At 36.6% G+C, this 552317-nt stretch overlaps 2 protein-coding genes and 2 pseudogenes across 3 annotated transcripts; 2 read left to right on the forward strand and 2 right to left on the reverse strand.

Annotated features, from left to right (window-relative positions):
* Positions 1-2984: 2984 nt before the first annotated feature.
* On the reverse strand, positions 2985-68568 carry LOC116664750 (annotated as a pseudogene).
* Positions 68569-152471: 83903 nt separating this feature from the next.
* NXPH1 (neurexophilin 1) lies at positions 152472-424560 on the reverse strand. Of its 2 annotated transcripts, XM_032483938.1 has the most exons (3): positions 424426-424560; positions 423395-423558; positions 152472-154438 (listed from the first exon to the last, which is right to left on the reverse strand). In XM_032483938.1, exons 2-3 carry the CDS (start codon positions 423446-423448, stop codon positions 153677-153679), a joined length of 816 nt encoding a protein of 271 aa, XP_032339829.1. In that variant the 5' UTR covers positions 423449-423558; positions 424426-424560; the 3' UTR covers positions 152472-153676. The 2 variants fall into 2 exon arrangements, with proteins under 2 accessions (XP_032339829.1, XP_032339830.1); XM_032483939.1 differs by lacking the exons at positions 423395-423558; positions 424426-424560 and adding an exon at positions 415933-416145.
* A 115-nt stretch (positions 424561-424675) lies between these two features.
* On the forward strand, positions 424676-431078 carry LOC116664958. The gene is made up of 2 exons (XM_032483940.1): positions 424676-426187; positions 430978-431078. The coding sequence occupies exon 1, from the start codon at positions 425263-425265 to the stop codon at positions 425893-425895; it is 633 nt and encodes a 210-aa protein (XP_032339831.1). The 5' UTR covers positions 424676-425262; the 3' UTR covers positions 425896-426187; positions 430978-431078.
* A 33306-nt stretch (positions 431079-464384) lies between these two features.
* Positions 464385-464535, forward strand: LOC116665124 (annotated as a pseudogene).
* The last annotated feature ends 87782 nt before the right edge of the window (positions 464536-552317 follow it).

Below are 552317 nucleotides of genomic sequence, written 5' to 3' on the forward strand. Positions count from 1 at the left end.
CTTAAAACAAATAATTTGGCAAACAAAAGACAACATTGTCTTACTCCACTTTCTTCTCCAAGGATTATCTGATTTCTCTCCTATTCACTGTCAAATTTATTGGAAGGACTATAGTAGCTGCCTCTATTTCCTCATCCAATCTTCACTGTCTCACTTACCAGTTACTGCACTCTGTCTTTGACTCTTAACCTCTTCACAAAATCTGTTTCTGTTATGATCACTAATGACTTCTAAATTCCAAGTTCAATGGAGATTTTTCAGTCATTAGTCAGCAGCAGTCAATATATTTGAACACACCTTACTAAGATTACACTTTTCTTTTGGTACCCTTGATCCAAAATTCAGAGCTCTGCCCTACACTTCCCTTTTCTCATACTACAAACTCTGCAGAGATGATAATACCCACTACTCTCACTTCAATTTCCTTACATATAGGTTCTGGGGAAATATCCTGGGATCCAGTGCAGTATCTCCTGCCCTAATGCTCAGTTAGCCTCAGCTGCTGTTGTCTATAGCAAGTGAAACCTATGACTTGTTTCCTGATTTGTCAGGCTAATGGTGCTTACCTAGTCTAATGAGGTAGACTACTACTCTGCCATGTGGTACATTCAGTGGTCTTCAGATACCCAGCTGGGCACCCTCTCCGTAACCTCATGGCATTGTGAATACCATAGAGGCATAACTGCTCCCCTTCCTTCCCCTTCTTTAGGGCTCTTTTACCCAACAATCTTTGTTGTGAGGTGGTAAGCCAGACCACATACCAGATATCTATTGCCTCCTTCTCTAGGCATAAAGGAAAACCAGAAAGTTCTACAAAAGACTGGGAGTCTGTCTTTGCCCTTTTACAGCTGGGCAAGATACTGCCTTACATACCACCTGAATTACGGTTAGGAAAGCAGGAAACAAACACTTGTTCAGAAACCTGAAAAATTATCTGGTTGTTTCTACTGCTGGAATTATGATGCTGTGGACTGAGCAGGAGAGAAGAGTAAGAAGATGCTTTTATCCTTCACTTTCTGTCTTTGCCTAGCTAGCTCCCCTTTGGCAATGGGAATAGCTACTTTCATTTTCACTTCTGTGAACTTAGAATTTGTTCTCCCCTTCTTTTGGGCCAAGATAGATAAAGATATAGGACTAACACAAGTCCCATAGGTCCTTTAGTGCCTGTTGGTGAATAAAAACAGGTTAAATGAGAGAACATTAAACATGGTTTCTAACTCTGGGGAAGTGTTAACACAGGGTAATATGGGCCAATATATTGACCAGCATCAGTGGGCTCTGACTCTGTCCACTTCACCCAGCAGACTCTAGGGTAGCATCTGAGAGGAACACACTGCTAAGGATATGACACAAAAGGATAATCAAGTAAATGTTTTATGCATAAATTCACTAAATCTCCAAAGACAATTTAATTTTAATGACTTTTATTGCAGAAGTTTGAGATATAATAGGATATGATTTCTGATGTCTTTCTGTGGGATTCTGGAATTTGTGTTAAAGATCACTGACAGTTTGGTGATGGCATCTCTAAAATTAAAATTGAGTAGCTATGGTCATGTTTATTTGCCAAAGGCATGGTTGGTGATATAAAAATATGATCTATTTTAGCTGGCTATGCAGCATCTTAATAAATGCACTGACTCATGCTGTGATTTCAGTCACTTGAGATGATCTTTTTGGATTAAATCCTCTTCCCCCGATTCCAACTCATTTTCTGTCTTATCTTTACTACCTTCTACAAATTTATGTAGACAGCCTGTACGAATGGTGGAAGGAGGATAAAGAAACTTCTTTTTCTTTGTAAATTTGCATTTTGATTTGTCTGATGTTAAAATTGTTCAGAGATGGTTAAAATAGGGAAAGTATCTACCCAGAAGTAAGAACCTGAGTGAAAATGAGAAAACAGCTTGGGGCATCCAGCTAAATGGTTTTCTTATAAATATCTATTGGAATTACTCAGGGAAAAAGAAGACGAAAAAAAGATTTAGAAGTTAGATATACCAAAGGGTTCTAGAAACTGCTTAAAACAGAATCTTTTCATTCTAAAAGGGGGAAATGAGAAGTGTTAAGAAGGCAATTATCACCTATAGTCTAAATATCAGTTGACTGCACGTGGAAACTAACGGATTTATAAACTATGAAAGTAAACTACAGCTTCTGCAGGGAGTGAAAACATTCATTCATTCAAAAATTATTTATTAAGAATCTGATATGTAACAGGCACTGAGGTTTCAGTGACAAACTATAAACTAGTGAGACACAAAATAAGCAATGAAACACATGGATAAACAAGATACCCCAAGGTTATGACAGGTTCTGTAGGAGAATTAAGCAGATATTTTGATAGAGAAAACAGATATTCAAAGTGGGAAATCTATTCCAGATAGGATGGTCAGGAAACACCTCTGAGTGTGTGATATTCCATTTGTGATCTAAAGAATAAGAAGAGCCATGGAAAAGTTGTCCAGATAGAGGTAAGAGTGGATACAAAGGATCTAAGGCTGGCAAAGCTCCCTATCTTCAAAGACGACAACAGTACAACCGAAGAAAAAGCTAGGGGGAGTATGATAGATAGAAACCCAGACAAGAGCCAAATTATGTACTATCTTATAGATCAGGATAAGGAGTTTTCTATTTTATTCTAACACAACAGAAAGCCATTAAAAAGTTTTAAAAAGGAAAGTGATATGATCTCAACAACCTTTCAGAAAGATTTGTTTTGTGGAGAAATTAGAAGAAATGGGAAAGTCCTGAGACAAATTAGAAGGCTGGTACAGGAATACAGGCTAAAGATGATTGGCGCTTGGACTAAAGGGGCAGAGGAGACAAAGAAGAGTGGATTGAATGATGTGTACTTTGGAGGTAGAACAAACTTTCACTGAGTAAAAACAATTTAGAGAGAGAGTAATTACTGACAATTCTTGGCTTGAGCAAGTGATGGTTCCATTATAAAAACAGAACACAGCTTTTATATAGGGGGGTAATCAGATGATCTAGCTGTTTTTTGTTGTGTTTTTTTTTTCTTCAATAGAGGGTTTTTACTGCATCTTTAAAATATTACAAACAGGTGTTAGGAATCACTGAGCATCAATCTATTTCCATAGCTAGACAACTCTTTAGACTTTATTCATCAGCTTGCTGAACTTTCCTTTTTTCAGAGACACAGATATCAACCTCAAATTTTCTGATATTCTTAACTGTTGTGGCTTGCTGAATCAAAACAGCTAAACTTGATGCACATTCAGAGTCCTTTTCTTCAAGAATTAACTCATCTTTCTGGATACTGAGCAAGGAATGCCTTGTCTCATTAGAACCCTTTGGATGTGGTTTTCAACCAAGAAATTTCTGATTTCAACAAGAGATAATAAATAATAAGGAATAAACGGGGAATTGGCAGAAATTTCAACTTGTAACAGGAGCCCAGCGTGACACCCTTAACCACATTCTATACATGACTATAAATAGTGCAAAAAGCAGTCAGTTCCTTTCTACTCCTCTACCATTTGTCAATGCTGGAGCCTTTTCTTTTCACTCCAGCATGACTGAATTCTATATTGATGTGACTGAAGTTCCTCCACAGAGTTCCTCTGGGATTCTTGAAAATAACTATGCACCATTTTAGAGTGATGTTAATAGTTCCTGGAACATCAACAGCCTGATAAGAACCATCTTCTTTCTCACAGATGTGGCAAAACCTCAAATGATCTCTTTTGAATGAACTATGTTTGAATTACCCTAAGGGAGATGTCAGGAAAACAGCAGAATACATGTGACTGAAGCTCAGAGAAGAGATCTGGACAGAAGATATGAATCTGGGAGTCATGAGCATGGACATAAATATTATTTATGGTCACAGGAGTAGGTAAGATTATCTAAGGGCCAGTTGTTAGATACCAAAGGTAAGTCACATGTGTGTAGAAACTAAAAAGTCAGTTGAGGCTAAAACCTAAACCGTGAAACCATTTTTGCTAAAGAAATCATCACAGAGGAGCAACCCACATTAAATCTGAGTTTTGTTTCTTGATTCATTTATGCCTAAAATTTAGTCATTTCTCACTTGATTCAAAGAAAGTTCTGTAATTCAATCATTTTTATACACTACTTTAAAAGAATCACTTAGTATGTTAATGATATTGATGACTTATGCAAATACTTCATTGGAATGGTTACATCTACAAATGACAAAGAGCTGATTAATGAATTTGTAGACAAAGGTATGGCTTAGGTGTTGAATGAAAGAAATAGCTTTCACAAAAACTAGTTTCAGAGTGATGACTCAGAGCATTATAAAGAAATGGTTATTAGTTTATATGAAAAGTTATGTATTTCATTTGAAACAGTTATTCAAGTAGAAGATGGAGGGTAAATATCTATGTAATAGTCTATTTTTTTTTTTAATTTGGAGGTTTAAAAAATAAAGACAATTTCAATTAACCATGTGATTCAGGTACTTATAATAAAATGCAAATTTAAGCTGAGTAGTAATCAGTTTAAAATCTGAGAGACCTGAAATTTAATCCAGGCTATCACTTTGCAGTAATGTATCTTTGGAGACTTAATATCTATACCACTTGTCAAACTGTCATAATAATAGTCAAGAACATAAAGAGTTTTCCTCAAACGTTGTTTGAGGGGATTTTCCCATGTTACTAAACATACTAGAAAATTATTTTAATAGTTGCAAAATGGTTCATTTGTTGAAAGTTCAAAATCATTATTTATCTATTATTCTCTTGCAGGATATTCAGAATCTTTTCATTTTACATTGTTACCATAATTTTTGCTTTGTTGTAAATCTTAGACCTTGGTGTCATGAAGAAGCTCTCCCATACCCCTCTAGTCTATTCACTCTCCTCTTCTCTTAGAGAATGTTTACATACCCTCTACTCCTTTACCCTTCCATACTTCCCAAACCTCTTCTTTATTTTTCCCCTTATCTTGCTGACCTTGCTTCCTATGCTTAAAAAAAAAAAAAAAAAAAAAAGAGAGAGAGAGAGAGAAAGAGAAAAAAGGAAGTAAACAAAAGAAAAATATTCCAAGCTGCTACAGTCAAGTCACTTATTTGTATCTGTGCCTATGCATTCTGTCTTCCCTTCTGTTACTTTGAAACTTTGAACAGCCTGTGCTTTCACTGAAGGACAGACATTCCTTTCACCTGTACACCTGCTCAGACACATCAATCCAGGAATTTTTTTCTTTGTCTTGGACATTAGTGTTTCTCCTCTTGACTAAATTATCCCAATAGCATTCTGCTATTTCTCCTATCTTAAAAAAATTCTCAGTACCACATACTTTTGCTACCATATCTACTCTCATTTAGAAGAAGACTTCTAGACAGTTTTCTGTACAAGCTTTCTTCAGTTCCTTTCATCCCATTCTCTTGAATCCAGTCCTATCAGGATTTCATCTACATGTCACCAAAACTTCCATCAAAGTTATCATTATCTGCACATTGTTCCAAGCTGTTAATAAATTCTCCACCCTCATCTAATCTACAAGACTAGGAGTGCTAATAGCAACAAGGCTGAAGATGGTCTCTGTGATATACTCTCCTCATGTGGCATCAAGGATTTTACATGCTCTTCTTTCACAATTTTTCTAGCTGTTCTTTTTCATTCAGTTTTGCTGGATTTCTAGTATCTCATGACCCAAAACCTCCAGCCTCAGTTTTAAACACATTCATGAATTTTATATGCTGAAAATTTCCAAATTAATGTCACCATCTTGGACTTCTGTGCTAAACTCTAGAGTTAGATGTGCAACTTTCTAATACATACATCTGTTGCTATGCGTTGCAGTGTGTTAAGTATTTCAAAGACTAAACTCAACCTGTACCTCCAAACCTGCATTTCTCACAATCTTTCTGAAATCAATACTCAGTCTGTCCCATTGCTCAGGCCAAAAAAAAAAAAAAAAAAAATCATAATCTGATTACTCTCTTACTCTCATACTTCTCCTCTGTCAGTACATTCTTTTGTTACTTCCTTCAAAATATATGCAATATCTGAACATTTTACATTATCTCCACTACTCCTACCCTGATACAAGCCACCACTATCACTCACTTGTATTATCATAATAACCTTCTAGGTTCAGGAGTGTGCACGTCTTCCTGCAAAGGATGGGACAGTGCGTGTTTTAGGTACTTCAGGCCATTGGGTCCTACTGAGACTACTTAACTCTTGCCACAATGGGAAAGCTGCCATCAATATGTAATTGAATGAATGTGGCTGTGTTCCAATAAAACTTTATTTACTAAAACAGGAAGCTGGCCAGATTTAATCTACAGGCTGCCAACACCTATTCTAGTTTGTCTCCCTGACTCATATATCCCTCCTAATACCTATTCTCAACACGAGGGGCACAATGATCCTTTTGAAATGAAAATCAAATCACATGATGCATCTATTCAAAACTGCTTTTAAATAGATCATTCTAAATACTCGACACATAATAAAAGCCAAAATTCCTAGCATCGGATATCAAGTTTCTAAACAGTATGTCTCCTCAACTTTACTCCCTGTAATCCAGCAGCATGATCTTTCTACTGAACTTGCCACATGCATGATGCATCTGTTCTTCCTATGCCCTCTGGAGGACTCGACAGAACCTATGGAATTGCAAAGCTCACTCTGTTTTCCTTAGGTTCCTGATCAAATGTCACATTTTCAGTGAAGTTTTTCTTTCCTAAGAAATTACCATCACCCTCCTCCCAACATGCCCCATTTTCTTCTGTTTTTTTTCCCCCTTTTTCCCCACCACCAGCTGGCATGCTAAAAAGTTGAATGTTTATTTGTTTGGTCCCTCCACCTATTAAATCCCATTAGAATACTGATATATACTTGACAATAAGTTTGTTTTAATTTTTCTCTACTTTATCCCCAGAGTCGAACAATTTCTGGTACATAGTTTGAGACCAATAAATATTTGTTTCATGAAGCATCATAGATTAATACAGGGAAGGCATGAGAGGAGAGCAAGAGGGCACCTTAGCCTAGATGAACAGAAGAGAAATTGCTGTATCACATGATAGAAGGTATTTATAGCTTCTAATGTAATTTGCCAACTTTTGTCTCTAAAATTTTTACATGAAGTTTTCATATCCTTTTTTTCCCCCTATGTCTCTGTGTTAATTTTCTTGTGTCAACTTGATTGAACTAAGGAATGTACAGATAGCTGATAAAATGTTATTTCTGTATGTTTCAGGGAGGGGGTTTTCTAGGAGAGATTACCATTTGAACTGGGGAATTAAGTAAAGCATATGGCCCTGCCTAACTGAGCAGGCATCATCCAATCTGTGGTGGGCTCATATAGGGCAAAAGGTAGATGAAGGGTGAATTTGCTTTTCTCTCTGGTTGACCTGGGACATTCATCTTCTTTTGCCCTCAGACATCAGAGCTCCTGGTTCTCAGACTTTCTCAGACCAGGACTCACACAACTGGTCTCCCAATTCTCAGGCTTTCAAATTCAGACTAATCCATCACTGATTTTCCTCGTTCTCCTGCTTGCAGACAGCGTACCTTGGGACTTTTCAGCTTCCTTAACTGCGTCAGCCAATTCCTATAATAAACCTCTTCTTATCTATATCTACTATTAGTTCTGTTTCTCTGGAGAACCTTGACTAAGATAGTCTCCAAAATGAGAACGGCTATTTAACAAACTTTCAGTATTACCCAACAGAACCACGTGATCATATATATACCATTTCCAGTTTACAAACTAATCTCATTTTCTCTTATTACACTCACAAATTACATAGGAAGGTCAAATACTCTACTTAGGATTGAAGAACTTCAGTGACTACTTCAAAGCATTCCATGAATTATAGCACTTATCCCTCTAAACTCTAATAATTATTTTCATTGTTGGCAACTCCCACTAGACCACCATACTGTTGAGTATACCCAATTAACTTAACTCGTAATTTACTAACTAATTTAACTGGTAATACCCAAGGTCTCCCAAATTCAGGTATGAGAAAAGCACAGAGTGAATAAATACATCGATGAATGAATGAAGAGCAGTGCTGGAATCAGGTCTTGGGCTTTCTTACTTCTAGTATGGTCTTCTCTCCACTACAGCATACTTCCTTTATGGTGATTTCACAAATATTTGTTAAGGAGGTAGAAAGATCCCTGGACATCAATTTCAAAGAAACAAAGATAAACAAAAGCCCTACACACTCAAATGCCGTTATAAGTAGACAACAGATAATTCGTGAAATGAAAAGACTAATACATGCAAACCATAGAATTGGTTTCAGAAGATTATTCTGGAAACAAACACAGCAATAAATTAGTCAGGAGCTGGGTTTGGAAAGATAACCTGGACAGAATAAAGAAGGGTTGGTAGATAAATCCCTTCCATGACTCTGTGATAGTAATTCTTAAATGTGGTTAGTTTTGGTTCCTGAACCCTTGGCATGAGTACTAGACAGGATGTGTCAAGCATTCAGAGTTTGTGATCCGCAACCAAATCTCCAACCTGGGAAATCTAACCCTGGAATCTGAATTTTCAAATACTCCTCAGATTTTTATATCCACTTTAACTTTATAATCAGAGCCGTGCTACTCAAAATGTGTTCTGGAGCCAGCAGCAAGGACACCAGCCTGGAATGTGCTTGTGATGATGCATATTCTCAGGCCTCTCCTCAAGCCTATGGAATCAGAGTCCACATTTTAACAAGATCCCTGGGTGATCTGAATACAAATTAAAATTTAAGAAGCACTATTCTTGAGAGGATCTTCCTCTAAGCAATGAAATATAAAGGAACTATTATTTCCTCTATTAGCTAGTCCTTCTTTACACTTTCACTTAATCACTCTCCAATGTTACTTTAGAGTCCTACATGGGAACTAGACCATTAATTTTTGTAAGATGGAATTATGTAACACATAAAAACAGAATGTTCGAAGAGGAGAGGACCTTAGAGAGCATCTCCTTGAACTCCTTCATTTTACAGATGCAGAAAAATCAGACCCAGAGAGGTCATCTGGGCTCACAAAGATAACTAATGGTGAAGCCAAGAAAATACTGATTCTGATTTCCTGGCTATTTTTATTATATGCTGCTTCTTTCCAGAAGAATTTTACTCACAATTGGGACTTTACTAAAATTTTGGCCTTTAACTTACATAATTTTTTTAAAGCAAAGTCAAATAGTTAGCATTTAAGAAATCCATTGTGTGAGTCAAACGTGACATCATCAGTCATTCTAAAAAGAAACTAATTACAAAAATGGACTAGGCTCCTCTATAATCAGGAAGATTATTTTTTAATCTAATTCATTTTTCAGGATAATTACTCAAAATCAATCACTGTCGGTTTATAACAATAATCAGAGAGGAGTTAGAAAATATTGGTGATATTGCAGGGTTCAATTTCTTCCCAAGATAAGAAGATCAAATCAATCCAGCAACTGGGAATTGCATTACAACTATTTCTAAATGGAGTTTAGTTGCATCATTTTACATTCCAGGCCCTTTGGTCTCCAACGTTCAATTTTCTTGTGTGAAAAATATATGCACAGTGGATATAAGATGGTATTTTAGAACTAATTACTGCTCCTTTCAGTTTCCTAAAGGAGGCTTTCTTAGCACAAGCGAATGCCTTCCTTCATTTCTTTCTTTGCTTTTTGTCTAGTCAAAAGGAATGACAAGTAACTCAGTCTTGAATGATTCTCTTTTGAGTGGTGAAACGGACAAGTAAGAAAGGAATAAATACAGTGAATTTACATATTAATGATGATCCACTCATACAGGATTTGTTTCTCAAATAAACAACTTAAACGATTCTGCCTCTCCACCCTAACATGAGTGAAATCATTTAGCATAGTGCCTAACACCGTGGTTCTAAATATTGTTGTTTTTCATAAACCCCGAAATGTAACATTTCCCCCATGTATTAAAGTAGATTTTTAAAGTCCAGTTAATTCTTTCAGAGGAGAGAATATTACATAACTCAAAGTGTAACTTTTTACTTAAAAACTGTGAAATAAGTCACAATACAAACAGTTTTAACAGAGGAACCCAATTGAGTGGATTCATATTATATACTGGGGGAAAAACTGTGCTGATTCATGGTACATCTGATATTATTTTTCTGGCCAAATGCTATTATATAAGAATTTCTTCTTTGATACGGCCACTTGCTATTGAAACTGCTGTATCTAAGGGCTAACAGTGACCTCAAATGTCACAAGGAGCTATGCAAGCGCACGGGGTTATCAAGTATTTGTGAGACAGACAGATGACTCAGGTGGTCTAAAATGATTTTAGAGGAATTGATCTTGAGACAAGGTTAGAGAGGCATTTGATAATTTTTTTCAGCCTAATCTAAGCCTCAGTTTCATCTCTAAATTGGGGATACAAATATCTTCTTTAGAAGGTTTCCAGAAGGGATTAATATAATGCTGTAGGAAAGGTTTATATCAACTGCATGATCTAAGATACTCAACGTTACTGATTCCCTTCTTCCTTTTCACATGCCAGTCTGGTGACTTCTTGTGTATGATCTTAAAAACAGTTAAAAAAAAATATATATATATAGAATTTGGCAACCTCTATTCAATCCAAGTCAACTTACAAACCCAAGACTAGACCAGCCCTATGAAGAGCAGAGCTGCCACAAAGGGCAGTTAGCAATCAGGAAGAGAGTATCCCTTATGTCTAGCTCTATGCATGCAAATATATTTGGAATTCAGTGAAAAACATGCTGTAAGAAATTTGAATTTAGGAGTCTTAATTGCAAAGAGTAAATGATTACCCGCACTTCTATCTTGGCTACAGATTTTTCATACGAAAGCAATGGCTTATTACTTTCCCAGTAGAAAATACCAGACTTTGGAAGTGCAAACTATTTGTAACTTTTCAGTGGTCACCAAAAGTCTCAAATCAAAACCTAGTAAAAGTAGATAAATAAAAGGAAATCCTACAAGTTTGAATTCAGCCATCTTTCTATTTATACACCTGTATTCCACTTAATTTAGCTAAGAGGATACAGGATATTCAACTGATAATTTTAGTCAATATAGGCGTTAGAACAATGATTCAGTCAGAGGTTCATATTAGAGAACTTTGCAGCCTACTAAAACAGTGAAAATATATGATTAAAATCTTGGTTGTATGTCTTCTGGCTTGTGTAAATACCATGAATTCAATTCAATAGAACATTTTTTTTTGTTAGATTTTTCTCTGCTAATAAGAGAGCTTCAACAGGAGACAGTTGAATTTTTAGTATACCACAAAAATCAAACATTTGCTGTAGAATTAAAGACTGGGTTCTTAAGGAACATAGTTAAGCCACTGCATGAATGCAGCATGCATGATACCTGTGCTGGATCAAATACTCAGAAGCTTGAAAAATTAGCTACATCATAAATAACGGTTTGATTGTACTATGAAAGTGATCTAATTCATACTAAGAGGGAATAAATAACATTATCATGAAAGAGAAAATGTTGGGAAGGTGGGAATTGGATGAGTTTGCTAGGGCTGTCAGAACAAAATACTACAGACTGGGTGGCTTAAACAACAGAAATTTATGTCTCAGAGTTTTGGAGACTGTAGTCCAATATCAAGGTGTCAGCATATTTGGTTTCTCCTAAGGCCTCTTTTCCTGGCTTGCAGATGGCAGGCCTCTTGGTGTGTCCTCACATGGCCTTTCTCTATGTGTATGCATCCCTGGTTCTCGTTCTCTTTTCTTACAAGGACATCAGTCATATTGTATTAGGTCCCTACTGGTCTCATTTTAACTTAATCACCTTTGAAGGTCCTATATGCAAATACAGCTACATGAATTAGGACCACCCAAATAACCTCATTTAAATTTAATTACCTCTTAAAAGGGCTTATCACTAAATATAGCTAACATCTTTGGTACTGAAGGTTAGAATTTCAATATGCGAATTTGGTCAGCAGGCTAGGGACAAACACAGATACACAATTCAGTTTCTAACAGGAATCTATCTCCTTGTGGCCAGGTTCTGGTCCTGCTGTGAACTTACTGTTATTAACCTGATTATTTTTATGAAGCAGTCAATTAGGGAATTCTTGCATGTTTTGTTACCTATCTACTATTTTGTTATTACTCTTTTAGGTCTTTAGGTTAGGACATAGATGTTATATTTTGTTGGATCTTTTTATTGTGACTAAGAATTTTGTAAAAATCTTTTACTTAGAACAAAGTTAATAGCTGAGCATAAAACTGAACAACACATTTGTCATCCAAGCCTCCTTTAAAATTTTCATTGGAACAAACTGTCAAGTTCAAACAATATAGTAACTCTTTTTTTTCCCCAAATCAAATGATAGAATTAGAAGTGTTGCTAGAGAAATGTAATTGTTAAATGTTATATAAATATAGACTTTGAAAGATTCTCAAAAAGAATCTTTAGTTGGTATTTCAGTACAGATTTAACTTCAAATAACCTGTAAGTCATATTTTGAAATGTGAATCTAATATACAGAATAGTAAATTTATTCAATTCTCCATAATTTTTAACCCTAAAAGGTGAATTACTGTTTTGCTACTAAGTGAAGAATAGGCTTTAACAAACTTTTCCAATATTTGCTGCCTCTGAAGAAAAAGTAATTTGGATGTTAGATATAGCCCAAGCTATTTTAAATATTTGCATTACCTTAGCTGAGCAAAGCCATAAGGGTAGTACAATAGAAACTCATGGTATTTTTCTGATCTTCTGTCTGATGCACTAGTTTCAGCCTGATACTATGTCTATAACCTCCTCCTATATGCACATTAGGATGGTACAAGATACCATGTGTACTTCAGAGTTCCCCCTCATGCAAATCTGGGTCCTATGCTTTTAAAGACAAGAAGGGAGTTCTTTTGCCTTTCCCAAGCCACATTGAAAAACTTTTATTTCAATACTGCTATGTTTTACCACATATTTCACTTTTAAATCTCTATTTCACTCTTTTCCTAACTATTAATAATATTTATTAAAAAAATTTAATACAGGAAAATCTCATTCCAAGAACACTGTGATTAACAGTAGAGATTAAGGTTAGAAGGATTTATAAAATGATCACAAATATTGCAAGACAAATAATTCATGATGAGTATGACTCAGTAAACATCCAATTTTTTGTTTGTTTGTTTTTTTATTTTTGCCAAAGAGCAGGACAGGGAGAATTATTTCATTCTCTTATTTGTAAGTGGTTATTTAGTTGCAAGCAATAGAAACCAACCAAAGAGAGGAGAGGAGAGAATTTTAAGGATGCTAATCAGTTCATACAATTGAAGAGTTTAGTATTCAGTTCTAAGAAAACGACAAAAATCAGGGCAGCTGTAGAGAGTTTAATCTCTTGTAAATTGAGAAGTACAGAGAATGGAAATGCTACTAAAATTGGAATTTGCTAGAGATTACCAGATAATATTAAGATTTATGGCAAAAAACTAAGAAAACAAACATCCCTTAACTAAAATGCTATAAAATAATCCACTGTTTAGATCACTGGAAGCAAACGATGGAAGATAAACAGAAAAGATTTACTCCATACAAAGAGTTCTAAAACTAGCATGGATCACCAAGATGACTCAATTTTCCATAATTTCCTTCTAACTTTCAAATCGTATTAAGTGGAAATAAAGTTTTGAAAAAGTTAGTGGTTAAAATGGACTAACCCAGACTTTTATCAGCATTTTAAAGAGTTTTGTTTTTTTTTTTAACGAAACCATACAAAACAAAACACAAGATACAACATTGTTCTCAGCTTCGTCTATGCCATTAAGTCCCATACTTTATTCTTTATAAAGCAAAAGATGTTGATCCAACCAACACTTATCTATTCATGTAGAACACTGAAGTTAGGCAATTATTCATCTACAAACTTTCAACTATTTTATTATACTTAATATTTATACAATGTTATCTAACTCAATGCATATAAAAGTATATATTTATGAAAAATACTATAGAAAATATATTTTATTTGGAAGAAAAAGTACATAATGGGTGACTCTGGGAAGAAATACAGGAAAATGGAATAAGTGGGCCAAAATAATTTAAAAATATAACTGAAGAACATTTTTGAAACTGTAGTTGGAATTAAGGACTTATAAAGCAAATCATACAAATATGTTTTTTAAATGTTTTCTTTAGCCTTTTCCATAGTAATACTCAACTTCACAATATAGTAGAGTAATATTTTAAAAGTTTCTGAGAGAAATGACGATAGCACAAGAAGATTTATATATAGGTAACTTGTCTTTCAAAAATATTGTAGCAAAAAGACAGTCTTTAGCAAGCTTTGACATGAGAAACATAGCATATTGGAAATTATATTTGATGAGAAACTATTAATTAAACTGAAAGATTCTAGAATGGAGATGTGGTAAAAAGATTTTATATACATATAACTACAAAACTAATACTCGAAAAAGGAGAGAATTAAGATTGCATAAATGTAAATAACAAATAAGCAGTACATACCTTGACAATATAAAAATAAAAGTATAATTGAACAGTATAACAGAAATGGAGGGGAAAGAAAAAAGTAAGATTTTAATATTATAATTTGCAAATACTACTCTTCTATTTTTTTCCCTTGGAAAATGGGACTAAGAGTAACTACTAAGTGTTACTATAGAGGTTAAAAATCATTACTTAAAGGAGATTCTGGGTAGCTGTCCAGGCTAACTTTCTAAGCGATTCACTCTTTTGCACCACCTCATTGTACACATCTATAATCCAATACCTGCCATGATTAAAGTACTATGTGAGGCAATCTAGACACAGTGGTGAACAAGATAGATTGCACACAGACATTCAAGGTTTCTCATGAACAGTTAAAATTCTGAATAATAAATCTTGTAATATAAAATTTCTAATGTCCTAATTACCATATTCAGTATATTTCAAAGTTGATTGTGAAAGAATTCAAATGTTTAACCACATTGTTATTAAACTCATTTGCATCCTTGTATAATTAATTCTGACAATTTTCAGTCATAATTTATTGAAAGCATCAATAAGTTTTTAATGTTTAATTCTAATTCAAATGAGGTTTTGACCTACATCCTCAGGTGTTCCATTTCATTTCTTTCAGAAGACTATGAGTTCATCCATGCTAAAGAAAAATGAGTTGTAAGGTCAAGAGATCCTCATTGCCCAACAACCAATGACTTCCCAATAGAAACCACCACATGTTCTTACTACAACTTAATTACTTTTTAACAAATTCTCCTTGTGTTTCATAAAATAATACATTATTTTAATTAAGGCAACACTTTTTTTTAGAAAAAACAGCATACTATATACTGGCTCTGAAAATAATAAATTACCAAATACATAATGTCAAACACAAAAAAACACATTCCATAGAAATTATCTTTGCTTAATAATGAGTATAAACCATTATCTAATATAGTCTTTAAGGGCTAGATTTTATATTATCTTAAAACTAGGTAATTCTTTAAATAAAAATGTGAAAACTTGAGCTAAATATTTGCAAATCCTCATGCATACAGTAAGAAAATAATGTTTTAAAAGTTTGTCCTAAATATTTAATAATAATAATTTGTCAACTTGATATGATATATCATTCATATAAATGCTTTACTCTATTATTCAAAATTTAGGGAAATGATGTTATTTTCTGTAATTACAATTATCTTCTCTTTCTTTTTATACTGAGTGAGTTTTATTGAGTATGCTTGTAAATATAAAATTCACAGACTAATTCTGAAATGTTATCCCAACAGTAAGTTCACTCTTGAGAGAAACTTTGTCAGGATAATAAACTGGTTTTAGTGAAGATGTGAATCCAAGTCATTACGAGAAAGTAATATTCTCCTTGGTTAGCCAAGAAGGTGTTAGAATTGGATAAGCCAATAAAAATTCAAATGTTGTTAGATAAATAGAGAATTGGGAACATGCAAAGCCAACAGTAGAGTGTCTTGTCACACCAGCTAAGTAAGTATTGTAAAGACTAAACCAGCAATAAGATTGCAAAAGAGAAATCTTGACAAAATGTTCCAGCTGAGAAAAAGATGTAGCAACTAGAAAGGAAAGCAGGCAATACAAATTGCCTCTGAAGCAACTTTACTACCTCCAGAAGGAAATGTTTTCACTGCTGTGTTATTTTTACCAGAGGCATAATGTTCATATTAACAGAGGCATGGCACACTCAAATGCCTCTGCTGGGAACACAATTAGGTAAAGGTTTTCTAAACATCAAATTCACAGCACATAACAAAATCTTCAAATAGACATTCCAAGATCGTATGATTACCACACATGTAATCTTTACAATTTAACCTGAATATGCAAAAATATTTTCCTGACACATTTTTGAGAGCATTGATCAGAAACTCTTTTAATAGAAAAACCTAAATAGTTAACAAAAGGCAGTTGGCTAAATTAATTACGGTAAAGCTATGTAATCAGAAGAACTCCTTTGACAAACTCAAGTAAACGGATATATATAGGGACACAGCTGTTACACATGGTGAAAAAAGCAAGTTGCACAAATGTATATATAACATGAGTATATGAATTTTACATTCATATAATTACACATATATGCTTATTTTATATATATGCTTATATATATTTGTATGCATAGATTATACATAGATTTTGTGTATAGATATAAATATATATGTTTAGAATAGAATAAATAGGTAGATATTATTCACATGAGGGATTGTTTTTTTGCATACTCAGTTTCAGTCTAAGGTCAAGGCAAGATCCAAAACTTTTAACCTTCCCCTAGAAATCAAATTAAAGCTTCAGATAACTTTTTACTCAACATACTGTAGACAAATAGAAAAAGGGAAAACATTAAATACAGCATAGACAAATAATTTAATAACCCTCATGATATAGTATATTTCTGCTCTCTTGCTAAATTCTCTTCCCTGTCATTTGTTTCACTGAAGATGAGGATGACAGAGAGAAGACAATCTCTCTCTCTCTTGCTCACTCACACACACAGGTGGTGCACATACACACACAAACACACTTACTTTCCTCCCAAGGCTCCTTATTCTTTCCCTCATATCAAGAGTTCATATTTCATAAATGGTTATCTCCTTGGAAAAAAATTAAATTGCAATATAGTCTTTTGTGTATGAATATGCTTCTGTTTTAAAAAAAAATTATTGTATGGTATTCACTAAGCTGTTGATAGCAGTTACAGTAAACTCTGGGGAACAAGCAGGAAGACTCATCATCTATATATTCATACATGCATAGTTTGTTCAAATACTATGCAATAAAAAATAAATGATTTTTATATTTGTTATATAAAATATTTCAATTTAACGTTTTCACATATCTGTGTTATTCTTATAAGCTTCTATCTGATCTTCTACCGCTAATCTTACCTAAGAAAGCAACCAGCATGATTATTTTAAGTGCAAAACTTAAACTATTGCTCACATTACACTCCTGAGTGAACCTGGTTTGATCTTAGGATAGAGTTCAGCTTTCGTAACAGAACTTAACAGGTTTCTTATGAATTGTTGTTAATTACTCTTTTCCTCTGAAACTTCATCTGTTGTCATTCTTTTGTCATATTTTTCTCTTACTTCTTTTAAAGGCCAAATCTTTCTTCTATGATATTTAATAATTTTTTCATTCCTAAAATTTCTCTTTCCCTTTTCTTCCCAATCCTCCTACTTCCTACCTTTTATTCAGTCTTCAGGATTACACTTACATGCCCTTTATTCTATTAATTCTTTCCTGAACTCACAAGTCCCAGTAAGTGCTCCTTGTATGTATTCCTACAGCACAATGGATCTCTATTCTTATCACCCTTGTAACACAATGCTACTTTTAAAAACTTTTCTATACTATTCATTAGATGCTAAGCTCCCTGAGAAAAGCCATTATATCCATTTTATTCAATGTTACATCTCCAATGCTTGGCACACAGTAGGTGTTAAAATATATGTTTCAATAATGATCCTTAAAACATCTGGTAAGTGAACTGAATGGCTAATCATTATTCATGTAATAAATAATATATCAGACTTGCTCTATCAGCCAAAAAAGGGATAGCTTGTATCATACTAATCTTCCCACCAAGAGCTAAGGTAAACTTTAAAAAATCCAGAAAAATTCCTTTCAAAGCACAGAAGAGCAACTAAAACGCTCAGGATTTCAGAGATAAAGGTCCTAGAGAAAAAAAAATGCATTGACGAGAGCTCTATATTCTCCACTGCTTTTTTCCCTCGGGGAATTCTTTTCTAATTTGCATAGCAGGGCAGAGAGTTCAAACAGAAAGTTGCCTGAAGGACACAGAAGCCTCACTGAGTAAGGAAGTCAAAAACTGGAGTTTGAGGCTCCAGTGAAGCAGGAAAGAAGGTAGGAGCTAAGATCATCTTGGAGATAAGGAGACAATAAGATGAAGGTCCATTATTTTACACAATCTCTTCTCAAGGTATTTGGGGATTCCTAAGCTGCTTACGCACTGAGTAAGTGTTTAAAAGACAGCTGTTATGCAGCTAAAATGAGATCTTGAAAATATTATAGTGTCAATGTGACAATCTGAAGTTTAAAGCCCACCAAAAAAGACAAGCATTTCTAAATGCTTTTAACTCAGATACTGGAATCATCTCAATAACTGGTTGAACAAAGAATTTTCCTACAAGGGAAATAAAATTCTATCCTAGCCAGATATAGTTAATCCTCATTATTCAATAATTTCATATTTGCAAATTTGCGTACTCACTAAAGTTTATTTGTAGCCCCCCCAAAATCAATACTTACAATGTTTTCACTGTCATTTGTGGACATGCATAGAGTAGTGAAAGTTTGAGTTGCCAACCTTACATTCTCAGCTGAGGTCAAAGTGACACTCTGCCTTCCTGTTTCAGCTTTCATACTATAAACAAATATCACTTTTGTGGCATATGTAGTGCCAATTTTTTTTTTTTTTTGCCATTTTTTGCTCTTTTATGATTTCTGGTTTAAAATAATCTCCAAAGCATAGTGAAGTGCTGTCTAGTGTTCCTAAGTGTAAGAAAGCTAGCTAGATTTGCCTTAGGAAGAATATACACATGCTAGATAAGTTACATTTAGGCATGAGTTACAGTGCTGTTGGCAGTGAAGTCAATGTTAATGAATCAACAATGTATACAAAATAAGGTCTCCTTAAACAGAAATGTACCTAAAACAAGGTTATATATTGATTGAGTTTGAGGATAACATGACCAGAGGCCCCCAGGAACCTAACCTTGTATTTCCCCTAAGAGCACTGGTTCAATATTCACTAATTCAGTGGCGTTATATAATGTACCCACCAAAAATGGTCAGAATTGAGAGTACCAGTGATTCAGAAGCCCTAAAATTATTTTATATAAAATATTAAACACTTATTCAAAAATATAAATTCGGCAAGAAAAGGACCAAGAAATTGAAATTCAAAAAAAAAATACAAACACATAGTAAGATGATTAGTTTTACAATCATAAAAATGGAAGCCTGACATACAGTATATACAGTTCGATTTTAAATGTGGGGAAAAAAGTGTCCAGTTAGCATTTAGTTAAAAAAAGAAAACAGAAACCATCCTAGTTATTTCATACAAAGTGCAGTTAATAGAGAGAATTAGATACTAAAGTAACAAAAAGGCTTAGAAAGAAATAAAAGAAAAACTAGGATACTAGAGAACAGCAAACGTATGAAGGTGACACAATTACTTGGACCAGAAAAATAAAAATAATGCAACTAAGAGTCCAGCAGTCTGTCCTGCTGAGCCTGCTTAAAGAACCACCACTGTGGATGCTACAGGAGAAGCCAAAATACTGAACAACCACTGACAGCAGAGAAGCCTGCAGAAGCCCACCCATGTTGCCATTTTTGGCCAGAACCAGAGCCTTGAACACTCTGCCACTGAGACTAAGAGAGCGCTCACTGCTGCTCTGTACTCGGTGACAATCTCTGTTGATCTACTGAGGGCACTGGAGTGACTGATGTCACCATTTCTCATACTATTGCTGCCCAAGCAGATAGCCAGGTGCCTGCATTTGACTATCTCAGTTATTGCTTTCTGAGACTCAACCAGAAGCAAATAAAAAGAGCGTCTCCCTTTTTTCCAGTTTTCAGTAACATGCCTCGTCTTTCCATTTGAAGAATTTAACTAGAGACGTACTGTCAGCAAGGTCTGTTTAATCTTACTTCTAGTTCCCTGCAATATAGCAGAGAGGCTACAGTGCACAATAACCAGCACAGTCCATCCTACTACACCCATTCAACCAGGAGATTTAATACAGTATTAAAGCATCGAAGAGGCTAGAAAACAAATAAAATGCATAAAATGAGATTATTCACACATTACTATTAATAACTCAGGACACTACTTACTACCCCCAGGTCAGCAGAAGCAATAGTGTCATGTTAGCCAGTGCCCACTATCACCATGCTCTGAAGGCTGGAGGAGCTGATTAACTGCATGTGGTGATTAAGGAAAGGGAGGATTCTGGCTCATCCAACCAATAGGATGGAGGTGCTATTCACCGAGATATGTAAAATTAGAGAAGTGAACTCAACCCTGCTTTGCAGAAATGTAAAAATCTACACTCCCACTTGGTGCCACAATGGACCAAGAACCCACAATCATAGAAGAGACACGTATGGACAGAAAGGAAAGGTGAAGAAGGCCAACCAACAATTAACCTGCACAAGGAAAATGCTTTGTTATAAAGAAATATGTAAAATAACTAAGCAGTTAACATAGATTAGATTACCAGCAAATCAATATTTTTTGTGTTAATTTGAAATCTATAGCTATTAAAGTTTCCAGAAATACAAATATTAACAAGCATTTAAAAATACTCAATGACAATGTACATTTATGTACACAATGATACCAAATTCCTTGCAGGTTGACGAGATCAATGTTTGCTGTAGAAATTATAAACAGAACTAACGTGGAAATTTAAATACAAACACTGCAGATCAAGAGGTAATATAAGATACTAAGTGGTTTCACTAGTTAAACTCTGTAAGAGTAAATATCTTCAGATAATGATTTAAATCATACTCCTGAACAGCCTGCTCTGACTATGATTTAAAAAACTAAAATCAGCAGTTTTCCTACTCATTTGCATTATCTAAAAAGACTTCTTCCTGCTCATAAAAGATGCTTTGAAAGTAGGTCTTACTGACCTTGAATGTCTTCCTAAACTACTCTGTGACACTGGGCACTATCACCATCATTAAGAGGTGACACACCATGTCATGTGTATCTTCTCCAGAAGTTATTTATTGAAAACTTACCACCTTACTTTGCTCCATGTGTTGATGGTGGCAAAAAAGGAAATACTAGTGAAACTGATAAATCTTTCTGCCCAACAGATATTTCAATCCAGTAGATAATGGTGACTATTATATTCAGAAAACTTAACGGAAACCAGTTTAACTGGATTGTAATATTTGGAGGAGAGTAATGCTAAATGAGGCTGGATAGAGAGATCACATTCCCAGGCAATCATTCATAGCTAAGCGAGCAATACCGACGAGTTTGGTCTTTATCTTAAGAAAGACAGAATGACATTAAAGAATATTGCACTAAGAGTGCTTTGAAGGATCACTTTAACTGCTATGCAGAGAATGGAGTCAATTACACTTTTGCAAAGGTTAAGTAGAGAAACACTGGTGGATCTGACTTGGACACAGTGTTATGGGCAAGGAGAGGAGTGGGCAGATCTGAAAGACACTGGTGAGTAAAATCAATATAAAGTGTTTATGGAGTGGGTGTGGAGAGTGGTAAAAAGGAGTTGGGGACATTGAGTATAATGCCAAATATTAAGGCTAGCAAGAATAAACGCCAAACACTAAAGCAAAACATCACGTATTCCCTTAAATGTGACTTTCTAAAAATTTCCCCTTTTTCCTTGATGGAACTACATGTAACATTTCAAGAATGAATTCTCTAAGCCAACACTATGGAATTCTTATATATTCTAAGGCAGGAGTGTAAGTAGTTCATTTGCGCACTTAAGTATTTTTTCCTCATTTGTTGGCTCTACTAGCCTCCGTGGAAATTTTGCAAGGTTCACATGAGGCGCCCCATTGTAATGTATCTGTTATATAAAGACCAAAACATTATCATAATGGTATTTCTGGCTGGTCAGGTCACCATATGGGTGATTAACTGGTGACCATGGCCTTTCTAAGTGCTCTGCAATAGCTGAGCAGTTCTTCAACCAATTGTTTCATAAATGGTCTCAAGCCATCTACACTGAACAGTAGCAGTTCAATAAATTCACATCAGTATGGACAAAGAATCAAGTCTAGGTGATTGACATAAATGAACTGTATGATTTGAAGGAAAATGAAGCACTGATTTTTGAGATTTATTATATGTTTCTCATTGTGCTGAGCATTTTAATTTGTAATTTCTCAAAGTCTGAAAAGTAATTATTTTTGTCCCCCTTCTACTCTTGAAAATTTTACACTTAAAAAGTTAAGCAATATGCCCAAGGTTGTGTGTTTTTCATTTGGGAGAGCCCAGATTCAAACTGATCTGCTTCTTCCACACCTAGACCTCCCTGTCTCACACTGGGCCAAACTTTTTCTCACTAGCCAACTCAAATGGTGTTGTTGTAATGAAGATGATGGATCTAAACCCTCATTTGGGAAGGTACATAACACTGAAATTCCCATTATGAACAAAATTGCAAAAGAACTAACTTTTTAAAATATCATGAGTTAAAAATTTTACATGCATTATCTCACTTCCTCTAACAGTTCTATGTGCTTTTGCTATTGTTAAGTCCATTTTATGGATGACAAACTGATACATAAAAAGATGAAGAAACTTACTGAAGCTCTCTTAGCATGTGATAAAACCCAAAGTCAGAAATGCTACACATGTTGATGGGGACTGTCTGTATTTGTCTCCTTTTTTATGATTCTTTCACTACAGTAAGTCTTTCATTAAATACTGTTTCTTTTTATTACCCCTTGTCATACTGTATTATTGTAGTTTCTTGAAAAAAAGAAGAGAGATGTCTTTTTTAAATGCCCAAATGATCACCCATGAACAGGAAATTGGATATTGACCTTCATCTCTCCCAATAAAAACTATGCCAGCATGAGAATTGGGCAACATAACTTCGTCCAATATTTCATTGTTTATATGTATTCTGTATCCATATCTTTATGTAAGTAAATTGACAAGTAGAAATTTTAAAGAAAAAAAGCATTTTATTAAATATTGGAAACAAAACATTCATTGACTCTGGGGTTAGTTAGAAGCCAAAGTATGCTTTAAGTATTAGGTCACAAGTTGAACCCCTGTATACTTAGTAAAGAGGAGAATAATTAAATTATCCTATTAGTTAAAGTTAAAAGACTTTTTTGATATAGTTTACCTGATTATGTTACACTTTATTTTGTGCATGTTCTTTAAAGCCTATGTTTCATAGTGACCACAACTTTTTACTATGGTATGGTTAGCTTATTTAAAAAGACATACAGATAGCCAATAGGCACATGAAAAGTTGCACAGAATTGCTAATTAGCAGAGAAATGCTAATCAAAGCTACGATGAGATATCCCCTCACACCAGCAAGAATGGCCATCATTAAGAAGCCTATAAATAACAAATGATAGAGAGGGTGTGGAGAAAAGGGAACTCTCTTACACTGTTGGTGGAAATGTAAATTGGTGCAGCCACTATGGAGGACAGTAAGGAGGTTTCTCAAAAAACTAAAATAGAGTTGGCTTATGATCCAGCAATCCCACTCCTGGGCATATATCCAGAAAAAAACTGTAATTCAGAAAGATACATGCATTCCAGTGTTCACAGCAGCCCTATTTACAACAGCCAAGACACGGAAGCAACCTAAATGTCAACTGACAGATGAATGGATAAAAAAGATATGGTATCTTTCTACTTCTACATGAAGTCAGTCAGAAAGAGAAAGTCAAATATAATATGATATCACTTATATGTGGAATCTAAAATATGATAAACTTATTTATAAAACAGAAACAGACTTAACAGACATAGAAAACAAACATATGGTTACTAAGGAAGAGGGGGGTGGGGAAGGGATAAATTAAAAGTTCGGAATTAGCAAATACAAACTATTGTATGTAAAATAGATAAACAGAAGGTCTTATTATATAACACAGGGGACTATATTCAATATCCTGCAATAAACTATAATGGAAAAGACACACATATATAAGATATAGACAGATATAGATATAGATATAGATATAGATATCTGAATCACTTTGCTATACACCAGAAACTAACACAACATCAGTAAGAACTTCCCTCTTAGGGTTGCTTTTGCTGAATCCCACAGATTTTGTGTGGTTGTGTTTTCATTGTCATCTGTCTAAAGATATATAGATGTAGAAAACAAACTAATGGTTACCAGGGGTCAAAGAGGGTGGGAAGGGATAAATTGGGAGTTCAAGATTTGCAGATACTACTATATGTAAAAGCGATAAACAAGTTTCCACTGTATAGCACAGGTAACTATATTCAATATCTTGTAGTAACCTATAATGAAAAAGAATATGAAAAGGAATACATGTATGTCTATGTATGACTGAAACATTATACTGTACACCAGAAATTGATAGAACTTTATAAACTGACCATACTTCAGTAAATTTTTTAAAAACAAGGATAACTAAGGCATAGGATTTTAGCATATGAATGGAAATGGAATGAGAAGTTCATGTGTGTGTGTATGTATGTGTGTATATACACTCCAGAGAGCAATATACATACATTACACACACATAGTACAGATCAAGAATATGATTCAAGTGAGTTCTTCAATAAGCTCATAATACGTTACTGAAAAATTGGTGCTGAGAAGATAAAATCATTTATAAAAGAAAGAAAACAATCAAACATGCAAAAATAATTAGATTCCTATCTTATTGCATTAGTTTTCTAGGGCTTTCAAAGCAAAGTATCACAGATTGGGTAGCTTAAACAACAGAAATAAATTTTCCCACAATTCTAGAGGTACAAAATCAGACCCAGTTGGGTTCTCCTAAGGCCTCTTTCCTTGGCTGGTAGATAGCTGTCTTCTCCCACATACAAGCAATATTTATATAATATTGAAGTAGGTAAAGACTCCCTAAGATTAACAGCAAAAGCACACACCTTAAAGGAAAATATAGAAGGATTTAACTACATAAATATCAAACAATTTTTATGGAGGAAGAAACTATTAACAAAGTTAAAAGTAAAAGCTTGCAGGAAATAGTTACAGCATAGATAGAGAGCTAGCATAAAATGGAGTTAAGCACACATGTTTGAAATTATATATATACCTTTAATACAAGCCTATCTGTTACTAGCTATGTGACTTTCTACAGATTGTGTAAAATTCTCTCATTCTTTCTTCAAGTCTAAAATGGGGATTATAATACAATTTAATAGTTAAAGAAAATTATATATAATAATCTTTGTAAAAAGTTAGCACAATGACTAGCACATAGTATGAATCAATAAACACTGATTTAAAAGGCAAATATTTTATATATGTAATATACATGTAACTGTATAAAATTCTTTTTCAAAGCTAATATGAAAAAAAACAAACACCTCAAGGAAAAATTGGCATCAGACATTAACAGAAAATCTACTAAAGTAGTGCAAATGGTTAAAACCATCAGAAACAATATGCAGCTTCACACTCAGAATAATAAACAGACCAATACAAGTGGTTTAGAGATGGTTCTAAATTGAACCACATTCATACATTATTAATGGATAATGCCTAGCATAAATATTCAACAAATAAGAATGAAATAAATAGTTCTTACTTTAATAATATTAGGTAATAAATTTAAGCCATATTAATGTTTAAGAAGTTAAGAAAAATAGAATAAAACATACACATAAACAAGATTAAAAGAGAACTAATTTTAAAGGAAATAAATGCATGAAGCAAATGACAAGACAGAATTTAAAAGGAACTCTAAAAAACAGAGCATAAATCAAGACAGTAGAATGACTTATAACAACTCCAAGTTACCATATGTTAAATATTTGTAACAGAAGCTCAAAATGGTAATGTAATAAAACATTCCACAGAAGAAGGAGAAGTTTGGTGGGAAAGGAAGAACCAGTTGGAGTCAGTCACCCATATAACTAGAATGAGTTTGTTAAAGTCCCATGTTCTGGAAAGTCCCACTCCTAGGGAAGGTGGACAACCTCAGTTCCTTTCCTCAGCCTCACCCACCCTTTCCCTTGACTCATTCTCCTCTCAGCTCATATTGTCATCACAGGTGCTGTGACTCTATAATTAAAATAGGGTTAAATGTGTCACTTGCAAATGGTACAGATGGCCCAGTCTCTCCCCAGGCTCATCTTCCCCTATGACAACCTTCTCCTTCATATGCTCAAAAATTATCCTGTTTTGGCTTATCGTGAGATGGAAATTACATAACCCACGTGAATGCACTTTAAAGTACAATACAATAGATTTTAACATTATTAATAACTATTTTAAAGGGGCATTTCAAAAAAAACCCCAAAAAACAGCTGACCATTGAAGTTTGAAAGGGTTGTTTAATTAATCAAACTTTTGTAACTCTCACTGATGTTTAACCTCATCATTTGTCTCACAGAAATACAGTATCATCACTCCACTTACAACTGTCTGAAGAACAAGGATGTCAGCCTTCCAAAAAGAGAGCAGCAGTTCAAGGACCTCAGAAATAGCAGCTGACAAAAAAGGATAATGAGGCCACAAAACTGCTAATACTCCTATACTGGAAGATGGAGTATAAACCGATTAAGCATCAATGTCTCCTATGGTTTTTATCCAATCAATTAGCAGAAAAAATAAATTACCTTAGAGTAGGAATAGGGAATGGCAGAAAAAGAAAGAAAAGTAAAATATATAAACCCACATCACAACAGCAAGAAGGTTATGATCCAAGCCACTAATCCAGGAGCGCAGGACTTGAGAGTTGTCACTCATAAGAGATCAGAGGAAGAAGGCACCTTAATTACATCACCTAAGCTAGCCTCTTAACTCCCAGACTAGTTCCTCCTCCCCTAAGAAATGCCACTTCCCATTAGCCCCTATGTTTGTTAGTCTGTGTTTTACAGAGTGAATCATCTCACCCAGGAATTTATGAAACAGATTTCTGTCATAAGATTGGATCATAGTAAGCAGACAGGGATAATATGAAGCTTCAAATAACAGAAAGAGAGCTCATTCTAAATAATTCATAGAAAATATGCCTCCAGACTGAAGAAATATCCCACATGAAATGAACCCACATCAGCACACACTTGTCCTATTTTTATTTTCCACTTTGGCTTGACACCTTACATACACAAAGTCTCTCTGAGATTACTGTGGTTTGGTTGATTGCCAGTTGCTGATATTACATCATTGAAATGAGAACTACATTAACCATGCTTTTGATGTGCCCTGCATAAAGTGGAGATGGCAGAGTATCTCCCTGAATATATGTAGCCTACATCTGGCTGTGACAAGATACAAATGTCTTCTACATTCTGAGTTGCATCACTTGAAGTGTTAATTTTCATGAGCTGAGTTTTTTCTTTAACCAACCAAATTAATTTTCTCAAACACTAAAGTGTAGTTGATAATCTTAATAATATAAAACTCTCCTCATTATTTTTCCAAGTTTAATTTTGGCCTATTTACAGCCCATTTAGATAAAGCAAATTAAAGAGGCCATTTTTTGTGTGTGTGTATGCTAGACTGTACATGAGCATGTAAATGAGGACTAGCTCAGCTAGGGAGGCAATTATTCATACTGAATATGTATTTGTGTCTGTATATATATATATACACACATATATATAAAAGCATATATACTTTGTTGCCACTTTGCAAATATATACCTGAATTTACTCTTGGGTAGACTCAAGAAGACATTTTTCTTTTAATTTCTCTCAGAAGTAACAAATTGTCTACCTCCAGAAAGTTGCTTACCATTACTGGTTGTGGCCTTAGGGACTTTAACTTTATTACCTTTCTGAACTGTATTTCAAAGGAATTAATTAATTGATGCTCTTAGCAGCCTCATCCTGACAAAAACATATGATACTCAAATGTTAAACATGGAACCTCAGATGAAACTGTCAGGAAAAAGCTGAAAGTGGTTATTAATATGGCTTTTGATAAATATCTGCTCAGCCTCACACTGTGCCTCGTCTGTTTTCATCGTGGAAAGTAGTTAATCTGATTGATGAAGATCCTGGTTCAGATTGTCTCCCATGTTGAGTTTAATAACGATACTATTTTTTTCCAAAAAAAAATTCTTACCTTCAAGTGGAGAGGTTTGTGCCTTCTCAGTTAATTGTTTTCAGGAGCACAAACTTTAAGCAGGGTCCCTGGTATTCCCTAAGATGGTAGAAGTTCCTAACACATTCCATAAACACAAGAGATGGGACTGGTATCCAGGCCTTAGCTCTTTGTAAGGTGAGGTTTAATGGGGATGCTGGCAGATACTAATGCTAACCCTCCAGGCATAGAAGAGCAAGCCCATCAGGACAAATCAGGCAGCCGGCACAGACAGGCTACAAGCCTTGGCTCATTACCATTATCCACCATCTTGACTTTCTTTTTTTTTAAATCGTAATTCAAACAGTTCCCCTTCTAGATTAAGTGCAATCAGAGCAATGGCTGACAGAACAGAGAATGGGCTGTGCTTCATGCCATTCAGGAGCTAAGTATGGTGGAGCCACTTAAGTTCCCTCTACCCCCCTGAACTGCTAAATGACTTTTTGCTCTTTAACATTAACCTTAATCATTTCACATGAGAGAATGTTTGTTAGGTTTCTTCACTATAAAGGGACTCCATTTTCTCTCCTTTCTACAATGTACTCTTTGGAAGAAAGTCATGATGCACTTTCTGCACTAAGTAAGTGGTGAGTTATGCTTCACTTCCTAGAGAGCTAAGTATCTCCATAAACTATTTGGAATTTTTACACACTGAAGATTTGTCCATTCCCCTCATTATTTACCCATTCAATCATCTCTTTATGTCAATTCAGATTCATGGATATTTATTTTATAATTTGTGTTATAAATTAATTATACTTAATTTTTTTTGCTCAAATTATTTGAGTTTTCACCATTGGGAGATCTTTCAATTGATCCCTGTGTCATTTTGATATCTTTCTGTCATTGTGGATTTTTGTGGGGTTTTGGGGGGAGAGGGTGACACTCTCTTACTTTCTAATCTCTACAAGATGCTCTAGACTTATCTTGCATATTTCCTACCCCACTGCTACAATTAGGCATTTCTCCAAGGAGACCTACTACCATTTTTGGAAACTGGTATTAGAAACCAAGATCTAGATACAAGGATTACTGGAAATTATGGTTTCATTCGAAGTCTCAATTACAAAAAACAAATTGTTGTTGTGTATATCTCAAATATCATCTTAAAATAAACTGGAAGTGGGGAGCAACGTGAAACCTTAGGGAAAATTTAAATCTTATATTCCATTGACATGGCAACCCACAAAACCTGTATAAATGTTTCTCCCTGTAACACAACATTTAAAACAATGGAATACTATATCTGGCCAGAAAGAGTATTTTTGAGGTATTATTTTTAGCATTAGACTGTTTTCTTAAATGCAATTTTTAAATGTTACTCTGTACCCTAATTCCAAGTTAACAGAAGAGGTAGGGGGTAAGTGGGTAAGGCAGGATGAACATTACTGACTATCAGAGAAATTAAAAACTGAATTAAAGAAACTTGATAATGCTCTTTCAAAATTAAAATCAGTAAATTTAGTTGCATTATAAAGATCCTAAGTTCTACAAAAAAGATAATCATTTGAAAAGCTTTAGTTCAAATTATTTCATAGAAACATACAAAATTCCAATATCCCATCATATTACCTTAAATCTATGAAGTATAAAATGCATATCAGTGGCAACAAATTCCTTAGTTTCATCCAGAAAAAAAGGATATCCTTTCCCCAAATCCCAGTCTGTTTAACCAAATGTTAATTCAAGAATAGGTAGTTTAACAAGTGATAAAAAAGATCAGATACTTCATCGCAGCAGTCAAAGGAGGTTATTATTCATTCTGGTTTTCTTTTTTTTTTTTTTAACAAAAGTACAGCTGAAGATATACAGAGAAATGCAAATACACAGAATTAGAGTCAAATGGTTTTAGAAAGAGCCACAGTATATTTTACCAACACCTAGTTAAATACATTGATTGGTAAGGCAGAAAAAGAACCTATGAGGGTATGACTATGAGAAAGAAAAAATAAAATTTTTTCTTTTATTTGAATTAAAACTGTTCCTCTAAAATAGTAGTATAAATTTCAGTTCAAAATGTTCTGTGAAGCTTCTTTGACAACTTCAAATGTAAATAGTATATAAACAGTATTATAATATGCAGCATAACTTGTATCTACTGGTTTTATGCAACCTAGTGCACTGAATTATAATTGTGTTCTACATGTCTAGTCCCTCAGTTAGATATAATCTTTCAACAGTGTTTATGAAAAGTTTACTCTATGATGGTTTTAAGTAATGGTTAAGAATAGAGGCTCTGTAATTAAAATGCTACGTTTGGATCCTGAATCCACCACTTACTAAGTGCGTACTGACCTTGGGCAAGTTGATTCACCTTCCTCAGTCTTAATTTCTTCTTGTAAAAAAAAAAAAGGATATATCAGAATGTGTCATATATATCATTTATATCATACGATATGTTGTTATCATCTTAGTTCTAAATAAGAAAATGCCCTGTATGTTATGAAGATTCAATGCTAACACCATGGTTACTACCCTCAGTGAGATTTCATTCTAGTGGACAGCAGACAAGTAAAAAGCAATTTTAATATACTGTTACAATAAGAAATACACAAAATGCTATGGACATATGTGAATGGGCAAGTCACGTAGAATTTGGGGATTTAGGGATGTCTGACCCTCATTTCTTTCCTGTTAATAGACAGTTGGACTAGTTGATGTTCAAGGTCTCTTTCAGCTCTCTCTGTATGTAGCCCTGGTGTTATTTCTTCCTTAAAAGTGTGGCAAAATTATCAATGAACCCATCTGGAGCTAGTGCTTTCTTTTTGGAAGGTTATTAATGTTGTTTCAATTTTTCTAATAAATGTTTCATCAAATTGTGTATTTCTCTTTGTGTGAGATTTGAGAGATTGTGTCTTTTAAAAGACTTGGTCCAGTTCATCTAGATTATCAAATTGGTGATTATAAAGTTGTTCATAATATTCTGTTATTCTTTTAATGTCCATGGTATCTGTAGTCATGTCCCCTTTCATTTCTGACATTAGTAATTTGTGTTTTCTTTGTTTTTCCTTCACCTGGCTATAGGCTTTTCAATTTTGTTGATTTTTTCAATGAATTAGCTTTTGGTTTTGTTGATTTTCTCTGTTGATTTCCTGTGTTCAACTTCACTGATTTCTGCTTTAATTTTTATTATTTTTCTTCTGCTTTCTTTGGATTTAATTTGCTATTCTTTTTCTAATTTTCTAAGGTGGAAACTCAGATTCTTGCTTTTAGATTTTCCTTCTTCTCTAATATATGTATTCAATGCTATAAATTTCCCTCTAAGCAGTAATTTTACTGCATCTCACAAATTTTAATAAATTGTTTTTTATTTTCATTCAGTCTCAATATTTTAAATTTTCTTTTGAGATTTCTTTGATCCATGTGTTATTGAGAAGTATGTTTTCTAATCTCCACATATTTTTATATTTTCTAGCTATCTTTCTGTTATTACTTTCTAATTTAATTCTAATGTGTTCTGAGAGCACACAGTGTATAATTTCTATTCTCTTAAATTTGTTAAGGTGTGTTTTATGATCCAGAATATTATTTATCTTGGTGAATGTGTTATGTGAGCTTCAGAAGAATGTATATTCTGCTGCTGCTGGATGAAGAAGTCAATAGATATCAATTATATCTAGTTGACTGATGGTGCTGCTGAGTTCAACTATGTCCTTACTGATTTTCTGTCTGCTGGATTTGTCCATTTCTGATAGAGAGGTGTTAAAATCTTCAACTGTAGTAGTGAATTAATCAATTTCTCCTTGCAATTCTATCAGTTTTTGCCTCACAAGGTTTGATTCTCTGTTGTTAGAAGCATACACCTTAATGACTTATGTCTTCCTCAAGAACTGAATCTTCTATTATTATGGCAAGTTCCCTTGTACTCTGAGAACTTTCTTTGCTCTGAATCTTCTTTTTCTGAAATGAACATAGCTACTTATGTTTTCTTGTGATTAGTGTTAACAAGGAATATATTTCCCTATTCCTTTAATGTTAATTTGTATGTACAGTTACATTTAAATTGTGTTTCTTATGGACAACATATTGTGGGGTCTTGTTTTTGATCTATTCCAATACCCACTGTATTTTAATTGGTATTTGTTAGGCCACTGGCATTTAAAGTGATGACTGATCTGGTTGGATTAGTATCTACCATATTTGTTACTACCTTTATTTGTTGCCCTTGTTCTTCATTTCTACTTTTTGGTCTTCTGCTATATTTCTGCCTCTTGTGGTTTTAACTGAGCATATGGAAAAATTCCATTTCTTTCCTTGCTTAGCATATTGGATATATTTCTTTTTTTTCCACCTGTTTTATTAGTTGCCCTAGAGTCTGTAATATGTTTTTACAATTAATTAAAGTCCACTTTCAAATAATACCATACTGCTTCATGGGTAGGGCATGTCACTTATAACAATTCTCTTTTATCACTGCTGTCATTATTAATTTGACATATACATAACCATAAATAAGTTACTATTCACAAGTATAGATAATTGAAATATACTGTTTCTATTATTTTGAACAAATGTTTACCTGTTAGATCAGTTAAAAAAATAAAAATTTTGTATTTTACTTTTATTTTCTTCTCCAATGCTCTCCTATTTTTATGTAAGTCCAAGTTTCATTTTCCTTCTCTCTTAAAAACTTCTAACATTTCTTAAAAGACAGGTCTACTGGCAACGAATTCCTTCAGTTTTGTCTGAGAAAGTCTTTATTTCTCCTTCACTTTTTTTTTTTTAACATTGAGCTTTAGTTGATGTACAATATCTCCTTCACTTCTGAAGAATAATTTCACAGGGTAAAGAATTTTTAATTCTTTAACCTCTCAACACCTTTAATACTGCACTCTACTCTCTTCTTGCTCATACAATTTCTGAAAAGAAGTCACATGCCATTCTTATCTTTACTCCTCTATAGGTAATTTTTTTATCTCCTCCAGCTCCTTTCAAGATTTTTCTTCATCTTTGATTTTCTGTAGTTTTAATTTGACATGCCTAGGTATAGATTTTTTGGCATTTATCCTGCTTCATGTTCTCCGAACTTCCTGGATCTATGGTTTGGTGTGTGACATTAATTTGGGGAAGTTCTCAATCATTATTGCTTCAAATATATCTTCTTTTCCTTTCTGTCTCCTTCTGGCACTCCTAGTATACTCATCTACACCATTTGTACTTGTCCCACAGTTCTCGTATAGTTATTATAAATATGTTTTTTTTTCAGTTTTTTCCTTTTTGCTTTTCAGTTTTAGAAGTTTCTATTGACATATCCTGATGTTTAGATTCTTTCTTCGTCTATGTCCAGTCTACTAATGAGCCCATCAAAGGAATTCTTCATCTCTGTTATAGCGTTTTTGATTTCAGAAAATTTTTATTCTTAGAATTTCCAACTCTCTGCTTACAGTGCCCATGTACTCTTGCATGTTGTCGACTAGTGTCCATTAGAGCCCCTAGTATGTTAATCATAGTTGTTTAAATACACATTCTGATAATTCTAACATCCCTGTTTTATCTGAGTCTGCTTCTAATGCTTGCTCTGTCTCTTGAAATTATGGTTTTGGCCTGTAGTATGCCTTGTGATTTTTTTCTTGATAGTCATACATGATGTACTGGATAAAAGGAACTGAGATAAATCGGCCTTTAGTAACATAATGGTGAGTGTGTGGGGTTGGGGGGTGGCATTCTACAGCCCCATAATTAAGTCTTAGTCTTTGAGAGAGCCTATGCTTCTGAACTGTGAGCTGCACAATTGCTTCTCCAGTTTTTCCTGTCATTTTGTGGGACACGATGACTATAGGTGCTTCACCCACATGAAAAGTTACAGTAGGCTGAAGTGGGTTATTTCTCCTCCCCATACAGAAGGCTAGAATGGGTAGCACTTGGGCATTTCCCTTCTGCCAGATCAGTCTGACTCTGATAAAACTTTAGTAGTCTAGACTCTTTAATAGTTTCTCCTGAGGGAAGGCCTTTTAAGAAGGATAGGATACTCTGGCATATTTCATATTGGTTCCTTCCCCCCTTCTGCTAGAAGCAAGAGGGAAATTTTCCTCCAGTGTTGACCATGAGAACCTGGCATAGCTCCAGGAGGTAAAACTTGCAAGGGCACAGTCAACTCCCAACCACGCCCCCACCCCTATGGCTGGTTTGCCCTGTGGTTTTTACCTGAGTTGTCCACACAGAGCCCCAAGAAGTTATCAGCTACAGTTCAGATTTTCCTATCCCAGTACTAGTTTCTGTGGAGCTTTCTACTTAAGAGTTTATGCTGCAGCAAGCTGTGATTCTTCGTGTTCCCCCATCTGTCTCTCCAATTTGGTGGCAGTAGTTTGCCCTGTGACCTTACTTCTTGGAATAATCTAAGAGCTGTTGATTTTTCAATGTGTTCAGTTATTTACTTGTTAGTAATGAGTGGCAACTTCTAACCTCCTTACGTGCTGAACTGAAAACGGAAAGGCTACCTTCATTTTTTTGTCAGTCTCTATAAGATAGAATAGAACTGAATTTTTAAAATCCTACCTGGAATCTTTTTTTCTTTTTAACTTTTTGTGATTATTGATACATTTAGATTTATTCTTATCATTTTCTGTACCTTCTCCTTGCTCCTTCTCCCTTTCATTTATTTATATTGATGTACTTATTAATTTTCATTTCACTTTTTCCTCTTCATTTTGAACTTATACTCAGTTTCTATTCTTTTGGTGATTTCAGCAGGATATTTAACAAAAGTTTTATTGTTCAGTATCTATACGCTCCTCTCAAACAATACAAGAAGACAAATCACTATCTCTTAACAACTTAAGAGATAATGTTATTCAGCATTTTAATTACATCTTTTTTCATACAACACTGTAAATATTAAGCTTTGTTTTTCATGCAAAGCTTATGTGTAACACACACATTAACCAGTTCTTGTGTGCATCATTGATCCTTGCTTCTCAGTCCTTCCAAGTAAGATTAAAATCCTTCTCCCTTAAATATATTCAATAGGGAGAATTTTTGGTATAAGTTCTGTTAGTGTTAAATGCCTTCTATTTTTGTTTGTCAGAAATTGTCTTGATTTTCACCTCTAATTCTCAAAATATAACTATGCCTTATGTAATTTTAGGTTAAGGGTTATTTTTTATCAGCACACAGAAAATACGATTTACCTGTCTTCTGCTGTGAGTAGTCGGTTGCCAGTTTAATTATAAACAAACTTTTTTTAAAATCCCTGACTTCTAAGAACTTAAGTTTATCTTGCTGTTCTAAGTCTATAATATGTTTGGATTTAAGTATCTATTTATCTTGTCTGAAATATTTAAATCCATTGGGACTCCAGAATCTGTTTTGTTGCCTTTGTCATCAATTTTTACTTTCAATATTATCTCTCATATGTTTTATCTGTTCTTTGAATAGATATATATTATACGTGCTCATTCTAATTTCAGTGTCTTCTAACCTCTCCTTCACAGATGCCACTGTGGTGTCAGTGCAGCAGGATGCCAGAATCATCTTGTGAGGAGGGGCGATGCAAGTCATATGTCCAAGGTGTCATTAAAAGTACGGGGATGTATAATCCCAAAATAGGGAGGCAAAAATTATACTTAAAGATCTCCCCTACCAATATGAGAAGGGGTGTGTGTGTGTGTGTGTGTATGTATGTGTATTAAATCATACCTAAAAGGTCATTTCCATAGACAATAAAAGAGTAGCCTTCATTATAGTTAATTCATCAATGTAACCAATCTTAATAAGCAAATTATTATATTATTTGCCTACATTGATTACCATTAATTATGAAACTGGCAAAAATGGACAATTTGTGGATGTCACAGTCTCATTCATTCAAAACAGACAGAAGTTAGGACTCTTTGATCACTGAATTTAGACATTTAGTAAGACTCACCTTCTTCTAAAATTTTCTTAATAAACCATACACTTTTTCTCCTACTGCTTAATTTATGATATTAGCCTTCTTGAATAATTAGCTATACCAGAAACTGAGATACAAGAAAGGTTTACTCAGTCTCCTTTATTTTTCCAAGCAAGACATCCAGAGACAAAGATGCAATAATTTTTGTAATTTCATGGAAATTTTCAGGGGAAAGTACCAATTTCACGGTGACATCTAGGGGAATGTGATGATTTCATGCAGATTTAATTCCGTCCCTAACCCACCCACAAACTCAGCTCACATGAGTATAAAAAACAGACAGCTTCCTGTAAAATTTTCAATATTCTACCTACGAAAATGAATAAACAGATGAAGTAGACAACTGTGAAAGAGAGAGAAGTCAATCTTAGAAAAATTAAGGGAATAATTATATATCCTTTTAAAGAAAATTATCCAAAAATATGAATTTAGATTAAAAAATTATTTCAAATCAAATACAATTTCCCATTGGCAATTTTCTAATTTAACTGTGATACTAACTGTGATTGCCAGTTTTTCCGTTAGTAACACAAATTGGCATCTGACAACTCAGCTCACAAAATCTAGTAAACATTGACTAACGATGTAATCCAAAAAAAGATGTTCAGTTAATTTTTAAACATGTTGTAGAAATATTATATCATGATATGATAACTCACAGATCTGTGTAGAAATAGACACTGTTCTGTATGATCTTCATTACTGTATTAGGACATAAACAGCCAAGCTTTTAATTTCAGTCTTTATCCCACATAAAAATGATAAATCCTCATTAAATCTACTTAAGACAGAGTACTTTTAACTGCTGACAGCTAATAAAACCAACACACAACGAAATGATGCAACTGAAACTTAAGAGTCAGTCTGCTTCCTGCATAAATATTTTCCTCAAGTCCCCAGTTTAATTTACCCCCAGAGCTTATCGTCTTTTGATTCTATTTTAGCTCATTAGAAGACCTCATAAGAATCTTCCCATTTTGGGAAGAGAAGGAAAAAAATGGAATTAAGGGAATAATACAAATATACAAGACAAGACAGTTATTAGTGTTCTTGGAGTCTCCTAACCAGGCTGTAGCCATGCAACCTTCCTTGCTTATCTCCCTGTCTTGCACACAATGCACAGCTATTTATACATGAACAAGTATTCATTAAATATTAATTATAAAACAAAGAATTGTGTCTATGACTATAATGTAACGAGAGGTGTCCTGATGATGGAGATCAAAAGTAATACCAAGAAAAAGGTACTGAAAATGACTTCAGTAGAGTAACTATTTTTAAAGTCAGCTAAGATTGTGGAAAAGTTAAAAAGACTACTTTAAAATCTGCTAAAATTGTGAAAAATCTGTATTTTTTTCCAGAAACATAACTCACTGTGAGTATTGGAACAACTTATAATTATAATATTTGCATCTTGACTGTGTTCCTGTGAGTGAAGTTGTACATTTATATCTATACATCTACCCAAACTCAAATTATGTCAAAAATTGTTAACTTAACCATTTTCAGACTTTTATGATAAAATAGAAGCATACTAATGAAAATTCCTAGTGAGTACGACTACTTTGGTTGTATTAGTGGTAATGCGAAGTGAATTATAGCAGTTATTCTCCATATAATTCTCTCCTTCCAGTTTAAATTGGCAAGGCACATTATTTTCTCTGTCATCCCAGTTAGTACTTTAAAAATACTTATTAACTATGTACTTTTGATTACCAAGGACAGTGTTTCCAGAACATAGCAAGAAAAAAACAGAGTGGCAAAAATAGAACGTGGGAAGGTAGGTAGGTAGTCAGAGCTAGATTATGCACAGCTCTTCAGCAGGTTAGATTGTATTCTAGAAGCTATGAGAAGTTTCTAGCATTGTTTTTATAAGCAGTATTGGGACATACTCTGAATTAAATTTTTTTTTAACTGAAGTATAGTTTACAATGTGTCAATTTCTGGTATACAGCATAATGTTTCAATCATACATATGCATACATATATTCATTTTCAGATTCTTTTTCATTTTAAATTACTACAAGATATTGAATATAGTTCCCTGTGCTATACAGAAGAAATTTGCTTTTTAATCTATTTTATATATAGTAGTTAGTATTTGCAAAGATCAAACTCCCAATTTATCCCTTCCCACCCAGTAAACATAAGTCTGTCTACTATGTCTGTGAGTCTGTTTCTGTTTTGTAAATAAGTTCATTTGTCTTTTTTTTAGATTCCATATGTAAATGATATATGGTATTTTTCTTTCTCTTTCTGGCTTATTTCACTTAGATTGATGATATTCAGGTCCATTCATGTTGTTGCAAATGGCATTATTTTATTCATCTTTATGACTGCATAGTACTCCATTGTATAAATATACCACAACTTCTTTAACCAGTCATGTGTTGATGGGCATTTAAGTTGTTTCCATGTCTTGGCTATTGTAAATAGTGCTGCTATGAACATTGGGGTACATGTATCTTTTGATAGCCATTAAAATATTTAAAAGTCATAAGAATACACAAATTCACTCAAAGCAAATATAAACATAAAACATAAGAGAGATGGTGATAGAACCTTGCAAATCACTTATATTTAAATAATGCATCATGGCTGAAAGCAAGTTTCAGGTTTCTCTCAAGTGCTTATGATAACATCTTCTGTAAGCAAATCAATTTATCATGTGAAGTAGTGCTAATTAATGTCTCAAGATGCTAAATAGAAAATTGAGGACATTTAGTCCCTTTAATATCTTAAAAACATCTGATAATCAATATATTTAATTATTTCTAAATGTCTCTTTTTCTAGTGTCATCAATAATGGATATTAAATTTTTATATTTTGGTTGATGTTTCCAAACACATCAGATGTCACCAGTTACTGGTACCAAATTTTTAAAAAACTGCAACAGTATAAATTCAAATCTGGTAAATACACTGACATTATCCATGTGGAAATAGCTATTATGAAAGAGCAACTAATCACTACTGAGTACAAAAGACAATGAGTGGTTCAGGGCAAGTGTTTCTTATGGTCAGGCGAAATGACTGCCATTTGCATTATTTATTTTCTCTGCACTGCCATGATAATAACAAATCAGAAAATGAACAGGAAGGCTTTAATTTCCTGAGGTTGGCATTGTGGTATTGTAAATAAATATGGATTAAAAAAAAACTCAAGCAATAGGTAGATGAGGAGGACAACTTGCGGTCATGAGAAAAGACATTACGATAAAAACTATTTCCAGGGTAAAATTTGGAGCTTCTGATTCCAGATAAAGTTATTATATCCCAAATAGTAAAGCTGACTCTAAATGCAAGAAAAGTTGTGTCACTTGATTATACTGACTATACATTACTTTAAAGCAATATTTGATACAATGCAATCCTTATGAAGGCAGCAATCAGTTACTGTTTTGCTCACCACTGTGCTTGGAACTGAATTTAAAAAAAATATTCATTAAATCATTGTAAGACTGAATAAATACATGTATGCATAGAATGCAAAAATTTAGCCGTAACACTAAACTCATGCTAAGAAAGATGATCCTATTTTTAAACAAGGAGGCAACAGAGAACCCAAAAAACTAATTCCAGTTGAAGCAGTTAATTCACATTCTTTCTCCCCATTCATATCAATATTTCCAAACTTGAAGTTATGCTTCACATTTTATGACTTTCTGGTAAAAATAACATTGACTTGTTTCTCAAATTAATTATATCCTTAAAGTAAAATATAATTTACAACTCTAATGCCTTCTCCTTAAATAGATTGGGTATAATATGTTGTTGACAACAGACACACTTGATTAGACTGTCTGCTTAACTGATAGTGCTGGCTAATATGATCAGTGCTCATAGCTGAAATAGTCAATTATGAAACTGAGGAAGACAAAACGAAGGCCAAGATTTCAGAGTTCTGTTGCAAAGTGAAATAAAAGAATAGTTATTCTGGTGTTTGGATTCTGTTTGAAATGTTACAAGTGGCATTTTCCAACAAAAGATGCAATTAACGTCATTGCTGGCACTGTCATATTGCATCGGAAATACTTCACTGGATGTCTGTCAAAATCAAAGCAGCTGTCACAATTTAACATTAAAAAACTATTTTAAAGAATTTCCTGTACCCTGATGTGAAGTCAAACCAGTAATTATACCGACAACAGTCAGAAATTCAGACTAGAAAATTAATATATTTTTGCCCAAAAAATAGTTTTGCTTTATCCCTTTAAGATTTTTTTTTTTTTGGAAGATGTGACTTTGAAAAAGGAGCAACCCACAAAGCTGGTAATACTATTATGACACTAACTTGCCATTCTAAGGAGCAAAAGGTGTTTTTCCACACTAAGGGTCACCTCAGATCCTGCCATAAAAAAGTAGCATTTTATTCCTTATAGCTTTTCAATCCTTAAGACAATATGTTACTCCTTTCAGTCTCAAGATTATTGGTTTTCTACAGAGACATTCATTTCAGTGATTGAGAAGAGGTAGCATAGATAACTCATAAAGAAAGCAAATGACCTTGCAAATAAAAACAAATCTCAAGGACCTAAGATTGTATATGTTGTAAATTTGTGAAACACAAGTACACAACTTTCTTTTTTCTTTCACTAGTCTGCCAATAAGAAGTTTTTTAACATGAAATCTAAGAGAATATAAATTTATGGATCTTCTTAAAGCTTTCAATTGGGATGACAATTTCTAGAACATAGTCAGCATTTTACAGGTGCCTGTCTGGAGACACTGAAAGATAAACTGTAAATAGACCTGGACCAGAACTTTTGGTATGACCTTCAGAGGGTCATTTTACCTTCCTAATTCCACATTCTTTTGCTTTCAAAAGTGGGGCTTTTCCCCTCTTCTTTAATTTAAGCTTTAGAAAAACAAAACATTATATAGATACTAATAATATACTACTCCAAGGAGATACTGATTTTAAGGTCAGATAAGTATGGGAAGCTTATCTATTTCATCTCCTCATAGATTATAGCATCTTTCATTTAAAGTCAATGTTTAAAGATTTCTTTTTTAATTTGATGAAAGCATGACCATGAACTGTACTTCACTGATTAGGAATAAATCATCTTCATATCTGTGAGAAGCCTTTTTTCCAAGAATGGTTTGAGAGTGTGCCACCCAATTATCTAGGATAGACGTTCTCAAGACTTCTATATTTTACTTAAAGGTGTTTAACTTAAAAGATAATTTATCACCTCCTTGGGTAAACTCAAAGGAGGACTGAGTTGAGTAAACAGGGGAGAAAGTGCTTCTGAGAATGTTAGGAACCATACACCCAAACCATGCCTGAGTAGCTCTCTCAGGTTCTGCTCGTTCTGAGGTGAGTGATTTTGTATACTAGCTGAAAGAGCTAAAGGCTGGGCTTTCAATTTCAGGATCCCTAGCACGGAGCTCTGTTGACTAGGTTGGCACTGAAAAAGGAAGGCCATCATTTCTTAAAGACCACTACAGACTCTGCAAGGATCTAAACCTGCAAAGACTCATTACAGCAGGGCACCGGCTTCATCTGTCAGGCAATCTCCCAATGAAATTTTGTCTGACAGTAAGATGAAACGATAATACTAGCCAGTAACATGCCAATTGGCTTGAAAGAACCCAAAAGACCCCATTTGAACTATGTAAATTATTCTGTTTTTTGGACAATATAAAAAATTATGCAGGTTTAACAGGGAGAGTTCTGATGTCCTTCTATTAATAAGACAAGTGAGAAATTTCCAATTTCCTTCTATTGATAAGACAAGTGAGCATTTCCAATTGGAAAAATAAAAGAACTGTCACCAACTGAGTGTCATTTGTGTATGGGTACAAAGTCATATAATGGTAAGTGGGGTGTGGGAGGAGTTCAAATAAAAAAAACACTCCAACAAAAAATACTTTAGTTTGGGATGAGGAGCTAAGCTCATGCTTCATTTGAGATTCTGTCTCTTGTTCAATCAAGGAAATTTTTCAACCAACAGTGAAGAGGCAATTGTATATCCAAAGGTAATACCAATTAACCTCAACTTAAGACTCAACATTTTATACAACTGTAACTCAAAATGGATCACAGACCTAAACATAAAATGTAAAATATAAAACCATTAAACTTTAAGAAAAAAAAAAAAAAGAGAAAAATATTTGGGATTTAGAGCTAGACAAAGACTTCTTAAACCTGACACAAAAGCATGACTTACAAAATAAAACTCAATAAACTTGACATCAATAACATTATCAATTTTTGCTTTGCTACAGGCCCTGTTAAAAGGATGAAAATACAAGCTACAGGTCAGAAGAAAATATGTATTTGCAAATCACATATCCAAAAAGGATGAGGATATAGAACATATAACTCCCAAAGCTCAAAAAATATCCAGTTACAAAATGAGAAAATCACTAGTGTAAATGTGAAAAGGTAGAGCCCCCTGGAAAGCGGTTTGACAGTTTCTCTAAAAACTAAGTAAGTAGTCACCATATGACCCAGTAATTGTACTTCTGGGCCTTTATCCCAGATGAAAGAATAGTTACATTCACAAACATTAAACAAAGTAGTACATAAGTATTTATAGCACCTTATTTGTAACAGCTAATAACTACAATCAGCCCAGATGTCCTTCAACAGGTAAATGATTAAACAAACCATGGTACATCCATAGTAGAGTACTACTCAGCAATTAAGGAAAAAAAGAACTAAAGATGCACACAATAATTTGAATAAATTACAAAATTATGATGAGTGAAAAAGTCTATCCCCAAAGGTTGATATTATATATTACAGACTAAATATTTGTATCCCTCCAAAATTCTTATTGAAGCCCTAACTCCCAATGTGATGATGTTTGCAGGGCTAGATAGGATTATGAGGGTGGGGACTTAAACCTTGGGAACAGTTCCCTTTAAGAAGAGATACCAGAAAGCTTGTTTTTTACTCTTTCCATAACGTGAGAACACAATTAGAAGGCAGTCTTCTCCAGAAAGAGAGCTCTCACCAGGAAATGAATTGGCCAACACTTTGATTTTGGACTTGCCAGTCTTCAGAACTATGAGAAGATAAATTTTTGTTGTTTAAGCCATCCAACTATTATATTTTGTTACAGCAGCATGAGCAGACCACAACAGTGTATGATTCCATCTATAAGATATTCTTGAAGTGACAAAATTATGGGACTGGAGAACTGATCAGTCGTTGCTAGGGTTTAAGGGTAGGTAGAGGCAAAAGAAAAAGAAAAAAGTGGCTATAAAGTTACAACATAAGGCGCTGTTGTGATAGGAAAATATTTTCTATCTTCACTCTACCATTGTTAATATCCTGGTTATTGTGTTATGGCTTAGTAAAAATGTTGCTATTGGAGTAAGCAGACTAAAGGGTATATAGGATCTCTCTGTATTATAAGTACATGTGAATCCACAATATCTCAAAATAAAAGTTTAATTAAAACTAGCTATAAATCTCAAATTGAGAGAGAGAGAGAGGGAGAGAGAATAACAGGTTACAGTATTCCCAGCAAGAATCAAAAGATGTAGCTCATCTGGATAAAACTTCTATTACAATAAAGGAGATTCCACCTCCTTTTTATACTTACTGAAGAGAGTAGAATTTAGAAAGGATTTGGTTTGGAGAAAATCCCTTCAAATTAAGAATATTCTTTATTTTCAAGATGAATTGCTTTTTATAATAACCTATCAAGCATCTAAAATGGTGATGAACCCTCACAAGTTGCCAGGGATTTTATTGTTAGCTACATGTTCTCTTTGCTAAAATATTACATATAACACAACATTTGCATTATGAGTTTTGTTAGCCAAAGTAACAATGAGAAAGAAGTTCCTGTGTCATAGACAACTTTTTTGACATAGACAAAAATACATAAAATATTTTCAGATATTATGATAAATAAAAAGGACTTAATTCTACATGTCACAATTGAAAGTGAACGTCAATCCTCCTCTAACAAAATAAATAAGTAAGGAAGAAAGTAAATAAATAAATAAATAATAATCAGGAAATTATATGGTTTCCATTGCAGGTATTTATCACTTGTCAAAGGTAGAGAGAGAGAGAAACAGCTGAACTCTTTACTGTTCTGTTTACTATTTTATCCTTTTACCAAGTAAATTTCCATTAAATCTGGGTGTTATGGACTGATTTCACAGCAGGAACACCCAGAAACAGACTTTAGAAAGGAAAGAATTGTCTTTTTAAAGTGTAAAGGAATCCATGCATTTATTGATTTTCTTGTCTTTCCCTTCAAATCCTTTGAAATATGATCAGAAAAGTGTCTCCATTTTATATACCACAATCTCCTTTTAATAGCTTTTTCTTCACAACAGAGTCAGCGCTCTGCCTTCCTAACTAAAGAGGAAAAAGCTGTCTCAGAGGAAAAAATAACAACCAAGTTAAGCCAACTTTAAACCACCATTAAACATGTGAACATTTGAAGGGTCAGGGAAGGGCTGTCTGGTGGCTCGATTCTCTCTGTCTCAGATATAAACGACCTGGTTTATTTATTTATTTTTTTATTCAATTCCTAGGCATTACCCACCTACCCTCATTTCCGTTTTAATTTTCCTACTTCACTTCTTTTTTGTTTTCCATCCTTGACATACCCATGGTATTATATTACCTCCAAGTCCCAGCAACCAGAAGGAATAATCTTCTGAGAATTCATGGAATGTTAGGCCTTTAAAATATTTATGTTTTAACTAGTTCCTGATTTTTAAATCCCACCAACAAAACTCTTGCCAGAAGATGTCAACCAACATAATGTGGGGAAACTTTCAGATATGGGAAATATGCTTTCTCACAAAAGCATTTTTGAAGTTATTTTTAGACAGCTCTGACAGGTAGAAATAACTTTTTTATGTTTAAGTGAAAATATGTGCCAGATGCCTCTAATTCTAATCTTTAGGGCTATTCAAGATAAGTTAATCCTTCTCTTATGTGACAGCCAGCATAATACCTGAAGACAGTAAACATATCTATGCTAAATTTTTCTTTATCATGTCTTGTCCCACTTGATTCTGAAATGGCTTGAGATATTTTGGGTTTTTTTCATTCTGATTTTTACTTGCTGGGTAAGCAATAGTTAGACTATCATCTTTTTAAAGAATGATATCCTTTGGTAAATGTAGTATAATGTATGGATTTAAATCTTGGCCCTGGCACTTAGTAACTCCATGGCTTTTCCAAGTAGCCCAGCCTCTTGTTGCCTTAGTGTCTTCATTTGTGAAACACTGAAGATGCAAGTACATACCTCATAAGGTTTTCATGTGGATTAAATGTGTTCATACATGCAAAGAATCTAAACAAGGGCTAGTAGATAGTGCTCATTATATGTTAGCTACCATCACCATCATCTCTGATATACTCTTAGAAGAGTTAGAGTTAGGTGAGACATGACAGTCACCACACTTATCCTTCACTCTTCTTTAATGGAATCTAAGCTCCAATTTGACTTTTTGATTCTTAAATAAGTCATAACTTATTCTTCAAAATGGACTAAGGACCTAAGGCTTTGATGTAGAACTTGGTCTTGAAGCAGATATTAAATAGAGTAGAATTAAGTTTGGACAGAGCAAAGCCAGGATCTTTTGAATTTAGACACAAGGTGTGTGCTCCTGGGCCATTACCAAGCCTGCCTAGTTGAAGTAGAAAAGAGAAATGGCTGAATAAAGACAGATAATTTTGAAAAGGCCCACTGAAACCAGTCCACTTTTAGAAAACTTTGGACTCTGCTACAGTCAGAGTTCCAGGTAGAGCATGGTCCATGTTCACTCTAGGTTTCAGACACACATAGAAGCAGGAAGAAATTGGATACTGGATTAGCAGTAATGCCTAATACACTGCCTCTGGAGTTTTCCATTTTTTAACTAGTGAGCAACCTTTGTTATTTAATTTTGACATTCTTATAACTAAAAAAGAATGAGAGGCCATATAGCAGTGTTAAAAAAAGCATGGGTTTGCCACCAAATGGAACTGAATTCAAGTCCTAGATCTGCCATTTAAGAGCAAGTTATTTAACCTTCCTAATTTCTTGATTTACAAAAATGGAGAGAAAATTTCAAAGGATCATCTTTTGTTCTAAATAGAAGATATGGAGTGGTATTGTTTTTCTAAGGAAAAGACAGAACATCTGAACCAGAAGAGGTGGAGAGAAAATTACCATTTTGGGTTCACATCTACCTTGACAAACAGCTTGTATATAACTTTGACATTCTAATCAGAACTACAGAATGACTATGTAGTGGGCCTATGATGCCATCTATCCCGAAGTCCCCTGAAATTAAACATTTTAGTCCCTAGTGGGAGCTGCTTTTATTGAAGTAGGTTCCTATCATTTGGTCTGTAGGTAATCTTTTAAAATAAATTCTCAAATTTTAAGTGTATGTGTATGTGTGTGTGTATAAATGTACACAGACATATGCACACACACACATAGATATATTCTCATATACATACAGTTCTGTATCTTCAGAAAATGTTCTGTGATCATGAGTGTGGTGGTATTGCAGGTTCTATGTAATGTGATTCAAAGGAGCATGGACACTATGCTTTTGACAATTTTGCCTAGGGAAAACTTAAATGAACTCATTAATACCTTTCTGGTTCAGTGGTTGGGGAAATTCTCCCCAGAGCTTGGCTACAGCAACCATAGTGTAAGATACTAAATTCTTACCTGAATATGGGCCCTGCCTCTTCCACCACTACCTAACTACATCTGCTTAAATAGTTTTAGGCTGAATTACAGAGTAAGACTAACTCTGTCACAGAGAAAAACTACTTAACAGCAAGGAGAGAGGAAAACCGTTCCATCACATGCTGATCTCTACCTTCTGCAACAGAGAGAACTAGAGTACAAACATGGCTCTAAAATGTGAAATAGAACAGGGAGCTTCCCATCATCGCTCCCAGCTCCCACTGGGGTCCTGACAGCCTCACTCAGCCCTGGGGAATGTCCTAATGAGGGGGAGGAGAAAAGCCCTGTTGATGAGCTGATCATCGACAAATCACTGTTATTTACAGATGAGGCAAATGTGCCCTTCCCCACCCTGCCAGCTCTTTCTCCCAGCTTTACTTCCTCAGACACACTATTATTAGGAATGACATCTTGGCACAGAAAATGCCAATTCTCTAGTGCTGTGATGACATTTCTGGAAGTGCTGTATAAGAAAATACTCTATAAAACTGTGGTTTAGGGGGCCAGGTCAGTGACTACAGAATAAGAGATAAAACTCACAAAAAGTGGTATGTTATTACATGAAGAAAAATCATCATAACTAACAACCTGAAACTGGCGTTGATAACCCTTTCTATTTACTTGTCAGGAAACTAGAATAAGATGGGAAGGAAGTCATAGTATGTTATTTCATTCTCTACTCTGGAAAGGAATTCTGGCTATAAACAAGTTGCAATTATGCAGTACTATTTAACAAACACAAAATAATGCAGTGACCCCACACAACACAGGTACTTAAATATGAGGATTGTATCATGACATAATTTTTAAAAGGTGATTTTATAACCATATCTATATTTTTATGTAGATAATGTATATAACACTTTAACCGAAATTTGCTAGTCGTTAGTAAAATAATTTACTAAGTACTTGGCTATATTTTAGGATAGTCGTAGATAAACTTAAGCAAGCAAATCCACCTCTTTGCATTCTAGAAATTGATGCTTTCAAGTACACTTACATAGAACAATGACTACCATTGGTGTTCTTTTTGTGAAAAAATATGTAAGTTCTAGAATGTATTCATTCCTCATCTTCTGACACTTTGTGATTTTTCTCCAATAACACTGATTTAGATTTAATTTGATTAATGTTAAATTTTAAAATCTAATGAAATATTATAAAATTAAATAAATCATAATGCTTAACTATTAATGAGGATTCAAAAGTTAAATAAATCATAAAATTTAAATATTAATGATGAGTGAAATGTATAATATATAGAACTCCTTAATACAATGACTATACTTTCTCATAAAACAATAGCAAAATCTACAACCTACATAAAACTCTGTACCTTGGCCATGTTCTCATTTCCCTCAGTCAACAATGGAGAACTAGCAGTATCTATAATCATTTTATATATTTTATTTTGAGTGAAGAACCACAAAGGTACAGTAGAATTTCTATTCAACTATATTCTTAGAATCTAATGAACATCAAATAAAACATTCTCCATTTTTCCTAGTATTCTTTTGTGATAGCAGCAATAAGATATTCTGTGTTCACTCACAAAAGGAAAAATGAGAGAGTGATGCATTCACCTAATGGAATATTGGGAAAAATTGTTATTTATATTATACAGGAAGAAATGAAAGGGATTATACCTATTTTGACAAATGATAATTTTTTAAAATTCTAAAGCAATACAACTATTCTTGAACAAAACAGAAATTCATAAAATAAAAATTAAAGTCTCTCATGATCTTTGGCCACTTCTACATGTCACAGAATAAACGTATCTATCATATTTTAACTAATCCCCATGATGTATACTGATTGTTTCTAATTTCTATTTTTACAATACTTTAGTTTTTCTTATTTTAGCAATGTGGTAATCAACATTACTGAACACAAATCTTTGTATACAATGTTAACGTTGAAATATTGAACCCCTGGAATTGGAGTTGCTGAGTCAATGAGATTTGTACATTAAGAAATCTTGAGAGACATAAACCAAACTTAAAAACAACAAATTTACATAGCCACAAATAGTATATGAGTCTTTATTTTCTCAATTTACTGAAAACTGTATCAAACGTTTTCTCTTTCTTGGCTAAACTAGTTATTTGAGGCAAAAGAGTGTTTCATTACTTTATATATGTTTAACTAGGGACATTGAGCAGCTTTTTATAAGCTTAGTAGTTTTCTTATTTTGTTTTATATAAATGTTGTCAAATGGTACTTATTGTCCTGTAACTTAGTGTTTTATCCAACTTTTTTTTTAAAAGATCAGTATTAAGACTATGGCTCTAGCTCACGTATTTTAACAGCTATATAGTTCATCAAATAAGTATATCATTTTATTTACCTGTTTTCTTACAAATTGACATTTGTGTTTTTCTATTCATCTCTTTAAGACTAAATGAACATTTTTATACATATTTCCTTAAAAGGTATGTGAGATACTCTAGGGCAGTGCTTCTTAAGTTTTAGTGTTCACAGAAATCACCAGGGGATCTTGTTATACTATAGATTCTGATTAAAAACCAGGGTGGGGCCTAAGAGGCTGCATTTCTAACAAATTCCCAGGTGATGCTACTGCTGCTGCTGGTCTAAGGACCTTACTCTGAGTTCCAAAGGTACCATATAACCAGAAAAATGATTGCTATGTACAGCATGCATGCATTTTGAGTTTTACTAAATATTCCTCAAGTGCCCTGTAAAGAGCATGGAGTAATTTTCAATACTAACAGATGTCTAAGAGAATTTCCCCCCTCATTCTCACCAATACCAAGCATTGTGTTACATTCTTCCTTAAAAAATGTGTAGCATGGTATAACTGGGATTTTCTTTCAGTTAACTTAGGCCTATTCTGCAAGTTTTAATTTATTATTTTTGACTCGATCCTATTTTATCCATTTGATTGAATCATACACTGTTAGAAATTAAGTAGTTTCTCTTCATAGAAAACAAGAAATCGCTGGTAATGTTTGATGCTTTAACAATAGTTCTATTCAAATCAGTCACTCTAGATACTCATTATGTTTTAATTTACTCCAAAAGATGAACCAAATTCTCCTGCCTGTAAGTGGTATTAACATGAGTAAAAATAAAAAAGGACATTACTATGTTCAGATGACAACTGTCACCTCAATCATAAGGTGGCATTGCCTTTAGGATACACCATGGTTTCAAAGACATCTAAATGAAAAAAGTATATTTTAGATTATGGTGGAAAGTAGATTATCCCAACACTACTTATTGAACAAGTAATTATTTTCTACTGACCTGTGGTATCTCTTATCATATTCTAAGATGCATGCATGCTGGGAATTTCTACTCTTTTTCCAATGATCTATCTTTCCATTCCTGCATGAGTAACATACTGTATTATCCATGAGTATATGTCTTGACACCTAGATGGGTGTATCATCACAATGCTCCTCTTCCATTCTTATTTCCTAGTTTCTTTATCATCTAGGTTCTTCTTAGACATTTACCACTGTCTATGAACTTTTAGATTCAGCTCATCATGTTCCATATGAAAACCATACTGGGTTTTCATAGGAATTATGATGAAAATTTGTCATAAATTGAGAAGAACTGGACACTTCATAAAATTGAGCCTTCTCATCCATGAATATTTTTCAGGTTATTGTATACAGACTTCAAAAGCTATTTTAATTTTTCTTTCATTGATATTCTACACATACCTTGAAAAAACTATTATCTTATTCTAATTATCTGTCTAGATTCTTTTGGATTTTTTAAGTAGACTTTATAATGTCCTTAACAGTCAACAATCTTATCCCTTCTCTCCTCCATTTCGCTCTCCCTCACATATTTTCCTTTAGGTGGTTTCACTACTACCTTTGGTACAACACTGAATGGAAAGAGTGACAACAGGCATCCTTGTCCTGTTTCTGACTTTGTTGAAATGCTTCTAAAAATCATGATTAATTGCCTATAATTAAAAACACTTTATCAGTTAAAAGTATGCTCTTCTATTCAGAGTTGGCTTAATTTTTTTTATAAATAAGTGTTAAGTTTCATTAATTGTCTTTTGTTTATCTTTTAAAATTATTACTGGGATTTATTATTTAACTATTAACATAGTGGCTTGCATCAATAGATTTTTCAGATATTGGCTCACCTGTTAATTTGTGGAATATGCTCAATTTGGTTAAGTTATCTTATTTTTATATACACTTTCAATTTGTTAGAAATTTATTTAGGAATTTTCCAACTGTGTTTTTTCATAAAGCTAAGCTGTAATTTTAGAATCTAACAAGTTCTTGCAATGTTTTCCTGTCAAAGTACTAGTAATCCAGTGAAAGAAACCGGGGGAGGTTTTTCCCTATTATTCTGACAGTTTTCTATATGATAGGCATTGTGTGTGTGTGTGTGTTTTCATGTTTGAAAATAAGAATTTCTGATTTGGAGTTTTTTGAAAGGAGGTATTTTAGATATTAATTTAACTTATGTAACTATAAAAGTTCTATTTAGATTTATATTATTTACTGAGTTATATTTTCCTGGGAAATTGCCCAGTCCATCTGGGTTTTCAAAGAAACTGACAAAAATGTAGAGGCCATTCCTTCTTATTAACTTTCAGGCTTAAGATATAGTTGACAAATAAATAAGATATTTTAAGTGTGTATCATGGTAATCTGCTATATGTACACATTGTGAAAAGATTCCACCCATCTAGGTAATTAACACATACATCGCCTCACATATTTGTTTATTTTTTGGTGAGAACATTTAAGTCTATTCTTAAGAAATTTCAATTATAGAATACAATGTGCATCAAAAAGAAAAACATATTTAGGAATAACCTTACTTAAGGAAATAAAAGACTTGTACTTGGAATACTACAAGACACATACGAAAGATATTGATGACACAAACAGAAGGAAAGTATACTGTGTTCTTGGATTGGAAGAATTAATATTGTTAAAATGACCATACTATTCAAGACAATATACAGATTCAATGCAGTCCCTGTGAAAATATCACTGGCATTTTACACAGATCTACAACAAATAATTTTGAAATTTGTACATAATCACAAAGACCCCAAATAGGCCCCCCCCAAAAAATCTTGAGAAAGAAGAACAAAGCTAGAGGAAACACGCTGACTTCAGACTATAGTACAAAGCTACAGTAATCAAAACAGCATGGTACTGACACAAAAACAGGGACATAGATCAATGGAACAAAAGACACAGCCCAGAAACAAACTCATGCACTTATGGTCAATTAATCTATGACAAAGGAGGCAAGAATATACAATGGAGAAAACAGTCTCTTCAATAAGTGGTGCTGGGAAAACTGGACAGCTATATATAAAATAATGAAATTAGAATATTCGCCAAAACCATATACAAAAATAAACTCAAGATGCATTAAAAACCTAAATATAAGACCCAATAAAATAAAACTCCTAGAAGAAAACATAGGCCGAACATTCCTTGACATAAATTGCAGTAATATTTTTTTGGATTTGTCTCCTAAGGCAAAAGAAATAAAAGCAAAAATAAACAAATGGGACCTAATTAAGCTTAAAACCTTTTGCACAGCAAAGGAAACCACTGACAAAATGAAAAGACAACCTACTGAATAACAAAAGCTATTTGCAAGTGTTATGACCAATAAAAGGTTAGTGTCCAACATATATAAACAGCTCATACAACTCAACATCATAAAAACAATCCAATTAAAAAATGGGCCACAGAAGTGATGGGATATCTTTCCTAAGAGGAAATGCAGATGGCCAACAGGTACATGAAAAGATGCTCAACATTGTTAGTCATCAGGGAAATGCAAATCAAAACCACAGTAAGATTATAACCTCATACCTCTCAGAATGGCTACCATCAAAAAGAACACAACAAATGTTGGTGACAATGTGGGAAAAAGGGTACACTGTTGATGGGAATGTAAATTGGTACAGCTACTGTGGAAAACAGTATGGAGAAATATAAAAAAAAAAAAAATAGAACTAATATATGACCAGCAATTCCACTCCTGGGTGTATATATATAGGAAAAACAGAAACACTAATTCAAAAAGATACATGCACCCCAATATTTATATCAAAATTATCAACAACTGCCAAAATGTGGAAGCAACCTATGTGTCCATCAACAGATGAATGGATAAAGAAGATGTGGTACACACATACATATATAATGGACTACTACTCAGCCATAGAAAAGAATGAAATTTTGCCATTTTCAGGAAAATGAATGGACTTGGAGAATACTATGATAAGTGATGTAAGTCAGACAGGGAAAGACAAGTACTGTGTATCACTGATGTGTGGAACCTAAAAAATACAACAAAGTAGTGAATATAACAAAAAAGAAGCAGACTCACTGATATAGGGAACAGACTAGTGGTTACCGGTGTGGAGAGGAAAGGAGGAGGGGCTGTAAAGGGGGAGGGAGTTAAGAGGTATAAACCATTATATATAAAGTAAGCTACAAGGATATGACACACGAATATAGTCAATATTTTATAATAACTGTAAATGGAATATAACCTCTAAAATTTGTGAATCACTATACTGTACACCTGTAACTTACATAACATGGTAATCAACTATACTTCAATAAAAACTATAGAATTCAATATTATCAACTATATTCACAATGTTTTACATTAGATACTCAGATCTTGTTCATCCTACAGCTGAACATTTGCACCCCTTTCAGTTATTTTTCAATACTATAAATGTAACTGATCATTACTACAGAAATATAGTAGCTTTACTTTTGCTTTTAGTCCACTCCTGTATTCTTGATTCACTCTTTTTAAGTGTATTTTGAGTCTTTTTCTCAAGATAAACTCTTTGTTTTTGTTTGAAAATGTTTTTATTTTGAGCTTAAAATTTAATGATAATTGAGTATAGATACTGAAAAAAATAAGTGTATATCATAAAAAGTGCTGTGGACATTACCTACTACTGCTGACTGAGAATGATGAAGGGATAGGACACTATTTACTTTAAATAATATCCTCAAGGAAGAATCATCAATTATGGGCTGATTTACAGAGTTCAGGAGCTAAAAATGCAAAGTGTAGCTTAAGTATCTTTACAAGCCAAATAGAGAACAGTTACAAAGGCTCAGTTTGGAGCAGGCATTATAGGGCAATGTGAGACTACAGCGGTAACTGTAGCTCAGCCATTGAGAGTGAACTGAAATGACGTAAGAGGGTTAGGCAGGGCCAAATGATGCAGAAATGTACATCCCAGAGTAAGCAGTTCGTATTTTATTCTAAGGGCCATGGTTAGTTGTTAAAGAGTTTCAACTAGCTGTGATTTGAGATCAACTTGCAATGACATGGAGAATCAATAGTAGGACAAAATACAAAGAAACAAGAGAAAGGTGTGGTAAATTTGGTGGCCTAGAAGGGGGTCAAAGTAGTAGAAATGGAGAGAAAGGGTTAAGTTTGTGAAATATTCTTGAGGCAAATATATCCATAATTACTGAGATCAGGAAAGGCAAGAATCAAAGCAACTGGAGGGATGATAGTTTTAAAGATTCGATAATAAGTATAAAATACCTGACACATAATAGGTATTTAAAACAGTAAATTACAGTTTCATTACTTCTTAATTCATTATGTTCTCCTCTGTAATTTCCATTTTTGTGATGTTTTAACACAAAGAATTACTGCAACAACGTAATTCTTGCCATTTATTAAAATCATGTTTTTCAATGATCAGCCCAATTTATAGATCTGTGACTGTTAAAAGCACAGAACTTCAAATAATAAAGCATGCCTTCCTGGGAACATCTTATTCTTAGGGAACAATTTGCTCTTTTCCTAGCAAAATCAAGTGTGTATATGACATATAATAAAACTTACTTTTCCCCTGTAACGAAGATTTTGGAGAAAAAAAACTTTAATATTCATTTTTGTCATTTTGAATAGAACTTACCTAATTAGCTGAATTATATAGATGTATTTCACTACTTGCCTGCACTTGGAATTATTCTCTTACCCCCATTCCACTAATCACCAGCCATTTGAACTTTTTCCAATGCTGGTGTTTTCTATTTTTTTCCTACTCCCATTAGGCAACATTTCACAATGAAAATCTGTGATACAGACATTCTGCCTAATTAATAGTTTGATAAATAGAACAGTCTGGCAGGCGCACACACATACACACATGTAATCTTTGTATTTTTGTGTGGAATTGTTCACTCTATGCTAAGTACATGTGTATTATTCTAATAATATAGCAATATTAAATTACAAAGTAAAGGTTTGGTTTATATTATTTTGTATTTTTTTGCTTTTATTTTTGTTTTTTTTTTTTTTGACTGAGACTGTTAAAAGATGGTATTAGATGTTTTAACATTTGTCATCCACTTTGATTTTTCAGTCCATCCTCAGAATATCACTGAGTATTCTGCTGAAACTGCTTGCGTCCTCATTAACAAGCCTCACTGCTGACTCACTTTCTGATAAGGTTCTGTGAGATTTTAGGATTAAAAGACTTCAGAAACTTATTTCTCCAGCAAAGCTATTCTACAGTATTCCCTCTCCAGTATTCCCTCGGTCTGTTCCTTTTTTCTTAAATGTGGTATGTACCACATTTGTATGTGGATGAATATATGAATATTCATATTCATTAAGAATAAGCTGCCAATATATATTGCTTGATATCTTAGTAGAGTACTGAGTTTTTATTTAATTTGTGAATAGATAATATGTGCACATGACACAAAATTTGAAAGATTCAGAGTACACACAATAAAACAAATAATATGATTGGTCTCCCTTCCTTCCTTCGTTTCCTAAACATCCTTTTCTCTTTTCTGGAGGCAGCCATTGTTATACCTTTCCTGCATCTACATCCAGAAATATTCTATTTATTTACAAACATGTACATGTGTATGTGTTTGTGCACAGATGCACACATATGAACCCATCTACACATTTGTGTGCATCAGTTAACTACTGCTACACTGTACAACACCCCAAAATTAGTGGCTTAAAATAACAACCATTTTCTTTACTCATGATTCTGTTCTTTAGTAATTTGGGCTGGGCTGGCATCACCTTGGTGGTTTTCTGTGTATGTTGTCTGGGCTCACTCAAAAGGTCACAATCATCAGGAACTTAAATGGGGCTGAAAAGTCGGAAATGGCCTCACTTCCATTTCTGGCAATTGATGCTGGTGGTCCAGCTGGGCCTTTGTTTCTACATGGTCTCTCATCCTAGAAGAGCTAAGCCTGACTTCTTCATATGGTGGTCTTAGGAAGCCAAGAGGGCAAGAGCAGAATATACAAAGACTTCTGAACCCTAGGCTTGGAATTCAGCTGCATGCTGTTGGTCAAAGTTAGTCACAAAGTCAGCCCAGATTGAAGGGAGGGGGAATAGATGCCACCTTTTCATAAGAGAAGCTGCAAAATATTGTAGATATGCTTTCGTAAGCTTGTGTGTGTATACATACACAAACACATCTTCATACAAATGGTAAGATGTCATAAAACTGTTGTACACCTTGCTTGATTCTTTTAACAGTATAACTCAGTAATATCCCTATGTGTATGTATGTATATATATATATATATATCTTCTTTATTCTTCAGTCATCCATTAGTGTTTCCAGTTTTTTACTATTATAGTCAATGCTGCAATTAATTTCTTATGTTTGCTGCATTTCCACATGTATGAGCTCATCTATAGACTTAATGGCTATGTGCATTTAAAATTTTGACATATTTGCAAATTGCTTTCTGCTATATGAGTTGAAAAGTGTCATCTCCCCCAAATTCAATACCTCTAGTACCTCAGGATATATCTTTATCTGGTAATAGGGTCACTGCAGATATATTTGTTGATATGAGGTCATACTGGAGTACAGTGGGTTCTTAACCCCGTATGACTGATATCCTTCTAAAAAGGGGAAATTTGGAAACAGACACACATACACACAAATACACACACACAGAAATGCCATGTGAAGATAGGAGTTGTGCTGCCACAGGTGTCCGATAGTGTCAGGGAGCTACCAGACGCTAGGAGAAAGGCCTGCAACGAATACCTGCTTAGAGGCTTCAGAGAGATCAAGGCCATGACGACACCATGATTTTGAACTTTTGAGACTCCAGAATTGTGACACATTAATTTCTGTTCAAAGCCACTCAGGTTTTTTAAAATACACTCTGTCTCATATCTCAAGTTATTTCTGCCCTCTTTACAATCCTAAATCTTAGGTATTGCTCCTCATGGAATTAAATAAACACAAACCATTGCGATAAGTTGGGCTCCATCACAAATATGTATGTTTTTGAAATAATACATATACAGTCAAGATAAAGTGGAGTTAATACATTCAGTGTGTCTTCCCACTACCCATTTTCTTGTGTTCCTTATTAAACTGCTACTGTATTTACACAAATACATCCACTTTTTAAAGTACAAACTTCTTAGCAACTGCAAATGACAAATTCAATCTGATTTATTATAAAGAAGTTAGAGCTCAAAGTTTTACAGAGTTAGTGTAAAAAGAGCTGGGAAGAATGGCAGATTTCACTCCAGCTCCTAGCTTTTGTTTGTCTGATTCAGCTAAAAGTCAGATTCGTATTTCCTTCTGCTTCCAAAGCATGAATAGTAGGTAGTGGAAAAGATCGATTAAGAAGTTCAAATGGGAAATAAGAAACCTGTTCCAGGACTGCTCCGGGAGAGCTTTGAAGTTCATGGCTGGGGGGGTTACAAGACTACAGATTTAAGCTATTTGTAATGAAAGGAATGGTTTTCATTTTACCAGTTAAGCTAAATTCTTGCCTTTAGAAATAACTTTTCTAGAACTAGTGTCATGGTGTAAGAACTTTACTTTTATTTTGTCTATCATTTGCAGTCTCCCTTGAAGTTAAAAATGAGGAATTTTTAATATTAGATATCTATAAAAAGAAGTTATATCATTAGTTTCCACTATGCCAGGAAGTCAACTTTTTTCTCTCCGATGATAGATATACACATTTGAATATATATCAAAGGACATGAATAAGCATCTACTTCATTTCAAAATCATATAAGCCCATGTGCATAAGATAATGTTAAACAGTTACAATGGGGATCTCTTGTAGAACATAAAAATTGTTGGATTTGTAAATTGGAAACCAGAATTTGATTCCTGAGTCCACTCTAGAGTTGTTATGTGACCTTCAGCAAATCACTTCAATTAATCTTCTCCATCTGTAAAATGGAGGTATTAACTGCCTTATTTCTTGCACTGTTTTAAGGATAAACTGGCATCTTTCAGATATATTAAAACTGCTTTGAAAAGTACAAATAATGATATGACTGCATGGTTAGACAGCTAATACTAGACTTGACATCTTCATTCTCTAAATCTGCCTCTTTTTGCACCTTGATAAAGTATATCATCCACTTAGTCAGCCAATCCAGAAACCTGGGGTCAAACTAGACCCTTCCTCTCCTAGATGCTCTCTCTCCTGAGTGCCCTTTTTCACGCTTTCCCATTGCCAGACATATACTTTCCCTGTTCCTGGTGCTGACTGAATCAACTCAGTCAGCACCTGTGTAACTTAATTATAAAGCTTTTCCTCTGAGAAGTATTTTATGACACTCCAGTCCTATTAGATAAGTGGAAATTTTGGTCCATTTTATCATATGTTTTTCCCTCAATTCCCTGATTTCCTTTTATAATATGCTCTTTGATTTAGGATAGCAACTACCTTTACAGCATTTCTAAATTGATAATAAAACTGATATGTTAAATTTGAGAGGCAGAAATAATTAACCTCTTATTGTTAACAGTTTTCACCCTATTAAAGAAAATCTTAATAATCAAATTATATAATTATGTAGTCTATATTCTCCCACCATAATACAATAAAATCAGACATTAGTTTTGGAATGCGAACATAAAACCAACTACTAGTACTTCTAAGACTACCCTAAACAAAAATAATTCAAAGATAAAAACTAAAATAAAATATGAAATCAAATAGAAATATAATAATTGAAATTCAGTATCTATATTTTATGTAGTACTGAGCAAAAAATCTAAATGTTAAGTGTATGCATTCTAATAGGTAAATCATAAACTTAATATCAATTTTTAAAAATATGAAATAAAATGAAATCATGTAAGTTATAAATAACTAGTAAAATTATAAATTGTTAAAAAAAAGAAAATAATAAATATAAATTGTTTTAAAAATCACCAAAGTATATTAAGTGTAGTTATATTCTAATTAAACCTGAAAATCTCCATGAAATCAGTGTCATTTATATAAAAAATTAACAGAAAATTAAGCCAGGGAAAGTACATCTGAAAAGATCAACAACTTAACAAAGTAATTGAGAAAGTTATCCTAAATATTTCCAGAAATCAAAAAAAGATTATTTTCACATTCTGTAAAGAATAAAGTTTTTAATGATAAGCCCAATCCTGTAGCATAAATATATACCAAATTACCTTATGTGATATTTTATACATAAAAAGTATTTGCCTAGATGAAAAGCAGCTTAATAGCAAACCCATTCCTGACATTTGAACATCTGACTTCCAGTTTTGGGGACTGTCCATATCTGGTCTTGCCCTTCCTACCAACAATCACACAGACAACTTTCTCCTTCAATCCCAGCTGCCCTGAAGCATGACTGTCTGAGCCTTTAGGTGTCTTATGGGACCCAAAATATATATTCTATATCTGCCAATATGCCTACTATGTAAGCTACCCCATCTCCATAATAGTTTCCAAATTTTAAAACACCCATTTGAGTGATATTATAACAAATAATTGTAAATTTCTATTGGGGTCTTTTTAAAATTGAACTATACTTGATTTACAGTGCTGCATTAGTTTTCAGGTGTACAGAAAAGTGATTCAGTTATACATATACAAATGTACTTTTTCTGATTCTTTTCCATCACAGGTTATTACAAGATATTGAATGTAGTTCCCTGTGCTATATAGTAGGTCCCTGTTTATTATTATATATATAGTAGTGTGTGTATGTTAATTCCAAACTCCTAATTGGTATTTGTTTTTTGTTTATTCATTCATTTATTCCCTTACTTATTATTTCCAGGCATTATAGCATTATAGAGCCCCACTTTAATGTTTATGAAGAATAAAGTATCAGAAAAGTCCCTGGATGGCACATATCCCACAGGATGTGTATGGCAATGAGTTCTGAACATTTTCAGTCAAATAAGCCCAGAGTCACTCTACTATCTTTTAAAAAACCAAGCATCTTCTTAGTAAAAATCTTCATACCAAAACTCCACATTAAGTCTGGTAATCTATTCTTTCAAAATAAGCAGATAATTATCAAATAATTTAGATGCTCAAATAAATACCTAACAAGTTTGTGTTAGCATCACTGAAAATCAAGACAAAATGTGCCAATTTTGACAAAAGTTGATGCAACATAGTAATTGGTGAATAAACTTGAAATAGGACACCAAGACTGTAAGTTTTTATATCGTCCTGACTGACTTACTCATAGGCTGCATTCCTTTACCAATTATATGCAGTAAACCAGACATAAGAACTAAGTACCTGAATATGTGAGTCAAACTGCGCATGGAAATTTGTGAGCTCAATTCCAATTGAAATTGATGAGCAGAGTTCAGAAGGCCATGGAGAAGCTTACACATGAAGAAAGCACCACTATATACACCTGGCTGTTAAACACTAAACTTTTCTCTTTTCAGTGCCAAACTGCCTAATCAAGAAAGGCAAACACTTCACGGGAGGTGAAGAGCAGAATAATGGGGTTAACCCACTAGAGATATGAATCCCATTCCACATACTTTCTTTGCGTGATACAGCAGGCATATAACCCAGGCTTTTATATAGATTGTTAAAGCAAATAAATACTATATATACCTATACCCTACACTGCTAAACGGTAGTAATTTTGTATCATTTTATAAGGGCATTCAAAAAAACTGTTTCCCTGGAAACAGTTTAGTTACAATAGCTCCTTGGTGCAAATTCCTTACACATCAATTTTTAAATTGTTAAAAAAAAAAATCAAATCCTAAATATGAGCAGGTTCTTACAAAAGGCTTTCTCTGTATAAGATATAATCAAAAGCAGCATAACACCATCAGCTGGAAATATCTTAGTAGAAAACAAAGCAGACACTCAGATAGCTATATATTATTCATAAATTGAAAGTATGTGTCAAGCCCAAATTCCAATAGAACAGGGTAGTCGTAATGCACAGCACTGATTTTCACCCACAGAAATTGAGAATTCACTTACACATACCATGGGATCTCACAAATGCTTGGAAGCTTAATGCTGAATATAAGATCTGAATAACTGATTATGACATGTCTCCCAGAATTCTAACACCTAAACCTTTGTCCTTCAAACTATTTCATTATTATATCACAAATGCTCCTTTCACCTTATACCAAGATCTCTTCCCTCTGAAGTCCAGATGCTGATACTAAAGGATGGTTTGGTTTGATTAGGTCAATTGTACTTATAGCCTAAATCCTATCTCTTCTTTCATCTTCAGACACTGCTGGATTATAAACTGAAAAAAACTGACATTCTATCTCTGTTAACCTTTAGAGATGCTCAAGGAACTATTACTCCTTGTTTGTGAATCCATCTAATTGCTAATCTATAATCCTTTTAATATGCTGTGCTTTTTGGATTGATCTATTGCCAGCTGACCTAACACTGCCCATAGCTATATTAATCCTATTATTCACATCCTATTACAGAGTATCAGTGAAACTCTTTAATGAATCCTGAAAAGCTTGCTTGCCAGATACCAATATTAAGGATGATTACACATGTGTTCATTCTTTTATTTTTAATTATAAAGCTTCTGATTGTATTAATTATATTCAGTGGGGTTCAGAGGTTTTCTTCTCCATAGCAGTGAGCTAACTCTAGGTTTTAGGAAATATCAGTTTCTAAATGTCATTACCATACATATTGTTTTGATCCTTCTCAATGGTAAATAAGTTCACAAGATAAAATGTTGTAGTATACTTTGAGATTAAATTCTGTGGTAAGGTAAATAAAGTGTGTGGGGTATGGTAGAATTAAGTAGGGTTTATCAAGAGTAGATAAAATATTCTAGAGAAAGGTCTGCATTTTGAGTTCCTGATATATTCACAGTACCATTAATCCCCTAATAGGATGGATAAATCTGTCCTGGATGATAAGCCTACTTGTTAAGGGAAGTATATTCTCTATTGAATTAATCACTACATATGAAAATGGAAAGTATCATCAGCCTGAAAAACTATGATAACTTATCATCAGTTTTAGTCTGATAAGTGACTAAAGAGAATAGTTTTTTAAAAAATACAGTGAAACATATTGGCAATGAAATTCTTTTTATTTAAAAAAAATCTGAAAAAGTAGACTTACAGAGAAAAGCACTATTGTTGTTGATGATGATGTTACTGTGTTTCATCAAAGAGTAACCAGATAGGGTTTTATGGTGATTAAAGGTCCTGGGAACTGGAGCTTGTGGTTGGGTAAGTAGTTTGGATCTGCAGAACAGAAGCAAGTGTCTGTATAATCAGAGTCAAACCAGTACCAAGGAGCTATGGATCTTGGAAGTACCCAGAATTTTGACAGTTAAAAGACAAATATGAGCGAGTGTCATCGCAACCTGGCTCTAGAAATAGTCATGTAGAGAAGTTCTACAATGTAAAGCCATCCCTGCCCTCTAATATACACTCATTGTCCCTTTGCCAAACTGTATTGATATGAGTTATATTTAACAAACTGAGTCTTCAGCAAGATTTTACATTGATCTCTCTTCTAGCCATTGATCATCATAAAATACCACCACCTTGTTTTCTCCTGAGTATTCCAGTGTGAGAAAAAATAGGATGCCAATAAAATATAGGACATCAGGGTAAATTAAGTGGATATATTTTTAAGGATAAGTATGCCTCAAATATTGCATGGCATATACTTAGATAAAACAAAGCATCTACTGTGTATCTGAAATTCAAATTTAACTTGGTATTATATATTTTTATTTACTAAATATGGTACTTCTGAAGAAGGGGCCTGAAAGTTTTGGGGGTAAAGACAGAAGAAACTATATAACAATACTGCAGGTACTTTAGCTACAATTCTTCCTGTGCTGGCTCAACAATAAGGAAGATGCCTCCAAAGATGTGTCTTTGTGGACAATGACATTAAAATTATCCATCTTAGTGTTTCACCATTTTGGTGGACACTTGCTTTTTCTCTCCCTAACTTTACTTTTTAATTTTCGCTTTAAAGAGCGTTATTTAACTCAGCCTTTTGGAACATGATTTTAAAGGAAGACTATATATAAAAGTAAAGTAATATTGAATTAAATGAGACCTTTCTCTGTACAGTTCAATTTTCAAAACAGCAAGAGAGACAGATTTTACACAGTAAAGTAAAAGCATTTAGAACTGAAACTCAAATCAACTAAAATAAATTCACACTTCAATTGTGACCTTCATAGCTCCCTAAATGTATTTTAAACAGTAGGTTGCTTTTCTTTTTATAGTGTAGAGCTGCACGTAATCGTAAAAGAGAACAGCAAATGTATACACAGAGCCAGTTATGTAAGGAACATACCAGGTCCACATTCTACCGCCTGCTAGCCCTACTTCTCTCCTGATGTGTTTATAGTAGAACTCGACTTAGAATTTGATGAACAGTACAAAGTTATAGCAAAGTAGACAGATAAATGTGTTTGCATATTCCCAACTCTCACACACACAGTAACTCAAAGTCATTACTTCTGGTAGAAAGAGAACTAAGATATAGTTTAAATTGAATAGAAATAGTGAGTTTTAATATGAGTTTTTTTTTTTTTTTAACATAATCCAAGAGTTTCACAAAATCCTCTTTTATGGCATTGCTCTTCATTTTATTTAGCAGTTTTGCCAACCCTAGCTTTCTGGAAGTCCTTGATACAAGATTACCTTAAGACAAATATCCAAATATTTGATCTTTTTCTCTCACTCACAGATACAGTGAGATTTTTCCACTTTACTGTTTTCATTCAAATTATTCCTCAACCCTCAGTAATAATTATAATAATAAATGTTTTTCTTGGTACATCACTGTAATTTTATGTCTTATTAGTAACTTGTTATTACAGATATCATTAAATTCTATAATAGCATTCTATTATAGAATAGCATTCTACAGTTTATTCAAAAATGTTCAAAATTTTAAAAAAATTTCCAAGGACATTAGAGAAATTTAGAGACAAAGATCAAATATGCACTTGTTAATGAAATCAAAGTATATCCCTGAAAGAGTCATAGTTTGTGTATATTGAAAAACAAAACAAAGCAAGCTAGACTCAATGCAACAGGCGAACAGACAAGTGGTAATGTATCCACTTTATGTATTACAAAGTCAGTGAATAAGACTAATAATAGCAAAATACTTTCCAAGAAAAGAACAATTTAGGTCATCTGCTGAAGGACAATTTGTCATTTTTTTAAACCAGTATTCAAAATAAAATTAACATTTTATTGTACCAAAAAACTACTGAATGGTCAAAAGTAATGTATTTAGAATTCTAGGTTTAAAGTATTTTTCTAATGCTTTTCTATTTTTGTTTTTCTATTTTTTTAATTAAGAAAAATTCACTTAAGCTCAAATGGATAGATCTTGATTACAGAACTCTGAGTTTTGATGTGTATACACTGCGAGAACAACCCAAGCAAAATACACAATATTCTGGTCATCACAGAAAACTTGCTTGTGCTCTGTTCTAATCAATCCCCAATCACAAATAAATAGCCACTGTTCTATTAAACATATATTAATCTTACATATGTTTAAACTTTATATAAATGTACTCAGTATGTACTTTTTCCCCTCTGGCTTCTCTTAATCAATATGATGTTTCTGAGATTCACCTAGTGGTTGTATCATTGTTTTCCTGAGTGAGTAGTATTTCATTACGTGAATATAACATAATCTGCTTCTCCATTCTCTACTTAATGGATATTTGATGCATTTACAGTTTGAAACTATTGTGAATAACACTGCAACAAACATTTGTATACAAATCTTTTGTGACTATATGTTTTTATTGCTCTTGAATAAATGATTCAGATCCATAAGGTAGGTGCATGTTCAAACTTTTAAGAAACAGCCAAATAGCATTTTAACTACTCCATGGTTGGCAAGCATCCTCTTAAAAGGCCACAAGTCTCTAACATTTTAGATTTTCTTTTTAAGAGTCACATGTTACAAATAGTTCTGCTAGCACAAAATTAGTCATAGACAATATGTAAGTTAATGGGTGTAATAATGTTCCAATAAAATTTTATTTACCGAAACAGATGACCAGTCCAAGGGACATTGTTTGCCAACTTCAAGCTATGCCTTTTAATTAAAGTATTTAATCCCTTGATACTTCATATAATTATTAATGTGGTTATGTTTAGGTTTACCATTTGTTTTATTTCTTCCACTTATACCACTTGGTTCTTGTTTCTTCATTTCTCCTCTCCTGATTGCCTTTGGGTTAACTGAAACATTTTAGATTTCTTTTCAATATCTTTTAATATTCTGTTTAAATTGCTCTGTAATTTTTTTCTCCAAAAAGAAAGAAATCATAGTTTTTAGCTTTAGAATTTCCATGTTTACAGTTTCTATTCCATGTATTTACTCAGGATGACTATTACGTCCTTTAAATTCTTTAGTATAGTTTTATTATATATACGCTATTTCATGTATGTATATGTGTGTGTGTGTGTGTGTGTGTGTGTGTAGTTTGAAATTCTTGTATGTTAGTTCCAACGTTTGAGGCATCTTGTGGTCAGATTCTATTGACTACTTTTTCCCTTGACCTTGAGTCACTCCCACCATTTTTGCATGAAACAATGGTTTGTTTCAAGTTATTTTGGTATGTCAGACATCGTAAATGAAGCATTATAGGAGCTTTGGATTCTTATCTTTCTCTGAAGTGGATAGATTTTCCTTCCAGCAATCTGTCCAATTGATGGCTTGTCTTGCCTTTATACTTTTTTAGAAAGGGTGTCTTGGTTTTGGTTTTATTCTGAAATACAACTTTTCATCCTGAAATTTAGTCACAAATCCTAAAATGTGGTCATTTTAAAGTTTCAGTATAAAACTCATAGTATTTATTACCAAATATCTCATATATGGGCAAATTCACACTGCAATGGGAAGATGTTCAATTTCATGCTCAACTATTCAGCTGTTGTTTTCCCTTGGACTTTTAGATTCCCTTCTAGATATGTATAGGATTTAAGTAGAGTATATTACAGAAGTTTTGGATCCTCCTTTGTGAATCCTTCCCTTTCCTAGTTTTCTCTCTTAATAGCTCCTTTTACAGTCCTGGACTCCATACTTTGAGAATAGAAGCTTTCTTCTTGAGACATATAAACATATATCTCACCCAATGCTGTTTTCTTACTTTGAGAATTAGATGTCCTCATTTCTGCTTGCTTGAGTTACTTTTCAATATCTTCAAATATACATTTTAATATTTTTACAGAGATTATAATTGTTATCTCTAGATAGGATAGTCAGATAAAAAGCCACTTCTCCATTTCTTAAACCAAAACTCCAAATAAATTATTTTTGAATGAATTAAATTAACATTTAACTGTCACTTCCATATCAGTCATTATGACAGGTCATAAAGTTGTAGAGCTGAATCAGACCAGACACTTTATTCGGTGAAGAAAACACATGAAAATTTATAAAAAGCAAATTTATAATCAATGAATATATGTAAATATTGATAATGGTTTGTTTTTAGTCACATTAGCTGAAAATTTACTAATGTTTTAACATCAAGCACTTGTTTTTATAAAACATGTATAACAAAGGTGTACAAGACATATAGTCACTGTTTAGATTAATCTTACTCTCACTTTTACACCATGTTGGGTGTAATACAAAAGATCAAATCTACAAAGAAAGAAAGCTGGCTCCTTAATTTTGTTGTATAATACTGAAAATTATGTAAATTTGAACATTTTAAAGTGTTTCAAGAAGACACATGACAATACAGAAACAAAACTTAGAAACAAATTTTCATACATATTTAATGAGAATTTCTGTGTACCTGTAAGAGATTATGCTATAATTATTGCAAAATATGAAGTGTCAATAGAGGACTATAGACAGTGTTACGCCAACCCAGAAGGGTGGCTGATCAAGTATGTTTCAGTAAGCTTGATAATAAGCTGGTCAGTGAAGCCCTCAAAGAAGGTAACATTAATGTTAAGCAAGCAATCCTGTGAGCAGTCCTTCAGAGTTTATGATGATAATCTGGAAACGGTTTCCTTGGCTTTCCAATGATGTGTGAAATGTTCCTATTGTACAGGTTCAGTAAAAGCTGAGAGAGTAATTTAACTATGGATTCCTTGCAGTTGCTACTAGTAAACAGACACAACCACACTATGGAGTCACCTCAAAAGTTAGAAGATAGAGATAAATGTGGCTTTAGGTCTTACTTCTTAAAATTACTCAAAGTGGAAAATATAACATCATCATTGACTATTTTTGTGTGTGCTGGAATTAATTGTGCTGTGTGGTTAGTGGAATGACTTGAATTCCTTAGCTTTCTGAAAAAAACATCTCATGAGGGAAAAGGAATAATGGTTCTAATTTTTGTGGCACTGAAAAAGATCTGTGGCACCTAAATTATCCTAAAAAAGTTATTCTACAAGATGAACAGAATTACGATAAATTTACAATTTAATATTTATTATATAATATATGAAATATTATGGTCTTTATACATACTTTATATGACAACTGTATTTAACCACCTACTACAATTAATACAATGAACGTGATATATTTGTACCTACAACACAGTCCTATTTTTTAAATTATTAAAGATACACAAAATAGTTGTTCTCTAAGATGTTAGAGAAGCAAGGACAGAAGCAGAAAAATAAGCTAGGATACCACTGAAATAAGTGGGCAGAAGATGATGCTTGCAATGTCCATGATGGTAGCAATGTTGATTATGGTAAGACGTGGTTAAATGTCAGAAATTTTTTAAATGTAGAGTCAATAGGATATGTTAAAGATTGGATTTTAAAAGTGAGAAATGAAGTTTTTAAGGATGATTCTGAAGTTCTTGAGCTCAGTAATTGGGAAGATAGACAAATTAAATTTGTCATTTAATAAGATAGGGAAGGCTTTAGATAAAAAAAGTTTAAAGGAAAAATCCAAAGTTCTGTTTCAAACATGTTACCTTTGAGATTTCAATTAGACATTCAAGTGAAGATGTCAAGCAGGTAATTGGATATAGTAGCCTAGAGCTTAGGAAGAGTGCAGAGATATATAAATGCACATTTATTTATTTTATAAATAGGTAGATATATAGAGATATATCACATATAAATACAGAATATGGAAAATTATATAGGTATCCATAAGGAGCTTTATATTTATTACTTAAATGTATAAACATATGTGCATTTATGTATATCACTCAAAAACTTAAGAGATAGTTGTATCAGTTATCAAAAATATCACCTTTCAGCTTCATCTCCACCTTTGTTTATCATACTTGTAACACTAGCATACTTGTCCCTTGCCAGCTGGTACCTGGAAACACTTCCTTCTGGAAGGTTCTGAAGGGTCCCTGGTGGAGGAGGGGCTTTTATTCCTGGGAATGTGCTCCTCTTATCAGGTTTCTGCAGTGAGGCAGTAAGAAACACGCAACACCTCTCCCTAACTATTTGACCATGGCCACACATTCTCGAATAAAATCTGGATCTTATCCCTGGGAGAAAGAAGTCCCTTTCCATATTGTTTCTATCTTGGGTGCTCTGTCAGCCTCAGATACCTAGATGGCTACTCCTTATATTTGCCTTCCTGTATTCTTTAGTTTGCTTTTCCCCATAGTAAGCAATCCTGTGTTATGTATAATTATTATTTATATTAAACTTTGACTGCTCAAATTGCAATGTGGTTTCTGTGTCCTGATTTGATTTTGCTAATACACTGGTATTTTAAAGCCCTGCATCTAAAATAAATAGAGGCTTTGCTATAACAAAAGAAGTTCAATGATTGAGCTTTGCCCTCTCCAACATCTAAGGGTTGAACAGATAAGGAAGACTAAGCAAAAGAATCTGAGAAAAGGATGACAAGATAAAAGAAAGACCAAAAGGAGATGGAAATCCAAGAGCAGGAATGGTTTCAAGGGCAAAGGAATCATCAGTTCTGTCAAATGTAACTGATTAGGTCAAGTAAGAGGCAAACTGAGAATTAAGCATTCCATTTTACAATGTGAGTCATTGTGATCTTGACAGTAATTTCCTTGACTGCTTGGCGAGGACAGCAGATACACACAGGTTTAAGAGGGAATAAGAACAAAGGAATTGACTATTCCAAACACAGATAAATTGTTAAGAGGACCTTCTCAATTATGGGCAGTACTGTAGTAGAGTATCAAGTGAAAGGAAAAGCACAGGCTTAAGAGGACTGTTGTAATTGTTACTGTTTATGACTAATGTGAATAATCATTTTGATAGAAAAATTAATGATGCAGGAAGAGAGAGGCAAGGATTACTGTTTCCCAAAATAATTTAGTTAAGATTTGAAATCATTTGAATGGTCATCCAACAAGTTAATGGTGCATTTAGGATTAGAACTCAAGACTCAGGCCAAATCATCGCCTGCTCTAAGAAAATCTTTAATGAATAAGACATTCTAACGTAAAAGTGGTAAAATTAAAATATATACACTTAAACTATGATACAACTTCCTACTAAAAATAGTACTCCATTCTGGTAAGAGTTATAAACACAAATTATTTCAAAAGAATTTATGAGCTTTTTATCATTGCTTTAGGCATTGTCAACATTTAAGGATCACTAGCTTTAAGGCTAATAACTATGTATATTATATGTGACACAAATGTGAAAGGAAATACGCATAATTTAGGTGTGTATATCCATATACACACATATGAGTAATGAGTGTTAAAATAACACATACATTTAATGTGGCCTGCATCTCCATACCATTTAATCACACTATACTTATTACATATGAATTATCTCAAGGGCCGTAGTAAGTTCAAATGATATAAAGACTAAGAAAACTAGTATGTCTACCGCACTGTTATATTTCCTACTAGTGGACATTACGAGAGTAAAGTTTTTTTCTCACTATGCCACTTCCTTTCATTTCACACAAAGGCATAATTATCAAATATCCATGTTTCTCCTCACCCCAGCCCAGCTACAGAATATATCCACTTCTTCCCTGAAGAGTATTGTTTCATGTATTATGGACAAAAGATCATCATGGTGTTCTGATTGATCTGGGCCACCACCACTACTGAGTCCCTACTGAGTTCTACTGTGTTGCTCAGTCCTGATATTGTCAAAATTACCATTGTGTGAGGAAATAGCTAATAGTACTTAGAATCAATGTGAATACTGTTCTCTCAAGTCATGTGGATCTTCCAAAAGTCCCTTTTATTTTGCTATCTAACAAATACTACCAGTTAAACCATGGGATACTGACAGAAATAATAATGATACTGATTTCCTCAAGTAAACAGAGTGTTCTGCACCCAGAGAGCATATTAAACTTTTGTCTTACTTTTCCTTTCTAGATGATGTAAAATCTTAGATTCATTTTTTATATCTTTTGTGAAATATGGTAATGCTTTATTTATTGGCAATCTGACTCATTTGATTAATATGCTACAATAAGTACTGCATATGCTGACAAATGTATTTGGCTACATTTTTATTTTTATCAGTCAATTTTTGCATTAATTACAAGGTATTTATACTGATTTATATAAGCCAGTATCAATATTGCTCAAAGATCTCCTTTGGATTTCTGACATCTTACTCAGCCATGAACCAAATGAAATCATCCATCTGAAAAGTTTAGCTGCTTGAAAACCAAACTGTATCTCTCCAAATATCAGTCCCCAAAGAAGCACTCACTGATATAAATATGTATAGATTGCAAGTGACCTTTAATTGTCAGCGTTTGACTGTGTTGGTATTTATCTTTGAATCCCGAAGTCATGTTTTACATATAAGATATTGTACCACAAAATAATGTTTTGAGGACATTTACCATGCAGCATCTTTTTTCTTATTAAAAATCATGAAAGGCCTCATACAGAATTCAATACACTAATCCATCTACCATATAATTTTTAAACATCCTATATGCTGCTTTATCATTTTTCACATACAAATATTTTATAGACAGTTTCAGAAACATTGATGGCTGGTTAGTATGAGTTACACTAAACAGCCTGTGAAATATATTATTATGTAACTTTTAGATTAAAAGATGTTTATAAGTGTTTATGACTATCTGATAGGGGAATTGATCTATCCTAACAAACTTAAACTGCATTATGTTTCACAAAACAGTTATAACCTTGAGGCAAAGCCATCAAATAGAAATAGCAACATTAATCAAAAATGGCTCTACACAATAATTGGAGCTTTAATAAGTGTATTGAAGCAAAACAGTTGGTTAACACTGTACACTCTGCTGAATAAGCAAGCCCATCTTTACATTCGCTGTAATAGAAGGGATCTTCCTCAAAATGATGGACTCTAATCCTTCCTAGGAGCTAAATTTCACCAGCAAATCAGCCTTGCTTTTCTGCTCAATATTTCAATTCAACAAGTATTTATGTGCTGGATGATACACTGAACTCAAGTTTTGCTTTTTTTCCTTAGATGATAAAAAGATCAGACCAGTGAAATTCTTAACTTGTAATATTGTATGTAAACCAGTTATATTTCCTGAATTCATTCTCAAATTGCCAAAATGTATAATTGTTGATTAGTTTCTGTGAAAAGGACACTTTAATTGGAAAATTATGAGGGTATAATTATTAAATACATGTTGATCAAACAAAATATGGCAATCTACATTACTGTATAATTTCCAACAAGTTCAATATAAACAAGCATGTTCAACTATATAGATCCTGAGAGATATTATCCATTGCACTATAATCCACTACTCATTTTTTAAAATGTTTGAGGACATTATCTGTACTAGTATTTCAAGGCTTCCAAATGTTCCAAGGTTAAAGTATTAGTCTAATGCTAGATTTCTATTGGTCTCTGAATACAGCTACTCAAATTACGTCGTTACCAGCCTCTTCAGTGTCCTTTGATGTCCATTACTTTCCCATTTCTAAGCATTTTTTTCCTGTTGTCTCTTACATATAGCATTCTTACACCATGTTTCCAATTGCCAGATATGTTCATTCTACTCATTTCTCATGAAAAAATTCACTTATGTTGAGATATTCTTCAGTTAGCACAGGCCCAATGCTGAGCCATACACATAACATTAAGACTATCCATGTTTTCTCTATGTGTAAGCACACACTTACATTTAATACATGAGTGTATCTGCATTTTTCTATATAAACAGTAAGCAGGGTTAATGTCCAAATACATGAAAGAGCTATAAGGAATGTTCATTATTGCTGTTTCTTTTATTAATAGCTATATGGCAAAGCATATCTCTCTAATAATCTAAATGCAACCCTAGTATGTTGGAGAAATGTCATGCTATGAAATATTGACCAGGATGAGTTCCTTCTGCCAAATGTAAGCCAGCATTATTCACATATTCATATAAATTTTAAGCTGATTATCTCTTACTGAGAGGCAGTAATGAGAGTAATATAGCAGGGAGATCTAAATTAGAACACAGATTTTTTTCATGACAATAGAAATGCAAATATGATCCTAATTAATAATATGCTAATAGCTCCTCTCTATAGATATTAACTCAAGTCTAGCTTGGACTAATACATATGCAATATCTTTACATATTCTTCTGTAATAAATATCTAAGGTTCCCGAAGATAGGAATAAAATCTAATCTACACTGTATAACTTTTTCATAGAAAGAAAGAGTGCTGTTCAATTAAGATGTGATTGTAATAATATAACTATGATACTGCTTAAATATAAAATCTCAGACTTTCTTATCAGGTGCTATGTTAGTTGAGGGAAAAAATGGCTGGAAAAACACTTTTAAGTTTTTCGGGCAAAGGGGCCATCAGTTAACTTTTTAGTTACTTGTGAAGCCAGTTATTAATTACCTAGATTAGTCACTTACGTAATTTCAGAATACTGAGTTTCCAAAGACAATGCACAAAGAGCTTCATTGTCCTATTCTCTGTGTGTGTGAGACAGAAATTATTTACAATAAAATTTTAAAGTGAAAAATAAGGAAATGCCATTCTTCCATTATAGAGAAATAGATAGGCCTTTTAAAAAATCTCTTGGCACAATACAGTTTTTTTGTGTCTTTGAAAAGAAGCTAGTATTTACAATGTACGGCTGCTATCTGATTTTCATTCTGTCAAATCTTTCCACACAAGCATCTCCTTTGAAAACATGTAGAAATATGTAGCTGACAGAGTATAATTAGAACCCATGTCGTCCTAGAAATTCCTAAATAGAAATCTGATATGATCTCCAAGGTATGCCAAGAAAACGACTGCCTGGTGATAGAACTCTGTGCCAGCTTACCAGTTACCAGAGAAGGTAGCAAGAATGAAAACGTGGCAAGGAAAAAATACTTTCTGACAAGACATTTACCAAAGCAAAGAAATCTTATTAGCATTTCCTTTTGTTATGTTACCTATACTACTATAATACAGTGATACTGTTTTCCAAGTCAAAAAAAAAAAAAAAAACTGGACTAGCAACAAAGCAAAATAAACTGTTTAAGAATGACAACCAATTTAACTAAGAGCGGAGAGCCTCTTCTGTTTGGAGAAATTCTAATATTCTCAAATAAATAGTTACTATCTATTCTGATGAAGAATTCAATTTCAAGCACAAGAAGAATTAAAGATCAGTCTTAATAATAGATTTGAATCTGAAATGGAAGACAAAAAATAGGTGAATGGAGTAAAATATGTTAATTTTAATATTCACATAATATAGTATGTTCTTTATGTACTTAGACAAATTGGAAACAACCAACATTAACAGAAAATAACAAATGTGGTCAGTGTATGCGTCCAGTTGTTAGTTTACAAGCAGTGATTATTGTAATTCTTGTCATGCATCTATTTATAATGAAATACAGCAAAATAAATTAATCTAAAAAAAACAGTATAAAGTGGGCACTGTAGTTGAATTTATTAGCACTCCAGAACCAAAAAGAAATAAATGAGAAACAACAAGAAATCCATTTTATATATATTCAATTACTAGCACAAGAGAGTTCAACTTGAATATGTGGAAAAGTTGCTAGAGCCCTGGGAAAATGTACTCTATTTAACCTGTCAATAGCAAACCCCATCAGCTTAATGGAACTGATGTTCAGACTTCCAAGTAGATTGAATGACACTGATAACTCCATTCACAAGGAATGGTCAATGTAAAATATGGTTTTCTTAATAGAAAAGGGCATAATACTGAATTAAATAAACTTTTCATAATGAAAATGTCACAGATATAGAAGTGCTATGAATCATTCATACTTGAAGTAAAAGGTGAAAAATGGTAGACTCATTTATAGACTTTCCTTTGCCTATTTGGGAAGTCTTATCAATTTAAGTTGTAACCACGGTCATTTTACTCTGTCCTTAAATGCTACAGAAATTGAATACATGATAAAGTCATGATCAAATGATGAGTCAGTATGGATAAAACTAATCTTTTAGAGTACACTTTTCAGTAACTAAGCCAACATTTCCAGCAATGCCATAGATATTATTTAGTAATAATAGTTACTGAAGCACTCTATCTTATTTCCATTTTTCATTTATTCAGTCAATATTAGCTGCTTGTTTACTAAATGCCAGGCAACACTTAGTTTCTACATATAAAATAATCTATTCAATAATTTATTCTTTAGACAGGACAATCATTTAAAGTGGGTGTTGAAATGTAGTTATGAGTATTTTGAGGAAGAGCAGAAATTTGGTTATTCTTAATTTTGGATAAGATTGTTTTTAAACTATAATTCTACGAATATTGATACAGCAAGGTGATTTATCTGTCATTCAACTATTGTTAATTTATGCTTGTTAGTGCTTAGATGTTTAAACATTTAACTGAATATTCCATAAAGAAGGGACACGTATTATAATAAGTTCTAAATAGGAGGACAATCCTCTGTATAGAGGCACTTTTAAATCATTTGTCAACAAAAATAAAGTTTAAATAAATCTAACAGAGAAACTTCAGGTTTCCAGAGCTATGAAGTATTATGCAATTTGCTATAACTTGGGAGAAGAAGCCATTCTGGTTGATTTACATCATTATCTGTCTCCTAAAGGCAAAGGGCGGGGGGTAATCCTACTCAGCTGCTTACTGACTATATGACTTCTAGTTTCTTAAAGTCTCAGTTCCCTCAATTAAAGCAGAATCTTTTCATCACAGAAAATTTAGGACTAAAGTGAAACAGCTGACCCACAGATGGCAGTCAATGTATGGTAGGGATTTTTCTCTCATGTTTTCACAATTGGCCTAATTTGTAATGCCTTGAAAACCTTCACGTTGCCTAGAGATGGGAAGCAGAAGCAAAGTGTATCTGCTTTAGTGCAGATGTGGCCTTCTTGGAATTGTTGCATTCTCTACATATAATCAGTAAATGGAGTGTGACTTAAGCCTTAGATGGAGGCCATAAGCAAAAGCCACCAGAGTAGAACTCTGATGGTTTCAAATGCTGCATCTGAAACAGCTTCATGTACTTAATAGCTTTTCATCCCTCCCCTACCAACTATATTGCAGAGAAGAGAAACTTACCAACTCCCTGCCATTTTCTTCTTGCTTCTCTATCCATGGTTTCTTTCAATCCAGCTGGGAATAGGTGGTTCTCCTCAAATTAAAGTCAGTCCTTTCATCTGGACACTTACTCCTGTTTCCTCCTGTTATTTCCTTACTTTTTCTGGCAGATTTGGCCCAAGACTACTAAAAACATTCTGAAATCTGTACCATCTTCCACACAAAACATTCATCAATCCCTGTGATCTCATTCCAACTACTGTTCAACATATTTCCATTTCAGATTCACATTCCAACTTCCTGAAAAAGCTCCTTGACTATACAGCCTGGTACCATTTCATCACCTCCCATTCACTCCTAAAATCCCCTCTACTAGGGTTTCTTCCTCCCCACCCTGTACTAAAATTGCTTTAGGGAAGATCACCAATAACCTCTTTTTTGTTAAATCTAATGAGTGCTAAAATCTAGTAGAGGCTTTTTCGTCCTCATCGTAATCTCTCAGCATTAGTGAAACATAACCGATCTCTTACTTCTTGAAATACTCTTCTCCTTGACTTCCATAACACAAAATATCCTAGTCTTTTTTTCCATCTCTGGTTTTTCTCACATTTTATAGATGGATCCATCTCTTTTATCTTTAAATGTTGGAATTAGTCCACAGCTCCAAAACTCCTCATCTTCATATCTTCTCCCTAAATAATACCAATCATCCTATAGCCTTCAATACCACATCTTTGTTAATGACCCCTTAATTTATATCTCTATATCAGATATCCATTCTGACCTACAAAATCATATAGCCAACCACTTTTGTGTTGTGAATTATCTCTGCCTCATTTTCCTAGTCTTGATTCAATGTCCCAGATTTTCAGTTGGCCCTCCCCTAAGTATGGATTATCGTTCTCCTTTTCCCCTAAACTTCCACACTCATAGATATACCATTTTAAGTACCACTTTATCAAAACCATAAATAACCTGAGATGCATTTTTCTGTGCTCAAATCTGAGGGCAGACCTGACCTCTCCATGTTCAGCACAAGCTGCTGGGTCTTAGCATTAGACAGACCCCTAAGATCTTTCTTGTCAAACTTGTGGCTCTTCTGGAACTTTGCAAGAGTGCTTTCTTTGTAGCAGTCAGCCCTTGAAGCATCATTCACTAGAAGAGTATTAAGGTTCTTCCTAGTTTAGAACATGGTTGCTTTATCAATAGAGTGAGAGAACAGACATGATTGGAGAAAATCTGATTCCTATCTACTAAACACTCCGAGGGTACTCAAGTATCCAAGGAAAAAGGCTGAGCTGATCTTATGTGTGCATGCTGTACATTTTAATACTATTCCTTTTCCCTATGTCTATCCAAACTAGCTGCCTAAGACTTCTAACGGAGAGACATGAGGATCTCAAACTTTCTCAGAGTACCCTAAGCTTTTGAAATGAAGTCATGTTTTTAAAGTGGAAGTTAATTCTAAGTTAGCTTATGCTTTTTATCCCTAGCATAGGATAAGTAAGTGTGCAGTTGATTTTAATTTAATATTCATGGTGTATTACAGCTGCCAGAGAATATAAGAATTTTTTAAAGGAAGGAAGGACAGGCTGGACCTAAACTTACCCTTAGAATTATTGCCAGAGTTGCAAGGACACTCTTGAATATCAAAGAGCATGTATATAGGATATTACCGTATAAACAATTTTAAAAGGCAGTGCCTACATCAAACATTCCAAAGCAGCTATGTGCCATGGAGACCTCAGATAGAGCCTTTTCTTTGTCATGGTCTACTTGGTATAAAAATAATGCTACAGTGTCTCCTCATACAAATACCCATCTGAAACATGATTCTCCAGATCTTCGCTGACTCTTCTCTGTTCAAATATCACTTCCTCATAGGGGACTTCCCTGATCACTTAAATGAGACATAGACCCTCTCCCTCCTATAGCATTTATCATTACATAAAATTACCCTATTTATTCATTTGTTTTACTTCTCTCCCTCCATCACAGGAATACACTCAAATATATGCTCCACAAGAACATGGATATTTTCTACATTCATCACTACAGCAATCACAGTCATTTCCTACATATATGGATGTATGACACTTACCTGTAGCACTGTATGACACAGAACTACTTAAAAGCGTCCTCATCTAGAGAATGAGTCCAAATCTTACTCTATATGATTGTTAGGAATTAAAATGTAAGTAAAATGTGTGAAAATTATTTTATACATACAAAAATAATTAACATGTAAAAACAAACTGCAAAGGCACATTGATCCTACAGTTACATATAAAATGAAAATTGAACAGTCTTACTAAGTGGTACATAGAACCAACATGAAATGAAACTATCTGAATCTCAGTGTGAATCTCTGAGTTCTTGGCTCACAAGGTACAATTTAATGGCTATATTATGAATTTCAAAGTTTTTCTTTTTCTTTTACTTTCCCCACAAGGGCTGCCCCATGTCTCAAGCTCTCCTCCAATCCTTTCCATTAACCTGCTAACCTGCATACTGCTGTTAAATAAATGAGAAATTAGTGTTGCACCTGGCTGTCACAAATCCTATTGGCTCATTTTATAAAAAGAGTTTTGACACTTAAAATGGCATTTATTCTTCAATCAGGTATAATACTTTTTTATCAGTCTGCAAAAGGGCAGGTACTTTGATGCCAACTTCATTTCATTCTATTTTTAAAATAAAATTTTCTAGAGAAAAGAACATATGTGACAGTCTTCCCTTTGATCTTTACATTGACAGTAACTCATTTTTCTCAATAATAAAGTAAGTTGGTTGAAGACACTGAAAGCCAAGTAAGAAGGCTGTAAGAAACACAAAAGAGAAAGTTTATAATGGTGTATTTTGCTCTTGTAAGTGAGTTTTAGTACAAACATCCCAAGTATGTTTTGCAGATGTCTTACTGCCCCATAGGATTTTAGAGATTGAAAGGATTCAAAGGGATACATGAATACTGAGAAAAGTTTAAGCCATCCTTAAGTGGCTGAGCTGGATAAATAAATCTCAGTTGAGTAGTTTATCAGGTATATCATGGATGATCTCTCAGATCAGGACACATTCAATCTGGCACAAATATCACCTGCCCCTGAAGCCTTACCTGACCTCTGTAAGCAAAATGAAGCACTTTTCCCTTGTTCACATGAACCCTAAAATCTCTCACTTTTCTTAAAAAAAAAAATCTTAAATATTTTTTCCCCTATTAAACTGAGAACTCCTAGAATGCAGGTTGAACGGTTACTGAATGACTACAGTTTTCATAATATACATCCATTTTTTTTTTATGTTGCTATACATGACTGTCTTTATGTGGGTAATTTTTTATCACTACCATGTACCCTTGACTATTTTATTTTCTGAGGCCTTATGTTTGTAGACATTTTTCTCTCCTATCTCTACTGTTGTTTGTACCTGCAGCACTATTTATTACTCTTATCTTTAGTTTAATATGCACATGGGAAACACATAGGTTCCCCTTGGATTAAAATAAGACTATGTTGTCACTTCCTAAGCATCTACCTGACTACGACTCTTGGCTAAAGACTTTGTCCCATCTACCTGGATTCTTCTAGCCTTCCTTACCAGCCATTTTTGACATATCTCAGATGGAAATCATCAAGTTTTCACTGAATATTTATTACATTTGGACTTACTTAATAAGTGAGGAAGCTGAGCCACAGAAAGGATTAAGTAATTTGTTTAGGCCTACACAACTACTACTGGCAAAGTAGAGACCAGCCTCAGCTCTGACAGACTCCCAACCTAGGGTCCCTCTCATTACCATTCCTTGGATGAAAGTCATTATTCTGCTTTACTATTTATCCGACAGTTTAGTTGGACACTAGTTTTTAAGAAGCTAATTGTAACTCTTTATGTATGTTGGGCTACACGTATGTTTTGTGCTTTAGCCACAGTGATTCTCATTCTGATCTTTGAATGAACCAGTCTTTTCCACTGATAAGTCTTCACACATGCTTTGCCCTCCACCTGAAATATTCTGCTTTACTGCCTTCTCAAGCCCCAACCACAAAATATTTTACCAGGCTTCCTCGTATTTATCTCTCAAATGTGGACTTAAATGCCACTTCCTGTCTCAAATATGTTTTTTTCCTCATCAGATTACATACCTATTTGCATTTGTTTAAACGGTTTCCTCACTGAAACGCAAAAAATCTTATCTGTATTGTTTACCAATTCATACCTAGAATCTAACCCAGTGCCTGGTAGCCCCTAAGGTTTGATTCTTGTTATTTTTTTTAAACCAAATGCTGAACCAGCACTATCAAGAATTATGGTTCCCTTTTCCCCAAGATCAACAACAGAGAAACTAAATAGAGGAAACACCAAGCAAAAGAAACTTAAGAGAAATCCATAGGTTAATGGGAAAGTTTGGTGCTAGTATTACTTTGACTTGGGGCAGGAGGCAGCCAGGACAGTTGGAGAAGTTTAGGTTGAAAAGTACTTTGAGAGTTCTAGTTTTCCTTACCCCTGCAATTTCCTTAAAACAAACATTGCTTGTCTCCTAATAGGCAGAGACACAGAAATACTGCCCAAGCATTTTCACAAGTAAACTAGTGCTATACAAATGTCCTTTGCCTTGGAGGAACTGTGGAAAAAGAGATATTTCCTGGAAGCAAAGGGAGATGGACAATCAGTATTTACTGAGTATATTTTCTGTGGTAAATAACTGTTACACTGTCTTTATCTTGTTCAATATTCTTTCCCTTCTTCCCTTGAGAGTAAGCACCATTTTAGAAATAAGTAATCTGAGGCTCAGAAATTAAAGTACTTATCCATATCTCCATGTTACAAGTATATAAAGAGGACATAAACCTATTTATATATAATTCCAAGGCACAAGTCTTTTCTAACACACCAAAATTCTGTTAAGGTACTCAAAGTCACAGTACAATGAAGGCATAACATCACAGATGGTCTGATGTTGTAAAAGTCAAGTATATTAAGTCAATATCCCATAAGCAAATAACATTTTTGTCAAAATTGGTTTTTGTTTTTGTATTTGACATTGTTCATGAAAATGCTATCATCAATAGACATCACTAGCCAGATTCTCTAGCAATAGAATGTAGGTTATAGAGCCAGATAGGCATGTAATTTACACCCAAAAACTTGCTGTGACTTGAATTATGTTGGAAAAGAAATTATTTCTCTACATCCATAAAACAGTGATGTATTTCCATTACCTTGTATTTTCTGAATAGGAGTCTAGCTCTCTGTTATACTGTTTTCTAATAGCACCTAGCAAAAGCAATACTGTAGGCACCACTCAAAACATAACTGGGAACATATGGTTTTAATAGCAAAGCAAACAAAATATGCACAGAAGTTAAGAGAAACCAAGACTAGCTACAGAAGAAAACCTCTTTGCTTATTGGGGCTACTTTATGTTTACATATTTTCTTCCTGTCTTGACAAAGACTTAAATATTGAAGAAAATGACTAAATACGGGTGAATTTAAATTTTAAAAGTTGCAGGATTAGAACTTAGTAATTTATAATAGTGATAACATTAATTTAATATTGTAAGAACTGCACACATCCATTTGCTAGAAATTCAGGTGCCCTTTTCTTACTTTTTCTTCTCTTGTCTTCCCTTTTCCCAGAATGACACTGTATGTACTACAATGTGCTGAGGACAGAAAACCATAGGATTTTATTTAGTCATTAGCAAATGAGCAATTGTCCATGGTGTGGCCTTGTCATTTCAGATGTCTAAATTTGACTAACAAATCAAATTTTCATTTCAGATTGAAAATGAAAAGGGAAGTCAGTGTTCCTATAGCATCCCAAGGTATTTAGCCACTTAGACATTTTTAGAAGAAAGATTCATTTGTAATTGTTAAGGCTACCATTCAAGCTCTATTCACTGCCACCATTGTAAATGACGGTAAGTCACTTGATCCTGACTCAAAATCCTCAATTAATTTCAATAGCAATTCAGAGTATGTATTTAATACCAGGATCAAGGAGGGTGGATTCTGTTCTCATTTCACAGCATCTTCTTCTCCTATCCGAGGAATCATTTCCCCCAGAGACAACCACCTAGTTAGACTGAAACAGTTGTTGTGAAGGGATGCTTTGCATCAACTTCATTTTTAACTACTAATCAGAAAAACTAATTAAATGTGTTATTTTCTTCTTCCTCAATTTTGAAAGTAGAAGCTTAAAAAGAATTCTCTCTCACTTGTTTTAATTATCAAGTCCAGTTTTAGTGCAGAGATAAAGTTTGGGTGTTGATTTCCCTGACATCTCAAACTAAAATTTTCAGGTGAAAAAGAAAAAAAAAACTATTAGAAACTTAGTTATTTGTAATAAAATTACGTTAGCCGTACTTGACTAGATTGCTTTAGAACTAAGGCTTTGAAACCTGTCACAGGTCTTAAAAATAAAATTGCTTGAGTAGCTGAGGAGAACTGTATTAAAATGCAAATTTCCAGCTGTTAATATTTCTTCAAAAACCAATAATCCCCCAAGGCCACCAATATGTCATAATACTTAATGGAAAAATATCCCTTAAGCAGAATAGCCTTTCTAAGTTGACTTTTGGTTTAACTTAAAATATTATATGATAAAAAAATTAAAATTAAAAGGAACATAAATACAGGAGGCAACTGAAATGTCGTCTGGTATACAACTTGATGTAAGGGAGGGGAGACCCATCGTATGTCACTAATTTGTGATAAACCCTGCTTGAAGATTAACCATAATAAGTGGTAATATAAAGTGGATGCTTCTTCTAAAACCACCCAACAATTACATATTTGTGTTAATTTATTTTATGAAGGGATGTTCCATTTTGGAACTGGTAACAGAATTATTTTTGGCAGCATATACTTATGAGACAGAATGAAAAAAAAAACTAGACATAAGAATTAAATAGCTATACTTTTAAAGTAAGATTTCTAGAAGTATTAGAACGCAAAATAGTGGAGTTTTGTGCAGAGTCTATCTTGCTGTCATACTTATGGAATTTGTAAGAAATGAAACTATTTTTAATATTTTTATGATACTTGCTCTATGTTCAAAGAAGCTGAAAGAATTGTGCATTATGTATCTATGTATCTCCTACCTAGGTTCTACAAGTAACATTTTTATACTTGCTTGGTTACATATAGCATCTGCATGTTATAATGAGATTCTTATTCCAGAATGATTGGTCTTGCATTGGTAAGGGTCTAGCCGATTCACTAATTAACTGAGAGGTTAAAAATGGAAAGATTCTCCTTGACATAAAAATTTCTAAAATTCATATTTTAAGTAGTTATATTAGAACAATATTCACATATGGTTAGGATAATTCAGTCAAATCTCTGATTCAAATGTGTCTATGCTATGAATCTATTAAAATAATAACACAAATAAGGCAAATGAATAGGTTAATCACATTCCTTAAGACATCTGTGAATTTCTCCTACTCTAGACTAGATCAAGAATTTTCTTTATTTTTTAGTGTGTTTGATTGAGAAATTAAGTAATTCAATTCATTCCTCTTCAATCCACCAGAGGTAAATACCTCTAAATTTGTCCTGTTATCCAAAGTGCTTTCTGTCATATTAACTGCTGTATTTTTCTCTGAGGTGTTATTCACCTATCAACTAATGGCAATGAGGGGAACTGGTTATAAATGGGAGTATGTGTGTTTGTTTGTGTATGCTGATCAATAAAACCCCACAAATTCATTATGTGCTAGACAACCTCACAGGTGCAGCTGAATGTAAGTGGTCCCAGACTGCAAATAAATGACAAGTTAGTATATAACAAGTAATGTTTTAGATCTGAAAAACTCTGACTAAATAAGGCACAAATTGTGCTTACAGTTTAAAAAAACTATTTGTAAAAGAACTAAAACTTCATTTTATTTAATTCATATTACACTTGGTCAAATGAACAAGAGTTTTTATATGACACCTCAGATTTACTTAATGCTGAATAGAATGATCTTTAAGACCCGCCTCTTGAAACTATTGGTTCCCCGTCTTATTTTTTTAATCAGAGTTGTGTATGCCTTATACAGTGAGAAAATTAATGACAAAATGAGAATAAATCAGAAAACATATCACTTTTGATATTTGTATGTCTAATAAGTGGGTCTTTAAAAAATAAACTAGCATTAATATTTGAAAGATTCTTAGTTTGCCAAGATCACTTGAAGAAAATAGTAAATAAAATTAATTACTTTAGAATAATCCCCAATTCCTAAGATTAAAACCTTGCAAATATGACAGCTATGCTTTCTCATGACTTTCGTACATTAAAAACAGTATGGATGTTTAAATGAATCAAAGTAAAAATAAGTGCTTGTGCAGGAAATTAGAGCATAAATAATGCTAAATACTATATTTACTTATATTAAGTATATTCTAATGAATTAATGAAGCCCATTAAGCTGTTTCCAATTCTGCAAACTACTGGGGATAGTTCCATGGAGTTGGGAGAATTAGGACAGTTATCTAAATACTCCATATCTCTAACCATGAACTCTTATCACTACTTCTAGTAAATCTACTAGAGCTGCTCTGACATTTCCTGCAATCTTCTACTAAATATACCGCTAAAACCATTTTCCCATTTCTGATTTATTTCAAGAATGAAAAGAAACCTTGAAACAATCCTTGAAAATAAATTAACTTTTCATAGGTTCGGAGAAGGCCCTTCATCTTATAGTATGGATTCTAGTTTCCTTAGAAAATCAGTGTATTACAAAGCCATGTGCTTCCCACAAGAAATTAATTTTAAAGACAAAGACAAAGATAGGTTAAAAGTAAATGACAGAAAAGCTATAACATGCCAACAGTAACAATAAGAAAACTGACATGTCTAAGTTAGTATTAGACAAATTAGGTTTCAAGTCAAAGAATTTTATAAGTGAGTGAGAGGGATATCATATAATGTTAAAAGGAACAATCACAAGGAAAATAAACATGTATATGCACTTAATAAAAAGCACAAAAATTAGTGAAGCCAAAACAAAGAACACACCAAACAACTGCTAAAAAATCCAACTGTAATGAATCTATTTTTTTCAACACACATGTACCACTTGACAAGATAAATGACATGTTGATCCATAAAGTTGGTCTCAGAAAAGGTCAAATAACTGATATCTTACAAAAATATATTCTCTGAACACAATGCAATTAAAGTAGAAATCAATAAATACTACATACCTAGAAAAAAATCCCAAAATGTTTAGATACTTATGAAAAACACTTCTATATAGCCCCTGGGACAAAGGAAAAAAATCAAAAGAAATTTAAAATTTTTCAAAACGAATATAATAAAAACATGATAAACAAAAATCTGTGGGATGGAATTAGAGCAGAATGTAGACAGAAATTTATGACATTAAAAGTTTGAAATTAATTATCTACATTTCCACCTTAAGAAGCTAGAAGAACAACAGCAAATTAAATCAAAGTAAATAGAAAGATATTTAATAAAAGAAATCAAAATAAATTTTAAAATAGTTAATAAGAAGACAAAAAAAGAAAGAAATAGAAACACAGTATGGAGGAAATTACAAAGCCAAAGTCTGATTTTTTTAAAACAAAATTGATAAACCACTGGCAAAACCAATCAAGGGGAAAAAAAGAGGAAAAACAACCCAATTATCAACATAAGGAAAGAAAATTGGGATCCTACTACAGATCCAACAGACATTAAAAGGATAATAATGGATTGTTTAAAACAAATTAATGTCAATGAATTTGACAACATGAAAATGGAAAAACTACTTGAAAAACACAACTTACCACAACTAATTCATGGCAAAAAATTGAAAATATCTGTATCTGTTAAAGACATTCTATTTGTAATTTTTAAGACTCCCCCAAAAAAGAAAATTGGTAACTTTATAGTGGATAAATCTGGAAAATGTGCCCTTAACCAACTAATCAAGGTTAGCATCTCCAATCATGAGGCAGACTGATATCATGAATCTCCTGATATGATACAATGAGAAAAGTAATTCATTTCTGTGATATCCTTCATCAAAACTCATAACCCAAGACTGATCATTAGAAAACATGTGACAAACCCAAATTGAGGGGCATTCAAAAAAGACCTAACCAGTACAGTCTGAAAGTGCCAAGGTTACTAAAAATGAGGAAAGATTGTAATTGTGTACCAGATTAGAAGGAACTAAGGAGCCATGATGCTTAAATGCAATGTGGTATCCAGAACTGGATCCTTGAAAAGGATAGGGCATTGCTGGAAAAACTGGTAAAATCCAAGTAAACTTTGCAGTTTAACTGAAATTGTTTTACCAATGTTAACCTCTTAGATTTGATAAAGGTACCCCAAGTATGTAATATATTAAAATTAGGGAAAGTTGAGTGAAAGGCATACAGAAATTCTGTTATATCTTTGCAACTCTTTTTATAAATCTAAATGTACTTCAAAATCAAAAGTTCTTAAAAGTCCCATAAAGAAAACTCCACATGCAAAATGTTTTACTAGTGGGCTGTATTAAGCAAAGAATTAGTACCACTTTACACAAACATTTTCAGAAAACAGAGTATAAATGAACATTTTTCTAAATCATTATTTGAAGTCAGAATACAACTTATACCAAAACCTGAAATAGAATTTACAAGATAAGAAAAATATAGACTAATATTCTTCCTAACCATAGATCTAAAAGTCCTCAACAAAAAATAAGCTATGTATGTAAAAAGGATAATATCCCACAAGCCAGAAGGTTTGTCCCCAGATTGCAAAAAATTAGAATATTTGAAACTCAACTGATGTCAATGCCACATTACTAGAAGAGATAAAAAATAACATTTAACAATATTTAAAACTAACTTGTGACAGAAACTCTCAGAAAACTAGAAATATGATGAAACTTCTTCAGCTTTACTTATAAAAGGCATGTAAGAAAAAGTACAACTAGAATTACACTTAATTGTGAAATACTGAATGCTTCTTAGTAAGATGAAGAATATGGCAAAACTGTCCACTCTCTCTACTTCTATTCAATATTGTACTGGAAGCCCTAGCAGTGCACTAAGTAAGCCAAAGGAGAAAGAGAAAGGGGTGGGGAGGGACACGGAGGGGAAGAAGAAAGTAAAAGAACAAGGAAAAGGAAAAGAATTTTGTTATTAGTTTGGTATATGTCTCATGCTTTCTCTTTCATCTATTCATTTTTTGCTGCTTTTTGTGTATAAAAGATATCCTCTGGTGTACAATCTTCATGCCTCTCTTTTGTTTTTCTATTGCTGCTGTTGTCATTTGTACTATTTTTTTAAAGGTATTTTCTTAGTGGTTGCTCCAGGGATTACAATATGCATTTTTAATTTGAAAAAGTCTACCTCAGATTCATAATTAATTTTAAAAAGTAGAAACTTAGTTATAGTTGCATTCCTCCCTTTCTATTAACATATCTTTAAAGGTTATAAACCCAACAAGACTTTCATAATTAATGTACTACGTGACTGTTTTTTTAAGTCAATTAAAAGAAGAAAAAATATTTACACTGGATTGTATTTACCTACATTATTACTTTTACCAGTGCTGTGTATTTTTCTGTGGACTCAAGTTACATTCTGAATCACTTTATTTCAGGTTGAGGGCTTCCCTGAGTATTTGCTATAGGTAGTTCTACTAGCAGCAAATCTTCCATTTTTATCTGAGAACGTCTTTTGTTAACCTGCTTTTCTGAATGATAGTTTTTAATAGAATTTCAGGACTTCATACATATGTTATACCACTTTCTTCTAGCCTCTTTTGTTTCTGAAGAGACGTTAACTGTTTATATATTTTTTCCATATGAGGTTATTTGATTTTCCCTTGTTACTTTTAACATTTTCTCATTGTCTTTTGCATTCAACAGTTTGATTATCATGTTTAGGTGTGCCTCTTACTGTGTCTTCCTAGTTGGATCCCATTGAGCTTTTTGGATGTGTAAATTAATATTATTTCTCAAATTTGAGAAGCTGTTAGCTCTTATTTCTTCAAATATTTTTTCTGCAGATTTCTCTCTCATCTTCGGGAGCACCTATTACAAGTAGTCGGTACACTTGATGATGTCCCACAGGTCCCTGAAGTCCTATTCATCTTTTTTCTTTTTTTTCGTTTACCTTCACCTGATATATTTTCATGTTTTTGTATTTCTTTCTGATCAAATCTGCTCTTGGGCTTCTCACTGAAACATTTATTTTAATAATTTTATCTTTCAATTCCAGAATTTCCATTTAGCTTTTTATTAGAATTTAATTTCTTTATTGGTACTATTTACATAATGAGTCATTGTCATAGTTTCTTTAAATTCGGTAAAGATGGTTTCCTAACTTTTTCCTGTATATGGGTTATACTTTCCTATTCTTCATGTCTCATAATTATATTGAAAATTCGACATAATAGATACTGTATTGTAAGAGCTCTGAATTGATTTTTCTATTGTTGCTGTTTTGTTTTTTGGTTGTATTTTATTTGTTCATTTACTTGTTTACTTGTCAGGACTAATAGAGCAATGTCTGCCTCTTCTACAGTGTTACAGTACTTTTGCTTTTAAGCATGATTTCTTAAGAATTACACCTGGGTCAACATGGCTTCAGCAGTCAGACAGTAATTGGTAAGAAGATGTGCTTAAACTCTTTGAGGCAGTTAAGATTTTACCCTTTGCTAATGGACCTGCGTGTAGTCTGGGAAATGTTCTCCAACTCTTGTCAGTTTACAAGTCTACTCTGGCTTTTACTTTCTGGTATGTGAAGCTACAGTTTCAGTCTGGAACAAATAGATGGCTAAGTCTGTCTCCAGTCTCTCCTGAGTGTGGGCATGGTTTTGCAAATGTGCTCAGTCTACCAGACCACCAGTGATACATAGGAGCTCATTAGAAAATATGTCATACTCAGAGATAATACATCAGATTCTGACTCTGCTAGATTTGTTTCCTTTATCTCTTCTGGTTTATGAGGTAGTAACAATCTTAAATATCTTCATTTTCCTGTTTATCTAATTCATGCAGGAAACCATGTGTGTGTATGGGTAGATGGATAAAAGATATCTAACACGTATTTGATATTAAATTTTTTTATATTATATAAACATTATACCATATATATTTAAATACTGTGGAAAATAACAATCTGTTCGATAAAAGGAGCTGGGAAAAATGGAGGCCCATTAAAAAAAAAATGAACCTGAATGAGTATCTTAGCCCATCTGCAAAAATTGATTTGGAATATATCATAGAACTAAATTTAAAAAAAAAACTGATTCTGTGACCCATTTAGATTTCTATTCTATGTCCCTTCCTTCCTTCCATCTGCATTGGCTTGTGACTTTTTCACCAACAGATGTGACTGAAATGGTAATTTGTGACTTCTGAGACTAGATCATAAAAAGGGATGTCATTTCTGCCCTGATCACTAACTGGATCTAAAGCCATTACATAAGAAATCCAACTACTCTGTGGCCATCATACTTTAAGGAAGTCAAAGCCACAGAGAAATAATGTGTTACAGTCCCAGCTGAGCCCAGTCTTTGAAATATCTCAGGACTTCTGCCAAGCCTCCATGTGTTTTAGCCCCTAGTTGCTCAAGTCACCCCCAGACATTCTATTCTTCCCAGCTAAGATTGTCAAATATTATAGAGACGAGACATGATATCATCACCATGCCTTGTCTGAATTCCTGTCCCATAGGATTGATAAGTATAAAACATCATTTTTCTCATGCCATTAGGTTCTGAGATGTTTGTTACCAAGCAATAGGTAACTGAAATATATACATGCACAAACTTCATATTTATAAAAATTTGCTATATATAAAGCACAGGAAGCTTGCTCTTTAATTATACTAACACAGAAGCAAATTGCTGATAACTTCAAATTTTCATAACCTGTTCAGACTGAGGAGGTCTATGTCATATTAGAATTTTAAACTTAGCTGCACCGCTTGCCAAGATAAATTATTTTAAAGTAATTTTCTTAAAGCCTGGCAAAATGCCATAATACCTTAGTTAGTTACTTATTTTTTCTCTCAGCCCTAAGAAATTAGTTCTTATAATAAATAGCTAAGAAGTTTTAGGTTTTTTTCACCCTCACTTTTATTGGTTTTAGAAAAACGCTAAGATCTTCCAAACCTTTTAAAGAAGAATGAAAATGTTTCCTTATATTTAATCACTAGAGAAAGGAAAAGAAACAATGATCATTATCAGAATTATTCTTGTAGTTTACAGAGTCCATCCATATGAATTTTATTTGTTTTTCATAATGATAAAGTAGAGCAAATATTTATTTCCCCATCTTATAGGTGAGTAAGCTGAGGTTCAATGTAATTAAGTGATGCGCCAAGGTGTTAAAACTGTTCAATAATGAAGACAACATTCAATTTTAGGCCTTACTTCAACAACCTTGAGAATGTACCTTATGGTAACTTTAATATGTTTTACCACCTTTGTGTCATTGCTTTTGCTACTATTTTTTACTTGTATAAAATCATACAAAGCATTATTATTTAGAAATACCACACTGTACTCACCATAAGATGTGATTTCTAAGAGTTGAAGGAATTAGCACTCATTGAGTACTGACTTTGTGTCAGGGAGTGTGCTAAACTCATATTATCTCCATTTAGGTAATGATAAAATTCATTAACAAGAACGTGTCAAATTTTAGAAATAAGGAAGCACACAAAGCTTTTGTAATTTACTCAGGATCCCACAGGTAGTAACAGGTCAAGTTTGAGTTAAGTCCCAAATCTTACTAAATCCAAAGTTTTCCTCTTTTTCTGTGAAAGTCCTCTGAGAATTACCTGTGTGTCACTTTCACGTGTCAACTTGGCTAGGTTACAGTTCTCAGTTATTCAACCAAACATTAATCTCAGTGTTGTTCTGAAGGTACTTGACAGATGTGATTCAAGTCTCTAACTAGTTGACTTTAAGAGAGATTTATCCCAGATATCAAATATCAAAAGCAGAACAGAGGCTTCCCTGAAGAATTTGGAATTCTACCTGTGGACAGCAGCATCAGCCCATGCATGAGTGTTCCAGCCTGCCCTTCCTAACAACCTGCCCTATGGGTTCTGGGCTTGCAGAGACAGCACTCACAATTCTGTAAGGCAATTCTTTGAAATAAATTGTTAATAGGTATCTCCTGCTGATTCTGTTTCTCTGATTAGACTCTGACTAATATATACCCAAACACTTAAATGTTCTGGACCTTACTTTCCTAACATTTATCTTGGTACTAGGAAAAATTTCTTTCTAAAGGTGTTTTACTGCCCACCTCTCTATAGTTCGCTAATCACTCAGTAGGTGCTATTTGCCTATTTAAAGAATCTTCAACAGTATCCTCGATGTTTTAAGAATACATTGGAGATCTTACCTACTTTTTGCCCCAAAAAGAAAAAGAAAATATAGAAGTGTATAGTATTACCAAGGCCAATGAAAGACTTTTAGTAAGGAAATAGTACAAAGTATCAGTGAAAATTCAGTTCATTTATAATTACAGAGTGAATTCAAGATTCCTAAATTCTCCTTTGTCATTGTTATTCTTCTTGCCATTTAATAATCTTTAATTGTATCATGATACACAAATTGAAAACTGACAAAAGGCCCCAAAAGGGCAAAGAAATTCTTGCAAGTTTTCAAGAGTAGCTAGAATGTTTTCTTTACTCAACAAGCATGGGCTTCTGGTTTCTCAGGAAAAAAAATTATGGCTGAAGAGTTTAGAAATAAGGGGATGAAAAAGAATGAACAGAAAACGTATTTCCCTTTTTTCTTTACAAGTTCTATAGCTAACTCAGGCCTATAAATAAAGTTCATACCCTACTGCTTTTTCACTGTGTTAGAGCTACTCAGTTACTCGAAGGTTATATTTATATTTTAGGTTTTGTTTTTTAAGGGGTAGGGATTTTTTCCCCACCTATCTTGAGGTTTCATCTCCAAAGAAAGACTTAGAAAGTGAAGAGTCATTTAATCGATTGTTAAAGATGTCTAAATATCCAGAAATACTTTTTTGATTTTGAAGTTATGAAACTGGCCCATCATGATCCCATCAATTACTCTATAATATATGCATAGCAGTTGATAAGATTCTTCACTAAGTGCAGGCTATCACAGTGAATAAGTACATCATATAATCTTTATACAATTTTCCAACACCAGAAATACAGCAAATCTCCCCAAACAGACCTCTAAAATTATAATGCAATTCACTATGAAAGCCTCTAAATCCTAAAGTTGCTTTCAAGCATAGTTTCATGCTGCCAGCTGAGCTGCTGATTTTTCAGCTCTCTCTTATAAAATACTTCTTTTTTCCTGTTTCTGATCCTCTACCTTGCTGGGCAGCCTCATGCCTGGCAGGATTCTTTAGTCTCAAACTAATTGGCAAAAATCCTCCTGGGAAGATGGATTTCCAGCATTTTAACATCTCAGACTATGTCTGTGATCCTGTCTATATAAGGGCTGTTGGACATAAGCAACCCAATGTTCAGTTTGTCAAATGGCATAATTAATGTGAAACTCGATTTTACTGTTTTATTTTTTCCTAGGGCCCCCCTGGTGCTTGCATATTAGCATCAGAGTGAATTTCATTATTTTTCTGAGTTTATTATTATGTTCAGAACACTTAATCTTTTTTATACAATCTAGAATACCATCCTTCCATTTTGCAAATTGTTCTTGCAGAGATTATGTACTCTCAAAGTTATATTAAATACTAGAGCAAGGGATAAAGTTTGCTTTTTTCCTAATTAATTCAATTTGCTTATGCATATTTGCTCTGTCTACATGTTTTCTTTTCTCCTCATTCTATGCTTGGTGACACCTCTCAAAAGAGAAATTAGCTCAAAGAAAGGAAAATTAAACGTATGTATGTCAAAATAACTGCTCTGACACTTATGTGTCGATAACCACCTCCCTCCACATACCATATTATTAGCTAATATGTAAATCACACAAAACAGTTTGCAGTATTGAGGGACTGAAAGGTTCTCAGATGCAAAGTATAATTACAGAGTAATAATCATGCTCTTCTGTCACATAGTAGTCCGGGCTGGAACCAAGACTGAGTGAGGAGCTTGACCTCATGGGTCTCACTTGTTTTTAATGTCCTCTCAGTCCTTATGGTCTTCTCTTTAGTTTGCTACTTTTGCAGGAAAAAATTTTATATACCATTCATAACATATTTTAAAGTGACTTTCTGTGTAATTGTAAATCTGTATCTGATATAAATTGGATCTGTAGCTAAGTTTTTTTATACCAAGCACTCAATAGGTCAATGCTGCCAGCTTTGGAAAGGTGCCCAAAATAACGTCTTCCAAGACAAAATAAAGTCCTGTTTTCATAAAACTTATTTATAGAATATGAATACCAGAAATAAATTCCCTGAAAACAGCTAATCACTTAACTTTTTAACAAATAAACTACAGATTAAGAAAAGTTCTCAAAAAACACTTTAAGGACCTTACACAGAAGCTCAGTTTTCAAAAATCTCAGTGTATACATTGTAAATCTTTGAAAGTGACTTGCAATCAATAGAATACAAAACTTACTTAAAATTAAGTTGGTATTAAGTTGGTATACACTGGCAATGGAGTATTTCTGGGCTAAGTATTATCCTCATTTTATTTTACCTCAAATGAATGTATTGGAAATGAACAGGGATAAACAGAATGAAGTTGAACTCAAGTTCTTCTGTTGTATCTATCCTCTTGACCAAATTAATTTCCCCCTGATAGTTTTTTGCAAGTTCATGAAATGAAGTACTTAATGCCCACTTTACAAAGCTGTTTATAAGGACTGAATGAGAGACTTTGTGTTAAATATTGGGTGTTGCTCAATAATCTATAATCTGCTGCCACAATTTAAAAATCAATAAAAAATGGAACTACCCTATCATTCAGCAATCCCACTTCTGGATATATATTCAAAGAAGACAAAATCACTATGTCAAAGAGGTATCTGCACCCCCATGTTAACTGCAGCATTATTCACAATAGCCAAGACATGGAAACAATATAAGCATCCATGCAGAGATGAATAAAGACAACATGACACACACACATATATATAATAGAATATTATTTGGCCATAAAAAATACGGCAATACTGCCATTTGCAACAACATGGATGAACTTGAGGGCATTATAGCAAGTGAAATAAGGCAGATAAAGAAAAATACTGAACAACCTCACTTATGTGTGGAATTCTTAAAAGTTGAACTAATGAAAGCAAAAGGCAGACTGGTGGTTTCCATGGGCTAGGGGGTAAGAGAAATGGGGAGATGTGGGTCAAATGGCACAAATTTTCAATTATAAATTTAAGACGTTCCGGAGATCTAATGCATCAGATGGTGATTATCATTAATAACACTTTATTATATACTTGAAATTTGCTAATAGAGTAGATTTTAAGTGTTCTCATCACAAAAATAAAGTAACAGGAGGTGATAGATGTGGTAACTATTATAGTAATCATTTGTACATAATCATACATACATAAAATCTTCAAGTTGTTCACCTTAAATTTATACGTTATCTGTCAATTACACCTCAATAAATATGGAGGAAAAGTGTGTATCTTTTAATTAAATTAACACCATGGCTCAAAGTACAACTGAGTGAAAACTGACACTTCATTTGTGACAGATTCAATTCATTTACCACTCAGATTTGGTCAGCCACACATGCTCCCAATGCCTTGGCCATTTAATCAAAGGGTGGTCCTGGCCATCATCACCTAGTCCTCATTACTGTCACCCAACTTGTTCAGGCCCCTGAACAATATGCATAAATTAATGCACTCCGTGTAAGGTTATCCATTAAGTTCTTATTTTAGAAGTAGCCTATGTTCTTATATACTAAATAATTCATTCTCCCACCATCACATCCAACTTTTTAATTATGAAACACTGACAAGAGAGTAGTAAACACCTAATGTGTTCATTTGCTATCATATCCCTTCTTTTAAAAGCTATTCTCATTTTCAAATCTTTGATTATTGTAAAAGCATCTATAATAAAACTATTTCAAATTTTGTGTGTGTGTGTGTGTGTGTGTTTTACCCTTTTGCCTTTTCCTAACTTTAGCATTACTACATTTATGGCTTCAGAAATATCTGAAAATCCTGAGAACATACACGATAGCATTAAAAGGTTTAAAGAAACTATACAACTAATAGATGTGCAGTGAAATTTACAGAAATGTGCACTGACATTTTTAGGAGAAGGCCAAATTTCATTTTTTTAATATAATAACTGAGGAATATTAAATAATCTAAATCTCATTCTGCCTGCCTCACACTTGAACTTCCTTCCCATTATCTCAAGTGAATTGTTTGGTGAACTTTTGTCAGGCTCACTCAAGCTCTGCTAATGTTTTACTGATACTTTGATTCAATGTAGCAGATATTTGATCTTTTCTCACATTTTTAAACATCTATTTGAGCCACATGGTATTTGTTTCCATTACTTTTCTCATAATGTGCCTAAGTTTGGATAGTAAAAAGAAAGTATTCGCTCTTGATCATCCCATTAATGGGGACAAGAGAAGGGTGAAGACAATTTAAATTATAGCTAATCACAATGCTATATAGATCTAATTTTTAAAAGTAGTTTAAAGATTATAGTCAAATAATAAAGATGGTCTCCTGTGAATTTTATTCAAATGAAATGACCAGATTCTCCATCATCTGACTTTGCTTGCCTTACCCAGCTCATTTCATGGCACTCCCCTCACTTCTCTCCGCATTCATTCTTTCAACATATAGTGTGTCTTCCCGCTTGAAGGCCCATGGACGTGTTTTCACTTCTGCTGGTACGTTGCACCTATTGCCTTTTCTTTCACATATGAATCACTTCTCCTCTTTCAAAGCTCAAGCCAAACATCAATTCCCCAATGTTGTCTTTCTACAGCTATACTTTAGTCAGGCTGTGCAGAGAAACAGAACCAAAAGGATGTGTATATACAAAGAGAAAGATTTATTTTAAGGAATTGGCTCATACAATAGTGGGGGCTGCCAAGTCCAAAATTTGCAAGGCAGTCCAGCCAGCTGGAGATCCAGAGAACTGACGTTGTGATATTGAGTTGGAAGACAATCTGGAGGTAGAATTACTTCTTTCTTCAGGACTTCTAGCTTTTAAAGCTTTCAACTGATTAGATGGGGTCTACCCATATATGGAAGGTATTCTGCTTTATTCAAAGTCTTCTGATTTAAATGTTAATCTTAACTAAACAATACCTAACATCTAGGTTAGTGTTTGACCAAGTATCTGGGTACTGTGGCCTAGCCAAGTTGACACATTAGATTAGCCATCACCAATTGACAATTCTTCAGTCACAATTTCGCCAAGATCTCCTGTTATATGCTTCTACTCCTGTCATCAATTTTCTCTGTAGCACATATAAAAATTATAATTCAATGATCCCTTATGTAATTTACTTATATAATGTATTTTTCAATCTCTGAAATGCTATCTCCATTAAACCAAAACCCCACTTATAAGTTGTATAATGTTTATGGATGAATACTCAGTAAATATTCAGTCAACTACTCAGTAAGTTTAATAGTGTCCTCTTGCTAACAGGCACTAAGGATTTAACATTAAAGAAGATATAGTCTCTATCCTCTTTCAGAGTAGTAAGAAAGACAAGTAAACAGGCGATTATAATGCAGTATTGTAAGTGCATCATTTGGTTCTGTGGGAACTTACAGAGAAGGGGCATCAAACCTGACCTGCAGGTGTAGGTAAGGCTCTCAGAGAAAGTGGTATCTAAACAGAGACATCAAGAAATAAAATGATTTAACCAGGCAAGGTGATAAGCCAGGGTAAAGCAATCCATAGGTGAAAAAATACCTGGAATAGTGATAAAATTTGAGAACTCTGTATGGCAGCAGAGTATGTTAGGGGTAAACAGAGTGGCAAGAGAGGAAGCTAAAGTGAAAAACTGAAGCTAAAGTACCAGGCTAAAATCAGAGCTGCTAACTAAGTATTAACTACATGCTAAGTTGATTTTTCAAGTATCATTTCTTGTTCTGAAGTGGATACGTAGTATACCATTTCAATGCTAATACTAATGTGGTTAAGATCATAGAACCTTTAAGTGGCTCAGTCATTGTTTGAACCCAATTCAGCCTGATTTCAGAGCCCATGTCCTTTCCATCCCAGTGCCATGCCTGAACAATGCCCGGCTTGGGAAGTATTGATTATCGAGCGCTCCCTTTCTAATCCTTTACCCTGTCCCAACTATACTTAGCTTTAGGATAGAATAAGATTTCAAACTAGACAGAATGTTACTCTGCTCCAGGACTGAGAATATTTTAATATCTTTATTTCAATGACACCTAAGGAACTAATTACAAGAGCTATGCCAACAACCTCAATTACAAAATTTATAGCAGATAAACTAAAACATAGAACCCTGATGAACTCTGCTCTTGGACTGTAATATTAATATTGTTCTGCTTCCTACTAGAGTTCCAATTTTTTATATTCTGACTCTACTTCCTCCATGTATATAGTCCCTTTGACAACTGTATTTGGTAGGGTCACATGAGTGTATTTTTGATTCATTAAAACTGTCAAATATTTGTCTACATTAATACTTTCCATGATTTGTCTACATTGATTTTTTCAGAGTCCAGAACTTTTATTTCACATTCTTAATAAATTTTTGTTCATGGTGGCGAAGACTCTCATTGTACCTAGTGAAATAGCTGTAAGTTAAATAATCCCTAAAATTAACCTTAGAGTACTTGCTATATAGGATGATTACAAGTGCTTATGCAAATACATGATTTTAATTCTTAATATTATTCTTATTTAAAACAATTTTTTAAATTTAATTTTTCAAGTTTTTAAACAGTCATTTAGTCAACAAAATAATTATCTGACCCATAGCAGTCACTGGACTAAGTAGTGAACACAAAAATACAAAGACACAACTAGTGTCTTTCTAGTGAAAGTTGTTGTACTAAACACATTAATTTATCTTGATCTTTTTCCACATCTCCACTGTAAAAGGCAGTTAAGTCATGCTGGAACCCCAGTGGAATGGTGAGGTGCAGAATAGAAAATGAGAGTACTGGTTGAAACTTTATATAAGGATATATTAGATCTCCTGTTCTCCTATTCACTTATCAAGAAGTCATGCTAATTCCCCCTCCCTTATACTATCAGTAAAATATAGGCTTTCTTTTTGGAGAAATTAAATATAGAGTTTCAAGATCTGGGAATACCAGTCACACTGGAAGGTAGGGACAGAGTGGGAATAGCTGTTCTAAAAATATGGAGGTCAGGTGAAAATCACTATGTTAAATGATGGAACCTCAGATCTACTGACAGTGCACAGCTCCACCATCATAAGAAACCCATAAAATACACAATAGGCAGATCTAAGGATTTTCCACAAGCTCCAGGGGAAATCATGATATACACTGACACATGGGAGTCATCCAACAAAGTAGCTAATGCCAACTTAATAAAGCAGATCCATTTTAAAGCCCCAATTCCACAAACACAGGCTTTAATAGAAATGTATTATAGCACCCATAAATACGAGTGGTCACAACAAATCATCAAAATACTTGAGTTAAGTCTCCCCTATGAAAGAAAAGGACCAACAGAAAAAAATGTGAGGACTCAAAACTGGGGACAAAAAGAAACAATGCAAGAAACAGAAGAAAACTCCAAAATGAATTTAAAAGTAATTGGTATGTTTACAGAGAAGATATTGAGGCCAAGAATATAAAAGGGGAGGCTATAAAATATAAACAAAGAATAAGAAAGAAACTAAAGGAAATATAGTGGATGATCTCCATTTTTGACAATGACAAGCTGCATTGTTTTAGATGAATTATATCACTAGAACAACTAGAAAAAACTGGACAATTTATTTTTAAATTCCAGTATATGAGCATCAGAAAGTTCTCAGCATAGCAAAAATTATCAGGATCAAAAAGCAAAACAGAAGAGAAATTCAGTTACTGAGCTTGGTAATTCTTCATACTTTTGGACACTGGCTAAATCAAAATAGCAACTGAGATGCTGAGAATCTAAGCACTGTTTTCAGCTGGCTCACAAAAGTAGGAGAGAAAATGGGATTCGGCATCTTCCAAAGAGGAGGGGCCTGATAAATACACTACACTTTGAACTGTAACCATGTAGGGCTACAGTTCAGTAATAAGTGTGAACTAGAAATATACCGGGCACTGTTCAAAACTGAAATCTAGCATTAAATTACCCCCTGATTACACTGACACAATCTGTGATTACATGTGTCTGTAGCCTAGCTACCTTCCAAAAGAAAAAGTGAATCCTATTTGGATTAATTTTATCAAGAGCTTCAAAATATCTCTATGATTTTCATGTAAAATTTCTGGCATGCCATAAAAAAAGTGAACATTATATATAAAGGTTTGACTGAAAACTAACAGAAAAATTACTGATAGAAACAAACTAAAACCATGTAATGGAATTTTAGGACATTTACTTTAAAAACAGCTATGATTCACCTACTCAAAGAATTAGAAGAAAATAATTTTGAGAAAACTGTAAAGGTTCAAATGGAACTTCTAGAACTAAAAAGCACTTAAGAAATATGTAAATTTAGTAGACTGACAGACATAACTTAAGAGAGAATTTCAAAATGGAAAGCAGATCTAAAAAAAAAAAAATCTACCACAGATAGATGTTTAAAAAGGAAAATAAAACAGATTAAAAAATATATGAGATATAGTTAAAAGGTCCAACATTTGTGAAATTGGAATCCCAGAAGGAAAAAGACAAGGCAGAAGCAACATTTGAAGCAATAAAAGCAAAGAATATTCCAAAACTTCTATAATGCCAATAGATTCAAGAATTGCTATGAGCCTTATGTGAGACAAGCAGAAACACATTTTTTAAATAATAAATGCGTTTATCCTTTTAAAACCAAGTTCATTTTTTAAATTAAAAGACTTAGGCATGTCATAGTAAAACTGCTAAAAATTCTAGACATAGAAAATACTATAAAGAGAAACAGAAAAAGACAAAATTGTCAAAGGAGCAAAAATTTAGTAAAAACAATTTCTTAACAGAAGCAGTAGAAGTCAAAAGACAACAGACTGATGTTTCAATGTAGTACAGGTCAAAAAAATGAAGTAAAAAGTATCAACCCATAATTCTATAACTGATAAAAACAGATTTTATGAAGACAAAGATAAAATTACTTTGCGATAAGAAAAAACCTGAGATAATTTATCACCAACTTAAAGTTGCTTAAAATATATTTTTATGAATAAGAAAGCTGACCCCCAAAATGAAGGATGTACTAAAAAGCAAGTCAAAGATAAAATCTGTGGGTAAATCAAAACAATTCTTGACTACATATACAATAACAATAATGCATCATGGTGTCTATTCATTGAATTGCAATGCAAGACAACTTTGGCATTTAAGTCTTAAAATAAATGATACTGAGATGTTTTAACTTCCTTACATTAATAGTTAGAGTATAATTTATATTAGACTTTAATAAGGCAAAGTTGTACATTATCATCTCTGGGTGCTTATTACTGCTAGCAGGCCAACTCAATCATAAGCAAAGTCAAAACAAAATCCTAACTAAATTATTATTGAATTAAATTCAGTGATATAAAAGACACTTACATAATATCACAATGGATTAATTCAAAAAATAAACCTATTGCAAACATAATGCTTACCTATAAATTACAAAAAGCTTTCTCTTTGAGATAAGAAACTAAGACAATATATCCTCTGTCATTTTTATTCCCTATTCTACTGGAAGTCCTAATTGGTATAATATGGCAAGAATAAAGGAACAATTTTAAAGAACTGGGGAAGAAAAAAATATTTTTTTTACTATCCACAGACAATATAAACTATATTTGAAACCCCCACAAAAGCTCTAGTTGAATTTTCAGTATTAATTAAACTTTTAAAGGACCACTGAATCCAAGTTCTATTTTAAAAGTCAACTGAATTTTTAAATACGGGCAAGCAATATTTAGAAAAACAAAATTCAACATGCCATTTAATATCATTTAAAATATATCATTAAAAACAAAGCAATAAAACTGATAGAGAATGTGTAAGATCTCAACAGAATAAAATTGTCAAGCATTAATGAAAGGAACTAAAGACATCCTCAATAAATGGGATGATATAGATTTTTATGGACTGGAAGATTACATACTTTAATTCTCCACAAATTGATGGATAAACTCAAAGCAACCACAGTTAAAACAGCAGATTTTTAGAAATAAAAGTCAATTCTAAAATATATGTAGAAATTCAAACTCTCAGAAGATATAAGGAAGAGAATTTACACAATTATATATAAAGATTTAAAATAATCTACAGAAATTAAAATAGACACAAAGATATAAGTAATACAATAGAGTCCAGAAAAGCCCTACACAAATGAAGGCATGTAATTTATTATAAAGCTGACACTGTAGTGTAGTGATGAGTGGATATTCTTTATAATAAATGAGGTAGGTTAACTGTAAATCTATGTGAAGGAAAAATTATCAAACTTGGCTGTTACTTCATACTGTAAACAAAAATCAATTCCATATGGATTGTCAGTCTACATAGAAATGCAAAACAAGGATCCTTCAAGATGACAGAAAAAATTTCTTCATGAATTTGAGGTAGTTAAACAATTTTAATGAAGACAAAATAGCACTGAAGTTAGTAGAAATAGATGATAAACTGAACTATATTAAAATTAAGAGCTTCTGCTCAACCAAATACTCCATAAAGAGAGAAACAAATCAAATCACAAGTGGCAGAAGATAACTGCAATACATTTAATGGAAAATAACACTGAGAACAGGTAAAAATTCTGATATATCACTAAGAATAAAGTAATTAATTCCATGGAAAAATAAGAAAAGAACTGAAAATTTAATAGCCATGTCAAGAGAGAAGACATGCAAATAGCCAATAAGTATATGAATAGGTTCTCAACCTCATCAGTCACCTGGGATAAAGAATTTAAAAACATCATTAAAGAAGCACCACACACAAAAACAAAGTCTAAAATTTAAAAGACTGCCAATACCACTTATCTCAAAGGCTGTGGAGCATCTGGACTCTCACACTCTACCAGAAGGAGTGAGAAGTTGTGCAGCCATTTTGGAAACACTTCGGCAACATTCACAAAATATAAACACATTTGGACCCAGCAATTCCACCTCTAGAGATGCATCATATATGCATAAAATATACAAGTAACAGAAATACTTATAGCAGTATTATTTAAATATCAAACACTGAAACAAAGATTTCAATTGTAGAAATGGATATATAAATTACAATATACTTTGTACAATGTACAATTTTATATACAGCCGTGAAAATAAGCAAGCTACTGCTAGATGGAATAACAATGAATGTATCTCTTGAATAGAATTTTAACACGAAATGAGACAGTGTGACCATATGATTTCATTAACATGAAGTTTATTTGGGGGGGATAAATTATTTTTATTCCTCCTTTTTAAATAAAAAGCATATATTGAAAGGGAACTATAACACGATGTTTTGATAAACACATACATAGTGAAATTATACTATCATCAGGCTAACTAACATATCCATCTTCTCACCGTTACCTTTGTTGGGGGGGGGGATCTGGAGGGGGAGGGATCACCTGAAATCTGGTATAAAATTGGGGCGGAAAGGTAATCTATGGTATTAGAAGTCTGCATGGTGATTGACTACCTTTGCGAATGAGGGAAGAAATAGTGATTGAAAAGAGGCACAAAAGAGTATAATGGGCATTTCATTTCTTGACCTGGGTAATGGTCACATGCTTTGTGATGATTCTTTAACCCATATAATGATTTGTGCACTTTCTGCTTTAGCAAATACTGTCGAAAGATCCAAAACAAGAGCAGCAATAAAAATTAAACAAAAGTGCTGGAAACAAGATTGAGAAACTCTTCCAGAAAATGGAAAAGAAAAATAGAAAACAGATGAGGATAAGAAAATACAAGTAACAATCCAGAATGTTCAGCCTCTCAGGATTTCCTGAAGAGAGAACACAGGGAAAGAGAGGAATGTATTTCTAAAATAATATTAAGAGAATAAAGCTTCCCAGAAGAGAAGGGAAAAAATTTAATTTTTACCTGGCATTAAGAACAATAAATGAAAATAAACCTGCTCCAGATCACATGATTATAAAATGTCAGATGAATAATAAAGAGAAAATCGCAAAAGACTTCTTGGGGAAGAAAATGATTTATACACAAGATTTGAGAGGCAAAATAGTACTGTGCTTCTCAATAGCAACCCATTAAATCATCCCTCACTTAGGAATGCTCACCCAGTCAAAATTATAAGGTGAGGAATAAAATAAGTATCTTTTTACACACAAAAAAACCCCTATCCTCTTTCTCTAGAGACTAGAGAAAGACATGCAGCTTGTGCCAAGTGAGGGCACACAGCAACATGGAGGAAAACTGAATACCAAACACAGAGCACGGGAGGTCCAACAAGGGGAACAGAATAGGGAAGTCCTACAATGACAACTGGAGAACATCCAGTCCAGACTGGGGCAGAAAGATGGAGGGATTCCAGAGAGATGTCACCAAGAAAACAGGCATGGGGGAAGGCAGAGGGGTAGAATTTTAATACATTTGGATTTGTGTAACAAATGTATAATTTTTATTGAAAATTTGGTTTAAAAAAAGTGATGATGACATGGAAACCTAAGCCAAAAAAAAAAAAAGCAATGATTAATTACAGGAAAACTGAACAAAAAACAGAATTATAATCTATAATGTATATTTGAGAAGGAAATATACTTACACAGCTATAATCATGTAAATGTTGAACACTGACTTAAGCTACTGGATGCAGAGGACTATAACTTCTCTAAGAAAAAGTCAATTTCACATCTAAAATTGGTGATTAAGTAGGAGTAGAAACACATTATTTAGCCATGTGAAGTTGCAAATTTGGGAAAGGAAGGAAATACTGATGATTGGATCAAATATCTACTTTCCTTTACAGGAAAAGAAAAAATTATATTATTAAAGATAAGTATATTATAAAATACAATATACATGCATTACTTTGATACAATAAGAATAATCTTAAAATAAGACATTGTCCCTGCTCTCAAGTTGCCCACAATTTTGCTTATATCTCTGAGCTTCAGTCTTTACAAATATTAAAATATCATTAACATGAAAAATATTTAATATCACCAAACATTATAGATGTTTCCAGATATTTACTTAATAAACTTCCCAATCTGAGTTTATCTCTGAGATGGTGTACCTGCAATTCAGAGTAGCCACCTCCAGATGGTGACGATGTCTTGCTTTCTAGTTATCCAGGTATGACACTATAAATATATACTTTGTTCCTTAATTTAAAATAGTTTCCGTACTTATTTTAATGAATGTGGGATTTTGAATTCCATTTATTCCAGAGCAATGAGGATTCAGATGTCATACAGTGACAATCAGAATCAGAATTACTGATGTGAACAAAAGCCTTATTCATGTTATACCCATCCTCCTACACCCTGTCCCACCACTGTTTGCTCTCTACTTTATGTATTTACCTCACCTGCCTGATCCCTAAAGATCATTGCTTTTAGGATTCCTGGCTAAGTATCAAGAAGTAATCCTAGGTTTAGTCTTTTTACTTTCCCCCATTAATGCCACTGTGATGGGAGAGTCTTTTTATATCATTAGCTTTATCAAGTTAAGTATCACAATTGTTGTTTCTCTGGAGTATGAGGCATAACTATGCCAGTTGCATCACACAGTTAGATTTGATTTATGTATCCAGCACAAAGAGGGGAATCCCTGCAACCAGCTTCTTGCTCTCAAGATCAATTACTAATCTATCCTTTCTTCATGCTTGCTTTTCCTCTATTTTATCCTACTGTTTATATTTATTTAAACTCTGAACTCCAAGTCCTATAAATCTTTCCAATTTTTCCATAGATACAAGGAATTAGTGATTTATAAATAATACAATTCTGTTTTAATCAAAAGATTTATTTTAGAGGAAAAACTAAATGAAGTCAGTCAAAATGTACTGTTTTTATCTCAAGATTCACTTTCAGTGCCACAAGTGTCTGCCTGAGTTGTTTAGTAACCTTCAAAGCATTATTTCCCTCTAGCCAGAAATGCTGGCACACAAGTCAACAGCAGTGCTAACAGAAGTATCTATGAGGATGGACAAGTTCTGTATCTGCACTGTCCAATGTAGAAGCCATAAGCCACTTAATGGTTATTAAAAACTTAACATGTGAGTAATGCAACTAAGTAATTGCATTTTTAATTTAATTTTAATTTAACAGCCACATTTGGCTAGTGGTTATCAGACAATGCAGGTGTATAGATTAAAATCAGTAGGAAAGTAAGTTTTTCCCCAAAGTGTCGTCAGGAGAGGAAAACATTGCTCACACTCCTAGTTTAGGGGGCACTACACTGTGCATTAACATGGTAAATGTTAAACATGGCCCTGAGAAGGCCTAGTAGGAAAAATTGGTTTGGTTGATTAACCCATCACTTCTCAAATATATTCAGCCAAGGATTGCCCCATATGAGCTACTACTTTATGTAAATTTTACTCCAGGGAAGAGTTTGGAAAATTCAACTATGGAAGCTGAATCTAAAAATTAGTAATATTTTGTGACAAATACAGTAAGCTCAGAAATATACCTAAAAATAAACTAATTAGGTGGTATGTGGGCTTTGATATCAGACTGCCTAGGTTCAAATTTGGCTCTGGGTGGGGGAGGTGTATAGCTCAGTGGTAGACTGCATGCTTAGCATTCAATCCCCAGTACTTCCATTTTAAAAAAAAAAAAAAAAAAAAAGCTGTCTCACTTTGAGTAAGTTGCCTAAACATTCAGTTTCCTCATTCATAAAGGTAAAGGAAGAGGAATACCCATTCAAAAGAATTACTTTGAAAATACATGGTATAATTTACAAATTACTTAGAACTACTGCTGGTATATTGAAGTTCTCAATAAATACTAGCCATTATAATAGTCTGCTGTTCCCTGGCATGGTCTTTTATTTATCATCTGATGTGGTATCAATGTGCCCATAATAAACATAATTATGTTGTTAGCAACATGGTATCAAAATCAAAGACAGCATCAAACAAGTAAAGAAACAATCCCTTTTAAAATCACAACCAAAAAATTAAAACACTTAGGAATAAATCTGACCAAGGAGGTAAAAGACATACCTGGAGAACTAAAAACCATGAATTAAGGAAATTAAAGGTGATTTAAAGAAATGGAAAGATAGCCCATGCTCCTGATTGATACTGATAATTGATATTGTTAAAAATGGCCGTACTACTCAAAGCAATCTACTGATTTAATGTTATCCCTATCAAATTAACCAGGACATTTTTCACATTACTAGAACAAATCATCCTAAAATTTATATGGGAATCACAAAAGACCCAGAAATGCCAAAGCAATACTGAAGAAAAAGAATCAAGCTGGAGGAATAACCCGTCCAGACTTCAGACAATACTACAGAGCTACAGTAATCAAAACAGCATGATATAGGCATAAAAACAGACATGGATCAATGGAACAGAATAGAGAGCCCAGAAATAAATCCACACATTAATGGTCACTTAATCTTTGACAAAGGAGGAAAGAATATGTAACTGAGAAAAGACGGTCTCTTCAGCAAGTGGTGTTGGGAAAGCTGGACAGCCGCATGTAAATCAGTGAAGTTAGAACATTTTCTCACACCATACACAAAAATAAATTCAAAGTGGCTTAAAGACTTAAACTTAAGACAAGACACTATAAACCTCCTAGAAGAATACACAGCCAAAATATTCTTACATAAATCTAAGCAATGTTCTCCTAGGGTAGTCTGAAATGAAAAAAATTGCTAATTATGAGATAAATGCAAATCAAAATTACAGTGAGGTATCACCTCACACCACTCAGAATGGCCATCATTCAAAAGTCCACAAACGATAAATGCTCAAGAGGGTGTGGAGAAAAGGGAACCTCTTATACTGCTCATGGGAATGTAGTTTGGTGCAGCCATTATGAAAAACAGTATGGAGATTCCTCAAAAAACTAAAAATAGACTAAATATATGATTCAACAATCCCACTACTGAGCATATATCCTGAAAAGATAGATGTACCCCAATGTTCATAGCAGCACTATTTACAATAGCCAAGACATGGAAACTACCTAAATGTCCATCGACAGATGACTAGATAAAGAAGCTGTGGTATATTTATACGAGATACTACTCAACCATAAAAAAAGAATAAAATAATGTCATTTGTTGCAACATGAATGGACCTGGAGATTGTCATTCTAAGTGAAGTAAGCCAGAAAGAGAAAAAAAAAAACAAAAAACAAAAAACTGTATGGTACCACTTATACCTAAAATCTAAAAAAAAAAAAAAAAAAAAAACCACAAACTTATTTACAAAACAAACAGATTCGCAGAAATAGAAAACAAACTTATGGTTACCAAGGGGGTGGGGTGGGGAGGGACAAACTGGGAGTTCAAAATTTGCAGATACTAAGTACTATATATAAAATAGATATACAAGAAGTTTCTACCATATAGCATAGAGAACTATATTTAGTATCCTGTAGTAATCTAAAATGAAAAAGAACATGATAAGGAGTCCATGTATGCATATGTATGACTGAAACATTAAGTTGTACACCAGAAATTGACACACTGTAAACTGATTATACTTCAATTTAAAAAATGGAGGGGGGGGGAAGCATCATACTAGTTCACTTCACTTTGCTAAGAACACCTGAATTACATGAAGAACCAGAATTTTTAAATGTTGAAAGAGAAAAAGTTAAAGATTGCTGACAAAGAAACTGTTATGGATAAAGTTGAGAATTTTCTCCTATAGAAGTCTTTAAAGTGAGACCTATAAAAGACTGACTTAAAAACACAACTCAGTCTTCTTACTTTGTCTCTTACATGTGAGGGCACATATAGCAGCTATTTCAGTTTGGGTAAAGAAAACCAAAGTAAAAAAATAACCATCTGAATTTTTTTCCCCTTTTATCCATAACCCAACCCTCCCAAATGCGTTCTAGAAACTGGGATTGCTAGTTTTAGGAAGACCCAAAGTTGTTCTTCCTATTTCATAATCATTGAATTTCACGCTGCTAGGTACACAATGACAGTCCAAAAACTGCTGGCTCTTTATTCTAATAGGCAATTGATAGCAATTTTTGAGAGAAAGCACTAAGGTATGCATATCGATTATATTGATATTCAGTCTGGAAGGCAGAATAATTACAGGTTTTTTATATTTTGTTTTGTTTTGTGTTTTTGCCCACTCTACTCTTCTAATGCCTGTCATCTTCTCATAGCCATTGTCTCATGAATAGAGCAATGAGGACAAATAAGAGTGTCTTTTACAAATATCTGTATTTACTTCATTGTATTTATGAGATACTATCGTTACTTGGCTAAGAAGTATCTTTATTAAATTCTCAAATTGAGTGAAGTTAGGTCTTAGATGAACATGTATAAATTTTCTCTCTTTCTAGATCATGGAAAGCTAATATTTAAAGGTACTGCCTCTACAGAAGTGATCAAAAAATCCTGCAGTAAAACAGGCTCCTTTACAATAGTTCTATTCCGAAGGCAAACATTCTCAGTGCAAAGTCCATTTATAAATATTTTCTATTTAAGTTTTAAAACAAATTATGGACTTCTTAATGACAAAGAGCGTATGTTTTGCTTCTTTAAACATGCTTAGCTATTATTTAGAAATAAGCATCTCTCTGAAATTAGAAAACACTAGAGCTACAGGTGCTTCCAAATGCAAAAATCTGCAAAACCAATACACACTCATCAGTACTTGACATTTAATGGAGCACTGGTTCTGGGCAAATGGGAGACATGTAAAAATTTATTACTGATAGTTGTCTAACTGTTGGGTTAATAAAAAAAAAAAACTAGTTTTCTATGATTACTTCTCAGCCCTCTAAGGTTTTTGTTTTGTTTTATTTTGTTTTTTTACTCCTACTTGTGGGAATTCAGCCTGCCTGGTGGGGGAGTTCTGACAAGGGTCTAGTGTTCCAGCTGAATTCACTCATTTGTTTGTTCCAGGTAAGCAAAGCCTGTGTAAGGCTGTCTGAGAATCTGGATTATGACTGTGAGAAGGATATAGCAAAAGGGTATGTTCATTCCCAGTTCATAAGTGTAAAGTAGAGCTATAACTCAGAAGACCACTGGGGAAGATAGAATACAGGTTTTTAAAAAGTAGGCTAAGCATATTATAATTAGATTAGTTCATTCAAGCATTAATTTATCCATTAATTCAAAAATAGTAATTAAGCACCTTCTTTCTGCTAGGTATGGATAGAATGGCGAGTAATGTGCACTAAAGGACAAACTATCCACATTTTCTCATTGTAACAATTCATTTAGGTAGTAAATGAAAGAGGTCCGAACAATACACTTGGCTTCCCTCTCATATATCGGGAAATACAGAATGAGAACTCACAAGTTAAAATAGACCTTCATCATCCATGCAGACGAGAAAATTTCAAAAAGCTCAAACGCCTTGCTGAAGTACATGTACCTGAGTCGTTCACTGGTAAATCCTAATTAGATCCCAAGTTTCTTGAGTCTTAGTCTAGGACTTTTTCTAGTCTATCACTTTTTCTATAGTCTTCTATGAATAATGACCCTCCAGGTCACTTTTGAATCCTTAAACTAAAGGAATGACTCAGATCAGATAAGAATAGAAGAGTTGTATTTTGACAGAACACTAAGTAAGATATTGGTGAGCAGAGGGAACTTTGCTGCATCCTTAAATCACTTCACTTATGCAACTCCATCTGGGCAGAGAGAACCCTGACATGGTAGCTCGTTACTCTAAGTAGTAGTGTAGGGAGGAGAAAAGAAAAATGTATGTCTGATTACCTAGCACTGTGCTGTAGAACCGGGATTAGCAAACTTTCTGTGAAGAGCTGGAGAGTGTTTATTTTACACTTTGTGAACTCAACAGTCTCTGTCACCACTGTTCAATGCTGCTGTTGCAGCATGAAAGCAGCCACAAACCTAGTAAGTCAACAAATGTCTTGCCATGTTCCAGTAAAACTTTATTTGTGGACAGTGAATTTTGAATTTCATATAACATTCATCTGTCATAAAATATTATTCTTTTAATTTTGTCAATCATTTAAGAATGTTAAAAATAATTGTCTTACAAACTGCTTCTGCTCTAGAGGAACTTACAAGTAAAAGTGGGAAAGGCCCTAATTGCAATACGAAGTGTGCATAGAAGATAGAGCAAACTGTTTTATTTGCGTCTATTACTGCAACATCCACTAAGACATCTTCCTTAATAGTACTCATAACTGCCCCTCAAATAAAGTTTTTAAATTCCTTTTGAAAAAAACACTTCCAGTCTTTGTGATGTGTTACTATAAACTTCAAGTGAGAGCTCTTTCTTTTCCTTCCTTTGCATCATGAGCTAGAAGCTCCAAAATCACTATCCTTGTGATTCAGCATGCAGTTTCTACAGTGTGCTTTTCTTCTCCTGCCCACCCTTAGCTTAAATGGTTCACTATTATACCAATCAGAAGTGTAACAAAAAGTTTCAGTTCTTCCCAAATCTAAAAGAATGATATGTGGCAAACAGGAAATATCCTTACAAAGTCAAAGAAGGCAATTTGAAAAAAAAAATGTAATGAGTTTCAGGTTCATGAAATGTGATATTGACAAGAGCAGAAATGAATTGCTCCTATTTAACTGCAGCCCAGTGCAGAAGAGATGAGCATAAGCTATGCTCCAACAATGCAGCTGATGCTGGACTCTGAGAGACATACTTTGTTACGACCAAAGTGCTATTAAGGAGACAGACTTACACTGTAAAGTTGCAAGGGGTGAAAGAGAGGAAGAAAGCCTCAATCTATACATCTCAGGGACTTGACAGCACTTGGCTTCTTATAAATCTAAGTTATTAAGTGGCTAAGAAATGTACCACTGGCAGCCAATCTTGGACAACAATGGAAAATGGATAGTCAACAGACAAGATAGACAAGTAAAAGGACCAGATAAGATGCTTGCTCACAGATTCTGAGAGGTAATAAACCCTGCAAATGAGATTTCGGCTGTATCTTTCAGCACCAAGAAACAGCAGATTTTGAACAGAAACTGAATAGCTGCATTATCACCTGCAATTTCCTAAATATGGTTGCATTAGAAGATCTGAATTCTATTGTAAAATGGTCTAGAATTTACTACTTATAATACATGTGCTTAACAAAATCAAAATAAAGACACCAAAACAAGACTCAAAGAAAACTCAACCTTCATGAATTTTGGGAGAAAAATAATAAAAGGAGCACACTGTCACTAAGGGTCAATGCCAGTATCCATAGTTATTTTATGTTTGAAATAATTCAGGGTCTAGAATAAAAGTTAGAATGTACAAGTTGGGCCATATCTTACCCCATAGATGTGTTTTGATTGGCCCAAACTATGTAGACAAAAGTCTATTTTTAATTTTTAAATTAATTTCCATCTCTTAAAATGTTTTTAATTTTCATATAAAGTCCCATCTCTTAAGAATATGGAGCCCTCTTGGAGAAACAAAAGATATCAGATTCTTACACTGCAAGAATAAGCTGCCATTGATCACATCTGCATGGTTTTCTTAAAACAGAGTTAAGGGAAAAATTAAGTATTTGCTGAACTCATCATCTTTCTATCAAAATTTAAAATAAAAGAAAACATTACCAAGAGAACCATGACTTCTATGAAAACTGGAAGAATATATACACCTTCTGAGAAGTAAAGACCAGTTCTACATATAAAACCCGCCAATAAAACAACACAGAAAGAATTCAACTTAGTCAATTATGGATACCATTCCATTTTTTAAAGAGTCCCCACAAGCTTCACTCACATATGCTGGTAGGCATTTTATCTTGCAAACCTGTTCTGAAGAGAAACCTATGATGGTTTGGATGAAGAAAACCCAAAGGATAGAAGACTCATTAAACTTCTCACATTTCTCTCCCACAAACCACAGCTGTATTTTATTTCCCAAAATTTTATGTACATTGTTGGCTTTTAAATAATAATTATAAATATAAACACAGAAGCAAATCAGAGTATCTCCCCAAATTTTTGCAGATGTTTCAAAAAGGTTTTTTTTAGCTCCAAGAAGACAGATTTCTGTGAACTAAATAAGATGTATTATGGACTGATATATACTCCTTTTGCTGAATGAGTCAAGATTGCTAGAATCTCTTCATATGGAGGGAATTAGACTAGAATAACTCTAAGGTCTACATTGTTAGAAAAGTAAAAGGGAAGGGGGAGAAAACATTTACTCCTCATACCATTTCTAAAACTTAATCCTCAAACTATCACAAAGTTAAGTGCCATTAAGAGGGAGGGACAATTCATTTATACCATTTTACCAAATGCATAATATTTCTAAAAATTAATATTCAAATTCAGTAGCAAGTGCCACATTGGTCTGATCATCAGAAGTGCCCTTATTATACAATTAATCCACTTGGAAACTAATTGAGACGGTCTGGGATAGGACCTCAGTTAATGTATGTCTTAAAATGCCCCAGGTGATTTTTTATTTTATCACCCAGTTTTAGTAACTACTGAACTATCTTACATTATAGCTATTGTCAAAAATGAATTATATACTTACACTTGTGATCTAAGTTTCTGAACAATGACACAATGTAAGAATTTTAGTAAGAATTCCCCCTTCTCTAGACTTAAAGTCCATTCTACTGACACTAGTAGAAAACAATTATTTGGAATTCATTTTAAGTGTGATTGTTAGCAAAGCTCAATCCTATGAAATGCTCCCTTCATGTCTCGTAAAAGGTTTAATCCCCAAAGTAAAGAATTACAACAGTGATTTTAAAAAAGTAGTAAGAATAGTACCAAAAACTAAAAGTTAAAATAATATAACTATCCTTCAAGACTTCATATATGCCACATACAAACATAGACAATGCATACGTATTTGCCTTTCTTAAGCTTTACAATTACCCAGTGAGATCGCTATTATTTTTCTCATTTTATAGACAAAGCAACAGAAGCTCGAGGAGATTTAACAATTTACAATTTCTTTCTTTTTGATGTAATTTTAAAGGGCTTTTTTTTTTTTTGCTTTCTCTTTCTGATAGTTCATTAGTAGTATATAGAAAAGCAACAGATGTCTGCACATTAATCTTATATCCTGCTACTTTACTGAATTCATTAGTTATAATAGGTTTTTTTCGTGGAGACTTGAGGGGTTTTTATGTATAGTATTATGTCTGCAAACAGTGACAGTTTTACTTCTTCCCTTCCAATTTGGATGCCTTTTTTTCTTTTTGGCTGACTGCTGTGGCTAGGACTTCATGACTATATTAAATAGAAGGGGCAAGAGTGGGAATCCTTACCTTGTTCCGGATTTTAGAAGAAAGGCTTTCAGCTTTTCAGCACTGAGTATGGTGTTATTAGCTATATAGGACTGTCATAATTGACCTTTATTATGTTGAGGTATGTTCCCTCTTTGGTGAGAGTTTTTATCATGAATGGATGTTGAATTTTGTCATTCGCCTTTTCTGTGACTACTGAGACGATCATGTGATTTTTATCCATCCTCTCATTAATACAATGTATCAGAATGATTGATTTGCAAATAGTGAACCATCCTTGCATCCCTGGATTAAATCCCACTTGATCCTGGTGTATGAACCTTTTATTTACTGTTGGATTCGGTTTGCCAATATTTCATTGAGGAGTTTTCCATCTATATTCAAAGATACTGGCCTGTAATTTTATGCTTTTGTAGTGTCTTTGGGGTTTTTTTTTTTGGTATCAGGTAATGGTGGCCTGGTGGCCTCAAAGAATGAATTTGGGAGTGTTCTATCTTTAATTTTTTGCAGTAGTTTGAGGCACTGATGCAAAAAGAGACAAAGACATCAATGGAACAGAATAGAGAGCCCAGAAATAAACCCATGTACCTATGGTCAATTAATCTATGACAAAGGAGGCAAGAATATATAATGGAGAAAAGATGGTCTCTTCAATAAGCAGTGTTGGGAAGACTGGACAGCTATATGTAAAAGAACAAAATTAGAACATTCTCTAACACCATATACAAAAATAAACTCAAAATGTATTAAAGACCTAAATGTAAGACTGTAAACCCATAAAATTCCTCAAAGAGACTATAGACAGAGCACTCTGAAGTAAAATGTAACGATATTTTTTTGTATCTGTCACCTAAAGCAAAGGAAATAAAAGCAAAAATAAACAATTTGGACCTAATTAAACTTAAAAGCTTTTGCACAGCGAAGGACACCATAAACAACCTAAAAAGACAACCTACTTGATGGGAGAAAATATTTTCAAATGATATGATCAACAAGGGGTTAATATCCAAAATACATCAACAGCTCACACAACTCAATACCAAAAAAAAAGAAAAAACCCAAATAAAAAAGGGGACACTTTTTTCTACAGAAGACATACAGATGGCTAACAGACACATGAAAAAATATACTCATCATCACTAATTATTAAAATACAAAACACCCATGAGTATTACCTCACATCTGTCAGAATGGCTATCATTATAAAGGTCACATATAACAAGTGTTGGTGAGTGTGTGGGGAAAAGGGAACTTTTGTACACTGTTGATGGGAATATAAATTGGTGTAGCCACTATAGAAAACATGAGGTTATTCAAAAAAACTAAACATAGTACCACCATATAACCTAGCAATTCCACTCCTGGGTATATACATTCAAAAAAAAAAAAACCCAAAACATTAATTCAAAATGTGCCCCAGTGTTCATAACAGCACTATTTTTAACAGTCAAGATATGGAAACAACCCAAGCATCTATCAACAGACAAATGGATAAAGAAGATGTGACAGACATACACAATGGAGTATAATTCAGCCATAAAAAAGAATGAAATTCTGCCATTTGCAACATGAATGGACCTAGAGTATTATACTTAGTGAAGTAATTCAGAGGAAGACAAATATTACAGGTTATTATCACATATATGTGGAATATAATAAATAAAACAAATGAATGTATACAGCAAAACAGAAACATACTCACAGATCTAGGAAACAAACTAGTGTGCATCAGTCAAGAGGGGGATGGAGGGGCAAGACAAGTGGGGATATGGGATTAAGACATACAAACTACTATGTATAAAGTAGATAAACAGTAAGAATATATTGTTCACAGAATAACAGCCATTATCTTTGTAATAACTAAGTGGAGTATAACGTATAAAAATACTGAATCCCTATGTGTACACCTGAAACTAATATAATGTGAATCAACTATACTTCAATAAAAAAAAAACTTAAAATTTAGATAGTAAGAGATGGACGAGGTTCAATCTCTGATGTCCGAGCGCATGGTGTTACCTGCTTCTCTGAGCATTTCTGGCTAAAAAGAAATGGGCATCTTTACAAACCTAAGTTAGAAATAAGGAGTAGGGAGTGACAGCATTAGAGAGATTCAGGTTCATTAATTTCTATCCCCATTCTCCCCTCATTGCCGTAATCAGACCTTTACCCATGCTGTGTGAGTAAATAGTTTCTCCAGGCTGTCAGGCAAGGCAGTAGTAGGCAGCCTGTGGTAGGAATTCCTTTTCGAATGAAAACTAACCAAATATATGAGAACATTCTTTTTTGTTTCAAGTCCAGGTTTATTTTAAATTACTAAATTTTTTTCTCTCACTAGCAATATTGAAAAATACTAGGTAGCCCGTGAGTGCACAGATGAAAAAGATCTCCATTCTACTTTGTTGCTTTATTTTATCCTCTTCTTTGAGTTATAATGCATTGCAATTTCATCTACAATTTGCACTCTCGTTTTTATAGCAGATCAATTAAAGATAACTGGACAAATGCTTGATTATATTCTGAAAGCCAATTTTAATGTTACTTCCTGATGAGACTCTGATCTTATCAAAGATGCAATCTCTCTCATTTTCCTTTCACTTGGGAGTTTCCAAGTGTTGTAAATCAACCAAGAGGTATTTATAATATACATGGAATTCCTTTATCAGTTCTCTATCATGCAAGCTAAATAAATAATAAGATAATGAAGAACAAACCTGGACAAAATGAGTCACAGAAGTAGAATTCTAGTAACTCCCTGACATTAAATCAAATATGAATTTAATATTAGAAAGAAGCAAGCAAATTTAGTAAATAGCTTTGGATAACTTAAACATAAAAAATTATATTTCAAAGTTTCCAGAAATACCTCTAAAGTGGGAAGAATATCAACTATTCTAATTAAGAACAGCTTGGCACCTTTTGATACCCTTGTGCTGATAACTCACAACTTTCTGTTGTTTTGTGAAATAAGAGAAGATCAAGATAAGAAAGCTAGAAATAGCTGTATGTAGTTAAAAAAGATATAATTTAAAATACCACTTTTGCATTGTTAAAACTCCAAGTACATCGTGGAGCTATGAACAAATCAATATATCCATTTTGAAAGACAATTTTACAAAGTACTTTAAAACTGTGCACACCTTTTGATCCAGATTTTCACATTTAGGGATTTCTCCTGAGAAAAAGTCCCAGCCTCACACAGATAAAATTCAAAGATGATCATCTTGATTCTGTTCTTAATATACTGAGGTCCAACACTTGTTGGACATCAATTAATTGATGATTATAATTTGTTCTCTACCATTTAGGTATAGGAAACTGTATATGGATTTTTGGCCTAACTCACTCAGGCTCTATGTCCCACTTTTCAATGTTACAAAAACCTTACCATAATGACAAGTTAAACCTATTCACGTTGTGGTGGCTGGCAGGCTGTTTTTGAAAGATTTTCTTTAGAATGTGCCTAAAGGTAGAATTACTGGACCACATGGTATCTGCACCCTCAATTATATTAGATATTGCCAAACTGCTTTCCAGGGGGTTATATAAACTTATACTGACATCATGTATGACAGCTATGACCCTCTCAGGCTTTTTTACTGGAGTTAAAAAGTATCTCATCAATGTCTTATTTTCATTTTCCTGTTTACCATTAAAAACACACACTTCTTCATATGTTCATTGGACATACAGGTTTCCTTATCTTTGGACTTTCTCTGTATCTCATGCTTATTTTTATTTGGGGTTCTCTCCAACTGAATCTAAGAATCTTTATATATCCTGGGTCTTGGTGTTTTGAGGGTGTCATGCATTGCAAACTTCTTTTCCAGCCTCTGGCTTATCTTTTAAATTTTTGTACGTGCCCTTTTTTTGGCTTGAATGTAAACTATTCAATTTGTAACTAAACAACTTATCAGTGCTTTTGGTTTTTGTTAGTTACCTTGTGTTTACTGAGGTTGGAAAATCTGAGGAACTAATCCTCCAAATGTGGGTGTAGAGGTTGAGTTGTACTAGCATCAAAAAGGTACTAAAAATGATTTTTGCAGTATAACAAATACAATAAAATATTTTCTCAGTTTTTATAATCTAAATGCACCTATGTTTTATTTTTTCTTTCTGAATGTTACATGATGTTTGAATATTAGGTTTTTTCTGGGACAAGAAGGGGATTTGGTTTTATTAATGGTAATCTAATTGTAATCAAGGGACTTCTTTTTCCTATAGAACCTAATAAATCTGCTTAGTGTACTGACTCAACTCTAGAGGTCATGGAGTCAAATAGCAAACCTGGTTCTAAAGAGAGATGAATAATTTCTTGCTACACAACAGTATTTTTAATTATAGAGCTAAGATAATAGTCCGACCTTGTGTGTCAAGCAAGACCTGGGCTGACCAGCAGCAACACCTTGATGGAATTCCCTCTTTCATGGTATGGTACTCTGATGCCTGAGCTCAATGGGAAAAAGGGAAAGAAGGGTCCTCCTCTCAAAGTACCTAGCATTGCCCCCAAAAGTAGCAAGCAAGGGCAAATAAAATTTTAAAAGAGGAAACAAAATATGTAAAAATAAAAGTTCTACTTTCCCATCCAAATTATATGAACATCTTTAACAGAAAAATCTAAATGAAAATAATGTGTAACAGTCTTAAAAGGTTCATGTACTTATTTCTACTAGAAAGATATTCCATGGGAAAGTATAATGCCTTTGGTATAGAGTTTAACATATAGTAGATTATAGATACTTATCAAAATGATAATTTGCATTTACTCTTACAATGGTTACATATATGACCTAACTTTGATGGGGACTTTGAGATAGTTCATGTGAATGTCAGGTTCCACACCCACATTTGGACATCAGTCCTTTGCTCCTCTGTGTTGAGCTTCCAGTTTTTTATACTGTGATTTTTCTAGTGCAAATGAACAGATGATATAGATCAAAATAGCCCAAGAATTCACAAGAAAATTAGCAATTCAGCAACCCATGGACAAAAATTTCAACTGAAGAAATGATACAACCTAATGACTATTTTGGGATACTGGTTCTTATGATAAGGAGAGGGAACAGCTAGAATTAGAGATTATACTATGTGGAAAAAAACTTTTACAAGTTGCACTTATATTTATCAAAAATGTATTAAACACCCACCACATGCTAGGCACTACCTTCATATTCATGGTTCTTAAAGTCTATTGAGGAGATAGACAATAAACATTAAAAGTAAGTAATTATGTAATAAGTCAGGTAGTAATAGTATGTGTTATGGGAGGAAGGAGAAGCAGAATAAGAGAGATGGGTTAGCTAGGAAATGAGAGTCTTACGTAGAAAAGGGATCTCTCAACAACAAAATATGAACAGAGATATTTGAAATAGACTTAAGGCACTGAATTACTTGATTCTCTGATGCCAGCTGGTGAAGTTTCCCAAGAGTCTTATGAGCCAAGCTATGATTACTGTGGGTAGACCCACATCATCAATTTATAAAATTTAACTAGAAGGATTTATAAATGTGTCACTTAAAATAAGCAAACCAAACAGAATATCTCAAAGTATCCTAAAATCATCAAAATACTATAGTAGAATATTTAATGATACTGAAAAATTCAGACTCTAGTGGGAAAGAGAGTTCACTAAGTGATATGAACAGTGTTGGTCTACATTTATATAGTCCTATACATATGCAAAATCGTACGGAAGGATATACCAGACTTTTAATAGTGATATCTTTAAGGGAAAAATGGTGAGTGTTATCGTTTTTATTTTCTTCTGATTTCTGATTTACTATATTATAATTTATTTTAGAATAAAATGGCATAAATAACAAAACCAAATCTATAAAACACTGTATTATAAGATTATAAGAACACATGATAGATCTAGTATTTTGGCACTAAAACTGACTCAAATTTTGTTCCCCATACTAAGAGAAGAATCCCATAGGTCAAATAATGCCAGGTATCCATAGATTGTGACTGGTTTTAGATCACCAACCTAGGTTTATTTTTTCCTGTTCTTTAATTTTCAAACTGCTTTCACTTATTTGAGTTTGAATGAAATTTACATGCTCTAGGTTTGTACACTCACATATGAACTGTATGTAAGTTTACATACTTATGTAGAAGCTATAATTATTCACTTTGAAACTCTTAAGACATTCTGATTAGCAAAGCTTGACATTAATAGATTACAACATGCAAAAACAATTCAATAGAGAAGTGGTATTTACCAGTGTTTTTCTTAGCATGTATTCTCCCAGAAGTAGACTGTTGAAGATTTTAGTGGAAGTAGTTTATTTTGGAGATGATTCCAAGAAATGAATTGAGGAAAATGTGAGAGGAAGAAAAGAGAACCAATAAAGGATAAAATTATCTGGCAGGTTACCACTGTGAGTTACAAGATCTTAACTATGAGGAACACCTCATATAAACCCCAACTTAGAGGGCAAAGAAACTGGTGCACTTATACAACAGCTTTCCTCATAGTAGGTTCAGGGCTACTCCCAGAGTTTTACTAATTCTCTGAATTTCTGGTATCCATGGGAAAGGTAAAAAGGAGGTGATATGGGTGGGTAATTGACCTGTAGTCCTCTTCGTTACAAATTCTTTGAAGGCTCTGTTTGCAAATATAGTAGAAATAAAGAAATGAGAAACTGACATGGAGGGTGGGTTCAAAATAGAAACGGTTTTATAATTTTCTTAGGATAAGGTTTATGCTTACAATGCACTTTGACATCTTGCCCTCCTATTGAGAAAAAAATGTTTAAATGTTCTTCTTGAATGATGAACGAAAATTTAGTAAGTGGTGTGGGGGACAGAGAAAGTCTTGGGATAACCATTCAGAGAAAACTGAATATTCAGAGGCAAGCCTACAAACACATTAGGAAATGTTTGAAGAGCAGCAAATTGTCCAGTATTAACTGGAGCACTAGATGCCACAGGGAAGATGACGCTGAGAAATAGCCGGGAAAGAGATCTCACAGGACTTACACTATGCTAAGGTATTAACACCTTTTCTAAAGGCAATGGGAGACTATTGAAAGACTTAAGTCAAAATGCAAGCAATTTTAAAGATGCCTATGCTAGGAAATTTGAAGACAAATGGGAGGGAAGAAAGAGAAGCAGCAAATTGGGATGCCAGAAATAATGGTGCTTTGTGCAGACAGTGACAAAAAGAAGAAAATATATGAGTATACTATTTCAAAGATATTTGAGATGCAGAAAAATGAAGAAGACGAAAATTTTCTTAAGAAAATAAAACTAGATTTGCCTCCATATACTAAATGAATAAAAAGCAAATGGCAGGCAATAACTTCTCTGGTGTAAAACAGACAATTCCTTACAGTTAAGGTTATATATTATGGTATTTTGTACACAAAATATTTTAAATTATTATTTCTTTAACTAAATTGAGGCATGTAATTCAATTTTATAATTGAATTAAAAGGAATGAAATATTCATTAGGAAGCATTTCCCATCAACCACTTGTTCATGCTTAGATCAAACAGATCTAATAATTTCTTGTTAAATTCATCAGTTTTCATTAGAAGAGTAATTGTAGTTGGTAAAAGGTAATGGTTACAGCATGTTACACAATTAACACAGTGTGAAATGAACTAAAATATGTTCTCTTTAGATCATTTTCTGCAAACACCAGATACTGCGTTTAGGATATATAAATGTAAGATTTTTCTATACACCATCACTTTGTTAAATCAAATCAAGGCTTGTTTCTGTTTCATCAGAAAATTAATGCTGTCATTTAGACATTACAAAAATTGGTAATTTTTAAACAGATTTTTCTGGGCAAATGGAACAAAGCTTGATTTTTGTAAATGATCATGATGTCTGTATAAAAGACCAGAGGAAACAGCCTGGATTCATGTTGACAAACCTGTCTAATGCACCAAAACCTAATGTGTGTATTCCAACCCTGAAATCCCAACTCTATTTTCTATTTTACTATTCTATTTATAAAGTCAACATATGTTTACTTGAAGTATATATGAAATGAAGAATATTAAAAAACATAATTATTAAAAAGTATATATTTGTCAAAGATTTATTGATAAAATATTGTTATTCAAAATGTACAAAAAACTTAAAACACGACAGTATGAAAACAAATCCAATTTTTAAAATGAGTCAAAGACCTTAACAGATACCTCACCAGAGAAGACATACAGAAAGGCGGCAAATAAGCATCTGAAAAGATGCTCCCTATTGTATGTCATCAGGGAAACGCAAATTAAAACAATGAGATGCCATTACACACCTATTAGTATGGCCAAAATCTGGAACAATGACAACACAAAATACTGAGAAGGATGTGGAGCAACAAGAACTCCCATTCATTTCTGGTGGGAATGGAAAATCACACACTCCAGAGGATAGGTTGGTTGTTTCTTACAGATATAAACATACTCTTGCTAAATGATCTACCAATTGCTCTACATGATATTTACCCCAAGGAGTTAAAAACAGAAGACTTTTTTCTTCAAGTTTGGAATCTCGTAGGCCTTTATTTGTTCAAATGTTTGTTTGGGGGTTTTTTTGGCTACTCTCTTTCTGTGACTCCAATTTCACATATGTAACATGATAGTATCCCGAGGCTCACTGAGGCTCTGTTAGTTTTTTCTCAGCCTTTCTATTCCCTGTGTTTCATCTTGGATGATGTCTAATGATATGTCTTAATGTTCAGTGGTCATTTATCCTGAAGTTTGTAATCTTCTGTTTAACACCATCCAGTGAAATTTAATTGTACATGGTATTTTTCATTTCTAGAAGCTCCAACTTAATTCTTCTTTACATTTTCATTTTTTAAAAATCTTTTGTGCATAGCTTTTTAAAGGTTTTGTCTGACAAGTTTCATCACGTTAGTCATTTCTTCAACTGTTTCTATTGACCAATTTTTTTCTTTTGATTGTGGATCACATTTCTTGAAATACATCTAATTTTTGACTGGACAACTCCTTGTCTCCTTAAATTAGCAAGATTTACAGACTCTGAATGGATTCTCCTTTCTTGCCCTGCCATACAGAAATCACCTCCCGGCAGTAAGCCTGGTCAAAAGCAGGGCCTAACCATTTTCTCTTCTCTCAGGGATCTCAGTTCTGTGCTGTCTGGTGTCCAGTATCTGAAAGCAGTGGTTCTATTTTGTTTCCATTTTTCTCCTTTGGTGAAGAAAGTAATACAATAACAGTTAATCCTCCCTGGCCAGAAGCAAACATTTACATTTCCTTTCTTAAATTTAGCATTATACAGTAAATATTTTGTCTGTTACATGAGTTAGAACTTGAACCTGACTACAAATAACAGAAAATCTGAACTATAGTGGCTTAACCAAAAAGGAATACTTTTTCACACAAGAAGATCAGAGACAAGTAATGCAATTTTGCATGGAAGGCCCATGATGCCAACACAAACATAGTCTCTTTAGAAGTGGTATTACCCTTATTATTGTTGCCTTGTGAAGGAGAAATGGTTGTTGTACCTTTATCTTTGTTTCTGTGTTCCAGGAAACAGAGGGAAAAAGACAGATGGTGATTGTTAGCTGAATCTGCTCCCACATGAAAACTTCTTCTCACATCTAACTGACTAAAATCATTTTACTTATCTACCACTTTGGATAGGGAAAGCATGGAGATGTAGATTTGTTGAAATCTGGAAGATTCTAACATTCCCATATCAAAAGGAAGATCCAGAATCCACACTTTATTAAATATTCTCCAACATTTGTAATATGTGAGTTGTATTTCATAGTATGGAAATACTGTAATTTTAATAATTGATTCCTTGCTATTAAACATTTAGATGCCACTTTAGCTCTAGAGTCTTTTTGTTTAAGAGAGCAACAAGGTAGTTTATATCAACTCACCAATTATCAGGAAATAAGAAGCCATAGCGGAAGTGCAAAAAAAAGACCCAGATTTTCCAGGGTTTTTGTTTTCTCACTCTATTGTCTCCTTATATGCATGATAGAAAATTTCTGTCTTTTATAATAATTTCATCTTGAAAAAATATGATAACCATAAGAATAAACAGTTGATATACTTAATTCTTATCAGGTGAATGCAGATTTTAAAAATCACATCAGTTAAAAAGTCCCAAGCAATTTACAAATACAATAGAGTATATTTTCTACATATGTGCCAAATTGCACAAATATAAATCACAGAGTCAGTGAACCACTGAAGCCAGTAGTTGATATGTAAGTGGCTTACCAATGTAAGCAGTTAGTGATCATCCAGAGACAGCAAACTCACTGGTATACGTCAGATCTTTAAAGGTTCCGTGAACTCTGTTTTGTTGACTATGTTTCATTTGTAATGAAAAACTTCAGTGGTGTACAAGTGCATAAAAATCCAGAGACTACAATTCTTCAATGAGAATGAAAGTCCCAAAATCAGGGGGAAAAATAGAATGGGAATTAAATAATTGAATCAATTACAAACACGTATTTTCAGATCTGAGGCTCATCAATCAAAACTAGTTTAGAGAATTTAGTAATTACTACAAATTCTTCTCTATCCTATAGAGATTTCCTACAGAAGTCAGAGAAAATTGTAGTATTACTTTTCAGTGACTGGTACAATACATTTCCTGGCAGCTAAAATAAAATTAGTCAAAGCTTGATGAAGGGACCCTCTAGAGGCTGCAGACATGCTATTTGTAATACTCAAAAAATGCTTAAATACAAATGGAGCACACTGAATTCCATTACACTTGCTCTTGCACATTCAGACTCAGCATTAACACTTGTTGTGGGTCCAATGTCATTTGTGTGTATCTTAATGTGTGCTTAGAACCACAACTTTGTCTCACAAACCTCCTTCACTTAAAATTGCTAACCATACACTGAGTATATTTTCAGTCCCTGGCCACCCATAGCAGCCTAATTTAGCTATCACCCCTGACTTAATATAGCCTATCTTTTTACTTGTTTTTCTTATATTTATTGTGATTTTTTAAAATAATCAGAGTGCTAGTTTCAAGGTGAAAGGGTCTGTATTGGAATTGATTGTCACCTAGTGTATATATTCACGGTTAGAACCTGCTGTTCTAAAAATGTGGTAGTTATTTATCGAAGTCTAGACTTAAAGGTTACACTTTCGTTGAGATGAAGCCAAAAACTGCCTTTTCTTGTGTTTACCATATAAGGGAGATACTCAGTGAAACTGTTTCATGCTAACATTGCTGAGATTGTCAGCATTTATGTGAAACAATGACTGTGTAGTATTTAAGAAGCAATTCCCATATACACTTGTTTAAACTGACTAGTTAGATGAAACCTGTTTTCTACAGTATAGGAAACTTAAGATTTGATGTAGTAAATACCTAAGTTACTTGACTGCACAGAGTTAGGTATTTTTCTATCACTAATACCTGCTTTGTAATCCCTTTGGTAACTATCCTTAGCATGACACATCATGCACACTCTGCTATGGCTCCTCATTTCTCCAGCTTATTTCTTAATGCAACTTCCTCTTATAAAGCTGTTGTCAATATCATGGTTCTCTTACATGTTTGAGTTTTTCATCACATTGTATCTTCTTCCTGAAATACTCTTCCTTCTCTTGCCTTCCCAAGCCTCATAAAGACCCATTTATCTTTCAATATTCAGGTAAAATTTTACTTTAGTGATGAAGCCTTTTTCGGTTAGCCTATGGCCCATCTTAACAGAATGATTATGTCCTTCTTTGTGTTTTATTAACAACTGAATAAATGTCCCTTGAGTGAATGAATAAATATATAAATAAATCATATTTGGGAGATAGCAGAAACTTAAAATAAGTCTACAGTCCAAATAAATTGAAAATTTTTAATGTAAATGCCTGCTTCCAGGAAGACAGTGGACCTCAAAAATCATTCATGAATTTAGCTATCTTTATATGATAGAACTACGATTTGCGCTGTGTAGATTCAAAATAAATATAGCGTATGACTGCTTTTCTCTAAAAAATTCCAAATGTAATTGGGGAGACTAGATTATGAAGCAGCTATTGTTCATTGTTCCAAAATATCAGCATTATAATGGTTTTTAAAAATATTTTCCTATAAAGGACTGGAACAATATATTCCAAAATTAAGGAATTTTCTGATCCACAGTATTAGTCATTTTGGGGTTTTTTTCTCTGCAATTTCTTATTTTTATAGGATTTCTTCATTAAGTGTGAATTATTTTGTAATATTAAAAATGTAAAAATACATTCTTTATGAAAAAACATAAATGGAGTTAAAAACACAACTCTAGCAATGCAAATTTTGAACTGGAAACCACAAATTTATAAATAGTATTTGGAAAGGAAATTTGACAATATACCAAGGCACACAAGAACTCGATCACATGTTCTGACCACATTAATTCCCCCTCAAAATACTAAAAGTTATAAAAAGAGAAGAATGTCCATGAGAATGTTACTGACAATAATTAAATAAACAGATGCAGAACAAATGTCCTAAGATATGTGAATGATTTAGCAAATAGTAGACTGTAATATTTCATTCTGGTGAACCAACCTGCATTCATTAAAGTAATGAAAACTACAGAAACATAGAAAAACATTAAACACAGTGCTAGATCAAAAACAATATTTATTATAAGCTATAACTACAACGATATAAAATATATATTAGTTAAGATGAAAATATACAAAGGTAAATATCTACAAAGTCACAGAAAGGTGTTGTGTATTCTTCCTTTTTAAAACTTTTAATGTCACAGTTTTGTTATTGTTTTCTCATTTAAACAATGATTTTACATAGAAAGTGAAGGCAAATATATGATGCAAGTAAATTATTTTGTGTGCTGTGTTTTTAACATCATTTTAAAATTCCTTACATATGAGCTATGTTCATGTTCCTTAATGCATAAATCAATGTCACATATCCACTTAATACTAGGTTTAATATTCTATATTGTAATATTGCCTTGTACATGGTGTTAGATTATTTACAGGGTTCCACTTAACTTATGTTTATTCCAAGACTACCTATCAGATATTATATGAGTATATTTCATTTAATTGACATAAATGACTTCAAGTATAACCACCACCAAATTTCCTAGGGTGTATTTCCTGTTCCCCTTTAAAATATTACTCCATTATCTCCTTTAACTTCACTTTATATCCTGGTTTACTGAATCTTAATCCATTTTCAAATCTTAGAGGCACCCCACCCCATTGTTAAAAATTCACTCCTTCCTTATATTGTCTGGCTCTTGTTCTTGTTATCTGATAGGAAAGGTAATTTACAGAAATAAAGGGTTGACTATTTTTGAACAAAGTGAGAAAAATCAGAGAAATAGTTCCAGGGAAGCAGGATAGCCCTAGAAACATAAGAGACTGAGACTAAGAATATAAGTCTCTCAAAATGTCTCTTGTGGAGCATGTACCTGTCTAACACCAGATGGATAAAACTGGACAGGATGGCAGGTGAAGGGGGAATTTCCCATTGGGAGAACTGCCTCCCCACTCTCAGAGCAGGTGTACCGAAGACAGAAGAGATCAGAATTTGTTAATAGGACAAGCCAAAAAATTCAGGAATTTGCAAATTGAACAGGTGAAAATGTAACTGGTGATAATTGAAAGCTAATTATCGTAAGCTAGCAAGTGGCAACCAGGTGTTCTGAGTCACCTAAAAGGCAAAGCAGGGAGGATTGTGAAGCTATTTGCTTTGGCACAGATGAGACAAGCCAGTTTCCTGACTGAGTCTTCAGTATAGGAAAGTGATTAGTGTGTTTACTGATACTATGATTTAGCATGTCTAGGAGCTAGCCGTGAAAGAGCACAGGTTGCAAACTAAAGTAGTTACAGCTTGTGTGTAAGAAGTGGCTTTTATTTTTCTAAATTGGCTTTTCCCAAATGAGTTAAAACCAGAGATATAATAACCACCAAAGCCACATTTATTGGCTGTTGGCCACCCTGGGAGTACAGTGGCTTTACTTTTGAAGCAGTGCTAAACACAAAAAGCTTTAGGGAAAAAAAAGGCTTCAGGTCTATTGATATGTTAAGATAAGGAGTATTCCTTCAAGTCATTTTTTAGAAGCTAAAGATTAGATAATTTATGTAAATAAAGAATTTACAACTACCTAGTCCCAAAGCCCATGCTCTTTTATTGTATCATCTTGCTTTTTTCAGTTTTCCTTGCTCAAAACAGTATCAGGGTTCTTTTTCCCCCACAACTACCTGTAACTATAAGTATTCAAAATTATATAGGCATTTCCAAAATTTTAATATTTATATTCAAGTATAACATTTATATAGAAAAGCACACACATCAAAAAGGTGCTGCTCAATGAATGTACACAGGATGAATAGAATACATCCATCTAACTCTAGCCCGCCAACAGACAGAACACTACTAGCAAATCAAACTCCTCTCAGACACTACCTCTTTCCTGTTCAGTAACCAGTGTCCTGATTCCTAACACAAGAGATTTATCCTACCAGGGTTTGAATTTTACATAAACAGAATAGTGTAGTTTGTACACTTTTTTTCCACTTTCTTTCACTAAATATTATGTTTGAGAGATTTGTCCTTGCTATTGGATACAGAAATATTTCATTCACATCTACTGTTACACAGTATTCCATTATATTAATATATCATAATGTCCTTACCTTTGGTAAACATTGGGGTAGGTTCCAGTTTCTGTCTATTACTATCAATGCTGTGAACGTTTTTTTAAAATTTTAATGAACTTATGTATGCATTTCTGATGGTTATGTACCCAGATATGTTACTATTGAGTCATAGGGTTTGGCTAGGTTCAGCTTTATCAGATACTATCAAATGGTTGTCAAAGAGGTATCAACTTGCACCCCCACCAGCAATGCATGAGAGTTTCTATTACTCCACAACCCTGCCAATCCCAAGTAGTATCAGTCATTAAGTTTTAGCCATTCATGGAGATGTGCAGTTGGAGTTTACAGGTTTAATTTACATTTATTTCAGGACTAATGAAACTGAGTGTCTTTTCATGTTATTTTGATCATTTGGAATCCTTTTTGTAATGTACCTGTTCAAGTATTTTGCCCAACTTTGTTTTCTTTTTCTTCTTGATTTATAAGAGACCATTATATATTCTAGATAAGACCTCATTTTTTCAATTGTAATAGTGTAATGACCTTCTTGAATTATCTGGATTCTTTTTTACCACATAATGGTGATGCTTGGTGAAAAAAGTTTTAGTTTTGGAGAAGTGTAATATAGCCTTCCTTTTCTTAGTGTTTACTGCGTATGTTTTTGTCCTAAGAAATCTTTGTATATCCAAAAGCCATGAACATGCTCTCTTGTGATTATTTTTAGAAAAGTTTTATATGATTTTAAACTATCTCAGCAGCACTGATGGAAAAGTCTGTCCTTTGCCTGCGGCCTTGGAATTTTGCCTTTCTCATAATCAAGTGTTTACATATGTTTGGTTCTTTATTCTGGATAGGTTTCTGGTAAATTGGTCTGTATTTCTCTCCTTGCCTAAATAAAATACTTTTGGATTAATATAGCTTATATGTCTTGTAGTATAGATATTTAAATTTTGTGGAAAAATACATACTATGCTAGTTTCTTTAGAACTTTTTAAAGTTTTAACTTTAAAACACGTTTGTATTTTCCCCTGCCTCCATGAAAAATGTGTTATACTTTCATTTTAAAATTTCAATTGCCTATAGACATGATTCTTTAGTCTTAGACATACACCTTCATATGGTACGCATCAAACTCTGTTGTTAACGTGTGTTTACTTGTCAGTCTTCCCTACTAGACAGTAATTCCATTAGAACAGAGAGCAAGAACTTTGCTATACATTCTATATCTCTAACACTCAGTACAGGATGACCTTCATAAATATTTATTCAGTGGTTTTAAAACTTCATGCAAAGATATTTTGAGAAAGATTATGTTGCTAAATTATCAAATAGTTTCAAATTATTTATTCAGAAGTACTCATTGAGCCAACTGAATCTAACAATACATTCAAAGGATCATACACCCTGATCAAGTGGGATTTATTCCAGGGATGCAAGGATTTTTCAGTGTGTGCAAATAAATTGATGTAACACATCACACTAGCAAACTGAATACATAAAAACCATAATTATCTCAATAGATGCAGAAAAAGCTTTTGATAAAATTCCACATCAATTTATGATAAAAACTCTTCAGAAAGTGGGCACAAAGTGAACATACCTCGACATAACAAAGGTCATATATGACAAACCTACACCTAAAGTCATACTCAATGGTGAAAAGCTAAAAGCATTTCCTCAAACATCAGGAACAAGAAAACAATGCCCACTCTCGTCACTTTTTTCAACATAGTTTTAGAAGGCCTGGCCACAGCAATATGAGAATAAAGAAATATGAAAGCAATCCAAATTTGAAAAGAAGAAGTAAAACTGTCACTGTCTGCAGATGACATAATACTATACATAGAAAATTCTAAAGATGCTACCAGAAAACTACTAGAGCTCATCAGTGAATTTGGTAAAGTTGCTGGATACAAAATTAATATACAGAAATCTGCTGCATTTTTTTTTACACTAAGAACAAAATATTAGAAAGAACTTAAGGAAACAATTCCATTTACCATCACATCAAAAAGGATAAAATACCTAAGAATAAACATACCTAAGGAAGCAAAAGACTTGTACTCTGAAAACTGTAAGATGCTGATGAAAGAAACTGAAGGTGACATAGATGAAAAGATATACCATGTTCTTGGATTGGTAGAGTCAATATTGTTAAAATGATCATACAGATTCAATGCAATCAAATTAACAAATTACCAGTGGCATCTTTCACAGAACTAGAACAAAAAAATGTGCTACACACACACAGGAATATTACTCCCCCATAACAAAGAAATAATGCCATTTGCAGAAACATGGATGGACCTAGAGATTATCATATGAAGTGAACTAAGTCAGAGAAAGACAACTATCATAATATTACATATATGAGATATGAAAAAAATGGTTCAAATGAACTTACTTATAAAACAGAAATAGACAAAGACATACAAAACAAACTTACAGTTACCAAAGGAGAAGAGGGGGAGTAGAATAAATTAGGATTTGGGGATTAACATATACACACTACTATATACAAAATAGATAAACAACAAGGACCTACTGAATAGCACAAGGAACTATATTCAGTGTCTTGTAATAACCTATAATAGAAAAGAATCTGAAAAGAGTAGATACATAACTGAATCCCTATACTGTATACCTGAAACTAACACAACATTGTAAATCAACCATACTTAAATAAAAAATAACAAAAAATTACAAAGAGAGATTCTTTATCCTTTTAGTCCACCTGGGGGAAAAAACAGTACTCTTTGAGAATTGGGCAGTGAGTAAGGATAATTTCTTTGAGAAGATGTGCTACAAAAGTGTATTTGTTGTGCTTTTGTTATTTAATGTAACTGGGAAAAATCCAGGAGAGAGAAGGCAATTGAAAGCAATTTTTCAAAAAGAGTAAGGAAATAAGCAATAGCATACAATTTCTGAGAAGTCAGATAGAGTTACTTTGGTCTTAGCTAGGAGGATTTGGCAGGCCAGCTTTTTCATTGTAATATGAGAGTATAATGGGTAGAAGTACAACTAAGTTTGTGAATGAAATCTCTTTTTTCTATCCTTATCCCTTTTTGTCTCTAGAAATACAAAGTAAGATAATATGCGAACACTGAGCGAGTCAAAATGGGAGTTGGACAGCATACATCACAGATTTCAGAAGAGTGGAGAAATCCTAAACTATCAATATGAAGGGTATGAGAGTTGGCAAGAGAAATGTACCAGGATTGCTAAATGATCCTAAGAATCAATCTGAAGTTGAAAGTCATGAATTTATAGAAGCAGCCATCTGTTTTATTGTAATACTTTCTCCAGGACATTTGTGCTACTTGGGCACAGGTAAAAATAAAACAGATAGTTGGGTTTATCCAGGAATGGGATTCTGTCAGAGAGGTGTAACAAAAGGAAAGGGAAAAGAAAATTATAATTGAGAGGGTTTTTTTTGATGTGATAGACCTTGTGATTTAAACTGAGTATGAGGGTGGTGAAGAAAGGAGGGAGTTTATGAATTGGGAAATGAGTCAGGGGACCTGTCAAGATCTAAGAACAGGCATCTTGAAAGTTATTAACAAGTAGTCTGGAAAGAAAATCTGGGTCAAAAAGTGTATTCTTGAATTAGCAAGTATAGGGTGGAGCACTTGTGGGGCAAAATGTGACTACAGAAGTAAGCTGTCAAGGTGAAGGAAAAGTAGGTAACTGGAAATAAAGAGGTCAACGAATTGACAAGTGAAAGACAGTGGTCAACTTTCCACATAGATCACAAAACACTCAAATCTGTAGCTCTTTTAGTTCAAGGGGATTGGCCAGTCAGCCTCACTGTTTCTGTAACACTTCAGATGTACCTCTGTAGCACCAAGGGTTTGAAAAAACACTGGTTTAGTGAATGGTCTTATTTTTTAAAACAATAAATTATTTCCCTTATTTTTCTGCCAATGTCAGAGCAGACAATTGTTCAATGGAGAGGGTATCATTTAGGGAAGTAGCTCCTGAAATAAGACTATATGTCAAACCACAATTACATAAATCCATTAAAAACTTGTTTGCATATTTTCATTGTTGAGCCACTACTTCAGCATCAAAATGGTAGTACCTGCCCAGAAGCTCCACTGCTGCTTCACCCAAAGCTAAGTCATGTGAACAGAAGACCATTATCCTTTACCCCTCATTATAATCTTGGATTATCCACAGGGAAAAGAAAATATGCCTGTACCTATAAATCCTCATTCTTTCACACATACTAAAGGGAGTAAAGAAACTCCAGAAAGCTTTTGTTCACATGAAAAGGCACAAAGAGTTAAATTTTACATGATTTGCTTCTAAGGACATTTATATTACTTAAGAAAGCAAAAGCAATATGCTCAAGGTGCAGTTTGTGAAAAGAGTAACACAGCACAAATAGAAACAAGAAAAATAAGCACTTCTGAATTGCTAGCCAGAGGGTGAGGAGAGGTTAAGTATCAAGCAGTTTCCAGGAAAGATTCATAGAACTAATTCAGCTTGTTCTGCTTTGGCAGGGGAAAATTCAGGTCCCTGTAACCATACCAATAGTTTGAGAAGAAGAGTGAGTCCTCTTGCCCTGCAGACAGTAGGTCACAGATATGCCAGGTAATGCTTGATTATTTAAGGGTTCGTTATCTTCTTCATGAGTTTCCCCTTAGACCTTTGTTCTCTACCTTTTCCTTATTCATGTCCATGTTTTGGTCATTCCACTGCTCATTAGCATCTAAATTAAAGAGTTGGAACTTAGATTAAGTTGAGATTTGTTAGATGCTCTGAGGAAGAAAGGATGGGAGAGTAACAGCAGGTTTAGGAATAAGACTCAGCTAGGGATTCAGAGGTGCCCATTATTTTCTTCCTGCCCACATATGTCCTCTTGGAGAGCTTTTCCATTCTGAGACCCTCTGCTCTATATCCCCAGTAAGTGGCTCCTGGCCCATGTGACCCAGTTCCCTGGCATTAAATGATGAGAGTGGGCTAGTAGTTGACTCAAGATGAATTAATTAGTATGTCTTTCCTTTAATTTTGGAATTGAGTTACAGACAGCTATTTTTATTGGGGTCATGATTAGAAAAACTACACAGAGATGTGATTGGGACCTCTAGTTCACACATAAACAGCCACTCTGGAGACAGAAGAACTTGAAACAGGTACATAGAGAAAAGCAGAGCTAAGAGACCATGCAGGCCTGGAGAAAGATACAGCACAACAACTGACTCTAATTTCTGGTTCTTGTACTTAGCTTGGCTCCCATGCCTGCCAATAATCCCTGACTCCTGAACCTTTCCCAAAACTCGCCTCACTTTGTATCTCTTTTCTTTTTAACTAAGTTGAATTCTGTTCCTCATATCTAAAAAACCCTTTGTATCCAAAAGATTATGACTATAGCACTAAGAAAGCCTGGGGCTCAAAGAGTTTTAATGACTTGTTTAAAACAAACTATTTCCATGTTCCAGGCAATGACATTGCATCATATGTGAATAAAAGGGTCACTGAAGATTTTATTCTATGTATATGGAAGGTTGAAAAAGTGTTTTAAGAGGAAAGAATCTGACAGCTCTGTGAGGAATGAATGGGGGAAATGGTTTGAACATTTGATTAATAAAGTTGATATACTCACAGCACAAAGCAGCTTTAGTTTTGATTTCACAATCAGCTGCACATTTCATTTGGGGAAAAATTTTAATTACATCATGGAAACAAAAAAAATTAAAGATATATAAGAGATATATGATTGAAGAAGTAAAACTACTAGTCTACAGAAGCACTAGTGTCATGACCAAAAAAAAGGAGTCATGTTAACCACCTAGACCAAGACTTGGATCCCAAAAGTATCCACTTCCTTGCCTCACCACAAGCAGAATCACTATTTCCTTGAACAAGGAGAGAAAAATCTCTGACCTTTGGTTCCAAATGGTGAATTATGAATGTCATCTACTAGCACTCTAGTATGCCTGTCATACTCCAACATCCACTCTCCACCAGCACCACTGCTCAACTGCCAGGCTCCACAAATCCCTCCATCATTGAGTTCTGCTATCTCTCTCCCTCTCCCTCTTCCTTCCTCTCTCTCACATAGCCACACACTTTGAAGCTAATTTCTTTTATTGTGTTATTTTTAGAGATAACAAAGTATATTATCGATATTAATTTTCTTCATGATCCAGCCATTCATCTTAACTTTAGAACAAGGGCCTCTCTACACAAAGGAAATAGAAATAGTTTTTAAATGTTAATGATATTTTTATAAGGAAAAGATAAAGGACAAAAAATCTACTCTTAAGCTTTATAATTCTAACAGTTTAATTAGCAGCAAAAGTAAAAACGCATATCCTGTTTTATTTTGCCCATAGGATGCTGTTATTCTCTCAGAGAGGCAGTTCTGATTGTATTAGCATATCCTGTCAGGTGTCTAAAATCCAAGTCATTACAGAGTTTTCCTAATCTTGGGAAATGCTGCTGCTCACCTTTAATAAGAAGTGCTCTCCCAGGAAAAAGACTCCCAGGTGGAGAAATCCAACACTAGATGCAAAGCAGAGTAATTCTGCTCAAGATGGCCTTGAGATGGAACCCATTCATGGATTTTAGCATCCATGAAATTGGAGGAATAAGCATAACTTGAAAATGGTTTTATTTTCTTTTAGCAAGCAGAATAGTACTTTCTTGCTTTGTTGCTTCTTGAAAGTTTTTGGATCTTCAAGGGGCATTAAAAGCTAGGGAACGGAAAACAAAAACTGCAGGCAATTGCCCAGCTAATGTGTGCCCCATATGCAAAGTCGAGAAAAAGTAGAACATCTTCAAAGAGTGTAATCAGCTTGAAATGAGTGGTAAAAATTCGATTATCTACCAGTGCAAATGTGTGCAACAAATTGCCATCAGCCATGTATGGCTTAGGAACCTATCTGCTACTTTCCAATCACTTTGACTTTAAATATTAAAAAAACCATCACAAAGACCTCAAAAATATTTTTTTCAGGTTTGTCTATGCCTACCAAATATAGTTTTATGCACTATTTATGAACTTCAAGTAAATTCTCTTCCTAACATAATTACCCTTCTAGTATTAAACTTAAATCATTTTAAAGTAATTTTCAAGGTATATTTGTGGGATGATAATTGATGTTTCTTGAAACAAGAAAACATGAAAATAAATAAATGAGATTTCATAGTCAAAAATTTCAGAAAACTGGGTAAGCAAAGGTAAAGAGGTTTCTTTACTGATGGATATCTTAGACTTTATTGGACCAATATGTCTTGTTAGCCTCCATGGTTTTTCAAAGTCATCTGACCATTGAATCTTTTTTCCAGGAGTATTACAAGAGAATACTTTTCTACATTTCCCTAATAAAAGTCGTATTAAGTATGTGTGGCCAAACAGTAATAGTAACACACAACCTCTATTATACTTCACTGGATTTTGCTTCTGTGTTTGTGTTGTTTCACTTTCGTTGCTATTCGAGTATGTCGCAGTAACTTAGGTAGAGCCAATTCTCAACATTATATCAAGAGACTTCTAACCATATGGTCCAATTATTCAGCCTGGAATTAATAAAGTCAGTAATATTTGAGGGAAATACTAACTTATCATGAGGTCCATTATGACCAGTATTTCCACAGTTCAGCTCCATAGCTTATCTTTAACCCAAATCCACTTCCAAGTTTTTCCAACCAGAATGTGGAGTAAATTCTTTCTAAATAATTATTCTCAATCCAGCCACTCTGTGTATTACCTAGGTTAGAATAATTGATAGGGCTATATTTTGTCCCTAAACCTCTAGAATTTTCAATCTTAAGTCACTCAGTTAGTAGCAAAAACACAACGTAATTCAAAACCACATGAAGTTAATGCTCTCATCTTCCCAGACCTGGTAAAGTCCCTGTAATATCACTACAAAATAATCACTATTTTCTTCCAAAATGTGACAAAATGCAATTAACTTTTCTGTATTTCACTGGTTTTGTTACTGATTTTTTTTCCATTATGGTTTTAACTTTAGAATAGATGGAAACCATAAGAGGCTAGGGCTTTTTATATGTTGTGTTAATCGATGTATCTCAAGTGCCTGTAACAGTTCCTGGCATTTATTAGACAGTATAAAATATTGTTGGGTGAATGAATTAATTTTAGAAAATAAACTCCCTTATCTCTGTGCTGTGAGAACCCTCTTCTAACTATTAGAAGTAAAAAAAAAAAAATTCAACAGAGGCAAGGGAGATTGGCTATTCTGATTTTATTCAACATCAGGTAGCTCATTGAGATCCCAAGCTTCTATAATAAATTCTATCGTTCACAACTATAAATGATATGCCAAGTGGTAACATCTTGCTATTTGAAATACAAATAAAATTGTCTTTTGCCAACCAAATGTGAAGTATCTCAATGTATCTTGGAATTTTGGGAGGTTTACATCCCTCCTTGTAATCACTGCCTCAAGTTTTCCCATCAATTAGTTCAGCTTGTCTTACTATCCCATTTATACTGTCCCTTTCCTTCACTAAATCATTCCAACCTGGAAAGCATCTTGATTCCTTTATTTCTCAAAACAGCCCCTGATGTAAGGCTATGTCCGCAATTGACTTACTGGAGAGCAGAGTCAATGGATGAAATTTACATCACAGTAGAACAAACAAGGATCACTCTGCATTTTAGCTCTTAAAATTCCTTTGGCTACCCAACTACTAGAATGTGCAACTAGACATTCTCTTAGCAAATTCCTGTGCTGTCTTACAAAAGGAAACTCAGAAAATAAAATTAAAATATAGAGAAAATTAAATTTAAAAATTACCCTATTGGCCTACCATTCTTTTTGTATATAGGGATCCTTATGCAAAGTCGTTAAAACTCTTTAGATTCATTGATAGTACTTTTTCACTTAAAATGTCTTAAACATTTTCAAAATTGTTATATTTTAGTATTTGCACAATAGTCCATTGGTAAATATACTATGATTAATAATTCTCCCATAGATATTTAGCTCCCATCTAATATTCTTCCATTGAAAGTAACACTTCCCTGAGTATGTTTTTAAATTAAATTTGTTCAACATTTAAGACTGTTTCTTTAGGATTCATCTTCAGAATTGAAGTTAACAAGTGCAAAAATATGAACCTTTTTATAGCTCATATTTATTGCCAATTGCTTCTTAAACAGTTGTATTTTTTCACATTATGATGTTTAAAACTTTACTACATCAGCTTTTTTTTATTGTTTGATCTGAACCAAGTATTTGCTGCTACCAAGGCTATTGAACTGGAGAATAACAGCTAACACAAAGCCTTTGAGTTTGGCATGAGATCAGTGGAGGCCTCTGAATATCTTTTATCTTCCTCTCTTTGACTGAGATGATCTGCTCTCTCAGAGAGCAGTCACCTTGCAGACTATGTTCCCCAGTTACTAACAAAACATTGTTCTTTAGAATGATGGTCTTTGCTCACTGACATCTTTGCCAAGCTATATGGACTGATACGGTTTTCTTTTGTAACATATTTCTATCAGCAAAATTATACATATTTAATGTAAAAATCAAAAAGAAAATTCTAAGACATTCTTAATTACTTTTAGTGTTCCCAGCTAGCAATAATCTCTTAACATTCAGTACATTTCCTTCTGAAAGTATTAAAACATAAAATGGAACTCACATACTGTTGCCACTACCACAACAACCAGGACCATATCTACAAAGAGCCTACAATCCTGAGTTTTTCAGGTAACATAATACAATGAGACTTTCTCATGCCACTAAATACCTTTTGAAAATACAAATTGAAAGAGCATAACATCCAACAGCATGGATTACACCGTAATTTAACAGTTCCGTTATTAGACATTAAACCTTTTTTTTCATTTTGCATGGTCTTCTTGCCTGATAAAAGTATATGAACATTAATCTTTGTACAGAATTTTGATTATCACCTAAGGATAAACTTAGATGAATTTCTGAGCCAAAATGTATCAGCATTTTTAAAGGATTTCAGTATAGACTTCCTAACTGTCCTTCAAAAGACTTATACCAATATACTCTCCTTGCTCTAAGAGAGACAACTGATGGCAAAGATGGAAAGAGTAAGTAAAAGATTATAACAAGTTAATATTTATTAATTCCCCTCTATGAGCATTTGGGAAGTACTTTATACCAAAAAAAAACATACTCACATTAAGTCAATTTTTGCTGACTGCTCATGAAGTAATTTGCAATAATTTTTAAAAAGCATTAAGACTGTCTTTAATTTTTAAAAACTAAAAATAGGCTTAGCATATCATCCAGAAATCCCACTCCTGTGCATATATCCAGAGAGAACTCTAATTTGAAAAGACACATGCACTCCAATGTTCACAGCAGCACTATATACAGTAGCCAAGACATGGAAGCAACCTAAATGTCCATCGACAGATGACTGGATAAAGAAGCTGTGGTATATTTACAAAATGGAATACTACTCAGTGATCAGACATAGGAAATAATTTTATGGTTACCAGAAAAAAGGGGGTGGGAAGGGATAAATTAGCGAGTTTGAGATTTGCAAATGTTAACCACTATATATAAAAATAGATTAGAAGAACAAATCTAGACCAAAAGATGCTTCTTATAAATTTTTTGTTTCATTTTGAAATTCATTAAAGACAAGAGTAAAGCCGCAGAGTGTACTATTTTCTTCCAAGTTTTACCTAATATTATTTCATAGAATTATTCAGCAAAAGTTCACATAATAAAGATAAGTATCTTGAACTTCATGGACAAAATTACACAATCCATTATAATAAGCAAAGTGAGTATATCTTCAAAATGTGTGAAATACTTCTAACATCTCTAGGATACAATTATATATAAAAACACATGTTTTAGTAAGAAAGCAGTTTTTCTTTTTAAAGAAATTAATAGCAAGGGAACTACCTTTTACCCAGAGCAATACTGAATGGTATAATCAATTCATACAAACTCATTAAGCACATAAGCTATATTCTCAATATTGTAGTAGATTCTACTAAGTTATAGTAAGCGATCAGATGAGTATGCAGTCTGGTGAGACAAGACTACACCAACAACTAAAGGTTCAACACTATAGACCTGTATGTCAAAAGAAATGACTCAGATATTAAAAAAAAAAAAAAAAACAGGGAAAGAAGAAATCAGGTAGTTTGCATATTTGTTAGTTCAAGTCAATCCTAAATGTCCAAGAATGAAGTGTTTTTAATACTGTGTTTTATAATTTTGAAAAACATTTTCATGTGTATGTCTATCATTCTCATAGCAATATATCTACTATCCCAGATGATGCCACATTCGTCCTTTAGGTATTAACACCTTCATTTCTCACTGAACAAAATATTATGAATTAAAATAATTAATTGTTGCATAAGTTCCAACAAAGGAAACAGGTGTAGTTTGCTTATTCAGCTTACAGATAATTTATAGCATAATGCATCTTTACTAGTATCATGACCAATGTAGCGTCTTTGCAGAAGGAATAAGAAGGTGAAATGATATACATTAACTATAGCTTTATATTTTTTAAAAAGAGATGCATATTACCAGCACATACCATCTAGATATGTCTGCACATTCACTATAGTAACTATGTACCTACAAAGAGAAATGTGTTATTCCAGTCATCAAGAAAATACCAGTTTTATATAAAATGACAGAATCACACGGGAATAAAAAATCACTTATTACCCACATTTAAATTACTGTCACCAATCCTACACATGTATGTCCATATCTACCATTCCAACATGGCAGAAGAGACTGATGCCCTAAATGAACACTACTGCTGACTGACTGGGGAACATTAATACGATCTAGGATCATAAACACTGATTAAATCCAGGGCTTCAGAGTCAAGGCAAACTTTGGCTACATCAACCAAGTTGGGCACCTCATCAACTCAAAATTGATCTGATAATGCAACATGCTTCTTCCTTTTCATACTCTGGTTAAGTAGACCAAACCCCAAATCAGCATCCAGGCAGATGATTTATAACAAAACAAAGTAGCAGGTCATATAAAAGCCTCAGGTCTTATTCATTCTCACCTGTTAGATTTTTTTTGAGATCAGCTTTAGCTAAGAGTTAATCATATTTTATTTTAATTCAAATAACGTTAAAACAGAGGGCTTTTTAGTAATCAATAACCTATCGTTTTTAGTGTTACTCCAATTAAAAATTTCTGTGTCTACTTACAGTTTTTACACTTCGCAACAAACCCTAAAGCAGATTTTTCTAAACTTGCTTTTATTCCAAGTTTCTAATCTTGCTCATAATCCAGGCAGTAAAGGTTTAGGAAGTGTGATTAGGCATTACATTCTAAAATGCCACGCACAGTCTTAACCTAAATTGACTGTCTTATTGCAGACAATTTACAGATTTATACATCAATCTTGAAGCCAGACAGTTTCATCTCTGGCTGCAATCCACTTGAGGAGCCTTTAAAAACTACTGATGCATGGGCTCCACCCTCCAGATTTAAGTGGTGTGAGGTGGGGGGTTTCAGTATCTGTGTGTGTGTTTTTTTTTAAAGCTCCCCAGCTCCATTGTCAAATCTACTATGCAGGTGGTTGAGAACTACTGGTTTAGACTAAAGGTACATTTCTGGACAAACATGGGCAGTCATTTATGAGTGAGTTTGGCTCAAAAATCTTAAAAGACTATTTGCTTGCTTTTGTGGTAAAGTTAAACAATACTGTGTTGTCATTAACATTTTATTTGGATTCTCAGGTTAAAAGATATCCTGTGCTACAATCAATAGCACCTAGCATTCATGGACTGTCTACTATGTGTAAAGCACCATACTGGGTTACTTTATAAACTTTAATTTATTTAATCCTTATAACCCTTGGAGGTAAGTATTATCACATCTATTTCACAGATTAGGAATCTGAAACTCGAGAGGTAAAATGATTTACACTAAGTGAAACCGTAACAGCTTAAAAAGCAAATCCATAAAGAATATCTATCCCAACCTCCCCCTACTTTCCAATTCGACCACCAATTTCTTGCAAGTGATTCTGGCTTTGTATCTACTAATTGTGGAATCAAGTCCACACATTTCAGAGTGTGTAAACTGTACTCCTCAATTAATTAATATCAAGAATTGAATACTGACCCAATTGTCTGTATTTTGACTTCAAAAAGATTTTAATAATGGGAGAAAACTTTAGGTAAACATCCTCAAAAACTCCTATTAACTAATTTCTTCCCCTCTTGGAGGACTTGAATCCAAAATGAGATGCTTCCTGCCTGATGAAGAACAGTGGAAACAGAGCTATTTGAAGCCATAAATATGCTTTGGAGTGATGGTTTACAGGATTTGTTTGTACATAAATCATCTCAGAAACAGAGTTAAATCCTATGCATTTCCATACGCTTTCTCAGCTACCAGTAAAGAGCAACTCTGAGCAAAAACACTCATTAAAAAAAAATAAAATGAAAGGACCCAAAGTAGTAAAATTCTCTACTATCAACTGATACACAAAACGTGTTCAAAAATAAAAATCTTCCCTCCAGGCTAAATGTTCCACCAGCCTAGCTTCAGCTAAGAGAGGTTGCTTGACCCATAAAATGTCATGCAAATGAAAAGATGAAGCTCTTTTGAGTAAAGCCCTTATCGCTGAAGTTATGAAAATCATGTTCAGAGAGGTTGTATCATCAACTTATTCCCTTCCTGTTTCACAAGAAATAGCTTTTCAGAAATCAGCAGCAGGTTTATGTCTATTTCCTTCACAATCTTCAGTAAAGAACCTCTCACATAGTAGTTTTTAATCTACTGGTTAGTGAAAAAATACATCAATCTACATTTTCATCTTCAAATATCAAGTGAAAGAGAGTATTTTTAGTATCTGTAAGAGAGAGTGGTATTCTTCTATTCATATCATGTCAGAATTTCTCTAGAAAATTGATGCCACATCAGCACCTTATCACAAAGTTAAAGAAATGAACTGGATTCAGGTTCAAGAAAACCACCTGGCACAAAACATTGTAATGCAATCCTTTTGTATGACTCCAAACTAATTCATCAATCCAGTAAGAGAAAATATATCTCAGTTATTTTGAATAATGTAAGTTTCTTCATATTAACATGCTTAAGTTGTTTTTCTTTTCACTTTTCAATTGACTATATTGACCTGTGTACATGGACTTTGCATTGTACTTAATAAGAAATAACACCACAGTGGAAAAAGGTTAATGGAGCCAGAGTCAGAACACTCAAGTTCAACTTCCAGGTTTTGCTAGACCTGTGCCTTGATCCAATGACATACCCTAACACCTCAATTTCTTCTTCTCTCATATTCTGTTATTAGGGCCAACCTAATATCAGTTGAGAAGACAGCCCTGATAATAAATTACACATAAAGAGTTACAAAATTGAAAGACGCTATTTCCCATAGCATGATCCAAAGAAATCTGGTCCCATGAAGTAGTCTGTGAAAGAAAGGACAGCAGTAAAGTAAGTTTTGAAAATCGTATTTTTATATTTGAATGTTCAATATTTTAAGAAATCTCATGGTCATAGTGAGGAAACCTGTAAAACTTAATTTTTAGCTCAGTATTTCCCCAACTAATTTGACCATGCTACTTTTTGACTGTGAGAACATCACACATCACAATCAGCTCGTCAGTCAAACCTAGGCTCTGCCTTTGGAAAATATCCAGGATCTGATGATTTCTCATTGCCAAAATTGCTATCACTATGGTCTAAATTTGAGCCATCATCATTTCCCATCTACATTAACACAGTAGCTTCACACCTGGCCTCCCTGCTGCCACCCTTCCCCCTTCTATTCCATTCTTCACAGTGTAGTCAGAGTGGTCCTTTTAAAACATAAATCACATCACATCAGTCACCTGCTCTAAACCCTCTGCAGTTGCCTTCTGCTTTCATAGGTAAAGTCCAACTCCTGTTTTCTTAGCTCATTTTCTAAGGTTTTTCCAGTGTTCACTCTGTTTCAGCCGCTCAAGTCATTCTGCCTTTCCCTAAATAAGTGCACCAAGCCAGCCCTTGACTCGGGCATTTACAATTGCTTTTCCCTGTCCATGGAATGCTCTTCACCTAGATATCCATGTGACTACCTCCCTCACGTTCTTCAGAGGTCACCAGAGAAGAGCCACTTTTCCAAACCACAACCATATTATTATGATGATAATAATAATAACAACAACAACAACAACAATAATAATAATAATAATCCTCTACACCTTCTCTCTGCTTCATTTGTCATGGCGTTTATTACTACTGGACATATTGTTTTGGTAAATGCTCTCTTTTTCCACTAGATTCTAAGCCACATGTGGGCAGAGACCTGTTCTGTATTGTTCACTGCTGTATCCTTAGGACCTATATCAGCAAATGACACATAGCAGGCATTCCATAAATTTGTGTCAAATGAGTAAGTCAATACTTAAGTGAAAAGTTAGGCAGATAGCTCAGTACAACCCCTCCTCGGGCTCCATGTCTCACTCCAAAGACCCAGAAGGCCTATCTTTGGAAATTTAGGGGTTCTTAGAATATACTTGCCAACCATGACACAAATCTCGAAATACTATTTTTTTTTTTTAACAAATATACAACAAGGAGCTCCCAAGAAGAGTGGGGAAAGTATAATTAGAGTGTAAGTGAAAGAGTTTTAAACTTGACGCCTGATGAGTTAAGTTCTACTCCCACAGCGGGGCATTTCCTTTGACAGTGGACCTATAAGATATCCTAGACATTCTATTCCTTTCAGTGTGTCACTGCTTGGAAATAAGTTCTATATTTATCCATAAACTGTAAAAACATGACTGAAAAGAGAGGAAAAAAGAAATGACTCAAGTTGTGAGCTGAAAACATTATTTATCCTTAACCCTCTTTCCATCTCCTTCATATCTCTATAATTATCCCTCTAATCCAAAACCATTATTTATAAAGGTTATTTAAGCCAACATAAAATTAAAGATTTATATTAGATGGAAACCATCATAAAGGTCACAGAATCCTCCCTGCATTTTAATAAATTACTTTGTCCTTCAGTATAGGTATCTCTATATTAAAACTTGTCTGTTTCCGAATCAGTGTGCTAGGACTGCACCTTCCACAAAACAGATACCAACACATTCTATCAAATGAATGAAATAATATCTAGCAGATGTTAATTTCAAGTCACATAATCAACTGTGGAACAAATGTAATTTTACCTTTCTATAACTTAATTTTTATTGTAAGCCCAAAGTCTACCATATGGAGAATACTAAAATCTCAGCCAACTAGAACCAATTTCACTCTATCTAGGGGTTTTTCAAGCCTGTTCCCAAGGTTGCATAAAAGTTTCAGCTGGTGTTGGGAAGAGATGTCACCTGATTCTCATTCATCATCAGCCCACACTGGCCTTCCAGACACACATATCTTATCTGGGCTCCAACAGTCAGGTCTGGTTGATTGCTCCTGGAAATTCCTATCCCAACCTCAAGTCCTCATGGGTACATTGGGCTCTGTCACTCTTGGATACAAAAGAAAACTTTCTGCGGTTTTCGGGACACTTGTTATACCCCATTCCCAGGAACCTTCATACTCCACACAGCTATCTCAACTTTACTGCAAGGCTTGCTGCTTCCCTAGATTCCATCCCAAAGTAGGTGCATTCTATTCTCAGATCCCCGAGCTGGAGAGCACAAGGCTTATTCTCAGAATCACATGGGGACCCATAATCTTGCCTTCCAATACTGAATTCCTTTTCTTCATAGTGTAAAGTAAGGGGCACCTATTCTGAAAGAGAGGAATCAGTGTGGAGGGACTGGCTCTGTATAATCTTAAGTTTTTCTATTATATATGATGTAGAGTTTGTGCTCTAATGCTCCAAGGCCTCCCTTTTTAATATATTTAAACTAAAAGAAAACAAAACAACAAACAAACTTTTTTGGTCAAACCCACTAGCTCTGCTAAATTTTTAAAACTCAATTTGCAGATGCAGCCGAGTATTAAATGTGGAAAGCTGTAGTTGCCTAAGGAAACCCCAAGTGGTCCAAACAAATAGATGTGTGTAATGGGCGGGGGGGGGGGGGGGTAGGGGGGTAGAAACAGTATTTAATTCAAAAGTTCCTCCATAAGTAATATCTGACAAATATTGAATGAAGGAAGGAAAAACCTGTGAACTAAGGAAAATTAAGAACTGCATTTGTAAACTCAACTAATCCCTTAGTTTTCATAACTTATACAAAGTTAAATATTATAAATATTATAGTCTTAAACCCGTGTAATTTTAATGATATTTTAGATTTTCCCTAAAATCTGTGGAAAAATGAAAAGGCAGAGCTCAGGCTCAGTTAACAATGGTGAGTTCATAAATTATTTATAAGATGACAGAATTTCAGCACGATCCTACTTAAACCAATAGAGTACAACTTGCCTTCACACATACAGGTTCTCTTAAAGAATATTAATTTTAAACATGAGCAAAACCATGAATAAGAGAAAAAAATAAAACAAGTATCACCAGTATAATCAAAAAGGGCAGAGTACAAGAGACAAAAGTATTACGGATTTTTTAATCCCTGTTTTTACGTTTAGAGCCAGGTCCTTAAAAAACTTGAGGAAGTAAAGCAAGAAAGTGGTTTCCAATTTTTTTGTCAGTTTTAAAAACAAGACACAGCAAAAGAAAAACGAAGTACGTCAGAAAAGAGGACTGAGCAATCCTTTCCAATATCCCCACCCTCTTAAGCTTTATGCATAAAATACCATATATTTTCATTTCCCCTCCGGGGGAAAAAAAACAATTTAAAGCCTATAATAGAAGGGCAAAAAAACATATTAAGAAATGACTTAAACAGCTGACCAAAAACCAGATTAAAATTACTCGACTCATTTTTGAGGAAAAACTGAAGCCATATCCTGAAAGTTCAGGAAAGTTTCAGGATTTCCCTAAACAGAGATTTCCGACGCAGGTAATGGGTAATTCAAAATGACATTACAGCTCTATTCCTCCCAGACCTACAACTTTCCTAGTCATCCAGCTCAAAGACCGCTCTGGCCTCACATCAAACTAACTTCACAAAACAAGTGAAAGTTGAGGAACCACACCGGCTGCCATAGCCGGTTGACTTGCCCGCAAAGCGGACTCGGAGGGGTCCTGAATTAACCAGAGAAACAGCACACAGGTGCAGAAAAACACATGGATTCAAGGAACTTTTCACCTCTTTTTCATATAATCATACTATGTGTCTGTTCATATTAAATGTGCTTATTTTGTATCTAAGTTTTTTCAATGCAATTTGAAAAATTTAAATATCAGGGTAATAGAGGTAACAGCTGAAAAAGCCAAACTCTCAAGTCATGGAGAAGGGATTTGATGTATTGTCCAGGAACCGCATTACCTGGGACAAGTTACTTGTCTCCAAGCCTCAAACTCCTCGTTGCCACAGGGGCCCAAAAGACTCTCTACAACCTCCTGGAACACGGACACATGGAAAAGGCTTAGCATACTCAACGGCTCGTCCTTAAGTGTTCACTTATCAGAAACTTGCACCCCTTCCTCTTTTGGGTGAGGAAAGTAGTTACAGTAACAGTTGCTTACCTCTCTTAAAAACGTAGGACAGTCGGTCCCTGACGGCAGCGGAGAAAGATCCTGAACTCAGCTCCTCTCGCGGACAAACCGAGTCTACAGCTACGCGAGGAACAGTTTTCTCAGGGAAAAATCCAGAATCTGACAGAGCGGAGCCGCTCCTTCAGGTCGGGCAAACCAGAGGGAAAGCACATCAAGGCGGGCAGAAAAGCCAGAGACAGTCTCTCCATGGCGACTCAAACTGTGAGGGAACTCAAAACCGGGAGCTCCTCCTCCACGTCGAGCGCACTAACTTCTAAGACCTGCACCTGAGAGACAAGCTCTTAAAAAGCCTCGCTGGGGGGGAAGGGGGGAGCCTGGCTTGAAAAATCCACGGAGATCCCGCCCACAGCCCACGAGACCCACGGACATTGGCGAACTGAAGAACAGCTTTTAAAGGGCCCGCGCACAGACGACCTGCCACCCAGGTGCCCGCACAGAAGCGGCCCTTGAAAAGCCGCAGACTTTTGTGAAGAAAGCTCATTTGCTAAATATAAAGCAACTGGACTGAGGGCAGCGGCCTGCTGGGATCCTCTTGGGCGCCAAATTCAGTAAAGTAGGAAGGCGCCATGTTTTTGGTTTTGTTTTTTTCCTCATTAAAATCATCAGTAAAACGTATAGTGTTTACGCAAATTGATATGAGGTAACCACTAACCAATTCCCTGTAAGTGAAGAAAATTCAAATATAATCAGTCACTGTGAAGAATAAACAGTCCTTGCCTTTTCACTACATAAGCTGCTCTGTAACAATATAGTCCTGAGCCTCATTCCGTGTTTTGGTTTGAGTGCTGCCAGTTTGCAAAGTGTCTCTTTGGTGTGTGCCCAATAAACTTTTATTAATTACTACTTAAGGGATTTATCGTTCTACTTCTGTTATTTCTTAACTTTTGGCAGGTCATAACAAAAGAGTGGGATCCAAAGAAGAGCTCCAGTGACTGAGACTGGTGAGCAAGCAGGTGCTTGTACCCACAGAATCCGCTGTGGTCACGGCTTTTTTCTAACCCTGGAGTTTGAGGGCAATTCTCTCGTGGGCCCAGGCTTCACTATCTTTGCGTTTTGGTTTTTTGGTGAGGTTTTTGTTTGTTTGTTTGTTTGTTTTGAGCTCTCTAACTTTATTGTGCCTGCCTATATTTCTCTGTTAAAGCTTCTTCATAAGTCCCCCTATTCTGTTTGAAAAGGAGAACATGTGATTCCTTGTGTTTCGAAGCAACTATTAAGAAACAGTACCCCTCTTAGTTATGACCTCTCATGGAATCCATAGGTTCCACCTGGTATAAAACTCTTTCTCCTCTTCCCTCAAAAAACTCCTGCTCTCTCTCTGTATATATACCCCTGTGGACCAAGCTCTTGTGCCTTTTTGGAAAATGGGTGCATTTTCTGATAATATGAAATTGTAGTGGCCACTTAGAGGAAACTTTAATTTAGTTTAAAGTTTAACTTAACTTTAATTTATCAAATTTTAACTTGAGGGGCATTCTTGATTGGAGAGAATCTCAAACCTCTCAGAGACAACAGAATGCTGTCTTTGGTATGCAGAAGCTTCAAAAAGACAAAGTGACTTCAAAAATAGTTCTAAAAGCATGAAAAAAAATCTTTAGAAAAAAACCTTTCAATAAATGATGTTGGGAAAAGTGGACCACCAAGTTACACCATACACGAAAACTAACTCAAAATAGATTAAAGATTTGAATGTAAAACCCGAAATCGTAAAACTCCTGGTAGAAAACATACGTAGTAAGCTCCTGGACATCAGTCTTGGCGATGATTGTTTGGATGTGACATCCAAAAAGCAAAGCCAAGAAAAACAAAAATAAACAGATGGGACTACATCAGCAAAAAATCTCCTGCACAGCAAAGGAAACCATTTACAAAATGTACTGAATGAGAGAAAATTTTGTAAATTATATATCTGATAAGGGTTTAATATCCAAAATATGTAAAGAACTCCTACAACTCGGCACAAAAACAATGTTCTGGTTTTAAAATGGATAGAAGATCTAAGTAAACATTTTTTTGAAAGAAGACATACAAATACCAACAGGCACATGAAAGATGCTCAGTATCACTAATCATCAGGGAAATGCAAATCAAAATCACAATGAGCTATCCCCTTATACCTGTTTAATGACTATTATCAAAAAGACAAGAAATAACAAGTATTGGCAAGGATGTGGAGAAAAGGGAATCCTTGTGCACTGTTGTGGGGAGTGTAAGTTGGTGTAGCCATTATGGAAAACAGCATGGAGGTTCCCCAAAAGTTAAAAATACAACTACCGTATGATCCAGCAATTTCACTTTTGGATATTCATCCAAAGAAACCAAGATACCAACTCAAAAAGATATATGCACCCCATGTTCATTGCAGCATTATTTACAATAGCCAAGATATGGAAACAAGTGTCCATCAATGAATGAATGGCTAAAGAAATTGTTTTATATATTTATATTATATACACACAATTGGCTATTATTCAGCTATAAACATATGAAATCTTGCCATTTGTGACAACAAGGATGACCTTGAGGGCATTATACTAAGTGAAATGTCAGATAAAGACAAATACCATATAATCTCTCTTATATGTGGAATCTTAAAAAAAAAAAAAAAGGGAAAAGCAACAATAAACCAAGCTCATAGATAAAAAGAACAGATTGGTGGTTGCCAGAGGCAGTGTGTTGGGGGGTGGGGGTGCAAAATGAGTGAAGGGGGTGAAAAAGATGCAAACTTCCAGAAATGAACAAATCATGGGGATGCAACGTACAGCAGGGCAATTATAGCTAATAATACTGTATTGCATATTTGAAAGTTGCTGAGAGAGTAAATCTTAAAAGCTCTCATCACAAGAAAAAATTTTGTGACTATCTGTGGTGAAGGATGTTATCTAGAATTATTGCAGTGATCATTTTGCAGTATATACAAATATCAAATCATTATATTGCACACTTAAAACTAATATAATGTTACATGTCAGTTCCACCTCAATTAAAAAAAGTCCATGAAATATTTTCAGCTTGCTTAGGAAACTGGATTTCAGAAGACTAATAAAGTGAATTTTGGCAGTAACAGAAACAATGTAGATTTTTTTTAATACTTACTTGACAGAAGAAGCATTCTAGAACTTTGTAATATTATTTCTTTAGTCACTATCTCAATGACCAAATTTACTCCTGTGTTTGAGTTAAGGAATTAGAACATAAGAAATCAGTAACATTCTAGTTGTCTATTTAGAGCCCTTTCATAGAATTAAGAAATGAAAATCCAGCACCTGTCAGGTGAGGATAATGTGAACAGAGCTCTGGCTGTATGTCTAATCCACTGGTGAGAATTTGGGAGAATGTACACTTGGCACCTCCAGCAGTAAGAGCCACTACAGCCAATGAAAGAAAGTCTCTAAGCCATCCATTACTTTTGGGACCTTTAGAGTCATCCTACAATCTAGCAGTAATAAAGGGCACATTATAAATGCAGAATTATTAATATTAAACTACTCTTCATCAAATGTGGGACAGTTGGCCTGCTGATTGGCACTAGTAGTCTCCTAATTTTAGGCAATTTCTCTAGACTTTGTTCAAACAAACAAACTGAAAGTAAAACCCTCTTGAGATTTCTGTTCTTTGCCATTCTAGTAAAAATATGTACATGTATTACTTGAAAGTATTTCTGATAGTATTGGATATAAAACTCAATTATACACCACAATTTTAAATTTAAGAAGATTGTTCTCCTTATGCTCCCAACCCTGAAATCATTCTTTGATGTGCATGGGACTCCTGAGAAAAGCCTGACCTATCAATCAGTTTTTCAGGATTCAATTCTGGCTGGTAAGGTACTCAATTTTTGTCACCTAAAACTAGGTAAAGAGTAATCATTTTTATGCAAATTAAACTTTTTACATTTTTATTTTTGAATGCATCTACAGATTTTACTTTTATTTAAGTAAAAATGTAAAGATAAAAACAAATATTAAATAGACTGATAATTGAATAAATAACCAATAAATGTCTGAAACTAGTATATCAGCCAAGTCTTTCAAAAGTTAGTAAACACAGCCATTTGAATTTGCTTCAGGCTAAAGCTTGGCATTCAGAGTTGATGGTGAAGATGCAAACTGTTTTTCCAAAATGCTGTTTACATTGGTTAAGCTGCTTCTTATCTTATGTAAAGCAGTGGGGAATAGGGAAAAGACAAACACTTTCTCAGGCTTCTCATGATTTTTTTTAATCTATTCTGTGCAAAAATATGGCTTACAGTTTATTGCCAAAATGTAGGAACCTGAAGATTCCCAGTCCACAGTTTTGAATGTAACAAGTATTTCAACTACTTGCAGAATAATCACTTCCAGAACTTTAGTAGTGTACTATTAACAGTTAGACCCCTTCTACTCATGCAGAGAAATCCTCACAAGAGCTATGGACTCAAAACTGTCCAATTGAAACCATACCATAACAATTCATTGGTTTTAAAATCATAAATAGATAAACCAATAACTTGTATCATTTTTCTTCCATGAGGAAAGAAGCTACAATAATCATTTCATTATAATAACCTCAATTTAACTAAAATGTTTCTGAAAATAACAATAGGTGATGACAAACCAATGCTTGCATCAGATGCTATCTATTTCCACCTTGAAGTTTTTCTTCTGTCTCAGCAAAAGTGTGAAAGAATACTTAAGATTCTAGAAAAAGTGATTTCCTTAGTGCAGCTTAAAGTTTATTTTCCCCAAATAACAAGTAATTTTTTAGAATAATTAAAACTTACCTAACCAGTTTGCTGAACAAGTTGGCCTAGTAAAGTTTTTAATGTGGACCTTTCAACCTTCATCTTCCTTCACTCACTTTCTTATCTAAAACAGAAGTATATTGGATACAAATAAATGATCTTTTGAATCAAAGTTCTATATTATCATGACTTTTCTATATTACAGTTGGAGGTGTTGATGATGTAGGAGTTTGGGATAAGTGTGTGCAGTCCCAGAAAAAGAGTTCTAAAAGTTTCAACTTTTAAAAATTGAAATCTTTGTTGAGAAATTGCTACATTTTTTGTTTTGTTTTGTTTTTCTTCTAAAGAAAAACTGCAGGAAAATAATTCAATTCATTGAATGTTAGTTAGCTACATCCTGTAAGTTTATAAAAACGTAAAAGCCACGTTTCATGAGGAGGTTGGAGAATAAGATAGATAGGTGAAGACTGAAGCATATTTTCATCTCATCTTGAATGTTGGTATACAGAAGGACAGGTCAGACCACACAATGAAAGCCATAGGCCACTGATCCAATGATCAAAAAAAATTTTTTTCCCTTTCTCACTTATTCCTCTTTTTCAAAGAGACAACTAACTCTAAAGTGATCACTTTGATAAATAAACCTCAGAATAACAAGATCTATCTGTGGAAAATATGTTCTGCAGCTGGGACTCAAGACACTCTTACTGCCTGTGCCAGAGAAGTCTCTTCTAACATTAGCTCTAAATTCCATAGCAAATTAATTAATACATTGATATAAATGGTTGTCTAGCTATATTGGAGGATTTTGAGAGATGGACATTTAACAGAATGATGTCTTTGATTGGCAATGGAAGGCTCTCTTTAGTTAAAACAGTCATTGAGTTCTTACTTTAGAACCCTGTGGTATTGGGTTCCCTGTAGTACTTGTATTATTTTCTATATGAAAACATACTTATCCATATGCAGTATGGACAGGAAATGAGAACAGGTGAGTGTTCTTAATTTGACTTCTTTAGTTCACTTTTGAGACTTTTCATACTCCAATCCCCAATTTAAACATGTGTTATTACCTCACATAGTTCTTCTGTTTATTTTGCAGGGATTGTACACAGTAATCATTTTTAAAAATAAAGTTTAATGTCCAAACACAATGCTGTATAGATATGTTGATACCTTTTGAGATACGTAAATTGAATACTGAAGCCTTCCACTGCTATTGTAATTTTCTCAGTTGAATTGTCATTATGGTAGAATCAAGGAAAGTCAACCACAGTCTTCAGAGAGCTTAGCTTTCTTTTAAGGAAAAAATTACCTTTTTCTCTACCTGCTAAATAAAGATGCTGTACAGGAGGAAAAAAAATGTAGTTATAATTAATTTAGAAGACCTCAATTATCTCCTTATGTTCACTGATTTTTGTTATTCTTGAACTAGCATGACAGTAAACCAAAATGTGTGCAATGCTGAATGCCACAACTGTTTCCCAGGCTTGAGACTGAAACTCCTAAGTTGTTTTGACTAGGCAACTAATAGCAATTTAGATAGTTCTGTACAAATTTAGAGACATGAGATGCAAAACCATGACTGTATTCCAGCACATTCTTCTTGTCAGAACCATTTAAATCACCATCTTACACAAGTACATATTGAAACTCAACTTTACGCATTTTATTTTTATGTACATTTCATTTTGTCCAGAAATAAAATATCTAAATACAGACAGACTTTAATGTTGTATATGTATAGCTTTCAACAATACTTGAGCTGAATAAATGCTTTGTACATTAAGTTTGTCTTTTTAATGGAGTTCACAGCTACATTGATAGAATGGATTCCTCATATCCTTTTTTTTCTTTTTTTTAACCAATAACAAGCAGAGAGACGAGTACAAGTTAATATTAATAAGCAGCTCAAATAACACTTGGTTAAACTATGTACAATACAAACCATTCATACAAATGAAGACTAGAATATTGAATTTGTTACAATATGTGTAGTAAAGATAAGACAGACACTTATAACTTACATGGTGTCTGTCAGGCATTTCCCTTCTTATGTAATGATCAGAACTTATTTTAAGCAGCCTTAGCTGGTCTCAGCTTTGCAAAAGTCCACTGATTGGTGATGAAAGCTGTAATCCAATGTCTGCCCACATGTAAATTCCAAATGTTTGCTCATCTTTACTGAGAACAGGCTCCCTCCAAAGAAAAAAGAGCCATCTTGTATCACCTTGAATGTGCCTACCCTATGCTGGAAAAAAGTTACTACACTTGTTTTTTGTGTTAATAAAATAAAGAATACTGAGCTCTAAAGACACATTTTTTTTTCCATTGTAACAAGCATATACTCCTACAGTAGTATTTACCAGTACAGCTACTCCAAGCAGTAGGAATGCATGAGTGGGGATTATTGATTAGCATGTACTCAAGACTTTAAAGGAGATTTCCATAACAGCAAGTGCTAAAAACCATTCACTGTCTAGTTAATCCTTTTGCTTGATGATCGTTTATCCTGAACCATTATGAGTCAGACAATGAAAGCCCTCTCGACAGGAATCATGACAGATGCCAGCTGAAATGTGTATGATAGTGTTTGTGTACAGCTATGTGTGAGAGCATGTCTTCAAGTGTGGCTTTAGAATCTGTGATGATTTACAACTATACCGAGAGATGAAGCTGACTGGGTAGAAATTACATCAGATTGTTTTCCACTAGCATATTTGCAGCCAGTTGACGAAAGCAGCAGTGTAGACACATTCCAGGCAACAGATGTGACCTTCTTCTTGAGGTAACAGCCCTGTCATATGACCTTTAATTCCTCAGGCTTCAGTCTCATCCCCACGTTCATCCTCATCCGGAGGGGAAGTAAGGTGTGTCGCTGTGGTAGTTGTAGTCAGGGCACACTTTCTGTACTAGTTTATAATCTGTACTATAAAAGGAAATGTAAATACAGATCACCTTAAAGGGCTTGGAGCAGAGCCAGGATACATGACTTTGGGTCTGCTCCTGGTAACAGGTTTTTGAAGGGTCATAGTTGCAGAGTGTGTTCTTGGTAGCCTTGTCAACTTTTTCATATTCAATGCGACAGTTAAAGGACTTGGAATCTTTGGCATCAATCACGGTTTGTTGTGCCAAGTCGAATTCCACTATTTTCGTGGGGGGAACCAAGCTGACAGATACATTCCCTTGACCGGTGGAATTATGCCTGAAATAAACACTAAATGTCCCATTGCCATGATCTACGATTTTCCCAGTTATCAACAGGTTTAGCTTCACTGTTTTGATATTGGAATGAAAATCACCCCATCCAAACATTTTCTTAAACTTGCCCGTCTTAACAATGGGCCTTCGCTTGGCCCTGGGCCGAGGCTCTTGAAGGTCTGTGGAGTTCCTCAGCCAGTCCCAGAGGTCTTGCTCAGAATAAGGTTCTGGGGTGTCATATCGCAGGTCTAAATCTGTATCATTTTCTTTGCCACGAAAAGTCTGTGACAGGAGTCGGCTGATAGATAAGTCTTTGCTGCTTTCTGTCCATATGTGCTTTAGTGTGGATTTGCTGCTTCCTGATTTTAGAAGTTCTGACTTTCCACCATTTGTTAAATTGGCGCATGTGACCTGAAAATAGAACAGAAAGAAAAGAGCTTACAACTCTGTATCTGAGAACACTCAACACAAAGATCCAAGCCCTTTCCCAGAAGCTGGGAATTATAGTACCTTCAACACCTGGCCAATATTTATTAAGACAAGATAAAATGCCCCTTCTATTTTTATATAATGATGAGAGAGAGAAGGTGTCGACAGATAAAAACCACTAAACATGACTGAAAGTCTATGTGGAAACATTGACTCTGATGAGAAAAACACCATCTAACATGAATAAAGCAAATTGAATTCAAACATAGATCAAAATAAAGTAATTATTTCTCAGCATCAAAGTCCACACTTATAAGGTAAAATTTTATACATCATTACATTACTTTTCTACTTCAAAATTACCATGAACTTTAAAACTATATGGTTCTCAGAAATATGCCTACTGACATTCTATAGACTTGGTAGTCCATGCCACAGTCACATAAGAAAAGTTAGTTTTGCAAGGAGACTCTGGTATATTTTATCTGTAACATATACTATCTTATCTATATTTTATAATATGTTTATTATCACCTATTATTAGCAAGAAACATTGTATAAGATACAATATTTTTCCATTAAGAGACTAAAAATGTGGCCTAGGAAAAGGGACACAAAGGAAAACATCTAATACACAATGACTTATAGATACTTATCAATCTAGAGAAGGAAATAACACATGGTCAGTGACAAAGAGGTCATTTCAGGTTGCATTGTGTGAGAGTCACACTTGAAGACTGTTCTCCTGGGACTCCAGTCTTCCCTCCTTAGGAAGAATTAGATCCTCAAGTAGATTAAGGATTCAGAGGAACCCTAAATCCAACTGATCAGTCAAACATCCAGATCTGTACTTGCCTAATTATATAAGCGTTGTCCCTGTCACAGCCCCTATATTTATACCTTAGTACAGAAGAAATGAAAGAAAGAAACGTGTATCCACAATGGCCTCATTAACCTAAAGTTAAAGTTGTGACTTCCGATCCTGACATAGAGAGTTCAAGTACAGGCAGGAACACAGCCAAGGACCCACAGGAACCAAACCAGCCAATGCAGCTAAACCCTTAAAGATGTGGACTGAATGTTCTAGCATAAGGCTGCTAAAGGGAGTCACCCAATTCCCATTAAAAAGCCAAATTTCACAATAAACCTCTCTCACTGGGTCTCTCCTCTACAAGTTCTGAGTCCTGTCTGACTACCACTTAGAAGTCATTGTGTTAGGGCAGGCAGATAGGTAGATATGAACATGAGAAAGTAGGGCACAGGGGCCAAATAGCAGGAAAGCATACATCTTATAAACAACTGGGGTCCTTGAGCAGATAAAGGAAAGCAGGAACCTCTGAACTGACAGGAAACCACACATTTTGGGGTGATAAGGGTCCTGGAGGCAGATAAAGAAAGGTGGGAAAAGGTGGGAATATCTGGTGTCTGAATATAACCTTTTGCTCATTATGCCCTAATTATGAGAAAATTAGCCTTGCAGATAAGAAGTACCCATCATGCACCGACACCAGGATACTTTGGATCAAGACTAAATAAGAACAAAAATCTCTCCTCCCCTCAGGAAGGAGGAGCTAGGATGAAAATCAGGGAATAAGAGCCCCAAACCCTGTCCTCTCCAATGAATATTCTGCCCATTCATTTTTACACCCCATACAACCAGCCTGCCAAAGAAATTCAGGAAAGCCACTCAACTGAGTCTGCCCACTCACCCCTGGAGAGCATCCTATCACTTAATAAATCCTCACCTTACTTTCTTGACCTCCATATCTGGTCTCTGAATTCTTTCTGCTATGAGACAACAATCTACTCTCCAGTAAGAGTTGGACCTTCTAATCTCCTTCCAAACTGTTCTCAAAATGAAAGGTCATTCCTGCAGAGCTTTTAAAATTCAGAACCACCAGAAATCAGAGGTGCGGTTCAGGGACCTCTCTGTAGACTCAGCCATGCAGGCTTCTTGCTTGGATATAACCCTGGCCTTAGAATAACTTTTCACTCAGCTACTTGTGCTAGGAGGACTCCATTTCAACCCCTAAGGAGTAAGAGCACGAACTTCAGAGCTAATTTCCCTGGAATCTACTCTCAGCTCTGCCACTTCCAAGCTGCATTCTCTTGGTCAACCCATTTAACCTACCTCTGCCTCAGTTTCCTTTATCTATAAAGCAGGAGTAATAGTGGTGACTACCTCACAGGGCTGCTGGTAAGGACTGAGTGACCTAAGACATGTTAAATCTTTAAAACAGTGGCTGGTACCTGGGCAGAGCTCAATTAAATTTAGCTATTATTATGAATCTCAAGCTGATATGTGAAGTTTATAGGTTTCATGATGGGTTTATGTACCATGACTGCCCTCTGAAACACCAGGACTGAAAAACATTGGGTAGGTTAACACAAAAGCTCTGTTAACTATTTTTGGCTGCTAGCATGGGTCCAGTTGCATCCTCTGTGATCCCCCCAAAATCATAGGGATGGGATAAGGCCCAGAAATAATGGGCAGATTAAGTCTTACAGGGATGAAATGGAGAAGAAAATATTGTTTGGGGTAGAGGACAATGCATAGAAAGTTTTCTCAAGGGAAAAAATGAAGCTTCCCACTTATCGTCTCTGATAATAAAGCCAGTCTTATCTGGGACAATTTTTCTCTAATATCAAAAGTGTAATCCCAAGTAGTCCCATAGTTAACACTGTATCATTATAATTACAAAACTAGTAGAAACAACTAAAGTTTTCCTACTAATTCACCAAAGGAAGTGCATTTCAAAATGTACTAGTTTACTCTAGCAGAGTAGCTATAATATAAAATTAAAAACAAACATTAATTGATAACAGTGGTACAGATCTTTTGATTTTGGAGTTTTTGTCTGTGTATTTGTTTGTTTTGTTTCAGTGAAATCTAATTGATCAAACATCCAAATCTGTACTTACCTAATTATATAAGCATTGTTCTTATTTGCAGACTCTATATTTATCCTTAATATAAAAGAAATAAACACATATTCTACTCTCTGGAACTACACAGATAGTTCCTCATTCTTTGGGGGGCAAAAAGAATAAATACAAGCATGCATTTAGCTTTGGCTTTGCACTTGTCTCTCAGCATCAGCACAGTTGATCAAGGAGAGGGGCTATAATGAGATGCATCCACGGTGCACTGGCTCATGAAGCAGTAATGAAATTGTCCATAAAAAGAAGTGGAAAGGGACTTAGAGTGCATTTACCAGTGGCACATAGGGAATAAAAGGGGAAAAAAATGTGGAAGTCCAGAGATTTTTGAGGAGAAAGAACAAATCTATTCAATAGTATGATAAGATTCTGACAGCAGACCAACTCTGATGTTCATGTAGAATAGAAATTTACTTCCAAATTATACTCTCCACAGTTGTAGTGATTACGAGTGTAAGCTCTGGGGTCAGACATCCTGAATCCCAATCCAGGCTGTGATTTTTAGCAGCTGTATGTTGTGGACAAGTTGCTTAACTTGTTTACATCTCTGTTTTTTTCTTCTAGAGAGTAGAAGAATAATACCCCTTTCCCTCACAGGGCCATTGTAGGAATTAAATAGGACATTCCATTTAAAGCATAAAAGGACGGTACCTGGACACGAGTGTTCAACATTGGTATTTCTAGCTATTATCATCCTCAAATATTTTACCTCTGACTTCCACTGGGTAATATTTTATGTAAATGAATAACTTACAATGGGATTTGAGAGAAAATGGTACGTCTATAAGAAAATCTCCCTTTTCCTAACCAGAAACCTAAAACAAACTATATATATATATATTTGTGTGTATATATGTGTGTGTGTGTGTGTGTGTGTATACACTTTTAAAATGCTCAGGTTAACAAAAGATGAGCTGTTAACGGTTCAACTACCAAATGCAATGAATTTATTTACCTTCAGTGGTGTGATATGAAAGGCTTCCAGTAGTGCCAACAGTCAAGAAAATTCTCTGAAACATCTCAGTTTGGTTACAGAGTCAAAGCAGGTTTTAGCATTAACCATCAATACTGCCTAGAATATTCTTATTCTCTCTTCCCTTCCCTTTCTCTTAGGTTAGGAGAGGAGCAGGGCAATGTCTAAAAGAGAATATCAATCACAAAAAAAACAGGAAGTCCCGTAGGAAAGTCCCTAGATCAGTTCAGTATAAACAACCCTAATTCATCTTATTTTATTAATTCCATACCTATATAATGAGATTCGGCTAATATTAAGTTAAATAATAGGAATACAAAGGCAAATGAGATGTGTTTCCCGCCTTCAAGATGTTCACAGCCTAACAAGTTAGATTGAAATCTGTTAAGCAAGTAGCAGTGTGTTGTGACTAACACTACGCACAACATCCCTGGAGTCATAGTCAAAGTTAAAAGATAGAGAAGATGGAACAGAAAAGATGATCTTCAGATCTGGGAGATTAAAAAAAGAGGTTTAGGATGTCAACAAATAGCAAAGTGGCCAGAGGAGTTCTGAGCAAAATGAACACACTATGCAAAAGTCAAAAGCTGAGCAGGAACACATTAAATGTAAGAATGGAAAACAGTTCCTTACCACTGAATTTTGGGGAGCAGTGACAGGAGGAAAAAGAGAAGTTGCAAGAGGTCATTAGAACCTGAAGAAGGTAGGCTAGGGTCAAATTGTGAGGGTTCTAGGGTCAAATTGTGAAGGCATTTAAACTTAACCTTATAGATAATAGGAAATTACTAAATGTTGTCTTGTTTTGCTTTTAAGTAGATCACCCTTGCCCTAAAAGAATTACTGATGGGACATTGAAAGGTGGATTGGTAGGGAGAGACCTTGAGGGAATAATTATAAATAACTAATTGCAGTACTTCATTTGAGAAAGTAAGTGAGCCTGAACCAAGGGAGTGGCAGAGAAAAAGAGAAAAAATGTATATAACAGATATTTCAGAGGTAAGATTAACTCAACTTGATGATTTATTGGCTAAGCAGAAACATGAAAAATTTGAGAATTAATGAATTTGCTTGCATCTGTAAGGAATACAGAAGTAATAAGTTAGCTGGAAAATAAAATTAAATCTCAGAGGGGCTTCAGAGGTGGAAGTGCCTCCAAGTCATTCTGATGATGTTATTGAAACAAAGTTGGTAATATGGATCTGAATGTCTGGAGAAATGAGGGAGACGGTGATTTTGATTTTGTAGAATGAGTAGATAATATTATTGAGATAGAGCCTGGTGATAACAGAAGAAGGCTGGTGATAATAGCTAAGAAATTTCAATGCTGTGAGGACAGGCAGAAGAGAAGCCAGATTTATTAGAGACAAAAGAGGATATTAGGGGAAAAAAACAATATTGTAGAAGCCAAGGAAAGTGGGCAAGAGGGAAGGGGGCACAGGTTAAGATTCAAATTCCATGTAAAAGTATTTTTTAAAAAGTACAAACAATTGAAAAGAAGCCCCTTGACTTTTGAATTCACTTCTAAGGACTTTCTCAAATCTAGTTTCAGTGGTGGTGAAGAGATGATGCAAGATAGAAAGAAGAACTGCATCTACTCCCAGATGCAGTCAGGAGTCCTTGGCTTTCTCATTCTATTACATTGCTTTACATCTTAAGAACTTTCATTTTTGAACCACACAAATGTACACATAAAATTGAAATAGATCTTGAGCCGTACTGAATAAACAATATCATTAAAAAAAGAAACTCTCGCACTCAGAACCCACTCTACCACTGATTTTACAAATATAATGAAGATAGTTTCCTTTCAATAGTTACCTAAAGATCCTTGGATTGTCACTGTACTGAGTAATAAAAGAAGTGGTGAAGACTATGGCATAAAATGAGTCCAAAAGAAAAAACTGACAACTTCTAATTAACTCAATTCCAAAAAGGCAAAGCATCATCAACTTTTTTCTACAAAAAGTAATTTTTCCTGTAACAATAAAAACTACCAAATATACTTCCTAACTGAATACAATTTTCCATGTCAAAAGTGGCCAATGTCCACTACAAAAGAGTTGACTCACTAGTCCAATGATACCACTTCCACAAATTATATGTGCTGTTTATCTAGTGGTTTTAGAAATAGTGAGAATCATAGAGTCAACATTATTAGGTATATGCAGTTTAAAATGTATGCTTCTTTTGAGAACATTCAAAAATAGGTGCAAAGGGAAGGGTCATTTTCTTCAGCTGTAAACAAAGACAGGGCCTGGCTCTAAGATGAAAGGAGCCTGTCTGGAGCAGGGGCTGTGTGGTGGGATCAGGGGAAAAGACTCCCACTGGCTGGTGGGAGTGTAAACATAGCAAGAGTTGCTCCACCCTGATTTGCTCTCCTTTCTCAGGGCCATGCTTTCACATTGCTTTCTCCAATATCTTTTCATTACAGGCTTCAATCATAATGCCAATATTACAGGGGAAGGTATATCTGAGAGGAAGACATATGCTTAGCATGCATGAGGTCCTGGGTTCAATCCCCAGTATCTCCATGAAAAAAAAAAAGTAATCCTAATTACCTCCTCCTGCAAAAACAAATAAACAAACAAGTCAATACACTAGCCTTTAAAATCTTGCTGAAAGACATCATTTTTGGAAAATAAAATACCTCTCAACTTCACTGCCACATCAGCTATGCTGCTGGCCTTATGAGATTTTTTTATGAACATTTTACTCCTTTACATGTACATCTCCAATTAGAGGTGTCTCCAGATGTTTGTGTACCTCTTTTAACAAAAGAGCAATAAGATGCCTTTTAATTTCTACCAACCTGCACATTTACTGTTGATCTATTACTGTTCAATACAAATAATCTCAAGATTACTTTGAAAATCATATATTTATTTCATCAACTGTATGAATATTTTAAGCCAAACAAAAATTTTAGATAACCTGATGCTTAAGCAGTATCTCTCATCAGTGAATAACTAATCAACAAAATGGCCTTGCTCTGTGATTACAATTTCATTTTGGCAGTTTTATGATTTGCTATGTTGAATATATATTGCACACAATTAACTGCTATTGGTTAAGGGCTTACTATATTCCAGACATTGTAATTAGCATTTACATATGGCCTCGCATTTCATTTAAACCACACACACACAGTCATCCACTCACTCACACACAAACTTTAAGGTCAGTATTGTTATTTCCAACTTGCAGATAGAGATATAGAAGCTCAAAAAGAACTTGTCCAAGATTATTGCTGATAAGTGAAAGCACTACTGCTCGGTTACCCAACAGTTCCTTTATTTTTCAAAATCATTTAAATCATGCAATTGTACATTAATATATGCTTATCAAAACATTTGAACATTATAGGCTTTATGAAGTAAAGAATAAAAGCCTATTTTCATCACCAACCTTTGCTCCCTTATAACCCTACCTCTCTCCAAATGTAAAAACTCAAATTTTTGATGTATATTGTTCCTAAATATTTTCAGCATTTTTTCATGTATAAATATTTTACATAAACAGTGTCATAGTTTATGAATCACATTTTATATTTTTCCAAACCAAGTACATCCAGGTGTATCATCTTTATTAAATGGGAAACAGATTTCTATAATATGAATGCATCATACTCATTTTTTTGTGTACGTTTTGTGATAGATCCGTAATCATTACACTGTTTCACAGCCAGGTTACCTAGAGTTATTTTTTTTAGCCTTAATTCCATTGGTTTTTTCCACTCATTTTTTTTCAGATACTTCACTCCCTCCTCTCTTGAGTTGCATTTTCATTTCTTTTGTTGTATAGATCTGTGTGATTCTTTTGAGAGTTCATAAGGGATAAACTATCTGAGTTGTCCATGACTAAAAATGCCTTTCCTGGCAGTAGGCCTGGCCACTGGGCAGAATAGTTAGTCATCTGTTAATTCATTTCATTCTGTTTATTTTTCTCTCTCCAAAAATTTTAGGATTTTTTTTTTCTATTTCAGGTATTGCAAAATCTCACAAAGTGGGCTACATGTGTTCATGCCTTCTCCAGCCCCTTTCTTGATGAGTTTAAAGAAAAGCATGCAGCTATTTCTAGAAATGTCAGGCTCTTTTTCATAAAGTTCCCCCTAAAGGCCTATAACCTCTTTGAGGGATGTTCTTTCTGTATTATGCCATTTTGTAAGTTGGGGGAGGAAGTACTTAGCATAGAGTAAGTACTCAATAAATTACATGTATGGTTTATATTCTTACTTACATCTAATTCAATAGTGAAGTTTCATTGATTCTTTAGACACAACCAAGAAAGATTTTGGTGGGACACGCAGCCCACAGAGGTTTCTCTCTTACAAGTTTAGAGCCTGCACTTCATTGACAATCCTTGGAGTGCCTGTATTACATAGGATAAGCCAGAGGAAATGGGTTAGTATTTTAATACATCAAAAATACATCATTTCCTTCTGCTACAAAGCAGTGCTCCAGGAACAGCAGTGCTGCATTAACAATGGAAAAGCAGAAAAGGAACTCCATGCCTCTCCCTTAACCTAGTAGTTGCTGGAGGCTGTGTCGCATAGAAACTAAGAAAATGGGCTTTGCAGTCAGAGATCACAGGGCTAAATCCAAATCTGCTACTTCATCACCAATGACCTTAGGGCCACGTTTTCTCCAATTAGAAAATGGAGATGAAAACCCACCTCACTCACTGGGCTTTCGTGAAGATAAAATAAAAGATGTTATATGAAGCACAAATAAAAATATGGAAAATAGTGTGAGTTCATACTTGAGAGCTATTGTGCTTAGCTAGGTTATGAAACCCTGAAGAAAAGGAAAACAAGGCTTTCAGAATGCACAATGCTATTCTAACCCTGTCTTCTGATGGAGACATTACTCCTCTCAAGTGGTCCAAACAGACTGAGATGGAAATTAGAATAACTGTAACAATTCTGTGGTCATCTTTAGCCAGAGGTGGTGTGGTAGGAGACCACACTATGTTACAATTTAGTGTTGGCAAATGGAGGCAGTAATTGATCTTTAATATGATAACTTTAAGAGAAGACATTCTGATCAGTCATCTTTAGGAACCAGAAACATGGTGCATTTCTCTATCAGTTCGAAGAAATGACTAAGAATTTTAGGTATAGTCCTCCATGAGCTCTCATGATCCCATGCAGGATGGATCACTTCTAACATTAGGGCACCAACTATCCCCTATGTTATTATATTGGAGACTGGTTCTGAGTCATGGGTAATTGAGCTCCTTGCAAGTTTGTGTAAATATACCAACTAGCTTTCCTTTTGATTCTTCCTCCTGTAAGTCCTCTTATGAAAATTATCTTGAAAATGTTTTTCGTTCTTTAACTGCCAGGGGAAAAATACATGCTTTGTGAAGAGCCATGAACTACTGTTTCTGGTACTGGGAAACAGAATTTTTCATTGTACAAAAATATTATCTCTTCCTTCATGCTCACTTTATAAACATACAGATATATATATATATAAAACATATATATATATAAGATTTGACATGTTGACACATGAACATTGATGAGAAATTAAAAATTATATTCTACATAGCCCCACTTAACCCACTCTCTCAAAACCCAATTACAGATTACCCTACCCAGGTTTACATTGCAAAAGTTGCTCCTTTTGTTAGTATTTTATATTACTTCCATTTAAAATGTATAACAGCTATCTCATGTGAGGACCTCTGGATGCTTGGTTATAATAATGAACAAAACATTTAAAATAACATTGAAAAACTATTTCTTGGCTGAAACAAAGCCACTTCAGCATTATTTTTCATTATCCATAAAGAGATTTTAATTTGTCAGTAAATCCAAATGTCTTTAAGGAAAAGACAAATACTGCATATGTATTAATACCTGGGTTAGACTGAGGGTCTTTCTTTCTGAATTGGAGGCCAATATGAGTGATTGTCCATAATAAGTCTTGCTATGTGGAGGCTTTTGGGAGTTTATAGCTTCTTAAAGTCGAAGTTCACATCTATCTAGAATGGACCAAATGAGGAAGGACTGACTCGCCTTCCAGTCCTATTTTCAGCAACCTATGTGTACGTATGTTCTTAAATACAGCAGTTGTATATGAGAAACTGAGTAGTAACAATAATTTACTTTATCCAATAGAAGCTCCAATTCCTGAGGAAATAATGGCTTTGATTTTTTTTGAGCCAATATGCCTTCTTAACACACTCTGATTATCCAGATGTTGATCTGGAAAATTTCCAATAGACAGAAGAAGAACTCATTACATAAATGAAGTGATACAGACCAGCTGAAGGGGAGCACCATCTCTATGCCATTTAGCTCCTGGATTCATTCAAAAATTCCTCTAGGACCTCTTCCTTATCAGGCTACAACTTGTGGACACTACTCAGAGTTTCCCAGATAGACAACAAGCCAGACAGTCAACCCAGAAATACAGAAGAGGGTGCAGATCCTAGAAATACAGTCCTTCATCCTCCTGTAAAAGTCCCATAAACTGGGAATCTCCAACTACCTGAAGCAGAACAAATCTAATATTCTGAGAAGAGACAAAATCAACAGAGAGAGTGGACCCTTCACCCTTTCATCCAAGGTTGTGATGCTGGAGTTTGAGTTCTGTCAAATCTTTTGACATTGAGGAAATACATGTCTTCGGATCATGTCTTGGCCAGAACAACATGTGGTCAAGCATATCCAGCCTAGAGCACCAGGCCCAACAATGTCTCTTAAGCGTAGTTCAAGGAAGAAACAACTCATGCACTGAGGGAACTTCAAAGGCCAGGAGGAAACAATTCCCTGGAAAGCTCTTAAACCAAGCTGTTCTTTTCTAAAGCTCCTCCATTCTTTGACATTTTTTTCCTCCTTGTAAGATTCCTAGCACTGAGTAAACACACTCTGCCCTCCACAGATCTCTTACCCAGTTATTGCTCGCTTTGGAACCAGCTGTACCTGTTCCTTGAGTCCAGGCCACATTTCTCTTTGGTCTTGCCCCACTCTTTTCCTTTATTCCCAGTTTCTTAAAGCATGGCTGTGGAACCTCCTGCCAAGAGCTAAGTGCTGAGGTAGAAGTATGCTTAGGCAGAGAGGTATCATAAACAAGGGAAAAGATGGCCTCTGGATTTAGGTGCCATGGCTTTAAGTTCATGGGATGTAAAACTGAGTGGTATGACTACATTCAGAAAGAAAGAAAGAAAGAAAGAAAGAAAGAAAGAAAGAAAGAAAGAAAGAAAGAAAGAAAGAAAGAAAGAAAGACAGACAGACAGACTTGGCACTCTTTGTTACCAAGGGAATTAAGGGGACAGTTTCACTAAATCAAAGAAGGATGTTCGCCCAAAGATTATGTTATAGGAGGAGATGTGTCATGGAGAGAATAGAGCAAACAGAGCCCTAAAGAGACTGAGGATGCTGTTAGAGAAGTCACAATAGAAAGGTTGGATAAAAATATGTGTGCAAGCAGAGCTCTGAGATCCCCTTGATCTTTGATGCACTTTAAAATGACTTATCACAGCATTAGTCTGAACTGCCGTGAACACTGTGGATAGAAGGTATCATAGGAGAATTGAAAGAAAGACAGGCTGTTAGAGTAGAATTCCCTTCCCTGGTGTGTCCCCACACTCACTTATTACCAAACTCTGAGAGGGAGTTTAATTACCCTTTTCAAAAGAGCTGGGTAACACTCTAGCTGCCACTAGAGGGCACAGCTAGGACACCTGACAGCTGTCTATTCCTGGTGCTGAAGTCAGACAGAATTGTGTTACTTAGGGTCCCAGAGCTCTTTGAAAAAAGTAGATGGACAAGGAAGCTTTGTGGTACCTGCTGACTGATGCAGCCCTTGGGATCCACATCTTCTATGAACTGCAGAAACAAAAAGGGAGTTACTGTTGCTCAAGGGACAACTATAGAAACCATTACCAACTAAAGAAGCTGTTGTGAGCCTTCGATTCCTCATAAAGGGTATGTTCAGGGTTTAGGTATTTATATTCACTCATTTGGAAAATAGTCTAGGTCAGTGCAACACACATCCACATCTCCAGCTGCATTTTGGCTATTCTTCCCTTTGGCCTCAGAAATCAGATCACATCAGACTTTTTTCTGAGTTCTCTTTCTTCTAACTTCAGGACCTTTGTACCATCTGCTTCCCCATCCTGGAATCCTTCCTACCCATGCTCATTTCCTTAGCCACTACTAATTCTCTAGCTCAGCGTAAACTTAATTCCACAGGAATGGTCGTCTCTCTCACAGCACCTTTTACTGTTTGTTCATAAAAGTAATACTATTATCTGTATCTATCCATATCTATTTATCTATCTTCTTTCCCTGAACTGTTATCTCCATGGTGGGGGGAAGGTCATTCAATGCCTTGGTCACTATTACTACACTTTATAAAATACCAGGTTCCAAGGAGATGCCCTACAAGTATTGGCTGATTGAATAACTGTATGTTTGAATGGAGTGCCTACCCATGCATAATGATATTCCTACACAAATGAGCTTGCTCTAGAAGCAGATAAATAGTTCATTTTCTGGTGTAGATAAACATGTATATATTGTAAGCCTTCATGGAGGATTTGTGTAATTCTGTACACAAAGGGATGCAAGAGGAAAGGTGGTATTTCTCTAGGAAAGTACAAGTGAGTGGATGCTACAAGTTATTATAACCAGTCAGGAATGTAACATCAAAAATCTCTAAATAAATGTGAGTATTTGCACTGAAATCAAAGTGAAAAGTAAATAAAAGCAAAAATGTCTAGGTGTTCATAACTACATTTTGGAGGTTCGACAAACATCAGAAAAGCTTAATAAAACAATGAGTATGGTCTCTTGGGTGGCAGGAAAGTTAGCTCCATTGTCTGGATTTTCTTTCCTGAATTTACAGAAATTTGATGCTAAGACAGTAATGAAAGAAAACGCTGATGGGATTCTAAGAGCAGAGTTTCTTTCAACAAGAGTCTGCCAAACTTTCTGAGGACATTTTTTTTTTGTACTATTCAAGTGGACACTTGTATTGAGAAATAATAATTGCTTTGAAACAGGGAGCTTAGGCATGTGTCAGGATATTTCCTTGCATAAATGCCCATTTGCTTGGAAAATGCAGTAGGGTTTTATAAACGTGGAGCAATATAACCAGTTTTATGGATATGTTTGCACGGCTCAAAATTGAGCTCTAAAAATGTCCATCAACAGTACAAATTAAATTGTGATTAAAAAAGTATGAGTCTTAAAGGAATTTTTGGCTTTACTCTAGATTTGATAGAGTATAAATAAACGCAGCAGGACTGTAACATTTCTGCTTTGAATCTATATCACTAAATCCATGACTGTTGAAAGTTAGAATCACAAAGCATCTGAAGCTGAAAGGGACCTGGAAAATTATTTCGTAACTTAGGAAGCTGAGTCCCACAGAGCTGAAGTAACTCCCCTAAATTTCCCAAGGTGATTAAAGGCTAAGTTAAAAACTGTAGTGAAGGTTTCCTAGTATCCAATCCACTCTTCTTGAGTTCCAAAGTTTCCTTTTATTGAGAGCTGGTGCCTTATGTCTCCTTCAGAGTTTACTGAAGCTCAAAATCAGGGTGCAAACTTCAAAATAAGGAGCTGGCTTATCTTTGCTAAAGAGTCTCTTGATTTTGTGAAGGCAAGGGATACTATGGAAATTTGCATCATTTGCTAACCCTAAAACAAAGAGGCACTAACCCAGGGCATCTCAATTACAGTTTGGGGTCCCCAGGATTGACGGCATGCCCAAACTTATGTTCAGACCTTCTGAGACTTAAGTCTGAATACTGACTGCTCTGAAGGAAGAGAAGATCTAAGTGAGGGAACCACTGCCATGAATTTTCCGTTAAGAAAATGATAATATAGAGGGGATTATTCTTTAGTCTCTAAATGAGAAAGTGCTTTATACTTGTTTTCAAAAATCTTGTTAATCCTTATTTTCAGAAAATTTATTTTTTAAAAGAGCCAAGTTAAAGCAAAGGTTTGTCAGATTCTTCCTTCAATAAGTCCATCAGTAAGTGTTTGTTAAATAAATACACTTTAAAATTTTTTTAAAGTTAACCTCAGGGAAATCACTGTACTCACTTTAAATCCATCTATGTCTGCTCATTCTAGATAACCTACCTCAGTACTTTATACTCTCTAAAAGATAAAGGCCCTACTATTTTGGAGCCTCCCTCCTGCTATGAGCCTTGAACGTCAGTGATCTGCAAAAGAGAGTACTACAGTAAAGCCAGGGTAACGTGCGCTGAAACATACACTGAGGATCATGGCAGAATTGGCAGTGGGGGTGCTGGAATGTGTCCAGTCTTACAAAGCTTATTCCAAGTGTATCACTGATTTGCTTCTAGTCAAAATATTTGTTTCATAATTTGACATAATGTTAAAGGAACGTGCGAGATATTGTTTTTTTTTTTTCTTAAAGCAGAGGTTAATTTTAAACAATCAAGAAATGCATTTATAAGTGAAATTAACTTTTGCTAAGTAACCTTGGTTCTTTAGATAGACTGCAAGCAGGATCAATCTTAATTGGAATCTGCACAGAAAATAGTATTTATATTTATGTATTTTTGTAATTTTAAAATTTTGATATAATTTCCAAATTACAGAAACATATAAGAAACTTACATATACTCTTTACCCAGATTCACCAATTAATTCCATTTGATCCCATGTTGCTTTATTGCTCTTTTTCATTTATATACATGTATATTTATATATACATGTATATATGTATAGGTTTTTGTATATACATGTGTGTATATAATATGTGTGTGTGTTTGAACCATTTTAAGAGTAGGTTGGAGACATCATGCCCATTTACTCTTAAGTTCTAAAGTAATTCTTTAAAATATTGTATTTTCTTACACGAACATAATATAGCTATCAAAATCAAGAAGTTAACTCTAATACTTTACTATAATTTAATCTATAGTCAATATCAAATTGTCCCAACAATACCCTTTATACTTACTAATCTGTCTGGTCCAAAATCTAGTCCAGTGTCATGCATTGCAATTAGTTGTCATGACCCTTCAGCAGCCTTTCTTTCTGTTTCTGTCCTTCACATTTTTGTAAAATATAAAAATTATAGGCTACTTAATTTGTAAAATGTTCCCCAGTTTGGGTTTGTGTACTGCAAATCACTTTATCATATAGCTGGAGAGTTTTTGACTGACAAAGATGATAGTGGGGAAAGAGTGTTCCTTGATTTGAGAGTAAAGGAAGCAATGCTTTAAGTAGTTGCAGAAAGAATATTATTGTACTGTGCTAAATCATAGCCTTGTAAGTCATTTAGACTATTTAATATAATTTTACAGATAATTAATTTGCATTATATATAATTGTTTTACTACTTTTGATAATAAACTCATTTAATTTTGTCATTTTATGACTCTTTCATTTTACATTTTGTTTAAATGAAGCTATTGTTTCTAAAAAAAATCTGTTTCTTGAATTAAATAATCAATCTGAGGCTGACACTCCATTGTTTAAAGCAGAAGGATTTTCAAAGTCATATTTGCATGGTATTTATTTTTCCATCACGTATTGATATGTTATGTGAGTAGATTGAACTCTGCCACCTTCCCAGGGTTTAAGTACCAAAAACCCAATGATAGATTGCAGAAAACTAAGACCCACTGGCAAAAAGACTTCATTGGAATCACACATCTAGGAAGCAACATTCAGGTTCTGAATGAAAATCCCCAATTGTTCTGCTGTTACCACAACTGTACTATCTAGTGGTATTTAACAAGAGTTTGCATGGTGACTCAGTTCCTTGAATGGGCATGAGCCAATTGACCTTGACCAAATAGTGATATCCTCATGTTTCAACCCTGGACATGGAACTTCAAGTGTAACCTGAATCATCATTTCGCCAAAACAGCACACTAGCATATCAGTGTTCATTACACACCAGGTGCTCAGGTATCCAGACACTCAACTATACGTACGAGCAGGTGCTTCATGGTCAAATAACAATTAATTTCAAAGCCATAATCTCTTAAACTTCAATTTCCTCGTGATAAATTAAAGATATAAATACCTTGCCCCAGCTTTATTTTGAGAATTAGAGACAATGTATGTGAATGTTTCTTCTCAATAAATGGAAGATGTTAATAATACTTGCTCTAATTTGGGTTTAAAAAAAATCATCAAGATGGCTATATTGATCCACATGGTTAATTTTGTATAAAAGAATTTAATTTCTGTAATTTAAACTCATGTAGAAAAATTGCACATTTTAGGTATCTTGGCTCAGTGGTAGAAACAGGGACTCTGGAGCCAGGCCACAGGCTCACATCCCAGCTCTTAAGGCAGATGCCCTTGTCCATGGGAACTGCCTAAATGGTGACTTTCCAAGTCATTCTGGCAACCAGCATGCTGTTATCTTTTTGAAGTGGTAATACTTGAAACACGATATGATTTTTCACTAATAATCCTAGTTTTAGAATGTGAAATTATGACTTTAAGAGAAACCTGATTTAAATCATAGATTTAAAATTTTTTCCCTTTCTTTCTTTTCTTCCTTTCTTCCTTTCTTTCTTTCTTTTCTTTCTTTCTTTTCTTTCTTTTCTTTCTTTCTTTCTCTTTCTTCCTTCCTTCCTTTCCTTCCTTCCTTTCCTTCCTTCCTTCCTTTCCTTCCTTCCTTCCTTCCTTTTCTATGACACAGTATAGAGAAATAGCACCCAATGTCCCCATCAGAGTTGTACTGTCCAAGCCATGACATTTTTGATCTGTTCTTTACAGAGCATCCCATTAGAGTTCCAGAGAAACCCTTACTTTCTATTATGTCAATGACACCTTCCTTGGCCTGGAGCCATCATCAGCTCTCATGCAGTGAACCATGAAGCAATATCTCTGTAACTAGGCCAAATAGGCCATGACCTGACAGGCTATAAAGCGGTCATTATCTCCTATTAAATCTGAAATCTGTGCTTTGCATATTTTAAAACAACTATCCAGTTGCGCTATAAAGGTATAACTGCCAAATGAATAATTAGATTTTTAGGAGACTATAAAGAGGACCAAAATGCTTCCCACTGTGCCAAAAACAAAAGTCAATTCAGATTTTATTTTCTCTCCTCCCCTGTTTTTAATCCTCACTCTCTGGCAGTCAGAACAAAAATATTTCAATAACCAATAAACAGACTTCTGCTGTACAATTTACTGTATAAAACGACGTCTGGGTTGATGTTACATGGTGCCAAAGCATTCTGTGTTGTGCACTGTGGGCCGCTTTCTTGTACAGTTGGGTAGAACACTGTGGATTGTTGGTGCCTAATATTTGCTCTGTTTGGTTGATGTAATTACAAAGAGAGTTTTATAAAATGTAAAATGACTGAATGAGACACTTAAACGTCAAAGCTCAGAAGAGATTTGCTTTTCTGGTTTAAAATTTAAGTGTTTTTTTTTTTTTTCTTTCTTCTCTCCTCCGTGGAGATGTCTAAGTAACTCATTTCATACAGCTTTAATGGTAGAGATGCAAGGGACTTTAGAAAGATTTGGAGTAGGATTGAAATATAACTATATAAAATATCCTATTAACTCTTGCCCCCTGCTTTACATTTTGAAGAAGATTTTTAACTAAATTCTTGAAGCTCAGTACCTATGATGTCATTAAACATTTTTCACTTCAGTGGATTGTGACTCTGGAAAATTTGCAACTACTCTTTTCATCAGGGGATTAAACTTTCAGGGAATAAATTAAATTGGGTTAAAGTGTCTAACACAGTTTTCAGATGAGTGCTTTATTCAAGCAGCACAGAGACATATTAACTTTGAAATGAAACTCCAGTTAGGTAAATAACTTTTGTCAAGAACCTATTGCTCAGGTGCTGCACTGCTTTAAGCCGACTTTATTAATATTGGTTTGCAATCTTCAGTTCAGGTGCAGAAAGGAATTTTAAATGCAATTAAAGTTGAGCTAGAAGGCTACGCAACTACGTTTTAATCAAAAGCTGAGTTCAAGCCTGCTTTACATATAATACGTGCAAAGAAAGATCCCCTTTTCACATTAAGTATGATTGCATACTCTGTTTTGAGAGAGGGCAAATGCATTTCAAGGAGAAATGCAAAGGAATAACAGTGCCACATTATAAGAAATGTTATAAGCACGTCAAGAAATATTGTACCAAGAATACATCAATATATTATTAAGTATTAATAGTTATGACTTTTAAAATAAATCCTGAACCATCAAGCCAAAATGAGTATGTATATGTGTGTATATTTGTATATACACACATTTAACATGAGTTTTTTTGTATGTATACAAACATGTATACATACACATGATACAATTTTTAATTTTATGGTTTAACATTTATTAAGAAAATCTAGAATCCATTACTCTAGAAGCCATTTAAAACTAGACATAAATGCTGTAAAAAGCAAACTATTTGTCATTATTCAGTCACATTCACAAGTGGTAGCATAAAACAGAGCAAGAAGTTAGGAAATGAGTATACCTGGAGGCATCCTTAATTCAAGAGAAAGAATGTATCACCCCCAAAGTCATACTTTTATGCTCCTTTAGGAGCCAATGAATGGAAGAAAAGTAGAGGGATAAGATGTAGGAACAGGACAACTTGAGTAAGAGAAGAAATGGCTGCCTTTCCAATCACATTCAAGCAACCACTTTGGCATGTTCAGTGGTTAACAACTATACAACACAAGGATGGTTGCCGGCATTGTCCTGAAGCTCTTCCACTATGCTAGTCAACTCTTTAGGTGCTGGACCCTAGAGAGGTGGAGAAATTATCCTTGAGGAAGGGCTAGAGGCTAGAGTGGCCACAGTGCCCAGCACAGCAGGAAGGTGTACGGTGGGGGGACACACAAATGGCGCAGGGTAGTGGCTATTTACCAACTAGTATATAAGTATTTACATATTTAACACTGGTGCATACTAGCTGAATATCCACCTTCTGTTTTTCATCAGTTACCCTTCACCATTCATCAGCCTACAACACAAATACACTTGGTCCTTGAACACCATAGGGGTTGCGGGTGGATCATCAGTGTAACCAAAAATCTCTGTAGAGCTTACAGTAGGCCCTCTATGTTTGCAGTTCCTCTGCACCCGTGGCGTCAACTAGCCACAGATCAAGTGGTACTGCAGTATTTACTACTGAAAAAAATCTGCATGTACATGGACCTGCAAAGTTCAGACTCATGTTCAAGGGTCAACTGTATATCTCAGTAATATCCATTTAACTCCAAAAGCCAAGGAATTCAGAATGGCTAAAAGGCAATGGAAACACAGACACACACTTTCTTTACTAGTTACACTTCTGTAATGCATTGGTAGAATTCTTTTGAATTATTGCTATCTGATAACAATAAACTGGATCAAAATCTACTCTACTTAATTCTAAATTTAATTATAAATTTTCTAAGTAAATATTTTTGTTCAACTGACCTTCTCATGAGATTATATTCGTGCTTTGTTTTTTGTTTTCCATCTTTGTTTTTTTTATCCACTAGTCCTAATCCCAGATTTTAGGGTTTAGAAAAATTATATTAGCTAAATTCCCTTCCTTGGTACTTTTACATAGGTAATTATAGATTAAAGTTATATTCAGAGCCTTCTTGAAGAAGAAATGACATGAGAGGGCTTCCTGATATTTTGGGGCATGTGATGTGGAAACGAGGAAGCAGAAGCCACCTGATGTTCACATAGCTTTGCTACTATGAGGAAAGTTTTAAAGAATGATCTGAGCTTCTTTAACACCTCCCTGTCTGCTTTTCCCTCTTTGTTGTCTTCACCACATGAACTCCCATCAGTGCTCAACTCCATAAGTCACCAGCATCTCAATATGCGTATGTCAGTCACATTATATGTGCCCGGCACGAAATGTTCTAATCAGATCTCAAGCCCTAGTAATGCTTCTAATTTGGGGACACCTGCTCCCTCACCTCTCACCTCCATTAACTACTCCTATTTCCTCCCCGCACTTGTAGCCTGCTGTATTCTGATTACAAGTCTGCCATTTTTCTGATCTGGAATGTTCTCCTGAAGACACTTACCTAATCTGTGTTACTTTCTTTCTCATGATTTCGAGTCATGACTCTATATAACCTTCCCAGATCAATTTATTGGGAATTAAAAACAATAAATTTGGCATTTTTTTTCCTTTTCATAACTGATTATAGCAGCCTGAAAAGAAACCTGGCTCAAAAGTTAGAGAGCCACAAATTCAAATTCTGGCTCTGCCGCTGTGGGACTGTGAGCATGGCAGCTAACCTCTCTGGGCTTCAGATTCCTTATCCGACAGAATTAGGGACACTGAGACTATAATCCATAGGGCTGGTACAAGAAGTAAATGTGATGTTTGTGAAGTGTCTGGTACAGGGTAATTATTCAATTCAGAGCTGTTAGTTTTTTAGGGGTCTTTTTAGGTTTTAGTTTAATTTTTAATTTGTGCTTTTCCTCTTTCCCTCATTCTGCTACAGTCTTACCAAAAGGCAGACTACTCGTTTAATTCTTTTATCTTCCCAAGGCACAGAGGGAAGAATTCTTCATTCAGTGGGCACTCTACCAATATTGACAGACTTTTCAAAGGAGTTTGGACTGCTCATTTGTCTGAGCAGTTGATTTACTTTGCGATCTTAGAGTGTTATGAAAATGTAGCAATGTGAAATCTGGTGATATTACAATAGTTGCTGACTCAAAGATTTATTATCTAGATGAGATATTTAATGTATACTTAATTCAGGAAAACAGCCATGAAAAAATGTTGGACATTTTGCTGGGGAAAAAAAACATAAAAAGAAGAGAGAGAATCAATCCTGAAATTAAGCATAGTAAATTTAACATTAGTTTAGGGACACATACTTAATTGTGTTCACTGTCAGTCTAAACATAAAGATACTTGAATCTAGTACCTAACAGGCAATACCAGTGCTATGGCTGCATTAGCAAAATTTCAGTAAATCAAACCCCACTTCTCTTTTGTCAAAGAACAACCTTGAGCTTCCAGAAAAAGAAAAATAAAACAAACAAGCAAGGAAACAAACAAAAAATATGATCAAGTAGAATTTCTGATCGTGAAACCTGAAAGTGAATGGCAGATAATATAAACATAACTACCTCAGGACTGAATGGCACTCAAAGCAGTATCCCTGACTTCAGTCCCTCTCTGCTCAAATTCACTTTCTATACTGTAACCATACTATTCTTCCCAAAATATACTTTCAACATACCAATTATTTATTCAAAAAAGTCAATGGTTTCCTAATCTCTGTTGGACACTACTTAGCCTGGCATTCAGGTTTCTAAAGGATCAGAATCCTCTACCTACCTAAATGTGTCTCCTATTCATTAAAACATACCCCACTCCTTCCCAATTCATTCTCAGCTCCTTCTTGAATTTAAGCTTTTGTTCATTCTGCAAAATATGCACTCCCTACGTGTGCATGCCCCCACAGATGTACATACACACACACAACCACACACACTCTCATGCACATACACAATACCCCTTTTCCCACATCCCTACAAAACACGCATACTCCTCAGGCCCAGCAGCAGCCTTGCTCGCTGTCATGAATCATGCCATCCCATGGTGAGCTCCCTTTTCCTGAACATACACAGGCCTCACTGACACTTAATGTGACTCTTTAATAATGTGACTTAACCATATTTAGTGGGTCTGTCTCAACCGGATTGTGAGCATCTAAAGGGAAAACCCACTGCCTCCATTTCAACTTCTATGCCTGCCTCAATGTCAGGCTCATAGGAAGAATACAGTACATCTTTTGATGGAAAATCATACTATTTTGCATAAGTAAATATATTTAACCCACTGCCGGACTAGCCACACAACAATATTTGACTGATTTCAAGTGAAGACCAAGAAAAGGTGAAGAAAATTAAATATACAAACATCTGGAAGGCTACTGAAGCCAATAAAAAGGAATATCAATAAAGTTTTTGTTTTCATCTCTAGGAGTATTGAGTATTGGGGTCACTCATGTGCAGTCATTATTTGGAAGTGATTCATTCTTCAGTTTTCCTTTTAATGGGAATACTCCTGAGATATGACTTGGAAGTTATTTTGCTTTATCTAAATTTAAAACCGCTGAATATGGGGGTATAGCAGAAGGATATAGGAAATAAAATTTATTTTCCATGAAACACAGTAACCCTGCATTATCACACAGCCACGTTTGACATGCTTTGTTCAATAACCATGTAGGCAAACATGAAAAGATGTATGTGTTTGGCAGTTGATCACACTTGGCCTTCAATGCCATTTGATTAACAGGTTTCCCCTTGAGCCTGTTTTACTGGGGGAAAAAAATCCTCAAGGTTTAATCTTCAAGTCCTAGAGAAATGTGTCTTTTTAAAATGTAAAATGAGAATTGTAGAAGAAAGAGAATGAACCTCACACGTTAGTAAACCACTCCACCGCCCCCCTCCCCCCACCTTACAAGGAGACTTGATTAACAGATGAAAATCCACCTCAAGATTCCCAGATAGGCAAGGAGGCCCATTTGCCCCAGCTGCCTGGAGACATTTTAACAGCAGGCACTTTGAGCTTTTAATGAAAATCAAGTTGAACAGTGTGGTATCAGGAAGCCGACCAACCTGTTTGTCTGCCAGAATGAACTGCTCAACTTGTGGCACCCTCCTCTTCTAATCAAGAGCTCCAACACCCCCACGAAGTCACAAAGTCTCAGAATTGTTCTTAAAACCAACACTGATCCTTAAGAGGAAGGCTTTAAAAATATCAATACAGCTACTGCCTAATTATTCAATTCTGTTCAGAGGGCAAAGGAGATTCTCTTTTGACCCCTGCAGTGATTAACTTATGCCCCAAAGCATAAGATTTGATTACCCTTCTCTTAGCATGTGTAACATGTGAGCCTTATTACTGGCCATAAAATTATTCAGCCACCATCGTCAGTTCAATGGCTTCCTCAGGCAGTAAGTTCAACTGTTTGGCTGCCTGCTGGTAAAGATAGATAGCCTGACATTAGCTCAGAATTTACCTGCTATGTGTTTTATCAACACATGTTTAATGTAAATGACTTCTAAATTCCTAGAAAATTATTGCACCCAGTTTAATAAAAAGAGGAATAGAAAAACAATGCATCCATAAAAGACTTAAAGACTGACAGTCACCGGGGTGTTCGTGAAATGGGATGTTTTAATTGAAGTGAATATTCTGATTTAGTTAGAAATCTTTTGTGTTTCCACTCTTGTCTAAAATCTTTATAAAACACATTAGTCTATGTTTCTGGCTCAGTAAGTACAGTATAGTGTGCTGAGTATAATTAATACTTCTCTGATAACTATAACCCCCAGAGTATCTCAAGATCTTCATACTGAACATTAATTATGATACTCAGAGGGGTAGGTGGTGAAGAGTGAAGGGTCTAGGTTTGCAATGTGTAAATCATATAACAAATCCTGGAAATATTCAGGTGTTTGTGTTGATTTTATTTATTTATACCTTACCCCATTCTGCAAAGGATTTGAAGCATTCAGTACAATACATAACAATTTTTTAGTTGAAAATATTGGGGCAAAGGGAAAATGTGGATGACATACAAATGAACAAGCAAAAGGATAAGGAAGGGACTTTCAAAAAGGCCACCATGCAGTACTCAACAGATACAACATGGGCTACGAGAGATATGGCCACTGAAGCAGAGAGGAAAATGGGATCAACCACAAAATTCACAGAGTTCGAAAGATTAAAAAACTATACAAAAATCTGTTATTTTGGAGAAGCACAGGCATTTTCCTTGATTATGTGTACTCATAATAATCATTGTATTATTATTTATGATAAATAAATTTTACTATAAAATAATTTTATGAGGAATCTCATAAAAAAGACAACACTGGGCGATGTCTGTGCTTCTCACACTTTAATGTGCATATGGCTCATCAGGGAATCTGGTTAAAAGGCAGATTCTGACTCAGAACATCTACAGTTGGGGTCTGTGATTCTGAATTTCTAATAAGCTCTTGGCTAAGGCCAAGGCTGCTGGTCTAGGAACATCATGTTGAATAGCAAGATATAGAGAATATCAACAATATATTTGTTAGCAGCCCATCGATAATGGGCCTAATTTCCTATAGCATTCTTCATGGGATACTGATGCTCTATCAATTCAGTAAGTGCAATTCTATGGAAGTAATTTTATGAGCAGAACATAAAAACATGCATTCCAGGCATACATATCTCTTAATGCCTACTTTGGCCCAAAGGCAAAATTTAAAACATCTATACAAACAGAGTGAACAACATATCTTTCTTTATGTCAGCTGAATGAATGAGCTAATGGGCATTAAGTTCCTCATATGTGCTGACTTTTCTGAGTGAAGAAAAAAATTAAGAATTCTTGATAGACTGATTTGGTTCTTTGTCACTATAGTGATTCAAAATGTAGGACAAATCCTTTGTAATAGCATGTTATAAATATTTTCAGTTTCAAATTAATCCAATATAACATTTGCATATTCATATATACAAATGAATATTAAATTATTTAAAGATTTATGTTTTCTATCCAAGCTAAGTTTCAAGCATTGATCACCTTCAAAAGAAAAGAAAAGCTTTTATCTGCAATATTTAAGCAATTATTCTAATCTATGTAAAAATAAAGTATAAGGAAAGAAAAATTTTAAAGTTAATTATTTCTATAATACAATTTAGTCCTATTTTGAAGCAAATCATGAAACAGTAGAATTATAATGTTAAAAGAAGTCTCCTTTTAGAAAACAAGGAATTGAGGCTCAAGAAGGTTAAGTGACTTTCTCAAGGTCACACAGCTTACAAACCCCAGAGTTAGGTTTTTGACTAAGTCTTTCACATGTCACACTGCTTTACTATCATTATTCAAATCGACCTATAGACCTCCAACATTATTATGATTCAGTATAGTGGGAAAAAAAAAAAGTAGAAAGAGGGGCATATTACGTTCACTCACTGGATATGTATTGAGAACCACTGACGTGACAGCCATTGATTTGGGAGCCAAGGGGTAGTGTGCAATAATGGATAGCACTGCCAAATCCTCCTGGGATGCACAGTTTAGTAGGAGTAAACATGCACTTACGTCCTTATAATACAGCCTGGGGAGGACTATGCTACAAATGCATACAAAGTGTTGTCAGGAATTAAAGGAAGTGATACTGTACTTGAGATGGGTTTTGAATGTCGGGTATGTTTTGGCTTGGTAGAATAGAGAAGCTAGGTCAGCCAAAAGCAGAAGCAATTAGAAAAGCACAATGCGATGAGTAATACCAAATAAGTTTAACCATGGGAAATATGGGATGGGAGAGAGTTAAGAGCTAGAGAGAAAGAAATGAAATCAAGGGTACACACAAGTTTCTAGCTTAAATAGTAACAGTCAACCTAACAGAGTAAGTCACAAAAACATCTTAATACTCAACTTTTAGATAATTAAAAGCAATCTGTCTAATAAAATCAACCTGCCTCCAGGTGAGTTTCCTCCCACCCCAAATGGGTATGGTGCCATATTGAGGAATATTACTGGCCTTTGCGGTTTTATGTTTGTCACTCAGGACTGGCGGCAATCAGACCCATCTTGGTAAGGGGATGGCCATGTTGTTGAGCCCAGGAATAGCCTCTATTCCTGGGTCCATGAGCCCATTGAGCAAGAATAAGAGTGGCTGAGGAAAGAAGCAAACTGAGAATTAGGACAGGGTCATCTCATCCACATGATTATTCAGAGCCGGTTTTCTGGTAGATGTCCTTTGTTGACCATTCAAGTGGAACATCCTCACATTTCTGAATGTTCCAAGAAGATCATGAATTTACTTCAACCAAGCCGAGTACTCTTCACCACTCAATTAGTCATAAGAAGTTCCCCCATGAGGCCTTAGTTATGCATGGTGGTAAGAGAGGTAACACAGTAGGAACATGTGCAGTAAAAGTCTGGGAGACCTGCTTATGCCTTTTGGATCTGCCTAAGCCTGACCTCAAACATACTATTCCAACAGTGATAAATTGCTGCTGCACATGCCTATTGAATATCCATTTCATGATGACAGCCAAATTTTCATGGTCACTGGATGGCCCATGGTCAGGTATTCCAACTCTACCAAGGCCTGACAGCCTTCCAGGAACTGTTTTTCAAAAAGATATCTAGAGAAATAGTCATAGCTTTGCTCCAAACCCTAGAGATCATAACTGTGATTCTTCTACAGGGGTTTTTCAGAAGTTTTACAAGCATCTCTATTTCCAGATACATCAAATATTATTGGAAATGATGAGTCATTAGGCTCAAGCGAAAGAGAAGTCTGCACTGCTGTGTTACTAGCTGCAGAGCATTTTTTTGCTATGCCTTGAGTTAGTCAATAAATATGGTGGAGCAGCACACTCAAATGTGGTACATGCTGTCTCTCAAATCCAAATTACCCGACCAAGCTTTGTGTCACCATAATCTTTGAGGACTAAATTAAGGCAGAGAGAAGGAGTATTGATATAACCCTCAAGCAAGACTGTGAAGATGCACTGTCGCTCCTGTTAGGTAAAATGCTGATGGTGATCTTTGCAAATTGTTATAGACACAAAAGCATTTTCCAGAGTAACAGCTGTGCACCACATCTAAGGGACCGTGTTGATTTGCTTCAGTAAAGGAACCACATCTGGAACCACAGCTGCAACTGGAATCACTGCCTGATTATATTTAAATAAGCCACAGTAATTCTCTAAGATACTTCCATCTTCTTCAAAGTCCAACCAAGTGAATTCACTGATGATATAATGGAAATCACCACCCCTGCATACCTCAAGTTTTTGATAGTGGCACTAGTGTACAGTTTTCCTAGGACTGCAGTACCACATAAGGTTTGCCATCCTGGCAGAGATAGACAGTTACAGAAGCTTCCACATGCCCTTCCTGCCAGAATAGCCCTAACTTTGTGAGTCAGAAACCAATGTATGAACTTAGCAGTTGCCCTATAAGTGTGTTCCAAATACGCATACAGTTATCAGGGTAATAATCACAGGATGGCTCCATGAATCCACTGAGGGGATAAGCTTTGTCCACAAGTCCACTTTTTAATCAGGATTGAGACCTCAGGCAGCCTGGTACTTGAACAAACCTGTGAGTACTTCGTAAAGTCCTGTGCTCTAAGTTCCTCACTTGCTTCACCTTAGACCCAGTTCTGTGTCACAAGACCTCCAGTATATCTCCACTTCTACTAATGGATTGTAATATTATTTTGGGTCCCCATGAATGAGCATAAATTTAGAGACAATGTTTTGTAATCCCTAAAAATTCTGAGTGTTTCACTCTCTCAAGTACACAGATGCCCTAGATAGTGGTTGCAGGCCCCCTTGGGGGAAATTTGGAAGAAGATTAAGCATATACTTGTGACAGTGTTTCAGAGTTCATCTTCAGGAGGATTTGGTTGCTAGGTCTGCAAACTGGCTTAATATGAAAACTTGGTGACAGACCAGGACCTGCCATTGTAGTGACTCAAGTCAGGTTTCTGGCTGCCAGACCTCCAGGTTTGTCTTCTTACAGTTTAAATGATATTTTAGTAATGTGCCTATATCTTTTGCTCCTATTAATACCACGACAATTATCTACAACAAAATCCATGCAGATGAATAAATACTCTATGCTACTTTGCCCCAGCTATCTTCCACTAATGCTCTTAACTCTAAAGGTACTGACACTTGGACCCTGCCCCTTCATAATTCCAACATTAAATTCAGGGAGCCTATTTCAACATCATCATCTCCCATGATCATCTCTGGACAATGATCTCAGGAGCATTCTACTCATTAATGTATCTCCAATGCCTAAATTAAAGGAATGTCCTTTGAACTCTCTCTGAAAATATAATGTACTGGTGTGGTGGCGGTGGTGGTGATGCGGGGAAGACTGATAGTGACAGTCACACAGGATAATCTGTAAAATACCTACCTCTGTATACCTTTTGATTCCTTCTTCATTATTATGCCACAGCTGTTCTGGAATTTCAATCTCACCAAATGTATGCTACCATCAAGTCAAAAATTCAGTGAACTAGCCAAGAAAATTTTTAGAATCACTTCCAACTACACAAACTTAAGACACTAAATCAAGAATTTCTACCAAGTTTATCACATTAACAAGTACAGTCTTTTCCAGTTATACATTTTACCTTTCAGTTTAAAACTTTAAGGAACTATTCAATATAAATTAGCAAAAACTTACAATTATTCTGGAATATATCTCATACTGGGTAAGATTTTATACTTGCACCCCCCTAGAGTAGTCTGAGATCTGATTCTAGTTATGGTTCTAGAGGCAAGAGGAGGTATTTAGGATGGGTCTTTGGGAGAATGGATATTCCCTTAACAAGGCAAGTGTCTCAGGGTAATTAATTACAGGGACATCAAACAAATGGAGCCTCATATAACTTTGTATCTGTTTTCAGTGAGGTTAACTCTAAAGCGAAAAAGAAAAGAGAATCTTTTAGGGTTACTACAAATGCTCTCTGGTTCTCCAACAGTGCTTTGAAACAAGGGTTTAAAGCCATGAGTTTGTGCTTTGTTTTCTTTACACTTTCCAGTGTAGTCATAAAAAGCCATTCTACTCCACCGTTTTTGTAGTCATTATCATTACTACACAAGTCAAGTTCAGCATCCATTTGATACCCGCCAACACTTTGCTTCAGCAGACACTGCATTTCAATCAATCACAGGCCCTAATGGTTTAATTAATCTTGTGCCACTGCATACCATAAGCAAGGAGGTCAGCACTACTTTCAAGACAAGTATATAACCAAACCAATGCCAGCATATCATCTTTGAGAGTGTTTCTTAGGACCACTCCTGATACTAAGTATATTGTCTATCATGCAGCATTTTGGGAGAAAACCCAAACCAAACCAAGAATTTCAATAGCGAGCACCTAGCATGGGGAATTGGTTTCACAGATATTGAAGGACTGAAAAAGCACAAAGGGAACACTAAACATAGACAAATAATCGTAAAAAGCAGTTACTACCCCTAAGGTTAGAGAAATAGAGGGCAGAGGTTGTGGGTATCAGAATTTAGAAGCTGATAGGAGAGGCTGGGGCCTCAGAGATCTGAATAGAGGCACTGCCCTACTGGTGCTAGTAGTTCTGAGAACGTATGATGATGAGGCTTGTTCTGGGAGAGCCAAAAGAAGCTTCTATTCAACTTCTATTGCTAGGTATATGCTGACAGGAACAGCAAGCAGAATATGAGCCTCCTAATATCCAGCCTCCTCCATTTATCCCTCGTTGGCAGAACCCAACAAGAAGCCACCTGATAAAGAGCAGAACTCTGCAGAGTCCTAGCCCCAGTACAAACCAGAGTATGAAAGGGTAGCTTTAGAGCCAAGAGACAATACCTTGATATCAAGGAGGTATTTACATGCAGAAAACAAAAATCACAGAAAAATTTCATGGGGTCAGGAACTAGGTTTTGGTCTCAGCTATATCACAAACAAACTATAAGAATTCTAGCAGGTAATTTCAACTTTCTGAGCATCAGTTTCGCTTGAAAAAAATTACTATAACAATACCACCCATGCTTTCCTCCTAGGAGGCTTAATGTAGGTGAAAGCACTTTGAATAAGTACAGAGTGCTATACAATCATAAGCTTGTCTCACTATTATTACCCACACTAAATGGAGCCAGGAAAATAATAGATGAACGAAACACATAGATAATCTTATAATCTCCTTTTAGATGGTTTTATATTCTTTCCCATCTAACCAGTCTTTACCAAGGCACATGCAAAATAGCTCAGTTAGCCCCATGTCTAGCCTTCCGTGAAGATGCTAACAAGCAGTAATGTGAATCCAAAGCCAGTACCAGCAGAAAATGACAGGATATGAGGAGCTTAGCTAATTCTCCAAGTGAATGGCCAGTTTGAATAAACAAAACATAGGCACAAATCATTTATATGTAACCTAATTCTCCTGAAAGCTGAATTTGAGGTTTTAACTGACGCCTACAGAAATAGGGGAAAAAAATAAGTAAATAGTAGGTCAACATAAAACAATAAAATTTGGAAGAGAAAGGACTTTCTTTTTACGTTAAGGTCATAAATAATTATTTGGGAAGGAAATAGTTAATGGGTACATTGGTGCATTTGATTCAATAACTTTGCAAGTTAGGAAACCACAAAATGAAATAATGAAGATTATAGCAGTTGAAGATGCCTATCCGAGACTTTTGGGTAATCACCCACAAGATTTCAGAGTTTCATTCCAGACCAGATAGAATTAACAGACTCGATTGTTATTATTTTAGAATTTTAGCTCTGCTGAATTAAACCGAAGAATCTCTCTAAAAGTATATGAGCACTTATTTATTCAGCCAGCAAATATTTACTATCTTCTTTATAACAATTGCTAGGTTCTAGGATACAAAAGTGAGGAATTGCTCTGATATCTATACAGATGATGACACACAGACAGTGGTGAGATGTGGGAAAACAATTAACTTTACCTGTAGGCTCTAGAAAAGGATTCTTAAATGTGACATTTAAGCTGAATCTCAAATATTTAAATCAAGTTTGCTATTTAGAAAGTAGTAAAAGGGTAGTAAAGAAAAAGGCAGCTGCATTGCAAAGGCAGAAAGTCATGAAAGGCAGCAACATATCAGGGGACAATAAGAAGCACTGTGTTGTGGGAATTTAGGATGCAAGGGTGGGAGTGGAGGGTACAGGAGCCAACGGAGATGAAACTGGAGAAGAAGTCAGGGCCAATGAATGAGGGGATTTGTTACCATGCTAAGGAGCTTGGACTTAGTTCTATGGGAGCAGGGTCCTAATGCCATCTTTAATAGGGGCGTGAAATGATTTAATATACTGATTTTCACATGATAGCTTCAATACTAGTATAGAATTTGAATTTTATTGCAGGGAAACTGGGTTAAAGAGAATATTGCAGTTGTCTAGGCAACAGACAGGCAGGACCTATGTGCTAAAGCTGTAGGAGCGAGACTGAAGAAGAGGAGTATGGTCTGGAGATATTCCTTATATACACCAATAGGACATGCATCTGAACAAGAAACGAAAGGCTGGAAGACAATTTAGAGATTTTGATATTGAGAGACTAAGAGTTGAGAGAGTGGTGAAATTTTCCTCTCAAACAGGGCAAGGGTCAGCAAACTTTTTCTGTTAAGGGCCAGATAGTTTAGGCTATTTTAAGCCTTTGAGAGCCAGACAGCCTTCATCACAACTACTCATTTCTGCTATTATAGCACAAAAGCAGCCATAGGCAATACAGAAACAAGTAAGTGTGCCTGTGTCCCAATAAGACATTTTAATGGACATTGAAATTTGAATTTCATCTAGTTTTCACCCATCATGAAATACTATTTTCATTTTCTTTTAAAGGTGTAAAAACTATCCCCACCTTTCTGAAAGGCCATGCAGAAAGAGACAGTGGGACAGATCTGGCCTAGGGACCATAAATTGCCAACCTCTACAATAGAGAAAACAAAGGAAGGAACAGCATTCAGGTTAAGTTTAAGGTGTTGTGGGACATCCAGGTGAGGGTGAACAGAAGGCAGGTTTTCAGGGCTGGACCTCAGTAAAGGGAGGTGTCCCAGATGCTATAGAAACACTGCTCTTCATGGTCATAAAGAACCAAAACTACATAAGAAGGCAAATACAACAGAGAAATAAAAGACAATTATCATACCCTAATGCTGCTCTTAAAGTAACTTTTAATTTCAGGTAAGGCAATATTCGAGGATTTTATATGATCAAACTCAGATACTTATCTATATAATAGGCAGTTAGAAGCCAAGGCCAAAGAGCTAAAGCATTTATGACAGAACTTATAAAAGTAATGAAAGATGAAAGAGTACAGGAACCGTCCAAGAAGCAAATAATGTTTTATCCTTTATGGGTGAAAGACAGAAATGAGTCTGGATTTAATTTGAGAAAAGGAATTTCATTTGTTACCTGTCAAACACTGATGCAAAAGATAAATAGAAGTCGTAGAAACCTTCTCAGACAATATGGGACACTACTCTACAACATTACTTACGCTTTTTAAGTAACATTCAAACCACTCATAAACAGTCCTAAGTAGGAATAGTTTACAATTCAATTTGGTAAAGAAAGGATGACAGTTTCTCAGGTGCTTCACTCAAGAGCTTTTGGGCACATGCTGCCCTGTCTTTCACAGGCACAATAATGAAAAGAGAATTTACCTTGAGGTTTTTCTATTTATTTGGTTGAGACTCAGTATCTCTCATCCACATTGGATTTTTAACAGATGAAATATTTCCTAAACCAGGCAATTTGATTCTGTGCAGATAGTAACCACAGGCAGTGTAATTAATTTCTTTTATATCTTTGACACAGTAAGTGGATCTTCCCTTTCTATCCATAAGACAAAGCCAGACACAAATCACCATGAAGAGCAAGGTGCAGTATGAAGATTAAGAAATCTCCTATGATGTTGTGGATCAAGCTATTCATTGCCTCACAATAAAAGTGAAATGTTAAAAATCAATTTTTAATACCATGTCAATTTCCAATGCAAAGTGGTCCAAATAGAAGACAGATTTGGTTTTTTAACTTACATTTTCCCCATTGTCAAAACCCTATCAAAAATCCTTTGATAGAGTAACAAAATATTGTGGATATATTCTCTTGCAACTATCTTTCTTAAATATTGCGAGTTCTTACAGCATTAAAATTAAAATGCTTTAGTGATAGTCCCTAGAACTATTGCTCACAAAACTGTCATATCTGTTCAAAATTACTTTTTTACATAAGAGTTACTGCCAAGTTAATTCTTTCTCGGTTACCCTTCTACAGAATAACAATATTGTTGGTACTTCATTAAACACTGATACTAAAAAGAACATTTCGCTAGGTGGATTTCTATGAAGGGAAAATCAGAGATAAAAACAATAGCTTTTCTAGTAAATAAGGATTAGTTTTAAAATCTTAGAGTAAAAATCTATATGTGTTTTCCATTTGTAATAATCATGAAGCATTTACCTAACCAAAATGAGAGAAACTTGTGATAAGAGGGAGGTAATTAAAAAAAAAGAAACATATTTTAAAGTTTAAATTAGAAACCATGATAAAATCTAGCCTCTTCTACAAAATGTCCCAACAACTAGAAGTGAAAAAAGCCACAATCAGGATTTATTCTTCATGTGATGGACCAAACAATTATTATATCTCTTCTTACCCTCCAAATTTAATTATTTTAATCACTAAATTGGTTGAATTAACAAGTTTATTTTATTACCAGCAGAGATGCAGCTTTAAAACACTTTCATAGGGCCAAGAATTTAAGCAGGGCACTACAATGAGTAAACATCTAAAAATAAATCTTTATATTAATGGGTATTATATAATCAACGTGGGCTTTGGAGACATTCTGAGCTGGGTTCAAAACCAGCATCCCTGGTTAATTAGCTATGTGTTCTTGGGCAAATTGCATCAATCCAAGAGAACATCAGGTCTAACTCCATCTAGTTTACTATCAGTCAACAGCAGAAACCTAAGCTTCCCAGGTCACCCATCATTACATAGATCTGTGGTTCTCCATTTATCAGACTCAGGGCTTCTTTTAAATAACAATAGTTTATCACTCTGAAATAAAACTCATCAATATGCTAACCTATATATTTTTCAAAAAATCAGTACTATGTCCCATAAGATGTATTTCAATATGTAAATGTATGGGTACTACTATTCTACAAAACACACTGGTATCAGATGCTTGAACTTATGCAAGAGTCATCAATAGGCTGACAATTACAAATGCACATACATACAGATAGGAGGTACCAGCCACTTAAATTCTGCAGGTGACACTGCCATCAATGACTTGATTTTCCAAATGTGAACATCTATTAGAAGTACAGTATTTCCTTCAATATACAGAATACTTACATTCCTAGAAAATTTAGTGTAGACTAAAACTATGTACAATGATTTGTGTTTATATATAATACGTAATTGTAAATAGGTTTTTCACCTCTATGAGTTTCCAGTTGGGTGTTGAAAGGTCATGTAAAATGTCAGTGGGAAAATGTGTGATTGTGCAAAGCTCATCCACACATTGTAAGATACCTAGTATCACTGGCTCCAATAGCCTTCTAATGAATTCCTTTTCCCTCCTCTTCTACTCTTGCTCCCTGCACCACCCTCTCCCCATCAATTCTTCACATAACAGTAAGAGTGATCCTTTAAAAAGTGTTTATCAGACTTTGTTGATTGGGCTAAACCCACCAATGATTTCCTGTCACACTTAAAATGCAATCCAAACTCTTTTGCACAATCTTCAGGCCCTGAATGATCCCGCCTGTAGCCAACCTCTGTGACCTCATTTATCAGACTTATTCATACTTGGTCTTTGTATTTGCAGTTCCTGCTCTATGCAGCACACTCACCTGAGTCTTTCTCTGGCTCCTATACCCTACGTGACTTCTTCACCTGGATGGTGAATTTCCCAAAATGGAAATTTGTTCACCTGCTCCTCAAATCATTATCCTCCCCCTCTTACCAAATGGCACAGCCAGCTGCTAAGGCTAAAATTTTTGACAGTTGTCTCCTTTTCCCATTGCCTTTGTCACCTAATCAATGAGTAAGTCCTTTTCTCTTTACCTCTAAAACATATCCTAAATTTATCATAACGACTGCTACTATTTCTGTCTGAGCCACTGGCATCTCTCACCTCTACCATTTCACAGATTGCCTAGTTGGTCATGGTGCTTCTATTCTTATCCTCTGTAATCCTTTCTCCACACAGAAACCAAAGTGATCTTTAAAAAGGATAAATCAAATCATGTCTCTCCCCCATTTCAACCAATCCACCAATACTTTTCACACAAAATAGAACCCAAACTCTGGGCACTACAGTCCACAAAGGCTTTAATGATCTGGTCCGTTGCCTCATCATTCACCTTTCTTCCACTCACTTTCTACACAACTGGCCTTCTTTCTGATAAAAGAATAAGTCACACTCATCCTGACCTTAGGACTTTTGCTGCAACCTGGAACTATATGTCTGTAAATTACTGTAACATATATTTGCATGACTGACTTCTTCCTGTCAATCGGGTGTCAGTTTACAATGTCACATCCCCAGAAAGGCCTTTCCCAACCTACCATGTCTGAAGAACTCCCCCCTTACTTTCTCTCACAATACTTTCCTTTATTTTCACCACATAATTGATTAGTATTGGTTTTTTTGCATACTTAGTTATTTATTAATGCCTATCCACTGAATGTAAGATCCATGGAAGCAAGAACCTTGAAGAACTCAGCACTAAGTCTATATCCAAAGCCTGAATAGTCATTGCTTAGAGTGAACATTGAAAAAATATTTGTTGAATAACTAAGTGAATGACAAACTACTATGCACAGAATAGATAAACAACAAAGTCCTACTGTATAGCACGGGGAAATATACCCAATGGCTTGCAGTAACCTATAATGAAAAATAATATATAAATATATATATATGTAAAACTGAATCACTATGCTGCACACCAGAAACTAATACAACATTGTAGATCAACTATACTTCAGTAAAAATTAATAAAGAAAGGAGTGGCTCAGTACTCTAACAAGATCTTCCTGGAGAAAATTCTTTAACTTGACGGTTTCCAAACTAGAGCATATGCATCACCAGAAAGCATGAGTTAGTCTGTCAAAGAGTTCAAGCCCCAGGAAAATGTCATTTCTTCCTAAAATATCAGTTTTACGTTGAAGTATTTAAAACAATATATTTATATTGAAAAGATAAGAATGCATAATGAATTAGAATATAATATTTATGAGTTTTTAATGTAAAACAAGATTTCTGTGAGATTTCATAATGTTACCAGTTGCTTCAGACTATGCTTTCAAATATCCCAATATAAGGTGTCATTCTCCTCAGTTTTAATGAGTATTTAAGTCTACATATTAAAAAAAAAAAAGAGAAACCAAGGAATGACTTAATGAACATTAATTAAGGAAAATAGTTGGGAAGCTCATGTTTAATATTCCATTAAAAATACTCCCAGAGACTTAAGCAAAGTTTCTCATCGTTGGGTAATTTCCAATATTGAATCATACCATTTGCAAGGTTTTTTTTCTCTTTATGGAAAAGCTTTGAGTGATGCTAGTTCCTGTCAGTGGCAGTAAATGTTAACTACGGCACCAAATACTTAGCGTATTAGAGGTCAAGCTGTAGGCCAGAACCAAGAAACATCCAAAACCTCTTAACAAGGAAAGCCAGAGTGGTCGCATAGCTCCCTAACTCTCAGGAAACTAAGAGGGAGGGGTGACAGAAATAGCAGTACAGTGAAGTCTGATGATGACAACCTAAGTAAGTGATAAAAAGATGTTTGAGAAGTATTTAGGTCAGCAGTAAATTGTGACTTCCACTAAAGTAATCATGACATCTAGGAAGAAAATATAATCATAATGATCTTATTAAAAAAAAAACTGTATTCTGCAAAATAGTGGGTAATAGCACTTGGCACTAAAAACTATCTGTCAATAACTGTGTGACTTTGACCAAGTTACTAACCTCATCTGTGATATGAACAAAATAATACCTAACTCTTAAGAAGACTGGGGAGATTACATGAGACAGTATATATCACAGAACTAGCACCCACCAAGCACTTGAATTACAGCTACTGTTGTTGCATGATAATGTACCTACCATTACGAAAATTAGAAGTACTCTATTCTAATTCCAGATTTAATATAAAAGGAAGTTTGGTTTAATATTAGCTATGAATATTTCATGGTTTTTTCCTAAAAGAAATGTTTTAATAAAAGTCGATACCCTAGTTCTGCCAGACACCTAAAATGATAGACAATGCTTTAAGTCTAAATTGTCCAATATTTGCATCTAAAGTAATAATATATACAGAGATTTTCTTTGCTGGATGAACTGAATAATCAAAATCCTACACTGAAGTATTCATTTTTAACTTAATTTAGCACTTTTTAAAACCAAATTCTCATTTTCTTCAACCTTCTTTCATGTGTATACCTCTAAAAAGTCAGCAAGCTACCTGAAGGCAGACACTATTTTGTGTGACTGTTTTATATGAATTTCTAGTTACATTGTGGTGGAAAATGAGCTGGTATAGGGAGGGGAGTGATACAAATGTTAAAAGTGCCTGACATTTATTACTTATAACATGAAAAATTCCTCTACTCTTTCCCTGACAGAATGTACAGTAATCAATCATCACTCTACGAAGAAAATAGGTAAATGTTATAATCTGTTTAAGCAGAAATAAAATGTTCAGGATTCAAAGTTTCATGGTTTCTCCAACATGACATGATGCTAGGGGCTAGGTCAAGACTATGCTTAAAAGAGCTTTTTTTGCACCATATGGAAAGGTTGAGAAATGAAATAATCATGCCAGAAAAATATCATACCAGTGGTTCCTCCAGCACAATTCTGCCGTATTTTCTTTTGGGACATAGAAAGCTCATTTCCCAAAGGAAGCTGTAGTTCTTTGACAAGCACACATGACATGGGTGGCAAGAAACAATTCAACCTCTCCCCACGTGCTCGAAAAGACACTTGAATCATAGCGATAACCTTGCACCTGCACTTGGGAGAGAGAGGAGTCATGAATGTTTTCCAACATCACAAGCACTTTTGTAACATGCAGCTTGAGGATACTCCCACAGGAGTGCATCTGGTTTGCCCCAGAATGCTCCAGGAGTGACAGGTTATCATCAGTGCTCCCATCCATCAGGGCTTACTGGTGGATTCACTGCCAATTTGGTAAACAAGACACTGCTTTTTTTTCAGAAAATCATTTTTTACAAATGTAATCTTGACATGAACCTTCCATCACAGGGCACTAAATTCTCCAAAGATATGTATTTCCAGCTCCATATTGAACTATTACATGAGTAATAAGAACCATGAGTGGAATGACTACCTAATTTGCTGTCCAAACCATGACACTTGAGAGCAAAAAGGGAAACTATTAATAATTATGCCAAACACTAAAGAAGAAATCACACAGGATTCATAGAAAAAAGTTTAGAGCAAATATACCCTTATTTAGGCAAACTTGGAGACTAAAACTTGAACATTGTGCAGAGGAAAAAAAAAGATTTTCTACAATGGAGGAGGAGTGGTAATGTGATATAAGAGTTGAAGGAAAGAAAATAGCAGAAAGAAAAAAATATTATTGATTGCCTGCTTTAGGGCAAGCTTTTAAAAAATAAAAACTCCAACAATTACAGTATATATAGTATTGATAACATTTTAGACAACAATCTGTGACATAGATATTAGTCCCATTTTACAGATTAAAAAAAAAAAAAAACAAAAAACCCAAAGTTCCAGAAGGTGAAGTCTCTTGCCAAAGATACATAGATTAAAAAGATGGAACCTGGGTTCAAACATGATGCCAGCTCATTAAATTTTTTCTAAACTCACTACAATTTTATAAATCTCCAATTTATAAACAGCATTACAGCTCCACTTTATAAATGAGGAAACTGAGGCTCAGAGGCTGTGTCCTGTTCAAAGATTCACATATACTATGGAATATGGATTCTTCAAATTCAGGCCTGCCCGAGTCAAGTCAGTGTTCTTACTACCAACATATTGATTGGGTTTTATTCAGAGACGATGTTTTGTTAGTTTGGCTGGTTGGTTAGTTTTATGTGGATTCCTTTTTTTTTTTTTTTTTTTTTTGGAGGGGAATGGGGGATGGGTCTTTCCCTCTTTTTGTGTAATCTTTGCTTGAGCTCCATTTCCACTCTCATCTTTCCCCCTCTTTGCCCCTCACTTGCCTCTTTTTTTCTTTTCCTCAGAGCTTCTTCTAAATGTTTAATTAAGATGTCAGAACTGGGCTTGTCAGAAACCTTAGCTTACTAATTTGTTTCTGTAATATATCCCTCGTATCACTTACAGTCTGTGTTTCTTCTAATTTGTATTTGTCCACATCCTCTTCTTTCTTATGAAATTCATTCAGGATGGGTCATTTCATCCTTCAAATCAACTTATCCACAGCATCCCTTCCTGCCAAACTGGTCTTACTTTCAACTTGTATTGAGAAGCTATCTTCTCTAAATAGTATGAAAATCTGCAAACCATGATGTGTACACAAAGATGCAGGGAGGTAGCTAACACAAAGCACTCTCTCACTACGAGCAGATTGAAAGGAATTTTCCCACAGTATCATATGAGACAGCTGAAGTAACACATTCTAGAAAAGAGGATAAGAAAACTAATGAAAGAAGAGGTAGTGTAGCAAGGGCACATATAAATCCCATTTGAATTCTTACTTAGGAAGTCCTTTTCTACTAATAAGAAACATACTATGCTCTGATGGTAGTCATTGAGGATTATATTCATGAAGGCTGTATTCTAAAGTCAAATATCCACAAAGCAAGACTTTCCCCATTGTGCCTACTCCTCTCTATCCCAATCACCTGCATCCTAGTGCAAGCTACCACCAGCGCTCACTGGTGGTGCAACAGCTTTTCCTTTATTTTTTGTATATATGTATATATATTTATTGAAGTATAGTCAGTTTACAATGTTGTGTCAATTTCTGGTGTACAGCATAAGGCTTCAGTCATACATGAACATATGTATATTTGTTTTCATATTCTTTTTCACATAGGTTACTACCAGATATTGACTATAGTTCCCTGTGCTATACAGTATGAACTTACTGTTTATCTATTTTTTATATATTAGTATCTGCAAATCTCAAACTCCCAATTTACCTCTTCCCACTACCTTCCCCCGCTGGTAACCAGAAGTTTGTTTTTCATGTCTGTGAGTCTGTTTCTGTTTTGTAAATAAGTTCATTTGTATCTTTTTGTGTTTTTGGTTTTGTTTTTTTTTACATTCCACATATGATGATATCATATAGTATTTTTCTTTCTCTTTCTGGCTTACTTAACTTAGAATGACAATCTCCAGGTCTATCCATGTTGCTGCAAATGGCATTATTTTATTATTTTTATGGCTGAGTAATATTCCATTGTGTGTGTGTGTATTTTATATATATATACACATATATGTATATATTATATATATACATATATATAATATATATACCACAACTTCTTTATCTAGTCATCTGTCGATGGACAGATTTAGGTTATTTCCATGTCTTGGCTATTATAAATAGTGCTGCTATGCACATTGGGATGCATGTATCTTTTTGAATTAAGATTCCCTCTGGATAATGCCCAGGAGTGGGACTGCTGGATTATATGGTAAATCTGTTAGTTTTTTGAGGAATCTCCATACTGTTTACGTAATGGCTGCACCAAATTACACTCCCACCAACAGTGTAGGAGGGTTCCCTTTTCTCTACACTCTCTCCAGCATTTATCATTTGTGGACTTTATAATAATGGCCATTCTGACTGGTGGGAGGTGATACCTCACTGTAGTTTTGATTTGCATTCTCTGATAATTAGCGATATTGAGCATTACAGTGGTCTCCAGGCTTCCACTCTTGCTCCATAAAGGACCAACATAACCATAAAGGTTAATTCTCCGCTCAGCAGCCAGAGTATCTTTTAAATCTGTTCATTTGATCATGTTACTACTCCCTTAAGCAATACCCTCCCATTATATCCCATAGTATTTAGAATAAAACCTGAATTTCTTATCATGGCTTACAAACCCCAAGAGGACCTTGCAGGCCTTTCCTACCAACTTACCATACTCTCCTCCAGGCCCACTTCAGTCTCCCTGACCTTCTTCCAGTTCCTGGAATGTGCCAGGCTGGTTCTGGCCCTGGGGCCTTTGTACATACTATTCCTGTTAACTGAAATGATGCCTCCCAGACTGTTGTTTGGTTGGTGCCCCTTGTCACTTGAAAGTCACCTCCTCTAAAAGACCTTCCTTAATCTAAAGGGCAGCCATTCCATTATTCCCTGACATAAGCGCTTGAAACTTTGTGACAGTTTATTTTTTATTTACTTGTTTTGTAGTTGTTTATTGCCTGTATCCCCTACTGACAACATAAATGCCATCAGACTAGAGAATATGTTCATCTTATTCAACACTGTATCCCCAATGCCTAGAGGAACATCTGCTGCATAGCAGGACTCAGAAAGCATTAGTGAACAGAAAACACATTAGTCAGCCAATTTATTTATGAATGTTTGCTTTACCTTTATAGGATAACAACAGTAAATAACTTTTTTTGATTTCCACTTTTCAATTTAAAAACATACTTGGTAGCAAATTATAATTACATATGAATTTTTAGAAGTGTGTTTACCAATGTCAAATTGTATAAATTGCTTGATTCTTTTTTGTAGGTGTGACCTCAGAAACCTCTAGAAAGAATTTGCCCAAACTAAAAACTCTTAGACATACAAAAAACTAATGAAGTCTTTAATCTGTACTTTTAGGAGGGCATGACCCTTAACTGGGGCTATGACCAACCTTGGTTAAAGAGGGTTTCTGATAGCATGACACATTTCATGTCCAATTAAAAGACATGAAATCTTGCCTCTAGAAGGTTGTATCCACCCCAAACTGGGCAATTTTGTATGTTGTAGGTTAGGGCACCATAACTCGAGAGAGTTAAGACTTTGTTGAATGCACAGAACAGGTTGAGTGACCACATTAAATGCTTCCTTATCAATAAAATGTTAAAAATTTCACTGGAAAGTTAGTAAGCATTTTTGTTAAAAAAATATACCCTATCTTTGAATAAGGTTGGAAATTACTAGGGCTGAGTGAGCCATATGTCACCCCAACCAATTAGAGTTACAGTCAAGTGATTCTCCTAATGTTAACTAAAAAGAAGTCTCTGGAGGGAAAGAGTAAGTCACTCCTTGAGGAGACCTTATTCAAATCTGGATGGATGGCAAAGGAGCAGTACAAGAATCTATGAGCACAGATGTAATGTTTTCAAGAAAGTCGATAAGCTAGGAGCAAGAGGTCAGAGGTGGGTTCAAGCCCACACTGCCCTTCATTGCAGGGAAACTCAAAGTAAAGTATCAGGTCACTGATGTTGACAGGGCTGTCACAAACAGGGCAGTAAAAACATAAATATAAAAGCTAAAATATTGAGAAGCATAAATAACCAAAGTTATTTATTTCCCAAGTATGTAGTTCAAAATTCCAGCCAAGACTGTGTAGCAGGGGAACCACACACAATTTTCATAACCAGAGCTTCCTTGTTCCAAATCAACTCCATCACATTTGATCACATTGATGATTCTTGGCTTAACTAAAACTAATTTTGCCTTTGAACTTCTATGTACCATCAGCATATTCTGTAATGCTTGTTGATCTCTTTAATTCTCTGCACTCATTAGTATTCCCTCTTTCCTTGTTCTATGTTATATATAATGACATTGAAAACCATTCCTGGTCAATCACCAATATTTACCCAGACTAAAAATATTATTCACAGGTGTCTTCCAAATCAAAGCAACCAAAGTGTGTAGTAATTGGTTTTAAGATATAAATGAGATGGTTGCAAATGTTAGCCAATATATATAAAAATAGATTCTAAAATGTTCTTCTGGATAGCACAGGAAACTATATTTAATATCTTGTAATAACCTTCAATGACAAAGAATATGAAAAGAAATATATGTATGTAGACACATGACTGGGGCATTGTGCTATACACCAGAAATTGACACATTGTAACTGACTATACTTCAATTTAAAAAAAAAAGATATAAATAAGACAGAAAAGCCATGGCCAGAGAAGAATCAATAGCTCACCAAATTCCCCTGTGCACAGTAGATACATTCCGTTCATTGAATAACAGACTCTCTTTTGCCTCTACTGTCTTCAGTGTTCAAACGAGGTTTCTAAGCAGAGGGAGCCTACTAAACAAGATAATCAGGTCTTAGGTTTAAAGAATAATCTAAATCCTTCACATTCTTCCATCAGACATTAGCAAGGGACTCAGTTATAATTACCAACTTTGGAAAGCCTGCCACTGGGGGAAGAGTATAAACTGCTTTATTAAAATAACCCAATCTTCTTTCTCAAAATACCCACATTACTCTATTGCAAGAGGAAAGAATCTGAGAAAGTGGTGAAGGAAGGGAGGGAAATTCACATCTACCTACTGTTATCAAGCTCTGTTAGTGAGGTGACAATAAGCCCTGATGCATCTGGCACAGTTCTATTTTCTGCCTGTTGTCCCAGTACAATTACTAATCATAGAATCCCCTTTCACTCAAAAATGTTGCACGTTAGACAATAAATTATATAGTTATCCCATGTGTTAAGCAGCAAGCAGTAAGCTGATGATAGATCCACAGATCAACAGAGAGAGAGAGAGAGAGAAAGAGAGTTTTCTCCCTATTCCACCCTTCTCTGTTCCTCAGAGGCTGACCTGTATGAATTGTATTATTATGTTCCTTCTGAGTGAATTTGGCCAATCAAAGGCACTAGCAAGAAATGGGAGGGTGGGACTAAAGAGAAGTCAGGATATTTATTTCCTCATCTCACTCCCTACCTGGCTGTGGTCTAGCTGGTGTGGTCCCTCTACCAAAGCCACAGCTCCAGATGGCTCTCTCCTACAAGCACAGCACTATTTCTGGCGTCTGTGAACTCTTCACTCCCACTGCTTCTTCAGATCTAGCCATAGCAATGACTCCCCACTATTGCTAGCCCTAGGATGCTTCACAATACCTCGTAGATGTCCTTTAACCTTGCCTGTACCTTTGTAAAATAGTTTCTCCCCTCCATTTCCCATTTGAGTGTTCCCTATGTTTCCTGTCTGGAAGCTGACTGAAAGAATTTTTTTTTCTTACTTCATCTATTCAGAAACCCCACGTAGTAGAAAGCATGCCCATTCTACTTGTGAAAAAGTTGACTTTCAGTAAAGCTACTTTGTTTTTCCAGCTAGTACATGATAGAAGAGATTCAAATCTGGGTGCCCCCGACTCTGAAACCTATGGGTTATACCCCTGTATTAAATTAGTTAATCTACAGACTCCCTTTCTATATTAGGTAATGAAGGACACAATAAACTCTTTAAAATACCAGTGACTTATGAACATATATTCACTCAACAAATACTTTTGGTCAAGTGACCAGTATGAATTAGGTAACGTGCTAATTAGGAAAAGCACTAGAAGAGGAGGTCAAAACAAAGTCCTCCTTGGAATATCAGGTTTAAATGTGACAATACAGAGCAGTTAAGAGCATCTTTAGAGGGATGTGCTTGAAAGCAATGACCTGATTCTGTAACATTTATTGATTACCTTACAATAAATGAAAATCCTGATTCTTAACTGTGTCCTAACGAGGAAAATTTATCTGCAATCTCAAAGTCAGTCTCTCCATAAGACCATCAGATGATAAACTGGATGAGAACAGGACCTTTGTTTCTCCTTTTCTAGCCTCCCCTCTGTTTTAAGGATGACTAGGTCTTCATGACTATAACTTCATAAAGTTAAAAGAAAATAAATCCATTTATCTAATTTTACCTGTGACCTTTGCTTTCCTTAGCTGTAATTCCCAGTTCTGTTGAGAAACTTTGGATGTGAGAAATCTGCAGTTAGTTTGGACTAAGGAAAGAAGGACATATAAAATGAGAGCAGAAGCAGCAATAGTAATATTTGAGTTAACCATAAGATATGCAAAGGAATTTATGGCGTATAATGAATCAGTTCCATGACTTACATTAGTGTTATTTTAAAAGTTTACATTTCTATTTATCAAGTTTCTGAATAATGAGTTTTACCCACATTGAGAGCATCAGATCCCAGAGCATCCATCAGCTCATTTTGAAGATATCCTTTTACACACAGATCTCTGCCAATGTAAGCAGGAGTCCCTGTCCAAGATAGTCAGGGGAAAGCAGGTCATAATGCACATTTCATAATGAGTACATTTATTCAAAGAGCCACATCCATTTTCAATCATAAAATATTTATATTTCTTGACATGAAAAGATTTGACTGAGATTCTCTTTACTTATTTTTTTGACATCAAGTTAACTATGCAGACATTTGTACCATTTGAGAAGAAAAGAATGACACAGCCCAATCGTTCTGATTTCAAAGATGAAGAGAAATGAAATTACATTTATTTGTGTGGAGTCTGACCAATAGACTTGGTTCCAGAAAGAAATATTTTTCAGAATGTGTCAGAAGAGAGGTAGCTATATTAATAATAATGACCCTGGTTGATATTGAACATTTACAGGTAGTAGCACTCAGCCAGATCATGTGCAAATATCATTATATTTCTCCTCAAAAATATCATCAAGGCTATTATATCAGTTTCACAAATTAAAAAAATGGATGCTCAGTGCAGTTATTTCACTTGCCCATGCTCACTTTACTCCTAAGTAGCAATGCCAGTATTTAAACCCATTTCGCTCTGATTCTGTGTCTGTGTGTTTTGAGGGAAAGAAACACCCAGACACATACATTTGACAGAAAGAAGAACCATGCTTCTATGCTTAGAAAAATGAGGCTAAAATAATGTTCCAGTATAACATGTTTCCCCACCCAAACGTCATGATGGCTTTCTACAAGTTTAAATACCAAGGGGGAAAATAAATTACATTAGATGTAAAATTAGCCTTCCTTGATATTAAAAGATTTGATGAAATTTCAACCCCTGTCTTCCCATTTTAGTACTCCTCCTCCATATAGTCCCCTATCTCCTTGTTTTTCCTTTAGCTACACAAATGCCTCACTCACCTCTATTAGCTCACTGTGGCAGTGCCTTTTCCTATAAAATCCAGAGCTAGCCTTAACATCCTTGAACACCACCACCCAGCCCCGCCTCATCATGGTTTCCCTGTATGGTATCCTCAGAACATGAGCACTGATGGATCACATAATATGAAATCTACCTAAAGGAGTAGGATGGTGAGGGATAACCTGACACAAAGCATAGTTTTAAGTCAAAGAAGGGGGCTTTTTTGAGACTGAGAGTCTTCTATTTAGAACTTCCCAAACTGTTCCATCTTGGCAGTGATTTACTTTGTCTTTACGGAAAACTTAGCAACTTCTTGCCCCCGTTTTTTCTTTAAAACAACTTACAGGCAGTAAAATTAGCATAATCTGTTCACCATAACATGTAAACCAGAATAAAATGCAGCCACAAATACAACAGGGGCATTAATAACGTCAGTTCAAGTTTATCATAAAATTAAGCTGATTTGAAGGAATCCAGATTTGAGTTGCATTCTCCTAACACAGCATTTTTTAACATTATTCTCTTCCCTAATTTAAAAAGATTAGCATTAAAAGCAGGTGAAAATGCCACTTGTTCCTTTGTCTTTAGATTATTAATGGTGCTAATCATCTTGGTTTTTCACTTAACAGAGCAGAAAACAATTCTCATATGCACAGTTGCATAAGGAAACTATAGCTTTTCTGTGTGCAGATGACCTTCTCTTCTGTCAGACCTCTCCACTGGTCGGTCCTACAACACAGTCAGGCACTTTCCAATATTATTTTCCCAAAGGTCATACTCAAGTGTAACAAATACACCTGACATTTTCTACATTATTTGCATGTAATTTTCTTATGCCTAAACATACTATGATTTTGAAGAGTACAAATCTAATTTAAATTTTCCTGAACTACCACAGTGAAATGATAACTGTGCTTTTTGAATTTTGACAGCAGTACAGAATTTTCATTAGATGTAGGTAGAAAACACTAAACACATAAGAAATGGAATATATTCTAAATGCAAACTAGAAGCAGGAAGTAGGTATAAAATATCAGGCACATTTGTTAAACTTAAGGTCATACCTAACAAGGAGCCTTAGAAATAGCAAAAAATTACTCTTTTTGATTGGGTTGGAGAGGGTAAACAGCATATTATTTTAAGAAGTCAGGAATGCCCCTCTATCCTCAAACATACCAAATTAGAAAATAACTCCTTTGGGCATTACAAGCTGTTAAAAGCAAATAAGAATTTTTAAAGGAAACCCACTGAGTTATCAGTTTATTAAACCTTTGTGTGAATGAGTTCAAGAGAATATTACCTAAGAGTGGGTTTTGAAGGGAACAGGCAGAAACTGCTCCTGAGAGAAGCGTCAGGGATCCACGCAAGAAAGGGAAGAGCAAGGAGTGAAAAGACAGAGTTCTTCCACTTCCAGTTCTGCCCAGAATACACCCAATGCGGGTAGACAAAGCAACACAGTGAATTGGAGTCTTTCAAAATTCGCCTTTCGGATTACCCACACTCCAAATCAAACCCACATGTTATTTTTGATGGAAGATGTTTAAACAATTAACATAGCAGATACATCCCATGGAATATTCTAAATGTCACCAAAGGAGCAAAATTAATAGATTTAAAAGAGGTAGGCAAAGCGGTTGCCAGGGGAATAGGATAAATAACATAGGAAACATTGGATAGTGGAGAAAATGATTTGGAATTTTATTCCTTCGGTGACAAAAGCTGGGTTAGAATTAATGATTAGGTCTGGTCTGTTCTTTAAATACATGCAGCCTCTTCTCGCCATTACAGACCCGTTAGGTCTGCTATGTCGTTAGGAAGGCAATAATGAAGGTCTAAACATCTAGACTCTCTATACTTAGTACCAGGAGGCCTAGATTGTCTCTTTTATTCCAAGAAACAGACTTCTCTTCCAACACACGTACCATCTTGAAACAGACTGAAAGGGTAAGATGAAGAATTAATAAAATCTAAGTATGGCCTGAGAGAAAACAGTCAAGAAAGCAGAGAGACTAAATCTAACCTTTCGCATCCCAGTGTCGCGTCTCAAAGGCCAAGTTTTTTCAAAGCCAGGGTACCAGTCAAATGTCTTCCTGAAAATAAGCCCTGGTGTGAGGAAACATATACACACTATTGCGGTGATCACAGCTAAAGGCAAAGGTGCCTCGAAGGCAGAAGTAAGAGATTAAAAAGCCCAGAAATGGCCTAATCTGTAGAAAATTGCTACCTGTGAGCCTCATGACAGGTACTATGCATTACAAATTAAACCCATCTTTTCAGCTTATTTCGCAGGGATCTCCTTCACATGTCCTGCACACTAAGCTAAATTATTTACTGTTCTCTAAATATGATCCTGTTCCTTCATCTCTTTGTGCCTGAAATGCTGTTCCCCACAAAATTTATAATTCCAAATCCTACCTGAACTTCAGGATGCAACTCACAAGTCATCTTTATAAATATGAGTCACGCCACAAATAAGTTCTCCTAGTCTGAATTCTATGATAATCATCATTTTCTAACATGTTTGTGCTTTTTTGGACATTGTGTTTTTCTTATCATTTCTACTAATTTCTAAATTCCTTGGGAGTAAATTTTCATAAACATGTAAATATCACAGGGTCTTGAACATAAATTATGTTAATAAATATTTGTTAAATGAATGAATGACTAGTTAGGATGGTCTATAAAATGAAAATAGATTAGAGACCCAAAAAAAAAAACGAGTTTGTTTTTTTTTTATATATGTAACTAAAAGTGCTTTAAGGATTTAGGGGCTATAAATGGTAAACCCCAAGATGATCTTGTCAGCTGTAGCCTCTGACTGGAAGAATGAAAACCCACTTGGTGCACTTCTTTCTGCCAATCACTGTATTATTGCAGTCATCTGGCCCATGTGTGTCTGCAAATTCTAAGTTACAATGACAAATATTATAGGATGTAGCCCTGTTCTTTTCTATATTAGTAGCTGAGTGAGGAGTATTGCCCAGATTTCTTGAACTGAAATCAAGGGCTCTTTTTGCTCGAACAGGCAGCTTCATAGTAAATCCATCTTGTCTGATGTCTGAAAATATTCAACATCATATTCTAATGACTTGAACTATAAAAAGGTTAATAGTGTGTGCATTCCCTTAAATGGCATATTTTGTGTTACATTCCTGAAGAGGCATCACTCATGCTTTATAAAATGCTACAGTGATTTCTTCTGACTAGTGGTCAATACTTCTGTTTATTCATGCCCAGAGTCTTCTCAGTGAGTACTCATTCCCACTGAGTACTGAAGACATGAAATTATTTTCAATTTTGTATTTGTATGGTGATCTCACTTCTGCTTATATCAAGTGGTAGTTTTGTTTGTTTGTTTCTGATGGTTTAAGAGTGGGAGAGGAAAATCTTGCTTCTTATTTTTATGACATTTATATAGACCAAAGAAATTTGGTAAAGTGAAAGTAATCTCTTGTAATCATTCCAGAGACTTCATTAAATACTAAAATACAATCATTCCAGAGACTTTATTAAACATTAAAATATAATCATTGGGTAATTGTGTTAGTAATGTAAAGAATTTCTAGAGGAGTGTACCCCAAATCCAGTTGTGTATCAGAATCTTTTAGGATGCCTTTTGAAAACACAGATTTCTAATCGGGACCAAAGACCTACAAAGTCAGAATGCATTTCCTAACCACCACCCTGGGAATCTGGTCCCAAGGAGCTCCTGATACATAACTCAAAACCTGCACCTCTAATAGATGTCTGAATTAAAAGTGCCACTCCAGTAAACACATGAATAATAAGAAAGCAAAACAGCCTTATTGCTGATATGGAGAAGGTCTTAGTGGTCTGGTTCAAAGATCAAATCAGCCATAGCTTTTCATTAAGGCAAAGTCTAATCCAAAGAAAGGCCCTAACTCTCTTCAATTCTATAAAGGCTGAGAGAGGTGAGGATGCTGCAGAAGAAAAGCCTGAAGCTAGCAGAGGTTAGTTCATGAGGTTTAAGGAAAGAATCCATCTTCATAAAATCAAAGTGCAAGGTGAAGTAGCAAGTGCTGATGTAGAAGCTGTGGCAAGTTATCCAGAAGATCTAGCTGAGATCATTAATGAAGGTGGCTACACTAAACAACAGATTTTCAATAAAGATGAAATAGCCTTATATTGAAGAAGATATCACCTAGGATTTTCATAGCTAGAGAGCAAAAGTCAATGCCTGCCTTCAAATCTTCAAAGGTCAGGCTGACTCTCTTGTTAGGGCTTAATGCAGCTGGTGATGTTAAGTTGAAGCCAATGAGCATTTATCATTCCAAAAATTCTAGGGCTGTTCAAAATTTTGCTAACTCTACTCTTTTTGGTGCTCTATAAATGGACCAACAAAGCCTGGATAACAGCACATCTGTTTACAACATGGTCTACTGAATATATTAAGCCCACAGTTGAGACCTACTGCTCAGAAAAAAATTCTTTCAAAATATTACTGCTGACTGACAATGCACCTGGTTACCCAAGAGGTCTGATGGAGGTGGACAATGAGATTAATATTTTTCATGTCTGCTAACATAATATCCATTCTGCAGCTCATGGATCAAGGAGTAACTTTGACTTTCAAGTCTTATTATTTAAGAAGTATATTCCATAAGGCTATAGCTGACTTTGATACTGATCCCCCTGGTGGATCTGGGCAAAGTAAATTAAAAACCTTCTGGAAAGAGAAAAAAAAAAACAAACTTCTGGAAAGGATTCAGCATTCTAGATGCCATTAAGAACATTCCCAATTTATGGAAAGAGGTCAAAATACTACCACTAAAAGGAGTTTAGAAGACGATGACTCCAATCCTCATGGATGACTCTGAGAGATTCAAGACTCCAGTGGAGGAAATAAGTGCAGATGTGGTGGAATTAGCAAGAGAACTTGAATTAGAAGCAAAGCCTGGTATGTGACAAAACTGCTGCAATTTCATGATAAAACTCAAATGGATGAGGAGTTGCATCTTATGGATGAGCAAAGAGATGGGTTTTTGAGAAGGAAACTACCCCTGGTGAAGATGGTATGAAAATTATTGAAATGATAACAACAGATTTAGAATATTACATTAACTTTGTTGACAAAGCAGAGTCAGGGTTTGAGAGGACTGACTCCAATTTTGAGAGAAGTTCTACTGTGGGTAAAATACTATCAAATAGCAATGCATGCTACAGAGAAATTGTTTAATGAAAGGAAGAGTCAATCAATGCAGCAAACTTCATTATTGTCTCATTTTAAGAAACTGTCACAGCCACCCCAACCTTCAGTGACCACCATCCTGATCAGTCAGCAGCCATCAACACTGAGGCAAGATCAGAAGCAAAAAGAATACTGCTCTCTGAAGGCTCAGGTGATGGTTAGAATTTTTTAGCACTTAGGTATTTTTTAATTAAAGTATCCATTTTTTAAGATATAATGCTATTGCAAACTTAATACACTACAGTGTAATCTAAACTTAACTTTTAAATGCAGTAGGAGACCAAACATTTTATGTAACTCATTTTATTGTGATACTCTCTTTATTGCGGCAGTCTGGAACCAAACCTGGAATATCTCCAAGGTACACCTATACCTATTTATGAAAGGTGGTATGATATGGTAGAAATACCTCAAATCTAAAAGTAAAGTGGCTGCTTTTTATTATTACTATAGCTCTGAAACTAATTGACTTGAGAAGGCCACTTAATCCTCTCACAAATATCTATTTAACTACCTAATATATGATATAATAAGAAATATACACAGTGTCTTTTGATATTCAAGGGGGATTGGTTCCAGGACCCATCAAAGATACGAAAATCTGAGGATGTTCAAGTCCCACAGTCAGCCTGCCCTGCACCTCCTCAAGTTGTGCGTCTGCAGATTCAACACCACTCATCTTAGCCACAGTACATGATGCCTGGATATGAAGTCCGCAGATACAGAGGGATGACTGTATTTGTTCTTCACCTCTGGTTCCTGGTACAGAGCTCCTAATGTAATATGAAAATTAATATTTGGTTTTTGTTCAGGTTACTGGCACAAAGTTTCTAGGACCCTTGGAATTTCCTGGGCGACAGAGGTATTAGAGGTTTCTTTTGTTATTTATAGCAAGTCCTTTTCAATCATACCCGAGTTTATGTCAAGGGAGTGACTCCTGGAAGATGGGCATTAGTTACCAGAAGAACCAACCATGTGCATGTGATTCCAGGGTTAGAACTTTCACCTCCACCTCCCAGACCTCCCAGGAGGGAAAAGGGGTTGGAGATCGAATTCAATCACCAATGGTCAATGATTTAATCAATTGTTCTTGTATAATGGAACCTCTATAAAAACTCTAAATGAAGGGGTTCAGAGAGCTACCAGGTTGGTAAATACATGGAAGTGCTGCGAGAGGACAAAGAAGCTCTGTAGTCCTTGCCCTACCCCTTCTGCAGTCCTTGCCCTATGTTTCTCTTCCATTTGGCACTTCCTGAGTTGTATTCTTTTTAGTAAACCAGTAATAATAAGCCAAGTAGTCTCCTAATTTCTGTGAACCATTCTAGCAAATTATTTAACCTAAGGAAGGGGTTGTGCAAACTCCCAATTTATATTCTGCTGATCAGAAGTCCAGGTGACAACCTGGTGGTTGTGGCTGGCATCTGAAGTGGGGGTCAGTCTTGAAGGACTGAGCCCTTAACCTGTGGAGTCTCCACTAACTCCAGACAGTTAGTGTCAGAGTTGCAATGCATGAAACACCTACACATTTGGTGTCAGAAGTGTTGAGTTCCGAAAAAGAGTTTTTCTTTCACTGATATAAAGGGGCCAGACTAGGGCAGCAAAACCTATGAGAAGAACACAGTACTGGACATTATTAGTACCAGCTCTGTTACTAACCAGCTGTCTGACTTCGAGCAATTCGCTTTACCTTTCAGAACCTCAGTTTGCTCATCTGTAAAAGAAGGGATTAAGGCTGTCCCAGTTGAAGCATTCAGAAGGCTGCTGATAGCTTCAGATCATGATAATACTTCTCTAGTACTAACATTCTGTTAAAAATTTCCCTCATGGATTATGCGGGAGATGTTTTAGCACTTCTTTACTTATAAAAGATGCTGATAGCAGGTATTTTCAACTGAAGCTACCTCATTAGCAGTGGCAGCTCCAGGTGTTACCTTCATATCAATAACTCTTACAATGATCTCTTGTATTATGTGAATTCTCTCTTTGATTATTGCATGATGATTCTACAATTTTCCTCAGTCACAACTAAATCTCTTGACAAAGTACTTCATTTTTTGAAACATTATCTGTGCCATCTTCCTAATTCTACCAGGAATATATTTTGGTTTGGTTTTGTTTGCAAATACTTTCCTGTCATCAAATGCATTTTACCTAAGTATGTGAGTATGCTACCTACATTTACTCTTGAATCACTTGGGGAAATAATCTATAAGACATGAGATTTGTTTTCCTCACCGAAATCCACTATCTTAGATTATGTGGTTTGGAGGAACAGACTCCCTATCTTTGTAACTTTAGCTGTGGCTGACTATTCATCCGATGTCAGAAAGCCCATGTGTTTTCCACACTCCATGCTTTCTGCACATGCTATTCCTTCCATCTGAGACAAATGATCTCTCTCCCCTCTTCACCATGAGCACACCCTTATTGCCTTTAATGCATCTCCATAATCTCCAGTGCCTTTTAAAATGAATTTAACTTCCTTTGGACAGTTACCAACATAGGCAAACCCACAAAAGGCACTGAATGAATGATTTCTGATCTTGGTGATAGTAACCACACCAGGAATGAATACAACTCCATGTATGAGGAAATAATAGATTTTTAAATAGCTGATTTGTTTAAATCTTAATGAAGAGATTGCAACAAAAAGAACTGGAAGATTATGTCCACCAAGAAACAATCCTTCACCCAATTCAGACACATCTGATCAAATACATACTAATCTTAGCCAAAAGACTTTCAACTTACACCAAAAATAATAACAAAAATTAATTTACAACAAATACAAAATAAGAGAGAAAATTAAAAATAAGATTTTAACTAATAACAGTTCTTTTATGACTTGAGTATACCTTACTTTACTTTACCTGATAAGTGTTTATTAATTAAACATATTAAATTGATTAAGATAAAATTCTGGTCAATATGTAAGATACACATAAATAAAATGCAGGTCTATTTCATAGAGATTTCTAGTACCTCAGTATCTTGAGAATATATTTGCCTAGTTCATAAAGCTGAAAATTGCAGTGAATTACATTTAAATGTAAATATTTCTTGAACTGTTAGGGGACATTGAGATATCATGGTAAATTAAGTAAAGCAAAGATAAATCTAGAAAGGTGAATAAAAATGAAGGGAGGAGAGTGTTACGAGAATAAAATAGATACAATACTAGAGACCCAAGCAATTCTGCTATGGGACCACTTTAAATAAACAAAATGACGACAAAAAGAGAAAATTATTTACTTATTATGAGTAGTTCACGTGCAGACCGCAAACCTAGAGGGAGTGGTGACTGCCTGGAGCTGTAAATGGCAGGAGCAGAAATCAGCACAAAGTGATCCATACCCAGCAGGAGGCCCCATGGGATTGGTGGGAGTCTGCAATTTGGCTGAGAACAGTGGAGTGAGAACAAGAGAGGTGGGTCCAGGGGAAGCGGCTGTTTCTGGACACGAGCGGTGCTGCCCAGTGGTGCAGGCAGCTCCAACGCGGGCTTCAGTAGACAACAATCAGAGGAAGGTACGATGCTACTGGGGAAAACTACACTGCAGATGCAGAGACTCTATATGAGAAACTCCCACAGACTCTCAGAAACACTCAGGAATTGAGGAGGGTCTGTCAGAGAGGCAAAAGGGCAAAGTCCAGGTCCTAAGCAGAAAAAAAGAAAAAGAAAAATTTTCCTACTCTGGGGAGAGATGTAAACTTACATATTGGCAATTAGACCAACACCCAGTGGTGGGGTGCATGGAGCCTTTGGGCTGACTGCCAGCGTAACCTTCTTTTGTACCTGTAACCTGATGAGTCCTGTTGACCTTTGGGCTACTAAACAATAGTACTAGGAATCTAAGAAACTTAGGAAATCACCTTCTTTAGAAAATGCTTGAAATAAGAATGCACTTCTTTTTTGGGAGAGGTGGGATTAGGTTTATTTATTTAATCAGTGGAGGTACGGGGAATTGAACCTAGGACCTCATGCACACTAGGCACACACTCTACCACTGAGCTATACCCTCCCCAAGGATGCATTTCTTCCTCTTCTTCGACAGATTATCTCTAAAGTTTCCTCCAGCTCCATCACACTAACTCATTCTCTGCAATTATTTTTCACTTTTCACTAGTACCATATAAGACTGAGATGTTTATATTTTCTGACACTAAAGATTATTTTTTATAACAATATAACCTATATCTATTATGCACTAATTCTTCGGGCAACTGTTTGGTACTAAGATCTAATTACATTGATTACATAATATGTCGAATTGAGAGTGTATTTTACCAATTCATTTATAAGTTTCAAGTAAACCTTAATTAATTTATAGCCTGGAAAAATGCATGGTTTTGATATTAGTAAAAATGTCTTGTTTTCATAGCTAAATTTATCTTTGGTTTTCTTGCTCTAAATTAAATATATCTGAGTTTCCTTTAAATGTGAATCTTGTTTCTTTGGGAATCAGAGGTGGAAAGAAAGGTTTATCTCTTCCCTTTTCCGTTTCACAGTTCTGAGATGGGCTATATATGGCCTGGAGCTTTTGTCAGACTTCACATTCTAATACCTTGATCATCTGGTTTTGCGCTATCATAGTTCTTTTCCTCTCTAGGGAATTTCATGTCTGTTGCTGGCATCTGTCTCCTGTGTTTCCCTATAAATGTCTTAGCAAATAATTTATTTAATATCTACTGTTTCTATTAACAAACTAGCACTTTTTCTTTGGTCTGTCATTTTTAAAATGAACTTCTAAGTATCTTTCCATTTAAAAACCTATATAGTTCTTACATTCACACTCTGATAACTTTCTACTGAAATGGAACCCAACTAATATGTTTACACTCTAAAGAATCAAGAATTCTAACATAATAACTTTAGGAAGTTCTGCCATTATCAATCTGGTTAAATGTAGCATCGGGGATTTCTGCAAAAATTGCCCTTCATAATCATTATCTTAGTTTCTTTAGGTCTCAACACTAGACTGGGAAAAATATAGTACATTTACAAACCTACTGCTCTCTGATGTCAAGAGAATTCTGATCTGTCAGACAGGACACCACAGATGGCTCTGTTTTAACCTATAGCACTTGTTTAGAGACTGAAAGTTAAATGAGATCCTTAAAATAAATAAAGTATAGACAGCCAATATTTGCTCAAGAACATAAATTTATACTAGGGTTAGTTTTTCTGCATTGGCCCATATACTTTAGAATAACAAGTAAACTTCTATTTGGTTCAGTCTTTTTTCCTACTTAATCACTTTCATTGGTTTTTTTCTACTCTTGAAAATAATAAGATTTGAAACAACAGAGTATAAAACTACAGATCTCACCACCATATTTTCTTCTGGCCTTAAAGTCCCATATCAAGGAATATCAGATTTATTTAAATAAATCTTTTACCTGTTTAAGCAATTATCCAACATGTGAGAAGCATTGGAACTGTAAAGACACAACCAAGCTCTATATAAATAATTTTTAAAGCACCTCCTGAAATATTGTCACCAGACGCTACTTCTTTTCTTTTTTAGTGATGTAAGTGTATATATTCAGAATTTTCTCTATATATTCATGTATTTCCCTGTACCTAGACTTTGCCAGGCAAAGCAATGTTTTAAAAACCTGCATTTCAATAATATACAAACAAAAGGATTTTATTGTCTAAAAGGTCTTTTCTAACATTTTTTTTCCTACCTAAAATAATAATCATAATTTTATAGGTGAGGACTGATTTGGGGGGGTCTCAAGTGGATCATTACACAAATGACTTCATTTTTTTTTTTTTTTTTTGCTACTTACTTTAGCTCACACAACGCAGCTGAGGTACAGAACTCCAGAACTCTATCCTTTGCTCTGACAGAATATTTTGAACAAGACTTCACGTTTTTAAGCTAGGTCCCTTACAGCACACAATAGACACTCACTAACACACATCTTAAGAATAGGGAGGCATAATTCCTTTTGGTTATTCAATCTGAAAAACTCTTTTTAAAGGCTGTATTTAAAGTACAGAAGCAACTGTTTTGAAATGTTAATACCCAACAGAACTTTACACATATTTTTAACTAAGGCACCTGTGACACTGACCACAGTAAATTGTTAAATTATTTAGAAAAACATTGAAGACTGTGCCCACGATTCTAGATCTTAGCTCTAGAGCTTGGTTTGTTTACACAGTCAAGCAACATAGAAAACTTTTGAGAATTAGAGGTAGATGGAGACACAAGTGGGAGGCAGTGAGTGACAGAAGAGAGACTAAATGGAAATGTATGTCCTTGACTAACTCACTGGAAGTTAATTTAAAACTTAAAACTCGCCTTTAAAGTACCTGAAAGAGATTCATGGTTGTCTACATAAGACCTTCATATCTTTGAATATGTCATTTTTTTCAGGGGATACACCATTACCCTGACACTCATTTACCTGGATAACCCATACTCACATTCTAGAAGGCTCCACAGATGACCAATACCCTACCTGTCCTAGGTGCTCCCTCAGCATCCTGTACTCATCACAATGTACTGAAGTTATCCACTAATTCTGCAATGATCGGTGAGCAACGTGGAAGCAGAGGCTGTGTCCTCTATCTCTATAATCCCAGAACCTTGCCCAGTTCCTGGCACACTGTAAATACTCAATATCTGAGTGCTGAATAAATGAATCTTAAGCTTTAGGAAAGGAGAAAGAATGCAAGGAAATTATAATCAGGAGAAGACAGAGAGCACACTGCATATCAATTCCTGTTGCTAAATAGAAGGGGACAACTAGAACCATTGTTTATTAAATAGGTGTTGTAGGCCAGGGTATTACATATGTTATCTTAGGCATTTGGAAATATTCTTAGTCCCATTTTAGAGATGAAAAAACTTACTAAGACAGTAAGTAACTTACTCAATTTTATAGCAAATAAATGGAAGAGTTGGAATTTGAATCTAGGTCTCTCTGACCCCAGAGTTCCTACTCTTTCCTACGTCTGAGACTGGGAAGATTTAGCCTACCCTTGCTTTATTCTATTTTAGGACTTATCCATGCACACTGTGTCCAAAAAACCCTGTCAGCAGTGGCAGAAAAAAGTCAGGACTCCTCTGCCACTAACCTGTTTTAGAAAAATCACATTATTTCATCAGGAGCTGCCTACACTGGTAGGGTTTGGCTATAAGATACCCCTTGAAATACTGGCCTTAGTTTCTAGGTCAATTGTTCCTGATGAGCGTTCGTTCATACCTCATCAGAGTGATGCATGGAATCTCATTAGTTGCCTCCCTTGTGTGATAGGCCTCCAGAGAGCATGATTTATTCTTTGGTGCATGCTGTTGGCTGTCAGCATGATTCACCCAAAATTGAAAAGAACCTGCTTCATTAACGTGGCTACAATCCCACCTCTCTGTCTCTATGGTCACATTTCACCAGTTTGTCGGCTGATCAGCTTCTCCTGGGCTTCTCATCTCTAGCCTTCTGCTCTTGTGAAGCCCAGAGCCCTGGATTCCTTTAGAGTGAGTTTACTTCCCTTTCTGCCTCCAAGCCTCAGACCTTCAGCAGCTCTGCATTTGAAAGCACCCTTGTTTCTTAATAGAGATTGATTTACAAGAATGAAGTTTCTTTTAAAATATGATACATTTTCTGAACACAACAAAATATAACAAAAGTCCACAGAGCAGTAAAACAGCAATAGTCTCAGGAAATGAATATACTTTCAGAGAGACAAAGTGACCCAATAAAGAGTCAAGAATACTCAGTGTCTGTCTTAGGCAAGCCACAAAATCCTTCTAATCTCTAGTTTTCCCATCTGTACAATAGAAATATTAATAACTGCCTTGCAGATTTGCAGCAAGGATTGAATCAAGTATGTGTGCATGTACCAGAAAATTAGATTAGAGTTGCATCTTATGATAAAATAAAAGTGTAATTCATGTTTTCATCATAGATTTATACCTCCTTGAAACAAATCTTTTTTTAGATTTAGGTACAACCCCAATACTGTAACTTGTTTGCAAATGTAAATAGATGATAGATCCTTCCTGTGTCACATGAAGTAGCTTCCCAAACTACAGCTCTTTAACTTCTTTATCAGTGAATAAAGTACTAATACTATTGATCTCCTTATTTTAGCCTCAAATAGTGGCCTTTTCCTGTCTCTGAAGATATTCAGTGTTTAAAACAGCATTAGCCGTAAAATAATTCTGGGCAGATTACCAAACACAATCATTTCCAAGGAGCACTATCTCCCTGTACCTAACTACTAGTACTACTGATAATAATAATAGCTCTTAGCAAATATAGAGCACTTATGTTTACTAAGCACTGTTGTAATTCCTTTACATGTATTTATTAAGTTAATTATCACACATGCATGCACGCACACACACACGCACACACACAAACTGTATCGCACAGAACTCCTATTATCCCTACAAATGAAAGCATGAAGCACGAAGCAGTTAGGTATCCTGCCCAAGGTAACAGCGCTACTAACTGATGGACGTGGAACGCAGACCCTGGTACTCAGCTCTGGAACCCACACTTATTTTGTGGTTGTTTGCCTGATGATATGTTTTAAATTTTTTATTTTATTTATTTTTTATTGAGGTATACTTGATATATATTATTTTAGTTTCAGGTGTACAACATTCAATGTTTATACAGATTATGCTCCATTTAAAGTTATTAAAAACAGAACCTAAACTCAGCTTCCATGCTGTACAGCTTCTCTAACTTGGAAAATAGCACATGCAAAACTGACACATGGCTTTCCCAAATAAACGTACAACCTCGATCTACACTTACATTTTCAAGAATATACCCGAAATATTATCTCCATAGGGGCCTCCAGTTTAGGATGATTACTGGAGGATCCATGATCAAATTATATTTGAGAACTCACTGCTATTGTCAGTATTTTTTTTGACTTAAAAGCCTGCATCTTAATTGAAACTCTTTGTGTTAATAATACTTGCTTCTTTTTATTTTGAGCTATCTCTTCCAAATATCTTTTGCTTTTATTTATCATGTATTCCTTTTTTAGAGCCAATTCATTTCTCTCTTATCAGGCTTAAAATAATTATATTCAAATTGGCAGTGGGATTTCAACAGGACATATGAAAATAGAACAATGATGCCTAATAATTATTCATTTTGTGTCAGCAACTGTGCTCAGATGTTTTTTAGATACCATCTCATTTTGCACCAACTTTGAGAGGCAGAGATTATTTCACTGTTTCCACATGAAGACATATAACTTGACAAAGTCAATCCTGATCCTAAGCGACAAAGATGTAAACCCAGGTCTGACTGATGCAAAATTCATGTGCTTTTCACTCTACCACCTTGTCTCTTCCCTTAACAGCATACAGAGGAAAGAATAGATACTGGGGCTGGAAAAAATAATGTGGAAAGAGATGGCAGAAGAGACCACAGGACAAGAACGGTACAAAATCCTCAAAGCTGAAAAGGGAGAAAAGATCCCTCAAGTAACGCACTGAAGTTAGCATGTAATGTTGAAACTACTTGGGTCATCTCTATGAAATAATGTGGAATCTTGGCTTTGAGCCTCATTTTTTATTTCTTCAAAATACAAAGTCCTTTTACTAATTGCCTCAACCATCACAGTAGCTGAGCTGTAGAGAGATTAGAAAGCAACTGGACAAGACGATTTAGCATTTCTCTTTGAAGTTCCTTTCTAAAGAGGCAACAGAATGTTTACATTTATTATTTCTTTTAACCTTAAACAATCTCTTCAGGAATGGTGAAAGAATTATGATTTACTCAATAACTTTATGATAGAGCTGGTAACAGACCCAAGTTTTCTAAACAGAAGTGTTTTTTTGAACCAAAGACATTAGAACTATTCAAAACAAGACCTAGAATGACCTCAGAAATCATCACAGAATTGCTCCTTCACTGCAGAAAAGAGCTTAATTAAGGACTTCAGGAATATAAATAGCCATTCTGTTTTTAAAGGCCTTAATGGGAGGTAATTATACAACCTTCCACAGTCCCTCATTCCAGTGCTCTGAAATGTTTCTCTCGCTGAAACTGAGGGAAAGCATCAGTATTTTCATTCTTTCTGGCAAATATATGAGAGAGAGTCCCTGAAGCCAAACTCTATTGGCAATCAGAAAAGTGCTTTTAGAATGCACAGGCACAGATCTGTCCAAGAAAGCTTCAGTGGCCAAAGACAGCTGGGTGCTTAATACGATAAAATCCTTAGTCAAACATACGGTCTTCTCCACACGATAGTACTTTCCTATAATAACTTTCCCAATTTTTTTTCTGTTTCACATAGAAATCAAACTGTTTATTTAAGCAATACAGTACACAAAAATACCATGTGTTATTTATTTAACATATTTGTACAGAAATATTTCGCCATTGTAATAAGGCATTTAAAATATGCACATCATTTATTAGAGTGGAATGACATGTATCTGGAATGCCTGGCTTGACTTTGTCCGCAGACCAAGGTAGGGCAATTTTTGAGGTATTTCTTGTTAAAGAGCATGATGATGATTCAGGGAGATGGGAACATCAGAGACAGGTCAGAGGTGCTATCAGCTTGGGTGCATCTAACACACTGTATATTGATCTCAAGATTACAAAGCAATCCCAGAGGGGTGTGCATACTGAAAGATGTTACAGGACAGAAATCCTTGGAGAAACAGGAACAAAGACACCCTGTCCCCATCCCCTTATACTGAACAATAAAACTCTTCTGTGATGCAGGTACTTCAAGTAACAAAGAGTTGCTCAAATTGCTTTTATATTGTTATATATTATGCATTAGACCCTGTTTTACCACTGACTTCCATTTCGAAGATGACTTTTTTTTTAATGATACTATCAAGCAGCCTAAAAGTAAGCCGAACAGAATTAATGTTCAAGTGAAATAGTGAAGAGTGAATTTAAGTGAGATTAAATGGAAGGGAGAGGAATGAAAAGTCAGACAGACCAAAGGAAAGAGGATCAAAGGCAGAGGGACACGCATCCCAGACGCAGCAGCAGTTATTCCAAATGCCAGGAGATGTCATGGGATGGTCATTGCTAACTTTGAAAAGAGCAATTCCAGTACTTATTTATAATAGAAAACGTCCTAAATGCTTAACAACTGGAGATTAAGTTCTGAAATTATGGTACAAAACAAAATACTAAACAATCATTAAAAATCATTGTTTTCAAATAATACACCTGGTTTTCAAATAATACAGACTAGTTTTGTGGACTATCATGTGATCTATCCATGAGAATATTCCATGTACACTTGAAATGAATGTGTATACTGCTGTTTTCAATGAGCTGAGAAAGCTTTCATGGTATAGAGATGTGCAAAAAGAGTAATAATATCTATTGCTATTAAAATACAATTTCACAACAGTATATATATATGATTATATATACTTACATATATGAAGGTGTATATATCATTTATATTATACATACACACACACACACACACACACACACACACACACACACACACATATATATATATATCATAGTGTACAAGTATAACCCTCTTCTAAAAGGAAATCAGGATTAGGATGAGGGACTTCAAAAGAGGAAAGCTACCTCCATGAATCAAGACCATCAGACACTGGAAGCCTGATTCTTTCTTTGTTTCACAGGATTAGACTCCCTTCAGCTCAGTTACGTTTGAGAAAGCTAACTTTGGCTCCCCTGGTTAATGAGGCCAGTAACCAATGCACTTCTCATCGGTCTGTAACAGAAGCAGACCTTAGCTATTATTTGTGTGTAATTACATATATAATCAACCCATTGTAGATGAAAAAGCCACAGAAGTTTTGAGCAAGAAGGGACTTTGGAATTCATCTACTTTGGGGCCAGAGAAGTAATAATCCTGTGAATTAGATAGATTGTTAAGACTAGAGAGTGTGATGGGACCCAGGGTGTAATGTCAAGTGCCTATTCCCCATAGAAGATTTAAAAAGGAAGATTGTGTATCTTATACCTGCCAAAGGAAAGAGGAGGAAGAATCAGCCAGCAGTCACTATGAGGAACCCTTTACCTCATTTTTACAAGTAAGAAGAATATCTTATATTCCCATACATAAGTGACTTAGTCATTTAATATCTGATTCCCAAGGGCCAAGTTTCTAGCTCTCTGTGCAATTACACCTTGATGCCCTCTGACCTTGTTGTCAATCTTTTGTAAGCAGCCATTCCATCTCCCAGCACACCAAAATACTGCACCTGCACCAGATCAGAGTATCTCACCCATTCCGTCCATTCTTTAGCATACACTGTACTATAACCACTGAACATCTTAAGTGAGATAAAAACAGTTAACATGGGTGATCTTAGACATTCTTTCACTTGTTTAAAAACGCATAACCTGTACAGAGAGTCCTCAAAATATTAAAAATAAAACTGCCACATGGTCAAGCTATCCCACTACTGGGCATATATCCAAAGGAAATGGAATCAGTATCTTGAAGAAATATCTGTACTCTCACATTTCAGCATTGTTCACAATAGCCAAAACACAGAAACAACCTAAGTGTTTATGGATGAATGGATAAAGAAATGTTGCACAAATATACAATGTAATATAATTCAGCCATAAAAAGAAGAAAATCCTGCCATTTGCAACATGGATGAACCTTGAGGGCATTATGCTAAGTTAAATAAGCCAGACAAAGAAGACAAACACTGTATGATCTCACTTATGCATGAAATCTGAAAAAGAACTCATAGAACTGGAGAGTATATTGGTGGTTACCAGGGACAGAGGATGGGGAAATGGGGAGATGTTGGTCAAAGGGTACAAACTTTCAGTTATAAGATGAATAAGTTCTGAGGATCTAATGTATAACATGGTGATTATAGTCAATAATACTGTATTTTTATGTTGAAATTCATTAAGAGAGTAGATCTTGAGTCCTTACCCCACCAAAAAAGAAAAAGATAACTACTTGAGGTGATGGATGTGTTAATGACCTTGCTTATAGTAATCATTTCACAACAAATAAATATATCAAACTATCACATTGACACCTTAAATATATACAATTTTAATTTATCAATCATACCCCTAATTAGGCTGGAAAATAATGCACAAACTTTTTTTGCACCTTCCAAATATTTAATAATTATACACTTTTATAAATATTTAGGTAACAGCACTGGCAGCAGCACAAATATTGCAATTGATGGCTTCTGGATACCACTGCAATATTGAATAGATTTAAAACATTAGTTGTGGGTTAGTGGGAAAAATATTGAACCTGAAGTCAGACAGCAATGACAAAACCTGTTCTGACAGTTGTAAATTGAATTAAATGACAGGCAACTGCCTGCCTTTCTTATTTATGGAAATCACAAGGCATTAACAGCATTTAACGCCAGTTACAAGTTTATACAGCAATGTGGACTCAAACGTGGAAACAAATAAAGAATAAGCAGCTTCTCTTGATATATAATATCTCAAAAATACACAATAATCATTTAACCTAGAAATACGAAACAAGATGAAAAGCACTTATGAAGTCGTTTTCAAGTTACTGAGCAAGTGCATAGTTTGAAGCTACCTGAAAAGTCTTATATTTTTATTGATTTAACATGTGTTATTTAATTTACAACTTTAAGTGTTTACTTTTTTGTACTTGGTCATTAATTCATTAATTCCATTTATATTTTGTTTTTCCTTTGGAATGCATTTTTAATGCCCTCCTATTTATCTATTAATTATTGCTCAAGGCAGGTGTTAAATCCAACTAGATTGAATTCTTTTGATAAGTCAGGATTTGATGAGCCAAATTGCTATTTAAAAATCAGTAGATGCAGGAGATGATCACTTGGATATAGGTGTTACTCAGGATGAAAAAAATGACTTTTTATAACCCATCCTCAGTCCTAGCTGTTCTCCATCAATATCATTTGTGTGTTGTAACTTTAAGAGAAATAAAAGTTTCAAATCCATATTGTGAGGATTAAAAAAAACTGATGAAATAATCGGAGGTTACAAAATGAAGACACCTCCCTATTCAAAGTTATTCTCAAGTTAACTACTTATTATTCAGATGTGATTTGGAGAGGAAGTAATCACTCTGCTGTCCTTTTCTATGCCACTGAGCACCTTCTTAATCAAAAGAGATTACTCGAGGAAAAAATCATTCCATCTAAGGTTATGTTCTGTATAATGGTATTAGCCACTTTCTTTAAAAAAAAAATAAGAAACTGATATATAAATTATGCCCTCTAATTTTCATGAAATTGGTATTTCTCTTCATTTGTGAAATTAAGCATTTTTAAGCTGGAAATTTTTGACACACAGAAGATAAACAGGAAAACTAAAAATCAAATGTTTGAGCTTCAAAACTACACTTAAACTGGTTCCTACACTGCATTAAAAAGACATTTGTCTACTTCCAAACTAGTTACTGGAAGGGTTGTGAATCTTTTCCTTGTGTGGTACTGCTGCTTCAACAATACATAAATATTTCACAATTATTCTTGTGCCAAAGAAGCCTTCAGTTGTTATTATTGGAAAGGATTTCTATTGTAGTGAGTGGCTTCACTGCTGTTCAATTCATTTTAAATTTACATTTCCTGTCCTTGGATGCCAAAAAGTGAGTTTTACATTTGAACTTTATTGATCTAAAAAGTTCAACAAGTTTACCACTGTAATTTTTTTAAATTAAAGCTACTTGCATGTAGGAGAAGTTGTTCTTAATTTTGAGCAGTAGTTGTGTTTCTGCTTAGTGTCTTTCAGAAATTTCACATGTGTTTATGAAATATGTGCCCATCTCTACTCCTGACTAGTTCTGTGACCATTAGACAAACACTCAGCTTTTAAAATCTCATTTTCCTTATCTGTAAAATAGTAACAACAGCAAAACAAATTAGTGCCTATCCAAAGGGTAGTTTTGAGAATTAAAATGAGATAATGCATTTAAAACATTTTCCCAGGACTGACACAACAACTATGGAAACTCAATACTTATTCTGCCATACAAAACTGGAAGGAGAACCAAAATTTAAAAATCCATTAATAGATTTATAAAGAAGAACTGTAAGTTCACTGAAGAATATAAACTCATGGACATATAGAGGGCTTAAGAATATAGTGAGAAAGTGAATAAGACAGACCTCAGTCAAATACTGGCTCTACTGCTTGCAAGCTATCTGATGTTAGTAAATTTAGTTAATTTATTTGAGTCTATTTCCTCATATCTACAATGAGGATTATAATACCTCACTCCATGGAGTAATCAAAGAGAAATGAAATAATGTAAATAAAGCAATTTACTCAGTGTTTAGCACATGACAAGTATTTTAAATCTACTTTGTATTGATTATTCACTTATTCTACAAATATTACTAAGGACCTACTGTGTGTTTTCACAATACAAAAGCAAATCATATTTATATATTCATTATCAATTACCCCTACTATTCAAATTATCAGGAATGAGCTAGAAGAGTCCACCTTAGCAACATTTCCTGCATATATATCTACTTTGTACAAACAACCAAGACATAAACTTAAGCTGAAGCCAATTTATATATATATCATTTAAATTAAGAGCATTCATTCAATAAAAATTTGTCTTACATCTAATTTGTGCCAGCAAATTGCTATGCATTGGAGATACTAGAGATCAAATGCTAGCATCCCCTATGTTTTTTTCCTTATTAGACCCAGTCATCCACCACTAACACACTATAATAGGGAGAATCTGTCAAAATCATTCAGCTGATATTGCTCCAAGCCACTTCTTTCCTATTCACACCCTGAGTATCCAAGTCTCCAGCTCAGAGAGACAGAATGAACCACCATGGATGTCTGGAAATGACGAAGCTAACAGAAGAATCTCATCTACATCACCTCTCCTTAAACTCAGTCTTTGGCTAAGCAAAGAGGTGACTTGAGTAGGAATGAAAAGATCGGCAGAGATGAGACCACCATTGCTGTGGCCATTGCCTCATGCTTCACGGACCGTTTTATGGGCCACACAAATCCTTCTATCAACAGCTGGGGGTAGGCTAATTTTCAAAGGAGTGAATTTTCCCTTTGCACCTGAATCTCTCAATGTGACACTATGTGGTAATAAATTTGTATTATATGTTCTTTCAGTATAATATGGTTTCAGTGGTGTAAACTCAGATTAAGAATAATAAGATAATCATATTCATTTTGTAACCTTTAGAAAATCAGATCCGTTTCTGAACAGTTGAGCTATAATAAGTTTTTGTCCCTCCTCTGTCTTTAACTTCAGCTAAAAGTCCTTCCTGAATGTCAATTAAAAATGTAAATACTAGTTGGAATCAGACCTTATGAAACCTGTAGTAAGTGACTAACTTGAAAAAAATGAATAGAGTTTGTTTTTGCCAAAAAGAAAACAAAATTCTTGAACACTAATTTTGAAATGGACAATATCCAAAAGCAACTTGAAGAGTTTGCCAAGAGTTAAAGGTAGAGAAACCTTTGATTTCTACTGTCCTACTGGCATTCTAACATCTGAAGGTAGATTTATAGACAAAGAGATATGAAAAAAAGCAAAGCTATAAAGAAAGCCACCTCTGAACCTCTACTCGTCAAATCTAAATAAGGTTAACTGACTGTTGTATTGATATTGCCACTTTTAATCTGCATTTTCCTAATGATAATAGTTGACCCTGGCCAGGCAAAAGTATATAGAGGGGAAATAGTCACCTGTATATTATAAGAAATGTAAACAAGAAAACATCCAATGGTACTTCATCTTTCTGATAAAATAAAAAATCTTCTGAAAAGTTCTCCTATCAGTTTATGGGCCTGCTTGACAGTTAAGAAAATTCCCTGAGGAGGTAGACAGGCTGCCCTTCTGCATTTGCAAGGGCAAACGTTCCCCAGAATTGAGAGGAAAGAAATCAAAGTTAAGTATAGATTGTTAGTATAGACTGTACTTAATTGAAAATCCTGCCATCTCTATGATTTAGAAAAACAGTATAACATATTTAAGGGAAATCAGAACCAGGAGCTGAGAGACTGCATGGATGTACATATACCAAAAATGTTTGAAGTCATTTGAGCCAAAGTCTTAAGACCTACTTTACCATAGTGCAAAGCCTCCCACTCCAGAGCTGACAAGCACTGTAGAAATTGCCCAGTCAAACTCTGTTTTATGGTTGAGGATATACAGAGCGACACCACACAGAGCAGCACTGGAGTACAAAGTGGCTTTTTAAATTCTACCACCAAAACAAATATTATAACGTGTATAGCCTATGAGAATCAGATAAAACTATACTGTAATTCATGTGTACTAAAATGCGTTCAATTAGGAGCATTTACTTTTTCATGAGTGACATTAAAAGATGACTCTAAAGTCAATACCTACTAATATTTTCAGCTATGCTTTTAGATTTTTACAAGAACACTAATTCCTCTTTGCAATCAAAGTCTCCAAACAAAACACTGAAACCTAACAGTTACTTTTATAATTAAGGGGTAGATGGGCAGAGAAGTACACCTAAGTGTGTTTTCCCTTAAGTTGTATAAAAAGGATCATTTGTAGACAACAAACTTAGGTACCTATGTAATCATGGGAGAGTAGCTCACTCAAAGTAGAGAGACTATTTGAATGCTACTCTCTAAACGTAAGCTCCATATGAGCAAAAGTTTGCCTGTCCTTCTACTGCTAAACTCTGGTACCTAGAATAAGGCCTGGTACATGGTAGATATTCAAACATGTCTTAATAAATTAATGTTCTTAGAAACCTCCTGAGTTTCTAATAATTGAGGATTAGTATAGTAAATCTTGACATATCCGTGTAACTGAATTTGGGCATATACAAAATGTAAATTTTACAGATATACTACTTATTGATATGGAAAGATGTCCATTATGTAGGTTGCTGTCTATGATGTAGATTGAATGAATAAAAAGAGAGGATAAAATCATAGGTTAAGTATGATTCTAGTCATTTCTATATGTAAGATAAATAACGTTAAGTAAAGGCTATATTTACATATAAATACCTTGAGGGGGATATATCAAATTGTAACATCAGTTATTTCTGGGTAATGGAGATATAGGTGATTTCTATAGCTTTTTATTATTTTTTACATTCTATAATACTAATTTATTGCTTTTGGAATTTTTAAATCATTTTTAAATGGAAGCTTAGCCCAAAGTATGCTTACATGGAAGGCTCATTTGGTCAAGGAAAGATTGAGACCAAAGCTAGGAGCTCCAGAAAGTGAAAAAGTCCCTCAGAGATAGGTGAAAACTTAAAAAGGGATAAAAGAATTAAAAATCCTCTGGGATTAAACATAAGAAAAAGAGCAGGGAATAGAGTGGGGTGTGAGGATAAATGTTCCTATATTGTTCTGTGTGTCAAAAAAAAAATGCAAAACAAAGTAGGAAAGAGTCTCCAAAAGAAGATTGTACTCATTTTCAGTAAATGAGACTCCAAAAAAGAGGTCAAGCTAAATATTTGGACAATAAATTATCCATTACAACCACTTAACAAAAATATATTGAAAAATACTTCTAGTATGCTGTTAGTGATCAAAGAGTTGATGTCACTCTGATTTGGAAGTGTTTTAAAACATTTTCCTTCAAGTATCACAATATATGATAAAGATATTCAGATATGATTTTGAAATGATGAACCAAGTTAAATGTTCTAAAGTCAGTCATCCAACAGGTTTGCAGGATTAGCAGATAGAAACCACTATATATAAAATAGATTAAAAAAATAAGATCCTACTGTATGGCACAAGGAGCTATATTCAATAACTATAATAACCTATAATGAAAAATAATATGAAAAAGCATATATATGTATATATACACATATATACATATAACTGAATCAGTATGCTGTACACCAGAAACTAACACAACTTTGTAAATCAACTATACTTCAATTTAAAAAAAAGGTTTGCAGGCATAAACGAATTCTATTTAATAACTTAAAATTACAGCACCCCAAAGTAAATCTCATCTTTTGGATAAATCTTCAGTGATTTTGTTTCCCAATGTTTATCCATGTAGTTTAATTTTGTTCATTTTCTTCGCAATTGAACTCATAATCAGAACAATGACTGTCTAATTAAAATTAAATATTTGCTGCTTTGGTTTGTCTTAATGGCTTCCACCTCTGTTGCAACAGCACTGTCATTTCTCTTTTTCTAATCATTGCCTATATACTAATGAATAATGACAAGCATATTGTCAAAACTGAACTCATGGATGGAAGAGAATATTGTCATGTGGCAACTAGAAATATTTATTCAATGGCAAAGAGAGCCTACTGTTTTGTAATGTATAGACAGGCAAGTATTTTTAAAGTTAAGTATTAAAAAAGAGGCTGCTATATTCTCATACCTCTGGGAGTAAGTTTAGGTAGGTATTATAGAAACAAAGCTGAAGCATAGAAACTGGCTTGCATCAATGATGAAGGCATTATTAAAGCTCAGACTTCCTATCTTCCTGATTAGCGCTCACTGAAAGAGACTGAGTCTTCAGATCACAAGACAGTCTTTTAAATTTTATAGAAATCTCTTGTGGTAGAGGCTTCTGTAATCGAATCTGCTCTTTCTACGTAGATGAAAATCATCTAGTAAACCTTAATATTTCATTAAGAAATCTTTTAATTTGTCATATTTTCAGCTGATAATTTCATTAGGAAAAGAAGAATAAAAGCAGACTTGGAAGTTTTCAATTAATTTTAATCTCAAGTCTTGCAGATAAAGCACTAAGAACAAAAGTCACTGGATAAATTTTTCCTATGTCACTCAAAGACTGTATCTTTTTATTTTTTAAATAAAAAGAAATTAAAATAAAAATTACTCACTGCTTCCTATTTGTATAGCTGTCTAAAAATACCAGCAACATAGCTCCTGAGTGATGAGTAGAGTCCACCAGGTAAATGGGTTTCACTAAATGTTACTGTCCAATATCCAGTTCACTCACCACACATCAAAGCTTCTTAGTCCCTCCTTAATTTAAACCCTGCTTACCTGTACAGAGAATAGCAAAGAAAAGGGAAGGAGAGCAAAAGAGCTTCTTTGGAGCTTCCGTTGCTGGAAAGATGGTGGATTAGATATCCCCTAAACATCCCTACTACTAAACACCAAAAAAGTTTAAATGTACAGCTGATTCTGCAAAGAAGTACGGAAAATACTCACAAGAGAATAATAAAATAAGAGCAAAGTAGAAAATTGTAAGCAATAACAAGCCTTCAGCTACAATAAGGATTTCTGTTAGCCTCAGAAATCTATTTCTAATAACAGCCAATAAGGACAAGAAACAAGGCCTTGGCTCACTTGTAGTAGACTTAGAACCTGGACACATAAAGCTGAAAAAAAGTCTCTCTAAACAGCAACACAATCAGTGAAAAAGTAAATAAAAAAATTCACCCTCCAGAAGGCTCTTGGCTGGAGGACTGGACTCCATGCTGCTGAGAGCTGTTCCAGACAGATGCTGCTAGAGGCCCTATTGGAGCAGAGGGTGACTTCCCACTCTTGTCTGTCGGAGACTTGCTGCCAGATCAGAAACCGCGTCTCCTGCTGAGACTTCTCCTTGGAATGGGTCATTACCCTCTTTCCCTAATTTGATTAACCTGTGTTGTATGCTAATTGTGTCCAATAAACTGAAGAATTTGTGATTAAAAAAAATCTACTCTCCAAAGGGAGATGGTAAGAAAATATTTTTCCTGGCCTTTTTTTCTGTAAAACTCTGTATGTGTGTGTGTGTGTAACTATGTGTGTACATGTACAAGCCTGGAGAGGCATGGTGGTTTTTGTCTGTACTAAATAGATGAGTTGAGTGTAAATTTTAAAATAAAAGGGAAAAATAGAATAAGATAAACATTGAATACTAAAAAAGGAAGTAAATGTTTTCAATGTAAAAATCATATGACAAGTAGGAAGCACAAAAAAGATAGCAAAAATAAATTTAAGTATATTGGTAATCACATAGAATGTAAATGGACTAAATTCTCTAGTTAAGAGAAAAAGATAATCAGAGAGAATTTTAATTTTTTAAAATCCAGCTTCAGGTTGTTTTAAAGAGATTTATATAAAAGTTGAATGAAAAGGACTAGAATATGTATCAATTAAATATCATAAAAAGCAGAGAGTATAAATATATCACAAAGACAGATATTTAAGTCAGAAAAAGCACTGAAGTGAAAAGGGTCCTCATAATAATAATGTTTTAATGCAAGACAAGGATATACCATTTTGAAGCTTGTATGTATTTATCAACATAGCTTTAATTACTTATAAAGGAAAAATTAAGTGAAGTTGACAAATCCACCATCATGGCATTGGCTTTCTGGGTAGGTCCCTCTCTCAGTAATTGATAGACTAAGCAAACAAAAGAAAAATGAATTAGGTTCAGGTGTTTCCAAGGCAATTTATACATTTGATCTAATAAACATATCTAGAAATCAAGAAGATAACTACACTTCCACATATTGAAAAATTTAAGCATATTTGTAGGTAACTAATGGGTCAGGATAAATTAAGTAAAATGGCAAAATTACTTTAACAAATGTAATTTCCCAAAACTGATGCAAGAACAAAGAGACTTGAGTAATTAAGGAAATTAAATCAGCGGTTAAAAATCCTCACATAAGAAAAACACCAGCACTATAGGATATTTCTACTAAAGCTGAAGGAACACATAATTCCAACATCATACAAATGTCACTAGAGACTAAAAAGTAGGGAACACTCACCAAATCATTTAGAGATAACCAGATCAAAATATCTCAAGAAAATAAAATTACAAATTAACTCACTCATGAATATAGACACAAAACCCCAAACTAAATCCAATAATTATATATACACATATATTCAAGGTATGAAGATTAATTTACCATTATAAAATTTATTAATGCATTTCATCATATTAACACATCTAACAAGAAAAATCATATGATCACCTTAATAGATTAGGAAAAGCATATGGAAAAATTAAATTAATTTATTTGAAACTCATAAATTAGGAATAGAAGAGAATGTCTTGAACTTGATAAAAAATATAATCACAAACAGTACAATAAAACTTACATTCATATTTTCCTAAAGGCAAGAAAAGAATTTCCCTATTATCATAGCTAAGAAAATGGAAAAAGAAAATGAAATAAGATAGATCAAATAGGAAAAGAAGAAAGAATATTGTCATTATTCACAGCCTGTAAACAGAGAATGCCTGAAATAATATACAGACATATTGTAAGAATTACAAGAGTTTAATAAGGTGGCTGGATATGAAACAAATGTAAGAAAAATCAATTGGACTTAAATGTAACAGTTGTAAAGAGTTAAGATTGTCTCTAATAAGTTCATTTACAATAAGAAATAAAATAAATAATAATTACCTACTAACGTCTAAAAAAATAGCGATCTTCATGAACAAAAAATCTTTGCTGAAAGACACTGAAGATCTTTTTAAAAATAAAGGAATTGACCACATTCATGGACAAGATAATTATATTTAAAAGATGCCAGTTTTTCAAAATTAATTGATTTAATGCATCTCAAAATCATAATACCTGCAGGGTTTTCAAAGTGCTTAACAAGATGATACTAAGGTGCACACAGAAAAGATAAGACACTTTCCCTGTAGACATTAGCAATTATTATAAAAATATTATTCATACAACATGGGACAAGCAAAAAGATGACAAGAGACAAACAGAACATAAAGAATTGGACCTGTAAATACTACAGTTAAACAAGATATATAACTGGTGAAATTGTTGATCAGTAGGAGAATAATGGTGCTGAGAATTCCATACGGAAAAAAAAAAAATCCATAAAATCGTGTAACTACTTGGTAACATACCCCAGAACTCAAACCACTTGGGTTAAACATTCAAATATAAGAAATAAAAAATTTTTAACTTTTAGAAGAAAATATAGAAGAATAACTTTAAGGTCTCAAGATAGAGAAAGATTTCTACAAAAAGACACAAAAATGGCACAAACCCTGAAGAAAATAATTTGAAGAAATTCAAAGATGAACCAAAAAGTCAGAAGGAATGTATCAGTTGTATATGTAGTGTTCCTTATAAACCATCAAGGAAGGATTGTTATCTAAAATTTATTTTAGTAAATTCCTAGAAATAAATTAAAAAGACAAAAAAGTTAAAATGTGCAAATAATATCAAGAAGCACGTAATAGAAGAAGGAATTTGAATATCCATAATAATTGAAAAGATGCATAAGTTTATTAATAATCAAGAAATTACAAATTAAAAACACAGAGAAATATAATCTTATACACAACATATTTGCAGAAATTTAAAATTAGCTTCAAAATGTTGCTGAAAGTGTAGAGACTTGCAAACCTTTACAGAGGACTTGTAGAATCTAATAGGTACACACTTTTGGAAAAAAATAATTTATCTTATAAAATTAAAGATATGTATCTCATTCCCCACTCATTCTAATCCTATTCATATAAACTGTAAGAATTCTCTCACATATATATCAGGAGAAAAGCAAGAGATTCATAGTAGTATTGTTTCTAATTTTAAAAGATGTAGAAACCATTCAGATGTTCACCAACAAGATAATAAGCACTATCTTTAATCAGTGGAATACTTTACATCTGCAAAAATAACAAATAAATTAGAAGTGCATTTATCAACAGGGATGAATCTCACAAAGAATATATTAAACAAAAGGGTGAGCTGCTAAAGAAGACATTCCACTTATGTCAAGTATTAAAGTATGAAAAATTAGATACAGTGTTTTGAGATATAAACATTTAGGGCAAAATTGTTACTAAAAAAAAGCAAGGGAAAAATTTGCACAAAATTGAAGTTAGAGGTTATCACTTGGAAAGGAGAGAGGTATACTGGGCAGTAATATATAGTAAGAACCAATGGTCATTGTACTCTTCTAATTCTTTAACTGGATAGAATTATATTATTTCTTATAGTTACATATTCTAGATATTTATGTTTTTTTAAAAAGCTTATCTTTTTATTTTTAGTTTTTAAAATTTTTTTATTGAGTTATAGTCATTTTACAATATTGTGTCAAATCCAGTGTAGAGCACAATTTTTCAGTTATACATGAACATACATATATATATTGTTACATTTTTTTTCCACTATGAGCTACCACAAGATCTTGTATATATTTCCCTGTGCTATACAGTATAATCTTGTTTATCTATTCTATATATGCCTGTTTAAATTGAAGTACGGTCATTTTACAATGTTGTGTCAATTTCTGGTGTGCAGCATAAGGTTTCAGTCATACATATACACTCATCTATTCCTTTTCATAGTCTTTTTCATTATAGGTTACTACAAGATATTTAATATAGTTCCCTGTGATATACAGTAGAAACTTGTTGTTTATCGATCTTATATATAGTAGTATCTATAAATCTCAAACTCCCAATTTATCCTTTCCCACCCCCTTTCCCTGCCTGGTAACCCTAAGTTTGTTTTCTATGTTTGTAAGTCTGTTTCTGCTAAAAACCTTGTATTTTAAAGAGTGTGACAAGATCAACTCAAGGCAGATTCAGCACAAACATTCTTACAAATGCCAATATTCCTGAGAAAATAGATCCTAAAAAATAATTCATCATTAATGGTGTTCATCAGGAAGAAGGGATGCCATGAATAAGCCAAAAATATAGAACAATTTCTAGAAGAGAGAATAAAGATGGCTCAAACTAACAGAAACCACCCTGAGGAAACTTCAACCCAAAAAGCCTGAGAGAAGGCCATTGCCAAGGTGAGAACCTTTCTTCCCAAAAGAGCTCCAGAGAAATTCCAAGCTCAGAGTCAGCAAGTTTAAAGAGCAGGACAGTCGTCAGGACAATTAATTAAAAGACCAACAGTCAAACAGTAGCTGCTGTGCCAATATTGGTCCTCGTTCTCTGAGACAAAAAAAACAAAGTAGCTGGAAACACTAGAACTTGCTTTCCAGAATAAAGCCTTAAGAATTACTTTCCAAACAAAGGAGAATCTTCCCTGAGAGGGATTTTAGCCTAGATATCCAGGCCACAGAGAAAAGAAAACCAAACTTCCACAAAGGGCAGGGAGAAAACCAAATAGTATTTGAGGCCCAGAAGCAAACACACCAAATTTCTCTACCCCCAGAGCAAAGACTTCCAGGCTTTTGTTGCCCAGAAACCCCAAAGAAGGCCTTCTATGAGCATACACTATTACTACCAAATATAATGTAATACCAACACAAGACCAAAAGCATTAATGGGATAATATGGATATTTATATTGATAAGAGACATAATCCACAAAGAGTCATAAATATTATAGATCAAACAACATAGCATTCAAAGTTAAAATTCTTAGATATTTAAGAAGATATTGTCAAAACTTATAACCAGAGTGAGGAACATTAATAAATTGCTATGCAAAAATAATATAGTAATAAAGTACCCAAAAGTAAAATTTTAGTTATTTTAATAATTAATGAGTTTACATTAACTGTATAGAGAAATTTTGTATATGAAAGAAATTACACATTATATCAAATGCCCTTTGCAACAATTATAATAAAATCTGGATATGTATTTGGCTAATAAAAAATCTCAGTACATTCACACAAGTGATATTTAAGTAAACTATCCAAATTTTCAGATTTACAAACAAACGCCAGCCAGAAATTTTCTAAAGGCTAACATATAATTTGATAACAAAACAGAAAGAGGAAAACATGAAAAAGACAGCCTTTGAGAATATTTATGTAAAAATTCAAAAAATCTACCATCTATCAGTTTCTTTATAAAACAATGCAACATAGCTTCAAATGAATTATCCAAGAATGCAAAACTATACATATATGCATACATATTATTGAAAATTGATGCCAAAGTAGATAAGCAAGAATTTAACACTTATTACTGATGTTAATCATACTAAGCTAGAAAAGAAGGAAAGCTTTCTTCACTTGAAAAGTATATGCCCAGACATTCATAGCATGATACTAGGAATATTCCCATTTAAGTCAATAAAAAGAAAAGGATCTCTGGTACTACAGTTACTATTCTCCATTGGTCTAGCCAATGAAATAAAACAAGAAAGAATGAGACTTTAAAACAAAGGCCATAAAGAAAAATAAAGAAGGACATTATATAATGATCAAATGAGCAACAGAAGATGAGGATATTACACATGCTAACATATATACACCCAATATAGGAGCACCTAAATATATAAAGCAAATACCAACAGACATAAAGGGAGAAATTGATGGGAATACAATAATAGTAGGAGACGTTAACACCCCACTAACATAATTCAACAGGTCTTCCATACAGAAAATCAGTAAGGCAATGGAGATACTAAAAGACACAATAAAACAGTTGGGTTTGGTTGATATTTTTAGGATATTACAACCCCTCAAAACAGAATATACATTCTTTTCAAGTGCTTCTCTATTCTAGGAACGCTCTCTAGGATAGACCACAAAATTGGGCACAAAAGAAGCCTCAATAAATTTAAGAGCATAGAAATTATTTCAAGAATCTTTTCTGAACACAATGGCATGAAACTAGAAATCAACCACAGAAAACAATCGAGAAAAAATGAGAGCATGGAGACTAAACAACATGCTACTAAAAAGCCAATGGGTCAACAATGAAATCAAAGAAGAAATTAAAAAATACTTTAAGACAAACAACAATGAAAACACAACCACACAAAATCTATGGGATGCAGTAAAAGCAATACTAAGAGGAAAGTTCATAGTGATACAGGTCTTCTTCAAAAAACAAGAACAATCTCAAATAAACAACCTAACCAACCACCTAAAAGAATTGGAAAAAGAAGAACAAAACATAAAGTCACCAGAAGGAAAGAAATAATAACGATCAGGGAAGAAATAAATAAAGTAGAGATTATAAAAACAATTAAAAATCAATCAAGAGGTGGTTTTTTGAAAGACTAACAAAATTGACAAATCTCTGGCCAGGCTCACCAAGAAGAAAAGAGAGAGCACACAAATAAACAAAATAAGAAAGGAAAATGGAGAAATTACAACCAACACCACAACAATACAAAAAATTGTAAGAGAATACTATGAACAACTATATGGCAATAAATTGGACAGCCTAGAAGAAATGGATGAGTTTCTAGAAACATACACTCTACCAAAACTGAAGCAAAAAGAAACAGATTGTTTGAACAAATCAATCACTAGAAGTGAAATAGAATCAGCAATAAAAATCTCCCTGCAAACAAAAGTCCAGGACCAGATGGCTTCCCTGGGGAATTCTATCACACATAAAAAGAAGAGCTCATATCAATCCTTCTCAAACTCTTCCAAAAGATTGAAGAGGAAGGAATATTCCCAAACTTATTCTAGGAAGCCACCACCATCCTGATACCAAAGCCAGACAAATACACTACCAAAAAAGAAAACATATCATTGATAAACATCTGTGCAAAAACTCTCAACAAAATAATCAGCAAACAGAATTCAACACACAAAAAAGATTATACACCATGATCAAGTTGGGTTAACCCAGGGACACAAGGATGGTTCAACATATGCAAATCAATCAATGTTATGCACCACATCAACAAGAGAAAGGACAAAAATCACATGATCATCTCAATAGATGCAGAAAAAGCATTTGATAAAATTTAACACCCATTTATGATAAAAAAAAACTCTAACCAAAATGGGTACAGAGGGAACATATATCAACATAATAAAAACTATTTATGACAAACCTAGAGCCAGCATAATACTCAATGGTGAAAAGTTGAAAGCCTTCCCACTAAATCTGGAACAGGACAAGGACGCCCACTCTCACCACTTCTATTCAACATAGTATTGGAAGTTCTAGACATAACAATTAGACAAAAAAAACAAACAAAAAAAAAACCCCAAAAAACAAACAAACAAACAAACAAAAAAAACAAGAAAAAAGAAAAGAAAAGAAATAAAAGGGATCCAAAAATAGAAAATAAAAAATTAAAATTAAAAAAGGGATCCAAATGGGAAGAAAAGAGGTAAAACTGTCACTATATGTGGATGACATGATACTATATATAGAAAACTCTAAAAGCTCCACATAAAAACTACTAGAGCTGATAAAAGAATCTGGCAAGGTAGCAGGATATAAGATTAACATACAGAAATCAGTTGCACTTCTTTACACTAACAATGAAATACCAGAAAAGGAAAGCAAAGAAACGATCCCTTTTAAAATCGCATCCAAAAAATAAAATACTTAGGAATAAATCTGAAAGATTTATGTGTGGAGAACTACAAAATGCTGACTAAGGAAATTAAAGGTGACTTAAAGAAATGGAAAGATATCCCATGTTCTTGGATTGGAAGAAATAATATTGTTAAAATGGCCATACTACCCAGAGCAATCTACATATTTAATTCCATACCTGTCAAATTACCAAGGACACTTGTCACAGAACTAGAAAAAATAATCCTAAAATTTATATGGAATCACAAAAGACCCAGAATTGCCAAAGCAATACTGAAGAAAAAGAAAGAAGCTGGAAGAATAAATCTCCCAGATTTTAGATAATACTACAGAACTGCAGTAATCAAAACAGCATGATATTGGTACAAAAACATCAACAGAACAGAATAGAGAACCCAGAAATAAACCCACAGACTTTTGGTCAATTAATCTTTGACAAAGAAGGCAAAAATATATAATGGAATAAAGACAGTCTCTTCAGCAAATGTTGGGAAAACTAAACAATGAATGAAGTTAGAATATGCTCTCACACTACACACAAAAATAAACTCAAAATTGATTAAAGACCTAAATGTAAGACTGCATACTATAAAAATCCTAGAGAAAAACATAGGCAGAACACTCTGACATACATTACAGCAATTATTTTTTTTGGATCTATCTCCTAGAGTAATAGAAATAAAAACAAAAATTAAAAAATGGGACCTAATTAAACTTGAAAACTTTGCACAGCAAAGGTACCCATAAATAAAATGAAAGGACAAGACACCCTATGGAATGGGAGAAAACATTTGCTAATGATGTGACCCACAGGGACTAATCCCAAAATATACAAGCAGGTCACACAGCTCAATTTCAAAAAAATAAACAACCCAATCAAAAATTGGGCGGAAGATCTTAACAGACATTTCTTCAAAGAAGACATACAGATGGCCAACAAATACATGAAAAGATGCTCAACATCACTAGTTATCCGAGTAATGCAAATTAAAACTACAATGAGATATAATCTCACACCAGGTCAAAGTGGCCATCATTAAAAAGTCTACAAATAATACATGCTGGAGAGGGTGTGGAAAAAAAGGAACCCTCCTACACTGTTGATGGGAGTGCAAATTTGTGCAGCCACTATGGAGAACAGTATGGAGGTTCCTTAAAATCTAAAAATAGAGTTATTGTATGTCCTAGCAATCCCATTCCTGGGCATATACCGAGAGAAAATTCTAATTCAAAAAGATACAAGCACCCAAATGTTCATAGCAGCACTATTTACATAGCCAAGATATGGGAGAAACCTAAATGTCCATCGACAAATGAATGGATAAAGGAAATGTGATATATATCTATATTTATATCTTTATCTATATTTATATCTATATCTTTATCTATATTTATATCTATATCTACATCTACACACATAGATTTATATATGTACATACATATGCATGTAAGTATATATACACATATATATGCATGTGGATATATATACACACACATAAACACAATGGAATAATACTCAGCCATAAAAAATAATAAAATAATGTCACTGCCTGCAACATGGATGGACCTAGAGATTATCATACTAGGTGAAGTAAGTCAGTCAGTGAAAAACAAATATCATATGATATCACTTACATGTGGAATCTAAAAAAAATGACACAAACAAACTTATTTTAAAAACAGAAAGAGATTCACAGACATAGAAAACAAACTTATGGTTACTGGTGGGGAGGAAGAGGAAGGGATAAATTGGGAGTTTGGGATTTGCAGATATAAACTACTATGTACAGAATAGATAAACAACAAGGTCCTACTGTATAGCACAGGGAACTATATTCAATGGCTTGTAGTAACCTGTAATGAATAAGAATGTAAATATATATATATATATATATATATATATATATATATATATATATACACACACACACATATTCAGTTATATATATATATATATATATATATATATATATATATATATATAAAAATCTCTATGCTGTACACCAGAAATGAACACAACATTGTAAATCAACTATACTTCAATAAAAAAGGGAAAAGAAGAACCCCTAAAAGTGTTTATCTATCCAAAAATGTAACTATTTATGAACAATATAATACCACAATCAATCCCTAAATAAGTCATCCATTCATTCTACCAATTTTCCTTCTTTAAAGGTTCCTGCTGCAGATTACAACTTCTTAATATCTTATGTAATTCCTTGGCTTGCTGATTTATTTAAATAACAATAACACCAGCAATGGCTAATATGCAAACCTCAAGAGTCTTCCTAGCATTAGGAAGACTCTAATTCTCTCCAGAGATTGCTGGTGCACAGTGAATGTGAGCATCTACAGATAGATGGTCCCTGAGCCTTTTTAAAAAATTTTTACACCCAAGACAAAGAGCTGAGTAGTGCCAATTCAACTTCCTAGCTGTCTGACACGGTTGCCGAGGTGTTTGTTTGCTTTTATTAGTCCATTGTAGATGCTGGCTCTTCTCCCAGATTTTCTGCTTTGTTTTCCCAGCGCCTGTTTGTTTGGACCATCTGCTTCACTAGATCAGCATTCTCCTCTCCAGGTTCTTCATCTCCATCACCACAAGTTGGAGTATTTTCTTTTCAATGTAATGGCCACCTGCACCTTACCCATTTTTATATTCAATTCTCCAATTTTATTCAGCAGACTTCTCGTTTTTTGAAAGTTTGTCTTGTTTAATTTGATAATCTAAAATGGGATTTCTAGTCCAGGTATGGTCTGAGCTTGTTCAACTCATTTTTTTGTAACCTAGTACCACATTTAAAATAAATTCCTTTGATTTGCTTTATATCATGTCTAGAGGCCCCCTATTAATATATTTACCCAGTCAGATAACTTATTTCTCTTCTGTCTTAAACCACATACCTAACAGTAATACCAATCTCTATTTCAGCAATAAATTCAATAAAGCTGAAAAGCATGTGCAGCACTGTGAGTTGATTCCACAAATTAATAAAGGCTAGAGTAGCACAGAGCCTAAAAGAAGACAGGCACAAAACTTACAGGACAAGGAGCTGTTAGAGCAACAGATCAGTCTGTGGTGAGAGCAGGGTAACCAGAGACAGTCCAGCCTCACTGGCTGGTACAGGAAATGCATCAACCCCAGCAACAGGCAAGAGGAGGCACATGGGATGCAAGAGGACACGGTTTTAAGGGATTGTAGCTGCACAAAAGACAGAGATTCTGGACATTCCTTGGTTTATGTGTAAAATATGACCACATGTCTATGGTCTGTGCCAGGGTTCTATTCCCTGGAAGGGAAGGGTAGACCAAAGTAGTACACGAAAGCATTGGAGTACAACACACAGGGTTGCCAGGGAGAGGAAGCCAGGCTGTTCAACTAGAACTATGAACACAAACTAAAGTTACATTCATAACATCAAAGTCACACTCCTAATTCTGGAACTTGAAAACCCAGTTGGCAAAGCTGGCCTGTTCTTGAAACTTCAATTATTACTCAGATTCTAACATTTCACCTATTGTATGGATCCAATGGCAGAGTCTGATGAATTGAGTCTTCAGATGGGCCTATGCAGCCCAAATTAAGAGAAGATGAATGATGTAGCTCAGAAAATCAAACAGGTCACTATAACTGCAGGCCTTTTCAAACCTGATGTTGAGGATATAAGCTAGAGGTGGAATGTGTCAACATTAGAACATATGCTCAAATATAAGACTTGCTCTCCATGCCCATGGTAGACATTAGAAATCAATCACAGTGTACTTTCCCACTGAATGTATATACATTCTCATCCTCTCCCTTAGCCTGTAATTGATGCCACATACTAACTGATTGGAATTGCCATTCAATTGGAAGTGAAATCAATTTGCTATCCTTGATTTGCCCTTTCCTTTTTAATCTTTTGCTGTTAGGATTTTATGGAAAATTTTAAAGGAATGTCATTATCTCCTGTAGGCAGATATAATTCCTTTACCTATTAATATGGGGACAAAGTGGCTTGAAAACATCAGAGGCACTATTGGAAATTCTGCTGACTGATGAACACTTCTGCAGTCCAAAAAGTATTTTTCAGATCTTATCTGGAAGACAGGTCTACAGATAAATTTCTTTAAATATTCCCATAGTGTCCTGAGTTAAACTTTTGTTTAAAAGGAACACAGAGACAAACACAGGGAGCTTTCACTTACATTTACCCAAATATCCCAAAGGGCTGTGGCTGGAGTTTGGCTATTGAGTGAAAGAGTCTCCTGAGTCTATAAGCTCAAACACAATTCTTTTCAGGGTGTAAATGAAGCTGGGCACAATTAGGCGGAAAACGATATCCTTAAAGGAAAAAGAAACTATGCAGGCTGCAATCCAACTTCAATAAGAAATAAAAGGGACAAAGAAAAGCCTTACCCTTGGATAAATAAAGTGACCTTCAGTGGGTCTAAGTAAGAAGAATTACTTTTAAGCATCATATTCCTTAGATTCTCTCTCTCAAAGAATAATGATCTTTAATAAATAAAATATATGATTAATACACATTTTAAAGCTCACTTAATTCAAATAATTGGGCAACCTGTTCAACTGCAATTGCATATATTCTAAACATGACTGGAGCAATTTTTTTAATTGTTAAAAAATCATTTTATCTTTCCATTGGTTAAAGACTTAAGATAAATGTGTTCAAAACACAATTCAGTAGAATGAAATACAATGTCCACAGGGTGTTGATTTCTTTTAATATTTTTCATTTACTTCTTTAAATACTACAAACATATTTAGACCTAATGTTGCCACAGTCACTCTCCAACATTCTGGCAGACAATTGAGCAATGATTCTTCATCCAAATTATATATCTTGATATGTCTTCATTTTCTTTTTTTATGGCCATGAATTGCTTCTAAGATTTAACAGTGGTCTTGATAATGAGGGAAGTCCCAGAAACCAATTACTAAGATCTTGTAGAATTTAATAGAATAATTCAAATGATGCCCAAGAGATTCAATATATTTATAACACCAAAAGAAGAAAGGTAGAAAAAGAAACTTGAAAGAAACTCTAAAGTTCTTTTGAGTTCAATAGCTGTCTAACTAAATGGAATGTGATGTGAGATTTTAGGGCAAAAGGCAGCAAAGACTGCTGTGTATTAGTCCTTAAAGAACTGTACCTTCAGCCTGCTAATAGCTGTCATTCCCATAACCTTTGAAATGTGTATAGCACTCAGGCTTCAAATTTCCCTCTACCTCAGTGACAAAGCATTCTTACTATTTGCAGGTCTTATTCAGCATTTTAGGTTGTCTCTTAAAAAACTGCCTACTGGTTGACTGCTTCAGACAGATAAGACTTCTAGACTGCTTTTGACAAAAATGGTTACTCTTTTTTACAAATTCTGAATATTATAACTATATCCTCAATATATTGTTTGTGCTCCGGTAATATGATGATGATAGGAAGCAAAAGAGTCATTTCTACACACAGCAGAAAGTTACATAGAAATTAATCGCTGTTCAAGTACTTCAAAAGTACCTGGTGAAGGAGTTGGAACTTCTGAATTCTGGAGTTCTCAATACTTATTCTTGGGGAAATTATCAGAGATTTGGACCAAAGATGAATTCTTTGTGTCCACTTGCTTTCCTGTTAGGTAAGCAACTAAATATAAACCCTATCAGTTCCTAGGCCAGTTCCATTTCAAAGAAAATCCCTTAGTGAAGGATAGGCAGCTCTCTTTGGAAAGAAATCTTCTGGACAACCTCTAATGCAAATAACTGCAGAAGAAAGATTTCACTCAGAAGAATTTCATCCCTACTACTTCGTAAATTAATGCAGACGTGGCTGTATCATGGGCCTGAAACATGCAAGTCTGATAACAAGACAAAACAAACTTTATCATCCAGGAAAAAATAAAGTTATCATAAGACAGATTTCAGCCAACCATCAGACTCAACTTTCAATCAGAATTGCCCTGTAATAGAATAAACAGCTCTATTATGAAGAGAAATCCCAATTTACAGATACTTTTAAGCAAAGACTTTTCAATAAATAAGAAAAATGGGCATAGAATATAACTTAGGAGCTTGTATTCATAAGTAAATACTTCACACACAAATATATATATATATAATATATTGATATATATTTATCTTTAGTACAATTTGACAATTCACTTCTACCTATAGACCAGTTTTTCATCTGCAAAAAGAGGATTCAACTGAAATAGTGATTGTCAAATATGTACATTATTGTCAGGTCACACAGGCCAGTCTGATGAGTCATAGACCATACAGAAATTACTTTTCCTCAGTTCTTATGGGTAATTGCCTAGAAACTTCTCTTTACAAATTATTGAAGACTATTAAATATTCTTTTGAATGGTTTATTAAATGTTTCTAATATCTCTGAAGTTCCCAGTTCATAAACAAATGTTGGCTCATTATAGAGCACCCGGAGGATGAAATTAAGTCTTCTGTTAAGAAATATGGTTGTCACACAACACTGGGGTACCATGTGTATCTGCTTTCACAGTCACACAATTTTAGGAAAGGAAGATTTGTCCAAAAATCAACAGGAATGACTTGAGTTGACTGCAGCTCTCATTTGCTGTTACTCTTATTTTAATCATATGTTATGACTATATTAACTTCATCATTATTAGCTGAGTCATGTGAGTTGTTTGGCTGCATGAGTAAGGGCATGGATTCATCATTGGTAATGTCTATATAAGTTTATTAATTAGTCTTCCACACACTAGATACATGAATGCATAGCATTTTGAAAAAGAATCATCCCCACATCTATGATCGAAGTGATGTAATATCGCACAGAGTAGTAAAGAATCTTGCCCAAAATATATTTGCCTTGTTTTCTTTTCATCACTACATACTCAAATCTACTAGAATGCTCATTTAAATAGAGTATGCCTCAAAAAAATTCCATATTAAAAACCTTCTAACAAACTGGAAGAATTCTAGAAGCCTTCAGAACCCTACTTTATAATTCCAACTCTACACCACAGAAATGCTCATGCTGGGAAGGAAGATCTGAGGGTGAGCTGAGATAATAAAATGTCAACATATAAGAAGAAAGCTAGTCACACAGCTGCCATCTTTGAGGAGAGTGTGTTCTAGTTCAGAAGAAACATGAGGAGTCAAAAACAGATTTCACGCCCCAGTCACTGTTCCAGCTGCTACGTCTGGGAAACAAGGAAGGTCAACACTAGGCCTGTAAGTGATAAAAAATCAAAGCCTGGCACCTAAAGTGACTGATATCCTACTCACCTCAGATAAGCCTCAGAGTAGCCAGAAGTAAGCCTTTCAGAGAAAAAGACCTGAAGACACAGAGTTATTGATAGACTGACATATACACAGGTAAACAACAGGATCAGGAACAGTGATAAAGAAGTAAACAGAAGTAAATTCTAGAAAAAATACTGAGAGAAAACACTATTGGACGAGCTGTGCGATGTTTTATCACTTAAGTAGTCCTCAAACTAAAATTATTTGCATAGTCATCATAAAGAGATTTTCCTAGTTCAATGTATTTATTTTAAATAAAGAGATTAATTAGAAGACAGAAAATTTCAATTATGAATAAATCCCTGATCCCCAGCCACCAGTCCCCACAGTGGAAAAGAAAAGCAAGGCAATTTTCTAATTTGCCACAGCCATCTGACAGCAGCTCCCCAAATGGCAAATACAAGGTCTCAGAGTTTATGTGACTCTCTAGCTCTTTATCAATGCTGTAGATATCTCACGGTGCACTAAAGAACGGCCTGTAACTTATGCATGTATAATATAAGAGTGTTCCCTGTCAGACCAGGAGGACATTTGTACTATGAAAGATACAGTACCCATCTTGATCAAATGCATTTGAAATAATGTAAAGGCATTAAAATTAGAATTATGATTTTCATGTCCTGACAACAGTTGTAAGGTATACCTTGCTTCTAACAAGAGAACACTGGGAAAGAATGGAACTGAATTAAAATGAGTTAATACTTGGAATAGCCAATAATTCACAGCCCTATAAATGTTGACTGTAGAACTTGTGAGTAACTTAACACTGGGGTGACTGAAAACTGTTAAAGTGCTTCTGAGTGGTAATTTCATGTACACACTACTAACAAAACAACAGTTCAAAGCAGAGCAAAGTAATTAAAAGTGAAAAGTTGAAATAGCACTAATTCTATTAATAATAACATGCTGGAAAAAAAATCCCTGCATTCGTACTTTCAAACAATAAAATGAAGTCAAATTATGCATAATCTTCAATAGTTTGATTTTGTTTGGCTCATTAACATCTACAGGGAAAAAGACAACTGAAAAATTCAAGACTCATACAAATCAGTTCAATATTTTAAAAGAGATTAGGCATGTTTCTTCCCTGGTAAAAATGACAACTTACTGAGAACACTTATGAATTCTATTACCTATGCTAATAAAATATTTTTATAAGTAACATGTCAAACTGTCTAGTTCTACTTGCACTACTTCCTCAAAATATTTGTTTGTTGGTTTTTACTTTGGTCAAATCTTAGAGCACTCATAAGGATGCACTGCATTTGGAGCAACATTCAGTACTAGGCACAAAATGCAGCATTTAATGTCCTGAGAACAGTAAGTAACTAAAAAACACTGGACAATTTTAATGCTTCAATTGGCTTTTCATTCAGTATTGGATTGAATTTAACTCAACTCTTACAATTTTAGAAAATTTTAGTAGGACTGACTTGGTATGTGAAGTCTCTTAATGAACACAGGATCTAGCACCACGATGCTACTCCATAATTGAATCTATTATAATAATAGTATGTCAATGTGATGTTACTGAACTACTATCAGTAATCCTTACAACGTGAGTTGTTCTGGCAAAGTTAATAATATATTTTTTTCCAAGACCAAGGGGTGAAATGTCAGGGAGGGAACTATTCACCAATCCACCCATCCTGGCTTTTTTAGAAGAGTACAACCAAATCAGGCAAAGAGATACATAAATTTAAAGCTATTACATAGGATATTCAGGCCAAGAATATCTAATTCTCTGAGAGGAGAAGTGTTGCAGGACTTAAATTATCCACAGTGACTGCCTAAGCTGATAAATGTACCAGATAATTTCTCAAATCTCTACTGCGTAGCTACAACTGTGTTTAGAGAGTTCCACACACTGCTTTAAATTGAGTCATTTGTAATATACTGCAGATGGTACTTCCATTTATTACTGAGTGTTGCTCTGCACTGTATCATAACTTCAGCCTTTGGACAGCAATTTGAACATTTGTCACCAGTGGCCCCTACTTTGTAGACAATACTATGTAGTTATTACCTACCTATATAAAGAGCAGTTTCAGTAATTTCAATGAATTATCCACATAACAGCTTGTAATATTATTTAACACAGCAAAGTTAAAATGAGTTTGCATTATTTTTAAATAGCTCCAAAAGCCCATCCAAAGATTTTAAATGAAATGGTATCTCCCTCAGTTGCACATAAGTCATTATAAACCTTATGTCAAAAAGCATTCATTATGGCTCCTACCAATCCAACTTTTTTTTTAGCAATTATAACTTGGCTACAATTTCCAGAAGTTGTTCTCAGTTCAAGAATAAGCTTACCAGAACTAATTTAATCTATTTTCAATGTCCATGCATCATAATTTTCAAAACACTTAACTTTAAAATCTGGCAACTTTTGTGTATAAAAGGAAAATTTAAAAAAATGTATAATGTTTTGCATTTCTATATTGGATTTTTATAAATATCTGATTAAAATCTTTTCTGTTATCATAAAATTCTACAATAATGTGTATAAAACAATAATGTTTCTCAGAATTGTTTTGGTAATACAACAGTATTTCTGAAATAGAGTCTTGTAAAAGTGAAGATTTGTTTTTGTTCATTCCTTAGTTCTTTTACTCCCTTTTCCCAAAACAGCACAGAGCTATTAGAATAGTTTACTAGATTTGTCTTAAAAATTTCCAAGACTTAAAATGCATGTGGCCTTGACCAATCTCATTAGCCTAATGATAGTGAGATATATGAGGCTTTAGTCATCTCATCCCATATGGGGTCTGGCTTCAAGGGAAAATGCAGCCATTACAAAATAACCTGGGCAGATAACAACTGCACCACAGTCTGTTCAAACCAAGGCATCAAATTTCTGCTAAATTTATTACATTCCAGTTCCAAACTTAGGTTCTTTGTTTATCCAGAAAACATTGATTTGCATTTCTTTTTTTCCCCTAATCCATCAATCTTTTTGTATACCACTCAAGAGCATACTTTCATCTCCCAGAAGATAATCTATGCATTGTTTTGGCATAGGAATAGAATCATTTCTTTCACACCCTATAGTCTGTTCTCTTCCTTTACACTTATACAAAAAGGTCTCATTTAATTCAGAGGAAATGAAAGTTCTAGCTTAACTAGTAAATTTCTTTCACTCATATCACCAGAAGTGACATTCTTGCCACTAACTTTCCTCTCTTAAAGGTTTGTTTTGTTGGTTTTGAGCTTTTTTTTTTTTTCTTTTTCTTTTTCTTTTTTAGGTGTTGCTTTGTTTATGAGGACTCTTCTGACCTTAAATCATCAAGGAACAATGTTTAAGTGCCTCAGTGTTCCCTAACTGGTTGAATCACTAAGAACCAAGTACTTGTGTAGAATTTCACTAAAACTCTTATCTAAAGATAGATGACATCTAACTCTGTAATACATTAGTGACGTTTTTATTTACACCTTTCCATCTCTCTTCACTGTGAAAGGTATTGAGGAAATACTCTTGAGTTGCCAAGTCATCCACATATTCTCCCTTTACATTTCCCTTACTTTGATTTAGGAAAAAAATCATGTTTGTTGTGATAAAAAAAATAATAATAACTTATGAACACTTTAATGATTTTGTTTGCCGGATCTTCTCTCATTTTTGGAAATTATTCTCATATATGCCTGAGATAACCTATCCAGTCTAGACATCACTACTTCTTTGTCCTTCTCTTTTTATAAAAATAATTTATACCCATGTTGTGCCTTTCATCTAAAGAACTCAAAGTGGTTCTTTTTCTCTAATATGCCTTTATACTTTCTAGAGAACCAAAGAGGCTTTTTTTTTTTATTATTATCACCGTAGCTCTAGCCTTCTTTTAAGGGTGAAATCTGGTCTGGTTGCTAAGAAGCATGGATTTGAATTCACTTTCTAGCAGCTTCTATCCTTTCACTTTTAAAATGGTTATTCTTTTTAATCCATGGAAGTGCATCTGACTATCATTTTAAAAAATCTCCTTTTAAAAGTCAAAACGCAACTCTCAGGAAACCAATGAATCTCATTGCCACGGTATGGTAGGTTCTCCTGCTTCAAGATCTGTAATCATTTCTTCAGTGTCAGTAATAAAATGCTTCAGTAACCTCTCCCAGCCCCTTGGCAATCTGCCTACTAGTGTCAGGCCATTCTCCTCTGCAACCCTACCACTCAAAGAGCCAAGAATGATGGTGCTGCTACCATGGCAATTTGGAACAAGCTTGGAAGTCTTTTCTTTGTTTTATATGAGATCTTAGCTGAAGAATGGACACTGTATAATTAAGAAGCTTAGTTTGTTGCCAACTTCACCTGAGTCCATTTTCCCCTCCCAGATAGACTTTCCTATCTACATATGTCCTTTATTTCCAGTCTAAAATAGTGGTTCCTTAACCAAAGAATATTCCCTCGTTACCTTGCCCACAGTCACACACGAATACCCAGCTACTCAAAAAATCGTTACTAGAATACTAAATGTATGTGAAAATTTGCCTGAGCCTACAATTTTATTCTGCCTTCCAAGTAGGCCAATTCACTCAAATGTGTATTATTCATTTACTATGTGCCAAGCACTGTGGTAGATATTGGAATTCAGTGATTAAGAAAATTCTAGTCTTGTTTTCAAAGAGAACATTGCCTAATGAAGATAACATACAAAAACACAAATATAAACATGATGGCAAGTGTATAGTCAGAGGTATTACAGGATGTGAAGAGAACATGCAGGGAGGCCCTTCGCTTAGTTGAGGAAGAAAGTGAGGAGATCAGGAAAGATCAACGGTGAAAGAAAAAGTCTGTGCAAAGGTGTATAGAATGAGTGGGAGCTAAGTAGGCAGAGTGTGGGAAAAAGCATCCCAAGAATAAGGGAAGCATAAATAGTGGCTTGGAGATGATAAATACTACATTGCAACTCGGGAATTACTAGCTTGCTATTATTAAAGCATAAAATCTGAGTGGAGTATGCCAGTACAAAGAATGAAAGACATTATCATGAACCAGATCATGAAGTGCCGTATGCAGCATTTTGAATTTGCAAAATGGATAATTAAAGAACATTTTAGTTTTGTAAGACCTGAAGCCTCAAACTTGAGTATAATATTAGCACAAAATACTGGCCAAGTGTGCTAATGAAGCTCATCTTCATCGACCATTGCAAAGAGCCATTTAAAAGAAAAAGATGGAAGCTAAAGTGCCCGGTCAAGGATCGTCCACGGCAGTGAAAAAGTCACAGAGTCAAAGCTGAGTGGCAAGTAACCCTAGAAAGAAGGACCTGGAGTAGGGAAAATATTAGAAGTTGCCAAAAAAGAAAGCAAACTGCATGCCAATGATTATATTCTTTTGAAATAGCAGATTTATGGTCTATGAAATTCAGCAAAGTTGTAGGTCGCAACAGAGACTAAGACCCAAAGACACGTAACCCATTACGCATGTCCAACCATGCTGCGTCACATCTACTATGAGGTGAATGTCAGCATTTTCTTTAACAAAAGTTTCTTGCTCTTTTCAGGATTGATTTTCCTCATCAGGTTAATGCATCTTCCGTTTGCCAGTGAGATCTGGTGTGCTTAAAGAGAAAGACATCTCTTAGCAGAAATGTAAAGAGAAGAACAGAACTCCCCAAAACATGAGAAATAACAGCACCTTGCATTTATTTCCTTTACTCCTAAAGCAACAAAAAGAAAAACAGTGACCATATATCACAGATAACAGATTCACAGACCAAAAGAAGATTATGCAACTAATTGAAGGTCATACAGAAAACCAGTCATCTCAAGATTAGAGCCCAGGCCTTTGATTCAATGTTTAAAATCCCCCATTATGTCACTTATCTAATGGAATGTTCTGGGTTAATCTACAATTGCACTTTGCCAAAATCCTTTCCAAAAATCTTTAGCTTGACATTGATCTAAGATAACAGATGATGTCTGAATCATAAAAAGGATCTGAGACTTTTTATCTCTTTTTGTGATAACCAAGATCTGAAAGCTTTGTTAAGAAAACTGGTTGTGAGCCAGTTTCTGCGCAAGCCTCTGGTAAATGTTCTGAGAAATAGGAAACTGTAGGGTTAAAAGGAGCTGGCAGATTTCTAACGCAACACATTTCTCTTCAGAAGATCTGTAATTCATATATTTTATAGTCTACTTGAGACTGTGTTCCACAGCATTTCTTTTAGTCACTGAGAGCTCTGGTAGAGGTTAATTGACCAGAGAAGGCATTTATCATTCCAGGTTTGTCATTTAAGCAGAATGGTACAATCCACATAATTCTTTTCTGCATATTTGGACCTAATAGGATGTTGAAAGTTTATAGTGGAGTAGGAAAAGATACAGAGTTTTGAGTAGGTCTTCCCTAGCTTCCTACTAGAAATAGCTACTAATGCATAGCAACCTATTATGACAGGATTTTTTTTTAATCTTTGACAGTGGAAATAAAAAAATCAAAACATAGTTTTGCAATTTTACCAAGTCACATTTTGTATATATCAAAATATTGTGTGGATATATTTATTGGCTTTTCTAATAATTGATTATCAATCAATGAGTTTGCAAAAAAAGTAAAATGTTTCAAATTCTACATATGGTCTCAATGGTCAACACAATTATGGACACAGAGGATTCTCAAAATGACAGCATAATATGGAACTTAGAACAGTCCTGTCTACATAGTTTTTTTTAAATATAAGGGCCAATAGAATGTGAGTCTTGGAAGAAATATTGTACAGTACTTAATCCAATTACTTTCCTAGGGAAATAAAAACTGAAGCCCAGGGAAGTCTATGAGTTAAGAGCCATGACTTGAACCCAGATTTTTCCATCTCAAAGCTGCCCTAAGATCCATCCTCAACACAGCTTCTCGTCTTCTCAATGTTTCTCCAGTGACCATTGTAATGTCCTCCTGTAAACCTCTAGTCTGAGTTTAAAATTACCTCTTAAATGTCTTAACTTTTAATCTCAAATGCTTCCCCCCAACCCCGACTACCCAGTTTTCTCGACTGCTCTGTATCTTTTTACTTTGATGAACTTCACTTCTCTATAAGACTCCATTCATTCATTTGTCCAGAAGGATTTGTGGAGTGCCCACTGCATGTCATGTCCTCGCTCGATTTTTCTACAGGACATTAACCTATTTCCTTCTGACTTGGCCTGTTCTGTCTGCTTTGCGGCCACCACTTTTTCTTCCCCTCCCACCTAAATATAGGCATTCCTCAAGGCTTTTCTCAGTCTTCCTTTTATATACTTCCTTACTCCTAACTTGGAACCCAGTTCCATGACTTCACTCATCATGCTCTGTGACTGAATGACAAAGTGGCATCTCTGGGCCAGCTCTATCTCCCCAGTTTGGGCCAACTTCCTCCAGCACGACTTCACCTGGAAAGCTCAGGTTCATTTAAAACTAAACCTCCTGAAACTGAATACATACTCTCTCCCCAGCCTACTTCCCCTGAAGACTTTCCTGTCTCAATACAAAATGTGAGCACATCCAGTCAGCAAGACCTTAATGTCAAGACTCATGCTTAAGAGAGTCCTCTGATGCTCTGGGTGAAACAAATCACCCAGTGTTACCAATTATCCCTGCACATCTGCTCCTTCTTTCCCACTCTTACTGCTTCTGCTTTAGACTCCCAGGCCTGACCTATTTCTCCTTTTTCCCTCTGGCTCAATTATTATTTTAAAAATCTTCAACATACAGAAAATTAAAAGAATAATAACAGTGCTCATCTGCATACTCAAAACTAGATTTCATGATTTTTAACATTATATATATATATATATTTTTTTTTTCTTTCTGTATCTATATCAGGATCCAGCTCTAAGTACAGGGATAGAGATAGGGAGGAATGTGGGGGTATGGGAATAGGTGAGAATATAGATAGAAACACAAGTCAGATGTAGATACACATACAGACACCATACAGATATACGTATACATTATACATATACAGATATTTTGTCAAGCAATTTGAAAGTAAGGGGCAGATATTAAGAGACTTCTCAGCACACATCATTCATCTCTTAAGAATAAGAATTTTCTCTTACATTACCACGATACCATTATCAAAACCAAAAATTAATAATAATCCACTAATATTACCTAAAATACAGTCCACATTCAAGTGTCCCTGCTGATTCCTCACCAAATGGTTTTTATAGCTGGTTTTTTTTATAAAAACTATGATTCAATCACAATTTACAAGTTGTAGTTGTCCTTAATTATTCTGTTTCTTTCATCTACTTTTTATTTTCCTCCTTCCTGTTTATTATTCATGACAGTTTACTTTGTCTAAGAGAATGGCAGATAACTTGAATTTGTCTAATCGTTTCCTTGAAAAGTATTTATTTTTTTTACTTATTCCCCTATTACCTGTCAAGGATTGGTCTGTCCCAATCACTTTCTAATTGGTCCTCTTCATTTCATCTGATTTCCCCAATCTTTAATATACCAAGTGAATCTTTATCTCAACTCTTCTCATGTTTTACTTCCTCTGTTAAAATCCTCCGTTTCCAACCCTCTGCACTAACCCCTCCCAACCAGCATTCCTATTGCATCATAAAATCTTAGTTTTCCTTTTAAGACCTCCTTAGGCTGGTCCTGACCCACTTCTGTGGTTTTATCCCTAACTCTTCCCCTACTTAAACCTCGGTTTCAGACAAACTGTTCCCTGGAGCACACCATGTATTTCCCTGTCTCTCAGCCTTTCCTCTTTCTGATTTCAGGACACTCTCATCTCTTCAAGTCCTACCTTCCAGACTTAGTTCAAATACTTCTTTCATGAAGCTTCTCCACACCACTCCAAATAATTCTCTTCCTCTGAACTCATAGTCCTTAATATTCATATGGTATCATTCATATGGTATCATTCATACTGCCTCAAAACAGTCGTTTGATATTTTCTCATAGATCATGCATTTCTTGTATTATACAAAATTGTTCATGTACTGTTGTATAACTTTCCACCTTGTCCCTTAACCATATTTTTCAGTTCCACTAGCGTACGTAGTTCACGTAAAGTTCTTTTTAAGTTGATGCATAATTTTACCTAAAGTAAGTACTCAATAAATATTTGTTATCTTACTCGTTGATAGATTAAAAAAAAAACAGACAAATGAGAATTCCGAATAAAAATTACAGTTTGAAAGAAGAACCTCTGTCAAATCATCACTAATATTCAATAATTACTTTGAATTTTTATACTAACTAGTAATAAATCCAAATGCCAATTTCAGAAATGTACTCTTCAGCCAATGATGGCCTAAAGTAATGGGAAAGAACTGAACTTTAAAAGACTTTAGTTCAAGCCACATTTCTGCCCACACTAACTCTATGCCTTAAGGCAAGCCGCTTAAATACTTTCGATCTGTTTTATTGTACATACAATGGGAATGATGACAGTTACCTTGCCAGTTTGTTGGAGAAAAAAATGAAATAATAATGAAACAAGTACATTAACTCAATCTCCAGCTATTGTGATGTTCTCAATAATTGTTAGTTGAATCTAATTCATGGGATTTCAGTCTCTTGCTTGGAGTCTAGAAGAAACAACAATGAATCTCTTGTTAAAGGAAAGTCTCTTAATTAACTATACTTCAATTTTTAAAAAATGAGAGGCTCTTAAAATGCTCAAAATCCAGTCATTCTAAGAATGTGTAGGTAGTAACTCTGTAAATTAAACTCACCAAAAATATAAAAACACATTGAATCGTGAGAGCACGATTATCAACTAGCTTGTGCAAAGTAACTGCTTCATTCATCTTAGAGAGGAGAGAGAATTTCAAGACCAGAGCAACCGCATGAGTTTCAGAGGCAGACTGACCTCAGTTGATTCTGCCTCAAATACTCGCAGGCTTGGTAAACAAGTGCAACTCCGTATATGATGTAGACAACAATAATATCTACCTCAAAAGTGCCATTATTAAGTGAGATAATCCATGTGAAATGTTTAACCTAATGCCACAGACACAGTAAGTGCTCAATCAAAGGTTACTATCATGTTGTTGTTTCTCAATACAAACCCTAAGCAAAGAGCCTTTTTTCCGAAGTTGTTATCAAAAGTAACAGATGGAAATTTCCAAGCTATTTTTTCTCTCACCGTACTCCTCTGCTGCATCCCATCTGTTGAGTCACACCTTCCTTTATCACCATCTTTCCTTTTTGCTGAGCCCTTGCCTGTGCTATGCTTCAGCTCCTGGAAGGACTTCTTCCACTCCACCTCCCCAAATCCTAAAGGTTTGACTTAGCCTTGTCTCTTTCATGGAGATTATCATTTTCAGTCTTTGATGGCCTTGTCCTCCTTTGACTTCCCCAGTGACACTCATATCACATTTACTTATACATTGACTTGTACCTACTTTTCCTTCCACAGTAATGTCTTTTCTACCAACTAAATTACAAGTACTTTGAGGGCAAACATGATGTCTTGTTTCCTAGCCTAGTTCAGTGTCATAACAATAGTTATTTGTTGAATTAATACAGGTAACTGACCATGACAAAAGCACCTTCTGGAAACTCGTAGATTATGTGAGACTTTATACAGTGACAGTTTTTATTCATAGGTTATGAATCATCTTTCCAAAGGTAGAAGAAAAACACGCTTAAGCTGGAAGAGATTAGATCAGATTGGAACACTCAATTCTAAATCTCTCCTGTCTCCACAAGGCCTTTAAAGTGACAAATCAAAAATTTTAACCATTTGTGAAAGAGGGCAGATGGTTTTTTTGTTGTTTGATCAGAAATATATTAGGATTCTTCAGGCTTCAAGTGACAACAACCTAATCCAATTATTCTAAGGAAAGGGGGAATTTATTGGTTTATATAACTCTAAAGTGCAGAATTAGTTTGGGCTGTTTTGACATCAAATGATATCAACAGAGCTCAGTTTATCTCTCAGCTCTCCTCAGTTATAGTCTTGGCTTTAGAAGAAGTCAAGATGGTGGCAGCAGCTCCAGTCTGCATGCTTCCTGGTTCAGTTCAGAAGGGTGGCAATATTCTCTTTCCTACAAGTCACAGAGATCGTCTCATGAGATGTGGTTAATTCTGCTTGAATCCTACGACTGCCTTCAAGCCAATCACCAGGGACAGAAGAGACAGTACACAGACCTACTGAGGCCCCCCATCCCACCTGGATCAGAGGTGGTTTTAGATGACTTCCTGTGACCACACAGACTGAGAGTGGGGAAGGGTGGTTCCTTAGAGGGAATGGATACAGGTATCAGAGGGTGGGTGAATGCATAACTGAGGAAACATTTCCAGGACTCATGGCCTCTTATGCACATAGTAATCTTTCAATAAACTCATTCAATGACTTAAACAGGTCTTTCTTCTTCCATTAAATGCTAGGACTGTGGGTCCAAGCTTTTTTAACATCACAGCATACAGAAAATAATAATAGCTCTGTGACACACTAAGTGCTGAGAGAGTCAGTGTCTGAACACAGCACAGAACTGCCACGTGTTGGTGGGAAAGCTCTGCCCAGTAGGCAGCATGAGTTTATGGAAAGACCATTTAATCAAGTGAAGTCTCAAGTCCTGACTTTTAGGGCTAGATTTATCACTTGTTAAAAGTAATTGAGGCAAGTCTCAATTTCCCAATGTTCTCATTTCCTCATTGGTAAAATAAGGATAATAAAACCTGCTCCACCTACCTCACAGAATTCCTGGGAAAAATTCACATAAAATGTTCCCTGTCAGTGTATTTTGTAAACTACAGAGTGTTATACAAATGTGAGGCATCATTCCTATTTTCTGGTACTCAATTTCCCATTTGAAAAATAAGTTGGAAGATGGGAGATCTCTCCAATACTTTCTTACACTGAGTTTATACTGTTATCTCACTTTGCTTCACAGCTGAATGAATCCATAGGGGTCAATGAGATTGCTCGATGTTGTAGATACAATGAACACCATGAGCACATTGGTCAAACAGGGTCAAGCAGGATATGCAAACTCATTAAATTACTGATCCCATTACTTTAAAACATAACTGAAAGAACACTGAGCATCATTTACCTAAGCAAACATAAACAAAGTAAAATCAGGACTAACAAAGAACATAGTAAAGGGTCACAACAGACATATACAAAAGCTTCATCCCCTAAGCAGGGATAAATGTTAAGAGCACAGAAACAAATTACAGAAGTTAAGTGCAGGGGGAGGTGGTGGCAGAAGGGCTAGAAGATTTCAAGGGCAACCTGAACAAGGAGAAAAGACAAGACAAGGAGTGCTGCCTCCACCGAGGGCCTGATTCCTACCAAACAGAAATTAGTGCTCTTTCAAAACGCATGTCACTCAGAACTATGCCGTATAGACGTGGCAAATGTAGAAATGTTCACCACAGCAGACACAATCCTAAAATTAAGCTCAAGTTCTTTTGCAAAAAGAGAAAATAACCAGCTTATGCCACAGGAATTCGTTGACCACAGCTCTTTTGTTCCTACTAAATTTTTTCTATTAAAAGTGGTAAGATATAATATGAAAAGATTTAAATCTTACAATTTTCCTCTTCTACCAGATTTCTGCTATGAAATATGCATTTGGGAGAAGAGAAGGAACTGGGTCCAGATAAATTCAATTGAGGTACACATAATTAGACATTGCTTGAATTCTGGTTAGTGTGTTTAGCATAAATTTATGTTGCACTTGGCAACCTTGCAATTATATATATATTCTTTAAGAAAATAAACCGGGATATTTGATACAGTACAAACCATAATTTCATCTATAAATGTAGCAATGTTCCATTTATTTGTGTGATTATCTAATTAATATTTGTCTCCTCCATAGGTCTATGAGTTACTATAGGAAAGAGATCTAATCAGTTTTTCCTTCTCCAACATCTAGCAGTGTATAGAAAACAGTTGGTGCACAATAAATACGAAAGAAGGGAGGGAGGGAGGGAAAACATTGACACAACAGTTATTTTGCCAATTCTGGTATAATTGCTCCAAAATAATTCAACAATTTGAGGCAAACAGAGTAGGATTTTGTAGGGAAAAAAAATGGATGGAAGGTTATGCCCTACCATTTGAGGAAAGTTTGGATCACCAAGAGACATCAGTAAAAGCTAACTTCTATTGAGCACTGACTACATGCCAGGTACTTTATTTAAATTATCTTATTGAATCCTCTCAACAGCCTTAAGGAGTTTGTATTATTACATTTTTCAGATGAACAAATTAGAGAGGTTGGTTACACAGCCAATAAACTGCAGAGCTTCTAGTTCAAACGTTCCTGTTTAGCTACCATGTACACTGCCTCCTGTAGGGACAGTCAATAACACTTTTATTAAGGATTTAGCTCCTGCAACCCCATTTCTAAAAATCCATGATGTCAAACAAATAGTAGGGTTCAAATGCAGATGAATTTCTGCCGCACATCTAGTGTGTACATTTCCACCCAACAGAAACAATTCCAATCAGTGTCATACAGTTTCATTTGAAATTTTAATGAGGCATAATAAGTAAAAAGGAGGAAGGAAAGAGAATGGGAAATCAGAGCCACCTAACAGTAGATCTAAGAAATTGTATTTGCTGCAGTACTAAAAGCACAAGACAGACTCTTCCATCTCAAACACCATTTAAAAGGCCTTGGTTTGTTTAATACATTAACAAAGAATATAATTTAATGTCATTGTGAGGTATAGAATAATTCTTATTTCAAAATGTTCAATAAGAACAATAATTGCCACAAAATGAATCTCTTCTTCTGATAAATCTTTAGAGAGAAATAGGAGAAAAGTCAATTTAAAGCTATTCTTTGGAATTCTTTCATCACAGCTGCATAATGAAACATGGAGTTTCTAAAATATTTATGGAAACTTTCATTATTTAAATATTTTCAGTGAGTTTTATTTTTCCCAAGGAGGAACTTACCTTTTTTCCTTAAAAAAAAAAGTGTGTGTATAGATGTATATGGATAGAGATAGAGACAGAGATACATATACATGTAGGTATGTATATGTCTATAGATATAAATACATAGATAGCTTCCTCTCATACACATTTGGCAGGAATATAAACTGGTTCCACCATTTAGAAGGCAATTAAGCATATATTAAATTTTTATAAGTTCATATTTTTGATTCAAAAATACAATATCTACTCACTTATGACTATACAGAAAGATTCAGCTATTACGTATAGTTATCTTGGTATGGTTTATAGTAACAACAACAAAGATAGAATCTATCTAACAAGAGATGATCAGTCAATAAATTATGGCATTCCAAATCCTGGAATACCATGCAGCCATTAGAAATACTATAGAAGCACATTTGTTTACCTGGGACTATATTTAATAGTACACTATTAAGTGAAAACAAATCAATTTAAAATAGTAAGTATAGTATATTTTCACTTTTGTAAAAACATACATATTATACATAAAAATAACATTTAGAACATTAGAACTGAAAAAACAATTATCAAAATAAAATTAGTTGTGTATCAAAACTGAGATAAGGAATTATTTTATATATGTGTGTTTATAATGTATGTATGTAATACGTATATAACAAATAGATATACTTATACACACACACACACACACACACACACACACACACACACACAGATGATTTTCACAATTTTCCAATGAAAATAATTGGCCAAGGCTGCTTCTGTTTAGAAAGAAAACTACCATGTTAATTTTTAAAGTTGAATCCTTATATCCAGTTACCTTTTAAAAAAAATCTATGAGAAATGAAATATATAGACAAAAGTTAAAAGCTTAAGATATTTTAAAAAGATACAGTTAATAAAACAAAACTCACCCAACAGTCTCCCTAATTATATATTGAACCATATCATAAATAATGATTGTTTATTCCTTTTTACAAAGATACCCTGCATTAGCCAGTCATTTTACCTCAACTGTATTTTCCGTAGGTCTTTTAAGCATGTTCAGAGGCTACATCAAGTGACTTTCTATAATAAAAACACCCACTGTGTTCTCACTCAGCTTGTTAAGAAATCAAAGAAAGAAATTAAGTTAGTTTGGCATGATTTGTTTTTGATGAACCCATGTTGCCTCCTAATTATCACATTATTTTCCTCCAGATGTTTGCAAATTGAGTGAGCACAGAGATTCTCTTTGTTGACATGTACCATGAAAGCCCTGGACAATAGACTATGTTTGAAAGCTTTTGAGTTACTGAGTTCGCTAGCATGTAAAATGGAGCTTGTCTGGCTGAAAAAAACAAATGTGTACATTCTTTAAAACACGACTATAATTATTAAAACTGGCTATGCAAAGGTAATAAGCTAATGATGAAAAAAACATTCTGAATCCTATACACTAAGGAAGACCCAGGATCAACTACTCTTAATCACTCAAACAAATAGAAGGTAGCAGTGGCATGAAAACTCAAACAAAAGATTATATAAACATAGATACACATGTATATAGCTACAGGTAAAACCACACATATATCTGTAATTTGGAAACACACTGATCATCCGTATTGTGGTTTATTTAGTTTATGCAGTCTCATTGCAGCATATAGTCTCCTGGTGCATAATTGAGATCTAACTTTGGGCAAGATAAACAAGGAAATAAAGCTGCATTTTCCCCCAATACTTTTATCTGTTATCAGCAATAGCAATGAGTGGACAAAACACTTGCCAAGACTGTTGACCTCTGTGTCTCTTTATCTACAAAGCAAGGTTAATGGTACCAGACTGTGAAAAGGGTTTGATAAATGAATAAGACATACAGTGAAGACAGAATACTAACAAAATAAGTAGTAATCTAATATCAAAAAGTCAGTATATAAATATGGAATATTTTAAATATTCTCTTTGAACTGTAATAGAAGTGAAACCAAGAGTTGCTTTAAGGCTGTAGAATTGATTATGTTTTTTATAAGCTAAGAGATACAAACGCCTATTAATTTACTCTTGGCAAAATTGTCCAAGTCAATATTACTTTTGTAGATTTAATGTGATAAAACTGGAATGCTTATGAACTTACAAGGCAAGGAAAGTTTCTCTTTAGTGCTCCTGTGAGTCCTTACTTTAGCTCCCCTCCTTACAAATATTTTTGAGAGAATGACAAAGAAGCAGGTATTCACCAAAAATCCTTTATTGTAGCCAAATTCCCTGAGCTGGTTGATTATATCATTATAAATATTCAAAAGGAAAAACGAGAAAGAAGAAAGAAAGAAAGGGAGAAAAGGAGGATGGAAGAAAGAAATGGAAGGAAGAGAAAGGAAAGGGAAGGAAGAGAAAGGAAAGGGAAGGGAAAGGAAGAGAAAGAAAATAAACAATAGAAACTCAAACAATGAACATGCCTATAAAATTAACTTCACATACCTACCTACCCTTGTAACACCCTGGATTTCCAGGGAGTCATTCTTGATACTCTTTATTATCTTGAAAACTTCAAGAAATGCACGGTTTTGAAATGTTTGTAAGTGCATCTGGCTTATTCTGAAATCACATTTTCTTCCAGAGTTACATGTGTGCTGGGAACTTCCAGACACTACAAAATAACTCTCTATGTTACTACAGACATTGTAGTACTCAGTCAAACAACAAAGCCCTGCTGAGAAGCAGATGCTGAGTGGTTGGTTAGCTGCATCTACAAGCTAACCAAGGCTCCCATCATCACTCCACCATGAATTTGATGTAAATTCAACTAAATTTTAAATTCCAGCATATTATGTGACCACTTGGAATGTTGAAAACATATTTGTTAAATGTGCTACAAGGATTCACTGCCCAGAACATATTCTTAATTTTAATTTCCCTTTTTCAGTATCTTCCTTCACAAAGCCCCACCAAGCATGTAGGATTCTCATACTGAATCCTGGTGACTCAGACCCCTCCACTGTGATTCCTTCAACTGATCACTACTAATAGTGATCCACCATGCCCACCAGGTTGCCTTCTTTCCTCTGTCAAGATTCTTGTTTTGTCCATGTCTTTAGAGGTGATTTGTGTAGAGTGATTGTCCCTCCCACATAACACATTTATTTTTTATGTTACTTTCTGAAGACACAATGATTTAACCCAAAAGAATATGGGAGGAGCGGCAAGTCCTTGGGCTAGCTGGAAAAGAGAGATCTGAGGTAAGAGGGACCTCACAGAACCCACCAAATTACATCATGTAGATAACTGCCTGGTCTTCAATTAAAAAGTTATAAGCCATATGATCCAGCAATCCCACTCCTGGGCGTATATCCAGAGGGAACTCTAATTCGAAAAGATACATGCACCCCAATGTTCATAGCAGCTCTATATACAATAGCCAAGGACATGGAAGCACCCTAAATGTCCATCACCAGATGACTAGAGAAAGAAGCTGTGGTATATTTATTCAATAGAATACTACTCAGCCATAAAACATAATAAAATAATGCCAATTTCAGCCACATGGATGGACCTAGACGTTGTCATTCTAAGTAAGCCAGAAAGAGAAAGAAAAACACTACATGGTATCACCTATATGTGGAATCTAAAAAAAGAAAAAAAGAGGACACTAATGAATTCATCTACAAAACAGAAACAGACTCACGGACGCAGTAAACAATCTTATGGTTACTCGGGGGAAGGAGGTGGAAACGGATACATTTGGGACTTTGAGATTTACAAATGTTAGCCATTATATATAAAAATAGATTTTATTAAAAATTTCTCTGTATAGCACAGGGAACTATGTTCAATATCTTGTAATAATCTTTAATGAAACAGAAAATGAAAACGAATATATGTATGTATATGAATGACTGGGACTTTGTGCTGTACACCAGAAATTGATACATTGTAACTAACTATACTTCACTTTTTTTTTCTTTTGTTTTGCTTTTTTTTAATTTTGTTTTTTTTTTTAACATTTTTTATTGATTTATAATCATTTTACAATGTTGTGTCAAATTCCAGTGTTCAGCACAATTTTTCAGTTATTCATGGACATATACACACTCATTGTCACATTTTTTTCTCTGTGAGTTATCATAACATTTTGTGTATATTTCCCTGTGCTATACAGTGTAGTCTATTCTACAATTTTGAAGTCCCAGTCTATCCCTTCCCACCCTCCACCCCCCTGGGAACCACAAGTCTGTATTCTCTGTCTGTGAGTCTATTTCTGTCCTTTATTTACACTTTGTTTTTGTTTGTTTGTTTGTTTTTGTTTTTGTTTTTTAGATTCCACATATGAGCGATCTCATATGGTATTTTTCTTTCTCTTTCTGGCTTACTTCACTTAGAATGACATTCTCCAGGAGCATCCATGTTGCTGCAAATGGCATTATGTTGTCGGTTTTTATGGCTGAGTAGTATTCCATTGTATAAATATACCACCTCCTCTTTATCCAGTCACCTGTTGATGGACATTTAGGCTGTTTCCATGTTTTGGCTATTGTAAATAGTGCTGCTATGAACATTGGGGTGCAGGTGTCATCCTGAAGTAGGGTTCCTTCTGGATACAAGCCCAGGAGTGGGATTCCTGGGTCATATGGTAAGTCTATTCCTAGTCTTTTGAGGAATCTCCACACTGTTTTCCATAGTGGCTGCACCAAACTGCATTCCCACCAGCACTGTAGGAGGGTTCCCCTTTCTCCACAGCCTCTCCAGCATTTGTCATTTGTGGATTTTTGAATGACGGCCATTCTGACTGGTGTGAGGTGATACCTCATTGTAGTTTTGATTTGCATTTCTCTGATAATTAGTGATATTGAGCATTTTTTCATGTGCTTTTTGATCATTTGTATGTCTTCCTTGGAGAATTGCTTGTTTAGGTCTTCTGCCCATTTTTGGATTGGGTTGTTTATTTTTTTCTTATTGAGTCGTATGAGCTGCTTATATATTCTGGAGATCAAGCCTTTGTCGGTTTCACTTGCAAAAATTTTCTCCCATTCCGTAGGTTTTCTTCTTGTTTTATTTCTGGTTTCCTTTGTTGTGCAGGAGCTTGTAAGTTTCATTAGGTCCCATTTGTTTATTCTTGCTTTTATTTCTTCTAGGAGAAAATTTTTGAAATGTATGTCAGATAATGTTTTGCCTATGTTTTCCTCTAGGAGGTTTATTGTATCTTGTCTTATGTTTAAGTCTTTAATCAATTTTGAGTTGATTTTTGTATATGGTGTAAGGGAGTGTTCTAGCTTCATTGTTTTACATGCTGCTGTCCAGTTTTCCCAACACCATTTGCTGAAGAGACTGTCTTTATTCCAATGTATATTCTTGCCTCTTTTTTCAAAGATGAGTTGACCAAAAGTTTGTGGGTTCATTTCTGGGCTCTCTATTCTGTTCCATTGGTCTATATGTCTGTTTTGGTACTATACTTCACTTTTTAGAAAAGTTATAAGCCATAGTGCCTGTACTCCTTCTAACACATCAAGGGTGATGTAATCATGGGAATGAATATTAAAAAATAGACATTAATAGATTTTTTAAAAGTGGAGAGAATGTTTATAGGTGTATAAAATGGCACTGAAATGAAAATTCCTGCCTAATTCAACCTTCTTGTACCATGGAGAGTGCCTGGATTACATACAGCTGTGTATGTCAAGCTATGCTTTGGTTCATAGATAAGCACTCAGTTCTTTTCAGAAAGTTCAGAGAGAAATATTTGCCCTCTTCTTTAATTAGAATCCTCTCTCTTAATGCTGACAACCAAATGTGAAACTGCAACCAAACTGTCTCAAAAAGGCTATAAAGTTCAGTTATTTCTGTTAGCTATATTAAAATGAAATGTTATGATTTCCTCAAAGCTATCATTCCAGCAAGCAAATAAATCAAAATTAAACTTCAAGACTCTTGTCATGTCCAACAGCAGTACTTCTAAATCAACAAGTAAATGTTAATAATGCAACACCTTCTTCACCAAGGGACTTGAAAGCCTGAATGGCAAAAACAACCATCCTCATTTATTTTAGCTGCAAAAATGTTTTTCCCTTACCTAGCATAAAGTAAAAGACAAAGATATTTCTCCCTTAGAAATTCAAAATCAGAAAATTACAGTCCCTGTTATGATGAATTAATAGAAAAAAACAGCTCTGAGAGCTTGGCAGAAAGTAATATTGAAATTGTATCATGTTGAGCTCATTCTTTGCTCACATAAAATCATGAGACCACTAAAATCTAGGTACACAATGGAGGATTACACAGGTGATAAGGATTTTCCTTTGTAATATTAGTTCAAAGATAACGGTCCAAAAATCAATAATAACATAACTTGGACAATGAAACATCTTTGCCCTTCAGCCCTGCTGAGAGTATCTCAAAGTACTGCAAAGTCACAATCTTAGTCTCTTTCCCCCTCACAAGACCTCTTTGCATGTCGCCAGCTTTTTGTTATTTGAGGCAATTCCATGAATAACTAAGGCTTGTGTTTCTCTTCCTTCTTCCTCTGGAGCATTGACAATTGTTTAAACTGTTTACTAATTGTTATATTCTCCTTCTATACAGACTAGAGAAGAACTGTAAAGCCCTTATTGATAATGCCTGCCCTAGTTTTAGAGTAAAAGGTTGAAGAATCATCAAAAATGATGTTTTTGGTTTTCTTCTTTTTTCTTTCTTAGTTGCTTGAGTATATTGCATTTCTAAGCTTTTCATGGCTTAGTGAGTATGGACATCAACTGAACCTAGAAAGATTGGAAAGCCTGAGATGTATCTTAGGACTGATGTATGATTAAATTATGTATATATAATTATATATAAATAAATGTAAATAAGATAATATTAATAAAATGAAATATACATATGTATATATTTCTCTGGCTCTAATTTTAATGCTTTGCCTACTTATACAAGTGATTTTTTAAATGTGATCCAAAACTCCCCTAGTATAACTGTCAATCATACAATATGACTCATTGGATTTATGTATAAATTATTAAAATTATTTGTAATCATTTGCCAGTCATATCACATCAAAGACAGATTTTTATTTGGGGTTCATTTTACCTAAAGTTCGCGGTAGCTTTTTAGTGGGGTGGTTTTGTCATTAGTGACGTGTAATGCGTGAAAAACTTTAAGTGGCATATCAAAAAGACCAAACCCCCATACATTTTAAAGGTACAAAAGTGGCTTTTTCACTGGGATAACTTATTCCAGTTTCTGTATTTTAATTCTACCTCTCTCTACTGTCTCATAGTTACAGAAGGTAGAAGTCCCAAATCAAGGTGTTGGCAGGACCATATTCCCTCTGAGACTCGGGTAGAATCCTCCTTACACCTTCATAGTTTCTGGTGTCACTGTCAAAGCACTCTTTGTCTTGCAGTTGTATCACTCCAATCTTTGCTTCTGTCACATGGCATTCTCCCTGTGCCTCTTCTCCTCTTATAAGTACACTAGTCATACTGGATTAAGGATCCACTCTATTCTAGTAGGGCTCCTAGAACTAGGTCTTAATTTATATCAGCAAAGACCCTAGTTCTAAATAAGGTTGCATCACAAGTACCAAGAGTTAGGACTTCAGCATATCTTTTGGGGAACACAATTCAACCCACAATAGTATCTCATAAAGGAACAGCCAACTATAAATAAAATAAAGTTGTCTAGCAAAATATTCCCAAAGTGGAGTGTCAATACCATTGCACCTCGGTATATGGAATATTCTAAGTATTTTTCTGGAGGATTTATTGGCGAGTTTTGAAAGAGAAGAGCCAAGGTTATTACCAGAGCAAACTGAGTTCTTGTCTTCTTAGGCCATTCTCCTAACAATATGTTGCAGAAGTCTACTGCATTAATAATCAAGGGCAAAATGTGATATGTGGTAATTATACTGATAACATGATCAGCTAATGAAGTTCATTAGTCTAGTTGATGGAAACAGGGATTTATTGACTTTTTTATTTGTCACTGGTAAATGAGTGCTGTATAGAGAGACATCATCTAGGCAAAGTATGGTATGAAACAAAATGCATCCTTTCAGCATCTCATTGGTCTTAATTAAATTGTGCTTTTAACTCATTCAAGCTAAAATTATCCAAAGCGTGTAAAATTAAAATACCTATTTAAGGAACAATATATACAAGTACTGTATTAATTACAGACAGTCCAATCATTTTTACTGAATTTAAAATGAGCCAATGTGATTTTATACTGCTTAGGTTCAAACTTCTTTGAATTAATTTTATTAATATTTATTTTACTCTTTAACTTCTTGGTCCTGGAACAAACCAGAATCAAAGCCCCATGTAAGTGTTCAATAAAATATGTCTCCAGATTATTAAATTTACTTAAAATAGATTATATCCAAAAAATACTGGAAAATACACAATCATTAAAAGTAGCATTCTATTTCTCAAGATAGAAAAATATCTAAGAAAGAGAAAGCAGATCTTCTTCAATATTCCAAGAACCTTCATGTTCTCAAGTCATTACAACTTCCTATCAGCTCTATAACCTCATAGGTTCTTCAAATATTGTCATCAGTATCACATCTTGATTTACATGTACTATTCTGTGTATATTCACCAATCAATACTTAGACTTGAACTAAGGACCCTATGTCAATATTTCAAGTTTATAATATAATAGAGCCAATTCATTTAACAAGCTTTTGAAAACACAGAGTGTGAGAGGACAACAGTCCTGTACTTCTGCCTATTACAAAAAAAGGTTCAAAAACCATGTCTTAGCTTCCAATGCCTGGCAGGGATTTTATGTTGTGTTTTTCCCAGACTGTTTTCTTGATTCCCATTATGTTGTTAGCTCAGCAGAGGAAAGAGACAGTTTAAAAAATGTCACAGTTGGAAGTATTTTAATATTGAGTGGTAAATCCCCAGAGGCAAATGCAAAATATATCCACATTGTTAACAGTGCCTTTGAAGCAGGGACAAGATTGTTAAAATAAGTGACTTGTATTCTTTCCTTTCCTTGAAGTTGTTTGTGGTTTGGGGTTGTTTGGAGGTGGGGAAAAGAAGAAATATTTTCCTTAAAACTAATTCTTTTGTATTTTTATATATTTTATGTTGTATCACAGAATATAAAAACTTTCCTTCTCATGTCCTGTCTATACTTCCTGAAATTAATGAAGTAAAAGAGACATAGAACAAACAGTGTTGTTAAATTGAGTATTAAACACCTCAAAAGGTAAGCTTGTCTGTTATACAGTGTTTATTATTGTAGGTCATTGTTACCCCTCCCGCCACAGGAAATCACCAAGAACTATTTTTACATATTAGACACAGAAAGAATTATAAATATTCAAAGATGATCTAATTAATGTTCTAGAATGGCAGATTCTGTCTTTCAAGGAAAAAAACATGGCCTCATTTTATGCACTGTATTGAAGAAAATAACACAGGTATCCCAAACTGTAGTCTCTGGAGATTAAAATCAAGAATGGGTACTTTTACAGAGCTGGAAGTAAAGATACCAAGATCTTCTGAAACTTCCACACATCCCTTTCTGATGTTTTTGATGTGCTTCCTTACTGTCTCATTTGATTGTTATTGTCCTCTCTCCAAAAGATTTAACTTATCTATTTTCAAAAGCGTTTAGGTTTCCGGTATCCATTGCAACTCCTTTGTGGGCAAGATTGGTATTTTGATCTCTGACGGTGAACATCTGCAAACTAAATTTATATGCATGGTAATGACACACAATCATAAAGGACATGAAATAATCTGTCTGTGTTACAACAGATGTCAATTTTTGTTACTTGTTATTACTAAAAGGGGAAATGGAGCTCCTCTCTGTGACAAGTAATGTTGCTTCTAATTCCTAGCAATAAATGCACCTAGAATATGTGCAGAAGTGGCACTCAGCCTGAATATCCATCACTGTTTTGATTGTTTGAAATGCATCTGGTCCCTTTGAGTATATTTACTGTGATTACCCAGTTCAAGCCTTTTCACACTATTGTATGTGTCATCAAATGACAGTAGTGAAAATAACTGCAACCATTATTACAGGTTTTAGGACTTTGCCATCTGTTGAGTATTAGCCTTTGCCATTCCCCAACTGGCATTTCAGTGAGCCAAAATTACACAGCAGCTACCCAACAATACTGCATTTTTATATCACCTTTCATTCTCCATACACCAAAGATTAAGGCATTCCTTAAACAGTCCTACTAGAACCTAGTAATTAAAAATGAATCTGAATAAACTCACTTGATGTGATTCCAAACCTTAAAGCACAACTATAAAGCCCTAGAAATAAATATGGCATATGCTGTGTAGTTCCAAGACTTAGCAGTGATATGTAATGTGACACTTAAGCATCAATCTAAAATGGTAAAAAAATTCACAAGTATGTTATTATTTCCATGTTATTTAAATTATTTGGAATAAACCTCTATACCTGTTTTATGTAATGAGTAAATAAGGGGTAAGTTTATTTTAGGCTACAGACTTCTAATTTATCGGGATGCCAGCATTTTCACCATCCACAAATTTGTTAGGAATTTGTATTCACAAATCCAAAGACTGATATTGATTATGCTATTGTCAGCAGTAGTCCATTACATACTAGAGCCTGAGTATAACATCTTTTAAAAAGTATTCAGTATCAATTCTAATCACAAATAGGGGGTAGATAGGTAGATAAATACATAGGTAGGTAGGTAGGTAGGTAGGTAGATAGATAGATAAAATATTAGAGATTCCAAAATGCAAAGGAAAAATAATGAACACAAAGCTCAAACTTTGAAAGTTATGCTTTTCAATATTGTTGGTTTCAAAGCCCTTTTTGCATAAGTCAATTTTAAACAGACATCTGTGAGAGAAAAGCAGTCTTCTATGGAAAGGAAAAAGGTAATTACATAGTAAGAAAGCAAGAACAGTGCAACTAAAGAAAAAATGCAGATGAAAATTTCTCTAATTGCAACATCTTATACTCCATTTGTACCCCTCTGAGAGTGCTCTTCAGTTTGGGTATATTGTAAGCACTCAAGAAATACTTGTAGAATATAACTGGAAATTAAAGGACCAGGCTATATTAGAAACAGTTGAGGAGAATGTTGAATCAACAGACATTTAAAAAAATACATGATATTTTATAACTACTGAATACAAATTTCTCCTTATTACATAGAATGTAGAATTTATTAAACAATCTTAACCAAGAAAATGCCAACAACATTGAGGCTAGATTCCAGTTCAGTTTTTAGAAGAAAGGATAGAACCACTCACACTATTTTCATTTGTTTCTCAATTACATGCACTTTGGCTAATACAACATAGCACTACCGTCACTGCATTTGTCCCATGAGAGAACGATAATTTGGGACATTTATTTTAAAGAATGTAAAATAAGAGATTTCAATAAGAATTTTTTTTTTCAGACAGATCTAAAGACTAACTTTTCTCGATTAGTTTTCCAGAAAATAAATGAGAAAAGAATGATAAATAACGGAAAAATATAACCAGGTGTGATTTTTTTTAATTAAAAGAAAAGCCCAACAAACAAAGAAAAAGGGACTGAAGAAACTGAACATTGTGATAGAAAATAAGATGTACCGATGTACCTGTTCCTATTAGGATCCTAGAAAGAGTGAGAAAAGTATGTACCTTTCAATGTCACAAAGAGGGCAATCAAAAAAAAGTAAAATCATTTCCTATCCAAAAGTAGACTTGGAAAGATAATTCTAACCATAATAGGTAAACCCTGAAAAAGTACCATGAATTGTGGAAGAGCTGAGCAAATGACAAAAATGACCAATAAAACCCAAAATAATGAAGGCAGACTTGAGTGGTCTTAAGTAAATGGGTGGTACTTTGCCTGGAATGTAGCTGATGACACAATTTATTGATCCAACCTTAATGATGATGTGGCCAGCTAAACAGAAAACAAAAATAGTAAGAGCAATAATGTCTCAAAAGTTTATAGTGGCTACTGAGGTCACTAAGAACACACTGTAACACCCACTGCTGCCTGGAATAATGTCTACTTACTGTATTTCTATGCAAAATGCTTTATACTCCTGAATAAGCTTCAAAGTAATGAGCTTATTTCCTTTGAAAATGTTCCAAACAATTTGGACAAGTCATAGCCATTTGGTGTTTGGCCTGTGCCTGCTCTTATTTGTGGTCAATAACAAATAATTCAATTCAACCAATATCTCTTAGGCATTACCATGTTCTAGGCACCATGCTAGCAGCTGCAAATGACACAAGGGTAAATGGGACTCAAATATTGTTGAGTCTGTACCATTTTTATCCCCAACCAATAGGAACATGATATTGGAGCTATGAAGGTGGCCCCTGTCCTTATTTGGATTATAGGAGAGTAGAACAAACTGACATTAAACAAGTCATCACAACAAACTATGAGAATGACAATCCCCTCCCTCCAGACTTAAAATCGAATGGACAAAGCAGGCATGCAAACTTAGCGCTAAGGTAAGGATGACTGAGATGCTTAATAGAGAGAAATGAGTTGTGAAACTGAGTGAAGCAGGGCATTAATTCTAACTGAGGACACTTGGAAGGAAGGAGGATTTGAACAGGCTCAGCAAGATGAATAATGATGGGGGAAGGGCACTTGGGACAAAGGGACCAAGTACCCAAAGCAGCACCTATTCAAATGGCAGAGACCAGAGGATGGATCAGAACGCTTCAGGGAGACAGTCAGAAAGCCATGAAGGGTCTTCAAAGTCAAGCCAAGCAACCCGAGACTATTCTACAGGCAAAGGAACACAAATAAAGCTTTTTAAATTAATCAATAATGTGATCAGACCTCTGGTTCAGAAAGAAAATTTTGGAAAGCATTTGCGGACCAACTGAAAAAGCTATTTTAAGTACAGAGAAAAACAGCTAAAAGAACATATATCAAAATATTCACAAAAGTGGTAATTTTGAATGATTAACAACTAATTACCCCTTTGCTTCCTGATATTTTCTGAATGTTTTACAGTGAACATGAATGGTGTTTGTATTTTTAAAAGCAAGTTGTATACTTTCTTGATAGACTATATCCATCAATATAAGAGTACTATTATTACTATTACATAAGTATAAGGAGTTGGAGGCAAAAAACAAAAACAAAAACGCTAAAGCCATATAAGTATTTAACTTTCAGTATTAATTAAGCCAAAATATAGCCATTGGTCTTTGGTCAGGACTTTTACTGAAACTGATGTAAAGCCAAATATTTCCAGCAGCCAGCAAATGATGGCATTTTCCAGAATATCCTGCAGTCGTCCTAGAATAGCACTGTGGCTCCTTGAGTTACAGGAAGAAGAACCAGTTGGATCACAAATCTGGGAAGTGAAGGAGTTTCTCATCACAAAGCAGGAAGGCAACAGATAAGCACAAGGGCACACTGACTTCCTGGGTTTTAGGAAATCAAGCCCTCATAATATATTCCAGGGTAATTATGTCCCTTTAAAGGACTAAGTCTCCATTTTTAGTACAAGGCAATCTAGATACATCACAGGTGAAGACAAAGATCAGCATCACTTACCTTTCCTAGTACAGTATTACTTACTCTCTGCTTGGAGGGGAAAAGGAAACAGTAAAGGGACTTCTGAGAGGTATCCCGAGGAATGGGTTTCTACACTGAGAACTTTGGTAACTTCAGGTCACTGAATACACCACTCTGGTAACATTATTTTAGTTCTTTTCCCTTAATGTTCTAGAAGTAATTTTGAAAAAAATAATTCTTCTTTTTATATCCTCTCAGTCTGGTTCCTCTATGACCTAACATCATATTAGATTAAAATTCATATACCAAAAAAGAGGTTTGATTATTTTTTAAAGTGAGATTAAAAAAGAAGAAAAAGAAACACTCAAAGACAAAGAGGAAGAAAGATGGTAACATGACATAAGCTTCAGAAAAGTATGATTACTGTATGGGAAAAAAATATACGTACACACTTTTCCTTTAAGAAATGGAATATTTGCATTTGTATGGAATCTCCTGAAGAGAACAAAAGCTGTACATTTATATTATGCAATAAAATTTGAATGTTCTTCTCTAACAAAAGGTCACACACAAATCATAAGTAGAGTGGAGAGAAGATTCCATAAAGGGAAGTGGCTTAAATTTCAGGACTTCGGTCTGGTCAGTCAGTCCACATAATCCACAAATCTGCTCTCAACATCTGTGTCTGGTCAGTCCACCCCACCCTGGGCAGAAAGAGCCTAAGAGTAGCTGCAGGTCCAGTCAGCAGGGTCTGCAAGCCTGTTTAGGTCACAACAATGGATCTCCCACCTGTCAAGTGAATGGCATAGGAAGGCAATCTAAAGCTCAGTAACCAGGCCTAAACAGATCAGAAAGGAGAGCCAACACCACAAGAAGCCAAGTGGGTCAAGTACTACATGAGCTGAAGCATAAAGAGGAAGTACACTGAGCCTTGCAAAATCCCCTGAGCTGGTTTCTAAATCAGCTTTTTACATCGTTTCCCTCAATCACTGGCATGGATTTACTAGGATCCATTAAAAGAGATAGATAAAAAAAAAATAGATAAAAAAAAAAATAGGCAGAGGCCCCAGGTCAAGCACGTACCAGCGTATTGCAGTTGACATTTTCCCAATGATTACTGAATGAATAAATGAAGCCAACTATTAACTTGAAGACCAAGATCATATAAACACATAATTTCTTAGTAAGAGATTTGCAGATGTTCAAAAATACCCTCCACTATGCCACTTTCTCCCTTTCAACTAATATTCCCCGTGGATATTTCTCATTCCCTCACTCCTTTGTTCTTTCATTTCTTAAGCTCTTTCTTCAAAATTAACCTATCCTAGTACCTGCTTCATTATTATAATATGAATAAATGATACATAAATAATCATTAAAACTGGAAATTCTATTTATTAATAAACTAACACCAACAAACCCGTCTCCCAAAAAAGATCCCTACCATATGAGGCTCAGATGGGCCAACTAGATATAATAAGGTTGGTTACACACCATTACCAGGTGCTATTACCTGCTCCACTCACAACAGCCTACAGTACTAGTTGAGTAAACTAGGTCTTGATCTCTAACTGTAGAGATGGAAATGACTGAACTTAGTATCTGACAGGCAGATGAGAGAGGAAGGCATTAAAGGCAGAAAGACAAATAGGTGCAAATACTTGCTTGTCAAATAGGTGAAAAGGTGATCCTGAGTTAGAGGGCAGAAAGACATGGAATGGCAGATACAGGCAGGTACCAGACCATGGTAGGTGCTACATACTAAGACAGGGATCTCAGGCTTTATTGTGTGTGTGGGCAGGGGAGCAATGTAACACTATGGTACTTGACAAGCAGGATGAAACTAGTGAGTTACAAAGCTTACTCTGGTAGCATTATGGAGAACAGGGCAAAAATGAATGGGACAGGAAGAAAAGTACAACAGACAAGAGAAGAATTCTGAAGGTCAGGACAAAAGCAGCAGCAGGGCATGGGTAAGAAAAGGAAATCCTAGAGGGTAACCACACTTGTGACCACCATGGCATTCCCTCAGCCTGAATGCCGAACTCCAAGCTGCCTGTAAAAGGTCTTCTCACTCTCAATGTTCAGCTCAAAGTTTTCTTCTTCCCTGAAGTCACCTCTTTGAGAACTGTTCCTTTGTTCTCCCACAGCCTTTTGTTTGCTCCTCTGTAACATTTGATTTATTCTGCTCTGTATCAGAGTTAGCAGTTTATATGTGTACAGCCTCCGTCACACCATGAACTCCTTGAAAGAGGGTCCTTCACTAATTCACCCAGTTACTCCTCTTCACCCAAGAACATCTAGCACGGTGCCTTGCAACATAATAGTTTGGATGAATAAATAAAGCAATTGAAATGCCTTAAAGAAACACTTTGCTGGTTTTGCATTGCTATAGAGATAACCAAATGCCAGAGCCAAGAGCAGACATAAAATGAAGCATAGCAATTAGGCTAGCTTTAGAAGACCCAGACTCAGCTACAGAGAAAAAGAGAGTAACTGCTGCAACATGAGATATTTCTTGGTAGGCACTGATACTTGTGTCTTTCTCAAAGTACTTCTCAGTGCATTTCCCTGCAAATCATGACAATAGGAACAGAGATTCAAGGGCGTTTTATTTGTAAACTGCAAAAAAATAAAAAAATACAAATAAAAAAAATACTGGCATCATACAAAGATACTTGTGATTCACTGCAAAAAAATTTTTTTTACCTTTCCACTCCCTCCATTCCAACATTAAAATAGAGAAAGAAAATTCCCTGGTTAGGAATAAACACAAGCCCTTAGAGCTCCAGAAAAGTCTAGGTATGAGGGAAAGGGGAAAAAGTGGCAAAGATAACAGCTTCTCTTTTTTAATTACAACTCCACCACCAACGAAGGGAACCATGTCTATTTTCCCCAATAGTAACCAAAGAGGAGATTGAATACTAAGTTATTCATTAACAACTTATCAGGCATTTTGGATCTCATAATGCAGAAGGGGTGAAACACAAAAGGAGACCCATTTACGGCTACCGGCTTCCTAAGAATTCCTCAGTATTAATACCGCTCCTCCTAAATCCCTTTGAGGTTAGCTGTTTAGAAGCTGAGAGAAAATAATTGAACAATTTCATGGTGACATTAAACAGCAGCTCATAATTGACCTCAATATGAATAGCAATAAAGATGGAGAGAATGACATACGCTCTATACAGTGAGCGTGGGCAGGATTCAAATCCTAATGCCTTTAACTCCAGCAAGGAAGGAATGCATGAAAAAACTGCTTAATAATTATCCAAAGCCTATTTGCTTTCTATCTCAGAGCTGGACATTTTCATATCACCTCTGCTAATTGACTGCACTGAGATGATAGGATCACTGTCTGCAGCAAAAGAACTCTCAGAGCTGCATTGATCCAGGAATTGACCAATTTGGTAATGCCACTAGTTTCCTAAAAGGGTATTTCAATTGGCCAAACCAAAGTGAAGTGTTGTGCAATTTTCTGTATAATCAGCATTAACAGCAGCTAAAGAAGGACTAGCTTCAACTAGGAAGGCATGGTGTCAAATATAAAGGTTACAGCTACTACTCACCCCTCCCTGGACCCTCCGTTTATATTTTGGATCTGACTGTAGGAGCAGCGCTGGAGGCATTTACTCAGACTGTTCCCATTCTTCCTTAAACAGCTCTGAAGTCTGAATGTGCAAATAGAGAGAGGCTGTTTGGTTTTCAATACTGGGTCCCCTGAGTATCTGTCCCCACAAAATAGATCATTCAGAGTCAGTAGAGTAGCCCCCCTTATCCAGGGGGAATACACTCTGAGATCCCCAGTGGATGGCTGAATCTGCAGATAATACTGAATGTCCTATATACTATTTTTTGTATACATACATACCTATGATAGAGTTTACTTTATAAATTAGGCACAATAAAAGATTAACAACAATAACTAATAATAAAATAGAACAATTATAGCAATATACTGTAATAAGTTACACATATATAGTTTCTCTCCCTCTCTCTCAAATATCACATTGTACAAATTCAACGCCTTTTCCATCTTAACTAAGCACTTAGCATGCACTGTGGCTATAACGTCTGCAGTCTGAGGTGTGACAGCAAAACTAGCATAAATTTCCTTTTCCTTCTTCATAATTTCGGCATAGAAGATTCTTCCTTGCTGCAGATCTTGGCAACCTCAGCATACAATTTTTTTCTTATTAAGTCAAGAACTTTCACCTTTTCACTCAAAGGAAGCACTTTAACCTGCTCTTTGGTATATTCGAATTGCCAGCATCACTACTTTCATGATTTGGGGCCATTATTAAGTGAAATAGGGGTTACTTGAACACAAGCATTGCTATAGTTAGACAGTTGATCTGATAACCTAGAGAGCTACTAAGTGACTAACAGGTAGGATGAGCTGGGCAAAGGGATAATTCATATGCCAGACAGGATGGAGCAGCAAGGCCTGAGATTTCACCATGCTACTTAGAATGGCACACAACTTAAAATTTATGAATTATTTCTGGAATTTTTCACTCAATGTTTTCAGACCGCAGTTTCGGACTGTGAGTAACTGAAGTTGTGGAAAGCAAAACAAAGGATGAGGGGGACTACTGTATTTAGAACACTTGCATATTAAAATGTATACTGAAGAAAATTCTAGATAAAAAGGAGATACAAAATATTACCAAAGTGACACAACTAGTAATTGTATAACCACACTCACTATCTTCCCCAACCTGCTCTTGCTCTTTATTCTCTAACATAGATGCTCCACCATCTACCTGCTTGCCACCACAGAGCTGGTATTGCCCTTGGTTAGAGTCCTATATTTGTCCCCTAACTGGTCTCTCACCCACCCCATCTGCCCACTACAAATGTGTCCACTTAAGCAATCCAGCTAATTAACAAATCTGACCCTTTAATGGCTAAAGCCCCTGACTCCGGCTGAAAAGACCCACCTCTCCTGTTTGTTGCCAATCTCTATTCTCGTCTCCTGGTCTCTCCACACCTCCCACCCCATTTAACATTTATCATTACTGAACTACTTGTAGCTACACAAACTCTTCTTGCAGTGCCAGGCCTCCCGTATTTGCATATACTCTTCCCTCAGCTATGAATGATCACTCCAGCTCTGCCCACTTGGAAAGCTTCTCTTTATCCTCAGTTATTTGGCTAGGTGTCACTGGCTTTGTAAATTCCTTCCACAAAGCAACCCCCATAAGCAATATTAGCAGTCCCCCCCCCACTTTTGAGTATTCCTGCATCTTATGCACAGTTCTTTGACTGCATTTATCATTAGCATATTATGAGCACATGCTTCCTGTTCTCTTCCACAAAATGGTGAGCTTTTCAAGTGCTTCTCCTCAAGTAAATCAGGGATGAGAGATATGGGCTCTGGAGCAACCTGGTTTCAAATCCTGGCACCACTCTTTACCTAACCTCTGTGACTCAGTGTCCTCAACTGCAAAATGAGGTTCAGGACAATATATATACCTTAGAGAGCTATCGTGACAATTAGAAAATCTGGTTTCTATAAAGTATAGTCAGTTTTTAATGACTATTATTTATCAGATTGAAAATTCAGTGACATATTTCAGTTCCAGTGAACACGTGGTAAAGATCTAGATATGACAGTTGAACTGGACTGTGGAAACTGACTTAAGGAAAGAAATAATGGTAAAGTTCATTCCAATAGAAACATCCTGGCAGTGGTGGATGCTAGGTTTTATAAGACATTTAATCAGGAAACATTCTTTCAAGAGCCCTAATACCTACATGTCTTCATTGTAACTCCTTCCAGTACTGCTATTCTGTGTCTTTTCAAACTTTGATTTTCACACACATTCATCCTTCCTAGGGTCTTATTTTTGTACCAAAGCTGTCTTTCTTGTCCTGAACAGAACTTCTCCAAGTAACTTAGAAAGAGCTAGTGAGCTTACTTACTCAGCAGGAAATAACTTCCTAATCTCAGCTTCACTGCTTACCTTGGAAAAAACATAATTTAACTAGTCCTTAATCTTACCTAATTTTATACAAGGAATAATACAAGATCCCTAGAAAAAAAACCCATAATGTTTAAGTGAATACATACATACACCTTTTGTCTTTATTGTGAATATGCACACTATGGACATGTCAAACTTATATACTGTTTTTTTAAGTTTTGAATGTTAAAACAATACTAATTTCTAAATTAATTCATCTGAGTAACTTAAGTGTCATTGAAGTTGTGGTATATATATACCATGGAATACTACTCAGCCATAAAAAAGAATAAAATAATGTCATTTGCAACAACATGGATAGACCTGAAAATTGTCATTCTGTGTGAAATAAGCCAGAAAGAGAAAAATACCATATGATATCACTTACATGCGGAATCTAAAAAAGACACAATTGAATTTATTTACAAAAGAGAAACAGACTCACAGACATAGAAACAAATTTATGGTTATCAGGCAGGTGGGGGAGTTGGGATGGGAAGGGATAGGTTGGGGTTTGAGATTTGCAGATACTAACTACTATATATAAAACAGAAAAACAATAAGGTTCTACTGTTACAGGTTTTACTGTTCCCTGTATAGCACATGGAACTGTATTCAATATCTCATAGTAACCTATAATGAAAAGGAATATGAAAAGAAATATATTTGTATAACTGAAACATTGTGCTGTACACCAGAAACTAACATAACATTGTAAACTGATCACGATTTTTTAAAAAGATTTTTAAATAAAAGAAACTAAGCTCAAGAAAAAAACCAATCTATTACTTTTCTGTACTCAATAACTAACCTTTTAAGAATAGACAGTACTTTGTAAAACTGAACCACAAATGGTTACATGACCCATTAAAAGTGGTGACTGGTAGTCTTTTTTCAATGCTCTTTTCATTAGGACATGAAATTTAAAATTAAAAAAAAAAAAAAAAACAGCACCTCCCTCAAAAATACAAACAACAAAAATACTAAGCTCAGCTAAATACACTCTAGAATCTGCAGAGGTGAGTTATACCTTCAAAAAATGTGGAAAGTTCCAGCATCAGAAACTGAATTTTACTAAACACTTTTCAAGCAAATACCTAGCAGATTGGCCTTATCATATACTCAATTACCAATTTATAATTTACAGTGTTTAATATTAAGATTTCCACAATATAGATTAAACTATGATATCCCCATAGACATATATTTTTAAAATTTTAGGCAATATCACCAAATTATTTCCAAATGGTTGTCGTTTTTCAGCTTTTTAAATTTTGGTAACATGATTTTTATATCCATTTTTTTATCAAGTCAAAAATAAATTATTATTTGTAAATACAATCACATTTTAAATGTTCTAAAATTCAGTTCGCACATTCTTTTTGGCAGGGGGAGAAGGAAGGATTTATTATTACTTGTAGCATTAAATATGACACCAGGGATCTCTCCCAGAGCAGTGTCTCGCATGCATTCTTTAAATCCGTATTTATTGTCTTTATTTCATATTATACTCAAGTTTCTCAAAATGAGAAAAGGCTAAATTCTTAAAATCAAATGCTTATTTATTTATTATTTAGTTACACTTCTTGTTTATACCACAAAAAAACTATCACTACAGATAAAAGTGTGTTTCCAAGAAGATTGCGATGATGTTGTAATTAAAAAATTGAGGCCCAATAATCCACCAGAGTGACCTTGAAATTCTACTTACTGGGTGTATAAGTTAAACGTTTGTTTTTGTCAACCTAGGTGGCTTTTACTCAGGTTCTCGAACTCTTGAGTCTTACCTAGGCTAGCTCATCTTTTGGCTTCTTTGCTTCCTGCCTTGCTAATTAATGGAAATACATACTCAGCCCGCAGCAAATTCAGGAAGTTTATTCCCCATGAAAACCTAATGAAGGCTGTGCCTCCACAAGACAATAATTTGTTTAAATTTGAAAGTGCCAGTTGGAAGCAGCATTGATTCTTTGGAGACATGAGGGCTCCATTGAGTACAATCTTCCTTCACTGGACTACAATAAAGTTCAGTCGACTTCCAAAGAAATATAATTTGCTACCAAGTCTCCCTGAAGAAGATGCCACTGAGGCCAAAGAAACCATTTCTCTTCCCTGCAGTCTTTGCTGTCATTTTTGTGGAAATCAGCTGCTGACGTCAGAACATACTCACTTAATTTTTTTTTTCACAGCCTGTCCCGCAAACAAGCAAAGAGGAACGTATTTTTGGCTTGGATGGCTGCTTTATAGGTACATAGGCTATGTATGCATCTGGGCTGCTGAGGTACACCGTAGATGAGAAAATACGCTTTCTGTTTCCAGACTTCTAAACAGGGTAACGTGAACTCCCTTCTCCAGCTGTTCAAGGCAATTATCTTCTCCAGCTGTTTATCGTTTTCAACAATAACATACTTCTGCATGTCTGAAATATGTGAAACTTCAAAACAGCCCTTTCATGTCCCTATCCAAAGCAACCATCAAAACACATTTCCATTTCCTGCAAATACTAGAAAGTGAACAGACTTACTTTGAAACGACCGTAGCTTGTGTGCGTGTCATTCCATCTTTACCCTCTTATACTCACATTTACCATTCAAGCAAATGTGCGGGTGGAAAGGGTGGGTCAGTAAAACAGATGCCTCTAATGGCAGATAATCATTAGGGATCTTAAAAAAGTCCATTCTCAGAGGAACCCTTTTAAAAGAAATTCTCTAAACCAGTGGACTTCAAAATTTGTTGCTGTAGTACTCTCCAAAAGAATTTTGAAACACTGTATCCACTCACACATTTTTAAGTTGGCATCTTAAAATTTTATCATAAGCTGAAATCTTTGTAAAAGATATTTATTCTGCGAAGTGACATATTGTATATCTATTTAAATATGCTTTTTACCAACACCTCAATACTATATATTTGAGGTCTTTCGATTTATAGAAAATGTCTGCGTAACCTTAAAAAATAAAGTGAACATCTCAAGATGTAACTCAATAAAAAGTGACAAAAAGAAAAAAAGTCAGTTCTCGCTTTTAAAATAATCAGCTATAATCTAGATGTTAATACATTCCTGTGACAACTTTGTTACAACTGAATTTTAATTTTAAGGTAACTAAGGAGAGAGATGAAGAGAAAGACAGAGAGACAGCAAGACAGTAAGACTGTCTACCTACATATTATTTAATGATTACAAATCCTTTCAAGAATTGTCCATTTATTTACTCATTTTTTAGGTTTTAAAGCCTCTTACATTCACCTTTAATTGACTCCACAGGCACAATTTCAGAACAAGAAATTAAAGAAATCCCCCATGGTTTAGGGGACCAAAGGGCAATTTATTCTACAAAGGAAGAGAAATCAACTTTTTTTGTGTTTTATAAGATTTGCATGTGAAAACAGATGAAATGACACTAATTCTACAAATGTGACATGAGAGTTGCACCTAGAAATTTAATCATACTTCCTAATCAGTCTTCAGGGCTACATTTTATGAGGCTAAAGTATGTTGGCAATAGAAATATGATTGCTATGTATTCCCCCAAATCCTACAGTTTGGAGTCACTTTCAGATAAACTCTTTGAAGGAGAGCTAAGACACTTTTGAATGCCTGCTGCAAGCCCATGATTGCTTTCGAGGGAAATAAGACAAACAGAAGAAAGAGTGTCTTCCTCTGAGAAACATGAAATCTGGTTGGGGAATAAGATTTACACACCAGAAACAATTAGGAAATCATTCCATGAATCCAACAGAATTGTTAGTGCTATGAGGCATTTGGGTTAAAAACATAGAACTTGGAATCTTCCAGACCTGGGATTTAATTCAGGCTATAAATTACTTCTCACTGACCTCAGCTTCCTTGTCAGTTAAATGGGAAAAATCAGGAGGACAGGGATAGGTAAGTGACAGCCCATGGGCCAAATCCTAAGCAGAGCCTGTTTTTGTACGAGCTGTGAGCTAACAGTAGTTTTTTTTTTTAAGTGAGATCAATTTTTTAAAGAATATTTTACAATTATATAAAATTCAAATTTAAGTGTCCAGAAATCAAGTTTTATCACCCAATACAGCCACATCCATTTATTTACATATTGTATATAGCTGCTTTTTGTTAAAACAGCAAAGTTGAATAGCTGCAACAGAGGCCATGTGTCCTGCAAAGCCTAAACTATTTTCTGTCTGGCCCTTTACAGAAAAATTTGCCAAGACCCTTGTTGTAGAGAATTGAAAGAAATAATATGAATGAAATCATATATAAGCAGATTATGTGTTAATAAACAGTAAATATTATGAGTGTTTTGTAAGAAGCTATAATTTGAACCAAATGTACAACTTCAAAAACAACATTTTATTTATAGGAAAGATTTATTTGAAGAAATATTATATAAAAACTACATAGTCAATTCCCACTGACACAGTAGCAGATTTGATACAATGCATAATAAAAATCTTTTAAAATCCAGAACGCACAAGTACTGCACAGTTTGATCACTAAGACATTAGTTGATAACCAAAGGTAGACAAGGCTACAAAAGGCATGACTTACCCATTACACGTTGATCACCCACTGTGGATCGGGTGCCCCTGAGGAAACACAACTGTCACCCAGATTTGGGTGCCACCATGGCAATCAACGTGTAAAGTAACTGGCCACTAAGGTTCCTTTAAAAATGCAAATGCTGGCATGGTCTAACCTATAACCATGCAAACACATATAGAGACTGTCATGCATGCATGATGGAGACCTGACTGCCAGAAAGGAATCATTACTGTATCATTTGTTCCATAACACTTGAGTGAGACTCAGCTCTTCAAGCTCTTTTCTACCTTGGGATTCTCACATATGATGTCCCATCTGCTAAGAACACTCTTCATTCTGCTCATCCCAGGCTCTCTCCTTCCCACTCATCAATATCACTTCTTCAGTCACTCCATCCTAACATCTCCTTTGTTTCCTTCATAGCACATTTATAATTATATATTTAGGAGCAACTTACTTATGATTATCTGTCTTCCCCATTAGATTCTAAAGTCCAAAAGAAAAGCAATACAGTCTACCTCTCTCATCATTATATACCCAGTTCCTAGAACACTGAAAGGTGACAATTAGTGCCTGGTGAATAAATGTTTGTAAGCCTGGAAGTCACCTTTAAAGCACAACTTGTCCTCAAGCATAATAAAGAACAATGGAAGGGATTGGGGGGAAAAAAAGCCATTTTATTCTTTTTTTCAACCCAGAACCAGAAAAAAACAATGTTCACTAGTTATTAGAGAACTTTCAAAATCATCAGCAACAAAAGTATTTTGACTACCTGCTATTTCAAGACACTATTCTAGATATGAGGGAAATGTAACTTTTACAAGCTAAAGTGCTGACTCTCCAGAAGCTTACAGGACAGACACAAAATTCTACTTCAAGGCAGACTTTGGAAATGATAATAATGGAAACACAAAATGTTATAGGGTTAAGGGAGAATATTAATTTTGGCTGGAGAGATATGGAAAGTGTTCTTGGAGGAGATGAGATTCAATCTGAATCTTAAAGCATTGTTAGAACTTCATAGGGCAATTAGGAGGAACAGCATGTTTTCAGTTCAACTAGAGAAAAGACACACTTAGGAAAGTACAGAATGTGTTCAGTACCACCTTAGCCATTTTGGTCAACTTAAAAAAAGCGATCATTAAAAACGTTTCTAACTACTATATGTAAAATAAACAAGTTTCTTCTGTATAGCACAGAATATAGATCCAATATCTTATAGTAATCTATAATGGAAAAGAATATGAAAATGAATATATGTATGTACTTGTATGACTGAAACATTATGCTGTACGCCAGAAATTGACACAACATTGTAAACTGACTGTACTTCAATAAAAAAAAGACACCTCAAAATAATAATAAAATAAAATAAAAGAAGCCAGTGACACACACACAAAAGGTTGTATCTAGAATCAAACAGTTTGAGTACAAATCCTAATGTGACCATTTACTCTTTCTGTTTCATTAGGAAAATTATTCTCTTCAAATCCCAGTTTCCTCATCAGAAAACAGGAATAATAATATTACTTCCCTCAAGTCATTCTTGAGAAGGACAAATAAAACACATGAAGATAAAACACAATTCTTATCTCATGATAAAAGTTCAACAAATGTTATCTTTCATTTTTCTTACTATCTTTCCTTAGTTCCCTTACATATGAGAAATACTATCCTGTTCTTTCCTTTCTGCTTTCCTCATGCTATTCTGAACTAAGCTGTTCCCTGGCAGCAAATTAAACATTTCTGAAACTGCATGAGCACTTTAAAGCTCTTGGGGTGCCATTGTGTACAGAAGCAATACCTAATTGAATAGTAGCCTAATAGTCTCAGAAAGCTGCTGCAATTTAAAAAAAAAGTTGAGTTAAAAATAGGAACAGTTCAGGCAGTGAGAGAATGAGCTTCCATGAGGTGCCTTGACATTCTTCCTCAACACCCTTAAAAAAAAAACCCAGCAAAATCTAGCAAAAACCAAAATAAATACACAAATCCAAATTCTTCATCAATTCAACAAAATTGGAGTCAATTACTGTGAAAAGAGGTTTATATCCCTAGGAAAATCATTGATCTCAGGAAGATCTAAGCTAAAATAAATACACCAAGTTAGAAGAATCAATATTTCCAAAAGTAAAATGTAGAGTCCACTTTTTAGCATCGTTTTATACCCAATGAACACATTAAGTTTTTGCAAGAAAATGTGACTTTAGTTTCAGAATCTTAAACTACTGCATTATTGGAATAGGGCAGGAGCTGTCCGTCTACGGAAAGAGATGTCTTCCTGATATAAGGGAAGGATCTGATTTTGCCACTAAATCCCAGACATGGGCAGAATTTCTGTTGAGAAATGAGGCAACATCTGAAAATAGTTTGGCTATTCAATTGTCTTGTAAGGCTTAGGTGCAGCCTTGACTAGCAGCAGGGGGACTTGCTCTAGAGTTTGGCTAACCATAACTAACACAAGTCTTTGCCTGGTGGCCCTCAGAGGGTCATAGACTCTTTCAGGAAGAAGTGGAGGACTCTGGATGTAGAGTAACCTATCTAAACCCACCTCAGCATTTTTCTCTCTAGTGATGCTAGATATCAAGTTTCAGTTGCCCTAAAATGTTAGGACCCAAGCAGATTCTCAACATAGTCAATCTCCAACTATGAAAAGAAAAATGAAACCATAATGTTGAGTCAAGCCTTCAGGTTCACTGCCACTGTCAGAACCTCTCAGAACTTTCCAATAGAACTTTCTGCTATGATGGCAATGTTCTATAGCTGCACTATTCGACACAGTAGCCTCTAGCCCTTGCTATTGGCCACTTGAAATGTGGCTAGTGAAAAAGGAACTGAGTATTTATCTTACTTAATTTTAAGAAAGTTCAATAGACACTTGTGGCTAGTGGCTACTTATTGGACAGGGTACAGCTGGAACACTAGTCCCACCATCCAATGTATTTGTCATTTCCATGAACATATTCTTTAACAGCCATCAGTCAGCCTCAATTTCATACTTGGTTCAAAATTTAATACTTATTCACCAACTTCTTGTCAGTTCATCATCTTTTCCTTCTTCTGACTTGTTGACTTGTCCTGTTTATGTGGCCCATGCTGCCATTTCCTATCTCTGGAGTCCAGTGTCCAAAGCTGATCTCGTCATCCTCACCTCTGATGGACATGGGCTGATCCACCTACACAGTCCTCAGCTGTCTTCTCCTGGCTACTGGTGAGCATAACTATTTTCTCCCTCCTTCACTTTAGGAACCAATACTGTACCCATAAAAAAAATTATAATTTCCAGAAGTTCTGCTATTAAACCTTACACCCCGTGGCTTAATACAATAGAAGTGTCAGGCCTGCCAAACAAAGATAGTTCAGCTCCACCTCTAATTCCCTGATTCCCAGATTCTATTTTAGGCATCTTTTCTCATCTTATACTGTAATATTAGTCTCCCTTTTTGACTATTTATCTATATTATTCTTTCCACAGCCTAGAGCAGAAGAAAAATATTTTAGAAGTTAAAAATTTTTTAAAGGTCAGTTATCCAGATATGAAAGCAGACAAATTTTATTCCACCAGAAACTTGTTTTGAATCTTTTTTTCTGCACTGATAACAACACACCGCTTTATTCTAAATTACAAACCTGAACAGCCTGGATATTTTCCCCATGAATTTCTATATAATGCTACTATGTAAAGGGATAAAGAGAAAGATGATAGCATACATGTAATAAATTGTACATTTATCAAACGTTATTTCTACAATTATAAACAATGAAGTGCTAGAATGCTCTGAACTTCTATGATCTTAAAATAGCATTTTAACTGCTCCTCCTCTGTTTCTCTATTCTTTAGGCCAAGTGTAGTTTTATAAATATATTTGACACCAATTAGAGGAGAGGGGCTGTTCAGCTTGTTCATCTTGGAACACACCAGATATATAGAAATAGACTCCCGAGTACCACGCATGTGCCAGGTGACTCCATTCAAAATTGACTGGGCACTTGACCCAAGTCAAACCAATAAGACTTGGTCTCAAGCTAGAACTAAGGGAAGCAAGTCAGTCCTTCTCTGGAGGGCTGTGGGATATGAGACCTGACAGCCTTGAGAAACCATGCTCTCTGCCATGTGGATTACGGTCTACTTTGCAAGGGGAGGCTGACATGCAGAGAGAAACAGAAATTCAATTCTTCATTTCCTCCTGTCCCAAGACCCAGGTTCCCCTGTAATTTCTTGCTTTACATTAGATGTCCATTAGTTCCAGTTAATTCTCTCTTTTCTGAGTTAGTTCGAGTTATTTTTCTGATACTTGAATTCAAGAGTGTCAATCAATACAATATTTTTTTAACAGTTCAAAAAATCCACCCCTGAATAAATGCAGCATTGTGGGTAAAATTGGAATTACACAGGCAAACCTAGAAAATTAAAAATGAAGGCTCCCCCAGCCACTACACAAATGAATGTCATATATATATTAAAGTTTATGAGAAACATGGTGCTTGAGATATGACTAGGCAAGGAAAAGAAGTATCATTTTGAATTCTCTGACATGTAAATTTTTAATTGTATTTTGAAATTATATATCACTAAAAATAATAAGAGTAGAATTTTTAAAGCATGTACAGTATAATCCCATTTTATAAAATTATTTCTGATTATCTATCAATTATTTATCTGCTTATCTATTTATATATTCATAGAGAATTGCCTGAATATTCACAGGCTAACAATGACCCTTTTTTTCTAAGGGCTTTGTTATTACATAGTATTTTATTTTTTTCTTCAAAGTCTTATGAATTAAAATTCTCAGCTTAAATCAATTGACATGTCTTATCCTAAACATGTCACAATGGCTTCTGTGAGAACACATAAATGCAAGGGAGAAAACCCAAACCCCTCCAAAACCCTGATACTGCTCCAACAAGAATGCAAGAGGTTAAAAAAAAGTTTTGATAATTATTACTTTTATTCTAAGATAAATTTCTGACTTAGTTTAAAGTATGTAAAGTTTTTGCTCAATATATATCTATTCATGATTCCCTTAACATGTCATTCATACTGCAGGAATTTGTGGTCATAGTCTTCCATGAATTACTTTCAACCTTTCAAACTTATATCTACCCTTCAAGAATAAACAAAGCTTATATCTTCCTTGGAATCCCCTCTGACCATCTCAATTCTCAGGGATTTCATTTCCTTTCACACATCATAGTCCTTATTGTATTCCAGCAATTGGGCTCTGAATATATGACACAGATTCCATTAATCAAGTTTCTACGAATCAATCCTGAATTCCAAACTAAACTATCTACTCTTTGAAATTGGAAATCACTTTTTTTTTGTTTACAAATTTATATATTTACTTATTCTTTCCAAAATGAGTTTCAAGTAACTTATATAAATACATGCAATTCAAATGGGTTAAAAACAAAGGAAAAGATACAGAATTTAGGACAAGGTTAAAGAACAAAAGATAAAGCTAAAGGTAAGATTAACATTTTGACAACAGATACTTCAGCACAGGCACAAAATCCAGTAACAAGGCTTTATACATTTATCACAATTTTTTTTTTTACTGAAGTATAGTTGATTTACAATGTTATGTTATTTCTGGTGTACAGCATAGTGATTCATATATATATATTCCTTTTCATATTCTTTTTCATTTTGCAGAATTCAGTTCTTAAACCCATATGTACTACAGTCTCCCTCCACAATTTGCACCCCTTCTACTCTCATGCTCTGGGGCTGAAGTACAGCTCCCCAAACAGTGTTTTGGGATCAGAAATTTCAGTGTTTCAGGTTCCTCACTGTTTGGGGATTGAATTTTTATTTTATTTTAGTCAACTAGTTCCATTCCTATCTAATCAACTAAAACAGGGTGTGTCCATTCAGATTTTCTATGTCATTATTTCTCCACCTCTACAGCAAACTCTATATGCCAAATCCTTCCATGATTACTGGTAATGCGACAATATCTATTTCACTCTGAGCTTCCTAAATTATTATTCCAAGTATCCTCATGGAAAAATATTTGAAGAAGAATCAGTTTTATGACTCCAGGCAAGTATCTACCTAGCTAGGTCAAGAAATAGTCATTTTCAAAGCTCAATAAAACCCTCCTGATAAAACCGTGGCACTGTCACAAATTGCAAGTTGGCATGAAAAAGAATCTGAACAGTTTGCCAATGCTGACAGTCTGCCTTCCCTGCCCAAACTAAGAGAGTAATACCAACTAATTGCTCCACATATGCAATGCATACTCATCCTTTTATTTTTAAAACACAAAAGAAGCTTCTTGAAATAAAACAGTCCAGACAAAGCATATCACATTGCCAGATTGAGGACAAAAAATGAAAACAGATTCACAAAACTGATTTAAGATTTAAGGCTTCTTAAACATGAGAAACTTGGATGAAAGAGTGGATGGACTGGAGTGTGGTCTCCTGGTTCCTAAGACCCCCTCTACTAAATCTCACTGTGCCATCAAAACCCTGGTTATGGCTTACCCATGGATGAGCTTATCAAGTTTTATTGAAACAACTAAATTACTTTGGAAGAAATTCTGTGTTTTATGAAAGTCCCAGTTCGAGATCCCTAATGAAGAATTATTTGTAGCAGAAACACAAAATCAAGCGAATTCCTCGCCCCTGAGCAGAGCAAGCATGCTCATTTCGACACCAGAAGTAGAGGTGGGCACCAATCAATTGAGGAGACATGCATCTCTTTACATTTTAAAAACACAAAAGAAAGAGGCTTATTGAAGCATAAGTAGTCCAGATGAAGTATCTCATGTTACCAGAAATAGAATGATTTTGCAAAAACAAATTATTGATATTTCCTAATGAAGGGGGAATCTATAAAAACACTGTGTAAACCTATTCTCCAGACTTTGAACACTACTGACATCTCTGATAAAGAACAGCAATCAAAATGCAAAATGATAACACTTCATTTGCTTCAGACATCCTTAAGACAGTTTTGGGGGTTTTTGTTTTTGTTTTCTAACATAGAAAGAGACATGGATTGTATTGGTTACCTAACCAATTTCTACCCAGTCACTCTAAAGAAACCAAAGTGAGCTAGAGAATATATCATGATCCACAACACAAAGAAATACAAGATTGTGAATAATGAGAAAAGGCCACTGAGATAAACACTAATTTGAAGAGAGCTACCTTTACCATAATAGAATCATGAAATGAACTAGTTGTTAAAAAGATAGACACAGACAGTTTCATACCCTGTCTCCATTCTGATCTCAAAGATTCCACTTGGAATCAGTGGTTAGCGATGTAATAAGTCACTAATGCATTTTGAACAAATCTTCAGAACCCAAAATATGGATTATATTTCCTTATCACTTCATCCCTCTATGAAAGAAATTAATACTTTGTTTTGGGTTAGACTTCTGGGTGTGTATCAGTCTCTCTGTATGAATATTTGGCCCACAGGATCTTCTAATAAGACATCTCATTTATCCTTGATCCTTTTATGAAACCTAAAGTAATAACTTACACATAATAAAAATATGAATGCATATTTGTTAAATCAGGAAAAACTAATTTGTTCTGCTGAGGAAGAAAGTTTGTAAGGAAAGAAGAAAATCTATCCTGTTCTGAGTTCCAACAGTGATTGGGGCACAATGCTATTGATGCTGCAATGTAATCTTCTAATTTTCACAACCAAAAAGGATCTAAGTATGGAGGCTAAGAGCACAGACTCAAGTCCGACTGCCTAGGGTCACATCCTGGCTCCACTTCCCAGCTGTACGAACTTCAGCAAGTTGTTTAATCCTTCTGGGCCTCAGTTTAATCATATATAAAATGGGGGTAATAATAGTAACTACCTCACAGACTTGTTATGAATATTCATTGAGTTAATATATGTAAAGTACATAAAGCAGCACCTGATACAGAATAATAGCTGAAAGAAAAGTCAGCATATTAGCTTATTAACAGTTTAGGGGAACTGAGAGGCTCAGATGTGTTAAATTCCCTGTCCAAGACCATTCTGACTGCATGCCATCAGCAACTGGGATTTTGAACACCTCGTTCCACCTCTGCAGGAGAGCTCCGTGACCAGGCTATGTAGCATGAAATAACTTCCTCACTGCCGCCTCCTAGAGGAGTCCCAACCGGAGATGAAGAAGGAATGGGATGGGGCTACCTGCCTCCTCCTCCATCATGTCTCAAGTCCTGATCATCTGGCAAATGTCTGGGAACCACTGTCACTGCACTTATTGCTCTGACCCTTCCCAGACTTGCTCTTCTATTCCTTGGTTCAATGCCTTCGCAGAAAAAGGGAGTGCAGCATCCTTCACCAGGATAATGCAAATCCCAGTTCTACTGTTGTGCAGCACACAACTGAAGCCCTTTGCAGCCCAGTCTCTCCATCTGTAAAATGGGGATAATAACTACAATAACATGTACAAATATGTACTAAATGCTTAGAATCTATTGGATGCTGATCTTACATCATTTAAAATTTACACCAGCATATGGTACAGGTACTGTTAGTATCCAAGCTTTACATATTGGTAAGGAATCCATGGTATGGAGAGGTCATGTAACTTGTTCAAGGCCACACAGCTGATAAATGGCACCACCAGAATTCAAACTCAGACACTCTGATACCAGAGTGTACAAACCACGGCACAATGCCTGGCAATACAGTCAGTGCTCTGTGAATGTTAGGTTTCTGTACCCACTGTGAAGTCATAATGAATTTGGATACTGGCAGACAATATAGAAGTCAGTGCGGGAGTCCTCCTCATGCCCTTGTGGGTAAGTACAGCTTCTAGCCTCAGCCTGAACAGATTCCTACACATGACTCTCATGCTTTTCATGGATTGGCCCTGCTTATTTCTCCAGAACCATTTCTCAGCATCTCCATCCCCACCCTTAGTAACACCCTCTCCCATCACCATGAACACTAAACTTCACCCCACCTGCATGAACTTCTCTCAAAGCCTTTGTATATATACTACTAGCCAATCATCTCTCCATTCTGGATCTTTTCAACTTATTGCTCTCTCTGTTTAGAACACTCTGCCCAGCTCCATTTCACCTGACTCACTATTACTTAGTTAAAAAGGCATTTCTCTGGGGAGTCTTTTTTGACCCCCTTCTGACCTTCCTCCAAAATAAGCTGCATGTCACTGCTTTGTCCTCCAGCTCCCTGCAATGTCCTAGTAAGGCTCTTAATACCCTAGACTGTAATGGTATATTTCACATCTGTGTTTCCTTTTAGGCCCTAAGCTCTTTGAGGACTTTAGCAGGCCACACTTATCATTGTTTCCCCCAGTGCCTGATACATACGTGTCTTCAATAAATATTTATGAAAAGGAAAGAAGAAAGGAAATGAGAAAAGAAAAATACAAAATTTTTGATTTCTCCTGTTTCATCCTAATTCCTCTGTAGAGAAAATTTCAATAAATATGGAGCATTCAAGGATGTTACACCAAAAATTTTTATGATTGCAGAGGTAAAAGGTGAATCCTATTTGGTCCTTGAGCACAATTCCTTTTCCTGCTCAAGGGTTTGGCATTTCTCAGAGGTGAAGATACAATCAGAAACCTCACAGGACTGGATGGATTGATGGTTAGTTAAACAAACAAATAAACAAACACCTCCAACTCTAAGCGCAATGTTAAGAATGTAAGAATGACTCCATCTGCCAAGTGACAGAACATAAAATATTTCACTGATAGAAGGGCTGAAGCTTGAAAGAAAGAGGTTCCCTAAATGGCCTGGAAGGAATTTGATCTGTGGAGAAGCCTAATAGGGCCCAGTATCATGCACAGCTACTTTTCTCCCTCCCCACAAGAAGGAAAAAAAAAATGACCAACACCAGTCAGCCTGCATGAATAGAGCAGATTCAGCTTGGATGTCAGGGAACTTCACTCAAATGCCAATCACCAGGATTCTAAGCTATCCAGAGGTTTGGCTGGATCGCTGCCAGTCAGTACTAAAACTGATATCTTTTTCTTCAGACATCGCAACATTCGAAAATAAAAGGAAAATGTGTTCAGCTGCTGCCTCTTCAGCAGCTTTGCAATTTTCCAAGGATCAGCCCCTCTCCTATTCTCAGTCCCCTAATCTCCAAGCAAAGTAATAGCTTCTCCTTGCCTAGGGAAGCAGTCTCCAGTTAGTAATTCAAGAATCCTTGGTTCCCTAATCTTTTCCTGCCAGGAATAAATCAATGATGTTTGTTAAATGTAAGACCCCACATAAAACCCTCTTTCTCTTCTCCTCAGTCTTTCAAGGTGTCATAGACAGTAGAGTGTAAACTCTTAATAATAGCAGACTGTGACTGTCTCCTCTAAACCCCATATTTAATCAGCACTATCTTTCAGCCATACCCATTCTCTAGAGTGTTTGGGAACCCTTCTTTCTTTCTGTGAAAGGGCATAAGCCCAGTCCATACCCTCATGTCCCCCTTCCCCTCTGAAACAGGCTACAGGGACTCAGCCTAATTTGTACTCCCTGACTGGCAACCAACACCCATTTTACACTTGTCAGTTCTCAGCCAAAACAGCTGTGGAGTAGCAGTGACACTTCCCAGCCGTCTCCACTCACTGCTCCTGATGACAAATACCTAAGTCATTTTTTAAGGTAAAGACATTGTGTCCACTCTCTATAGATTCTGAAACCATGGACATTCAATGCTGATTAATGCCTGACTCCCTTCTAGAAGCCCCCGAGGGATTTGACAGGGCTGGCTGTAGCTGGACAAGCCTTCAGGCTTTCTAATAGCCAACTCATGATCTATCCCCTGCCATACACGCTAAAGATGCTTCCAGTGATCAGGTGGAACCATCACGTGGATCAAATGAAACCAAGTAGATACAATAAATTACATTCTGAAATCTTGAGTCATAAAACCTGAATTCCATGAGCATTAGACCAACATCCAAGATTCTGGCTCTACTATGATGAGTTATAATTTAAAGTAAGTCTTTCCTTGCCTTCACTGAATCTTAGTTTCCTTCCTCCCTTTTAAAGTAGGTATTTGGTTGCTTGCTCTCTGTCTGTCCAGGATACTGTAATAAAGAGTAACTGCTGTAAAATGTAAGGAGTGGAAAAAAAGCCCGAGTGCGAGTTTTAGTTCAGCCACACACAACCTTGCACTTCAACTTATTCCCCTTAACTCTTACAAGCATGTGGTACTACACGGTCTAAGGTGATGAAGAGCTGTCTCTTGCCTATTTCTCTAGCACCATGGGGCACCATTTGTTCCTTTCCTTGTCCTGCTTCACCCATACCTGACTTCTTTCAGCTTTTCAAACAGAGCATACTCAACTCTTGACTCAGAGCTTTATTTACTAATAGTTAGCCTCTCCTTTACCTACTACTGTTTTTTCCTTAGAAAACTCCCTCAATCTTGTCTCAGCTGAACTATAGCATTTTCAGAGAAACCTTTCTTTATCCTCATATTACGTTCGCCTCCCTCTATTTTATGCTTTCATAGAAACTAGTACTTGAACGTTGGCAGCAAGCATGACTCTTGTAATCGTTTAAGTGTTTCTGCCCCCTTCAGTGAAAACAGAGAGATTTTGCCTGACTTGATCTCTGCTGCGACCCCAGTACCTAGCTCATGGACAGGAATATGGTAGATACTCAATTCAAATTTAGTAACTAGCTCCTCTTCTGAAATCCTCACTACTTTCAGAGGGCTATGGTTATAATTTATTGTGTGAAAGCACTTTGTAAACTGCAAAAGTAAATTTCAAATTGCTATAAAAATCTAGGTCACTACTATTATCTATGCACGCTTTGAATTCCAAAAATTTCAAATTGTAACTTCGTCTCTATGTGCTGAAGCTGTGATTTGAGCTTTCTCTATTATTCAGTGGGACATGGCAGAGATGAAACATTACCCTCCCCTGCTATAGAAGGAAGTACAATACGACAGCAAGGACCAGTATTAGAATCTTTTGCAGAATAACAAATTACCCATAAAACTTAGTGGCTTAAAACAACAAGAAAGTTTTATTATTTTTCCCAGTTTTTGTGGGGAAAGAATTTGGGAGTAACTTGGGTGGGTGTTTCTGGCTTGGAGTATCTTGTGAGGTTGCAGTAAGATGTCAGCTGGGACTGCAGTGATCTGAAGGCTTCAGTAGGGCTGAGAGATCCACTTCCAAGGTGGCTCACCCCCATGGCCGACAAGCTGGTACCAAGCAGATGCCTCCTTCCCTCCCCACATGGGTCTCTCCACAAAACAGGGTAACTGTCCTCACAACATGGTGACTGATTTCCCCCAGAGTAAGAGATCCAAGGAAACAAGATGGAAGACACAATGCCCTTTAAAAACAAGCCTTCAAAATGGCATGTTGTCACCTCTGTCAAACTCAGTGGGTCAAAGAGACAAGCCCCGATTCACTGCGGGAGGAGACTACAAAAGGGCATGAACACCAGGAGGCAAGGGACATTGGTAGCCATCAAGTCTGGCTGCCACAGACGTTTTGTCCGCCAAAGTCACTAGCACAGAGCTTCGTGCACAGTATGTAGTCTAAAATAAATCTTTGAAGGGATCTATGGCTGGAATCATGAATGAACAGATGAATTGGGGGTGGCAAGGAGTGAATGCTACCTACTTTCTGAGGCTAGCAATAGAAAAGTCAGAAGGAATGATAAAGCGGTTAATAAGACTGCACACACATACTCCCCAGTCACCACAGCAAAAGATTGTAATGACTGGTTTTGGGAAGAGATGCAAAACAGGAGTCAGTGTTAGTGGAGGAGGACGTGTGCCCTGGAGTAATTCTTAGGTTTCTAAACCTAGTCTTACTTCCTCTTAACTATCTAGCTGAGAACAAAATGTATAGATAAATGAAATTTCCTATTACAAAGAAAAATTTGGTGAAAGGCGTAGAAACTGCCAATTTTTTTTCCTGCATTATTCTTGTTATGGAAATTTATAATTTAGTTACCCTCGTGAATGTTATGCAAACACATTAAACAATACAAGGGGGATGTGAGCCTTTAGAATTCTTGACTTATACAAGCATTACTATAATTATCACTACAAAGTTCCAATAATAACATTATTTGCATTTTCTTTGACACTGTTTTTGGAAAGATTTTCTAAATACTTCAGTAAATATTTGTAAATTATGACCATGAAACAGTAAAGGCCATTCAGAGTAGGAAGGGAACACTGAAGACCAGAATTGATTACTTTAATATTCAAGCTTATTAGTTCACTCCAGAAAAATAGCTCTGACCCTATAGGGATTTTTGATCTAATGATTCCAAGAACAAAACAGTATTTCAATGAAGAACAACCACCATCCATAAAGGAAGCAAGTCAGAAACCTGGTAGTTATCCTGGACACCTTCCTCTCCTTCACCTCCCTTATCCAATTATTAATATCCCCTAGATCCATTCCCTACTCTCTGCTCCCACCACCCTGGATCATTACAGTAGCCCCACACAGGTTTCAACACACATACTCTAATGATGCTGATCTGTACTCCCCTTGACAACTAAACTGACCTTTTAAAAAAGATCTACCATATCCCTCACCTTTTCAAAAGTCTTCAATGGCTTTTACATCTTGAATATGGATTAAAGTTTAAACATTGTCAACATGACCTTCAGAGTCATGTATGAACTGGTCCAGATCTAACTCTCCTGTTTCACCTGACAAGACCCGTCCCTCACACACTGTGCTCCAGCTTTCTCTCAGTCACAGATACGCGTTCTCTCACCCCTTTGTTCTGTTGCCTACCTGTCTACAATGTCCATCATTACATTCTTTCTTAAAAGTCACTTCAAGCAAGCCTCCTCTCAGTGGAATGGCCTCAGTGGAAATTAGCTCTTCCTATTATATGCTTTTTAGCACTGTAGTCTCCTTTGTAGCTCTTAACACAGCTGTAATGCTTACTCCTAGAGGGACAAATTGAGTCGTGTTGACATCCCATTTTCTCCGTTCCCCCCACTCTCACCCCAAGGGCACGAACAGTGACTATCGTTCGTTCTCATCGTTGTGCTTCCAGTGCCCGACCCCAAGCTCAACACAGGGTTGATGTTCACTGTGTGAAGATGACTGAATAAATGAAAATTTCAAATGCATGCCCAGAATGTAGCTTAGACAGTGGGAAAATATGATGTACTTATTTAAGCAAAGTAAAGTAAAAAGCAAAAGCATAATGTGTCTCTTGGTGGGTTACTATCAATGGCTAGAATAATAAGAGATAAAATCTATTTTGGACAATTAGGGGAAAGGGGATCCTAATCCACAATGTAGTTGGAAAGTTTTTGCAGATAGTAAAATCTGTCAAGACCAGCATGAAATTAAGTTTGTTGATGGTGGCTCTTTTCCATTTAGAAGGCCTTCAAACATTCAGTAGAAGAGGGAAAGGGGAAAGGAGGAAGAAAATGGAAAATACAATGTGGCAAAACCATACACAATAGATTCACCAGAATTTAGAAAACATTCTTCACTGCTTACATCGAAACTTTTGCTAGCTAACCTTCACTAAATAAGAGCCTATTTCCTTCAAAAGAAAAGCAGGATGATTGCCAAATGCCTCACCTTATGGTAGAATTAAATAAAAAATAGCCAGTGCTTCTCAGAAATATAGGAAGGCATTACAGAAAATTACATTAGGGATATGAGATCTACCCAGATAATGCAAATGGAATAAATATATTCATATTGAAAATACGGAGCTTACAGAACTTAAGTTCTTTCTATAGAATAGTAGCAGACACTCGAGAAAAGAGTGACAGCATTGACTATAGTTAGAAGTAATTTTGTGTACTTCAACTCTTAAGAAGGATTTATATGCTTTCTATTCATTTTAACAAACTCTAAACATGAATTCCAAATTTCTATTAGGACAGTCACATATAAAACAAAAGAATTTTAATGAGTTTTCTCCCCAAAATACCCAAAGGTACAAATCTACATTAAGGATTAATGACCTGTCAGCTTGTACTTAAAGGTGAGAAGAGACATTTCAGTTGTAGAAATTTAAAAATAAAAGAGTCTGGAGTACGAAAACTTATCACTTTTCCCTTTTGTGTCATAAAAAGAACTGACCTGATTTATTCACTTTAAATTGGCCAAAAGAAAAATGTATTAAACGGTTGGCCTTTTAAGCAAAAATTCATTCTGGGCAAAGTTTTATGACAAAATTAGAAAACCTGGTAAGAAGTACTCTTTTCGTCACTTAAATGATAGAGCATTAATGTCAGAGTCAAGAATAGTATAAAAGGGAGAGGCTATTTACATTTTAGATTTAACGAAATGTCTCCAATGTCTGTGGTAACGTGGAAGGATGGCCTTGTGCTCTTAACCAAGCATGCCTGGTGGTAGGCGCCATAAAATACTTGAACAGCTATTTCAAGCCATCAATGCAATTTTATCCCTATTTTTTAAAGTCTTATCTATTTCAAGTAAAAGTTAATGCTCAGTTTTGTGATTCATTTACACTTGACGCATGGCCATGCCAGAGAAGCTCTATTTGCGGTACTATGAAACTCTTTTTCCCCCTTTGAATCGAGAAGTGATGTTATGACAGCAGGAGATAGAATCCAAAGACTGAAAAGATCAAGTTGAATTTGAAACTCAGAACCTTCAGCGTTTCAATAGATTCCAAATGTGGAAGGCTTTGCATTGTCCCAGCCTCAGTGTGTGTGACACAAGGACACCAGGAAAACAGCCCTGGTAAGAATCATGTGACTGTCAGACTCAGACAGTGTCTCATCTTCCTTTGCGTAGGCATGCTTCATATAAAAGAAGTTAACAGATTTCATCTCTTCTCTTCAAAAAGAGACAATCTCTGTTGACCAGACTGAGCAACACTAATCTGAGTCTGTACTTGCTCCAGAAAGCATCTGTGTTATGGGAGATAATAAAATCACTCAGTTTTGCCTACAAGATGAAAAATAAAACTAAATATTTGAGTAACTTATTTCTTTATCTTTTCATATAAATATTTAGTGTCGTAGCAAAACCAAGCATTTGGGGAAAAAGAATATACTGCATCATCCTGCTTTTAGGTAGACGATATGTACTGGGATCGACTTTTTTATAGTATTTCTGCTCTTCTAGTCCTGCTCTGAGCTAGGAATGGTTACAGGGCACATCATTAAACAAGAAGGTCCTGGAAACATCTTAAATCCTCAATAAATCTTTATAACACTCACAGTTCTATATACCACCGCAGTACACATTAAAAGGCTCCTATGACATAGAATTGACCTAGCACTTTCTACCTTCCACGTGTTTTATGCAGTCATTGACAGAAGTGTGTAAAAATCAATTTATGTTCAATAAGGTAAATGTCAATGATATCTTTAAACATGATGAGCCAATGGCATAGTTTATTTCCAGACATTCAAATTTTGATAGCTGATGACCTTAAATATTATTTGGGCATGATTCAAAAGTTCAGAGGCATTTAATAACCTATAATTAACTGGAAGAAAGTTCTAAAGTCATGGCATTCTCCTGCTCAGAAGCCTTCTATGGCTCACAACTCCCTGTAGAAGGAAGGTTCATTGCAGTAGTTTGGCATTTAAGATCTTGCACAACCTGGTCCTAAATGGTTCTTTTAGCCTGATGTCACCCTTCCATCACTCATGCCTTATGCTCCACATAAATCTGATTATTCCTACTGCTGACCACATACCAGACTTTCCCACCTCTGTCCTCCAGGGTTGCCCTTTCATTCTTTCTGTTAACTCTTCCAGTCTAAATTGGGACAGTCTATTCAGAAGGCAGTTAGGTAGTATGTGTATCAAGATCATTAATGTTATTTTATACACTTAACCCAGTAATTCTACTTCTAAGTCTTAGAAATAATCAAAAGAACTATAGATTTTTAAAAATGTACAACAATGTATCTTAATGTAAAAGGGAAAAAAACTTGGAAGGTACCTAAGAACCCAAAGTTAGAGGGTTATATTAAAAATCATTATTCATCCATATTATGGATTATTGGTTAGCTGTTAAATGATGTTAACAGAGAGTTCTTAGTGACAAGAATAAATGTTTAAGACATACATTAAGTGAAATAGCAGGATACAAATTGCATAATATGTACAAAATCAGATAAGACTGGAAGGGAATATATCAAAACAATAATATTGAGGTAATATTGAGATAATTCTACATCTTGAGATTTGGGGTAATTTTTTCTGCTGCATTTATAAGCTCTCCTAGCTTTACAAAATTTCTGCATTTATTACCTTAATAACCAGAAAAAAACAGCACACTGAAAAGATATTTTAAAAATCATATATTTTAAGATGCTCACATGCCACCCTCTGTGAAACTTCTTCAATGAACCTTGATGGAATTAATTTCTTATTTCTCTGTATCCCATAATACTTTGTACTTCTAACTATTTTTAAATCATTTTCTGCCTAATATAATTATTGAATTTGATTGGGAAAAGAAGACCTAACATAGATCCATATCTTAGAATTTCTAAAAACAGACCCAATTGAAGAGGAGTTTTCTATATATATTAGACAGTACCTGTAATACAGATTTATTTTCACATTGCCTTGCTTAGGAGAAGCACATCTGTCTAATATTAGAATCTCCTTTACAAACCAAGCATCAAGGCTACACTTCCAGCTCTACATCTGCAGTTTGTTTGAAAACTTATGTTTTAATTATAGACTGTCTTCCTACTAAATACTGTATTAACATTTTGGAACAAGGTGCTAAAATGGATGCAGGGGTTAAAAATATAAGCCAGTAATTTTACCATAAGCACAGCAAGAAAAATCATGGCATAATTCTCCTAGCAAGCCCGTTCTGCCATTTTACTCCAAACTGGATATATAGATGAGTGTATGAATTAGTGTTATAAATTTCTACACAAAGTCTTGCAAATTCTCAGCTTAACTTTTAAACATTAGTATTTGCTATAATTTGCTATCTTTTCAGTATACATATGTATGTATATATATATATATATATATATACATACACACACATATATACATAAGCTAATCTTTATTACATTTAGGGTGTTGGAGGGAGTTGCTAGATAAAATAAATGACACTAGTTAAATTTCAATTTCAGATAGTGATATATCTCCTATTCAATATTTGGCATAATATTTTTATATTAAAATATTATTCAAGTATATCTTAGATTCAAATTTAACTGGGGGGGGGTCCTGTATTTTTATTTGCTAAATCTGGCAGCTCTGGGTGGGAGAGTGATTGCATATTTACAGATTCCACAATCTGGCTAAATAACCTCTTAAACCTACCCCTGGGTAGCATTTCATTTAAACCCAGCAGATAGTGAACTCAGATAACTGAATTCTCCACATCCTTCCAAACCAAGTTTAAAAAAGAAAATCCACTAATACTGATGCCAAGGAATTGCCAGGACTCCCTAACCTCTCCAAATTCTGGAGCATGAATTCTTGTCAAGTCTGAACGGGAGAATTACAGACAAATTATCAAGCTCTGTTGTGCCTTACACTTTCATTTTTATGCATTTATACTTAACAGAGGAGCCAGAAATATTTGACTTTACAACTTGAAAAATTTTCAGAGCATTTAATGCACACTAGAGAGACAATTCTAATGTGCCTTTGTTCTTTATAGAACAGTTAGAGGGGATACGTCTAGAATTTATCGTTGGATTTTTCCTTCGCATTAAGCTAACTGCTTTCTTCAGATTTTCTTATTAATGTGATTCCATTTTCCTCAGTCTATTTTTTATGGATCTTCTTCTGTGTCCCATAGGCTGCTTAAAATCAGCATGCCATAAAATAAATTCTTTTTCTCACCTTTGTTCCTCAAACTTCCCCTTTTCCTGTGTTCCCAATCATCCATCTAGAAATCTTAATAAGGAGTCACAGATTCATTCTCAATTAATCCTCTTCAACCACCCTGTCCTCAATTTCCATACCTTATCAGTCAACTCTTCCCAGTTTCACATCTTAAATATATCTGTTAATGGTCATTGTTTCTTCTTTCCATCACTACTGTCCCTGCCTTAGCCTAGGCTCTCAGGGGCTGAATCCAGACCAGTGTTTCTCACATGCTCATGAATCATCTTCAGATCTTGTTACATGCAAGTTCTGATTGCGTAGATGGGGTGGGGCCCAGGAATTCTTATTTCTAACAGAATCCTTGGTGATGCTGATGCTGCTTGTTCAGGAACCAAACTTTGAATAGCAAGGCTGTAAGTTATTTTTATGGACTGCCAGCAAGTCTTCCTTCTATTCCAACTAGTTGCCACACTGCTGTCACTACACTAGGTAAAATTTTTGTGTGACTCCTTCTGCCTCCTGAATTACCAAGACATTAAGCACCCAGTTTCATGTCCAGTTCCTCTCCACCTCCCAGCCCCCTATTCTAAACTCTGATCCCACTCCACTTCCTTCTGCTCCTGGAACTCTCCTTTCCCACTTTCAGGGCCTTTCCCTAAAATGTCCTTAGGGCAAACTTTCTTGGCCTGAGTGGCTCCTTCTTCCTGCTAAAGTTCACATGTCATACTTATTCTGAAACTTTCCATCACCACTCAGCATCAACTCCCAACAACTAATAGGATTATCTGTACCTCCCACAACTGGGTGTATTCACAGGTCTCTTCATACACCATCAGTACATGCACCAATGACAATAATACGCAGGGCTTATTATGTATGAAGTATTGTTGTATGTATCTTATGTGCAATCCTCATAACAATCCTGTAAGGTAAGTACTAGTCTATCCCCATTTTACAGATCATAAACAAGGCACCAAAGGTGATTTTGCTGAGATCATACAGTTTGTTCGTCCCAGAGCCAGATTTCAAGCCCAGTGAGTCTGATACCAGAGTCTCTCACCATAACCATTGCACCACACTACCTCTATGATACTGGGTTGAACCATACAAAAGTGCTGATATTTCACTCTGACATCTGTAAAACAGCAATCTCCTATGATTCAACTTTTTCAATAAATTTGGAACCATTCATGGGAAGATGCCCCATCTTTGTCTCTACAAATATCCCCTGGATTAAGCACAAGTCTGGAACATACCTGACACTTCATCGGTCTTTGTTAAATGAAGCAAAGATAGTAACAGCTCTATTTGCTGAGTGAACACATGCTGGGCATCATACCAAGTGTTTCTCACACATTGTCATATTTAAACCTCATTACAACGTGCACTGTGGATACTATCATTTTCATAATATAGATGGTAACTCTGGCTCATAGGTGTTAATGCCTGTTGACACACAACCAGTAACATAGCAAACTAGTATCAAAAGCAGGCCTGTCCTAAGAGACAAGCCGTCAGCCTTCGGAGCTGAGTAGTGTCAGACTTTGAAGAATACCTGTTTTTCTCACCAAGTCAAATTTGAGTTCTGGTTTTAAAAATCTTGCATATTCTAAGAAGATAAAGTTCTCTTTGTTATATTATTTTATTCCATTTTTTAATTTGAAAAATACACAAAGATAGAGACAAGAGCATTTAATCTCCCATGGATCCATCATCCAGCTTCAAAAATCATCAACAGTATATTATTCTTGATTTCACCTACCTTCCCACATTTTATTTATGTGTTTGTTTGTAACTAAACTATTTTAAAGTAAGTCCCAAATATCATTTCACATGTAAATTCATCAGTATATATCTCTAACAGGTATCTTAAAATAGCCACAAGACAGTTATTATACTTAACAAAATTAATTAATATTCCTTAATATAATCTAATGCCCAGTCTATGTTTGATTTCTGTGGATGTTAAAAAAATGTCTTCTTACAGTGATGAGTTTGAATTAGGATCCTAGCAATGTCTACTCATTACACTTTATTTTAATCAATGTTAAATTTCTTTCAATCTATAATGGTTATAATGGTTCTCTTTCCTTTTTTTCCTCAAGCCATTTATTTGCTGAACTGGTAGCTATGTCTAGGGTCCTAATTAAATCCAGGTTTAATAAAATTGGGCAAAAATCTTCATAGATGGGGCTGTATATGTCCTATGACACCAATCAGGATGCATAGGATGTCTGGTGGTCCTAAATTTAGTGAGATTAAGATTAATCAATGGGGTCAAGAATTGTCAGCCTGATCCACTAATTCCAACAAATTCAACAAAATAGTTTTAGAACTCATTGACCTTCATTTTCAAGGGCTAATATTTTTAGAATTTTTTAAATGATCATTTTTTTTTCTGATTCTACATTTCCTTTGGCATTTGTAAGTTGAAATTCTTATTGATTATCAGCCCCTGTTAGGTTGCTCAGTAAATTGGTCAGGATACAAATGCAAAGATACCAAACTGCATTCAGTATTGGCTTAGAGACAGATAAAGGTCTTTAGTCTTGGAAATTATTATCCATATAAGGACAAAAGAAAACATCCTCCATCAAATCATAGTTGACATAGACCTCAAGTACCAGAGGTCTTCAAAGAACATTTGGCACTGATTCAATAAACATTTATCCTGTTAAAAGTAGGATTCTGCTGAGGAAGTGAACGTACTTTTATGCATTATGGAAGAGATATTTGATCACCTGTTCACTAACCAAAACATCGCATTTGGAGAGGTACATACACACAAAAGTAGAACCATAGTTAAGAAAATAATACTGTGAAAAGAAACTTAAATAAAAAATATTCTCCTCATCGCATTAACATAGCCTACCCAACAAAATATAGCCTTTTCCTTAAGAAGCCCCATAATAAGCTGCTATGCTGGGTTTGTGTATAAAATATCATCCAAAACATTTGCACAGAGCATCAGATAAAGAAATTCATAGCATCAAGGAGGAGAATGTAGCTAATGAAAGTCCATTATTAGTTCTTGTTTACCTATCCATTGACAAAGGAAATTGGGTCCCGAAGAGAAGCATACAAGGGAAATTCAAGGCTGAAAGCATTTGAGGAAATTAAAGCCCAACATCTTGGTTCACAACCAGTCATAGGTGACAGAAGTCTCTAACGTCTGCAGGATATTTTTTAGTTAATATTTACATAATCTTCTCTATTCTATTCACCTGTATTTAAAGAGCTGATGATGAATATAAATTTTAAAGAAATGTTTACCCATCTTTGGAAACAGCATGGGGCATCTGAAAAATCTTTGCTCTGTAATTCAACTCCTAATTTCCACATGGACACTAATTATCTGATTTTCAACCAATCCTTCCTATAAATATGAAGATATTGGACTAGGTGATGTAAAGCCACTCCCAGCTCAAACTGCCTAAGATTTTGTTAAGTGCTACTGAGAGAAAGTACATGATTGAATAGACCGATGAAATCATGCCCAGAGCAACACCAAAAGACCATATGTTCCCCTTGAACTAAACTGTTTAGATCTATTATGAACATCACACTCAACATAGCCTCACTAGCAGAAAACTAACCTCAGAGAGCAGCAAATACAGTTCACCTCAGAGAAATGTGCAGTCTAGTGGCACTCAATACCCAAGACAAAGAGAATAATAGAATTTGAAAAGATCTGATGTAAGTCATAATATTTCAATATTTTGTTTCATAATTTCACATTTCTCTTTTGAGCTATTCAAAGGATAATGCAGATAAAAATGTCCAAGTTTAGAATAATATAAATTTTGCCTCCTTCATTTTTAAATATATGTCTGGCTCCGAGTAGTCCTACAGAAATAGACCCACTTTAAGGATGGCATGTCATATACACAGGTATTAGTCACTGAAGGCCCTGCCCGTAGCCTCTTCCATGAAGAAATGTCCTGCTCACACTTCCCTGGCATGCTATTTACCAAGAGCCCCGCTGGAGATGATTTGACCAGAGGTGGAAACATGAACCAAATGCAAATAATTCATACTTAGCAACTGGCCTATGAAAGGACTTGTTATTTAAAATAAAACTGGAACAGGGCTCCTCAGGAAATAGTTTCTGGAAAACCCAAAAGAATTTTAACCATCATTTGGGAGAGCTAAAAGCATAGTTAAAGTTAGAATCATGAGACTTGGAGTAAGCTGGGAGCATGAAGAACCAGAGACAATCAGTAAAGACAATTAGTAGAGAAGGTATAATAGAGGTAATAGAAAAGCAAAACTTTCATCAGAGATACCTATGTAGGAGAGAAGAAGTAGCCAACTAGTCAAGAGAGGGGCTGGGATTTCTCACAGTGTTGTTACTGAAATTCTGGGCCACATGAATACTTACTCTAAATATTTTTTTCCTTGAAATAATCTGAGTAAGTAATGGGTCTCATCCACCCAGTTGAGCTTAAGCAAAGGTTTAGTTTGGGATCAGTTCTCATGGTCATACAAAAGAGTCACACAGAAAAGCTTCCAATGATTCCAAATGGTCAAATGCCTGAGTCATCAGGAGAAGAGATGATGCCAAAGGAACTAGAGAGAATAAAGCTCCCTCGCTGGTCTTGATGGGAGACTCAGAAACCACACTGCTTTGCTTTCTTGGAAACCAAAGCAGACGAAGAGGAAGCAATAAGGAATGGATTCTCTTGACAGTGAAAACCTTATCTGGCATTATCCCACCTAATTAGGGGTGGTCAAGGCCAATGGAAATTTCAAGACAAATGTTAGCATTTTAAGGCACACAAGGAGTCCTTGATGTCTAAACCAACGAAAGGTGTTAGGCTACCGCAAGATTTGTGGGAGAAAACTGAATCAAAAGAACCACTTTGTTATTTATTTTGTGAACCTACAGTTCACCAGGCTGTGGCCTTAGAAATGTAAATCCACTGTAAAGTTGTTTTTCTCAGAATTCAGGTAAAACGCAACAGTGGGCCAAGAGACAACGTCAGCTCATTCCACAAAATATGCGATAGGGGCACCTAAACACACCAACGAAATCTAGAGCCCTTTTATCAGATTTAAGCAGAAAATATGGATTCTGTGTTTCAATTTTTCTGTTGACTTATGCTTTCCTCCATGTTCTTGACTTTAAAAATGCCAAGATCCTATATTGCATGCATGCTTGAAAGATGGGTATAAGAAAAATTCTTTCCAGCCATTTTTCTGGGAAGTACTCTTGAGAGAAAAGAAATGAACACTCTATTGACAGCAAAAACACATTTTGCTTGTTTTGAAAGGACACACCCACGATGACAGTGGACTGGAATCTATCCATCTTCTCTCTCTAGGTTTCTGAGAATGACCATAAAGTCTGTGAGAATCATCCTAAGGAAAAACACACCACGTCACATCTGCTTTGAGGTACCATTTTATAAGCCAGAGGTGATCAGACTGAAAAGAGTTCTCCACAAAAGTGTCCTATTTTATCTCTACTGTTTGCTACCTCTGATCCAAAGTTTAAGAGGACTCTTGATGTCCACTTTCGGAGAGGACACAGTCCAGAAAATAACAGAAGGTGATTCAGGAGGATGACTGCCCATGCCTCCTGGAACTGGCAATGAAAGTGTCAAGTAAACAAAGAACAAAATAATCCTGTGCCTTCCTACTCCTTTTATTTCCAGCAAAGATTGTCTCAGACTCTGGTTTCTAAAGAGCACGGTCCTCCCCACACACTTTCTAAGCATGGGAAGCAGTTTACTAGCTCTACCTAATGACATTAAGAACAAAAATGAGTCACACTTCACCTGGATTGAGTTCTGGGCTCAAAGAAAAACATCCTGCCTTAATGACTTGCCAGTCAGCAAAGCATTCAGGTGATGCTTATCCTCTTCCCTCCCTCTTGATTTTCTCTTCCCGTCAGGAGTCTGGAGTAGAAATTCAATCCAGCAGGGAAGCTACAGTGTTTACTAACTGAGATGGCAGCCACAATCCGTCGATCTGAGATATGCCTTCAACTAGGTGATGCCAACTTTCCTTTCAGTTGGCTGTTGCGCACCCACAACCCACGACTGACACAGCTTCTGGCAACAGTTGGGAAGAGCTGTGAGCAATGTCACAAAACCCCAAGGAGAAAGCCAGCAAAATCACATCTTCTGTACAGTCATTCTCAAGCACCAGAGGAGTTCTATTTTTACTAACAGGATCATTTAGAATAGGCATGAAATTAATTTATTGCTACACTGGTTTAAAATATTTACGTTTTTATTATTTTTGCAGTTGGCATGAATACGTTTTGCTAGAAGAGATTAGGATGGGGAGCAGACAATGAACAAGGAAAAACTACACAGCCACATCAGAGCAACTGTTTGGCAAGGTATTGGTATTCTGCCCTAAGGAGCGAGCATTTATGCATAAAGCATGAACTAAACCTATAAAAATTTTTGTGCTTTGGATGCAATAGGAAGAATGGGGGGGGAGGCTAGTTCCATATGCAATGGAACTGAGATGGATATTTCCCCTGTCCTTTGCAGAAGTTCTGTCTGGCAGTGAGTAGTTCTGGTATTAACTAACTGAAGAAGCATCACTCATTCATTTGTTTTGGCTGTTTGTTTTGCTCCTTTAATTTGAATGGCCCATCAATTTTTAACTAAGCTGTCTCCAGGGTTTATAGTTTGGGCAGGCCAGTTAACCAGGACAAAGAGCATTTCTTGAGGAATCTCTGTGAGCATTACTAAGAGAGCATAGTGACTGTGCTCTCCAAATAAAGAGATAAAGCATTTGCTGGTGAAGTTTGTCTCAGCCTATGAGGGAGGAATTTCCACGAGGGTAACCCCTGCCCCCAGCCAGAATCACCCCAAGGTAGCTTTACTTCTCCTGAAATTCTTTTTTTCTTTCCCAGCCCTCATACTACATCTCAATGTTTTTCATTTTTTGTTAGTGATAGAAAGTGCTTCCTAAAGTCTCTTCTCAATTCCTTTTGCTTCCTCCCTTCTTATGCCATCAATGAAATTGATAACATCAACATAGAATATTTTCATAAGTTTAGCTTTCTAGTCTCCAGATACTATTCACCGGTTCCATTGTCCATTCTAGGAACAAACCAGAAGCACCTATATTCAAATTCCTGATTGAGTGAGCAGTCTTAAAGAGCTCCAATAATTCAAACTCAATAGCTGAATATAATCCACAAAAAAAAGGTCGATTTTTGCCATAAGACATAGTTTATTCTCTTTTTAACACACAATGTTCTTTTTCTTTCCCTACCTAAATAGTGCTATACACTAAGAAAGCAGCAAACGATTCCAAGGATCCAAAGTTTAGAATGGGAGCGGACAGTTTTCTCTGTGATGTGTGATAGAGAATTGACCTTCTGAAGCTTGCCTAGTCCTGTTTTAGATTCAGAAGTCAATGTTCTATCTTGAGTCAGAAGATTTAACTTAAAAAAAAAAAAGTGGAGATAGGTTTATGTTGGTTGATTAGGATTCATAACTTAATTAAGCATCTGCTGGGACCATTTCTAAAACATGATGCTCAAACTTTATTTCACTTTTACTAGCATCTTTTCTGCTTATTCAGGTAACATATGTCATTTTTAAGAACTGGGAAATTCAGGAAAATAGAAAGAAACACATATATATCCTTGATATTCTCAGAGATAAGTGAAGGTATATCTTTCTGGTCTTTTAGAATGTGTGCACATACACACATACATTTTTAAATAAAATTGGGCTCATACTAGACATACTATTTGTATATTATGAGCATTCCCAATTGTGTTAAGTATTATCCTAATAGTATTCTATCAATTGTATCTATTTTCAAGTTAGTTTTTAATTCCAGTTAACATTCCTCAAAAGCCCAAAATGTTAATTATCAAAGAATATTTCTAAAACTCACATCAAGAAACTAATGGTTTAAGGAAAAGAAAAGACTCATCATTCCACTGTATCCAGAGCTAAATCCAAAGTGATGGAGGCAAAAGAAAGTAATTTCATCTTTAAGGAAATTAACCAACATTTAAAAACGGAATACACAGAGGCCCCCTTCTGGGAGATATCCTTTTGCTGGAGTGTGTTTGATAATACTACTCGTATGCCTAGCCTAACCAATCTTGTCCATCTGGCTAGCTGCTCCAACCTCTTCTTAGAAAGGCTCTTATATGTCTTGGGAGGAAGCTGAAGAATAATGGTTAGGAATATAATGTTGATCTTGGGCAAGTTTTTTTAAATCTTTTGTGCTTCTAGCTCTACATCTGCGAAGTGGGGATGAAAATATTCCCTTTCTTATAAAATCGTTACGAGGATCATAAGTCAATGTATATCAAGCACTGAGAATGCTGCCTGGAACACTACAGGTGGTCAATAAATGCTTAGTGTCATTATCTGCAACTCTCATTTGGTCGCTTAATCACACATTGTTTGAGGGTTTTGTTTCTTGGCAATTATTTCTACTTTGCCACTTTTGGTAGTTTCACTCTTTGGGCACAACTCTCTTTTTATGTAAATCTCTCAGTTTTTCCTTGCCCGGTGCTCTGCTCTACATTTTGTCTCCTTTCTTCCTGTTGAGAACTCATGGACCTTTATAAAACCTGACTGTGCTATCTAAAAGTCTAAGGCTTTTCACTGTCAGCTTGGAGCTAGGGAGTAGTCTAGCAGAAAAGTCAGCCTCAAAAGATTCCATCTGTAGATCTGTTTCTGCCAAGAGGCTCCCTACACCACGTGACTCGACCCATTTCATAATCTTTGCTTATTTGTTTTCACCCTTGGGCTGAATGTCCCAGGGTGTAGAGGGCCTGACTCTCAGGTGGCAGTTGAGTTGAAAATAAAACCTACTACTACATTCCCTGTACACTATTCTAATTACTGAAAACAGCCCAGAGGAGTGAGGAGAAATTGAGAGAGAAAGAGAGAAAGAGAGAGAGAGAGACTCAGTCATAGGCTTTCCTCATCTCCGCAACTGAGTGCTGCAAGAAGAGGTGAGGAGACCCCACCACGCACTTAAGGGCAATTTCCTACACAGCTAGCTCAGCAGTTGTGAGTGGTTCTCCCTCAGCAACCAAATCTCCTTGCTAGAATCATTTTTCTCTTTTAGAGCCTCAAAACACCAAAGCACAAGGAAGCATCGAGTTACAAGTATCAGAGCCCAGCTGAGTCCCTGTGTGTGCATCTGCGTATCCTACTGGGAGAATATATAGGATTCCCGTAGTTATAATTGGCACTGCTGCCCTTCGGCTTAGAATTGCATTACTTGAAAAGCAGAGGGGTTGCTGTGGTACTTATGATCATTAATATTTCAATCCAGAGGGAACTGTTTCTTAAACCCTAGGAGAGGTAACAGAGGTTAGCATGGTGAAACGCAGCCAAAATGCTATAACCTGCAGCCAGATGTGTTATGAATAACAATGAGAGGAAGAAATAATAAAAGTGGATAAGGAGAACAACTTCTAGTGTTAAAAACCTCAGCAAATTGAGGTTTTGTTTAAGTATGTGGGAGCTAAATGCCAGAGAAAAGCCCCCTGACCTAAACAGCTTGCTGAAAGTTGCTGCACATAATTCAGCAACTCTGCCAGGAAAGTTACACACAAAAGGTTGAGAAAATCTGATCCAATAGATCAACTAATGGCCTGGAAGGAAGTTATAGACCCAGACAGCTCATCCCAGACTCCTCTCCCTCTCCCCCTTTCCTTGATGTTCCCTCAGGGCCCCATTGCCTTGGAAAAGGAATTTAACTAACACTTTGCAGAAAGGACAATAAATACTTGCCAACAGCCTACCATTGGAGGGCGCAACAGAAATAAGGTAGGTTCAGTGAATGGCTGTTTCCAAAACAAAAGCATCTCTGTGACCACAAGGTATACTCCCTTGCAGTAGATCACATCAAACACAGTCATACAGATCAGATCACCTTTTGTTCTAGAATTAGAGTGTGTTCTTTAGAGAGTCAGTGTTCAGCTTCCCCGGTTTCCAAATGTCAGCAGTCTTTGAGGTACCTACTGCCAAGGAGTAAAGTGGGTCCGTGGCTACCTTTAGTCTCATGAAATGAGGTTGGGTCTGAGAAGTTAAACTTTACAACTTGTAATTCTCTGATAATGATAAATGTCTACATATGCTGGGGTTTTTTTATATGATCTAACTATGTATCTATGGAAGTTAAGTGGGTGTTAAGATGTTCAGAAACGAATAATGTCAACCTTTCAATAGAATCCTGTTTTGTAGCTGAGGCATCTAAATGAAATGAAAAGGAGCCCTTCTTTGTCTTCTTAATAAATAATGAATACCTCGAATAAACATGGCAAATACATGGCTCTCCCATTACCATCTCTCCCTCCATGGAAGAAACGGAGGGAATCATCAATCCCGACGATCTTTCATGCCAGCCTGGTTGTAGTTTCAGAAAACCAGTGCTTCCAGCAATCACTATAAATAGGTCAGAGTTGGCAAGCAAGTTGAGAATTGGCCAAGTATGTCACACCCACTTTAAATTGGCATTTTGTAGTCATTGAAATATTTGAGTTTCTATGACTGAACTCTGTCTTCTTAGAGTTATCTTGAAAGAGAATATGAAATAAAATATACAGACCTAAATTGAGAAGGACTACACTTGGCTCTGCTTAGGCACCAGACCCAGCCCAGGCTCTCTATTAACACTGAATGGATTAACTGCATTTACATGAGGAAAATAACTTGTGCATTATATGGACTTACTGCTGGAAGTTAACTCTGGGAACTCAGATAAGAGACAAAGGAAGAAAATATGGCGCTCGGCATGCTACTGAACACAGAGATGTAGGCTGGTCCTTTTATGTAGCCACATGTAAGCGATTTGGCATATGGATTTCTTTAGGGATTTTTCCTGCCTTTAAAGGGTAGCAGCTACTTGAGAAGGAAATGTTTTTACTGCACTAGTTCTGTGCAACACTCAAATTACCTTTAAAGAAAATAACACCAGATGAAAACCTATTACTGCCAGGTACATTAAACACAGCATATTATGTTGTCCTCCCAGCCCTTAAAGGTATCCTACAAAGCCCTATTCCACAAACCAGGAAAATAGGCTCTGAGGGGAGGGGTCAGTAATTTATCCAAAATTATAAGGATTGCAAAAGAGTCACTGGGAGTTTGACCAAGTCTGTCCCAGGCCCCAAAGCAGGTATGCTCCCAGTGTAACACGCATGCCTCTTTCAGAAGATTTTAAAGGAAGAATTTAACTGATTGTGTTGTAAGATATTTGAGAGTAAGACTGCCTTGTGAAAAAGGGGATGTCTTACTTTTTTTTTAACATTTAAGAGTTTAGAGAGTATACTCTTTTATGACTCTGGTAATAACAAAGGACACACACACATGATCAATGTTGTGTGATAACCCCGTGAGCACATGAACTCAAGCCAGGTTCCTAACCCCTGGATTAACAATGCTGCTATTTCTTGTCTCTTTGTGCTACATTATAATGTCTCACTCTATATGATCACTGAGCAAGAGACAGAAGAATACAAGTTCTAGGGTTAGACCATTTGGATTAGCATCGTGTCTTTGCCATTTAATAGTTGTGACCTGAACGAACTATATTACCTCTTTATATTTCAGTTTCTTCACCTGTAAAATGGGGACAATAATAAGTGTCCAACTCATAAGTTGTGAGAATCAAATGATCATGTATCAACTTTTTGCCCAGTGCCTGGTACAGAGTGATAAATAAATGTTAACTATCATCATTAATTCTGAGAAGAGTTCACTATCAATGCGTTTCCTCCCTTGATGCACTGTGACTTTGAATAATTTCACTAGTAAAGCAGCATGACAGACTGTATTTTCCAAATATGGCCAAAATAATATCTCCTATCACATGTGGTCTTCTACACTGTGACCATGACACTCTCCGACAAAGGGGCAGAATTTGTGTCTGATAAAGTAAGACATAGCCCTTAACTGACCTGTTAGTGTTTACTTCCTGCCTTTGGAACACACTGTCTTGGAATTCATCTACCATGCTGAGAGGAAGCACAGATAACTTTGTGGAGGTACCCACATGGAGAGAAACCAGGGCTCCCAGACAACAGTTGCAGCTGAACTCATAGCCAACAACCAGAGCCAACTTGCCAACTGGATCAGTGAGCAATCAAAGAAGTAGATCCTCCAGAATCTAGAGTCCATCTAATGCCACATGGAGCAGAGGTAAGCAATTCCTTTGAAGTTCTGCCTTATGGCAGATTATTGTTGTGTCAAGTCTCTAAGTTTTGGGATAGTTATGCAGCAGTAGATACTCAGAACACAGCATTTTATATAATCACTCTTATTGCACTTTCCTGGCACTCACCTTCTCTAAGTGGGTCCATCATAAAGAGACTTCTTATTTTAGAATCTACAACTGTAACATGTGCTCAGTGCCTGCTGCTTGCCAATTACTGGACTGTTCTGGATGGAGGGAGGAGGGAAGAATACATTGTATAAACACACTCATTCCTGCCCTCAGGCAGCAATAGTACGATCAAACTGACAGTACAGTTAGATTTAAGCCAGATTTTTGAAGGAGAGCAAAAACACAGCGTAGGTATACCAATGGCAGGCAGAGAATATATTCTGTAAGTTAGAAATGACATACGTGAAGGTTCAAAACCAGTAATGAACAAGTCATAGACAAGACCTGTGAAGGAGACTGCTTAAATTCTAGCAGAGGGTCCTTACCAAGAGAACAAAGAAATGAGGCTGGGGAGATCAGGACAAAGGGTCAACAAATCTCTACTCGAAGCTTTTATAACCTGGTGTGCTTTAGCCTTGGGAGAGTTTTTCTTTTCTCCTTTCAGACAGAAGCCTTCTCTCTAGCTCTCAAAGACAAGCAGCCTGAACAGTGACTTAGGTGCTTCTGTCACATAACGCTTGGTCTCTTTACAAACTGGCTTGCTGTGTTTTACTCAGCAGTCTGTGTCATCTCTTTTGTGGACTCAGGATTGCTCAAAATCTAGCTGTATCTTCTGCCTGGTGTCTTCTGTCAGAGGTGTCTACGTGGATTCCTTATACATCCATCAAAGAGACACACTTCAAAATGGAAACTAACAGCAAAGTGACCATATCAATAAAAGCTGCCCTTAGTTGATTCACAAATGCAGCCACCAGTGGAGTGCTAAGCAGAAAATAACTCCCACTGGACTTCAGTCTATCAGTTGTGTGTCAGTTTTCCCAAACCGGTGGACTGTGTTCACTCCTGACCATTCAAACAGCAGGTTCTTGACACCAGCATACCTGGGTTGCATGCTATCTTTTCATTCAATGCCGTCTATCATGGACCTAGCTTTATCAGAAATGAAGCCAAACTGCAGGGCCCTCCCACACACCATGCACGGGCTAGCCATCCCACTGTCAAGCTTTGGTAGAAAATGGCATCTAGATATCTTAAAGTGCTTTATATTCACTTAAAGCCCATGTGAATCAGGAAATCATGGCAATGTCCCACCAATCTGAGATCCCACTCTGGAATTCTAACAGAATCAAATCAAATTTTAAACTGCAGTCAGAAAAGCTGAGGTCTTACTCTTTCTCTCTTTTTAAAAAAAATCCTTAAAATCTTCCTGCACATACTGTTACAAATCCTATTGTTCTGGTGACCATTTCAAGCAAAGAGCCTTCCTAGGGAATAGGAGGCTTGAAATGGAAGAAGCTAAAGAATCCAAGAAATAGATCAGCCATGTTCTGTTTATTTATAAATGTCAAAGAAGATATCTCTAGAACCTCTTTCCTTCCCAAATACTATTTTGCTTTCCCTGAATTTTGAAAATGAGAAAGGATGTGGAAGCATGAGAAAAAATATAAGTAACATATACTAATAGAATAAGAACTCTTCTATTTTAAGTGTATTTATTTATCACAATTCAGGGTGTTGAGAACTTCTGCTCACTTACCTACCCTCTTCCCAAACATGTGTACAACCCCATAAGCACCACACCCTCAGCTTCAAACCCAGTGACCACTGATGGGCTCATCCTGATGGATGTGAGCTGATCTCACACCATATGGTTCACCTTTCTCCTCCACTGATGAGTGCATCATCTCCCCATTTGGATCACATCTGTCTCATTAGACTGAAGGACTGCCCCTGGCTAGTACTGTATTTTTAGACAACTTCAGCATCACTCTAAATGCCAGCAGGCAAAGACCTAAACAATGACAGGTGTAAACATTCACATATCCTTTTTTCATTTCCTTCTTGATTTTATAAGCTCCCTGGGTCCCACATCCTATTGGGAATAAGATTTTGGCTCTTCATAAGTTTAGCTCCTATCCTAAACACCTTGTGTATCTTTTAAGGCTTTGTGGATCAAAATCACACCCTGGCTATTAATATGACCTTTTCAGCTCTCTAAAGATTCGATACTAAATTCCACAGTTATAGCAAAGAATTTCTTCTAAGAAATGTGCTTGGAAATATATTTAAAAGTTTTCTCAGTGCCACAGAAAATCCCAACACTAACCAGAGAACTATGTTATGATATGGAATTAGTAATATGACTCAACTGGGGAAGACCAATAGACTTTGGAGACTTTATCAAACAGAACAAAGAATTCAGATGATCATGACTCAGGATGATTGATTCCCTTCTTTGTACATGTTAGCCTGATGGTTCCTGGTGATTCATTAAGTCCATGGCGATAAGCTGGTTGGAAGATAGAGGAAAAAGAGATTTGGCTGGAGAGATCAATCTGGAGCTCCATCTGTGCAAAATTTCTCTGAGTAGCCCCTCTATTCCTATAAAATCAATTCTGGATTAGGACTCAAACCTGGGTGTAGTCCTAATAAGCCACATAGTCTTGAAACTGGCCCACACTTCAAGCCAAGGCTATGCCCAGTAGCATTTAATCTAAGAAGTGTTTATTTAGCAATAATCATGTAACAGGCAATTTCTGCTCCAGTACTTAAATATAGAAAAACATTTGATTGTTTCTGTTTTTCTAGTAGATATAATAAGCAAAAAAAAGTGCACCATCTCCCTCAGTAAAAAATTTGAGTCCTTATATAAAAAGCTACCAAATTTCCAATCATATGGACTGTCTTCTTTTTAAGCCCCAATGAGGAAGTAACTTGTTTGTCCACTGGAATCCATTTTCCATTTAGTGCATTAAGGATAGAGAAATAGATTTGTTTGTCCGGGTCTGCCTTTTTCCCTTTTGGCCAGAGTCTGCACAATCTCCAAAGGCAGTTTCACTAAAACTGCCTTGCAGTCTCTAGTCTTTGATAGTACAGGTCACTTGAGGGGGATCTGATATCCAAGAACTTTCCCCTACTCTTCCATTTTGCAGTTGCACTTAGTTTTTGTTAAATGGCTGCCAGAGTCCTTAAATGGACTTCACACATGATTGTTAATACTGGCATCTTTAAAAAGAAACATTTTTTTCTCCCAGTCTGATTTGCTTAAAATGTATTGCACATGTCCTGAAATGTAATCTCCTGGGAAAAGAGTAAACACAAGCAGTTTTCAATTAAGGGCAGTTGAATGGTGACATTGAAGGAATCGTGGAAATAAATACAATGCACTACTCATACAAAAATGAAAAACAAAACAAATTGAATTTTGTTCTGTGAACTCACATTCAATAGAAAAACTTGACAACACAGTATATTTTTAAATCATGTAACTGATTGCCCATTGTAGAGAGAAAACAGTTTAAGAAATCGTAACTGTACACTACACAACGTTAATGCTATTTAAAATGCAAAAGCCAGGGAGATGGTAACACATTACCTGATATTTTCACCATTTATGCACCCTGGAGCAGACATGTTTATCTTTCACCTTGACATCTGATTGCTGTGCTAATGCCATTTAAAACTAGATGGAAGAAAATTATATTCTCCTAAGGAGTTGACTGATTCTTTTCTTTAAAGAAAAAAAAAAGATAGCCATTTTGATTCAAACAAAGTGCTACATAGAAACCTCTGGGCATAAATCGCATCAGGCCTCTATAATTTTTGCTTGCTATCGGTTATTGCTGGGATAATTGCATAGGAACACTATTTGTGTAATTGTCAGCAGTAATACTCCTGGACCAAGGACCAAGGCCTCCTGCAGATTTCTACAAATCATTACTCTCCTTACAGTTGCTGGGTTTTTTTCTTTTTCCCCCTGAAGATTACTGGAGTTAAGCCAAATGGAATTGTTGTTCTCAGACTTGGGAAGATTCATTTTAATTTCTGAAAAGTACAGACAAATTTTGCATCTAAGCAAACTTGTGCCCTTTGCTTAAGAAAAGGAGACTCCAGAGGGCGGAGGGTGGGGAACAAAGAGGGAACAAAATGCACATCTTCAAAGCTGCGGATCTACTTGAACAAACTGAAAGCTAATTTGGTGAACAGGGTCAAAGAAGTGATTAGACTGTTTAACCCAAGGGGTTGGACATGGGAAAAGACATTTGACAGTATTTGTACAAGTCTGTTTTCTTGCTCATTTGTTTTCTCTTCTAAATTGTTGTCATGCAGTACAGGAGTGCAGAAGCAATGGATTATATATACTTAGAGTAGTGAAAAAGGCTCGGGAATACACACACACACACACACACACACATATATACATACACACACAGACACACAGAATGCATTTCTCTTTTCCAAAATTGTAAACCACAGTTCTGCCCTATTTATAATTTATCACCTTTCTGTAAGATACTATAAACATATTATTTGTTCTGACTAAATCTTTCCACACTTCTCATGAAAACAGTGTTAAAGAAGATTGGTAAAGAAAAATTTTAAATTCCCATGAAGCTGTTTGATTGGCATTTAGTATGTTTGCTTTCAACAAGTTTGCTCAGACTTTTCAATGTTTTGATCATAACATATAATAGCAAACACTTCTTTAATATTTTAAAACTTAGACAAAGGATGTAAGCAGGAAATTTATTGCAAAAGAGGAAACACAGATGATAAATAAATATTTAAGAAATGGGAACTGAATAGGATATGATGGTTACCCTATTAAAGTAACTAAGACTTTTTTCATAATAATCCTTAATGTTTGTGAGGATTTGATAAAAACAGACATCCTTTTTATACAGCTGATAAAACAAAAATCAGCAAGATGTTTCTGTAAAATAATTTTATAATACATATTAAAGATTTTATTTTAAACTGTACAGTCTGAAAATAAATGCCTACCTTGTGGATGACTATCCTAAAAATAATAAAAATTCAAACAAATATTCACATACAAAAGTACTTATTATTCAATAAACAAACATCTGTAAATAACCCAATTGTTCAACAATAGGAGCACATCAAATAAGTTATGGTACAATGTGCAATGAGTTATTATCCACTCATACAATGGTGTTTTCAGACCAAAAATTTTAAAACATGTAATGATCTGGGGAAATATTCACATAAAGTGAAATACAAGACTTTAAATTGTAGATGCATATGATTCCATAGTTGTTATCAGTAGAAATATGGATAGGAAGATGCTGATAGTTTCTGAGTAATGGGATTATAAATAATTTTTATTTTCCAATCTGTGTTGTTATGTCAGCTTGTTTTGCATGTAATACGTCTATTAAAGAGCCATTGCTTCTGATATAAATTAATACTCTACTTTCGAAATCTACAAAATACAAAGGGACTGTACTTCCCAGTAAATCTAGGGAAGAGTTTGTAGGATTGCCCATGTGTCTTTGCCTCTGGAAAAAGACTTCAGGGATGAAAAATGTAAGCTAACTCTATAACATGGATGCTTGAAACAAAAGTTGAATAGTAAGATCCTTTTGGAATGCCATTTTAAAGTATATCATTAATTTTGTTTCAAGTTGGGCTTGCCAGCAAACTTATTACCATAAGCTAGACCCTTGCACCCTCCTTTCACCCTCAAGCATTTCATGTTCTGTCACTTCCCTCTGGAATCACTAATTGTCTCCTAGTTACTTCTATCCCCTACAGCCATTGAAGGTTGTCACTGGAAAGACATTCCCTAGTGGCTTTAGTCAAGAAACAGAGTCAGTCAAAAGCTTGTACCTATTCCTGCTTTCACTAACATCTCCATGTTGCTTCAGGCAAGTTTTATAACCACTTATTAGCTGGTTTTCCTATTTCAAAATTGGGTTGCATTTGATATCATATTCTTCCTAACTGAGAAACAAAATAAGACATAAATATCACCAGATACAAACTTGGATTCTGTTGTTTCAATTCTTACTATTCAGTGCTTAAGAAACCAACATAACTTAGGAGGAATTTGACAAATAGTAGTAGTTTACAATATTGCTAGTTATCAGAGAAATGCAAATCAAAACTACAACGAGGTATCACTTTACTCCAGTCAAAATGCACATCATTAAAAAGTCAACAAACAATAAATGCTGGAGAGGGTGTGGAAAAAAGGGAACCCTCCTACACTTTCACCGGAAATGGAATTTGGTGCAGCCCCTATGGAGAACAGTATGGAGATGCCTCAAAAAACTTTAAATAAACTTACCATATGATCCAACAACCCCACTCCTGGGCATATATCTGGAGAAAACTCTAATTGTAAAAGACTCATGCACCCCAATGTTCATAGCAGCACTATTTACAATAGCCAAGACATGGAAGCAACCTAAACGTCCATCAACAGATGATTGTGGTATACATATGTACAATGGAATACTACTCAGCCATCAAAAAGAATGAAATAATGCCATTTGCAGCAATATAGATGGACCCAGAGATTATCATACTAAGTGAAGTAAGTCAGACAAAGACATATATCATATAATATAACTTACATGTGGAAGCTAAAAAAATGACACAAATGAACTTATTTACAAAACAGAAACAGAAACAGACTCAGACTCACAGATACAGAACACAAACTTACAGTTACCAAAAGTGGGGGGGGGGGGGATAAATTAGGACCTTGGGATTAACAGATAGACACTACTATATATAAAATAAACAATGAGGTTCCTACTGGATAGCATATGGAACCATAGGCAATATCTTGTAATAACCTATAACAAAAAAGAAAATATATATGTATAACTGAATCACTATGCTGTATACCAGAAACTAACACTTCAATTAAAAAAAAAGAAATAGTAATAGTTTAGTGGTTACAACCACATATTCAAAGTGCACTTCCTGGATGTGAATCCAGCTCTGTCCTTCACTAGCTATATGATCCTGATAAACTGCACAGTCTCTCTGTGCTTCTATTTCCTCCTCTGTAAAAATAGATTAAATGAGTTAGTTAACACAATACACACTTAAAACCATTTCTAGTATAGAGCAAATGTTAGCACTTATGATTAGAAAGCTGTAGTGCAAGCCCTGACAGTTGGCTTTTTTTTTTTCTAATGCAGGTGCTTGATTTAAGTTTTGATTGCTGAGGCATCTGCTTCAAAGGGGCATCTGCTTCAGAAATGGCTATCTCAAATAAACACATTTTCAGCCACAGTATTAGATAAAGAGCTAAGGCATACCCCACCCTTCTTCCCTTCTACGGCTCCCTTGTATTAGAGAGCTTGATTGAATTCCAATAACTAACCATTAGGCCACTTGTTTTCTTTTCCCTTTCTGCACTTAAAGTTTCTTCTTCTGTGATTTAAATTCACCAATAAAGAATAAACCCTCAAAATCCTAGGCCCTCACTTCTTGAGCCCCAGTAAAAGTAAAACCCTGAGCATACATGTCTCCTCTCTCTCTCTCTCTGCAGCCTTACAGTGTGGCCTCAGGTATGCCACGTAATTTCCAGGACTTGTAAATAATAAGCTTTTCCAAAGTTTTCCAGATAGTTATTGCTGAGGGCGACTTGCAATCTTAGTAAAAACCACAAGGGCCAGTAGAAACACAATGCTGATTATGGATGGGCTAAAACTGGCACAAAATAAAAGTGATGTGTTTTCTTTTTTCCAAGATTATAGACATATTTACAAAATTCCTGGCTACCAAAATGTACAGGTAACATGTTGAAGGCTCTGTTTCTAGAAAGTTCCATCTTCCTCAAAGGAAAAAATAACCCAAACGATTGGTTTGTCTTAGGGGTATCTTACTCAAAACAGAATAACACCCTGGAGTTGTTTTATGTTAGTTTTTATATTGATAGAGCCTCATTAAATAGGCTTGATACTCAGTATACTTACTCAGAATAGAGCCTAGATAAATGAGGAATCTCAAGTAGTTTTGCATGTGGTTATATCTGTCTGCAATGTGCAACCACAGTCCAATAAGAACAGATCTAAAATAATTACATTTCATTTTGGCTCACATCAACCACAAGTTAGATCAGCACAATTTAATGGAAAGTACATTGCCTTTGCACTTAATGAGGCCACATTTGATAAGAGACTCTGGTGGGATCTGAAATCATAACAATAATGAAATCCAAGGTCTGGATTCTTAGTTCATTAGGCAACAAGACTGGCTCTTCAATATACTTGTTTCTAAACAGAAAAAAAAAAAAAGGCTAACTTGTTGATTTTTTCATTTATTTCTTAAGATGCTAGAGAATGACTGGGCTTTTATCTTTCAATTACTAAACAAAGGAGTTCCACAACAGTTTTGACTTAAAGTCATTTTTTCTGAGTATGATGTAGAGTTACCTAAGACTACTTCTATCATAGAACTTTATGACTCAACTATCATTTAAATACTCCATTTACTGATGAGGAAACTGAGGTCCACAAATATAATGGGCTTGCCAATTTCACAAGCTAGTTAGAGTCAAAATACAATATCAAGTATAACGACGGTAATTGTTAGTATTTATTGAGCAACTTAATGAATCACAATGTTAATTCGTTCAACCCTCAAACAGTCTTATTCAACAAGTGATGAAATATGATGGCACCGTAAGTTTAAGTGACTGGCCAAAGGTCACACAGTAAGCAGCAGACTGTATTGGGAGCCTAGGAACTCTAACTCCAAAACCACGCTCTCAATTCTTATACAATATTGCCTAGTGAACTGATCTGAAAGTCCTCATGTTAAAGGCAGCATCAGAGGCATATTATGCAATCTGATTGGAAAACCACCAGAAAATATGAATACAGTCATCCCTCGGTATCTGCAGGGGATTGATTCCAGGACCCCCGTGGATAACAAAATCTGCGAGTGCTCAAGTCCCTTATAAATGGCACGGTAAAGCTGCGGTACAGTTAGCCTTTGGTGTCTGATCATCAGTTGGTTGAATCCAAGGATGCAGATCCCACAGGTAAGGAGGACCGAGTATATCCTTCTGTTTCTACCCCTAGCCTTTATACAATCACCTAATAGCCTTCTTAGGAGTTTATAAGCTAACTAAGTCAGAGGGTTTTGATATCTGGAGAAATAACCTGATCGTTAGCCATTACATTCTTCTGGATTCCTCTTAACAGAAAACAGAACTTACGCAGATGGAAATCTTTTTGGAGAGAGACTATCACTTTTGGACAGCTTGCTCCCTGAACCCAGGGCAATGCTAGACAAGGTACCCAAGCAACAATGGACTATATTAGAAGTATTGGTCATTGAGGTTTATAGCAAAGCCCATGAATAGGAAACTTGCTTTTTAATATGAATGTCAGTTTATTGTTACATGTCTTTAAAACTGTTGCAAATTCCTCATCTGAAATGCTGGGAAAATAAGATTTATATCTCTTCTATTCATTCATCCATTTATTATATATCTATTTTGTACAGCTGCCAGGTGTCTGTCACTGAGCTATGTTTAGGAAAAAGTGAGTTTACTGAGACACTAATGAAGCTTGAGTTTCAGGGCCCCTCACTTACCTGAGTCCCTTCAAGGGAAAGGCTGACACTGGAGCATAACAATGTGTTCTCATAATCACGTATCTTCCCAAAATTTGCAAAAGAAGATATTTTAACTACAATCAGTTAAGGCCACTGTCTTTCTCCCCTTGAATTTCCCCTCTCTCTCCTCCTTTCTCTCCTTGTGTACCACGGCATTGGAATGACTGCATGGATTTCTGGCATGTACCTCCACTTAAGGGGAAACTGAGTTGTGAATAGTTACGTTTAGTTGGATTTTAATGGGATTTTTTTTGTGGCTTACAGTCACCTCCATGTAGACCTAAGTTCTTGCTAACCATCTCAGTTAAGGAGCATTTCCAGGAGAACTACTTCCCAATGTGCCCACTCATCTGTAGTGATCACCAAGGAGTCCAGCGCCAAGGTCATTTCACAATGTGAAAATGCCCTGCAGCCTCTGACACCAGAATTACATGGGTAAAGAGATACACAGCTTGAAATGTATAAAGCCAGATATTAATACTACTACTATTATTTTTTTAATTTATTGAAATAGAAACGCTCCTAGAGGGTCTAATACTTTAAGCTCTTACTAGCAGTTTACTGAAACCTAGATAAGCTGATGGTAGGGGATGGAAGAGGCATGAGGGGTCACTGGGAAAAGCAGACAAAGACACGTTTGTCCTGATGGAGTTCTGCCTGCTGCTACATTAGTTAGTGGTTTGAGAGCTTTTAATGAGTATCAGGATCATCTGGAATTTTTGTAAGGACATATTTATTCCTGAGCTCTACTCTAGACCTATAGAAACAGAATAGCTGGTTATGAGGTCAGGGAACATGCATTTTAAGAAATTCAGGTGATTCTAAAAGAGGTAGTCCATAGATCACGCTTTGATCTAAAGAGACAAATTTCTAAGAAAAGTAATCCAGTTGAGCAGAAATATCCACAGATACATGTCCAGAGGCCCGACAACCACCAGTGAAGAATATCCCAATCTGGTTTCATTAACGATCTGATGGAACCTACTTCTCTCTGTGTCTGCAGTTTTCTTTCCCACGCTCAGTTGCCCTATGGCATGAGTAAGAGACATTAAGATATTCAATTTTGTAAAGGAAGAAAAAACTCCAGGTATGTTTGAGTACTCTTTCAAAGGTTAACGTGTAGATCTTCTTGGCACTTAGACATCTAAATCATTACCCCAAAGTGCAGTCATAATATATATGAAAAAGAAATTTCTGCTTTACACACTCGTCCAAGAACAAACTTAAGAGTTATACACAATCATTCACATTTTAATCAGCTTGCATCAAAGAATCCCTGACCTTCTTCTGTTCCAATCTTTAGGGTAAATCAAAAGAGCAACAGCTGATCTCCCTACACACAGTGAGCATTTAGCCCACACGCAAAAAGGTGACTTTTTAAAATTTATCAACATAATTAAACCTAGATATTGACTGTCTGTGTCAGACTTTGGCCAGGAGCTAGTATGAGAGCTTGATGAAACCATATTACAGATTGACAGTGCTTAGTTGCCACGAACTAAATAAGAAAAATGATACCAATAGAGTAGGTGTGTAGTCTGTGTTGCATGTTAATAAGGTAACTGAAGTCTAAGCAGTTGATATTTATAATTTCCATATTTAAATTACGAAAATCATCAACATTATAATCACTGAATATTATTTCCTTTGAATATGGAACTACTAATTGACTTAATTGAGTAGAATATTGCTAAGAGCAAATACAGTATTTTGTTTTAGCTAAAGAAGAAAAAATCATTTGGAGGCTAGTATTTTGTTTTAATGTAGTTAGAACAATTGTGTATGAGGTTTCTATGTATGTCCTCTAAGTAAAATCCCATATTCAGCTCTAGAAGAGGACAGTTTGTCATGATGACGTTTACACTATTACTTGGAGCATTTCTCTAGTGCTATTTCTTTTTCTTTCTGCTGAAAAATATTTTCTTCTGAGCAATATAAATAATTGGAATTTCTACTGGAGATATGCAGTATATGCAAGTACAAGATCATCTAGCCCAATACCCTTATTATCTGATGAATAAAAATATGCCCAAGATCAGAGAGTGTCCTTGTGACAGAGGCAGGACTGGAACCCAACCTTCCACTCCCCCCATAATGCTTCTATTTCACAAGCCATTCTCTGGGATAAAATTTTCCTTAAATAATATTTCTCTCCCTTTATTTCATATCCTTACTTACACTGAAGAGATGTCTCTCTGACAGCTGTTTGGTAATATGTTGCTCATTCATTAAACTTCAGTTCATAATTCCTATCCCGTAAGAGTCAAAAGATGCTATTTCCTTCAGCACAGCAGCAATGATGAGCAGATATCCATTAAGAAATTATTTCATTAATATCAAGCTTGACTAAAGTGGTCAAATAGGCTTGTCTAAGCTTCTATATTCAAGGAAAGGAGGGGAAGAATAAGACACTGCATATGATAAAGCATTATATATATTTACATTTTCCAAAAGGTATATCTACATAGTTTTTCTTGACTTTTAAAAAATCCACAAGATCTATTCTACAATTTTGAAATCCCAGGCTATCCCTTCCCACTCTCCACCCCCCGGTAACCACAAGTCTGTATTCTCTGTCTGTGAGTCTATTTCTGTCCTGTATTTAGGATAAATTTAGATAAACATTTAGATAAACAAGATTACACTGTATAGCACAGGGAAATATACACAAAATGTTATGATAACTCACAGAGAAAAAAATGTGACAATGAGTGTGTATATGTCCATGAATGACTGAAAAATTGTGCTGAACACTGGAATTTGACACATTGTAAAATGATTATAAATCAGTAAAAAATGTTAGAAAAAATCCACAAGATAAATGCTTCATGTCTAGAATATGTATATACTGGATTATAGATGATGAAAATCACTCTATACCGTAACATAATCTTTCACATAAAGAAATAATAGGCACTGTAACGCTGAGGAATAAAATTAAAAGAGGCATAACAAAAATTCATGCAAATAAAAAAGCCACAGAAATCTATCTAAATCATACCATCATATGCCTTAGTAATTTTACTTTATAACATTGCACTGCCCTTTTAACTTTCCTGGCCTTTTATTTCCAATATATGTGTATAGGGTCTTCAGAGAGTGATTGCTTCAAATGCAAAGCATCCTCTTATGAAAATCTCTGTCTGGTAAAGATACTGAAAAACCCTTTATGAGTCTTTCCAAAAATCTAAGAATCCAAAAATCCAAGCACCTATTTCCTTGTCTGTATAAAGCAAAGTCTTTCAACTAGGAGTGATTTTGTTTCCCAGAGGACTTGACGATGTCCAGAGATTTTTTTTATTGGTACTGTGGTAAAGGGTGCTATTGGCAACCAGTGAATAGAGGGCAGGGATCCTGCTAAAATTTCTACTACCCACAGGACAGGCCCGCAGCAAAATTATCTGACCCCAAATTATCCATATCAAATAAGCTAAAGTAACAGCTGCTGTAAGTTCTTTGGAATGACATGAAGTTTTCCGTCACTTAACTTATTGAGAAATGTGTGTTTTATTTTGTCTCTGGTGTTACTACGTAGGATTACTGGGCAGATTTCTTAGCAAGAGACCACACATACAGCAGCAAGAACATGAGGCTTGGGAGCCTGGAGACTTGGCTTCTGTAGATGCAGGTCTCTCACTAATTAACTGTGTGAACTTGGGTAAGTCACTTAACCTCTCATGCCCTCAATTGCTTCATCGAAAAATGAGAGAACAAAGCTAATTCTAGAAATCCCTTCCAGCTCTAAAATTCTATTATTCAAATGAGAAGCCAAATCACAAGTTTAGAAAAAAAGTTAAATTAACATACCTGGCTATGGAATCACTAAAAACAAAAAATTCTGAAGAGTACATACATTAAATGTATGTGTAACTGCACTGCTTCAATAAATTGGTGAGCATTTATTGAGAATTCATTTTATGCTTAGCATTCTACTTGTTGATATAAAGATATAATTAGACATTGTGTATTTCTATGAGTAAACTAGATTGAATTATCGAAATCCATTAAAGAATTGTTTTTTGTTTTTTGTTTTTTGTTTTTACCCCTGTGATGCAGACCATCACAACAAGTTATCCTGAGATCTTTGGTAAATCTTAGTGCGTTAGGATTTTTGAGGATTTTGCCCAAAACCTTCATTATTATATTCACTCTCAAGTGATTATGATGTATACCATAGTTTAAAATCCACTGATTTAAAAATTAATGAATTAGAGAGTCTGTGTTGTACTTCTTTAGTCTTTATTATATATGGAATTCTATAGGAATTCAGAGAAAAAAGTTTGGCATGTCAGAATAGTTGAAGGAAATTCTCTAGCAGGTAAGATGGAAGTATAAATACGTGGGCTTTGGAAAGCAAGATGGAAAGAGCCAGGAAAGGTATTCATGTGGAGTTTCAACATGAACAAAGGCTCAGATGTGGGAGTGGATGAGATGTAACTGGATGTCAATGAAGGGTCTTGTGACAGCAGAACTTGTGTTGAGCAGAAATAAAAAGTAAAGTGAGTTAGTTGTATACATGTGTGAGAGAATCAGTTAAAAAGTGTCTATCCACCACAAAGGACAACCATCAAGAAAAAAATTAGTTCAAAGATGCTTAAATCCTAATTAAGTGTTGTCTGACTGAAATGCGTTTCACTGATTTTTAGGCCATATATTCAATTAAAGAAGAAAATAAAATTACTCCATGCATTAACTCTTCTAGATTTCAAAGTCTCCTAACTCATTTTATTTCTCAAAAGCACATGGTTATTTGCCAAATAAGTTATTTCCCACTAGTACCCACATTATTTTGCCAGTGTAAACTCATACATAAAATGACATTCCTATACGGGCCATTCTATACACTCTAAAATGATTTTTCCTCTTCAGGGGTGGGAACTGAGACGTTTTTTCCCCCTAAAATCCAAGGACACTTTCACTTGAATTGTTCCATAAAATAAATAATTTCATTTGTTAATTTATTAAGTGGACTGTTTTATTGGTTTCTGATTTATTTCCATTATGGTCAGAGAATATTTTTTTGTGACTTGAATCCTTTTAAATTTATTGAAATTATTTTATGGTTTAGAATATGAGGTCCAATGTCTTCAAACTTGTTGTTTCACACACTTTGACCAACTTTGGTTATTTTTGGTAGAAACGTAAATTGAAGTCATCACTTTATTTTTCCCAGAAGCAGAAGTCCCAGTTCACGTAAATTACTTTAAATATATTACCATGCCTAAAAACTACTTGACTTAATCCCATTAATATTACTTGTAAGCCTTCTATGAGAATATCAGCTCTTACTGTAATTATGAAATAATAGATTGAGTTTATAATGTAGTTCTCAGTAAGGTCGTAATGGAATCAACTTAAGTAATATTTTTAAATACTATTTTTCTCAGATTCTGCTAAGAACCACCGTCTAAGTCTCCCATGGTACTGGAGACATATTTTGAGTATCCAAGCTGATTCTATGATTACAGTGTGACATCATTCACCTTCTACCTCAAATAAGAATTTCTAGTAATTTGTTTTTAAGGGTATAGGATCTACTAATAAATATAAAATTAATATATGATACGATGTTATGTTTTCCTAAAAAATATAAAACAAAACAGCAAAATGAGCCTATCAAAATTATCTTTTTGGCTACGTAAACCATTAGCTAAAATAAAATATAAAGGTTTACTGTCCTGCCTAAATTCATGGTAAGAAATGCCATGTAATTAAAGTCCCTAATGGAAATGCCTGTTATTCATATATTGAATGCCGGGTTCTAAGAGTTACTGAAGATGAGAAAGACTCAGTTCCTGCCCTTCATGAGCTAAAAGTGTAATAAAGTAGCATAATAAGAAGTGTTATGACATTTACTTTAAAAAAATTGTAACTTGTATTTATGTTTGATAACATGTATTTGGTAATATTATTAACATAAGCTTATTGAAAAATAATCAATACAAATGTATTTCCAGCATTAATAATACCTTAAGTTTGTATCTGAATGTCAGAAAAATTATATTGCCCAATACTGCATTTTATAGGCATCCTTACATATAATGTGGGGGAGTTACAGTTCTCAACTACTGTGAGAGCCTTGATAAGCATTTTTTTAAAAAGCTTTATATAAAGTTTACAGATAACTCATATGTATCTCATTTAAGAAACATACAAAAAGTAAAGATAGATGTAGATCATCTCTTTTTTTCTACCTTTTTTAAATCAAAGTAATCATCATTTTAAGTCAAACAGTAAATAAATGCACACAAGAAAAAATAGTGGCCTCCTTCCTACTCACCCATCCTATTCTCCAGCAGTAACCACTTTCAACTCCTTTTGCCATTTTTCTTTGTAATTTCCTTAATGTTTCTAACTACAATTATTGCTTTTTATTTATTGAGCTTAGATACTATTCTTTGACTTCTTGTCATTTTAGATGAGAATTTAGCTCTGCTTCACCACCACCCTCAACTCCTTTCCTTCCACTCACCTATTTTTTAAGTAGAATGAAGTTACTATTTGTGTTTAAATAATTCTAACTGTGTAATATTGTCCATCAAGCCAAATGGTCCAATGATATGTCATTTCCCTTACTATCCATATCTTCTTGAAGATACTTGCCTCATTTACGTAGATTTACATGAACTATCACTAATATTTTCTAAATGTTTCCACAGATCTTTCAAACACCAATAATTTTTTTCATGTTCAAACACATTGGATAATTTAAAATTTTTATCTCTTTCCTAGAGACCTCCCTCCAGTGGCCCTCCATCCTCCTATTTAATCCATACCAGTTTCTATCCAGGCCTAAGCCTGTCATCTTCTAATATCCAAATTGACCTGCTCTGATAGTATTTCCCAGGGAAATGTTTGAGTTGACATCTCTGCCAGATTGGCAGTGCCAGACCTTCCATCAAAAATACATGTAATAACTTCTAGGTAGGTAATGTAGAGAACTTCCATCACTAGCAAGTGCGGGTAGCGGCAGGTAATTAGGATAAGTAATATTTATTGACCTTATTCATGCCGTGGACATTGCCAACTATTTGACATACATTACATCATTTATTCTCACTACATCTCTTTGAGAATGGTACCCATTATTATTATCCCCATTTTACAGATAAGGAGACTGAGATTCAGTAATGGTCAATAACTTACCTAATGTCACATAATAAAAATACAAGGAACTGGTTTCAAACCCAGATTTTATCTCATCCCTAAGGTAAGTCCATAACCATTTTAGTGCACTGTCTCCATAGAGTATGAAGCATATTCAGCTCTGGTTGCTGGGAGAGAAAACAGGAAGGGCCTAAAAAATAAATCAAAGGCTTCTGCCTCTTAAGGAAACAACTGAGCCCCAGGTCTGCCACTAGCTGATCAGACATCCTTGGGCAAGTCACATGACATCTAACAACAACAATCATTGTGAGAACCAACATTTATTGAACATTTATCCCTAAGCTAGGCACTTTTGCATGTTTTATCTAATTGTAGTTCCACAAGAGTCTTTTGATGTAGGTGTTCTTATGGTTATTGTTATTATCGTTGCTATTATTGTCACTTTTAGACTCACTTTATAAGTGGGAAGCATACCTAAGGGTTCTATTTCCCTCACATTTCACATGAGTGAGTTGAATTGATTACCTCTAAATTGTCTCTTTCTAAAAATACACTCCCTTGAAACAATTACATAGTAAATCTTACAAGTGCTTATTGGATTTGCACATCTCAGAGAGAAAAATACCAGTTACAGAGTTTTCAAATGGGAAGAAACTTTAGAGATCACCTCTAATTACCTCATTTTTCAAATGTAGAAACTGAGGCTCAGAAAAATATTCAATGGAGCTTCTAAAGTCACACAGCTAGTGAAGTCTAGTACCTAGATGGGATGATTCTCAGTTTAGTGCTTTTTCTTAAACTGGAAAAGAAAGGGAGATGGCACATTGAAGGAAGGAAGGAGGGAGGGAGGAAGGAAAGGAGAGAAAAGAAAAGAAAGAAAAAAGAAAGGGAGGGAGGAAGGAAGGAACAAGGAAAGAAAGAGAAAGATGGGTGGGAGGGAGGGAAGGAAGGAAAAAAAGAGGCAAAACAGGGAGATAAAGGTAAGCAATGTGGAAGTCCCTACCACTATCTATTCATTCATTCAGCTAATCGAGAGCCCCCAGAAATACAAGGAGTACAAAAGTGAGTGCAAAAGTATTCTGTCCTTAGAAGGAGCTCACATTCAAAAACAAAGAAGAACAGGGTAAGGAATTATTTTAACACATAATAATAAATGTAATAATTTGCAGATTTAGTCCAAGAAAGAGAGTTGGATGTATAGTTTGGCACCTAGAATTTAAATTATCTGTAAAGGAACCCTCCATTTCACTCACTCACCCTCTAAGTGTCACCAACTCAGTAAAGGGCACCACCGTTCAGCCCCAGTTACTCATAGCAAAAATCAGCAGGCACCTTTAGCTCCCTCACACCCTGTATCCAATACAGAAAATAAGTTCTCCTGATTGTATTTCCAAGATACATCTCAAATATGCTCACTTCTCTCCTTCTCCATTCCTACAACTGTAGTCTAAGTCACCCTATTCTCTTGTCTGGGCTACTAATAACAGCTTCCTAAATAGTCTCTCTTCTTCCACTCTGGCCCATACAATATATTTTCTACCTAGCAAGTGGAATATATTCAAAAATAGGTGAACCACATGATGTCACTTCCTTTCTTAAGCCTACCAATGATCATAATAGCCTCCTTTCTGTAGTTTATAACTGAGCTTGTTAAGTGGCTTTCTAGATAAACCCAAGAAAATACAACTGGCATCCCTAATCAACTTCAATCTACTAGCAAAAAAGAGCCATTTGTGACTTCAGTGACCAGAATGTTACATGACACGGTTCTTCAGAAGAGCAGACAACAGCAGCAGAAGAGTTCCTTATTAGTTAGAGCTTCAAGGTGCAATAATCTAAATAATCTAAAACCATTTTCTTTTCACCCTAGAATCCACTTACTGTCAGCCATCTTTGCTGCCCTAACATGTAATTAGAACTGAACTTAAAACACTCCGTATTATTATATGTGTTTATGGATGGGAGTCCAATTCCCCAAATAAGATAAAGTTTTATTTTCTTAAATCTCCACATTTGTAGGGATAGAAGGAAAAAAACTCAAAGGTAAACAGAGATGCATGATCCTAGCATTCTGATAGCTCAGTCAAGTGGGACAGACTGACATCAAACACATACTTACAAATGTGATTACAAAGTGGAAGAATTGAGTGTTTAGGGAGAACTAAAAAGGCAATGCCTATCTGAGCAATGAATCATCTATGTTTGGACCGAAGAATAAATAAAAGTTACCAGAATCACCTGGGCAAAGGGGGAAGCTGGGTGGAACATGGGAGCAAAGGAGAAGCTTCCAGTAGAGGAAGCAACATGGCGGCCATAAGATAAACATGACATGATTCTGCCAACACATATACCTTCATCTGTTCATATCCCACACCTCTGAAAAACTCAGCCTTTTTGCATAACCATAAATTGATTGAAATGTATTAATAAAATTTTACCTTGTCAAAAAAGGCCTTGCCTGACTACCCTATCTTAATAAGAACTCCAGTCTCTTTCTTCTCACCTTTGTATTTTCTATCCCAATACTTACTACTATGTGAAATTGCAATTAGTTATTTGGGGTCCCTTTTTTCTTTCTTCACCCACTAGACTCTCAGCACCATGGGAGCAGGGTCTTGGTTTGTTCTTATTTCTGTTTTTTCTATGCTGCAACCCAGTCAGTCCCAGTCACCAAGACAGTGTCAGTACATGTCCTCATGAGAGCTGTATGATAGAATTCCCACTTACCTCATTTCAATCCCTTTTTCTGTTAATAGCCAAGGGTAGTCAGCAACACATCCTCAAGGGCTTAAATTGGAAAATCTTTCTAATAGATTTTTTCCAAAACTCCCAAGTGGGGCATAACATTCTATTATGCATCTCTGAATTTGTCCTGTTTCCACTGATTATTTTTTTGGTACAGATCTGAAGGTGAAAAGTATCTAAGCTATATTCAAACCCAAATCACAACTACTATAAAATGCATAATTTGATCCAGATAATCTTTGCTGTGAATTTCTATGTCTGTCCACGTCTTAACTTCAGCTAAGTATAAGGGATTTCGAAGAATCTGGATGAAAGGCCAATAGCAATCAATGACCCATGCTCCCTGGAACCCTGCAATTCATATTCATTGATTTAAGCACTTCTAGACATGAAAGTTGATGTAGACAAAGCGAACTGGGTGCTGCACTGGTTATTTTCCTTTTTGTTTGCTTGTTTGCTTTTACTTTTCACACAGATATTTTTGTGCCACGACAAGTTCTCAAGACAGACAAAAAATAGCGTACAAGTCAGCCCCAACTTAGAAGGTATAATGGCCTATGTTTTAAATTTTACCCTACCAGTAACTTTGAGCAAATGACACAACCATGCCTTAGTTTCTTCATCAATCTGGGTGAAAATGCCTGCCTGACATTGAGCTATGACAGGAATAAAGTGATAAAATAGATGTGAAAACACACCAAAATATTTGAGGGTATTACAATTTATAAATGTAAGATACCATTATTGTATCGTATCTTTTTTGGCTTCCATGTATAGTAGGGTTTTCCTCTCCACATTCTCAAGAACTTACAAGTAATATCTTTTCTCATTTTAGAAACTTTGCTTTTATATAAAAGATTATGAAATACCTTAGTTTCAGAGTCTCCTTTCCCATTAGATACCAAGCAACCCTTATTATAAGTAGCTTAACACATCAATGTGGCTGGGAGATTATTACTGGCGTGGAGAATTGTTCCATATAGTCTACAATTTCTTTATACCCAAAAGTTTCCAACCTAGTAGTAAATGGATTGCACTGTGCTATCAAAAAGAAAAATACATTAGCATTCACTTTATTAGAAAATGGAATGTTTCCAGTGGCTCTTCTGTGGCCCTGAAAGGTACTAGAGCCTTTTTCATCACATTTCCTTTTGCAACTTGTTGTTTTCATAATTTTTCTCTTTGAAGCACCAGTATCTGTTCAGAATTTAGTATGACCTCTAACTATTTCAAGTGGTAACAAAACAAATACATGAACAGTAGAAAAACTCCATCTATAAAGTGATAGTTTGATCTATAAAATAACACCCATATTGATTTTTCTGTGTTTCCAATGACTTGACTGATGTTGTTTTTCATTAAATTAATAAGTTTTGGCATTGCGGAAACACAACATGTTGTTAACATTTGCTCAAAATTGGAAATGAATTTTCTTGCTTATTTGTTTATTCTGGGGCTTAGTCTTCTGGTTACCTTAGGTTAATTTTCAAGGTCAGCGAACTGAGGCATACTTCTAACAGAGCTCACAGAGTTTTAAAATATTCTCTCTCTCACCAGCCCCTCCCACCTCCCCTTGGCACCAAAATATTGATCAATTTTTCTCTCAGTGTCCTATGGAGGTGACCAGGATGCATGTCTAGGAGTGAACAGCAGCCTGAAGAAACACAAGATTAAAACTGTGATGTGCTATTTGCAATTAATTTGCTTTCTTCAGAAGAAAGGAATTTTTTTCTAATTGCAAAGTAATCCTATAAGTTCATCGTGATACAAAATTCAGAAATGGTAAAAATTCTAAAAAAAAGGACAGAAATCATTTACAATTCCACTAGCCATAGCTAAGCCATAAACAATACTAAATTAGCAATTTGGCTTTTAAATGTTCCCTTACACCTCAAGAGGAATTAGCCTGAGTCAAAAAACCTATGCTGGTTCTTCTGATTTGCCAATTAAAGTTGATTTTATACATATATATTTTGGGGGCGGGTATTACCTACAAGGCAGGTTTTTATTTTAGAATGTATATGTTAAAAGTTTCCCTTAACCAATAAATATATTGGTGCCAGAACACGTAGGAGAACAACAGATGATTAACCAGTAGGATGACTTCAATGTTGGGCTGATAAGAACCAAATATAAAGATAGGTGCGCTCCAGTGGAAAATAATAATAGCAGATGAAGTATGCGAGGTTTGACATCATGGAAACCCGGATTCTTGTCTTTGGTCTATCACCTCACTGCTGTGTGACCTCAAACAGATTACTTAATTTCTCTGTGCCTCAGTTTTCTCAACTGTATTAAACAGGCATAATAGCAGTACCTACCTGAGATTTTAAAGAATGAATACATGTAAAGCACTTAGAACAGTGCCCCTCAGACAGTAAGCACTTGGAACATTTTAGCTGCTGGCAGTAGCAACAGTACAATGTATTTATCAGACTCTGAGCTAAATGTTTTACATACATCGACTCATTTACTCCTACACTAGCCTATAAAGTAGGATTAAATGGTAATGTATCCAGAATACTTTATCATCCATAAGCTTGAATTACAAATGAGAAAATTGAGGTTTAGAAAAAAAATTCATTATCTTGCCCAAACCCATAGAATCTGTGAGTGATGGAGCCTGGATTCTCACCCAGGGCTTGTGGCTGATGACATTATTTTGCTAATTATGGCACTGGGACCACCATCAGTATAATCAGAACCTTTGTAACGGGCCTGAGAATCTGCATATTTAACAAGTTCCCCAGGTGAATTTTAGACCTCTGATGCCGGCTCAAAAACTCTGAAATTTTATTCACAGAACAGGACCTCAGAAAATATCAAAGGATAATCTTGCCACGGGTGAGATATTGCTCCAAAATAGCCCAAACAGACACAATGTAGAAGCAGGGCTGCAGCAAACATCTGCCTTTTTCCCACCTAAAGGTGTCTGTTTGCATGTGATTGATTTTTATCTTACACTTGATGGATTGATACATATATTTAATTATATCATGTGTTGTCCCATCAATAGCGCTTTGCAGCTATTTTACATTCAGCCTGGGTGCCAGATTGAATTAAATGTTTTTTTTTTAAAGCCTATAAAGCAGGAAAATATCTTTCCCTAGTTGGTATTTTTTACATACTGGTTACTAAGAGTCTGTAAGCCAAAACGGGTAGTAAAGTTCATTTGCTAGTGAGGAAGCCAATTTGACTTTTATGGCTATTAATTTTTTATGGTGCACAGAGCAGAATTATTGGTGTTGCTCCTGACTTAGACACCTTTTGTAGCTGCTGGGATTGAGGGCACCTCCATTTGAGAAGCAGTTCTCCTGATTATGTCTAAAAGGACAAACAATCATAGACAAACAGTTTCCAGGTTCTGGTCACAAGATCCATCTATATGCAATGATGTCTACTACGAGCCACTTAGGAAAGGTACTGCTATTGCTTTAAAACTAGATGCAATATATTATCGGGTAGGGTAAAAAGCACCTGATCATTTAAGAAAAGTCACTGTCACAGCTGAAGCATCCCCAAAAGATATTAATTCAACATCTTTCTTGTATGCCTACCATGTGTTATGTACTGTTCTACAAATGCAATTGATAGTAGTGAGAAAAGTCAAAAATAGGCCAAAGGATATACTTTCATGGGTCTTATATTCCAAAAGTGATGAGGGAGGCAGATAATAAATACAAATAGACCGGTCAGGAGTTAGTACTTGCTGAGATGGAAAGTAAGGCCAGATAAAGGGTGGAGAGTAAGTAGAGGGAGTTCTATTTTAGACAGGGCGGTGAGGGATGGTATCTCTGACATAAGGCAGCACACTAGTAATTACACCACCCACCTCACCTAGGTAGAAAGAGATGCTTGAGGATTTTTCTACAGCGTTGTTGTGTGTGTACAGCTGTTGCTTCATTCAACGTACAGGGCATACTTACTCCCACGGCGGCACTTCACACATTGACTTATTTTGAACGCCACATCACACTTTCGTTGTTGTTGTTGTTCGTTCACTCAGTAACTTTTGTTTTACTAGTTCAAATTTCCAGGGACGATACCATATAGTAGCTCATAGTTATGGAGCATTTACTAAGGGCAAAGCACTGTGCAGAGCACTTCACATAGCTTTACTGACTGGCGGGGCAGATACTATCATCTCTGCCTCACCAGGAAGAGGTGAGACCCTGATGGGTTACTGAATCCCTGTCACTTTTATCCCCTGCCTTCAGACAAATATACTAGTATTAACCCCATTAATAGATGATGCTTTCACCAAAAGAGTTCATTCAGTCCAAGAAATAGGCTAGTAACTTTATAGTACAATCCAGATGACTGAATAGATGACCTCTCTAATCAGACCTTGTCAGGAGGGCTGGGAAAGTGAGCAAGAGCCTGCACAGCTCTTTCCTCTCACCTCACCCACAAGCCCATCTCTCTTGTTGACTCCCCTCGTCCCTCATGCCAACCCTGGCCCCATCCAGGCCAGTCTCCACTGTTGCCCACTGAATCCCTACAACAGCCCTCTCTCCTGCCCAACCCTCAGAGTAACTCCCCTGTAGCAGGTGCTGCTCACCAGAATGGTTGTCCAACTGTTATACACGGAGATCAAAGATTTTACAAATCCACTCTATCTCAGTAGTCTAGTTCATGTTCTCTTAAGGGAGGAAAGAACCTTATAGATCACCCTAGACCAACCTGCACCATTCACAAACGGGACCCAGAAAGAATATAGGATTTATGGTTAATTTGTCCTAAAACCAAACTTGAGTGCAAATTTCCTGCTTTGAGTCAAATGTTCTTTGTTCTCTACTATATTGCTGTTTAGGTCTTAATATTGGAAAACAACAAAGCCTCTAATATTAGTATTTGGGGCATTTGGTACAGATTGATAGAAGAGATTTGCGGGGGGTAAGTTTTTGACACTTCTCAACTCACATCCTTGAGTCAGCCAGCTGTTCTGCCCACCCATGGGGCAAGTTAATTTCCAACATGCTCTTCATGATGACTGGTTTTCTCCACATCTTGTTGAATGCTGGGCCCACAGGAAATTTCCTGGACTTTTGCCATTACTTATAGGGTGACTGTGATAAAGAATGAGCTAAAAGAAATCAAGACCATTTTCCTCTACACAATCATATCCTTTTCACAAATAACCAGTTATTATTTCAAAGTGCTCTAATATCATCAACTTACTTTTGACATATCAGCATAATTAACAGTGTCTTCATTTTAAAAGTGACAAAACTGTGACACAAAGAACAGATGAACATACAGCTAGCCAGTATAAGAGAGAGACTAGAAATTAAATTCAAAATATTCTTGCTTGATATGAATTACTCTGAACAATTTTTTCTGATATAGAAAAAGGAGGAAGTAATAATCAAAACTGCAAACATTGACCGACCACTGAAAATATGCCAGGATATTCCCTTGCTCATTTATACTCACAACATCCCTATAAGGTAGGTATTACTATTATCTTTCATTATACACCTGAGACAATTCAGGCTTAGCAGAATTAAATGATTTGATCAAGGTAATGAATTAATAAAATGCAGGCTGTTTGATCCTTCAGTCCCTACTTAACTAGTACTAGCGGTAAAGCCCTTCCTTCTTTGCCAGTGTGAAAAGTGGGTCATGGCAAATGTAGACCCCCATCATAACCCCTAACTAGTCTCCTGTCTCCAGCATTCTTTCTAAAACATGACCATACTAATGATTGTAAAAGTACTAATCATATCTCCCTCCACCTTCCCATATATACCATGCCCATTCCCATATATACCTTTCTTGTGCTACATCTCCTGCCTTGAATTTCCTCTTTCTTCCTTGTCACAGGCAGAATTTTGCCCCTCTAATGCCACACTCGGAATATGATTCCTTATGTTGCCAAAGGTAGTCTGCATACGTAATTAACATTACTAATTAGCGACGTTAAAATAGGGCGACATGGATATTTGAGTGAGCCCAGTGTGATTACAGAAGCCCTGAAAAGCAGTGTTTTTCTCGGCTAATAGAAGAGGAGATCTAAAGCATGAGAAGATTTCAAAGCACAACTCTTGATTTGCTGACGGGGCCACATGTGAAGGAAACAAGGCCCACTCCTACAGCTGCAAGAAGCTGAATTCTGCCAACAACCAGTGAACTTGGAAGAAGACCTCGAATTTCAGATGAGAACTGTAGCGCTAGCTGGTACCTTGATTTTAGCATGGTAACACCCTAAGAATTCAGCCATGCCCTGCTGAACTTCTGACCTACAGACACTGTGAGATAAAAAATGCTATATTTGCAATTTGTTACAGCAGCAGTTGAAAACTGCCTTCTGTCTTACAAGCTTCTACTCCTTTTTCAAGGTCCATCTGGGATAGGTAAAATAGATATCTCAACTTTAAAATAAAACTTCAAATATTAAACAAGTATGTGCAATTTTCCTGACGTCTCTCCTTTCAGTTACTAAACCACTCGCTCAACTCTACAACAAAGTACAAACTTTATGCTACTTATTGGTAAACTGGAGCTGTTTCTTGAAAGAAAAATAAAGGGGAAAAGACCACTGCAAAAAGGAACATATTTTTCATATGCAAATGAAGCATCATTCTAGACAAAGAGTCTTAAAACAAAGACAATTCAATATGGTCCATGCCTTGCACTTCATCTGTGCAGATTTCATGTTGAAACGAATCATGTGTTTGTGCGTGTTGTTTACTTGTGGGATGCAATCTGTTGGAAAAACAAAAGCTTTTCTGCAATCCAAAGTCAGGCCTAAATCCCACCACATCCTCCTAAAATTGTCCAGCCTGTAGCCCCAGGCTGTGTGGGCACTCCCGCCACCTCCAGCTCCCCACAGAGCTGTCCCACAGCAAGCAGCCCAAGTACAGTGGAGACAAGCACAATCTGTGCTGCTGGTGGTGGCCACCGCCACAGGCCTCCAGGCTCGCCCTTCAGGGAAAGAAGGGCCCTTTGCAAGAAAAGCTTTTGTCTTCTTCCCTCTTGTAGCCTCTGTTTTCTATAAATGAAACTGCTCCTTCACACCACAGCTCCTCTCTCACTCCAAGCATCCAAGCATCAGTCACTGTGCTTTTGGAGCTGGGTCAAAGAACCACCCTTGTGAGTTCCGTCAGCTACAAAGTGAAGACTAAAGCAAACAAACAAAAAATAGAGAGGAAAGCTTTTCCCCCAGGAATCTTTTCACCAAACAATCAGTTAGAAATAGTATGTCATGGGCCATTAATAGTAGACCAAAATCCATCCAATCAATTCCATAACTCTCCTACTAAAAAGTGCACTGAGTTGTGTGTATCTCTTTGTCATGTTAAATCACAATGGTTGGGCCTCTAAAGGAGGGATAAATGTGTGTCAAACAGTTTCAGGTTGGGTCTTGCATGAATGAGCTATTTGGAGGATATGCCAAAGATTCAGCTCATTCAGCAAGTCCATTTCCAAGTCCATGGATGCCAGAGTTTGTCCATTTGGGGGCTTGTAAAGAAGTCTCATTCAAAAGTGTGGACCACCTGTACTGATTCATGCCAAACTTAGAAACAATTAAGTCCTTGTCTCAACTAATGACATAAGTCCTCCCCTTCTGATTTTGTGGGTCTGACTTATCTTCCACGTTGGGTTGTCAAAGCCATAGTTGTTGTTAATAAGGAGACTTGTTTTTTTATCAAAAAGGACAAGACTGAAGTGGGAATACCAGTATTGCATGTACTGAAGATAAGATCCTAAAGCAACTGAGAGATCATCAGAGCTTCACAGAGACCTCTCCTCCCTGTCTGTTGCCCAGTCACCGTGCATGGATCAGGCTTTCAATTCTACACACTCTGCATGTGAAATGAGGTGTCAGGTCAACATATGGGCCCTGGCAACAATGACCCCAAACAAAATCTCTGCATAATAAGGAGCTGCCACTCAAAATGGCCTCACCTTCTACTACCCAGTGGCCATTACTTCTCCAGCTACTCATAGGAGAGGAGAGGGCTCCTAGGTCTGGTTTAGCTGAATTTCAGGTAGGAGGAAAACTCTATGCACTTTCTTTTTGAAATTCTATTGCAAAATGACAGTAGGGGAATTCCTGATGAGATACTATCATCATTGTGGTTCTGGCTGGTATTAGAAGAAGAGCAGAAATTGAAAGCTATGATAGCCCATATCATCCATGCAGAACAATACATTTACCTGGGCCTTACCTCTGCTGAGACACCTCTGCGTTGTCTCTCTAGAGCAAAGGCTGTGCCCAGTCTCACAGGGGGCTGCTTATTTTGGCAAAGAGTAGGGGAATAAGCCAACAAGCCTCCCTATGATTTCCAAAGGGCAGTTGCCAGGTCTGCATAAGGAAGAGGAGGACAGAGCAGGTGAGCCTCTGAAACAGACCTTGCAGAGTGAGCACTACAGGCAAGTCCTGGCTGATGTGCTCTTTTTAAGAGCTTAGTATCCCCGGAGAAAAAAGCCAGGCTTCAAGAGGATATTGACCGAGGACTACCTGGGTCACTCTACCAGTGCCATAAGGACACACAAGCATGGAAACAGCTTTCCTGAATCCTTGACATACTAGAAACACTGGTGTTTCTCACAACCTGAACACTTGAACAGGGGCATGCAGGTCTGCAAAAATACATGGCTAGTGGAGAAGAAGAACAAATCAGGTCCAGACCCATGTAAGGGAGGGGTGAGAGGTGAGGGCTAAAGGAAAGTTGATGAGGCTCCACAACTGGGTCCAGAAACAGCAGTCTAGGTCTAACTCAGCCGTTTCTTTCTGTATTCATTCACGGAACAAGTATTTCTCACATGCCCACTCTGTATCAGGTCTCTCAGAGATCCACGGTACAAACTGGAAAACAAAAGTTCTGACAAACACTGAACTGAGAAAAAATATTTAAGTCAAGGCTCCTCAAATGTATTTTACCCTTAGGATCCTAAAATTTTTCCTTCTAAGAACATTTAGACCATCTCAGAGAATTAGTATTTCCTGGGCTGAGGTTTTAGAAATGCGATTGCAGAGCAAATTGTACTTAATTCTTATTAAAACAAAACAAGGGTATAGTCAAACTTATCAGATCTTTCAGTTGTTTTCATATAATCTTGAGATTTAAAACGTATTCTAAGAACTTTAATATACAGGAGTAGGGAGGACCCTGGCTTCAAGATGCAAATACCACAGAGATCAAATAAGCAACATCTTCCAATATTAGGGAATTCTGAGGGTGCCTGCCATAAAGCACTATGTGTGAGAGGCAGCAATAGGCTCCCTGCCTTAACATCTTAGAAGATGTAGGCTCAAGGAGGACATCAAATCAGGCCCAGTGTAGCCACAGGAAGTCCTGGGATAGCACCTTGCCAGTACTGCTGTTAGGTTCATAAATGCAGTGATCATACTGACTGCCTGTAATCCTCAGACGTGAAACTCATCATCTCTTGTAACTCTCACAACTACCATTCCTGCATTATTCCCATTTTACAGGTAAGAAAACTCAAGCCAGTAGAGGAAACTTGATTTGCCTAAAGTCACACAGCTAATGTGTGACAGAGCTGAGATTTAAATCCAGGTCCGTCTGCCTCCAAAGCCAATGCTCCGTGTCACATTGTAACACTCTCCAAGGGGGAGTCCCACAGGGGCCCAGCAGACGCTGCAGAGCCTCCAGGCCTTTGAGCGCAGAGCCTGGTAATCACACTGACCATCAGAAAGTGCACACAGGGCCTGGACCTATGGGTGGAAAGCAACAGTGGATTCAGTTCTGGCCACTAGTGGAAGATACAGAAGCTGGAGATGGAATTTAGCCTTTAAATAGCAAAATTAGTTTTCTATAACCTAGGAGGAAATTAATCTAAATGACAAAGGAATAAAATTAACAATCACAAAATGCAGACTTGAATTTTAAGTCCCTCACCAGCATCTTCTGTGCTTTAAAAGAATAGTGCTGAAGTTGATACAGATTCATGAACATATCTGTCAAAGAATTGTCTGCTCTATAAAATCAATAATGCATACTCAATAAAATAATATTAACTGCATAAAACAAATTAGATCCATTTTCTATGGGACTTGAGCAATGTTGTGGCATAATTAGTCATCACAGTCAATTGTATGAACTAACTGATTTACAGGCCCAAACACGGTGCAATGAAAGTACACTTGTGCTGTGAAAACTACGCACCTCTGGAAACCTAGCTCAGCAGAGAATGGGACCAAAGGAGAGAGCTAAGTTCAAGCTGGCTTCATTGATTTCACAAGAATGACCTATCGCCCTGAGGTCCTTATTGTCTTTGTTCAATTATAACTTGTCTTCTGATATTCTCTCCCCTGAAAGTTAGTAATACATTGCAACCTGAAATTTTGAAACATCATGTCTTAATTAAGAACAATAACTACCTAAATGAGTATAGGTTTCTAGCTTTTAATATTTAATGATAAGGACTTTTGCTTCCTTTCACTCCCCCTCTCCAAGGCTGCCGGGCCAGTGTCCTACACTGAGGCTCTCCCACACAGCTACGAAGTGTTGCTCACAACAGTGTACTACTGCCTTCTTGGAATATCTTTCCTCCTCTCCCCGTCCTTCTCCCATTCAGGTCTTCCATATCCTCAAATCACTTCCATGCCCACTGATCTCATCCCTCCTTGTGCAAGGGAAGTCTAGGATTCCCCTATGCTCCAAAGGAACAGGAGAACCGGGTACGGTGAGCCTTCGTACTCTCTACCACTGGTGAGTGTGTATCACGTCTCCCAGATAGACTGGGACACGTAATGCTAACTGGAGTTACACTGCGCTTTGGGTGTTTGGTCGCAAGCTGGCTTGTCTGTTAGGCACTCATCACACACTCCACTAGAATTCTGCCAAAGTTTCTAGAACTGTGCCTCAGATAGAATAGAATCACCTTAGAAAGTATTTATTGATGGATTTAATCTGAAGACTGACAGGGAAAACATCATATCTGATCAAGTTACGTCTCTTCCACAGCCCTTTGCTTCATTTTCTCCCTGCAGAGGAAGTGCGCTTACAGGACAAATGAATGTGGCAGGATGTCAGAATTTCTTGTGTCTGTCCCAATCGACTACACATGAATGCCACGATGTTGAAACTTCCCCCTTCGCTGCTTTGTACTCTAGGATGGAAGGAAATCAACAATGATGGATAAGACCCTACTGAGGAGAAAATGAACTGACAAAGCCTGGCAAAAAATATGTTTATGCTACAACAGAGCACAACACTTTCCCCCTGAGCTGCCTTCCATAGAAAGACTTAGAGCTGAGACACCGCTATCCCCACTAACAAGTGGGGAAACTGATATCTGAAAAGGTTAAGTTTCTTGGTCATAGTCTAACAGCCACCCAAGAAAAGCCAGGGAGTGTACCTGCAAGGTTGCAGGCTTGGAGCTGTTTCTATTAAATTAGATGCTGTTCATTCGTCACTGACAGCTTTGGGGGAAAATGGATCAATAAGCACTTCCCTTTGGGTCACTTTCCTACTGTGTCGGATTTATATCTGCAAATGTTTAAAGAGTTCCCATTTACCTGGGGTTTTATGACTTTGTTATAATTGCCAGAGCTGGGAGAGAGCTGCCTTCCGTCTGGCTTCTTCTCCTGCAGGGAACAGTCCAAAAACCATGTCATCTCAATCACAGAACAAAAATGCTTTGAAGGAAAACAAATGCTGCTTTTTTTTTTCTTTCCTTAAAAAGAAATTGTTGAATTGCCTGGAAAAGTCAGACAGTGACTTGCAAAAAAACCCTTTCTTTTAGGTTGTCTGTCTACTGGCAGGAGAGGATGGATCACTGCAATGGATTTGCTGAGTGCCTCATCCAGGTCAGTGTGAGAGAGTAGAGGATTATTCCAGAGTCTCATAACTCCATGGTCAAGCAGCTTTTCAGTCCAGACTTCTCGATTTTACATTTGGGGTCTAAACAGCCATTCTTTTTATATAATAAAGAATATGTATCACACATACCTTTGCATAAATAATAGTTGATGAGCATTATCATGAAGATAGTGGGGGAGTAGCACTAGCACATTTACCTCTAGATACTTGACAATGTGGCAATTGAGTTTTTAAATGATATTTTCTCATAAATGTTTCCATTTCAACTTATATGTGAATTCATATACAAGTGCATGTCCACCAATATATATTCTTTCATGTTAATAAACAGTGAAAATTAATACGCTTTTGTCTGTCCTTTTCTTGTTTTTCTACTGCAACATCCTTCAGCCCATAACTGGCTTTCAGATAATGCACACAAATATGAAAAGGTAAAAGGGGAGAGGGCTGGGGAAGAGAAGAAAGCAGAGGAAAAGGAATGCTGTTTTGCAATTTATCAAGATAAGAGTATTGACAATTCAATTTCATAGCAAAAAAGGCGGTGAATGTGCTTGTTCCATGTGATAACTCTTTCTTTGTGTAGTCTGATCCTTTTCTCTCCTTGGAATCCCCTAGTTCAAATGTGTTTTCAGTTTAAATGTGTTCATTGCTAAAAACAAATAGCATCTGTAATGCTGGGAAAGGTGGCTGCTAACTCCAGCAGCATGGCAAAGCCATTCTGAAGTTGAAGACTGAGTTACAGAATAGGTAACACTTAACTTGCTTTGGAAGGATCTCTGTACAACAGGGCAGATTTAATTAATATCTGTGTCATTTGCTCCACCATTTAAAAAAAAAAAGTATGCTTTTTGAGTATACTGAACACATTTCCTATAATTTTCCTGACACAATTTATTTTCAAAAACTTGCCCTTGTATACAAAAGTGAAGCTCTAACCGCAGCAAAATAATACTTAAAAGTAAATAGTTGGGGGGAGGGTATAGCTCAAGTGGTAGAGCACATGCTTAGCATGCATGAGATCCTGGGTTCAATCTCCAGTACCTCCATTTAAAAAAATTTTTTTTTAAAGAAGAGTACATAGATAATACTAATGAGGCTGAGCCATACTGCTCCAAAGCTTGGATTTTCAGAGCAAAGGAAAGGATGATGCAGAGGACACAGATATCAATTAAACACCTCCTCTGAGCAGGCCCTCTGCTACAGGCTTCACATAAAAATTCATAATTCATCACAGAAATCCTGTGAAATTGATATTATCTTCATTTTGAGAGAAAAAAAGGTCAGGAGGCGGGAGGACCTGGGGAGGGAAACACAAAGAACTGAAGAACTTGCCCTATATTCCTCCCAGTGAAAAACGGTTAGGCTTAAGCACAGACTTGTACGGTTTAAAAAATCTGTGGATTAGAAAGAGATACTTGGAGCTAGAAAACAAATGAGTATTTTAAAAATTCTTCTCTGCTCTTACTATCAATATTCTTTCCTCTTTTTTTAAATTTATGAGTTAGGACAGGTACATATGAAAGCACTTTGGAAACAGTGAGACATCACAATAACTGTGTTGTTAACGATGCAGACATTTCTTACGCTACTATTAATTAGGACTACATTCCTTCAACATGTCTGCAAACGTTACACATCCAGTACCCAACTGAGTACTAGGGGTAATGCAAAAGAAGTAAATAAATTGTTTTTCATGTGGAAGAAAATAAATCTGGAGTTTTCCTTGAATTCCATTTTGATCTGTAGCCTTCAGTGATATAGTCAAAATTCAACTTCAATCCAATAGTATTTTGGCACACCTACTATGCACAAGGTACTGTGTCATAATCTAGAGGAGGGCATACCTCAGGCTTGCAAAGTATCACAAATATAGTTACTAAAATTCAGCACCTAAGCATTGCTATTTCCACCTGCCTTTTATCTGTGTGTTTGACAAATATTGCAACGGTGGAAAGATGTTGCTTCAAGGCATCAGACATATGTGAAACTTTCAACTTCTAATACAATTTTGTTTTCCAAAACAACAGTCCCAGGCAGCTCTGTTCATGCCTAACAGTTCTTCAGAAATGTCAAGGATCATCTCTGTAGCCCTCTCTCCAGTGCAAAAAAAAAAAACTGCCAGAAACTGCCTCTACGTAAACGTCCCTCGTAGACTATACAAAAATAAATGTTATTCCTCTCCCTCCTCCCTGAGCCCTGCTCTACGATTCCCATAAACAGAAGCCCAGGCACAGATATGGGTAGAGATCTCTTCTGGGAGGGCTCCATATTCCGGTGCCATATGTTCCTTTTAAAGAGAAGCAGTCAGAGCACCTCTTTAGTATGTGTGAGTATCTGTCTGCTTCAAATTCCGAGTCAGATCATCAGCAACACATGTAAAAGCTACTCTGTAAGCTCCACTCCAGACTCTACCTCTCCCTCCCCTGGTCAGGAGGTGAGATCTCACAGAAACAAACCTCACATCTGGGCAGCACTGAATTGTGCCCCCGGCCCCTGTCCTGCAGCCACGCTGACCTTCACCCATGCCATGTTCTCTTTCATCCCAGGCCTTCACGCGTGTCCTTCCCTCTGTTTGCGCCTCTTCTCCTCATTCTGACCCTAGAACTCCTAGGTAGACTTCGGTTCCCAATTTATAGATGACTCTCCCTCTGAGCCCCTGCATCTGGGTGAAGTAGCTCTCTGCGCCCCGGCAGTACCGGCCTGGCGCCACGCCACTCTTGCTCACTGCTGACTTGCTGTTACACACACTAGTCTACGTGCACGGTGAGGACCAGCACTGCCTCTGTCTTCTTCACTATTCTGTTCTCGCTGCCTCACACCATCCCTGCACAAAGTTGGTGGTCGGTAAATATCAGTGGATTGAATTAATCCATCCACAAATTAATGTTTATTTATAATTTGTTAATTTATGACTTCTTAGATATTAAATAATAAGTCCTATCAGATTTAACCCTAAAGGACAAAACCAGCAAACAAATAAAACCCCTAAAGTGACCAAACACAGGATCATCACGGGAAAATACCTGCCTTCTTTCTTTTCCACCTACTCTTCTATACCCTGTTCTATACCCTGGGAATTGGACCTCTGGGCAGTATTTATGCTTTTGTTTGATAAACAGCTTTATAAATGCATTTGAGTGGGAATAAATGACAAGAGACTCTTCGATCTCTTTTTTACATTCCACAAAAGTTCTAAACTCAAGCAATTCTAGAGTTCTACCACCTCTTGGCAACTGAGCATACGGGCAAGAGTAACTTGTATAAAGCTATTCCCTTCTCGGGTGTTGAAATACTTTCCTGAAGAAAAAAATATTATTTTTATTGATCAACTTGATGAAAATCTCAACAGGATCAAGATATTTCTGGGCACCAGATATCTAAAGAGTTTCAAACAATACTTTGTACAAAACAACTGATCTCCTAGTTAGCAAAAACATTATTGGACAGCCCTTTGAGGCTCACTGTAATGCTCTTTGATCTATGTTGGTTTTGTTACTTCAAAGTGAGCAACTGAGCAAACTGTCTTATTTATTTTATTTGGTGGGGGGGGTGCAGGTAATTAGGTTTGTTTGTTTGTTTGTTTGTTTAAATGGAGGTACTGAGGATTGAACCCAGGACCTTGTGCATGCTAAGCACTCACTCTAACCACTGAGCTATACTCTCCCCCTCGAAAACTGTCTTAATCAGTTGATTAACTGATTGGTTTATTGATTGATCATCCCAAAGCCTTAATGTCCAAGAGAGCACCCAGCCAATAACATGAGATACTCAGCAACTAATAAGCAAATCCCAAGTAGACAGAGCATGAGAAATGAGGGGAAAGGAAAGAGTCATAACAGATGATCTAAAAGATGTGTCATGGTAGAAAAGGGGAAAAAAGAGATCTTACTAGTGATGGGAAGAAAGTAGTATTAAAGAGGCCTCGAGTACTGGTAGGATTTGAGCAGCTCCCTAAAGATGTCCAAGATTTAAGGAAGCAGAACTTGTATGATAGCACATGGGGTTACAGATGAGAAAACAATAAAAGCAAAGGTTTGGTGGCAGGAAGATAAATGACTAAAACAGAAGGTAGTGAATCGTCTAGCTTGGCGAGAGTACCGTGTGTGTGCATGAGTGTGTGAGTGGCTGAGTCAGGTAGTGCAGGGGGGAGGAGGGCAGGGAGTAAGAATGGAAAAGGGGAAGATTTAGAGGAAGACGAGACAATAGAGTAACAAGCAACCCATGGGCCACAACAGAGGAAAATGTGTATTTTATTCACTTTGTCCATGTCCCATATGTGAGTTTACTGATGTCATTAAAATGCTCGACGTCCTGGTTCTCCCAACTGTTGAAGGGGGAAGACCATAAAACCTGCAATAAACACACTTCCTAGCAATGATGTCAAATATGCACCAGGTCTTATCTAAAGCACTCTAGAACGCCTTGGTAAAAAGTTATATGGAGTTCATGAGCTGTGTTTTTTAATACTCTTAGCAGGAATAAAAGCTAATTTTTACTGTAATATATACATTCCATTTCCTCTCTGTGATATTCAGCTAAAAATGATACATACTCATAAAAGGTTTCTCTTGATTCCCAAGACTGTAAGGAAATTTTATAAACAATGTGTGAGTGAGTCCCTTTAACCAACTGTTCAAATATCCACCATTTAGCTGTGAAATGTAGCAACTCTCCAGGATCGCGTGGCAGGAAATAAAATATTATGCTTTGGAACAGCATACAGAGCCATGTGCCCCATGATCTATCACTCAATAAATATTAATTGATGATGATGAAGCCGAATCACACTGACTACTGGGAGTTCTGCAGAACTCTTCTCTTATTTATCCCACCTCCCACCTAGACACACATCTGCCCAGAAATGCAGATTTTTTTGCCTCACTCAAAATCAGTCCCTGTGGGAAACATTTGCAGCTCGGCTAGACGAGAAACTACTGAAAAGGGTCATTTTATCTGGCAAGAATTTTGTAAACTCCAAAGCATCTTTCTCTCTTTCCCACTCTTGCTCTCACTATCTCTTGCATGTGTCTGTGTGGGGGAGGGGGGTGGGGGAGGCACACATCACTTTCTGCAATGCTCTGATTATTCTGATGTTCCTGGAAAGAGAGAAGAGGCACTAAGCATGCAGCTGCTTCTGTATGGGACAGAGGACGTACAGGCCATATGAATTAAACTGACGGTAAGCATCTAGAAAATAAGACAGTAAGTTTCCTTTAGACTGTGTAATCTGTGCTGTCGTCTCAGTTGAATCACTGAGTTGTGGCAAGGGGAGGTGAGTGGAGGGGTAGGAGGTGGACTGAGGTGGACTGAAGTGAAATGGAACAGGCTGGAACTGGAAATCTCGATATGCTGCCTTGCAGAGTGCTTGTGTGGATCAGAGCTGACCGTGTAAAACACCAAAGAGATGCCAGGTCCTGCCCACCTGGCACGTATACACTACAGCTTTCAAAAAGCCACAGTGATGTGAGCAGCAAGAGGGGAAAGTGAGGTTTTTACATACCATCCTGAGGTTGTACCTAGGGTGGATTCCTCTTTTTGGTTTAATAATTTCCCAATACATCAGGCAAAACCCCAAAGTTTGTCTACAGAGGTAGAAAAGCCAAAGACTAATTCCAAATCTCCTATTTACTGTGTAACTTTAGGGATGGTGCTGGACCTCTCTGAGTCATCCTTAGAAATGAGAACAATAATCATTAACTCACAGGTTTTATAAATATTAAAGGCTTAATAAATGCCTGGAGAGGAATCACTGAGTACCTATGAAGGAAAAGCAACACATACCTTCAGTAATACAAGAAACAGAAGAAATTGAGAACAGGCAAGATGTGGAGGGTTGTAGGTTTAACTGTGTACCCCCAAGATCCATAAATATTGAAGTTATAACCCCTGGAATGACAGAATATACCTTTATTTGGAAATAGGGTCTTTAGAGATGTCATTTGCTAAGATGAAGTCATTAGGATAGGCTCTAATCTGATATGACTGGTGTCCTTATAAATAGGGGAAATTTGGACACAGAGATGCACAGAGAAGGAAGACAAGGTGAAGAGACGCGGGGGAAGATGACCATCTACAAGCTAAGGAGAGAGTTCTGGAATAGAGTCTTCCTCACACCTCTTGGAAGGAATCAACCCTGCTGACATCTTGATTTCAGACTTCTGGACCCTAGAACCGTGAGACAATAAATTTTTGTTGTTTAAGCCACCCAGTGTGTGGTCCTGTTATGGCAGCCCTAGGAAACTGGACCACGGAGCAAGGTACAGGCAAGCCAACAAACCATATGACATATGTAGTTCTCTGTGAAATCCTTCATGGTGAGCTCAAAAGGAATTCAAGGGGGTCACATGGCTTCTCTAATTTTCTCATCCTATCACCCACCACACCTCCGGTTGTCCCGTCTCCCAAACCATAATGAAATTCTGTAGCTGCCCAAAGTTATGCATCCCTCACCTGAAATCCTTAGGGACAGACACGTTTTGGAATTCAGAAATATCCAGATTTTATAACAATATTACAGTGCATGCAGCATCTATTAGGTAAAACTCCCACCGGGGTAGGGTGATACACCCTATAAACCACGCATTAATATTTCTGCAACTAACTATGTGAATACTGATACTAATGGTGCTAAGTAGGAACTACATGTAGCCCCACATCACTTCAGGTCAGTTTTGTTGACAAATGAATTAAAAATCTTCAGGTTTTAAAGCCTTGGGGGTTTCAGAATGGCAGGTAAGAGACTGAGAACCTATAAATCACTCTATTCCTTCATATCTCTTTGTCTTCTGTTTCCTTCACCTAGAATGCCCTTCTGACATCCTCACCCTTGTAAAATTCCTATGCCATGTTTATATAAATCAATTCAAAGGGTGCCAATCCCAAGAAACCTCCTCTCATTACTTAGGCAGTCGGGCACTTTCCACGCCTCCTTCCATGATATTTTTTACACATGTATCTTGAATATAGCAATTCTCACATTGACTGCGTACATCTGCCAAAAGAACACCCTTCTCCAGGTCCTCAGAGATAATGAAGGTCAATGCTATATATCTTTATCTTAATATAGCACAAAGGGCTACTTGCTAGTAAAGTATTAAGTGTGCCAGAAGTTTCTAACATTTAGCATCTGTAAATGAAAATCAGTGTTTCCGAGAAGGTACTTAGAATTCTGGCTCAGAGTTCGACTAAGAAGTCTGGCTGCCTTGCAATGCTGGTCAACATTGCAAAGCTCCTTTTCTACATAAACACAAGCAAATAGATGGACTTTTGCGTTTGGAGAAAAAGCACTTTATTACCAGCACATTATCAGAACTACAAATTTGATATAGATTGCATTTGTTACCATTATTAAGAAATTACTATCAATTTAACTCTATCGTCATAAAATTACTTTGAGTTACTTGGTTGATCCTTTACTGTGAAGAAATGTGTATTTACATCAAAATTATTTGAGCCGATAGTTTTTACATTACTAGACTAGGAGCATGATTCAAATATTAGTCACTAATCCTTAAGTAAATTCATCAAAATCATCCTCTGAAATTTTCCACCACTGGAAAGAGGAAGAGGTGGCGTTGGTAAGACACAGAATCTTCAGCCTCTCCTATGTTCAAAACATTTCAGAACCACTGTCTTAAGTTACTATACGTTTATTTAACCTCCGTGTTCTCACTGCTTGCCATGTAGTGGGCATTTAATAAAAGTCAACTGATTGAATAAATGAGTGTTTTAAAAACCGAAAAGGATCCCCAAAATGTACAGAATTTAGCTCACAACCTCCTCCAAATATTGCAATGATACACTGGGTTAAGATTATTATGATTCTTGTGCTTCTTAAAATACAGAGGAAATTGCAGTGTTCTCTTGGCTTCCCTTTAATGCTGTATTTGGAGAGGAGCCATGGCAATCCCTCTGGTTCCTTCCTGTCATCTCCTTCAGAAGAGCCAACTCATTTGGGCACTCGGGGGGCTAGTTTGGCAGCTGTCAAGCTCTGGATTATGCATCTCGAGCCCTGGCATCTGCAGCTGTGGTGAGACTCATCTCTAGCGTCTGCCCTGGCTGGGCTCCAAAGGCCAGAGCTGCTGGGGCAGGGTCTCCCATTCCTGGGCTGTCAGAACCTCCTGGTGGCTACTTTCTTTCAGTCAACCTTGATAAAAGGAAATATGCCTTCAATTCAGTCCCCTGGCCGATGTCTTATTGAAGCTGCCTGCACTAGACTGAAATTGTACCAGAACCTTCAGCAGGGTCCACAAACCTGCTGTGTAAGGATCTGAAGCTAAGAATCTAATCCAGCACCAGAACAGAAATAACTGTTATTAGTTGTATTATGTTGGTGACAGTGGCATACAGTCTACCAGTTCTCTGGGGCCAAGAGAGTCCAGCAGAGATGGAAAGGTCTTCCTCAAATCCTTTGGGTACAGTGTGTAGCAGCAGCTTCTTTTTTTACCCCCTACTATTAGTCTGCTCCTCTCTAGTCTTCATAAAGTGAAGGAGACATTTCAAGGTCTCTGGCTGAATGAGTGATTGGTCTACACTGTACACAATGGCCGCACACCTGGAAGAAGGGGCAGGGTGCCAGAGGCCATTAGACCCAAGGCCACTTGCAGCAGAAATCTGAAATCAAAGGCTAGGATAACATTCACAGGCAGGACAGTTTCCACACTTAGGAAGGAAATGCAAAACTGTGGTTGGCAGACTCCCACATAAGAGTGATGGGCTCTACAGAAAAGGACGTAAACGCTTCAGGAATTAACTCAGAAAGTCACCAACACAAAGCCTGGTAATACAGCAAAGATTCATAAATGAGGTATTCATAATGTCCCAATTTGCCTTTTATCTTTAAAGGCTAGAATGACTGTTTAATGCAGTACACAATGCATTATTTCTTCAAGAGATTTGTCTATAATTGGAAATCAAGTCTGATTCATTTTTTGGATTCCAGTTAAAACCAAACTCCACTGTTCTACTTAAAATAAGGTTTGTTTGCACAGTTGAGAACATCTACTGCAGCCTCTCTTTTATTGATCCAAGGTCAAGGGAGCAAAGATCAGACCAGTACCAGCATACTACAGGTATTTATTTCCCAAGGTCCCATGACAAAATAAATGGAACCTTCCAGTGAAAGGGTACAGAAGTTCAAACTTAAATGAATTGGAGCCAAAAGGCAAGTGATTATTGAGAGAGACAACAGCTCCAGCTAGGAGTAACAGGTACCTTAAATTTATATAGTCCCTCACTTTAACCCTATAACATAATATATAAAATAAATATTAATGATGGGTATATATAAATATATACACATATAAACATATGCACATATAAGTACCTTTTAAATTTATGTATCCCTATATTTTATGAGTATATATTTATATAATTACCCAAAAAGAAGTAGGCTTTCCATCTTTTGTTCCCATACTCCTCACTCTACCTACAACCAAATTTTAATATTTCTTCAATCATCAAACTTCAAAACCTTTCAAAATACTATAACTTTCCCTGTGACCCTATATTTTTTAATGGGGTTAATGCTGGAATCGTATGTGCCAAGTGGGAAAAAAAATAACTCCTGGATTCAAGCACCAATTCTACCAAAGACAAATGTCCCAAACTCTCTGAGACTCAATTTTGTCACCTGTGAGATGAGATGATAACTACCTCAACAGAGTAATTGTGACAATTATGTGAAATAATGTTCATGAAAGTATTTCACTTAATATTTGTGTATAGTGACAAACATTAGGAATTACTAATAAGATTATGATTATATTCATCATTGACTTATGAACAGTCATTTCATGGGCAAAAATAGGCAAAATGTCAAGTTTATGTTTCTCGCCTCCCCAGACTACCCTTATGTCACACCTCAATTTTAGCCCCTCCAGACCCTTTGCTGGGATCCCTTGTATGTAAACACCTTTCACAGCCATATGTAGGAGCTCTACTTAGAGTAGTGCCTGGCACACAGTCAGCCTGTCAGGGTCTGTAGTGAGCATCCTAAAGTCTGAGATCAGCTCAGAGCTGGTGATTCTGAAACAGTAAACATCTCGACGGAACCCTTCATTGCAAGATTTAAAAGTATGGAGTTTTTACTAACTCTTTTCTGATGGAGTTTAAAAGAGCTGTCATTAAGCAGATGCTTTCAGAAGAAATAATCATTGCTACTTCTCAGCTACATAATAAAATGTCATCTCCCATATTTCCTCTTCCTCACCATACAAAGACATTGATGAGACATTCCCACGCTAGTTTCGCTTTTGTTGGAACATGTGTTCAGTATTCACTGGTGTTAGTGAAGCTCATGGTTACAAACAAGGAAAGAAACTCAGGTCACACTGAGTAGACATATCATGCCCAACATTCCTGGTCCCCTATTACTAACTCCCTTCTCCCTCTAATAAAACACAAGATTCTGCCCACAGCATACTCTTAAAAGCTCCCTTACAAATCCCACAGGCTGGAAATGGAGGGAGAACATAATAGGAAAAATCAGATACACCACTACTTTTCTAAGGGTGACTCTAATTACTGTAGACCCTAGGTAAAGGAAAATGTTTGTCCTCAGAGACACAAAAAAGAAAAAAAGAAGAGAGAAAAAGACACTCTACATATGATACACTCTCTATGACAGGGAACAAGTTGACACTGTCTTTGTAAAATGAACACACTCCTCCAAAGCAAAGTGTTTATCCTAGACACCATTAATGTGGAATTAAGCAACTCAAATTATACAAAATGCCTTCCAAATTAATTCCATCTTGCAATATTAAATCAGCATAACTTGGATTTTTCAATAACCCTGTGGAATCAACATTTTAATTTTTAAATAATATATGTGAGCAAGTTTTGTAGTTCATTTTAGGGTGGTAAACAGTGGACTCAGCAGTCATGCACTAATGGATAATATCATTTAAGAGAGACATCAAAATTATGCAAAGTATTGGAATTTTTGTTTCATTCCTATTTCAGGTGAATCTGATTCTAAGACGAGAACACCCACAAATATGGAGCTATTCTTTACAGATACCACTTATTCCAATTGTGTTACAAGACATTGTTTTTTAAGAATCAACTTTCTCTTTTGCCATGGATCCAGTCCCATTGTTTCTAAATATCCATCACCTCCCCACATGACAATGAGAACTTTAGAAGACCCTGACTTATCCCTTCCATGGAAGCTTGGGGATCAGTGAAAAGCCTACAAATCACTGTCCTATGTGTTTATTTATACAACGTACATTGATTGACACTATATAGCACATGGGGCTAGACACTGGGGTTGTAGAGGAACAGATGGAGTCTTTACCCTCCTGGAACATTCTAGGCATTAGACATTTAGAAGAAAGATGTTGAGCAAATACAAGATCTCACAAGTGAAGAACAATTTCTTTTGGTATGGCTTTTACTCTAGCCACAGTGCCCAACCAGTGACAGAGAAATATCTATGCCTCTCTCACCATGTTGAGCTAGGAAGGGACTCTTTAACAGTAAGTATAGCCCTCACTGAATGAATGCTTATTGAAATAGAATAATAATTGTGTTCCCTCAAAATTCCTGTGTTGAAACCTAGTCCCCAGTGTGATAGTGTTTGGAGGTGCAGCCTTTGGGAGGTGATTAGGTCATAACGGTGGAGCCATCATGAATGGGATTAGTGCCCCAAAAAAGAGATCCCAGAGAGCTCATATGCTTCTCTACCACGTGAGGACACAACAAGAAGACAGCCATCTATGAACCAGGAAGTGGGTCCTGATCACACATCAAATCTGCCAGTGCCTTGATCTTGGACTTCCAAGTCTCCAGAACTGTCAGGAACAAATTTCTGTTGTTTGCAAGCCACCTAGTCTATTCTATTATAGCAGCCTGAATGAAGTAAGACACTTACGGTGCAGCAGGCGCTGTTTAAAGCATTTTGCAGATATTTACGACAGATATTTGCTTCATTTAATTCTGGCAATTACCCTATGAGGGAGGTAACATTATTACCATTTTTATTTTACAGATGAGAATAGCAAAGCTTAGGTAACTCAACATGGCAATGTCACACTATTAATGAAGTAATCAGAATGCTAACCTAAATCAGACACCAAAGAAGCACTAACTCCACATGCCCTTAGCAATCTAAGTTTGTTAGCTGAAAATGTCTAGATTTTCTGCTGGGTTGAAATACACCTGTAAATATGCTAGTATTCATCTAATTATAATTTTTGCTTCACAGGTAGAGCAACAACTAAATTAATAACAGGAAAAAAAAAAAGCTAAGTCACAATTATCTGAGTATTGTTCCATTGGGAAAAAAAAATGTCAGCCATGATTTAATAATGATATACTGGGAACTGTCCAAACTTGAAATCAGAAACACTGGATGGGCACCGGGTGACTAGTAATATGAGATCCACTTAAATCAGCTAGGCAAAGCATAAGGATTCTTTTCAAAGGGTGTTCCTGATTTCGTCATTAATCAGCTTATTCTCTTTTTTCCCTATTGACTAGCCATCTACATCAATAGAACACTCTGGCTGTTCTCAGAGCTTTCTCATTCAGCCTTTAAATTAGCTAACTGCCCAGCCACAAGGCAGGTGGCAATTTATGCCAAACAAATCATGACGCAGGAGCCACTGAGGAAAGACTGCTTATTTCCCTTCTGCTCTCTCATGAGGAGGGGAGAGTGTGACAAATGCTTGTGGGTTGGTAAGCTGCACTAATTTACAAGCCTGCTGTTATCTTTCTAATGTAACACTCCCTAGAGCAGCTCTGAGGAATGATCTAGTTGAAGCTTTCAGTTTCAATCAATAAGCCTGGAAGATTATGAAACATGGGCTCCTCTTTAATACAGTAAAATCCTACCTTTATACCATTGGGGGAGGATTACTATTATAAGTGATATTGAAGTATAAGTTAAAGAAATTAAAACATGAATGAAGATACTACTTGCCATGTTATATGACCAAAATAATAGTAATAACCAACATTTGTATAGCTCATTATAGCTCAAGATAGCCACTAAGATGCCTTAAAGGCATCTTCAAATCATCACTATCATCTTCTTGGCTACCATTCATTGACCGTCGGGCACAGTTCTAAGTGCTTTACATATGCTCAAGATCCCCCCTTTACCTTCAAACTTTTTGTCCTTGTAATGTTTCATATCCTAGTGAATGAAGTACCACTATTCAATTATGCAAGTCATAAATCTAACAGTCATCCAGACACCACCCTCTTCACTTTCCAAATATAACTTATAGCCAAATCCAATCAACCTCATACTCTAAGTCTATTTCTAATACACCAGCATCTCTCTAAGTCTACCACAGCCCCACCTTAACACATGTCTCTCACTTAAACTGTTGCAATAGTGTCCAAATTGGCCTTCTGACATCCTGTGTTCTCCCTTCACTCCCTATAAATCTTCTTAGTGCAGGCATTGGAAATTGCAAATCTGGTCATGTCACACCCACCTGCCCATGAACTTAACACATTTCAAGGATTAGGCCCTGAACATTTACATGGGCTGCAGAGTGTTGCAGGGTCTGGGGCCTGCTCCTTGGTACCACCTTCTCCCTTGAGCCCCTCCAGCTACTCCAGCATTTGATCACATCCTTCCAGTGTACCCTGTACCTTCTGCCACTCTGTCCCCCATTTCTGCCATCTAGAATGCTAGCACCACCATCCCCTTGCTTAGTTAATGCCAATTCATCTGGCAGCTTTCATCTCAAACTTAGGGAAAACTTTCCTGCCTTTCCTGCACAGACTCCTCACTCCCTACTCAAGTCAAATTTCTTTGTTATATATTATGTATATTCATTTTCCCTACTATTTGTTCAGGGAAAGCAGAGATGGTGTCTGTCTTACTCATTAATGTAATTCCTAATTAATTCACTTCCTAGATCAGTAATTAAGCAACCAAAGGCAAGTACTCACTGATTAAATAATTTAACATACTCACAAATTATACTCCAAATACCTTTTCCCATTTAATCTTCACAAGAACTCTGTAGAAGAGAGCTTAAATAACATAACCCCATTTTTATAAATGAGGTGATTAAGACTCAGAAAGGTCATGTCGCTTGCCCTAGATCTCAGGCCACTGGGTGATGGAGCCAAAGCTCAAACAAGTTTTTTGACTTTCTGGTCCTCCCAGAACACTCTGCTGCCTTCCAAATAAGAAACTGTGTGTACATTGTCACCAAGTGGCATAATGGACTAGGTGATAGACCAACCCAGGCAAAGGCAAAGAGGTAACAATCATCACAACAATAGTTGTACAACTCAGCAAATGTGCTAAAAATATGGGCTTGTCCACTAAGGTAGGTGAAGTTTATGGCATGTAAATTATACTCTGATAAACTGCTTTTGAAAACCACCACAACTCCTAAGCAGTATCTTAAGAGTTCAACTGAGAAAGCACTTCAAAAACTGTTAAAGACTTGAACATCTTCTCTAGAGATGAATTTAATATTTCTTAGTGATGTCCTCACACCACGTGCATAGAACCACGCTATGTACTGTAAAAGTGCAAATGCCTGGGCCCATTTCCAGAACTACTGAATCAAAACTCTGAGATAAGGTGGGATTGGGCACACGCCTCTGGACAGAAAAGCTTCTGGCAAAATGCATACCTGAAACAAACGAAGGGAGCAGGAAACAAAGCTGGAGGGACACTGAACAGCCCCTTTAGCTACAAGAATCGGTGCTGGTAGAAGAGAGGAGAGTTAGGGCTGGAAAGCTGTTTAGTCAGGATAAGACAGAGGGCATTGAAGGCTGGACTGAGGGAATGTGCTTTAATACGGTAGTGCCTGAGGGACCACTGGGGATTATGCAGGAGGGTGGTGATGTGATCAGGGCTGCTCTTCATGAAGGCTCATAAATACGGTGCTGGTGTTAAAGGTGAACCGGACCTCTGACTGGCACCAGACCATGTTCATAGTCAAGTAAGAGGTACTATGGGTCTGCACTAGTGTAGTGAAAGGAAAAGCAGAAAACAGATGTGGAAGTGTATGGACCTAGAAATGTTTCAGAGAGAATCCACAGACTGCTCCTTCACATTTTCTCCCTCATACACAACAGGAAATGTTGAAAGGGAGTAAGGGAGTAGATTTCAGGTTTGGTTTGGATATTTGATTTCAGAAAAAAACTGAAGAAACATGGAAAACACACAGGTGACTAGTTAAAACTTTGTGCTAAAGTTTAAAGATTTTATATAATGACATTATTTCACCAAATTGGACTACAGTGAGTCTTATACACATGAAGCCACCAGATAATGCTGTGAATGCATCACAGGTGAGTAAATAACACAGAGGCTTCCTAGGGGAGTAATTTAGAATAGATGTCAGAGTCCAAACACAGAGTTTCAAACCCTGGCTCTGCCACTTACTACACATGTGGCCCTCCTTGGGCAAGCTGTTTTACCTTTCTTTGCCTCAGTTTCCTCATCTGTAAAATGGGGATAATAGAAGTACCTACTTCACAGAACTATTGAAAGATGTCCCAGGTAACAATTAATTTCCTCAAAGCTCCAACCTTATTTGCCTGCTCTGCACAAATAGAGATGGGCCCTTTAAATATTCTCCTTTGTCAGCTGCATGATGCTAAGTGCCACCCACCGTTAGAGGACAATGGAGAGGCACTAGAGAAGGAAGGGGTTTCCCTCCCAGTTCCAGCCCAGCTCATTCAGCAGGCTCCTGCAGCTTGCAGTCTTTCCAGTATCAGGCTCTTGCAGGGAATGAGTTCTCCAGCACCCAGCCTCTGCAGTGTGCCGCAGCCAGCAACACCAGCACCAGCACCAAGCAGCCTCCCCCCAACCCCAGCACTTCCTTGAGCAATATTGAACCTCTTCCCCCAGCACTCCAGAGGATGAGTTTCCAGCAGGTCCCACCAGTGAAGCATCCTGGCATCTCCTCTGCCAGCCAGTGTGCCATGGCCACGCCCTCTCCAATAAGGTCTGGATATTATCCTGGGTAGGGGACCCACTTTCAGATTTATTTCTCCCTTTACAGCTCTATCTTAGCCTAGAGGCAGTGACAGCTCCTGTGTTTGCTAATCCTATATTTTTTAGAGTTCTCTTTACTTCCTACTAGCCAATCCCTCATTACTCCAATCCCTTGTTACACTTATTAATGCTTTATATTTTACTTTCACTATTCAAATTACTGTGTGGTTTCTGTCTCCTGGTTGAACCCTGACTGATGTAGGAGGATTAATAAAATCCTATTTGTTAAGTGTAAAACAGTGCCTTGTACATAATAAGCACTTTTAAAGTGTTTATTATATTAATCTTTTAATATGAGGGCCAGAAAAAAAAGGAGTAAGTATACTTTTAGATCTATATAAATGTTCCATATAAATGTTCCATATAAACTGGTATCCTTGGGGAAAGAATATCTATTTGTTTCCTTCCATTTTATTTACAGCTTTTGCCATTATATATGTTTAGTACAATAAAACCTATTGCCTGCTGTACTAGGTAAAGACCAGGCATTTACATTAAATTAGTGACATTAAAAACAAATATTTAGTGAAAGCATATATATTTTAGTGGTTTAATTGGTGAGCAATGTTAGCAATGGCTGGCTGATAAATTAATCTTTAATTTACTAACATCCCCCTATTTCATAAAAAGGCACTTCTATTTAAATGGTTTCCCATATAATGAGATTAAAATGTATAAAATGTTTATTTTTAATGTACTTTCCTATATATTTTTTAAAATTTTATATTCATAATGTATTTAGGGAAGGTATTATCCCTATAATTTCTGAGATAGGAAAAATGAAGCTAGAAGAGGTCAAATGACCACCTACAAGCTTGCAATGCTAATTAGTGACAGATGTGGGAACAAATCTTGGATCTCCCAGTTCTCAGCCAAACATTTTTTTTTCCTTCCACAGTATTATCTCCTCAACAACAATGATCAAGATTAATCTAACTTCAAATGACATCTTGAATTAAATTTTTTCTAAATGTGAAATATTGTAAGACAAGTTCAAAAGAGGCATACAGGCCAGCTTGATGGGTAGACAGGCCTTGGGCCTTACCCTCTGATCCCTGTCTCCACCACTGGTGTCCACAACTTGGGAAGGACCGTGGATATGTGCCTTTAGGGCTCCCTTGTCTCTGTGATGGGAATATGTTAGGTCTCAGCTTGCTGCTCTGATTATGACTTAGGGCCAGAGACACAAACCTTCTGGTTCTCAGTTTCTTCATCTCTAAAATGTTAATGACATATCAGATCATCTACGATCTTTCTGTCTCCTTGAAACCTCTATAATCCTAAAACCGTTAAGCCAGTCACAATCTCACTTTCTTCATCTATAAAATGTTCAATTGAACTGGATGTTACATTGACATCCCCCTACTCCTACCAGTGCCCAAGTGCTTTGATTCTAGTACTTGAAATATGACTCCAGAGTTTCAAGTCTGTTTTAATGTGTTGTTAGGGAAAGTGATTCATCAGAATCACCATGTAATTTTTAAGAATAATTCCGTATGCTAGATATCCTGATTCTAAGGGTTAAAGTGGGCCCAGAAATCTAGATTTTAAAAGGTCCTGGGTGCCAGGGATTACACAGCTGTGTGAGAGCACCACTACTTCCAGGCACTCAGGCTCACTGTTTTACAGTCATAACTTGTCTAGCACAACTTCTAAAACCTCCAGAAACTGATTATTTGCCATTTCATTACTCAATAACAAATTATAGTTTCTCATTTTGGCACGGTGCACATGAAAAGCCCAACTTCAGTTCAGTGCTGAGAACTGATAGCCGCATTATATTATAAAATTTAGAAATGACAGATCCTTAGTGCTTGAAAGAGCCAGATGACAAAAATCTTATTTGTGACAGCTGACAGATTTTTCAAAGCTCTAATGGCAAAAATCAAAAACATACTGAAGATCTCAACTCAAAAACAGGCATCATTGAAGGATTTAGTAAGACAACTTCCATGACCACAGACCAGATCTTTCAAGATCAGAGTCACAGAGGCCTCATCTATGGTATTTACCTTTGAACATTATGTTTTATTGGAGACTTCCTAGAGTTAAGTAAGTACAAAGACTCGTATTCAAATTCAGACTTTAACTATGAGCTAGGGAACTGCCACCCACTTACTTAACCTTTAGTCATATGTCTGAAAAACGGTCCAAATGGAGAAAGTCTGCATTAAACTTAAATGATTCTGTGAAAGGTGAGGTTAAGAAAGTAATATATGTTTGTATTTTGCTATCAGGATTAAAGATAATGCATCAGCTGGTTCCAATGGTTACAGACAGTGTTATTACCAATCCAGTTAAGAAATAAGTTCCTTTCAAAAATTCTTCATTAAAGCAGCAGGCAAAACTGAGCAGTCTAGATAACAGTGTGCTCTTCACAAAAGAGGAGCCTTGTGTTTGGAAACAATAATAGCAAACACTTACTTGTCTGGCACTGTTATAAAGTTCAAAACCCAGCAATTCATTTAATCCTCACAATAGCCACCTAAGACAGGTACCAGGTCTGGATCACAGAGAGGTTAGCAGCCTGCCCAAGGTCACACAGCTAGGAAATGCCAGGCTGGGATTCAAACTCAAGCAGTTAGATCCTAAAGGTCTGAGTGTTATATCCTGACTCTTCCCAGCTGAACAAACTTTAAATACTACCCAGTCAGGAATTGTTTCTATGAATCAGCAAGTCATCGGTTTTCCAGAGAAACCATAAATAAAGAAATGCAAATGCCTGAATCAGCGCTGTTACCATGAGGGGCTATTTGACAGATGGCAATTGATGCTGTGAATGGAAACAGATTTAAAATGCAAAAATGACCACTACTTAAGTCCATGCTTCCAGAACACTGAGCCTTCTGCCACCTGAGCCTTTTGCCATCTTTTTAAGCCCAGACATCAAAAAAAGCCTTGCCTTGTTTTTGCCCTGTTTTGGTTGTAGAATCTTGACCCTTGACCTTTTACCAGTGCGAGTCTGCACATAACAATATCTGGAGACAATATTTTAACTTACAAATATATAAAAACGACAAAAAGATTTGTTCAGAAACTTGGAACCCACACTCTATTATATAAACATTATTCATTGTATCTTATAGTTCACTGATCTCATACAAAGCAAACTGCAAAGGACCTAAAGAGAGTTTTCTGTCTGTGGCTCTTCCTCATGAGGGAAGCGGAGATTGCCTGTAACTAATGAGGCTGCAGAAGGAGTCTCTTTGCTGGTCTCGTCCTTTTCTTCCCTGTGAAGTCCACCAGGGTGGTATGAGAAGCCGTGGCTAGGCCAGCTGCACAAGTCCACACTCAGAATTGTGCGACTATGGCAGGGACAGTAACCCCCATGTGGACAAATCTTGGAGGGCTGGTTGGGCCTTGCCCCAGCCCAGTGGTACAGGGAACCCAGGTTTTGCTGTTTGGACCTAGTTTCCCCCCAGGCATTAGTACTGATCACAGAACTTGGGGGCATCGATCTCTGTGCAGACTTGAGAGGCCTTGGGAAGGTGCTGCTCTATCCACTCACTCATTTGCACCCTACTTTCACAGTGCTTATTTAAGTAGCTCAACAGTTGACCAAACCGTAAGCAACTTAAACCGAATCAAAGTCCCATTCCTGCTAATCTTCAAACCCTGAATGGCCTTTGTGGGCTGGCGAAGCTGCTGGGATCTGTGCTGCTTGCATCAGGGCCCTTATTACCAAGTCATTGTCTTTGCCTGAGCACTTGCTGAAAGTACAGACTTGGAGCCTGTACTGGGGAGTAGCTGCAGAAGACTGTCCTGGCTGGGGGTCTCCTGGGCATTCTGTCTGAGGGGTCTCAGCTGGAAGGAACACTCTTATGCTCAAACAACTTGATTTCTTTTGTAGTGGTGATGATAGGGTTTTTGAGCCCCTTCCTTAATAGTCTCTTCCTGCTTGATGTAGGAACTGAAAAACAACCCTCCACTGGCCCAGTTCAAAGACTTCCTGTCTCACACCATCAATCATCACCCAGCACCTGGAGGGGGGTTCCCACTAGCATTACTGCCTCATTTTGTCTTGCCTGATATAAGGTTTACACTATATAGAATCTGTTTACTTCCTGCTAAATATTTCCAAGTCCAAACTGCTGGAATGCCAACTACCAAGCATTGTACTCTCATGTTAAACAAAATAGATACCATCTGACCAGAGATAAAATCCCAGATTGTAAACGAACCCACCCACACACGCATCATCTACCCAACCCTAACCTGGACGCTGTTCATACTACTCTTTCGACTGACATTACATGTTCCCCCTTCCCTGGGTCTAAATCTTATCACTCTCTCTAACTAAGCTCTGAGAACAACTGGAAAAAGGTATCACATTTGATATCTTCCCCTAGAACTTTACACATAATAGCTCCACAAAATAGTATGATCACTGACTGCTGGCAAAACTGAAGTTCATGACACAAAATTATCAGTATCTAAAAAGGCAAAAATCCCACTGTGCTCTGATTTTCCAAAAGAACTGAAAAAAAGATGTTTCAGTAAGAACAAGCAAAATGAGAAATAATTTTCAATACAGAAAAGAATTTCCACAAATGGAAATTTCAAAAACAGTCAATATTATCCTTAGGTTGCTTTTGGTTTGCAAATATCATTAATCTCATCCAAGGTCATGTCTATATGATAAGCAGAAACATTTTTGAAAGTAGGGGGAAAAGCAGGGAGACTGATTAAACCGGTGGTCATTAAGTTATTCTAAATATCCAATCTCAGCCTTGACAAAATCCATCAACTCTATTTTTCTCACTAAAATCAAAGCATTTTGCCAAAATATGACTGATTTCCCCCCTAATTTGGCTGTTGCTTGATATCTTATTAATTAGTGGTAGAAACTGGTTGACAGATGTGATAATGAAAGCTAAATGATCAGCAAACCCCAAAGATACCACTTTCAAAATGAAATTGATGTCCATGTAAATAAGGTACTTGTAATAATAACTTGCATATGTACAGTGCTTCGTGGCTTAAAAAGCTTTTTCAAATATATTAGCTCATTTGATAAAAATATTTTCATAAAATAAGAATAGCAGGGATGATTATCTGATACAGAAGAGGAAACATCAGTTGTAATACTACTGCTGTAAGGAAACAGGTTAAATTTTTTGTTAGTTACATGTCTTCTTTATGTATATTAAGAGAGGCATTGGTCATTAATTACATTTATTTGACCATGGTGGGAGAGCACTAACTTTTTTCTTGTGCTATTGTCAAACAGTGTTCTAGGACCAGTGTTCTCAAGGCTTAGCATGCATCCTGATCACCTGAAGGGCTGGAGATTGCTGAACTCCACTGCCCAGAGTTTCTGAGTCAGTAGGTTGTAGGGGAGGACTGCATTTCTAACATGTTCTCAGACAACACTGGGGTAGAGGGGTGTCTGAGGTACCATGCTTTGAGAACTATTTATCAGGTACTTAAGATAAAAATTCTCTTTTGTCTCCCACTGACCCCAAATGAAAATTTGAGAAGGTCACAAGGCTTTTCTGCTCTCTGTTGGATTCTTTTAAACTGAAAATACTATTGCTCTAAATTACAAATAATCTCTATTCAGAAAGTAGAATATCTAGTTTATGATCTTAACCAAAACTCTGAACTTAATTTAATCTTAAAACGACTCCCCTCTTTCTCTGCAGGCTCTCTCAGGTGGAAGACAGCAGAGAGGGAAATAGGGGCATGGCTGGTTTGGAGACTTCTCTGCCCTGTGCCCCCCACCTCCCCACTTATACCAGCTCCTCTATGGTTGGTGGAAGGCATCTTGTGATGGGGGAGAAAAGAGAGATAAAGGGTGAAGAAAGCCCTTAGAGGAACTGGTGCTGTTGTAAAAGGCTTCACATGCTCTCAGTCAGGCAGAGTTTGAAACTGCCTCTACAGTGGGTCCTCTAGTGGGTTATGTGAGAATCTCAATGCTGCTAGTTATCTGCTATATCTCTGTTCTAACTAACTGCCACCTACTCCTTTGTCAGCCTCTAGAAATCTCGTGTTGACCCTCTAGGTTCTTGAATGGGGTCCCTTGATCCCTTCAGGAAGCCCTACTGAAGAAACCTACGATCACCCACATTAGCTCTCTCTCTCCTGTGTTTCACCAGAAATACTACCACATACCTCATTGGACAAATTCCAGGAATACACACCAGTCCCACGGTGGCCACTTGGATGCAGCCACAGGCCCCTCTACCATCGTCATGCATGTGTAAGCCCTGGTCCTCTAGGTCTTCTCCCAAATGCAAGGAACTCATTTCAGTTTCTCCAAGTAGACCTATGAAAATCCCATGAAGCTTGAGGCAAAGGAGATAATATTCAGCCCTCACTCCTTTCTTGGGGTAAGGCAGAGTACAGATCCACAAACACTCTACCTCTCTTCAATTACATCTCGTCACCTCCGTGGGGATATTCTTTTAGATTTACACCAGTGGACTTTGAGTAAAGAAAATCAACCTCATGATGTGTGTAGGCCTCATCTAATTGGTTGAAGGCCTTCAAGGAAACACTAAGGTTTCCAGAACAGGAAGGAATTCTACCTCCAGACTCCTCTGGACTGGAGACTGCAACATCCATTCTTGCCGGAATTTCCAGCCTGGTAACCTACCCTGCAAACTCCAACTTGCCAGTCCCTGCAATCACACAAGCCAATTCCTTAAAATAAATACATCTGTAAATCAACTTAGAGAAATATCCTACTGGTTCTGTTTCTCCAGAGAACCCTGACAAATGCATGATGCTTTGTTGAATCTTCTATTTTAACATCCCTTTTTAAACCTCAAAAAATTTATACTATCCTCATTCTACACATGAGAAAATAAAAGTATAAACTTAACCAGGGAGACAGCTTTCAGTGAAGGTATGATTAGGATGTAGCCCTGGGATTTGAACAGGTCTCTCTAACTCCAAGGACCATACTCTCCCCACCACAAAGTATTACCACATGCCCATAAAAGCTGAACCACTAAATAAGTTACATCTCATATGTGGATTCACCCATGAAATTATGTATGCCTAGAACAAGAACAGTTAACTATTCATGATTTAAGCTCAAGATAATTTGTCGACTTGATTGAACCAATTGGTTGGCAATTCACAAAGACCAACATTCAGATGATTGACTGCATTTTGCTTGCCTTGTCAAGGTATTTGTGGAAGAAATAAACTTGTAATAATAGTAAAAAGATTTAAGGCAATACTTTTCTGAAATCTTTACCATGTGTGATCTTCACTCACTCTATATGTTATATTGTTAAACATCTATGAAGAACGTATTCTTAGTTTCATTTAACAAACAAGAAACTGTGGTTCACAGATGTCAAATAAGGTTGCACAACAAATAAGTTTAAAGACTAACTTCCTCAGCAGTAATATAAAAAAAATAATATCTACCTCAAAAATGGATATGAAGAGAGGGAAATTGAGTAATACATGTAAAAGGGTTTATCACAGGTTTTAACACATTCTATGTGTTCAATAAACATTAGTTCCTTCTCTTTGCAGAAATAAATACCTACCTAGAGAAATTACACCTACCTGTTTAAAAATTTTATTCTGTTATAAAAATTCAAGCAGGGATTAGAGAACAAAGTGTACCAATATATACCTCCCATGAACTTGCTGACCACCTATTTCTCAGTAACGGCTTCCAACGCTGGACACAGTAAAAAATCTAAGACACACAGGTATGGCCCTTCCTAATAGAACAATGGTTTTAAAATCAACTAACTGCTTTATTTTTGGATTCTCACACATATTTAAGCAAACAAAATTAGGATTAAATGCCACATCCTGTTGATCTTATCCAGCAGTACCCTCATGTTATTCCTGATGCCACAAACATGCAGAAAATTCTCTCAACTTAAGAGAGAGAGAGTGAGTTCACTTTCATGCACACATGAGGATCTCACCTGCCTAGGAGCGACTTCTTCCAGACTCATGTTCCTCAGCCAAAGAGTGGACCTTGACCTCACTGGAAAGTTTCTTTGACCATATAATCTTTCTGATTGCATATATATGAGCATTTTATTATGTTGCTGACCTCAGTGAGCTGAAAATAGGCAATTAATTTTCCTCTAATTTCAAAAGTGGACACTAACTCCAGGTCAAGGTGGGAAAATATATGGCAGTCATATAACAATGAAGTTTATACTGCTCTCCAGATTCCTGCTCAAGGTAAATTAGCCTGAGCTGATTCTTCATTCTATTAGGACACAGTGTTCTTTCTTCACATAGTACAGACAAATATTTCAGGAGAATATGAGGTTCTGAGAAGAGCAGTAAGCAAAGGCAAAGCACAAGGCAGAATGATCATTTATCATTGACTTCGCTGCCATCTTTTATAGCAAAGTACCAGCTTTGATCCCAAACTTCATTCAGCAGTGTTAAAGTAGCCAGAGCTATAGTATTAAAACTGCAAGTAATTTAAAACACACTCCCTTCCTTCGCTGGTACAGAAGGCTCAGAGGGAGACATTCTTCCAAATAAACTAACCATAATCCCCACAGTATTTAGGAGCCATAAAAGCCAATAACATAACCCTAGTGATGACTAAAATCTTCAAGTTCAAAGGGCACAACCCCTTAATCACTGATTTGTCCTGCCTCACAGACACAGTTGAGATAGCAGATTATTCGTCACATAGTAACCCAAGATAAGGTCCTGAGTGATCACGGATGAAATAGGAAGGTTTATTCTTTGAAAATGAACTTCCCATGCTCACTGACTCTGATAGATTACATTTTAGAAAAGTATAAAGAAAAGGCCTTTCCTTCTTTTTATTTCTGTCTCTTTCACTTAGAACATACTGGCTACAAGGGAAATAATCAATAAATAGAGCTTCCAGCCAAACTTAAGGGGATAAACTAGTAAATGCTAAGCTTTGGAGCATTAAGAAGGCTCATTGTACAGTGTCAGAACCATTTCCATGTCGTTAGCTCTAACTGCTCCCTCCACCAATGGGACCGACTGTCAGGAACAGCATCCGCATGGTTTTGCTTTCCACTCTCAGGCATGACAACAACAACAATGTGACAGTAATGATGATGATGCCACCTTCCATATGTGCAACTCATTCAAGTACATGGAGTTTACTGACATACCAGTTGATTATATAGCTCCATGAAGGCAGGAATCATGTCTGTCTCATTTAGCCTCATGTCCCTCAAAGTCTGTCAAAATGTCTGGTGCCTGTCAAAAATCCCTGGTTGATAAATGCTTCTTGAATAAATAAACTAAATATCTCCCTTAATCCTCAGAAAATAATGTCTCCTGAAGTGGATTACTGGTTCCATTTCACAGAGACTATAACTGAGAATCCAGGAGGTAAGCAGTGTGCCCAAGGTACACACTACTAAGTGGCTGAGTTGGAAGACAAACTAAGGTATTCTGGTTCCACACTTAACACTCATCCCCTACAGTGCTGCCAAACTTGATGAGAGCTACACCACAAATAAGGCAAGTAATAAGATTAGCACGTCAAAATGTAGCAATAACTATGCCTCTGAAGAGAATGGCAAAAGGGAAAAAAGATAAAATTCTAAGGTCAAATCACAATTAAAGTACACTAAGAAGTCCAGTTCAAGAGATTGGTCATTATTAATCAAATTATAGATCAGCCCCAATAGCCACATATTTTCTTGCACTTGCACTCAAGAGACCCTTTTGTAAAACATTCACAGAAAAAGATCGATACCTCTCTGGAGGTAAGTGGCATAAATTATGTCTCAACATACACACCACAGGAGTTTACTGTGTGTTGTATACAGTAATTGCATTTTATAGATGGCTGTGGAAGGCTTCAGTCCTCATTGATTTTGATCATAAACTAAAAGGCGACAAAAAGAAAAGAACAGCACTTTAGATGAAGAAGTCAGTCAGCTGAAGCTGCAAGAGAAAATAGAAATTTGGCATGCTGAATGTGATCAATTCACGTTTCTTGGGAATGAATGTAGATATATGAGTGCTTTCATTATGGACCGGTAGCAAGACTTGAATGGTACTATGAGAATCTCTGTTCATCTAATAGTTGGTAGCGGTACCTAGCAACAGGATTTAGGATGACAGGAAGCCAGCCTAAACTGGAGCCCTGTCTGACTTTCCACATTATGGATGCCATCAGAATGGCTTATGAGCCACATTACCTGAATATTTGTGTTTTTATTATTGCATTTAATGTGTCTCTGGGATTTACAATCAAAATTAAATGGAGATCGTGATGTAATCTGGGACCATCAGTATGTCGCTAACATTTCTAATTTCCAGAAACATATTTTTCGAGCATTTCTCTCTTGATTTCCTTCATTTCTTCATGCCCTTCACAGCAAGCAATCTGAAGGGATGTTAATGCAGCATAACAACTCTTTACCCTTTTTCAAGGCCAATTTTGCAATATGGGCAAAATGATTGGAAATGGAGTCCTGAAAACACTGAAACCATCTGTCAGGGACTCAGTTAAGAAGATCCACACTGTTTCACAGCCAAGGATGGGGATAAATTATGCCTGGCTGGAAATGTCCAAAGCAAGTGGATTCCCATTCAAGCTGATTAGGATAAATTACAAAAAATTTTATTCCTTATTGCCCGGGTAAAAATCACACTTTCAGATGATGATAAGCCATAAATTACACTGATGAGGAAGAAGCTAAAAAAAAATTTTTTTAAATAACAAGTAATACTTAAAGAAAGTGTCACTAAAAGAAACCACAAGTTTCTGTCAAAATGTCTCTAGACCTATTTACATTCACAGACACAACCGTGTGAAATGTTCCTGTGCATTTTGTGAAAATAACCCTGTTAATATTTAATCACAAACTCCAGAAGTACTTGACTAATATTTATTCTTGAAATGTATTCAGTAAAATATTAAAGAACTGGAGGGTGGGGCCATTGTGATTAAATTATATCACTTGGGATGTCAAGCTTTAGAATAAGTTAAACACTATGACTCCTTTCTCCCTTAAATATTTATTGCCATTATAAAACTATTGACATCTTACATAGAAAGCAGTGATTCTCACATTTTTCACACAGATTTTTATACTAGTAGTCAAAGTGGTAGTCAAAGTGTTCCCACGAATGTTGGAACTGATCTACTTCACAGAATGCCAGGCTCTCCCAATTTTAAACGTAGTGCCACACAAAATGAATCATCACTTCCACAGTGCTTCACTCACACAAGGTTGAGTGAAAATGAAAAACAGCCTCTTTTCTATAAAAGTAGAAAGTTTGGTTACAAAAGTGCAATTGGTGAGTTAAATGTGTTAGAAATACAGCCTGTGTATATATGAGAACAAACAGTTACTTCCCCTCCCTGAGCTTCCAGCTAAAATATTGGAATAAGTGAATCGAAAAGTTGGTCCAGCAATTTCTGTGCTAATTAGAATACCGTTCATGGACTCTTTTTGTTTCTTTGATTTTTTTTTTCATTTAGTCTTACTCTGAAGCACTGCCAGAATAATTTGGTTAATTTCTGTCTAAGCAGCCTTCATGAAGCCCTTTTTATTAATAGAAAAGTGGCTGAGTATATTGTTTGGAGACTTATGGAATTTGAATGCCCAAATCAAGAGCTTATCTTGAGAGAGATGTTCCAAAGAGCAGTATTAAGTCAGCAGGTAACTCAGAAGGAACCCTTCTCAAGGCTGGGTCTCAGGCTTGTGAATTCCTGGCTTTATCAGTGAGGATGCAATAGGACTTGAGAGCTGGAGGAACCAAGGTACGGGCTCAGAGAATGAGATGGAACTTGACTAAGTTAAACTAGGGACCCAATCACCTTGAACCAGATGTCAAGTCAAAATGGGATCCAGCAAAACTACTGAGATGCAGAGAAATTTTCTTGATCCAACCATAAAGCTGGTCCCTGAATCTAGAGCAGATTTAAGATAGAGATTGAGTGTCCAGCTAGGGAACTGGGGGTATGTTGTGGCAGGTCCTTTCAACAAGTTATTCACAACACTAATAGGCATCAGCCTAAGTGGTTTTATAGACCAGAATCCCAAGGCAGTAATATTGAGCTTTTCCTCCTAAATTGGGAGCTCCTGATATTTGATAGACAACTATTTTCAGAGGGGCCACTATTAGCTAAGAGAAGGTTCTCTCTGCACAGGACAGGCATTCATGAATGAATCAACCATTCAAATATAGTAACAGCACCACCCACTCAACCATTAGCCCCAGCTAGACCTCTAGGAGTGCTGTAGGCTCTAACTGTGAAGATGGCTCTTAAAGAACCCAAGAGCAGTACTTGGCACATCATACACAGTCAATAAATTTTAGTTTCTTTCTCCTCCTTCATTATGGTGGTTAGTGGTTTAATGCCCTGAACTATGACATCAGAGTTTTCTGGAACTGGAACAAATGACTACTGACATCACAAAAACTCAGATACCCTTGAATGACAGAGTGTCTTCTATCTGAAAAGGCCATTCACCTTCCAGAAGGTCTCATGTGGAGCATTGAGGGAAGAAAGGAACATCCCACAAACAGACAGGCCAGATCCACTCTAACACAGGGCGGAGGCAGAAGTCACTGCAATTTTACCCTCATCCTTCAGTCCTGGATAATGAGGCTGTCAATCACTTGAAGTCCCTTTAAGCAGGAATTCTATATCTATGTACCATCCTTCAGAGCTCCGTATGTTATGATTTACAAATTCAAGGAACTCAATAAAATGTCTCTGAAAGGGTTGAGTTTGAAGACCCTCCATCATAATCAATATTGAGAGTTGTGAAAGATTTGATATAGAATTCAGAACAGTTATTGAGGTTGAGTACTCTGCTAAAAGATGAGTTAGTGGACAACTGCATTACAGAACCAATAACATTAGCTATGATTTACTGAGCTCTCACTATTTGTCAGAAAATATATACTGTGCAGTGCATAAATTATCTCATTTAACCTTCATAACCTCACTTTGAGATGAGTCCTACCACCATGCCCATTTTACAGATGAGGAAACTCAGTCCAGAAGAGGTTAAGTAACTTATCCCAGATCTTACAGCTAGCGGGTGGCAGACCTAGTCAGAAATGCTGATGCAAATGAATATGTGAAAGAGGTTTAAGTCCTCCAATAACTTTCAGAAGACCAAAATAATCTAAATTAGAATAAGAGACACAAAACAGAATTCTCATTATGTAGTTTCTATAGCTCTGTAAGTGGACACAATTGGAAGGAATGACACAAAACTAAGAGATGTAAGGCGTGGGTTTCAATCATTTTGATTTCTATGAGAAGAGTAACTTTACTCTCTAAGACTTCCCATTTTGGGGTAGCATTACTTATTTCAGGACAAGCTGGTCAGTAAAGCTAGATAAAAAGATCTTTATTTCAAGAAACCTAAAAGTCTTCCACAGTGATTAAAGAGATACAGCACCAATTCACAAGTAGCACTTGACTTACAGAAGTAGAGTTATAAAATGGAAGACAAGAGAGAAGCTATCCAGTGAGGGGTCTACCATCATATGAACCAGTGCACTGATGATTTTTGAGGAGGAAGAAAAGGCAACCAGTATCAATGAGACACACTACATGCTAGGCACTTAACATATTCATTCGACAAATATATATTGAGCAACTATTACACGTCAGGTACTCTGCAAGGCTGTCAATATACGATAGTAAACAAAATCAACATGGTCCCTGTTGTCATATGCATAATTTCCAGTCAGGGAAAATAGACATTAAGCAAATAATCTTTTAAGTAAATATAAATTCCAAAACGTAAAGGCTATGAGTGAGAAATACTAAAGGGCCAGCAATTTAAATAATGAGAGGGGTCAGGAAAAGCTTGACTAAGGAAATTACATTTAAGTAAAGAACTGAAGAGTAAGTGGGAATTAATCAGATCCAGAAAAACGGAGAAGGCTGTCCGGGTAGAGATAACTAAATACCAAAAGTCCTGAGACAAGGAGAGCATGATGTATGCAGAAAAGGAAAGGTTGGAAAGCCAGGACATTGAGAATAAGGTGGACTAGCACAGGATGAGTTTGGAGAGGCAGGCAGGGGCTAGATCCAGCTTATCATGCATGGATTATCTCATCAATTCAGTGATAGAAGTAGGTCTTTAGTATGTCCATCTTACAGATGAGGAAACAGATTCAGAAAAGTTAGTGGATGGCTCTGCACTCACACAGCAAGTCAGTGGAAGAGTGTGGTCTTATTATAAGGATGTATCCTTTGAGGGAATTTTCTTTTGTCCTTTCACACCCTGCCCTAGATAATTCCTTTCAAAAGAGGGACTCCTCTGGCAGAGGAGGCCAGCCTTTCTCTGCTCCTGCAGAAGGAGCAAGTGAAGGAGTTGGAAGGTGAATGGGGGTTACCTCAGAGCCTATGCTCTTTCTCTTTCTTAAAGAAGCACACATTCTGTTCTGCTCCTCCACATCTTACACTAGGAGCTACACGATGCCATTTTGCTATCTGTGGCTGATGTGAATTCTGCCTAGTTCTGCTTTCAGAAAGGAAATTCCCTTGCAAGCAGGTAAAAAACATACTCTCCAAAATCTGTTTTATCAGAAATAAAGATGATATTTTAAACTCATCCTCCTGACACCTCTCAACTGGGGAAAGATATTTATAAGGGTATCTTAGATCCCATAATATACATGTAGTTTTAAAATCTAAGAAGTAACTCTTATTCTAAGCATTTTATCCTAGCTAGAGAGGTTGGAAACTGATCTTTATAACCAGCATCAATGCCAGATAAACACCAATGATGTTTAATCCACAAATGGTCCTGGCAGCTACTGTTCTTGTTTTTATGACATTGATTTGAGCTTATCAACCTTTGCTCCACTCATTTTCACAGAGGAAAATGATCAATACCTGAATCCAAAATGTTCTCTTCAGGAAAATAATTTATAGTTACTGTCTCTCATATTCTATCTCTGATGTATTCCTTAAAATATATTAGCCTGAAGTCGGAAAAAAGTAGGTCTCCTTTTTTTTTTTTAATACTTTTCAAATTTTAACCACAAAAAAATAAGTTTGCCAAGTGAGAAGTTAAGTTTTTTGAGCCCACTCCCCCACTTAACCAAAATACACCTGGAGTCTAGCCCAGCTCCACCCCACTATGTCCTGAAACAGAATGGAATCTCACAGGACCTGGAGAATAGGGTGGCTCTTTGTGTCACCCTTCTGCGGAAGTGATGAGAAATCAAAATTCCTCTCAAAGGAACTTCTGAGATGCATACGAACAAGACACTCTGGAGGATGAGTTGAGAGACTGTCATCTAGTCTAACTTCACCTTTGGGTTTGGTGTCTTAATAAGTGTACTTCATGCTCCTGATTACCTCACCTGTCATTTTCTCTTGGGTCAGAAGCTTACATATTTTGCAAGTTGCCTAGGTGAGCATCTCTATATCTAAGTATAGCATGGAATGACAGAGGTTAAAGGTCACTGTTGGAGTTGGACTACATTTGGAATGTAATATGAAAGGTGAAAATGTCCATTTCTGAATTATACAGTATTTTTCCTGGATGAAGAAAAGACCATCACTTTTATTGAGAGAAAAGAAAAAATTAAACACACCTACGGATGCCCACTTCCCTATTACTACTCCCCAGAGTGACAGCTTATTGAACCTTTTTTCATCATTTTTAGAGAAGCTCAGTTATATGACACTTAACCAAGTTCAGGATAAATAACCCAAAAGCAACTTATGAAGTGGTTATGTTGTGTACAGTTTAAAAAGGGGAGGGCTAATTCCATTTCACTATTGCTTTAATTTCTAAAAATTTTTAAATGTATTTTTTAAATCTCTAACTTATTTTCCTTCTTATTTTTTTTAAAAGAAAGTCCAAATGCTTTGTAGAACTCACAAATGAGGCCAGAACCTATTCCTTGATAGCTGCCATCACTGAGCCCTGAGTCACACTCATTGCTGTCATCCTGCTTGCTGGTGTAGACTTAGACAAGCTACAGGAAATAAAGCAGACTACAGATTTCAGGCACAAAAATCAAACTATTATGTTAGAACAACCCTACAACCCTTAAAAAACTAATACAATTCTGATATGTAAGACCCAAGACATAAAGTTGTAATTTGTTGAGCACAGTTTGAAAACTACTGTGACTGCGTGAGACCCATGAGGTAGGGCTGTGTGTTAGTGACCACTGTAACCCAGTACAAAGATACTGCAGGCAGCATCATGCCTGGCGCAAAGACAACACTAAACAAATTTCTCTGGACCTGAATTTGTTACAGGGAGGGAGTGTGGCAGATTGGAGGCTTAATGAAACAGCTGACTCCATAGACAAGATGGCTCTATGGAGTGTGACAGACATTTCTGATATCCTCTACAGTCCACTTCTTAAAAGAAAACAAAGGAAATGGTGTGTCATTTAGTCTAGCTCCTAACTGTGCTTGCACAGTCATGACTATAAATTTCCAGTGGTTTCTATTAGGAAAAAAATTGATCAAGGCATTGAGAGATTAGCTTTTATTGCAAGGTTGGAATTGCAGAATGTTAAAGTTTGAATGGTTCTTGGAGAACATCTGGTCTAGTGGCTTTCAAATTGTGTTCCAGGGCATCCTAAGGTGCCACAAGGGTGACTCTGGGTCACCTGCAGAAGAGATCAATCAGGCAGGTCTCTGGACATCCCACTCCCACATGATTTAGCACAGCTGTTTTTATATATCTCATTTACATTTCAGGGTTTCATAAAATTTTATTAGCAGTGTAGGTTCAAGTGCTAAAAACAATGCTTAACACCTATTCATCTAATTTGAACTTATTTTACAAATATGGATAGAGATTCCAAACACTCAAGATGTTTAAGCAATTCGTTATAGGATATAAACAAAAACCCAGATATGCTGAATCTTGATCTAATACTTTTCCACAGCACTATTAATCCTGGGAGTTTTCGGTATATTGTCAAAGTACCTTAAAGTACTTTTTGCAATACATTATGTTGCTAATAGCTTTATTTGTGTCACACTAGGCAGTTTGCAAAGGCATCCATGCCCTTTTGGTTCTGTACATTTACAATAAAATGCAAGATATTCAGAGTGGGTGTGTCATTTATTCTGATGAGGAAAACTAAGTTTCAAAGAGATCAGTGTAGTTGGAGTTAACTGGCAAATGGCAGAGCTGAGACAAGAACACAGTTCTAACCATTCTATCCAAGGCTACGTTTATTACAGTACTGGGGCAAGGCCAGCTTACCAGTGTCTTGGGCCATTCTACTCAACTGTCACTGAAATACCTCTTACCAAAGATAGGAAATAGGATTCAGCACATAGGCTAACTCATTGATTGACCATATTGACAAGTATTCTGAGGTTGAGTACAGATTCCGCAGAAAGGTGTCAGTGACCATAAGCGAAGTCAGCCTTTGGCACAGGAAGGAAGAAACAGGGGCCTGTGTGTCAAGTCATCACCATTCTCGATTTAAAATGACAAAAGTTCAAAAGATAGAAAAAGGTTGAATTACTAAGACTTAAATCCTGGGCTAGGGCAGCTAGCTTTAAGTTGCATTATCTGCCAGTTCAGGCTTGGGAAACCCAGAAGGGGACCTAAGACCTCCCAAGTCATATAACCAAGAAGTGCCTCCAAATATTCACCCTCACCTAAACAACTCCCTGCTAAACACAGAAATGGGCCTTTGATTGTGTGGGAAATGGACTTTAAAAGGGGAAAATGAAACCATCCTCGTTTCACTGAGGCACAATCAAATGGTGTGTTTGAGCACTGCTGACAGTGACCGGATTTCCACAAGCTCATTTGGGAAAGCCAGCGAAGCTCACGGAAACACTCTCCCCTGCAATTTAGCCCCAGCTGTTCAAGCTGAGGCTGCTCTTTAAAGTGAAACAAACTAGTGAAAAAGCTGAAGTTCAGCAGTTTCACTCTGTTGGGCCAAAGCTTCTGCATAGTCCCAGCCCCTGGATTTCGCTACATTGGCCAGATGCTTAGGGCCTCCAGAGCCAGTCTTAGAGGGAGCTCTTACAAGTCCAGAGGGCTCCACGTGCTTTACGTGCAAGCAAAATGAAGCAGTCGGGGCACCAGGGTCCTGGTCAGCCTGGTCTGCAGCACTGAGTCTGGTCTATGCAAAAACTAGAGAAACTGAAGTCATCAGGATTCATTTTTAAAAGTAGTTATTAGAGTGAGATAAAGCATTTTTATGGTGGTAGAGGATTTTATGGTTTTCAACTTCATAAATTACATTCCTTCCTCTGAATGCTAACTTCCTCATGGTAAAATGTCTCAAGTTTTGAACAAATCCAAAAGCAACACAATGAGCTCACTCTTTCACCTCTGACCTCTGGGTTTCATTTCATAGTATTTACTTCATTCCCTGATACTCCCAAAGCCTCAAATTAAAAACTCTTTCCCAACCACCAACAAATGTTTTTATGGAAGTTTTTTTTTTTGCTTGTTTCCTCTCCCAAGATATTTCTCTACACATCTGATCACCACTGCATTGGATAAATTGCACCTTTGCAAGTAACTCTCTGATATACACTTCATGGCCTAATGCAAAGAATTTGCCTTCAGCCTCTACAGTTCTCCAGCATTATTTATGAAGCAGTTTATTCTACGTGAGTTCTGCAAAGAAGAAAAAAATGTTGACTGTGGTAATCATCACTGGTTATTTCTTTAATTTTTTTAGATATTGACTGAAAAGGTACGACCCTGAATGGAACTTCAGGAATCTCCATCAATGTCCACGAAAGAGGCGGCTATAGCTCATCAGGCATGGACATGATGCAGGTGACCCTCATCCCTGAGCACTGATGTACAAATGAAACCTCACTACTTGAGCCTCTCATGTCCTGTTTCTGTCAGTAACTGAAGTGTCTGGAAGATAAAAAGAATCTCACCATCGAAATGAAAAAAATAATTCCTTTAGAAACATCCATCTTGACAACGACTAAATGTGCAGACCACGACTGCAAACACTTAGTGAATCACTAAGGAAAAAAAGATTTAATTTCTAGGACTGCTTGTGGAGGAGGGAGAGTTTGGCTTCTGCAGTGTACAAATCTTGGTGACTCATTTTTCTTCTTACAACTCCCAGGTGGCCAAGTTCACACAATGGATGGATAGATTAAATAAAGATCAACTTTCGCTTCTGCAGAGTACAGCTTGCAGTCATTGTTAGCAGCTATTCAGGGAGTGCTAAGGCATAAGTAAGCCACTTAAGGCAGTGGTTTAGTCCACTGAGATTTATTACCCAGCTCCCTGACACCCCAGTGTTAGAAATTCTCACTGATGACAATGAACCTATAAAGTCACATTATTTTCCCTGGAGGCAAATAAAATGCAGAAAAGTGCTGGGTTCCAAAAGAAAATTATGTCTGTTTTGAACCATGTCAAGTCTCTAGAGATTGAGCATACTCTCATGTGAAGATGAATTTGCACCCTGCTTTAAGATTCTTTGAACTTTAGGCATTAATAAGATCTCAGACTATACATATGAGCAGAGGCATAATCACAGGATCTACTTGGGAGAGGGAATAAAAGTCTCATCCAATCTTATTTTCCTTTTTTGGTTCTTAACTTTTTAATTGTAAAAGAAAACTACACAAAACTTATGCATAGTTTAACGAGCAGACACCCTGCCACCACCACCTAAGCCAAGATACAGACCTTTGCCAGCCCCTCAGATGCCCTATCCATGTGCACCATCCATATCCCAAACACCATCCTCCTTCCTAAAATAAGCACTATCCCAATTTTTACAATAATCACATTTTTCTATAAGTATACATTCTTAGACATCACATTTCAGTTCTGCCCATTTTATTAAATCTGATACATTTTTTAAGTCTCTTTTAATCCACAGGTTTCTCAGCTATCCTTTTCCTTGTCTTACAATTTATTATTCAAGGATCTGGGGCATTTGACCTGCAGAGTTTCTCAAAGTCCAGATATTGCTGATAGACACGGCATAGTTACCCTGTCCTGTATATTTCCTGCAAATTGGCAGCTGGATCCAGAATCTCAACTCAGTTTGGGTTCCATGCCTTTGCAAAGACTCTCATTAGTGTGGTCTTCCATCAGAAAGCATTTAATGTCTAGTTATCTCTCTTTTTCCATTAGCAGCTATTGAGGCTTAATGCCTAAATCTGGTCATTCATTCAGGGTTTGTAAAAGGGTGATAGTTAAATTTTATCCATTCCTTTTCATTTACTAGTTAAACATTTTTTCTAAATAAATGCTTCCCTTCATGCACTATTTGGTTTCTCCATGATTCATACTGGAAAGGAAGAATAAATGTTTGAATCTTTCCCTCTACTTACCCATTTTCAAGAAAATGAATCAGTTCTTTAGAATCTTCTGAAGGTAGCTAGGTTTTTTAAAAACACAATTATGTGTCCATGAATTTAAGCATACTTTTTAGATTTCATTCAACTGCAATTATTATTTCTTTTGAAGCTTCAATTGTCCCAATGGGAAGCTCTTAAAGTTGGTTCCTAAGTTCTTCTGACAAACTCCAGGAGTTTTTGATAGCTCCTAGGTATACGGTATAACAAAACCTTCCAGGTTAATCTTTTGCATTTCCTGCTCCAGACCTAAAATTAGCCAATTCACCAAGTTCCTTAATGAGAAGTATTATTTCAAAGCCACCACAATCTGGATGTTAGGTGTCCCTTTGCCATTGGGTTGCTCTTCGTTTCAGGCTTCTCCAAGAGGCAGGGATAAGAAGTAGGTAAAGATATAAATATTTATGCACATGCAGTACTTCGTAAGTTCACAGTGATATCTCCAATTCCAGAATATAGGGGTTTTTTACTCAACCTTTTCAATATTGTACCTGTATCTCCTTTCTTCCACACCAAAAATTATCATTTTCAAAGAACATGGAATGATAGAATGAGAAAATCACATAACATTAACTTTTTCCCCTTATTATAGGTATGCATGTCTCAGAATAACAGTACTAGTACAACCACTGCCAATATAAGTAATGAGAACAATTTTGAAACATTTATTTTCATAAGCTTAGCCTGTGTGTATCCCCATTTTTTTGATGTAGTCTTTTTTTTATTGAAGTATAGTTGATTTACAATGTGCAGCATAGTGTTGTATCCCCATTTTTATAGTTATTCTTTATCTGCATTTTATAGAATACAGCTATTTTATAAATACTTTCTCCCTTTTAGCCCTCGTTCAGTCTTAGTTCTAGTTAGTAACTACATGTTTAATACTCATTGCTAGTCCTTACAGCAATGCTGGTCCCTCTAATTATTTTCATTGTTTGAAGTTCATTCTGTAGTAGACTCCTTAGAAAAATCTGATGGGAACTATATTATTTGGATCATTGCATGTTAATAACAGTCTGTGCTCTTTATACTTGAAAGTCAGTTTGTCTAGCTATAAAAACCTTTGACTTACATTTTTCTTTGAATTTCTTAAAATACGTTACTACATTTTTTTCTGGCAAAAAGCACTGCTGTCAAAAAACTGTGATGATAAGCTAATTTTCTTTCCCTGATAAGTCATGTTCTGTTTTGTCAAGATGCTCAAATGATTTAACTTAATAAATTTTATTGGACTAATCTTGGTATTATTTGTTCAGGATTTATATTCTCAGCTACATCTTTCAGAGTGTAGTTTCAAACTTTTACTTAATTTCAGGAAAATTTTCTTGAATTTTTTTTTTATTTGTTCTGTTCTATTTGTTTACTTCTTCAGGGATTCCTGTTTTATTTATACTGGACTTTTTTCTTTCAAAACTTTTTTACTTCTTTCTTCATTTCTTTATGACCATTAAAATCTTCTTCCTTTTCACTTTATATTTCTTTTAAGGCTGCATCTGTTGTGTTGATTTATTTTTATTTATTCTAGTTTATTCTTCATTTCTGAACTGATTCTTCTTTTATTTCTGATTCTTTTCTGTCCCTCATTTCTAAGTATTTTTTATTTTGCTTTGATTGGTCCATGTATTGAACCAGTTTCTTAATGTTTTAGCTTGTTTTTAAATAAAATATTACAGTTTTTATATTTTTAACTATGTTTTTCTGGTGTTGCTTTGGAGGGGGTGGGAGAAGGGGTAAATTTTTTGCAAGTGCCTACACAAGTTAATGCCTAACTAAATAATTCAACTTAAATTTCAGAGAAATTTCCATCTGCAATGTCTTCCCAATCATCATACATTCAATTTTTTATTCATTCAACAAACATTTAATGAGTACCTACTATATATGTATATGCAATAGGGACTGAATTATTAATAAGGTAATTAATGATTAATAAGATGAATAATTAAAGAGACAGACATTGTCTAAACCATAACAGATTTACAACCTAAGAGAGGAGTCAGAAAATCAAACAGGTAATTATAATCAAGGACTTGAAGGCAACCTACCTCTGTGGTCTAGTTCTCAACCCTCTACCATAACATACATGAGGGACAGAATAGCAATAGGCAACAAGCTAACTAGGCAGTGATGACTGTTTAGCTCAGAAAACACAGTAACTTAAGGAAGAACATCAAACAGTTCTCCACACAATTCTGATACAGCCATCCTCCCTACCACCACCCCTGCAGCAAGAAGTGATTCCTATAAGAATCATTGGTCTATATATTTGATAAAGAGTTAATATCCAAAATACACAAAGAACTTATACAAGTCAATAGCAAAAAAGAAAACAAATAATCCAATGTAAAATGGGCACAGACCCTGAACAGACATTTACCCAAGGAAGATATATGAATGGCCAACAGATACATAAAAAGATGCTTAGCATCACTAGTCATTAGGGAAATGTAAATTAAAACCACATGAGATATCACCTCATGCTTGTTAGAATGGCTATCATCAAAAGACAAGAGACAGCAAATGCTGATGTGGTTACAGAGAAAAGGGAAAACCTGTGCACTGTTGGTGTGATTATAATTGGTGCAGCCACTATGAAAAATAGTATGGAGGGTTCTAAAAAGATTACAAATAGACTACAATATGATCCAGTAATTCCATTTCTGGGAATATATCCAAAGGAAATGAAAGCACTAACTTAAAAAGATATCTGCACCCCCATGGTCATAGCAGCATTATTTACAATAGCCACAACATGGAAATGGTTAAGTGTCCATTCACTAGATGAAGGGATGAAGAAGTTGTGGTATATATATAAAGTGGAATATCATTCAGCCATAAAAAAACAAGGAAATCCCATCATTTGCAACAACATGGATAGACCTTGAAAGCATTATGCTAAGGGAAATAAGTCAGATAGAGAAAGGCAAATACTGTATGATTTCACTTATATGTGGAATCTAATTTTTTTTTAAAAAGACACCAAACTTACAGAAAAAGAGATCAGACTTGGGGTTACCTGAGGCAAGGAGAGGTGGAGGAAATTGGAGGAAGGTGGTGAAAAGGTACAAACTTTCAGTTATAAGACAGGTAAGTATTAGGGATGTAATGTACAACATGCTTACCATAGTTAACACTGCTGTGTGACATACAGGAAAGTTATTAAGAGAGTAGGTCCTAAGAATTCTTATCACAAGGAGAATTTTTTCTTTTCTTTTTATTGTATCTATATATGATAATGGATGTTAACTAAACCTATTGTGGTGATCATTTCACAATAAATGTAAGTCAAACCATCATGCTGTACACTTTATAAAAAATCACTAGTCTAACTCAAGCACTAAAATGCTGTTAAACCTAGAATTATATTAAAATGCCTAGTAAAGACTTGTGATAAAATTAGGCACATTGACATGTCCTTTTTTTTTTTTTTAACTCTATAGTTCTCTCTATCCATAGTACATTAATATGTGTTTCTAGGCAAAAAAAAAAAAAAAAAGCTAGAAAGGAAAGAGAATTTACTGCTGTTTCCGCAGTCATCCTTACCCCAAGGAAATATATATTTATTCAGCTGAAGTGGTAACCTATGGCCATCAGTTACCTACAATCTGGCAATAGAATTATTAAAAAAAAAAACAAAACAAGAAAAGGCAGGTAAGCAAAAGGTGTAGTAATATACCACTCTTTGGGCAAATCAGAGTTTTCCTCTTTTTTTTTTAATTGCTCGTCGAATTGTGGAATTCTGCTATCCTAGGTCACCTACCAGGGAAGTGCCTTTTTAGAGTTGTACCTCAGACTGTTGTCTCCCTTTTAGAACCAAAAAGGAGAGGAGGAATTCTTCATCCACTCACTCTCCCAACTGCGCGGATACCAGGTATCTGGGGTACTATTTAACATACAGACAAGACCCAAGTCTCATGAAAATGTGACCACATTTGAACTTAGATACCCTCCTTTAGCTAAAATTCCCAGTCAGTCTTCAATTTGAAATAAATTTGTAATCTGCTCCAGAAGTCAGCTTTGGGAACAGCCCTACACTATTTTTAGATTTTTAATGCAATGATAGATTTATTATATTTATTAGTAGAAACCATGTTAATATATTTATTAACAGAAAGCATGTCTTTTGTTGACATACTTCATAGCTAAGATAGAAAAACAGCTAATGTATATACAGGATCTTGTGGTGGCTCACAGCAAAAGAGAATGTGACAATGAATGTATGTATGTTCATATATAACTGAGAAATTGTGCTCTACACTGGAATTTGACACAACATTGTAAAATGACTATAACTCAATAAAAAAATGTTTAAAAAAGGAAAACAGCTAATTGGTTGAGTTGCATTTAAGGATGTCAGATCAGAGTAAGTTTAATGTAAAAACATGTCAGTAAAAACTGAAATAACACTGTATGTGTCAAATAACATCAAATATGAATCTAGAAATCTTGAAGGGAAAGAAAACAAGCTAATATCTGAACAATATTAGAAAGGGAAAAGTGAATTTAGTCTTATCTCAGATAAGAAATGATTTAGAGCAATAAGGTTCTGTAGAGACAGCCAAAGGGCCTATCTAAAGTCAGGACATGAAGACACAAATCCAAGTCTGAAAGAATAGAAAAAGATTAGAAAAAGTAGGTAAGTACTTCAGGGAAGAAGGTGATCAGCTGATAGAGAAATAACCAGGATTTTCTCACATGTACGGACAATACTCCAAGTGTTGCTAAAAACATGCGTCATAGTCAGGGATTCATGAAACTCCTTTAAAAGTATACATAGTGTTATGGAAAACAGTATGGAGATACCTCAAAAGACTAAAATAGACTCACCATATGATCCAGCAATCCCACTCCTGCGTATATATTCAGAGGGAACTTTAATTCAAAAAGACACATGCACCCCAAAGTCCACAGCAGCACTATTTACAACAACCAAGACATGGAAACAACCTAAATGTCCATCGACAGATGACTGGATAAAGAAGTTGTAGTGTATATATAGTATATATATATATAGATAGATAGATAGATATGTGTGTGTACACACACACACACAAACACACACACACACTGGAATACTACTCAGCCATAAAAAATAATGTCATTTGCAGCAACATGGAGGGATCTGGAGATTGTTATTCTAAGTGAAGTAAGCCAGAAAGAGAAAGAAAAATACCATATGATATCACTTATATATGGAATCTAAAAAATAAAGACAAACGAACTTACTTACAAAACAGAAACAGACTCACAGACATAGAAAAAAAACTTATGGCTTCCAGGGGAGGAAGAGGGTGGGAAGGGATAAATTAGGAGTTCGAGATTTGCATATGCTAACTAGTACATATAAAATAAACAACAAGTTTACACTGTATAGCACAGGGAGCTATATTCAATATCTTGTAGTAACATATGGTGAAAAAGAATATGAAAATGAATATATGTATGATCATGTATGACTGAAGCATTATGCTGTACACCAGAAGTTGACAGAACATTGTAAACTGACTATACTTCAGTAAATATATATATATACAACAGCAACAAAAAAGTATACATAATGGAAGAAGAGGATATGAAATCTTTACAACAGAGAAACTAAATATTTTCATATTCACCAAAGGGACTATGACGCCCCAAAATGTTAACAAACCTTCCAAAGAAGAACTTAAGTTGGTCTCAGGATCCACAGACTAATGTTAGTATTGTTTCACACTCACCCCCACTCCTATCGTCCTAAAAACAAACAACAATATTCCCAGCTGGCAAGGTGAGTGGTAACTGGACAGGTAGAGCAGGGGTGGAGGACATGGCTATTCGCTGGAATAAAAACAATTAGAGATAAAGGTCATAGAATCCAAATGCCTGATTGAGATAACACTTTAAGTTTTACTTCAATCAAATAGTTCAGCAGTCCCCAATCAACACTTAGATATGTGATATCAGATCCTTCTTATTTTAATGGGGGGAAAGCGGAAACGAAAGAAGGGGTGGAGAAGTTAAAGGATATTCCCACCAAAGAAGAAACATTTTGAACACTGAATTTCTTCTTAATCCCGTAATAATTACCATGCACTGGGCAGCAGAGGGGGAGGGTGTATGAAGGCAACCAGCTTCATGTAATTCACAGATGGTTATTTTTTGGTCTATTTGATTTTTCAGTATGGCTAAGTGCCATTTCTTATAAAGGCACTCCATTCCATGGGTTTCTGTATGATATAACTGTAAATCACATTCAAATCTGCCTTCATATACCTAATACCAAATCATTCCAAATGATCCATTACTTTTAGACAAAATCTAAATGGTACAACTTTATAGTTTGGTTATGGAACAGGAAGGCTCACATTAAACGGAAATATCAAAGAAAGCGTAAGGTCCCTGAGATTCCCTCTGAGGAGACCAAGCAGAAGAGCTTACATGGAGTCTGCGGGAGACAGACCACAACACAGGAATCAGGCTTCACATCCTAGAACTGTCTACACAAGATTTAAACAATTAAAGTTTAGGGATTTCTGAAGAAGTCTAGGAAGGTGGAAACAAAACCAAAGGGAAGTACAGTACAGGAATAGCATGCCTCACATCATGAGCACGAGCAAGGACGGCCTCCCACACGCAGAGGCGACGCCCAGAACCAGGGCTTTGCCAGAGGCATCCCTGCTCTCACAGCTGCTTCTATCCTTATAGTCAGGTCTTGGTTGCATTTACTCTGCTCACCATGGGAGAAGGTTCGTGAAAGAACCAGTGTGGTCACAACCCCATAAAGCACTCATCTTGAACTCCAGCTGAGGAGGAAGAAAAAGTCAACAGAAGGTGGATAATGTACTCAAGATAGAAAAAAGGTACACGACAGTGAGATTGGGAAAAAGAAAAATGAAGAAGTGTGGCCCTGGATAAGGGAAACTAGAAAGAAAAAGGTGAATGATTAGGGCTGGATTGAATAAAACCCATGAGCTACCATGCTGCTGTTGAAATTATGTTTCTAATACATGGAGTGATAGGAGGGAGATGCTCACAATATAATGTTCAACCACAAAGCAGGTTACAAAGTAGTTTGTAGAATCTACTCATTTTTGTAAATATGTCTAAACATAGGGAGGTTAGTATACTTGTATATGCATTTGTGTGTGAGAGAGAAACGAGTAGAGACAAAGGCCAAAGAGACAGGAAAATACACGTACAAACAAAAAGCTAGTATGAGTTTATTCTGTGTGATAGGATTATGGGTGATTTTCTCCTTGTTTATGCCTCCCTATATTTTCCAATTTTGTGAAATATACAATTATAATAATTAATAAAAATAAAAAAGCTTTACTACTACTTCTTTTTCTGTATCGTTTCTGCCAGCACCCATCTTATGGAGACTTGTGATAAAAATGTTGGTATTGATTGAAGAGAAAGAAAAACAATAACACCAAGTATGCACAAAAATCATCATGATCCTAAAATTGTCTTTACATACCTGATTCTTAATTCCAACCAAGTCCTCCTGTGTTCCCAGTTACAATAAGGAAAATAAACATCATGAAAGAGAACATGAAACTCAGACTTCTGACAAGGCAACAGTTAAAATTCATGAGGGTACATTTTCTGTTAATTGGCTATCCACCATTAAAAACCTGGCTTTTTGATTAAGAATAGTCACAGCAGGCCCTTGCAGATTGGCTAATGAGCTGTCCACTCACTGGAGAGTCCAGCTATTCATCAAGCCTCTGTGTAATTCGAAGGGAGCACAGGATACCTGCAGCAGTTCACGTGGAAAATGAAATTTGAGTAGCCTAGAAAGGGGACATGACATCCTACCCAAGCTTAAAACCTCTGTTCTTTCGGGGTAGATTCACACAGACTAGTCAAATTGGACTGAGAAGTTAACTAAATGGAAGGTCTGTCCTTGCAGGGGTTTGGCAACTTGCCTCCTCTCCTAGAAAGCATGGCATTTTAATATCCAGCTCAAGTCGCTGTCTACTGCCTCAGAAGGACTTTGGAATCTAGTAAATAAGAATGTAAGCTTATTTATATAGAAAACACAGCAACAGGAGAAGGAATACTTAAAAAAAAAAAAACAGGACTAAAATTTGGTGGAAGGAGACAAGATGTTGGAACTGACAGTATCATATAATAATAAATGATATGGAAAAAAAAACCAGTAAAAGAGCAATTATTTAAGTGGGTTTGAGTCTGAATCTTCTCACCAAAATGCCAGTTTTAGACTGCAGGAGGTATAAAAGGACACTCAAGCCTAGCAATGTCAGCCAACTGTCATGCTGTCAAGAGTGCAGACAAATAGTCACCATGTGAAAATCAATAGCAGTGGGAAAAAGGCTTTCTTGTACATTTATGATGGATAACACAGCCTGGGTGTAATGCATTGAAACAACTAACTTAGATGATGCAGACTGCTTTGGTCAATGATTTTCAAGCCTTGGTTGGGAACAGCTGCACTGCTAAAGCGTTTACTGTTCTAGGCACTTGACAGCAGCTGTTCCCCTATATCAGAGAATTAACCCAAAGTGTTCCCTGAAAACTCTGGGTATGGTAAAAGAAAGAGTGGAAAGGACCATCAGTTATGCCATTTCTGAATGCCATAAAGTAGCTGTTGGCCACAAATCATTCTCTGCTTCTAGAATTGGAGGGCAGCACATAACACTAACAATAATCTACCCCTTTTAGGTAAGATCCATGAGGTGATGTTTCACTGAGGAGGTAAATTGGCCCTGTTGTTTAACTATGGGAAAACTGGAACATCAGAGCAGTCATGATTTTTCCGAACTTCTAGAAGCCTGTGGGAAGGCCAGAACTAGGTACTAAAACCAAGTGAGTTTCCCTTTTTCAGTCCAGGCAGACAGTCCTCCTGTTTCCACTAGGCAAATGCGAATCTACAGTGGCTAATGGGCTGGTTCCCTCTTCAGCCTAGTTCCACTCTTTACTAGTCTGAGAAGGATGATTTGCAGTAAGTAGTTCCTCCACCTTGGCCTGGTAAGTCCTTCTACACACTCCCCTGCCATGGGGACATGCTTCGGATGTGATGTCCCAGCCAGAATCTCTTTCCTACCAGGCTTTGGGGCCTCCCATGAGGCTGGCATCCACAGCATTTCCACTCACCAGAGCCTCTGAGAGCACTGGAGGCACTGAGGCAGGAGGCCCAGTGACAGAGACACAGACCTAGAGAGGGAGAGCCACAGCTTCACACAGGCTCTGACACGGATTCAGCGTGACTTTAGACAAACCATCGAACCCCTCTGTGGCCCAGTCCCTCCTTTATAAAGCAGTGATAATCTTATCTCCCTCACAGGGTCGTTGGGAAATCAAATAAAATCATAAACATGAAAGCACTTTGAAAAATATTCACTCATAAAATTACAGAATTTAGAAGGACCTTAGAGAACATTTAATTTAGTGCTGCCCCTTATTATACAGAGGAGGAAACAGTCCCCAAGTGCTTAAATGACTTGAACAAAGTCAAACAGAAGCATAGCTTCTATACAAGTCAAAGCACAATCATTATAAATTAGTATAGTCTAATGTGATTGTAAACATATTAGTAACTTATTTCCCTTTCTTCTTAGCACCAAAAAAGATTGCCTATAGAAATAAAAGGAAGTAATCAGGGGAAGCCACCAAGTTTGGAATACATAATAAATGGCATATTGCTATTACATTGCAAACAATATAAAATAATATTATTTATATTTTCCATTTTTATGGCCACACTAGGACAGCAAAAAATATATAAATGAATAAAAATAATCCATGATCCCTTTCCCAGGAAAAACATTAGTGTTAACATTATGGTAAATACCATTTACCACGAGATTGTACTCTACATACTGTTATGTAATCTGCTTTTTTGAATGAGAAGAATTTAAAATGGTATCCTGTATCTTTCAACTAAGTAACAATGATGAAGCATGTTAATAATGAAAGACATAAAAGAGTAATTGGTTTCTTGAGGAAAGGAAACCTCCATAAAGTTCTTGATCTATTCTCCAGGGACTAAAGAATAAATACAGACAACTTAAGAATAAAAAAGTTAAAAAGTGGTTTCTCCAGTTAGTTGAAGGCCATGGACAAATCCGTCCTCCTAATGTTCCATGCTAAGTCAGGACATGTCCTGTATGAGGCAACAAAACGAGATCCTAGGAGATGTCACTTCTATTGTATTTACAATCTATTTCCAAAGCAATTGTTGACTCAGCATCTCCTACCCTGAGCAGCAAAACTGAGATATTGTGACTTTTAATATTCATCCTTCTCAACCTTCTGTCCTTCCATCCATCTTCTGAACAAAAGGTCAGTTTTATGAGAATGTATCTTTTATGTTAACAATAGGTCTGTGACCCGGAGATTTTACTCCTCACAAATCCTTCCTTTCAGCATGAGGGCCCATTTTACTTATAAATTCCCTTAAATGCAACCTTTTTGTAGAGTGCTACCTCATTGGCCTAATTTCTACCTTAAAGAGTGAAATTCAAGGATGACCATGTCCTATTGTTTATTCTCTTTAGTTCTGAGATTCTAAACTTGGCAGTTCCACATAAATCAAACAGCTCCTGAAGTAGCTCTGATTTTTAGATGCAAAACCACGGGAAACCCAAGTGCCAGCATTTTACCTCTGCTCACTACTCAAATGCCCAAAAAAGAAACCCAAGAAGTTTCAAGTAGTTACTCCCTTTCCTGCTCTTGCCCTGACCCCCAATTTTCTCCCTGAAACAGAATTGTATAAGACCCCATCCCTATGTCCTTGCCATCCTGCCATTTCTTTCTTTTTGACTAAAAAGGTCATTTTTCACCATCCCCAGGGCACAGCTGGTATGGAGGATCAGAGTTCACAATCATCGGCCCTGAAAACATTATACAAAAAAAACCTGCAACAAGGTTTTTATGATTATTACAGGATATTTGACTCAATAGTGTAAAGAGCCATTATAAAAACCCACATGAAAATAAGACTGTGAAACGCATAATCAAGGAGCTTAATGCGGGTGCTTGTTTTAGATTCACCCCTCATCAACCCCAGTACAGGTCTGCCTCCTCCCCAGACACCAGGTCTCTCTTCCTGAGATCTATCTCTATTTCTACTCTGCGTTTTGCACTACAAAGCTCAAGTTGGCCTTAAATGGCCTAAAATTCAAAAGTGGTTCAGCTTTAAACAAAGCATAAAGTCTGTGAGAATTTTGGAAAAGAGCATACCCTGAGTAAAGTGAAATGTTTCCCTTTGTAGGAAACCTATTTCCAGATTCAAGATTTATCAATAATGTTAGTCTGTTACTCTTGACCTTATATCAAAAACTTCAACTCCTTAAATCCCTCTCATTCTTAGATAATATTGTACTAACACCACTTACCCATGCATCCAATGACTGGAATCTATATTTTAACCATTTTAGTGGTCAACATAGGTCTCTGAATGATCTATCTGGTGATGCAAGTACAGCATAAATGGCACATGCTGGAGTCTTTTCTATAAGACTGGCAGGTTAAGCCACAGCCAACTTGACCCAAAAGTACTTTCAATCAATTTGACTATGCTTGAGGTGGATTTCTATAACACATGCACTTTAACTATTTGAACAAGACTTACAATCCACACTGCCTAATGTTTTCAACATTAAGAGGCCAAGCAGCAGGCTGGGCTTTGGAAGCAATCAGAACACAGATGAACCTCAGCTCTTCCAATCATAGGCCAAAGGGACTTGAGCAAGCTCAACATCGCTGAAGTTCAGCTTCCTCATGTGAAATCAGTGTAGTGGTAATGACATTTTACAAAGATTGTTGAATGGACTATCGATAATATATATAAAATGCTCGCCATGATGTCTAGAGTATGGTAGATGCTATACACATGGTAGACTTCTATAGCTAGAAATAATATAGTAACCGTGTGTTTTACCTTCAACATAGTATGCATTACAATCCACAATTAGGGGTGTAAAGATCTTTGGGAGCCTTCGTAATGAACTAATTCTACTAATTCATAGTTAACTTATTCAAGATAAAATGTAGGTTATCTGATTATCTGATTCTGATTGTTTCCTGAGACCATGCTTTGAAAAAGAAAGAGAAAAGACCAATAGTTTCATGAAAGGATAAGGGGAGAGGGAACCTTACTGGGGAAAAAAGACTTAGAAAAGAAACAGCTAGGAGCACAAAGACATATTTGTTCTTCTGTACCATTATGTCCTAGATGGTTGTTCTCACAAAACCAAGAGCTCCTAAACTAGCACTGAATTACCCAGTGTCTGGCACTTGATAACTACTCAATAAAAATGCATTGACAAAGATTATATTTATGTCCCTGTGACGATTATCACAGAGAGCCCATGGGTCACTTTAAGAAAAGTCATTTTCAAAGTCTAGATACATTCATTATGCAAGTCTAGCAAAGTCCAAGTCTTAAAATTCCAAAGACTACTGGATCTCAAAAATTCATACTAGTGCTTTTTAAAAAGATTTTAATGTGTTCACCTTTTTCTTTGTATAATACAAAACTCTAAGGAAACCTATGTGATTTTTCTACATTAATATTTCTTTTTTCTGTAACTTAAAGATACTTGTGACTTAAATATCTACTTTTAGGTATACTTGGAATTCATGAATGAAAAATAAATATTTCAATATAAGCATTTAGTTAAAAACAAGATTATTATAGCAATATCATGGAAGAGAGATCACCTTAAAACCACAGACAAAATATAATAATCTATTCAAATGAATTATTCCCCTTATATATTTTTCCAGAAACAGGAGGAAATGAAGTAAATCCTCCCAGATGAAATCACTTTTCCAGAATTTCATCTCAGGTAATTTTTCACACTAATACAGTTAGTATTATAGCTCAAATCTAAGAACTGAAATTATCATTACAGAATAACTACTAGGGAAAATATTACAAATAACGGGGAAAAAATTATCTTCAAACGATGAACTGCAAGCAACAAAAAAACTTAACTCAAAGCTTTGAACTTTCTACCTAAGGCCAGTATTATCTTGAGGCTTCCAGGGAAAGTGCACAAGTATAGGAATAGAGAAGCATTCTATAGCATTCAGGCCATAGTTCCCTGATCAGTGGTGACTAATGGTGAAAAATGGAGTAGCAAGACATAGGACATATCCTAGGTTACACGACACAAGTTCACAACCAAAAACCAAGCACAAGAGTTTCTATTCATGGACTACATCTCACAAATAGAATGAGATGCATGAACATAAATAAAGCATGGCTTTTATCTAATGGTCAGCAATTTCAGAGAAGAGGCTTTCAAAAATAAAATGCAAATAGGCCTAATATTTCTGAACTGGTTTTAAATCTTTTTCAATCTCTATAAACTCTTCTGCCTACCCATTTTAGAAGAAATTCTAAGATAAGATCACTTTTACTTGGCCATTTGCTAAGAAATTAGTCTGGCATTACTTTTAATGCTCTAGTCAACTTCTAGATTTGATTTCATACAGCATCCCATGTTATATACTGGAAGAATTTATGTTTATGATTTATTCTGTAACCTGATATATTTGTTTTTGAAATTTTGGTGAAAGCATATTAAAACACAGTACAACACCCTTTCCTTACTTATTTTTTCTACTTCATTTAAATGGAGTATGGATGAATCACAATTTCTTTTCCCTTTTTTTATTTTTGTGCAATTTATTTCACAACCAAGTGCTTAATAAACTTTATTAATTAACTGCATACAAATTACAGGCATCCCTACAGAGTGCAATCAATAACACTGATAGCATGAAATGCCCGAAAAACGGACTTGGCCTCAAAATAAATAGCAGTGCTTGGTAATAATTTAGTAACAGAAAATAGGCATAATACCCAGTAATTCCTTTCTTCCAAGAAAATGTCTATTCATGATTATTCACTTTAAATCAAAAAGTTCCAAATTGAAAATGTTTGCTATCTTGCTGATCACCATATTAACCAACTGGTCCTAATTACAACCTGATACCCATGAACTACCAAGATGCTCTAGCAAGATCTAAAGATGCTAGACTGAAAATTCACACATAGGCTAAAATGCCATGGCAAAAGTTTATGCCATCCCCCAATCTATCCCTCACTTAGCCTATATATCTGCTGTCTCAGGCTCATGCTTTCAGAAAATTAACAACATAAAGAGCAAAAGATATAAGAAAGTCTGCAAGAAAATTAAGGAAACTCAGGAAATTAATGTCCTAAGGGGAGCCGTAATAAATGCCTAAGTTGAAAATGCCTCAGAACAGATAGGAATCATCTGTAAATCATATGCCAACTATATGCAAATGTGCATGATTATGGCCTTAGGGAGATTCTAAGCGGCCTTATCACCTGATGCTTCTATGGTTCCTCATTTGGCAGTATGTAGCTTCTAATACCCTTTCATAGACCTATAAAAGACATTGACCTTTTAAACTAGATCTGAGTTAAATTTGGCCATACTAGAAGAGGCCCAAAGTAGTCGCAAATTTCCATATAGAAAAATGTATTCTACAATAGGAAGATTTTGCAGGACTCATATTCAAATAATAAAAAAACACTCACTCAACTCTAAGTGTCAGGCAGTGTGCTAAGTGTTTTATATTTCTCTCATTCATATTATTCAGCCTCAAAACAGCCCTAGAGAGTTATTATCTCCATTTTACAATTGTAGAAACCATCATAGTCTAGAAAGATTAAGGAAAGGGTCCCAGATCACATAGCAAATGGCAAAGCTCATATTTGCATCAGTTCTAATGACTCCAGATCCTGGGCTCATTACCACTGCTGTACACCACCTCCAACACACACAATTGGGGGGAAGGGGGGCACGGACTGGAAAGAGTGATTTTTCAGGACTAAGGAACAAAGGACTAGGACTTGCCATCATAGGACTAAGCATCCCCTAAGTTTTCTGGGTCCAAAACTTTTTTTTTTTTTAAATGGGTAATATGAGTAACATCACAGGAAATCAGATAAAAGGATTTTTCACAACTCATCTTCTTTACTAATATATTAAGTACTAAGAATATGTAAATTCATAATGTCCCTTCAAATCTTTTGCTAGATGTGAGGCTAAAGAAAGATGAAACATCAATATCTCAGAACTCCAGCAAGTGATGCAGGCACCTTTATTCCCCCAGTTGAAGATGTCTACATTTTATTTTTTGTGTGTTCATAAAAACTCATAATTAAAATTGCAAAGAGCAGCCTAATCTCATTTTAGTGCCTCCATACATCACTGGTTCCACTGACCTAATAAAAAGAGCTCATCTTTCCCATATCAATTGATGTACCAAATCACTGATTAGCTAGTGTCCATTTTGTGTACAGACTAGGGTGGTATTTAATACATCAATCCCATTAGCTGCTTAATGCCATTTTCAAGATTTAACAAAACAAATTCAAAAGCCTATTTAACAAACTTCCTGCCAATCTGATGGTCCTGGTCTTGATTTCTTTTAACCCATTAATTCTTTTGTATTTTGTCACCACTTTTCAAGATGTTCACGAAAGTCAGTGTGGGTCAAGAGCAGCCAAAAGTACCAAATCTCCTTTTCACAGCTCCCCATTTTTCACAGATCATTTCATTAGGAATGACCTGAATGAATTGATGCAAGTCAAGGAATAGCCTCAAATTGCCCCTAAATACCTAAGAACAACCCATTGAAATTGCCCTGTCCACTGGATTAGAGACTTTAGAGTGGATAAGAGAGAGGGAGGGGCTTCTCGCCTCCTTCTTCAAGGCTGTGGGCACAGCAGACTCCAGTTTTGTTAATAGCATGCCAACGCTGTCACTTCTGCTCAGGGGGCTGCTGAAATCCCCATGAGAGTCACACTGTGTGACACGAAGCCAGCTATCACTAAGTGAGGTCTAGGGAATAATTAGAACGCAGGCATTTTGACTTTTAAATATTCTACTGTCTTTAAGTGGTTTAAATAATTTCTAAGCAGAAGTGCCGCCGGGGAGAGCAGGGTGTCAGCAGCAGAATGGATGTTGCTGCTAACAGCCAACAGCTGGAAAGGGACTGCAACAATGCCCCCTGCTTTGCAATACTTTCCTGGTATCCTGTGCTACACCGGCTCTGAAGTCTAATAGCACAATATGGGAAATGAGAGCTCATCTATCTACTTGTCAGGGGCACTGCAGGCATTCCACGTACAAGTCTTCCAGGCACGACCTGGGCTGAGCTGGACCGTGACCTAAAAAGAAGCCTTTCAGGGGTGAGAGGCCTTTTATGGTAATTAATCCTCCAGGAGGCACAATTCCCAATGTCACCTGAGCATAGAGAAACAAGTAGGAAATTCCTCTACTCTAAATTTTGTATATAGATCCCACTGAAAGGGGCTTTATCAGAAATTCTAAAGGGAAACCAAGTGTTTCAGTAAGGATGCCATGATAATTCTCCAGATGTTTCAACTGGTTTTCACCCTTGCTTTTCCATCAAACCAAGAACTCCTTGTGTAATTGAAAGATTTTGGGGGGGGGGGGGAAGACCTCCTGCCTATATATTTTCCTGGTGTCCTTTCTGTTTTAAGTGCCACCATTCCTAGTTAGAGCTTCTTTCCCCTGCCCCCTACCCCCTAGTTCTAGTATCTATATCCACCTCTTAATTGGTCTCTGAATTTCCTTCTCTCATATCTAACCTAGGACATACTGCCAGATTAATTTTCCAAAGTACACTCTGATCATAACCCTCCCTCACTCAAAAAACATCAAAAGTCCAAAGTCTAAACTACTTAGGCTAATGTTAAGGCCCTTCAGAGTATGTATGTAGGAATCCTTGGCAATAAATGGAGCCAGCCCAATGAGCAGTACACTCACTATATGAATTCTCAGGAGACTTCCAGATAACCTATCAAGGATAGTCTTCAAGGATAAGAAAAGAAAATGGCATGGAATACATATGTACTACGTGCCTCTCATTCCACTGAACTCTTTGATGATCATCATTTCATTTTTGTTATCCTAGATTTTAATAAATGAGGAAATTGAGTCTCAACAACTTTCCCAAGTCACCTTAACAGAACTAGGATTATTTGAATCTAAGTCTGCTTGACGCCTACTTTAAAACAAGTCACATTATTTCAAAAGACCTCATAGGTGCAAAGTGCTGTTTTCACATAAAGAGGATTCGTTCTGGCCACAAACATGTAAGAATAGCACTTCAAGAACTAGCATTTGAAGTGTCCCTCAGGGATGGGTAAGGTTTCAACAGGCAAGTGGTAGGTGTGGAGGGAACAGCCTGACCACATTTAGGGAGTAGAGAATAGGGCAATTATGGTGAAATATCTGGGAGGTGCTTGGGGTCATGGAGAGGACCAGGATGGTGGGCTGAAAGAGTGGAGAACTTAAATTGCAAAGTGCTTTGAAGGCTTGGCTGAGGATTCTGGACTTCAGCCTGTGGGCAACAGGCACCTATTAAGTAATTTTTAAAAGATGCGTAATAACTCATTTGTCTTTTCAAAGAAAAATTACCACAACAATGAGGCGTATGGATTAAAGAGGCAAGGGGTGACTTAAGGAAAGTAGGAAAGCCTCTACCAATGCATATAAAAATGTTTACAGAGAGCTGGGAAGGAAGGAGATTAAAGGGACTGACTACTGAGGTGAAATTGATAAGATCTGGCAGCTGGTCAGATATGGGGGAGGAAGAAGAGGGAAGGGTGAAGAGTGCTGAGAACTGTCAAATCTGATTAGCAAGAAAACAAAGAAGCCACTTCACAGGCAGAGAACTAAGAGGAGAAGCAGGAAAAGGAGATACGTTCCTGGGAAGATGCTCTTTTAAGTGAAAGAGAGGGACAGAAATATGAATCTGGAACTCCAGAGAAAGGTCCAAAGGACAGAGGAAGAGAGAAAGATGCTGATGTATAAGAACTAGTAGAAATTATAAAACAACAGTAATAGTCAACATTTATTCATTGCCTATTTTCTACCAGATACTATGCAAAACCCCCTTACATTCTCATTTACAGAAACCCTCAGTTTATAGAAGAGAAGACTGAAGTTTAGAAAGCTTAAGTGACTAGCCTAGAAAAGACTGTGAGCAGTCTATAAAAAAAAAATGGCTTTATGCACATGAAAGGTTCTCAAACTCAGTGAAAATTAAGTAAATGCAAATGGCAAAAATAAGTTCCCACTTTTCATCTATGAAAACATTGATGATAAAAATCTTGGTGAGAATGTGAGAAATAGCTCTCTCATACACTGTTGGTGGGGATAGAATTTGGGACAAAACTTTTGAAGGACAATTTGGAAATATCTAATGTAATTTTAAATTTACATGCCTTTTGGCCTTATAATTCTGCTTCTAAGAATTTTTAGTATTGGTATATTTGCACATAAAAGCATGTAAATGTGTGTGTGTGTGTGTGTGTGTGTGTGTAAATCCTAATGCTAACAAAGTAATGTGGATCTGTGGGAAATTCAGTGACCTAGGTAATACTATCTACTTCAGATTAATGATAGTCCAGAGGCGTTTTTCTTTGATTTTTTTTTTCAAGGAGAAGGAGTCAACTTAATGAACATCTTGTGTTGTCTCTGTGGTCTAATAATTTATTGCTTATCTAAGAATTTTGGTATATTGCAAGTTCCAGACTCCAGACTGGACTCCAGTGTCTTTGTCTTCTAGTCTCCTTAATTCTTTTCATTTACCTTTTCTCTTTTTCTTTTCCTCTTCCTTAGAACCTGGTAGTAGTTGACATTACTCTTTGTTCAACTGGTGTTTAAAACAAAGAAAGAGACGGAAAACTGGAGAGTGAGAAATAGATTTGTGCCAACTAGCATCTCTTCCTGATCACGTGACTTGAGAGAGGGAGGACCGAGAATTGAAAAATTCAACATTTGGACAGCAAATGCTGGGGGACAGAACCCACTATCCAAATGGTCTCTTCTTTGGCAGCCCAGTGCTGAGACCATCTCCAAACAGCCCTCAGATCCTTGTGTTTTTTCCCATCCCTCTAAATAGACAAGAGCAGTGTAAGCCAGTGATTTGTATTACCTAATATCACAAAGCTCAAGGCACAAAGAGCCAAAAGGAAAGGAAACAGAAGATAAGGGGATGTAACAAGGCCCTACTGTGTTCCAGATACTTTCACATACGTTATTGTATTAATTTCTCACAAAGTCCGGGGAAATGGTTCCTATAATCTCCCTGTTTACAGATGTGGTATCAGAGCCTTGGCTGTTGTTAAGTAATTTTCCCAAAGATAGGCAGCCAATAATTAGGACTGCTGAGATTCAGGCTCAAGTATGTCTGCTCCAAGGCTCATGCTACTTTACTTTCTATCTCCCATTATGCCAGGAGACAAAAACTTTGAGTGCAAGAAGTAAACCTTGCGGGCTTATTTCCCCTAAGCTACTACTCCTCTGGAAATGTCCAATGGTCGATGCTAGGTCTGAAAGTTAGCCTTCCTACTGAAAACCTTCCCGTTGGTCCCATTCTATTACTAACGAAACAGACCTGCTTCAGGAAACTCCTAAGCAAAGTATCACGCAAAAAGAAATTAATTTTGCAGTCAAGGCTCTAACACATAGATTTGTACACTCTTGCTTGAGTTTTTAAAAATTAATTCTTAATGGAATCTAATCCAAAAAAAAAAAAGAACATAGAAAAGAAAAGACAGTCCCTCTTTACCTTCATTTTCCTTTGGAATGGGAAGTCTGGAGCTTTGAGAAAGAATGAATGTAAAAGAACAGAGACGCAAAATTGGTATGTATTAAATTTCAGATAAAATTAATAAAAGTTTGGCTTCAAATATACAGCCTGAATAAAAAATGATAGATTATGTCATTCTTATATTTATAAGTAAAACACATATTAAGTTCCTTTTACATTCAGAGAAGCTTTTACTTATCTGAACAATACTGACAAAGGACCTAACATGAAAACAAGAAATATCACACATGGAACTGTAATCCCCAGGAAAACCACCTATTTTATTCAACTTTGTGGGTCACCGTGACGTAGCTCAGTTTGGCTAAGTATCCATATTTTATATACCTCGTGGCTGCTTTCACTTTCAAGGGGTCTTCAGCCCTGTATCATTCATTCATGAATTCATTCATGCAACAAATATTTATTGCCTATCGAGCTCTTTATTGCTCTGATATTCCGTTCACACAGACTTCATAATGAGATTTATATCTACTACCCAACCTTCCTCTTTCCCACTTAAATTTCCTTTACCTTTTCCACTTCATTTCGATGCATTTGTCTCCCCACCTTCACAGTTCCTTCCAGCCTAGAGCACCCACAGTGGACAAGCTTAATCGACTGGAATCAAAACCGAAGCCATTAGTAGGCGAAAGTAGCGCGTGCATTTGCATTAATATTTCTAGTAGGAAGAAGAGGCCAGGGCAGCGCACAATTACACATTTTCCCAAATTAAACTGAAAATGCAGTTGAACGTTTCAAAACCCTGGCACTCAAAGTTGTTTTCACTGTTGATGAAACTGTAATTATACTATTGGGCAATTTAATTAATTTTGTGTTTTATTACAAAAGTCCATGATTCTGCCTAAACAGAGTTAAATTAATGGAATATAAATCGGTTTGTCACATCTCCAAGAATTTTCATGAAGGGTATTTGGCTTTAATTTGTAAAATTCAGTGAAGTCTTCACATGATAAAATTAATCATCCTTCTCTCATATCACTTCATCTAGAATTCAGGTAAAAAATGAGTAATTTTATGTTCTCATTAAACACTTTGCCTGCAAAATTCCAAAATTCTTAGATAAGCATTAAATTATTAGACCACAGAGACAACACAAGATGTTCATTAAGTTGACTCCTTCTGCTTGGAAAAAAAAATCAAAGAAAAATCATTAATAGGTTAGCATCAAAAAGCTACTATATGGTAAGGGTGCTGTTCTACGTAATTGTTAAGTTTATGGATAAGAATGCCCCCAAGACAATAATCAGTTTATAAACTGAATTTAAGAAAAAGAGAGGGTCATTTGCAACTTCCAAACCCTTCCCCAAAATTCCATTTCCATGCCAGAAAGCACCTTTTCAAACAGTTGTGTAAAATGGTCCTTTCTGTCAAGATTACTTCAACCTGCTAAATGTGCAGTTTCATCCATAATTCCTACTCCACTAAATTATTGTAATATAACTTTCCTTCTTCCCTTCTGTCTCTGTCTCTTTCTCTCCCTCCTTCTCCCTCCCTATCCTTCTCTCCCTCTTCTTCTTTCTCTCTCTTATTTATTGCAGGTTACTCTTCTCAACAACCTTATTAAATAGTTAAGCAAACAACACAATCATCACTTCACAGCTGAGAAAACTGAGATTTGGAGAGCTGAATGACTTTGAGAGCAGTTTAATGTAGGAGAAATACTGAAGAATTTGAAGCCAGGAGTCCAAGAATCTCTACTTTATTCCCCCTGTAATGAGCTATATGTTCCCGGATTAGTCCCTTCCTCATTCTTCAGATCATTTTCCTTAGTAATAAGATGCGACTTGGTAAAAATTAACTGTAAAGTGTATTTCAGCTCTAAATTCTGAGGCTTGTCCACCACTGAGAGAATCCAAATTAGAATATTGGTCTTCAATAACTCATCTGGTCCTCTCTCCACTGCTTAAGTCAATAAACCTGAAAGTAAAAGATCCTCCCTACCTCTCTGGAACATCTTTGTTCATCACTTCATATCAACACAATCCAATAGACTATGAAGGAAAAAGAGCAGAATATGTGCAATTTCATTAAACATCAGTTCAGTCAGACCCCTTCATTATTTTTGTGGGCCAGCAATTATTTTCATAATTAAAAAAAAATACATCAATTCAATTAAAACAAGTCTCAATGAATTAAATAAACACATTTAGTATGACATCATTAAGAACTGCTCTGGGAATCTGTTCCAAGCATTGTACTAGCCATCTGACTGAAATTGGTCTAAATAATTCCTAAATTTTTTACAGCTCTGAAAATTTTGATTATTTTAACGTAGAAATGCCTATGTTAGTCTTCAAAGAAACACACACACACACACACACAGAGTGGGTAAAAATAGCCTGCACCTAGTCTTTGCCAGAAGGCTGAGAAACAAGGGCAGAAACGGGAGTCCTGTATGTGGATCCTCACTGAGAGCACAATCCAAAGAGAATGCTGAGGAAATCTAAGCATGAACAATGGGGGAGAGTGCCAGTAGCTATGGGACCTAATGGACCAGTGAAATTGGCTTACCTGCCTTCTGAGGCTCCTTTCAACTCTTTTTGGAAAAAAAAAAAAAATGGCAAGAATTAGAGCAATGAAAAGCATCCCACCAATGGAAAATATGGTGTGTGACCAGATCCTTGAATTCTCAATGATGTTAAGAATGTGGCCTCCAGGCTGAGCTGTCATAGGCACCATGATTCTTAGCTACATAGTATGACAAACATTTTCTCCATCCATGTACCAATTCTGACCCAGTGTATACCAGACACAGATTGTATCTGAGGGTTGTTTCTTCCCCCTCATTTAGGAAGAAGCTCTGGAACTTCCTGAGAAAATTACACTACTTGGGCCAGAGAAGTAGAGGTTTGTTCCTTTCACATGAGTTGCCAACTGTTGCAAAATGGCTGCACAGCAAAGGGTATTTCTTTAGTGCCACCAGAAATGAAGTGGAAAAGCCAAGAAGGAATGCCTCTTCCATAACTAGAGAGAGTTTGAAAATACCTCTTAAAAGCCATTTTAAAATGTGAGGAACCCAAAGCTCCCACAAAGTGTTTTTAGAAGCCCATCTGCTGAGCATAAACATTCAATTGAGTTTTGTGGAAATAAGAGATTCTCTGTGCTAGATGTGCGGTGCACTGTTTGGAAGTATATCTAGGATAACGTGCCACCATTTGGACAATTTAATATAGTTTGAGGGTTGAAGAGTTTATTTAGACAGTGGTGGGGAGAGTGGTGCAAGTACAGAGTTAGAAATCACTGGCAAAGAAACAAATTGAAAATATAAATCAAAAGCTAAATGTTGTTTTCAGCAAGCTGGACCTTAATAAGTGGATAGATATAAAAGGGCAACCATGGCTTAAATTATAAGTCTCATAAAGCCAAAAATATGCTTCCTTTTGTAGCTAATTTAATATAGCTTTATTAATTTACATGTACAAAGTATGGGAAATAGAAAAATCAACTACTTTTGTTTTTGTTGGTTTTCTGCTCAAAATCAAATAGGCCAGAAAAAAAGTTACATTTTCAAGCCTGTCGAATTCCTTTCTACCATGATTCACTGATCCCTGGTATGTCATGTCTGGCCTGGAAGAGAAGCAGATGTCATTCCAATAAGACCTCTGTTTCCTTGAACCTGCATCTTCATTCATCATTTTTGTCACATGCTGAGCACACACAGCCACTTGGACCAGACTCAAGGTCCCACAGCCTCTGTGAATTCTAAAGAGGTGGGCAGATTATTGTATAAAATTGCTCAAACTACGGCAACCTTGGAATCAAGAAATAACAGTGAACAATTACAACAATTACTCATTATTTATTATTCTCAAGCCAGGGATCAATGAGTTAATCAGCTAGCACCAGGATGAACCAGAATTCTTTATCTTTCTTACAAACGTTGTGCTTTTAGGTAAGATTCCCCTAAGTCAATACATTAGGCTTTCACCTTTGTGTAGACAGGGAATGGCAAAATAGTATGACATCCTGTGCCTCTTAATTTCTCTTACTGGCAAAAATGGAAGTCGGCAGATTTAAGTTCTAACTCCAACATGTGTGACCCAGGTAAGACATTTAACTACCCTGTATCTCAGCTTCACCACTTATAAAATAAATTACCAACACCTAGCTTTCGTTCCTTCCAATTTCAGAGCAGAGGCTACATCTAGAAAAGTGCCTGATGATTTTACAAGAATGGTGTGTACCATTTCAAAAATTGTTTGTTTGTTTGTTTTTCTATAAGAGTCAGCAAATAAATGATTGGCAAAGAAACAGCCCTTAGGACACATGGAAAGAAAACCCTGCATCTCATATTTGATTTGAATGAATGACAAGCTCACCAGTGTGTACTGTAACAGGCCACTTTTCATTTTATATGTTAGTGGCTTCCAGCAGCATCTGATATTTAATATTGGCCCAAACACTTTTGGAAGAAGTGACAAAAAGTGGGTCCTGATAAGCATCAGGCAATTTCCTCCCAACTCATGCTCACACATGGCTTGTGAATGTTAAAATTCCAGGCTGGAACATTGCTCAAATTCTGATCCTTTCTGGGAAGTGCCATTCTCTCTGGACACTAAATGGCAACTCAGGCCACAAGGTTGTGCAGATGGTGTACAGAAAGAGGGAAGTCTGTCCTCATTGTGAGCGGAAATGCCCTGGCTTCAAAATAAGGCTTTTCCTTTCACCCTTCTGCTAAAGCTCTAACAGCCCTGATTTCCACTAAAAGGTCCACTCCTTTCCTTTTTCAACAGCACCACAAAGGAAAAGAAGACCAGAGGTTTCTTACCAAGACACAAAATATAGTACATCAGCTTTCTTCATGCATGGAATATTACACCAGCTGATTAAAGCCTCAGGATTAGACTTTTAAAGTGGACACAACTTGATCTTTAGTTTAAGCCAAGTCATTTCCTTTTCAGCCCTATACCTCAGTTCTGCAAACACAGCTTTAGTCCTCTTTTGTTAAATTTACAGAGAGGAGAACTAACAATATAATTCACAGAATAATTCAGTGATTCACTTGGGGTCGTATGGAAAGTAATGGTATGGCATACCATTACAAGGTTACTTCTGACAATTTGGGACACAAATATTCAGCCCATCTGGCCCACAGTTCTCTCTACAGTACACGGCAATTCAAATGATGAAATCAGTAGCATAAGCTAGACTTCTAGACTCCATTTTTTAAAAATTGCCCTTATCTTTTGCATTTACCAAAGGAAAAAAGATTTCTACATAACCTTTTCACATCTCCATTCATGTCTCTGAAACACAATTTACCGTGAGCACATAAATACAAGGCAGTGGCTCCTAGGAAAGATGAATGCCTAGCTGTGGTAACCCCCAAGAAGACAGAAATTCATGATTTACAAAAACATATTATGTTGACCAATGAGGACGTGAATTCTGGTTTCAATATTGGGACTCCAGTGAACTCTGACTGCAAGAAATGTTGCTTCATCCTTCTACCTTTACCATGAACCAGCAATGTTTCTCTAGAACCATGTGTCCCCTTTTAAAGGGCCCTTTCACACACATTTTTAATTTTGAGTATATCATAGATGGAGGGAAGAGAGATACAGCAGGGGTGAGGAAGAGGAACTAGTGGCCAGAATGTATCATCAGAGAATCTTTATGTCTCTCTGAATGGTCCTAATTCTGCCACTTCCCCAGTCATTAGAAGCCATTCCCTTAGAATATGAGAATAGAATTAAAGGCTTAGGAAAGATGAAGAACTGTGTAGCAAGGGAAGCATGGTGAGCAATGCAGGGGAGAACTGCTTTGTCCCAGACCTTGTGATGGCTAAAACCAATCATTCCCTTTAAACTTTAGGCACCTATGACATAGACAATCATCTGTGATTTCAGCCACATTTCACTGTTTACTGGCAACCTGCCAGGTTACAAAGGCAGTCCTCTAATATTTTCTCTCAAAATTATGTACAAAGCATTTATTAGAAAAATCTTTCACTTTTGGAATTCACTAGTACCAGTATCATGACAGTATTCAAAGCAATTACGATCTCCTCACATAAGGACATTTAATAAACAAAATACTACATTTTCTTAAAGCAAATGGTTCTCTACAGCTCTGGATTAAGAGCATATTCAGCCATTTAAAATATTTAGCAAAACAACCCCACTGCAAAATGCTCTGTTTAGGATATACAGACATCTTGGAAACCAAGACATTTCCACAAAAATTTTTGCAGTTGTGCACGATTCTTATTTGTTTGGTTGGTTGGATTTTTCCCCCCTTTGGTCTCTTTTCCTGCTAATCAAAATATTTAGAATCATTTTCATATGTTGAGTAACTAAGAAGGCAAGAACTCATGTCAACTGTTCAGCTCACTGAAGAGGGTAATATTTTTGTAATAGTTTATAAATACAGAATAGATACGAATACTGAATTTTTTTCTTTCCCTCTTCCTCTCCCTTCCCCTTACCTCCTAATTCAATGAAAATAAAAAAGTATCTTTAAAAAGAAGTCTGATGATTTCTATCTTTCAGTCCACTTTATTTTCCAGACTGGAGTGAAATTTCTGTCACGTTATATTGTTTCTTTCCTCGCTCTTTGACGTTGGTCTTGGCAATGATTTTTTGGATATGACACCAAAAGCACAGCAACAAAAGGAAAAATCAACAAGTGGGACTACACTGAAGTAAAAAGCTTCTGCACAGCAAAATTAATAATCAGCAAAATGAGAAGGCAATCTAATTTGCAAACCATATATCTGGTAAGAAGTTAATATTCAAAATATGTAAGGAACTCATACAATGCAACAGCAAAAAAACAAACAATCTGACTTTAAGATGAACAGAGAATTTGAATAGACATTTTCCCAAAGACATACAAATGGCCAACAAGTACATGAAAGGTGTTCAACAGCACTAATCATCAGGGAAATGCAAATCAAAATCATAGTGAGATATCACCTCATACCTGTCAGAATTGTTACTATCAAAAAGAAAAGAGATAAATGATGGTAAGGATGTGGAAAAAAGGGAATTGTGGCACAATCTTGGTGGGAATGTAAATTAGTACAACCACTATGGAAAATAGTATGGAGGTTTTTCAAAAATTAAACATAGAATTACCACATGATCCAGCAATTCCACTTCTGGGTATACATCCAAAAAAGAAAAAGAAATCACTATCTCAAAGAGATATCTATCTGCACTCCCATGTTCAATGAAGCATTATTCACAGTAGCCAAGACATAAAAACAGCCTAAGTGTCCATTGACAGATGAATGGAGAAAGAAAATGTGAAATACAGGTATAGATACACACACATATACATACAATGGGAATATTATCTAGCAATAAAAAAAAAAAAAAGAAAATCCTTCCATTTGTGATAGCATGGACTGTGAGGGCATTATGCTAAGTGAAATAAGTCAGACAGAGAAAGGCAAATACTGTATAATCTCACTGATATGTGGAATCTAAAAACATCAAACTCATAGAACAGAGAGTAGAATGCCGGTCGCCAGGATGAGGAAGTGGAGAAATGTTGGTCAAAGGGTACAAACTTCCAGTTATAAGATGAATAAGTTCTGGGGATCTAATGTACACCATGGTGACTATAGTTAACAATTGCTATGAGAGTAGAGCTTTAATGTTCTCACATAACAACAACAATGAAATAGTAATTATATGAGGTGAGGGATGTATTATCTACCCTTATTGTGGTAAATATTTCCCACTACATACATATATAAAATCATCACATTTAAATATATACAATGTTATATGTCAATTATAACTCAATAAATCTGGGAGGAAAAGCTATGAGAGAGAACCAGCTCCAATAGACATTAAATAAAGCTAGACAGCCTTTCTAATTAACATAGTGTGGCACTGGTGCATACAGAGGCAAAACAGATCAACAGAATAGAAATAGATGCAAAGATATTTAGTATGTGATAAAAGCATCATCTCAAAACACTGAAGCAAACATGGGATTTTAAACAAATGATGCCAGGATGTCTGGTTAACCATTTGAAAAAATTAGACTAATATTTTACACCATATGCAAAACACAAATTCAAAATGGATCAGGGTTCTAAACGTAAAAGAAAAAAACCACACATGTATGTGCAGGAAGAAAATATGGATGAATTCCTGTATTATCTGGATATAGGCTGAAGTTTTCTAGGACTTAAAATCAACAGACAATAAAAAATGTTAATATATGCTCACATTAAAGATTTTTTTTTTAATTATAAAAGGAAGAAATTCTGACATATGCTAGAACCTGGATGAACCTTGAGGACGTTACGCTATGAGAAATAAGCCAGTTACAAAAGGACAAATACTATACGACTCCATTTATATAAGGAACTTAGAGGAGTCAAATTCAAACAGACAGAAAGTGGAATGGTGGTTGCTCAGCCCTGGAGGGAGGAGAAAATGGGGAATGGCTGTTTAATGGGTATAGAGTTTGTTTTGCAAGATGAAAAGAGTTCTGAAGATTGGTGGCACAACAATGTGAATGTACTTAACACTACTGAACTTTAAAAATGGTTAAGATGGTAAGTTGTATGTTATGTATATTTTACCACAATTAAAAATAAAAGAAAAAAATTTTAATTTAACTATCCTTGCCAGAGACCAGCATAAATTAGATTCCTAGGGAATAATTCCTCATGAGATTTCTCCAGAAGAGCAAAGTAGGAAGCACACTCATCTCCTGAGCTGTCAAAAGAAGTGATCTGCATTGATGATTCCTACCAAGGAGGATCCATTTAACTTTTGCCAGTGCATTTGCAAAACAGAGGAGACTTTGTGCGGTGGCTGTAGTATCAATGCCCGCAGCCACCGCACCTATCCCCCATTCTTTTTAATGCTTTATCAGGTACCAATAACTACAATCTCATGAAATTTGGAAAAACCAAGACATATCTATAGGATGCCTACTGTAAAAACAGGTCAAGCATTTGAACAGATACATGGAAAATGCTTTCTTCTCCCCTATTCCCACCACATACTGAACGGCTTTGCCTACAAACCTAATTGCTCAAATTACCATCACAAATAATCCCTAAGTAGAGGTGTGAAAGAGAAACCTATTAAATCAATATCACATATTTCACATTTCTAGTCTCAAGGCCTTGAAGAGCCTTAAAAAAGGGAGATGTAAAACATGACATGATGGAGGGTCAAGCGTGTCAACAAGGTTCTAGCCCATCAAGAACCAAGATATTAATGCCTTTGAGAGAGCCAATAAAATAAACAGAAAATGGGAATAGGAAGATCATTCAATAGGTCCATGGGAGCAGCTGTTTGAAGTTTGTATAAGTGATAGAAACACATCTAGAGGAAGAATGTACCAGAAAGACCGTGTAGGTTTGTCAGCATAGGATTAAGAGAAGCAAATAAGATGATGCATGCACAGCACTGTCAAGGATAGGAAGTCACAAGACAGAAAAAGAGAATCATCGATTCTACTTTGGGTTCTGCCATGGCCTCTTATGAAACAGCCTTAAAGTTTTCCATAAATACACAATGTTCTGATTACTAATTAGACTCCCCAGAGTTACCATATTGAAAGGAATGTGCTCTGAATAGTGTTTCAGATATTCTTCTCACAGGAAAAGGGCATTATGAAAATGATTTGCTGGTTAGATTGAGTCAATTTTTTTTTCACTTAAAAAAAATTTTATTGAAGTATAGTCAGTTTACAATGTGCCAGTTTCTGGTGTACAGCATAATGTTTCAGTCATACATATACATACCTAAATTTATTTTCATGTTCTTTTTCATTATAGGTTACTACAAGATATTGAATATAGTTCCCTGTGCTATACAGAAGAAACTTGTTGTGTATCTATTTTATACATAGTATTATCTACAAATCTCAAACTCCCAATTTATCCCTTCCCACCCCCTTTCCCTCAGTAACTGTAAGTTTGTTTTCTATGTCTGTGAGTCTGTTTCTGTTTTATAAATAAGTTCACTTGTGTCTTTTTTTTTATAGATTCTCTATATGAGTAATATCAAGGTATTATTCTTTCTCTTTCTCGCTTACTTCACTCAGTACAACAATCTGCAGGTCCACTCATGTTGCTGCAAATGACAGTATCTTATTCTTTTTTATGGCTGAGTAGTATTCTATTGTGTGTATACATATGTGTGTGTGTGTATACACATACACATACAGCACAAGTTCTTTATTCAGCCATCTGTCAATGGACATTTAGGTTGCTTCCATATCTTGGCTATTGTAAATAGTGCTGCTATGAACATTGGGATGCATATATCTTTTTGAATTAGAGCTCCCTCCAGATATATGCCCAGGAGTGGAATTGTTGGATCATATGGTAAGCTTATTTTTAGTTTTTTGAGGAATCTCCATACTGTTTTCATAATGGCTGTACCGAATTACATTCCCACCGACAGTGTAGGAGGGTTTCCTTTTCTCCACACCCTCTCCAGCATGTACTGTTTAGACTTTTTAATGATGTCCATTATTACTGGTGTGAGGTGATACCTCATTGTAGTTTTGATTTGCATTTTTCTGATAATTAGCAATATTGAGCATTTTTTCATGTGCCTATTGGCCATCATATGTGGTTAGGGTGAGTCTATTTCTGAATGTTGACTCTAGAAGCAAAGTTCAGTTTCTGGGCCTTGGACCAAAGCAATTTCTCCTTGCTGATGCCCCCCTGTAGGACCTCTGGGTGGTTAATCAGCTAGACCTTGTCTATCAGCTTTTCCCATCACTATGTAATGCATAATATTTAATTTGAAATGTTACCAAATTTTTAAGTAGAGAGTATGGGATACATTTCATGAAGCACATTATGCTAGTGAACCGTTAGCCAAGTTCATGAGGACCCTGAATGCCTTATCAAAAAGGGAGCATAAAAGAAACACAGGAATGACTCTCCTGCCTCTTCAACAATCTTTCATAACCATAAGCCTTCATAAAGGCTTGTAATCAATCTTTCTCAGTCAGCCCTTTGAAGATTGAGTCGTACATAAGATGACCATATAATTTATCATTCATGCCAAAACCCTTTTGAAAATAAGAGAAAGTATTTTTGATAAAGAAAATAGGCATAAAAAAAAGAAAAAAAGAAAAAAAGGGAGGAGCAGATAGCTCAGTGGTAGAGTGCCTGCCTAGCATGCACAAGGTCCTGGGTTCAATCCCCAGTACCTCCACTTAAAAAAATAAGTAAATAAATCTAGTAACCTCTTCCCCTAAAAACAAACAAACAAACAAAAACCAAAAACCAGAAAATAGGCATAAAACAGGACTGTCCCAAGCAAGCAGGGGTGTATTATCATCTTTGTCTTGTAGTATTGGTCACTGAATATCCATGACATATCTACTCAGAGAAAGGACCAATACTCTTCACAATTAAAAGAACAATTAGAAGCTTTTAAAACAGAGTGATCTCAATTCATTATTCAATAAACAAAATAATCTCCCAAAGACAGAAAACCTTGTGATGACATTGGTCTGATCATCTTCCCAAAATAATTTTCAGCTCAAGGTTAGTAAGAAAAAGGAACTCCTAATGCTGCTGATAAAGCCATCTGTGCTTCGCAAATGGCTGACAGGTACCTCCAGAAGAAGCAATCAAAAGTCATTAACAATCAAAGTCATGACAATTAAATACAAGAACCTAACAGGTTCTTATTATCCAAATTTCAATGAAAAGAACTCAAACACCCTCTCTCTCAAATAGAAGAGCAGTTACTTTATTAAGTTCATTGGTTGCCCTCTGCTTTGAGAGTTCCCAAACCCCATTTCCTGACTGATCTATAAGGAAAAGGAACACAGATGATCATTAGAATAAGCTTAAGACCTCAAAATTTTCCAAAGCATATTCTTCTCTCATTGCAGATTTTCAGCCAGACTATGTATTCTGGGAAGATTTGGCATTTTTAAAAGTTCAAAGTTGAAAGCGTACATACAAATCTACAATGAAGTGCTAAAAGGTTTATTTCTGATTTCTTATTTCACAAACTAGGAACTAAGCATAAAAATATTGGGTCATAAAATGCTTTAAAAGTAGATTACTAGAAACTAATAGAACACATTATTATCTATTGAGCCAATGATGGGTCAAACGGCATTTTGAATCCTTGCAGAGAATATGAATATGACCTTCATGTATACCATTTACAGAAAGCAATTTTATTTACATTTTTAAATCCACATAAAGGTGAAGGATGATACTGCTGCAAAATGGAACATTTAATTTTTTGCCCCAAGGCATAACTAGGCTCTCTCAAGGTCAAATGTAGTACAGGACTGAAATGAAGCCAGACCCTCCACCCTCATCTCATGCCAGAGAGCTTCCACTTTGGGCAGGAGTATCGTGGGTCTACTTTTATTCTTCGGAAATAGAAAATAGACTGAAATATTTTGTGAGCATTTTTCCATTTTATTTTTAAGTCATATATCCAGACAACAATGAAAATGCCCATGCTAAGCTAGTTTAATGTTTGGGACCACTTTGACTGCAAGGTATTAAGCTAAACAGATTTTTTTAAGTTTCTTAGTTTGTATCAATGTGCCAAGATTTTACTTTTAAAAGAATATGGATTTGCATCTGTCTTTTACATCTGGTCAGCTGTCAGAAACACGGAACTCACAAGAATAAATGCCATGGCAAAAACTAGAGTTTATGCTTCTTGCATGTGGTTATCCCCTTACAAATAAACTCTCCTCTCCCCACCTACCCCTGTCCAGACATGGCAAATAATTCAGAAAACAGCTGTGTGGTTTGTTAGAAGAGATACAGATATTATGGATCATTTTTAACTCCATCACAGATGACTGTAAGGGCTGTGCTTTATGCTCTTGTCTCACTTATTACCTTACCCTGAAGCCCAGGGATCATTTTTCATACTGGTCAGGTCAACAGATGCAGACTTTTTAAAGAGATTGTGTCCCACATGCCATCAGCAGAAGCTAGAGTCACAAGTATCAATATCAAACTTATATTTGCTACCTTCGTATCCCCTTTTTGATAGGAAGCCCCTCAAGAATAAGAACCAGTTTACAAAACTACTGAATTACAGTAGCTCTGACAGCAATTTTATGCACACTCCAGTTATCCAAATGAGGTCTATCCAGAGGAAGGGGAAAGAAGAACTGAGTAAAGTGGAAAGCAACACAGTTCCTTCTTTCAAAAAGATTTTTAAGTGAAATTCACTTTTTTCCTTCTCCATTACTTGCACACACACACACACACACACACAATATGGTGTTGTAATTAAAAGCAGTAGCTCAAGAATTAGACTGTCTGGGACAGAATCTTGCCACCTTGTCCAGAACACTCACAATCTCAGTTCCTCAATTGTTTCATCTATAAAATGGGGTATTATTAATGATATGGCTAAGATGGGCATATTAATATATTCATATTAATGATATTACCAGTACCTTAACTGATATTGATAGTACCTATCACCTTATACAGTTATTAAGAGAACTAAATGAAAAAAAAAATTCCCTGCTGAAGTCATGGCACAGCGCTTAGCTCAGGGTGTAAACAAGAAGGTAGTAGATTTTATCTTTTATAGTCATCTCCACACCTTCTCCACTCTCAAATCAAATCTAAGACACAAAATGCTGTCTCTGTATAGGAACCCCTCTTGTCTACCCAGCACAATGTCTTGGAAGGAGGCATATGATGACCTACAGGAGATATTCTGAGTGGCATATGGGAAGAGTGCTGTGGCTTTCATCCTGCCAAACAATTTCATCTAGTACTCTGGGTAGTTAATGTGCTGCCACAACTAAGCATGTAGCTAGAATGAAAAGCAGCCTTTATCCCCTGGCCAAAGGTCTTTGGACTTTGAAAACCAGTGAGCTGTACATTTTGATTACCTTGTGTGCAAATTTTAAGAGAATTTCAAGTGTTAAAAGAGTAATTAAAAGCAAATGCTGTTCACACATTAATCAATATTTAAAATCAGATCTTAATAAATGTCCATAATGTTTGCCACTTGAAATTAAAACATCACACAAGAAATTTCATTTCAATTAGGCAGTCTGTTCACAGGGCCTGCAGACTTGTCTCTTCATTTCTATAAACATTTGGATAGCTGCTGTAGAAATGGTCATTTTCTTTTGTTTTAATCACAATGCTTACTAGTTACATTAAACACATACGGTTTTCTGGGCAGCACTGGGCAAACTGTACAACAATCAGCCAGCTGCAAGAGGGAAACAAAAGATAGGATTGGTCACAGGGTAGAGCTGTGTTTCACCCCTGAAACAGCTATGCTGGGAGCATGGGAAATTGGTCCAGAAACCTTTCCCTCCATTTTTTTTCTTTACTGCTGGTGGTGACACTGCTATGTGCCAGGCACCTTTCTGAGCACTTTGCAACACATTAACTCAGTTAATTCTCCATAACAACTCTGTGGGGTAGGAGGTATTGTTAGCCCCATTTTACAGGTTAGGTAATTGAGATCTGGGATGTTTAAAAGTTTGCCCAAGGTCACAGAATTAAGAAAATACTCTGTCATTTTCTTCTCTTCTTTTCTCCTAATAAGTCTTTTATTAATGCCATTTTCCTTAAGAGTTGAAGTGAAAGATCTGAGAAAGAGAGAAAAAGAGAAAGGTCTGGGATGACTGAAAGGGGCCTGTTTTCTCCTGTGGCCACATCTTCACTGGACCAAGAAGTCACCAACTTTCTCATCATAACTATCCTATTCCTACCACAAATTCAGTGTTGACGTTGCACAGGTGCCATCATATTATCCACCCAGCTAAAAATAGTGGTCTTTGGGAGGAAATCAGCCATCTTTCCACATGTGGATTTGCTGTTAAAACTTCTCATTTTTTTCACCATTTGTTCAAGGAACACCAGAAGGAAAATCCATCAGTCTGAGAGATGTGCAAATGCATCTGACCACACATTAATTAGAGCTGTTCTAATTTTGAAGGATTTCAGTCAAGAAGAATGCAAGGCAGGATTAAACATCTCGAGCCAAATCATTCTCTTTTCATGCTTCCACACTCCAGAAAAGATTCAGCCTGAGAGCAGAGCTGTAGATCCAAAAGTGGTAGCTCAGCTTGTATGTGCTAATGCCAGATCTGCATTAGTTTGATAATGGTTAGCAATAGTGGCTGCCTCTGGTGCAGCTGCTCATAACTCTGCCTTATTAAACCAAAAGAAATAAGTTGAATATCTAACATGAGGCACTCATCACTCAATTACATATTTCTTGTGAAAGTGGCAAAAACTCTGCCACGTTCTGCAAAATTTCGACATCAATAGCAATTAAGTTTCACATCAAGACCAGAGAAATACTACACTGACTATGCATGAATAACTTCTTTTCACATGCAGTGGTTTGCATCTTTCTCTGCATTTAATTCTGTGAAGCAATAAATGATGGTGCCCTGGCACAAAAAAAAACTATTCACAAATAACTGGGGGAAAAAATGTGAGTAAAGGTATTTCATATTTTCAATTTCAGAGACTGTGTAGTCAGTCAGTCCTATTACCAACACCACAGCCGCTCGAACAACAAAACACAACTCATCGCCCTACAAATCAGTTTTAGAATCAAACCTGGGATTAATTATGGCATTTTCACTGAAATCTTTTCAAACAAAAAATATAATGGATCTCATGCAATCCAACCCATGTTTCTAAGAGTTTTCCATGGAGTATTGAGCAGCATCAGCTATGTCTGTAGATGGCTGGTAGGTTAGGGCATTGTTTCTTATTTAGAGGACATGTTAACACAATAGTCTAGTGGTCATTTTTACAAGGAGAAAAAAAAAAGTATGATTATTCCAGGTAAACTTCTAGTGAAGTTGGGGAGAGGGGGAAGAAGGTTTTGAAAATGTCATTATGGTTTTAGGCTCTGTATAATTCTCAGTCCAAAAAAGCAGGAGAGAAAAAATGCTTTATTCCCCAAATGAAAATGCACAGTACGGAAAAAAATTCATAGTGGGGCTTATGGCTTATCTTGGAGATCATAAATCAAGTAACAGAATAAAGAGTAATGCTGTCTTTAATATATGTTTGAAGGAAAAAAAGAATGAGAAACTCTTGTTTTTCCAAATGTTGTCCACATTTATGAAAAACAAGAAGTTTATTTTAATAATATCACTATATTCAGGAAGTCTTATTTTTATGAAGTTTGATGCTAAATTAAAACTTCTGTCCATTTTCTTATTCAAAAATGTGTATAAAATATCCAGAGTACATAACTCCAATAGATATAGTGTTGATCATTTTAAACAAAATAAAGCATTGTTGGAGGGGTCTTTTCTTCTTTCTCATGTGTGACTTCATCATGACCCGTGAATCTCTTTGTAATCTAGTAAATCAATAAATGCATCTTTCCTAAAATTTTTATTATGTACTTAGATGCTGCCTTGGAATCTTATGATCAGTTTCAAAACTGATCAAGTACATAAAAGAGGCAGCCTTATGATTAGTACATCAGGGCACAAACAATAAATTTCCATCACATTGTCAAACTCACTCAAAACAATCAAATATTTCACCGAACCATTTACAACTATGGATTGCACACCAAACCTGACTTTATATTCTTCCTATTTTTAAATAGATGTGATATTTTACAAGGGCTTCACAAGTAAGAGATTGTGAGTGTAAAGCAGTCCATTAATTTTATATAAGCTGTTTTATATACCTGTGGGCCTCTAATAACATTCAGCTACAAGGTTACTAGAAGAATCATTTTCTAAAGTTAGTTCAGAGAGGCTGGCATATACATATATACACATCACTAAAATCCCAGCTATCATGCAAGTAGTTCCACTTTACCAAAACTGCTTTCATTCTATAGCTAAAAATACTGGCATAAACAGGACAACAGTGCAGTGTCAAGTACCAGATTTTTATCAAGGAAATGGTACTATAAACCCAAGCTGGAATTTCAAGTCCAACAATTTATGAAAACAAAAGAATTCTCCATTATAATTTTCCATGAAATCCTTCAAAGAGTAGACATACAGATGTATATCCAGTCTTGTTCTCTCTCTTTCTCTTTCTCTGCATGTGTGTGTGTGTTTAATCTATAAATGAAAAAGGCTCTTCTAAGCCAGGAAATTTTCTCCAAATCTTTCTATCATAATTTTTCTGGCAATATACCTATCTAAGAGAAGGAAATCTGTGCCTCCTCCCTTTTAGTCTATGGTTTTCAGTTTTATTAAAATTCCTGTTGATTTGCTGCAAGATGTCTTTGTGTTGGCTCTGGAAGGCCCTATTATACCATGTGTAAATGTGCACTGTGATAGGTTAGGGGCAGGGAGAGGCAGAAAAACGTAGGGCTCTGCAGCTATTTCCAGCTAGCTGCTCAGCTTCCTGCATCCTACTGTAACTTTGTCATGTTTAGCCTAGTATATATTCCCAGTGAGTGGCTAGCCTGGCCTTTCTTCCCCACTAAATTAGTACAAGGTGACAAATGTCTTTTTTACTTTATTGGGATCTCTCCTCAAAAAGGCATGAGTGTGGGGTCTGGTCTCATAGAGATAGTCTTTTAAGAGTTAAGAAAAGTAAATCAAAAGGACATTTCTGTTAATATCAAAGCAGGCTTATTACTTCAATATAAGCACTTCCTTAATTTTCTTTTCTCAGACTGCTGCATAAATATAAATAAAAAGGTCCTCCACCAGATTTATGTTACATATATCTCATGGAGTTTAATTATAAAGCCTCTAAAAATGAAGATGGTGGGAGGAAATGATGCCAGTAGATCATACAGTCCTGGTATTGTGTTGGCTGGCTGTCTCTGCCCGCAAGGAAACAAAAGACACTCAGGTAATCACAATATACCATGAAAGGTTAGGCTCTGAAGAAAAGAAAATCCCAGGGAGAAGGGTATTATTACTTTAGTGACTGGAAGTCCACAATTTTAAATTCTGTTCTCATTAATGTTATTATAAATGTTTTTGTAATTATGATAATTTTACTGAAATTAAGGAGAAGGGTTTTTTAAGTGCCACACCATATTTTCTCTGGAGCACTGATCTGTTGTAATAGGGATGAGCTGCCAGATGAAAATCAAGTACTTAAAAATATATACACACACCCTCAGTTGACCACACAAATTATGGTATTTCAGGGAACAGGGAAGACACCAGTACAAGAATACAAACTTCATCCCAGCAGTTAGCTGCCCACCAGGGGTGTCAGGCAACTCTAAGAGTGAGAAAGACCATGCCAGGGAGTCCAGCTGCAGAAGGAGGAAAAACGTGGAAACACCGTACAATCCAGTAGGCAGAGCTTTAAACAGTTTAGCGACTTCGGTGGATGCAGGTGGGGCCCATTTCCAGTCCTGGAAAACTGCAGCAGGCTGGCCTACAGGCAAAAGGCCAGCATCTCACCTAGAGCAGAAAGAAGGCCATTCTCACAAGGGCCATTGAGAATACCCTGGAGGCGTTATGCCTAAACCTTCCCTTCCTTTCCTATTCAATTTCTGACCTCTCTTCACCTCCAGGTTTGTTCTCTTCTCACTGGCTTGCATTTCTCCAAGCTGGCTTCTCACACGGGTTGATGGAGAACTACCTGCTAGATCTCTGCTCCTTTAATACTGCGGGGATTTGCAGAATCCGGTGTGCAGGAAGGATTGACTGTGACGCTAAGGCGAAAGAAAAGGACAGAACTTCCCAGCCAATCTTCGCCTTTGACACAGAGAATCCCTAGGGCCAACGCTCGGTACTCTCCGGCTTATTTCCGTACCAAATCAACCGTGTGACCGCCGCCAAGGAGGAACTCCGCGCACTTTAAGTGACCGCAGTGTCCGCTCTAGAATGCTCCGGAAGGCCCCGCGTGGGTGTACAACAGTAGCCGAAAAAGGGGACGAGGGGAGGGGAAGAGGAGGAGGGATGATGGTTGTGTACTAGTGTTTGAGGGGGGAGGGTTGGGGGGGTGTTTGTTTTGCTACGTAAATGAGGAGTACGTTCCCCCACCTCGTCCAGGGTCTAATGATGATAGATTCCACGCTGCATTAGGCCCCACGCCGGAGAGCCTAACCAAGGAAAATAATGAGGCTGCATCCCCATTCGTCTGCATTAAAGGCGAGCCAGGCACTTTCGATAGCAAATATATTGATTCCCTTGCCCAGGCCGTGGTTTGTCCTGCTCCCCGTGAATAATTACAGCTCCTTTAGAAATTCATAATAATTAGGATTCATCAACCTACCCCCACCCGCACTGCTTTTTAAAGGAGCGTGACCCTTCTGGTGGTTCGTGCCGTGTTCCCTGGTGGGAGATAGGGCAGGAATCACTTTTTCCCACTTGGTTTTATTCTTTCGTGACAGTTGATTCCCCTCCTCCTACCTCAGTTTCCTTGTCTGTCAAACGAGGCTTTTAAATTTTTAAATAAACTTACAGCTCTACAGCACAAGATTCACGTTTCTGTTCGGGAGGAGGGGTAGATTTAACGAACTGTGCGAGGGAATGGGGGCAGGGGAGGAGAAACGGAAGAAAAAAGATTCACCTCGCCTCCGGACAAACTCGGTGTCAATCATGTGACGCCGCAACCAAAGAGGGGGTGAGGGGTAGGGGTGCGAAACATAGGCTCTCACCTCAGAAAACATTGGGGACCTAGCGATCAGAGCTCAGTGCTTCCGGAATGACTGGAAGGGGGAGGCTGGTCGTTACAATCGCGTCGGGGCAGCAGCGAAGTATCTGCGGAAAACGCCCACTTTACTTCCAGAGCGACCCAACCAGCGCCGCCGCTAGGGAGCGAGGCCGAGACGCCGGCACCAGGTTGGGCGGAGCCTGTGGCGCTGTCCGTGGTCCTGAAGAGTCGCTCTATGGGCTGGGCTTACCCAGCCGCCGGCCATTGCCTCATTCACTCTCAACGCCGCCGCCCTCTCTCCGGAGAACCGCTGCAGTCCTAACTGCTGCCTCCGGAACATCGAAGCTTGGCGGCGTCGACGAAAAGTTCCCCAGGAGACACACTCTGGTGTGAAGACTTGGGGTCCAGATGCTAGAGGGCTGCACCTGTGTCTTCATAAACCAGTTGGGATTGCTGGAGGTCACCTGAGGCTAAAAGCAGACAATAGAGCGCGTAGCTGCGACGACGGTAACTCAGGCTGGGAAACTTCCCCGGGCCCCGAACACTCCGCGGCTTCGGTCAGAGGACTGAGTTTCCGTAGCCGAGGGTATGAAGCCCACGTTGAAGGAAGTTTCTCGCCTCTAACTGCAGAAGACTTGAAATGGCCTTGAAAATTAATGGGCGAGGAGAGGGTCTGAGACGTAAGGCAGAATGTGTCAGGAGGACGCTCCCTCCCGCCGGTGGGGTGAGGGTGCCCTGCCTCCCTTTGCGTCTTTAGCCGCCGCTGCCTCGGATCCTTCCCGTCAGAATCCATTAGGGTCCGGGGGTGATGAGCGAGACCTGGCCAGAGTCAGATTCAGCAGGGACAAGCTGAGCCCCCAAGAGCCAGTTTCTAAGGGAACACTCGGTTTTTATAAGCAGCAATTTGTCTTATTGTGGGAGAAAGAAACAGTACAAGAAAAGCCTCACAGTTTTCCATTCTCATGCAGATGAACTGGTGCGCTCCGGCTGCGGCCTGTGTATCCCACCCCTTCCCTATCGTATTTCCTGCTCGAACAAATGAAATACCCTCATTAATTTAAAGGATGTGGGAGAGAGAGAAGGCTTTTTTCTAGCCGCGGTCGGAGAGGCACGTGCTGCACTCTTGCTGCTCCTGGGACCCCACCGCGTGCACTATCCCAACGCCCCCGCTCTGGGCGCCACCTTGCTTTCCAATATCCGGAGCCCCAGACTAGATGCAGAGGAACTTTGTATAACAAAGGGAACCCGAGAAAGGGAATTCTCTTTGCCACACCCCACCCCCGCCAGACCCCACCTCCGTAGTAAACAAAACATACTTGGGAAAGCTGTTTACAGAGGAGGTAATTAGGTTTTCAGCCCGCAGCAGAAACACGGTGAGCTCATTAGAAGTTTAAATAACAACCAGAAACACGCGAGGGCAGACTGCAAACTTCGAAAATGCGCAAAAGCGCTCCTGGGCGCGCAGAAGGGCTTGAAGAAGCCACCAATATACATCATCTCAATAAAAAGCCACTCTTGGAAAGCTTGCATAGTAATTGAGATGGGCGCTCTTTCCTGATCTGGGCTGGCATTTCCTCATCTCGATCTGACAGAGCCAACTCAGGAAATTGCTGGTAATATTCATCTGGGGAGCACTTTCATTAAACGTAATTCATTCGACTTTCACAATAAATTGAGTGACATCCTTACATCGGAACCTTTTTATCCTTGATTAAGTGCTTGCCAAGCTTTGGTTCCCACTTTACTGTCACATTCCTTCAAGCGGAGTCGTCAACATGCCAATCGCCGGCAGAAAAATGCGCGCGCTGTGTTTACCAAGCTCCAGGAGGGGTTAGTGCTGACATAGAGAAAAACAGCTAGTCCAGCACTTGAGTAGCGGATAAATCAAGACCGCAACTTCCTGCAAACACGCCACAGGACTGGCTAGGAGAATGTAGGGGGAGGCGAGGGAGCAGACACGCCTTGCCATACAGCTGCTCCTGGAAGCCGCTGACCCGACGGCGCCCGGGTGGCAGACTCGCCTGCCTGCCTTTATTAATTAAAACAGCGAGGACTGTTAAGGTCTCAGAAAGAAATCTTAAACTCCTAAAGGACGTGGTTGCTTTAAGGGAATTTTCCTGAGTCGAATCAAAACTAGGCATTAAAAAAGAAATCAGAAAGAATGTACACTTCCTAACTGGGCACTTGAGAGCAGGCAAACTTTCAGGGCTTCCATCAGCTTTCCTTATGGGTGAAAGAGTGCAAGAAGAGGGTTATTCCTCATTCTCAGGATTCCCTTTTGATCCTTAATGTCACCATCGCGACAGCCAAACTCAGTGAGGGCTCTTCAGACCCAAAAATTCCAAGCAAGGTTGACAAGTACTGTGGCATTTCAGAACTGGACGAAAACAGGAAGACGTCCTTTTGCCAATGCGTGGCCCCTTCTCCCACACCCCCGATAAAAATCAGAGAAGCCCAAGATAGAAAATTGCTTATTTGAAAAAGCAATATCCAAATGCTTTCATCACTCAAACGCCCTTTTGAAAATATCGTCACCACTGGTTATTACCCGGACAATACTGTCAATTTCTGTAGTCTGCAGAAAATCTTCCCGCAGACAGAAAAGTGGGACATTGGGCACCTATCTAAAAAAAAAAAAACAACCAATTTCCCTGCCACCTGATATATTTTTCACTCAGACAACACTTTCATTAAGGAGGAAATAGCCGTCAACAATTCAAAGCCAAATGGAAATCAACTTCACACAAAGAGGAGCCACGAACTTAATGGCTTTCTGGGAAAATATTGCTGAGAAAGTTGGAGCAATTCTGGTTCTCTCCTAATACTGAAAGCAGTTTCCTGGGAGCTATCACTAGAAGGCCCCAGACCACTATAATCTATAATCCTCCTGAAAGTGAGGCAGAAGAACAACCCACCCAAGCGCTTTCCACACACCCAGGAAGCTGCTTTCCTGGTCAATGGAAAGTTGAATATTTCAGGAAAATGCCTGGAATGGTAGCAACTTCACCTCTTACAGAGCCCTGGAATACAACGGATTAGAGTGATGACTTCTCAGGGTGTGCTGCTGGGGCATAGGCTCCTTCAAAAATCTAGGTTTGATCCTATATCAGGAAGGCTGATCTAGGGCAGGAGAGTGAGGAAATTCTGTGGGATTGGATAACTTACAGTACTGCCTCCAAGAACTGTAATTAATAGAGAACACTGAATAGCCCCTGTTAGGTAGTTAATGTGCTTTTCTTTTCAGAAATAAGCTGAAACTGATTTAAATGCTCAGTGGGCAGCTGGCTTACTTTTCAAAGGATGGGAAGTACATATACCTAGTGCAAAGAATAGATATTGGTGGTCTCTTTGCTGCTGCTCTTCCCTCAGCTCCTACATTTCTTAACAAGTTACCTGCATAATGAATGGAATGCATCCAAATAGTCTGGCTTCTAACAGTGTAGAGGTAGTATTTCATGGATTTATTAATCATTCTTTAATTTCTATTAGACAATTACTGTTGAATTCATATTTTAAGGATACCCTAAATTTGAGGGAACAAATGACTCAAAATATTTTAAGCCCAAGTTTTAAAAAGAACTTTCCATTTTTGCCAGGATTGATTAAAAAAGCAACCAGATTATTAGCAAATTTATTTCCTAACAGAAATAGTGGGAACTAAATTGGAGGGCAAGAGGCCTCTCCTCATTATAATAGACTGTGGATGTATGACTTGACCAAAATAACATCATTCAATCTCTTGTTAAAATCTCTGGACTCAAGTTCTGAATAACTTTTTTGTTAACGTGTCCTGGGAGTGCTCATTAGACTTCATTCTTGACTCTGAAAATTGCCACAGGTGAGCCCCCAAGCAGGGCACCTCTGGCTTCTGCTGGTAGGTGTCCTCCCTGTGTGCCCATGCTTGTCCTTCAGCTTGTTCCACTGAGAATAACTCAGTTTAGGACCCCTCATTCTTCAGAGAGAGAAACCACATTTCCCTAGTTTATCCAGCATGTGCTTCAGTTCTGCTAAAATTCTATAGTCTGTTACCCCATTATATCATACTGAAAATATCCTGGAAACAGTCTAGTACTGACAAGAGAATAAAGATTGCAGGACTTTGAAAAAAAATTTTTTAACAAGTATTGTTACACCATAGGTTCCTCTCCTGCTGAATTCAGACTTTTAAATCTGCAACTCAATAACATTGAGCAAACAGAAGATTTCCCTGCTTTTTTTAAAAAAATAATTTCCCACTTCCCTGCATTTACGGCTGGAGTTAGCCCTGTGGTGATTTTTGAGTATCCTGGCTAATATGCTTCAGAAGGTAACTTTGCAGACACATTTCTAATTAGCTTCCCATTGCAGTACTAAAATAAGCTTCTAGTTTGAAATAGGATGGACTTATTTCTCAATAAACACAAAAAGACTCAAAACCCTCAACCTAGAAGAGGTATTCAACCTAGAAGTACCCTTAGTCAAGAAACATACTTTGAGAACATTCACCTAAAATAAATACAGGCAAGGAACTGAAGCTTAAATATGGAGCATAGAAAATTGTTTTTCATTTTTTAAAAATCATCCCAAATTTGGTATTTAAGGGATTTCTCTATAAGCAGAAGCCTAAATATTTTTGTATAGGAAATACCTAAACAAATCTTGCTCCTTGAACATAATGTGATTACTCCTTGGGAAATATAAGCAGGATTCAAGGAGCTTAAAGAGAAAGGTGCACTATGATATCAGCTAGAAGGCAATGTAAAAATAGAGTGCCCCTGTCACTTAACTTGTGATGTGAGTCCATAAAGACAAAAAATTACTCATTAAACTCCCTCCTAGCTTATGTCAATTCAAGGGAAAAAATAAAATAAAATAATGGTTCTGCCACCCTGCCTTTTTGGAGTGTAACTTAAAGCAGCTCCTGACAACCTGCAGGCATCTACTGTAGTTTCTTGCAAAGGTCTGGGATATTCTGGGGTGCGGCTACAAATGAATGACAAATTCAGTTACTGTATCTGGTATTTAATAAAATAGATGGAGAAAGCAGCTTTGACCACTTCTTGGTCTATTTCACTGCCCTAGAGATTTAATCAAGGGTTTCCTCTTCTTTACTTGCCTAAAACCAACCTGTCCTGACTGCCCAATTCACCCTTCTAAATTCATTTTCATGGTAAAAGTCAGCTTCTTCCTCCTTCAGGAAAACAGCTCGGGATTCTGCGGACAAATAATGATGGGACTACAAACCCTGGAAATATTGCCTTGGGTCACAGCCATCAGCCTTTTGTTTTGGTGGTGCATGTGGCTTCCAATCCCCGACACACAAAACAACTTTAGATCAGAGAGAAAAGAATGGACTTCTAAATCGCCTTCTCTGTTTTATTGTTCACATTTCGTATTGTTTTGAGTGAAACTGGAAAAATTGTCTCCTTTCTCTGTATTGCCAAAAGGCATTCAGGTAATGAAGTCTGTAACTAAACGGTAATTGAATCAGCATAATTTGCACACTGAATAGTTTTCAAATGCTCCCAGTTTACAATTAAAGGAGAATTAATGCGCTTGTTGTTGAGAACGCAGCGCATTAGAATAAATCCAGCACCGTTGTTGTAATGAGTGGAAAACGGTTTAACTGCCAACAAACACATTTAAAATTTAACACAACGTATTGATTTCACTTCTGCTTTTGATAGATTATTTTCTAGACTATCGAAATACTTGCTCCAGGCAATAAACTGCGCCACAGCCGCAAGTTTTTGCCGTGTGTGTGAGCATACTTCAAGGACATAAGAACAGTCCTGAGGTTCAGGTGCTGTGTAAAGGTATGCAGAGGAGAGGGGCAGGAGGGTTTCCTTGGTCAAGGCAATCGTTAATACTTCCCCTCCGTAGCCTTCACTCTGCGGTCCCTCCCCTTCTTTCAATAAACAATTTCTGTATTTCCTCTGGCCAAACTTTCTGTCCTCTGTCTCTAAGCTCTCAATGTCATTGGGTTTACTGGACACAGGTGGGGGCAAGAATGATTGCAGATGGGAAATGGGAAGGACACTTTTTGCATTCTGTCTGCGTTCTAGCCGGGGAAGGCAGACTTCGGTGACAATCAGAAAGACCGTTCTTTTGGATTGGCTGCCCTGGCTTTCACCTGTTTACCCCAAGGTGTCCTGTAGGCGAGGACACTGATGCGCAGCGCCCTCTGGCGTCCGCTGCTGCTATGCTAAGGCAATAAAGGTGCAAAGACAGGCAACGCTGAGGGTTCTTGGATTCAAACTGAAATCCATTACATACTCACACCCTCACAAACATATTCACACATGTTTACATACACATTCATTAACATACACAGAGTTGATACAACTAGCAGCCCTGCAGTCACGTGCACCAGGGCAACGGCTGGCAAACGCTCTCAATTGCAGGAATGGCAATGCTTTTGCTCCCAGGATTGTGGGTTCTGAATCCCTTGGGATTAAGAGAAGGCACTGCTCCCCCAACTCCCGTTTACCCAACCACATCAGGTCGCCTCAGTGCTTCTCACCCCTAGTCAGAGCACACAGAACCCTCAGTGTACTCCTGAGACCCAGAGGTGGGCTATAGGGTTCTGCGCACTGAGCACAACTTCACCAGCAGGATAAGATTGTCCATGGCCCTCCCTGAAACCAGACCAGAGAAACTGCACTGTCTGTCTTGGCTCCGCGTGGTGCCCACAGCTACCAATCCACTGCTGCCACAATAAAGTGTTTCCCTCAACACATCCTCCAAACCCCAGTTCCAACAGAGTGCAAAGTCCAGACCCCCAAAAACTCGGCTACAGGAGGACCTGGATGGCGCCTCTGTTCAGAATTCTCTCCCCAGTGACAAAGTCTGCTATAAGGGGCTCAGCACTGGAACTGAGGTTCGGTTGTTTGAAAGAAAGGAGAAATTGGGAAGTGGGGTGCGGCATGTTTCCCAGAGCATCTCTGACCTAACTCTTACTGGACGCTAATGGTGCTCCTATCTGACAGTTAAACTTGTCCTGTCTGAACCCTACAAGTCGAACAAAGTAACCTACACTTCTTTTTGTGGGGGCTAGGTGGGTGGATTCACTTTCAAAGTCACTGACCTGCGCAGATTCATTGCTTTCCACTCTCCACCTCCATTTCCTTTCGTTTAACTCTGGATAAACTAATGCGAGCTCTGTCCTCCACCCCTTCTCTTTTCCATCTCTCCCCATAAAGCGCCCCATCCCACTATCTCCTTGGTTTCTGGGTATCTAGGTCGCCCTAGACGTTGTTCAAAATCACGCACAGGAGAGGGGATACTGGAGCAGGAAATGGGGTGGGAACCCCAGAAAATCTCACAGGGATCGGGAGGCCAGCTTGTCAAAGTTGTTCCAACACAGTCGCTTCTAGGAACGCTGCTCTCACTGAACTGGCGGCCTCACCCTCCTCCCGCGCGCCCCCAGTTGCCTGGCCTCGCCACCAGGGTGGGATTGCGGGGGCGCAGGATCGGCAGCGACTTACCAAGTAGATGGTGGGCTGCAGGAGGAGAAGCACGTACCAGCACGCAGCCTGCATCCTCCCGCGTCTCAAACTTCCTCGGCGGTGCCTTCGCTGAGTCTTTGTTCCTTCAAAAACATAGATCCACCTGACATCCACTTTACAGAGCAAGGAGCGCTCTCAGCAGCCTAGATACAAATGAAATTAGACATCCCATGACCACGCGGGCAAGGTTAGGCTTGGCGACCAAGCGGGAAAAGGGGGTCGTGACGGGAGGGGTGGACCAAAAAAAAAAAAACTCAAAGAAGGGAGTGGGCAGGAAAAATTGAAAAGCGAGTAAATCCAACGCCTGAAACCCCCCAGCGCGAGGTCCGCAGGCAGACGGGCAGAAGGGTGAGAGTATGAGGTGCTCCTTGTGCCCTGCGCTCCTTGGGTGCGAGTTCCTGGGCCGTAGAGCCAGAAGGTGGCAGGGCACACAGAGCCGCGTGCAGGCTGGTTCGGAGCCCAAACGTCTCCGGCAGCGAGACCTGCTCTAGTGTTTGATGGCCGGGCGGCTGGGACTGAAGGCGGCGGCTGGTTCTTAGCCAGCCCTGGCAATGCTCTCACACGTACACACCAGCAGAGAGAGATGAAGAGAGAAAGAGAGAGGGAGAGCAAGCTAGAGGGATTGAGCGAGGGGGGCGCTGGAAGATGAAGAGGTAGGTAGAGCTGACCAGGATTAGGTGCCGGGTATCTCCACGCGTTTGGTGGGGGTGGGGGGGGGTGGGGAAAGGGAGTGCAATTTGCATACAGGAAAGCCGGGCTCAGTTTACCCATTCGAGCCTCCTGCACTCACAGAGGTCCAAGCGCAAATACACATACTACTTTTTTTCGAGCCAAGGGGCACAGCCAGTCCCTAACTTCTAAAGTGGAAGCCTGCTCTGGTCTGTGAGGGTCACCGGCCAGGCGCACCGTCCCCTAAACGGTGGCTTTCCCCACTGCCCTTTCCTGGTGCCCCACCACCACACCCCAAGGTATCCCCCACCCCAGGACTGTGGAGGAAAAAAGGTACGTACCACACAGAACTGGGGACGAATCCGGCGAGCAGGGACCGCTCTGGATAGACTCCATGGAGAAGCTACTGGGGCCTGGCGTCTCCGGCGCCCCGGACATGCCCTCCCTGGCGCTTCATCTCCACGCTCGAGCGCGGACCGGTCTTTCTGTCTCGTCCAGACTCGCAGAGTCGGCGTCCCAGTGCCCGGGTCGCGCTAAGGATTGGTTCCGCGGGAGCCTAAGCTTAGCACAGTTGGATTCACGGTGCAGGAAACTTAAGAGGCAAGAGAGGGAGGGGGCACTAGAGGAGTAAATAGGGGAAGAGAAAGGGAGGGAGAGAAGAGAATGCGCTGGGCTACTGCGCCGGACGGACCGGGACTACACGCTTTGGCTCTGGGACATGCAGTCCAAGGCTCCCTGCTTCCTGAGGCTGCCGAAGGACGGTAAAAATGACTTAAGGGGAGGAGACTGGGCAAGTCCTCAGGACTTAAACTTGAGAGATAAAACACTGCCTTTTCGGAAGAAAAAAAAGCCACACAACAGGCGCAAGCACTCCGAGTTTCTGAGGGAGGGGTGGGGTGGCCAAAACCCGAAGGATCCTAGCGCTCTCAGCAGCTGCACCTCTACCAGCGACACTGAGAAGCGCCCGGAGCCACTCCGGAGCGTAGTTGCAGGGTCTGTCCCTGGTCCTGCCCGGCCACTGGGGGACGCTCTGGAGTGCGCTGGGGTTCTTGGCGCCGATGCTGCCGTGATGCTCTCTCCGTAGGTCAACAGTTCGGCTCGCCTACCTTCCCGACTTGGGCAATTACTTCGGCACGTGGGTAAACGATTCCTCATAGACCAATTAATACCCCATGTAAATGGATCGCGCTCCTAGGCTCTCGGTGTGCTGGGCCCGCCGAGTGAAGTGGCTCCTGCGGTGTCTCTGGTGGCCGCAGTGTCCCCTTCCCGGGGGGCGTGAGGAAGACTGCGCTCGCCAGAGGAGTGGCGGGAAGTATAGCGGGGCGGTGCGTAGGGCGGGGATGGGAGCAGGAAGGTGCAGGGCTCCTCCGCCCGCCTTGGGCGCCTACGGTGGATGCCGCGGACCTGTGGCTCCGAGGACGGAGACCCGGGCGATGCGGACCGCCAGCCATTCAGCGCTCGACAGCCGAGAGGACTGGGCGACCTTGCGCGTTCGACTCCTAGCCGCGGGCTGGGCCAAGCGAGAGGAGGGGTGGGCCGCCTGGGAGTGGAGGTGGGGGCGCAATGGGGAATGCTTCGAGCTTTTGCTACCTCCCTCCATCCTAACACCTCCTACTCAACCAGTATCTCCCAGTCTCCGCCTCTTCATTCTGACTCTCACTGTCTCTTCTTCAATCTCCACCTTGCTGTCTCTGTCTCTTACTAAAATAGAGATACCTCCTTTCTCTTCTATTTCCTTTCTCTTTATTTTACTCCTTGCTTGTGCCTCGGCATCTTTCTGCCTCCTTCTGTGTCTCTCTCAGGATTTCTGACTCTCTCTGTCTCTGTATATCTGTGTCTCTTCCTCACTCACCCTCTCCATTCCCTGTCAAACCTTGTCCTTTTCTTCTCCCTTTCACCCTGTCCAGCGCACAACCCTCAGGCCAGCTTCGCGTATATCCGGTGAGACCCCGGGCCCAGGCCCTCTCATGCGTGCGGGGCCGCCAGCACCTCCTCAGTGATTCCCAGACTCAGTCCACAAGTCTGAGTGAGGCTGACTACCTCTCTAAGCCTGCCTTTCACCAGAGCCTGCGAATGATGCACTCTGCAGGATGGCAGTTCTATGTAAGTGTTGCGTTGAAATTTATCTTAGGACCCCGAGTTAGTGGCCATCAAAATAGAATCGTGATTTTTAATGAGTCTCGGGAGTCCTTTCCTCGAGCGTGGCTATTGGACACCTCAGGCTTTATCGTTTCTGCTCAGGTCATTTGGGGCCCAGACACAATGTACCAATGTAAGCTCTACACAAGAGGTCGCAGGAGAGTACAGGTTGAGTTCCCCTGGGGGAACGCTGGGGAACCCCTCACCCCACAACAGAGAAGTGACAATCAACAGAACCATCCTTTACTAGAGCAAACGCAGGAGGAGCTCTACTGAGACCTTGGCCTGGAATCAGACCTCCAATTTAGAATCCCACTGTAGGACATATCTGCCAGGCACTTTGAGGCCCACACTCTCCCTTCCAAGCTAAAAATAGCTCTTTAAAGAGCAAGCTCTTCTAATCTCATAAGTTGTACTCAGCCTCTGTGACCTCTTAGAATTCATTGGGGCATATGCAGAGTAAGGCTGTGAAGCACATTTTCTAATTGGGACTCTGAAAATGCACTTTAGAAAAAATACACATTTATATATAGCATAGTTGCAATGTTATCTTGGCTATCTTCACTTACCAGGTTTTTCATGCTCATAAAAAGTTAAAAGAAGAAAAATAAGCACCCATACCTGAGGCTGAAGGTCCAAGTAGGGCAAAGGAAACTTTGTCTGGTTCCACTCTCTGGGATTTGGGAAGCATCCTAAAATTGATCCCCACTTGTACATTAGGTGCCAGGCTCTCCCCTGCTGGAGTGTGGAGCTGGAGTGAATGTTGCTTGCCCCTACCCACATGCCCAAGTTCAATGCTGTCAGAGCTGAACTTGCATCTGACCTTTGGAAAAAAATGAGAAAGAATCAGGCCAGCTTTGGGATAGACTAAGTTCTTTTTCTAAACCTCACTTCAAAAACATTCTGCCTCTAGTGCCATTTAGCCTTTAAAAAAAAATTACTGCTTGTGAAATAGAAAGACGATCACAGACCTTAAAATCTCTGTCTGAATGGGACTGATTATTTAAGAAAAGCACCACAGGTACCTAGTAAAGGGAACTGGTCTGACACTTTGTTCTATGACACAGGGTGCCAAAGAGCTTTTTATGGTAATGACCTGAGACCTTCTGTCCTGACATTCAACTCTGATGGATCCTATGAGACATTTGGCCTGGGATATGAAACAGCAGTAGATTGTCATTTTTTGTCTCTTTGTAGGAGTTTTCATCTCCTGTAGTACTCAGTCAGAAAAGGACACTAAGCCAAGTAACACTGAAAAACTTACCATTGTTTCTGCTAAACCTTTCCAATATTAGTGACATCATATTGGTGGGGGATGGTGGTAAGGGAGACAAGGATGGCTCGTTCACCCTCCTTCTGTCCTATCATCTGCTTTAAAAAGAACTAAAAACAGTAAAGGCATAATTCTTATATATTCCTCTGTTTAAAGTAGTACCCTACTCTAAAAAGCACTCAGAATTCATCCATAGCCAGCCTTACCAGGATAGAACAAAGGTGTGATTATCCTTAAAGAGTGTAGTCTTCATGCCATTTTTTTCATACTTTAGTCATGTTGAGAATCCTTTCAGAAATCATTCTCTAAATTTTGTGTGATGCAACTTAATACCCATATAAACTTAGCAAGAATTACAACCACAGTAAAACACAGTTCTCTGCCCTCAACTTTCCCCCAAGTCTACCTGATCCATTCTGAAATGAATATTATAAAGGAATAGCATATATTTATCTCCAAGAAATATATTTTTAGAAGGATAAAAGTTGGCTGACTTCAAAAGGAAACATTGATACTAAACAATTTTCCTGATAATTAGAACTAGAATGAATTAAAATTAGAATTCATCTGAAATAAACTGATAATCCTGTTAACTGTAATTAGTTGTTTGGTTGATTTCCTGTAATTCATTTGTATGATTCTTTTTTCCTGAGGGGGAGAGGGAGGACAGGAGTTGAAAATTTGAATTATCTTGGGCTTGGGGAAAAGAAAGAAAGAGATTAACTTTGAGTTCTACGAAACTCTGCCCTAAAATGAACCTATCTTAAAAATGCATGAATATCATCATCTTTTACCCAAAATCCAAGTAAATACGTTGTTACGAAGCACCTAGCTGTGGCCTTGCTTAAGCTTCAGGCCAAATTATATCATTTTGTACACAGTAAGTTTATTGTACCTATCTTTCCCCTCATAGTGCCAAAAAACTTATAAAGCATGCACTATCCATCTGCCTTGACCTCAGTATAACCTGGTATTTACATGTTGTATGACCTTGGGAAAGTACCTGAAGGTTCCCCTGGCCTCAGAACCTTCCCCTATATAATGAGGAAGTAGAGTTAGATGATATCTAAAGTGCCTTTCAGTTCTAAAATAACTTTTTTCTACTTTTGTATGATTAAATGTGGAGTCAAATCTGGTTTAAAAAACTCACTTCACAAATAACAACTGAATACTGCACTATGATTTTCAAAAATATTGACAGTTTAAAAGAATATATTCTGTTCAGCGCATTTCAGATATTTTAAGGTAAGTTAAGTGTGTTTGTGGGTTTGAGTCAAGGCCTTTTGGAACATTTCTTCTCTGCAGCCATCCTTATATCCTTTCTTCTAGGTCAAAGGTTGGCTGTGTTGTATTAATTACATTATTTTTTCCATACAAATTGTTCCGCACATATTTTTGATGTCACTGATTTATGAGAATCTACACTCAGAGTGGCATCTTTATTATACTTATGAACATTTGTTTAAAAGACCCAAAGCTATTTCCGCTACTTTCACAGCATTCATGAATGTCACTCAGGACAATTAAGAACCCCCCAGCCCCTCCACACCCAAGCTATTTTGCTACTGGAAGGAAGTATCGTTTGCAAAGTGATTTGATATTATTGAATATAGTAGAACTTGGTTAATAACTATGAGGCATGTGGTGTGCTAAATTACCTTTACAAGAATGCTTTAATAACAAGCTCACTGGACTAGAGAGAAAAAATAGCCATCAAACTTTGGAATTAAAAAAAAAATATTAAAGGGACTCAAAAAGCTTTACATAGAAGGCATTTTCTTTTTTAGAGGTAATTTATATGCTCAGTCTTTGTATCCATATTTCATTTATTCTGCTAGATGAGGACAGAAGGTTCTCAAAGGTAGAGTAGTTTTAATTATACTCACAGACTTTAAAAAGGGGAATGAACACAATAAGAGAAATGGAAGAAAATCAGCATTTAAAAGGCAGTTGAAAGTAAAAGATGGGAAGACTGAGGTTAGTGCCCAAAAATCATAATTAAAAATTTTTAAAATACTGTGACTAAGCAAACCTCTGCATTATAATCTAATTACAGAAACTCTTCATGGTGGTCCCTCCAGGAATTATTAATTGACAGCTCCCTAAAGCAGAATTAAAGATAAAGAACTTGATAACCAATGTTCTGTTAACAAAGCAAAATACAGCATATGCTTTCAGCCAGGAAGAACACTGGGACTCTGAACCACGTAGAGATGGAAGAAATTATGAGGAAAATACTGCAAGCTCTGTGGTTGTCTGAAAATCGGAAGGAAGTCTGCAAATGCATATCTCATCTCCATAATTTAAAGTACATGGGTATTTTGAAACATCCATTTTTTTCAGCTTTTATTCTGATTTGCCAATATGAAGACAGAATCTTAAAACAAGATGATTTATTCAGGCAGGGAGCAAATGGCTCTTTCAGCCCTAAGGTCACAATGGTAAGAGTGTCCTGGATTAGACACCTTTTAAATAAGAGGTATCACAGGGATGCAACAACCCTCTCAATTTCCCTTTTTAACATCAAATTAATGAAAATAACTACACTGGAATTTCACCATGATTAACTTCAAGGGTTATGCCTTAAAAAATCACATAATATTACATTTTTCTGCTTCTTTTGGTTCTAATAATAAAATGCTTTTGATAAAATTCAAAGCAAAAGGGTTGAACATCAAATTTTCTATTAAACTGGTGGTAATTTCTCTAAGCATCATAGTTTTCAATAGGATAATAATGCCTTCCATTTACTAAGTGCCAGGGACCATATCTTGGATTTTATTTACATTATCCACTGTTTCCCTAGTGATTCTGTGAGCATCAATCTGCAATTTACTTTTAAAAGGAAATCTCTCAGGTTACAGAAGATCTCCTTCTTCACTCTGGTTCTCCATGGAGGCAAACTTAAAACTAATCTGAGTCACTGGACCATTCATCCCCACTCCCTCCTCCTGTAACTCTCCTCTCTAGTTTAGTCAGTACCACCATCCTCTCTCCAATGCTTCGACTGACCCCCTGACCATTTCTTCTCATATTATCTACATGCTGCTCATCTTCATATACTAAACATTGGTGCTTCTCAGGGCTTCAACAGTAACTCTTTTTCTCTTTTCACTCTGATTAGACAATCCTGTCTTTTTCCATAGCTTTATTTATTACTTAACACCCAATGACCAACCAGCTCATAAGTCCAGCTCTGATATTTTTCTTGACCCAGCTCTTCAATTGTCTGTATGTCCACTTGGATGTCTTACAGATACTTAGAATTAGCATGCCTAAACTGAACACATTACATCATTACTTTACACACATATCCTGTTAGTTGCTGTGACAGATTCAGGAGTTCTCAATTTATAATACGACTAAGCTCATGCCCTTTACCAAGTGACCTCACAGTGAAATGGAGGAATATACCTCCTCATATATGCAAAACTATTTTCTTTCTTCTCTTCCCTTTCTTTTTTCTCTCCTTACTTCCTAGGAAATGCTTCCTTTGGATACCTTTTAATTCTAATCAGAGCCTTCAGGAGGTATAGCATGTTCCTACCTGATCCTCTAGCCTCCTGCAGGAGAACAGCAGACACCAGGTAAGAGCCACATCCTTCAGCATGGGTCTTGAAATGAAAAAATGCATGAGGCCAACCAGAACCTGCCTTGTGATCTGGAAGATAGCCAGCAAAGCTGACTTACAGTCCTGCAAATCCAAGAGTAAGAAATAAATGTTTATTGTTTAACCATCAATATTTTGGGATTACTTTGTTTTACAGCATTATCATACCCAAAGCTGACTAAATGGTGACATCACCACCTTACTGGAAAACCTAAGAATCAGATTTCTTTATGCCTTCTTTTTTTCCCTACACATTCAAAATAAAAGTAATAGCACCTCTCAGTTTTTCACCTAATTCACACTCATATCTCTCCTCCTATCTCTGTTCCTGCTCCTGCTACTGACTCAGGCTCATATCATCAGTCATCTTGGTCTATGGCAATGGCCTTCTAACTGGTCTCCCCTTTTCAGCATCTACCTCCATACAGATGCCCTCCTCCGTGCCACTTGATAGAGCTAAAACAAAAATGTGTTCACATCACACACTTGTTTAAATATCTTCACAACTTCCCACTGCTTACAGAACCAAGTCAAACTCCTCAGCTCAGCACAGAAGACTGATTTTCAGTTCATCTCTGTCTGCTCATCCATCTTCATGGGCTGTTCCTGGCCCCTGCCTGACTGCATACTTCACACTCATGTTGCAGGATCCTTACAGCTTCCAACACACAACTGTATGTCTCAATCTGGGGCCTGCACACCTTCTTTCCTTTGCTTTGAATCCTCTCAACTCAGCCTCTATGTGAACTTCTAATCTTCCTACAAACTCTGCTCAGGGGTCACCTTTTATCCTCTGCCCTTTTCTCAGAGATCTGTGCATTAAAACATATTTTAATCATTTACATCATGCTGTTTATACATTTATCTTCTCTACTAAACTGTGTCATTCACTTTTGTATCCCTTGCCTTACCTTGAACTAGATTGAACTGAACTTTCAGGCACACTTGGAAAACACAGTGTCCAGAAAACAGCCTAGTGTACCTTCTTGCAAGAGAGCATATCAAAGAGTCTGGAATAACAAGACTTCATCTATGAAGTGCTCAAATAGTCCATAATTGCAAAAAATGTCAGGTAAATCTCAGCCTGGTGAAATGAGCAAAAGGAATAGGACCAGAGTGAAAGGCTCAGGATGAAAGACACAAGTTCTCTCAGCCCAAATGCCCTCAAACACTCTTCTCAGAATCAGGGGCTGACGAGAAATTTGGCCTGAATGAATTACTCAATGACTGACTCATTAACCCCCTTCACTTCCAGGGCCAAGTGTGATGTTGTACCAAAAAGTCCCCAGGTGTTCCTAAATTCTAGTTTCATTCTGCATAAGTACACCCCAAATCGTGAATCCCATTTCAGGACTCTCAGATCCTGCCTATGCCCTCTACCTTCAGCACCAGGTAAAAGAAGAAAGGGGATGGAGAGTTCAGGAAAGGAATATGAACACCATTATCATAACAACCACCAGCTTTGGATCTGGTAAACGGGATTAACAGACCCACAGGAAAACAGGACTCTAGGCTTTATGGCTTTAAGCTTCTGAATGACTTTTCTGGGAGAAAGGAGAACTGTAAGGCCCTTGGTCAAGAAAAATCGCTAGCACTTTTTCCAATCACAGTTAAATTCCTGATGTCATAGGCACCTGTAGCTCCTGCTTCATGATCTCTGAGACCTGACAAAGCATCCCTGAATCCTATTTCCATCCTTTCATTGATAAGACTCTAAAGTAACCTGTAGCCTACATTAAATGAATTCAGTGGACTTTCTCAATTTTCGTATCATCAATTCTCCACCAAACTATCCTTTCCAGGTTTCTTTCTAACCTGTCTAAAAGTTTCTTCTTGTCTCCTATGCTGGTTCCTCCGACCAACTTTCCCCAGGCTGTCAATATTCTATTTTTTAAGCCCTGCCCTTTGACCTAAATGGCAGCTTAACATCTTCAGCTACCAGAGGGCATTGTCATTCAAATGTATACTGTTGCCCGACACTCAGTATGTAAGAGTGACCTCACCAATACTCCCAACACCTGTCCAGCTCACAAACAAAGTCCTATTCACAGCTACCCTAATTTCATTAGCGGCACCCAAACTTTCTTTGCATACAGCCTTTAAACCTTAGAATCAGCTCTCATTGTTTTTCTGTGTATTTCATAGGTCAGTCACGCGTATTATCTCATCAAGCCTTCTGTCGGAATATTTTAAGCAGACTGTGGGTCAAATTCCTGCTCCTCATTTTGACCTTTAGTTACCTTCATGCAATGGCTCTACCCAAAATGTATCTTTTAGTATTTTTTTATATAGCCCTCTGTTTTAGTCTGGATAATTTACTAACCATTTCCTGAAAAGAAGTCACTTATTTTTACATGCCATTTTAATTATGGTAGTGTCCTTGTGTGGAAATTCCTGCTCCAACCCAATGGCTTTTCTTTTCTCTCAAACTAACCAAGAAAGACCCCTAATCTCATCTTTTGGTGCTTGCTGCTTTGATATATAGTTACTTCCAGATCTTAGGCTTATCATCTGTACCTCAAGATCTGTATCAGGACCAGTCTTGTACTATCTATTGGATGCAAACATTATACTTGTATATACTTTCCACTTAAAAAAAATCTTAGACCAAGCTTAGCATTTTTAGTTTTCTGTTATTCTATCTGTCAGATAGCACTTTCAGAATCAATGAAAAATCAATTGAGAACCAAAATATAGGCACACATGAAGACATTTAGTGAAGGACTAATATATGTTAGCGTGAGCAAATAAATGGATGGATGGATGGATGGATGAAAAGGCTTTATACTGCACAATTATTTCACACATCATACATTATCTCCTTTAATCTCCTCAAGAGCCATGGGATAAGAGTAGTATATATTTTCTAAAACTATGTAGTCTTAAAGAGGTTGACCTGCCCAAGGTTATTCCAGTACCCTAGAACCCAAATCTCTAGATCTAGAATTCACTCCTTTCTTATTTCCACCATAGTTGCTTCCTGAATAAAAATATAAAACCACTTGAACCCTAGTTCAAAGTTGTTTTCTAAGCCTTTTCATTTAGAATTGAAACCTTTTGCTGAATTTGTTGTTCAATGAAATGGTAATTCTTTAATTCTACTTTTTCCTCTTTAATAACATAGGAACCACTAGTTTCACAATTGGTTTGATCATTTACTTAACAAAATATCAACAAAACGGTTCTTTAACAACTTTCTGCTTTTGATCCTTTACATCTTGAAAGCTTGTCAAACTACCACTGACTCAAACAGTAATGAATAACAAATCTTGAGTTTCTGAAAATCAGGATAAAAATGTTCTCCGGGAATAAATTTCCTCTTTGGAGTGGACTGCTTTTTGCCACAAGACCTTCCTCTCAGATTCTGATCTTAAAACAAAACAAAGAATAGTTTATTAAGCAAGTGCTTTCTGAACCTAATACGAACTGTACACCTCAAATATATTTTAAAAGATGTTCTGTTTACTTCCTCAGTAGGGGAACTCTTGTGGATTTTGAAAGCTTCCTTAACCCTCTTATGTCATTGGGGCACCATTAGAGATCTGAGTGAATAATTACTAACAACTGTTCCAACATAATTGAATCCTTCAAGGTTAGCAACAAAAGTCTGGCGATCTTATTTGCATTACTTTTGGTCATGGGCTCTAAGAAAAAAAAAAAAAAACTAAGAAAGGAAAGCTATATGGCAACATATGATGCTATGAAAGAAATATATTCTCTAATGAGATGGACCCACCCATTATAGCAGTCAAGGAGTTCATTCAGCAGCCCAGGTGCCTTCAGTCTGTAGCTTATAGCCTAAAATCTTTATTTGTTCCAAAACTTGAAGTTACATTGAGATCGTCAAAGGAGTTGTATATAAAACTTGTGCTAATTTTTAATTTTAAAAATTATCTTTGATAAAGAAATATAAATTTGGAATACTATAACTTAAATTTAACTTACTAGTAATTATTTTTCTCATTTTATGTCATGGTAAATGGTGAATCTGCAATGTAGAGATGTTGGATTTTAGCTTCCACAACAAAACACGATGAACTATATTTAATATGTGTTAATTTTGTGAAACTGATATTCTAATTGACTAAGATACAAAGATGTTTTATCTTTAGACTATGTATTTTTATATTTTCAATCTCAAGTTTACTATTTCTACCTTGTATCTTAGGTTTCAGAATTAATCAATGAGACAGAATCTTTCCAAGTACTGCAGAAGAATTTGACAAATAAGCTGATTGAAAAACTAGGTATAAGCTTTCTTTTATCATTTTCAAAGAGTGAACAAAAATTTAATGATGATTAACCTTGTGCACTATTTTCTCTTTTCCCACCTCTTAATTGACTTCCAGAAAGTGTATACCTTTCAATGAAAATGGACAAAAATAATCCTCAATGAAATGGTTATAAAATGGATTTTCCTGTTGAGGACTGAAGATGAAACATGAAGATAGACTTATGCAGCAGACATTTTTCATTATTTTTTACAACGTGAGCAAATGGAGGATGAAGGAACAGCCTTAACCTTTCATCATATGCTCTGATCTGCGCCAAGATTTACAGTGATCCTTTAAATTAAAAAAAAAAAAAAAAAAAAAACTGCACAAAATAAGGAAAGGAAACCTTGACTATCAAGTATATTTTTATGTGGATAGTTTACAATGAGTTGATGACTGTTAACCAAACTAAGACAATGACTTTGAGGATCAATGAAATTCGAAAATGGGAGCATCCAAACAAAGGAATATTGTTTCTACAGTGTAGTTTGTTTTGAAAAGTTAATGCCCAGTGAGCACGGCATAAACTCTATTTCACTCGTGATAAAACTGCACTTGAATTTATAGTGAGTGAAGCCATAGTCAGAAGAGAAAGAAATCTGATTATTTGCATCATTTTTAATGTAAAATTTCACACTCCTCTTGATTCTGACAATGGTGTGATTTGTTAAGGGCTCTAATTGTGGTCAATTATTACAGTCCTCTAGCGCCACCTAGTGTTTTCCGCATATTGCTGTAGCCCAGCTCACCTATTGAACCAATTTCTTGCAAAGGAACTCGCAAAGGAAATACATCCCAAATAAAACGAAACAGGAAGATTTCATAGCTTGATTTTGAAACCTTATAGTCAAGGTATTTTTCATTCTTTTCTTTTAGTACTTTTAAATTGCTGAAGGGCTCTTGCCATTTTTGTTGAACTCAAAGTCTTTACACCTTTGGGGTTCATTCCCATTGATAAAAGCCTAGCCTAATCACTATTGATCCTGGCAAACCCATTCAGTTATAAGATTGACCTTGTTTTTGACAAAAGGTAAGTCACTTCATAACTTACTCTTCTGAGCATATCAGAGTTGAGGATCTACACATGTAAGTGCTGAGTTTACAGAAACACCCAAGCAAACATGGAAACAAAGGATGATCACCAAATACTAAACTTTTGTGAACTGACTTAAAATTAGTAGAGAACACTCTCAGTTTCTTGTTATTAAGGTAGGGGTCACAAAAGAATGTTAAGGGGAATGACAGCTACTCCTCCACAATCGCATTACTAAATTATAATGAAAGAATGTCTCAGATCAAATTATGCCGCACATAAGACATTTATTAGTCAGTAGCAAGTAAGTACAAAACTATTCATACAATCTACTTTGTAAGTTTAACAAAAATCCAGATCTCTTCTTTTTAGTGCCCAAAAAACTACTTTGCATGAAAGATTCACTAGAGGCAGATGTGAAAACATCCTTGAGGTATAATTTTGTTGTATTATGATCAACATCAGGCAACCAGAAATCATCCTAAACCAATGGCTGAACACAAAACCACTTAGACATAAAGCTTTAGGCATTCTTCTTATGGATTAAAGCTATAGATCTCTAATTTTATCTCATGATAATTACTGAAAGTAATTTTGTCATTTGAGAAAAGGTGGTATCAAAAAGAATGATTCACTGCAAGTGTCAAATATGTTAGGTATGTCACAGAATAACCCCAACTAAGAAAAAAAAATCCCCTTGTTCTTCCTGAACATACCTGGGAATGAGATGGTGTATATATGTGTCTTGAGAAAATATCCTATTATTCTTGTTCTGGTTTTCTCTTTCTCAAATCTCTTTATCAAAGTAATCCAACAACCAGAAAAATGTCTTTGCTTCTAGATAAGATAGGACTGGGTCAGATAAAAAGCATTGTCTAAGGAAATAGAATTGCAGTCTGGAGCTTTCAAATCCAGGCACACACCAGGCTAATAGATTAGTTTAGTCAGCATATGGAAAAGCCAACATTTCTGTGGAACTCTAGTCAGGTAACAAACGAGGAAGGAGAAAGCTCATCATTTAGGCTTGAATGTCCTTTTCTTCCATTTCCAGTCAAATTGATGAATGGAGAAGAATCCAGGTTTCCTGTAAAAGTGCTTCAATTTCTTCATTTACAAAATATGAATGGGAGAAGAAATACAACAAAGGCATTTGATGCTCAGAGAGAGATGTGATATCATCCTAGTCGCAAATAAATATTTCAAAAGGGACATTTGTTTGGTACCAAAGAAAATTTATAATATATTTTTATATGTATATGTTAATGTTTTATAAATCTTAGCCAAGTTCTCCTAGGGCAGTCTACCCAGGCAATAAAAATAGGAGCAAAAATAAACAAATGGGACCTAATTAAACTTATAAACTTTTGCACAGCAAGGGAAACTAAAACAAAGCAAAAAGACAACATACAGAATGGGAGAAAAGATTTGCAAATGATGCAACTGACAAGGGATTAACTTCCAGAATATACAAACAACTCATACAACTCAATAACAAAAAAACAAACAAACAAATCCAAAAATGGGCAGAAGACCTAAACAAGCAATTCTCCAATGGAGATGGGCAATAGGTACATGAAAAAATGTTCAGTATCACTAATTACCAGAAAAATGCAAATCAGAAGTACAATGAGGTATCACCTCACATCAGTCAGAATGGACATCATTTAAAAGTCCACAAATGATAAATGCTGGAGAGGATGTGGAGAAAGGGGAACCCTCCTACACTGTTGGTAGGGAATGCAGTTTGGTGCAGCCATTGTGGAAAACAGTATGGAGAGTCTTTAAAAAACTAAAAATAGACTGACCATATGATCCAGCAATCCTACTCCTGGGTACATATCCAGAGGAAACTCTAATTCAAAAAGATACATGCACCCCAATGTTCATAACAGCACTATTTACAATAGCCAAGATATGGAAACAACATAAATGTCCATCGACAGATGAATGGATAAAAATGTTGTGGCATATATATACAATGAAATATTACTCAACCATAAAAAAGAATGAAATAATGCCATTTGCAGTAACATGGATGGACCTGCAGATTGTCATACTAAGTAAACCAGAAAGAGAAAGAAAAATACCATATGATACCATTTTTATGTGGAATCTTTAAAAAATGACATGAACTAGTTTACAAAACATAAACAGACTCACAGACATAGAAAACAAAATTATGGTTATCAGGGAGGAAAGGGGGGTGTGGATGGATAAATTGGGAGTCCGGGATTTGTAGATACTAACTACTATACATAAAATAGATAAACAACAAGGTTCTACTAAGTAGCACAGGGAAATATATTCGATATTTGATAATAACTTTTCATGAAAAAGAATATGTAAAGGAAAACATATACAAATACATTTATATTTTGAAAAATGGTGAGTATCATTTTATGTCAATATAATAGATGATACATCCAAGCTAACATAGTCCTTTCTATAGGTAACTTGCTCCATGTGACTTAAAAGGTGCCATAAGGTTCACATATGCCTAAATATCTCCCCACTCACTCAGTGAAGTGCCACTCCCTTCTTGCTGAATCTCACATTCTCACTGTAGAGCCAGTGCTGTGATTTAGACAACCTGCCGGAGAAGTAAATGGCCCCACTGCACGGGGGCCCTGCACCACCTCCACGCCCCCTCTCTTCTCAGGCCTCGTCTCCTCCCACTCTTCTCCTCCCTCAGATTCTCTTCTCCCGCTGCTGTTCCTCAAAACTAGGGACATCCTCTTCTGTCTCAGGGTCTTTGCAGCTCCCTCTGGCCGGAATGTCATTCTCCTACAAACCCTCTCTGTCTACTCCCTCATACCTTGGCGTCTTTACTCACAGGTCACCAGTTCCTCCTTCATCCTGAATTCCACCACATGCCCCCACACCCTGCTGCTGCACTCTGTCCCCCTTACCCTGCTTCATCATTCTCCATTGCATCCATCACCATCTGACATAGCATTCTTCACATTATTTTTTTTCTATCTTCCTCGATGCCTAACCACCATTCCCTACACTTTCAATCTCCCTAGAACATTGGTGATCAATTTTTTCTATAAAGGGCCAGATAGTAAATTATTTTTTGCTTTGTCGGCCATATTTTTGGCTTTGTCTGTCACAAATTCTCAACTCTGCTATTATAGAGGAAAGAAGCTATTGGCAATATGTCAATAAATAGGTGTGGCCATGTTCCAATAAAACTTTACTTACAAAAGCAAGTGGCAAGTGCTGGATTTGGCCCATGGCTGGTAGTTTGCCACCACTACTCTAGAATAATAAACTCCATTAGGCGAGGGACTTGATTTGCTTTATTCACTGTTTTATCCCCATCACTTTGAAGAGGGTCTGAAACAAAGTAGTTCCTCAATTAATTCTTTGTAGAACAAATTAATGTCCTTGATCAAGTTATCCGTTTCTCATCAGTAACATGAAGTAACAATATCAACTTTTGGGGTTATCAAAAATAAACAATTCATACCACCAAAAAAGAGAATTATAGAACAATATCACTGATGAAGATAGATGCAAAAATCCTTACCAAAATATTAGCAAATACAATCCAACAACACATAAAAAAGATTACACATCATGATCAAGTGGGATTCATCCCAGGGACACAAGGGTGGTTCAACATATGCAAATGAATCAATGTAATACATCACATGAACAAGACAAAGGACAAAAACCACATGATCATCTCAATAGATGCAGAAAAAGCATTCGATAAAATTCAACACCCATTTATAATAAAAACTCTCACCAAAGTGGGTATAGAGGAAACATATCTCAACATAATAAAAGCTATATATGACAAACCTATAGCCAGCATAGTACTCAACAGTGAAAATACAAAACAGAAACAGACTCATAGACATAGAATACAAACTTGTAGTTGCCAGAGGGGCAGGGGGTGGGAAGGGACAGACTGGGATTTCAAAATGTAGAATAGATAAACAAGATTATACTGTATAGCACAGGGAAATGTATACAAGATCTTGTGGAAGCTCACAGCGAAAAAAATTATGACAATGAATATATGTATATACATGTATAACTGAAAAATTGTGCTCTACACTGGAATTTGACACAACATGTAAATATGACTATATATATATAGTAAAAATGACTATAATTCAATTAAAAAATGTTTTAAAAAGTATGGTCATTGCTTCCCTAAATTTGAAAATTATTTGAGCAAGAGAAATCATCTATACATTCTGTGGCACCACAACAGGGAGAACTAGGACCACTGGGTAAATATTGCTTGAAAATGTCTGCTTTTTGTAGGGATGCACTTTCTAATCAACCCTGGAGGCCAGAAGCCACACTTATTTTCCTCACCAGTGTACCTTAATGCCCTAGCAGGATGCCTTAAGGAATAAAATCAGTGATAACTGAATGAATGATTGGGAATGAAGAGTGAACCATCTAATCTTCAGAGCTGGCCAAAGCTGAAACAGTATCCCTCCATTTGTGGTTTGGCAGGTTCAAGAAGGAACTTTTCAACCACTTGCTTGGGCACAGCAAGGTGACATCTCACATATAACTATGATACACTTGTCTCAACTAAAGAACTAACATCAGTGCATTACTATGAACTGAACACTTTGTTTAGATTTCACTAGCTTTTCCACTACTGCCCTTTTTCTGTTCCAGGACCCCATTAAGGATACTAGATAACATTTAGTTGTCATGTCTCCTTAGGTATCTCTTGATTGTAACAGTTTCTCAGATTTCCCTTGTTTTGAATGACCTTGACAACTTTGAGACATATTGTAAATTGTCCACCTATTTGAATTTGTCTAATTCTTCATGATTAGACTGATGTTATGGGTTTGGGGGCTAAAAATCACAAAGGTAAAGTGTCATTTTTAATCACATTACATCAAGGGTACATGCTATCAACATGACTTATGACTACTGATGTTAACATTGATCACCTGGCTGAGGCAGTGGAGATCAGATTTCTCCACGGTAAAGTTACTCTTTTGCTCCCTTTCCATATTCCTAATTTTTGAAAGCAAGTCACTGCACAGCTCACACTGAGGGGCAGAAGGAACTGAGCTCCACCTCCTGGAGGAGGTAGTATCTGCATAAATTATTTGGAGTTCTGTAAGGAAGATTTGTCTTTTCTCTCTATTTATTTGTTTACCAGTTGATCACGTATTTCAGTATGGACTCAGAAGTATGTATTTCATTCTTTAGGTTACAATTCAGTGTTACCATTGCTCATTTTGTTGCTCAAATCCTTCCAACTCTTTCAGGTTGCCTCCTGTGTCTCTTAGACATGCTTCTATCTTTTCGTTTTTTGAGCATTTCTTAATTTCTAGCATTACAAGATGCCCCAGGCTCATTTTGAGTCTTCCCTGCCCCAACCCTAAAATCAGCAATTTCTTCAAGGACCCCTAGTTCCTTTTATTAGAAAAGAGTATTAGAAACGAAGATCTATGCTGAGTATGCTTGTTGCTACTGGGGAGGCACTGCTTCTAGGCCCTCTCAGCAGACAGAACTAGAAATATATGTGTATGTATACCGAGATATGTAACTTGGGTTATATATATCTATAATTATTTCTGTATCTATCCATCTTTATCTATTTTAAGTTAAATACAGTTTCATCGTGATGATTCCATTTCTAATCCAGTATCTCATGGTATCTCTATCCCCTCTTGCCCTCTCCTTGCTTTTCTGTAAATTCCCTCTCCAACTTGGAGAAGTCGGGCTCCCACCATCCACCATCCATGTATTCATTTGTTCAGCTCCAGTATACACGCAGAGCAGTTTCTGAGTTGTTAACCCATATAGCCACCATCTTTAACATCAGACACTTTACATATATATGTTATTACATCTTGTCTTCATGACAACCCATTATATAGATAAGGAGCCTGAAATCAGAACTTTTAAATTACTTGCCCGAGGTCACACATCTACCAAGTCTGGAAATGAAATCTGAACTCAAGACTGCCTGTTTAAAATGTTAATTATCTTGCTATGTTACATATTGCTTTCCAGTATTATTTTTTAAAAGGGAAAATTAGTTTGTAATATACAGTTTGAAAATAAACAGATGTATTAAGTTTTTATTATAAAAGATACTCAGGTTTATTATAAAAATCTGAAAAAGTTACTTACACAGTTATAATATATGTACAATTTGGTATGCTGTTTTTTCATAAATAACATATGTGCATTTCTACACCTAATGAATACTTTGTATGTATAATTTTTAATGACTAATTAATGTTCCATCCAGTCAGTAGACCATAATGAGCTTAATTAACCATGTCTCTATTGTTGAAAATATAGATAGCTCCACGTTCTTTACCAATACAAAAAATCCGGAAATTCATTTTGTATCTCCAAGAGATAGAATCACTTAGGCCAAGGTGTTTAAGGTTTTCAAAGCACTTTGCCAAATTGCTATCATAGAAAATTGTACTAATTTATTTCTCCCTTACATTATCAGAGTGGTTATTTCACTGCCACATTTTAATATTATTGTTTAAGAGCAATCTCTATGAATGGCCATTAGAATTCAGCCTTATTCTTATCATGACCAACTACAATTTAATTTAACTCAGCCTCCTACTACCAGTATAAAGTGATTCCAAAAAGAGTTAAGCTCTGATTCTGATTAAACAGTAAAAGAGTGCATGTCACTTGAATTGTAAAATATTATTTTTATTAATAAATCTTCTGAGGGGCTATGCTTCTGCCTCTAAGGCTTAATCTTAGCTTGTCTACCATCCTTCATTAAGAACTCTTGGTAATATCAATAAATCAACTACTGCTTATGTCTGTGGTTGCTGGGCTATCGTGCTCTGATCCTGCTCCAAGCTTATTAAGAGGAGTCCCAGAATCTACGTGTGAACCGAGAGTTATTCAGAGATCGAATAAAAAGTATGTATCCTATAGACTACTATTTTTCCAATATATCTATATATTGTTGTGGAAAAATACAAATTTATTTCAAAGCATTGTTGAATTAATTATAGTTTTTATCATCAAATGTTTTCTCAGAAGATCCTAAAAATACAACTTCTCCTATGGGGATTTTAGAGATTGAAAGCCATTAAAAACATTTCCTCATATTGAAAAATGTTGAAAACCACTTAAATTGGCATGAGAGTACACGTGTAAATTTGGTGGTGATGGGAAAGGTGGGCACTTACTGGATGCCATTTAAATGGCCCTTCTTTAGCTTGAACTCTACACTGGGTACAAATTTAATTATCTTAGCCCTTTCTGAGAAGTTCAAGTACTCCTCTTTCAATGAGGAATGTTGCAATAGTCTAAAAAAAAGAAGAAATGACAACAGCACCCACATTCAGAGCCAAAATTTTCCTTAAGCCCAAAGTATTTGGGGTGAATGCAAGCACAGCCCAAATCTTCCCTCAGTTATTCTGTGTGTGTACCCAGTCTTGCACTGATCTCAGACATTTTCCACAACTTAGATCAGGGGCTGTGTAGTTGGCCACAGTGTCCAGAGGAATCACAGGGAAGCTGAGCTATCATCAGTTGATGGGGTGGTTTTCTTGGATTTCTTTGTTACCATTTAAGTATCCTCAAAGCCTGAGTGATCATGGTAAGGCAGACACCAGGCAAGAATGAGAAGGCTGATTCTTATAAAGAGAGATGGAAGCGCCGTTACTCAACTCTGCCATAAGACTTTGAAACCTTTCATTTTGTTTTATAGGGAACAGCAGTGAAGCAGGAAATTGCTAATGCAACACATTTGGAAGAAGAGAAGAAACGTGAGGACACCGAGCAAAAAGGCCAAGATTTTAATACTTACGTAAGGCCCCTGCAACAGAGCTCAAGTGTTCAGAAGTAAGCATTCAAGAAGTGAAATGCCATTTAGTTAACTGTATATATGAGGTAATTTGCTTTAAGGAATCTTACAAACAAAAGAATGGACTTAATCCATACCATTTGGTCAACAGGCACCATTTTTCCTCACCAGCTTTGACCTGCCATTACTCTTATTTCTAATAAAGCATGGTAGCTATCACATACAACAGGTTATAAACACATTCACAGTTTTAGCATTTTGTAGAACTTACTTCTCAGTAATTTTGTAGAACTGTACTACACACACTATATCTTTAAACCTTACAAAATCCTAATGTTCAACACACAAGAATTTCCACAGGATATGTGAATATAAATAGCGTTAAGGGATTCCATTTCCAGATCCTCAACTTTCACATACACTCTTTTCTTAAAATGTATTTTCTTAGCTATCACTCAGGTCTTGGTTTCCAGATACCACTTACTAATAAAAGAAACCACGGCTCCTTTACAAACAATTGATTCTAGGGACAAGGCATGGGAAATATAAGAGGAGCCTGCAATATCTTGTAGTCCTAGAAAATAAGAAAGTGGAAAGAAAGAGAGAGAAAGACAGGGAAGAAGGAAGGAAAAAAGGAAGGAAGGAAGGGAGGAAGGGAGGAAAAAGAGGGAGAGTTGGAGGGAGGGAAGACAGAAGCATGTCAAAAGGATGCAACCCTTAATAGTTCCCAGTGGCCAAAGCTGAAAGAAATTGAGCAACAAAATAAACCATATTGGTTTATAACCCAAAAAATAAAATAAGCATCTGTGAATCTGTAGTGATATAAACAAATGATTGAATAAATAAATAAATGGAGAAGAGACAATTTTCCTTATATAGTTGCTTGGCTATGAGTGAACTCAAGAAAGAATAAGGGAAACAGAAAATCACCATTAGAAAGCCACAATAATAATTCCTGCAGATAAGAGCCACTGATTTACACTAAAATTAGTAGGCAAAACTTTAATGACAGGCATAGAAAACAAACTTATGGTTACCAGGGGGAAAGGGGGTGGGAAGGGATAAATTGGGAGTTTGAGATTTGCAGATACTAACTACTATATATAAAATAAATAAACAACAAGTGTCTTCTATATACCACAGGGAACTATATTCAATATCTTGCAATAACCTATAATGAAAAAGAATACGAAAATGAATATAGGTATGTATGTATATGACTGGAACATTATGCTGTACACCAGAAATTGACACAACATTGTAAACTGACTGTACTTCAATACAAAAAGTCAAAAAACAAAAAAAAAGAAAAAAAGATAAGATTGTCAACAACAGCCCAGCCTCTCCTAGTGTGATTATTACTCCTTCCAATTTGGGGATAATATGCCCTGAGAATCAGTTCCTGGGCCCTCTTTGGGGTTCATTTCCACCTCAAAGGGGTTCAGGACAAGCACATAGTTTAGCCTGTGAATTCCTCCATAGATCTAGGCTACTGGCCTGTACGGAAACCCAAGACTCAAGCAGATCACCTAAGCCTTGGATTGACTTTTCCCTCAAACCCTGTTTTATGCTTACAGCACAGTTCCGGAGTGGCCAGACAGACCCACAAAGCATCTAGATTCTGGACTAGTAAACAGATGACAAGATCATGGATATGGATAATTCCTCTAGTCTAATGATTCTCAAAGTACCATCCATAAACTGGTTATCAAAGTCTTTTGAAACCTTGCAGTGACTTAGATTTTTTTTTAATTGTGATAAAATATACATAACATAGAGTTTATCATCTTAAACCATTTTTAGATATACAGTAGTTATATACATTCACATTGTTCACACTCTTGTACAACCAACTTCCAAAACTCTTTTCATCCTTGAAAACTGAAACTGTACTCATTAAACAATTCTCCATTGTCCCCTCCCCTGGCAACCACCCTTCCACTTTCTGTATCTATGAGTTCGACTACTTTAGGTACCTCATAGAAGTGTAATCGTACAGTGTGTGTCTTTTTATTACTGGCTTGTTTCACTTAGTTCACCCATGTTGAAGCATATATCAGCATTTCCTTCCTATTTAAGGCTAAATGACATTCCATTGTATGTATATACCACATCTTGTCTATCCATTCATCCACTGATGAACACTTTGGTGACTTTCACCTTTTGGCTATTGTGAATAATGCTGCTATGAACATGGGTATACAGATACTTCTTCAAGACCCTGTTTCCAAGTCTTCTTGGTATATCCCCAGAACATGGAATTGTTGGATCGTATGGTAGTTCTATTTTCAATTTTTTGAGGGACCATCGTGCTCTGCTTCCACAGCAGCTGCACCATCTTACATTCCCACCAACAGTGTACATGGAATCCAATTTCTCCACATCTTTGCCAATGCATGTTTTCTGGTATTTCAGTTTCTGGTTTTTAGTTGTAATAGTAGCCATCATAATGGGTGTGAGGTTTTCTTTTTATATAATCAAACTAATAAAATCCATTGTGCATGAGACTCGAAGTTCCTTCCCTTGGGTCAACCACAAGTTTCCTGTGTTTTAGTCTCCCTTGCAAAATTGGAATATTCCTTCTCTTCTCATCTTACAGAATAAAAAAAAATGTTTGCTCCATCTGCATGAGAGGAATGATACACTGAGACTACTTCTGAGGAGATGGCAAGATATTCCTAGGAGTGTGCAGGGGAAGAAGATGAAAATGGGGAGAACAATGTGAAGGAATTAGGAGTCTGTGGGGAACAGAGCGGGAGCTATGAATAACCAGACAGAGAAACTCAGTGTGTGTGAAGTTCACACCTGCCTTAAGGTGAGTAGCCCATAGAAAATGCCAAAATAGCCTAGAGAGAAGTTCACCCTTGCCGCTTCTTGAGAATGGCATGCCTGCTCCAGCCTGCGAGCCCCTGCCTAGTGCTTGCCTCTGAGGGAAACTTCTTCCTCCCATTGTCTGTATGGGTAACTTCCTCCTCTTCTTTAAGTCTTTATTCAAATGTCATCTTCTCTATAAACCAACTTTGATCACCCTATTTATATTTGCAACCTCCATCCCACCCCTGGGATGCTTGATTTCCTCTTACCTACCTTTAATTTTCACGTGTCTCATAGCTTTTATTGACTTCTAACAGACTTTGTGATTTACTTATTGCTCAGTGATTTACTGTTTATTGCCTCCTTCCCTTCACTAGAATGTAAGCTTCACAAGGGCAGGAATCTTTGTCTGTTTTATTCATTGATATACCCCAAAGTTGTAGAATAATGGTTAGCCCATTGTAAGTATTCAATGAATATTTGTTGAATTTAAAAAGGAAGGAAGAAATATGTGAAAGGAAGGAGAAACAAACAAACAAAAAAATAGAGTAATATGTTCCTGGTGCTTCAGTAATGGCCCCCAAATTTCCTAAAGTGAAAAAAAGAGAAACATGGCTTTATTAAGCATATATGCTAAAATTGCTCATGATGTCAGTGTCTGAGCTCCCCTTGAAAGCAGAGATTGATATAAAGTCTTAAGCACAGCTAGCTAACTTGGAGAATAAGATCCAGGGAGCAGCAGTGAGGAACCAAGGAGAGTGAAACAGAGAAAGAGGAAAGAACACTATAAAGATGCATTACTGAGTCCGTCACTGCTGTAGATGACTCATGACTGATCCTCCTGCGGCCTTCAAAGGAGCCTTAGGAAATGTCAGAACTGTCCACCCAGGGGACAAAAGAGACAGATGTACTTTATCCATTAGCTTCTGTCTCCAGTGGCCAAGGATGACTCCACTTTCAGAGCTTGCATAGAGGTCAAGCTCTTGGCACCAGAAAAGCTCAGAGGCAGGAAGCATGACATACTCAGCATGAGAGGGGAGGTGCCACTAGACAGATATCACTTTCCTGAACAATGCACAGAGCTAGTCACTGAAGTGTGGGTAAGAGGAAAGAGGACATAAAGTGGTTCAGAAGAGGTGACCTACGTGAGTGCCCAGCACACTCTTGAGGCCACCTTTGTGATCGTGTTTAAGTCTTTCCTTAGCTCAATTCCTTCCACATATTTAATGTTTCCATGTCTTACATTTGCCCTACCTTGAAGCCTGCCTCAAGGAAGAGAATGAAAAGGAAATTGAGATGTGCGTGGTTTCCAAAGAAGAAAGTAGGTATGAGGAGGCCCAATGAGAAGAAAATTTGTCATTGGGCTAGGAACACTCTAAAGAAGGCAGCAACTGACCCAAAATGAACCAAAATGACTATCACCTTAAATGCTTTAAGGGACTCAAAGCAGAGATCAGTAAGTATGACAGATACTTTATGAACAAGTCTTTAAATCTTTCTGGAGGACCAGCAATATCTTCACTCACCCGAATGAAGCAGCAAGTAGACTGGGAAAACATGATCCTGGCAGAGCTGTGGCAAGAGAGGGCTGTGGTAAGCCACCTGCTCCTGACTCACACCAGGTTGTGCAGAGAAATCATTATGCCTGTTTGGGGCCAATAATACCTCCTCACTGATTGTCATTCAGTGTCAGAGATTAGCCCTTTCAGTCACTAATGGGGCCTACAGTACATGGTGTGGGAAGGCAAAGATCCTGAAGGGACACATCCATTTATTCATTCAAGGTCCAGCGAGAACAGGGAGGAGAAGAAGAAACTGAGGCAGAAGGAATAAGTGGTTGAGACTTGGAGAAATCTGACAGGTCAAGTCCAAGGGAGATGAGAAGTTTGACCCTCCAGAATTGTTTAGTTAAAAAAATAAAGGAAGAGGGATGTAAGAAACAAATGGGATTTTAACTAGCAGAACTGAAAACAGTAGAGAAGAAACGGCTAAAGTAAATCACAGTAACAGAGAGAGGGAGAGGCATCGTGCTCACACACAGAGTGGAAACCACAGGCACACTTGCTGCCTCAATCCTTGCCCGCCCAGGTGTTAGTCCTTGCAGGAAGCCCTGCCCCGTGCCCGCAGGCTGACTTGGCAGCTCTCCTGCATGCCTCTTCTCTCCCAGCCCTCCTCAACTGGCATGTAATTGACTATTTACTCGTCTGTCTTCTGCCTCAAGAGTGTGAACTGCCTGAAAGCAAGGGCCTTGGCCCTTCTTTGTATCAGTGTCTAAATCAAAGTAGACTCTCAGAGATTCTCAGAGAATGAATCAACTATTCTTCCCATGAAATGGAGGTATGAAAATAAGTCCAGAAAAGTCAAATACAGAGCAAAGTAGTTGTGGCTAAAGACAAAACAAACAAACAAACAAAAAAACAAATAACAGAGATACAAAATTCCTATTAAAAATACAGATTCTTTCCAAAATTTATTTTAGGATAGGTTTACTGTTGCTTATTCTTTTAGTTTTTGCTTGTCTAAGAAATTCTTTATCTCTCCTTCTATTTGGGAAGGGTTGGGGGAGGGATAAATTCAGAGTTTGGGATTTGCAGATACAAACTACTATATATAAAATAGATAAACAATAAGGTTCTACTATATAGCACAGGTAACTATATTCAATACCTTTTAATAACCTATAATGAAAAAGAAAATTAAATATATATATACACATAACTGAATCACTATATTGTACACCAGAAACCAATACATTGTAAATCAACTAAACTTCAACAAAAAATTTTTAAATGTCAAGATATTGTGCCTCAGACTTTCTGGCTAACTCTCCAATAATAGTTCCAGGTTTAGAAAGAAACAGTTCTTCCAGGAAATACTTGCCATCAGGTATTTTCCTCAAGTTCTGAATAAACACTATTATTATTTTCAGTTTTCAATTATATGTTCTGAAAAACTTTCAATCAAGAGGAAGAGAAGAATGAAGACAGTTCAGACATGCAAATATTTCTTTGAGACTTCAGTGATTCTGACCCAGCAGTAGGTTTGACAGGAGCCAAAGGAATGTGCACTTTTACAAGTCTCCTAGAACTGCTGATACAGTGATCCATGGACCAACTTTGTGGACGAACTTCTGTACTGTACTGAACTGTAGATAGCAAGCCCTATCGTGACCAACTGTCTTACAGTGATAATTATGTCCAGGGACATACAAGCATCATCTAGAATTTTCATCCATGAGTGTGTCCTCCTGAGGCAGGAGGGGCCAGTAAGCACCGTGACCACATGCGGGGCTATCTGTGTCCATGCCAAGAGGCAGACAAGAAGGGGCAGGCACATTCCCTGAGGCACTGCTGAAACAAATGGACGTGGAAGTTAAGTTCCTCACCATGGCAAGTGTGTTTACTGTCTTCAGAGAAAAGGTTGATCATCAACAATAACAAAAAAAATCAAACATGCTTCATAAGGAACTTGTATTCATTTTCTTGGAGGCACTGAGGAGCTGTCCTCGGGAGGAGGGACTGGAGGTGGGGATGCACTGGAGGAGTGAAGAGCAGAATGAACCCACAGATGCACAAAAGAGCAAGGCCCCAGCAGGAGCGAGTACTTTCAGCTTGGAAAGTTTCACTCATGGACTTTATCAAAGCCCCTGACAGTTAAGTAAACCTTGCATACAGGTTTAAGAGAAATGGCCAGGTCCACCATGCAAGGCTGAACAAAAATTTGGAGTAAAACAGAATTATAAAAAAAAAATCTAGAAATGAAAAGCCTTTCTGTTACTGAATCTGACAGCACCTCCATCCATTGCTGTCTTCCATAACATTGTACATAGAGCATATTTCATAAATTAAAAGTATTTATTAAAGTATTTAACTTTTATTTCAAACGTTCAGGCTTACATAAAAGTCACAATAATAGTACAGAAAGGTACCACACACACTTCACCCAGCCTACTCCAATGTTACCATCTTGTGTTAAGTGTAATACAATTCCCCAAACCAGGAATAAACATTGATATTATATTATTAGCCAATCTACAGTCCTTATTCAAATCTCAGCAGTGTTCCCACTAATAGCCTTTTTCTGGCCCAGGACCCACTTCAGGATCACACTGTGCATTTAGTCGTCCTTCCTCTTTAGTCTCCTCTGGTCTGGGACAGTCCCCGTGTCTTTGTCTTTTTTATGACTGTGACACTTTTGATGGCCAGTTCTCTTGTAGACTATCCAGGCTAGGTTTGGCATTCCCTCATAATCAGACTGGGGTTATGTATTTGGGGCAAGAATACCACAGAAGTGAGAGTGTGTGCTTCTCACCACATGTATTCTTGAGGGGCTTGAGAAGAAAGCAGAGAAATCAAAACAGGAATGGGGTAAAGGCCAAGTTTCCTTAGAAGATAAAAAGTTGATGTTTTCAAGGAAAACAGAAAAGGAAACATCTTAGGTCAGTAGGAGTGAGGACAGGGTGAAACAGGATCACTCAAACATGACTGGAGTGAGAATAAATAGGAACAAAAATTTTAAAAAGCAATTTGACAGATACATCACACATCCTAATTTTTTTTATAAAACCTTTAACACCAAAACTTTACTTCTGAGACTCTATCCAGGGAAACAAATGGAAATCTTGCTATTTATCAGTGTCATTTAAAAAATCGAAGAAAAATAACTGAACATCATTATAGTAAACAGCTGGGATTTTTTGCTGCACAACACCTGAACATCCTTTTGATTTAGTAAAGGGAAATCTCAAGAGGTAAAGAATTTAGGGCTCTGTCTCCCACTATGGAAGACAATGTCTTCCATACGGCCAGCAACATAGGCTTGACCAATCAGACACTCACACCTGGAGTTTTGAATATTGAGGGAGTGATGCAAACAACCAGAGGCAGTCAGAAATTAACAACAATTGAGGATGTTTATCCTATAAATTACCAAATTACAACAAGCATTTGAATTCATACATTTACCATGTGTCTTAGGTGAAAATCAGGACAGTCACTAGGAAGTAATTGAGCTTTGAGAATATGTGATGGTATGGACTGAACTGTGTCCCTCCAAAGGTTCTATGTTGAAGCTCTAGCCCCCAATATGATAGTATTTGGAGATGAGCCCTTTGGGAGGTAATTAAGTTTAGATGAGGTCATGAGGGAGGGGCCCTCATGGTGATATTAGTGTCCTTATAGTCTCTCTCTCTCTCTCTCTCAATCTGTACTATGTGAGGACATAGTGAGAAGGCAGCTATCCACAATCCAGGTAGAGAGCCCTCACCTGGGAACTGAATCAGCCACAACCTTGATTTGGACTTCCAGCCTCCAGTACTGTGAGAAATAAATTTCTAGGATTTTAAGCCACTCAGTCACTGATGTTTTGCTTTTGCAGCCCAAGCTGGGTAATACATACCAGAAAATTTGGAGAACTTTTATGTTCCTTGAAACTTCAACTGCCACTCTCGTCTGATAAAGCTGTCCCTACTATACTTGAAGACCTTCTAGTAACCTCATTTGGAGAAATTACTTTGCAAGGAAAAGCCAATTCTCTTTATCATTCACTTCTCTATAGTTCTAGTCTTATAATTAGAGTCAGATCCCAGAATGTCTTGGGAATACAATTAAAAAGTCAAATGGTTTTGCTGAAGGCTTATACACAAATGAAATTGCTGGATTATACAATTTCATATCAGAAAAATCTTGGAAATGAGTTCTGAAGGTGCTCCGACAAGTGTTCACAGCATAAGTACATTCACCAGAGATTCTGGACTTGATAAACTAATTCAAGCAGCTAGAAGTGGGTTTACTTAGTGTTTAGATGGTTTTCCTGAAACTAGTCATGACAGTGGACAACACAAAATGAAGCTGAGATGCCATTTTAAAAAGCATTCTTAAACAGGAAGATATACAAGAGCTCATGAAATGATACTGGAATAGATTAATCACATCCAACTCATCCACCCCCTACCCTCTATGTCCTTCAAGGGGATCTAACACTTCATTCTCCCAGGCCTTGAGAAATACACTGGTGAGGAGAGTGCTGGCATCTCTGAAAAGCACTTAGGTGGTTTTTACCTAAGTCCGAGACACTGGTGGGAGACACTGCAGTGAAATGGTCTCCCTGACTTCCAAGAGGATGGGAGGATCCTGAGATGACCAAGGCTCTGGAGCACCACTGAACCACCCCACACAGGGTAAGAGTGGGTACCAAACACAAAGGAGGGCCAGGGTGAAAATCGGAGTGGTTGTCTTGCAGGGCTCTTTGGCAGAGAATGACTGACCGTGAAGTTCATAGAACCAAAATATATGAGTAGATAACCAAAGCGCTTCTTGGTTTGCATAAGTGGCAAGTCTCCAGGCTGATGACCTGAGCAACAAGTGTCAATAATCACAACACCTCACAGACAAAGAGCTCCTTAACTGAATGGGAGGAGGGGGATTTTTGAGGAGGACTTTGCAACCATACAAGTATTTACTGTGAAGTTTCCCCCAGCTTTCAAAGGGGGAACTGTGGCACTGGGGACTTTGGCACTTGCTAATGCTAACTTAAAATCTTGGCCCCTCAGAGAAAGAACCACTGGAATTCACCTGTTAGAAAGGGGCTTTCGTAGGTCTGCTGATAAATAGTGATAAATCCTGAACTAAGAGCATATTACAGTAGTCCTGGTGGAACCCCAAACACATTGTGGGTATAATAACCCAATAAATAACTCAATAACACGGGTTATTTCCCCATTTCCTGGATATACCATTGCCAGCTCATTAGCTCGCGTAATCCCCTCCCCTGGCTCCTTGATTTCATTGAAGTGGTGACTCGCAAGTCAATCAGACCCAAGACTGCTTTGAACACTTTTTAAAGCTTGCTTTACTTTCCTGAAATGAAATTCATAGATAATATGAACCAATCTAAACACACAGTTTTGAAAAGAACAGTGGAATGCCTTTCCTGTTGTATGAAAAAGAAATAAAAGTAAATTAATTCGTAATAACATAAAGGAAATGTTTAGGCATGATTGCATCAGCAGTCATAGCAACTGACCCTGAAGTCACAGCACCTCAGTCTGAATTAGTCAGATGCTTGCCCCATACACAGGATCACTGTGAATGTTACAGCCTCCAATAAAGACTGATATACATGGGCCACATCAGCAACTCAAGGACCAGAGGCAGCATTGCCACCATTGATATGATGCTGCAAAATGGTGTGCAACTCTTAAATTTTTCCAAGCAAAGGAAGTAAAATCCACTCCCAATTTACATGGTAGTTCTACTCCTGGAAGATTCAAAGAGTGTCAAAACCGTGCAAAAATACTTAGTGTCTTTGTGAAAGATGAAGTTAGGTTTTAGGCTGTAGACTATCTGGAGTGGCATTCACAACTCTGCAGGAGTAGGATGATTCCTGTAGAGGTCTGCCTTGCAAACTACAGGATGACTAACACCCCTGACCCTTGCCCACTAAATTCAGTAGCATTGATAAATCATTGTAGCAATCAAATATATCAAACTCCCAGAATGTCCCTCAGGGTGGTAGCACTCTGGCTGAGATCAAGCTCAGGGGGTGGATGCTGTGACAACAGGAAGGGCCACCTGGAAGCTTCTGGCACCCTCCCTCTCTACCACAATGGTAAATCTCAGGGGTGCGTATCTTCCTCCAAACCCGAAAAATGCAGAGGGGAAGATTCCCACTGGAATTTAAGCTACATGATGGCAGGAAGCTTTGGCTGTTTTGTTCATTTATGTATCTCAAGGGTGTAGAATAGACTTGGCACTTAGTAGGCACTCAAAATACATTTGTGGGGGAAAAATGAATGGAAAATTCCTTTTGACCTTTAAGTTAGTCTGTGCAGAAGACATGTAGGTCTTTGAGAACTTAAGGTAGTGGTAACATGTTAGCTTTCTCAGTTGGTTGCTCTATTTGAAGGTGCCACTCCAGCTGTACTGTTTTTCCTGAAGCAAATAAACACACTTCCTAGGCAACTAGCATGTCGCTTTTAATCTTAAAAATGTGTTTATGTTCTCTCTATCCCTAAAATCAGAAAGGACCTAAAACAGTTTGCTATAATCTGGCAAGGAGCATAGTATATCTTTACTACCTTCCCTCAAAACTATATAAAATCTCTGGAGGCAGATTTAATCCCCCAAAATTTTTAATGCTACACCCCTCTGAAGGTCATCTTCTTTGTCCCCTATATGGATGACATGATGATATGATCTGGAAATCAATATAGAAGTTACCCTAGAAACCTTGGGAATATATCTGCACATCATAGACTGGCATATAAATCCTGTTAAAATATAGGGAACTGCCAAGTGAAGGAATTTGTGGGAAGCCCAATGTCAAAATATTCTCTTCAAGGTGATGGGGAAGTTACCATGCAGTAAACCCCACCAACCACAAAGAAAGGCATAGTGTTCCTTGGGCCCCTTTGGGTACTGAAGGCAGCATTTAAGGATGGGAGGGTCAGAAGTGAGAGGTCCATGACCAGGACCCTAAGCGTACTGTGCACTGCGATCTTGGCTAAATCTTGCGTATCTTAATTCCCCAGTTTTCTCATCAGTCCCATAAGTCACCTGAATACTCTTTCAGTTCAATGCTTTTCTGCTTCCATTAGCCAGAGTTAATTTCTCACACCTGCATGTGAGAACCCTTATTTGTATGGCCCCTAAATTGGAGAACAGCAAAAATTATAATTACAATAAGTTCACAAGTATAAAGTAAGTATTTATATAACATTAAGTGAAAATAGCATAAAACAAAATGTTGTATACATAAATGAGTGCAATAGATATAAAAAAATGCTTAGAAAAAACTGTAAGGAAGTATATCAAAATATTGAGTGGTGTTCTCTGATAATGAGAAATGGAAGCTTTTTCTTCTTCCTTCTATGTCTATTTCCAATTTAGTACAATGAATACCTAATTCATTTATAATAGAAAATGCTTATCTTGTAAAAATCAAGTTAGCAGGAAGATAAATAAAATTTGAAAAGACTCCATATATTAGAAATTGTTAATGTTTTGCATGCTAAGTTAGAATAAATCCTTTCTAATAAAAAAAATCTGTTAGCATAAATAAATCAATACGGAAAAGTTTGGGGGCTCATTTAAAGTCACATGTAGCATTCCTCTCTGGAGCTGTATTTATTTCTGTCCCTGCTCAGCTCACAGAAATCACTAAAGAGCACCGTGAAAAAAAGAATCGTCACAGGGACCTTTCAATAAGAGCCTAGAACCTTGGGATATTATTTTCTTATTGCTGCTCTGAAAGTTACCACAAACTTAGTGCTTAAAACAACTCAAATGTATTATGTTTTGAAAGTCAGAAGTCTGAAACAGGTGTTGCAGAACTGGACTCCTTCAGGAGGTCCTAGGGGAGAAACCTTTTCCTTGCTTTTTCCAGTTTCTAGAGACCACCTTCCTTCCTTGGTTCATAGCCCCTTCCTCACATCAGTCAGACCTCTGCTTTCATCAGCACCTGCCTCCTCCTATAAGGACATTTGTCCTACAGGCCAGTCTATATAATCCAAGAGAATCTCTTTGTCTCAAGATCCTTAACTTAATCTTATCTGCAAAATCCCTTTTGCCCTGTAAAATAACACATGCACAGGTTTCAGGAATTAGGATGTGGATGTCTTTTGGGAGGAGGGCATTATTCTGTCTACCATACTTGCACTTTCAAAACTTCAGTGATGAAATATAGGACTTTCTGGAATCTGAGAAGGGGGTAGGAATCTGAGAAGGGCTATGGTAGGAATCAATCCTTTCAGGGCAGTTTTTCTTGCTGCATTCCCCAGGGCCTGAATGCTGGTCAGAATGTGTTAGAGGTTGCTAAAGGAGCAGAGGTGACCCTCCCAGCCCTCACACAGGGCTTCATAACACTGAATTTTAAAAAGAGACTCATTGCTGAATTTTTTAAAAGTTTGAAGACCACTGTGCTCCTTGAGAATGCTTGAACATATTGGAAATTCTTGTTTTGTTGGGGTTTCTTTGCAGTGGACTAGCCTATTTTCCTCACAATAACCATGAGAAAGGAGAGTATTCCACATTTATGTGTTCACCTCTCCCAATAAAAGATTTTATATCTGCCTATCAAAGAAGTAAAATGTAAGACATGAGTCATAATGCAATTAATTAGCCATCTTTGGGAAAGGATTAAAAGAAGAAATGATAACTGAACTCTATTCTGTCACAGCTGTTGCCTAGTATCAGCAATAGTTATATTGGAACAACTGAAGAATCCCCTTTTCACAATTACGTTTGCAATGTATTACTAGTGTATTTACACTGGGGAGATATTTTGTATGTCTTACGTTTCACCATATGTTTTATTTCAAGGCTATTGTTGGAAGACTTAACATTTGTATAGCAATTCATGATTACAAAATGTTTCCACATACATTATTTAACATATTTAATGGGATAAATATTCACTTTCAACAATATTTTGCTAACATTCTAGCTTAGCATCCGAATAGTATGATGGTAATCATTTAACAATCAGCTTCCCTCTCTATACCCTACCCCACAAAAAAGCCCGGGTTTATAACAACATTGGATTTCCATATAGGAATATTCCCATTGTAGTTGATCTGAATCTAGCAATGCATCTCCGAACAGGGAGTTAGAGATGTGCACAAATAGCTCTTGCAAGTAGACTGAAGTGGGCCCCAGAATGTCACTCCAATTTAGGATTCAAGCTTCCTATTAATGAACTAGGACCATAGTAAGCTTAACTGAAGGGAAAATAATTAGCCGTCGAAGAAACAGCTTTCCCAGGAGTTACAGCATGCGGTTGTGTGCTGCTCTGCCCAGTGGGCCTAGGGTCCTGTTGCTGTTTCTGCGGCCTCTTGTGGCTGCAGTGTGCTTTAACCTCCAGTGGGTAACACTTGTTAGTCTTCTATGGAAGACGGCCCTCAAGCTACTGGATCAGCTTGCTTCCCCCTCATGGGGTGTTAAGCCAAGTGACTCACAGAGTGCAGGCTCAAGAAAGCTCAGCTCCCTTGCCTCAAGGCTTTCCCTATGGGGTAGACCGAAGCCAGTCTCCTCTGGAACCTAACATGGAATCACACCCTTGGTTTGGTGTTTGTCCAGGAAGCCTTTCTTTAGTAAGTCACCCATACCACATTCTCATCTCAGGCTCTGCTTCTGGGGCAGGGACCCAACCTAAGGAACTGAAAGGGATGACATCGTCAGGTCTTTCCCTCTAGTTTGCCCTGGCTTCAACCCCACTTGCTGAGTGCTTTAATAAAACCATTTTACCAGCAATCAGTGTATGTTTATTTAGAATTTCTGACCAATTATACGAATTCAGTGTATTTACAACAGAATATTTAGTGAGTTGGGGGTAGGGTGGGATGGAGTATCAAATTCTGAAAACTGCGGCCAGGACATGTTAAACTGTTTGATTAAAATACAGGCAGACCTTGTTTTATTGCACTTCACTGTACTGCGCTTTGCAGACACTGCGTGTTTTACATATTGAAGATTTGTGGATACCCTGTGTCAAGCAAGTCTATCTGTGCAAATTTTCCAACAGCATTTGCTCACTTCATGTCTCAGTGTCCCGTTTTGGTAACTGTCACAGTATTTCAAACTTCTTGACTATTATTACATTTGTTACGGAGATCTGCGATAAGTGATCTTTGATGTTACTATTATAATTGTTTTGGGGCACTAGGAACTGTGCTCATATAAGTCAGCAAACTTAATCGATTGTTAAAATGACAGTAAAGGATTTAGAATATTACTTAAACTTAATTGATAAAGAAGCAACAGGGGTTGAGAGGATTGACTTTAATTTTTAAAGAAGTTCTAAGTGGGTAAAATGCTACCAAGCAGTATTGCATGCTACAGAGAAATAGTTTGTGAAAGGAAGAGTTGATCAGTGTGGCAAACCTCACTGTTGCCTTATTTTAAGAAATTGCCAGAATCTTCAGTAACCAGCACCCTAATCAACCAGCAGCCATCAACACTGAGGCAAGATCCTCCACCAGCAAAAAGATTTCAACTCACTGAAGGCTCAGGTGATGATTAGCATTTTTCAGTAATAAATATTCTTAATTAAGGTATGTACATTGGTTTTTTAGACATAATGCTATTGTACACAGTACACAGTATATGAACTGAGAAACCAAAAATTTCATGTGCCCCACTTTATTGTGATATTCACTTCACTGTGGTGGTCTGGAATGGAACCCAGGATACCTCCCAGAACAGAAATGTGAGGAGGTCTTATAGCTGCTTTCTAAAGCTTCTGGCTCCAGGCTGCCTCCAACATAGCTTAAGGCAATCTGGTTGTACCACTCACTTCCTGATTATACCTAATCGCGCGAGCAGCGTTTTAGAAGATGCACAATGAGGAAGTTATGTCATAATATGGAGGATCCTGTAAGTAACATAAGCTAACTAGATCTTTTCTGGCTGGAAAGAAAAAGGTTTCTCTGCTCTCAGTGGAAAGGATTTAATTTCTTTTGAAATACATCCTGTAACTAAGTGGAAGATCTGTTGTGCTTGTAAAGCTGATGCCAAGTGTACAATCTATAGCAAGAAACCTCTACAATTTACCCATAACAAAGCCAAGGGAAGACACAGCTTCTGACTTTTGGAGACTTTTTTGGTTACACACACACACACACACACACACACACACACACAAAAGGAAGAAACTAGAAAAATGCTTGTGCTTCCAGATTAAAATATAAAAATCCTACTACCAAGAAATTTTAAAAGGAAGTTCTCTGCAATCAGAAGTGAGAATTTTCTCAGTTGCCTGCTGGTGTACATACTCGACTAAGGTAATATGAATGAAATTGTGTCTTTACTGTTCCAGTCATAAAACTGAAATAGCGTAAAGTGCACTGGTTGATTGGAAAATGGGAAGACAGACAAAGACCCGTTTAGAGCCTCATCTGTCAGTCTTTCCCTGTCCTCTGGAAGTGAGAAGGTTAAGTTCTCATACAGCTTTGAGAACATTTAATGCAGCTGGAAAATAAAGCAGATGCTGGCAGCAAGGATAAAATATGAATAAGCTGGGAATATTACAGAATTTTATACTCTGTGTTCACACATGAACTATTACTTCAATTATTTTAAAAAGTGCAGTCCAAACAGAAATTCTCAGGCTACGCATTCTCAGCCAGCTTGCAAACTGCTGTCTAAAGATAGCATATAATGGGTTAAATCTTAAGAAATCTTTTTTATTTTACTGATGTTATCATGGCACCTAATTAAAAAATGTCCTCATTGAAAGGGAAAAAATGATTTCAAAAGAAAAAGGAAAAATATTTAAAGTGCCACCGATTGGAAATAGTTTAGCAGAGTACAGAATAAAAATTGTTTAAAATTTTTTAATATTATGCTAACTCTGTACACAATAATGTTAAGAAAAAGAATTGCAGAAGGCTGCCAAGGTCGTAAAAATTAATTAGAGACTTAATTTACATACGACATTACCTATCGAAGCAGATATGACAAAGAGATTGTTAGAGAGTAATGTGTGTGTGTGTGTGTGTGTGTTCAAACTCACTGCTCACAGAAAGACAAGCCCAGAGATGAAATAAACGCATGTCGCACACATTTTGGGGTTGTGTGGCTTTTTTACTCTCAAGGAAATGCAGCTTTAATGAATTCAGTGCCATAAAAATAGGAAGTAGGTTTCTACATCTATAGTAAGGGAAGAAAGAAAGAGAAAGACGAAACACTTGAAGAGAAGAAAATGTAGTTATGTGGCAATACTATTTGGCCTCAGAAGCAATACATCTATTTCTAAAACACAATAGATTATTTCTTCTCTTGTGCAAAACCCTTAAAGAAGCCTCCTCAATGTTTCGTGGAGGCCCATTGTTTATCATTTTGCCCTCAGGAGGTGTATTGTCTGCAATCTAATTGCAATTGTGTTTTTTGTTTGTTTGGTTGCTTGGGGGGTTTTGCTTTCCATTCATTGCATAGATATCCCCCACCTTCCCCTTTCAAGTCCTAATGTTGATCAGGTTAAAACCTCACTTCACATCTACCACAGCCCTCGCTTGGGGGCCTATGGATAAGTGCTAAGTTGAGCAGGGGGGTGTCGGGAAAATATAGAAGTCTACTTGAAATTGCCTCATAGAGACATAATCTTTGACAGGTGACGGAGTTTGGTCCCCCTAACCCTGTCTGCCTTGGCGCTACACGACAGCGCCCAGAGCTGGCACTGCGGCGCTCCCAGCGCTAGACAGAGGAGACGTGTGCGGGAAACACGGAGCAGGAGCGCTGGTTTGGGACTGCGGGTGGCAGGTTGCTGACAGGCTGCAGCCTGACACAAGGCGGCAAAAGACAGAGCAGGGAACTGATAATGAGCCTTTGTTTGCACCGGGAAATGGGCGCCCAGGAAAGGAAGGAAAGGTCAGTGGGTGGAATGCATGGCTGATGGAACCCCAGAAGGTAAAAGCCGCCGCTCCGCCCGCCCGAGAGGCACCTGCTGGCGGCAAGCAGCAGCAGGGAGCTGGCGGAGCGCGGTTTCCCGCACAGCCCGGCTCCGCAAGGAGCGGAGGCCAGAGGCGAGGCGCAGGGTTCCCGGTCCGCGCCACCGGCCGGCGGCTACCGAGAGGGTCAACCTTGACACTTGCAGGCCGCTGAGTCCTGTGGAAGGACTCAGCACCGTTCCTGGGTGTTACTCATTTTACTGAGAGCCTGCAGTGCGGGATTGTGCTCTGATACTCCTGGGTGCTGAGGATAAAGCTGGAGTTGACGCTTCCTGGCGGGGCTGTGAGGACTCCCACGAAAGCCCGGCAGGCCCCCCACGTTCAAGGCGCTGGGTAAAAGCTAGATCACTGATGAGGAGACCTGAAATGACTCTCAGGTCTGTTTGAGGTGGTTTTAAATTAGATTATGAAAGCACGAGCACGTGAGATCTGAGAAACTCTGAATGGAAGGGTTCACAGCCCGAGGCTGAAACATCGGTGGGAGTTCAGACAAGAAGACCTTGTGTCCTCCAGTCCATGTCACACTGTCTGTACACGCTCTCCCACTTGGTTAAGTCCCTCTCTTTGCAGCTACGGGGAGTGCCATGTCAAACAGGTCTCCCCACCTTCTCCTTGTGTGTCTGTTCTTGACAGGAACCAAAGCCAACATGATTATAAACAGCCTGACAGCTCTATCAAGACAAAGGAAACAATTCTCAACCCATTCAAAGTACTGAAAACAAATCAGTTTGTAAGATACATGTTTCAGACAGCATTCTAGAAAACAACGTTTTTAAAAACCACATTATGAGACTGTTAGATATCAATGTACAAGGAATGAAGGCTGCGTCTTAAAAGTCCTTCATGAATTCTTTTTCTTCTGGTGCACTTGGAGTCAATTCCATAAAGTCAGCCTGTTCACTTAAATTCTTTCAAATACCAGTACTCTAATAAAGGCTTCTATTGCAGACCTGCATGGCTTGTTAAGAACTGTCACCATAAAAAAATCACCTCATGGTCTTTGATATTTTCTAAAGTAAAAGAGCAATTAGAATGTAACTCTGGTTTGAGTTTAGCTGGATTCCAATCCAATTAGCTTTATAAATTAGTAGCTCTTTATATCCTAACAGTAGGTGATGTTGTTTAATTAGTCAGTTTATTGGTTCCCATCTTATTTCAGAATTTCACATTCTGATGAATTACAGAGTTTTAATTGAGTGGATGAACATTCATCTAGAAAACTGTTTGTGCTCCAACTTCTCTCAGAACACCATGGTAACATTAGGATTCCCAAGTGTAACAAAATTACAACATTCTATCTCCAGAATTTATCGTATTTATGGTAGGGATCACAAACAAGCTGCCTGTGGCACTCTAGGCCTGCAGATACTTTTTTTTCCTCGTCTTTACTTTTTTCTTTTCCTTTCTTTTCTCTCCATTTCATTTTCTTTTTTTCTTTCTTTCTTTGCCAGGACCATATATATATTTGATTAGTTAACATCAAACCAAGTAAATTCACGCAGACCCCATACTCTGAAGGGCAGAGGCAGTGAAGCTGGGTGGCAGCCGCCCCTTGGAAGCAGACCAGCTGCTCTCCTAATCTTCTCTGTCCTTAGTAGGCCTGTGCCATTTACTTGGTTTATCTGTCAGGCCCCTGGGGGTAGTTTTAACATTTGCCACTACTTATTCACATACAAGGCCATGCAGTGTTTGTCCGACCTGAAGGCTGTAACTTTCCTAGAATTTTCCACATCTTTGCAGTAGAGATTCTGTAACTAGATCGTTGCAATAACTCTCTCCCCACTTCTTACCAAGTACACTGGGATTAATATTTATTCATCAAATATTAGGATATAAATGCTTTAGTGCCAGCAGACATCAAAATGTCTACAAAATGCCTATGATTGGGGCTAAAGATTTAAGGGTAGAAAGTATTATCAAAAGGAATAGGAGGAAAGGATGACATTCAGGAAAAAAGAGAGGGAAATGAGTGAGTGAGAAGGAGAAAAGAGAGAAGAAGAAACTCAAGGAGGGAAAGACACCCCATCTTGTAGACAGACATCTGGTAGACAGACATCTATACTGCCACCCATGGATCCTTCAGGAGCAGTTCAGGGTTCCCAGTGACATCAGTTATCTACCCAGAAGTAAAGTAATACATTGAATAAAAACGGTTGGGGAGTAGGCGGAAGTGAGGGTTAGGCATTTATCTACTAGATAACAAGGTTATGCAATCACTTAGAACATGAGTAGAGATACCCCATTTGTTTCACACAGACCCATTAAGGAAAAGTAGTTCTCCTGAAATAATGTTCATTTCTCTCAAGGTTTTGCTCTTTTGAAGCCCACCTAAAAGTCAGTAACAGACACCAATCTCATCATCTTCTAAACCAACCATTCTGGTGATAGAAAAAAAGCTGGTTTCATTATTTCAGCTTATTCCCGATATTTAATAATAGAAGACATTTTGAGGGCACTAACAGGGTTACTTGTCAGGAACTCCTTTTACATAGGCTAAAAACACGCCAGGAGTGACACTTGAAATTGATCATCCTTTTAGCCATTCTGTCAGGCTTCCGAAAATTAATGAGTGGGCTGCAGAAGGGAAGTGGCTTACCAGAATATCGCACAAATTTGCTGATCTTGACTTGCTGGAATTCTGCTTACCTAACGCAAAGCTGAACACTTCAAATCTCTACAGTGATTACGTTCTACCTAAAGGTTCTCTTGGGTTTCCTCCATTCAATGTTGCCCCCTCCTCAGGCAAGTAACAGTGAGATAGAAAGCAGCAAAAGTCACTGTCCTCAGCTGATGGAATGACAGGTTTAAACTACAAAATCATGGTACTTACATAAAAATCAAGGCTTCAAATGCTGTATGACATCTATTCAACAATGCTAATTAGGTGAATATGGATGTTCAGATAACCACTTGAGATGCAGTAAGAAACTTACCTGTGTGAGGAGGTATCTTGATCAGGAAAGTGATTCTCCCAAAGCAAAGTTCAGCTTTTTCACTCCGGAGGAATGACCTCTGCTATTTTTCCAAATATGAGAAACTTGACTTGAGGCTCTGTGGAAGATACATTTTCTGTCCTTAAAATACTACAATTAACTGAATTTAAAAAAAAAATTAAGGCTAGCAGGTGACAATAATTAGGGCATTCTCCAAATTATGACAATTGAATAATAAACTTCCCCTATACGTTTCTCAATTCACTTCCCCTACAAACCCTAGATCCTGGCTAAGAGGTCTTAGCCACAAAGCTGACCCATACAACACTGCCGCCTAGTGGGCATTTGAGGAAACTATCGGATCTCATAACCCTTTTTTTTTCTTCTATCATTTATAAGAGAACTTAGGCATAAGTTACAATTTTGAATTTTTCTCTTTCATATTCACTATTTAGTTTTTTAAACTTTTTATGTTTCCCCTAATTCTCTTTAATTCCCGTCCTCTTTTCTGTTTTGAATTCTTACCAAATTCACAGAAAATTTTGACTTGCTTTATTTTCCTTACACCCTTTACTCTCTATTGCTTTTGTAAGTCAAAAAACTTGATAAGAAAGCAAGTGTCTAGACTTCCATAGAATAATTTTTGCCAACTTCTAAAGCAGTTAAGGTCCCAAAGTTATTTTCTGAATACATTTAATAAAGTTGTCTGCTAAGCTTGCTTTCTTCCATACTTCAATTACCACAATTAAAAAAAATTTAAATACAATTAAGACTGCAGTTAAAATCATAGGCTTTTGTGTTAAACTTTGATTCAGTATTCAGCTCTACCACTTATTAGCTATGCAAACATAAGAAGTTGCTTAAACTTTCTTGTGCCTTAATTTCCTCCTCTGTAAAATGAGCAAAATCATAGTCCTTATAAGAATATTGTGAAAAAATCAGTTAATTAATATTTGTAAAGGACTTAAAACACTGCTGACATATATAAAGCTCTAATAATTTATTTTATAGTCAATATTGCAATATTATTTTCTAATGCTACTTTTTAACTTTAAATATTTGCTCTTAACCCATATTTTGGGGTAAATAAATTTTTGTGACTTGGCCTGCAGCCATAACTACCACATATAACATTGTTCCAATTAGAAAATATGTTTAGATTTTTAAAAAATACTCAAACTATTAGAAAGCATCTTAGTTATACATTAATAACTATCTGTTCACATTAATTTCACAGAAGCCAAAGAAACAGTAGGGGAGTGAAAAGGATCTGGTTGCAGAAGAGATTAGAAAAGAATATTTTCCTATTTTGTTTGGGTTTTTGGTTAGAATTGGAAATTTTGAGAAGCAGAAAATAGAAAAAGGGAGGATACATTCTAAGTGATGGAAACGTGCAAAATCTTAAAGGAATGAACAAGTTGAAAGCCTATAATTTTGATAAAGCTCTGCTAAAATAATAATTATACTAACAATGGTTTTTAAAAAACCACCTTGGTAGTTCATTTTAGTGGCTCTTGGTATAAACTCTTTTCTTACATTCTAGAACATAACACTGCTGTCTTCAAATCCAAACTGTGATCTAGATCCAAAAAGGAAAGTGGAATGTATTGTCAACACTCTTTTCCCATTTTGGTATTTACAGTGGATGGAAATTGAACATATTAAAAGAGACTTGTCTTCCATTTTTCACAATGCTCTAAACTGAGCACAAGCTGATACAGGAGATCTGAGCAGTGGGGGCGGGTAGCAATTAGCGTATGCATCCATGACAGCAATCAGAATCAGATGCTTAATTTATGGACTCATAGCACATAAAAGAGAAAAAATTCAAGCACTTACTGTAGCTGCTGCTGATTACTGACTATTCATTAAAAAGGTATTTGGCTTGTGCCAATGTAACCTCAATGTTCTTTATGAATAAAAAGTCCATCATGCAGTTTTCCTATAAATTATGCAGCTCCCTGTTCATTTTTCTTCAAAACCCAATGCCCTGCTTCATAATCAAGAGCTGTTTAAAGGTTCCTACAGCCTAGGGGTTGTAGCTAAAATACTGGAATCACACAATTAAAGGAAAGAAAAAACAAATTAAGCCTCCAAAAAGGGATGCTGCCCAAGTTAAATGCTTCCCTTGTGCCCAAGTGAAACTCACTCTGACAAGCAGGGCTAAAACATGTTCCGGTAATTGCTTCCTTCCTCAGCATGCTGAATAATTGCTTTGCAACTTTGCCCTCCCAGCACACACACATAGAGTTATCATGATGTGATCCCAAAATGATACCTAGAACCAAAGAGCAATGTTTTATAAGTCCTGCAGTTGAGAAGAAAGAGAAAGATTACCAAGAGAATTAATTCAGTTTTCAGTCTAGCAACATCTCAAGCATTCACCCAGAAAGGAGAGAAATACACTCAGAATAACATCAGGGCTTACACTTTACCTTCTCTCTCTATAGGCAGTCCTCACAGCCAAACACAGCACACGCACCCAAATGCTTTGACTTCTGTGTCTACCTCCACAGCAAAAACTAGAGAACAGGAGAAATGTCTTGCAGGATCAGACAAATGGCTTATTTCTGGTCGTCTATGAGAGGAATGTTCACCCACTGTCACACCAATCTCAGAAGAAGGAAGGTTCACTTTGAAACACCCTTGGATTTTCTTTCCTTAATGAAGCTAGTATGCACATAATCTTGCTCCTCTTCCCCTCTAAATCCTTCCTGAGTCTATGTGCATTTTCAGCTTGTACCACTTCCTGAAGTTCCAAAATTTATAAACCCTGCTATGATAAATAGTAACTCCTTTGTCTGCCTTAAAACAGCCTCTTTACTGATGGCTGGCACAGTCATAAGCACACAGAAGGTATTTGGGGGGAAATGCGTATCAGCTCAAACTGGCTGGATTCAAATTATGCCGGTGTGACTGTTAACTGTTAACACATCACCTGATCTACTACCCTTGCCTGGGTGCCTCAGAATGTCAGCGTGAATGCTTTGGCTTGGAAGGAAAGACAAGCACATATCTGGTTCTCTTGCTTTTTTAATATTGATTTCAAAAGATATGATATTATATTTTCGGTGATTCCACTGGCTTAGGGGTACGGTTACAGGGACTAACTCTTGCTACTGATAAAGCTGATAGAAACCCTTACCACATGATATAAAGTCATCTGGAAACTAAATGGGCAAGTTTTGTTTCAGTCTGTTCTAACCTCTATGAACTTTTCAATGAAAAACAAGTTGACCATAATCTTTCCTCTGTTTCCTTGATCCTCCATAGCCATTGAGCCCTCCACATGTCCTGCTGCAGACTACTGAGATATCTCATTGAAATTTTCTCCTTTCTTTCCATGACTGATCAAGTAAAACTTTAAATTCAGAAAACTGATTTGAGGTAGGTCATTTGTAAATGTGAAGATTTGGGAGAATGTATGAGAGATAAATTCTAGAACCATCAGGGGAAAATCACCCAGAATCCCAGACTAAATTATTTCTATTCCCAAGCCAAGCCATCTGTCACCAACTGAATGTTGACCTGCATGTAGATGAGCCAACGTCTTGTAAATCAAGTTGAAACTTAAGTTTATACTGAATTTTCTCAGTGGTGAGACTATTTTGTTTCAGATTTAAAGTAAAGAAATATTTAATAGTTTTTACCCTATAAGAGTAACTACTTTACAGACCCACTACTCTCTAAGTTAAACCTTAGTTAAGAGACAAAAACTCATACTGCCACAAGCATGCATTGATGATTGATTTTCCCTCTTCCTGAAATATCCCATCCCATCCAGTGGTTGAATAATAAGATACCTGCTCCTCAGAAATATGGACAACACTTGACACTAATGTTCGTTTTCCCTCTGCTGCTGCCACAGCTTAACGCTCTTATTTGATAGTGGGTCGACCCACTGCTTTGACTTATTCTGATATTTATGTAACAAAGGCTAACCCACCAAGGTCAGTGACTGGGTGTGATCCATCATGCTGCCAATACATCCGCCACGACTGATGGGGAGGATGAACTACAGGTTCCCTGAATTCTGCTACTGTTATAGTTTTGCTTCAGCCGCACCAGGACTGGAGCTCCCAGGTACGGTGCCATCTCCTCTCCTAATGGCCCACCGACTGCAATGGCTCAAGAACTGGCCTGCTGTCTGGGAGCAGCAGGAGAACAGGGTGTGCAAGGCTAGTGTTCTTGTCGACTGAAAAAGTGTGCTGACATGTGTATGACCTAGGACGAGGACCCAAACTGAGTTATCATCCTTTGCTTGAAGGTAAACCAGGATGGTTTTTACCCTAATTCATAGCCCCAATAAATAAACACATCCTGAACATTAAAGTGTGAATGATGCGAACAAACTCATTAAAGGAACCTTGAATTATTAGCAAAGTTAGCAATAGATCCGTGACTTTTATATCTAAAAAATGAAAAAAGAGTAACCTTGCTTTTGTAAGTAACATGCATCTCAGAGACATGAATGAAATCCTAATCCTAGGTCAATAAACACAATACTCTTGATTCTCAAGCTTTTCTTCCTGGCAAACCTGACAACTCCAACACAGACAGAAGCACAGGCGTCGATTATGGGGAAAATGCAACTGGACCGTGTGTAAACTTCCTCTGCACCGTCTTCTCCTTTTAATCAATAGCACACTGAGTCTCCAGCTTCTATTGAATTAGGTTTACAAAGCTTTTTTGTTTTCACCTGTCGCTAAGAAAAATCATTCATGGCATCCTGGATCTGAACTAGTGGAGACCGCCTGAATCAAAAAGGCAAAAATGTTTCCTCCCCAGAGAGGCTGCCAGCTGTCTCATTGATTCAGCGCTGCTCTTGGCGGATTTGGAGGCTACCCTGGCACCAGTTACAGAAAGCACTGGATAATAAGGTACCACAATGCAAACTGTTACCAGGGAGAAACAGAACATCTGGTCTGGAACAAAGGGGACGTCCATTGCTTAGAAGCAGCCTGGCCATCCTCGCCCAAGTGTAAATATGCCAGGGCCTGTCACCTGAAAGAGGGGGCCCCTAGGGCCAAATAAGTGAAGACAAAATAGAAACCATATGGAAAAAAGGAAATCCTGAGAGAAGTAACATTATTTTCTCATTATTTTGGTCTAAATGTAGAAGGATAGTATCAGCTAGGATGCTCTTTCTAGGAGCTCTATGTTTCTTTATGCAACCAACAATGATAAAAATTCAAATTTTAAAGAGCAGAAATCAGTTGATTTGTGTCTTAATTCCGTGTGCATGTATGGGTGCACACGTGTGTTTAATGGCCGAAAGCTTCTTTTGTCATCTTGCTGTTGTAAGCAGAGCTAATGACTGGCTTCTGTTTGGTAGAAGTATTTTAACTGCCAAGGACCCACGGATGTGGGCAGCGGGTCTGAGGACGGTGAGACGGAGCAGCACCCCTGGTGCCCACCAGGTGCCTTCCACCAAGCTGTGCATCCACCCGGGCAGTGAGGAGTCTTAGGCTGTCCAGTGGCTTTGTAAGCTTTTGTTGTTTTGTTGCTTTAAGTCCTAAACAACATCTTCAGAAAAGGAGAAGAATTTGACTTCCAATTGCTTGAAAATCCAGATTTTTTAAAAAAGTCTTACCCTGTTGACAAAGGCCCTGTCACGGTGAGAGTCATTATGCTCTACGGAAGGTTTGTGTACTTCATTCCTTTCCAAAGCCATCTGTCTGAATTTAATTCACTGATAATTTTATCAGTCTCCCCATGCTTTGCCTGAAACCTCTCCATTGCATTTTTTATTCTTCACAGATGTTAACTCTTTGAATGACAGTTTCAATGCATTTAGAATTTTGATGAAGATACACACCCTCTCTGAAGGATCTCTCCTCAATGCAACCCTGTCCAATTGCCCCATTGCACCAACAGTTGCACTTTCCAACGAAAGCTGTGCTTCTCCTGTAAAGACAATCTAGATGCCAAACTGTATCCAGGACATTGCTACAGAAGACACCTGCAGTGACACCATCCCAGGCACATTCACTGCCTATCATTTAAGATGTCTTCTTGGAAATTTGAAATTAGAATACATTTTATAGAGATAATTCTAATCTTTCTTCCTTCCTAATATTATCTTTAAGGAAATACAGACTATTAAAAGATACTATAGATCTATTTAAAAATTAACTATTTGAAGGAATAGTTTTTTATTTTAAAATGACCACTTAAAAATACTTTTTAGGTCATGGATAAGTAGCTTATCTTAAGCCTATCATCAAATCATTTGAGATAGTCTGTTGTTAGTTTTCAGATTAATTCAGGGAAAAGGTCTTTGTACAGTTGATTTCACATCCTGCTTTTAATTTTGCCCAATAAGCATTTCTAAGCACCTTCACTGAACCAGAGCCCAGCACTGTGGGAGATGTATAAGAAGGTTCACGTGACATCTACTCCCCAGGAGCCTGTGATCTAGTGGGGAAGATGAGACACAGATCACATTGTGACTGCACGGCGTGCTACACAAGTACAAGCAAGGGAGGGATTTATTTAACCAGAAACATGGGTGCATACTTCACAGAAGAGATGAGATTTTACTGGGTGGGGATATGAGGAATAGAGATGAGAACGAGAAATTATCCAGGTACATGGGACAGCATTTGTAAGAGCATGGGTGTGGGATGACATGGAACACATTCTGGGGGCACAAAGGGCATCCATCTGTCTGATCAGAGGGTTATGGGGGAAGACTGGAGATGGCATGCCATTGAAAATTTCCAAGCAAGAATAAAACAATGTGAACTGCACTTTCTAAGATCACAGCAGTCTTCTGTAGGACGAGTCAGGAAGGAAGATACTAAAGACAAAGAAGGAGGGAAAAGGAGGTCCTGAATTAGGGCATTTGGAATGGAATTTAAGGAATTTGTTCAAACACTCCAACCAGATGGGAGAGATGCTCTCAAATCAAAAGAAAGACTCAGATGGGCTGAGCAAAGCAAGTTGACTGAAGTGCTCTTCAGATTTGCCTCTTTTCCAGTTAACTCGTGGTCTCCCAGGTGTCACTACCAGTTCCAAAAGGAACATAAGCCAGCCCTCTTGGGAAGTGTCTTCCTCATATTTGTGATTAATTTTTGACTACTAATTTAGCACTGATACTGTTTCAGGGCAGTTAGAAAGTTCTTGACAGTCATTTTGGGTTTACAGACTCAGAGCTTTCATGGAAGACACCATTCTGAAAGCCTGGTACATGGACAAGATAAAGGCCAAGAGCACAAGGCATTGACTCCATGGAGGCTTAGGTCCAAGGTGAGAGTGACAGGAAAGCAAGTATAGTGCCTTAATCAAAGGGTAATCTTACAGGTGGTACCTACAGATTAAAATGTCAGAAATTATGAAAACTACATTCCTTAAAATTGAGGATGATGATAAAGATGATGATGGTAATTAGTGGCCCAATGAGGGACAGTGTGATACATGAACTGAAGATCCACATCCTCTCAGGATATGTTTTACATTAACTTTCATCAGCCTAGAGAATTACCTGTGACACTAAACCAGGCCCCCAGCCTAGAAAAACTGCATTTAGAGCAAGGTATACAAATGCTTCCCAAGGAGCAACTTAGGGGAGAATTTGGCTTAATGTGTTATGGTAGGGACTAGCTAGTTGTTCACCAAAACCCTTTCCTTGTTCCTCCTAAATACATAGCTAGACTGTATTTCCCAGCCTCTCTGTACGTATGTGGGACTCCACAAGTGACTTCTGCCCAATTGCATGTAATCAGAAGTGATATGCTCTAGAGATCAGTCTTAAAAGCTTCCAGCTCAATCCTCCACACTCTCTTTTATTGTCTTCAGATGAAGCAGAGCAGCAGAGGACTCCAAGGCTCTGGGAATGATGGGGCCAGTTAAAAGAAAGATTGTGTGAGGCAGAAGTTTCCATCAACCAACGCTAGAATGTAACGTGAATGAGAACGCTTTCATAAATTGTCCTTGTGTTCAGCCACTGAAGATCTGGGGGTGGTTTGCTACAGAAGTTAACCTACCCTGACTAAGATACATTTGAGGCTTTAGAGTCAGACAGACCTAGGTCTATGTTTCAGCTCTGTCATTCCAATAGCTCTGAAAACTTACAAGTTACTTAACTTCTTAGAGCCTCAGTTTTCTTAAACACAAAACCAGGAAAATAGAGCTGCTGTGAGCATTAAATAAAATAAAAGATATGTAAGTCTACTGGCACACTGCCTGGTAACAGAAGGCATGCAATAGCAGACAGTTATCATCATCATCATCATTATCATATATTAATAAATTTTAATAATAAATTAATATACTTTTATATAGGTTAACCTAAAATAAGAAAGAGGAAAAAACAAAATATATAAAACAACAATTTTCAAGACACTGGCCATCAGTCAATGAAGGACAGTAATCTCTGAAAAACAGGAAATAAATAAAGTGAGCCACATAATTATCCCAGCTCCCTGGTTTGTGATTTTGTAGGCCACTCTCCAGGGAGGGAGAAACAAAGCAGAGTCCATCAGACTTTCTGAGTTGAGGAGATAAAACTTAGAATCCAGAGAAAACAAGGCAGATGGACTTTACAGGACAAAGGACCAGAAAGGAGAGTCCTACACAAAGAGAGAAGCCTGGAAATCTCCAGCGAGTCTTCTTCAAGTACGAACACATTCATTTAAGGAAACTACCTGAGGCCAGTGAATTAGAGGGAATAGTATTCAGTGGTCACACAGGACGAGGATTGCTGCCTGTTATCACCAGTCATGTCAGAAAACCACGCTGTTCATGGGGCATTGGGTAGAGTACTCAGAAGAGTACTGAATTAGATGTGGGGGGATAATTACCCCTAGACTAATTGATGCTCTGGTCAGATCCACCAAATTGTATAAGCAAGACCCAAAAGGTTCAAACTGCTTCCAAGTAACTTAACGAGCACAAGAATATTTATAGGAATCTAAAAATATTCAACACTCAATAAGACAAAATTCACAATGTCTGGCATCCAATTTAAATTAATCAGGAATACAAAAAATCTATAACATACAATACATAAAGAGGAGGTACACCAATTGAAACCAACCCAAATTGAGACCAACGTTAGAAGTAACAAAGAAGAACACTAAAATAATTATTGTAACTGTATTCCATATATTCAAAATGCTAAGTTGAGACAAGAAATATTTTTTTAAAAGCGAGATTCTCTAAAGCCAGAAATTTGGAGCAATCCAACTGGGATGAAAACTCCACTGGCTAAGGATAATAAGAGATCAGATATTTCAGAAGAAAAGAATAGTAAGCAGGAAGAAGTAACAATAGAAATTATCCAAAATGAAACACAGAAAGAGACAAGTATTTACAAAAATGAACAGAGCATCAGTGAGCTGTGGGCCAACTTTGAGGGGCCTAATATTTAGTAATTAAAGTCCTTGAAGGAGAAAAAAGGGAGGGACCCAGGAAATGGCCAAATGTTTCTAAACTGATGAAAACCATAAACTCACAGATTCAAGAAGCTCAACAAACCCCAAGAACAAGAAATCTGGACTACCAAGATGCATCATAATCAAACTGGTAAAAATTAGTGATAAACAGAAGATCTTCTTAAAAGTATCCTGGGGAGAGGCAGTGAGGACAGGGGAAGGGATAATGTGCTACCTCAAAAAATAAAATACAGTAAAGATGAGAGCAGACTTCTCATCCAAAACAAAGCAAGCAAGAATGGGGCAACATCTTTAAAATACTGAAAGAAAAACAACTGTCAACCTAGAATTCTATACTCAGCAAGAATATTTTGCAAAAATAAAGGCAAAAAGGAGTCTTCCTGAGACATGCAAAAGCTGAAAGTACTTATCACCAGAAGACATGCACTGCAAGAAGTGTAAAATGAGGTCTTTCAGGCTGAATGGAAAACATATGAGACAGAAACATGAATCCATACAAAGGAATGGAGAACACTAGAAAAGGTAGCTGCATGGATAAATATAAGATTTATTCTCATTTCTTAGATCAATTTAAAAGAGAATTTACTATTCAAACAAAACTAATAGCAATATATCACTGGGTTTATAACATACACATAAATAAAGTGTATGATAAAAATAGTCCAAAGGCTTGAAGGGGGAAAATGGAGTATGATGATTACAGTATATGAAAGGCTGTGTAATACTGATTCTAAATAAACTATAACAAGTTTAAAATGCATATTTTTATCCCAGATCAATGTATTTTAAAAATGAGATATAGTTTCAGAGCCCATGTAGGAAATAAAACAATGTTATAAAAATATTTGATTAATCCAAACTGCAATTTACAACTCACTTTCCGTGTGATCTCATGCAAGTTATTTCAACCTCTTTTAACTTCAGCTTCCTCATCCCCCATTAAACATATTTAATAATATTAAATTGGGATGATAAACCAGGCTTTATGTTCACTGAGGAAAAAAATATATCTTAATAAATTTACATTAAGTTTTATATTACCTGAGCTAGGCATAGTGCTTGATACATATATTTTTATATTTACTAATTTTTTCTTATACCCTTTCTTGTAAAGTGACTTACTGCCTAGCATATAAGAAATACTCAATAGATATTTTAAGCGAATCCATTGCAAAGTACCCTATAAAATAATGAAATAGAAGACAATAAGTGTATCAAATCAATTAAATGTAATATATTTCTATTTATAAGCAGTGAGTAAAGGGAAAAGTGCACATGTTCACAAAAAAAAGTCACACTAAGAATATCTGAAAACAATGAAAGGTAGTGCTCTGTTTCTTTGTCAGCAACATTGGCATAAATATCAAAATCCGCCTTACAAATGTCATTTAAAATACATGTATCCTCCAATCATTTAAAACTGTCACAAGTTAAGTCCTGATGACCTCAAACACTTGTTCTTCCCAAGTCAGGTAGTCTCTGAGGACTCTCTCTGATCAGTAACAAGTAGAGAAAAGAAAAAGTTAAGAGTCTCCATGTATCATGCACAGATGGCTGTTTAATTAACAGTTACTAAGGCTCTGAAACTGTTTGGCTAAGAAACACTTTAATTTAAATGTTAAGTAGGAGAAAAAACAAGGGTAATTCATTGCTTTCTCTCTAAAAATATGTGTCAAGAAAGTCTTCAGATGTGAGGAATATTTACTGACCTAAAAAGATTCTCATTCACCCCTTTCATAATTAAAAATGGCAATCGTCATCCGTTATTAAGCACAAATTCTATCAGGCCCTGAATCAAGTATTCTACATATATTATCTAACTCAAGGATTACAGTTCCATAAACCAAATATTATATATGCATTACCCTTCTATCTATGAGACACTATAGCTTAGCACGCCTACTGACTTGTCCAGATCCACACATTTAAGTCAGGTCTCTTTACTAAATCCAGGGTCTCTTAAATACATGACCCTACTGCCTCCCTTATATTTATTGTGGAAATGAGGAAATCTGGTATCAGTGAAGAGCATTCACCTTAAAATGTATATAATGTTATGTTCTAACATATCTTAATTGTTTATAATCTAGTTGATTTCAGTATGAGATTCTGAGAGGCCTCCAATAATTTGCATTATAAATAGCACTGCTTCTGTCTGTCTCTCTCTCACACACTCTCACACACACACACACACACGGATGAGCACACTTTAGAGTCAGTGTAATGAGTGAAGAGAACACAGGCTTCAAAGTCAGTTAACTTTGGCTCAAATATTGGCTGTACCACTTACAAGCTGCATGACTTTGACAGAATACTTAACTCTCTGTTTCCTGATCTGTAAAATGAGGATAATAGAGTTTACCTCATAAAGCTACTCATGGTTTAACTTAGCATTTGTGACAGGTGCTAGCACAGAGACCAGTAAATATTCCATATCCTCTTTCCTCCTACAAAAACTCACAAGCTTTTAAATGAAAGACTCGTACCTACAAAGAAAATAACCTGCTAATTAGGCATTGTCATTTGGTGTGTGGACAGTACTGGAAAGCACAGGTCCTGCTTTGTTCTCTGAATGTCTAAGGGCTGAGTCGGCCTGGTCTCTTCTTGCAGGCTCAGCAGCCCACCACCATGTAGCAAAAGATGTGTGATGAATCCCATGCATGAGGCATCTTGACTGGGGAGAAGAAAGGCATTCCAGAGAAAGCAAATAGGATGGACACTTCCCACAGATGGACACAAGACATAATATAGACAATTCCTACTGTCCATGAGAAGGTAATGCTTAATATCTCTTCCAACTCTTTAGGGCCATAGTCTTACATTTCTCAGGAGAACTCTGGTTCAGGTTAGAGTCACAACCACACAGATTCAGATTCCAAGGAGCAGTACTAAGTTAATGTGGATCAATATTAAACTGAGTATCATAATGAAAAATGGCAGAAACTAATCATAGCACAATGAATTTTTAAAAATTCATCAGTCTCTATAGATACAAAATATATCACACATTTATGTGCTTATATATATGTGTGTCATTATCATAAATAAATAATATCTCAAGTGGGGTAGAGAAGAAAAAGCTCTTCTTCACAGAAGAATTCTAACTAATAGATATAGAAGGGTTGAAAGAATTAGAAAATCACCACTGGCAAATCACCCTAGTAACTGATTCAGGTAAGAATCAACAATAGGTGCCAAAACATGGGTGAAACATTGTTGAAGAAGGAAATATTCACAAAGTCGGAATATCTCACTCCAACTAATTAGTTACTGATTTCAAAGAGGAAAAGGTATGTTTCATAGTGGAAAAATCTGATGGATCCCACCTTAATTAAATGATCAAACTTAACATCACCAATTATAGGACAAAATGACCTAATGTGTCTCTGAATTAAACGTACTAAGAAGAGCACATCACTTTTTAGTATTCCTGAAAAAAAAAAGTTAAACCTGAGTCATAGTAAAACAATCAGACAAGTCCCAATTAAAGGATAATCTGCAAAATAACTAAACTTGACTCTTCAAAAATGCTCAAAAGACAGAAGATCTAAATAGATCATTCTCCAAAGACATCCAGATGGCCAATAGGCACACTGAAAGATGCACATCACTAATTATTAGAGAAAGATAAATAAAAACTACAATGAGGTATCACTTCACACCAGTCAGAATGGCCATCATCAAAAAGTCTATAAATAATAAATGCTGGAGAGGGTGTGGAGAAAAGAGAACCCTCCTACACTGTTGGTAGGAATGTAAATCGGTGCAGCCACTATGGAGAACAGTATGGAGATTCCTTAAAAAACTAAAAATAGAGTTACCATATGATTCAGCAATTCCATTCATGGGCATATATTCAGAGAAAACTCTAATTCAAAAAGATACATGCATCCCAGTGTTCATAGCAGCACTATTCATAATATCTAAGAAGTGGAAATAACTTAAATGCTTCTCAAAGATGAATACACAAAGAAGATGTGGAGTATATATATACAATGGAATATTACTCAGCCATAAAAGGAAATGAAATAATGTTATTTGCAGCAACATGGATGGACTTAGAGATTATCCTACTAAGTGAAGTAAGTCAGAAAAAGACATATATCATATAATATCACCTATATGTGGAATCTGAAAAAAACGATACAAATGAACTTATTTACAAAACAGAAATAGTCTCACAGGCATAGAAAACAAACTTACGGTTACCAAAAGGGAAAGGATGGGAGGGATAAATTAGGAGTTTGGGATTAACATATATAAAATAGATAACCAAAAAGGTCCTACTGTATATAGCACAGAGAACTATATTCAATATCTTGTAATAACCTATAATGTAATAGAATTTGAAAAAGCATAGATTTATATGTATGTGCGTGTGTATAATTGAATCATTTTGTTGTACAAATGAAACATTGTAAATCAACTATACTTCAATTTAAAAAAATGAAAAAAATGCCCCAAATCGAGCTAGGAACTCTCTTAGAAAGACCCTAAAAAAGTATGACAAGTAAATGCAATACATGATCCTTAACTAGATCCTGGATTTTTAAATTTCGGAAAAAAAAAAATGTAAGCCTATGAAAGACATCATTGGGACAATTGTGAAATTTTGAATATGGGCAGCAAATTAGAACTAGATCATAGTGTTATGCTAATGTTAGACATCTTGAATATGATTATAATGTTTGGCTATGTCCATTTCTTAGAATGTCATTTCTTAGAAGACACAGGTTGAAAGGCGAAGTGACATGAATCCTGCAAGCCTGCAAGTAACTCTCAAATTGTTCAGGGAAAGAAAAAAAAAGTGTGTGTGCATGTATATAATTTTACATACATATATAATTTCATATACATAGCTAAGGCCAGAGGGAGGAGCCACTTCCTAACATTGGCAAAGTCTACAGTCTAGACCTTTATTCTTTTGATTTGCTTCTCCAGTTGGTGCCAAAGAAGTGATTATAAGTGCATCTGTAAACCAGTTGTTCTGAGCTCTGGCAATATGCTCATTTGTTAAGGCCACATGTGGGCTCCACAGGACAGCAGCATATATTTTTATCTGAATTTATCCTATAGCTGGAATAAAAGTGGGTCATTAAATCTGAATCTGAGAAAGGTCAGACTTCAGAGCTTCTCTCAGCACCCAAGCTGTTCTTCCTTATATTACTACACTTTACAGGGCTCCACCAAGTCTATTTTGAGATTTTTTTTTTTTAATGGGGAACTTAGTATGGTGTCTGTGATCCATTGAAATATATTTGCTAAAAGACAGACTCCAGTCTGAAGTCCTCCTACTCCCAATGTCCCTATGCTTGACCCTCAACCTTGTTAAACCTGGGACATATACAGGAATCTGTTAGATGTTGAAAGAAATAACATGGGCCAGGAAGTTCTGGAGTGGACTTCCCTGTCAGATTTCTCCTGCCAGGTCTGGACCATCTTTAGGTTCTTCTTTTGTCCGACATACTTGTTCAGCACTGTGCTATTTGTAAAAGTGTATCTATACCTTTCATTACTATGTTAACCTGCATCCAAAAAAAAAAAAAAAAAAAAAAACCACAGGGATTTCGAATGTTTCAGGGTGTCTTAGACAAATTGCCTGATCTCTCTGCATTTCTGTCGCCTCTCCTCAACGATAGCAATTAGAAGTAACTGGTTGAGTTGTCTGGAGAATGAAAATGTGGACTTCCTGCTTGATCAGGAACTCCTAGAGAGTAGGGACTTCTTCAGTCATCTTTGTATCACAACACCAAGGACTTTAAATACAAGTTTGATGGACTGGTGTACCTGAATGTAAATAGATGCCTTAACAAAGACAATCTTCTGTTCTCATGGTCTAGGGAAGAATATTTTGACTAATAGGTTCTAGAGACATATGTTGTTACAGTTGATGTGAGCAAGTCCATTTTCTTACATCTGTTTGTGCTGCTGTCCTTATACTGAATGGCAACAGTTCTCAGATACAAGAAAATACTGATTTGAGTTTAGAACACACTGCATTGCTGTCTAATTAGATGGTTAAAATGAACATAGAGGTAAAATTATTATTCAAATACTTTTACATGTTAGGAGAGGGGTCAGCAAACTTTTTCTATAAAAGGCCAGGTAATAAACAGCTAGGCTTTGTAGGCCATGTGGTCTCTGTCACAACTCCTCAGTGGTGTCACTGTAATGGGAAAGCAGCCAGAGACAGTACATAAATCAATGAGCATGACTGTGTTTATGGACACTGAAATTTGAATTTCATATAATTTTCACTTGGCTCAAAATACTGAGTTTTGCTTCACCCACTTAAAAATGTTTCTCTGAACTAAGACCATATGAAATCAGGCATTTTTGTGTCAGCATATTACTTATTAGGATATTGCCTATGCTAAGATACTATATGAATTTTATCAAGCATTTTCACATCAACCTAAAATTCAACTTCTGAAAGCATTGTTAGATATGGAATTGAAATTTATATTTTAAAAAAAGTGAGGGCAATCATAAATGCTTTTTCAAAAGGTAAACTTTTTCCAGAAATTTAATGATTTGCCTTTCATTGTTTTCTAATGACAATAAAAATTTCTAAAACTATCAGTGAACTGTAAAAATTGTTTTCAGGGTGTGTAGTGATTTAAAATAATGAAATGAGGCATGCTTCAATAGGTCTTAATGGCTTATAGGTACCACTAAGCAGTATATGTATTTATCTACTTTTTACAATGATTCCACCCCCCAGTATTAACAACTTTAGAGCTTCTACACATTTTATTGCAAAATAAATATGTTTTTTTTTTCCTTGACATGTAATCATCCTGATTAGGTGTTAAACATAGGCCAACATCAGGAAGAACTTTACAACCCCAGCAAGGGAACTAAAGTGTATAAGGAACGCTCATAAAGAAAAAGGGAGCATGTAAGATGATTGTTCACCCTGCCTTACAGATTTGCCCAAACCTTCTAGGCTCTATACCTGTGTCAATATTTTTTAAATGGTTTTGCAAGGGGTGGAGAGAATGGGAGTTATTCATCTAACAAACATTTGCTGAGCTCCTCTTAAATGCCAAAGACTGCTCCAGCATTGGCAAAGCAGTGGTCAGCCAGTCAAGCTCTAGTCTCATAGAGCTTATATTCTAGAAAGGGACAGTAGACAAATAAAGACAAAAAATGTTAGATAATGGTGGGTGCAGTGCAAGGAATTTTAATAGGCTAATGTGACAGAGGATAAATACTGGGAAGTTTGGCTAAACCAGGTCAGTGGAGGACTCTCAGAGGAGGTGATACTGAAGTTGAGATTTAATGTACAAGAAGAAACTTACATTAAGAGCAGGCAGAAGTGCATTTCAGGCAGAGGAAACAACTAGTGCAAAGGCCTAAGGTAAGCTGAGTTGGTCTATCTGAGAAACAAAGAGCATCTGTATGGCTAAAGCACAGTGAGTGACAGTGAGGTGAGGTGAATTCAGATGGGTAGGCATGGGCCAAGTCAGGGTTTGGCAAACCAGGTAAGAAGTTTGGATTTCATTCTAAGTGTGGAGGGGCAAGAACGTAAGGAAGGAACCCAAGGAAGTTGTCACTGTAGTCCAGGCCAGAGAGACAGTGGCTCTGACCAGTGCAGTTACAGTGCAGCTGGAGAGCAATGGAGGTGGGAAAGGTAGATCTGGTAGAATAAAGGCAACAGAGAGGTTTTTAAATCCTGTTAGAGGATGAGAGGTGGGAGCAAAGGGAAAGAGGAATCAAGGATGATTCCTCAAGTTCTGGTTTTAGCAACTGGATGGATAAGGTTGTCATTTGCTGAGAAAGCAAGACTAAGGGGAAACAAGTTTTGGATGAGGACAGATCCAGGCTTCTGTTTTGGTCATATTAAATTTGAGATACTGTATTAGTTTCCCAGTGCAGTTATAACAAATTACCACAAACTGGGTGGCTTAAAATGATAGAATTTATTCTCTCACAGTTGTGGATGCCAGAAGTTCAAAATCAAACTGTGGACAGGGTAATAAATCCTACTTGATTCATTCCAATCCTACTCCTACTGAAAACTAAAAAGAGTTCTTTGATTAAGTGAGAAAATAACATAATGATTAAGAGCAGATTTTTTTTTGTAGGTGGATAGCCTGAATTTAATTTCTAAGGCTGCCACTTGCTAGCAGTGAGAGTTTGGGCAAATTATTTTATTTCTGCGTACCTCCATTTCTCCACCAGTAAAGTGAGACTACCTTGCAATTCTGACACTAACTACTTGGAGTTAGGTGGAACTTCACAAGTTAAGGACTCAGGCCTCCACAAGACAGTTCTCACTTCAAACACCAACCATAAACTCAGGGGCTCCCAGGCCACCTGCACTTCTGACCAACTGGCTACAAATTTGGGAGTTCCCACTACTAAATTTAATAATTTGCTAACACACCTTATAGAACTCAGGAAAGTGCTATACTATTACAGTTGTATTATAGCAAAAGAATATGACTCAGAACCAGTGAAAAGAAGAAACACATAGGGCATGGTCTGGGAGGATTCCAAACACAAATTTTCCATGTCTTCTCCCTACAGAGACAGGACACATCCTCGGGTTCCCCCAATCTTCAGTGTCCAGAGTTTTCATTAGGGTTTCATTGTGAAGGCATGACTGGCTGCAACACTGGCCACATGGTTGAACTCAATCTCCACCCACCTCAAAGACCTAACTCTCTAATCACATAGTTAGTCTTTCTGGCATAGTCAGACTAGCACCCATCTCGAAACTCACTAGGGACCCTCCATGAGTCGTCTCATTAGCATCAACTCTCAGGGGCCACCGTGAATAACAACACTCCTTTTACCGAGAAAATTCCAAGGATTTAGACTCCCTCCCAAGAACCAGGAAAAAGGGTCAGCTAAAGTCTTCGTTATACCACAGGGCTAATGACAAAACCTACCTCGGGGTTGTTTTAAGGATCAAAAGAGCTAATGAATGTAAAGTACTTGAAACACCGCTTGGCACTACAGAAATGTTAGCTACTATTCAGTAAGAACTATTAAATCTCATACTCTGGTTATATTTTCCTCCCTAAGAGAGATAGTAGAACTTGACTTTCCCAAATGTAACAGACCCCATAGGAAATTCTTGCAAGGGCTGAACTATGTGTATTTTTCATCTATCTTTTCAAGATCTGTGACAAGTTCCTATTATCACCATTGTGTACCAAATAGAACATGGTTTTCACACACAACCAAAAAAAAATATTGAGTGACTAGGAGAATTACTAGCAATCCATGCTCCTAATTAAACTTTCCAACCTCATTTTAACTAAACCAATATATATTTCCACTTTTTAATTTTTTGTTTCAACAAATATTTATTTAGTGCCAGGTACTATGTTAGGTGCTGAGTCTATAGCAGTGAACCAAAGTTGTTGATTTCATTGAGCTTATACTACAGTGGGAAATTCAGATAATAATCACATTTTCAAATAGCTATATTTATAATATAAATCTAATATCTATTTAGTATGTCTAACATATATTATAATGGGCATTTAATATATATAATAACAGTTATATATTGAAAAATAAAGCAGAATGAGGGCTAGAGAGTGATGAAGTGTTCTATATTTAATTAGATGTTCAGAGAAGTTTCCACTGAGAAGGTAATATTTAAGGAGAATCTGGAATGAAGTGGTTCATATGTCTCCTGACCTGTTTTCTGCTCAGTTTGTGCACTTGCAATTCTCTCCCCTCTGGTCTCTGTACATATAGTCTTTCTTCTTCACCTTATATCTAGACCAGCTCAACTTGTTTATAGCTGCCCATTTCCTCCATATGCCAAGGTCAGTTTGAAATTCAATGGTGTTCTACACCTAGTCATTTTGAGTCAGCATCAAATTTAATAAAATTGTAATGCCTATATTGACATTTTAAGGATTTTAGTCAGAGAGAGTGCTTAAGAGGGTGATTTTGTGGAAAGGACACAGGGGCCAACTTCAGCGAGGCAGCTGAGTAATCGTTCCCTTGAGAAAGCAGTAGAGTTATTTTTTATTTCTTTTTTATATTCTGCAACTGCAGATTTCAGTTAATATTAAATTACTTATCAGACGGAATTTGGAATATGGTTTTCTTTATATTCCATTTGACTTAACATCATTTCTCTGTGGTGAAGTCTCTTTGCTATAAAAGCCCTTTTTATAGATAATTGAGCTTGAGAGTGAAATCTAGGCATCTTAAGGAAATATAGCTGATTCTCTTTCCAAGGGAAAATAATCCCGGCATCCTTCCTGAAACCAGCGAAGTATGAGACAAATGACAGTCCTTGATTTCGATCAAAGATCCAAGACTATTCCCTGACAGTTGGGGGCAGGTCACCAAGTGAAAGCCTACTTCATCTGCTCCACTGTCTATTCAAGGCACACAGCACTCAGATAATAAATGATAGACCACTGAAGCCATTAACAAGGAGAAAATGCATTGATAACTTATCTTCTCTTCACAAAAATTCAGCAGAAATATTCATCAAACCCGAATTGTGAAAGGATGCATAGATCAAAGAAAGAAAGGAAGAAGGGAGTGGGGGTGGGGGACAGGGAGGGAGAGAAAGACGAAAAGAGTCATCAGCAAAAAGGGTATCCTCATTTACTCTCAGAAAATAGCACTAGAAACAGATAAACTCCTTAGTTAAAATCACGGAAGGGGTTATGTTCTGCTTTATTACTGGAGAGCAGGGTTGTGCATTACAGACCATTACAAACAGAATCATATGAACAAAGCAGCAGATATATACAATCAAACCGTCTATTGAGGCATGGAACCGCAGAGCAGAAGCAATCACCGTGGAGAGCAGCGTAGTGACAATACAACTTTAAATCCATTTGATAGGCAAACTGTATCAGTTGAAATTTCTCAGGCTGAATGAGTTTGAAACGCGTTGTCTGTAGAGCAGCCTGTCCCACGATACCACTTTATTTATTCAGATGGAGATTGGAGAATATAGGTAAACATTACAGCTCTAGCCTCAACATGTTTTGTAGATAAATCCTGCACAGTATTTGTTCTCTATGCCTTTGCATAAGGTTCTTTCCCACTGTAAGAAGAAAAGAGTAGGGAGTGAGAGGAACAGTGGAAGGGATATCTTTAAAAGACACCATGCAGAGAACTGTGAAATAGCAAAATGTGTTTACCATGCAGGCCATAACAACACTAGAAGGCATTCTGTCATTTAATGTTCCCACTTTAGAGTTTTAAATAGCTGGGAAGTGCTCTAACCTCTTCAAGCAGTCTATCAGACAGTAAGATTCATTATGTCTAAGGGCACCATTTAGCCAGGACACACAGCAAGGTAATGTCACAAAGTGCAGGTCATAAAATACGTATTTGTTTCATGGTTGAATTTTCACATTTTTCCTTTCCTCCATTGGGAACCCTAGTTAGTTTCAGTCAAATGAAGTGTCTAAAATGAAACTAAGGAACAAAATGTTTCTGTGCAAGTACGATAAAAATAATTCTTGAAAGACTTGTGGTTGGAGAAGGTTGGAAATACCTTCTATGGAAAGGATGAGAACAAGAATACAAAATTTACATTCAGTGTAAAAATCTATGACAACTTCTATAAGTGGTCTGCAGATTTTTTTTTTCATTTACTGAAAGGCACAGATGGATTCTCACTAGACACAGGACTCTGTCTCTTTGCTGTTGATGACTAGGCCACCGTCCACTTTTTGACTTTTTATGGTTAGCCTCAGAACTGTCAGGGGGACATGGGTGTGTCATTTACCATGCTAATATATTACAGTGAGCATATAATGAAGCTCAAGGTCTATTGAAAATCAAGTCTCCTGCCATCTTAGGGCTCAAGGTCTGTTGGGAGTTGAATTTTCCACTATCTTGGTGCTAACTGCTGTGTCATTCCTTGAATGGCTATGTCCTGACCCCTTCCTTCCTGTCTCATTTCCCCCTCAGAGATTTTACTTCCATATTCTTATGGACAAAGGACTGTCCTGATGAATGTCTCAACTCTTCTGTGGAAGTTAAATCCTCTATCTTACCCTCTACCTTAGCCATTTCTTTGTTTCCTCATGGAAAAAAATTGCTATTTTAGGTAGGAAAGAGAATACAGTGATCACAGAGATTTCTTTTTCCCCCACAAAGAGGTTGTTCTTGGTGAGTTCACTGACTTGGGGGTGAAATACTACCTTGGGAATTTCTTGGTGTGAACAGCATGTTTACTTGTGGAGTGTGCCCCATGCACTCATGTTATGGAAGGAGCTGGAGTCAGGTATGCGATATTGGATTTGGAGCACGTCACAGTCTCCATTTGGTGTTTGTTTTGGTTTTTTTTCCATCTACAAAATGAGAACTTTAGATTATAATCTGAGTTCCTTTTCAATGTTTTATGATTTGAGTCTTTATTAAGGAACTTACAATGGTACATAATTTTTTTAGGGTAGGAGTTTTCATCTAACATTAACTACTCTTTATCAAGGATATGCATTATCACTTTTAATCCTCACAACAATCCTACAAGGTAGTTACTACTATTTTAACATTAAAAAATTTTTTTTAAGTAAGGAAATAAGCAAGCCTAGGAAGATTTAATAAAATTCCCTGGGTTTCACAGTTTCAGAGTAGAAGAGGTCTATCAAATCCAGGTCTGTCTGATGGCAAAGACAGCTTCTTAACCACAAGGCCATATTACCACCCTTAGGGAGTATGATAGATCCCAGGGCCTCATTTTACATTTGCAACTTGTAGCTAAACAAAGTCAAGTAACTTGCCCAAGGTCACAGAGCCAAAAGCATCAGAGTTAGAACCTGAGTCCAGGTCCATTTTCCTCTAAGTTTGTATATGTTACCTTATACCACACTGCCTGTTTCCTGAAGCTGTAAAACAGCACATAAATGAGCAGGAGGTTAGTATGCTCTATTATTCTAATTATCAGATTTAATAAACATAAATTCATGTAACTAGAGAGATCCTAACTGAAGTCCAGGGTAGGTGAATTTTCCCAAGGCAAGAAAAAATAAAACAGACCTGATGAGGACCAAAGGTTAAATTAAAAGGGCTTTAATGCCATCTGCTTCTCTTCCCATCAATTTGCAATCAAAATGATATCTAAATTCCCATTATTCCCTGCTCCTGCAAATAATCTACATTCAAAAACATCATGAGTCCAAGATCCATGGAGAGCCTCCCTAGTTTGCACTGACCTTACCAAAAACCGTGAGCCACAGAGAAGCAATTTAAATGGACCACCTCAGCTTCCTGCAGCAGTCTCATTTGTTGACAAGATGAGCATCTTTTGTAATGGTGAACAGCTTAACGCTTAAAACTTTAGTCAATTTTGAGCCGTCTTAAAAAAAAAGCAGCAGCTCCTCTGCACAGAGGGAATATGTACATATATTTTGTCCCATCAAAGATGACTTGAAAAGTCCTCCTCCAATTTGCTTTGAGAAAAAATAGCCTTTAAGCTGAGATTAAGCAGGAAAAAACTCCTGATAAAAGAGAATATTTTTCAAAAACTTGCAAGTGACTGCAAAGCCAGTTAACACAGAAAACCTTGTCACCTTAAGTATGCCATTTGTTATCACACATGCCGGAATACATCTATTCATCTTCTTTTAATTGCTTAGCTGCGCTAGAAACACAAAGCAGCTCACTGGTGCAGAGACTGAGAAAGAATATTTTGTCATGGAAACTTTGAAAAAACCTTTCAAAGCAGAAGCTCTTCTCTGGTGAAATGAAAACTTCTAGCTGTTTGTTGGGCATTGTATTCAGCTGATAAGTGTCTGGAATAAGAGGCCTTTTCTCTGAGTGGCTTTTGCATATATCATCTGATGCTGGCAGGTGGCTAAGAAAATTCCTACAATTTTCCAAGCCGAGTCTGGAAAAGCAGTAATTTGTTGTTTCTTCCCCTTTTCTTGAAAAATGACAAGTGAGATTATCCCTGAGTCAGCAGGTAAATACCTGGTTACCACTGCGGGTGTATCTGAGACCAATCTTGAGGCCTTTCTGACCCAATCCTTCCTCTGAAGAATTTTGCTGAAAGTAAATACTGGGCATGTATACACATTTTTTAAAAATGTTGTTCATTTAGCACCTACTCAGTTTTATGAACCAGGTGATTTAACTATGTTATTTCATTGAATCTTTACAGCAACACTGTAACATCTATTTACAGATATCCCAATTTCACTAATGATGAAACTGGTGGTTTTGTTTTTAATGAGTAACAAAACAGCAAATCAAAGCCAGCCCCCCAAAACCCAGGGCATTTCCAGCATGCCACACTGACTGAACTTGCTCCTTGTTAAACACAGCCCCTAACCTACAGCGTGATGGAGAGCTTGAAAGTGTTTCTTTTTTTTTTAAACTCTTTCCATTTGTCAATGCTCTACAAAGAATTATGGGAAAGTTATAATCCAAGTCTTCCAAAAGGGACTGCTGACCCCTGGGGATTTAAGAAGATTACTCCAAAGGGAAACATAGGCACATTTTAAGGAACTCAAGTTTCCTGCTCGGATCCTCAGCTTCCACATACAGTATGTTCTTTCCTAAAACAGATCTGCAGCAGAATACACCTGCAGTTGTATCTATTCAGTTTTCCTTTCCCTACCCCATTTCCTTTTCACAGTCACTCTTACCATTTTGCAGAAGAAAAGCACACCTCCTTATGGTGTATTGTTTCCAGGGATAATTTGAAATGTTGCTCTCCAAGAAGCATTCTTGCATTAAGACACCCTAAGTTCCCCTTCCCATGAGACACACACAGAGACACATTTCTTCTCATGAAGAAATAAGTTCTTAATTTTTTTTATGTTTTGCAATAATATGTACCAAAAATTTAATGTTTACTTTGGTTTTATAAAGTTTTAGTTAATAAAAATGTTATAATTCCATAGAGGATAACATTTTAACTCAGAACTTTACAAAATTATTTTTTTAAGTAATTCCAATTTATAAACATTTTGGTAGCAGAGAAATGTGATAGGATAATTAATTTTTTAAAACTTTCAAAAATGTATGTATTTCATTGGGATACAATTCTGTTGGGGATGTGAGAAAAAGAACAACGTAAAATGTCTGACTCAAAGAGTTTGTTCTAGTAATTTTAACTAGGTGGTGGTAGAAATCACAGTGGTATTAGCTTCCACTGGATACACTTAACAATGATGAATTTAACAGTTTAATTTTTTAAAAAATATAGTTTTAAGGCCAGTTCAGGTCTGCACAAAAGAGCACCATACTGATTTGCTGCTGTTCTTGACAGAGAATGAGGACAGGAACCAGGACATGTGAAGACAAATACCAAAGGTCAATATTCAGACTATAATGAACTCAAGTAGGTTCATATAATTTTCTCTTCTCCAATCCCATTATAGTCATTTCATGAAAAATGCCTTCATAGTATACTGTTTCCTTTTCTTGTTAATATCTTCATCATGTGGGAAGATACCAGCATTTTAATCATTTATTTATTTAAACTTTTTTTGATCATCTCTGTCCCTTGATCGACATTTCCACATCACCTCTTCTCCTCTAGCTACAAGAACTGAGGATAGGAATTGTCAGCAAATTAAGTTACAGATTGTTGGAAAGGTTATTGTGCCAGGAACTGCTATTATCTTTCTGACAAAAATTATAACAAGCACCTTAAAGGTACAACCAGAATTCATTAATAACCTACCACTCAGAAACAGAGGCTACCATAGTGCAGATTTTAGAAACAATAGAAATGGTTGATATTCAAAGAAATGCCATAATTCATGTTCAGAATTGATTTTCCTGGCCTTTTTGCTGAGATTGTCAATAAATGAAATGGCTATTTAATTCAGCAATGGTTGGAGTAATATGGTGCATGTCAACTAAGAAATTAAAAAATGCTTCATCATTCACACCATTACAACTACTTTCCTGAGCTCACAACATAAAGCAACCCATTATACCTTGGAATTCAGTTCAATAAAGGCATAAAGGCATCTCTCAGACATGGAAGATTTTTGTGATAGCATGTTCTCACCTGTGTACTTTTCTCAAAATGTAGTCAGAAACACACACACACACACACACACACACACACTGCATTGCAATGAGATGACATGACCCTTGTTGGTAACACATTTCACTTTCTAGCATGTGTCTATAAACTTAGACTTTATGGAAAGATATTATTAGGTGGGAAAATCATTTCAAATATACAAGTCAGTATTTATTGAAAAATAAGGGTACATATTCTATGACTACAAAAATAATTTTCACCAGCATTTATTGAGTATTATCCATCATGCAGTGTTCATGCTATACATAGCTTATCTCTTAGGGGCCATGACAACACTATGATGTAGATACTCCTATTACTTCCATTTTAAACATATGGAACCCAGAGTTTAAAGGACTAATTAAATTACCCAAAGATTTTTTGGGCAAATAAGGCACAGAGACCCAACCCAAACCCAGAACTGAAAGCCCTGGATCTAAACCTGCCTCTGTTCAGTATGGTAGCCATGGCACTTGAAATGTGGCCAGTCAAAATTGAAATGTGTTGTATATATAAAATATACACAGATTTCAAAGACTTGAAATATAAAAAGAATGTAAATTATCTCGAGTAATTTTAAATTGATCACATGGTGGAAATGACAACATTCTAGATATATTGGATTAAATGTAAAATATTGTTAAATTTATTTATTTATTTTTTGCTTTTAAATGTAGCCACTAAAATTGTTTATTTATGTATGTAATTCACAATTACAATTCTGTTATAACTCTACTGTCCAATAGTAATGTCCAATTTCTAATCTTAACCATTGGTTATAATACCATCTCTGAACGTATTTATGTATTATGTGTGTATACATATTTTTTATTCTAAAATAATATTAAAGTATAAAAGGACATAAAAACATTAGTCTGCATTAGTATGCTCAGGCTGCTATAACAATATATGATAGATTGGATAGCATAAACAACAGAAATTTGTTTTCTCACAGTCTCAGTGGCTAGAAGTCTAAGATCAAGGTGCCAGCAGGGCTGGTTTCTGGTGAAAGCTCTCTTCCTGTCTTGTGAATGGCCTCTCGCTGCGCTCACACAGCAGAGAGAGAAGAGAGCCAGTGAGCTCCAGTATCTTTCCGTCTGCTTATAAGGGCACTAGTCCTATTGGATTACAGCTTTATTATCTGTATTATGCCCCAAAGGCCCCATCTTCAAATACCATCACATTGGGGTTAGGTCTTCAACCTATGAATTTGAGGAAGAGGGCATGTGACAAAAAATTTAAAAGCCTGTCAATATTAGGCGCTTATTTGTAACTTCTGAGTGGCAAGTTGTCCCTGATAAACAGGAAACTCTGGCAGAGACCAGATCACCCAGGTAGCTAGGTGCTCCAAGCTTTTCAGTGCTCCCGGGGAGACTCCAGGCCTCTTGAGCATGATTCTAGTAGCTCTGGAAGTGTGAAGAAATAGAAAGGATTTCTGAAGGGCACAGCATACTGAGGATTCTAGGCAAGAAGCTCAAAGCCAGTGCATGGGCAGACATAAGAACTGACCTTGCTGATCCATCATGTATTTGAAATATTTATCTCTTTGTATATAAATAAGGGATATTAAAAATACACAAAGGGATACAATTGTGTGTATAATATAATAATATATTATTATTTATATGAAATCTGGTGAAATTTTCGGACTCATTTAACCAATTGTCAAATTACCATAAAAGCAGCCAGGAGCTATGGACCAAGGTATTTTAGGATAATGGGATGCTAAATAGGAGAGAGAGATTAGTTGCAAGCGTTTGATTCTCAACAGATTTCATACCTCCCTCTCTACCCCCATTCCAATAGCCATATCTGTTAGCTATTGAATAATGAAGTTTAAATTCTCTTGGCTCATTATCATAGCTGCAGTAGCGATCTTTTAACATAGTGCTTGCTCATTCAACTCCTATTATAATTTCCAGTGAAATAAAATATCACAGAGTCATTCAAATTCATAGACTAAAGATATATCTGTAGTGAGAAAGTAAAGTATAGGATAAAATTCATTATCCTGATAAATTGATGAACACAGGCAGTCGCTCTGAATAATTCAAGCAAAAAGAACTTTACTCTCAATGGTTGGATATTTTTGGCCTGATTTATCCACATAATTGCCTCGGCTCTCCATTTCATTTTGCCCATGTCAACACAACGAAGTCTCCATACTTGATTTTGAAAGCTTCACTATTTCATGTCACGTTAGCAAGAGAGACACGCATAGCAAATTCTGGATGGGTTCTGTGACAAATGACTTCTATGGTTTGCACGTGTCTCTTCAATGACAGCTGCTGGGAAGAAACATCACCTCCCAGCTGCACAACTTGATCCTTCTCTCCCTTGTGAATTAGAAGGAATTGAATGTTTGGCTTTGAAATGACACTTCACACTCCTCTCATTGAATATCACAATTGTGCCCGGACGCAAGGAAACAAAAACCCCATCATTGGCAACTGATGGTAGAAAAAATAGTCCTCTCATTTCAGAGATAATAAGCACGATGTTCCCCCTGCAGCCTTTCTTTTTAATTCTCCTTATTGTATTTTATTAAATGATGTAGTTTGAAATTAAGGCTCTGGCAACCTTCATGCACACTCTGCATAAACAAGCAAAACAGAAACACAGTTCAAAGAGCAAGTATAAGCCCCTCCCAAAAGCCATCTGCTTTCTTTTTGTTATGAAACTTCAATTCATCAGCAAAACTCTGAAGAAAATATTTATAGCAGAAGTGTAAGCCTGCATTCTGAAGCTTCTTTGAGGCAGAACTAACAGAACATTAGAAAACTTGGTTAGATTAAGTCAATTACTAACCCATCTAGAACTAGTTATTTACCTGTTTCATTTACTCATTCAACCTTTTGTTCACCTGTTCACTCATTCAAGAACATTTCTTTAAGACCCTCAATGAGCCAGGAACTGGGGCCAATGCCTCTGTTTCCATACCATTAAATGAAGATAATAATTATACCGGCCATGCTTGCCTCTCAAGGTTGCTGAAAGCACTGCTATAAACTTTAAACAAATAAAAGCATTTGTTTTCCACCAATAAGCCACCAGAAGATAGTGCAACAGTCATTTAACTACCTATGCAAAAAAGTTAAATCTAATTATAACTTAAAGGAGATTTTATTTCATATGTCCACTAGCACAAACTTTCTGCTAATCTTCACTTTGGAAAATGTAATAAAATACCTTCCTCTCCCTATTCTTATCCATTGCTCTCTGAAAGGAGGGAAACCAATGATTCAAGCACTATATTCTTAATCACATTGAATAAACATACAAGTAAGTATACCTAAACAATAGTATTGACATAAAATCCAAATTTGCTAAACAAAATGTCACCCTAAACTTCCTTTTCCAATTTTCTTACAGTTCATACCCCTCTAATCTGATGGTAGCTCATAACCATGGCTTATAGTGAAATAAGACAGGACCCTAGAGATTTTTCACGAAGAAAGAAAACTTACATTGTGTTCAACAACCAGGTTGGGGACAAGAGTATCTGTTTCCACAGCATATTCCAGCCCATCTTAACAAATTCAGAAATTGCACCAGTGAGAAGAGACCATAACAAAGAAACCTAAAATGCATAGCAATGGCTTAGCAATTAGACAGAAGGCAGTGAGGAATCCAATGTTGGATGCATTTTATGCAGTGGGGAAACATTTGGTAAAATTACTTCCTGCAGTAATTTGGGAATCAGACCATATGCTTCTGAGCCCACTGATTTAGGGGGAAAATGTTGAAAGTGAACTATGGCAATATTTGACAAAAGATTATAAGGATGAAATAAGCTCAAACAGAAATGAAAGGAATGGGAATAGTTCAGAAATTTAGGGACTTGCAAATTGAAAAAGTGACTACTTCTAGAGCTCAAACAGTAAAATTTGGGGCCTTAAAAGAACTTTGCAACAAAATCACAGTGAAACTTTCCTATTAGATGAAATGACTCAGGACAATGATCACATTAAGTATGTGAATTTCCTACCTATTGTTCAGACATCCTCAAGTAGCCACCATAAAGTTGACAGAGAAACGCATGGAAGTGAGAAGCAATGAAACAAAGCAGATTGTAGAGCTCTGTCTAGAAAAGAATTTCAGCACATGGAGCTTATTGGAAGCAAATATATCAGAAGCCTACTATGTTTGTGAGAGAACTGTATTGCCAAAGAAACCATGAGTCTGCACTTAAAAAACTATTGATGTTTGAAACTTGCAACTCTTGGGTCCCCCATGTTCCATGAGAAAGTATGTTGCTGAGAAAAAATTGTGCAGCTCCCTAGGAGACCATGTTCCCCAGTACCGACTTCAGAGGTGTTAAGGAGAATAATGGAAAAGAAAGAACATCTCAGAGGGCATAGCTTGCAGCCATGGGGTACAATGGATGAAAGAATAGCTCTCAAGGCTCAGAACCAAGGTCTAACCTAAGAATACACCATCCCCAAGATAGAGAAGCCTTCACCATGTCTTCCTAATGGGATTTCATCATTGTTTTGGGTCCCCAATCTTCCCTTTTCCAAGTAGAAATGTGTAATGTGGTTATCCTGCCCCTTTCCACCAATGTATATCCAGTAGAGGTGGGAAATCTATATAATTTTCCTCTCAGTTCATAGGTCATCTGATGAAGAAGAGCTTCACACAGACCTGGAAAAGAGGCTCATGTATTTCATAGAGCTTGATGTAGTGACTGGATTGAACTTTGGGATGTCTCCTCTGAGGCTGGGTTGAGATGTCCTGTGTGTGTGAATAAGGGAGTAATTGGAAATCTGATGACTAGAAGGGGAGACAGTGTACAGACTATAGGAGCCTATCAAGTATTAATGAGTTTCTCTACATTTCCAAGCCCGATGCACCTAAGTGGGATCATGCAACCAGATCATGCCAATGGAAGGTTAGCAAAAGAGATATGTAACTTCCCACCTAAATCTTCTCCCGTTCTTTTCTTTTCCCTGATCTGGTGACCTCAGAGACTATGTGATCCAGATGGTGTAGCTACAAGATGGAGAAAGGGTATAGTGATTCTAGTTAATAATACTGTATTATATACTTGAAAGTTGCTAGGAGGAGCAAATCCTAAATGTTCTCATACAAAAAAGAAATGGTTATGATACACAATGAAAGTGTTAACTAATACTATGGTAGAAATCATTTTCCAATATATAACTGTATCAAATTAACACCATTGTGTATTTTAAACTTATAATATTATATGTCAATATCTCAATAAAGCTAGAAAAAAATGGAGAAGAGCATCAGAGTCCACATGAGGGAGAAATGTGTATCACTTGTGCAGAGGCACTAGGATTCAGGGGTTTGTTTATTATCCCAGCACAGCTTAGATTAGATTAACTAATACATTATTCAATATAAACCCCATCCTCGTTCTTCCCACAAAATTTTTAGCTGGGGCTATGCTGATGACTAAGTTTTTTGTGTGAATGGATGAAGAATGGGTCTGAAGAGGTTCTGTCAGTGTCTGGGTTAAAGTGAACCGAAAATATTCAGGTATTATGTGCAATTAGAAGTGCACATTGCAATGAGAATCAGCTGATAGGTAAGTGACACTTAAGTAACTACCTTGTGGCTCCCAGTGTTCCTCTCTCTGAATACAGGGAGCAGATTTCAAAACAATCGCAATGGGATATCCTAGTTTCATCCCAGGCCAGGATTTGAACACATCTAGGTCTGTATCCTAGAATGGTGTGGCAAACTTCCAGAAGTGTATTTACTGGGAGTACAAAGGAGCCTTCTAAGAAAACATTCATCCTTAGGAAGGAAAGCATTGGGCATGACAACGTTCACCCAACAGCAAAGGCATAATCATTGAAGGGGAGAAGTGTTCTGGGCATAACATGGCATTTTCACTCATTTCTTTCTCTGGCCCAGTCACTCAGCCCTAGGAAGACAAGGCGCTATAAATAAAACCTAAAATTTATTTCATTCAAACTTCAAGACATTGGGGTGTATCGACACAGCTTTGATAAACATGTAACAGCAAATAGAATAAACAAGGCATTTCTGTAATTTTGTCACCCTTCCCTTGCCAAAGCTTTGGCACCTTGGAGTACTTGTTGTTGAAGCCAGAGTGGCAGCTAGTAGAAGGAAGGAGCAACGGCTGCCACCAGTGCAGGGTCAACCCGCCCATCTGGAACAGCAGTAACAGCAGAACTGATGGTAGGACCCAGTGAGTGCTATTCGGCTGATCATCAGACTTTTCATGAGCACTTATGAAATACTGCCTGAGACATAACCAGAGCCAGACAGAGAGGACTCAGCCAGGAACTGAATTCTTGCGTGAATGAGTAGAGGGCAGAGCCAGAGAAGTCTCGTATATCAGTTAGCTTTTATTGTATAAAAACACCCCAGAATTTATTGGCATAATATAAGAACCATTTATTATTTCTCACAAGTCTAGGGGACTGAGCAGCTCTGGTGACTTGAGCTGGGCTTGGTTTCTCTCATCTGAGCTCACTCGTGTGTCTGTGGTCAACTAACAGGTCAGCTGGGGTGGTCTTCGCTGAAATGATCCGCTTTCCTCCACACGTTTCTTACATACAGCCAGTGAATTTATCCAGGCATGTCCTCATAGTGGAGGCAGGGGTCCAAGATAGAAAAAGGGAGCCAAAGGACACAGAACTTCTTGGGGCCTAGGCTTGGACCTGGAACACCAGCAATTCCCCCCCTCCCCATTTTGCAGGTCACAGCAAATCACAAGGCCAGGTCATATTAAGGGCTGCAGGTATAGACTCCACCTCTTGATGGGAAAATTGGCAAAGTCCATTGAGAGGGAGGCAGATACTGAGAGGGAAATGATTGACACCATTTTTGCAATCAATCCACCACATCAGGATTATTTCTTTTATCATGATACTGCTTAGACTTTCCGTAAGTTTCCCAGAACTATAAAGTTGGAAGGATCTTAGTGATATTGTTTAAATTTCAACCTCCTAATTTCAGAGAGAAAAAAAACTGAAGCCCAGAGAGGCTATGCAATGTGATGAATTTCCAATAGTTAAAGGAGAACTAGAAATTAATTCTGATTCAGCTCAGAGCTCTTTCCACCACACTGTACTATCCTCTCTACCAAGGATACCTTTAAGATACAACAAAACTTGGTTTTGTTCTCCATTTTTTAACCCACATTTGCCACGAAATAATTATCTGGAAAAGTACCAACAGTAGCCAGCAAAGACTGTTGGTCTCTTAGCTGTGGTGCCCTCACTGAGGTCCCATCCTGCTCTGCTGGGACTTATGTTCTGCCCATGAGTATACTGCCCAACCCACCCCAGAGGGTCCCAGAATTTGCCCAACAATGTCCAAATTTCCTGCCAGTTTATGCTCTTCACTGCCCTCACAAACAGCTGCTGATAACCTTCACTTTGCAAATTTCTCTTCCTATTTTGCACAAATAGTTAAAAACTGTAGTTTTTCTCTAAAATCTATATTACAAACCAGAAAATTGAAAAAGAGTACTTATTTCCCACATCAAAAGATTACAAACCCATGTTAACTGACAAGCTGTTTGAAACCCAGCTATTCCTTCTGGTTTTTTTTACCCTGAATGAGAGGGACAGATGAAGAGAGAAGATACAGCTTTCTGGCAACAGAATCTTGATCCCTTAAGGGGTTGGAGCCTGAGGGTAGGATCCTGAGTCAAATGCCATCACACTCCTGGGGACAAGCATATGTGGAAGTAACTTGTCACTGAAGAGGCCTGCTGCCTGTACACAGCATGATGGCAGACAGAAAAGCTTCAGATTTTTAGTAATTTTTATGATTCATCTCTGTTTTTATGGGTATCCCAGCATAGTTCACCTCATTAACCATTATAGAGATTTTAATTCTTGAGTTAATCCTGTGTTCATTCATCAGAATGAATATTAATATCTTTCTAATGTAGTTTTTAATTAAATATAGCATCACCATTCTAACACCCCAAAGATCTCAATAGAGTTCGAAAGAGAAGACAGACACTATCACAATAAAAATCAGAAAATTCCACTCACATTCTTTTCAAAAGGCTGATCACCTATGAAATAATGAGAATAAATTGTGAGATAATGTAGGACAGATCTAATTAAGATAATGAGCTACGATTATGGACATGATTTTCCAGGGTTAAAGATCTTAACAAAAGGCAATATATGGACATATTTTAAATATCCTCTTTGGTCTACTTACTTATATTAGCTATGCCTCTTAAAAAGGAAAATATTCATCAAAAGTAATTACCCTGAGTCTGCTGCAAGTGCAGAGTTTTGGGCTGTTTTGCTATTACTTACGCATTTAATACTTTGACAGATTTTTTAAAATTTTACTTTGTATTTTTGACTGAAACTAATTTTTTTTTTTTATTTTTTAAACCATGGCATTCAAAGGGAAAGAGACATTAGGATCAATGATCCCTCTGTACCTTGAAAGCTGTATTATGAAGATATTTTGATTTGGCTAGTACAGAATTAAACGGACATTTCGGGAAGGAGCTAATTAGCCTGCCTTCAACAGCAGCGTTAGGCAAGACAATCAGGGAAAGGTGTCATTGAGCCTTGTAGGTATGCCTGTGTGCCATCTCTGCTCCTCTCCAAAGACAGAACAACAGCCACTTACTCCTTGGTCAACAATGGTCAATCAGCAGAAATAAATATTTCCTGAGAAATGCAGAAGGGCTGTAGGAACACCCTGGAAGGGTCTGATGGCTGAATTACTTGGTAAAGAGTCAGCACTGCACTTTGAAAGCCAGGCATTTTGTCTGGTACCCACTAAAGCTGACCGATAGAAGGAACTTAATCTAAGGGGTGCTAAGAGTTCTGCCCTCTAGAGTCAGCCTCACATGTATACCATTCATAGTTGCTGTTACTAGCATCAAGTAGCATTCTATGATGGTTTTACTTTAGAGCAGGGAGCCAGCTCAGCTCATAACCAGCAAGCAAATTGTAACTCTGGCGCTGGGCTTGACTGCAGTGCAGTGGGCTTCTGGGCCCCATTAACTTCCCAGCCTCCAGGACCCTTCAGTGACAGCCTGTGTGGCTACATCAGTGGTGCTTCATTGAAACTTTGAGAACCTAAGGATCTTTGAAAAACCCTGGACAAAACAAAAAGATGGATGTTTTAAAGGCATAAATGATGCATTTGAAAGCAAAGGAATTGTCAGTTCTCTGGATTTTTATTGAATCTTGATTTTCATTCTTTTCTCTACTCTATATCCTCTCCCTCCCTCTCCTTTTTTCTCTCTCTTTCTCTGTCTCTGTCTCTCTCTAAATCTACAGACAAACACCATCATGTCCATTTGGTATTGTGGAAAGAATATCTCTACTAAGTCAAAAAACTTGCTTTTCCTATTACTGGCACCAACTCTTCCTAGCTGTGAAGGTCTGAGAAAGTCACTTAACCTCTTTGATCTTCCATTTCCTAAACTCTGAAATTAAAAAAAAAAACCTGTCATTTTGTAGGACTGATGTGAGGACTGAATGAGATGAAATTTAAGCACACTGAAAATTATAAACCTCTAGTCTGCATATTCTGAAAACACAATGCTGTCAGTATGTTCCCACCATGTTAGATAATTTGGGAAGCAAAGCCACTGGATGGAAAGCTTATAATCAGTGATTAATTGACATCCTGAAAAAGTGAAATACTGACTTTCAGATTTGGTTTATTTCCAATGCAACCCTCAGGGCCCTTAGAGATCTGAGGATCTGGAAAGACACTTGACCACAGGCCCTGCAATAAGAAGTCATGGGACCATCTTTTCCAAGGACCTATATCCATCAAACACATTTTAATAATTTTACTCACACTTTCTCTTTCACACTCATGTTCATCCTATTGATTTTTTTCCCTCTCTCCTCTCAGGACCCAATATAATAGAGTAGAAAGAGTACTGTGGACTTTGTAGGCCGAGAGACCTGGCTCTGCCACGTAGCAAGGTACTCAGCCCTCTGAGCCTCAGGTTTTTCATCTGTAAAATGGACTCACAGATACGACGGTACCTACTTCAAATGAAAAGCACCTACGGTATAAATGTTAAGTTCCTTCAACTGTACTTCAGTTGTTGGAAATTAGTAGCAGTAGAGCAAATAGGATCCTCTAGAAAAAAAGATCCCATGTATTAAAATTGGGCTCTCCCACCTCCCTATCTGGACTTCTCTCCCGAAAGTTGGCTTTTATTCATCCTAACCTCCTAATCTGGGTGGAGCCATGCACCCCCAGCTGCCTAGTTGCCATCATCCAGTAACTGCAGTTTCCCCCATATCTTCAAATTAGTTCCTCTCATTTTCTCCAAACCAAAGATCAGTTCAGTTAAATTAGTAATTACTCTATTTAACATGAGGTTGAGAATGACTGGCATCCATTAAACTACCAAGAGATATGTTTCTTTTAAAATCCACATCCATTGCAGTGCTAGGGAGTGGGGTTGGCACTGGCCACAGAGAAGAAAGGGTGAAAGCTGCTTATTCTCCTGAATTTTAGATACAGGTGATGCCTTCCAGAGAGGTACTCTGCCAGCTTCTGAATGATGAATATCCGTCTACCTCTGAGGTCAGTGCCAAACCATCCCACCCTCTACCTGTGCTCTCCACTATCTTTTATCAATGGAGGTATCACCCAGGATCCAGGACCACAAACACAGCAAGTCCGAACTCAACTAATTACCCTCCTTCCCAAACTTGTACTCCCTGTCCTAGTGAGTTAAACCACCATAGCTCTAGTCTGACATCTGGTAGTTATCACCACATTCCTCTTTACCACAACTCTGTCCCGACTCAAACCCTGGTGTCTGGCAGTGCCTCCCAATCAACCTTCCTTCGTCTAGTATTGCCTCCTCCCATCAGCCCTCAACAGGGCAGAAAGAATGTTCTTTCTAAAGAGCAAATGGAACTATTTTATGCTTCTATGCGGAACGCTTACTTGTGCCCCACACCCAGCTCCCAGCACAGAGGACAACATCCTGTCATCCTCCGCCTGTCACCCCCAGTGTGCATCTTCTCCCCCATCTCACCAGTCATGCCGAGTATCACACTTCGTGCTGTATGTGCAGCTCTGACCTGTTAAACACCTCCAGGTCTGTGCACTTACTTGCCTCTCAAAATGCCTTCTTTTCCCTCCCTGCCTGGTGAACTCCTGTGCATTCTTAGGTGTTTAGCTCTGGGGCATCTCTTTCTGGGCTCTCCCTATGCCTTCTCTACACCCACCTCTACCTTACTCCCTCCATATCCCTATGTCTCTGTTTTGTAGTGAGTGTCCAGTGCACTTACAATTATTGACCAACTAGTCATGGTAACTTTGAAGAAAAGAACTATGCTTTGGTCAGCTCAGACACTCAGTTTTGTGAGTGTCTGAGGTAATAGTTTATAATATGAAAAAATAATAGTATTTACATGGGTCTTGGGGATTGTTTCCCTTACTCAGTTCCTAAGTTTCCATTCCTCATCTTCCTCCCTTTCCTCCCCTCCAAATGGAGCTGATTTAATCATGTATAGCAGAAGTATGTCTCTATACATTACAGGGCTTTGATTAAAATGAATGTAATCCAACATTTTGCCTCAAGGTATCCCAATTAAACACAACAGTAATACCTGTCATATGTTGACACTGCACATAGTGTTATTCTAAAGAAACTATAATTTGGGATTTTTTTCTACCTCTTTGTGCCTTACATTTCTCTAAAGTTTGATTCTCAAGGCACTATGCCAATGCTTTGTATTGTTTTCATCGCCATTTAAGGTACTTTCATCTGAGAATCATGTCTTTCTTCCTTCTGATGACATCAGTTCAGTCTTTCCTGTTGAAAACCTTTGAGAATACTCTGCAAGAAGTAATAGCAAACAAAAAGTATATCCAGGTTTTATTCAATTTATATTGAAATATCAAGTCAATAGCATAAAATGTGACTGTAGAACATCTGCTATTTTTTAAGCCCACAAAATTTGTAAATCCTTTTAAGCCAACTAGAAACATAAAGGCATTCTGTTTTCCTCTGACCTCCCTTATTATTTATGTGTATTTACCATCACATGAAACAGAGGGGGCTTTCTTAGGCAGTAGAGTGCAGTATACAAGATCAATTTCATTCAAGGCTTTGCCCATTTAATTAAGTTAATTTCTAGGGGTGGGGGAGGGGAGGGGACACTTTCACAGGTGTGTGCGTGAGTGATTTGTGTGTCTGAGGCATTTGTGGCTGTCACCATTGTTATTACATACTCCCTCTTGTTATATTTTTATCTCTCCTACTATAATTTTATTAAAATTGCTTTTATAGCCTAAAAGGATTTTTATGCATTCTGCTATATCACTTTTATGTTGTACTGATGATTATTGATTAAAGACTCATTTCCAATATTTGGTTGCAAAGGGTAAGTTCTAACCAAAAGAGTCCTAATAAGATGGACAATCTTTAGCTTGGATCTCACTTGAAAAACATTAGCTATGGCAGTTCATCCAGATGTTTTGGTTGTGTGGCATTAGTAACAACTTAAGCCCAACTGTTTTTAACTTTATAGCAGGCAAGTTTTATTGAAAATATTCATTTCCCTTAAAATGCTGCCTCCGATAAGGCTTTAAAACACCACTTTGTGGGAAATGCATATATAGTTAAAAACGGTGTTTTCGTAACAGCTAATGAAGAATGTCCAAAGTCCCAGACTCTCAAAGAGCAAAGAAAAGGAAAAGCTGACTCTCCAGTGTTCAAGTGTCCCTGAATCAACTAAAACCGGATGAATGTTGGAACCAGAGACTCCCAGAGGCCTGCAGCCATTTTTCACGTGAAAATTTAAATTGATTGCTGACCCTTCAGCTCTATCAGCAGCGAAGGATTTTATATTTTTTTCTTTTTTTGTAGGAAAAAAAAATTTAAAGAGGTAATACTTCCTAATGAAATAGGGTATTTTTCAAACAGGGAAAAAGTGAAAGGCAAGGGGAAGAACAACATTTCAAGAAGGCTCAGGCATGGTACACATCAGGGGTCAGCCCTCTGCTAGGGCAGGCTACTTACCTCAAGGTTTTATATCAAGTTTTCAGATGAAACTCACAGGAATATATGTTGTACAGGGAAAACCCAGCCCACAGTTACTATAGTTAAAATCTAGTATAATGAATACCATTTCAAGTAAGGTCCCTATAGAACAAAGCCATTTCTGTGTGCCAACTATTTGTAGATCTCACTTGGCAAAGGCTGTAAAATAAGCCTTCTCGATAAATGTTATCCCTGGTCCTTGAACAAGTGAAAGGACTTCTCTATTATACCTGCTTGTCAGAACTATACAACTTAGAACTCAATTTTACTTCCTTGAACTGATTTCCGTGTGCCATTATAGTCTCAGGAATTAAAAATGAAAATGGATGCTTGAGACAGAAGCCGCTTTGGGTAAACTCCAATCACTGTGCTTAGCATAGATAAGAAAGAAGTTTCCATGTGCACCCAGTAGTATTCCTTACACCCATCCCCAGTACACAGAGTTCTGCATTTTGGCTTTATCCATAATCACTGCAACCCCAGAGCACAGCCAAAGCCAGCAGGTCATTCTGACCTGGCTCTGTCCACTCCCTTCACCCACAGCTCAACCCTCTTCTCCCAAACAGATGTCGGAATTCTGTCCTTAGACCCAGCACCCTTTCTCTCCCAAGGCTGCCTTGGAAGAACATCTGATACACCTTTGCTTTGGATAATAGCAGACTTGGTAATCAATACCAATCTTTTCACTGAAGACAAACTGGGAAATGCTGGAAGGAATAGTTTTAAAACAGCTTCTTGAAAATATCAAAGAGCCAACAAGAGAGTGAAGAACAACCAGGCCAAAGGGGAGAGAATCCAGAGCTGGTGGGCTGCTTTTACCTGTTAACATGCATCTATCTGGAAGGAGTACCTGAGATGCTGAGCTGCACAATTGGCAGCAATGCCCACAATTAGACGGCTGGGGAGACAAAGTAAGAGTTCAAGGCCCATCAGAGTGGGTAAGCTTGGTAAACCACCCTCTACTTTAGGCTGAGATCTCAAAAGTCTCCACCCTTAGAAAAAGGGGAATCCCAAAGAAATAAAGCTGTCATTATTCAGACACTATAATTGAGAACATAGAGAATTCAAAAGAATCTACAAATAACTTATTAGAATTAGTAAGTGAATTTAACAAGGTCACTGGTTATCAGACCAAAATCAGTTGTCGTTCTCTGTACCAGCATGAAACAACTGGAGAAAGAGGTTTTTGAAACATCATCATCTACAATAGCACCTACAAGTCAAATACTTAGAAACAGATTTAATAAAAGATATATAAGACTTCTACACAGAAAATAAAATATTATTGAAAGAAATTAAATATCTATATAAATAAAAGGATGTACCACACCTACTCTCCCCCAAATTAAATTAAACTATATTTTCGGTGCAGTTCTAATCAAAATTCCAGCTGTGTGTGTGTGAGTTGACCAACTGATATTCAAGTTTTTATAAATTGCAACAAGCCAAAAATAGCCAAGATAAGCAAAAAGAAGACAAAAATGGAGGATTTACTCTACCAATCACCAGGGCTTATTATACAGCTATAGGAATTAAGCCAGTGTTCTACTAATACAATAATAGACAAATAGATCAATGGAGGGGTAGAGTCCAGAAAAAAACCCATGCATATATGGTCACTTGATTTATGACAAATGTAGAACTGTAGAGCTGTAGGAAAGGGTCGTATTTTCAAAAGATGGTGCTGAGTCAATTGGATATCCATATGGAGAACAATGAAACTTGACCCCTGTTTCACATCATACAAAAAAATCAATCCCAGGTTGACTATAGATCTAGATGTGAAAGGTGAGACAATCAAGTATCCCAAAGATAACATAGGAAAACAACTTTGCGACCTTGAGGTAGGCAAAGATTTATTTAACAACACAAAAAACATTAACCATAAAAGGGAAGATTGATACACTGGGCATCAATAAAATTAACAATTTCTGCTTATCAAAAGACACCACTAATAGAGTGAAAGGCAAGTCACTTGATAAGAGAACATATTTGCAACACCAATAACAGACAAAGGGCTAGTATCTAGATTGCATAAGGAATGCCTGTAAGTCAAGATACCTGTCAGACAAATGGGCAAATGACTTGAACAGACACTTAACAAAAGAGAATATCTGAATGGCCAATAGACCTATGGAAAGATGTTCAACTTTTTAACAATCAGGGAAATGCAAGTTAAAACCACAATAGAATATCCCTACACACCTGCCAGAATGGATACTATTTAAAAGTGACAATACCTAGTGTTTGCAAATATTAAAGCAAATATAACTCTCATACACTGCCTGTGGTAATGTTATTTGGTGGGAGCAGTTTTGAGAACTCTTTGGCATTATCTGTGAAAGTTGCACATATGTGTATGACCCAGAAAAACAACTCCTAAGTTTATACCCAACATAAATCTGAGCATATGCATACCAAACAACTTGCTCAGGATATTTATAGAAACATTACTAATTACCAGAAATAGTAAAACAGTCAAAAATCCATAAGCAATAGAATGGAAAAATAAGTTGTAGTATAGTCATTCAATGAAATATACCAATCTTTTGTTCAATGACTAATTCATTCCTGAAAACACTGCTACTAATGACTCTAATCACTGATTCTAGTGTATAAAGAGGGTCTTCCCACATTACCAAACAATTCTCAGACACCAGCAGGATGTTTTACAACTCAACTTGATTCTGACCCTACCAACCTGGAGCCAGCATCAGATCCCACAGCTTAAGGGCTCAGTCCTACAAGACTGCACCCTTCCGTAACTTCAGTTATCACCTGCACTCTAATTGATTAGCTATAGACTGGAGGTTCCAACGATCCCCTCTTTAGGTTCAGTTAATTTACTAGGAGTGCTTACAGAACTCAGAGAAACATTTTACTTACTAGAGTACCAGTTTATTATAGAAGGATATTACTCAAGAAGAGCCAAATGAAAGAAAGGCATAAGACAAGGTATGGAGAAAGGGTGCAAAGCTTCCATGCCCTCTCAGGGCGCCACTCTCCGCCAGTCTCCATGTGTTCACCAACCCAGAAGCTCTCCCAATTCTGTCCTTTTTTGAGTTTTTAAGGAGACTTCATTACATAGGCATGATTATTAAATCATTGGCCATTGGCCATCTAGTCAATCTCCAGCTCCTCACTCCTCCTCAGTGGGTTGAAACAGTCCAAACCTCCAATCACATAGTTGGTTCTCGTGAACCCAGCCCCTATCCTTAGGTGAGGTCCAAAAGTTGCCTCCTCAACATAACAAAAGACACATTTATGGCTCTCATCACTTAGGAAGTTCCCACAGTTTTAGAAGCTTTACCAGGAGAAGTGGAAGAGGACCAAATATCTATTTCTTACGATAAATCACAATATCACAACTGCTAAAGCAAAAATATCAGAACTACAATGAAAACAAACTAGTGTAGTCGGCTTTATTCCTTTGATAACTATGTAAGTTTAAAAAGCTAAAGCAAAAATATTCAATAAAAAATATTAATGCATTTTATTCCAATCATAAAGACCCAAACAATATCACAGATAGAATATATTATCAATTGAATAATGAAAATTAGTTTATATAAGTGAAAAGTAATAGTTAAAAAGTAATTTGCACATAAAATGTAATGTGATATAAGATTTATTGTATTCATTTTTTTCTTCTTTCTGCATCATTTTTTATAACAACTTTTCAACCTCTTGGAGGTTACAGTTTTTGCATTCAAGCTGCACTTATAAACAAAGTACAGTACAGTAAAACAAGATGGGGGCAAAATAAAGGCTAAACATGAGATTTCTTGGAAGCAAGTGGAAACAGCAGTATGAAGAGTCATGGAAGACACCACTTCTGCCACTGTCTCGTGTCCAATCAAAACCACATTTGGGCTTCATGCAAATATGACATACAATTAGAATCTGTTCTACATGGTATTCTTTGACTAGGAACAATTGTTCAGGATTTTGGTGAATGTGTCTGCCTGAAATCAAATGTTAAAATGCCATTTCCTAAAGGATATTTATTTAGTGTGTTTTAGGGTTGAAAAAGTCTTACTGAATAAAAAGAAGCTGTTCCAATAAAGTGAAATAAATTTTCAAGAGTCATAATATAGAGTTGTTAACTGAATAGTCATTAGGTATGGTAAATCAGAACTACAATGAAAACAAACTATTGTAGTCGTCTTTATTCCTTTGACAATTATGTAAGTTTAAAAAGCTAAAGATCTAATGTATTCTTCGAAACAATAATTAGTACATATTTGTAAACTTAAAAAATGTGTAGTATACTGTGTATATATATATATATTTACATGCAATATAATGTGTATGTGCAGTCGAACTGTAATTTAAAAAAATTAGTAAACAATGCAAAAAAAAAAAAGAAAACAAACTATTGCTTCATGCAAGAACATGGATGACTATAAAAATATGTTGTTGAGGCAAAGCCAAATAAAAAAGAATGCATAATGCATTCAAAAGTATATAAAATTCAAACATGCAAAATTAATCTGTTGTGTTAGAAATAAGATTAAAGGATACCTCTGGGGAAGGGAAAAGATATCAGAATTGGGAAGGGCATGAGGATGCCTTCTGATGCATGGGTAATGTTCTGCTTCTTGATTTAAGTAGTAAAAACCAGGGTATGTTTTTGTGATAATCCGTTCAGCTGCATACTTGTGTTTTGTGCATTTTTCTGTTTGGAAGTCATACTTCACTAAAAATATTTATTTTAAATAATTCTTTAAATATGATTGAAAATAGCAAGAAAAAATCACATATTTAAGGAATAAAACTAATAAAAGATACACAAATCTCTATGGAGTAAACTATGAAACTTTGTTGAGCAAAATGAAAGAAGACCTAAAGAAACAGGGATATCTACTGTGTTCACAGAATCAATGTTACAAAAATTTAATTCTCTTCAAAATGATCTATAGGCTCAACACAATCTCAATCAAAACACCAACAGATCATGTGTGTGTGTCTGTGTGATTTGACAAGCTGATTCTAAGATTTAGATGGAAGGGCAAAGGTCTAAGAATAGTCTATATTCTAGACATTCCAAAAGGAAAGAACAAGGTGGGAGGATTTTCTCTCCTGAATATCAAAACTTCACATAAAACTAAAGTAATGAAGAGACTGTGATATTGGTGAAAGAATATTCAAAACAACCAATGAAACAGAATAGAGAGAACAGAAATAGACCTGTGCATATAAAAACACTTTATGACAAAAGTGACAATGCAGAGCAGTGAAAATGACCATGTTTTTCATAAATGGTGTTTGCACAATTGTGTAAACATATGGGAAAACATGAAATTAGAATCCATCTCACACCACACAAAAAGTCATTTTCACGGTTTTTTTTTTTTTTTTTTTGAGGGGGGTACTTAGGTTTATTCATTTATTTACTTTCAGAGGAGATACTGGGGATTGAACCCAGGACCTCAGGCATGCTAAGCATGCAATCTACAACTTGAGCTATCCCCTCCCCTTTGTTTTTAAACCTATTATGGACCTAAGTGTGAAAGGCAATGTAATAAAGCTTTTAGATAATAATATGGAATATCTTCAGGACTTTGAGATAGAAAATGTTTTATTACAACAAAGGAAAGAAACAATAAAACTTAAAAAGAGAGAAAAGAAAAACCACCAAAAATCTTAGTAAATTAGATTGTTTTGACTTAAGAACTTCAGTTCATCTAAAAACATCACTAAATGAGTGACAGGCAAGCCACAGGGTGAAGGAAACACTAATTGTAGTACTTACAGTCAATGTAGAACTCATATATTTCTTACAAATCAGTAAGAAAAAGACAACCCACTTAAAAATGCAGGAAAGATTTAAACAGGCACTTAATAGAAGAGGAAATCCAAATGAATAAAAGTAAATGTAGGGAAATATCCCTTCCTCATTATGTAACCTTTGAAATGTAAATTAAATCCATAATGTAATATGACTAAGCTGCCACTGGAATGGCTAAATTTTTAAAAAATATATAATATCAAGTGTTTATAAGGATGCTTATCAGTGAAAACTGTCAAACATTGCTGATGATAGTATAAATTAGTACAAGTGGAAAATAATTTAGCATTACTAGTAAAGTTCAAGATATAAATATCCTATGACCTAGTGTTAAACTCCTAGATATATACCCAACGAAAATGTGTGCCTTTGGGCTCAAATACACGTACAAGAAAGTTTATATATAACATCAGTATTCACAGCAACTCCAAAAATTTTTTTAAGTGCCCATCGATAGCAGAATAGATTGTGGAATATTATACCTCAAGGATAATTAATGAACCCCAGTACACTTCAGTGTGGATGAATCTCAAAAACATATTGCTGAAAGAAAACAGACACATTAAGAGTATACACTGTGTAATTTCATTTACATGAAGCTAAAAAGTGGATTAAATAAATAAGCCTTATGTATTTAGGAATGCATTCTTCATAGGTAAACCTATAAAGCAAAAAAGAAAGCAGAGAAGCGCTAACTACAAAACTCAGGATAAGGACTGCTTCTGGAGCAGGGAAAGGATTCTGATAAGAAGGAAGCATGCAGGGACTTCTGAGGAGCAGACAACGTTCTATCTTGATCTGGGTAGTTTTTACGTGACTATCATTTTACAGTACCTCATTAAACTATACGTATATGCTTTAGGCTTTTTCCTGAATGTACTATATTTCACAAATTTTTAAAAAGGAAAAAAAAAACCAAAACAAAACAAAATCTCAGCATCCAGTATCATCCAGTTTACTTCCCTTCTGTCTTCTCTAACAACAGTCAACGTTGTTTCCTGCTGTTTACTTTCTATAATAGCATGTTTCCACACACACAAAAATGAAGATGTTTATGTGCATTGTTTTAAGCACCACCCAGAATGAAACAGCTTGAGGGCAGTTGGCTATATTTTTATCTTCCTTAGTATCTTCCAGAGTGTCTGCACCCCAGTCAGCCAAGAGTAAGCACCCAGTACTCAAAACATCAAAGGATTTGGACCAACTCAATTTGCAGTTCTACCAACCAGAATGAATCTTTTCTCAGTTAAGGCTGAAACTCCTTTGTCTCCTCTACCCCTTCCATATCAAAAATTTGTAACATGCATACACACAAAGAAATCAACAAATTTATTAATCATAACCAAAAAACAGAACAAATTGAAGCTCTCAAAGGAAAAAGAAACTGAAAAAAGTGTAAGTAAATTAATTTCCCTGTATTGTAGTCCACCATCTCCTTTCACTTTCCACATCAGTCAAGAAAACCTAATTCCATTCTGGGTTTGAGAGAGTAGGAAAGATACGTAGTCCTGTATTTTTACATGGCTTTAATATTCTCTGAAATAAGAGACATCACTGTCTATGAAATATTTGTGAAATTCTAACAAAAACTGTTGTGACTTTCTGGGAATTAATTCAACAAAGAGTTAGATTATGTTAAAATAAAGATATTTAGGTTGGGATAAAAAGCTGGGTGACCCTTGATTTAAGACCCAGCTGCATCTCTTTAGAGTTGTCTGACATTAGTCAATTTACACTCTCTCAGCCTCAGTGTCCTCAAATTATAAAATGAGGATGCTATTAACCTTCCATGTAGGTTTCTATGGATAGTAGTAACATCATATATACAAAAGGACTTGGTGGATAGAAGTTTCTAGACAAATATTATTTTCTTCCCACCCTCTGCATTTGTTGGAGATTGTGGTGGGGCACCCAGTTTGCAACCCTCATTCCTTCTTCGAGGTACAGGCTGGTAGATTTGGTAAATCAACTAATAGTACAGATGAAAGAAGCATTTTGAATTCAGGCAAGAAGAAATTCAAGAAAGTGTCAAGTAAGACACCGAAAATTTACTGTAGAAACCCCAAGAACAGAAAAATCACAAAAAAGTAGAGAGCCTATTATACATAAATAACATATGATATTGATGCATACAATTGTCTGTAAAGACTCATTTGAAAGTCAGACCCTTGAAACATAACTGTTTTCATATCCCCAACTGTAGTGATATTGTGAATTTCTATTTTTATTCCAGTTGTCAGTTAACTATTTAGTCTCAGGAAGATGTCTGAATTGGTTAAATTCCTGCAACCCTATTAATTTATGTAAATCCAACAACCTCAAGATTTTAAGTCAGAACTTTCCTGTAATTCAGCAGTTTAAAAAACTGTCAAAAACTAGTAGATACAAATGGTCACATTTAAAGACTCTATGTTAATCAAGGAAGTCAACATTAGGAATTGTTCTTATTTCTTCCATGATGTTCCTTCCAGATTTACCAGGTCATCAAATGAAAAAGTAAATCTACCTCATTCCCTAGTGACTTACTACATTTTCCCCTAAACCAGATGTGAGAACCTCCAACTCTAAGACTGGTTCCACCTTGCTCATTGCATAGTACTTGTTCTGGTTGGTGGTACTGGAGCCCACATATCACTCCTTGCTAATTCTGTTCATGTAGAATGTCTTCCTTTCTACCTCAGCCACCTCCAAAGTACAGGTCCCCTACACTGTCCCCGCCAAGAACCCTTCCAAGTCCTCGGTAATTGCCCTTTTCAACTCCTGCCACATGTATAGTCACACATCATCTTGAATGGCTTGCTGTCATGGGTTTGTCCTATCTCCCTAAGTATATGTAAGTTCTTACAAGATAAGGTTCGAGCTTCCTCCTCAGCCTGTTTTCCCACAGCTTCTATCATAATTCTCAACATCTAACAGGCCTGTTGAGTGAGAATGGCAGTGTAGGAACAAGAATATCTGCATCAAACAGCCTGCTGCAAAACTACCAAATGTTAAATGCATCTTCATTCACCCTATGCCTCGCCCACAGAACATCAAAACAGGTGCAGGGGGAGAGGGAAGCCCCATTAATCTCCTTTGCAGAAGTTCTGTTCTAAATTTTACAAACTGCACATGTTGATCTTTTCATCTTCCCTTGCCTGGGAGACAAAAAAGGATACTGTTGGTTTCCTCTGTTCCCAGCCGCAGACGGCTAACTGGCATGGGTCTTCTGAGCAGGCTGCCCTCCTTGCCCTCTGGTGTCCAGCAGGTTAGAGAGAGAGTGAGGTCAGGGTATGATCCCCACACCTCCCTCCCTGAGGGGTCCCCACAGGCAGGCTGCATCCTTCCACCAAGGGTCCCAGCAGCCCTCTTCACACAGCCTCAATGTGTCTCCTGGTAACCCCGTCCCCGCCCCCTGAGGCTCAGCATGGTACCTTTCCACCCTTGTTCTCTATTCCACTATACCCCAGGGGCCCCCTGTACCATGCCTACATATCTGCAAAACTCTCTTCAAATTACCCAACTTCAATGGGCTCCTTCCTGTCAGGACCTTGCCTGATACAGATGTTTTAGTTTATGAACTTTATAATTTCAAACTTTATAATATTTATGGCACATTTCCTAGTCTATTTAAGTAAATGAGCATACTGATTTATAACGTGCCCTCCTCAATAATTCGGGGTCAGCAGCGGGACTCTCAGAGATGGTAGGATTGTTTATCAGCTCTTACCATTTACACTCGGCTTTACAGACACTACCTCATTTACTCCGCCCTTTGCTCCAAAATAAACCTATGAGATGGGTCTGATAAGTCCACTTTATAGAATCAAGGGAGCACATCTGTTAAATAATAGAACTAGGAATAGGAGCCCAAGTGCCTTGCTACAAAAGATGTCCGTAACTGGTACATAAAATCAGTCCCCTTCCACACCATACTGTTTTAAAGGGCTAGTGACTCGTTTTGAGCTAGTGATTCTTACACTCAGTGGTCCCCACTGTTGCTCCTTCTGAGCTGCAATGATGATTTATATAACTCCTCCGAAAGATTAAAAATGAATCTGCATCCCCTATACAAATCTGACAGTTACTGCCCTGTTGGTTCACCTGCCTGCGGCAGTCAGCCTTGATTATCTAATTGGCTGCTTATAAACTGCTACAGGCCAAGTGACATGAGGTGCACCCCTAATGAAGTTGTAAAATAAGAGTAACAGTTTCTTGAATAAGGGCCTAGGAGATTTTGGAACATGAAATTTGTGAAAGTTATTTTTCATTACTTGACAGTTTTATTTTAGATGGTACTAAACATTTTAATGTGTAATGAAAATCCTATTATTGGGAGCCCAAGCCACATGGCAAGAACACAAGTACAAACACCAGTTTACGGTGTCCCAAATGAGTCTGGCCTTCAAGTCATCCCAATCCAGGTACCAAACATGTGGAAAAAGAAGCCTCCAGGTGACTCCAGTCCCCAGCCATCCAATCACCTCTGGCCATTCATTTCTTCTCTGCTGGGGTCTCAGGCATCATGGAGCAGAAACAAGCCATCCCTACTGCAAACTTCAAACAACAAACTTCATGTATGTAAAAAAGTGGTTTTAGTTTTAGGCCACTAAGGTTTTGGATGGTTTGTTACACAGCAGTAGGTAACTGAAATATTTACTGTTGGAAATAAAAGAGGAACTGAGATGCTATGGTATAAATTATGGAAAAATAGGAATAATTAAGTTGCCCCAACCAGAGTAATTATATATATAATATTTAATATATAATATGTAATTTAATATACGACATATATAATATTTAAATGAAATTATCTGTTAGCAGAAAACTCTGGAAAGCTAGTGGGACCATGTCCTCTTTCCTCCTCCAAGACCATACCTGAATCTTTAATCTTACCATCCAAAGATCAGCAATATGAAAGGACCCAAAAGAGTGAAAGATAACAGAATTTACCACTGCTGCAATGTAGGGCAAGAGATAGACAGGAAAAGTGCAGAAAGCACACCTATTAGTAACCCCCCAGATGGCATAATTAATGATTTAAATATCCAATAAAAATGACATTTCCTCCTCTTTAATAAAGAGCTGCATAATGAACTTCCACTCCACCCTAAGGGCCATTATCAACTCTAAAGCAAAATTTTGCTGGGATTCCATTTTTCTATTATTACTAACATTAAAATGGAAGTTGCTTTCTTAAGCCAGAGATGTCCAAATCCTACCTCCTATGATGAGACACAGGTGAGCCTGGTGACAACTTTCAATTAGAAACATCCCCTGGATCTGAGTTAGAAGGAAGGTGCATTCCCAAGGCAGTTCAAATGTATATCACCACCAGGATGGACAGGCAGGGTCCTAGTGCTAATGAGCCAAGAGCATAATTCAGGAAGGTAAGAGCACAGGTCCAATGAATAAGGTGAGGATGAAATGAGAAAACTAGTAGTTGAGTAACTGCATCAGAGTGATGTGCAGAACAAGACGAGATGTAACATGTGCTCTCACCCTTTTAATGGGGCACAGGTGCCTGATAGTGTTGGGGGGAAACTGGTGAAAGGTGATAATTGGGGTCAAACTCCCTATTTGTTCTGCTTTGTGAAATAACCATCAGCATAGCCCCAGGCAGATACCAGAGGTGATATGAAAGGAGGTGACATCCAAAGCAAAAAAAATAGAGGAGATGACTTCTAGGCAGAGGGATGGCAAGAGCAAAGGCCCTGAGGCAGGAGATGCCCAGCGTTCAAGGAAGAGCAAGCAGACCAGTAGGGCTGGAGAAAAGAGAAGAGCAACAAGAGATGAACACAAAGAGCAAACAAAGGCCAAAAAATGAAGGACCTTGAGGCTATTTTTAAAGACTTGAGCTTTACTCTGGGTGACCACTGGAGAGTTTAGAGGAGATAAATGAAATTATCCAATTCCTCCCAGGATGAATCCGGGAGCTGTCTTAAGAATAAACTGAAAGGGGCCAAGTTAAAGCACGATGGCCAATCTGGAAGCAATGGAGTAGCAGTAGTGCTACTGCATTATTCTGCCCTCGAAACATTGGTGGCTTGGCCTGAGTAGTGGAAGTTTAAGTGGGTGGAATCTGAATATATTTTGAAAGTAAAAACATCAGCATTTGATGACAGATTAGATGTGAAATGTTCCCCTTTCTTGCATTTTTCTTCTTCAGAGAACTCATCACTTTCTGATGTACTGCACGTTTAACTGCCAATGTTTGTATTGACTCTTCCTCACTAATGAGAGCTCCATGAAGGTAGGGAATTTTTTGGTCCATTTTGTTCACTGCTATACCCCTAATACCAGGTAGGTGGTAGGCACTCAATAGATAGTTAACTAAATTGATTTGTCTGAAGAATTTTAATAACTTAATTAAGATATTCCATTCTTGTCATATTCATTTTTTTTATAGACCTTATTAACTACAGGTTTGATCTCATTATTCCACAGGGAGTCACCACAGTGAATCCACTTTAAATTGATCTACATTATTTAGAAAGTGCATCCTAAATTACTTCCACAGTTTGGTAACCCTGTTGCGATAACTGGTATAAACAAACAGCTCTTGATGTGCTAAACATGGAATTAGGTCATTGCTGAGTTCTAATCGACTTGATTTAATTAGCGTGGATGTCAGTGAGGCATATTCAGAAAGGCAGATGGTGTAACAACCACTCTTGTGGTGAGGTAATGTGCCTGTTTTCTATTTTGAGCATATTATCTATTGATGAAGTTGCTTTGATGCAGCCAATTTGATGCCAAGATAACAGGATGAGACTAATCTGAGGCAGGAACATTGTGACACTACCTAAAACAAACTGTCAGATTTCCACCTTTCATTTTCTACCAAGGAATGAGCTTCATTCTCTCTTTGAGATTCCAGGAACTGAGGGTGAAGACAAGGTGGGGTCAAGAAAGAACTGAGGGATGGGCTGAAGTTAGGTTGTCTCTTGAAGGACTTGTATGTTTGCCATATTTGCATATCTTAGAAGGGAACATCGATGATTCTAAATGGGATTTCTCTCATTCTCCGATACCTGTATCTTGAATGATCCACACATTGAATAATCATCTGCTTTTATTTAAATGTCTTACACCTACTTGGTCAGATTTATTCCTAAGTATTTTATTGTTTTGGATGCAATTTTAAAAGGGATTGTTTCTTTACTTTCTTTTCCTGCTAATTCATTGTTAGTGTAAAGAAATGCAACTGATTTTTGTATGTAAATCTTGTATCCTGCTACCTTGCCGAATTCTTTAAAAAGTTTCTTCTGTATAGTACAGGGAACTACGTTCAATATCTTGTAATAACATTTAATGAAAAAAAAGAAAACAAATATATGTATGTATATGCATGACTGGGACATTGTGCTGTACACCAGAAATTGACACATTGTAATTGACTGTATTTCAGTTTAAAAAAAGACAAAAATATAAATAAATAAATTTCTTTAATTGTTTAATAATGGCATCTTGTTCTATTTTGCAAGTGAAAAGATGGACTGAACTCTGTCTTTACTTTTTTGCAGTGCTTCCTTTTTGTTAGGCCAGCCTCATTTGATTAGGTTTCCATCCAAAGAATTTAAATTGCTTCTTCCCAGAGATGAGGGAAGTGAGGGAGGATACCAGGACAAAGCAGATTTCCTAATCTCAGTTTCAGATGCACAGGAAGTCCTCACTTGGATTTCCAATGGTTTTTCTTAGGGCTTTCAACTATATTTTGTATGTAACACTGCAGTGAAGTATCATTACACTCCATTTTTACCAAGCTGGTAAAATGTGCCATGAATCAGATTACACATTCCTCAAAGCATGTTAGGTTATGGAGTCTTGAGAGACCATCCCAGCCTTATTTCCTTCTTTCTTTATCTCCTTCAACTATTTCAAAGAATTTAAATTGCATCTAGCAGGGAAGACCAGAGAGAGCATTTTTACGTAATGATTTAATTAAAATGGTACTGACTGAAAAAAATCACACTGCAGACCTATTTAAATAACTCAGGGCACTGGGGGGGAAAAAAAGCCCTGAAACAGGCAACTACAAGAGGTCAAACCAATTCCTTGTACTCTAATCATGTAAGTTTGGAACTTCCTAAGTGCTTAAAGAGATTATATTACACCATAGATTTTATGCGTTAGCCAAGAAGAATGAAATGGCAATAATTCCACCAATGGTAAGACTGTTTTGCAATTTATTCAACAAATATTTATGGAGCAGGCACTGTTCTATATTCTGGGGATACAAAGGTAAACCAGGCAGACAAAGTGCCTGATATCCTGGAGATATCTTGAGAGCGTGGGAGACTGGAGAAAACAAGTAAATAAATCAATATCTAAGATAACTGCAGGCTGTGGCACTGTTCAGAACAATAGGGATAAAGGAATGGAGTATGACCAGGGGAGAGGGGAGGGATAAGGTGGTCAGGAAAGGTTACATAGAAGAGCCTGAATTGATGAGGAGAGAACTAAACAGCGATCTGGAGGAAGAGAACTCTTGGCCTTGGTAAAGCCGGTTTTAAGATGGAAAGCCCAGAAGAAAAGGCTCATATGGCTGAACAGTGAGCAAGGAGAAGAGTCAAAAGTGGCCAGTTTGAAGAGAGAGGCAAGAAAATAAGATAATGTTTTGTAGACTAGTGATAAAGGTGTCTGGATTTTACTTAAAGTGTAATGAGAAGTAATAGGAGTTTTAGTTGTTACATGTTAAAAGCTAAAATAGAGCACTGACTACGATCTTAGACTGTTCTAAGTGCTTTACAAATATGAACTTGTTTAATCCTTTAACAACCCTGTTAGAGGGGTGCTACTACAGCTGACCCTTGAACAACACAGGGGCTAGGGGCACCGACACCCCTGGAAGCCAAAAATCTGCATATTACTTTACAGTCCGCCCGCCATGTCCAAGGTTCTCCATCTGCAGATTCAACCAACCATGGATCATGTAATATGTATTTATTGAAAAAAAATGCATGTAAGTGGACCCTCACCGTTCAAACCCATGTTGTTCAAGGGTCAACTGTACTATCCCTATTTTACAAATCAGCAAACTGAGGCTCAGAGAGATTTCATCATGTATCATCACATATGCTTGTAGGCAGCAGAGCCAGTATTGTAACTAGGACGAACTATCTGATTTATTTTCAAAGTTCACTTTGGCTGCAATGTGGAGGACACAATGCAGGAGGGCCAGAGATGACGGGGGCTTATATGTAAGACTGACAGTGAAAGAGATGAGAATAGTTGTTGTCTCAGTCCATTCTTGTTGCTCTAACAAAGTACCAGTGCTTTTGCTCCTACAGAATGAAGCTTATAATAGTAGAGATATAACATCTATAAAATAGGAAACCAGAATTATGTGACCCACAGACCAAGAAGAAATTTTCTTAACCCTTTAGAAGATTAGAGAAACCTTAACCCCATAAGATTACAGAAAATCTGAGGCATATAGTGGAGAAAAAAATTGTCTTATCTGCATATTCTCTCCAGTTGTCTGAAAGACACACACAGCAGCCTGACTTCATGGTTACTTATGTATCACCTGATCCCTGAACTGCTATCCCAGGAGTATCTACCATAGGCAGGCCCTGAGCTAGCTGTCTGGGGAGCAAAAAAAAATAGGAATTTTTTTATTTGATAAAGAACTTTATTCCTAATTCACAAAATATACCAAAAATAAATCTCAAATGGATTGCAGAATTCCATACAGAAAATTACCAATAATAAAACTAGAAAGCAAAAAAGCTAAATTCTTATCTGATCCCTAGTAGGGACAGTGTTCCTAAACATATGCACAAAAGAAAAGAAAAGAAAAAGATCAATATGCAGAGCTACATGAAAATGTGAAATTCTCTACATAAAAAGAGCATTAATTAAGTTTAAAAGATGAACAATAAACCAGAATGCAAGAGCTTAAAATAATATGACAGGGGTAATTGTTAAAATTCTGAATAAAGCTCTTAGTAAATCAGACTGTATTACTAGCTGTGTGAGTGTGGATGGATCATTTAACCTCATAAACTTGTATTATGTCAAATAGGAATTTTTTTTCAGAAATATTAAATCATTGAAAACTGAAGTAAATGCTACAAAGGCAACAAACAAATTGCTGAAATGGAGAATAGTAAGGGAACCTGCTTAAAAAGGGGGTCAGGGAAGGCCTTTCTGAGAATGGGACATTTGAAATGGGCCTGCAAAAAAGAAAAAAAGAAAGCATTCCAGGCAGAGGAAAAACATGCGCCAAAGTCCTTGGATAGAGGAGAATTTTAAAAAGACCAGTGAGGATGGGGTGCAGGAGTGAGGTCAGAAAGGTAAGCAGGGCTTGAAGGTCAGAGTCAAGGACTTTATTATATGTAAAATAAGAGGCCCTTAGAGGATTTTAAGCAGAAAGCCGGTATCATCATATTCATTCAGGTAGTCAGTTAACAAGTATGTAGTGACCATCCACCATGTGACAGGGACTGTTCGGTGCTGGTACATGCATACCATTGAATTCAGGGAGAAACAACAGGCCCTCATGTATGTCACCGTTGTGGGCTCCAGAATTCATCCTCCCCTACATAATATAGGGAGACATGAATGAGGGAGCAATATATTTAAAACACAACTGTAAGTCTGTCAAATTTACTTGGACTCCTAAATGCTTAAGAAAATAATCTATTCTGGTTTACTCTCATTGCAGCTGCCAAATTAAGACTCACTGACTCAATGTATAAATGAATAAATGATGGTAAAGCCAACTGCAGCTCTAAATCACAAAGACTATAAATAGGTCTAGCATAGAATGGTTAAGAGTCCCCAGAGTAAATATTTCCTTACAGTCACTTATAAATAATTCAGATTTCTGTTTGCACCACCTGTCAGTGTTCCTGGGGAAACCAAAGCGAATCTATACCTGCCTCTGACTCCCTTTCCTGTTTCATAAGCCACAGTGGACAAGGACAGAAAGGGGAGAGAAGTTCTCTCCACATTCTCTCTTGTTGGTTCCATTTTCTGGTCCACAAACATCTCAGAAAAATACACACAGTACTCAAGAGCTGAAGAGGGGGACTTAGATAGAGAGGGTCTCACCCTTTCAGGAGTTAAAGCGGTTTGGGTATGTGGTAAAGACCCCAGACTAGGAGGTCTAAAGACTTGGGTTAGGTTCCTCACTTTGCCTCTTACTCAAGCTTCAGAGAAAGTGTTTTCAACATGCTAAGACTCAGGTTTCTCATCCTACATCGTAGAGAAAGAACAGCAATAGAAAAATTAACAAAAATGATCATTGCAAATAATGTTAAATGCTATGAAAAAAATAAAATGGAACACCACAGCAGAGACTGGGAAAGGTGGGAATTCTGATTCGGCCAGATAGTTTGGAAAAGAACTAAGCTGGAGGGGCTGGTCACTCAGCAGTGGAGGGAATATCAAGATTTTACGTATCACAAGTTGTGAATATTAAACGTGTAAAGGAATAGTAAGCATTACATAAAAGTGTGCTCGCTGATTCATTCGTGTGTAGAAACTAAGGGTTGTCTGAGAGGAGAGTGGGGATTCAGAAGACAGTGGGGAGGACCTCACCACCGTGAAAGGAAAATCAGGAAATAATGACAAAGAAAGTGGAAACTGAGACTTACCCTGCTGCTGACTCTATTTCAACAGGGAGCCCAAACCCAGGCCAGTGTGTTGTCAGTAGCACAGGTTCTAAACCAGAGCTTCAGTAGCTGAGGGACGTCCTTTGGTTTCTGAATCCCTACTGGTCCACACAGAAGTTGACACAAGAGTAGGAACTGAATAAGGAGAGAATAAATAAGTTGATTTATATTTAAATTTAAACCTTGTTTAAAAAAAAAAAAAAGGCCTAAAATGGAGTTGCTTCTGTTAAACCCCATGTCACCAAACCAAGACATAATTACAGTTTGTGCTCTACCAGAAATGGAGTCTTAAACCAGTCAGTCAGAATCATCTATCAGGACTAGTTAGGTAACCTGCCTGACAGACTCTCACCGACCCCCTAAAGAGGACCTCACAGAACCCAACCGTCTTTTTGTGTAGTATAACGTCCTGTTCCTGCCCCCTTCTGCTTATAAAATACAGTCTCTCATTTTGTACAGCTCCTCAGAGCTCCTTTCCACCTGCTAGGTGGGCTGCTGCCTGACTCGAACCAATTTTTGCTCGAATAAACTCATTTTTAGTGGGCCTCAGTTTATCTTTTAACAGTCCTGGCTTCAGAGGAGGGCGCCGGAGGGGACCCTGAGGGTCCCCAGGAGCAATAAGCAAGTCGGGGAAGGTACCTGTGCGCCCCTCGAGCTCGCCCGCCGCGTCCTCGCGGCCCCTCGAGCCACGGACGAGCCCCTCGCCCTAGCTCTGCTGCTCTTGGGACGGAAGTGTCGGGATTCACTGGAGTGTCCCCTTTTCCGGAGGGGGTCCGGAAACCGGCTGGAGAAGAACTGGTTCCGACTTAGAAACTGGACCGGGTCCGGGGGTCAGCCGAGGTCCGACCTGGAAACCAGACCGGGTCCGTGTCCAACTTGAGCTGGACTAGGTCCAGTGTGAGGCCTCAGGGGAACAAAATTTTGCTTTCAGGCTGAACAAGCAAGTTAACTTTGCCGAAAATAATCTTGAATTACAGTGGCCGCAGCGGAAAACTTTTGACCTAGAAGCTTATCCATTTACGAGGTGCTCCAGAGAAAAAACGGTCTCTGCCAAACGCTCACCACAATGGGTAGAGCGAACATTATTTTTCCTCCTCTACGGTTCCTGGCATCCAGGATAAGAGCCACTGGGACACCCGACTTGCTCCAGAGGCTGTGCACAGGACCCTGGAAAAACTGGCACAAGTGAGCAAAGGGTGAGCATTCTAACCACGTCATCTCCTCAGACTTCTGTCTGGGGTGCCTGGGCAAGAGAGGAAGGTCGCTTTCACGCTGTCCCTTCCCTCCGAAGTGCAGATGGGGTGAGGGGGAATTGTAAGAATTACATATTTGAATTGCGACTTGTGAATTTGCTTTTGGGTACCCGTTGGTTGTTGATCCCTTCTGTTCCAGGGACAGCTAGTGGCCCCGAGTTTGTGTTGTTTTTTGTCCTGAGAATCGGGTTGTGGGCCCGGAAAAACGTGGTCGGACAAAAACGCGGTTGCACTCCATCTAAGGCTGGGGTCCTGCTGACCGCTGGCGGCTCTCGGGGGAATTGCTTTTCTTTCTTGTCCTTTCTTATCTTTAGAAGTGGTTCTGCGAGGGTAGTATCTTCTGTATCCTTTTTAGGACGCCTTTTGCACCTAATGGTTGTTCGATACTGCCAGGAATATTTACTGTTTGTCCCAGCTGAAACCTGACAATTAATTTGAATCGACTTTTGCTCAAATAAACTCTTAAAATTTTTAATAGGCCTCAGTTATCTTTTAACAGCCTGTACTGCAAGCAATTGCCCGGCAGCAGCCTAGTCTGCTTTAGAGAGGCAACTCTAAAGCCAGAGGAAGTTAGAGCTTTTTTTTACAGCTTTGGAAAGAAAATGATTATCAAATTGTGATTCACCGAAAAACATGTTGTTCACTCACCTCCTTAGTCATTTTTTTTAAATTCACAATAGAAACAATAAATCAGAGAGACCAAATCTGAACCGTAAGACTTCGAAATGGCCCTGAACCATTCATCGAACAGAAAAGGCAGCCATTTTAAAAAACAGGCCTTGGTTTTCGGAGCCCTGGGAAAGCTGGGAAGTGGCTGAAGCCGTTATTAGCATATCTAGCCACCAGATGGCACCGTTGGCTTAAGCAAATTTGCTCTACCTTGCTCTAGGCTAATTCATGCAATTTTGGGGTCTCAGAGACATTAAGTGGCTTTTTACCTGGACAACTGATGAAACCGAGGCTCCAGTTAGTTTAGTATTTACAGAGAAATTAGAACTCAGTCTAGCATCTTCAGATTCCCTTTCTAGTGCTTTCTGTACCATGTATTTTTATTTTTAAAAAATTGAAACTAATTTAATATTGCCCTTTAGGCTAGTAAACTACAACTAAGAAGAATTATATTTAAACAGTTGTCTGTGTCATGGGGCTCAGATGCAGGTAATTGTCTTTGCTCACCTTTTCCATTTTAAAAATGTCATGCTCCTGGGTGTTGCCAGTTGAAACAGATCTTCACAAAGAGAAAGGAAGTAGTGAAGAACTTGCCAATCAAAGTCCAATTAAAATGTATTATTTTTAGGCAAGTGACATTTAAATAGTAGCCCCTAGAAGGCAGTTCATATTTCTGAAATTTAGAAATGACTTTTTCACTATGTATGTGTACCTAGGATGACTTTATTCTTTAGTTTCTCTAATTTTGATCAGTATAAAGATTAAACGTTAATGTCTCTTGTCGCTAATCCTTTGGCTTCTCTTTATAGAATAAGAAGTAGCCTTCTATTTACACAAATCCATTTTCTCTCTAATAAAACTGCTTCTGCATCCTCACCCTCATTCAAATATTCCAACAAGCAATTCTTTTACATTTCTGTCTCCTCCTTCCCATTCCTCCAACTTTTACTGCCTTCTCAGGGAGAAAACATCTAATGATTTTATTTCCTAAGGATACCACAAAATATCTTGAAAGTTCCTCACTACATAGAAACCATCATTATTGTTTTTCCCACTACAAATAGAACCAAGGAACAATACATGGTAAGAGCAAGGACCAAAGGGGAAAGCAAAGAAGTGTGTGCAACAAATATTCTATGGGAAAAAAAAATCCCAAAAATTTACTTCTGGTTTCTTTTTATTAAATCACATGATTCTGGCATTGTATTTTTTACAGTTCCATGATTTTTTAAATTTTTAAAAATTGAAATATAGTTGATTTACAATATTGTATTAGTTTCAGGTGTACAGCAAAGTGATTCAGTTATATTTTTTCAGATTATTTTCCATTGTAGGCTATTACAAGGTATTGAATATAGTTCCCTGTTATACAGTAAATCCTTGTTGCTTATCTATTTTATGTACAGCTGTTTGTATCTGTTAATCCCATATTCCTAATTCATCCTTTTCCTCCCTTTCCTCTTTGGGAACCGTAAATTTGTTATCTTATGTCTGTTAATCTGTTTTCTGTTTTGTATATATATCATCATTTTTATATAGATTTATTATTTTTTAGATTCCACATATAAGTGATATCATATATTTGTCTTTCTCTGACTTCACTTAGTATATTCTCTAGGTCCATCCATGTTGCTGCAAATGGCAATATTTCATTGTTTTTTATGGTTGAATAATATTCCACCGTGTATATATGCCCCATCATCTTAAATCAGTCATCTGTTTTTTGGGCTCTTGAGTTGTTTCCATGCCTTGGCCATTGTAAATAGTGCTGCTGTGCACATTTTCATATTTTCTGCGTATATGCCCAGGAATGATATTGCTGAATCATATGGTAGCTCTATTTTTAGTTTTATAAGGAACCTCCATACTGTTTTCCATAGTGGCTGCCCCAATTTACATTCCTACCAGCAGTGTAGGAGGGTTCCCTTTTCTCCACATCCTCTCCAGCATTTATTATTTGTAGACTTTTTGATGATATGTAGCTCCATGATTTTGCTGCTCTTTTATTTGACAAACAGGATTATGCTCACTATTCAAACAAAATGACAAGGCATTGTATGAGCTAAAATGAACAAAAATGCATAACTGGTTTATTTAAATTCTAGGAATAATAGTCAATGCATTTGAATAAAACTTGCTGCTAGAAACAGGACATTAAAGATAATTTAAATATATCCAGTGTAATCATTCATTCTAGTTTCATGCACGTTAAGTAGCTTTTTATCTCTAAGGTGCCATCAATGAAGCTCTCAGACATTCAAAATACTAGCATTATAGCATTAACACATTTCTGATCAATGAGTTGAGCAATGTAGAATTTATGAAAATATGTATTGCCATTTTCTTTCAAATGAGCTGCATATTACATCCATTAACATGACTATATTGATCTAATTACCTTATTTTCAGTAGAGTGCAGTTTGGAAATACAAAGTTGACAAATGGGAGCCAAATAAGGAGAGGGGGCTTACACAAAAGGTTATAAATTACAAATCCTCAATAAGGAATATCCTAGAAAATTGCCGTGATGTAGAAACATTAAGTAGTACGCATTTTGTTTTTTGTTTTTTTTTTAAGAAAGAAAATCTTACATTTTTTAGCCATTTTATTTCAGCCAGACTAAATCTGTCAGTGGTAGGTAATTTGATCTTCTTTTCAGAGAGGTAGTTTGAATGCACGAAAGTATCTTGCTTATGTTTCACGTGGGCTGGGGGAAGGTCAGATCAGAGCCTGTATCTAGATATGTACTTGGCTCCTACCCCCAGAGGAGTGGGCCACCTGGAGTACTTGAACATCAGATATTTAAAAGCTTCTTAGGTGACTCTAAAGTACAGACATGGTTGAGAATCACTGCAACAAACCTTACATCTTACATAAACTCATGTTAACACATTTCTGCTTTGCTATTTTCAGTGTTATTTATAAAGGGGTTTAGTTCCAAGTTAGTTTTTAAAATGTGCTTTTGACACTGTAAAAGGTGGCAAACTAAATATTCTTTACAGTCAAAGAAGGAAGAAAATATAATTAATAGATGCACCTTCACTCATCTCTGAAGTAATCAATGGATCCATTACAAAATTCCCAAAAGCCAATTCTTTGGAATTTCCAGAGAACATTGTTGATGTTACCACATACACACACCAAGTCAAAGACAAAATCCAATATCAAATAATTTTTTTTCTACAAGATTTCTTAGAAATCTGGTAATAGATTCTAAATCTCCAAGAAGAACAGAATTCCCTGTGTAGCATGCAGTAAATGCGTTGAATGGTTCTTTGAATGTTTTATCCGTCTTATGGAACACATTTTAGGAAATGCAGTCCAAGCATTTATCTTTTCAGGCAATAATAAATAAGACATGAGGGGGCAGGGATGGTGTAGCTCAAGTGGTAGAGCACATGCATGAGGTCTTTGGTTCAACCCCCAGTACCTCCTCCAAAAATAAACCTAATTACCCCCCCAAAAAAAGTTAAAATTAAAATAATAATAAAAAAATAAGGCCTAGAATCAAAAATGTTATCCAAAGATTTTACTTTGCAGGTCTGAGCTAACACTTGCTTTTTAATACTCTCTTTTGAATATATCATTATATTGCCTTCAAATATTTGGAAGTTTTCTACCGCAGGCCCAGCGTAGTGGTTCAGATTACCAACTCGAGAGCAAAACTTCTTAGGTTCACCTACAGCATAATTAATCTCTCTGTGCTTCAGTTTCTTCACTTGTACAATGGGGACATGTATCACACCCATCTCATGGTATACTGTGCTTGCTAAACTTAGGTTGTTGACATTCTGCTCCGTAACAAGAATGAGAGCGACATTTAAAAGTGAGTACCAAACTGCCATATGAAGCATTTCAAAGGAAATTTCTGAGAATCTGCGCCATAACTTCTGAACCCTCTGACCCCACTTTGAGACTATGAGGACTGAGAGAGGGAAGGAGAAAGAATGTCTGAAGAGAACACTTTCGAAAGAGCTGATGCCTAGTTAATAGTCTCCACCACCTCGCTCTGTTGAGAAGGACGCAGATGGGCCCCCTTGGTGACCCTGAGTGGTACACCCCTGCACTTTGGGGAACCCAGGCCTGCCTTCTGCCTTTGGAAATCCAGAGCACCACTGATGATTGAATAACTGCTCTGGGGGCAGATCCATCTACACTGCCAGAGTTTTTCAGGGTGCAGGACATCAGAGTGTGTTGATTGAAAAAAACACACAACCTGAAAGTTGAGAGTTATGTTTTATTTGGTGAACATTTCTGAGGACTTAAGCCTGGGATGAGGCTTCTCAGATCGCTCTGAGGCACTGCTCCAAAGAGGCAGGAGAGGAACCAGAATATATAGGAGTTTTTACAACAAAGAACAGGTAGTTGGAACATCAAAAAATTACTGTTAGCTAAAGAAAACCAGACATCTCAAGTTAAAGAATTTAGCGTTTTTCTTTGTATGGGAAGGCACAAAAGTCTGGGCTTATTAAAATCATTCCTTTTATGTGCACCTAAGCTAACTGGGGCCAGTACCCTGTACTTGCATCCTCAGTCTCCTCGGGGCCACCATCGGCGGTGGCTGCAGTGGCTGAGAGCTTGGCAGCAGGCGGCTTGCTTGTCTCCATCCTGAGCTCCCTCCAGCTCACCTATGGGGGCGGCAGTAGTGGCTGAGGCTGATGTCTGCAGTGTCCTTTGTTTACTCATATGGCAGACAATGTTTTCCATTCACAAGTGTTTCCTGTGGACCAGAGGTGGGCAGTGATAAGAGAGAATCTGGCTTAAAGAAGGTTCAGCAAGAGGCTGGAGGTGAGGCCAGATGCCTAGGGTCCAAAGCAGAAAGAGCAAGTGGCCACCAAGTGGAATCCAAGTGGCTCTGCCAGCCAGCAGCAAGGGAACTGCAGGAGGGAGGTCCCCCGCAAACAGAATGGCAAAGACTCCACTACAGAGCTCCAGAAGGAAAGAATCAGCTTTAAACCAAAAGGTCCAAGATGAGTAAATAGAGAAAGGATAATGAGGGCCTCTTTCCAGGGCAGACTGTCCGGGGAAGTGGGCTCTTGCTGGGCTAAGGGTGATTTGCGTGTGAAATCAAGATTAGAGCTTAGTTAATATCTTGGGCTCCAGAATCTGATTATTGAGTTGAGCCTGGTTCATGATCTTAACTGACAGTAGGATGATCTATTACTTAAACATGAGCAAAAAAGTCACAGGATCTGGAGAAATTTTCATCCAAGGGCACCCAATGATTACTGGGGCAGGAAAGATGAAAATAAAGATGATTTGATGATCTGATGTTACAGCATGAGTCCTGCACCAGATACATTATATATTTTATTTATATATTATATATATATTATATTTATACTTATATAGTATAAGTATTATGTATTATAAATACAGTTACATGTTATAAATAATATTATAAATTATAAATACATTATAAATATAGAGTATAAATACTATATATAGTATATTACTATTTATCATGTATAAATATTACATATATATATATTTCTAGGGCAAAAGTTTCATTAAATCCCAGGAATTAAGGGGTGATAATGCCCTCAGTTTTACATGCATGTTATTCAAAAGGTGGTCCATGAACCAGCAGCATCAGTATCATTTGGGAGCTTTGTAGAAATGCAGACTCTCAAGCCTCACCCCAGACCTGCTGAATCGGAACCTGGATTTTAACAAGTTCCCCAGGGGATTCATTTGCACATTAAAATTAGAGAAGTATTGCCTTATACCACTCGGCTGTTCATAAGAGAATCTTCATGAGATTTTAATACCTACTAAATGTGACAGCCAGTCCATTGAAGTTCATCATAAAGGACTCATAATAACAATATGCTATAGCACTTTGGCATTTTTCAGAAGTCACTTTATCTCTGTGATATGCACAGTTAACTGGTTAATTTTTAATCTGGTTTAGGTATTTCACCCATGCACTTTGTGCACATGCAACTGGTTAGACAAGTGACAAGAAAACCTGTTTCTAACACCTGGTGTTCCCAGGCCACCTTTCTAATACCAAAGGAAGATTAGATAATTCGGTGTCTGTTATTGGGTCATATACACTCATTAGCTTATCTTTGCAATTTAGTCACAGAGCTTCCAGATTCTGTGGGTAAAAAGTGAGAGACAGCTCTCCAGATAATCGTAGCCTCAGGAAAACTTGCTTGGGTGGCCTTATCAGCAGAAATGGAGACAAATTACCTCCTTTGGCTCTTCACTCCCTTTTATATCAGGCTCTCTCACTTACTGGGAAGCCCCTGGCTACAATCAAGAGGCAAATCACCATCTGAATTTTAGTGGGTAAAACCTGCAAGAACAGGACCTGCAAACATAGGTTTTACTCTAGAGAACCAAATAAAATGAAACTGTTGCTGAACACAACCTCTGTGCCCCACTTACAGAACTGAGACTCAAGGATAGAGTTTTGGATGAAGTAGAAAAGTCAGCTTTATTTCTTTGTCAGACAAAGGAGGTCGCAATGGGCTAATGCCACTAAGTCTGTGAGCCTGCTGGGGAGAGAAGGTAGGGGGTTTTATACTAAAATTTTAAGAGTTCAAGGGGCAGAGCTAGTTTCCATAGAGATCACATACAGGGTAACAGATTGTTGCAAAGTTGTTCTTATTTTTGCAGATGCAGTGGTCCGCTTCCCTCTGCTGAGTATGAAGTTCACCTCTGGCTTTGGGACTCTGTTAATATTCTTGTGCCTAGAACAAAAGATACATAGGAAGGGGGTTCATGGAAAAGAGCTCTAGAGAAAAACTTGTCTAGTTTAAAGTCAGGCTAATAAATGCTTTCAGCCTTTTAAGCAGGCTCAGGCCTGTGGTCTCCTGCTGCAGGCTGAGGCCTACAGCTCAAACAACAGGATACAAAGAAACCACAAGGTGTCAAGAGGAGGGCACTGGGAACAAGAAGAGGGCACTGAGGTCAGGAGCAGGGCACGGAGCATAATCCTCACATGCAGCACCATTGGAGGGGTTGGGCAGATCACCCAAGCCTCCCTCTTCTCCAGCCCAACCATGGTCACAAGAGCATGAGCAAAGCCCTTTAAACCATTTTACAGTTAAGCAGTTACAAACACCATTACCAATATTAGATGGTCACCAGTGACAGTAGGGTCCTGCTTGGTTACAGAACACAGTGCCAGAGAGGTACCCAAGACACATGCCAGGTGTGAGCAGCACGGACTTAATGGTACATGGAGGATATCAAGTCAATATTTATTGAATGAATAAATAAATCTTTAATAAGTGAAATGAACTAGTCTGGAATTCATATCTTTTAGGTTAATTTGTGTTCCTAAATCCCTATAGTTCCTTGATAAATGAAATCTTATACCATATTTCTTTCTCATTCTTTCTCATGCTTGAACTCACCTTATAACTGTGGGGAGCCCATTTGTTTCAGTAGAACAATATTAAAATCCAGACAAGGCCATTGTCATAAGATCACTAGCTATGGTGTTGAAAGTTTAATCTGGGTTCTACCACTTGAAGGCTCTATAATCTTGGGTAGTGACCTAACTTTCAGAGCCCCTCTATCCTCTCTTTTAAAACAAGACTAGTAATGCCTCCTCTGGAGGATTATTTTGTGATTTAAAGAGGATAACATCTGTGGAAGTTTGCAGCATAGTGCTGGTACGTACATTTCTCATTACTTCATCCCCACTCTAGACGCATTGTTCTGGCTTTGCTTAAGTCTTATCCTTGTCCTTACTAGATTCATCCTCTGAGGATAATTTATATTGTCCACTTCTATAAATTGTTCTTAGAGGCAGAGCATAGAATTAGCTTTGTTTTTCTACTTTCAAGTTCATGTGTTCCTTCATTCATATATTGTTTGAAATTATCATTTACTGAGTACTTAGCAAGCACCAAATATAATCCCAATATGGCCAACTAGAAATAAGCCTCATTAAGAGAAAATTCTATAATGGGCACCACAGTCAAAACACTTGCTGCTTGTTCTGCTCTGCATCAAGGTCCACCTGTATAGAAGTGCATCCATTTGTGCTGCCAATGGAAATGGATCAATATCAGATATCTCAGGACTGGATACATAAAACTTCTCAGATATAGGTCTCTTCAAAATAAAACATTTGAGTAAAAATGACAGATATATACATCAAGTCATATTTATGTCCTTTTTTTTTTTTTCATTTTATTTCCTAGGGGAAAAAAAAAAAAAAACCTCAAGTATTAGACTATCTGATTCAGAATGGGACACCTGTCAACATTTTTAAACTCCACTTGGTGAGAAGTGGCCTTTTCTAACTACCGTGTGAATTCTCCAAGAAGTTGAGCTATAGATGCCATGATTCTTCCTGAGCAAGAAAGACCATTAAGCATCACAGCCGGTAAGCACACGTGGGATATTTTGTGTAATCCTGCTCAATGATGAGTTGCTCATATTAGGTACTTCTACATTCATAAGCACTTTAAATACTTAAAAGCCACATGGATCAAACTAAGAAAACTAATATTAACAGTCTATAGGGAGCTAGAACACCTTTATAGGTATTGGATTAGAAACAACAATGATTTATCTTGGGTTGCAAATGCAAATGACTTTATAACTTGTATCTTATGGGGAGGGACAAAAACTAACTCAAGGAAAAAGATCTAATCTATAAATTTTGTAGTTGCTCTCAATAATAAAGGCAGGAAATGCAAGTGAAAAATGAATCTCAGAAAGAAAGTACACTTTCAAAGATAAACTACTAAGTCCTAGGAACACCAGTGACCACAAAGATGAATAAACCTAGTTTAGAGAGCAGTTGGAGATTTCGAGGAGAAGATGAAACTTCCTGTTAGAAGAGGGATTGGCAGGAGATCCAACTGGGCAGAAGGTGACAAAACCCGTAAGCGGGGTGCAGGAGTGGAGCCTGGGTCTCGTCTTGGCTTGTGCCTCATCTCTTGGTTTTAGGAAATGAGTGTGCTGGCAACACAGACCATCAAATGTTTAAACAATGTAAACAATGCTCAGAATTGTATCTCATCCTATTCAACTGGCAACAGGTTTTCAAAGTGTTTCCAGTGAGCTTCCCACACCTTAAATCTAGCACAAGTAAGGTGGAGTCCTTCCCCAGGATTCAAGGGAGTCATCTTGCCTCCCCAGCATTTGGCCAGGATCAGAGCAGGTGTTCTGTAAATATTTGTTCAATGAGGTAGACTGATCTGAACTAGAATTTTGTTTAGACGTTCCTGTATCCCAAGATTTTGGAATTAATTGTGACCTTCTAGCATGTATATCTGTGTGTGTGTTTTCCCTCTAATAGAATTTAAATTAACAACATAAACTTTATTAGAAGGGCCCAATAAAAGTTAATGATAGCTTTTCACATTATTAAAACAAAAGATCCACATAGATAAATGACTAAAATCGTTCTAAAGTATCATTTGAATTTAAATTCTATTTGAAATAATGTAATAAAAGCTAACTGTGAGGCCCAGGTGCCACTCGTTTCTCCTTTAGTATTTCCTACCCAGAAAGCAAACATCCAAGTGCAGATCGGAAATAAAGTACAACTTGATAAAACTTGGGAAGTAGCCAATACTCTGAGACACAGCTCTTAAGAAAGCTAGATTGGAGGACATAGTTTGGGCCAGAAGACCTAAGTAATTTTCCTGACTCTTCCACATTGAACTGTCTGTCTCACTTCTTCCATCAGAGGGTGGGTTACTACAGAGCAGTGAGAGGAGAGACCAGTACAAAATCCTTCTGCAGAACCAGGGAAAACTAAATGTTCATATTCATTCTCTCTTTCTCTCTCTCTCTCCCTCCCTCCCTCTCTATCCCCCTCCCTCCCCTTCTCTCCCCGCCTTGCTCTCCCTCCTCCTCCCTATCTCGTCTCCCCCCCTCTCCTCCCTCTCTCTCTCCCTCTCCCCCTCCTCTCGTCCTTCCCTCCCTCCCCCTTCCCATCGCCCCCTCTCTCCCTCTCTCCCTCCCCTCTCATCCTCCTCTCCCTCTCCCCCTCCTCTCTCCCTCTCTCCCCCTCCCTCTCTCCCCCCACACCCACACACCACACACCCTTCCTTATTCTCTTGCTTATCAGACTCACTCTTCTTTTAGCCACTCCGCCCTGCTTTCCCTCCAATACCCAACACCACCTCAGCTGGCTTCCTCTGCAGAGTTACAAAGGTTTCTCTGCCACTAAATTGCCATAATCTAAATGGAGACTTCGGTTCTCAAGTCCATTTGACCTTTTAGATCCAGCATCCACCCTTAACTGACAACTTTTCTGTGGCATTCATATTTCATCAGCTCAGTTCATCTTTATGTGACTAGAGAAGAGTTATCTTGCTCCTGCGTGTGCTAATCTCGTAGGAGTACCTGTAAATGAGGTTTTAAACAAATGAGTCTGAAATGGTTCTGAAGAGTTTCCCTTATACCACCAAGCAATGCTGGGGATGCCAGCTGAGTTTCCTATAGCTTAACTCAATTCTGAAACTACCTACCTGGGGAGAGCATCAGATTCCACAGGTTAAGACCTCCATCCTACCAAACTGCCCCTCCTCCAATTCAGATGCTGGTTTCAAGTCCAGATTGTTACCTGTGCTTCAGACTAGGCTGAGCCTAAACCAGAGGTAGCCATGACACCCTCTTTGGGTCTGATTAACTTGCTAGAGTGTTCACGGGACTTAGAGAAACATTTTACTTACTAGGTTACCAGTTTATTATAAAAGGAATCGCCAGACGGAAGAGATGCACAGGACAAGGTATGGGGGAGGGTGCAGAGCTCCCATGCCCTCCCAGGTGCGCCACACTCCCAGCACCTCCAGATGCTCACCAGCCCAGAAGCTCTCCAAACCTGCCCTTTGGGTTTCTGGCAAGGCTTCATTACATGGGCATGATTGATTAAATCACCGGCCATTGGCTATTGATCCAACCTCCAGCCCCTCACCCCTCCCCAGAGGTTGGGAAGTGGGGCCCCCTTCCTTAGGTGCTACAGAATCGCTTCATTAACATAACAAAAGACACATTTATCTCTCTCACCATTTAGGAAATTCCAAGGGTTTTAGGAGCTCTATGCCAGAAACAGGGATGAAGACAAAATATATATTTCTTACTATAAATCACATATATTGCGAGTTATAAAATCCTGGCCAGGTCTGGGTCCAATCAGACAAAATGTGGGCACTGATGGCAACAGAGGCCAAAGTCAAGAACTCCTCTCACAGCTGTTCCAGGACATCCACAGCATTTAGTTGTGCCATCAGGTGTCTTCTGCTCTGCCAATCCTGGCTGAACAGTGTCCACTAATAGCAACAGCTTCCAATTAAGTAAATTATCTGAACAAAACATCCATTTAAAATTTATGTCCTGTTTCTCCTGATTCTTTCCTCACAGAATAATCTGTAAAGATCTAAAAGCAAACTTTATTTGAAAAGGGGCAATTTTTAGTGAATGGAATAATTTCAACATGACTGCCAAAGTTTTTTCATATATCTAGAGCTTTTTTTTTTTTATGATAGATGAAATTACTGATTTGACCAAGTTGGTGTGCAATAAATGATATTAAGTTACAGCTTTTATTCACTTGTGTTTAATTTGCCATTTTAAGTAAAATTATTGCCAATAAAGGTCATCAAATTTTCTGTAACTTTTACAGATCTCAGTGAAATTTTATACATGCACAAAGACCATCTTTATAGATATATGACTTCACTGGGTAGCTTTAGAATGAAAAATACTAGTGCATTTATTTAGTAGTCGTGGCTCTTAAATCTAGAAACACACTACAGCTCAATGAACTATGCAAGTGAATAAAGATTTAAATCAGAGTAAGAGACTTTGTGTTTTAAGCATACTTTCTGTGAGCAGCATTAGAAATAGAATAATAATTTTTAAGAAACCTGCAGTTGAAAAGAAGCAATAACAAATAAACATAACCTAACAGCGTCTGATCCATGATTGGTGCTCAATGACTGTCTGGCTGAGTGAATGGATACGGAGAAGACAACTAACTCAGCTGTGGAGTATGTCAATTTATAGATGAAGAGCTATAGAGAAGCCTTCTGTACAGAGAAGAGATAGAGGAATATGTTTTTATATTAAAGGATCTCAAAGATGATGAATTATATTCAAGTAGCTGCTGGGAAGATAGAAAAGTAGAGGAAACTCATTTCAGTCAATGTATGAATGTTTTCATTCTCCATTATTGATCTGAAATAATAGGAAATATTACAATCCAAGAACAATGACAGGTTTAATGTATTGAGGAAGAAGGAAATTTTAATTAAATTTTGCAAACAGAATAAATCTCATTTAAGTATGAATGCCTCTTCAAAAAGAAATTAATAATAAAAATGCTAATACAAGTTGAATAAAATCAAGGGCATTGAAAAAAACTAAGACAAAAAGACAAAATTAATTTATAAAGACAGATTATTGCAACACAATAAATACCAATAATGCAATAGCAGAGAAACATAACAGGAAGTCAGGAAGGAACTAGTTTCACAGTAATAGATTTACAGAAAGAGAAAATGTCTAAAAGAGTCATTAGGAAATTTCCTGGCATAATGTGGGTTAACAGAAGCTGAATGTGACATTTATTTTATAGAAAATATATACACCATAGCATGGCCTATGCATTTTAAAGGGTGTATTTAGAGTTGACGTTTGAATTCCTTAAGGAGAGCTAAGTCTAAATTAAGAATTTCAACTTGTGATTTTTAGATTGCGTTTCCAGTAATTAGTATATGAAAGATGAAAAGTCAAAGAAAAAAATAACTTTAAAAAAGCATCTATCTCTCTATCAAAGTGCTTCATGTTGTTCCAAGTCTTTAAAAACATCTATTAGATGCCACAGCATCAACAAAGATCAAAGAATGATGATGTTATCTTCCTAAGTAAATGCCTTTTCTTTTTGATAAAGGAGAGAAAAAGTAATCATAAAACTCTTCCAAGCTCACTAGAACTCTAAACTTTAAAAATTGGGGAGGGGGATCATTTTCTATGAGGCAAATAATTCAGAAAGTCAGGAATTTTTAAAGGAACATTAATTTATCCATGTCACCATGAATGCAATTGGCTAATTTAATTCTGCAGCAAGCACCATTTCTTTTAAGTGCCTGAAAGAGTTAACGCTACACACACACACACACACACACACACACACACACACACACACCCTGCCCCCGCAGGTGCTTACTTTCTGACACACTTGATCTGTTTTCTACAATGCAAACCCAAAATTAACTGGAAAAGAACAAAGTGAAACTGTATCTTCACCTGCAAGAGTAACTCTAAACACAATGACAATCATGCCAGACAAAAGAGATGTAATTTCATATTTACAGTCTAACATCGCTTAAAAATACTTTGAAGTAACTAGTCTTTGAGCATTCAAGGTTAAAGTGTTTCTGGTTGAATTGCTAAACTAGCATTAAAGTAAAATACATGGTTTCGTTTTGCTTCCGTTTTATTTTTAATGATGTTCAACAAAACATCTATCCAGAACAGCAGCAAATCACACCAGTTGCAGGAGCCGGGCTGTCTCTGCATTTTATGGAGAGTTAAAGGAATGAGGGTCCATGGTGGCATTCTCCCAAACTCTGACTTTCTCAGTCTTCTAGATTACTCAATGAACATTTGATAAATCAATTGATGAGGGAAGGAAGGCAGGGAGGGAGGGACCGAAGGAGGGAAGGAAAAAGATTTGTGTGTGTGTGTGTGTGTGTGTGTGTGTGATTTTAAAATGCTTGAACTATCTTAAAAATCACTGGGCAAAACAACCAAAGGTTATATTAATTTTCTAGGGGTATAGCTGGCAGGCAATTCCCCACCTAAAAAATAGACTTCCAACTATTTTTTCTTAAGGCCCTAAATTTATCATACATAACAAGAACTTTACAACTACAATCAGTTTCAGTGTGAATTATCTGAGTTGCTAGGACTGGCATTTAATTTCACTTAGCAATATTTCTCAAATGTGATCAACTACTGGCCATGTCATGTCGTGGTTTGCCTGGGATAGTGCTGGTTTGCACCTGTCCTTCCAGAATAATTATTAGTAGCAACTCACTTCACAATCAAAAGTGTCCCGGTTTGGAAAATAATTTACCTACAGTCACTCAACTAAATGACTAACTGTATTTGAAAGTTCTGGTTCTTTTTTAAAGGTAGAGCTTCCTGGGTTCTACCTTGAACCTAATAAATTAGGACCTCTGAGGGGCAGGCCTAGAATATGCATTTTAACAAGCACCCCATAGGTAATTGTTAGGATTACTCAAGTTTGAGAACTACTGCTTTAATATGTGTTAGAGGATATTAGATTCCAATGAGGAGAAAGCTGGAAAGTCCAGTGAATAAAAATAAATAGGAAGAAGTGACTTTATTGAATAATATACCTAAAGCCACCAATATGTAATTTTATTATTTGGCAGTTTTCTTTATGACCTGTAGCCACTACCACCAGAACATCTACCTGTGTCCTAATTGCAGTGGGGTTAGTGAAACGGTACAGCCATGAGGAAGTAGCCCCAGAGGACTCCATCCGGCTTATGTAGTTACACGTGTTTTCCTCCTCCGCTTGCCATTACTCCAAGTCTATGTATCTTCATTTCCTGTCCATCTGACACAGTTCTCTCACTAAACCAGCTACACTAGGCTACTGATCACTTCAGATAGCTGTTTTTCATCCCTCCCCATGCCATCTCCTCTGTGGACCCACATTTTAACTTTAGAAAAATAAATATAATTATTCCAGTAATTAATGTTGAGTTGTTTTCCACCAAAGAATTCAGGGAAGAGGGAGGGCAGTGTAACATCATAAAGAAGGAGATTAGCTTGGAAGTCTTCCTTTCTCCTTGTAACTTTCTTCTTCACAAATAATTGATGATTTTTTGTTAAAATTAAACAACTACATCAAGGATCGCCCCAAACATAGGTAGTCTTCAGTTTCTGCACGAGTTAACTAGTGTTCTTTGGCTGTGAGGAACATAAAACAACTCTGGCTAAATTGGACAAGAAAGGAAGATCATGGGAAGGGTTCTGGAGCATTTCATGAAATCCAAGGGAGGAGTGAAGGACAAAGTCTCAGAACGTCAAGAAGTGGGGAGCCTCCAGGGCATCAAGGAGTTTATAGATCTCTCTCTAGAATTTGTCACTAATGTGACTTGGATCTAATGGCTTTCCAACTCTGTCTCACCATTCCAGATGTTAACCACTGAGATGCAGAACATAATCAGGTGGCAACTCCCAGGCAGATACCTGTGGTCAGGTAGACAGAATCACACAGCACAGTTGAAATCTCCTGGGGCCTGTGTCTGTGTGCGAAGGAATAATCTCTCTTAGAAAGGAGAAATCACAGTTGACCATACAGCTAACCCAAAGCCATCTGCTACAGTCCACCCTCTGGCTGCCCAGAACATACACATACACACACAATAATTCATATTCTCTCTCACCCTCTCCCTCTTGAGTACATACATTTTCCCCCTATATCCAGAAAAAAAAAACTCATAACCCATGATCCAACCAGTCCTCACATGACTGCAATGGGAGACAACCACAGTCATTTCCAGCCACTGCACACAGAGGTGAGATATTGGCCACCAAGTCCAAGACCTCTGGCTTATGTCCATTCTTCTTCAGGTCTGCCACAATCCCATCCTAGGATTCTACAGCCGACATACTACATGATAAATTCAACCACCACTTAGATAATATTATATACCCCAGAAATAAAGAGGAAAGAAAAGAAAAATATTATTTTAATTATCATTTGAAAAGGAAACTTAAGAATAAATAGCATACTTAGCAAGGAAATACTGGTGCAAGTCCACCATTCTGCTGGCATTCTTAAGAAAGCAACTGACTTATAAGATAGATTCCTTCTCAGCTTGTTTCAAGTTCTCCTGGCTTTCAGCCAACACCACAGCTTGCCAAGGATCTTTGTCCTGATTGCACAAATAATCTAACATATCCAGGTGGCAGTCTCAGCTCCAACTCAATAAAACCTACTTTTTTTTTTTTAACTCTTAGATGAAGCATTCCTCCATTGAGTACTGAATTCCTTAAGCTAAAAAAGTTAAAGAAATAATTGTAAAGAGTTAAGGCAAAAATTTTGAAAATGAAAGAGTAGGTGTAATGAAAGAAGTGCCTTCATCCCTAGGTAGGTCCTAGGTGACATCCTGGCTGTGCAAACAATATCAAATGTACTGGTCACTGGTTCTGCTCATGGTCTACATCCTACTACACAGTACACCAATATCACACAGGGCTGCCTCTTAAATAGTGTTGTGGCTAAGCTTCCAGTGAAGCCTACTTTCATCAGGATGATTGGATATCCACACAGCAAGGCCAGGCAGTTAGGAGCCTATTGCCTTGCTTGTTTTGCAATGCAAGTGAGTTCATCAGTCAGAAACCATGTGTGGAATCCTGTGATGCTTTGGAGGCGTGTAAGCAGGGAAAGAAAATCCAAATCCAGAAGGACTACTCCAATGATGATAAATGCTGCTCCTCCATGATAAAGGAGCATTCCCAACTCAAAGTAATTTACCTGACACGGTAGTAGACCAGGTCCCCTAGAAGTTCATTGCTAGTCACTGTTGCTAACAGTATATGAAAGGAAATTTTTTGGTGAAAGGAAATTTATGTTGTTGAGTCCAAGCATTCTGGCCATGATGGCCATGATGGCCATGAACCAATAGACTAGCTAGAAAAGGAGGATGACTGTCTCCCAAAGGAGTCATTTTGTTCTCCTGGTTATTAAGAACCTCTTCTGCAATGAAAGCCTCTTAGTTCCATAGAACCAATGGTTCTCAACATTTAAGTGCATCAGAATAACCTAGGGAGACAGATTAAAATCCAGAGTCCTGGAATAGAAAACAAATTTGTGGTTACAAAAGTGGGAAAGGGGAGGGGGAGTTAAATTAGGAGTTTGGGATTAGCAGATACACACTGCTGTGTACAAAATAGATAAACAACAAGGTCCTGCTGTATAGCGCAAGGAACTATATTCAATACCTTGTAATAACCTACAAGGAAAAGAATATGAAAAAGAATATATATATACATACATATATACATTTACATACACACACATATGTATTTATAACTGAATCACTATGCTCTATGTCAGAAACTAACACAACATTGTAGATCAACTATACTTCAATTTTTAAAAAATCCAGAGTTTTGGCTCTCAACTCAAAGGTTAATCCACCAGGTCTGGGATGGAGTGTACATTGTTAATGAACCTCTCAGGTGCTACTTATGCAAACTAAAGTTTAAGAATCACTGCCCTAGAGAGACAGATTCCAGGCTAGCAGACGAACCATCCAATCTCTTGTTACGGAAACGACAGGCCAGCCAAGAAACAAGCACCACTCGGAGGGTTGGAGTACTCAGATGTATTACGCCGGCGGGCTCAGAGGGGCTTCTGCTCCAAAGCTCTGAGCACCTCCAAGACGTGCGCATGAGGTTTTATAGGGTGAAGTACAAGCTTGGGGTATTTGGCCAATAGGCATGGAACAGCTTTAGCAGCGTCAATATCACAAAAGTGGAGGCAGGGAGGCATCAAACCAACATTCCAAAGCCAGATATGTATCTTTGAAAATCCAGCTGGCTAGCAAAAAAACATGAACAGCAAACCAACACTAATTAACCTAGATTTACAAGTTAGTCCAGCAGAACTCAGATCAGTATTCCAATACTTAGATCTGTGAGTTATCTTGTTAGCCCAGCCCAGCCTCTCCTTCACATTCCTAGACTTGTGAGTTATCTTGCTAGACCAGCCCGGTTTTTCCTTCACACTCTGACTTTTTAGAAACGTAAATAGTAATCATAGCCATTGGGAAGTTCGAGTATACATTAAGAAGGCCATGACATATTTTAAATAAAAATGATAAGATTCGATTAGAATAAAGATTGAATGATAGTGGCAATAAAGAGAGGTACCCATATGGATTTAAATGTTTTTTTAACTATTGTGAAATTGTTTTCTGCTTTACATGAATGAAGAGGTATCTCTGACATTAAAAAAGTAGAACATTTATGACTAAATCTGGTGTATAAAGCAGAAGACCTAAAAAGAAATAGCAAACTCACCATGATTAGCAACAGGGCAACAGAATGACATGTTGATCTTTATGAACTTACAGTTGCTGGAGTCCCGCTCCAGACCTATTGAGTCAAAATCTCTGGAGATAAACCCAATCCAAGGAACATTTTGATACACTGTAAGAGCTTAGAACCACTGCTTTAAACCAGGGCCACAAACACACTACTGCCAGCTGATAGAAATGTGCCTGAATTGTAGGCATAGCTTTATGAATGATGGTTTCCTCTGCAAGCTGAATCCAGCAAGCTTAACTTTTGAACTGACAATCACAATTATAATCATTAAAAAAGAAAACATGCAGGAAATATTAAAGTTATTATCTGCACATGTGTAATTTTTACTCAAAATATTTTAAAGCCTAAAATATAACTAGATTTATATAGTTTTATCATTTATAAAATATATTGCATGATTAGAGTAACATTTTAGAATGGCACTTACTGTCCACATTTCACTCATGAAGAAACAGGCTTAGAGACAGTAAATTAGTCTGGTGATTCCCAAACTAGTTTGCATCTTGGAATCAATGACCTGGGGAATGTCAGAAAATACTGATGCCTATGTCATAGCTCTTGAAAATGAGATTTAATTGGCCTTGGGTGTGGCCTGGGTCTTCGAATTTTTAAAAGAGACCCTGTGATTCTAATTTGCAGACAAGTTTGAGAAACACTGAACTACCCCCAAATCACTCAGATGGTAATTCATGAGATTGGAGTTCAGGAATTCTGATGTCATGTTAATGCTTATAGAATTGTGTTTGACGTAAGGACCAAAGATAACCATTAACCTCAACTAATACTTATTAAGTTTCTCAATAGAGCAGTGTTTCCAGATTTCTCTGGCCATAAAAATCACCTGAGTTGGGCATCAAAAATACAGATTCTCAGGACCTTCTGCAGAATTTTCTGATTCAGTAGATTTGGCAAAGGCTGAAAAGGCTGGAGAATGTTTGTGTTTCACAGGTTGTCTTAGTCTGTTTGGAATGCTATGACAGAATACCATAGACTAGGTGGTTTAGAAACAACAGAAATTTACTTCTGATAGTCTAGAGGCTGGGAATTCCAAGACCAAGGTATTGTCCTGTTTAGTGTCTGGTGAGAGCCCACTTCCTGGTTCACAGATGGTCATCCTCTTGCTGTGTCTTCACAGAGAGGGAGCTCTCTGGGGTCTCCTTCATAAGGGCACTAATCCTATTCAGGAGGGCTTTGCCCTTAAGACCTATTTGCCTCCCAAAGGCTCTACCTCGAAATACCATTACACTGGGAATTAGATTTCAACATACAAATTTGGAAGGATACGAACGTTTACAATCTATAGAACAAATGCTTACATGGTTTTTAGGATAAAATATGAGTGGAAGAAACTATAATGAAGAATATCAAGTTATATCAGTATTGTAAAACAATAGTATTGAATGCTAAAATAAGATTTTAAAGTTTGGCTAAGAATTAATGGAGAGACTTTACCAAAACAAAGCCAAGAGAAATAGCTGACACCCCACCCTCAGAGGGTCTAGTTGTATGCAAACTATTCATTCATTAGTTAACAAGCTTTCACTAAACTCCTAAGATTGTACATCTAAAGCAGTCTGGCAGATGTGGAAGGGACACACAAGAAGAAGACAGAAACCTTGCCCTCAAAGACCTATGTACATCTCTTATGGAAAAATATAAACTGTTTGAGCTGGGTGTGGGTTATAAGTCCAGTATCCCTTATTTTCCTAATTGAGAAAGTTTTCATTTAAGATTGTTTCACAAGACTTTAATGAGAACTCTTAACAGGTATTTGGGAGATGCAGAAAACGTTGTGGCAGCAATTGTGATTGTGATAGGAGGAGGGCCGGGAGGTACTGAGGGAGCCCAGACCAGGAGTTGAAGGACACGTTCAGTGGAAGTTTGGCCTTGGCAGTTGGAGACAGGGATCATTCTTGGGCGAGTAAGTCCAGGGAGAGGAGGGTGAATGTGGGGGATGGTGAACAAGAGAGGATGAGCAGAAATCAGTGTTGGAAGGTGAGTAAGGCAAATTAGGACTGATAAAGGTTTTGAATTTCTTGATCAGGCATTTGATTATGATGTAACCTTTGGAAGATTTTGTAGTTGGGACTGAAGCCAGACAATCGTAACAGAGTTTAACCTCACACTTAAAGTGTAGTTCTAAGGCATGGGTTCTGTCTTCTATTACTTTACCCATCATCAACTCCCCACCCCACCATCACCCACCACACCCAAACAATCATACACAAAATCACACACATGTGTAATTCTTACCATAAAGTAGATATAAAAATAAGTACTTAAAATACATATATAGTGACTCTAAACTGGCTCAGTATTGGTCTAAACACTAAATAAATAAAATCCTAGACGGAAAGACGTTTTTAAATTCAAGGTAAGAAACAGCCAGGTTTGGAAAGACAATGTAAATAAGACTGAGATGGACAGAAAAGCTGAGAGACTAGAAAAGAAACAGTAGTTTCTTGTAATGAATCATAAATTTATAATGAGCCAGAATTTAACAACAAATTGAGTGCATGAGGTAAACTACCAGAAAGGAATTCAAAACAATTTTGAGGTTTTTCAGCTTGCCTGGACAAATAAGAGAAAGAGCTTGGGGAGGAAGACATGGTTGAGTCATGTCAAGTTGGGTTTTGAACAATCTTTAAATGTTTTTCAAACAAGCAGATTTCTGGGTATAGATTTAGAACATAGAAACCAAATGTAGCTTAGTGATGAAAAAATTTACTTGAGTTTTATAGGATGTTATCTTATTCTGCTACTTCTTGCTATCATTTTATTAGGAAAAAGCAATAAATTCTTATTGAATAAATGATAAGCCATCCTAGTAGTGATATCCTGAAAGTGAGAGTAAAAATAGAAGACTCTAGATACATATGAAAAGTCAGTTCACAATCCTCCCTTCCCACTCAAATCTGGTCCACCCCAACCCCCAAGGAGGTACAGAGATTCCTAGAACCACCTCTAGCTTTTCCAGCCCCAGTGCCTTCTGTACATGTACATAACGAGCTCAAGATTGTCACCCAGGAATAAAATCACTTCCCATAACCAGCTCAAAATTGTCACCTAGGAATAAAATCCCTGGAAAGATGAGGAAACTAAGTAGCCCTTGAGCCAGTGGAAGGGTGTCTCCATCAGGGAGTGTCTAAGCTTTACCCAAGACCTTCACCTGACCCTTACATGACATTTGTCATTGCAGCAGAAGCAGAAGCAGCAGCAGCAGCAGTGGGGAGGAAGCCACAGACTGAGCACTGGAAGGAATCTGAAAGGTTAGTCTTGACATTAGAAACACAGAATATTAAATCAGTAAGGAATTTTAGAAATCATATAACCAATATTTCCAAATATTGTCAAGGGTGAGGATCTCTTCTATTTCTAGTGTCAAAATTTAAATCCTCCTTACTTTTGCCAATTATAAAATACTATATGTACACTGTGAAAAATGCAAGCATTACCACAGAGTATAAGTGAAAATTGAATTTTCCCCCTCCTCCAACCTCAGCCAAGAAGAGATCACTCCCCAGAGACAGCCTCTGTTAACATTTTATTAATATTATTAAAAGCCTATTCTTTTAATGTTATGTATAAAATATTTACTTAAATAGAATCATATTTCACATGGTGTTGTGCAAGCTGCTATTTTCACTCAAAAAAAAAAAAAAAGGAAAACATCTCGACCTCATTCTTTTTAATAGCTTTCAGTGTTTTAATATGTAAATATACCTTAATTTAACTAAACTTTCCTTTAGGACAATTTACTGTTTTCAAAGCTTTATTCTAAACACTGTTGTGATGCACATCTTCTAATGTTTACTTTTGTACACACACCTAATTATTTCTGTGAGAAAATATCCTAAAACTGGAAATGTGGGGTCACAGGTATGCACAGTTAACATTCTGCATGCATTGCCAAATTGCCCTCCATATTTTAAAGGTGTGTAAAATGTTTGTTTCTAACCTGTCTATCAACAGATACATGTGTAAACACACACACACACACACACATATATATTTATCACGTATATATGAATATTATTTAGCCATAAAAACAAGGAAATCCTATCATTTTCAACAACATGGATGGATCCTGATGGCAGTATGTTAAGTGAAATAAGTCAGATAGAGAAAGACAAATGCTATATGATCTCACATACATGTGAAATCTGAAAGAAAAATAAAACCTAAAACTACTGAACTTGTAAGAAAAGAGATCAGACTTGTGGTTATCATAGGCAAAGGGTGGGAAGAGGGGAAATTGGAGGAGGGTGATCAAAAGGTACAAACTATCAATTGTAAGATAATAAGAACCAGGGATGTAATGTACAACATGATGACTAAAGCTAACACTGCTGTGTGATACATAGGAAAGTTGTCAAGAGAATAGATCCTAAGAGCTCTCATCATGAAGGGAATTTTTTAATTTTTATTGTACCTATATGAAATGATGGATGTTATCTAAAGCTATTATGGTAATCATTTCATTATATATACAAATTAAACCATCATGCTGTATACCTTAAACTCGTACAGTGATGTATGTCAAGTATTTCTCAATAAAACTGGGGGAAAAAACTTTGTTTCTATCCTCAGTTTATGAGAGTATGACGTTGTCCATGTCCCATAGCCTCATCAACCCTGAGCACTATGTTTTTCATATTTGCCAATGTGATAAATAAAAGTGTTTTAAGTTGAAATTTTTAAATTGAAAAAAATTTTTTTTGCACTTTTACTATTCAGTTTCTTCTTTTATGAATTGTCTGTCCCTGGTCTTTGCCCACTTTCCAGTTGGAGAGTTTATGAGGAACCCTTCTTCAATATCGAAAAATTCCTAGACTCTTCTCCACAAAATAGTAGTAATACATATCATATAAATTGATCACAAACATACATAATGCAAAGTTACTGTTAACTCATTAATGGAGGGACTTCTACTTCTGGTTAAGATGAAGTAACAGTGACCAGATGCATGCTCCTACCTGAAATAAGTAAAACAGACAAAATGCCACTCAAATATTAGATACTAGGGGAAAAAATTATCTTTCCTTCCTTCCACCCAAGCCCCTGGCAAATGATTTTTCTTTTTACTGTCTCTATAGTTTTGCCTTCTCCAGAATGTCATGTAGTTGGAATCACCGTATGTAACCTTTTTAGACTGGCTTCTTTCACTTAGCGATATGCTTTTAAGGTTCCTCTGTGTCTTTTCTTGACAGCAAATTTCTTTTTAATACTGAGTAATAGTCCACTGTGTGGATGTACCACAGTTTATCTATTCACCTATTTAAAGGACATCTTGGTTGCTCCCAGTTTTGGACAATTATGAATTAAGCTGCTATAAACATTCACGTGCAGGCTTTTGTGTGGACATGTTTTTAACTCATTTGCTTAAATACCAAGAAATGCAATTGCAGGGGCATATGGTAAGGACATGTTTAGTTTTTTTAATTATTTTTTTTTTATTGAAGTGTAGTTGATTTACAATGTTAGTTTCAGGTGTACAGCAAAGCAGTTCAGTTATACATATACGTACATACATTTCCTTTCCATTATAGGTTATTACAAGAAATTGAATATAATTTCCTGTGCTATATAGTAGGTCCTTATTTATATTTTATATATAGTAGTGTGTATCTGTTAATCCCAAACTCCTAATTTATTCCTCTCCCCCCTTTCCCCTTTGGTCACATAGTTTGTTTTCTATGTCTGTGAGCCTTTTACTGGTTTGTAAATAAAATTTGTATCTTGTTTTAGATTCCACATATAAGTGATATCATATGATATTTGTCTTTCTCTGACTTACTTCACTTAATATGATAATCTATAAGTCCTTAAAAAACTAAAAATAGACTTACCCTAGGACCTGGCAATCCCACTCCTGGGCATATATCCAAAGAAAACTATAATTCGAAAGGACACGTGCACCCCAAATTTCATAGGCGCACTATTTCAATAGCCAAGACATGGAAGCAACCTAAGTGTCAATGGACAGATGATTGGAATACTACTCAGCCTTAAAAAAGAATGAAATAATGGCACTTGCAGCAACATGGAACATACTCAGTTTTAAAAGAATCTACCGGATTATCTTCCAAAGTGGCTGTATCATTTTGCATTTGCACCAGCAATGAATGAGAATTCTGTTTGCTCCACATCCTCGCCGGTATTTGGTGTTTTTCAGTGTTTTGGATTCTAGTGGGTATGCAGTGGTATCTCATTGTTTTAATTTGCAGTTCCTTAATGAAGTACAATACTGAGCATCTTTTTCTATGCTTATTTGCTATCTGTATATCATCTTTCATGAGGTGTCTCTTCAGAATTTCTGCCCAATTTATACAAATTGGGTTATTCAGTTTCTTATTGTTGTGTTTAAAGATTTATTTGTATATATTTAGAAAACAGTAGTTTATCATATATTTGGGAGGGCATAATTAGGTTATTTATTTATTATTTTAAGGGAGTTAGTGGGGATTGAACCCAGGACTTTGGGCATGCTAAGCCTGCACTCTACCACTGAGGTATACTCTCCTGCATATATATATATTTTTAATATTTTATCCCAGTCTGTGGCTTGTCTTCTCATTCTCTTGACAGTGTCTTTTGCAGAGCAGAAGTTTTTAATTTTAATGAAGTCTATTTATCCTTTTTTTATTCTTCCAAGGATTTTGACTTTGATGTTACAGCTAAGAAGTCATCATCAAACCCAAGTTTATCTACATTTTTCTTATCTTCTAGAAATTTAATATCTTTTTGCTTTATGTTTAGGTCTATGATCCATTTTGAGTTAATTTTTGCAAAAGGTATAATGTCTCTGTATCCAGATGGCATTTTTTGGAGTGTGGATGTCCATTGTTCCAGCACCATTTGTTGAAAAGACTATCCTTTCTCCATTGAATTGCTTGCATTTCTTTGTCAAAGATCAGATAACTATATCTCCAAGTGTCCATTTCTAGGCTCTCTATTCTGTTCCATTGATTTGTCTATTCTTTTGCCAGTATCACACATCTTAATTAGTGTAGCTTTATAGTAATTCTTGAAGTCAGGTAATGTCAGTCCTTTAACTTTGTTCCTCTTCAACAATATTGTGTTGGCTATTCTGGGTGTGGCTGAGGTTTTTCACAGTTTGATTAAAACTATAAACCTACAGCTCCAAGAAGCTCAACAAACCCAAAAATATAAGAAAAAACAATACCAAGGGCATCATAATCAAACTTCTTAAAACTAATGATAAAGGAAAAACTCTTAAAAAGCAGCATGAGGAAAAAAAGACGCAGAGGACCAAAGATAAGCATGACAGAAGACTTTGCATCTGAAGCAGTGCAGACTAGAAGCAACATTGGGACACCTTTGAAATGCTGGGGACAAAAATCAACCTAGAGTTATCAGTGAAAAAAATATTAAAAAGCAAAATAGACTTTTTCAGATGTGCAAAGCTGGAGGAATCATCACCAACATAGCATTTCAAGAGTTCATTAATGACTTTAAATAAATTTTGTTTTATAACCACACTGTATATATTTCAAAATTAGTCTCTATTTGTCAAACAGGTGTTTTGCCTGCAGACACTGGTTTGTGATTAGAATCTCATGATCCTTTGTATAACCCCAAAGATCATCACAGTCCTGTGACTCATGGATTGAGAATCATTGTTTTAAAATATAAACTTCATGAGAAAGGAACATCTAACCCAACATCATGGGGAAGGTAGATAAATTAGGATAAAAGCTGGGCTATAATAATATCCAAAAACGCAGTGGTTGAAACAATATTGAACTTTATTTCCTTCTCATAAAACAATTCACTCAAGAGGACCAGGGCAGTACAGCAGATCAGACGGTTAGGGATCCAGGCTCCTTGCCATCCTCAAAATATTGCCCTCACCTGCAGGGCGATAGTGATCCAACCAGTGGGAAAGGGGGAAGGCAAAGGTGAGGGTGTGTTTCTTTCAAGGGGATGACCCAAAAGTTATATGCATATCTTGCAGTCATATCCTATTGGCCAGAACCTGGTCACAAAGCCACTCCCTGCAGTAAAGGAAGCTCGAAAATACAGCCTTTGGCTGGGCAAAATGTGCTCAACTGAAACTTATATTACTGTAGAAAAAAAAAGGAATAATAAATACTGAGAAATGATTAACAGTCTCTGCCAAAGCAATTTAGTGATGGAGTTAAAAGGAGAAGAGGAAAAGTGCTACTGATTGGGAGTTAGAAAATACCGGTTATGACTCTAATTCAGCCTCTTACTCCATGATGAAACCAAATGTTTGCCTCGCGCTTTACCTGGATGACCCTTACTATTTGCACCTAAGTTCTTAGTGATTCTCCTAAACTGTTTCTGTGTACAGAGAAAGAGATACCAAAGACCTAGAGAGTTCCGTCCTACTCTTTCAGTTAAGCCCTGTTCTTCACTGGATAGTGACCCTTTGAGGGGGTCATTAGCCCTATGTCTGCCAAGATCAGGGCACAGCCATGAACTCTGGGCTAGGGTTTGCTCAAAGTCTAGCACAGTTCCTAGTCAGAAGCAGGTTACACTAGATGACAAATGACAGACAAAATTCTCCCCCTGCAGCGAATAAGATATTCCTTTAAAAAAAAATTTTTTTTTGTTGTTTCATTTTTTGGAGTGAGGGGATAATTAGGTTTGTTTGTTTGTTTGTTTGTTTATATTTTAGATTGAGGTACTGGGGATGGAACCCAGGACCTCGTGCATACCAAGTACACACTCTACCACTGAGCTATACCCTCCACCCAGATATTCCTTTTTGATGCTTTCATCAGCATTTTTCTTGCAGAAGTTCCAATGAGTGATAGTGGGGGTGGGAGGGTGGGGAGCCACATTATTTATACAGAAATCAAAGCTGGTGTGGCAATGATAATAATCACCTTTCTCCTCAGTGTAAAATATTGTAGCCTTAATTTTGAAGGGAAAGGAAGTTAACTTTAATTAACAAAAAGTTATGCTATTAATTAAACATTTGTTCTATTTTCACATCTGCACACAAATTTGCTTAAAGATATAACTAATTTTTCTGGGAGTATAACAGAAGCTTTATTTTGCTATGTAGAGATCACAACTGACCATAAGAATTAAACCAAATTTAGTCAAGATTCTTGAATACATCTAATTCCTCTATAAGTATTACAGGATACAAGGAATAAATACTTTATTTTTGCCAATAAAATTTAGCTTAACCCTTCCTTAAATATCTATCACCAGTAAAAATCAGACAACAAATTTAATAATAATTTTAAAAGATTAGTTATTTCAAAATTTATTCCTATAGGTTATCTAATTTTAATCTCCTAGCAACTCAGAAGAAAAAGTGTTTTTCTTATTAATGAGCTGAACTTTGCAGAGATTTATATGTATAGTGCTTATTCAATGCACTGATAATAATAATAGCTTAAGCACTATCTTAGAATCTTATGATAGGACAGGTACCATGAGTACCGATGATGCTGTCAAACATGAGTCAGAAAATAAAAGGATTTCAGAGCTGTAGGAAACTATAAATAGCTGAATGAATGGAAGCATATATTTGCATTATGGTGCCCATTCACCAAGAGGAACAAGGGCATTTTACCTCACTTGCCCCTGTTGGCTGAAAGCATAGGAGAATTCAGAACATTAAAAATATATTATATTACATGGATAATCTATATATATATCATATATAAATTTATTTGCATATATTTGTGACATATATATATATATTTTCTCACCAGCCCTAAGCAATCACCAGTCTGTTTTCTGTCTCTATAGATTCCCTATCCTAGACTTTCATTAGAATGGAATCACATAATAGATGTACTTCTTTCACTTAGCATAATGTCTTCAGGGTTCATCCAAGTCACAGCATGTATCAGTATTTCATTCCTTTTCATGACTCAATGATATTCCATTGCACTACATTTTGTTCATTCATCAATCCACTGAGAGACAGTTGGACTATTTCCACCTTTTGACTATTTTGAACAATGCTACTATATATGCGCAAGTTCTTGTGTGGACATTGGTCTTCATTTCTCTTGGATTCATACATAGGAGTGGAATTGCTAGGTCATATGGTAACTGTACGTTAATCATTTGAGGAACTGCCAGACCATTTTTCAAAGTGACTGCATCCTTTTACTGAATCCCACCAGCAATGTAGGAAGTTTCCTATTATTTACCTTTAAATAATATTGCTTTGCTAAGAATGGTGGAGTCTAAGGAGAGGAGGGCAACAGCCCAAGAACCTAGCAGAGGCCATTCCAGCCCTGGACAGCCTACTTTACAATTCCTGTTATGTGAGAGAAAATAAACCTCTACTCATTTAACCCACTATTATTCTGGGTCTCTGTTAGTGGCAGCCTAACAGTTCCTAATTCACATAGTCTTAATAACACATCTGGAACCTGGGAAGCCCTCAAAAAAAAAAAATCATTGAATATATAAGGATTTTTTTCTGTGGAAAAGTTTCTTTGTGATCCTGTGACACTCTGGAAAATGCACATTATTTCTTTCACAATCTCAGATTCCATCATTTCAGTAGCCGCTCTCTGAAATTGTTTCCAGTTCTTACCAATACCTTGTGGGTGCTCTGCAAGATTGAAACAACTTGATATCCAGAAGCACTGGAAGTGTTCTAGATGGAGCAGTTTTTAAAATGAGAAGGTAAAACACTCATTGCCACAACATAGAATGAGCACCAGTTTATTATTTCCTTCCTCAAATGTTATCTCAAATGTTATCCCAAATGTTAGGACAACAAAAATAATTTCAATGCCATGTTGACTAGATAGTATCACATGCCTGTTCACTTTTAGACTTCTCTCAGAAGCCACTTTTATCTTCCATGCTAGGTTGTTAGACTCACAGCCCAGGTTTCCACTCTTGCCTTTTGTAAAGGGAAAACTGAGTAATTAGTTCCATAAGTCAGCTTTCCTGCTCACTTCCCCCAGTGCTTGTGTTTCAACATCTGCATTTTGAGGAGGTACTTTGAACACATAAGCAGCCTGATATTCTGCTGGCTCTAGATGTCTAGATTTGGTTCCTTAACACATGTAAGAATCTGCCACAAAGCCAGCCTTTGATAAACAGGGTTTTCTTACACTAGTAAATCACCAATGGTAGAAAGGAGAACATTAGAATCAGGAAATTTTGTGATCTATTTCTCTCTCAATGCTTTGATTAACTAACTGATAGATTCAGCCAACATTTATTGAGCACCTACTATGTTAGAAATAGCATTTCATTCTGGTAAAAAAAAAAATCTATTTCTTTTACATCCTGATACTAGATTTTTACAAATAAGTTAATGGTTCTTGGAATCAAATATTTTAAAACAAAATATCTTAATCATCTTTCTTTTGTAAGGAAAACTTTTTTCTTCATTTTAAAGGTTTCCTCCCTTTTTCTTTTTTACAACCAGAATAATCATTTGGCTTGTGTTGTCAATAGATTAGTTTGAACACTTTTTATAAAAGCCTAATACATAAGAGCAATGTTTTTCTCTCCCAGAATTTCTCCTGAATCTCAGCTTTTTGTCAGTTTGCTGTTTTGTAGACCACATTCATTCAGTATTTGTTTATTCATAAACATTTATTAAGGACTTGATTTTTAATGGGATTCAATCATTTTTTGGTAGAGGGAGGTAATTAGGTTTATTTATTTTTCGAGGAGGTACTGGGGATTGAACCCAGGATTTCCTACATGCCAAGCATGCACTCTTCTGCTTGAGCCATATCCTCCCCTCAAGAACTTGATATTTGCTTAGCTCCATATTTTGTGCCCTAGTAGGACAGGCTCAAATTATCTGTGACCAACAGAATCCCCAAAGTATATATCCAAAGAATAATGTCACCTTTAAAGTTATAAAAATTTTCTGGAGCTGTACCATCTTAGTACCTTTCTATTAAAACAACAGCATCTTTTCCTATACTTCTTCTCTATCCATCTTGTCCAGAAACCTTTCTATCTTAAGAGTAAGCTAAATGTCTTGGTTCAGACAACCCTGGATTCAAACTTGTGTTCAGCATCCTATTTGCTGAATGCCTTTATAGCACTCTGGGCAGTGTTTTCATCTGTAAAATAAGAGTAATACTTTACCTACGGTATTGGGTTGCTGTAAGAATTAAATGTAAAGTATAAAGCATAT

Source organism: Camelus ferus, chromosome 7 (genome assembly GCF_009834535.1).
Source record: "Camelus ferus isolate YT-003-E chromosome 7, BCGSAC_Cfer_1.0, whole genome shotgun sequence".
Classification (NCBI taxonomy): Eukaryota; Metazoa; Chordata; class Mammalia; order Artiodactyla; family Camelidae; genus Camelus; species Camelus ferus.

Excerpts from the sequence above, each read along its gene's own strand:
- LOC116664958 (XM_032483940.1), top strand. The coding sequence starts at position 425,263 with ATGGATCGCGCTCCTAGGCTCTCGGTGTGCTGGGCCCGCCGAGTGAAG.
- NXPH1 (XM_032483938.1), bottom strand. The coding sequence starts at position 423,448 with ATGCAGGCTGCGTGCTGGTACGTGCTTCTCCTCCTGCAGCCCACCATC. Across the intron at positions 154,439-423,394 it reads TGCAGCCCACCATCTACTTG|GTCACATGCGCCAATTTAAC; the intron begins GTAAGTCGCTGC and ends TTCTATTTTCAG.